Source organism: Marmota flaviventris, chromosome 16 (genome assembly GCF_047511675.1).
Source record: "Marmota flaviventris isolate mMarFla1 chromosome 16, mMarFla1.hap1, whole genome shotgun sequence".
Classification (NCBI taxonomy): domain Eukaryota; kingdom Metazoa; phylum Chordata; class Mammalia; order Rodentia; family Sciuridae; genus Marmota; species Marmota flaviventris.
In genome coordinates this window covers 69617627-70088346 of record NC_092513.1, presented here as the reverse complement: position 1 = coordinate 70088346, position 470720 = coordinate 69617627, and the positions used below count along the sequence as shown (strand labels likewise).

The 470720-nt window shown below is 44.7% G+C and overlaps 3 protein-coding genes across 12 annotated transcripts; 2 read left to right on the top strand and 1 right to left on the bottom strand.

Annotated features, from left to right (window-relative positions):
- Window positions 1-500: 500 nt before the first annotated feature.
- On the bottom strand, window positions 501-306512 carry Aopep (aminopeptidase O (putative)). 10 transcript variants are annotated; one of them, XR_011704742.1, is made up of 19 exons: window positions 306455-306512; window positions 269761-270696; window positions 260527-260693; window positions 244443-244584; window positions 237861-238106; window positions 142285-142474; window positions 137729-137835; window positions 118947-119049; window positions 118227-118334; window positions 108509-108552; window positions 98438-98498; window positions 73896-73958; window positions 73640-73714; window positions 63329-63382; window positions 23143-23259; window positions 5273-5359; window positions 3767-3911; window positions 1209-1373; window positions 501-678 (listed from the first exon to the last, which is right to left on the bottom strand). XR_011704742.1 is itself a non-coding variant. In XM_071602504.1 (18 exons), the coding sequence occupies exons 2-17, from the start codon at window positions 270555-270557 to the stop codon at window positions 3771-3773; spliced, it is 2502 nt and encodes an 833-aa protein (XP_071458605.1). In that variant the 5' UTR covers window positions 270558-270696; window positions 306455-306512; the 3' UTR covers window positions 501-678; window positions 3767-3770. The 10 variants fall into 10 exon arrangements, 4 of the variants coding, with proteins under 4 accessions (XP_071458605.1, XP_071458606.1, XP_071458607.1 ...); XR_011704743.1 differs by having other exon boundaries at window positions 73908-73958; XR_011704744.1 differs by lacking the exon at window positions 63329-63382.
- An 86324-nt stretch (window positions 306513-392836) lies between these two features.
- Window positions 392837-417872, top strand: Fbp1 (fructose-bisphosphatase 1). The gene is made up of 7 exons (XM_027955820.3): window positions 392837-393215; window positions 403819-403981; window positions 405783-405875; window positions 410494-410634; window positions 414216-414353; window positions 415560-415679; window positions 417505-417872. Exons 1-7 carry the CDS (start codon window positions 393046-393048, stop codon window positions 417694-417696), a joined length of 1017 nt encoding a protein of 338 aa, XP_027811621.1. The 5' UTR covers window positions 392837-393045; the 3' UTR covers window positions 417697-417872.
- Window positions 417873-425794: 7922 nt separating this feature from the next.
- On the top strand, window positions 425795-449850 carry Fbp2 (fructose-bisphosphatase 2). Its single transcript, XM_027955821.2, has 7 exons — window positions 425795-426061; window positions 430777-430939; window positions 431125-431217; window positions 435082-435222; window positions 439570-439707; window positions 445736-445855; window positions 449457-449850. The coding sequence occupies exons 1-7, from the start codon at window positions 425892-425894 to the stop codon at window positions 449649-449651; spliced, it is 1020 nt and encodes a 339-aa protein (XP_027811622.1). The 5' UTR covers window positions 425795-425891; the 3' UTR covers window positions 449652-449850.
- Window positions 449851-470720: the final 20870 nt, after the last annotated feature.

Here is a 470720-nt window from a genome sequence, read left to right as displayed (position 1 = left end):
ACAGCCCGGCAGGGCACGATCCTTTCACCCTCACGCTCCTGCCCTGGAAACAGCTGGGACGAGCTGCGGTGGGAAGGCCCAGAAGAACATGCGTTTTTCTTGTCAATGTGTTTTTATTTTTAAACAGTATCAGATTCAGAAGAAAGAGGAACACAAAGACCAAATCCTTCACATTTTATTAATACGCCTAAGATTCTTATCCTGCATTTTTACAAAAAAAGTATGAAAATTTTTCAAAAATCTGAATATTAGACACATCGACAAAACGATCTGCAGAATCTTCCGGGACTCGCCCAGGAGAGGAAGCCAGGGGTGCTGGCCAGGCCCGTGTGCGCAAGATGTGCCTCTCGGGAATCACAGGAACCTCTGGGCGCAGCCACCGGCAGAGAGGCTGGCATCAGCTCTGCCATGTGTCCCAGACCATCCACGGCTGGAAGGCAAGAGGCCCAGCTCTGCCACACGGACTCCACACCTCAAAGGTGGGGACTGTGTCCGAAAGGACCCTGCGCTGCATGGACTCAGCAGAGCCCTGCTCTGGACAGAGGGTGCGGCGAGATGCACGGTGTTGTCGACTGACGGCTTTAGCAGCCCCCAGCCCCTCCTTTGATGTCCAGGGTCAAGGCGATCCTGGTCCCACCAGGGCTGGGAGGAGACGTGTCAGAGAACCTGTGATCTTTCCTGCAAAAGAAACAGCAGTAAAGTTTATTTCCCAGTCCCAGGGAGGGATTCCTGCTAAAGAGCACCTTTGTGGGCCTCGGCTCTGCGTCCGGAGGACAGGATGAGGCCAGGCCCCATCTTACGCCCCGGGAGTGGTTCACGGTGGCACTGTGCGCCACCCCTGCCCTCACACCTGGCTGTGAAACCCTGTGGGCCATGCCTGGAGGCTTCCTCTACCAGGCAGACCCCAGGAAGAGCGCTCCCCTCAGACTCGTGTCCACCAGAGGCTTTGGGAAGCCTAAGCCGCCTGGCGAGAGGTGGCCCTGCCTCCCTCACACACCGGGGCGGTCACAGGCCCTGGCACCAGCCCATCTGCCCTGAGGAGTGGGAGCGCAATCCTTGGGGTCGCCAGCTCCACGATCTACAAACCCCCACACCATGGGAGCACATACAGATGGACACCACGCTGGCCGCTGGGGTCTGCTGCTGGCCGCTCAGGCCCGTGTCCGTGTGAGTGGACGTCCCACCTGGTGTGAGCTGCGGGCACTTACAAACGGGAAGGCTTTTGCTCAAGGGCTCGACTCCTGTTCCTGCTGAACTGAGCCAGTGTGTAAAATGAGAACTGATATCAGCTCAGTAGGCACCGGAGGGCGGGTCCAACTGACAGCCCGGAGAAGCAGTGCCTCGGCTGGAGCTCGTGCCATGTCCACCAGCGGCTGCAAACACAAGAGAGAGTTCACGGCGCCTGCGAAGTGACAACAGAGCCCCCCACAAATGTGACAGTCACAACGTGGCTTCACTGCACGCAGTTTTAGAAGGACAGCGCCTGCGACCTTTGGTACCTGACCCTTGCGGACAGCCTAGCAAGTGGGCAGACGGGTCTGCAGGAGACTGGGCAGCCGGTGCTCTGCCGCAGCCCTGGCAGCGGGCAGAGCGCCCGGGGCAGGGGTCTCCTCCAGGGTCGTGCTCCACACTGGCCGGGCGCTCAGCAGCACCGTCCCCGTCAGCCAGGCCTTGCACAGTGGCTCCAACTCAGCCGCCCGTCTCACCTTCTCTTCAGGTGCAGAACTTAGCCACTGTGAACAAGGCGGAAACCAATCACTGTTCACCATCAGCTAAGCTCTGCACCTCGTCAGAGAGGTCACCGCGGGCAAAGGTAAAGGGCCGGCGAGCGTCTTCCTGGCCGTGGGCGTCTTTGGTCTCCAAGGGCCACGAGGCGCCTCTGTTCTCCACGCGGCAGGCTGAGGGCAACTACAGGTTGGGGCGCAGCCAAGGTCGTGGTTGCGTGGTAATCCCTGGCAATGTGATTTTAATCTTAAGTCACAAATCAGCATGCCAGGAACCCAAGCAGCCAGGGCACTCGAGAGCAGCGCGGTGCGGGCGCTCCCTGGGCAGGCCGCACACCGCCAGGCCGGCGCACCGGCCGACAGTGCCATCCAGACGCCCAGGGGTTCGCGCCACCCAGCTCGGCACCCAGAGGACCCGGAAGGCCAGGGCAGCTCTGGAACGGGAGGTGGGCGCCCATCGGCCAGCCTGGGCAGAACTCCGCCGGCTGTCCTGCCCGGTTCTCAGCCTCCTGCTTCTGATTCTTGGAGACAAGTGCTTTCTCGCCTCAGATCTAAGTGGCCTGCCCAGGACATCATCTCTGGGGGCCTCTCCCAGGGCAGCAAGAGCTTCCTCGCTGAGGGTGCCACTCGGGAGCAGCCCTGGCTCAGCAGGGGCACAGGCGTCTGCTGTGGTCCCTGGGTTTGGCTACAAGAGCAGGGACAGGAACAAAGACTGTGCAAAGCGTGGCAGCTCTGGAGCAGGACGACTCCTCGGCCTGCTTAGGGACATAACAATGAAGTCACAAGGAGCTGGCACTCGGAGGACTGAAGAGTCACTCAGGAGGCTGAGGCAGAAGAACCACAAGGTCTGGGCGAGCCCAGGCAACTCAGCCAAATCTTGCCTCAAAGAACAAAAAGGCTGGGGATGTAGCTCAGTGGCAGAGCACCGGGTTCAGTCCCCAAATCGGGGGCCACTGGAGAGCTGGCCATGCCACAGCAACTCCTCCTGTGTGGTGCCATGGCTCCCGCAGCGGCTCCTGCTCAGCTCCTACCCTGCCCTGGGGAGCCGGAGCATCTGACGTCCCACCATGACACTGTGTGTCCCTCAGTTACTCCTACTGTTCCCTCCTCCTGGAAAACAGGGCCCAGAGTCTTCTGGAAGAGCACAATCACACTTGAGAAACCTGTCTTCCTCTTTAGTACCAGAGTTCTTACAGGAAAGTAAGACATTTAAACAGTCAACAGAAATGGGTTTGGTAAGAGCAAAACAGTGAACTAAATGTCCAGCAAAGCGCTAAGAACCTAGACTCGGATCCTGAGATATTCATTAAACCACAGGGAAGCTTTAGGACAGACGGACACTTGAGATCTGGTGCTGTTTTTAAAAAAAGGACACAACATTAGGCATATTATCTAAGACTCTGAAGAAAAGCCAAGAGGACAAATGGTTCTGACCGTTAGAGGAAGAGCACACCTGACCACCAGGGCCGCGCTCAGCCCCGGGGTCCCCCGCTTTAAGAATGCGGACACCCACGTTTAAAGACTGCCTGCCAGGAAGGAGAGCTCCCAGGCCACCTCCAGGCACAAGGAACGGGGAAGTCACTTAAGCAGAGACTGCAGCACAGTGAGGGGGAGGGAGTCAGGGTGGCACTGAGCGAGGTGCAGGCTGCAGGGACTGGGGAGCCTTGTGGAGGAGAAAGCGCTGCAGGCAGAGGATGGACGGCCGTGGACATGGAGAGGACCGGGGCCTCTGCCAGGCTGCCCGTGGCAGGCCGCGCCCGCGGGAGAGCTGATCTCACATCTCCTGTTCCTATAAACGTAAAAACCCCACGGGGCTACCACGGTGCCTGTGCTTGCTGTGACCATGCAGCAGACGAGGTGCTCAGGGACCCTGGCCTCATCCCCAGCGGGCTCTCTGCCTCGGCTGGAAGTGCCGCCCGCCCTGCAAGGCAGCAGGCTGCTGAAACCCTGGGGCACCCTGGTTTGCTGGGCTCCTAGGAGGGGCACGTGGCAGAGCACCTGGGTTCAGTCCCCAAAACCACAGGACAGACGGAGAAAATCACCTCTTTAGAACAGCATCTGGGCTACCACATCGGCTGAGGGTCCATCCATCTGCACCTTGGCCAGCTCGAAGCACCTGCGGGCCAGCTGCTGCTGCCGGGCATCCTCGCTCACCATCAGCTCCCCGTACAGGTACACGCCCATGGCCTATGGGCAGAAGCCACAGTGTCAGACACTCCTCTGCCAGCCCCGTGCCCTGGGCAGCCGTGCTGGCCTCCCCGATAGCAGGGAGCGGTCCTGTAACTCAGAGCCACAATGCCTGGCTCCTCCCTGTTCTCACCAAGGCCCCATGAGCCTCTACTATAGCCTCTGTCAACAGATTCTGGTGGCTTCCCTGGTGCCAGCGAGATGGCATCAGCAAGGCTGGGGTGGAGCCGGGGTCCCCACAACAACCTCCATGGGAACACGGGGGTCTGTCCCAGAGACAGGGATCCTTCAGGGAGTGTCCCGAGTGACTCCTCCTTAAGGCTGTCACCCACCAGGGCAGCAAGGAGCACACCACCCAGCAGCCATGGGCAGGGGGACCCAGTGCCTGTCCCTTCGCCTGCCTGACCACTTCCCACGGCAGCAGACACTGGTGCCCTGTTCTGAGGACGGTGCTGTGGAGACCCCATCTGCACTGCCCCCACTCACAGCCGCCAGCTGCTTCTGCAAGATGGGGCCCTGGGCCTCTGCCCGCTGTGCGTCCCACCCCTGGTCACCCCAGGATTCGTTCTGCTGGAGCAAATTAAAAGAAGTGCCGCAAGACAGCACAAGATAAAAACCCAGTGGTCAGGGACTGGAAGGTGCACTTCTGAGAGGCTCCGACAGGAGGCCCTGGCATGGTGAGGAGCGGGCTTGGGACGCTCCGCGGAGCCACCTTCAGGAAGAGCCAAGGTGCGTGCACACCTGCCCTTCTGCGCTCCTGCTCCACTGGGCAAGAGTGACATTTCTTTGCCACAGGTTTTATGCTGCTCTCAGTGGGGTGAGCTGCTCACTCACTGGCGTGCCCTGGTGAGACCCCACAGAAGTCCTCTTCTCCACACCATGCCCACTCTGCACCCAATGGACAGCGGCTCCATCCCAGTAGCCCACAGCACTGGGCAGGCAGCTGGTTCAGAGGCACTGCTGGGGGGTGGGAGGGGTACAGGGTCCAGTAGGTGCCCAGGGTGGTGATCCCCAGGATGTCCTACGGGGACATCAGAGGTGGCCAGGGAGAACATCCCCCAACACGTTTGCACACACACTTCCTGTGACCCCCAAGTGCAGTGCCATGACCTTGGCCAGGAGACCTGCAGTACACTTCCTCTGCAGAGAGGTCAGTGGTCCACGGCAGGCCAGACCCCAGGAGCACTTGGGGTGCATACCTCTCTGCCTCAGAGGCACTGCAAGGGGACAGGCTTACGGGGCAAGTGAAAGAGGCTGCAGAGCCACCTGGGCCTGAAGCCTGGGCTTGTGAGAGCTGCGAGGAGCCCTGGCGCTGTGCAGAGGGCGTGGCCGGGAGAGGCCAGGCAGGCCGCACTCCTCACCTGGTCCTCCAGAAGGAACCTCTCCACGTGCCTGTGCGCCTGGGCGTGCCTGTGCTTCACCACGAGCTCGCACCACCGGTGGCGGACCTGAAGGAGCAAGAGAAACCCGTAAGCCACAGGTGGACAAGGATGAAGAGCCTCCGCACTGCCCTGGCGGCTCTGTGGCTCAGCGCAAGGTCAACACCTTCTGCCATAAATTCTGTATTAGTCCCATTTATTTTTAGAAGGAAAAATCCAACTGCTGATTGGGAGGGCTGCTGGTCAACCCCAGGGGGGCCAGGGCCTGTGTCGGGTGGTACGTCCTTGGCTGTTTCAGACCCACCGCACGCTGACGACGCCAGAGAGGACTGGGAAGTGAGGCGCACGCTGGGCTGGCCAGGCGCCTCCCGCAGAGCCCTGTCCCTTCCCCGTGGCCACCCCTCCCTGCCCACAGAGTCGGTTGGTTCTCGGCTGCTAGTTCTAACCAAAAACCGCGAGGAGGACACCGCTCTCTGAGGTCCCCAAGAGGCCAAGGGCCCCTCTGCATGCATGGGAAGGAGCAGGGCAGGACGCCCTCCACCTGGAAGCCCCAAACGCGTGCTGCCCACATGCCTGCTGCCCTGGGCATGGGTGAGCCAACGGGTGCTGTTCCTGTGACAGCTGTGACACTGCAGTTACATCGGCAGGAAATCTGCCCGTGGCCACGGGCCCCTGGAATCTGCAGGTGCTGTGGTGGCCCCGCCCCAAGATGCAGGTGGGGCCACCAGGGCCAAGGGCGCTCTGTGGCCAGCCCTTCTCCTCACCCAGGCAGGCTCCTCACAGGAGGTGTCACCTAGCGCTCAGGCTGCAGGGCCACCCTGCTGCTCGGTGCCTGAGCCCTCCACATCACACAGCCACTGGGACTTCTGTTCCCCCGCCGCTTTGGCACCACCCAGAAATGGACACGATCTGTGGGGGTTTTTCTATGAAGTTTAACATCTCTGCCTCCATTTTGCTGGGAGTGGACTTCATTTTATTTTATGTGGTGCAGAAAATCGAACCCAGTGCCTCACACGTGCCAGGCAGGTGCGCTGCCCCTGAGCCCCAGCCCAGCCCACAAAGCCTCCTCGCATCACTCTAGGTCCGTGCCGTCGTGACACTTCCTCGTGATTCGGTTGTGGCAATGAACCAGCATTGTGGCTAGAGCCCTGCAGGCCACACTGTCACCCACGGACCTGGCTCATCTCTCCTCCTTCTACCATAAGCAGATTCACCAGCTAACGGTTAAGAAGGGGTAAAGGAAGGAAAGCTTTCAGGAAGACTCCACCAGGCTACAGGGCACTCCAAGACCAGGTATTGGGCCAGCGCCACCCCCTCAACTTCTGGAGCAGAACCCCTGGGACTGGAGGAGTTTCAGAGGCATAGGGAGATGAGCTGATGGCCCTGGATCCCCACAGCCAAGGGGAAGCAGGTCGGGCAGCAAAAATCTCTGCACCTTGGATAAAACGTGCTCTCCTCCACAGCCGGGAAACCCACGGCAGGCCGCACGGGGAAGGGCAGCCCACAAGATGTTCTGCACAGAAGGAGCAAGTGGACAAAGCACAGAGGAGCCAGCTCACCACAGTGCCCAAGTCCTGGAAGCCAGGGGAACACGGGGCCCATCCAGGGCCACTCCAGTTCAGAGGCCTTGCCCCTTCCCTTCCTCCCCCTCATGGTGCCTCACACTCCGCAGACAACCCTGAGGAGGGCCCAGGCGGGTCAGTACAGGCAGCACCTATGCTCAGCCCCAGACCGGGGGTCCCTGTTCTGCATCAGTCCTGGGGATTTGGGAAAGGGCCTTGCTTCTCTCGACTGCCAAATGGGAACGAGGGGCATACTGATGACCAGTCCCGGTGTGACCTGACCACCTGTGCTTGGCCAGACAGGTGAACGCAGCACTGGTTTTCAGACTTGGGGACAGAGGGTTCAGCCCCACCTTCCTCTCCGTGTTTTCTTGGACTCATTTGCACATACAGGAACCACAAGGCATGAGCTAGGCCTACTTTGGGCAGTGGCAGCCTGTCACCTGTCACAAGGGGGTGGGCCTCTTTCAGGAGGCCCTCCACAGCACAGTGAATCCTGGCTTCCGCTTCTGCTGAGACCCCAGAGGACAACGCAGCGCCCCACAAGGCCAGGCAGCATGCAGCGGCCTTCCTGTCAGCCCACCGCACTCCGCACTAGGGCGACAGTGTGCAGGGCGAGCTGGCCAGCAGACAGCACCTGCTGGGCAGCATCTGGCCCTTCCCAGGGCTTCTCTGGGAGACAAAGGGCAGTCCTCATTCTTCTCTCCAAACTCACAGGCCACTGCCTGCCAGGGGGACTGGGAGCACCCCCGACACACTCCCAGAAGTACCCCAGGGAGACTCCTGGCCCTGGAGGGAGCAGGCCCCGCTGCCGGGGTGGGGGACAGGGAAGCACAGATCACACCGCACACAGAAGCAGGCCATAAGAAACCCAGGTCCCCCCGTACATCTGCCTTTTTTAAGTGAAAGACTCAATTAATTAAATAATGGGGTGGTGGTCAACTTGTCTTTTTTTAACTTCTCTGTCAAGATTAAGGATAAGCCACAGGAACCCTGCACACATCTACGCAGACCTGATACCCTGCGGGTCTTCCACGGTCTCTCGTCCTGGGTCCCAGGCTCCCTCCGCAGCACCTGGGGGAGAAAGGCCTCCCGGCAACCCTCCCTGTGTGGCCAGGGTGAAGGCCGTGCTCACTCAGAGGCTGAGGGCATGCGGGCGGCCGCCGGCCTCACTCCACTAGCCACTGTGCTATCGTGTACCTAGGAGACGCATGCTTGTCTGTCCTCGTCCCCTGGGCTGGAGCAGCGGATGGCTCAGCGCTCCTCAGGGAGAGACACTGGGGTGCCTGCCCTGGAGGGCACGGAGGAGCAGCAGTGAGGGCCACGTGGAGACACTGCCCACCCCTTGCAGGAAAGGCAGGAAGGAGACCTAAGTTGGACTGTCTCGCCACGCAGGCTGCTCGGGCCACAAGCCCACGCTCAGGCAAAAGAGCTTAACGTCAACCTGGACGGCGGAAAGGGCTGTGGACTGCACTCAGTGATGTTAGGGACTCGCTCCTGCAAGCCTGGAGGAAGCCCAGTCGGCAGCAGAGACGGGGAGTGGGGCTGGGGGGCACCGCACTGTTTGACACCAAGACCCCAAAGTCGACCTGTTTCTGACCTGTGCACACTAGGATTGTTTCTAGATGAAAATAAAACATATTCTAAGTAGATGTTCTTCCTACCCCTGTGCCCACTCAGCCCCTGGTCCGTCCTGTGAGCGGCCACCATACCCGTTCCACACACAACACAGACAGACGACAACGTGCAATGCACTGGTTCACACTATCACTAAAAGTGAGTTTACAGAATGTCTTGACTGACCGTTCCAGGAGTAGAGAAAGCAACGGTGCTGGGTATTCTCCTGCAGCATAACTTAGCAGACCCAGTGGACATCTGTGACAACAAAGACTAAAAACAACTTCAGTGCCATTGAGACCAGGGCACAGGGCGCTCTGAGGTGCTCTGCAGGCTCCTCTTCAGAGGTGGGGTCTCCAGAGCAAACTATGCACACCTCTCCCTCCGACAGAGAGCAAGGGGCTTCATGAGGTGGAGCAACGTACACTCCTGTCTCCGTGGCAGACCACCACGCTGGGTCACCGGGCTTGGGGACAGTGAAAACTGGCGCCGGTGGAGGTGTTTGCTGCCCTCGAAGCCAGAGTCTAAGAAGGGGCTATTCCCAGAGCTGGAGGCAGCTGAGGTCAGGGCTCCACTGCCAGGGACAGTGCTCACTGCCCACTGGCCCACTCCCCACTGGCTGAGGGGTGGGAGCTGCTTCTAGAACAGAGGGGGAATGACGAGGCCCAAGGTGACAGGGTGACTCGGGCCCAGGTGGACAGTCGCTCTGGGAGGCTCAGAGGCCCTTCGACTAAGAGCATGGTGGACCTTCTCCATGGGTGTGAAATTCTCTCCACAGCTGCTCATGTACTGCCATGTTTGTTCCTAGTCATTGACTTGTTAGATGCTTTTGAACGCTGGGGAACTTGGCTCTCATCTTTGATTGAATTGCAAACATTCTCTCCTCTGTGCCAACCTTCTTCTGCAGTGTGCTCACGGTGGCTCTGCCTGTGCTCCTGACTGTGGAGCTGAGGTCTTTTTCTCCTAATGGCTGCATCTCATGGGTGTGCACACGTCCAGACCCACCAAACTGTACACTGTAAGTAGGCACGCTTTATAGTTCTCCAGTCATCAGTAGAGCTGGAAATGCAACGCTCACACAGTGACGAAGGCCCCCAAGTCACTCAGACCCCACCGCGGGACGGACGGCGGCCCCACAGGCAGTGCCACCCACAGCGGTATTTGTGGCTCTTTCCTGCTTCACAAGGTCCACTAGGTGCTGGTTCTATAGGATTTAGGAGCAGGGACTCCCAGGATGTCTGGTAGCTGATTAAGTGGCCGCCTGCTCTTGTTGAGGGGGCTGGTAACTTGTGGGGGGGACCGACAGGGCTAGGTGCCAGGAGGTAAGGGTGCAGCTATGCAGCTGAGGGGCAGCCTGGGAGCTCGAAGTCCCTAGCAGAAGAGGGCAGGCTGAGGACTGGAGGACAGGAGCCCCTGGGGGGGGAGGCCGGCAGGGGATGGCATTGTCAAGCCACACCCCAGGGAGTGCCTCAGGGCCTGAGCACCTGCAGCTTCTCCAACGAACTGCAAAGAGCACTCACTGAGCCTGTCCCCGCACAGCCAGCCGTACGGAATTTCTGTCCTTTTAAGGTACTTATAAAGACCCAAAAGGCCGCACGGGGCTGACTGCTCGTGGCTGAAGCTCGGCACAGGTCGGCTCTTCCATTCCCAGCAGAGATCAGAACACAGGGCCGCCGAGCTGGTCGTTCACATCCCTAAACTCAGACTCAGGGCCCAGGTCCCACGACCAAGCGGCACAGCCCGTGACAGGTGACTCTGTCCTGGAGCACAGCCCATCGACCCGACATGCTCCACCCAGGCCCTTCAATGTGCTCTGAACCAGCGTCCGACCACACTCTGGGGTGAGGGTGTCACCTGTTTTCTGTTGAAGGTACTTTTGGCTTTTTGGACCATTTACCACTGGGTGGCAAAGGCCGCCCTGGACCTGAATGAACGGGTATAAGCAAGGACATTCTGGATAAAATGTTATTTTCAAAAGAGGCTGTGGGCTGTGCTGGCCCACAGGCTCGAGAACACAGATCGTCTGCAGATGCCAGGGTGCGACAGAGGCAGTGGTGAGGTAGTAATTATTTGCCACCCCTAAACCTGTCACCATGGTGTCACCGAACACAGAGGTGGGGTCCCTAGGAGTGGGCCAGCTTCAGGATGCCCCACCAGGAAAGCTAGGATCTCTCTGAATGCGGGGCCTGGTTCGCCCTCTGTGGGTGCAATTCCTGCCATACAAGAGCACGGCTCCGGGTCCTTTCTGAAATGGGTGGCAAGTCTGTCTCTGGCCCCCACCTAGCACTGGGGAGGGCTCAGATGCAGGTGTGGCCAGGTGTGGGATGGACAAGGCACTGAGAAACGCAGCCTTCAGGGAAAGTCGCCCTCCAAACCCGCCTGCCAGGTGCCCCTGGCTCCCAGCTGCTCTGCCACGGGGCACTGCCCTGTGACCCACATGGGCGAGGCCATCCACCAGCCCTCAGCTCCACACCTGCACCTTGTTGGCAGCGCTCGGTGGTCCTTCACAGCTGAAGGGGCCCTCAAAGGTTTGTGTAGAAGGCCTGCTCCCAACCTGGCCTTGGGTGCGGTGGACACGTGATGAGGTGGAAACCAGTGGAGGTCTTCAGGTCACCGGGAGGTCACCAAAGCCAGGGCCAATTAATCATGGAACCTCTGAAACTGTGACCCAAAAATAAACCTTTTCTAAGTGGATCACCTCATCTTAGTATTGTTAAGAGTGACAGAAGGCTGGGGCTGGGGCTCCGGGGTAAGCGCACCTTCCTTGAAGGTGTGAGGCACTGGGTTCGATCCTCAGCACCACATGGGATAATGGATAAGGATACTGTGCCCATTGACAATTAAAAAAAAAATTAATAAAAAAAGAATGACAGAAAGCTCACACACATATATCACCTCAGATTTTTTGAAACTTCAATGTCACTCTTTTCCTTGAAGCTACTTCAAAGAATAAAACTTCTCAGGGCTGGGGATATAGCTCACTAATAAAGAGTGCTTTTCCAGCACACAAGAGGCCCTGATTTTGATCAAGAGCACTGGGGGGCAAAAAAAGAAATCTTTAAATGAGAATTCTTCCCATAGCCTGTTTATTATCTTAGACTAATTTTCCAAAGTGCTTTTCAAGCTTGTAAGTATAAGTCTTTTTAAGAAAAATGTTACCAGAGCCTGGAACAATGGTGCATGCCTGTAATCCCAATTACTCAGGGGACTGAGGCAGAAGGCCGACAAGTTCAAGTTCAAGGCTGGCCTGGGCAACGTAGTGAGACACTGTCTCAAAAAAAAAAAAAAACACCAACCTTTAAAAGGGGTTGGGGATGTGGCTCATGGTAGGGCCTTTGCCTAGCCCGTGAGAGGCCCTGAGTATCAACCCCCAGTGCTGGGAGTGAAATGTTACCTGAAACCCAGCAGAGCCCGACCAAAGGGCACCTCAAGTCTTCCTATCAGCCTTCAGATGACTCCAGAAACAGCCTCCAGCTCTGTAACAGGAAGGCTACGCTGAGGCTGGCAGCAGGTGGGACCAGGATGTGTGCTGTGACACTGGATGGCACTGCTGTGGCCCCTCCAGCCACCATGCTCACTGGATGGCCTGACAGGTCCACCCCCAACTCCCCTTGCCAACCTCAGTGCCCCAGAGCTGGCTCTCACGGCTTCGCCTACTGCTCTCAAAGGGTCCGGGCCTTCCTTGCTGCTCTCACACGCGCATTCGCACCCCATGTGGGTTCGGAGGACCCCATCTCAGTACGCAGCACATAGCGCCTGCTGGATACGCTCTCCCAAACTCAGAGTGCTCTCCAGCCTTGGAGACCACAGCGCACAGCTGGGAGCCATGCCCGCCCTATCCAGCACAGGACGCACTCCCCCTTCTTCTCAGTCCTTTTGATTTTTAAATTTACTGCTGAAGGGGAAAAAATCTGTCCAGGGAACATGATCTGGGAAGCCCATTAAGTCTCGTTTGGAGTTCCATTTTATATCTGTAAACAGAAGACCAAGGCTCATGGCTTTTTAAGTTAATAAGTCTACACTGCAATAAACAAACCTGCTTTTTCAATTTGTGTCCTTAAATTAGATTTACTTGGCTTTAAAGTGGGTTTACTGCTGGTAGTGGGGCAGCTATGTGAGGAGCTATGTGCAGGGCCCGGCATGGTGGGGGCGTCATCTTGCTCAGTGTCATGAGGAAAGACCCAAGAGCGAGAGCTGTCTGTCCTGAAATCCTATCAGCACCTCTGTGTGGGTCCTGCCACTCCTCCACTTCCCTCTCTCCTCAAAGGGCTGCCACCTCAACTTTTTTTAATAAAGGGAATTAAACCTGACTTCATTTGCTGCTGTGAAGTGGGCTGGGCAGACCCCTGGGCCAGAGTCAGGGAACCACTGGGCTCCCACTTGTCTGCACCTTCAGTGGAAGAGCCAGAGCTGCAGCAATGAGCAGAGGCGTCCTGACTGCCACAGGTCCACCCCACTCCACGGGCACACAGGAGCGAGGTGGAGGCCAGGCATGATGTCCACTGTCAACGCAGACACCGGGCATGAGGTGGCGGCCTTGGCACTGTGGCTGGGCAGAACCTAGCCCTCTTCCTTTCCCTAAGCCAGGGTATTTTACTTAATGACATTAGCGCTACTAAAAGCAACTGGCCACAAAAAGTCCAAATCTGGAGCCAACATGGGGACTCCCCATTGAGATATGCAGCCTGCCTTTCTCCTCTATCCAAACTGCCGGCTGAAGGGCCACTAGGCTTTTTTCTTATTGTGTCAACATGCAGACAAGAGGCCTTTGCTGAGGAGTGTCGATACTGGCAGAAACAGTGAGCATGGCCACCTCTCCTGATACGCCACACTCTTACCAGAAAAGGTAGCTGTGACCTACGCCCCCCCCCCCCCCCGGACTGTGACAAGGCTCTGCAGCACCCCCCCCCCCCGACTGTGACAAGGCTCTGCAGCACCTCCCAAGGCCTCCCGGAAGGCACACCCCCGTCCTGCACAGGTCTGGCTAGGTCAGGAAAAGTCACTCCACAGCAAGGAAGAACTGGGTGCAGAGGACAAAGAGCTGGACGGAGAGACCAGCCCTTGCCTCCTCTCAAGGATCCACAGAAAGTAGGAGAAAAACCAGCTAGACCTGGGTGCTGGTGACAGTGCCCTGACAACATGAAAGGACCTAATGGTGCAAGGAGGGACGTGGTCAGAGCAGACAACCAAGAAGGGGCCTTGTAAAATGAGGTCTGCAGGGGAAAAGAAGCCAGCCATCAGAGGGGGGTCTGCCACGCCCACTCCAGACCCCACGAGCCCACGCAGTGACTCACCCTTCCTTCCTTTCTTTTAAGGGCTACTTCCTCCAATACCTTGCTCTACAGCAGCCAGAGAAATAGACCCTTAAAAACACAAGACCATGCTGTGGACAATAATTGCCCTGGCTCTCAGTGCTCTGCCACTTCAGACACTGGGTGCCTGTAGCCTCACCTGTGGGGCAGCCCCCGTCTCTCGGGGCCGGGGCCACATCAACAAAGAAGCAGATGCTGACTGCTACAGAAAGGAGGATCACGAAGATTCTGAGGAGGTGAGGAAGGCGGTGCAAGTGTGAACTGTCAAGGGCTTCTTTGTACTGAGATCGTCAGGGACCTGTGCTCCTGACCATGAAACACAGATTGTGGGTAAGGAATAAAAACACTGTGGAAACAAAGCAAAACAAGACTAAGAGCTAAAACTGTAAAACCCTACAGGCGAAAGTCGTCATGACCTTGGGCAAGGCGATAGTTTCCTTAGCTTTGACACCAAAAGCATAAGCATCAGAAGAAAAAGTAAACCAGACTCGCTGACAAGTTAGAACTTCAGGACACTAACGGGAAAGTGCAGAGATGACCCACAGAGCGAGAAGAGGATTCTAAAACAAATCACAGCAGATAAGGGACTTCTACCTGGATTTCCTATTTTAATGCAATAATAAACAATTTAAAAATGAGCCGAAGGTCTTCTTTAAAGAAGATGCACAGATGGTCAACAAGTACCCTGGAACATGTTCCGCCCCATTAGTCAACAGGAAAAGGCAAATGAAAACCACAATCAAGTGTCGTTCACGTCCCAGAGGACACCTGGAATAAAACAAAGACACTAAGCAGTGTTGACAAGGATGTGGAGAAATGGGAGCCTGGCTGCAATCAGTGGAGGTGAGGGTGCACTGCGGACGGCCACTGGGGGAAAGTCGTTCCTCAAAAGGGCTGGAGTGCCCATGTGACCACATGACTCGGCAACTTCACTCTCGGGAGCACACTGAGCAGGGAGGACGCGTGTCCACACGGGCTCCTGCACACGTGTCCACAGCAGCAGCATCACACACAGCGTCTGAACAGTGGGAACAACCTAAACAAACGTCCGCCAACTGATGAGTGGATAAACAAAGTTGGTCACCGTGATAAAAAATACCTGGGGTCTGGGGTGCAGCTCCGTGGTAGGGTTTGGCTCCCAGCACCAAAAGGGGATAGGAGTACTAACGTGTGCTACAAAAGACCGTGATCCCTGAAAACAGGGTGCTACGTGAAAGGAAGCCACACACTGTACGCAGTTCCATGCGTGTGGAGATCTGGATCTGAAAATCGACAGTGTGGAAAGACAGGAGGCAAGGGGGGCTGGGAGGACATCTACAGGGTGCTGGGTTTCTTTATGGAATGGTGAAAATGTTCTGCCAAGCTGACTGGCAATGGTTGCACAACCCTGTGACTAAAACCACTCAATTACACACTTCAAATGGGTGAGCTACATGGTCTGAATCGTATCTCAAAAAATGGTACTAAAACCACGCCACGGCCGGCCAAGCTGAGGCAGGCTTTTGGGCAAGGGGTGCTCTTCTACACAATCTCTTCCTGAAAAAGCACCCCAGAGATCCAGGCAGCAGGAAGGCCCAGCTCTGGGGGGTGGGCTTCTGGCTGATGGTTCCCCAGTGACTGGGGGTTTACTGTGCCTAGCCTGGCATCTGCTTCCACCCAGAGATGGGCACCACCAGGTGGTCCACAGAGCACAGCTCCATGCAGTTCGAAGTTGGGCAGAAGTAACATGCGGCCTAAGTAGCCCCAAACTCGTTTCTGGTGCACCGCTGCCCCCCACCCCCCCAGCCTCTGCAAGCAGCCCAGGCATGGAGGGCTCCATTCAGCACACTGCTCCTGCTGGGGCTGCCTGTGCATGGGCACAGCTCCCTCTCTAGCTGTGCCGCAAGGTCCCCACACCCACCCTCATGTGCCAGGCTGCCATGGTCCCACAGAGCCAGGAAAGGCACCAAGAACCAGAAAGACACGTGGGGAACTGTTGGTGATGTGAACCTCTGCTTTAGGGCATTTAAAGTCCACTTTACATTTGAATATAACTCAACTTAGAATTGTGAAGGAAGACAGAAGTACTAACCGTCAACTGTGTGGTTTTTGGTGTGGATCTCTGAACAGAAATCTAATAAAAACAATGTAAACGACTGAGCCCTAAAGAACCCAGCAGCAGCAGCAGCAGCAGCAGCACCACCACCACCACCAGAAACCGTGCCCTGATCACGCTGGAGACTTCTGGAAATAAAACCAATGCGAGATAAGCTGGCTTCCTGCTGCCTTGCAGGAAGCAAACCAGGGCAGTGCAAACCTCCCCTTTTTTTTCAGAAAAATTGCTCAGACAAGGTGGGGGGTACACATAGAGAAAGAGTAGATAATGTCCTGAAATTATCTGTAAGATTGAAGTAGCTGCTAAATACTGTGAAGGAAGCAAGGAGCAGGTCACTACCTAAGTGACCAGGACAGGAGGTGCAAACCCCGGCTGGGCCTGAGGACTCTGCAGTGAGCCACTCACCAGCCGCTGCCTCTTTCTTACCAAGTCCTACAATAATGATGTGAAAGGCTCTTTCAAGAAAAATAAACCAGATTGTGTTGCCTATGGCTTTACCTTCATCATTTAACAATTTCATTAGCCACGACACACTGTGACAACTCTTGGTTAATAAAACACAGTCCCTTGCCTCGGGTGATGACAGAGAAATAATAATCTAAAAGATGTTAATTTTTTTACCTTTGTCATTTTAGATGAACCTTAAAAAAACCCCACAAAATCCCCTTCTTGCAATGTGACTGGGTGGCTCTACTTGCTATGGATTTTCCACAACAATGTTCCAAGGGCATGGAACTGGGCATCAAAGAAAAAAGGAAGACGCTGAGAGGGGGAATGTTCCAGAACATTGATTAGATGTCTCATCAACCAAATAACACCAAGAAAAAAATACACAAACATAATTAAAGAATTACCTAAGTACTCTGTTTCCCCCCCCACTGAAAGGGGCACATGGTCTAAGAGGAAGATGGGTCCACAGCAGCTCAGGAGCACAGCTCCACCCCCCTTTTCTCCACACCCACCCGCTGACCCTCTAGAACAGGAGGCGTGAGGCCGCATCAGAGACGGCTGGACCCCTGCAGGTGCCCTCCTGGCTCTGGGTGCTGCTGGGGCTGGAACCACAGCCGCACACGTGCTAAGTGTTCTGCCACCGAGAGACACTCCTGCCCTACCTTGGCGTTCTTCAGAACGGATATGAAGTCATACTATCTCTAGCCCCATTCTGAAATTCAGAGTTGGCACTGGGCCTCCTGGTCTGAGCCTGAACCTGACTCCACAGGGGTCCAGAAGCAGAGATGCTTGTACCTGCAGAGGGGCTCTGATCTGGGAGCTGTCAGGTGCAAGAGGCAAGTGTCAACCTGCCTTCCGGGAGCTTCCTGAGAGCTGGCCCCTCAGACTGAACCCTGGAAAGCCACTCCACTAAGTGTCACTCCACACTGTGACTCTCCTCCATGGTCTCTGTGTTTCTGCTCAAGGTGAAAACCTGATTCAAGGGGCTTCATTCTGTGATGGTGCTGGTAACATGAGCTAGCTGGCTTGGTGGTGAGGCCTGGCCCGCTGGACCCAGGGCGGCCAGCAGGAGAGAGGAGGCAGAGGAAGAGGGTGGCAGCTATGGGTCTCTGGGGATGAGAGATGGGCTGGGGCTCTGCACTGTTCCTACTGAAAGGATTGCAGCAGGGGACACAGTAGGCACTGAGCCTCCATCACAGGAGCAGCGTCCACAAAGCTGTAGCTTCTGCCTTCCTCCTTAGGCCATTCAGGTTCTGCACTAAGGCAGATGGAGGAGGAAGCGAGTCTGAGGTCAGTCCACTGCAGAGCACTGTGAGCTGGAAACAGGCTCAAGCCTCGAGCTCCCACTGAGTAAGGCAGAAACTTCCTGTTCACAGCCAGGGTGGCAGGAAAAGGTGACAGGGAAGAAAGGGAAACTGGAGCCATGGGGCTGTCAGGACAGACCCTCCCAGCACCCTGCAGCCCCAAGGAGGGAAGGCGGCCCAGCACTGAAGGGAGGGGAGGAGGGAAGGGGGCCCAGCACTGAAGGGAGGGGAGGAGGGAAGGCGGCCCAGCACTGAAGGGAGGGGAGGAGGGAAGGCGGCCCAGCACTGAAGGGAGGGAAGGAGGGCAGGAGGCCCAGCACTGAAAGGCATGCACAGAGTCCCAACTAGAGATGGTTCCGGAACCTTCTGCCATGCTTCTAGAAGAGTCTGCTGGTCAAGTGCACTGATTCACAGGAAGTACACTCTGGCCCAGATGCAATCCAAGAGGAAGCAGGAGTGCCGTCAGACCCTGGGCCGCGAGTCCTCCCCACTATGGCACCTGCTTTCCAGGCAAACAGTGAGTTCTCTCCACATACTAAAGCACAACCACCCTGCCGGCCACAGGAGGCAGAGGCGCAGGGCCGCTGAGAAAGCCAGCAAGGGCTCTTCAGCCACAGCCGTGTGGGAAAGGGCCTGTGAGCTGGTGCCTGTCCATTCCCAGTCAACCTTGAAGTGTCCTTTTCAGACAAGAATGCGGACAGGTGCTGGCGGGGTTCCTCTGCACTACTGGTAAAACAGGTTTGTCCTTCTCTGCCAAGCTGCTCCCTGGGCTGACTTGATACTTCTCTCTCCTCCACGTGAAAACCCCGTGCTTTCGCCTCTCCCAAGGTTAGCTTCCCGGGACCCTGTAAGAGCTGCAGTGGGCTCAAGATGGCCTTCCATCTTGTCAGCCACCTCTGCAATCACGCCACTCACTGTAGCCAACCGTCAGGCCCACTGTTAGAGGAGAGTTTTAGAAATTTCCCAATCCACGGCTTCACAATGGGCAGTGGTTCTAACTGGGACACTCTGCCCACCAAAAAGGCATTGGCAACACCTAGAGACACTTCCAAGTGCCCCAGCGGGGGAAGGGAGGGACCTGCTACTGGCAGTTCATGGGCAGAGAAGCCAGAGGCGCTGACCAGTGCACAGAACGGCCCTCCGAGAAGATTCACCCAGTCCCAGATGTCAACAATGCTGAAGTGGAAAACCTGGATTTAGCCACTAAGCCCCAGACTAGGAATTCTGTGGCCACATGCAGACTGACTCCAACAGCAGGGTCGCCATCAGGAGTAACTGTGGACAGAAGCCATAGTTAACAACTGGGCGTATGGTTTTTCTCCCTCTTACTCTATGCTCATCCTCACTTAAAAGGCACAATAGAGCTGACATCAGTGTTGTTTCAGTTAAATCACAAAATCTTGTGGGCAAGGTTGAGGCACTGGTGTGCTGCGGAGGGAGCAGGACTGGGAGGGGCGATGTGTCTGTGCTGCCTACAGCGGGCTCCGGGGCCCAAGCCCAGCTCACTGCACAGCCCAGCTGTCAGCCAGCAGCAGGTGTACGGCCTGCGAGTCTGGAGACTAAGTAACAGGAGCAGAACCATCCTCCCCTCCCTGTGGGGCCCTAAAGGAAACTAGAACCCTCTTACTCCCATCTACTCCAGGTGGCCTCTTCCTTTAGCCAAGAGCATGTCCCCCAGTTCAGAGAGGAGACGAACTGAAACTGGCCTCTCCCCAAAATTAATTTTCTGAAACACAGTGTGGATCTTCATGACTAGTGGCTACCTTCTATTTAGCCCAGACAAGATGGTGAACTGCTGCCTCTTCAAAAACAATGCTGGCAGATGCCGTTGCACAAGGCATCCCCCCAGTTTGAGGTGCTCAGTACAGTCTGTGGAGCCACAATGACTACGAGACAGTTGGGCAGAACCCTACGGGGGAAAGAGGTCACAGAAAACTCCATGGAACTCACTACCGTGGTTTCAGCTTAAGAGTCTTGATAAAACAGATAGAAAATTCACTATTTAAAAAGGGATCTTGAAAAACACTTTTTGATCCAGCCAAGTATATTTTTAATCTTTATTTGAGCAGTGCATTAAATAACTGCAGACAAGGCACTTCTATGGAGTAAATTTCCCTTTGACCCATGGTCCTTCCAAAGGAACCTGGCAGGAGACTGGCAGTTCTGTGACTCCATCATGCAACACGCAGTTGACTCCCATCCTCACCTGCACTTTCCAGAGGGAGAAACGCAAAGGTGCCCTGCCTGTGCCCCACCTGCAGGGGCAACGTGTCCCAGCAGCCTGTTCCTCCACCCTCCTCCTCACATCAGCCCTCAGGGCTGTTCCTTCAGAGTTCTGGACACACAGGGTCACCTCCTCAGAGCTGACTGCGTATTCACACAACACAGGATGCGGGCACAGGGAGGGCAGGGCAGGGTGTGTACCCTGAGACAGTATTTCCCCAGCCCCGACATAGCAGCATCTGCCTCGGTGGGACTCTCAGGAATTCTTATTCTGTGACGATGACTGGGACAGGGGCAACCCAACTACTAGGACTGCACAAGGAGCTGAGAATAAGCTTCTCATGGGCCCGTATGGCTCCCCACACCCAGGAGGAGGGAGGGGCAGCCCAGCAGCCCCTGCCTCAGAGCCCCGACTAGCCTAGGGCATCAGGACGGTCTCCCAGTCAGTTCCTTCCCAGTCCCAGGCAAGAGCACACCACCTGAAGGACAGCCTGGGGACCAACAGGAGAACAACGTGCTCTGCGAGGAGGGGCCTGAGCAGCTACAGCGCAGCAGCCGGAGGAAGGGCAGGGGGTCTTTCCACACAACTTGGGAACAGGGGACATGCCCAGTCCGAGTAGGGAGAGAAATGCTCCTGGGTCACAGCACCCCTGCTTTGAGAGACCCTTCATCAGGGTGACCTCTCTCGGGATGGCTTATTCAACGCGATGGTCCTGTGGCAGCACCCCAGGCAGAGCGTCAGGGCTCTCCAGGCCCCGGTCCTGCTGGAAACTCCTCAGGAAGCCCCCCACAGGGACATCCAGAACACAGCCTGATGTGCCCATCTCTCGGGCCATCTTTCACATGTTGCTACCTAGCCCACCTTTAAAAGCCCTGGTAGCCCTTCACAGGACAACTCCTGCTTACTAAGTGCCAGTCAGAATTCTCCTGGCTGCTCCACCAAGGAACAAGTCTGTCTCTCCTGAGATGTCTATCCCTTAAGATAAAGGCAGCTGACTGGGTAACTAGTTCCTGCTACTCAGCGTCATGAAAGATCCATTTAGCTAATAAAATTCCTACAAAACACTGTGGATATCCAAAATCTTGTTGCTTTTCTTGTTCGAGTGACATTGCATGGAGACTTCACAGTAAGATAAGTGTCCATGCAACTGACTATGTGCCAGGACCAAGGGCCTGGGCTGGAGGCGCTGGTAGAGTGAGACCCCAAATGCACACAGTGGCCACAAGGTCCCTGACCTCAACCGTGCAGGCCCTGGCACGTGGTTCAACACACAGGCCAACTCAGTCCTCAGCGAGGAAGAGTGTATATAGATATTATGTTTTCAAATAGCTTTAAAAAATAAGAAGGGGAGAAAAATAACAGTCATTTGGATGTGATGATCTTGTGGGTCTATAGTTTAATTGGCACAAAGCCACATCTGTTTGCTTACATTGTTTAAACCGCTTTCATGCAACACCAGCACACGAGGAGGGGCCTGCGCAGCTGCAGCAGGTTTGGCAGAAATCGTATGGTCTGAAATATCAACTACCTAGTCCTGTACCAGAGCTCCTTCTCATTTAGGTCCTGGATTGATGTCACCGCTGAGTGTCCTTTCCTGAGCACTGTCTAGAGAAACCTGGCCCAACTTCACCTGTGCACCCCCTGTTCATTCTGGGAAGTCAGAGGAATTTCAAGCGCCTCATCTGTGCACAAACTGCTCTGTTCCTGTCCCTAGAGAACACGTGTGAGCTACACAAGCACGGACCACGCGAGTCACACACTGAGCCACGCTGCACCCAGACCTGTCTCTTGGAACCAGGGATCTAAATAAGAGACAGCTCCATCTTTGGGCAACATGATATAGTTTGTGAGATGTAAAACAAGCGACTAGATAAAACCTGTTGTCCTTCTCAAGGGTTTAAGAGGTTATATATAACAACTAAATTGGGTGGTAAGTTAAGAGCAGGATGTGTCTCATGCCAAAAGGAAGAGGGAAAATAGGGTCTAGCACCTCGTGGCTTCCGGGCATGGAGGGACAGGTGCCCAACGGCTGTCTGGCCCTCGTGCCCCTGTCTGTGCAGGCCTGCGCAGGAGTCTGACATTCCACTGGTGTTCAACTCCCATTAAAACACAGTCTAATGCCTATAAATAGGAAGGTCTTTTAAACACTAATTAAAAATAACAGCCTGGCATTTAGACACTCCTATAAACAAAACTCTAGAGCTGAAATAAACAGCAACAGTTGCACTTCTGACCTATCCTCAGGTGGGTAAAAAGCTGCGACATGTCTTCTTTGCAGTCTTGCAATTACTCCTAAATTTATGGAGCTTTAAAATGAACAAGGAGGATGTCCATCTGACCTTTGAATTAGTAAGAACTGGGGAGTATCAATCTGCTCCATTTTAATGAAATATAATGTTAATATTCCACTCAACCCAACACATCTAAAATATCATTCCAAGAAATACACTGTAACAAATATGGAGAAAATGAGACATTTTGCTTTTCATACAATGTCTTCAATATCTTACAGTTGCAACAAATCTCAAAACAGCTACATTTCCAGCTCAAGGGCCACAGGTGTTCTGAACTGTAGGGTGCTGAAGTTCAGTTATTTCCAATTGAATGCAAACCAAATTTGCTTGCATTTTCTGCATTTAGAGTTTTACAGAGAAGAGCTCTTCTCTTTGAGATCTGTGTTTCACTTCAGATGACTACGCACACAGAATATTTATTTTATATTTTTAAAACCTGGAATTCATCTTAGGATTCCTATTGCATTCTTCCCATTGAGCTAAAAGATTTTAAGGACCACATCACATTGCTTTCCCACAAGCATCCAATTTACTTTTTAAATCATGGCTGCTAGATTCAGTTTTCATTTCCTTTCCACATGGCTCCTTTCCTGTCCTAACTGAACACAAGAAAGACACTTGGACACATCTGAGCCAAGTTTCCTTAATGTGCAACAGGACGGCGCCACCATCAGTACACAAGATGACCCGTCTAGCTCAGATTCAAAAACACCCCACCCTGCCCGCTCAGTCTTTTAAGACTTATGTCCACTTTTATTATTTAAGAAGTAGGGAGGGAAACCTAGGACTTCAAAATACTTTAGCGATAGGCAGGAGCATGACCAGAGGGTCCTGCTGCAACAAGCATAGCTGGGGGGCAGTTCCTCTTGGCTTCAGGCCCCTGTTCTTCCCCCTACTGACGAAATGGTGCCTTCAATGGCTTGGGACTGACTGCCATGAGGTTGGCCCCCTCCATCCCCACCAGCAGGGATCTGCTGTTGAAGTCTCTGGTTACCTCTGCATCCTGCTCCTGGAGGCGGTATGTCCTCTGGAGGCTCTGCAGAGTTTGGGGCTTCAAAGTCTTCTGCTCCAAGAGATGCTCTAGAAGCAAGACCAGCTGGTCCGGAAGGAGCTGAGGGCAAAACAGAACAGACTATGAACATGCCATTCCGCCAACAATATATCAAACCCCATGCTCAGAACAAGAATGGCAGACCCAAGGTTACCTCGTACTCTCAGCTTGTGTCTGAAACTGAGGAAGACGATGGGAATGACTCTAGTCAAACCTCAAGGCTTACCTCATCTGCATCCCCTAAGACAATGCACTCTGAGGTCTAACAAAGCCATGTTTTGGTGGCTTTTCATTTCAGGTACAGACTTAGAGTCTATCAAAACGATACTTATCAGCTGGGTGCTATTCTGTACACATGTGATTCCAGCTATTCAGAAGACCGAGGCAAGAGGATTTTAAGTTCCAAGCTAGCCTCCACAACTTAGCAAGATCCTACCTTTAAAAATAAATAAATAAAAAGAACTGAGGATGATGTAGCTCAATGGTAGAGCACCCCTGAGTTCAATCCCCAGTGACACGCCCCCCAAAAGGGAAAAAAGTTATCTTAATAAAATATGATTTTGTTTTATGAGATCTGTGTATTTATGGCAAGCATATGCAAACAACATGTCTTTCAGCCCAGAAAGAGATTCAAGAAGAACGTGAGGCGAACACATGGAAGCTTAACAGAAATAAGAAGCAGTTTCAGATTTCCTTTTGAGCCATAAAAACTCTGCAAACATACCTGGTGCACACTGAGAAATAAAGAGCATATGATAAAAACAATCACAGCATCTCATAATCCCTGCATTATAAAACTCTACATTCATAACATACATTTTTTTAAAGGCTGCACACAGTGATGCACATGCACACAAAGTCACCCCGCTCCTAAATTTTCCCACAGGACAGGCCGGCGAGCATCCCAGTAAGGGTGAAAGAGAATGCAGTCTTTATGAGGTTAAAAAAAGACAACTTGTGAATAAACAGTATCTGTGGAACCCGCGAGCTAAGTGTGTGAGACGGCACCTGTGGGCACCACTGGATGGGCCCGGCACGCACCGAGGGAGAAAAACCAACAAACAGCAGGTACACCTTGCAGGAACTGAAAACGCTTATTCTAAAATCAAGGCTTAAGTCACCATCATGAATCCACTACTCTCCACACTTTGAGCTTCTCTCCAACCCCTGCTTGTGCCCACAAAATCCTGTTAACAAGCCAAAATTTACAAACGTGGAAGCCAATACTAGATCAGAGAATATTCATAAGAACACCTGGATTTTAAATGTCACTTTCTATTACTCAAAAGAAATTTTAAAAAATCACTTGCTTCTCTCCCCACCCCTCATTTTCTTCTTGTCCCTAAGTGTGCACTCTGCCCTTCCGACCCTCTCACACATGCACACTCGCTCTCTCCTAAAATGAGCAGGCAAGTATGAAGCACGCACGAGGATCAGCACGTCATTTCACAAAGAAAGTCCTTTCCAGCGCTTCCTCTCCCCACCCGTCTAAGTTCTAATGACTTCACTTCCCACAGAGGGCAGCAGAGGCACTTTCCTCTGCTCCCCAGGGTACTGGCTTTGGGAGACCACTCCATCCAACACCGTGCCACGGACTACGACGGGGAAGTCAGGTGTCTTTGGCAAAATCACATTATGATTAGCACTGACCTGTGAGGTCCAACACAAGGACTCCGAGAAGGACTAGCACTTCCTTTCTTGAGAAGTCACACGCCGGTAAGATGCTTTAACGATTAAGTTACTGCATAACTACTAATAACACAAACATCAGCCTGTCATTTCCTGTAGGCTTAGATAACAGGCTACTTCTGTAATATCAAAAGAAGCCTGCGAGGAAGCCTCGACTCCCCGCCCCGGAGCCCAGCTGGTACTGTTCTCTGCCTGGCTTCTCCTTCCTTCCCGTTGGGGCTCCAGATCCTCTAGCATAGCCCCCGGCTCTCCTCTCCTCCCCGTACCCACCAAACCCGACAGCAACTTTCAATGTCCCACAGGAGGCTGAGCCAGATCCTGGACCTTAGCCCTGGCGGGGGTGGGGTCGGGGCTGTCCTCCGGAGGCCAGGCCCCAGCCTTCCTGCAGCACACCCTCTGCAAAGCCTCCCTTTCTCCCCTGTGAGGCCCTCCTCAACCCACTCCATGGCTTCTGGTTCTGTCGTTGAAGTGTCCCACTGTGGCCTGGCCTAAGACCCCTTATAGAAGCAGCCCACCTCCCTATGCAAAGGCTGGAGGTAAGGGAGCCAGAGAAAGCCAGACTGAATGAAAGAGGCCCAGCCTGCCTGCACCTGACAGCCACCGCCACAGCCAATAAGCAGCATTTCCAAAGGCAGCCACTGAGAGGGAGAGTGCTGGGTGTTAAGGCCTCCCCAGACACACAGGCAGGACCCTGGGAAGGGGCCAGCCCACAGGATCAGCTCTCGGCACTAACAGGCCTGATCCGGCAGAGAACACCCATCACTGGGATCTGGCGGTGTTTGCTAACTAAATACAGCAGGAACCAGCCCTGCCAATTTGCAGAATTACAGAGAAGGAAAGAGCAGAAAAGCATCTCCCTATTATGTGCCTGTGCTTACAATGAGGTCTATTGTTAGAGCTCAGTTTGGGACTTGGTTTAAACTAAAGACCCACAGAAGAAAAGAGTCCCTGAGTAAGACAACTGGCCTTGACTTACTCCAACTAAGTTCAACCAGTAACACAACTCCAGTTTAAAAATCAAAGGACTGCTCATATACAAATCCATCAAAATGCCTGGATTCACACTCTGGTATCTCGCAGTTTCCCTCCAAGCACGAAGTTCACACACCTGCGCGCTGAAATAGAAATGAAAGGGTCACTGGAAGCTTTTGTTTCCAAATTTTGTGCAATGGAAATATTTAAAGCTATGCCTCCTGACTTAAAACGGAAGGAAGGAGGACCCGCACACTCAAACCTGCAGGGTTTGACTGCAGTTGGACTGACTAACTGGAGGGAGGAACAGAACAAGGGTGACACCCTCTTCAGGTGTCTGCTTATCCTTCAATAAGGCGCCAAGACACACTGCTGCAAGAGCCAGCGTGTTCAGAATGCTGCAGGAACAGCCCAGGCTTGGGAAGCAGCCTCCACAATGCCTGCCCCACACCGCCCTCCCGGGACTGCAGCCCCCACTCACCTGCAGAAATGACTCACTTATAAACAACCTGGTTCTCAACTGTTACTAATTTTCAGGGAAATGTGGCTTCTAAACAATGGAAAAAGTAGACAACTGATGATCTAAAGCTGTTTTAGACCCCTGTCAATAAAACCAATTCAGCTTCTTTCATTCACAAGTAAAAATGACATCACTTTTTTTTTTTTTTACAGACCTTGAAAAGAGGATTTTAACATTCACTTTAATGCAAAAATGGGTTAACTAGCTACATTTTAATACAGTAAATTTCTTTTTCTAAAATAAACATTTGCTCCCTGTAAAGCCACCCAACGTTGGAAAGGGATGAGCATGAAAAAGCCAAAATGTTTGCAAAGCAACTGGAAGATCTCACACACCAGCATCTGTGCTCAGAGGCAGTCCTGGGAGGGACCCACCCTGGCAGCTGGCACAGGGGCAACGGGAAATGCTATGTGGCTTATTCCACTCCCACCCACGCAGAAATCAAATTCAGTCTCACATGACTTCTAGGCCAACTGGGTTTGAGTACAGCAGTACTCCAGGAGACAGACACGGCTCTAACTGCACAGTGGGACGGAGAAAAATAAAGTAAGTCTCAGCATTATCTCCTAAGAAAGCAGGGCCCTTAGACATTATGGAATGAACCTGGCTTTATTTCTGGAGAACTAACAGTGTTTGAGCCCAAGTTCAACAGTGACAAAAATAAAGGTCCTTCCTTTCTTTGCACAAACAAGGAATTCATGATGGGGTGATTATCTTTCCCATATGGAGACCAGCTCAGTATTTTAAAAATGCATCTGCCATGGAAACTTAGACAAAATAAGACTATGGGGTGCCAAAGTCATGTGGGTACTTGAAAGAGAACTACACAGGACTGTAAAACTCACTCAAATGAATGCATGAAGCAAACCGCTAAAGGCGGTCAGTCAAGTACAAATGCTACTTGTTAAGGATTTCAGAAGTCTGTATTCTTGCCGTAAACACGGAAGATTTCACAGTTGTTAATTACTGAGACGTGCACAGACAAAAACGTCGACTTCTATTTTTCCCAGTCAACTTAAGAGTTGGGACAAGCTGCACAACTTTGAATAGTTTTAAAAAGTTTTTATAGACTCTTGGAAAGAAAATATGAATTTTCCAAACCCACCCTCTTAACCTACAAGCAATACAAAGAAAACAAATCCTGACTCTTCCAGAAGCCTCTCACCGCTGTCATGGGGCATCACTCATCCCAGCTCCCAGTAGACCACCCACACAACTGAGGCCCTCCACGGCTCTTCCATTAGCACCACACGCAGGCCAGCTCACCTCCTGGGTCAGACACTCCACGGACACACCTCAGAACTGAGCTTCCATAGGCAAGGTCTGTAAAGAGGGACCAGTTCACACCACAATCCTAGCCCCACAGCCTGTACCCCGTTGAGAGCCGAGGAGGGCACCTCCTCTGCGGCCCAGCTGGTGCACCACAGCTGCTCACACTCGAGGCCAGGCGCTGTGCCGCTCCCAGAGAGAATGAGCTCTGGACTAATGCAGCAGTCGTCGATTGACGGTGGCGTGAGTTCTATTATTACCCCATTATCACTCTGGGATCTGTGCCTAAATGAAGCATGCTTCCTCCCTGATGCTATTTCCTTTTATCCTGGCTGGAGACTAAATGCAGATCAATGGGGGCAACACATATGATGTCACTTCAATTTATAGCGACAGCCTCCCCCTCTTTTAGTCTGTCTGAAACACACAGAAAGATCAATTCTTCCCAAAAATGGTTAAAAAATGCTTAGGGAGCGTCTATCTCCCAGAAAAGCATTCTCTGCTATATTTGTCTATGTTACTACGGCAGAAACTGTTTACATGGAACAAAAACAGAAGAAATGGGGGAGGGAGAAAAATCTCAAATTCTCCTGTATGCTGGAGGCTTGCTGGCTGAAATTCAACACAAGCAGGGGCCAAACAAGAATGAAAGTAGCTGACCTTTGAATGTCACATGCACAAGACCTTCGGAATAAAAGGGTGCAACGGAGATTTGCTTTGCCCCTTGGATTAAGAAGGTGATCTTGAAGAAATAAAATGTCTTTTTTTTTAAAAGGCTCCCCTAAATTCAATTAAATTCCTTGTCACTTCCCAGAAAGCATACCGGCCCCTCTAGCAGACCCTCAGGCCACCCCCATTGTCCACAGGTGCAGGAAAAGCAGCCTCCATCCCATAGTACCCTCATTAAAGTGGCAAGGAAGTGTTCTCAGGACAGTAGACAGTACTTAAAAAACCAAATCATCTTTCGTTTGTTGCTCTGAACCAAATAAAGCAAGTAAAAATCTCTGCACTGAATTTTCACATAGCAATTTTTGCCAATGGGTCATAAAAATTCAGATATAAGTTCCTAAAAACAAAAACAGAAGAGTTCTCCTTCCTTATAACTCCCCCCAAAACCACAATGTGAGCCCATGAGTAGCCACGGTCTTCATGATGTCCAAGGTGCTCTTCTTCTGTTTCTATAATTTCTGAATGAACATTTCTAAGTAACAAAAACAGACAATCCAATACCATGCACACAGGCACCCGCCTGCTTAGGAGCCACTGCCAACCAGGGTACATGGCAGAATTCACATGTCTCAGTCTGTATTAGTATCTTGCAAAGAAGAAAAAAACAAACTGGCTTCAACTGCTACTGAAAACAAAATTTACAAAAGAAAAGCGTACTTTACATGTTGATGCAAAAAGCACACTTTAAAGAACTGCCAAAATGGAAAATTAGAAAACTACACTGTTCACATAATTTCAGGAGCACAAAATTGGATCTGCCAACAAATGAAGGTCACTGAATAAGAGAATAATTTTCTTCAAAATAAAGAAAGCAATCAACAGGCATAAATCATCACAGCAGAATAAGTTATCTTTGATTTACCAAACAGTAGCAAGTATGTCCATAGTCAGATTTCAGAAATAAAATTAAGGCAGCAGTAAATATTCATGTAATTCATGTCATACAGGAAAAAAAGCATATTATATTTCTGGAAATTTTTATAATAGCTCAGTTTAAAAAAAGACTACTACAATTTTGAGCCATGATTTGGTCAGAGTGCTTCCAAAACTGGCACCACATGGATTAAAACAGACAGCAACATTAGCAAACAGCATCTGAAATAATTTATTGGCACAGATCATTCTCATGTTTCCAGACTTCAAGAGTCAAATTTTCATGTGCTACTAGTTTCTTAACTTTTGCTGAAAGTATCACCCAAACTGTATGTAATCTGACACAAGCATATTATTTAAACTACATAAAATGGAATGCTCGTGTCAACTGGCTCTCTTGTAAACCATGAGTATGCTAATATTTTATTTTATTACATATTTTTGTAAGGAAAGCATTGCAAACACTCAAACTGAGCATTTCTGAGCACTCTGTAAGAGACGCCTGGCATTCTCACGCCTGCCTACCCTCCTGCAATCTGCCAGACCAATTACAATGGGGCCACAGGAGAACATTCCTGATCTGAATTTTATGGGTCTCAAGAAAATCATCACTCATGAAAAAGAAATGGCAAGTTCCTAAGTGCCTCAGGCTATTCACTCTACCCTGACAACAATGGCATGTTCAAAATAATACTTATTTAAGGATTTCCAAAGAATCATAACACTTTGAAGTGCCAGAGAACACTTCTAATTTTTCTTGTATTCGCAGTTTTTTCACCGAAATCTGTTTTCAAATTTCCTGAGAATAATACTTTTACCTACATTGATGGTATACTTCAAACCTTATGTATTTATTTTGAATAAGCATGTACTTTTTTTTGCAAATCTGAGTTTCTAATTTATAAAATGACATTTCAAACTCTACCTAATAGATACATGGAAGTTTTTATAATTTTATAATGACACTATAACCAGCACATGAAAAAACTATCATTGTAAAAACTGTCAGTTGGTTCTGAGTGAGAAATGGTAAATAGTCCCAAAGCGGAACAGCACGCAGCCACCGAGAAGAATGGATCGGGGTTGCTTCTGTAATAGGGTAAGACAGCAAGAAGTGTCCCTGGTGAGGTGAGAGGTTCCAGAACAGAATGCAGACTTGTGTAAACAACTTTCTGAAGACATAAAAATCAGGGAACTCTCTGAGTTAAATTTCCTGAGTCACCCACAAGTCGCCTGGTTCTTTTCTTATTTCTGCCCCCAGTTTAAAACAGAAAGATTTTTCTTAATTACTGCTACAAATATTTCCTAATAATTTACTTAATGGAAGAGAAAAGATTTACTTTATGAAGACGTTTATTACTGGCAAGCTAATCTCAGGGCACAGAAATGGCTAACAGAAGTGCTGAGCTACCGATCTGGGAACCAGGGGCTTCTCTGAAGCAGGTCCAGTTAGTTAATAGGTAGATAGATATTCCAGCATCACGTGCACCAAAAACCTCTCAGGATCTCCCTAGCCTCAGTCATATCTGCATTTAAAAGTAACTGCAATTTTGTTCAAGCCCAGAAGTTCTTCCCATTTTTCTCTAGCTTTTGGTTATTCCACATGTCAAAAGCAGATACTCTGTACAAGACTATTGATTATAAATTTAATACTTTTACTAAATAATTGTATCAACACCTTATTGTTCTAACATTTCGTTCAATGTATTTTATATAGCCTCAAGTTCCTGGTGAAAAGTAATAGAACCCACACACAAAATTACTCTTTATATATGCATAAGCAGGGGATGTATAATCAGTCTGAAAAGCCCCCCCTCCCCACCCTGCCAAATTGCAAGTGTTACCAAATTGGGGAAAAAAAAAAAAACTAAGCTCAAAGAAAATACCATCTTCAGAATCAAGAAAAACTAGGATCCTCCAGTTTAAATAGGAATAACTGAACTCAAATAAAATTATACTTTAACTTCTAAAAAGAAGCTATGTCTTAAAGCTCCTTGCAACCTGAAAGGGGGTCTTGCTCATCATGTGCCATCACCCCACTTTTGACAGTCAAATACTTACTAAACTGAAGGGAGTGACATGTGGCAATATCTGCAAGGATAGTGTCAGCACACACTTGTGGTTTACATGAATCTATCCAAAGCAATTTTACAGAGCTGCACATCAAAATTCAGACCAAAAGTGATTCTTACTTCTAAACTAGAACAAAAGATAAAATTCAAATTATCACTCTAAAAAGTTTTATAAATATTTTGTACAGTAACCGAGCTGGTTGATAGTTTTTCATATTTAAAAAAAGTAATGGTAAGATATCAGAAGTGCTTTTCACTTGTAATGGACAGTGAAAAGCACTGTCCATTAATGTAATGTAATGGTGACTCCATTGTATGAGGAGTCCTAAGAGCCTATTTTGTTCTATGTGCAAAAACTAAATAGCATCTCTTAGAGACATCTGTTCTTTTGCTCTCCATTGTCTCACTGTTAAAACTTGTTAATAAGATTAATAGCTTAAAGAAGAAAGCAAGCAAGTCACATGAACATTTTAGAACAAATGATATAACAGGAATTGCAAGGTGAAAAAAAGGAAAGCAAGAGAAGCAAACAGAAAACACGCCAACTCCTTGGATCCACATGCTAGACAAGCAATTCAGATATGGATATACACACTTGGAAGCAGGGAACATAATTTACAAATAAATTTCACCCCTGGTGTTTACACTGAGGCACAGAACACTAACATTCCACTACCCCCAGTTCCTATTCTTTCTTCTTCACAGAGGCACAGTCAAGAACATTTTTTGGTCAGACCTTATTTTGTAATATTTTCTGTCTTTCCTACCAAATTCAGACTAAGCATAAATTTTAGCCACATGTCTACAATTTGCCAGGTGATTTCTGCCAAAGATGTTGACAAAAAGGCATGTCCTTGCACACACCCACCCAGGGCTACAGAGGAATGGTAGAGGAGGTAGAAGAGGGTGGTGAGTTGAACTACACAAATTACTGCTGGAAAAATAAGGGAATAGAGTTGCTGTTATTTAATAAAGATGTGGAGGGAGCACTAGTGCACCATCTACTATCCAGCATTTCAGTTTTATTTCACAGAATGATTTAATGTCTGTCAGGCAGAGGCGTCATATTTCACTCAATTTCTGAATACTTTTGGATTCCAGTCTGGACATTGTATACCTGGGATTAACTCTGAAAAAGTTTTATGAGGAACAGAGCAAAGAATCAACTTCTTAAGGGTCTCTTCAACACTTAGGGAAATTCATATTACTGGGGAAAATGTACTCAATTTTAGGAAAAAGAAAGGGAGAAGAAAGTTCAGACTTTTAGGAAGTGTTTTACTTAACTTTTAACTTCTTTTCTCTTTTCCACTCCATATGAGCTCACCTGGGGGGAAGGAAAGCTCTGAGTGAGCCAGCATTCTGTATCAAAGAGAAACTTGTGTTTTCTGGATGCTGATCATCAGAGAAGGCAGGACCACAGAATCACGTGGCAGGAGCACAGCCAAGTTTGTTCACCCCTAAATTTCATCATGCAGAAGTGGCTGAAAATTCATAAACCAATGTGCTTCCCATCATGAAAGAAACTATTCGTAACTAAACAGGTTGTCTGAAATAGTGCAAAATATCCATGTGACTACTATGACGATTCAAATAGTATAATCTGAGATCTACTGTGAGTCCCAGCTTGAATCTAGCACCAGAAGCAGCCTGAAGCTGATAGAGGAGCAGCGAATATGAAATGCAACCTCGCTTACTGCCACGGAAATGCTCTCTTCTGTGACTTCCAACACTTGAAATTTCATCAACAGAGCCTTCTAGAATGCACAATGGATACTCACAAGTGGCAGCTAACTTGGGATTTAGAAGCCCTGGGTGGCCTTTTCACAAGTGTTGGCATGAAGATTAAACTCAAGATGTTCTCTCTAGCAGCAATCTAAACTCTCAATCACATTCAAGTTGTTCCTAATAGACTCCAAAATAAATTTTCCAAGAGTTGAGGTTTGGCATTTCTAGTCTTTTTTACATCTTCCTTATGATGTGTTCATTTAAGAAAATTCAATATTATTTTACTGGAATAATACATTTTTTTTTCCAACATAGAACAATTTTTGGAAATTTTAGGAAATGTTAACACATTGTTAAGTTTTCTGATTAAAAAACATTCTATGGAAAACCACTTTCCCTCTCTTCAGCATTCAAATCTATCTGTATAAAGTAATCCAGAGTTTATCTTTAAGAGAGAGAGAGAGAGAGAGAACAGTTTTCTTTAACTGGATTTTAAGATATTTTTCTTATGTAATTAAAATGAAAAAGAAGAAAAACTTTAAAACTTCCTCTGATCACTAATTGCTTACTTTCCACATCCCACATTGGTTTCTACTTCACTCTGCTACTAATACATCGAAGTTACAAACATACCAATTATAATCTACACATATTCCAAGGTGAAGCTTGACTCATATAAAATTAATTAATTTGTTTACACAATGCATACACATATCAATAAGTCACTGTACCTTGTAAATATGAAAAATTATGATGTATAAATTAAAAACAACATAAAACAAAACTTAAAAAATCGATGACCAAAGATGCCCAAATGTGAAAAGCAGACGCACAAGAGTTTAAAACTACTAAACTCAATGTCATAAGTTGAGAACCCTTGTTTTCTCCTGATTGCAAGATTTAGGTTCTCAAGTCAGAATAGAAAACAATGGCAAATACTGAGACGGGGGTGAAGGGTATGAACATGCTGCCCACCTGTAGGGCAATCTAAATTTCTTCAGAGTCAAAGCTGAAAAAGCGTTTCTTTTATTGCCATGGTTAGCAGCCTGGGATTTGGCCTAAGTTTCCATCTAAGAATTTTTGCTGGGAATTGATAACAAAGACCAAAACACCTCTAAATCAGCTGCACGCACATATGTACATACATACATACATCTGTCCAAACACACACCCTAGACACAAGAGTAAAAACAACAGTTCTCTAAAACAAAGTTAACCTATGGAACATTTCCTACAACAAGAAAAAACAAAAAACCACCTCAGGCCTGAATCAGTAATTTATGATACTATTTTCCTCCTGGATTCCTCCTTTAAATGAGATGTATTGAGTGCCCCACAAAATGGATTTGTTTGCAGATCTTTTTGACTTGAAGGCTTGGTCAACAACACAAGAAAGAATTACAATCCCAAAGCCAGTGCCCTTGAAGGCACTTGAAGAGTGGAAAACGTTTAGCTCTCGCACAGTAAACACCAGTGAACAAAAGCAATAGCCAACATCTACAGCATTTTGAAGGCAAACGGAAATCACATTCACGCTGAAGGCTACGGCCGAGTCCTGGGAAGCACAATCCGTAGAACGGGTCGCGAGCACACAGGAGCAGCACGGGCAAAGGTCCACCTTTCCGAGCTTGCCAGAGCTCCTGCGGTGGAAGCCTGAAGGAGAGAAGGTGAAGAATCCGCTTCAAATGTCCTCAGAACCCCGGCTGTCGGAAGGGGAAGGTCTCACTCACCTCGCTCCACGCACGGGTCGGGCGGCGTCCTCCACCTGACCGGCTGTGCCACAGATATCCCCAGGCCGCGCCGCCCCGCCTCGCCTCCCAGGACCAATCACGCCAGGCAGTTCCGCCCCGCCCCTCTGCCCTGAGCCAATCCTGCCCGGCTGCTGCGCCCGCGCCCCACCCTCCTGCCCTGCCAATCTCCGCCCCGCCCCGACCGCCACCTCCCACCGGGCAATTACTCTAATTAGAAGTTCTCATCCCAACACTTAGACAATGTATAAACCAGTCCCAACAAGGCCTGAAATTCAAACAACTATGAGAACAAAAGCAGTCATAGCTGTAGCAATTTCTCCTCTAATTTACAGAAGGTGAGGACTTTCTCTTGTTACACATGGTATTTTTTTTTAAAAATTTAAGCCTTTAATGTACATGCCATTTCACAAGGACACTAGCATTTCTGTTGAAAAACACCAGACCCTGTGGGCTACAAGGAACAAAGAAAAGAGGAAAACTGTTGAAACACACACACACACACACACACATATGAGTGTGTGAGTCACTCACACGTGGACAGTCAGAAACAGAGAAAAAAAGCAAGCCGAGTTTGATTCCTCCTGCAGAACAAATGTTTCTGGATCACCTAGCAGCAATATGCAAGATGTACAGAGATGCAGGAGGACTGTTTCCTTACAATTTATAGGCCATGTGAATAAAAGGGTAACAAACCATCCATTTTTCTAGTAAACAATCTGCATGATTCTTAATTAGTGGTGGTAGAGGTTGCTAATGGTTCGTACTAAAATAGATGACTGGCTATCTAGAAGTGCAAAGAGGAAAACGCAGTACGCCAGTGGTTCCTAGGTATAAAGACAGCTTTAATGATCAATGAATCTTGCGTTTGCACCCTAAATAACTGCAACATTCCTATAGTGTAAAAGAGGCAAGTCTAACAGCAATCCCAGGAGATAAACAACAGATCCTAGCAACACAATAAAAAACTCTAAGCACTATATGGACTACAATAACTACTTGAAGAATTATGGGACAAGTTAGGTATCAGGATTAAGTGAGAGGCAGACATTTCTTGAAGATACATTCCACAACAAAACTAGAAAGACACATCTCAAGAAGGGAAATAATCAGGCCTGCTTCCCCCAGAAAATTACAATAGTCCATTCACAAGTTCTAAGTATTAAACTCTTCACTCAAGTTTTAAATGCACAGTGGAATTTTTTTTTTAAAGAATTTTTTTTAATATTTACTTTTTAGTTTTCGGCGGACACAACATCTTTGTTTGTATGTGGTGCTGAGGATCGAACCAGGGCCGCACGCATGCCAGGCCGAGTGCGCTACCGCTTGAGCCACATCCCAGCCCCGCACAGTGGAATTTTGAGGATGAATAAAACTATACCAATAAAACATGTGCTTGGAAAAATAAAACATCAAAAACAAAACCTCCTCACATTTTATTTGCCAGTAGTAGATGGATCTTTAATCTGTACCCTCTATACCCATTTAGAAGAATTACTGAATTTATAGGTCACATTTATGTGAAAGTTTTTTTAAGTCCTAGGCAATGAATGGAAAAATTAAAAAATAACACAAACAACTACTACACAAACTTTGCACAAAATAGATTATTTAAGTCCTCTTTTTCAGTATGTTTCTCCGCCGCCCCCCCTGCAAATATTTTAAGATGTTAGAGTTTTCTAAGTATGGTTTTCAGTCTTATTCCAGGCATTTACTAGGACATGCTCTAAAATTTCTCCATTTTTAAATGAAGGAAATTTTAACAGTTCACATAATGGAAAACTAGTTTAGCATCTTATTTTCTTATAAAGTGACTTTTTTTGTTTAACAGCTATGTTTGCCTCTTGGCTGAACACAAAGTTTAACTGTAGTAACCATTTCAAAAGTAAATCTCTTTTAACAAGAAAATCAGCATATTTCAAGTTAAAACAAGTAGAAACAATTAAAACAAAGGCAAATCCAATGCTAATGTGTATGAACTTAAACACCTTAATGTCTCAAAAAGAAAATGACATTTAAAAATTATTAAACTAGGAAAATCAGGAGCTTGGGAAATAAAAATACAGATAGAATTCCCGAACACTTGTTCTGCAGATGTAATAAACATGGGGAGCAACTGAGAACACAGGGAGAAAGTACCTTCAGAGAAAATATTACATCCCCCTGCAAACCTCCATTTTCAAAAATTCCAAGAACTAAGATTCAGAAATGGAAGTGTTTTTTTTTAGCTAAATTAATCTCTTTTTGAACAAGACAGAATCCCTTTCTTCAAATGTTAAGCTTTATAAATGTTTTTGAATATTTAAGAAGTTAAAATCATTCAATATAAATCCTCAAAAGTATTTTTCAGTTTGAAAAATTCATGACATCTACCTTTAGAAAATAAATAACAACTACACTACAATGAGACAGGAATAAAAAAATTTTTCACAAAATACTCCAAAATGTTCTTACAAAAGTGACTATCAACAGCCAGGCACCCATGTTGCCAGTCTCATCATTCAAACAGACCTATTTTAGCATTTGTTTGTAAAATCAAAAAACTACTGCTGATCAAACTGTTGGTTAAGTTTGTAATTTCACTTTAGCTGAAAGGCAGACAGCAAGCCCTAGATCGCCACTGCCTTCAGTGTGTCTCTACTGCGTATGAACACTTTTCACCAACACCATAGATTTCATTTCTCAATGACTCCAAGTCCATTTGTTCAAGTTACTTTTATAATTTAGATTCCCTTTTTCAGAAATGGCCCTACTCCATGAAATACCCCGCCCTTCTCAGCAGGAGTCGTCCTCTATTCCCACCAGCACGTGGTCCCACCGAAGTGGGCGGCGACACCTTCTCAGGGCACTTTGGAAGTGAATCCCAAGCGGGGCAGCGGCCAGGCCGCCCGGCAAACGTTCGCCTTCGCCTTCCTCCCGGCTCACGACTAACCTCACGATGTCAATGGCACCGCGAGCTACACTGACACCTGTCCCGGAGCATTTGTCTGAAAGCAAAGAATGACTCAAATGCGGAAGCGGGAGGCCGGCAGTTACGGAAGGAGAAAAATTAAAATACCTGTCTAGGTGAGGACACCCGCAGTGCAGCAGTCCTCGAGCGGAGATCTCTTCGGAGTTCCACAGCGGTGGCCGGAGCGATGCGGGGGTCGGCAGGGATGGAGAGTCTTTGGGGGAATCTCGGGCGCTCCCAGAAGCCTGGTTCAAAGCCCGGAGCACACCAAACACACGGACGTCTTACCCAAGCCTCGCTGCCCCTGGACCGTGGCCTGACCTATCTCAAGGCTCGGAGCTGAGACCCTGGAGCAGCGGCGGCAGCGGCGGAGCTCCGTGGCGGGGGTGAGAGTGGGAGGCCTGGGGGCCGGGGTCCAGGTCCCACCCAGCTCAGAAGCCGCTGGCTCCGGGAGCCCTGAACTGCCCCCTGCCTGGCAACCCGAAAGGAGCTGGCATCCTCTTCCCTCCCGGACTCGGGTCTTGCTTGAGGCAAGTGATAGAACTCCCCCTTAGAAAACCTGCAGTCCCTTAGTCTGCACAATGCTGGTAGGCACTGGAGTGGAGGCTAGCGAGATCTCATCCCGCCCCGCGGCTCACTAACTAGGCACAAACTCTGCTACACGATTCAGCTTTCAAGGGTGTATGGAAACATCTAGGACCGCCATTGGCTCGCCCAGTCTAAAGATCCGATTCGCCCCAGGGCTTGTATTGACTAAGGCCCACCATCCACAACGGTGCCACTGGAGATGTGGGGGGAAGGAGGCACCACTAAAGCTAAGCCAGCTGCCAAAACACTCCAGGCCTCCCCTGTGCACTGCCAGCCCCCTGCAGAGCAGCCCTAGGGCCTTACCAGGCCTGCCTACCAACCAGGTAGGTGGGTTTGCCACAGCACAATCCCCAAATTAATGGCTTGTACCAGTTTTTCTGCCTGGAATGCCCTCTGGGGAATCACTCCTCAAGAGCCACCTTGTTCAAGAACTCTCACCAACCCTTCCAGACAGGTTTTGCTTTCTTCATTTTTATCCGCATTCATTTCCACATAGACTGTTATCCAAGTTGCCACATAACAGAATGATTACAGGGCTGTTGTGTATGACGCTGGAATTTCTGAGCTCCTTGCAAATCGGGAATATCTTTTCTTTGGTATAGCCCACCCTCATGCCCACACTGACCCAGCACTGGTAGTTTGGAGTTAATGAAACCTGTCTTGTGGTAGGATCAAAGTTTCAATCTCGTACCCATTAGCAGTGATTCCTAGCAACTAAATGATGCAAATTTGTTAAGAAAGGTATGACTTTAAAAGAGAAACTCAATCGCCATACACTTTTTAAAAAAAGCCATTCACTATAATTTCACAGTCATTACAGGTTAATGTCATATCTATTTCAGGGACATTTTCACTTAGAAGCTGTTGATAGCCTCAACACTGCAGCTCTTCTTTATGCAAATGGAGGTGGTTCTTTTCTTCCAGAGACTTTCTTGCATCTATTATGTCCCTTGACTTTGCTATGGCCTTATGGACAGGGACTTAGAAGATCCCAGGCCTTACAAGTGGTGCCTTGTAAGGAGAAGGGGATGCAGAAAAGCCAAGCCACTTCACACACAAGAGCATGTTCACAGCACTTAAAACTATGCAAAAATGTTTCAGATGTGTGCACTAAAAGGAAGCTTTTGTGTAAAAATAGAGTATCATTTTTATTAGGTTTTCCTCTAAAGTATTAATAAAAACAAACTATAGCACAAAAACAAATGATTAATTCAATAATTTATAAGTCATTAAGGCTATAATTGGATAATTTTTTTGAATAGAAATACCAGTTTCCCCAAAAGCAAAATTAAAATTAGACATATGTCACATTTAAAATATCACTTTGTATCAATAACTGGAATGACAGATACTACAGTAAAAGAGAATTCCCGTTTAAGCTAAAAATTAGTTTTCTATTGTTACAGCACACATACATACATATATTACTATGCTGGCAGTAATTATAAGAAGCTACCAAGCCACTCAAAGCCCATTTCTAACCCCACACCCTTCTTGTTGACTACCCAGCCCTATGAACTGCCCAATTCACCCCTTTCTGATGATCAACATCCTCTGGTGTGACAGGCAGGATAATGGCCATGCTGCAATCCCTGAAGTGAGATGTGAGCGATTATGCGGCAAAGGGGAATTAAAGTTAGAGGTAGTAGGATAAAGTCGCTAATCAGCAAACTCATCCAGGAGATGCGTGTGCTCTGCATCACCCAGGTGGGCCAATGAAGTCCCACAAGGATAAGCGAAGGCAGGCAGGAGGGAACTGAGTTTGCAGCCAGGCAGCACTGGCTCTGAAGACAGAGGAAGGGGCCATGGGCCAAGGCACACAGATGGCCTCTAAAAGCTGGAAAAGGCAAGACGTGGTTTTTCCTCCAGAGCCTACAGGAAGAAGGTAAGCCCTGCTGACACCCAGACTTGAGCCCAGTAAGGCCGATTTTGGACTTTCTGACCTTCAGATACTGCAAGATAATACATTTGTCCTTTTTTTAAGCTGCTAAATTTACTGTCATTTTTTATAGCAGCAATCAGATACCTATGCATCTAAGTTCTAAGTTGCTCTTATCAACCTTCTTAACCTGTCTGGATTAACATGTGAGGAAAATAAAAACATCCTTGAAAAGCTCTCAGCTATTCCCATCCTTCTTAGAGGGGAAGATTTCTTCTGGACTTTCCTGTGATCCCCAAGTATGCAGCTTTATAGGTGATTTCAGGCTCAATCCTAGTGGCTGGAAAGTTTGCTGGGGTTGGTGGGCTGAGACAGAAGGCGGCTGGTTAGGAGGTCTACAAGCCTTCTGGGTCTGGTGCTTACTCTGCCTGGCTGCTTTTACGGTGCCACCGAGGCAAGGGCACAGCATGTCAATGAAACAAAGGACAAACATGAAACAAAGTGCCATAGGCAACCGCGTCTTGATCAAATCTAACAGTGATTCGAGTTAATAAGTAACATAACCCCACCACCTTTTTCATGGTTTTAATTATTACAGCCAGTAAGAAGTATTCAGGCCATCCCTGGTTAGTGATGTTTTATTTACCCCTAAAGGCTAAAATCTTCATTAAATGCAGAAGAGTTGTGTTCAATTCAACACATATGGTGAGATCACAGCCCTGTTTATTGTACTTTACTTAAGCATCGCCCCCAATCCTGCCCCAGCAAGCACACACACCCAAGGACTCCAAGTATACAATACACAATTGCCATCTGGCAGAATCAGAATTTCACATGTGTATAGTTCATTTCTTTTGTTAAAAAGTGGTCTTATTCCTGAATAGTTTCTCTTACTATTTTCCTAGCATAAATCCCTCTTCTTGTGAGGCTGTTCCTACAGTGTTCACAGCATAAGGCACTGCTGCGAACAGGGTCTATCCTTTGCCCCTAGAAGTTTCACTCATGTTTGTTAAACCTGGTTAAGCTCCTGAATAGCACAAGCATTTTGGTTTGAGAAGATGGACAAACAATCTAAGCAGTAAAAGGAATGAGTAAAAGGGCAGAGCCTATTACCACAATTCTCATAGCCACAAGGTGAATGCCCATTACATACTCCTTTCTCATGATGTGGTGATTCTGTCATGGAGATGCCTGATTATGAGGTTTTCTAAAGCTCTTGCTGGTACATTTTCCCAAAGGGAATCAGTTAACCAGCCATGTTTCCATGTAAACTCTTTGATAAAAAATGAAATGCAATTATTTATCTTTTATTTTTAATCAAAAAAGCAATGTATTTCAGCTCATTTTGCTTTTGATCAGTCTTTTGTCTCTGGCTATCATTTAGTTTTACTGTCTGCAGAGCTAAATAAACATGGGAAGAGCTAGGATAATCCAAAATTCAAACCCTGTGCCACTGCAAGAGGGAGGTGGAGCTGGTCCTTGTCATGTGTGCCCCACTTACAGTAAGCTGGGCCAGGAGGGAATCAGGAAGGCCTGGACTGCCTCCAGCAGACATCCTTGGAGTACTTGGTCAGAAAGACATACAGGAGTTGGGTGTGGCAGCACACGCCTGTAATCTCAGGGGCTAGGAGGGCTGAGACAGGAGGATCCCAAGTTCAAGGCCAGCCTCAGCAATCTAGTGAGGCCCTAAGCAACTTAATAAGACCCTGTCTCAAAATATAGAATAAAAAGGGTTGGGGATGTGGCCCAGTGGTGGTACAGTGCCTCTGGGTTAAATCTCCAGGAATATCCCCCCCCCCCCCCCCCACATACCAAAAAAACCCCATAAACAAACAAAAAAGAAAGACATGGAGAAGAAGAGGAGCAGGGAGGGAGATAAGTCCACTATGCTCCTCTCTGAGCAGCAGATGAAGACAGGTTCTGAAAAAGAGCTGGAAACCAGGGAAGTTTGGGCAGGAAAGGCAGCCCAAGAGAAAATGCACTTGGCGTGAGCCTCTACACTGTCCCTTCATGAACAGGTGGTCACTGTGTGACTCTGCTGTGTCCTCAGGCTGGACGCTAACTTTGGCTTTGTGTATAATCACCTGCTTTATTAGCAGAACTGCACCCCAGAATACACAGCCCTCCTTCCAAGAGCTCTCAGGACTGTTCCTAGAGGCAACAGAATTCTAAGGGATGGGGGAAATTATAGAACACTGTACAGAAGACAAGAAAGACACAGCCCTTTGATTTTGTGTGTGCAATTGTTCCTCTCAGTGCAGGCGCAGGGTGTGGGAAGGGGCTTGCTACAGAGGCCTGTGACCACGGACCTTTCCCACCACACCTACCGAGGTCTCTGGGACTACAGAGAAGCATTCTACCATGTCTTGCTGTTTAGGTATCAGGCAGGATTGGAGGTCTTCGAGTTCCTTTTAACTCCACTTAACTGTCCCAATGCTATTCTTACTATGTTCCCAGAATTAAATTAACTCCAAATTGCATCTTTGATACACTTTTAATTCTGTGGGAAAAGGAAATAAATCAATCATGCAATAACTATGAAAAGTTAACATCCTGAAAACTGTTTTTATAGACTATGAAGAATATGAAATAATGTCAGTAATCTTATTTAGTCTGCCGTCATAAATCACGGACAGTAAATAATGCCAGTGACTATTTTAAAGACTTCTTAAAATTAATAACATGAAAAGTAGATGAATGCCTGAAAAAACAAGGATAAACAGCATATAGAAGGCATAAACAAACTGCAAACTCCTATGCTGTTCAAGTTGTTAATACAACCTGCCTAAAGCTTTTGAGAAAAATATTTCCTAAGTAAATGTTGGGCTTAATTGTAGGCCAGAAATTACTTGGAACTGTGATCCAGCTTTTGATGAAGCAGCAAATAATGAGAACTGAAAACAGACATACAAAAACATGAATTTATTCATTATCTCTACTAGTAACTTGGTATACTATTATTACTGTATCCCCCGATCCACAGGATATACCCTAAGACACCTTCCACCCGAGGGTGCCTGACACAGTCCAGAGCTCTGCAGAAGCACTGTGATTCCTTGGCTTTTCGTCTGCTAAGTAGTCTGACAGGCTGCATATACAGCATGGATAGACTGGACTGAAGGACTACCCAGTTCCAGAGCAGGTGCCACGAGATGTTACCACATCAGGAAGAAAGGTATGTGAACAACAAACTGTTTATGTCTGAAATATTCCATTTAATATTTTCTGACTGAGGTTGACTGTGGGTAACAAACTGAGGAAAGCGATTTATTATTTGCAAAAATACCATTCTTAAACCTGCCAATGCAATTTCCTACATTTTTGTGCTGTAAGAAACAGAGCAACTTGGGAATACTTCTTTGATTATAGAACAAAACATAAATAGAGTAGATATCTAACTTTCTCACTGAAGGAGGGTTTATAAATTGAATGGCCCTGCATGACTTTTCTAGGGGCACGAAGGTTAGAACCCTGGTACCAGCTCTTGTTGCTGGGCCAGCTTATCCTCAGAAGGCCAGCTTATCCTCAGATCCCTGAAGTTGCTGTTCTAGACTGAACAAATTCAATGTTTTAAAAATGTTTGTCACATCTTATTTTTCAGGACTATAACATTACTTCTTGGACACCTCTTAACTGATCTGTATGGCCTGGGATCTAGACTTCCACAGCATATAAAGTGGTCTGTGAACCTCATGCCTATCCTTCCTGCTATCACATTATTAAATATTTAAAGGCATTGACCCATACCCATATGTGTTCCACTGGACTTCTGTCCATCCAGGAGGTCCAAAATGACCTTTCTTTCAAACACAGAGCTGGTCAATTCTTCACAGGATTCTAAGCTGTGCCTGCTCTAACAAGTTCATTTTAGATTGCCAAATTTACCGGTAATCCTATCAAACCCTCCTCCACCCATAAACTCACAAGGTCTTCTTCAAGTCCAAATCTCCAATGGACATACGAAACCACCTCCAGGACTGCTCCTATCATTTCCTCCTGGCTGCAGTGGAGGCACTGAGGAATAGCACCCTTTGGGTAGGACTTGCTCGCCCAGAATTAACATGGACTTTAAGGAGGATTCCTGAGAGCTGCTACTAGACAAGCAAAGTGGGAAAGACAATAACTCCTATTCAGGAAAGCAGCTAGTGTCCCTTCACAGGGGGAATATGCTGCTGGCAATTATAAGATGTACAACTTCTGAGGATCACAATGTACAACTAATTGAAAGAACAGGAAAAGAAATTTCCCGTAATGATAAAACCCGTTCCCTTGAGGGGGTCCCTCTCTTACCAGGGACCTTAGAGACAGAGTGTGCATGATGTGCTTGCACTATGGAACTTTGCAACAATGGCTTATTTATAGCTGCTCTGTCTTCATTGACTGGGTCTAACCAACAGAATCACTACATGGCCAGGCAGTGGCCTAGAATCTGTTTGCTGTAGTTAGGAAGGGTTATGGCAAACGGCTTACATCTTTCTGCTTTTTATCATTTTATTCATTTTGGGGGGTGAGGGGGTCTATATTCAGATTTGAAATTTGAGCAAGTTGCCTAGAAACCAAAGTGCAAAACAATTCACAGCCTGATGCATATTAAATTGTAGCTGCTAGAAACAGCATGTTCCCCTACTATATTTTGGGCTGATTCGTCCCTATTGATCCTGTCATTCCAGTTCGATGGTGTCCAATTCTCCAGGAGTTCGCTTTAGTTATACTACTACTAGAAAGAAATGAATGTTTTCCCTCACCCTTCTTAAATGCACTTTATTCCTTAGGAAATTCATGTTCCTTTCCCCTATGTCAGGACATTAGTGGCAGGGAATTTGTTGCAAGGAACATGGATGGACAGTCAGCTGGATGAACAGTATGTCACACTAAAGCATTTCCCACACTGAGTGATTTTCATCTAAAGAGCTCTGTGCACCTTGTGTATGTCCAAGGTGCCAACAGCCCCCACCACATCATCACACTCATGGTCTGAATTTGTGAGTGGGGGCTGAAGGTAGAAAGCTGGGGTGAATCAGGAAGTCAGGCCATGCATCTCCCTAGGAACATCTGAGCTTGCTCCAATGGGTTATGGGATCCATGACTTAGAGAAATCCCTTCAAATGCTGCCAGTTCATTAGGACCATGTGCTGCCCTTCTTCAGGAACTGTGAGAGCCCACAGGCAGCCCTGACAAGTGAGCAAAGCTCCAGGCCCCTTTCCTGCTCCTAACATGCTTTTCCCCAAATCCTTCCATCTCCTAGAGCAAACTATGCCCAGTCAAAGGTTATATTTTATTTTATTTCCTCTACAAAATCACGTGTGTATGTATTTATCTCAGGGGAGATTTGCAAGATAAATTTCCTGGAAAACACCTGAGTTCACTGAGCACTGGTGTCTAGGATGCTGTTAGTGTACAACATAATCTCAAATGACAAAATCCTACACATGCTCTATGGCTGAGTCAAGCAGTATTTTTGACAACTTCTAGGAGCCAAGGACAAAAATATTTTTCATGGTTATTTTTATAGCTTATCATTTTTAACAGTGAACTCTAATCAGCTTTCTGGTTAAAATAAAAAGATGACTTCAGAAAGAATTCTTAAGATACAATGGTTATAGTTTAAGGGAAACTTCCCATTCCTTTAAGAAGATCACAATAAAGGCTAACAAACCAAAAATGTGTTACTTCTGAAACAACCTAAAACAGTTATTTAAACCAAGCTAATGCCAGGCACTGTGGCACACACCTGAAATCCCAGTAACTTAAGAGGCTGAGGCAGGAGGATGGCAAGTTCAAGGTCAGCCTGGCCAATTCAGCAACATTTTGCCTCAGAATTAAAAATTCAAAAGGTTCTGGGGATGTAGCTCAGTGGCAGAGTGGCCCTGGTGCTTCAATCCCCAGAAACACAAAAACACACACACTGCTCTAAGGCCTTTGTAGGGGGAACAACAAAACAAAACAAACCAACCACGCAAAATCATATTTATGGACTTTGGGTGACCCCACACCTCCTCTCAGGTAGAAGACACCTCATTCATGTGAGGTCCAAGCTGACTCACTGGCTCTGCACCAAAAGGTTAAAGAGACGGTGCCACCTCCTGAAATGAGCACGTCCAGAACATGTGACCTGCCAAAGCTCAGGGCACAGGGTCCTGTGACAGGCACTTCAAGAGATGGCACACGGATACTGCCAACCAAGGCCAGCATGTGGCCAGGTTGCAAGGTCACAGGGCTCTGGAACCCACAGGCCCCGTGGTGTTGTCGAGCCCTGGTGGTCCTGCCTGGCTTTTACGCCCCTCTCCATTGTGCCCTGCTCGGGGACATCTGGAACAAGCTACAGTTTTCACTCCTTTTTAAAGGCCTTCAAAACAGAGTCCAACCATTCTGACATTTGCTGAAAGGAATGAAATGCAATATTTCCTTTTTAAGAATAAGTAAATACATATTATACTTTATTACAAATATTTTACATGATTAAGTAAAAAAGCTTTTTTAAAAGATTAGACATATTTCAAAGGTTTGAAAGACCTCTCCCCAAATCTCATTATGACTCCTCATTTTAAGGGTGGTAACTCTTAGGAATTTATTCAAAATCTAGGATGTTGTTTCATAGGCAAAGATTAAAAGCACATAGGGCTTACCAGATAAATTCTGTCTTCAGAACTACAACCTTAAAAAGTAAAATCAAAAGATTTTATTTTCATATTTTAAACAATTACAATTTTTAAATGTCCCTCTGAGAAATCTGTTTCTCTCTCTCTCTCTCTCGCTTTGGTAATGGTGATGGAACCCAGGGACACGCTACCACTGAGCTGTATCTCTAGCCCTTTTCATTTTAAATTTTGAGACAGGGTCTTGTTAAGTTGTTGAGCCTCCTGAGTAGCTGGGACTACGGGTGTGTGCCACCATGCCAGGCCCAAGCAATCTTACAAAAAGCAAGCAAGGCCAGTGGGAGATTTAGGCCATCCTCATGCTGAGGGGCGTCCCCAGCATTGAGAAGCCCTCAACGCTGCAGGAGCTCTTGCAGCTCTCAGCTACTGCAGACAGTGAAAATCTGGGAAGACTTAAAACACAAATCTACGTATAATCCTTTGTGTTCAAGCAGCTCAATGTGACCCCTGTCATGGGATCCACTCTCTGTGGTCTGTGATCCATGCTCTTGGACCCAATCTCCCAGTGAGGCATCTGAAACACCGGCAGCAGGCAGCAAATCTGGAAGGATGAATGACCTGCTGTACATACTGATAGCCAGCTGTGCCACACAGGGAATTCTTTAAAAAATATCAAATCATAAGCTAAAGGAAATTCCTTGCACTATTTACTACCCACCTTAGACATCAACTCTCCATCTTCGATATGTTCCAGCTGATCCTGAACTGCAGTCCCAGCTGCTGGCTCTGGCTACTGGCTGCTCTGAAAGGGTGCATAACAGGGGCAGCCTTTTCAAACATCCCAACCATTAATGCCCAACTTTAGGAGGAAAATAGTGTGTGATCAGTTCAAAAAATGTTTTTCTTCCTAAGAAAATATTGTTTTCCTTTCCTAGGCAAAATGCTAGGTGTATAAGATGCACTCCTACACTTTTCTCTAATTAAAAAAAACAAACAAACAAACAAACAAAAAAAAAAAACCCACCAAAATCCTAACAAGCAATCCAATGCAGGCCTAAAGAAGTGTCAGCAAGCCATCCTCCACCCTCTTCTCAGAGATCTTCATTATAATCATCAGAGAGTCTCTGTTCTCTCAGGGAGGCTCATATGCAACCTGAGACTGTTAAACAGAATTACACACCACTGCTGCTGCTCTCCCTGTGAAGAATGAGAGGACATTTGCAGCTTACAAACCAGTGCCTGTAGCCAGATGAGGACTGGCGAGCATAGTGCGTAAGTTAGGAAAAACGAATGAACAAGTTAAGTTTGAAAACTACCTTACAGCTACTTTCACCCTGCTTCAACCTCAGCTCCTGTGCCATTCCTGCCACTTGTGACTCTCAGACGTTAAGGAACACAGCCTTAAATTCTCCAAGTAACTTGTATTAGGACTCAATCTGTATTTGCCAGTTTCCAATGTCCTTTGAAATCATGATGCTACTCTACCATATCAATCTTCAGGGCTAGGAATGAGAAACATGGGGTGAGGAGAGTTTTATCAAATGTCTCAGTCTCTTTTGTTAAGGATTCCCTTTATGAAGACAGTTGTACAAGCTATCTAAAAATATAATAAAAATAAAGTTAAGGCAATCACTATTTATGTGTTGGTCTTGAGCAAGAAATACGAACATGCTTAGGTTTCAAATATAACTGGAAATTTCCTTGCTCTTGCACACGTGCCCTGGAGAACAAAGCAACAGGTCTGTCAGGACTCACAATCAGACTTCCAACAGAACACAAAGCAGGGACATGTCCTCATCATGTCACTCAGAAAGCAACTCTCTCATTTTCAAAGCCTTCACTAAGAGCTAACAGCAAAACAGGAACAGAGAACAACATACAATATTTTAAAATCCCCACTGGATTAAGCAAATAATGTAATTTGATATTGTAAATGTCTATTTACCATACTGCCAAATTTAAGTGCTCACACATGGAATTTCTGGCATTTAACTTGTGAATATGCAACATGATTTTGCTATTTTCTATATGTAGAGCCATTCTGAATTTCATACTCTACTCCCATGTCTAATGTCCCAAAATAAAGTAAATACAAAAAACTGTATTGTGATTTGCTGAGTCTTGCTGAAGACTCAACTTAAAGGTCATATTTCTAAATGTCAAAAACTTCCCAAGTGACCTTTTTGGTGAAAGGCACATTAAGTAGGGTAAGTTTATTGTTCATTATAGTGTCACACAATTAATCTAATATTTCATCGTTTAGAAGGAGGATGCTTTGGGCTGGGAAGCGTACCTTCTGGGAACTTCTCTCAACATGAGGAATCGCTGACTAATGACAACACCACAGACACACAAGCCTTTCAATTCTACTGGTTTGTCCCATCACCTGTCAAAGAAAGGCAGGGACACACAGCGGGGGAGGCAGGAGTCAGTGGAAGCAAGGGGTCACTCTTTGAGTATAGGAGGCACAGTGGGCATTGAGGGCCTGAGGCCTCTGAATGGACATGGAGCGGGGGCGGCCAGCACGGGCAGGAGGAACAAAGGTCTCCACAGAAGAGGTGAAGCAAGGACATGCTGGGTTTACCTCAGTCTCGCCAGCCTCGAGGCTCCATGACCTGGTGGTGGAGAACTGCCCGGAGATTAGCAGCACCCTCACAGGAGCTATTCTTAGCCATCAGAGTTGGCTGAAGTTGCAGGCACCTTCGCCGACCAGTAAGGTGTGCCTCCAACTATACTATTTCCAAGGGAAATCTCTTTGGAAGGTACGTGGTTACCTTCAAAACAGCTGTTCTAAAATGAATTCTTATGCTCTAGCACTTGGCACAGTATTAGGAAAATCCTGATCCCTGTTGTGCATGCTAATGCACACACACCAACTCACTGATGACCTTTAGGTGACCTTCAAGGACAGTACATCTTATATAAAGTCAGCGATAAGGCTGTTTTATCAGAAAGCACAGAGGAGGGAACCACTATAAGTGACCCTGGCTCTACCCGACCCAGCTGTGCACTTACCTGCTTGTTCTGATCATCATTCCTAATACCTATTACTTACTAGTTATAAACCCATCTCTGCTGCCACTGAAATGGGTCAGAATGAGGTCCTGTGCCTAGAAGCCAACTCCTGAGTGAACACACTGTCAGCTGCAAGAGCATCGGCTCTTTAGGGGACATGTTCTCTGACCAGTATCACCGGTATCCCAAGTAAAGGATGCTCTGGCAGTGAATGTGACCGTCCTTCACTGCCCACCACTAGGCAGAGGAAACCATGTCCAGATTTCACCCCAAGGCTCCTGTTTCAGTGACATCTCTGAAAGGCAGAGGTACTTAGTGGGGCATGTGACTGAGAGGCACAGTTGAATACCAATGCTGGGTGCCCACGCCATGGCCCTGGAAGGGAGCCCTCTCTAGTCCTGATGAGACAGACTTTCTGACCAGCTGCCTGGCCCACAACAGCTCCCGGCACCTGTGGAGCACCTGCCCAGCCCCAGCAGCCCAGGCCAGGAGGTATGCTCACAGGAAGGGCATGCTACCAGAAGCAGCCAGCCGTGGCTGGTCAGGGCAAGTGGACATACAGGACATAGTGTCTCCAGGCCCACTCTGAGTCATGCTGGAGTGGATCTGGGCCCCACAGTTAGTTTGGTTCCTGGGACATCTGTCTTCTGATCACACCCCTTTCCGTGCTATGGTTAATGTAACAGGATGAGAGAAACCACAGAGAACAAAAGGCTACAGGGGACCAGGCAACTTACTCATGCCCCCTGTATGCACTAGAAAAAGTCATCTTTAGCAGAAACACATGTAATCAAAGGGGCAGGGACTCTGCAACATCAAAGCCCCTCAGCTGTGGCCCATGGTCCGCAAACAGGGTAATCCTCAGATAGCTGGGACAAGTCAGAGATGGGGGAGGATCATGCTCACTGTTGGAACTGGGATACATTTCTTGCAAAAGGGAACATGAAACAACATGTCTCAGCCACAGATTATGAAGCTTATGTGACACCCCACCTCAGGTGTACAGGTGAGCCCTAGCAGTTCCCCATGGAGCGAAACCTCTTGGCCCCTTTCATCTTGACAAGAGTGCAGCCGTGATCTCATACTCCACCAGTGGCCATGCCAGGGTGTCTCCACAGAGCTGGGCTCCCATGGTCTCACAGATGGCCAAACTGCAGTCAGGAATCGTTACCTGTAAAATGCTGCTGGGAGAACCTGGCTTTCTTTCATGCTAAGATGAAGACCTACGTGACATCGTGGCCTGGCACTCTGGGTAATGCAAGGCTCAACCAGAACGTTCCACCCTTGAATGTCTGGGAGAGGAGAGAGCCTGCTTACGTTTCAGGACATTCTTTTAAAGAAGAGCAGCTGAAGAGCAAAGATCAAGTCACTGGCTTCACTCACTAAGCACATGCAGGTCAGTGCTGGGGCACCTACTAAGTGTCAAAATAATGATTGTTTTCCACTCTACATATTTGTATTTAGCTTGGACTTTCTGTTGTTAACATTGCCAGAGCCCGCAGGGTGGGGGTGTGCCCGTGCACCCCAGCAGTGCCAGCACCACACTTCCCGCTAGCCCTGGGTCAAGCCTATCAAGAGGCTTTCACCAACCCAGAGCAAGACTGGCAGAAAGGCCAGCCAGGCCAGATGAAAAAGGACAAATACCAGAGGAGAGGCGAAGGATCAGTTATACTGCTGTCAGGATTCCATTATGACACTTTGAAGTTCAGGCTATTTGCATTTTAATAAAAGCCAGAAAGCAGGGATGGCTGTGTAACTGCATATTTCTTAGAAATAAGACGGGAGTATCCATTTCAATAACCCTCAAAGAAGAACAGAAATAGTCCTGCAGTTAATTGCTGATCAAGGGCTCATCTTCCAGAATTTCTGTTATAACTACAAACTAAACACACCCATCATAAGGGTGAGCTGGTGGCACACCCTCAGATCTTACCATGGCTCTCAGTGTCACTCACATTCAGAGAGGATGAGGAAACACAGGACAATACTGCCACTCTGGATACTGGTGCTTACAAGCAGAAAGTCAAAGGCAAAAAAGAGGAATCCACAAGACCCTATCCCACACATACAATCTGGTCACGACTCAGCTGCCGTGACTGTGTCCACAAATGCTTTCTCCAGCACACAGTTGGTTTCAGGTGACACAGTTAAGGTTTACATGCCCAATACTCCAGCTGTAGTTAAATGCTGGATTCCAGTCCTCATGGTCAATCAAGTTACTTTTTATGAAAAAGATACAGAACAAATCTTTCCATTAAAGCAGAATTTCAAAATAATTGAATTCAATTAATTTAAAAGTAAAAATTGGCTGAAATGATTCTGACGTCACAAAGTAGACGTCACAAATATAAAACATACTACCATTCTTTTTCAATAATTAATTTTCTTAAAAGACTTAAAGGAAGAACACCAAAATATCAAGAGAAAATAGCTTTCTAAATGACTGAATTACCAGTAATTTAAAAATTTCTTTTTGAAACCCCCCTTTATTTTCTCTATCAGAAAGAACTATTTTGATAATCTCTCTCTCTCTCTCTCTCTAACACACACACACACAGACACACACACACACACTCTCACAGTTAAATTTCTTACCTTGGATTGGTTCCTTGAACAGTACAAGCTGAATTGAAATTTAAAGATCCAGGAAAGGCATCACATCAGAAAATACGGCCAGTTATTTCATGCATAAACCAGGAATGCCACACGGCCACTCAGCCACCAAGTACTGATCTAACTGCAACACCCTGAGCAAAAGGAGCCCCCGGCAACCACTGTCACCCTGGTTGCCAGGACAAGGACACGAGAGAGGAGACAGCTGCATTGTCCCTTGGAGTTCCCCAAAGGGCTCTCAAACATCTGTGCAAAGGCCTGGTGGAAATTCAAGTTTCTACATCATTAATGGACTTGGTTTAACTAAATTAACACAAATTTCTGCCTCCTACCCTAAAGTAACCTTTCTCAGGAGCCTTCAAGATATTGCTGAGTTTTCTTTCTTCTTCCTCACTAAGTCCCTGATGAGTTGCTGGAGGCGGTGCTTAGAATTAACACTGTAAAGTTAATCCAGTGGCTTGGGAGGCTGAGGCATGAGGATTGAAAATTCAAACCCAGCTTCAGAAATTGAGCAAGGCCCTAAGCAACTTAACAAGACCCTGTCTCAAACTATACAAAGAGTTGGGGCTGGGGATGTGACTCAGTGGTTAAGTGCCCTGGTTTTCAATCCCTGGCACACATGCGCATGTATACACAAACCCAAAACTCTCTAAAACCAAACCAAACACACTGAAATTACCAAAATACCAATAACAAAGGAAGAAGTAAACATTTATGATTGGAAAACCCACCACCTTCCTTCCATCAGTGCTGAAATCATTAAGAGCTAGTAAAACACAGTGGCTCTCAAATTCCAGAATGATGGAGTACCTGGGATGGCATCGGATGGCCTGAAAGATGAATGGAAGGCAGGAATCAAGCCTAGGAGGGGCAAGCAGCACACACACACAAAAAAGGGCACGTATGTCCAGGGTTCTGGGTAACTCTAGCTGGCTGTGAAACACGGGCGCTGGAGGGAATCTTTCCAACGTAAGAGGAGTGCAGCTCCTCATCAGGGACACCTGCAGGCAGAAGGGCAAAGGCCAGGACGATGGAGGCCAGAAAACTGACTATATATCTGTGCCTTGCCCACAGGGAAAAGGGTAATGTCCCCACGGGGCCCGACAGTCTGATTCTTCCCTCACATCTCTGCCTTAAGTCTTTCGGATATCTCTCTTCTCAGAAACGTGTGCCTGGCCTCTTGACAGCTCTGGTTTCCCAAGAGAAACTGCATGGAAATGGAGAAGATTTTACGTTGGTAAAATACAGAGGCAGGCCCAAGTCTGGGGGAATACTAGAGTCCATCAGAGAATCAACTTACAGAAAATGAGGCAGCCTCCCTCACCACTACTTAGAGGTTTGGCTCCTGCAAAGCCCCTTGAATCCAGGGGCTGCTACTGCCTCCTGTCAGCTCTGTCATTTCTTCCGCCTACCCGCTAACTTTGCACTTCAGTAATACATGCCCCAAACCTGTGGGAACCAGGAGCCAACAGCTCTCATAGTACCGGAAATGCCGAGATGAAGTTCTACGTGATACACATAACACACACAATGTGGAGAGGAGCCTCAACGACATGCCTCATCTATAACATAGGAAAATTAGACTGAAAGCAGGCTGTGACACACTCACATGGACTTCCGTGCCGACACACAGAAGCCTGAGAGCCCTCCAAGACACAGGTTGGGAGTTCTGAAGAATCCCCACAAACACCAAGTTGCTACAACACAAACCACAGCAAGTGCACCATGTGGCCCCTCAGATGCCACCCAAGTACCCCAGTGCTGTGGAGCTTTGCTGAAATGGCAAGTATTATTTAAAAAATTAAACAACATAAATCTTCCCAGATTACCTGGTGGTCACATTCCTAGAAACCTGGGTAAACTGTGCATGTAAAACAGGCTCTAAGCCCAAATACTGTACATCCTCACCTGTACAACGGCAGCAAGGGCTTGTAGACCGTGCAAATCGCCGTCATTCTCCACCCTGCCAGCACATGCTGGGCGCGGAAGGCACCCTGCTCCAGGACCCCACCCACACGTGCCAGGGGCACCCTCAATCACTGTGACACCAATGTCACCCCATAAGGCGGGCTCTGCCCACAGAAGAACCACCCTTTTATATCAAATAGACCTTGTGTGACAAGGTGCCTCTGGCGGTCACAGTCATTCATGCACATCGGGTCCATTATAGCTGTTTATTCAGACATTAGGCTCTGAAAGCCAGCTCCCTCGCTCCTGCCAGTGGACTTTGGAGCCTCAGTGCTGCCTGAGCACCTGACTGCATCCCAGCGTCCATGCCTTCAGCTAGGTTCCAGGTTCCCTTCAGAATGTTCTTTATCTAGTCACTGCCAAAATCCACTGTGGATGAGCACGGATTCAAAAGATCAGAGGCCATGACCTGTGTTGAGGCTTCTGCCTCTGCTCCACAGGCGTCACCCACGATGAAAGGGCTACTTTACGCGAATGCTCTATTATGACTTATTCAGAAGAACAGGTTTACTTAACTAGAGCACTGCTGAGTAAGGTTTACTTAACTAGTGCACCCTGGGTAAGTCAAAATAACCAGAAATTCCAGCCACTAGGTCCTAAAAACACACACCAGTCCCTGCCACATTATTATTTTGTCATGTCATAAATAATGTGCCTACACAACTCTCGCAAGGGTTTTGGAAATAGTCCATATTCATACAATTAATAGCTGTATTTTTAATAAAGCATCCTTAAAAGTTAGAAACTAATTATCTAAACACATCATTAAACCATGGCTCTTTACATCCACATGTGTCTAGTATATATTAAATCAATGTGTATAATCAAGAATATAAACTTAAAAACACTGGTTTGAATCACAGGGGAAAAAACCCTTCCTCAGTGTAAATTAATTTACTGTTTAGACAATATCACATACCCACACACTCTCCATACTTTCTATCAAGTCCAAAGAAACAATGTAACTAAATAGTATTTTGTCAAACTACTGAGTGCATGAATGGTGGCAGAAACCAGCACATAGAGCATAGGGCAACAAAGACTACAATTTTAGTTAACGTGTGTTAACAATGTTTGAAAAATTTGGAAAAGCTTAGAAATAGGTTCCAGCTTTCTTTTGTCCCTAAAAATATAAAACAAGAAAGAACCTTATGGTTATTTCTTAAATTTAGTCTTCAGCAAAGATGTAGAGAAATTCAAACAGTCATGCATAAAGGATGAGAATGTAATATTTTCCACTCTGGAAAACAATGTGGCAATTTTTTAAGTCAATAAATTTACTTTTGACTACTAGGAGTGTACCAAGAGAACTGAAAACACATGTCCATACAATAATACATATGGGTCTCCTAGCAGCATTATTCATGATAGCCTTAAGCAGGAAACAACTCAAATGTGTGTCAACTGGTAAACAGCTAGGCAAAATGGTATGTCCATATGACGGACTACTACTCAGGGATAAAAAGGAACAAATTAATACAACATGGAGGGGCTGGGGATATGGCTCAAGCGGTAGCGCGCTCACCTGGCATGCGTGCGGCCCGGGTTCGATCCTCAGCACCACATAACAAAGATGTTGTGTCCGCCAAAAAATAAATAATAAATAGTTCTCTCTCTCTCTCTTTAAAAAAAAAAAAAAACCTAAAAAAAAAAATACAACATGGATAAAACTTTAAATAAACATGTTAAGTGAAAAAACAAGTGCATAAGACCAAATATTGTATAATTATATTGATAGGTAATGTCCATAAAATGAAAATCTATAGAAACAAAAAGATTACTAGCTTCCTAGGTCTGGGAAGAGGGAAACAAATGGGAAGTGACTACAATGGGCATTGGGGAATTTTTCTGGGATGATAGGAATATTCTAAAACTGAACTGTGGCAATCATGGTACAACTTAGTTAATTCACTAAAAATCAGTGGACTGTTTATGGTATATAAATTATACCTCAAAGTTTCCAAAACGCATATAGGCGCACACAGATGCTATGGCCAAAGCTATGCAGTGTTAAAACTGGGTTTTAAGCTGTGGTGGCGCGCACACTTATAATCCCAGCAATTTGGGAGGCAGAGACAGGAGGATGGCAAGTTCAATGCCAGCCTCAGCAACTTAGCAAGGCCCTCAGCAACTCAGTGAGACCCTGTCTCAAAAAATAAAAAGAGCTGGTGATATAGCTCAGTGCTAAAGCACTCCTGGGTTAGATCCCCAGTACACATACACACACACACACACACACACAAAAAAAAAAAAAAAACCTCAAATCAAATCAAAAAGCTAAAACTGTCTTTTGGTTGTGCTTCTCCTGACTTGAGAGTGGAAAAGATGACCTCAGTCCATCAGCATTATGAGAATGCAGAATTCTGCTATTCAATTTCCTCTTAAAGATAATAAAGGAGCACGGGGGAGACGGAGGCATGCAGGGGGAGCAAATAAATCTGCTCTTTCCTCATTACAGAGTTCAACTAGGGTCACAGCCCTATTAGACTGTAACCATGAAGAGCTTAGATACTACTGATTGCTGCCAGGGGGCAGTGCTGCAGAATAGGCAGAGCCCACTAAGGATCACGACCACTGCGCTACAACAAATACAGGACTTCTGTAGTGGGCCCGGGGCAGGACACCTAGGCCAGAGATGATAACAGATGCTCCAAATGTTTGGAAATGAGAAACTAGTGAAATCCTCATGTATAGCTCATTTGTGCTAAAATCTAGCACAAATCCCTTACCTCCCAGTCCTCAAAATTAGTTTCACTTGTTAGAATCAATACCAGCTTAATAATTACACATAATGAAAACATCAATGTGGTAAGCAGACAAGGGTGTGCACAGTGACCTGGGACAATCTATCTTGCCTTTCCCTCCCTTTCCTGATGATTAGCTTTTGCAAGCACCTACTAAGCGCACTGCTGCACTCTGCCGGAGAGGCCTGTCAGCCGCTACACCACCTCTGGGACGAAGGCTCATCCAAGCCCTTCCTTGTGCCAAAGGGAAGGACAGCACCCACACTCTGCTGAGGACAGAGCAGCAGCTCTGGGTTCCCTGCACAGTGGCCATGGCTGACGGCACTGACTTGCGGAGGCTGGAAGGCGCACGGGAGACAAGCACAGGGGAAAACAATCATGAGGGAAGTAAGAGCAAGGACAAGCTGGTCAGTCTCTGGAGTTTTCTGACCCCCCACAGCCAGGACTCCTCAGCTGCCCAACTATCTATTCACAGGAGGTCCCAGCCAGAAGCCTCGATGCCGGTGCTACATGCAGAAGACGAGCCACTTAGGACAACTTTACAATCCTGATATATATATTAGTTGTAGATGAACAAACAGTATCTTTATTTATTTTATGTGGTTCTGAGGATTGAACCCAGTGCCTCACACATGCAAGGCAAGTGCTTCACCACTGAGCTACAGCCCCAGCCCAACTTTGTAACTCTTGAAACCAAAGAAGAGAAAAACAAAATAGTAAAGAGTATGTGAGCAATAAGAAGGCCCATCTAGAAATGGTATGGAATTATTTTTAGTTGAAGCTGATAGGGCAAAAAGTCCATCTCATGAAATATGAAATGCTGTGGAAAAGAGTGGGACAGGCAGGAAATGGGAAGCGCTATATTTATCTCCTCCTCTCCCACCAGCCCCTGGAGTATTTCTTCTATTTTGAGAAAAAATAGCAATAAAACTGCTTTGCCTATCAAGGTTCTACGGTCGGGCAAACAGCTTGGCTGGTTGGCCTCACTGGCATGGTGGGCCACCTGCTCTAGCCAGGGCACAAAAATGCTACCATCTTTTGGGCAGGCAGTATTCAACAGGGCCACTCCAACACCACATCTGGAAACTGCTGTGGCCGATCAAGTCCTTGGTTCTCTCACTGCCATCAGAGGGGAAGCCCACCACCTGGGAGAGAATTGAGAATGTTCCAGAGGCTCCAAGCTGGCCCTCCCTGCACACAGGCCTACAGTTAAGCTTCTGCCCTCTGTCAACAGAAGAAAGAATATTCCAAGAATGCCAAGGACTAAGAAAATGGTGGTGGCATTTTCTCATGATTCATTCCCCATTCCCATCCCACGTTCTCATTCCTTACTCTGTATTTAAAGTACGCTTTACTGGGAAAATTAGGGATCCAGTGAGAAGTGGTGCCCTGCCTAAGCTGATAGAGCTGGCTGGCTAATATAACATTTGACATGAAAATTATCCTACATAAAAAAGTAATTTCTTCCCCCATAAAATATTCAAGCCTGCTCATAACTGAGGGGGCAGGTGGAGTTTCAGTCCTCGCCATTAGGAAGCCTGTGTAGGTCCACTGGGCTTTGTCCAGTGACCCTTTTAACTACTTGAAAATGAGGTCTGATTATCAAGTCATGTTATGGCTTACCTATAAAAACTTCTTCCTAAAAAATATTGATCCTTGATTACATAAGCAAGGTCATTCTGAGAAGCCTTTTTAAATCATGCATAAGCCATTACTCAGAGCTGAGACAACACACTGGACCATTTCTCCAGTGCCTTAAGTGGGTTTCTGTTATTAAGTCAGCACCCAGGGACACTTGTTACCCACTGGGAGCTGATTCAGTACTGCTCTAAGCCCGGTAGCTGCTGGCTGGATGGGGGTGGATATCTCCACACTTGCTTTTAAGATTTCTGGGAATTCTTCAATGTCCAGAACCCCAGTACCATGGTGGCAAGCACTTGTGTTCGGGATGATCAGACTTCTGTAAAAAGAGCTAAGGCCTCAACCAAAATCAGTGCAGCTGTTCAGATGACTTCAATTAAAACTCCCTTGGAGTTGGCAGGCACATTGCCTGCCAACCCCAGGGCAGCCTCTAGGTCAGCCTGGGAGACAGTGGACCCCTTATACCTCTGCTTCCTGTGGCTAGGAGATGCTGAGAAGGGACTGGACTGCTGCCTGCGTGTTCAGGCCGGGGACGTCAAGCTGGCCCATGATACCACAGTGATGCTTTCAACTTGCCTCCCACCCCCATGGCCATGCCTCTGTGGCTACATTTCCTGGTCAGTCATCTTGGTCCTCAAGGGTCCTTCTGTTCTCATAACACAGCATGGACAGGTGACTTCAAAGCCTGGGAATGCTGGTAGGGAAGCTCAGCAGTAGTAGCAAGAGCAGGCATCTTCTGTGAGCAATGAGCCAGGCAGGGGCAGCACTTTGCCAGCGAGGACACTGAGGCTTTTAAGGGCTAGTTTGTCCAGGGTAAAAAGCTAGGACAGGGTGAAGACTGAATTTCAATCCGCTTGTCTGATGACAAGTTCCATGTCATTAGGGACTATAAAGAGAAGAAAAGCACTTTAGGTTTTGATATAACTCTAACAGCACAGATGACCTGCAGCTTTGGGTCTGTGGAGAGAGGAAAGGCACACATCTGGGGAAGGGGAAGAAGAGTGTCCTTCCACATACGTTAACTCCCACTGAGGGAGTGCAGTCGGAAGACTGCTTGCCAAGTAAAATGTCTTCCACTAATGAACGCTTTTTACTGAGTTTTGGTTAAAACAGCTACTTCACTTTAATTCTGACTTATTTCTGATATGATAGTAAGATATAATGAACTGTCTTAACTAAAACAAAATAAGGAAGTTTTTCCAAATATGCTGGTAAGTTTTTCATAGCAAAAAGCCCAGGAATTCCATACAAATACCCTCTTCTTTATTCTTAATCTTTATATAAGTGACATGATTCACCTTCCAGATGCCCAGAACATCAATGTGAAGACAAGTAATAGAATTCCAAAGTCCAGACATATTTTTAATACACCTCTCCCTTCCCTGACAGCACATAATCTCTAAACAGGTTTGAGGAAAAGTTAAAAACTGACAAGTTATGAATACATGTTCAAAATCTATAGCAATCACTATGATTGATTGTTCATTCTCCTTTTTCCTCCTATTTAAAAACTTGAACAAAGGACGAGACTTCTGTAGAAACAAATCTGATTTCTCATCACTTCAATACAATTCAAAAAACTCCCATACAAATTCAAAAAAAGGTGACTCTGAAGGTGAGGAAATGATTATGATCTACCTTCTGTTTGGGAGACTGGTTTGCTCTACCTTTACTTGTTCCACTGAGCCTCTCCCTGGGATGGCTCAGGATGATAATGACTTTGCATCATATTCAAAGCAACTATCTCTGAGTAAAGGTGCTGGTCAGCCTATGAGTCAAGTCAGATGCAAATAGCACCAGCTCTGGAAAGAATGTTGGTAGCTTCCATCCAAGATGGGAGACTGTGGTCACACTACAGGCTTTGGCTCAAACCTCCTATATTCTGAGGCCAAAGGCAAGTTAAGTCGTATGCACACCGTGCCTGTGCATGCACGCCTGCACGCACACATGCCATCCCCCACACACTGGTACACTACTAATCCTCTGCTGGAAAATATTTCAGCATCATTTAGATTTGCCTCATGATAAGCCCAGTTCTCTATGATTAGGTAATGCTATTGTTGACCAAGTCATTGACTTAATCTCTAACAAAGACCAAAGTGTGCCAGGATTGTCAGGGCAGGAATATCACCTGGTGACTTTTTCCTAGCACCGTTCATTTTGCTGGCAGGAGGAATAAAGGAGGGAGAGAAGGTCTTCTATGCATGTGAGTCAGCTCAGTAACTACCTGCTCTGTTCCCTTGCCAGTTACACTGCACAAAAAATATCAGCAGCTTTTCTTCAAGCCACACACTTTGCCCTCTAGTAGCCCAGAGAGTTCTGGGGATGAACTCTTCATGATCCAAACTCACAGTACTGTTTGGGGGGTGGAGAGGTTAATTTAGCCTATAAACAAATAGCCAAGCTAAACTATAAAAAATTCACTTAACTCTAAATTTGCATACATCAAGGCATGGTTATGCATAACCATGGCAAGCAGCTGCCATCTCAGGAACAAACCAGTAACAAATGTTAAAAAGTACCTGTGCAGACTGACAAAAGGGCATGTGGAAGAGTATCTTTACATTCTGAAATAAAATGTCTAGGCATCTGGCCACACTTATGTCTGATTTAAAATACACAAACAGTATTTTAATGTCACAGTTGCCTGCTCTGTGACAAACATCACAAAACTTCAAATAATCTGTGCTTTGTGTAATTCACTAATTGAACATGTCAACCCTTGCAGACACCCAGCTGTGCCAGCAGGAGCACCTCCGCCTGCTCTCTGAAATACCTGAGCTCTCACAGTTTGACCCAGCATGCGCCTAGGCAAGCAAAAATGAGAGGGGGGGGGGGACCTCAATGAACTTGGAAAAGGCTCTCCCTTATGGGGTGTCACCTTGAGTCCCCCATACTCCTTCCCCTGGTTCCCTCAGAGTCTGTGACTCACAAATGCAGCGTGACACGTCTCTCCTCTCCTGGAACCCAAAGCTGCTCTGTGCCAGGCCCACGCAGACTCAGCAAACACTGGGACAGGGGATGCAGGTCTGGTCCCACCAGCAGGCGGCCTATGAGTTAAAACCTCAGGACCTTCGTGTTTTCACAATGGAAACAAGGGTTTGAACTGGAGACACCTAGAAGGCCCTTCCCAACGCTTACAGCTTCCCAAGAGAGGCTCTCAACTGAATCTGCAGGTGTTGGTTTTCTTGTGGCAATCCCTCTCTTAAGGCCTAGTACTGGAAACTATTTCAGACCTTGCACAGCTTTTATAACACAGTCACCACCATACTCCTCCAGCTGCCTGACTGACAGTTTTCCCAGTTATTCCGGACAGCTTCTTGCTGGTAGTGATTTTATTTGGTGAGGCTGTGTCAACTTTTCAGTTCTTCCTGATGTGGTCTGCAGCCAAGATGTGATTTTCACAGGCCCAGCACACTCACGTCTCCTCTAACATCTAGAAACTCAACACGACCAGGAATCACTTCAGAAAACACAACATTCCAGAGAAAGTAGAGTTCACGCTCTGTCATAAAATAAGTTAGAATACTGCAACCCCATTTAACAAAAGGTAACAGGTAAAGCCTTCTCTTATGGAGGAAACTGTCAAGTGATGATGAACGAAGAGTCTGAGATTAAGAGTTGGGATTAAGAGCCTTTCCTCAAGCTCCAAGAGCCTAGGAGAGGAACTTCACATCAAAATCAAAAAGCAACGATGATACCGAGTACAAAAATGATCACAGAATATTCCAAAATAGAAGTATGCTAGAATACAAATCTCATCAACAGCCTGAAAAATCCTTTGACAACTTCTAATTTAGAAGAGAAACAATGACAATTTGTCTCACTATAATGGACAAATTGAAGAGAAACACAAAGGGAATGATACAGTGTCTCCGAGAAACACAACTGATTTTCTGTAATAAAACCAAAATATGGGGCCAAACATAGAAACTTGTAAAAGTACCATTGCTATATTTGCTGGTGGCTAAAGAACAGTTACAGGAAGAAACCAAGGCTAATTTTTGTTTGTTTTAGTCCATAAATAAATTTGAGAGTGTTTTCCTGTCTTACTGTCATGGAGGAAAAAAAGAAAATGGCACTTCTGTGCACACACCATCAGGTGATCAGCCTCTCCTGAGCTTTCCAAAGACACACCCTTGGGGTGCAGCAAGAACTCAGTCAGCACCAAGACGACCACCTTGCTCTCACCAGGCCCTGAGGGGGCACATGCTGACCCTCCTACAGGATGATATATGGCTGCACAGCTGTGGGACTAGCCCCTGTGGCCAGGTCTGGCAGCCTGGGGCCTGAGCATGACAACAAAGAAGCAGAGGAGACCGCCCTCAGGCACAAGCACTTCTGCAGAAAACACACCACACTTCATGGACACAATTCCAGAGAGGATTAGAGCAATCATTTCCAGGAGAGAGAGAAACCACACCTAACAATGCTACAAGGACACAGAGGGCTCTGAGTCACAGGAGCTGAGAGTCAGGAAAAAAACAGGTTGCTACAACCCCACCCAGTGTGGGAGAGTTCAAGATTCAGTGACTCACTGGGGATTCCGGAGAGACACTGAGATTCCACCCAGGAGGCCACAGCCTTTGGACCTGTGAAACAGAGGACAAAAGCGTTATCAGGGTGTCTGGATACTCTCAGATGCTCTCAAGAAATAGGAGGATTAAATGTTAAAAAATATGCTTTAACACCCACCAGAATGGCTAACAAAAAGAAATCTGAAAATACCTAGTGCTGAGGAGGAGATGGAGAAACTGGAAACCTTCAACACTGCAGGTGGGAATGTAAAATGGTGCAGCTACTCTGGTAGAGGATCTTTACCTGGTAACCACACACCTACAAGCCACAGGGCCAAGCCACTCCAGCCCTAGGTCTCCACTTGAGAAATGAACACATATGTCAACTCAAAGACAATCAGACCCATGTTCACAGAAGCATTATTCATAATAGCCAAAAGTGGTGCAAAAAAAAAAAAAAAATCCAAACACCTAACAACCAGTAAATGTCTAAACAAAATGTACTTTATCCATCCAACGAAATAATACTTTATAACAAAAAGGAACAAAGTACTGATGCGTGCAAACTGCTGAACTTTAAACAAAAGAACCAAATCCAAAAGACTAAATTGTATATGATTCAATTTATGTGAAATTTCTAGAAAAGGCAAACTGTACAGTCACAAAGCAGATTAGTAGTTGCCTGGAACCGGGACTAGGAATGAGAACTGACTATAAATGGACACAAGAGAACTCTTTGGGTGACAGAAATATTCTAAAAGTGAATTGTGAGGCTGGGGATGTAGCTCAATGATAGAAGGTTTGCCTAGCATGCACCAGGCCCTGGGTTCCATCCCAGCACAGCCAAAAAACAAACAAACAAACACACACACAAAAAAAAAAGAAAAAAGAAAAAAAAAAAACTATGGTGACAGTTGCTGTATGACTTTACAAACTCAACAAACTGCATATGAGTAAACAAACTGTATATGGGTGAATTTTATAGCACATAAAATATATACAGCTCAATAAAGTCATTAAGAGACTCTGAACCACCAGCTTCTGTTGGCCATGGGTGCTCAGCATTCACCTTTATCATTAGGAATCAATGCTGAAGGTGTAACCTCATTTAGCACTGGAATTTAAAGTGAGAGTGAGAGTGAGAGTGAGAATGAGAGAGAGAGAGAGTGTGTGTGAGAGAAAGAGTGAGAGAGAGAGAGAGAGTGTGTGTGTGTGTGTGTTAAGGAAGGGGGAAAAAAGACCAACTTGCACGCAAACAAAATGCAGAGGTATGCCTGCTTCTCTCCCAGTTCTCTCCACTGTTTCTGTTTACTGTCTCTCATGCCTTTACCATCTTTGTCTCTTCTTGGACACCCAAAAGGTGGGGGTAGGTCTTTAAAAAAAAAAAAAAGTTATCTTTCTGTTGATGCCGAACAAATGGAGATGTAAACACATTTCCATGACATTTAACACTTTACGTATTTTTTTTTTTAGTTGTAGGTGGACACAATATCTTTATTTAATTTATTTATTTTTATGTGGTGCTAAGGATCGAACCCAGTGCCTTGTGCATATTAGGCAAGCGCTTTACTACTGAGCCACAACCCCAGCCCCCATTTTATGTATGCTATGGTTGTGGTGCTGAAAACATTTGGGATGCTTTCTGAATGACAGAACAGAACATCCAAAAACCGTAAGAGACCGAACCTCTGAAAAAAACCCTGGAACTTGAAACCAAATGTTTAGAAGAGAGAAAACACAATCAATGAAAACAAAAGGGGAAAAAGTAGAGTGACAGTGAAACAGACTGAAAATCTTATGTCCCCAAGTACAAAGACAGACAAACTCACTGCAGCACTTCACAGTAATGAGCAGAAGACAAACACTAACTTCACAGCGTGACTACACATTCATAAAGACAACCTAAGTTTTGAAAGCACGGTACCATCAAGTCTACAATATAACAAAAGTTGAATGAACTGAAATAAAAATCTGTACCTGCATCAGCCCAGGTGAGGACTGTGGACAATGACAACAGCTCAAAGTGACATGACCTCCTTCCTCAGAGCCAACTGCTCTGGACAGCTACTGCACTGTGCGCCTCTGACATACATCTACTCAATCTGCCTTCTTTTCCAGATTCTTACATCTGCAACTCTTTGAGGGCTGTTTTCTACCCCTTTCTGTGCACTGCAGTTTACTCCTTACTCAGGACTTTGTTGTGGATATGAACTATAATTAATTAGTATATATACTGTCTAAACACAGAATATGATAAGAAACATGCTATACACAGAATTATAGATACATTTCTGAACTTGAGTTTCAAAATCAACCTGATCCCTATGGGTCATCAGAACCTTTAATGGGTTCCAACCTCACTTGCAAAACATGGATGAATTTATTTTTAAAAATCACATATTCAAACAGAGACACCAACAGTATTTATGTACAGATTAATCAAGCCCCTATCGTGCTTACAAATCAGGTAAAAGCATTAAATGGATTTGGCTAATTTAGTTACCCAATATCCCACTGTAATTTGCAGACTGCATGTGTAAACAGCTGCATTACCCAAACAAGGCCAGACCTGGAAACCCCAGGGCAGAGGGCAGAGGGTACACAGCCTTGAACACTCATGGCGGAGCTTCTGCTACACTGACTTGGATTTGTCCCATGCGCGTGCATGCTGGGATTACAGGTGATTCCTAAGTGATCTTTGATACACTGTGTTTTATCTTCCCATTGCCAGAAATGGCATCTTGTCTCCTTGGTATTTCCCAGCAGCTTCTTACATATGGCCTCATGGACAACAAATTCAGGAAAACATGCTAGGTGATTAGGTTGACCTGAGTTTTCAGCAATCCTCACTATCTGAAAAATAAGATTAATTTTTTTTCTGTGTATCTTTCTATGCACATATCATGTGAGATCATGTAAATCCAAAGCTGAGACGATGGGCAAGAGTGTGAGAAGAACCCAGTGAAGATGGATTTTCCTAGGTGCCTCTGCTGTTGACCAGTAAAATCTAGGAGCTACCCGAATAGCCTACTCACCATGTGAAACCCACTGAATTCCCACTGCCCATGTCACACACAGAGTCAACTCAATCCCGTTTGTCTAGAAAATTTCAAAGTTCTAACAATATTGACTTTCAACGGTAACAAGATAGCAAAACAATAAATTGAAAGCCCTTTGTATACACTATCTTACTCTATGAGAAGTGAAAAATAAACAGTTAATTCTCATTTTACAAATAAGGAAAATAAAGCTTACAAGTCAAATGTCAACTGGGAAGAGTGAACCACAATGAGACACATTAGAGTTAAATTAGTGGAATTTAAGGAAAAAAAAATCTGGGCATCCAGGATAAAAGAACAGTTCACTCCAAGGAGAAAAAGAAATGATACAAGCATCAGACTTAACACAAGAAAACAAGAATAATATATTTAGAGAAAATTTAAATTAAAATAAAATATAAGTCAAGGATTTTATATGTAGTGGAATTGACCTTCAGGTATAAAGACAAAACTATCAACATGCAAGAATTCAGCCAATCCAGTTGCCCAAGCTGTCCCTGAGACATCTGCCCAAGAAGTCGCTTTGAAATGACACAAAAGACATCAGCCTGAGACATATGCTAACTCTTGAGTGCAGGTTTACTTGCAAAACTAGAACTGTGGTTTCTGAAGCACACAACACCATACCCGTGGTGGCTGTGTACTGACACTGCAGGCAGCCACCAGAGAAGGAGAAATGAGAGATTATGTGAAGAACACAGCAGCCTGATAAGGGCTCACAAGCATTTGTTTGAAAGATACCACTTCAAGCCACACAACGGAAGACACAGAACGGAGGGGCAGGACAAAGTTAATATCTAATTTCCCTATTGCTCACAGCAGGGAATCAACAAGCAAGAAAAAGGAAAAAAGAGAAAATTTTATGTGAAAATAACTATTAGAACAAAAATATAAGCCCCTAAACACCAAAAAAGAGACCAAAAAATCATAAAATTATATGAAAAAATTAAGGCTAAACAATGATTTTATCAACTAAGGCCTATCAGGTGATGCGCTCCCGGGGCACATATAACCAAGAGGCAGTCATCTTCTCCACCAAGCTCCTTTCTAGAGGTAAACAAGAACACCCAACAGGGAAGCCAAGAAACCTCAACCAAATACACATCAATGAAAACCGATATCACTAAAGAGCAGCAAAAAAAAAAAAAAAAAGTTATTGTTAAGTAGTAAAAAAAAAAAAAAAAATTAAATGCAATAGCCAGGTATGAGTTTATAAAAATAAGCATCATTTGTAGGATTCACTCATCTACTTCATTCAACAAATACTTATTGAGGCTGCATGGTACAGGTGTTTTTCTAAGAGGTAGGGATTTGAGGTTGAGTATCACTTTTCCTGTGAGCAGAGAGCCAGAAACATACATGAGATAAATGTTGGCTGGACTTAAGATGTTAGCAGGCCATGGGTTCAATGATCCCTAGTGCCCCCCTCCACCCAAAAAAGATACCAGTAGGTGCTCCTAAAAATAATCCATCTTATTAGAGGCACATGAGACTAGACATAAAATAGCAGCTCATTAAAATACCTAAGATGAGAATGACTGCCAAGTAAAGCCTTCAGTCACAGAAATGAACCTATAAAAGTAACTAAAAACCATGAAATTTTTCTCTGCCTGACTCCCTTTCCAGGAGAACTCTTATGGTTTATATGAAAATGGCTTTCATTTTTCATGACATGGAAGAGTTGATGGCCGCTGGCATCAAACATGCTAGAATCAACAAGAGTGTAATTATCTGCACACTTTCAACTGTTTTCAAAATACGTACTGGTTGGGATTTTCCTAATTTAGAAATATGTACTTTATGCTGGTGGTCTAGGACTGTCAAAAACCTGACAACAAAGAATTTTAAAATCTTGCCCAAAGCATTCTTTCCTATAGCAATTATTTGACTTGTTTAAACCTCACCTACTTCCACCAAATGTTTGATGTAGTCTACAACATCCCAATGTCACAATGCTGGTTGTGACACTACTTTAATGGTACATTCACATCAGCTGCCACATGTAAAGCACTTAGTCAGGGCCTGACACACTGCAAGTGTTAGCTATTATTAACGGTTCCATTCAGAGATTTGCTCGTTCTAAAATATGTGAATAAGTATGTGAGGGTAAGTGGGTGACTGTATTTTAATTCGCCTGTTGCATTAGTTGATATGGGAAGTAAATTTAGTACATTTAGAATTCTCAGAACATTTTCTTAAAACTACAGATCCTTTTAAACAAAATCTACAGAACAGATGAAAATTTAATGGTATAAAATTCCTTCCTGAGGCTACCAAAAACACATTTTATCAGCAATTATTCCCTGGTTCAGTTTTTTGGGGGGTGGGGAGCAAGATTCTGTGAAACCAGATCTAACCTGAGATCTGGGTACAGAGGATTTAATACATTATGTATCTATTAAGAATTTATAAGGGAAAAAAATGGGGAGACCCCTCAAAGAAGACCAAAGTACTCACAGGTCTAAGTACAGCAGCAATAATTAGGGGCACTGAAATTACCTTTTGTTTGGCTTCTTTGTAATTACTTTTAATAAATTACTCTGCCTCCCCCCATCACTAAAGTAAGTTGTCATCCAGAGGCTCAATCAGCACTCAGTTCAGAGCCATTCACAGACAGGGCTGGAGGGAGGGTCTGGGCGGTGGTGCCCCAGCTGTGACTCATTAGGATCCATAAAGCTTTTCTATGGAAATCAGGATCAGCCTAGGCCTGGTAAAGGAAGAGGGGCCACACAAATGCCAGCTAATCATGAATTCTTCACAGGACAGCAGCACCCTCAAAAACGCAGGGGCACCGTGCCTGGGAATGGCCTTAGCTGCATGGCCTGCAGGCCAGAGCCCACCCTTCTGCTGGTGGAGGATGCCTCCTGCAAAGTAAAGGGACTCTCTCTTCAGCACTCTCCTAAGTCACTCTGGGCCATTTGGCGAAGTTTTGTGTATTGATGGCTCTGGAGTCAGGCTTAACTCACTGTCTGCTCTATGGGTTCAAGAAAAAGCTAAATAATTTTAATTTGTCTTAAATATTGGTTTCCAGAAACCATAACTAAACATAAAACAAGACTTTTGTCACAAAAGGCAAACAGAGCAGTACTACACTTTGTTACATAGTTTAAATTTTGTACCTACCTTTCTTATTTTGAATATTTCAATATTATAACTGTAATAAAAGTATTTCTTACAATATATAAAATTTTAAAAGGACCTATAAAGGCTGCAAATGCATAAACCAAGCTGGATTTTTACATACAATTTTAAAACCTGTGAATTAACATTCCAACTTAGGTTATCATTGGTTGTAATTCAGAATCAAGTATCTAGAAAGGACAAATGAAAGTAGAGCAAAATGTTCCGTAATTCAGGAAGGACCATTATCACAAAGAAAAATAGTTTTAATATTTTTTTCTCATGCTCAAATAAGAGAACTTATCATTTGGCTCCAATTAAAACAGCCACTAAATACAACAAAGACCATATTTTTCACCACCATCTTTTTTAGATTTTAAAGTTTCAATCTGCATTATTTCAATGAAAACTTCATCAAGTACTGCTTTTCAGGTTCAAGCAGAAAATAATTAGGTTACCCATTAAAGTAATCTTAACGGGTGCTGCAGCTGGAAACCCTCTGCACCTCGGGTGAGTCCCGACCAACTGTAACAAAGGCCAGTCTGGCCCTGCACACTCTGTGGAAACACAGCGCACATAAAGCATTACTTGTGAGCTACAGCGCCTATTCAGTTTTCCATGTTTAAAAGTAAGCCAATGAAACACTTCCAATACCATGATATATACTTTAGTGGTGACCAGAAATGAGTAACATAAAATTTGTCTTTTGCATATTCAGACATAGAGGAAGGACAGTTCTTTTGAATCTGAAAATTGAAATTTTCTTCCTTTAGAGAAGTCAATCATAACCCATTCACGTACTCTTCTTAAAACACTTTATTCCATAAATATTACTGTATAATTTTTTCAACACTGAAAAATTATCAAAACTCATATTACTTCACGTGTCTATGTTTATAAAAACGTTATCCCTTAATTTTTATTGTAATACATAATTTGCATTTATTTTTGAATTGGACAAAGGTAAAAACAGGAAAAAATGTGTTCTTCTAAAGCCAACGGCTATCTGGTAAAATGTTATTTGTAAAACGCTCACATACGATTTACTGTTGCAACCAGGAAGCTTCCCCTGCCCCTTGAAGAGCTGCTCACCCTTCCGTCCTAGCTGTTCTCTGTCCAGTCCCTCACGTTCTTGCTTTTCATTATAGAAATCACTCAAACCAAACAATAAGAGCTTGAAATCATGAAAAAGGAAGAATGTCAGAATGGAAGGAGAAAATACCCTAGGACCAGAAGCAGAAGAGAGGCAAGTTTGTTATTTTAAATGAAGAAAACAAAACACAGTATAAAAGGATTCTGTCGCACGAGGGAACAAAAGCCACAATATGAAGCTAAAATATATTGGAAATAAACATCAGAGAAAAGTATTAGAAGACGCAGGAGGAAAAATGCTGCATCTTGAGAGAACACGGAGTGAAACCTGTTAAGACAGCAGACAAAGGCCGGCAGCTCTCAGGCAGGTGGGAATGACAAGAAGCAGCAGGGACCAGAGGACAGAAAGGCCAGGAGAGCTGTAAATCACTTATCTGGGTGGTGCATCTCTCTCACCCAATTGACTTTATTTCATTATTCATTATTTTAACCCTCAGCTGAGCACAGGCAGTTTATTTTGCTTCCTCTTCTGAAATCACGGAAAACCTCAGCCTGCATTTCCATCAGGCTGTGCCTATCACTTGGCACCATGGAGAACTTCTTTAAGGGGGAAAACAAACATACCTGCAGCTCCTGCCCTCCACAAACAGTGAGGGCTGCACCCTCCCATCACAGGAGCAGAGTTAATGCAGGCCACTCAACCAGGCTGAATCCTGAGAGGCCTGAGATTGCAGAGGCACTTGGGGAATGAAGGCAGGGCAGGGGGAGGAGGGGAGAGGAGTGAGGGCAAGGAAGACAAAGTAGGCAAATTGACATGGGCTACCCTCAACATGTGGACCCCTATGGAATGATGGCAACACACTTTCTTATTTTACAGTAATATCAAGTGAATGAAAGCAGGAAAACACCATTTTATTTAATGTACATGAAAAATATAGTGGATGCACAAAAAAAGGACACTTTGAGTAATCTGCTTCTACTTGTGGCAGTGCAGATATTTTTTAAATGACTTTTTAGAGTCAACAGTAAGTGAACTACTTTGTTCCTAGCTAAAGGTTAACACATGACCTCGGACTGGAACACTCATTACCAGAGTTCAATCTGTATTTCAAAACAGTGACACACCTCACCTACAGCTGCAGGATGGCTTCCGGGCCCTTCAGGACTTGTTCCAATGTCCTTGGGCCGCTGACCTTACTTCTTTCCACCTGGCCCTTGGAAACACTGCATGCTTTGCTTCAGCCCACTCCAAACCTTCTCTCAGGTGCTGCAGAGGCTAAACAGTAGGCAAAGGCTGGGTGGTACTACCCAGAACCAGAGGAAAGACTGGGGACACCAATGATGAATGTGTTCTGCTCTAACTCTGATATGTCCCATCCTCTTGCCGCCCCACCTCCACCCTGGGGAATAGTCAGTTCTAAGTTTCACTCCTTGAAAGGAAGTTCTCCATGTTGGTCCAAGACTAGTTCATCTTCATGCTCCCTTTAAAACTGCAGCCCTGATTTCCTAGGAGGAAGAGCCAAAAGTGCGTTCTTCCTGAAAGTTTCAACACAACAGACTCTCATCGAGGAATAGTCAAGTGGAGAATTTCCATTCTTTTGGAAGGTAAAATCTGCAATCACTCTCTAGTCCCCCTGACTCTCAGAAGACACAATGGTGGGAACACAGCTATCACATATAAGGTCACTCCTCGATTAGGTTTTGGTAGTAAGATGCCTAGAAATCCATAAGTGTAATGGCTTTTCCTTTTTGCATGATATACTGTGCATTTAAGTAATCTTATTTTTTGTTTAAAAAATAATCATTGCAAACTTTTTTGGTAAAGTATGAGGCACACCACAATTCTTTTCTGTCTTTATAGATACTTTATGCTCTCAACTGTCACTGTGCTATATTTTTTAAAAAATCAACATAAACTACCATAGCATGCTGAGGTATGGTCCCCAAATCTGTTTCAAAAGACTTTTCTATTACTGTTTAACTGAAGTGACATCTCTGACTCATTGTTTAAAAGAGGAAGGGTCAGGGTACCACTCTGCACATACAGAATGTCTAACTACAAATTGCCATGCTCCCAGGCCAGTTCTCTTTCCAACTATCTCAGAAGCTGCCCGGTATCCTTAAATGCACTTGGAGACTTTGGTATCACCTTCATTCTGGTGTACTTTGTGCAAGTTCTCAGACACTGCGATGCCCATACTAAGGCAACACATTACAGAAGTTGGCAGCAATACTATCAGCAGGAATGTGGCTGCAGAATTAAGAGTGATTCGTCATACATTCTAACAGCAGAAAAACAACTCCTCACTATTTTAATCCCTCTGTGCTACCAAGAACAAAAAAAACCAGTAAAATATAACTAAGCAAAAGCAACAGAAAGCATATCTGCTGTAGAAAGCATATCTATCTGTAGAAATATTGTTCCCTTTCAAGAGTTTTCGGTAACTAACTCAGAAAATTACAGATCACTTACCTTATTTCAAAATATTTATTTCAGTGATGAATCAAGTTTTAACCTCACACTATTTCAGGAGAAAACAGACAGTTCTAACTTCTACAAAGTAACATTTTATTTCTAAATTTAGAAAAATAAATTCCTCATTTGCTTTACAGTAAAAATCCCTCCTAGCGTTTTGAAAGCAATCCACTTCTTTCCTGTCTCTCCATTCTCAGAAAACTCCAACCTGAGTGCAGGCAAGTGCTGGGCCACCGCCTCTGTCCCACCACAGAAGCCTGCAGGAGATGCACTTGGGAGGCTTTCAGGTTCAGAGGCACCTCGGCACTGCTGGTCTAATAAGGACACCGCTGGGTCCTGTTGCTCTATTTAATGAGCACGAAACAGATCTGCACCAGCCACTCACGAGAACGTCGCATGTGATGCTCATTACGATTATCGACAATATTTCCATAGAATTATTCACAGAAATTACAGCTACGGCTTATTGGAAATGTAATAGAAACTTTTAAAGAATGCTATTCTAATTGTCGTGACCAGGTCCCGGGGCTTCGGGAAGCGGCGATTTATAGAGACCCTCTCCGGTCCTCTCTCAAGGATCCCTACCTTTTCAAACACCTCGTTTTTCTCCCTTCGCTGCCGTTTTCGGGGTCTGCGGTTCACTCGAATCCATTTTGTCACCTGAAGTTCAAGAACCACAGAACATTTTAAAGAGGTGGCCGGGTGCCGAGGGCCGCTGGCCGGCGGAAAGCGCTCCGCCGCGCTCGAGCCCGCAGGCCGCCAGGCGCAGGGCCCCCGGCCGCGACCTCCGCCCGCAGGCCGCACCCGCCGCCCCGGCGCCCGGCTCCGCCCGCGCACTCACCTCGGCGCTCACCTGCCGCGCGAGCCCGCACTCCGCCCCGGCCTGGCTCTCGCTCTGCAGAGGCTGCGGGGAAAGGGACAGAGTCAAGTTCACCCCGGGGGCGGCCTCGCCTCCCTCCCCGAGCCCTGCCCACCCGGCGCGCAGCCTCGCACCTCGCCCGCGGCAGGTGAAGACGCAGGCGGCCGCGCCAGAACCCAGCCGCCCCGCGGGCCCAGAGCGCGGCGCGGGCCCGCAGCACCGAGCGCGCAGCGCAGCGCAGCGCGGGCTGCGCGGGGCCGGCGGGCGCGGGCGGCGGGCGGCGGGCGGCGGGCGGGCGGGCGCGGCGCGGGGCGGGGCCTGCCTTAAAGGTATAGGCCGCCGCACCGCCCCTCCGGCAGGTCTCCCCGCCCCCGCCCCAGCCCCAGCCCCACGCGCCCTCTATTTTATTGTTCGTCTTGCAAATGTTTTTCTTCCTCTCCTGGGCTCCGGCCCATGCTCGCGCCGCGGCGCCCCCCACGCGTGGACAGACCCCGGGCGCGCCTGCTTCACCTATGCAGCCTTCAGACCCCGGGCCCTAGGTACCCGCAAAAGGCTTTCTCGGAGGTTGGAGCACACGAAATGCTGCCTGCTCGCAGTCAAAGGCTTTGCAGAGATGCTTCCCGCAGCCCCGCGAGGAGCCAGTACTTGCTCTTCGGGTCAGAAGCTAAGTGTCCGATAGCTTTCGTGAAGGGAAAGGAACTTTCCAAATGCACTGTTCGCGAATAGATTACAGCGCAATTAAGTAGAAGCTTTTCAGTGTTCCTCCGGGTCTGGAGGTGGCTGGTGACCTCCAGAGAGAAGCCTGGAGTGCAGAAAAACCTAGCCCCCAGTTCCGCCGGCGCATCGCGGGAGCCGCCGCGCTCTGGCTACGCTCAGCCAGCGCGGCACTCGCCCCGACAGCGTGGGCGCACAGCCCTGCAGCTCCAAAGTCACTGGTGGAATTAAAAGGAGCTTAATCTGTTTTCATAATTAGGGAGAAAGTTTCCACTTCGTTTACAAAAGTGTTCGCTACCCCCAAGTTTTCAGGTAATCACCAAAAGGTTTTCCATCAGTTTCAGAAGGTAGTGGGACCAGATTGCTAGTGAGAGCCGGCAGGAGAGTAGGGTCGTATTCGTTTGCTGATTTTGACCACCCTTTAAGTTTATCGCATTTCTTTAAAGAAAATCTGCCTTGCCCTCTCTTTATTGCTACTCCATCCCTCTTTCAAGATCAAAAGGTTTAGATCAAAGCCAAGATCAAACTCAGTACTTTAAATAGAAGCAACTTTGCTATGGAGTATTTTATACAAAGAGGAGCTTCTTAATGGAGACATCAGAGTGGAGAACTTCATTGTGTCTCTTCATTCCATATTCATAACTGGACTACTTAAACTTACATTAATGATGCACATTTATTTCCTAAAATAAACAACAAATCTGCTCAAGTGGAGGAATCTTCCTTAGTGTTTGTGTTTCCGGGAATACAAAAGAAAAAAAAAATCTTGACTCTAGAGAGAAGTATAAATAGATGCATTAACCATTCTGTATCATTAGTAGATAAGTGCTATGAAATGCAACCTCATTTTCAACATATTATCTAATTTTCTTATACATTTGTATACAGCCATCATATGCAATTTTTCTACTATAAAGGAAATGGACAAAATAGTTAATGCTTTGGAAATTTTGTGTGCACATACACATAAGCAGATAAAAAATTAGAAATGGAGAAGTGGATTACATGGAGCTGCTTAATTTTAAATGCAAAGAGAACTATGAACTTTCCAAGCTTCTTCTATACTACTAATTCCAGAACCAGCAGAAATCCATCCTGGCAGATGCTTCCTTTTATCCAGCATTATTTTCTTCCTTGGAAGTTCACTGCCCCTAGGAATTTTGATACGAACCACTCAATACTGATGTGCCTAACTTACACCAACCTTTTTAAAGGTTACTTTTTAGTGACTTGTAAAAAAAAAAAAAAAAAAAAATTCAACATATAGACTTTGAAGAAACAAAAACCAAGATTGTTTTTAAATTCCGTGTATCCCACTGAGTTACTGGACAGATCTTGGGAGGATGCAGTCTCCTCTCTCCCTAGCACTCAGTTCTTAGAGCATCTGTTTCTGGCATAAGCTGAACAGTGAGACTTAGTCTGTTGCTCTCCTCCTCTAGTGCCTCATTGAGTGGGAAGCAAAAGCTGGGGTCCATTCTAAGCTTCTCCCAACTTTTTCCTAGTTTGTTCTCTTGCCCCACCCCATAATATATTCTCCACAGAGAAGCCAAAATCATATTTCCAAAGGTAATTCCAATGGTTTCACTTGGCTTTATGGAGGCTGCTTTGCTTGGCTAGTTCTTTCTCATCCTCTAGTTCTGGTCTTAACACTTCTCAAAGGTCTTTCTTCACTCTCCACCCAAATTATGTTATTCTCCCATTCTTTCTAACAGCATCCTCTTTATATTCTTTTGAGTGATTGTCTTTTATAGCTACTTTGAATTTTATTTTTTATATTTATTTTATTATTTAGTTTTAAGTGGATGCAATTTCTTTATTTTGCATTTATGTTGTGCTGAGGATCAAACTCCATGCCTCAAGCATGCAAGGCGAGCGCTCTACTATGGAGTCACAACCTCAGCCCATTGAATTGTATTTTTAATTAAGAAAGTATTTTTAGAGTAGTTTCAGGTATAGAGAAAAATCAAGTAAAAAAGCACAGGATTTGCATATCCACTCACCTCCACAGTTCTCCCTACTATTGACACAACGTTCATTAAGGTTGAAGAATCAGTACTGATACATTATTATTAATTAAATTCTATAGCTTTCATCAGGGTGTTCTTTGTTGTAGCTATTTCTTGCTAATTTACTAAATATGTATCTCCCTAACTGGACTTTAGGTTCCAAGAAGAAAGAGATCCTGTCTTTTGTTCCTGGTATTCATCCAGTTATTAAAAACAGTACCTCACATAGAACAGATGCTCAATAAACATGTTAAACAAGAATGGAAGTATAAAGGAACAAATGAAGGAATAGCACATGAAATTTCATGGGGGAGGAGTTTTGAGATGAAGATTTCTCTAACTTCTGTTTATTTCATCACTAAAATATCTTAATTTGAGCTGAACACAGTGGCACACATCTATAATCCCAGTGATTTGGGAGCTAAGTCAAGAGAATTACAACTTCAAGGTCAGCCTCAGCAACTTAGTGAGGCACAGTCTCAAAATAAAAAGGGCTGGGGATATAGCTCAGTGGTAGAGCACTCCTGGGTTCAATTCCCAGGGTAGCAACTAAAATAAAATGCCTTTTTGTAAAGAGCATAGAATTGTGAATTTTAAGAAAGACATCAATTTCAGTGCCAAAGTATTTCTAAAATGACTTTAAAAACCTAAAAATAAAAAATGACAAAGGTTCTCAAATGTTAATCACTTAAAAACTGCATTACAGAATCGTGCTGGGAGCTGAATTTAATCTAGGAAAAAAAAAAAAAAACATTGCATGACACTGGAAAAATATTTGTATCAAACCTGAATGTATTTTCTTGTTGTCTACCTAAATCTCTCTGTTCTGGTATTTACACCAATGATGGCAGGCTGTGGAGAAACTGGAGAAAGACACTTTCAAAAACCGGAATTCTATAGTGGGGGATGGATAGTCTAATACCTATCTTTCAGAATGTGGTGAAAGCACTTTAAAACAGATGTTCTCTATTTGAATTATATCTTTTAAAATGCCTCAGCTAGTAGAGAGGCAAGTTTAGAAAGGAAGTTGTTTCAAGAAACTTTCTTGTGAAAGCAGTTTATTAAAGCTGAAGACAATTTCAGAGGCTGGAAGAAATGCCACTGCTTTAAAATAAAAGCATCCCTTAATGTGGCAGTGGAGACTGCCCTAGAGGGAAAGCCTTTTTCAGTTTTCTTTTCTTTTTTCCTTCTTCTCTCTTTTTTTTTTTTTTTAAGTAGAAGAGGAAGTTACTCCTTTCACTGGAAGAAGACAGTGATACCCATTTCATACTGCTAATGAGGGCGCTGCTCTCTTCCTGCTCCTGAAGGAGGCACAGCCAGCAGCAGGAGAAGGCGCCTTCCTAGACCCCGGAAGGCCTACAGGGCGAGCAAGTGGAGCCCTCTAATTACCCCACACAGCTCAGATGGTAAATTACACTCCTTTGGGCAAAGCACAGGGCAAACTATCCACTGAAAGAAGCCAAAGTACCTTTGAATACCAAACAAGGTAGAGGGTTTCAGAAGCTTCTGTGGGTTTCTGAAGGGCTCTACTGCCAACATATATTCAAGGTTAATTACAAAGTAGGAGTCTGCACAGGACTGGAAATAAAATCAAGGTAGATTAAGCTATAGTAATAACAAGTAAGGATTAGGAGTAGTTATCAAATGTTTATGCTTTTAAATTTGGTTCTGTTGTTTTCAAATGTGATATTCCTTTATGTTGGCTTGTGGTTGATTCTGGAAGAATTATACATAATTTATATTACTGCTTATTTTGTCCATGTTAGAAAGAAGGCCTCGTTTCTTTCTGAAAAGAATTTTGGCCCTGCCACATGGACCTCTCAGTGGAAGTCCTTATAAAGTATATTTTTTTAAAAAGGAAATCAGTCCCTTGCTGGGCCTAGCAACTGTTGAACCAGTGGCTGTTCAGGGAGCCAGCTCACAGAACTTCTCCCTCTCTGACCACAGCCCTGATCTCACTGTTGCTCAAAGGCTTTTGCAGAGCCTGACTGAGGGGAACACATTTCAAACACTCAGCTCTTCATTCTCTCCCCACTTCAGTTCTGGGAATGAAATGCATGGCTCTGCACACACCACGGAGCGCATCCCAACCTCAAGTTCTTGCATTATTCCACCCTCTTTGTGAATCTGATGAAGGTTACATGCTATCAGCTCCCTAGGGGGGAAAATACACCTTTAGCACTTGCACATGCATACACAAACACACATAGAATTTTCAGGACATTGGCAGATTCATTGACACCCTAACTCCTCTCCTGGATACTACAAAATCCGCTCCTGGATTGAAACAGACCACCATAAAGCTGACCCTGGACTTCGTCTTTCAGGTACTTTGTGAAAGTTCTCTTATCACATTTAGTTCTGGGAAGAAGCCATCAACCTTTATTGAGGTGCATTATAAGAAATAGCCCCATAAAACCCATCTCAGTGTTTACTGGAAGGGCGGGTTTAGAGGGCTGTTTATTACATTAGATGGTGATTTTCTGTGAGGGCCACAGCAAAACCTTCTCCCTGGATTCACATCAGGAATGGTGGGGCTGAGGCAATTGGTTTATTTTGACCTCACCAACATTGCAATTTATCCCTTCCCCTCTTCTAGAAAGCAAGGTGCTCCTGGGACCCTGCTTCAGCCAGGCTGGAACTTCAGTATGTACTTACTATGCACTTAGTTAATTCTTGGCCTTATCCCATTTTCCTACCATTATTTTCAAGTCACTTTACTTATTTTAATTTATTTCTCTCATGCTACACTTGTCTGCTTTGGATGCTGCCTTAAGTTCACTTTGGACAAGGAGGGGTTTGAATAGTGTTCTGGGCTTATTGTTATTTTTTCTTTAATTTCCCATTTCTTTTTGGAGGGGAGAAAGTGGGGATCAGGAAAGATTTTATGGTTCTAAATTTCCCTCCATTAACAACATTTGGAAGTAAAGCATGTAAGTTAAGGTTACATGATTGTACTCTTTAAAAAATTTAAGGAAAAAACTATTTAAAAAATTTTGAAAACCATAATACTATACAAACATCACACAGGACTATTAAAAATGTAAACCAACCAAATATTTTATCCCTTTTGATATCAAAACCCAAGGAAAGAACTTAGATTGCAGGAAGAATGTAAATCAGACATAGAGACAGGGCGTTCCCTTAACCAATGCAGTGCAGACCCCACTGCAGAACAGCAGCAGAGCTGGCGAACACAATGAGGCTTGGACACCACCCCTGACCTCAGCAAACCGCAGGGTGAGGCAGTACCTCAGCCTGGCATATGGGATGTGTGGACAGCTCAGGCTTAGACATGTGTTAGCTGTGTGTCCACTCTAAGCCTCCTTTCTCATAGAGGTGTGAAGATCAGATGACATAGGTAATGTGCTTAGGACAGAAATCAGTGACATATCAAGTTCTAGACTTTTAAAATTAAGAAGCAATTTAACATTACTAGAAGCTAGAGGAAGTGACTTTAGGACAAAAGGATACTGAAGCTCCATACACTTCAGAGATCACAGAATCTTAGAACTGGTAGAAAGAACGAGAACAGCCAGGCTCTGTGCAGAGGGGAAACTTCACCAGGTGCGTCCGCATACAGCTCTTCTACCTGTGCCTCACACAGCACCATCTTAAGGATGGAGAAGCTGAGTGTCAGGGAATTTCATTGCTTGGCCCTCAGATATCCTCAGATTGGAAATGTAGTGCTCTTTCTACTCCATGGACTACTAATATGGACTGTCACTTTAAAACATTTATTATGTGATCAGAGCAAGCTTGGCTCAAAACAGCCCACAAAATACAATCCCATACCATAAAAGTCTCCTGAAAGAGATAATTTAGAAAACAGATAATAGCATATTGCCTTAAACACCTGTATGACTGCTGTTCTTTACAGGACTTTGATATTCATGGCATTACAACCTTAGAGAATTTTCACAGGTAAAATGTAACATTATGTAGGGTTGGCTTGTAGATCTGGGGTTCCCAGCCTGACTTATTGGAATCACTGTGGTGGCGGGGGAGGGGGACTTACAAATCCCAAGGCGCCAGGTGACCAGGCAGATTCCCATCTCTGGGAGTGGGACCAGGCACCAGCCATTTCTAAGTCTCTACCCTATGACTATAGAGAACCACTGGTCCAGACTGTCTCAGTGATGCTCTAATAGGTTACTATAAAGACAATTCAAAGTCAGTGACACACAGGATGACACTATACCATACTCTATGATGATAAATCCCTTTAGGTAGATGTGGACACAATCCTGGGCATGATGGGCTGTGGGCCAACCCAAGTAGCTTTCCTCAACAAGATCCTTCCAGTACACACAAAGACTAAAAAGGAAGTGAAAGGTTTCTACGTTCTATCCAAAAGGGATGCAAGAAGGAAAGGATATTTGACTTTTTAGTGATTGTTTTTCTAGGTGCATTGTTGATTCAGTTCTGGATCCTGAGTAGAAAAACTTTAGATGGGACCCGATTTTAGCACTGGTCAGCAATACTGTCAATATGAAGTAGTACTAACAATATTCTAATTATGTGATGGCTGCCACCCATCCCTCCAAACAAACATTTTGCATTTGAAGGGCTGCTGGATAGAATTAGAGGAGAGCAGCTGGGCCTAGTGGTGCACACCTGTAATCCCAACAACAAGGGAGGCCAAGTTCAAGCAACACAGGCCCTGACTCAAGATTAAAAATAATAATAATAATAAAGGGTTGGGGGTGCAGCTCAGTGCTACATCATCTGTGGGTTCAATCTCTAGTACTGCATGTATACAGGCACACACAGGGAGTAAGGGAACAGCATGTGCCCATGGAAAAGACCCCTGCAGTGTGCCAGCAGCACTGGGGCAACCCGGGCCGATTTCTAGAACGTCCACCAGCCTGCCCTAGTCAACTGGGCTCCTGTGTCTAGGAAAGATGTGCACAGACATGGGAGCCAGCAGAAGAATCATTCTGATAAAGTGTCTTCTGAAGGGATAGTCGTTAATTAGGCATAAAAACACAGCATATACTGATTATTTCACTAGCTTGAAAGCAAACACCAGTGTCTAGGTACCTCCCCATTATTCCCTAAGATGGAGGGAGTATGGTATCTAGAGGTGTGTACACATGGACTCCACGGTGCCTTTGAAGGAGGAGGTGTGTGGCTTTAGCATGACTATTTGTAAGAGCTGTGGCCCTCAGTCCCAATAGCTTGTCATCTGGCCTCCAAAAGAAATTCCATGAAGTCAAAATATACAAACAAGGGGAAGGGGCCTGACTCCTACTCCCTGTATCAAGAAGTAAAAGCACACACGCACGCGCACACACACACACACACAGTAGGGAAAGTAAAATTCACCACATTTTGGAGGTGGGGCAACTGTCCCAAGTACAAATAATCTGAGGAAAAGCCATTTTCCACAATGTTTGTTCACCAAACTCTTAGCTCCCTACAAGGAGGTGTTCTAGGAAAACAATGGGAGGGGTCAGAATTAATTTGGCTGCTAATCTCTTTCCTTTTCATAGGATGTTTTCTCCAGCAGTGGATTAAATCAACGTTTAAGGCCCCAGCTGTGTCCATATTAGGAAAGCCCTGGCTCAAGTCTCTGTGGAAAAAGGACCTGCCCCCCGCCCTTTGCTCTGCTCCCACCCACCTCGTGTGGAGGTGGGAGAGTGGGAGCTGGGGAATGTGAACTTGATCCAGCATTGATCAGTCAAGCAGCAAACGCTCATTGTTCTTTAGATACCAAACATAACTCCTTTGTCCTAGGGATAAAGCCAGCCACTATGCACATAACGACCTTTGTGCTCACCAGTATGATAGACGGAAAGGAGATGCAAGGAACATTAGAGTTTTATTAACATCAAAAATACCTCCTCATTGTCAAGATTGAAGAACCCATCAGTTAATTTATATTTATGTTAATATTAGGTATATTAAATGCTCTTAAATCTAACTATCTTCTACAATTTCTTGTTTTAGTTTTTCAGCACTGGGGATGGAACCCAGAGCCTCATACATGCTAGGCAAGTGCTCCACCACTGAGCCATGCCCCAGCCCTGTTTTCATAATTAGACATTTAATTTACAGTGCACATATTAAGGTCTGCTTTAGCTTTGCCTTTACATGAACCTTTCTTATCTTCACTGCCTGGTTTTCTGAGGTTCAAGGTCACTGGAATGCAGGCTAAGAATCAAATAAGTCCATCCTCCAAATATGGCTTCCCCGGTGTTATGGGAAATATGCCACAGAGAACTTAGACCTCAGCCCCCTCTGTCCTTGCTGTGAGGAAATTATGCAGCCGGGCACACAGGTCACACAACTGAGCCAAGGAGATGGATGCACCCCAGGGTGAGGAGGGGTAGGAGGACTCACAGCGCAAGAAGCAGGAGGCAGAATGCGAAATGGGAATCCCCTCTTCTCCTCACAGACAAAAGCCTGTCTTGTATTTTGAACCTGAGTAAACTTTCAAAGGTCTCAAAATAACTGAATTGTGGCATCATCATAAAAAGCCTGACCTGACAACCACACAGTCTTTAAGCCCTGGGGTGGCGCCTGTGGAGACATGGCCCATCTGAGGCGCTGCAAGCAAGCACTGCCCCCAGAACAAGTGGTGGACTCCAGGAAGTAAGCTCTCTTTTTCATGTGCCTCATTATAAAGGAGAATTAATAATTTTATTTCTGGTCCTGCGTCACTCACAATAATAAGCCAACCATTGTTACAAAACCATCATAACATGAAATGTGATATTTCTACATTGCTCTATGAATGTACCAGCAGGACCAGGAGTGAGATGTGAAAACATATGCAACCTACCCCTGTAGAATGAACCTGGGCTTCTAAGTTGGACAACATTTGATTTTCAGTTTCCTCCTCTATAAAGCTGGCATGATAATCATGTTCATCGTGTGGAGCTGTGAATAGGAGGGGTAAATAACTTAGGCATACTACACTTAGCGGAGCGTCTACTCACAAACCTGGTAAGCTTTTTTCCATTCTGGACATTCAAGTATGTAAAAAGAGATACGAGTGGAGGAGGAAAATACAATTTTAGGGAGTCAAAAACCTATATATTTGTTTCCTTCATCTGCAGCTTCTTGAAGCATTTATGCAAAACCCAGGCAGATGCCTTTCAATCACAAAATCAATGACAGTGACTAAAAAGCTAGAGTGTGAGGAGAAACGACAGTGAGACTTCTGGAGAAATGGACTTTGTGAAAAACACAATCAAGAAGAGTCTTAGTGGGGCTGGGGATGTGGCTCAAGCGGTAGCGCGCTCGCCTGGCATGCATGCGGCCCGGGTTCGATCCTCGGCACCACATACAAACAAAGATGTTGTGTCTGCCGAAAACTAAAAAATAAATATTAAAAAAAAAGAAGAGTCTTAAAAAGAAACGCATCTTTGCTGGGCTGTGTGGAGTAAGAAGAACAACTCCATGCACCACTGAGGGAAAAGGAAGGGAGGAGAGAGGAAACTCGAGATGAGTACTTGGAGAAAAGGCAGGCAAAGCCCCCTGACGTGGGAGCCATGTCCTGGTCCCAGGCATGGAGTTACTCCAGCCGAATCCCATTATCACGGGTTGCCCTGGAGTCTTGGTACCAAATTCTTATATACTGACTTTGGCCTCCCCTCCATGCATTTTCATGCCAATAAAGTTGCTGAAATTAAAGAAGAATTGAATTGTGAAGCTTTTTGGCATAAATAATGTCATATTGTAAAGTCAGGGCTAATAACAACCAGGATGCCCTTAACGCACTTAAGAAAAACCATCTGATATATGTATCCCTCAATGTGGTTTGAAATTTCCTTTGGCCTACAAAGGAAAATATTTTTAGCACATAGCACACTTTGTAACAGACATATAAATGCACTGAAAATATAATTTTAGGAAAGCATCTGGGTTTGATCATCCCAACTCCAAATAGGTCCTACTTTCTCAATATAAGAAACACTACAACACTTTGCTATAAAATATGCAGCAATCACTGTGACATTTTCTCATAAACATTTCATTACTGGTCCTGTTTGTTTGTTTAGTTTTTTTATGCAGTAAATAATGATTTAAATATAAAGCAACATAAAAATGAGGTTTCTTCTGAAGCATTCGGACCCCATGTCTTCCTATGCTTCAAACAGCAGCCAGTGCTCACTAGACCTTCTCCCAAAGGATATTTAGGCAACAGGCATAAATGAATATTTTATTTGCTTATCTCAAAATGTATCTTAGAAATAACAGTTGCCACTTTCCACGGAAAAAAATGACCTGCAGTTTGACTGATCTGCAGGAATTTTGAGACGAATTAGCCCAGGAAAAGTTTTCTCATCTGTTGGCTCAATAGGTTAATATCTGTGAATAACTGATCTGAATCAGTGAGCAGCCAGTGTCAATGCTCTTGCACACCAATTGTCACTTCAGATCCCCTCACCTCATAACTTTTCGAGTAGGAATTTTCCAGTGGAAGAAGGAGGACAGAAACCAGGTTTCTCTATAAGTTTGTAAAACAACATGAGGATAAGACATAAAGTTATTCCAACACTACCCAACCTAAGAATGAGCTTTAAATATGAAGCCAATTCAAGATGCCAGAGATGGAAAGGAAGACACAAAAATTAAAGGCTTTTCCTCTCAATGGACTCAGAGTGGTACCTGGGCAAGGCTCAGAGGAGGTGCCCTTCCCCTAGGCCAGTGCACCTCATTCCCCTAAAAAGCAAAACAAAGTGGTCTCAGAGAAGGTGAGCAGCTTGCTCAAGGCACACTGTCCAGTGGCAAAAAAGCTGACTCCAGAGCTATATTTAATGTATTAGTCACCTTCTCCCTCCAATATAGGGTTAGCTGTGCTAAACAACCTTCACTGTAATGTGCTCTAGGAAGACATCAAATGGGATATAACACAACTGACTCTCTTCCTGCACCCAAACTCCACGCTTATTTGTTAACCATGACTTGAGTTGGGGGTTTGCTTTTCAAAGCAAAAAAAGAGGATACAAAAAACATCCCTCTAGTGTATTAGCAGACACATAAAGACACTTTTTGTTTGGCAATTTGCTTTTTCTCATTTATTTTGGTGAGCTGGTATTTATTATCTAATTTAGTTTCCATCTCATAGGAGGACTGCCTGTATCTTTCCAAAGACAAAGACCTAAGCTACTCTCTACCAACACTCAATTCACTCACACCAAGAACACACCAGCATTCTCATGCAGTGAATATGAACATTTCTTATGCAAGATACTCAGTCCAGGCACACAGGGCCTCCTTTAGAAAGGGCTAGTGGAAGAAGGGTGTGTGTACCTATCTATGGCACCTAGGATGTGAGATCTGCATTCTGCATCCACGAAAGAAAAGGGAAAAACAGTTTCAGGGGGAAAAAAAGCAGTCATTTATTACATTTCAAATCATCACTGCCTGGGGCCCTCTGCGATTCCTTTATTAACTATTCACAGATCTTTGTGAAGACTAAGGCAAAGACTGGATCAGCTGAGTTGGATTAAGCTCTACTAAAAATACAAAAGACCTCATCCATGGGCTGAGACCTGAGATTCCTGGATTTGAGCTTGGCTCTGCCACTAACTAGAGCTCTGAGCTTGGGCAGGTGATGGCAGCTTTCATGGGCTCATCTTCCCATGGTGGAAAATGACACATTGTTCAGGCCTTGTCCCCAGCCTGAGGTTCTAAAGAAGCCTGAAAGTCAAGCAAGACCAGAAAAGACCGGCCACACCCAAGAGTATTAAGCCACACAGACATCCACTGCACCTCTACCTGGTACTGTATCATGGTCTCCACAGAAGAGAAGGAGGAAGAGCAGCACTGGGCTTTTCAGCAGCCCCTGTCGCTGAGGACTCTCCTTAACAGCAGGGTGCTCTGGTGGCAGGAGCTAGTACAGGTCTCTGTGAGCACTGTGGAAGGCCATTGTGAGAGCCACTGCCGCAAAGGCCCAGATGCCAATATTAGCTCAGAATGTGCAATGTCACACAGCCAAAGACCTGAGCAGGTGTATACACCCATGTATATAACCCACTGAGCTGTTGCTCCTCAGGTCGGAGATAGGAATAATATGAACATTAAATTATCTGTTGGGTGCTTTGTTTTGCTATTTGGTGGAACTAGGAATTAAACCCAGGGCCTTTCACATGCTAGACAAGTACTTCAATACTGAGCCACAGTCTCAGCACTTTTTATTTTATTTTGAGATGGTCTCACTAAGTTGCCCAGGCTGACCTTGAACTTGTGATCCTCCTGTCTCAGCCTCTGGGATTCCAGCATGCCTGGCCTAAAACCATCTGTTTTAATGAAGACTCTGCCAGAGTACGTCCTCAGCCTGATGAAGAGAGGATGGGGTAGTTCTTCTTAACAAGCAGAATCAATTTTTTCCACTGACTGAAGTTTATAATCTGAAGCAGATATCTTTGTCCTAATTCTTTGAGTTTATATGGCTCCTTCCTTCTCAAGAACTCTCTAGATGAAATAAAGCATCACTACAGCGAAATCCTACTAAGTGGTAGTGCTCAACTGCAAGAGATGTAGTAGTCTTTCCTTAAGTGAATCTCTCTGGTGCACAGTATTTACAAGCCTGAAAAACAGGTAATGCTCATATGTTCAAACACAGCCACCAGACTGCACCTTGAGGACAGTGACATGGCTCACTAACACAATGAGCTGGCTGATGGTGACTGAGTTGGAGCTTAAAAGCTGAGCCGGCAAGTTTTTTGTTTTCTTAGAGACTTAGCCTCCTGCTGAACAAGGCAGATGCAGGAAAGTCAACCTCTCCCACAATCCCGCCCAGTCTCCAACTCTGGGGCAGATTCCTCTTGTGCATTACAGAATCATGGTTGGTTTGCAGATGCCCCACAGATCCTGAGCTCATGGCAGGGCATGTGCCCTCTCAGCTCTGTACATGCAATGCTTGGCATATTCCTTCAACAGATAAACTAAACCTCAAAGCCAAGTATTTGAACCAATCAGGAAGAGTATACAATTGAAGGATTCTAAGAGTTTAGAGTGTACTTGGAAGACAAACTTCTGACAGCGTATATCCTGGAATATAACACAATTATAGAGCTCATCAACCAGTGTCAGCTATAACTATGCAGATTCTGCTTTGTAGGTAAGGAGTGACAGCCTGAGATCTATAACTTTAAATGGGCTCTTGGACGCTGCTGATATCCAGACCCCTCAGAGCGTCTCTAACCCAAGTCAGACCCATACTTTTTGCAAGAACCCTGCTCTAACTCTTTCTTGAAACCCATAGGCACACAAACCACTGCCAACTGTCTCCATGAAATGGACTGAGCCAAACAGTCTTTTCAAAGCTAGCGGCTCCTGCTTCCTTTTCCTTCTGGTTCAAAGGGCAGAACAAATTTTTCCTTAGTCCACCAAACAAGTATATTTGATTTCTGTCCATAGTATCACATGCCTGAAAGTGTCTGTGTCCAACTGGGCCTGTTCAGAATTTTCATTCTTTTTTTTTAAATATTTTTTTAGTTGAACACAATATCTTTTATTTTATTTAATTTTATGTGATGCTGAGGTTCGAACCCAGTGTCTCACCCACACTAGGTGAACACTCTACCACTGAGCCACAACCCCAGCCCTGCAGAATTTTCATTCTTTTTAAAGGAAAAAGTTTTCAAATGCTCTTTATCTAAATCAAGGAAGCCACCCTCATATGACTTTCTCTGAGCTCACTTTAAAAATACATGTCCAGGAGTGAGGGTGAGTAGCTCGGTGATAAAGCACGTTCCTAGCATGCGCAAGGCCCTGGGTTTAATCCCCAGCACCACACACACACCTCCAATGTGAGCTACTAAAGGTCACGGCTGGGCCCCCCCCACCTTCCCCAGAGTGCTCCCCTGTCACTGGCAGGGGGTGGGCACACCGTCTGCAGTATGGCACGTTGGGCTTGTTTCATGTGGCTTCACACTTTCTCCTTTGAGGGCAACTGTAGGATAGATGACCCCCAGCCCCCTGCACCTGCTCTCTGACAGATGCCACTGGCCATCTGCACTGGCCATCTAGTCAGTGCTGTTTTTTAAAATGGATCCAAGTATATGAATAGCTCTGGACAAGAAAATTCAAAGTTGAAAACCAAGGAGTAAAAAGTCAGTCTAACTCTTTCTCTCTGTCGGGACACCTCCACCCTTCCCGAAGCGGAAAAGCTGGACCTTCTGCCCAGGGAGCTGTCTGCCAGGGAAGGCTGCTGGGCCACCTAACCCCATTAGAAAGCTGCAGCTCCAGTTGGTCACTTCTTCTAGAGCCTGAAGAAGTGGCTCTGGAATGTTGCGGGCACTCTCTAGGACCACCACATTCAAGTTGATAGGCACTCCGGCTATGTCACCTTACCAAGCAGCCCCCTCTGGGACCTTGCTTTCCATGTAAAACAAGAAACCATAAACTTGTTCCTAATAAGAAGGACAGAAAGGGAGAAGATCGCTTCTCTAAATAGTGATCAAAACTCATTCACTTGCTGGATTTCTTCCTCCCTGTTTTAAAAATGCAGTCACCCTCCTAGATCTTCAGGGGTAGATGGCCTTGGTTTGAATGCTGTAGGGAACAGGTGTTGGGAGGGACCTGAGAGTGAGGCTGCTGGGAGGGGCTCTTTCCCCACTGCTCCAGCTGCAAAAGCTCCTCCCATGGTTCACTCAGCGCCCCCCCCCACCCCCCATCACTGAGACTTGACTGCCTGATGTGGCTCAAACTCAGTTTTCTAGCACCAAACATGGATTATGCGGCCCTCCCTTCGGATGATGGCCTTCTCCCCAGTATCTCCCTGCCCACACTCTTATTTGCCCTGAAAGAATAGCTTCAAATGACACCTCAATTATTCTTCCACAATGGAAATGACCTGTTTTTTTCTGAATTCTAAAAGTTGTTTTTTGTTTGTTTGTTTTGGGGTGTTTTGTTTTGTTTTTTTCCCTTAGAAGAGGTCAATATATCTGGACAATATTGAATCAGATGCCCCAATAAACAACAGCCAGCATGGACCTTCTGTGATTTGGGTCTCTATGGGACAATGGACCCTTCCTACATTTCTCTTGCATCACCAGACATGATGCTTAGTTTTTTGATTTGTTTTGTTTTTGGTACCAGGGATTGACCTCAGGGGCACTCGACCACTGAGTCACATCCCCAGCCCTATTTTATATTTTATTTAGACACAGGGTCTCACTGAGTTGCTTAGTGCCTCGCTTTTGCTGAGGCTGGCTTTGAACTCATGATCCTCCTGCCTCCGCCTCCCTAAGCACTGGGATTACAGGCATGCTCCACTGTGCCTAGTGATGTTTAGTTTTTGTGGACTGGATAAATAACATCACTTGGGTTCCAAAAATCTGTCTGAAGCATATTTCTCTATAGAGGAATAAAATAAAGCAAGGTTGTCTTGAGTGAATTTTATAGGCCATTTTAAAGGAATTCACTAGAAATAGTGAATAAAGCACGTGCCTAGCATGTACAAAGCCCTGGGTTTAGTCAGAAAAATAGAAAAAAGGGACTAAGCATTGGTATGGACTAAACTGTGTCCCTTCATATGTTTAAGTCCTAGCCTTTAGTACCTCAGAATGTGAATATATTAGAAACAAACCCATTAAGGTAAAATAAAGTCATATGTGTGGTCCCTAATCCAATATAACTAGGGACCTTATAAAAAGATAACGATAGAAATATTGGACACACAAAAAGACCCTGGGAGAACACAGTGAGAAAGTGACCATGTATCTGCAAGCTATGGAGTCAGTCTTAGGATAAAGCAAACCTGTCACCACCTTGATCTTGGACTTGCAGTCTTCAGAATCATGAAGAACAAATCTGTATTAAGTCGCCCATTCAGTTATAGCATTCAGTTATGCCAGCCCCAGCAAACTAATGTGAACACTGAGCCCCAGGGGCCCCAAATAAGGGAAGAGAAGCTCACAATGAAAGCATTTTGATAAACTCTCTTGCACCCCAGTTGAGCAGTCCAGCACCTGGAAGAGCCTGTTAAGGGCCAGGCACTCTGAGGAACTGTAAGTGACTGTAGAGCCTCAGAGCTTTGGATGCTGCCCTACATGAGGCCAGAGACCTATTCAACTTATCTCTCAGGATCCTCAACAAGATGTTCAGTCACTTAGAAAATGTGAGTTAAGCTACTGAACAAAAATGACAATGAAATTATCAAGAGCCCCCAGAGTGTACCACAGTATGGCAAGTACTGTCGCAAAGAACCAGTGCATATAATTTGAAAATTACACTTTCTCTGGAATTTGAAAAATAACCAGTCTCGGTATCCTTGACTGACCATTAAGTGCAGCATTCTTATGAGACACCATGGAGATTAAGAATTATGTTGATAGTATTACATAATATGTGTAAAGGAAGCCTACAAATTATTCTCCTAATGAGCTAGCTGTTTTTCTCTATGCTAAAGAGCATATCCTGGGCTACAATGACACAAAGGCTCCTGCATGAGGTCTTATCGAGTTTCCTCAATTCTGGTGACTGCAGCATTTTTCTTATAAGACAACATTTTTTATCATTTGCTTGTGTGGCCTTTGGCAGGTATTTGCTTGGGAAGAGGTGGCATTTTCCCAAGATGACAAAATAATGTGTGGTTCTAAATTCTAGGATCCAAGAACAAGCCTGGGAACTTGAGCTGATTCCTGCCTGTTTCTGGGGCACACCATGTGGTGGGCCATCAGCCATCTTCTCTCCTTCCTGCTGCCACTGCTGCCAATGATTGCTCCAAAGAGATGGAGGCACAGAAGGGTCCTGAGGTGCACCCACGCGGGGGTGCCGCTGTGTTCAGACCTCAACACACAAGTCCACCGGCAGTTGAAACTGGGACTGCAGCCAGGCTGGGAATTCCTTCATGCCCCTTGAAAGCCTGTTGTGAACACGACACTCTGTCACTTTACCTACGGGTGGGACTCATTCCTGCTGTCATGGCAAACCAAGGCCATCTGTGGATTAGCCGGCTGTCTTTACTCACATGATTCACAAAAATACAGATGCCTTCAATCATATTGATGCTGTGGGTGATGATAAGGCATTATGCACTCAGATTTTAATGCAATCAACAGCCTTCAAAACAGGCCGCAGCTATCATCTTAAATGTTCTAGTCGCCACATTTAAAAAATGTAATAAATAACAGGTAAAATTAATTTAATAATATGGTTTATTGGGTATACAGTTGTCTCACAGTGTATGTGGAGGATTGGCACCAGGAAACTCCCAGATACCAAAATCTGATCCTCAAGTCCCTTAGATGAAAGGGTGTAGCAACTGTATCACATCTACACCCATCCTTCAGACACCTCCAGATGACCTGTGATACCTAATACAATGTAAATGCAATGGAAACAGTTGTTTTACAGTACTGTTTAGAGAATAATAAGAAAAAAAGCCTATGCCAGGTGTGGCGGTGCACATCTGTAATTCCAGCAGCTCAGGAGGCTGAGACAGGGGGATCCCAAGTTCAAGGTCAGCTTTAGCAATTTAGCAAGGCCCTACGCAACACAGCGAGACCCTGTCTCAAAAATAAAAATATTAAAAGGGCTGGGGATATGGCTCAGTAATTGAGTGCTCTGGGTTCAATCCCTGATACTAAAAGGGAAAAAAAAAATCTGTAAATGTTCAATACAGAAGCAATTTAAAAAAATATTTTTGATCCATAGTTGAATCTATGGATGTGGAACTTGCAGGTACGGGGGCCAACTGTATGTGTGTTGGGTTGCAAAACACACAAAACACCAATTCAACATGCAATGATATTTTTTAAAACATGAAATAGCTTTCTTTCATTTTTTGTACAAAGTATTCTATGTATGAATTTTAACATTCCATCTCAATTCAGATTCTAAATCTTAATCAGAAATCCTTGGTTTCTCTTCATATTTCATAAGATCTTATTTCATTTGTCTTATAAGAAAAAGTAGATTTTTTTCAATATCTACGTTGTTCGAAACAATAACAGATTTATTGGATTTTTAAACAAATCTAATAAAGATTAAATTAAAATCCAGCTCCTCAGGTGCACCAGGTACACTTCCAGGGCTTGACAGCCACGTGAAGCTGGTAGCTGCTGTCCTGGACTGTGATCCCCGGGTACTACTACGTGCCATGGCCATGGCAGGGAAGTGTCACCTCAGGAACTGCAAAGACAAGCCAGGTATCACCTGTTTCTGGGGCTGAGAGGGATGGTGTGAGACACACGCACACTAGCAAGAGTGTGAGACAGCTTGTGCTGCACACTAATGCAGAGAGAGGGAGACGTTCCAAGGAGAGAAGAGCACGGAAAAGAGGCTAGTGGTGAAGTTTACAAATATTTGCAGACTGATAGTTCTGGTTGAGCATATACCTGGAATGGTGGAAATAAGGTTTAAAAAGGTAGTTTGGGGCAATACTGTGGACAGCATCCATCAATAGGCCAAAGAGCATTCTAAGCACATTGTCAATGGGGAGGAAGTTTCTGGTGAGAGTGGGTTTGAGCTGTTTTGGAAGCCTCACTTGGCATTCTGTGGATGATGCATGGAAAGGGGAAGAACTTGGTGGCTAAAAGACCAGTCAGCCACTACACTAGGCCAAGCAAAACATGTCGAGAAAATGGTGGAGGTGCTAGGAGAGGAAAGGGGAAAATATGATCAAATATGTACTTAAGGATCTCTGGACTGGCAATGAAGGGAGGAAATCTAAGAAGGGTGGAGGAGTCTGATTTTTTTTTTTTTAACTCAGGTTGCGTCTTAATTCTTCCTCTTCTTCTTTTTACCTTTATTTATTTTTATGTGGTGCTGAGGATAGAACCCAGTGCCTCACATATGCTAGGTAAGCGCTCTACCACTGAGCCACAACCCCAGCCCCAGTCTGGATAGTTCTTTAGCAATTAAAATAAGTAGTGCTGAAGAAAGATTAGATGGAAAAAAGGTATCCGAATAAATCTGCAAACAAAAATGATTAACATAGCTGGTTGTAGTGGCACAGGCCTGTAATACTAGCAGCTCAGGAGGCTGAGGCAGGAGGACTGCAAGTTCAAAGCCAGCCTCAGCAAACAGTGAGGTGCTAAGCAACTCAGTGAGACCCTGTCTCTAAATAAAATACAAAATAGGGCTGGGGATGTGGCTCAGTGGTCAAGTGCCCTTGAGTTCAATCCCAGGGGTTGGGGGGAGATTAAAATACATATGTGCACCTTGGATGAGGAGGAACCTTACAGTGAACAAGAAAAGGAATAGAAGTCTATTTATAGAGGTGACAAACTAGTAAAATGTACAACTTTCTTAACAATAATGTGCAGTTGGCTCTCCATATCCACAGACTCTACATCCCTGGATTCAACCAAGGATCAAAAGTATTAAACAACAACAACTACAACAAACTACATCTGTATTGAACACACACAGGCATTTTTCCTTGTCACAGTTTCCTAAACAGTATTGTGTAACAGCTGTTGATGGAGCCTCTGCATTGTATTAGGTATGATAAGTAATACAGAGTAACTCAAAGGATCTGGGAAGAGAGATGTAGGTTATGTGTAGATATCCTACCACTTTACATATGGGACTTGGCCATCCAAGGATTTGGATACCCACAACAGGCCTTGGAACCAATCCCTACACATACTAAGAAATGACAGCATACTATTGAGAAAATTCAGTTATGATACTATGCATTAAAAAGCAATGCAGCTGTTAAAAATATATTGCTCTTTGAAATAAGGCAGACTCAAAGTCAAAGCTTATATGTTTTCTCTTATATGGCTAGAGAGAAAAAAAAAAAAGAGGAATCTTATGAAAATAGAAGGGAGACCAGAAGGGTAGAGGGAGGAACTCTGGGGAGGAAGGGGGAAGTACTAGGAAATGAGATTGATCAAATTATCTTATGTGCTTATACGATACCAATGAATCCTACCATTATGTATAATTAAAATGTACCAATAAAAATATTGCTCTTGAAATGTATTAAGGATAACTGCTCATGACACAGTCTTAAAAAAATGAAGTTTGGATGATAAAATTCCAATTTTATTTAAAAAGGGCATAGCAGGGAGGATGTGAGAGGATGTACACGGAGCGTGGTAATCCTGGGGAGTATGACTGAGGGGTTCAGGGTTGTTTACATCTCATATTCTGCTATTATTTCAACTTGCTATAGAAAGCACATTGTTTTTACTTTTAAAAAAGCAGATAAGCTGGGTATGGTGGCATATGTCTGTAATCCCAGCTACTCGAGAGGTTGGGGCAGGAGGATCACAAGTTTGAGGCCAGCTTGGGCATAATACTAATACCCTGTTCCAAAAACAAAATGAAAAGGTTTGGGGTATAGCTCAGTGGAAGATTATATATATATATATATGAGAGAATAAAGAGAAAAGGGTAAAATATGTATTGGGATATTTAGAATAATGACTAAAAGGATATGTGTAAAAAATAATCTCTTGGTCATTTTTTGTGTGTTGTCATATTTTTATTTATCTTTTAATTTTTTGTGATGTGTGTATATGTATATGTGTATGTGTGTGTGTGTGTGCGTATACACACACACACACACACACATACACATATACATACATACATATATAGTTTTTTTGTTTTTAGTGCTGGGAATTGTGCCAGGGCCTTGTGCTTGCCACTGAGCGACATCCTCAGCCTTGTGGTTCTTACTGATACACACAACAGTTACATACTCATACATGTACATAACATAATTTGATCATCTCATTCCCCATACCTCTATTCCCCAGCCCACCCCTCCCTATCCCCTTTTACTATTTTAAATTAGTACATACAATGCCATACAAGCGGGCCTCATTGTGGTGCAGCCGTACACATAGACAGCTGATTCTGTTACCTTCTTTCCCCACAACTCCCCGCTCTCGATCCCTTCCTCTAATCTCTTGGTCTCCTCCCATTTTCATGAGATCTCTGGGTCATTTTTATTTTTTATTTATAAATTTTTAAAATATTCTAACATAAATGTTTAATATTTCTACAGTCAGAAAAATGTCACAAAGTGAGTAATTTACCCCACTGAGGGCACGATTTAAGTCTCTCTGGAAGATCAAAAGTCATAGGGTGAGATGCTCTTTAGAGATGTTGATCTAATTTCTTTTACTTGTGTGACGCTCATGCTCACCTCTGTTGTTGCTGTGGCTATTTTATTATTTTTTTTAATGACTTCCAATCAATGTGGCAAAAAAAGGAAAATCAAGGCCAACCACAAAGCCAGCCTTCCTAAGACAAAAAGCCTCTGTAACCGCGGGGTGAAAACCTGAGCAGGAAAACGTGACTTCTGTCATGAATGACTTCAGCTGCTGGGGGCCAGAAATGTTGGAGAACAAAGACCACGGAGGAGTCTCACTACCCAGTCGCCATTCCAGGGCAGGCATGCTAGGAACTTTACATCATCACCATGGGGACGAAGGACAAGGCCTCCCGTGCACCTGAAAGCTTCTGCAGCCTGAGGTCTCAGGTCCTCGCCACACCTTTTGCTCAAGTGGAAACAAAAAGAAACTTTCCAGGAGTCTGGAAGGGCTGAGAGCAGACCAATGACCAGCAGCCACAGAAAGGGAAGAGGAGATGAAAAGGTGCGCCACCTGGTCACCCAGCGACAGGACACTGTGCACCAAATCAGGGTCCTTCTGTCTGCTGCTGTGTTTTTACTAAGGAGTTCAGGACCCAAGGAAATAGCAGTTATGTCTAAAAGACAATTTACAGCCAGCTGGCCTCTTCGCACCTGTCTGTTTCGACAGCAGGGCATCAGTTCATAGCAGGGATTCTTAGGGCTCACACGGCAAGCTGGCGCTCACGCAACCAGATCTTGGAAAGAGCACGAGGCTCACAGGCAACTCTCTCCCTGCCACCGCCCTTCCCCCTTTAATGAAAAACAACAGCCTCCTGGTCCTGGCAAACCCCTCCTCTCCAGGGGAAGGTACAGACCCACAACCCAAGTGGGACGTGCCAGCTCTGGGTGTGAGATTAAGAACGTTTTCTTTTTCGTTCCCTCTGGGCTAACTGCTGCAAGTAGCTGCCTTGTCCCAGGCCGGGAAGTCTGGACACCCTTACAACACTCTGGCTTAGGAAGACAACCGTAGGCAAAGGGCTTCAGACTGTCCCCGAGCCCATCTAAAGCATGAAGGGCCAGGCAGCAGTTCTGACCAGAGGAACCTGAACCCGCTCTCCCAGGATATTCTGCATGGGGGTGACCTGGTCTATAAGTCACCTTCTTAGAAACTGAAGGGCCCCGGAGCTGCCTTGCTCCACTCCATTTTGTTCTATTGTTAATTCTCTTTTGTTCCCAGAGGATTGGGCCAAATAAATAACTTTTAACAAGTGACATGCACTCCTGAACTAAAGGCAGAAAGTCCTTTTTTAGGAACAAGTTAATGATGGCTGGTGGCAGACAATTTTCCCAAGTGATAGGAAAGAATAGAGAAGTGAGTTGAGGGATGAAAAGGTAATGGAGACACCCTGCCCCCAGCTCCTTCATTTCATGGATCACAGACATTGATTGACACTCAGACACTCCCAAGGGGAAGCTCATATAACCAGCCATGAAACCAGAAACAAGTAGGTCACAGGGGCTGCTTGAGCTGGGGCAGAGCTTCTCACTGCCATGGGAGTCCACCCTCAGCCACTAAAGCCCACCACAGTGGTGTGCAGCCGCCCTCACCCAGACAGGGAAAGCTCCAGGCCAAAGCGTCCTTTGACTACCTTGTCTGGGATGACACCCTCAGATTCCCCAGGGCCCAGTCTCTTGCTTGAGTCAGGATTTGGGTTGGTGAGGGGCCTGGGCTGCCCAACAGGCTCTAGGAAGCTCAGGACCCGGATGAGGGTTGGGGAAGAGGAGGTTTCAGGTCAGGTGACTCAGATGGGACTAGGGCTGGTCAGGAAAAGGCGTCTCCCTCAGAACCGCCCATGGACTGAAAGGGAAGGAGAAAATCTTGACTAAGAGTGAGCCCCAGGCCCCAAAACAGAGAAACAACTCTAAGCAGATAATACAGGTGAGGCCAGCCTGAAGCAGGAGGCTGTTGCATACCGGGGAGGGAGGCTGAGAGGCAGGTGTACTAGAGAAATAAGGGAAATGAAAGCTGTCTGCCTATTTGGCTACATCCAAAGAGTAGAGCTAGAGGTCAGCTGCCCAACCCTGGGGGCATGAAACTGTTGCCTGGTGACACTACCCAAAATATGCCCCATGCTCTGTAAGAACCCATTTAACACACAATGCAGAGGATAGCATCATGTCTACTGTTCTGGTTTGGACATGAGGTATCCCCAAAAGCTCCATTGTTAATGCAGGACTGTTTGGAGGTTAAGTGATTGACTGTGAGAGCTGGAACCTAATCAGTCCGTCCTAGTTTGAAGGGCCTTGGTGGTAACTGGAGGTGGGGTGTGTCTGGAGGAGGTGAGTCACTGGGGACGTGCCCTGGAAGGATGCATCTCCCCTGTGGCCACTTCCCTCTCTGTTTGTCTCCTGGTCAGCTACGAATGGAGCAGCACTCCTCTACCCCACCCTTCTGCCGAGATGTGCTGCCTCGCGTGGGCCCAGAACAATGTACTCAGCTACCTGTGAACCCAGAACCCTGAGCCCCCAAATAAACCTTTCCTCCTTTAAGTTGTTCTTTACAAGTATTTTGGTTACGTGTCACAAAAACCGACTAACATCCACCCATAGCATCACAATAAATTGAAACAGTAGCCATAGGAGTGCCCTCAAATGGCACACTGAAGTGCAGTGTTTTCCTGACTTAGGGACACTCCACCTCAGCAAGATCATTACGTTTATGTACATGTACTAAAAACCATAGTCATGATTGGTGGGCTGAGCAGTCTGCTCTCCACAGACTCCTGAAGCAGTTATCTTGAGCATACCTTTGGCATTCCAGAACTCTCAAGCCAGTCTCGGAAGATGTTTTCAACAGATAGATCCTGCCTTTGAGAAAACAACAAAAAGTAAGGGATTAAAAAGTGACAGCGCTTACTACACAGACTGCTTCCCTCTCAATACTCAGGCACGTCCCAGCATTGTTCTTCCAGAAGGAGAGTTTCTTTGGAAAATGAGCAATGCTACCCTGGGTTTAAATGTGGGAGGAAACCTGATCAAATCAGTTCTCTCCCATCAAGCACATTAACTGCATGTGGAAATGAAAGAACCACAAGCACACCATGGTAGTGGGTTTTCATGCTTTCAAAGAAAACTTCTGGGGCCAGGCTGGTGGCACATGCCTATAATCCCAGAAACCCAGAGGCTGAGACATGATGATTGCAAGTTTGAGGCCTGCCTGAGCAACTTAGTAAGGCCCTAAGCAATTTAATGAGACCCTGTCTCAAAATAAAACATAAAAAGCACTGGAGATGTGGCTCAGTGGTTAAGATGAGTCCCCCTCACCAAAAAAAAAAAAAAAAAAAAAGAGAGAGAGTGAGAGAGAGAGAAGAAAAGAAAAAGAAAACTTTTGGTTGGGAAAGTCAATTTGGGAGGGTAAGGCATACTCCTAGGACACATTAGTCAGGAGTGCTTCCTAGAGAGCAGTGGAGGAAAGTGAAAACTGAAGAGTAAAAGCACTTAGTGCTTCAAATATAAACTTCATTGTAACAAACTTTATAATAACGATTTTTACTGCAACAAGCAAAAATAATGCACACCATTATCAGACCACAGAGAGGCTTAGGTATATGGAATTAGTATAGCTTCCACTATCTAATTTTCAAGTAGGCCAACATCAAATTGGCTCAATTTAAAGATTGCCTGTTACATCAAATGAAATTTATTTATTTTTTATTTTTTATTTTTTTTGCTTTCATGCCCTGCTGACTTGTCTACTCCTTAAAATTACTAAGTATATATTTAGGAAGGGCAGCTCCGAAGTTATATCTTCCCATCTTCCCTGGCTAATGAAGTTTAAAGCAAACCCATTCCCTTCTTCCCTCTTCCAGATAATTCCTACTCATGCCCAGACTCTCTGCTTTCAGAGAGGCCCTTCCTGGACTTCTCAGAGACTGAAACAAGGCTTCCCCTGTGCACACAGCACCCACTGAGCTCCCTATCCTCCATGTCACAGCATTCAGCCCAGTTGGCAACTGACAGTCACTCAATCACTTGACTTTCACTGTTTCCTCCCAACAACGAATCTCTCGGGAGCTAATCCAGCACTTAAAACAGTCCCTAGTGTACAAAAGAATTCCTACATAGATTTTTTTTTCCTTGAATGAATAAAGACACATTTTCACTGTTAACTCAATAAATATGATTTCTTTTAAAGAGAATATTCACCTTTCCCAGCAAGATGTTCCAAGTTGTTAAGCTCTGTATCTTTTAAAATTTTGCAGACATACACGTGCATGTGCACCTGTACATTTCCTCCCTTGCTTTTAGAATTGTGGAAGCAGTTGTGGAAAGATGGTGTTTTCTGCAATGTTAAGGTGCTGGAGGGCCAAGCCCTGCCCCCCTGCCTCATGGGCAGTGTGGAGGAAGGAAAGCAGGAAGGGGCTGGAAAAAGAAGGGATAACTAATTCTGTCTTCCTTTTCTTTCTCCCACTGATCACTGGTGCCCCCTGTCTTCTCTGTCCCAGTAACAAGTTAAGGATGCTCAAGAAGGCAACCACTGCTATTTCAAAACAGAAAAAATGCAGGGAGGGAAAGAAGACCATGTAGAGAAAGGGGTCAGGATGCACATGGATGTTGAGGTCCCTCTGTGGGACTAGTAGGCAGAAGAGAGAGGATAGGATACAAGAGGGCAGAGGGATGACACCACCTCTCTAGGTCATCCCTGGACATGCCTCCCAGGAAACCCAGTGCCACGAGCAATGACTGATTGGCCAGGAAAGGAGAATGTGGCTGGCTGGACACTTAGGGAGCAGCAACACTGAAAAGGTCAGAGAGAAAATGGGGCTCTGACCCCAAATGTGGGCAGGCAAGCTGGAGTTCCCACCGGAGCCTCTGCAACAGCTCAAAGCCCAGGGCTGCTCAGGGGTAAGGGCGGGAACTTGACTCCTTCACCAAATGAAGTATCCTCCCCAGGGGCACATGTGGAGGCAGGTAAGGTGGGGTCCCCTGCAGCCATTCTAAACATGAAAAGGTCTTCAGTTTAGCAGTCTTGGTACCATATAAGTGATAAAAATTACTCTTTTCTGCCAGTCTCACACATTTCACTAGGAAATAAAACGACATCAATTTTCCTTAGACACAGGTAGGACAATGTCCTTCACTGACACTGTTTCCAGCCACAGAGGAGATACCGTGTCTGACCTTCTGGGGCAAAACCTCTGTCCCCCATCTTCTTGACACTGAAGAAGCCGGAGTGAGGGGCCTGCTCCTGAGCTGAGCTGAGCTGCACGTGGCATCTTGGGAAAGGGGTCTCCTCAGAACTTCCAACACCAAGAGCAAGAAGCAGGCTTCGGAAAGGATGTGGAAAGGGCAGGAAGGATGATTCAAGGGCAGGTGCCCTGGGCCCAGGAGGGAGGTCAAGGGAACTGGGATCAAATGTCCTGAAGAAAGACGTTTGGGAGATGACTTGATGGCCACGTTCGAGTGATTTTGCAAAAGACAGCGAACAGCTGCTGCGCAGCACTGTGGAGGTTGGACATGAGGACAGGACGGGAGTCTCCTGTGAGGAATTTTCACTTATGGACACTTCTCTAAGCGGCCTGGAGAAGGGGCTGCAGTGAAGGGCTGGAATGTCACTGAGAAAGGCCCAAAGCCCTCGCCAGAGCGGGAGGAGGGCAGGAGAATGTCTCTGAGTGGTGGACACTCGACGGAGGTCCACTGGGCCCAGGTTCTGCGGAGAGCTGGGATGGAAAACCCAGCAAGTGACTGAGAGACATGTGACAGACACCCGTCTGCATGCCAGCAGTTCTTGCAAAGCTGGGGCTCAACTGCTGTGGAAAGGGTCCACCTGCCTCTGTGGGACAGGGAAGGAGGACGGTGGGAGGAGCACCGCAGAGATTCTGAAAGGCGACAATGCCGGAAGTATGTCCTGGTGGGAGGCAGTGCTGTCTGTCCTGCCCAGGGCAGGAAGGGAAGGGATGCACAGACAGGGAGGGCCAAGTTCCACTCAGCCCAGCTCAGGCAGAAATGAATCAGGGTGTCCTGTGAGGACTTTGGAGGCCTCGCGGCTGAGCCCTGGGCCTGCCACGGAGGCTTTGAAGTGGCTGTAGAATGAATAACAGGAGAGCAGGGAAACAAGGAAGAGTACTTGAGGGAGAAGAGGCTGGAGGCAGGGAGACCGCAGGGGAGGCTGTTGCTATTTCAACAGGAGGCAGTGAGAGGTGAACTGGATGTGGTGTGTCGGGGTAGAGTGGAAGGTGGCATCCAAACGGTCCTGTTGGAGGCCTGGGAGACAGTGTGGCATCCTGGGCCCCATCCATCTCTGCAGGATGACCCTCCACAATCTGTCCATGCCTTGGTCCTGTCACCTCTGAGGCTCTGTTCATTGATGAGTGCTAAGGAGAATTCCACTTTCCCATATCTGGTGCTTGTGCACATTCAGACATTGTTACATAGCAGCACTAAAAACAAAGCAAACAAAAACTCCTCTATCTCCTCAAAAACTAGGGATGAGACCACCATACGACCACCATGTTCCACTCCTCAGCTAAATCCAAAAGATTTAAATCAGCACGCTACAGGGCACATCGATGTTTACAGCAGTGCAGTTCACAACAGCCAAGCTGGGGAACCAATTTAGGTGCCCATCAACAGACGAATGATAAAGATAAGGTGGTGCATATACACAATGAGGTTTTACTCAGCCATAAAGACGGATGAAATTATGGCATTTGCTGGTAAATGGATGGAATTGGAGAACATCATGCTAAATGAGATAAGCCAAACTCAGAAAGCCAAGGGTGGAATGTTTCTTGGGTGGGGTGGATACATCTGCAGTAGAGGAAGGAGGATGATGGGGAGGAAGGAGGGACAGGAAAAGGGAAGAATGGTAGAATGAATCTGACCTAACTTTCCTATTAGAGACAGGAGTATACCACAGTGAATCACACCTTTATGCATATCCACAAGGCACTAATTAAAAAAAAAAAAAAAAAACTACAAATAAATAGAAGAAATTATAAATAAATAGAGTAGAAAAAAGGGAACAGGGGTATGATGGAAGGGAGGGCAAAGGAAAGTACTTGGGACTGATTAGAAGGAATTATATTCCACTTCCACATAAAGGCACAGAAGTAGCAGCTACTATTTATTGAACATCTACTGCGCACCAGACAAACTTCATCTAAACTTCCAATAACTGCAAGACCAACAATTCCGTTTCCATATCAAAGCTGACCAAATACAGGTTCTGAGACGTTAGGGAACATGTCCAAGGGCATGCAGGTAGCATCTGCCCGGCCGGGATTCAAACCTAGGCTGCCTGTGAAGCCCTGGCAACTCCTTCTGCTCTAAACTTAGGCCTCAGAATGAGCTGGTCCTGTGTAGGCAGACAATCCTGCAGGAGAGCAGAGCCGCCGCCACTCCCAGCACCCCAGCTTCTCCCTGTCGCGCTCCTGCAGTAGCTGTGCTGGTGCCAGTCCTCCTACTACCGTTTAGGAGAGGGGAGAGAGCCATGGAAGGGCAGTGGGAGGGCAGGAGTGCTGCCCCTGATGAAGAGGGTATGTTTGCTCAGATCACTTTCTTTTGGGAAGCTGTGAAGCATCTTACACCCAGCATCACGTCCCTCCTCATAACATCCCTGAGAAGTGCCGTCCATTGTTGTGTGGTGTTTCCCAAGCAGATGGAGAAGCACAGGCAGCACAGGAGGATTCTGGAGAGAGTCAGCAGCGACAGGCTCCTCAGCTCACAGGCTTGGGGCAGGCAGCCCCAGCACCAAGCTCGCCTGGGGCTGCTAAGGTGGGGTAAGCATTCACTCCTGCTGCTTAAAACCACAGCCCTATGGAAAGGCTGTGTAAGTGGCCTAACCCCCTCGGGAACTGGCAAGAACTGCTGAGAGTACTTAAGTCGGCTTGTAGACAGCAGTGCTGAGGTCAAAAATCGACTTCTACACTTCTGGACATTTGGAGTCCAGGCCAAGGGTAAAGTCTTTCCCTCTGAGATCATGTGGCTTAGATAATCACAATAGAGGAGCAGAAGCATTTCCACCTCGCCAGGACCCAGGACTTACAGGAAATTACTCTTCTGCATGTCTGATCACTATGGAAATTGATTTTACACAGATAGCTAGAAGTACGCAGACCCCAGACGGCCAGTCCTCCATCAGCACTTCCCACTGCAGCCTGAGACCGGCCACACCCGCTCCTGGGCCTCCAGGGTATCTGGAGCTGCAGGTGGTTTTGCCTGCTGGCTGGCTGGCTCCCTGCTGTACTCCCACATCCTAGGGGGCAACTCTGAGTCTCAAGGTCTGACCACCAATCCCTTGGGGCTACCAATGCATCACACTTAGTTAACACAGCGGGGGAGAGGATATGCTAGCCATCCTGGCAGGATCCTGGTTAGAAAAATAAGCTGTGTTTAAAGCACACAGAGTGTCCAGTTGTTCTCTTCATGATGTTAAAGTAAACAGAAATAAACATCAGCTTGCCTGAAAATGGTACTGCACATGCCCGTATGAGCTGGCTCAGTTGAGTTCTGAGGCTGGGGTGACAAGGATGGGGAGCTGATTATTAGGCACATCTGCTACATGTGACTGTCAACCTGCTGCTGAGCAAGTGAAGTGCCTTTTTCACTCCTGGCTCCTGCCTTCAACCTCCTGAGATCCTAAAGATCACATTCTGCCCGGTGTGGTGCCCCACACCTATAATAAGGCAAGTGCTCTACCACTGAGCTACAACCCCAGCCCTTGGCAGGACTTTTGATTCTTAAAAATCCAAATACTGCAATGATAACTTTTTACTAATGATGTCAGCAGTTGGGGAGGCTGACTCAGAAGGATTGCAAGCTCAAAATTTAGCGAAGCCCCAAGCAACGCAGTGAGACCCTGTCTCAAAATAAAGAGTAAAAAGGCTGGGGATGTGACTCAGTGGTAAAGCACCCCTGGGTTTAATCCCCAGTACCAAAAAAGTAAAAAATAAAAATAAACATCCCATTCTGCCAGCATCTCTTCAGGGAAGCACAGAGCCCTGGCCACTTTCGCAAGCACTCCAAGACCCACGGAAGCGACTCTGAAAGTGCAGGGCTTTGGAGCTCGGGCCTGAAATGGGACAGGACCTAGTGCTAAGACGCAACCCACACCCTACATGGATTTTAAGGTTTCAGTCATCTACATTTTAAGTCCCCTCTATACACAATGGTTGCAAATAGTGTGCGTCTCAGAGCTTTTGCACACGGTTGCTTATTTTCTTGATGAAAACAAGGCGGTTGCGCTTGGGCACGCCATGACTTCCGATGAGACATTTACAGCAAGAGTGCTCCCTAGCTCTGGGTGGGGGTGGGTGTACTAGATCAACACCCCCACACACACATACACACAATGACTGATGGGCAAAGAGAGCACTGGCAGCCGCTGACGACACAGGAACACCAGGTGGCCAGGAACATTGGGCAACAACTCCCCAGGGTGCTCCCCTGCCAGGGAGAATGGCACCTAGCATTTGGATCTCCCTCTGAGCACTCCTGGTTTTTCTCACCTTATCCCCTCACTGCCACCTTCAAATTCTCTGCCCTTCCACACCCTCTGCTCCATGCTGATTCCAGGGTGTAGAATCCTAACAGCTGCCCCACTATCTGTACAAAGTCACTTCGTGGTGGAACTTAGTGATCAAGAAAGGTCGGGCTCATGCTTGACTCCTCTATTCAATCCTCACAACTAACCAACCAGGTTGCATGGATGGCACCCCTCAAATATTCCTCACGTCTGTTTATTATGTTCAACACCACTGCCACCGTCACCACCTCGGCCGTTACTTCTCCATCTCAAGATCTCCTGGTGTCTAATCTACCCTCCACACTGCCTTCCCAGGGTGTCTTCCAACCTGCGGATGGCACTCCTCCACTGACAGCCTCAGGGGGCCTCTGCCTGCAGCTTGAGGCTAGGACAGGGGAGACCTTTCTCTGCGCCCTCAGGACCCAGAACCTCACAGCCTGCACTGCTCCTAATGGCCTGTTTTGCCCCTGTAATTGGCTACGAGCTTCCTGGGGGCTGGGCCTGGGATTTGTTCTTCTCCGTTTCCCAGCATCCCGCCTAAAACCTGGGATGAGAGACACTCAATAGAGAATGTTAAATAAATGGAAGCAAGAGAACAACACAGGGCTGTGACACAGAGACACTAGCTGACTAGTCCGAGCTGAAAAGCCTTGTTCTGTTCAGAGCAGCTCACGTGCCTAACAGATGTGCACAAGGATCAGTTTGCAACCGGAGCCAAAGATTAGAGGCTCCAGGGGGTAGGTGTGGGGCCTTTGGAGACCTAGATAAAATTGGTACAATATGTTGCATAGGTAATAGGATAAACAGTCAGTTTTAATAGCTGAACTAGATTCTGAGATTAGTTAGCAAGCAAAATGATGTTTAAGTCTTAAAAACATATTCCAGTACACTGGCTAAAGTAGATTCATGGTAAAAATGAAATCACCTTAACTTTTAAGGAGAGTTTTTAGAAAGAGGCCTAAACATGCTAGGGAAAACACAAAAGTGGGAGAGGTAGCCCAGCAAAGGCCATGTGGTCGGCGGCCACATTGAGACAGGGACGCTGCTCTTAACTTCCACAATTACAACCAAAATCTCTTTGTGGGCCCCATGTGTTGACTCAATAAATATTCACAAGATAAAATCCAGGTCCCAGAGCCAGAGGGCTCAGGGGCCATCCAAATGAACTCCATAACCTTATTATGAAGAAGATTAAAAGAGAGACCTCCCAAACTAAAAATGCACTTTGCTGCTTCAGTGAAAATTGCTATATTTATGCTCTAAGAAGTTCTGAAAGAATGTGTGGTTATCACACAGAACAGAGTCTGGTAACAGCCCAAGGAGGTAAGACACCATGCCTGTGAATTTTCTTTTCTTTTCCTTTTTAAAGAAAAGTGCTCCATTCTATTATAGGGCCTGAAAAAGTTATTTTGGGGTAGGTACAAAAAAAAAATGGGGGAGAGGAGGATATACATTTTGCAGGTTATTCTTGATCTTAAGAATACTGGCCACATCTGATGTGATTTTTGCATGAAGAAAAGCCCATATGTCTACTTAAAAAAAAAGGATGGCAAATCTGAAACATTTAAGACCTTCCAAAATAAGGCATGGATCTCCAGCAGCATCCTGAGCCGGTGAGTGTCTTGGCCAATGACTAAGGCCTCCTGCAAGCTCCACCAGCTGCAATGGAGCTGCAGAGACAAGGAGGTCGGTCACCAAATAGGACGGACACGTTAACTCTGTGGTGCACTGGCTTCCTTTATGTGTGTTTCTACTGTATTAAAAAAAGAAAAGGACTCATAATAACCCTTTCACCTGCTGAGGAATGAGTCTGGAGTCTTCCTTAACAGAAGTTGGAATAAGGGGGAGTTTAAACAAAAATAGGCCAGGCAAAAATCCAATATTTGGAAAAAAATCTCCACATCCGCATGGGCCTGGGTCCTCTCCTGAATTTTCATGTCATTGCCTGCACCCAGTCTGACAGCATAAGCCCAGACACCTTACCCTGAGACACCCAATTTAGAAAGCATGTAAAAGCAGCTCATCAACATGTAGGTGACTGGTCCTGCATGAATCTGACTCATCTGTGTTAAAGAATTCATTTCCACAATTGGAAATCTGTTATGTGCATAAAAACACAGTTAAATCTGCAGGTCAGAAAGGAGGAGAGTAATGTCAGCTCTTTTTTAAAGAGATACTTAATTTCTCAAGACGTCTGAATATCAATCTTGCTACTGGAAACAGTTTCAGGGTATTTACTTGCAGGGACCAAGTTAAGATAAAAAATATAAGAAGTAAAAATTGGAATGAATATAGTCTACCTAAAACATGGGTCTGAAACCTCCTCTACAACCTCCTCCCCGTGGGAGGTTGGCAGCCTACAACTGAACACTTGCAAGGATGAGAATCTCCTCCCTTCAGGACAGTGGGCTCGTACTGAGCAGCACACAGAGGAGAGGGAGTGAGAATGACACAGACCCAGCTCCAGGCTGTGCTATCTCGCCTGCTAAGGGAGTGTGGAAAAGCCACTCCATTCCGGAGCCCGTTTCCCCACTGGCAATATAGTGGGTATGAGGACAGACTCTAGAGCCAGACGCTTGGGCTCAGATCCCAGCCCTGCCACATACTGCCATGAAATTCAGGCTTGGTACCCTGTCCTCTTCTTGGTAAAATTGGGATAAATATACAATTACCAAAGAGTGTTGTTTTGAGGATTAAATGGCTATCTTCATGAAATAAACTCCCAATAAATGCTGGCTCCTCACAATCCCTGGATGGTGATGTCAGTGAAGAGTGCCAAGGGTCGAATGGTCTCTGTACACACCGCCTCTGGATGCTCTTAAAGCGAGGATATGGTGACTACATTGGTCACTGACAAGCCTCAGAGGTCTAATCCTAACCTCAGCAGTGAAGGTGGAGAACAAATGTGGAGGGAATGAAGTGACCCACTCTAAGCTTCACAGGAGGAAGCAGCAGACCTGGTTTAGAACCTACCAGGGCCTGACTTCACCACTCACCTCCAACTCAAGTGTCCCCTTTAGTAGGCCACGTTACTGGAGGCACCCCCATTTTCAAAACTTTCTTCTCCACTGTTCTTTTCTACAGCAGTTGAGACCACAGATTGTCTTTGTTTGCCTCCTAAAACACTTTTGGGACCCCGACTCTGGGAATCTCAGGTGTACACACTGGCCTCCACTGTCCACTTGGGCCTATCCCAAAGTATGATTGTCTATCCAGTGACTCCACTGGCTGAGCCAGGGCCTTGGTAAGAGAGAAAAATCAAACTTCTAGGAAGTAACAAGCCAAACAATGGTAGGGTCATTCTTAACAGTAAAAGTAAAACTGGGCTCTTAATTCCTAAGTTGGACCTTACCTTTTTTCTTCTGGGATGCTCTCCAGCAGCATTTGAAGGAAATCCTGGAATAAGAAAAAAGCAAACCATTAAAGATGTCCATCAGTAAGTAACTGCCAGAACCATGCCAGAGACTGAGCCTTCCCAGCTGCTGACAGCTCACCTGCTAGCCCAGCAAGACTAGGCAACTTATCAGACCGTATACTCAATTTACTGACTTCCCAGCACTTCAGTCCAGTCACTTAGAGAGATGAGTTTTTTAAAAACCATAAACGAGTTGAAAAACATAATGCTTGTTATTCTGACCTACCCCCGACAGTTTATTTGGTGTTTAATGCTTTCAAAAGCTGCCAGGGTATCGAGTGTCCTCCCTCCCTACTCACCCATGTCCTCTCCTCAGGAGCTTTCCTGGATAACCCGTGAACAACCTACGCTTGCAGAGGCTGGAAACTCACTTGCAACTCGCCTGCATTGTTCCAAGGAAAGATAACAAAAATCAAGTTGATAAACATGTCGATCAAGGAACAAAGATGTCCATAACTCTGAACACGCTGGAGAAGCTCTTGTTTCCATCCACAGCCTCTTCTCCTATCACTGCACAAACCTCAGTTGCTGGACATCTGAGATGCTTACATGATAGAATTCCTTAACCTAAGGCAAGACTCATGACTATCTCTGTCTCATTTTTTTTTTATGTGAAAATTTCAAACACAATAAAAAAGTATGCAGAATAGGATAAGTAGCCTTCACATTCACCAACCCACAGCCAGTCCTGCCCCCCGAATTCCCTGCCTCCTGCATTTATAAGCAAATCCCAAATATTACATAATTTTATCAACATATGTTCTACTAAATATCTCCCAAAGTTAAGGACTCTTTTAAAACATAAGGCCTACACAATTCAAATATGAACGATTGTTTATATTTAATTTGTACCTTGTGTACTGTAACCCAACTTCTCAGCCCATCTCTCTTAGAATTTGATTTAATCTTGATTGGTGGTGTTAGATAAGATACAGAATGCCCAGTTAAACTGGGGGCATAAATATGCAAAAAATATATTTTTATATATTTACTGAAATTCAAATTTGGCTATATTTTTCTATTCTGTACTTTTATTTGCTGTGTGGGCAACCCTAGTGTCCACTTTCATCATCTGATACATTTTAGAGAACTATAAACATGAAACAGAACAATAGTTAACTTTCTGGAAACCTGATAATACTGAACAACAAAGAAGAGCTACACTAGGAGTTTTTAACAAATAGAAAATAATCTTTTTAAATGGGTCCTTGAAAGAGTCAGTCCAGGTGACCCACTATGCATGTGGCAAATGAGAGTGCCTCCTGACCAAAGTCCACCCAATGCTCTGACTGTGCTGCTGCTCTCCCCACCAGGAAACAGAAGGACTCGCAGGGCAGGAGAAACCTGCAGTTTGCAGGGTGAGGAGTTCTTTTCCTGATCCCACACTGAAGTGCAGTCACGGCTACACTGGACAGCCAGCTGTCCCACCTGTACACGTTCCTAGGTGGTCACAGTCCACTTCTATCAGAAGCAAGGTGTCCTTAGTAAGGTACTAAAAAAAGATTTATTCCTTGCAAGCTCTGTTCTCTTCTAAGACTTTACTTTTCTATTGCTCCTTCACTTGGAGAAAATAACACAAAATATTTAAAGTACGGATCATGTCATAAAAATGAAGGGGGATAGGAGAATTCCAAATTAATTAATGCCTTACAAAGGCACCTACCAGGGATATTTGGAGAAGAATGCCAAGGGAAACAAGAGCAGGATTTGGTATGCAAAAATCTGTTTTGCTCAAAGTCCTAAAAGTGATTATTTTTATCATTTAAAAAATTATTTTGTAAAGCATCCAATTAGAAATTAATGAGACCCAGGGCCTCACACGTGCAAGGCAAGCGTTCTACCACTGAGCTACAACCCCAGCCGTTGGCAGGATTTTTGATTCTTAAAAATCCAAATACTGCAATGATAACTTTTTACTAATGATGTCATCAACTCCTATAGCCCACACCCACTTACCCCATATTTGCCTGGTAATTTATACTCAATTATGTGGGAAAAATTCCATTAACTTAACAAGGGGGAGAATTTAATTGCATGAGAAGCAGGAAATTTTCAGAGTTAACCTTAGTTCTGCCCTTTTGCATTTTCCAATTATAGCTGGGTCCTGTCTGTGCAGGAATGTGAAGTGCAACAATCCTGAATTCCGTGGGAACACAGGACGTTCCCTGGAAGCCCTGCTCCACTTTTAAAGAAAGATGGTTTTCCTGCTCCTGGCAGGTCACCATTCTAGAGAATCTGCTGCTTCCTGCCTCCAAGGTGAGGTTTGCAGGTAACACAGCAGCTGGCCGGAGGCTGCCAGTGACTGCCGGGGTCACACACCCACCCCCTGGCATCTGTGGGAACGTCCTGGCTGCAGAGCTGGATGGTCCTCCATCCTGCAGGCAGGCCCATGGCTCTACAAGGCTCTCGTTTCTCAGGTAGGCAGTCCTGTGCATCTGTCCACAGAATCGGCCCAGCCAGCCCTTCTTACTCCTTCCAAGACCCAAAATTTAAACACAAAACACTGGTTTTTCTGCTTCCTCTTGTAAAACTGCGTACACCCTGGAGTAGACTCTTCTTTCACCAAAACACCAGGAAATAAACAGAATTATGCCTCTTAAGATTGATTTCCCCTTGCTGCTTCTCTTCAGTTCTTTCATCTCTCCCCACTCTTTCCTTCAGCGGCTGGCAGTTTTCTGAAAGCAACTTCGAGATCTAATTGGACAAGGAGGGCTGTCCCTCCCGGCTCATTCTAGCACCACCAAGGCAAGTCAGTTAGCAACAAATAGGGGGGGTCCCAGAGGGTCACCTCTGCAGCACGCCTGAGAATAAACACCTCTGTCACTGGAGAGGGACATGGGTTGAAATTGAATCTGAGTCCCTGGCAATGGTTCCAAGCCCAGGCCACAGTTAGAAATAACACATTCCTTGAGATTTTGGTTTTCAAGCCCTGCTCTCCCTATAATCTATATGCTAATTAGATCAGTCCCAGACAGCTTGTTTTGATTAACACCTAACAATACTAAATTAAGCATTATAATTTTTAGAAAACTAACACTGATTTTGGCACATGGCTAATTTGGTAATTATTTTTTAGTTCTGGTGAAAGTATTCAATAAAAAGCAGGCGCATATAGATTCTACTGGAAAAACTGACACTGGCTTGACAAGTACACAGGATTAATAACCCCTATCAATGTTTTATGAATGATTACTATGGTCATGGGTGGGCAAGAGAGGCAAAGCAAATAATCAAAATGCTGAAGCAAGGACAGGATTGGCAGAGTCAGAGAAGAAACAAGATTGAGAAGAATCAGTCACTGTCATGCTTACAAGGGATTCAGTGGCAGCTAGAAGGGTGGTCAAACTGAAATGCTGGCAGGTGCGGGGCATAGAAGGGAAAGGAAGAAGTAAGGCAAAAGAGGAAGAAACTGAGGGGCTTCTGCATAAGGAAACTGGATCACAATTCTTCCTTATCAATAATTAACAAGCAATGTAAGTTAAGATGCAATCCATTAAAAATATGTATTTGAAAAGCTTGGCTTCTATAGTGATGCAGCCGCATCCATATTCACAGTAGCTCAATTCACAATAGCAGCTAAGTGCCCTTCAACAGATGAGTGGATAAAGAAAATGTGGTATATATATACACAATGGAATATTACTCAGCCATAAAGAAGAATGAAATTATGATATTTGCTGGTAAATGGATAGAACTAGATATTATCATGCTAAGTAAAATAAGCCAGTCCCAAACAAAACAAAGGCCAAAAATTCTCTCTGATATGAGGATGCTGCTGACTCATAACTGGCATGGGGGTGGTGGTGTGTGGGTTCAATGGATTGAATGTGGGGGGAATGGGGGAAAGGGATGGGGAACGGGAATGGGAAAGACAGTTGAATGAATGGGACATCACTTTCCTATGTTCATATATGAATACACGACCAGTGTAACTCCATATCACGTATGACCATAAGAATGACAAGTTGTACTCCGTGTATGTTTGATACGTCAAAATATAATCTACTGTCATGTATAACTAAAAAGAAAAAAAAAGCGTGGTGTGGTGGCATGCACCTGTAGTCCTAGCACTCTGAATGCTGAGGCAGGAGGATTATGTGAGTTCAGGAGTTTGAGACCTGCCAGGGGCAAGTAGCAAGACCCTGTCTAATACACACACACACACACACACACACACACACACAGAGAAAAAAAGGAAACTTCTGAAAATAGCAAATAGAGGATCAGCAGCATCCCAACAAAGAAAATAGTACAAGCTCCCGGCATGGGCTCCAAATGCCAGGAAGGCAGGAGCTAGGGCTCTGGCCCCACCGCCCACTCTCCCTCTGCCCCTCCTGCAGCCTCCCACTGTGCTGCGCAGCGCTGAGCTGACCACACCTGGCAGACTTCACCAGCGTTAATACCACATTTGGAAAGAAGCAGGAATAACTTCACCTTTCCTCCCTTTTGACTGTGGAGGGACTGGAAATGCATGCTGGAGAGAGGAGCAAAACGTGGGAAGCCAGCCTCTGTGGAGGACTCTGATGAGCAGCGGAGCTCGAAGCTCCAATGGAGCCGAGGAACAAGCATCACCCAGAGAAGCCTGCGGTGGGAAAGGCTATGCCCTATCAGGTCACGAGACTCTTGGCAAGGGGACACTTAATACATCTGCAGGAGACACAGGGCCAGTTCTCCAACAAAGGCTGGCTAGGGCCACAGCAGAGTCCGCCTCCGCCCTCCTCCATGCACAGAGGCTGACGCTCAAACTGCAGCTCAGAGGGGAAGAAAAGCAAGCCCAAGAAGAATGGGGAAAGGAGGCAAGATTCATGTTCCCTATATATGAGAATTCACAGGAAAGGTCCTGCAACTGTGTGAACTAACATGACAATCCACCAAAGAGACAGACAGAAGCAACACACCTAAGAGACCAAGAATCCAGGCTTCACGAAAACATGGCCCAAGGAAAAGAAGAAAATGTTCCACGAATGCTTAACACTATAAGATATATTAACAAAAACACAAAATAAGCTCAGTAAAATGAAAGCAGAAAGATGACAAAACAACAAAGGGTGAAGAAAAGAGAGGTTCCAAAACAAAGGAAACAAATTAAGGACCCAAATCCCATCAGTATGAGACATTAATGAAGTAGGAATGGCGATGAAAAGAACAGCACTCGAGAAGACAGTGCTAATAATAAAAGGGGCAGCTTGATAGGAGCCCAGGCTGTCAAGAAGAGAAAGATAAGAAGCAATTCATAAATAATAGGCATGGAGGACAAAGAAGACACGACACAGGGATAACTGGCAAGTCTGAAATTCAGAACCTGTAGGCGGACAATCACATTCAGAGATAAAACTAAGACAATTTCAATAAAGGATAGAACTATGGTTTAAAAATGTAGCTGTTTTTGGTGGGTGGAGGGAAGGGGAACAACCCAAAACCATGGGCACCAACCTATTTTCTCAATAAATTACTAAACTTCAAAGATAATGAGTTCTTCTGCCATCTAAGTGGTCTAAAAGGAGAAAAGTAGGTTAATTTCAATGGTTTCTACAGCATTAATACCAGAAGGCAGTGGAGCAATGTCTGAAGTTCTGCAGAATGGAAATGTGTCCCAGAATATGAAACCAGTTTGTAATTCAAATATAGCCAACACGCAAGCATCCTCAAGCAGGAAGAACTCAGAAGTCACACAGCCTGGGAGATGGCAATTTGAACACCAAGTTATTATTGAAATTTGGCCAACAAAGAGTTGAATCAAAATAAAATATTCATGAATATAGAAGCACAGTAAAATGACTGGTGACAAACACTGAAATCCTTTATTCACAGAGCTGAAACTATATAATTGGCTGTGCACAGTGGTGCCTGCCTGTATTCCCCGCAACTTGGGAGGCTGAGGCAGGAGGATCACAAGTCCTAGGCTAGCCTGACCATCTTAGTAAGATACTCTCTCATAACCAAATAAACCAAAAGCTACACAACTGTGAAAAGCATGGTTACAGTGTATACTGTGAATGAACTATAAACCTCACTCTATAATAATAATTAAGAAAAATTTAGAACTAGGAGAAGTAGTGGAAGTTTATAACTGCTGATTTCCTTAACTTTCATAGTAGTGAATAAGCTGATGCTCCATAAGATGAAATACGTAAGGGGAAAATAACAATTTCAACCTTTTAACAAATTTTTTCTGTAGTAATATTTCTTAACCATAGACGAATCTTTGAGGAAATGATCTCTCTTACATTAATCTGAAGTTTAGAAAGTTCTTTACCTTCCCTTTAGTTTCTTTTTCATTTACCAAGTTTTAGAGAAAGAAATTTGAAACAGTTCATTAAAAAATATATACAGGGGCTAGGGATGTAACACAGTGGTAGAATGCTTGCCTAGTGTGGGTGAGGCCCTGGGTTTATCCCCAGTACTGGGTGGGGAAATATCCATACATATGCATACATATACATATATATTCCTACTGTTATAAAATTATTTTGAACAATTCCTATCCATGTGTACATAAACATATAATATATATATATATATACACACACACACACACACACACACACACATACACAATCTTCGAGGTGTATACATACCTCACATAGAGCACATATAGAGAGAAATAGTGTGGCTTCTAAAATGGTATTAACGCAATATCAATTGTAGGCATTTCTGGGTGGTGGGAATTTGAATGATGACTGATCTCCTTTGTACCTTTCTGTATTGCTTGAATTTCTATAGTGAGTATGTTGTAAAAGCAGTGTTTCCAAATTTAATACAAAGATACGGTAATTAAGGCACTGGTGGTACTGGCATGAAGACAGAAATAGTGATAAGTGGAATTGAATTAGAGTACAGAAACAAACCCTTACATTAACGGTCAAATGGTTTTTGCAAAGGTTCTAAGATAATTCAATGGAGGAAAAGGATGGCCTTTTCATGAAATGGTAGGGAACAACTAGATACATGCAAAACAATGAAGTTGGACATCATCTTCACAACTTATACAAAAATCAGAGCCCTAAACATAAGAGCTAAAACCATGAAACTTAGAAGAAAACAGAAGTAGATCTTCAAAACTTCAATCAAACAGTAGTTTCTTAGATACAACACACCCAAAACCCAAGAAATCAAATAGAAAATAGAAAATTTGACTTATCAAAATTAAAAACTCTTTGCTGTAAAGAACACTATCAAGAAAGCAAAAATACAATGCATAAAAACAGAAAATACTGGGGCTGGGGTTGTGGCTCAGTGATAGAGTGTTCACGGGACATACATGAGGCTCTGGGTTCAATCCTTAGTACCATATAAAAATAAAATAAAGATATTGTGTCTACCTAAAACTAAAAATATAAATATTTTTAAAAAACAGAAAACGTTTGCAAATCATATCTGATAAGGGACTTCTGTTCAGAACATATGAACTATTCTTATAACTCAATAATAAAAGGCAACCCAAATAAGGAATGGTCAAAGGATATGAACTGACATTTTTTCCAAAATAGATACATGAGTGGTCGATAAACACATAAAGAACGCTCGACATCATTAAGCCATGAGAGAAACGCAGATCAAAGCTATCGGGAGATAATTTCAGACCCATAGGGAAGATATAATTTCAGACCCATTATCAAAACACGGAAGGCAACCAGCATTGACAAGCGTGGAGAAACCAGAACCCTCAGCAGGTGGAATGTAAAACGCCCTAGTCTCTGTGGAAATAATCTAGCAGCTCCTCAAAAACCCAAACATAGAACTACCACATGGTCCACCAATCCCACTTCTGTGTATATGCTCCAAAGAACTGAGAGGAAGTTCTGCCTGCCACAATGTAGGTGGCCCTGAAGACATGACGCTAGGTGAGTAAGCCAGACACCAAGGACACCTGATGGTCAGTTCTTCTTACATGAAGCACCTACAGTAATCAAATTCATAGAAACAGAAAAAAGAATGGTGGTTGCCAGAGCCTGGGGCTGGGAAGAGCAGGGAGGCACTGTTCAATGGGTTCAGAGCTTCAGTTTGGGAAGATGAAGATGGAGAGGGATGATGGTGATCACTGGGGAAAAAAAGTGAATGCACTTAATTCCACTGAATCATTCACTTAAAATGGCTAAAATGATAAGTTTAATGTACGTTACCACGATTAACACAATTAAAACTAGGCAACTTCTTGGAAGGCAGAGGCAGGAGGGATCACTTGATTCCAGGAGTTCAAGACCAGCCTGAACAACAGAGTAAGGCCTCATCTCAAAAAAAGAAAACAAACAAACGAAACAGGAGTGATGTCCTGGTACATGCTACACAACCCCTGAAAACATGCCGCATGAACTAAAGTCAGACACCCAAGACCACGTGGTTCATTTCTATGAAATGTCCAGAAGAGACCGATCCCCAGAGACAGAGCAGATAGTGTCGGCAGGAAGGGTGGATGGGGAAGCGAGTGCTGATGATTTCTTTCGGGGTTGATGAAAATGTTCTAAAATTAGATCATGCTGAGGGCTGCACAATCACAAGCTTGCACATTTCTAAAGGGTAAATTTTATGGCATGTGAATTTCATCTCAATAAAGTTGTTATGGAAAAACAAAGTTATTCAAAAGAGATAAAAGAAAAACTGAATGAGCTGGTTGATAGAGCAGCAGGAGTTCATGGGAAATGAAGCCAGAACCTCAGTGGTCACAGGAAGTCCCACACACGGTGGGAGCATCTTGGTGAGAAATGGCTGAAGCGGCAGGACCTGGACCCATCAGAGCCAACCAAGCACGCGAGGAGTCTAAATCTGCTTTGAACTGCCTTTCTAACTACAGGAGAATCGCCTCCTCAAGACACCAAAAAGATTAAAAGAGCACAGGGCTTGGATATCAGTCTTGCTCTCCTCGGTGTGTCAGGTTATAGTCACACACCCTTTCCTTCTCATGTTGCGGATGATGCGACACACAGCCGTGTCTGAACACAATGATCTAAGACACCCTCTGTCCAACCCCTGCCAACATGAGCACTGTTTTCAGAGCTCTCACTGTTAGCTTCCTTGCCAGGTACCGCTCACCCCACACCCACGGGAGTGGACAGGGTCTCTTTCCAACTGTCTTGGGGCCAGGCTGTCTGATGTTTCAGGGTGTCTTCCTTTTAATCTGTTTATTAAAGATTTACAGCATACCTACTGTGTGCCAGACTGTACTAAATACATGTTGGCCTACATTAGCTCATACATAAAGAGAAGGAACAGACAAGAGACAGTGCTATCATGAAAATACAATACAGATAATGGGAATGACATTAAGGGCAACAAAAGAGAAGCGGGCTGATGCACATCTGCTCAGCTAGGGTGGCTCTGAAGTCCTGGCATCAAGTGCAGACTGAAGGGTAAGATTTAGATAATGAACCCCGCAAAGACGACTCCAGGAAGAAGGAATGCTTGTTTTGTTGTTAAGATCACTCAGGGTACAGTCATTTGCATCACTGTGCTCAGACGGCTTCGGGTGGGTCTGTCCCCCAGTTGCAAGGAGCTCACCCTCCCCGAGAACACCTTCCTTGTGTCCACTTTGTTCATAATTTCCACCCTGAATGAAATAGTCAATCCTTTTCCTCTTTGAATGCTGGCATAATTCAATCTCCACATGCCGCATCCCCTTCAGTTGCATATCATGAGCTCCCAAGAACCCGTCAATTACCTGGGAGAGAATCAACTGTCCATGAAACGTGTGTACAAATTTTCTTAAAAATGAAAAATAGGTTTCATTTCCAAGTCTTTTGGCAAGGAACCGAAGAAGAAAGTAGCCCTACAAGAAAGAAAGAAGAGAGAAAACAAGATGTCCGTGATGGGCCCTTCACAAAACGGCCACTGTCACTTAGCCCCGGAGCCCATGTGCACCTAGCAGGTGCCACCTCACTGTCCCAGGCCGCCCTTTATATTCTGACCAGGAGGATGCACTGCTGAGTCCTCAACTCCTTCCTCATCCTTTCACTGTCTGTTCTGATTTGGTTCAGGTGGCACCTGAGAGTCCCTCGTGACCTGCAAGGGCAGAGGTCCAGCTCCTCCCCACCTCAGCTCCCAGCATGGTCTTTCCAACTTGGAAGTTTTCCTTACTGCTCCTCCTCTGGTTGGAATCTGAGAGCAACTGGAAGGTTCTATTCTTCAAGGCTAACTGGAAGCCAGGGAGAAGAGGTCTGGGGCAGGGACTCTCCCAGCTTCCTTTGATTCATGCCCCCTTGTTCAGCGGTAGTAAGTGCTTTAATTAGAGGACATTCGGATGCTACCCAACCAGACGGCATTACAATATTCATAATTTTTCTGCTTTTGCTCAACCATGTTACTAATCATCATTATTCAACTGTATAACCTAAATAAAGCTGCCCCAGAATAACTGGCTTGAGCCACTAGCTGCACTCACCTTTAGATAATGAACCTGCATGAAGATCTTCTCAGGGTTGAGTCCATGTTTGACCACAGATGCTCCCGAGTCGCTCACCTGGCCAGTTTTCTCTTTACTGGGTCTAAAATGATAACAGTAACAATTTCTTTAAGTATAACACATCTGTAACTAATTAAACAATAAAATCATCCTATTCCTATCTCCAGAGCTGCTCAAAAGAGTTTTAATTCCAATTCAATTCAGTACCAGGTATAATTTAAAAGAATTTATATTATAAATTTGAATAGTGAACAAGGTGGGACTTATATTTAAGGTTGGCAACTTGAGGTTGGCTATTGGCAGTATTTTATGTCATCCTATCCAAGATAAAATGTGCCAGACCCTTAAAGAATCCAAGCTTCAATATGAATTATTGAAGATGCCCTTTCTTGGTGGGAATGATGAACTGGGTAATTAAAATATATTTTAAATATATATTCAAATATATTTTTAAAATTTGTTTTTGAAAGTCTCAATGTTTATCCACTTCTCTAGGTCTGTATTTAATAATTAAGGCTCCTTTAAGAAATATTTGTATTCTGAACCCATTTTAGAACTTTTTAAAGGTCAAAGAAGTTCCTGGCTTTTGAAGTGATGGAAACATTAGTAATCACACACTTAAACCCCTCATTTCGCCAAGGAAGGAAACTGAGGCAAACAGAAGTCTCAGGTTTGTTTGGATTTGCCAAGGCCTGGGGTCAGCATCACTTATTACCCAACAGGCTCTTTACCACTGTGCTCTTGGTTTTAAATATTTTTTTAAAATTCCTTTAATGAAATATGACAGGCCCTTTGGGACATCTAATAAATACTTGTGCACCGTGTTAGAGTTAAGCTTCAGCAGCCAGCTAAACTCCAAGTTAGTGACAAGGCACATGCAGCTCTCGGCTGTTCTGAGCCCGGTCACCGACTGGATAAATACTGAGGGGTGTTTTGAGGCTGGGGTCAGGAAGAGATGAAGAGGACTGGCACATCAGAAAGATGGGAGGTTATTTTAAAAAGGCAGGCTTACTTGGTACAAGATACAAGGCCTTTGGAATATAAAAGTCCCACTTTTAAAATCAGCCTCCTTCTTACAACCGGTTAGTTGCTAGCAGGTTATTCAAATTCTCTAACCCCTGTTTACTCACCAGTAAAATGAAATGATCCCACCTTCCTTCCCAGGTTCTGTGGAAATAATATACTACAAAGTCTCTAGCAAGGGCCAAGGATTACTCAATAAATTCAATAAAATATTGTAACTGCTTTAGCACAAAGATTCTCTGATTGAGTCTTAGCTGAATGTTCCAGAAAATTATCCTGGAAGACACATGGCTCAAAACCAGCAGATGACAAAAGGAAGACGAAGAGGATGGGTCCCTCGAGTCACCACAGAGCTGCAGTCTGCGCATCTGCAGCACACCTGTAGGGACAGCGAGTGCCTGTACCGCACCTGAGACGGCCAACACACAGCAGCTCTTCCCCACACCAGGTGCGCCCTGCGGTGGAGCAGTGTCATGAAGAAAGCCACCCCAGCTCTCACGGGAGCTCATCACCTACAATCAGGGAAGGGTGGCTTCTCGAGAGTCAACCTGGAGCCAGGCATGGTGGCACATGCCACTGTCAGCTAAGTAACAGAAGTCAGACCACAAAGACTACATGCACAGCCCAGCTCCTCCCAGAGGCTGAAGCAAGAATAGCCTCAAGGCCAGTTCAAGGCCAGCCTGGGCAACTTAGCAAGACCTTGTCTCAAATGAAAAATAAAAAGGGTTGGGGATGTGGCTCTGTGGTAGAGCACTTCTGAGTTCCATCTCCAGTACTGAAAAAAAATAAGAGTCAACCTGAATTCGAACCAGGTTGCCCAGCTCCAAGAGAGGCGGGGCTGCCCTGCAGCTCTGAACGGAGGCTGCTGGAGGGGAGGGATCAAGACCAGACCGCTCTGCTCCAGGCAGGCTGTAGGCAGGCTCCAGGCTCCAGGCTCCAGTTCCCCAGGATGCCTGAGTGGCTGTTTTTCCTTTGCCTAAAAATGTCCTTCCCCAATGCCTGCCTTCCTCTCCCACCCTCTCTCCCCACCCTCTCCAAATGAAGATGTGCTCAAGGAAATTCTTTTATGCCGACAGCACCAAGGCAAAAGTGCCCCAGAGTCTCCTTTTAAAGTAGACTGGGAGCTGAGCGAGCAGTGCACAGGCACGCTCTGTGAGACCAAAGGGTGGTTTGTGAGAAGAAAATCCACGCTGGAAACAGGAAACTCTCCCTGGGTTCTCAGGACACGACTTACCCTAGGTCCACGCAGAGTCAGCATGGAGAATGCAGGAGACCCATGACCCACGACCCCACTCAATAACATACATGAACCTCACAGACAAGTGACCAAAGTCAGACCCACAAAGAACACGCAAAAATGTACGATCCATTTTGATGAAGTTCAAGAATGGGCAAGACTGACCTATGGTGACACAGATGGGCACAGTGGCTGCCTTTGGGCAGGAGGACTGGCAGGGAGAGGGGGTTCCTGGGCTGCTGGGCTGCTCTGCAGACTACTTACTCTTCAGTCGGCTTTATGCACATAAATAGTACAGATCCTTTCAACTACCTAGGAAAGCTTTCTGCACCTTGGTGTATGTATGTTGAATTTCAATTAAAAAGTTAAGAAAAAGTAGATACACCTAAAGTGGCATATTCTGTGAGACTAGAGGGAAATCAGCCTGGAAAAGGCTTCGCTGCTGTGTCTGAAACACAGGACTCTGCACACCGAGGACAGGGACCCTCCCACCTGTGGCCGGGTGCTTCACTACTAAGCTATGTCCCCAGTGCATTCTCTTTTTTGAGACAAGTCTTTCTAAGTTGCCTAGGCTGGCCTCAAACTTTGATGCTCCTGCCTTAGCCTCCCAAGTAGCTGAGATGACAGGTGTACACCACCACGCCCAGCTGATGAAATATTTTTAAAAATGATAACGTGAGAGGTAGGAAGGACTGTGGCAATTCTAATTGTCTCAGAATCTACTCCACTCTTCTGCCTTCTTCCATACCACCAGTACAAATGATTCTGAAAAGCTAAACGCCCATTTTCTGAGTGCCCCTCGGGAGCCAGAAGACATAGCCCAAGCCAGAAACAAAAGCTGTTATCTGCAGTGGCTGGAGGTGGGGTCTGGAAAAGTTGTTCTTCATCTTATAAAAGAGGAAAAGGTGATTACTACTGCTCTTCTTCTCCCCAGACATGAGGGATGGAACTTAGCCGCCATTTTGAGACCACGAAGAGGCAAACCAGCATGCTGTGGAGGATAGAAGGGGATGAAAGAGAGGAGCATGGTGCATTTAGCTCCCGTCCAGCCCACGACTGCCTGCTCTTTATTTCTTACTATGAGAATGATAACCACCATTCGTTTACATCAACACTGCTTTCCTATTCCACTAACTGAAGCCACATTCATTCCTAATAGATGGAAACCTGGGTGCGGACTAACAGCCCCCAGTTCTGAGGCATCTCCCTGCCAGTACGCTTCCTAAGAATCATGTTCTCCACTTCACAAGGGCCTGTTGAGGCAAGGATATGACCACGGCCATTAAAGTTGAAGAAACTGAGAACCTATAGAAGACTCCAGAGCTGGCTAGTGGCAGAGTATCAAGAGGGAAGCCAAGTCCACAGGCCACCAAAGGGCATGTGTACTCTGGGGCCTCCCCAAGAAATGGGACCCCATTGTGGCCATGCCAAATACCGAGTGGAGAGCCTGTGAGGAACTGTCACCTCTCTAAAGCCATTTCTTCACCTGTAAGTTTAGGACGGGGCTCAGGCACTACGGAAGCATTGTGTAAAGGCAGCGGTGGGTTAACTCTGGGAATTGGACTCTGTCCTTACTTCATTGGCTGGAATCTACACAATGCAATGTGGGAGGTCAAGTTACCAAGGTCATGGGGACTCCAGTGCCTTGGGCTTTTGAAGTGCCAGAGGCAAGGCCTGAGAGACATGATCTCCTCTCTCCAGCCATGCTTCCCTGCTGCAAGCACAGAAGCATGTGGACCTTTAAAGAGCAGGCAGGTGGTAACAGTATTTGGGACACACTGATTTGATTTGGAACCAAGCCTTTCGACAAGAGCACCAACCCTGCAGGACCATCGCCAAGGGTGGAGTGTGGGAAAATGCCTCTGAAAGGTGCACAGACCTGTCAGCTGGCTCTGAACACCCAGGACACTGCCCAGCCCAGATAGGCCGTCTGCCATCATGCTCTTCCACACTCCTGACAGCTGGTGTGAGAGCCACCAGACCTCTGCCTCTACACTCACAAGCGCCCTGCTTGAGCCAGGACTGAGTAGCCTACTTACAGGAAAGAAGGGAATTCATCAGCATCTCAACCTCCCTGCTGCCCGATGGTTGCCCCAAGAGCAGGCAGAGCCTTACTCACCTACCCTCCCATGGAAACTAGCCCCGTAGTGTCCACCTGGCCGCAAATGACCAAGGAAGCGGCATAACATGCTGGCTAAGAGCCTGGGCATGAATCTTGCCGCCCCGTGGGCCCAGTTCCTTCCTCTGTAAAAGGGGTGAGTGGGAGTTTCTTCGGAACCTCCAGGGGCTGTGCGGTGTCTGGGAGCACTGAGCCAGTGCTCCTGCCAGCACTGGGGAAGCACTGTGTACGCATTGTTATCACAGGACTGTGCATCCTTCCCAGGCTCAGAAGCAGCAGCTAAACCTTCCTGTGCTGGGAAAAGACCTTGAAAAGATGAGAAAAATGGCTCACAGGTGGGGTGTTATCAGGAGCCAGCAGGGAAGGGGACACAGGGACTCTATCACTAGGGCAACAACTCTTTTGCAGGGTGGGGGGAGCAGTACCTGGGAATTAACCCAGCGGTGCTTACACACTGAGGTACAGCCCCAGCTCTTTCTATTTAAGTTTTTAAAATTTTGAGAAGGGGTCTCACTAAGTTGCTTAGAGCCTCGCTAAGTTTCTGAGGATGATGGCCTTGGCCTTGGGATCCTCCTGTCTCAGCTTGCTGAGTCACTGGGATCACAGGCATGAGTCACTATGCCTGGTTGGGGCAACTTCTTGAGAGCCTAAAACTATTCCAAAATAAAAAGCTTTCTTTTTTCTTTCTTCTCTCTCTCTCTCTCTCTCTCTCTCTCTCTTTTTTTAAAGACATTGCGTGCATATGAAGCCCTATGTCCTCCCTTATGAGCACAAATCCTTTAAGGGCTGCTCTTTAGGTTTGCTATTGTCACCTCCTCAGCAGAAAACAAATAAGGAAACACACTCCAAGTGTGGCTGTGGGTTTTAGCACTAGACCTGGGCACATCCCTACACACTCACCTCTCAGTCTACATCCATCTCAGAAAAAGACACTAAAACTCTGGGTAACAAAGTGGAGGTGGAGTAAGTGACATAGAGAAACTTTTATTTTGCAACAATGTGTCCATCTATAAAGGGTACATAGTGAGCACCTGCCACCTGTGAGCACTTGCAGTGCCACCAAAGAGAACTGGACAAAAGGCCGAAACACCCTAATGAATTTGTATTGTACGAAAGCCACTGGTCCTTGGCACACCTGACTGCCCTTGTGCTTTCCAAGAGGGTTTCCTGGCAATCGTACATGAAGGGCCTTCCCCACAGGAGACATGGGGGGGGGGTGCACATCATTCCAGTGTTAAAAGTGACAACTGCTAACATGATTTAAGACAAGGCTCATGGGAAAATGAAGGTAGAGTGTGTCCCCCTAACTGGAAGGAGCCAGTGGGCACCTACAAGAGAGGTGAACAGGTAAAGAAAGTGACAGGTCAGGATGTACTGAACAGAGCTATGGAAAACACCAAAGAATTCCACAAATTTTGATAAGCAGATTTGGAATGTAAAAGACAAAACTCAGAAAAGCAATGAGCATCCAATGCCAAACCAGAAATGCCCTCCAGTTTGGATGGCCATAAATCAGAGACTCCTGAGAAACAGAGCCCCACACAGGAGAAGAGAGGGGTGAATGTTGGAAGCAGTTTATCGCCTCACTGAACACAGGAGAGAGGATCTGGGTAGGTTTTCAAAGGAGACAGAGAGGAAGGCGAGAGCAAAGGCGGGGCGGAGGGTTGACGGGGGATCTTCAGAGGACACACATGAAAGACGACAGGGACTGGGGTGCTGTGGCCTGTTATGCTGCCCTGATCCTGCACTGCCCGGGTGACTCCCACCATACTCCAGCCTACCTAGGAGGACAAGGTCCCTCTCCAACTGGGCTGGCTGACAAAGTGCTGGATCCAACATGGCCACCAGTCACCCCAATGCATGACAGTCCCATTTGTGTGCTAAGGGACGCATACCCGGCCCCTTGACAACCATGAACTGCCACGATGACACCAGAAAGAACCATGGAGGGAGCACAGAGAGGTACTACCCATATTCCTGGAGCCCCCATTTCAGAAAGCCTCTCTGTGAACCTGTCCCTCCCCCTCATTTCTTTCACCCAATATCCTGACCCTGAAAGGGGGAATTTATGAGTTTATTTCCCACTTCTCCTTCACTACTCAATCAGTCTCAGATCTTGTTATTGGTTCCATGATTCCAAGAGGGTAAATACCTAGCCTTTGGGGTTAAAAATTGGTTTAAAAAATATCCAAGCTAAATTTGAGAGAGCTAGGAAGTTAGAAAGCTGTTGCCAGGATGAGGGGCTGGGGTTGTAGCTCAGTGGTAGGCACTTGCCTCACATGTGTGAGGCACTGGGTTTGATCCTTAGCACCACACACAAATAAATAAAATAAAGGTATTATGTCAAAAAATAGCACCACACACAAATAAATAAAATAAAGGTACTGTGTCCAAAAAAAAATTATGATGAGTCTGGCATAGTGGTGCACACCTGGAATCCCAGTGACTCAGGAGGCTGAGGCAGGAAGATAGCAAGTTCAATGCCAGCCTCAGAAATTTATCAAGACTCTGTCCCAAAGTGCCCTGGGTTCAATCCCTAGTACCAGGAAAAAAAGAAAAAAAAGGAAGGAAGGAAGGGAGGAAACAAGAGAATGCCTGGGACAATAGGTTGGGAGGACCAGGAAGGCCACGTGAGGAGATGGCAGGACCACTTGCCCCCCACTTGGCATGGACCTTCCTGCTGCGGAGAACGACTTCCCAGATGGCCATGGCAGGACAAGCACTGCTTTTGGGGACTGCTACCTGGCCCCCGTGGTGAGGGCTCCTCCATCCTTCAAGGGAGTTCCCATGCCAGGCCATGGGAGAGACAGGATACAGTCCTGAGGGCCTCACTGTAATCACAGATCTCGGGGGATGGACTCAGGAGACAGCAGGAAGGGGCTGGTGGAGGCGGATAAATACCATTTGATTTGCAGAAGGAGGGAGCAGTGGGGGAGGCAGATTTACGACCGGGTGATTCAACAGATAGGTCATGAGCACTTAGCAAACGACGAGAAGCATATGTTCTGGGGGGCGCAGTGGGTGGAGGGCTGGCCTGGTCTCCAGTCTCACACCCCTGGGACGCACGCGCAGCAGGGTGCGCTGGGCAGCAGCAGAGCAGCTCTTTTCTCATGCTTGCTGGCAACTGCACCCTATTTAGGTTTTAAATTTTATCCATGTGCACTAATAGTGAGACCATTCACCACAGCATCGCTTGTGAAAGCAAAAGACCTAGAAATTGCCCAAATGTTCAAAGGTTAACAAATGCTCGGTGCATTTGTTAGAACATGCATACTGCAGAAGTTAAAAAAACAAAAAAGGACAGTAGAGAAATGGCCAGGATTACATTAAGAGGAATGGGGTGGGAAATAAGCACACAGCATCTGTGTGTGCACACCTGTCCTTGACCAACACTTTCTCAGAGGGAACTCCTCACCACGTGGGGCTGTTACACCAAAGACCCTGGGAGACGCTTCCTAGCACCCAACACCAGAAGAGTATCATTCGATCCCAAGGTTATTTATGGCCTCAAGCCCTAATTTCTCTTTCAGACAATTGCTGGTCAGCACTCCCAGGCTGGAGATATGCTATGAGACTAGAGAATATCAACTGATTTCCATCTGCCTAAAAAATTGAGATATAATTCACTATAAAATTCACCATTCAAAAAATGTGTAGTTCAGATGTTTTTTTTTTTTTTTTTTTTTTGTATATTCATAAGTTGTACAACTGTCACCGGTACCTACTTCCAGAACATTTTCGTCATCCTGGAAGGAAGCCCCATCCACTGACAGTCATTTCCAAGTTTCCTCCCCACTTCCTGAAGCATCTGACACCATTGATCTCCTTCTCGCCTTAGTGGATTTGCTTATTTAGACATGCAAACACACAGAATCGGACGTGGCCTTTGTGTCTGGCTTCTGTCATTTAGTGTGCTGTGTTCCAGGTCCCACCTCATAGCATGGATCGCTGCTCCATTCCTTTTTAATGCTACCTATATCCATTGGAGCCAGGCACAGTGACACATGCCTGTCATTCTAATGACTCGGAGGGTAAGGCTGGAGGATCACAAGTTTGAGGCCAGCCTTAGCAGCTTAGCAAGGTCCTAAGCAACTTAGTGAGACCAGTCTCAAAAGAGAAAAAGGCCTAGGGATGAGGCTCAGCGGCAGAGTGACTCCATTGAATGGATGCAACAAATCGGTTAATGCATTTATCTGCTGGTGGACATTTGGGTTGTTTCTATTTTTTGGCTACTGGGAATAAGACTTCTGCAAACACTGGAGTACAAGTTTTTCATGGACTGAGGTTCCACCTTCCCTTCAGTACCCGTGGAGGAGTGAAACTGCAGCGAGCTAGGTGAGGCAGGTGTAGTCTCACATCCCCATGGCCAGGGAAGGGCTGCAGTTTCTCCACCCCTAACACCTGCTCTTCCCGGCCTTCTCCATCACAGCCATCCCAGGAGGTGGGGAGTGGTAGTTCACTGTGCTGCTGCTGCTGTTTAGTTTGTTTTGTTTGTTGGTGTTTTATTTCGTTTTTGGTACTAGGGACTGAATCCAGTCAACAACTCCATCACTGAGCCCCAGCCCCAGCCCTTTTTATTTAGAGACTGGCTCATTGTGGTTTTGATTGCATTTCTCTAATGGCTCATAATGTCAATAGAGCATCTTTTCACATTTCTCCTTTTTTGGACCACCTTGGAGATCTTGTTTGGAGATATTGTATTTAGATCACTTGACTGTTTTAATGGGTTATCTTTTTTTATGGAGCTATAAGAATCCTTTATAGATTCTTTATGTATTTTATACATTCTTTATATATTCCCTTGTCATATATGATTTACAAATATTATTTTCATAATATAAGTTGTCTTTTGGGGTGCAGTGCTGGGACCCAAACCCAGGGCCCGGAACATACTAGGCAAACACTCTACCACCACACTACACCTGGCCCAAGGTTGTCTTCTGATTCTTGATGCAGTCCTTTGAAGTACAAAAGTTTTTAATTTAATGAAGTCCAATTTACTGATATTTCCCCCTTTAGTTGCTTGTTCTAGGTATTGTATCTAAGACTGCTGCCTAGTCCAAGTGCAAGAACATTCACATCTATATTTTTCTATTAGTTTTATAGTTTGAAGTTTTAAATCTTAGCCTTTGACCCACTATGAGTTAGATTTTATAGTGAAATGCAGTAGGGAGTCTAATTTCATTCTCATGCATGTGAATATGCAGTCATCACAGCATAATCTGTTGAAAAGCCCATTCTTTCCCCCAGTGAGTGAGCTTGGACCCTTGACAAACACCCACGGACCATAGTGTACAGGTGTGTTTCTGGACTCTCCGTCTTATTCCACTGACCTGCACGTCTGTATGTCACTGCTACACTGTTGTGATTTGTAGTAAGTTTGAAATCTACAAGTGTGAACCCTCCAACTTTGTTGTCCTTTTTCAAGGCTGTTTTGATGATTCTGGGTTCCCTGCATCTATGTATGAATTATACGATCAGCTTGTCTATTTCTGCAAACAATAACTGAAATTTTGACAAAGATTACATTGGATCCATAGATCATGTTAGAAAGTATCGCCATCTTATCAGTTTTAAAGTCTTTCGGTTCATGAATACAAGATGTTTTTCCATTAATTTGGGGTCTAATTTCTTTCAGTGGTGTCCTATAGTTTCCAGTATGTAAGTGCTGTGTACTTTTGTTTATTCCCAAATATTACACTGTTTTTGATGCTACTGTAAACAAATTTTCCCTAGCTTCATTTTCTGATTAATCATAGCTGGTTTATAGGAATAGCTGATTTTCACATTGCTCTCACATCCTGCAACCATACTCAACTTGTTTATTAGCTCTAGTATTTTTTACTTTTTTTGAGGATCCCACAAGATTTTCTATATATAAGATTGTATCATCTACAAATAGGATGTTTTACTTCTTCCTTTTCAACTTGCATGCCTTTTATTTCATTCTCTTACCTAACTAACAGATCCTGACTGATAGGAAGACGGGCACAGCGAGGAAGCAAGTACTCCATAAACACCCAGGGTTACAGGAGAAATCACGCCCACTGGGTGAGAATTTTTCTGAATGGAAAACTAACACTCATTCCCCAAGAATGTAATATATGTAGCGCCTTCTCCGATTGGCTGAATGCAAAAGATATACTCAAGATGGGCAGAATACGAATGAACTATTGTGGATTTTTACATGTATAGAGTTATTTTTCTATTTCATAGGCAAATAGTGTTTTTATGCATCAGTGCAACACAGGGCAGCAATACAGAAGCATGCGTATATATTTGTAAGTTTTATTTTCTGAAAATGCATAAGAAAACATTAGCAGTACTCATCTTAGGATTGGGAAGTACAGTGCTGAGGATAGAGCTGTATACTTTTCTAAGCTGTAGGATTACCCTGTTAGGTAGTTTTGTTGCTTGGGGAGAGGGAAGAACCACGGGTTAACTAAGAAATGATTAGGAATTGTTTTATTTTTTTGTTGTGTTTTTCTGTATTTAAAGAAAATCTATTAAATGTTATTGCAAAAAATGAAATATCATGTAGGGTAAGTATCAGACGCCTATGAAGAATCTAACCCTTCCTTAGAAACACCTGAATGATGAGTAACCCAGGAATAGTCTAGAAAAATAAAGGAGGGTTATTTGAGTTCAATCATTCAGAACACATCTATCATCTTTGGTGTTTAAAAGAGCTACACATTGAGGGTGTCCATCCCACAGGAAACAGAAGCTGAGTGGGCAGCTCAGGGGGCGGAGCTGGCCTCTGCAACAGGAAAGGGCAGAGTCTGTCTCTGGCTGCGAGCCCTAACATTTTCAGAAAATGCTAGCTTAAGCACAGCACCCTCCCATCATGGAGTAGAAACAGTCTGCACAGTTAGCTTGCCAGGGTGTGCGATTCAAAGAGAGGAAACTGGATGGGAGAAAGGGGTGGAGGGCCAGAGGGATGCAGGGTGTGGACAGGAATTCTAAGGCTGACGTACAGATCCTCAGCACAGGCAGGACTCTGTTGTTTTTTGTGTTTTTGTTTTTTGCTACTGGGGACCTAACCCAGGGGTGCTTTACCACTGAATCACACCCCCCAGTACTTTTTAGTTTTTTTTTTTAATTATTATTATTAGTTGTTCAAAACATTACAAAGCTTTAGTTTTTATTTTAAGATAGGTTCTTGCTAAGTCGTTGAGGCTGGCCTCAAACTTACAGCCTTCCTGTCTCGGCCTCCCAAGTTGCTGGGATTGTAGGTGTGCACCACTGCACCTGGCTCAGGCAGGATTCTTGAAGGCCCCGAAGGCAGAACTTTTTCTTCTCAGGACCATAGTGAGACTAAGCACATAGGCTAGGGAGCTTCATGGGGCAGAACCAGAGGGACACCAGGGTGGTCCTTCTGCGAAATTAGGCCAGAAGCAGGTTCTGGGAAGGTCTGAGGCTCCCGCTGGTCCTGGAAGTGCTGCCGAGGCAGTGCTCTCCTCAGGCTCCCTGTTGACCTTCAGGTCCCCTCTTCAGTGGTAGCCGGGCATCCTTGCACTTCTGAGTCTTGTTTGACACACATCCACCAGGTGCCAGAAGGCACAGTATCCAGTAAGGGCCGAGTGTTCATCTGAACCACAGGAGATGGCCAATGTTCAGAGCTGTCCTATGACTGAAACCAGTCTGTGTTTCAAATGATCCATACGTGCCTGCTGCTGCGTTTGTCCCTCACCCTGCCCAGGAGGTAGAAACCACACTGTGCTCTTAGCCGGTTTCACAGCCACAGAGACTAAGCTCGGTGGGAGGGAGGGAGTCTTTCAAGGTTGCAGGGAGGTGGCAGAGTCTGGACACAGGTGAGGTGAGGGTGCTCCCAGGTGTCCTCCAGGGCCCCATGCTGCTGTACTGGGTGGAGACCTAAACTGTCGCAGCGCTCAGGCCTCGGTTCTCAGGCCGTGTCTTCACAGTGGGGCAGGATGACTACACTACGGCAAGGAGTGAAGCAGGGGTGCATTCCACCCTCTCAGAAGTCGTAAACAAGTTTCTGCGGCCCATGGACTTAACCAGCTCCATTAGTGGGTCCATCCTACGTGCAATCACAGACAGCTTAACGTTCTATTATTAGCAGCCTTCTCTGAAGCGGGGTTGACATTCCGATCTATTTTGAATAGCGCCCAACCAGCCACTCACTCAGAGCCTCAGGCAGCAGGCTCTTCTGAACTCAGCCTCCATTCCTGAAGTAGCCACCTAATTCCGTCCGCCTCTAGACTGTCTCTTTGATCATGCACTCTCTCAAGGGCCGGGTGATCTTCCCAGAACTCCATTTTCATCTTGTCATTCTTCGAACTTAAAATAGCTCCCCATTGTCAGGGAGGTCACACGCAAAACTCTTGATTTGGCATCTAAAGAACTCCACTGCCTAGCCTGTCCACCTTTGGTCTCCCGGGGTCCTGTGAGGCCATTCCTGCCAGTAAGCTGTCCTCACTGGAATGTCCATTTGCACACGGACTCATTCTGAGCGGCTAGGCTTTGTTCTTTGAGCTCCCATCCCCCACTCCGCCACGCTCAGGGCCATCCCTTCCAGCCACTGTAGCTCAATCCACTCACACTTCCCACAACCTTCTAACCCAGTCTCCGAGGATTAAATCTCGCTCTCAGAGCTTGGGGGTGCAGTCTTGTGATCAATATTTCAATACACAAAGACTCTCAGCAACAGGGATGACGTCTACAACATCCGTTTCTTCAACATTTGAGTGCTCACTCAGTCCCAAGTGCTTGGTACACAGAGGTCAACAGCACCCGAGGACACAAGGCTGACGGGTCAGAAGAGAGATGTGCTCTGCTAGACCAAATGAAATTTTGGCTTTTGTAGGCTAGAAATGATCAAATATTGTCCATTTAATAGGCTTACCCTAAATATAAAGATATTTATCAAATAACGTAGTAAGATCAGGGATGGAGACGCCCCAAGAGCCTCTAGGAGGTGCATACGGAGGAAGGACGCAGGATATCGTAGGGTAGGACTGAGCCTTTTTGGAAGGCGATGGCAGCTGTGCTGAGTCATGTGACATGGGCATGTGCAGCAAGGGAAGAGTATTCCAAAGTGGTGGCATGGAAAGACAGGCGGGAGGTCAGAAAGAGCAGGAGGAGGGACAGAGGGGAGGGTTAGGGGCTGAACGTACACCCCTGGAACTTGCATGCGGATCCCAAACCCTAGTACCTCACAATAGGGCTGCACTTGGAGAGGGGCCTTTCAGGGCACGATTAGGTCAACACAAGGCTGCCAGGATGGTCCCTGATCCACTGGTGTCCTTCAGAGGAGATGTGGTGTCTAACTGGTGTCCTTAAGAGGAGAGGTGCAGGTACAGAGAGAACCACATGAGCACACGGCAGGAAGAGGCCCTGCGGGCCAGGGGAAGGCCTCACACAAACCTCCCAGGCCAAGCCTTGACCTTGGAGCTGCAGAAGGGCAAGGAAACAACTCTGCTGTTTAAACCACGGGGTCTTCAGCGTCCCGCCACAGCAGCATGCACAAACCCAGAAGGTTCTGAGGGCTCCCTGGGCAGGTGGAGGGGAAAGCAAAGAATGTCCAAAGATGAGACGGGGAAACAGAACTGAGGTCCTGTGGGATGCTTTCAGAGAGTCTGAGGGAAGGAGGTGCCAGAATCCTGAGGTGTTGTGAAGAGTCTCTGGTGGCAATGAGGCAGGGCAAAACTAGAGGCAGAAAAACACTCCGGGGCTAGACTAGGGCCGGTGCCGGCAAGGCGGAAAAGCGCTGAACGGAGATGCCGGTCGAGGAGGTGGAAAGGGTGGAACCAGGGAAAGATGTGGCCACAGGCGAGGCACTCTCGAGGAGCAGGGGAAGATGTCTACATTACCTGGCAGTATCAGCCATGGAGACAGTAGTGAGGGGAGAGCTACATCCGACTCCTGCCTGTCAGCGCCTCCTTAATGTGATCTATTTTAACCTTCTTCTCAGTGTGAGCTTGACTTTAACAATGAATCCAGAAAAAGGGGGAAGCGATAATAAATCACAAACAATAAAAACCAACAGAGATTTTTCCTGACCCTGCCCTTGTAGCTCTTCCCTCCCAGGAGCCTGTCAGAAATGCTAACTGAAAGCCCCGAGAGAAGCTGCTGGAATTCAGCTGTACCCTAGAGACTAGAGACGGAGGCCCCGAGAAGCCCCCAGCACCTTCTCTGGCAAGAGCCACACTGCTGCACTGGTCAAGGAAGGAGCCTGCAGCCAAGGAGCCACAATAGGAGACAGCCCAGCAGCACTGGCCTGGCAGGAAGCACCACAGAGTCAGACTTCTCCCAGGGGCCTCCTGCCAGGGCTGGTGGAGAGGGAGGGAGGGTCTGGAGGGAGCCACTGCGGGCTCCTGTGTGGAAAGGCATCTTTAATAATTAAAAAATGAGAAAAGGCAGGAGCCATTAATGTGACCTGCAGCATCCTGCGGCTCTGAGCAATCCCAGGAGGCTGAGATGGCAAGGAGCCACTCTAAGACACGTCTGGGGAGGCCCGGACTCCACACTGGATGTATGAGAGGTACAAATGGAAAACGGTTCCTGTAAATCACTGAAATCAGTGAGTCAAAGCTAAAACAAACTTTGAGTTTTCCTCTTCTCAGTTTGCTACTAATTCTGTATCTACAACAAATAGAATGCAGAGTTTTCTTTTAACTTTTGAAATATCTTTTGAAATTTTTTGAAAGATTTCAAGTGTTAAAAGACAAAGATGCACATGTCACTCTGACCTGTATGTTCTTCCAGAATTCAAGACACCTGGCACATAAATGCCATGCTGAGCTCTTCGAAGGCAGGATGTAGGACAGGGAAAGAGGTGAGTTCCGGTCCCATGCTTAACTGCCTGCTCCGCTCTTACCACATGTGCAATTCTGGACGCAGTATTCAGTCTTCTTGAGTCTAAAGTCATTTGAATGACGATATCCAACTGCCAGCAAAGCAGGTGGGACAGGACGGGTCAGTAGAGTGTAGGCAATCTAGGAAGCTGGGACACGCAGAAGCAGAGAGAAGAAAGCATTCTTGGAAGAAAGACGTGGCCAGCCATGTTGAAGTCGGACCATAGAGAAGCCTTCAGGGCAGCTGTCAGGGCAGAGCAGTCTGAGGGGGCAACACCAAGACCTCACACAGTTCTTGGTCCATCACTTCAAGACCATGGTGCATCCTGACATGAAGAAGAAAGGAAAGAGGGAGGGAGGGAGGAAGAAGTATCTTCCACCACTGGACTATTTTAAAGAACTTCTTTGTCAGGTTCATTTGCATATTAAAATAAAATCTGAGGATGGATTTCTAGGATTCTAGTTCTTCCTTTTATTTTTTTTCTTTTTTCTTTTTACAGTACTAAGGGTTGAATTCAGGGTGCTCTACCACTGAGCTACCCCCCAGACCTTTTTCTTTTTATTTTGAGACAATGTTTCTCTAAGATGCTGGGGCTTTCTCAAATTTGCAATCCTCCTGCCTCAGCCTCCCAAATTGCTGGGATTACAGGCATGTACCACCACTCCTGGCTCTTTTACTTTCAATAATTTCTAGGTTTTTGTGCCCATTTAAGGGAGAATTCCTGGGGATGGGTGTAAGCTAAATCTAGACTGTGCAATTTGGGGCAGGTTTGGGATTCATTTCCTCCTTGTATAAACACATCTGATAAGAATATTTTCCCTGCTGATGTTCACGAAACCCTTCAGATCCAATTGTTTCATCGTTAGCCTGTGTTTAGGCAAACGCAATTTCTGAATATTAAGACAAAGGAAAATAAGCGTCATGATAAGTTTTCTAGTACAAAGGTCTAAAAATACTGTATTCTTCTGCCCAACTCCACACACAAAGGAAAAGAACACAGCCACCCAAAGCTGGGTCCACCCCAGCCCCACGGAAGCCAGAGATAAGATTTCCTTGCCTGTGACCGACTTTCCAAGGGGCTGCCCACCTTGCTTATGACTTGGAAGCACATTCCTCTAATATTCGTTATGATGCTCCCAGTCAAAGAACTAAGGTCACACAGAACAGAGGCATCGCAGGGGCTGAGACACAGAGAGGGGAATGATCTCTTAATTGGGGAAACTGCATCTGAAAGGAGAAGATCTGTAGTCACAGGGCTCACACTTTAGCATGCACCTGGGTCCATCCCTCCCCCACTCGCCTCCCTCTGCCCCCTTCCCAATTTGGCTTCCCTCGCCAGCACAACCTCTGTCCTTCGCCACGTGACACTCACTAGCTCCACTTCCCGACTCTTTATTCGCCCTCTGTCCACCTCAGTCTGGCTTCCTCTCCACCACTCATAAATAAGCACATGAGATGTCAAGGTCACGAATGCTTTTCCTTCAGTGCTGACAAGGGTCTCTTCTCTCTTTCCTTCCACACTCTCAGCAGCACCCAACGCCGGCCATGCTCGCTGGCTTCGCTTTCCTCCATGACCCCAGTGCCCTTGTTTCCCACACATACTGTGTCCCCAGGATCCCCTGGCTCACCTTCCTCACCACCTCTTCTCCTGCTTTCTTCTCTGCCTCACGGTCTCTACATGCTCAGAATTTTAAGTGTTTTGTGGCTGAATGTTCCATCTCACCAACGAGTGCCTGCCTTACACGCCCACTGAGTTCTTGATGTTGAACATCTATCTGAAATCTCAAAGCACACGCAAAACCAAAATCTTTTCTTGTTCCCTCCAAAGCTTGTTCCTCCCAAAGATTTTGCCATCTCAATAAATGCCATCACCATCCACCCATCTGCCAACTTGAGAACCGAAGTCATTCTGGACCCCCTCCCTGCCCTCTTCTCCACGTTCAACCAAACAAAGACCCGCCAGTTCTCCTGCCACCACACATCCTGCCCTGCCAGTTCTCCTGCCACCGCACCCCTCCCGGTCTTTGTCTGCTACCTGAGGCCCATCCTGCACCACCACACAGAACAGCAAAGGAAGGACCCCTGCAGATCCTCTCCTTCCCTGAAGAAGACCCCACAGCAGTTCTACAGAACTTGGGACGAGGTCTTATGCCATGGCTCCTGCCTCTCATAGCCCGGTCCTCCTTGCTATCCAGAGCACACCCAAGCTTTGCTGCCTCAAGGCCTGTGTACCTTCCTCTGTGGGGCTGGGCACATGGCCACTCATTCTTGAAGCTCTGCAGCGAGTTCAGAACCATAGCACCATCCTTTCCCTTACTGCTCACGGCCTGTGAGCAGCTTGGCCATGCTGCATGCCTGCTAAGTAGACACTCCACGAGAGCAGGGACCAGGTCTGCCCTGGCATGGGGATAGCCATCCTGCCAGCTCATGAAAAACTGGCTGAAGGAGCAGATGCATCACGGGTATCCTAGCTCCCAGCCATGTGCCCACCACTGCCCAGCTGTCTCTCCTAAACAATGGACAAGTCAGCTTGGGAGGCCATGGGTAGCGTGCAAACACAGGGAACTCCACCGTGGGAAGGGCGCGGTCCTGCACAAAAGCCGGCCAGCCTTGTTCCCTGGGGTCCCGCCAGTTCAGGGAGTTTCCATCAGGCTTCTGCCTCCTGGGGCATCTCAGCTACACTCAGGAGGGGCTGGGGTGGCAATTTAAAAACACAACAGCAGCACCATCCAAGGCTGCCTATGCACAGGGAGGAGGCTGGCCTTCAGGGAGGCCATCTAAAATGGACAAGGAACAACGACACCTGGAAGGCCGTCCTTCCCACCCGTGTGACTGCAGACTCCACAGACTCCAAACACTGGACTCTAGTCAAGATGGGGCCCTGGGAAGCTACTGTTGCCATAGCAACCTAGCACTCCTGGGGAGGGGCCTGGTCACACAGCTTCAGATAAAGAACTATTTAGAGGACTACAGAAAAGGAGCAAATCAGAAAGGGGCAAAAATGGAAAAATGGCAAGAATTAATCCTACAAGTGCCATAGCCACACTCTAAAAACAAAACTCAGGAGCTGGGAGTGGCCTCCTCCTAGTGCCCCAGAGAGAGGGCACAGGCTTCCTGCTGGGCTACATCTGAAACAAAAAGCCCCATTGACTCGCACATCTGTTCCTACTAAACACTTAGGAATCAATATTTTCCTAAAGATTTTTTTCCTTTGGCTTTAAAGGGTTACTGTCTGCCAGGCCGCCAAACCCCAACCTTCTCCATGTCTGCAGCCACCACATAAAGTGACTATTAGAACTTCAAACGGAGAATTTGGTCCCGGAAATGGCCTCATGCTAGTTTTTTCCTGAATAAAGATACCAGGAAAATGTCAAAAGGCAGACTGAAACCCACACCCTGAAAGACTTAACACACAACATGCTCATCCCTGGGAGGGTGAACAACCCAGCCTGGTTTGGTTTAAAAGGGAAACAGGGTAGATTTCATCAGATGGCCTGGAAGAGCCTGGAAGGAACGGCGGGGAGGGGAGAGAGGACAGGCACAGGCTCCTGGGTGCTTTACCTCAACACCTGCATCTCCTCCGGGGAGTTCCGCAGCTCGTCCTGGAGGCGACGCCAGCGCAGGCAGGCTCTCAGCTCCTGTTGCTCCTGGGCCTCGTGGGGTGACAGCTGCTTGGCCAGACACAGACACACGCACAAGAGTCACTGTGCTGGTTAGACCCGACCCCTGGAATGGCTTGCTTTCTTTCCATAGGGATGACAGGGCCTGCCCCCTGCTTTCACCTTGTTCCCATTCAGAAAAGCCTGCACCCAAGGAACCTCTTGGCTCCTCAAGGGAAGACCCAGCTGCGCGCTCCACCATGCTGGCAGGCAGAGCCAGCTCAGGAGGGCCCCTGGGCCTGGAACCTTGCACTCCCTGGACACACGCCTGGCCTGGAGAGAGGGGGCTTCCATAGGAGCCTTTCCACTTTGATCCCATCCAGCCCACTTTCCTGCTTGTCTTTCTGCACAGGAGGGTGGGGGGCTGTGGGCGTCTATTCACCTCCAACTCTTCTCAGTCCTCAGTTTCGTCCAGGACTGTTTACAGTGGTGTCCGCTAATGGAACCCAGATGACCGTTTGCACATAAACAGAAAAAAAGTACATTGCTTAGACTCAGTGGAAGGGGAAGGCCTTCACACTCTGCCCACTGGGTCAGAATCAGCTGCTGTCACGTGAAAGTGCTCTTGAGGCCACATGGCCCTAATCTTTCTGAGGCGGGCCAAATAATCCCCACCACGGAGGGAGAATATGCAGGATCTACAGGCCTCTCTAGAAATCAAAGTTCCCTAAAAACTTATTCAATAGATATTTTACTGAGTCTCCTATAGGGCCCAGAGACACTGTGGATAGAGCCTCTACCATGAGGAGTCTGGGCAGGACACTAACAGGTGACATTGAGGTAAGGAAAAACCCAGGTGCCCCTTGCCAACCAGGGGGGTCAGAGGCTTCCTGTGGAGGAGGAGGTATCTGAGCTCTCCTTGGGGAGGACAGGAATCATCAGGGAGCAGGTCTCAGTGGGCAGGAGAGCATGCGCAAGGTTTGTGGGGCCTAGAAAGAGCACACTGTGCTTGGAGCAGACAGCCGCCCCCAGCAAGAGGGTGCAAGAGGCCAGCTGGGGCAGAGGATCACCTGCTGCAGACCAGATTGCTCATTCAGCATGTTCTCAAGGCCTGACCCCAATGTGGCTGCATTTGGGGACATAGCGTTTAAGAAGGTGACTAAGGTTAAATGAGGCCATAAGAGGGGTGCTCATCCAGTAGGACTTAGGCTAATTAAAAAAAGGAAGAGACTTGCTCCCTCTCCTCAAGCATGGAAGAAAGGCCATGAGAGGATCAAGCAAGAACGTGGCCATTGGCCCACCAGAAGAGAGTCCTCACCAAAAACCACCCTGAGGGCAGCTTCCTCTGGGACTGCCAGTCTCTAGAAATGGGCGAGGAAAAACGCCTATCGCTTGAAACCCAAGGTCTGCAGAATCTGATGAGGGCAGGGGGTGGCTGTGCACCGACACACCAGTGGAGCAGTCTAGGCTTTATCTAGTTGTTGGTGAGTCGTGTGGTTCAGTCTTGCAACTCAACCCACTTGTCCCTGTGTATGCCACTCTGCGGGGAACACCACGGTCCGTCTCTTTATTCAGTGGTTCTCACTCCCCTCTTTGCTGTGCCACAGAGCACAGTCTCCAGGGCAGCAAGAGACCACAGCCACCAGTGCCTGCTCCCAGCTTCTCCAGCAGGAGAGTTCCAGGGATGGCACTGCCCCTCCCCACCCACGTGCTCCTCACTGCTTGCAAGGTCTGATGTGGGCACCCCCGAGATACCGGCTCAGTGTGGCCAGCAAAGCAGTGCTCAGAGCAACGATGTGCTCTGAAAACATTTCCAAAGTTCCCGCTGGAATCTGGATAACGGCCTGTTGCCTGAGGGGTGTTCGGTTTTCACCTTTTCTTCTTTATGGTGCTGGAATTGACCACTGAGCTATATCCCACCCCTTTTGTTTCTTATTTTGAGAGCCTATCAGGAGGTTGCTAAGGCTGGTCTCTAACTGAGCCTGGTCTCAGCCTCTGAGTCCCTGGGCCTGCAGGTGCGCACCAGTGCCAGGAGCGTTGTCACTCCCTGAAGAGCTACCAAGCACTTACTGCTATGTGGTAGGTGACCCTTGGGGCAGGTTCAGGGGTGAGGGGCTGGAGAATGGCAGCCTCTCTTCCCAGAGGCCCATGGCAGAAGCCGTTCCTCCACAGAGGCTTTCCTGATGCACTGGGACCTGGCCTCTCCAGCTTGGGACACTCCAAGGGATGCTATCTCCCTCTCTGCCTCATTTCCCTCTTCCTTCCACTAACAGCTCTTCTTATCCTCACTCTTCTACACCCACGGATGGAGCACAGGGTGGGCAGAGAAGGTGCCTGTGAGACGCAGCCCAGCCCGCTTCTGTCAGGAGCAGGGACATACTCAGGGTAGTTACATGCAGGAACAAGCAAGGAGACAAAGGAGGGAACCACTTGAAGTGCAGGTGGTAAATGACAGAGGCACCACCATCAGAGACCTGAAGCACACAGCTGCCAAAGCACCAATCTGACTGCCTAGACTGGAAGCCCCCAGGGAAGAAAGAGATCATGCCAGTATGTTTATATCAAACCCTTGCTGGACATCTACTTACGAGCAGGGTGGTGGGAAATCAGAGGAAGAGAACGAACACTTCTTGCATGTGTCTGATACTGCTAAGCTCATTCACACATACCCCACTCACTCTGTGAGGGTAAGCCTCCTCCCGTCCATTCTACAAATGGGGAAACTGAGGCTCACCAGGGCTACACTTATGCTTATACTCAGAAAGCTAGTGAACAGCCAAGCTGGGACACAAAGCCTGGTCTATCTCAGAACCTGCCCCATCCCCCCATCTAGCAGGTGGCCTCTACATGTGTGTACTCCGCTAGCTCTACAACCGTGATCAAAGAGGATATAGGACATGTGAGATGCAGGTTCACTGTGGAAGAGAGTGTAGTCCAAGCTATGAGGATGAGAAAAATCACACAGTAGAAGGAAGAAGGAAAAAATGAGAAAAAGAGTAAAGAGCAAAGCACCATGGGAGTTCAAAGTTAATAGGAGAGCAGTGTTATGGTTGGACGTGAAGTGTCCCCAAAGGCTCTCATCAATAGAAGGACATTCAGAGGTGAAATGACTAGATCGAGAGAGCTGCAATCTCATCAGCCCACCCCAGTCTGAGTGGACTCATCATGGTAACTGTAGGCAGGCGGGATGGGTCTGAGGAGTTGGGCATGCCCTGGAAGGGGGCTTCTTCCCAGAGGCCCTTCCTCACTGTCTGTCTGTCTGTCTGTCTCTCTCTCTCTCTCTCTCTCTCTGCTTCCTGGAGGAGCAGCTCTCCTCTGCTGTGCCCTTCTGCCATGAGGTGCTGCCTTGTTTCTGGTGCAAAGCAATGGAGTCGGCCCACCATGAACTGGACCTCTGAAACTGAGCGAAAATAAACTTTCCCTCCACTGTTTTCTGTGGGGTATTTTGGTCATAGCAAGAAAAGCTGACTAGTATAGGCAGTGCTGAGAATTGTGGGTGGACACGGGCCATCCCAAGAACGAGCCTCAAGTTGGTTAGTGAAATACAAAGAGATGTCAGTGGGCAGAACTACCTTGAACAAAATCATACAAGTATGCACACACTTGGGATTTAGAAAATGCCACCTAGTCCAATGTGTAAGGGACCCAAACATTAGAAACTGAGAAGTATTCAGGAAGCAGGTCAGCTGCCATATCCTCACCAGAACTGATGGCCAATTCTTTAAAGTAGAGGTTGCAGTGGATGCATGTCAACCAGCTCTGGTCACTAGGTATGCCTGATTTGCATACATATTTTTTTTGCTTTTGGCATTGAGGACTGAACCCAAGGCCTTGCATATGCTAAGCACATGCTCTCCCACTGAGTTACACATCTCCATCTCCTGATTCGTATAATATTTTTAAAATTAGTAAACTTCACATAAAAATTCAGGTTTATGGATTTCCTTAAAAAACTACAAGTCTAGGCTGTATCAAGCCCCTCCCTCAACATCCGGTTGGCTGGAGCTGGTAGGAGTTGCGAATCTGCCATAGTCCTCAGTGCTCCCTAATCTACAGCACCAGCTGCTTTGTTCTTCCTTCATCATTTGCCAGCAGACATCTGAGATTATGACTTTTGATTTACATCTTAAGCTGATTCTTTGAAACACTGGGCCAATGTCACCATAATCACAAAGGAATGCTCACATGACCTTTCCTGCATATCTCGGCCCAAGTATCTCCTTACCAGAAGCCTTCTCTGACCACCTTCGAGAGAGCACCCCTGCCCCCACTCTCTATGGGACCCGTCTTTCCCATAGTCCTCTCACCACCAGCATGCTGCCACTTCATTTGTTTGTCTGTTCTGTTTTTCATCTTTGGACCCAGGGGGAGCAGGGTCTTGCCTTTTTGATATACACAGACATCTTCCCAGCAAAAACAATGCCCCATGTACTCAGTATGTACCCACCGAACAAGTAAATGACTGCACGTGGAACTCGACCCTGGGCAGGGAAATACTTAGGGTCACTTTAAGCCCACCTGCTGTGCTTTGGTCCAGAACACATCTTCCAAGTGAGTGGCGAAGCCTTCGCTGAGCCACTCCTCTGTCCAGTCCCGGGCCCCGATGGCAAGGCCAAACCAGGCGTGAGCAATTTCATGGCAGAGACGCGTTCCACAGAGGTGGTTCATGCCTGTCAAGGTGCTCTGAGAGAGGAAGATGATGTGTGGGCTGTGGAAAGAAAACACGTGCAGTCCTGTTAGAGCCTGTCCTCAGGGGTGGCTTTCTAGCCCGGCGAGGCGAGCCTGTTATTATGGTGTGCATGCTAGATCATGACTGCTCGACTGGAGAGAGACGCTTTCAGACCTAAATAAAGTGGCAGTTTATGTTTCTGGCAGCAGTTCAGGTTGCCGTTTCTGCCAGCAGTTGTCTCCGTCATCAAGTGGCTATTACCTGTAATAAGTAACCTGCACCAAAGTTTTATACTGAAAAAATTACAAGGCAATGGAAGCGTTTACTCTGAAATCTGGACTGTAAAAGAAGAGCAGGTGTGGGAATGTGAAGCCCTGCTGTCAGGAGAGTGATCAAAGGAGACCCTGCAGCCCAATCCCAGCAGCTCACAGGCGAATCGGGAAGTCATGCAGAAGGACAGGAAAAAACAAAACAGAACGGGACCCCAAATTTTCCATTGCTCACTGGGCCTGGTGGAAGTTAACAATCCAACAGGTGCCCCGGGTGTGGGAGGTTTCCAAGAGACCCAGATAAGGTCTGAGCCTTTGGAAAACAAAGATTTTCAGTGGAATCTGTAGGCACTAACAGACTCACATGACCTAAGGAAAAAATGGGGGAGGTAGGGAGTTGACCCACCCAGGTGTGCAAACGGCCCCAGGGCTGGCACCAGATAGGGAGATTTATCTAATCTCATTTTCCATACCTTGTTTTAAAACCCCAAATACCATGATTAAAATTGCATAGATGAATGAAGGGGAGGAAGGGGGCTGAGGAAAGAAGCGGCAAACAGAACTCCTCCTCCTCGGCTTCTACCCAGCATTATCCTTCATCTCGGAATTGTTTACAGTCTTCCTAATGAAGAATTCCTTCTTAAAAATCTCTTCTTCATCAATTGAACAAACCCAGTTGTGAAACCTTTAAAATTAAGAAACTGCACACACTGGTTCTTTCTTTCAAAAGCCATTTGTTTGCCATCATGTCAGCTCTGAGCAAGCCAAGACTCCTTGCTGATTTCTCATCCGCCCCCACGGCCACCGCTGGAGAGACCCCACCCAGATCTCTCTTGCACAACATCACCCATTCAGCCCAGGGGCTCAGGGCAATTGCAGGACTCAGTCTGCCAAAGCTGACAATGTTCACGTGCAGTAGTAACAGACAAGGCACACAAATGCAAGGGCCTCTGCTGGGCTCTCTGGAGTCCCCAGAAACCCAACTTAGAGTGGAGGCACTAAGGACAAAGGGATGCGATTCCACAGTCAGACCACTAACTCAGAAAAACATGTGTGTGTGTCTGTGTGGGTGTACACATGTATATATGAAGATGTGAAGGGAGAAGACAAGAGGGAGGAAAGGAGGGAAAGAAGAAAGGAAAGAAGGGAGGGAGGGAGAGAGGGAGGCGGAGGGAGGAACTGAGAGGCACAGGAGCTGGCTTCCCCTTACTGAGAAAGTTACCCTGTTGAGAAGACAGACTGTGCAACCTGGCATTTTCAAGTAAATGACCCCAGGCTCTGGCATGTGCAATGCTACAAGAAAAGCCACAGAAATGTACCAAGTAAATAACATTCCAGACATACTGCTGGCAGCATTTCACCCTTTTGGCTGAAACAAAACAGAAGCAACTTGAGGCCTTATAACACAGGCTCAGAGATGAGCGTACTTGGGAAAGCTTGGGAAGGGTCTCCCAGCCAGGGAATGGGCATGTTGGTTCGGAGACCTGACAGCTGACCATCCACTCAGGAAGGTTCTACATGATGACTGAAACACCAACAAAACCATTCAGGAAGAAAAGGCCTCTGCTGTCTAGAGGGACTGCCTGCTGCCTTGTCCCAGGGGAAGGCCAGCTAAGGCCCACTTAGGCAAATAACCGTCTGTTAGGGCCTGAAGGAATGCAGGAAAGCGGCTGGGGGTGGCATTTCACCTTCCTGCCCTTGCATTTTTTCCCCTTGCACAGTTCTGAGTCTCCACCAGACTTCCTCCCCCACCCTTCCGCACACTGGAGGCACCACCCAGGCCTGGGCGCCTTGGGGCAGATCCTGACATTGCTGAATTAGACATGAATTCCCACTTCCACCAACATCCTTTCTTCCAGTCTGGGACAAATGTATTTTCTACTGTCTTCTGAGGAGACTGAAGTTTAAACATCCTCCCAGATGGCCCCTAGACTTGATACAAATGACCCTGTTATCAGTGGAAACATAGCCTCTCCCTAAAAGGCAATTTTCTTGTTGGGACCCTCACTCTCACGCCTCCAGCAGCCTAGTTTTTCCTCTGAGGTTGGATTTTACCTACTGCGTCTTCTGGGGCTATTTCCCTCAGAAGGAGATGGCTTCTTTCTTAAAATTAAAATAAAAACAGACTGAAGTTTTGATAACCTTTCTCAAGGGTATGAACAAAATTCCAACATAAAAGGATCAACTGAATATTCTTTCAAGGAGAAGTTCCTTCCCTTTTTGACCCTGTCAGAATTTCTTAAGGTAAGCAGACTTTTAAAACCACTATCTTTTTTTTCCCCAAAAAACTGCTTTTCTTCAACAGCAAGTGAAGAAAAGTGAAACCATGCTCTTAAGCCCACTTCAAGGGCAATACTGTCTATTCCTTCACTGATGAATAAAATACCTCAAGTCCATCTTCAACCCAGAACACACCTGTAGAGTTTCTAGTACCACCTTGACCTTGACCTTTGCAGTTCACTCCAGGCCTGTCCCACCGCCTGTGTCCTTAGCATCTGACTCAGGGTCCCATCAACCTGCTGTGATCAGTCTTCACTCTGACAAGGCCCACTGGGAAATGGGGTCTCTTCCCCCCAAAAAGAGTCTGTGTCAACTGCCTCTGCAAATGCCAAACTGTGTCCCCACTGTGTCCCACTACAGAGGATGGAAGATAATGCCTTCAATAACATCTTCGTCCTAAAACATATTCCTTTCTTTTTTTCTCTGAGTCACTAGTGGATAGAAAAGTGATGCCATGCATCTCGGGAGCACACACCTCCTGCTCGCTTCCTCCACCATCTGGTGGCGGGTGGGCAGGCAGGGGTGGTGGGCAGCCACGGCAGGCAGGCCACTGCTGCCCTTCTTCCCCAGGAGACCACCAGCCTGGCAGAGGCTGCTTTCTGCAGAGCCAACTGCATGCCTGCTGCCTGCCCCTTGAGACTAAGAAGATCATGTCTGGTCTGAAGAGGTTCTCAAGACTACCCCTTAACGCCACCTCCCCACCCAGATTAGAATGCTGCCTCCCTTAATGTAAAACATGCTTCAAGCAGAGGAGGAAGGAGCGCCTTCATTACTCCCTGAGCCGCTCACATCCTTCGGGAGGAATTCAATTTGGAGCGGAAATGGAGAATTTCATCAGATGTGAAGTAGGAGCTGGTGTTTGATTTATTTCTGCTTTTTCCAGGGAGACCTGGCCAGCATGGCCCTTCCTGCTGCTCAGGGAGCAATAAGGCACTGTGTGCTCCAGCAAGAGCTGCTGCAGCCACAGGCCGGAGAGGCAGCAAGGGCAGAACTGCCATAGGAAACTGCCCCAGGTCACCCCTCCCCTTCACCAGAGCAGATCCCCACACCCCTCACAGAGAGCATATTCACTTCTCCTACAGAGCCTTGGTGGCATCTCAAGGACATATTTCCCAGCTTGACCTTCTTGAGAGTTTAACATTTTTCAGTTTCAACAACATATGGACTCCACCATCCTGTGACAGAGAGGAAGAAAGAACCAAGGAACGGGAAACCAGCTCCTTTCCCGCCAGAGTCCCACTGGGTAGTTCTCTGGGTCTTGGGATCAGGAGAACACGACTTTTGCTGGTATAATTTGATGACTTGCTAAAAGAACTGGAAGCAATGAAATGGACCTTCACAGTAGTTTTGAGCAACCTGAAATGGGGGACAAATTCTCCATCCCCAGCCCTTAGGCTCACAACATGTTCTCTCTTTCCTTCACCATGTGTCAGTGACACATGCTGGCACTTGAGCTAGGGCATCTACAAATCAACCCCTACCCTTGTCTCTGAATATAACACTTTAGTCCCCATCTCCTGGCTGAGGTCTAATGAGCTTAGGACCCTTCTTCCTCCAGCTCTGAGACCACACAGGGAACAGTCACCTCCCACTTTCCTCATCTGCTGTCCCGCCACAGCCACAAGGTATAATCTTTAAACTAAAGGCTTGTAAGAGTTAATACATGGGACAGCATCAAATTAAAAAGCTTCTGCGCAGCAAAGGAAACAATTAGGAATGTGAAGAGAGAACCCACAGAATGGGAGAAAATCTTTGCTAGCTACTCTTCTGACGGAGGATTAATATCCAGAATATATAAAAAACTCAAAAGACACCAGATAATTAGATAACCCATTTGGTAAGTGAGCAAATGAACTGACCAGATACTTTTCAAAGAAGAAATACAAATGGCCAATAAAACATGAAAAAATGTTCAAAATCATTAGCAATTAGGGAAATGCAAATCAAAACCATACTCTTAAGATTTCATCTCATACCAGTCAAAATGGCAGCCCTCAAGAACACAAATAATGATAAGTGCAAGAGAGGATGTAGAGGAAAAGGAAGGCCTTTACAGCTGGTGGGATGGTACATTAGTACAATTACTGCGGAGTCCCACTGGACTCCGAGAGAACCCTTCAGACCAACACGTGCGAGAGTGTGAGATCGTCACTGGTGTGTGACTCACGTCCTGGAAGGGCGACAGGCCAGCCTGCCCCCCTGGCCCTTGCCTCCACCAGTGTTAACAGAAGTATGAGAATCTGCTCTAAAGCAGCCCAAAACCCAGGGGGCTGCAGCAGCCATGAAGGCAGCAACGTGCGGCCACGGAACGGAGGTGGAGAAGAAGAGGAGGTGAGGAAGCAGCCTTGGAACAGGGTGAGCAGGCCACGAGCGGGAAGCGGACAATGGGATGAAAGAAGGAGGCAAGGGAACAAGGAAGCCAAGGAAAAGAAGTGAAACAAGCTGAGGGAGGCAGATAAGACCGGGGAGGCAGGCCAGAGAAGGAAGGAAGAGGGACATGAGGAGACCCAACAAGACCCGGGAAGCGACTGCAGGAGCAGGGCGGACAATACGAACAAGCACCCATGATGTTGAAAACACCAGGCTGTGGCTTAGGCACTCCTCGCCCACAATCCCGCTGTCCTGCCCCGCTTACCTCCTGGGCCACCCCAGGAGAAGCAGTTTACGGCTTCATTCCACATGGAAGGCTGAAGAACCCATGCCTGGGTCCTGTCGGGGTTGGAGATGGGCACTCATGGGGGAAGAAAAGGGCTCCCAACTAGAGGACAGAGGGCACTGGCAAGGAGAGAGGGGCTCCCAGAGAGGCTTGAGGGAGGGCAGAGGAGGCCAGGGATACCAAATCACTGTCCCTAGCCTCATAATGTGGTTTCGCATAAGCCTTGGCCTGCTGCTAACCGAACAGCAGCACGGCAATGACAGGACAGAGGCCACCTGGCTCCAGGACATGGCAACCACCTGAGCCAGGCAGCAGCTCTGCAGGCTGAACAGAGAGGACGCAGCCTGGGTGCATCCTGTGATCCGCTGTGGGCCCTGCCCAGGAGGAGCAGGGCATGTGCCTGATATCACGCTCCTCTGGAAAGCTCAATGGAGCTGCATGTGAATGTCTCCTATTTTAACTCTGAAGAATGGAGGCAAAACAACTATTTGAATTTCTAACTCCACTTGGATGACTTTTCTTCTCTGAATCTTAAAAAACATGCTCTGCCTAAGAAGTCTCTCGGTTCGCACAGGTGAGGCAGAGAAATAGCTTTTTTGGAGGTTACTGAACATCCTAATAACTATATGTCTTGGGTACCAGGGACCCACCCATACCCATACTGTATGGTCACATATTTATTGTAGTCGATCGAGCCTTCTGAATTGCCTCTAAATGACTCAGAACTGAAAGCTGTTCCTTTTCTACAGAATCTAAAGAACTCTCTTGGTAAGTCAGTAATTACCACCTAGAACATGTTGGCAGCCTGCACAGGAGCACATGCATGACAAAATGCAATTTTCTCTGCCCCACTCTCCCCACCCTTGTCCTCCCAACCAGGGCGAGGATGTTTGTTCCCATAAAAAGAGCTAATAAAATTAACCTCTGCTGTGATACAGGGGAAATCTTTTTTTAATAAAATAATGCATTTTGCTTCAATCCCAGAACAGCAATAAATTGGCACAACTGAGAGCCATAATTGCTCATCCAGTTGGTTTTCACTCATGTATAAGAGTCCATCGTTTGTGGCCATGTGGAAGCTTGGAAAAATGCTTCATAATGGGACATGTCTGGGCACCTTGGAACCACCCTCAATAGGAGCAGTTTGGTTACTGGTTTCCTTTGAAATGTACTCCTGGTATCCACAAATCAGGCCTCCAGGAGCTCCTTGTCTAGAGAAAGCAGGTGCAGGGATTTCCCAAGGAGCCCTTCAAAACTGAACTGGTGAGTGAGCCATCAGTTGTTACCAAGGAGAGCAAGCAGCCGAACCCTGGACAGGCTCTCTGGAACTCTACTGACCCAAGCTGCCATCAGAAAGATATGCATGAGCCTCACTGGCTGGAGGAGAAGGGCCAATCCACAGAGCAAGAGGCCCTAATGCAGCAAAGACACTGCAGACTCACAGAGAGCTCTGAAAACAGAATGTGGATAGGAGAGTACAGGTTCCCCCTACCAGCCATGTGGTCACACTGTCAGCTAGATTTCAAAGCACGAGGCCACTTTAGGTAGGAAGAAGCACCAGCGCTGCCTTAGGGAGTGGCCATCAGTTTTGTGACTAAGTAGAAGAAACATCCAAGAAGACAAGTCCAAATGTTCTGTGATAAAGACGATGGTGGAGGAGGTAAAAAATGGAGGTCGTCAACACTTAAGACACAGTTTCTGGTCTCAAGAGTAACACACTGGCACTTACTGCTCATGAATTCACCCAGATCTAACGACACCACTGAGGGAGAGGCTGTTGTTTCCCTGTTTTTCGAAGACACAGATTAAGCCACAGAGAAGTTATACCACGCGTCTGAGGTCCCACAGTCAGAGCTGATGCAAACACAAGCTGCCTGGTACATGTACTTGTTTTGCCTGACCGACATCAGCGTACCCCCAAATCACCTGAGGTCAGAGCCGCTGGGTGAAAGACAGGGCAAACAGTTAGATTTGAACTTCAGGCAAATGACAAATAGCAACTTTTGATCTGCGTTCGTGTAATATTACTAACCCTGGTAGCTCTGCCTGGAGGGCTCTGCAACCAATTGCCAGGCCTCAGCGCAGAGAGTCTGGTTCTGAAGAACCAAGCTGGGCCAGATAATGTGCATTTGATGAAATTCCCAGATGATGCTGGTGTTAGTGGTCCAGGGATCTCACCAAGAGCTACTGATCTACATAGTGGTGGCTAAGGAGAACTTAAAAAAAAAAAAATCCATTGCCAAAATGTTTATGTGGGAAGATTCTACCTAAAAATCCCAATTTTAAAATTATACTGGAAATCTGAAAGATTTGGCCACACTAAGCCCACATTCTTATGCAGCAACCACAAGTAAATAGTAGCTGGCCTCCATACAGAGGGCCGAGGGCCGACACACTCCAGTTTGCTGAGGTCCCCACCACTGAGTGCCCAGCTATCTCTGAGCACACCTGTCACTTATCGTGTGTGTGTGTGTGTGTGTGTGTGTGTTTTTCTTACAGCACATATGCAACATTTAACCTCATTAAACATTACATGATATAATGTTAGAAATTACATCCTGTAATGTGCAGAAATACCATATTACCCTATTATACATAGTTTTTATGTATCTATCAAAAATAAATTTAAAGAAAAAAAGAGAAAAGTGAATTATTCTCCCTACCCATGTCTTTAGCAAAGTAGGCAGAGACACCAAAGGTTCCTTACCAGTCCTCACTGACATCTGCTGCCTGCCTCTTTTTATAGGCATTTGGATTTAACCTCTGTTTAGTTTTTCTAAAAAAAAAAAAAAAAAAATTCTACTCTCACCTTTATTTTGGGTATGCCATAAAATGACTGAGCAAAGTCCTGCTTCACAAGAGGGAAAAGCCCTACATCTCAGCCTAGATCAGGTCAGTCACTAAAGTTCCATGTCACTCAGGATGGAATTAATTAGGTTTATTGTATTTTTGAAACCCAAACACAGTTTCAATTATTACTAGCCACTAATGGCTTATAATGAAGGCAGTGCTTGTTAACTAAGCAAACAACTGACATGTTTGTTTAAAGTGTAAACAGAAAAAAATTCCTGAATTAAATGAATGAATTCACTGATTGTTCTCCCTTGGCTATAAAGGAGCATTCAGCTGCCACAATATATATCAGCACCTTTGTTAAAAGGATTAGCCTGTGGAGCTATCTTTATCCCATCAGAGATCTTCTTAGCTTCTTAGTAGCCGCTTATAAAGTGAACGGATCTCTTAATTTCTGAAAGTACTCATCTGCATCAAGAAGTGCCATAAGGTAAGGGATCACCTGGCTACTGGGGTTCATAAACAATTGAGCCATGTTTTCAAACCCCAAACTGTGACTCCGTCGACAGAACAACACAGCCTGCTCAAAGAGACCCAAGGAAATCATGCTGTATATTTTCCAGGGTGGTCCTGGAAAGTAGGGGGCAGATGGTCGTTCTCAGAGGTAGTCAACTTAACAGCACTCCCCTTTAAAAGGTAGTAAACCTCACCAGAACAAAAATAAACAAAAGGTTTGCTCTCCAAAGTCTCCTGGTTTTAACTAACCTTTTCATTTAGAATTACAAGCCCTACATTTCTTCTCCCCAGATGGAATGAATTAGGCTTACTGGCTATCTAGAGCTAATCCCATTTCTCTGGAAGGTTCCCTTGATTCCTCCTCACTTGGATGTGCTTGGCATGGTGAGAGTGTGGGAGAGGATCACAGGAATTCCTTCCTTCTAAATAAGCCCCCCTGCCCACGTCACCCCCATTCTGGCTGGTTGTCCTCTTGTGATCTCAAAGAGACCCAGAAACGTTACATTTGGAAGGTGTTCAGCAGCAAGTAACAGAAGGTAACAGAAAACAACCACCCTGGCATACTCAGGAAAGGTCTTCTCCCTTCTGGAAACAGGACCTCAGAGGACCTCAGAGGAGAGTGGGGACGAGTGGGTCAGCATCCCACCACTGCCCTCACAGCTGGGCACCCATCTTCCCATTCTCTCTCCTTACCACACTCCCTTCATCCTTATATCAGCACCTTGTGGTCGAGAGCTCACCACCACAGCTCCAAGCGCCATCTTTGGCACAGGAGTTCACACAGGAGAAAAGTGGGAGTGCTATGCCAGCAAGACTGACCCCTCCCGTCAGGAAAGCAACACTCTTCCTAGCACATCCATCCTCAATTTCTGCTCTTGGCTCGTGTGTGTGTGTGTGTGTGTGTGTGTGTGTGTGTGTGTGTTGTGGGGAGTTGCCTGGAAGGGGGCACCTTGAGCTTCTCAGGCAGGGAGCTGGTTGCAGCAGTGTGTTCAAGTGTGTGAACACGCAGCGGCTGCACACTGAAGGCGTGCTCTCTCCTACCTGCACACACTTCAGCCAACAGTCAAAAGAGACAGGCAGCAAAACACCCAGGAGGTCTCTGTCTGGTCCATGGAGGACCCGGGGCAAGGAACCCTGTCAGTAGGGTGACCTGCCACCCAGTCCTTCCAGTTGAATGTACCCACTGAGTACATTAAGTCATACTTAATACCCTGCACCCTTCAGACACACCTGTAAGAACAGTGCAGACACCGTCCCACAGCCCGGTGCGCTTCAGTTACGTTCAGAAGCATGCCATGGTGACGCACTCCTTTACCATCCTGGCCAGCTCAAAGTTCCCCTCGGACTACATGACATCATTCAGCTGCCACAGGGACCCAGCCCTGCTCGGAGGAGTCTGGGCGAGGCCATGACAACAAAGAGCTGAACCACTGGGCAATGAATACCACCCTCTTTATTGATAAACGTTTCTTCTTGATATGTCATTTAAAAAATGAACCCATGACAACTACATCATCTGAGGTCACTGATGGCTCAACATCTCTTCCCTCTGAAACTAAGCAGGCCACAGATGTCCTGTTTCAACACAGGGGCTGAGGATCAAGAGAGAGCTCATTTTAAGTCACAGGTGTTAAAGGGGGAGACCAAGGGCCAAGGCCAGGGCCAGGGCCGTGGTGGCCCCAGACGTGGATTAGCATCCCCCAACCTATACCAGTTATTTCTAGAGACCTCAACGAGTACACGTCATAATAAAAGCACAACAGTAGTGATAACAGTATCTACAACACCACTTCCCTCGTAGACTGCTGATGCCGGGCAACAGATACTCTAGACATGAAATCAGCAGATTATCAGGTAAACACAGCACGGTGACAAGGCCCTGACCCTCCTCCAACTCCAACATCTAGGATGGACCTTAAGAAATTGCTAATACTTGACCACTGCCAACTTTACAAGATGAGCAACTTCATGGGACCCTCCTGATAGACTGCTCCAGCCCCACCCCCTTTTCTGCAGAAAGGCCAGAGCTGCTGTGAGTTGGAGGAAAGGGTCCATATTTCTCTAGCAACAGAGAATAAGAGATGCTGCTCCACCTCCTCAGACAGAAGTGCAAAGGACAGGACTTGGGCAAATGATGTTCTGCCATCCTCGGAAAGCACAGTGCCCTTTCTGTCCTGGGCTTGCTCCATGTGCCTTAAGTTAAAAGCACATCCTCAGGCTGGAGGAGGTGGTGCACCTGCCAGCGACCTGGGATGCTGAGGCAGAAGGATCACAAATTCAAGACCCGCCTCTGCAACTCGGTGAGACCCTGTCTGAAAATAAAATAAAAAGAGCTGCAGACAGTTCAGTGGTAGAACACCCCCAGATTCAATACCAGTACAGGAAAAAAAAAAGCACATCCTCAAGTCAAGGTCAAAAGCAGAGGAGGGGCAGAGCAGGGAAACTGGAAAGCCACTGGCCTAATCTTTGATGGGGGCTGACAGGACCTGCAGCCTGGTGCTGGCCACATGCGGCAAGGCCACCGGAGCTCCGCCCCTGCACCTACAGGCCAGAGGGCAGGAGGCTGGGATCCTCCTGGACTAGTAGGAGTCCGGCTAAGCAGCGGGCTGCAGGCGCGCTCACCCTTCTGTCCCGAAGGGAAGAGCACTGTTTCAGAACTATGCAGCACAGGTGAAGAGACCAGCACTGGCACCTCACAGGCTGGGGCTGAGGTGGCCTAGCGCTGGGGAGGAGAGAAGAGCACAGGGAATGCTTTGGGGAGAAGGAAAGGAGTCCAGGGGAGAAGAAGAAACCTGGGAGTGATAGCCTGCGGGAGGGCTGGGGCAGGGACGAGCTAGCTGGGAGGCAGGGAAGGGCGGGCAGGCTCTGGGATCCCCGGGCACACTACCCACAAGGGCTTCAGGGGCCCCATTCCTCCCCATTCTTGTGAGAAGACAAAGGCTGAACGAGAGGCATCCTTCTTCGACAGGGCGGAGTGGCCCAGCCCCCAACCTGCAAAACGCTCTATCCAAAACTTTTCTACAAACCCCAATTCCATCAGTGCCACCAGGGACCTTCGGCCTGAAACTGGAGGCTCAGTGAAAGCTAGAAGCATGTGGCATTCAAGTGTGTAACGCCCTCTGTGGCCACTGCTTCTGAGATGGATGCTACGCGGGTCACAGCAGCTGATCATCAGGACTTGGACGCTGTGGAGACTCGGCCTTGTTTTCTCCCCACAGGGCTGCTCCTTGATACGGAGGGTTTCAGGGGTGTCTTTATGTTGTTTTGTTTTTTGGTGGTATTGACAGGTTTCATGTGGGAGGGAAACAACAAAAAAGAAAAGCATTCCATACACTGTTTCCTAAGCACAAAAGGTGTCCTATTTTTTAAAGTTCTGTAACTACAACGGTTTACCTAATTATTTTCAATTTTTTCTCTTGCTCTTTCATTCATTGTTTTTTTGAGAGGTCCAAAAATTCATCTGGACTTGAACACAACTATGGATGAAATGTAGGCCATCCAGAGAAACCGGTATGCAGAGGTGCCAACATGGGTAACCTTAACGACGGCATGTTTGCTTCTGCAAACACTATAATGTATGAAATAAAATATTAATAGCCATTACCTCAGTTCTTCTGAGAACAGCCCTGAGTCAGCTCTGGCGTGGCTGGTTCCACACGCACTCTGTAGCAAGCAAACGCAGCTCACGCTGCAAGGTGACAGATGGACGCCTCAGAGCAGGCGAGGCCAGACCAGGTTTGGGTTTGTATTCCATAACGTCATGGAGGATGTTGCTTATTTTGGCAGCCAGGTTGAGTTCTCCTGAATTTACCACCTATTACGCATTTTAAGACTAATCACCTAAAAACGTACTAGGAGAGATGGCAAAATTATTTTTTACTTAGAAAGAAAAATATTGGAATAAGATTAACATCTCTGTTACTTATCAACAGCTAAACTTGCAACACTCAGCTGAACTCTGACATGGGAAGGCACCAAAAGGACCAAATATTCCCATTAACAAGCATATTTCCAACACCTCACGTTTATGCATTGAAAGGACAGGATGGTTAAACTTTGTGTGGATGGCATTAAGTGTGTCACACACCTGCTGGGGACTGGCAGGACAGCTGTCCTGTTCTCTCCTTCTGCTTGGCCACTGTCTCCCTGAGAAGCCTTAAAAACTAACTGTTGGACAGTTTTGTGTGCGATGAGTATACAGCTGAATTCAATGACAGCCAAGCACCCAGCCCTAAACAGACCACAAAGGCCCGTGCCCTTCTCTCTTCCCCACTTCTCACACTCTCACTTAGGTTGATAAGTGCTTTCAGGTTAGAGTTTAGAATTGATTCCTCAAATCCCCCATGAGGTGCAAAGTGAACATTCCGTTTTCATTGGCAGGGGCGAGGAGGCAGTGTGGCCTGCAGCTGTGATCCTGAGTGAGCCCAGGCTGAACCAAAGCTCACTCTGCCCCAGCCTTGCAGCAGGGTTCCTGGGCTAAATTGCTTCTTTAGGTGGCCTGCCATGCCAAGGTGTTTTTAAAATCTGTGCAATAAAATTCTGTGTGGTTGGAGAGGTGGCAGAGGACAGGAACCCACCCACAGGCAAATGACGTCAAAAAAACTAGAAGGAAACATTAGGCTTCTCTGTTCTGTAGAAGCTTCTGCCATGTTCAGCAACCTGCGAAGGAAGTGGACTTTCCATTAAAAAACAGCCACTTTGGCAATCTTCAGAGGCAGCCTGGTGTCCTACACTTCCCCTAGCAGGAAAGTGGGGGAAATAATTTCCATAAGTTGGAAAGGAAGAAACCTGGAGTTCAAAGGCTTAGAGCTAGAAAGGAACTCGGAGGTCAATCAAAGCAGCCTCCACCTCCAAAGAGCAAACAAGGAACAGAGGCTGGGAGAACTTGGGGACTTGGCTTGGCCTGCAGAGTCCAGGGCGCCCACCTCTCTGCCACCCTGTCTGCACAAAGCCAACCATCTGCGCCCTGGTCAGTGGCTCAGGGGAGACGGTGTCCTGCGTTCCCCTCTTCAGAGGGGCTGTTTTCCACAGGCTGGTGCCACAGGGAGCTGTGTGCTGACACCCTAGGAGGCAGTCTGGGGGATGGTGTGCGCTTATGCATCTGCACTCTCTCGCACACCTTTTCCCACAGAAGGCTACCTCGGCAGCAGTATGGCTTCTCCTCCCAGTGTCTTCCTGTGTCCTGCCCAATGCTGTCCCAGACACAAGGGGCACTCCTAAAAACCAGCAGCCCTGCCTGCACAGGGCCAGGGGTGGGTATTGCTGCTTTTCAGGTTTCTCTTCTGCAGAAAGGACCCCAGGGTGCTAGTAAGGAGATACCTGAGAAATGGTGACCACAAGCAGGATCAGCCACTCCATCCACACCTGGCAGCTGTACTCTGCCGAGTCTCTGGGGAAACAAAGGTGCCTGATTTTAAAATCCTGTGGTCACTCAAAGCTGCTTAGTTCTCCTTAGGAAATGACCTCTCCCACCCGTGACCTCCCAGAGGGGAGATCCCCACATCAATAAAGTGAACAATGGCACTGTGGGATTTCTGAAGGCCCTCACATCCATCTTTTCTCCCTCTCTCTCTGTAACCAAACCTCAATAGCTTTGTGAGCTGTTGTTTTTTTCCCTCTTCAATAAGAAAACAGTCTTACCAAGAGAATAAGACTGGCTCAGCTGGCAGCTCGCAGGCAGCAGAGCCCAGCCCTGCTTTCTACCACCCCCGGGTGCATGCACTCGGCCCGGCTCCACGTCTGTGGTTTTCAAGGTAACTGTGCTCAGGGAGTCCAAGATCGAGCAGAAGAGACAGGACACGGCAGGTGGGGGTGGGACTGACCATCCATTCATCCAGCAAACATTTACTAAAGGCCTACTAAGTGTTGGGCCTGTGCTAGAGGCTCGGGATACACAATAAACCAAAGGGATGTGGACAGGGGTCCTCACAGTCCAGAAGGCTATTCAAAAAGCAAACTTCTTCACTTTTTTATTACAGGACTCACTTCTTTCTCTTTGTCAGTCCCTGATTTTCACAGTAGACCCAGGGGCTCTCTTTGGGGCTATATCCTACCACAGCTGCTCTGCTCACTCCTGTCCTCTACAGCACCCCTCCCTGCCTGCCCCTCCCTGCAGAGATGACAGGGATGATGGATGGTTCCTCGCGGTGTCTGACTGCTTTGGTCTGAGTGCTGGCAGTTGTTAATGATGGGTGTTATTATCTGATCACTGATAGATTGCATTATTTGTAGCTTTCTATCATGACTTTTACTGGAAGTCCTGTGTGGTGTGTGTGGGCGTGTGTGTGTGTGTGTGTGTGTGTGAGTTTTCCAGACTATACTTTATGGTAGGTTTTAATAGGGTTGGGGTTAAAGTGTGAAGTGAGCAGTTTTCTAAAAAGGACTCCATGACATGTAGCGTGGAGGTACATTTGAGTGGCAAGGTTGTCCCTCTAATACAACTAGAGGAAAGAAATGACAGAAGAGCACATATTTTTACTGTTTTGAGTAAACCAGAATTGTAAATTGAAATTTTCACTTTTTCCCCCATGCACAATTCTAGTATTTGGCCCCACAGGCCAGCTCCCCCTTGCCACCTCTCTGTGAGTTGGGGTGGGGAATAGTTGGTTATGCAACGCCCACACAGCAGCGGAGTTTACAATGTGTTAAAATCACCTGTCTCAAAAACATGCACATGGGGTATAAAGAAACCTATATTTTAAATTTACTAAAAGATCACTGACTGATCTTCAGCTTGTTATTGAGATAAATGAAACACATTCTTTAATCAGAAAGAAAAAAGATGAGAGGGAGAAATCACACAAAAGCATAAGTAGCAACTCAAAAATTATTTTCTTGGTTTATTTTATGTTGCAGCTACACAAGCCATCCCTTTTAATGTGTCCATCAATAAGATATCTGTTGTGCTTTTGTACAAAGAACAAAGATGCTTTTATCAATTCTCAAAAGTCTGTAGGACAAACCATTCATGCTGTCAAACCCCCTAAAACCCTTTCAGCAAATAATGAAATCCATCAGTGACAAATGTCAACATACTAATTTGTTAAATGCAAAACAAAAGCATCATTCAGACAAGGCGTTTCAGCCCATGTTATATCAGCACTCCAATTTGTACCAAGTTTATGGCAACCCACAGATCATGCAATATTAAACAGGACTGTATGATAATGACTAAAACTGGAACAATACACTCCCCTCAGCTCGGATGCTGGCAGTGCCGCTGAAATGCGTGCTAAGATCTGACTGCATTTAACTTTCAAACTGAGGGAAAGTTTGAAAGACACCTATGTCTACTAAGGAGTGGCTGGTATGACACAAGTCAGTGGATTCTGGGTGGGAAAGAGACTCCAAACGCAGCAGTGAAGTCCTAGAGAAGACTCAGGACAAACTTGACCAGTGAAGACCAACTAGAATAAAATTAAATTTTGTGGCGCTGAGGAACAAACCCAGGGCCTCAGGTACGTTAGGCAGGTATGCTCCCACAGAACTGCGGTCCTCAGCCCAGGAAAACTTCTGAGAAGGCCCGAAGGGAATAGCAGGGTGGGCCTGCTGCAGCCATGGTGCTGCTCTGTGTTTGGCTTTGGGTTGTTTTTTTTTTTTTTTTTTTTTTTAAATACTGCTTGCAATGGCACCCAGCACTCAAGAGGACTCACAGAATAACTGTCAGAGACCTAGTTGGTCCTAAAACTGAGTTCAAATCCTGACTCCAGTTAATGATAACTGTGTGACGCAGGCTAAGTTCTCTACCTCTTGGGCCTCAATTTCCTATCTGAAATGAAAATGAAAATCACAACCACCTTGCAGGGAAGCTACAAGGATTCCCAGTGCCAGGTACACAATGGCTCTCTCATTGTAAATTTGATGCCTGAAGGCCTCGGTCAGATTTCCCTCTGTTCTTTTGATTGGGCTGATGGCAGCTCTATGAAGATGCAGCAGACAGCACCACTTTGGACCAGCAGAGGCTAACCTGAGTAGTTATGGCAGAGAGTCACAAATGTTTTAATGATATTTTTAAAAGTGCATCTACTTGGATTTTTGTGTATCTTCAACCAACTCATTGCTGTAGAAGGTACAGTAAGTCCCATTGGGTGGGACGCCACATCCTTTTAATACCAGCTGCCCCATAACAGGGTCTGCTACCTTGGCACAATCTTTCAAATAGAAATAAACAGCAAGCTACTTCAAGGAGTCTGAAATGCAAATAGCTAGCAGGAAAGATAATGAGCTCTGCATTTTCTTCTTTCCAATGACAGATACATGCACAGAGAGTCTATTTCTATTTAAGAAAATTCCAGAAAATGAAGGACCAGAAAATGTACCTAAATTATGGCCAAAAGGGGAGATAAGTACATATTTGTAGAAGATAAGTCACACAAATCACTACAGCTGATGACTTAGGTAAATTCCCAATTGGGCAACTGCCACATACCTGCCTAAAATGCCACTCCTGTCTGTTTATTTGGGATACATAACATTCCCATGCTTCCAGTCTCAGAGGGGTGTGATGCTAAGGAAGACATTAAACAGCCACTGACTCAACTCTCCCCCAATAACCTGTTTTAACAGCTGTCCTGCACCCTCCCCCTCCCTGGATTTGCACGCCCGAGCTGGGGTGCAGCACAGAGAGCAAGACGCAGCAGCCTCTGAGTTTCCTTCACCGCCTTCCGAACACCATCCACACAGAACTTCGTCACCCCCTTCTATACCATGTGCAAGAAATACTAAATGACACCTTTACTAAGAAACTACACATACCCTTCCACCTTGCTTAAACACGCAATTAATCACACACCTGAGCATTACATACACAGTATGGCCTGGATCAGAATCTGCATTTTAACAAGATCCCCAGTGGGTTACATGTACGTTACAGTGTTTTTTTCTTAGCACTTTATAAAAGTATGTGCACTTTAAGTCCCAGGGGTTGGAGGAGCAGCTTTTTCCTTTTCTGTCTTTCACGGGTAGTGTACACTGAGACGCAGGGGAGGTCCTGGGATCTCAGGGGTGAATCCCACACTCAAGACACAAACCCCACCTTATCAACTATCAGATGAACACTGACCAACTGTGGAACCTGGGCCAGGTGGAGGGGACTCAGGGTGAGTAAAAACAGAGCCTGTCCTCCCACTTGAAGCATTCACTCCAACTGGGAACCAAAACGACCCAACCAGGCTATGTCCATGTGTGCACATATCACTGGGAATCCAGACCTAGACACAGAATGACCATGCACTCACCACAACAGTAATGACAGAAGGGGATGAGCAGAGTCGAGCAAGCGATTGGGGAGGGAAAGGGAAGGTGCTGGGGACTGAGACTGATCAAATTATGTTATGTGCACGTTCAGACATGGCATAATGAATCTCACTACTATGTATGATGTACCAATAAAAAACCAGTTCATTATACTTGCTAAGTTACTCAAATTGCTACAATGAGAGAATGCACTGGGGGGGAGTGGACACAGGGGAAATAACTGGTTCTGTTTTAATTTGAGCAAACTTGGAACCTCTGATTTTTTGTCATTCTTCATTGAAAGGTGAAAGGTACAATAGATGTGCCAACTCCACATGAGTTAGACATGAAATGTTTATTTCCTGCTTATTGACAGGGGATCACATTCTACTTAATTGTTTAGATAATGTTCCCCACCTAACCACTTAGGGAACTGATGTTTCGTGTTTATTTACTCAACTTTACATGAATTAGAAATAGAAACCTCAAATGGCGACCTCTTCTTGACATTAGGGAATACTGGAATGGTGAGCTTTGCCAAGGTCTAAGAGAAAAGTGGGCAAATCCAATGGAGTTATTATAGGAAAGAGTCAAGCAAGGGCTAACCAATGGGCCCCTGAGAGTGTCCTACTTCCTTGTGAGTCAAATGCATCTTCACTGCAAAGCTTCATGATTTTCTTTAAAGTCAGTTTCTAGAGCCTCAGATATATCCAGAATTCAAAGCTAAGTACAAAACATGTTCTAAAGCCAAATATAGATGACATTTGGATTATCTACACACTTCAGTCTCCTCATGTAGGGAGAGAACTGAAAGTTGACTAAGTGACAGATGTGTGGAGGAAAATGTTTCAAAGAATTGTTGCTACTGGATAGCATTCCGAAGAGGAGAGGTGGCTTGTCTTGAAATCTATCAGCGCACCATAAAACACTTTCCTGGTGCATCATGGAGCACATGTGGGGATAAGTGGGGAAGAAGATGACGCAGCAAGTGACCCTCCTGAAGTGGTGCACAGGGAGTATGTGCTGGATCAAAGAGGGGCCGGGGTGCAGTTGAGTGGCAGAGTGAATGCCTAGCAAGTGGTGCCCTGGGCGCCATCCCCAGTGCTGCCCAATAAGAGGTAAAGGGAAGGTTCACAGCATGAGAACAGCAGCTCTGTTTGCGCCTCCGCAGGGTGAGGAACCCCCTCAATGAGAAAGCATCGGAACCCGGAACAAAACTGTTTTAGTGATTTGAAGAATAATGTTTACAGTTTTGGTGTCACTGAAAGTTTAAAGATTAGAATGTCCATAAATCACAGATTTTTGTTTTTAGAAGGGTCTTTTGTCATCTTTTCTCCAACAGTCTCAATTTACAGAAGGGACTTGCTGAAGTCACACAGCTAGCTAGGTGGTGGTGGCCAGTGGTCAGCAGCAGCATAAACCACCCAGGTTCCTAACTGACCCCTTCAAGTCCTCCCAGTCTATGGCAAGCCATGAGCTATGCGCAAGTCAATCTAAACATTTGCTGGGGAAAAGGCAACACAGATTAACCAAAGTAAATCTAAGGATGTGTTAATTCTAGTCACAAAGACAATGAGTTGGAATTCTAGCAATGTAAGTTGAATTTTTGCAGTGCTTACTGAAAAAGGCTGTATTTGGTTCCTATTTCTAGGTTTTGTGAATTTTATTAATAATTAATAAGTAACAATGAGCACAGTAATAAATGGGCAAAGGAGGGGAAAATTCTTTTCTCATCAGTGCTCCACGCTGTCTTTCCTCAGGAAGGTAACCACTGTCGGAAGTTCATCATGAATCATTCCAGAAACCATTCTCAGGAGGCTGAGCAGAAGCACATGATGGACGGACACCACTGGCTTCTGTGTTGACACTGTGCCTTGGAGCTTCTCCAGGCTGCTCTACTTGCCTTTTCAAGGCTGTCCAACATCCCGCCACGTGGGCAGCAGAGTGCACTCCTTCATCTTGGCCTGACTGGTGGCGTACATTCATGGCTTCCAGAGCTTCATTTTGCCAACAACGCTGAATGAACATTCTTGCCCACTGACCTGCTGTACTTGGGTGAGATTTTAGCAGTGTTAAGTGCTGAATTAAAGAAAATGTGCTTTTGAAACTTTTGTGCTTTTGTCAAATTGTCCTCAAAGAATATACACCCCCACAATGCTAGTTTCTTTTTCCTTTTTAACTTAAAAAAAAAAAGTTCTTTCTAGGTATACATGATAGTAGAGTGTATTTGGACATATCATACATACATGGAGTACAACTTCTGATTACTGCAGTTGTACATGATGTGGCACTGACACTGGCCGTGTGTTCATACATGAACACAGGTGACTTATGTCCCATTCATTCCACTGTCTTTCCTATTCCCAACCCTGCCCCTGCCCTTCAGTTCTCTTTGTCTAATCCAATGAACTTCTATTCTTCTCCCTCCTCTTATTGTGTGTTAGCATCCACATGTCAGAGAGAACATTCGGCCTTTGGGTTTTGGGGGGTTGGCTTATTTCACTTAGCATGACAGTCTCCAGTTCCATCCATTTACTGATAAATGCTATAATTTCATTCTTCTTTATGACTAATATTCCATGGTGTATATGTACCACTTTTTTTTTATCCATTCATCTGTTGCAGGGCATCTAGGTTGGTTCCATAGCTTAGCTATTGTGAATTGAACTGCTATGAGCATTGATGTGGCCACATCAGTATGGTATGCTGACTTTAATCCTTTGGGTATATGCTGAGGAGTGGGATAGCTGGGTCATATGGTGATTCCATTCCAAGTTTTCTGAGAAATCTCCATACTGATATTAATGCTAGTTTCTTTTGCACCCACATTTTTCATTGCATTATACTCTATTTTTATTTTGGAGAGAAAGAATTACAAAAATAAACTGTTGGAACATTTGATAAAATAAAAAATTTAGCCCTTTATTTGTCATGTGTTGTAAATATAATCCCCCCCGCATGTGTGTACTCCCATTTTTGGTGTTGTTTATAGTATTTTATTCCAATGAAGAAGCTTAAATTTTTATGTAAATATGTTTATCATTGTTTCTCTTTATGGCTTCTGGATTTTATAGTCTGTAAAGTTTTCCACACATTGAATATAAATAAATTTATTCATATTTTATGTTTTCTACTGTGATTTGGTGTGTTTCTTAATGTTTAATATTTTATCTGGTGGAAGAAATATGGTATGCAACTAAATTTCCAAATTGCTAGCTGGTTGTCACAAAACTTAAGTGATCAATGAATCTTTCTCACTGATTTGAATGCCTCTTTATCATGTAGGAAATTCCAAGGAAAACTCTTTGGTAACTCTCTTTCTTCCATGGGTACTGTTTATTTTGGTTGTCTGGCAGTGGTTCTTCTGGTATCCACTTTTGGTGATTCATGTGTTCTTAGAAAAATCATTAATTTCAGCCAGATTGTCAAAATGATTTGCTGAGAAGTTCACAAAGTACTCGTTAAGATTCTTTTAATTCCCTCTGCATCTGTTGTTGTTTGCCACTTTCCACTTCTCATCTCTGTAAGTTCTTCCTTTCCTCCTCTTAATTAAGCTAGCCAATGTTAGCTCTATTTTTTTTTTTTTTAATTTTGGGGGAAAACTCAACTTTTGGCTGCATCTATCAATTCTAGATTTCTTTTTCATGCTTGCTCAGTAATCATACCTGTTTTGATCTTTATTTCTTCTGCATTGCTTAAGATAATTGTATTGTTTTCTAACCTCCTGAGAAGTTATGTTGAGCCGTGGATTGTCCATCATCAACAATTTCAGTGGCATCCCACAGACCTGAACCATAGGATGCTTTCACTTATGTTATTTTCCAGATATTCAGCAGTTTGAGCTTAATTTCTTCCTTGACTCAAAAGTTGAGAGGGAGTTTTATTCCTCTTGTATTATTTCCTAATATTATTATTTCGTTGCAATGTGGCCAGAGATAGTCTGATTTCTACTCTGAAGAACTGATTGACATTTTTAATAAATCTTTAGATGTGAGTAATTTTTATATATGTTCAATGGACACTTCTTAAAGCAGACCATTATACACTTAGCACTCTTCTTTCTAGTAACTGGGTAAAGCTGTTTTTGCATTACTGGCTTTCCTAAGAGCAGGAGACCCATTTTGTTCATATTTGTGTCTACTATCTAGTGCCATACTTGAGACACAGCTGCTGTTCAGGAAAAGGATGTGGAATGAGTGATGCTGTCTATGTCCAGTGGATTTATTTTTCTGAGGTTAACTGGCTGTGATAGTCTCTTCCCGACCAGCACAAGACTGACAGATGACTAAGTCACCCATTTCATGGCAAAATCAGTGAATAAGAAAGTTAAAACAGGATTGAAATCCATTGTAGACACTCCTCTTTTTCTCAAGTGTCTTCTCATCTCTTCATTATACTCATCTTTTTAAAAAAATTTTTTGTTTTAATGCATTATACATGATAGCAGAATGCATTTATGCACTTTGATAGATCAGACATATATGGGGTAGAATTTCTCACTTTCCTGCTCATCAAGGCTCACATCCCGACTTACCCAAGAAACGAGGCTATCTGGGTTCCCTGGCTCTCCCCTTTCTCTACTCTTGTGACCCTCATTTCCCAAGTCATTTTGGCATAAATTCAAAAAAATATCTCTTATTCTCCAGCTGTTTTGGATGTCTCTTGTCTTCTTGGTAAAACTGTAACCAACTTGAGAATTCTAAGCTCCTCTGTATCCTGCAATGTTATCTAAAAGAGTATCAATAAGTATCTGCTATAGCAACAGGAAAAACAGCTAGAAGTGTCAATAAGTGCCCACTGACTTCATCTTCCTGTGACCTCAGACACCCAATTTCACATCTGTAAGCCAAAGTTTTCTATAAGAGCACACTATCGCCATTTTAAGGCTTAAGAAATGTGGCAGTTTGTCAAACCTGACTCCACTAGAGAGATGCAACCACATGGAGAAAATGGTAGACCACATTTCAGCTGGCAAACGACAATAGCACCATCAGAGGATCGGAGGTCAGTACCCACCTGCTCCACAGTCTCCTCCTCCACCCTTCAACGTGGCCCTCCCAAAGAGGCCATCCTCAGCTCTCATTCCTCCTTTCAGATCCACTCACTCAATCACTGTGGCCAGCAGGTCTGCCTCTCAAACCTGTCCCCTTCTAGGTCCACTCATCCCAAACAGCTCCATTCAACCAACCACCTTCAGGTATAGCATTCGGGTGCTATGCTGGCTCCTTGCCTTCACTCCACCCAAGCTCATACACCGACCCCCCTGCAGCCAAGTCCTCCCCCTGACAGGGAATCCTGCCATTCTCCCCAGAGCCATCTTTGGTCTAACTCTAATGGTCACCACCCACAATCAACCAATTGTCAAGTCATCAGGAAACTTACAAAGCCACCATCTGAAATCCATTCTTTCTTTTCTATTCCCTTGTTACCACCCTACTGAGCACTGTTACCAAACATTGTTACCCATGCTTGCCTTATCCCCTCTAACTGGACCATTCTAATTGCTTCACAACTAACCAGTTTCTCTATGATCAAGTCTATCATATACCACCAGATTCATCTTCCTACAGTGTAAGATTAACTGCTTATTGTATCTCCGTGTTGGCTCCATTTATCAATCATAATTAATTCTCCATGTCATTTCCAGAACTATATGATAAAGGACTGGAAATATTTTAGTATCCTCTTCAGAAATGCCTTTAGAACTGCTAGGGAGTCAGACTTGATTCATTTTCTATCTGTTATTATATATTACTGTGTTAATCAGCTTTCTGTTACTATAATAAATAGCTGAGGTAAATAAATAATAAAGAGAAAAGTTTCACTTTAAAAGGCTAAGAGTCTGGGGGCCAGCCCATGGCTGGCTGGCCCCATCGTCTTTGGGCCTGTGGTGAGGCAGCAGTTCATGCTGGGAGTATGTGGTGGAGCAAACCTGCTTACCTCAAGGCCTGGAAGCTCAAAAGAGGAAGAGGAAGGGCTAGGTCTCCACTATGCCCTTCAAAGACCTGTCCTCAGTGACCTGAAGGCACTCTCAGGGGTACCACCTCTTATGTTAAACTTCCTCCCACCTTCCAATAGCACGATCCTGAAAATGGCGCCCAGGGGCACTCTCCCACTGAGCCACATCCCCAGCCCTTTTGTGTTTTTAAAATTTTGAGATGGGGTCTCACTAAGTTGATGAGGCTAGCCTATAAATTGTGATCCTCCTTCCTCAGCCTCCAAAGTAGATGGGATTACAGATCTACTGTCATTTGTAAAAATGGGTTACATGTTCTTTCCATATTTTGAACAGAAGCCCTCTGTCACTTGTATGTAATATGAACATTCTGTCCCAATCTGTAGCTAATTGATTCATGAAAATTCAAGACCAGAATTTTAAATTTATTAATTTTATCACTTATAATGTTCTTACAATGCTTTTCATGTTCTAAGAACTGTGTATTACCCAAGGCCATAAAACATTTTTTTTTTTTTACCCTAGCCAATGCTCATGTCCATCTTTAGTTTTTCTTTATGGAGTAGGGCAGAGGTGGAGGGTCATTTGTTTTCACAGAGGTAGCTCCTTTTTCCACTCCCATTCTCCCCATGGGATTTCCTTGGTGTCTCTGTGAAAGCCCGATTGATTACATGTGGACTGGGCGAGTCAGTTTTCTAGATGCTGCTTTAGTCCCCTGATCTGTCATTCTTCTGGCAATACTACTCTGTTTGGCTTCCACCATTTCTGAGAGAGCCACATCATCTTTAATATTTCCCCAGGATTGTAGTATGCCTTTTTAATCTGAATGAATTTTTCATTCATCTGTGATATTCAACATTTTGACATGACATACTTAGAAATATGTTTTCTTGTTTGGGGGTCACTGAGCAATATGTGTGGGTCAATTCCTTCCTTCCTTCCTTCCTTCCTCTGTCCCTCCTTCCCTCCCTCCCCTCCTTTCTTGGGTCAATTTATTTGGTAAATCTTTACAAAGGTTTTGGCGACCATCTTTCAAGTACTCTATATTCTCTCTTTCCTCTGAGATTCCAATTAAGTCTCAGATCATTTGATAATGTTCTATAATTCTTCTATGCTCTGTTGAGTACTTTCAATCTTTTTGTTTGTTTGTTTGTTTTTCCTCTATGCTTCAGTTTATTTCGAATTAATTCTACTGACTTGTCTTCAAGTTCACTGATCCTTTCTTTTGCTGGGTCTTATTTATGCAACCATATGAATTTGTCATTTATGATCATTTTTATTTTTACACTTATAAATTCTTTCTTATAGTTTCCTTTTTTCCCCATTCATGCATATTGTTTACCTTTCCTATTAAATCCTTTAATTTTGTTATTATAGTTATTTTAAAGTTCTTATCTGCTAATTCCAGCATCTTGGTTATCTAGTCTGCTTCTAGTAACTGATTTGTCTCTTGATTTTGGGCAACATGCTCCTACTTTTCCATCTTTTTCCTTATTTATTATTATCACTATTATCATTATCATTACTTATTATTTAACATTTGGGGTAGATAATAGAAAAGTAGAGATTAAGCAGATAATATTTACCCCAGGAAAGGTGTGCCCTCTTTTTTGGTCAGGCCAAGTCAGTACAACCAAACAACAGGCTGGTTTTGTTGAAGGTTAAGTCTGATTCAGTTTGCCACTAAGTCACAATGTTCTGAGGCTGGGATCAGTATTTTTCCTTCAGTGCAGCCAACTGAAAAGAAGAGATGCTGGGGTTATCTTGCAAGGATTTTAAACCAACTATCATGTTACTTTTCATTTTTAAAATTTTTATTTATTTTGCAGTACCAGGGATCAAACCCAGGGCCTTTCTCATGGGTAAATAGTGCTCTGCCACTATGTTATATCCCAATCCCCCCAACCATCTTTTTTATTTTTAGTACTGAGGACTGAACCTGGGCAGCTTTCCTACTGAGCTGTACTCCAATCCTTTGCGGGGTTTTTTTTGTTTGTTTTTTTGTTGTTGATGTTTTTTAATTTTTTTAATATTTATTTTTTAGTTTTCAGCGGACACAACATCTTTGTAAGTGGTGCTGAGGATCGAACCCGGGCCACACGCATGCCAGGCGAGCGCGCTACCGCTTGAGCCACATCCCCAGTCCGTTTGCGTTTTTTTGAGACAGGTTCTCACCATGTTGCCAAGCCTGGCCTCGAAATAGCGATCTCCCTGTCTCAGCCTCCAAGTAGCTGGGATTACGGTTGTGTGCTATCATGCCTGGCACCCAACTATCATTTTTAAAGCTTTCAACAATCAATATCAAATCTTCTAGGAAAAAATTTTTTTAAAAAAGAAAGAAAATCACATCAAAGAAACAAAAGCTGTTTTCTAAAACCCAAACAAATGGAAATTAGAGCTGAAAATTCAGTAACTGAAATAAAACTCACTGGACAGACTTGATAGTATAGAAGAAATGATGATATTATCAATGAATTTAAAAGCAGATTAATAGCATTTACTTAATTTGAAAAAAGTAAGAAAATAGATTTTAAAAAAATGAACAGGACTCTGTGGGAAAATAATGAAATCTAAATCCATACCATCAAATTCTCAGAAAGCGAGGAAGAAGACTATAAGACTGAAAAAGTATTCAAAGAATAGTGACTGAAAACTCCCCAAATCTGACAAAAGAAAGCTGCAGTTTCAAGAGGATGGGCAAGTCCCTTAAAGGATGAAACCCCATCCCCCCAAAAAAATCTGTGCCAAAATACATCATGATTTAACTTCTGAAAAACTGAGAAAAATCTTGAAAGCACAGAGAATGACACATTACCTATAAAGGAACACCAATTCAAATGGCAGTAGTCTGTTTGAAATCAAGGGGCCAAAAGGAAGTGAGTAGCACAGAATTTTTCAAGTGCTAAAAAAAATGTCAATCCTGAATCCTGTATGCAGTGTGATTATCTTTCAGGAATAAAGGAGGAATAAAGACAGTCTCAGATGAAGAAAAAATGAGGAATTTTTTGCTAGTAAAACTACCCTGAAAGAATGGCTAAAAGAAAGAATGGCTAAAAAAAAAAATCACAGAAGGCAGCTATGATATTCAGGAAGGAAAGAAGAGAACAGGTAAACTAGAGCTAAACAGACTACCCTTCACTTCCAATACCCTGCAGACATTATATGAGTGAATAAAAAGCTATAATACCATCTGGTGTGACGATTTACCCAGAGGAAATACAAGGCCAAATGTATTTTTTAAGTGGGGAGAGTAAAGGGATCTAAATGTAAGGTTTTACTGTTCACCTACTAAGGTAAAATGTCAACACGAGTAGGCTGTGAAAGGTTGAACACACACAGTATTACGTAGAGAAACTACTAAGAAACACAGTACACTAAAAAATGTAAATAATTCACATAGAAATCAAAAGAATAATAAGAGATACACACATAAAGTAATAATTACATTAACTATAAATGATCTACATGTGATAACTAAAAGACAAACCCCAACTCAAGAACAAAAGAATCTGTCTAAAAAACAACATAACAACATAGGGAAGTTGAAAGTGAAAGGATGGTAAAAGATATATCACACAAATAGTAGTATAAAAAAGCAGGAGTGACCACATTAACATCAGATAAAGCAGATGTCAGAAAAAAGAAAAGCACAGGAACAAAGAAGGTTACTTTGCCAAGATGACAGAACCATCCTAAATGTATATGTGCTGAATACCAAAGGTTAAAGTCCACAAAGCAGAAACTGATTGAGCTGAAAGGAGAAATGGGCAAATTTGTAACTGCAGTTGGCTACTTTAATACCCCACTGTCAGTAAAGAGAAAATCAACAAGGATCTGGAAGAACCAAACGTCATCAGCCAATATCTGATTGGCATTTACAGATCCCTCTGCCTAATGATAGCAGAATACAGATTCAAGCATCGAAAAAACATTGGCCACAGTAGATCCTGTGTGTGTGTGTGTGTGTGTGTGTGTGTGTGTGTGTGTGTATTTAAAAGAATTAAGATCATACAGAGTATGTTCTCTGATCATAATAGAATGAAACTAGACGTTAATACTCGAAAATTGCCAAACACTTGGAAAGTAAACAATGTCCTTTTAAATAGCATAGATCAAAGAAGAAATCTCAAAGAAAAATGTAAAAACACAAAAATCTGAGTGAAAATATCAAAGGTTTTAGGATGCAACCAGAGCAGTGATGAGAGGCAAATTTATAGCACTAACTGCTTACTATAGAAAATAAAAATCTCAAATCAATAAGTGCCTCAAGAAAGTAGAAAATATAAACAAACAACAACGAGACCAAAATAAACCTAGGGCCGGGAATAAAGCTCAGTGATACAGCATTTTCCTAACATCCTAACTTGCAAGCAGCCAGTCCTGGGTTTGGTCTGTAGTACCGTAAACAAATGAACAAACAAATCTACCACAAATAGAAGGAAGCAAATTCTAAAGAGCATAAATCAATAAAACTTAAAACTCTCAAAATTCAACATTAAAAATCCAATGATTCAATTATAAAACAGGTGAAAGACATGCACAGTCACTTCCTTTGAGAGTAAGGATAACACAAAAGCACATTAAAAAAAAAAAAACAATGTAAATAGCCATTTGAGAAATGTGAATTAAAACCACAATGCAAGATCACCATAAACCTATCAGATTGGCTAAAATTTTAAAAAGTGATAAAATTAAATGCTAGTGAAGACTTTGAAAAACTGGATCACTCATACAACGTCAACAGAAATATAAAATGAGATAGCCTCCATAGGGAAATAGTTTTAATATTTAAACTTAAAAATATATATACCTTGGCAATTATACCATCTTGTGTATTTATCTAGAAAAATGAAAACTTATTTTCATGCAGAAACCTGTATGTGAATACTCAGAGTAATTTTATATATAACTACCCAATGCCATTCAGTGGTGAATGGATAATCTAAGTAGAATTCCACAGCAGTACATCCTTACCACAGAATTCTACTTAGCAATTAAAAAAGAACAAACTATTAATAAACATGGAAGCTTGGAGGAATCAACAAGAAAACTATACTGAGTGAAAAAAGCTAATTTCAAAACAATGCAACTGCATAATTCTATAAATACAGCACTGGTGAAACCATATCTAGAAAAGAAGAGCAGATTAGTGTCTGCAAGAGGTAAGGCCTGGAAGAAAGGCAGGTATATCTAACTGTAGGGGGTAGGGACAGGGAGCCTTGTGGTGGTGTCCAAATAAGGATCTGAACCATGTGGTGGTGACACATGGTGGTGGCTGCCACACACAATTGAATTGCACAGAATTGTTCATGTCTGTTCATGTATGTACAACTGAGCTATATATATCCCCAGCACGCGTGCACACACACATACACACATATACACACACACACAGAATGCAGAGAAAGGGATGCATGTTCAACTAGTGGAATCTGAATAACCGGTGGATTATACCAATGTCCATTTCCTGTTTGGATACTTTATTATACACAACACCAAATCAAGGTGTGAACACTGGGGAAGCTGGGTCACAGGTGCATGGAATCTCCATGCACATTTCTTTGCAACTTCCTGGGACTCCATAATCACACAGAATAAAAAGTAAACACAGGCACATACACAAATACGGTACAATTCCCCAGGATTTCATCTCAGTTTCTTCTCTGATGGACTAGCGTTATATGAGCACTGGGGCCAAAAATGTTTAAAGTCTCATTTATGAAGAAGACTAAAACTCCAATCAGTTGATAGAGTCTCCTCAAATGTTATAGGTGGATCTTGCTCATTTTTATTTTTACTCCTCAATTTGTCATTAATTAAAGTGGCTATGTGCTACTGTAATTAAAACAATATTCTTTTTAAATGTAGTATTGAAAAGAAGGTGAAAATTTAGTGCACAGACATGTATCTTCAATAGTCAGTCAAAGCAAACACTGCTGTTATAATTAGAAAACTTTCAGCATGCAAATCCTTTTTCACCAAAACCCACTGCTCACTCCCTAACGAGGGAAACTCCAGTGTTTACTCTGGCTCTCTATCTGATCTTACTTCATGTAAACATGCACGTCTCTCACTTCTCTGAAGTTTAAGCAAAGATCCCAGCTTGCCTCTGTTACCTACAGGTCTGCAGACAGCCTTCTGTGCACAGGTCCATCCCAGAGTGTCTGCCCCAGACAGACAGGAAACACAGGACTCAACTAAGTCCTTGACTTGCTCTTCCAATGTGACTTCCAACAGAAACTCATGACAATTCCATAGCAGCAAGACTGACCTGGTTCCGACCTTCCCAAAACTCTCAGTCTAGTAGGAGCCTCTTGCTAGAGTCTACACTTTAGGGTTTACATCATTTCATTTGATCTTTAGTACAACTTATGCAGCAAAGGTATTACACATGTGGAAAAGTCAAAAAATACTAGGACTTCCAATTTAAGTCCAGTGCCTGTTCCATTATACCATGGAATTCCACTTTGTATGAATCTGACTTACATAAACTAAACCACAATCACTCATAATAGTAAAATGGACACTAACAGTTTGAATAGTACTGTGAAACATTTGACATGTATACTTCATCATAGAATATAATTTAATTTACATTATATGGTCATGTTAAACTACAGATTTCTCTTCTTCTTCTTTCCTCCCCCTCCCCCTCCCCCTCCTCCTTGTGTGTGTGTGTGTGTGTGTGTGTGTGTGTGTGTGGCACTGGGGATTGAACCCAGGGCCTTGTGCATGCAGGGAAAGCACTTTACCAACTGAACTATATATATCCCCAGCTCTAAACTATAGATTTCTATTAACGAATCTATACAGACTATATTTTTGTGGGTACTTCAAAGTACTTTAAGGACACCTAAAACTACTGGGCTTTTAGACTTAGGTGCTTAATATAAAATATTGTACAATTTTACATAAAATGTGACTCCACTGTTCCACAACAAATTCAGTAATACAAAATAACAGAAAACTCTGGTAGGAAATAAGTCTACAGATGGTAATAACAAGAACTCTAAGTGATAACTTCCAAAGCCAGGAGCAGAGAGAAGGAAGGGACTAAGCTTGCTCCTTTTATAATAATTCTCTTGCAAAGATTCCTGGGGTTGCAGGAGAACTGCCCAGGGGTTGCACAAGGATGACCTCATACCCTCAGTGACCTCAGGATCCCCCACTAGGCACCATTCTTAAAGGTTCCACAACCTCCCAATAGCGAGAACCTTTGGTGGAGGGGTACAAAATTTAACCATATTCAAACTGTAGCAGCTCATAAACCATATGAATATAAAGAATATTCTGTAAGGCCCGATTACATAGGTATCTTTTCTAAAGCATTAAATGTGGGCTTTTATAAAATTAGTTTATGGACATCTTCTCGGAATGTTTATACATTTAGCAAAGCACACCTGGCAGCTTGCTATATTTTGTTTGTGTTCTTTAAGAGGTGCCAGTAAAAATCCATTGCCTGCCACCTGACAGATGCACATTGCTTCTGCCTCCCTCTTGGGTACTTCTTCATAAGACAAAGCTCTTTTGCTCTGACTCTTGGGTTCCATCCCTACCTCTCAATTTCCCACAGTGCTCTTCAGTTTTAATTTCCACCAACAATTTTTGGCTTCAACTCTACTAACCTTGGTCACACTAAAGCCGACCCTGGCCAATGAAGTGAGCGTGGACTTTATAAGGATGGGTCAGTTGTTTGTTCCTGAACACATAATGTGTTTCAGATCTTCCAACACTGTCCTGATTTCAAATGCTCATATCCTTTCCAATAAAGGCAACTCTTAAAAGAGACAACCAAATTATTTTAATTTTTATGATTTTGAAACTTTCCATATGAAAAAACTTTCAAAAATCAGAAATAAAATTTTAGGTCACACATTTCAATTTTGGGTCAGCAAAACATAATTAGTGTACATGTATTTTACCTATTTGAGTTCTCTATTCTAGTGGTTCTTAACTGCAGATTACAAGAACATCTGGTGACTTATGTATTGGTTTTAAGAGCTGACAAAGACTTCTGTTCAGCAAAATCCTCTTGTTCCTAGACTATTAGGGCAAGGCTATATTTTTCAGAGTCCCTTGCAATTAGGCTTCACAATGTGACTGCACTCTAGCTCAGGAATGAAAGTAAGAGTGAAGTTAGCTACCACCAGGCCTGGCTCATGCAGACTTCCATGTGCAATCCTCAATGATGTTTTTTCAAACCCTTTGACCATGTGCATGTCAGTTGATAGCTAATATAGGAAATTTTAACTTTTTTAGTACAAAATAGTAGTAATAATGCTAGCAACAAATTTAAGCACTGTCCACCTCATCTAACAATCCTAAGAGGTAAGCACTAGAGTAAATCGTCCCCATTTTTCAGATGTGAAAGTGCAGCGCAGAGAGGTTAACAACTGACCCAAGATCACACAGCTAACGAGTGGCAAGGCTGGGCAGGAGCCCTGCTGCAGTCTGTGCTCTCCGCTGCACTGCCTCCATTACATTCATTCCTTCCAGACAGCAATGTGTGCTCAGAAGTCGGGATTCTCTCAAGTTAGCCTAAATATGTGTTTAGCCAGGAAGTCCTAACTAGCTAAGAGAATCTTGTCTTCAGCTTTCCTAGGATTTGGTTAGGACACCAGAGGCCAATTCCTCATACACTCGTTAGTTAGAAAAACAGCAACCTTGGGCTTGGATTTCTAAGTCTCAATTAAGCATCTTAGAACAATTTTCTCTGCTGATATTTAGGGACAATCTGAGAGCAAGGAAAAAGTAAACAGGGTTATTAAAAGGTAACTCGTGGCTCCTTCCTCTGCCCTCTCTCTCAGACCAGGATGGAAGGGCTGCGGCTGTGGCCTTGCTTGGTTCTGATGAGGGCAGAGGTCCATAGGGCAGATCCAGGCAGCTGCCAAGGAGCAAGAGGGAGGGTGCTCCCCGTGGAATTCCAAAGTGGAAGCAATCCAGATGCCAGAGTGGTGGCATCTTGGGATCTAGTCCTGGGGAATGAAATGGTGGCTAGAAGCTTGCCCAGGCCCAGTTTTCAGAACCTCTGCCGGGGACGGAGGTCCCAGGACACCCACCATTCTCCCCAGTGTGCTCATCTGCCTTCTCCATATGGTGTTCGGCACATCAGATACTCTTTCTCCAATCTCTACCTCAGTTCTCAACTCACTTTGATGTCTTCTAACATCAACCCAAACAGTTTCATGGGAGTAAATGTATGCTAGATAAACAGACGAAAGAGAAAAATATATTTTTTCTGCTATTTAGAAATAATTACCTTCCTCTTTTAAGTTCATTATTCCCATGCACAATGATCCCCACTCATAAACCATATTTTCACACCATTCTCAAACTGGCAGTGAAGTAATTAAAAAGCACATGGGTGAAAAAACAGAGACCTGGATTTAAAAAATAATCCCTGACATAGCTCCATATTTTACCAGCTTAAAGGGAAGCTGGAAAAGCTTCTGAACTTTATCTCTCAAAGGAAATCAGAAAGATAATAAAGGTTTAATCTTAAGAGTATCAATAAATACAATCTTCATGGATACTTCAAAAACCTTCCAATTACCAGCATCCTATCTCTCCACCCGGGGCCTGGGAAATATTTGCAAAGGAATTCTTGGCCCAGAATCTATCCTTAAGGTTCTTTCCACTCACAGGTAAAGGCATAAATTCACATTTGGCAGAGATATTATAAATAACATAGTTTCCCTGTTAAAAAATAAATAAGAAAATACTGATTAAAATGTCAATTCAGCAAAGCAAGTCTGCCTTCTGTATCTTGGAATAACTTAGGGCTCAAAATCTTCTGAATGCTTTTCTGGACCCTTCAAAACTATGCAGACGTTTCCGCCTCTGGTTTTAAGTCCTAGCGTGTGTTACGGGAATCTGAAGAGCTTTCCAGGGCTCCTTCCTTCATCACACTGAGTTCTAGCGGGTTGGGGCCAAGCCATATTTCTTCTGGCCTTTAGCAAAAAAACAAAAAAGACAAAAAAAAAAAAAAAGAGCCCACATGTCTTAGGACACAGTGAGTTCTTTGAAACCAAATGGAAGCAGAATTACTGCCCAATCTTCTAAGTGTGTCATGGATTGATGAGTCAACATTTGAAAAGTACTTAAAAGTTCTCAGATGAAAGACCACAGATCTGTATAAAGTATTATCATTATAAAAATAACTCAATTTTCCTGTGGTGGTTTTTTAAAGAAATGTTCTTTTGGTTGCTGTTTGAGACCAATTTTTTTCTTCAAAAAAATAATAAAACTCCTCCAAAGTTGGACGTCCCTATAGATGAATATTAAATCATTAGCATTTGTCTTGGATTCAGACAGGGGAGTAGGTGCTGAGGAATGCCTTTGAGAATGTTCAAGGCGCTGCCTGGAATGTACCAGTCAAGGAGTGTTAGTGCACTTTCAAATTCTGTTACCATCAGATTTAATGACTTAACTTCCTGTCACATTTTTTGTTTTTCATTTCGGCTTAATATTAAAGGAAACCCATTATTTTTCCATGATTACAAAGTAAAACACAATTCTCTCTCATCTGTTGTGCATGCTCCCAGTCCTTTCTCCTGTTTGTGAAGAGACGCTGTGCTCCAGTCCATGGGCACTGAAGGAGGAGCAGACTCCATCAACTCCTAACAGTTGAGTGACCCTCCTTCAAGGACAAACATAAAATCTCCTCACTTCCCTGTGTGCAATGACTTTAATGAGACTAAATTATGTTGGAAATATGTCATTTAATATCTGAAACTTTTTCATAGCATTCTGATGAAACAGAATAAGATATTATTTCAAAGAAGTTGCTTGAAAAAATTATATTAAGCATTGTCTAATTCTTTAATAAATTAATTCATTAAAAATGTAGGCATAATTAATAGACCAAGGGAAACTAAAGTTTATTCTCTATGGCCCACAAACACAGCTCAGATTCTTCAGACTGACGAACTACGTCCTGGGAGCATATCAGATATGAAGAAAGAAGTAATGTGAAGGTAGCACTTGTTCCTCCTTTCCACTTGTTCCTTCTGTGTGTATGTATGTGTGTGTGTATGTGTGTATATGTGTGTGTATATGTGTGTGCATGTGTATGTGTGTATCTAGATGTAGGAAATCATGCAATGTCCTTCAAGAATCTAATTCTGTCTGAAACCAAGTCCAGTGTATATGTGTATGTGTGTATGTGTACGTGTGTATATATGTGTGTATATGTGTGTATGTTGGGGGGGGGACTGAACCCAAGGCTGCTCTACCACTGGGCTATACCCCAGGCCTTTTTTATTTTTATTTTGAGGTAGGGTCGTGGTCAGTTGCCCAGGCTGGCCCTGAAGGAGCTGTCCTTCTGCCTCAGCCTCCCCAGTGGCTGGATGGTAGATGTGCCAGAGACAGCGCATGGCTCTACTTGTTCTGTCTTTCTACCTGGGCTTGGACAAAGTTCCCCACTCTCTCTCAAGGGTTTCCTCCTGACAGTCCCTACAGTTATGATTTGTTAAGCAACCTATGCTCTGGCTCCAAAGAGTCAGGTGCTTCCCAAAGTGATGAAATAAAGAAGACACCATGCGAGTTAATTTCAAAGAACTCTTGAATCAGGACTTTAAATTATATTCTTGGTCAAAAGGTATAATAGTGTTTTTCATGTACTTTCAAATAAGAGAAAGAAAAATGGAGGTTTGGAGGATGCATTCAAGGGCTTTAACAGGGATGCTTCTCTTTGGCTGCCCAGCCAAAGCATTTTGGACAGATAATTGGACTAGGAAGAGTGTCCCTGGAAACCCTCAGTGAGCCTTCCCACCCAGTGGTTCATTTCCATTTCTCCTGGATCCTACCCCGCCCTCCTGTGGCTCCATCCTCTGCTCTCCTCCTTGACCTACTTGAGTCATGACTCAGCGCCCTCGGGTCTGTCCCCTCTCCTGCCCCTCCTGGCCCCTGGGCTTCTCTCTGACAAATCCTCTGGCCTCCCTCCTGGACTTGGCTTCGAAGACCTTAACCACCTCACAGGGCACAGCTCTCAGGCCTCCCCCCAGGGTCCCAACTACTGGTGATTTCCATTTCCCTTAAAGTTCTAAGTCACCAAGGATTAGAACCACACAATCAGACTTGATTGCTGTTCCTTAATCTTTCACAATTTTTCTTTCCAATGAGGAGGCAGCTATTCTGAGGACAGGGAATAGCTCTTAAGAAACCTCAGCGTTTGTATAAACTGGACAAACAGCCAATGGATGGACTGGGATGAGGCATGTATCTCATGACAGAGTTAGAGCCTCACTTGGGGATAACAGAATTCAAGATTAAATGAATTTCAGATTTCAGCTCCTTTACCGAGAAGATAGGGAGACACACGGGTTAAGAATGGATCACAGAACTTCTCACTAACGGAACAAGAACTTCTGCCTTAAAGCAGCATTTCTGTTGCTTCACCAGCTGATAATTCAATATTATGTGGAAGTTAGATTTGAAAATCTCTCCTAGGGATTTGGAGTAAATGAAACATGTGCCCTGAGTTTGACCATTTCTGCTATGAATTTTCGGAGTTGCCACGTAAGTCAATCTTACTTGGCTTTAGTTTCCACCTCCATAAATGAGGCGGTTAGACAGACGACCTTTAAAAACCAACCAAACAAAACAAAAACAAGACTGAAGAGTAATCTGTACCCTCTGTTAGATCTTGACCAGGGCGTCATTGTTTACCCTGCCCTCCATCCATTTTGAACACAGCCCACTTGGAGGGTCACATATTTATGTATTCAAATAAATGCCATCCCAAAATAAGAAAAGAAACATGATATGGAATCCCAGCCACTGCCTTCATCACCTCTAGAGCCACTGACTTCCTACAGGCACTTTATTAGACTGTAAAACACTAGTCGAAAAGATCTTCAACCTGTTTTTCTTTTTCTTATTACTTTATGAGTGGACAGGATAGGGAAAACCTAACTGAACTTCAGTACCAGCAAACATGACACAGGCAAAATACTTTCAAGTCTGGAATGATCAGGTTGATAGGGATTGACCTAAAAGTTCTAATGTGTGGGACACCAATCCCCTCTCCAACATTAGTAAAACAGCACATGCCAGAGCCACTTTCTTAAATCAAGCAATCTCTGTGGCAAAGGAAAGGGGATCAAAATATCAAGGCCCACATGCCACTGGCTTGAGGTATGTGTCAGATTTATTGTGGCCAAGAAGATGAAAACCAGCCACTATTAAGGAGGGTGTGTGTGTGCAGCATGCAGACATCAGAAAGTCTGAAATTATGTGATCAACCCAGAGAGGTTCCTGGGTAGATGATAAATACAGCACACGTTTAAGACAGAAGGGCTGAAAGCAGCCGGGCGGGGAGAGAAACAAGCCCTTGAGCAGCAGCAGCACCTGCCCCTGCGGGAAGAGCGCCAAGCTAAAGATAGCGGGTGAATCCAGGGCATATGGAGAGGCTAGATGACAGTGAGCAGAGAGGTCACTGACACAGGCTCAGAAATAGGGGGCTGGGGTGGGGCCCCGGGATGCAGCCCAGGGCACAGACCTTTCAGAGAAAGGAACTGGGAGTGATGCCCGTGTGACGAAGACCTGGGGAAACGGCCGAGAGGATGGAGAGAGGGACAAGCAGCGAGAGACACTGGGAACTGGGACTACTTCTGAGCGGACAGGAGGACTCTGGCCTAGGCCCATCGAGGCGGAGAGGCAGGTGACAGCTAACCACAACTCCAAGGCCAGTGAGCCAGCAGCAGATTTCATTAGGGCAGTGAACCTCTAAGGCCAAAGGTGGGTGTGTGAAAACCCAATGACGGAGACGTCTTAGTTTCCCTGGCTCTCCTTGGTACCACTTACATCCCACTTCCTCTCCCATTTGGCGGACCCCCTTCCAACTTATACGATCGCCATCCACCAAGTCACAGCTCTAGCCACCACCAGTGGTGCCCCTTGCTTTGGGGCGGGGGGGGCAGGGTTCTGCTCAACTGTGCCATTGTCAACCTTGGTTTACTGGCATGTGTAAATGGCCCCACATCTGTGGCCACCACTAAGTTCAAATCCCAGCCCTTCCTCACCAATTCTGGTACCTTGAGGGCACTATCATGACATCTCTGAATTTTTTCACCTAAAGTGATAAAACATTGAAATACTTATCATGCAGGAGTGCTGAAAGAGTCGTATGGGGTTTAATACATATAAAGCCCTCACATACAGGGCATGTGATTGTAGTCTAGAACTGGAAGCGGTTATCATTCATTCTCAGTTGTCTTCTCCTTTAAAACATACATACATACATACATACATACATACATAAATATCCTGTTTGGACTACTGCCTCCTCTCCTCTCCTTTTCTCCACGTATTGGAGGTCAGACCATGCATAGTAGGCAAGCGCCTTACCACTGAGCTGCATTCACTGCATTCACTGAGCCCATTCCTCTCCCTTTGAAAAACCTTCAAATCTTTTTCCCTACCCAAGTACCAAAGGCCTCATCATGCTCCATCTTGCCCATTGGGAGAGAAATCAAGTTGATAATGCCACTGAAACAAAAGGGTCACACTTCATATTACAAACTCTAAACAGCAATGTGGATGACAGGATTGGGAAATGATTACATAAAGGAATAATTTGGGGAGTGAGAGCCCCAGTAGGTAGGTTGTCCTTACAGCATATTTTCTAGCTAAGTATCATTCCTTCTCCTTCTGAGTAAGACGAGCCTCATCTGGCTTTGCTGCTACATCTCTACATGCTTCTTTTTATGCTAATTCAATCTAATTTGAAGGCAACTGGTGTAACCAAGAAAACACGATCCACCTCTTTCTTTATGGCTCTGCCACCCCACAGCATATGAGTGCCAAGAGACACTAGTAAACTTTTCCAACTAGCATTTTGCCCAGACAATGGGCTGAGTGGAAATTGAATGAAACAGATAAGGTCTGATGACTCATGTTTCAAAATAAATTTCTAGTTAAATACAGCCTCAAAGGCTAATCACTAGATGCAGAGCACCCCAGTTAGAAACAGGACACTCACTACAATCAACAATGCCCTGCAGGATCGAAAACACAGGATCCTGGACACACAAACAGAACACAAAAGCTATTGCCACAGCAACATGGACAAATTTAAAAAAACATATAGCAAATGTTTTGAGAGTGAAAACAAGCTGCAGGTTACAAACAAATGACTCTGTTCACACTACGTTTTAAAATATGCCAAGCAGAGCTGGGTGCAGTGGTACACACCTATAATCCCAGCGGCTCAGGGGGCTGAGGCAGGAGGATCACAAGTTCAAAGCCAGCCTCACTCAGCAACTTAGGAAGGCCCTGAGCAATGTTTCGAGATCCTGTCTCAAAATAAAAGGGGCTGGGGATGTGGTTCTAACCCTGGTACCAAAAAAAAAAAAAAGTGCTAGCAACATTGAACACAAATTAAGAATCTATGTATATGAAGTAAAAAATAATAAAGACAAACATGAGAACACAAAGATAACAGTGGTTGCTGGGAAAGAGCAGGGCAGGACTGAAACAGGGATGGTAAGAGGGAGCTCCTATCATGTTGACCTGTGTTATCACAAGGTCCAGTGTGCCCTACTCTTGGTTGATGTCTCTGCTGATGCTGTCAGTGTCATCTCTGAACTCAGTTCAGTTAAGTAGCGCAAGAGAGCAATGGGGCATGCGTGAGGGAAGGAGTCATGGTCACTCCTCGCCGCCCCAGCCACATACAGCAGTTGAAACGCCTCTGAACCAAGAACTCGGGTGCCTCTGGCAGGGCCTCTAGGAAGGCTCTGCTATCCCTTCACACCAGCTCTTTTTTTTCCAAATGCACAAGGAAGGCAAAAATATTCTAAGAAATACTAACAACTAATAAAACTCATCATGGAATTGCTTATTCCTGTTAATTCCCATAAGCCAACCACTATGCCAAAAAATGACAGCATAAAGAAAAAAGAAAGATAAGGCAACACAGAGTTGTTCTCCTTTGTAATGTTTCTTTACTCATTAGTAAATCAAATATAGGAAGCATTGGGAGAAAGTTCCTGTCCCAAGAAGTGAAACAGAAGTCGGGTGCGGTGGCCCGGACCTGCAATGCCAGTGACTCACGAGGCTGCAGGCAGGAGGACTGCACATTTGAAGCCAGCCTAGGCAACTTAGATGCGGTCTCACAATACAAATAAAGGGTGGTGGGTGCAACTCAGTGGCAGGGCACTGGTTCAGCATGCCCATGGCCCTGGGTTCAAGCCCTAATTCCAAAAAATAATTGAAATAAAAACAGTTTAATTAGTTTTGTGCAGCCTTTCCATGGTTCTTGGGGAAAACAAAACCAAAAAGTCATATGAGTACAAGGGATTGAACATGGATTGTGTCTCCCGGGAGTCCACTGTCATTAAAGGCCTGGTCCCAGAGAGGCACTGGGACTTTTGGGTGGCGGAAACTAGAGGGAGGCCCTTAGGTCACTGGGCTTCCTCAAAAAATAGCTCTCTGGACCTCCTTGATCACTCTCGGGAGAGGGCTACCACAAAAGGAACAAGCCTAGCCCACCCTGTGTCTGTCTCTCTGCTCCAGAGACCCCTCACTCTGCCACACCCTCCCGTCACCGCCAGGTACCACAAATGAACTGATCCAGGCACCATATTCCTGAACCTCCCAAACTGGGAGCTAAATAAACCTTTTCTCTTTAAAAGTTAGCTGCCTGGCCTTTTCCAGTAGTAACACAAAACTGCCTGATTTTTGAAGAACTGTGTCATTTCAATGACTCTGTACATGAGTAAAATATCCTTATGTTGATATATAAAATTGGCTTTGCACAACAAAGAGATGAACGGTAAAAATTCATATTCATAATTTCATTTTTTCTTTACTTAGGACAATATTAAATAGCAAACAAGACATGACATGGGAAGTTGAGAGCCTGAGGAGGAAAGGCACATCAGTAACTTTAAAGACACTTCCCCTGCTTTGGAATCAGGTGGAGCACACTGTCATCTCTGCAGAGCCCTGCCAAGTATGAGGCTAGCCCAGCAAAGGCTCAACCTCCGAGCTCTCCCCAAAAGGAGGTCTGGATTCTAACCGCCTGAAATAAATTTCTAATGAATTGAAAATTTCTGCATTTAGGTGATCTCCTCACCAGCATCTTGGAGAGTGTAGTTTTGTCTGTATGCTTGGAAAAGAAAGAAAAAAATGATAAGCCCGTGCCATTTTGAAGATGGGGAGGGAATTGAATGAGAAATATTGACTTCCTTTTCTAATGTTAACAGCATTCTCTCCCAAGACCACCTTTTCTCTATACATCAATAAGTATATATGGTTATAATTTTGCAAAAATATCTTGAATAAACTTGCAAAAATGTGTGTAGGTGTTTCCATGCTACACACTCACTGTGGGGAATGTACAATGGAACCACAGCTCCCTCTGAAGCCTAGATCTGGGCTGCCAGGACTTCCTGAGGGCTCCTCCCAGGGCTCCCCGTCAGGAGCGAAGGCCTCTGGTTTTACCTTTACTATCCTACTTAAGGCATTTCATAAACATTCCTCAAACAGCTCAAAAGCCTAAGAGACACATGATGTGAAACTGTAATGACTGAAAAATCAAAGTTTAAAACAGATTTTCTCCAAAGTTAGAGAGCACAGTCCTTGAGACGAAGAGACTCTGGGCAGTCCTACCTTCAGCCACTGCCCTCCCCACTCTAGAGAGCTGTGCTGCGTCTGGCACATCTCAGTCTGGAAGGAACATGAAATCACCTGCAGCTTCCAAATGCTTTACTGGGAAAATGAGTGACTAGCAAGGCCAGCTAGTCTTGGTTCTTAAGATAATTTATGCTAACAAATCTTGGGAATTAGTGATGCTGGTCAACTTATTTTACCTAGCACCAGGTTTATCTGTTTGCAGTTTTGGAACTTTCCTTAATAAATAATCAACAGTCCTTAAATTGGTGGCCACTGCCCACAGGCAAACCACCAGAGTGTTCTGCCTGTCAGAATGCAAAACAGCCAGGGAAGCATGGGTTGGGAAAACAGGAAGGATTTATATTATAAACATGTTACTGTCCAGCTGCTCATTTTCCTGGCTGGTCTGATGTTACAGTTTTACTTGATTCTCTGACATGGTTGAAAAGAAAGACAATTGGCTTAAAATACGCAGCTCCATGGAAGCTGCTGCACGAGCACGTAAGAAGCCAGGCTCATACACCAAGGGAATGCTCCTTGCTGTTCCCCATCAGAACAGATCCTATCAGAGCTGGGAGACTTTCTGGAGGACGACAAGGGTGGCTGCCTCCGGTGACATTCCTAACTTCAGGCCAAGTGTTGGGACGGGCAGCACTCAGCTGCCTAAAGCGCCAGGTGTCTGCCCGGCAGGAAGAGTCGGAATAGGAAACCCGACAGAAAAACAAATGGACTGGGACGCACATGAGCTGATGGCATCACTCCTGTCACACTCATGCAAAGAGTCCAGGGTAAGGAACGCAGCCGAGTGCCCACAACACAGTATGTTCTTTTCCTCTGCAAACAGCGTGGAACAGGCAGACCTGTGTGTGGACTGCTGGGGCTGACATTGAAGTGACCTCTGAAAGCAAACACCCCAAACTGTTATGTAAACTGCAATGACTAGACATTCCCGGCCACCGCAGCACAGAGAGGGCTGTGTTGACAGCCTGGCACCTGGAGGTGGTGAGCCCTTCAGAAGAGAAAGGGCAAGCAAGCAAATCCTGCCTGACTTTTCAGTGAGGGTTGGGTGAAATTTTGTAAGTAATGGAGATTTAAAATACTTAAAAATTTTAGAGAAAAGCCTTATAAATTTGATAGGTAGTAACAGGAAGATTTTGCTATTTCAAATCTAAATGGTAGGAACTAAATGTAATCAAAACTGCAGGCAGCAGACTGAAAAGTATATAATGTAATACAGACTAATGTGTCATTAGCTCATGCTCACGACAATGAGATTAGCTTCCAATAGCATCATAATCAGATTTTGGAATTTTGCTGGGTTAGATCTATGTACAAGGGACATATAGCTAGGGATAAGTTTAATGCATTTCGCATCAACATTTTGAATGATTTAAGCAATGCAACTTCTAAAAAATCCTCTCATTTTCTAAACTGACTATAAACCATCAAACTCTTAAATATATAGTCCAAAAAATCCAATTTGAACAGTGGTTACAATGATATTGCTTACATTTTTTTTTTAATTTGACCAATGAAATTCAAAAAACCAAAGATTTGATTTTAAAAAGCCATATGTTTGATGTACTTCACATCAAAAACTTGTTTTTTCAAATGAGTTGCTTTTTAAAAATCCTTAAATTCGATGAAATGATTGAAATTATCAACATCTTTGAAAACCTTCTCTTAAAGTAAAAAATCTAAAATGCTTTTTGAAAAGTGGCTTCACCAAGGCTTGTTACATTTGTAGTGAACCAATAAGCTTTATTTGTAAAATTTAAAAGTCAGTTTACAAATGCCGTGGAGCCTGGGCAGAATTATGAGAGAGCAGCCCTGCATTTCCTTTGTGCTTGAGAGTTAATAGGATTAAAGCTTGAAGAATTGAATAAACCCTGAGCTGGTTAAGATGGACGTATCACATTTCAGGGTTCCCCATTTCATAACGGGCATGCTCCACGTTTGACAAAATAAAACACACTAGTGAGCTTATTTGAACAACTCTTTGAGGATACATGGCTTCTGGAAACTTTCAAAGGGAACGCGTGTCCATTTCCTCTGGGCCACATGGCCCTTTGTGTGCTCAGCTCGCCTGTTCCGGGCTCCCCTACCTCACAGGCAACAGTCCCCTGCTATGGTCTCCTTACACGGGGAAGAAGTATGAAGATGTCCGATGTCTGTATGTGAATCAGTAACTTCTAACTTTCACAGTGATGCAATTACACTGGCCCTAATCTTCTGTAAATGTAGCAAATCCAAGCTAAAATGCCCCAGGCCTGTTATCTTCCCCCAGATGATGTAATGAAGCTGGCGGTGCTGCTTTCTGCTATCAAGGTGGTTATTATCAAGGATAATTGTGGCTGAAAATGTTTGGCATTCCTGTCTAGCAGTAGTCCCGATTGTTTAGAATAGATTTTTGCATAGGAGTTCCAACATCTGTCCATCTCAGGTCAGATTTCTGTGAGAACCTGGGCATCTAGTCTCTAATGGGACGTGCAGCTGTCCCAGATGAAACAGGAATGGTTTCTTGCATTACGGTGACAACAAAGGGTCAAGTTTAAAGTTAAGGAATACACGAACAGTACGCAAATGGCATTCCCACAGCACAAAATGCCAATAATGTTACCAGTTAAAGGTAGACTTGGAGGCTGACAAAGCACGTCCTAGCAAAATGAGCATTAATTAGCCCTTTGTAACACCAATATACCTATGGATTCCTTTCATTTGTAATTCCTCATATCATAGCAATCCAGCTTGCCTGAAGTGAAAAATATTTATCAAATGAAAGCTGTACATAAAACTGCAAAGAAATATAATAGCAAATTTTGGAAAGGAAGTTAAAAAAAAAGAACTAAAACACTATGATGATCTTAACAAAGACACACAAAACATGTTACTAGGAACAGTTGTTTGGTCAAATTTCCTGTTTTTTTTCCCTAAGCACTGGTTTGTTTAAAACATGTTGTTAGTGCACAGTTTACTGCTGTTGATTAACGTTTCTACATGTAAAATCCAGAACTGTTCTCCAGGACTTCTTATTTAAAGATATTCCAAACAATGTGGATTTTCCCTTGCTTCTTCAGTCTGTGGTCTTCAGCATACTTAAATGATGATAAGCCATGAACCTAAAGAGCTGAAAATTAGTATGAGACACTGGCAAATTGTTAAAGTATGGGTTAATAAAGAGGTCATAAAAAGAAGGTGGCATGAAACCTCTTTTTAACCCTAAGTAGTTTTACTGCAAGATTCCAGGAATCAACTGTGGACTGCTACAAAATATGCCAAGCCTGAGCCACACATGTATTGGTGGTGGCTCTTTGTTTTATTCACTTATGAAGGGGGAAGAAAACTCCTCTGCAAAGACCTGACTTCAACAGCAACCTATTACACAATTAGAATAACTGAATCCCACCATTGTGTGTGAAACGTAGGGAAATAAAAATTCCTCCCTTGGGAAAGAAGTATAAAACATTCACATTTTTCTAAGTATTTTATAAATTATGCTGCTTTATTAAGCACATACCGTTAGAAATCTCTTCTATTACTGACAACACTTTTCTTAATGGCCTTTACGTGTTTAAATAAATGGCTCCTGAAAATGTGCGTTTATATAATATAAATAAAACCGTAATATAAACATGCCCAGATATAAACTCTTTAGAAATGTCAGCTTAAAACTTTCCAGTCTAAATAAATCGTCTTATGAATGGTCCAGCAAAGCAATTTTTAACGCATTTTTCCGCCTAAAAAGCTCAGAGATTTACAGGCACCGTCCAAAAAGAGAAACCAAAACAGCTTCGATGAAAGCTGAATACCCCATTCATGCAATAAGCAATGCTAAGTGCTACCCAATAGAGGGACAGTTTTTGAGACCAACTAAGCCCATGTGACTGACTCTATAGTCCTTACTAATATCCCCTCACTGTCTTGTTATTTGTTTACTCTCCTATATATTGTCTGTCTCACCTCCTTGCACTGTAATCTTCCTGAGAGTAAAAACCACTGTGTTGGGTCCTCTGGTCTAATACTTAGCATAGCACCAAGCACATAGTAGACACAAAAAAAGCTACCCATTTAGGAATTTGTTAATAAGACTCCATTATTCCAAACTGGCCCATGTGTCTGCAAGTCTAGCTGCTGTCCCCCTTCTTCCTCAGTACTCCCACATTTCCACTTAACACATGATTTGCACATTTCCCAGCCTCCCTTGCAACTAAGTGCCAGCTAGGTTTGAACTAATAAGAGGCAAGGGAAAGTACTTTGCAGCACCTTGTGGGAAAGTCCCTTGAAAGATAGCTAGTGTGGCCCTTCGCCCCTCTTCCTGCCTTCCTCTTTCCAGCTGCCTGGGATGTGCATGTAATTGCTGGAGTTCGAACAGTCATTGTGGACTGAGTCAGTTGGCCTTGAGAAGGGAAATCATTAGCTTGAATGGAGAGCGGCAAGAGAGAAAGGCCTGGGTTCCTTCTATTGCAGAGTTCATTCCAACCAATTTCTCTAAGTCTACTCTTCTTTTACCCAGGGAAAGAAACAAACTATCTCACTTAAGTCATTATTATTTTGAGTTTCCTCTCACAGGTAAACAAACCAAATCTTACAGTTACATTTTTTAAAAAATAATTTGAAAGAGGCCCATGTAGATTTTACACATCTTTAAAAATTTATTATTTAATAAACACACCAGGAACTCTTTCCAAAAAAGAGGCAAACACTTATAAGCACAATACTTTGTCCCCAGAATTAAGCTGATACTATGGGAGAATATAAGGAAATTCAAAATGAGTTCTTGTCTGTAAGAAGTTAATAACTCAGTGAAAATGGACATGTGAACCACCCACCCTCTCCCCCAAACACCCACCCACAGGTAACAACACAAGGGAACAAAGTGCAAAACTGCACACTGAAGACTGTATCTGTGGGAGAATTCAGTGAGAAGACTGGGGTTCTGGGGAAGGTTCCGGGGGAGCTGGCCTTGAGGGGGCCCTGCAGGGGAGCAGAGCCCGGAAAGGCAGTGGAAACTGGTAGGGTATCTCCAGAGTAGGGCACAGCTGTGGGGAACCCCTGCTTCAGTAACAGCACATCATGTTCAAGGAGCCTGGGAGGAGGACAGCAGATAACCCCCCACTTTCCCAGAACATGGTCTCTCTGCCTTGAAAACAGTCCCCATAAGGGATGGCTTACCTCCCCACTCACCCCCCACTTAAGTGGTGAATCTTTGCTCCAGATTATCCCCACCATATACTTGATGCTGCTTACGACCTTGCTGAGCCTCACCCTGAGGCACACCTGGCCCCTCCTTTCCTTTAGGGATCTTGCTCAGACAGCCCACAATGAGCGAGAGAAACGTGCTTCTTGATACCCAACAGGCACATCTGAAGCCTCATTACACACTCTGATGAGATGTTTGAAATTCAGCTGTCAGGGAGAGGTGGTGTGCTCTGCCTCCTGCACTGTGGAGGAATCATAAAGCAGGAGAATGACCAGTGGCTGCTTCCAGGGCAGCAGCCAGGGAATGCAGTTACTCACAAGCCACAATCACAGGATAAGGAAGCAACCTGCAGAATAAGTTCCCTTTCAGCTGCTTCTGGTCAACAAAACCATTGCTGAGGTTTTTAAAACCCCACCAAACACCTTTGAGGAAAAGAACACCATCCAGTCTAACAAAAACCTTGGGCACTGTCTTCACCCAGGGAGCTTCTTCAGAAGCTCAGAAACTGTCAGAGCACCCAGGAGCCCATATAAGGTGAGTTAAGTAGAAGAGCCACTGTGGAATCCAGGCAGGACCAGGCCTACCGTTGAGAAATGAAGCGCTGACTTATGAGACGGCTGGAAGTATGACCAATCACATCAGTTTTACAACAGGGCCTCAGAAGCAATGAGTAAGATCTCTGGGGTCTAATCTTAGACACATGAAATCAAACTTGACTTTTTCCAAAACTGGGCCTAAAATGGCTGACAATGCTTTTCTCAATGGCCTTTACATGTTTAAGTAAATGGCTCCTGAAAACATGCATTTATATTATATAAATAAAACCTTAATACAGACATGCTCAGATATAAACTCTTCAGAGGTGTCAAGTTACAGGCACTGTCCTGTAAGTTTTCTCCCCACTTCATAAGTGAGTAAACAAAGAGCCACAGTGACACTTGCTCCTGGAGGTCTGGAGGAGCAGGACCATGTGGTCCAGGTGTGAGGACACCGAGTACTGTGGTTTGGCTCTGCCACCAGGGAACTCGGTGTGGATGTGGTTTTCTTCATCTGTAAATTACAGGAGCTTGACTGAGATGCTCTGCCCCTGGACTCTCGGGGCTCCGACAACGACCCCACACCCTTGACAGATGACACACGCGACAGAGGGGGTATGTGTTCCTCTCTACGTCTTTTCTTCCCATTGTCATTTCTCCATATGCCCCAAATCATGCTAATTTGCCAATTAATAAGCAGCCAGCCTCAGCTGCAGTCTCCTCCAAAGCTTGGCGAATTTCATGCTTCTCTGGTGACAGCAGCAGCTGCTACTCTCCCCAAACCACATCTTTCCCTTCGTCATGAGGCCTCCTTGCTGGCCACAATTTGCCTTGGCCAGAGATTCCCCCAACGTCAGCTTCTACCAGAAACTGCCACCCATATGCACAGTTCTAGTTCATTAGTCTCTCTGAAGCAATCCAGCTGGCCAGAGCAGTCCCAGGTGGTCAACACCAAGAATGTCAAAGCACCCCAGCACACAAAAGCTGAGAGGGAGTGGACGGCAAAAAGAATCTAGTTTGATTGCCTCCAAGTTATAGACAAGGCTATGGTACCGTGAAACACTCATTCACCTAACACGGCCCAGCCAGCGCCAGAACCCAAGTCCCCGACTCAGCAGTCAGTGGGATCATGAAACAGATGGAGTTAGAAGCTACTGAGATAGAAGCTACTGTTTATGGTGTGCCCTGTGCCAGGCACTGGGCTAAGTGGCTTCCTGAACCTAACATATACCAACTTGAACTCAGAATCTTTCCTTCAGATCTGCCCCTCTTCCTGTCCCCACCTTAGCCAATGGGCCCCCATCCATCTAGCTGTTTACACCAGAAACTTGGGAGTTGTCCTGGACATCTCTCTTCCTCAGCAGTTCCCCACGTATGACACTCTCACCCCGCATTCTTCAGAGCACATCTTACGTCTTTCCACTCATCTGCACGAGCACACTCTTCAATCTACATTGGCCTCTGGCCTGGACTGAGGCCACAACTCTGATCTCACCATTCTACTGCCACTAAGTCCTTTCTCTGTCCATCCATTCCCCAACCAGAGACCAGGGCAAGCCTGTAAAAACAAATCAGATCACCTCATGCCCCCCTCAACACACACACGCACACACTTCTTAAACCCACTGATCTTCCCAATACTCTTGGGACAAAGCTCAGATTCTAGAAGGCCCAGTCTCACCTGATCCCTGATAATGTCACCAATCTTATTTCATCCCAATCTTCCCACAGATCACTAAATTCTACAAACACTTCTTTTAATTCCCACAAAGTTGCAAGCCCTTTCCAACCCACAGGCTCTCTCTCTGCACACAACCCTTCAGACCTCAGCTTCCACATCAATTCCTTGGACGCACTTTTCCTAAGACTCTGCTGGGAACCTCTCCTGTGCAGCTTCTACCAGTGGGTGGATTATATTTTGGAGAATATTTGACTAATAACCATTTCCCCAACCAGACTACGTGTCCATGAGGACCAGGACCACACTCATTTGTTCATCATTATAGTTATTAAGTGTCATGCACACAATACATCCTAATACTTATTGAATTCTTTAGTTCACTGAAAACTCAAGTATAATATTATCCGCCATTTGTAGATGAGCAAACGAAAGCATGAAGAGCTTAAGCCACCTGCCCTAGTCCTGGAACCAGCAGGAGCCTAGGAGGGATTCCAACACAGGTTGCCTGAGCCCAAAGGCCTTATTCTTAACATTATCAGATTATATCAGAAATGGAGCGGGCTGAGAAGATGCAAGAGCCACTTAGCCCAGAGAGATAGCAAGTTTTGATATTTATTTGACTCATTTGGAACAAATGGAGTCTGTGAGAGGCTAAAACTTGGCCCCTAAAAGTCATCCACATCCTAACTCCTGGAGCCTAGAAATGACCAAAAATGAAGGAAGGGAAGGTAAAATAAGGGAGGGAAGGAAAAATAAGGGAGAGAAGGGGGGGGCCTTTGCAGATGTGATTAGTTTGAGGATCTTGGATTAGATAAATAGTTCTGGATTTATCAGGGTGGAACCTAAATGCAATTGCAAATGTCCACATAAGAGTGGCCAAGGGAGAGCTGACCAACAGAGATGTAATGACAGGGCAGAGAGAGGTGAAGACTGTCTTAATTCAGGCTGGTAGGACAAAGTACCATGGACTGGGTGCCTTACAAACAACAGAAGTTTGTTCTCACGATTCTGGTGCCTAGCAGTCTAGAGCGACATGGGTGGGTTGTTATTAAAGCCCTCTTCCTGGTGATAGCTGGTTACCTTCTTCTTGTATCTTCACATGGTAGAGAGCAGAGAAGGAGGGGAAACGAGTGGTTCTGAGTCTTTTCATAAAGCACTAATCCATTACAAGCCCCCCCCCCATGAGCTAAATGCCCCACCTCCTAACACCCCCAGACTTCCTAGCAAAGATGCCAGCCTTGAGACTTGGTGTGACACAGCCACAAACCAAGGCACACCAGCTGCCACCAGAAGCTGGAACAGGTCAGGAACAAGACTGTCCCCAAGAGCTTTGCGGGGAAGCATGGGCCTCCCCACACCCTGACTTCAGATGTCTGGCCTCCAGAGGAATCAGAGACAATTTCTACTATTTAAAGCCACCAAATTTGAGGTAATTTTTTTTTACAGAAGATGCAGAAAGCTGGTGCAGAATCCATAACATGACTTTGCTACCAGGGGTGTGCACCTGGGGAGGCTCCCCCTCCCCACACACTGCCCGTCCCCACACCCAGCCCGGTCACCGAGAAGCACAGCGCCCCATTTCTTAGCACCTTCCCTACTGTACAATCTCTCAATAAAGAATCTGAAAAGAGAAACCAGAAAATTAAGAGGTTCAACACTATAACAAATGACTAGGGCTATTTTTTTTTAATTATGACTAAAACAAAAAAATTTTTCTAGGGCTCAAAATGTTTCTAAGCTCAGGATTTTTGTGAAAGCCAAAGTAAACAATGTTTTAACTTTGCTTCCAAAATGTTACTGGATCCGCGGAGATCTGCTGTCTTCACTTTTGTAATACAATAAATAAATGATAGTCAACAACTGCTCTAAAATAGCTAAAGAATCATATTTCATGAAATTAGAAACCTTGTGCTCTCAAGTTCATCTTTCAGACTAACTTTGGTCTATGATTCTGTCTCGTACACTAGTGTTTGGACCTGGCAGACTGATAACTCACTCTGCTTCTAAGATCATCTGTAGTTTTAAAGAGAAGATGCCTTAGAAATTTTCCATGACTTGTTTTCACATCATAGGAAGTTGTGAGACAAGACAGGCTGTGACGAAATGTGCTTAACACTCAGTGATCCCAGGGCAGGGGGCCTCCTGTGGAGCTGTCACCTTGCTGCTCTATTCAGAGTTCCCAGATGGCAAAGGGATATTAAGTTGTTGGAGGTTAATCCTGCCAAAGGAAATCAGAAATTTTCAAAGCCATTGTCAATATGGCTGTGCAGTTTAAGAACATACACGGGGTAAGTTCACAGCACTTAAAATATAGTTGAAGAAATCACCATTTTAAGAACAGCCACAAGAGTTCATAACTCCAGATGAGGTGAGGAGGAGAGTAAATCAGGTGAAGTGACTGAGTCATGACAGGGAGAGGCAGGAGGGGGAGGATATTTTAAAGTAAGAAAATCTTCTGGATGAAGATGTTTCTCAGAGAACCCAGAGCAGATTTGGGACGCAGTTAGGAAAACTGAAAAGCACTTCATTTATCATACTATGTGGAGAGAAGGACGAAATTATTAAGTTCAATTGACCCATTTTATAAATAAGAAACTGAGGTCAAGATACCAGGGTTAGGTCACTCCCCCAAGCTGCTGGGTGGCCAAGCTGGGGCTCACACTGGGGCCTGTTAGACCTCTTCTGGTGCTACCACCTGGGCTATGAATGGACCGTCACCTCTTCGAGTTTATTTCAGACATTAGGTGTGTCTACCAGCTGAAATAATTATAAGGTAGCTTTCATTTCTTGAAGGCAAATAAATTAAAACTGCTTTTAACCAGTTATTCTCAAAATGACATTCAAAGAGACACAATACCCATCACCTTCCTGCTCCTCCTTCCTTCTTTTGATCTTTGGTGGAAGACAGACATCTGCTCAAATGGTTTGCAGTAAAGCTATCCAGTTATGTCTGAGCTCTTACCAGCCACCCTGAAAAACATAGGCTGTGTGGCCACTGAACTTCTGCTGGGTGGATGCAGCTGTGGGCACAGGGGTGCTGGGCCACAGGCTCATGGCCCATGCCCAGCCATCATACTCAGGGGCATTAAGCTTTCTGCTGCTATGTCCCCACCCCAGAGCTGGGGCCCAGAGGGGCTGGCTACCCAGCCAGGGCTTGCTTCTTGGCCTTTGGTAGACAGAATGCGGCAGCCCCTGGCATGGAACCTGTTCAATATGCAGACCCCAAGGTTGAGGTTCTTATTCTAACGCTTCCTCAACAGTGACATCTGATGACAAGAGCACATCTGTCCTTTGTCATATATGTATTTTTGAACCACATCCCAGAATCCAAGAAAAGGACATCTGTGACTTTGTATAATGTTTTTTACGTAAGAATAATTTGAGAACATGTTTTGTCTATCTCTAGGCCATCATTTATCAAACTGACCCCATAGCAACCACCAGTTACAGGCAAATTCAAAAATCAAATTTCTCAGAAGGTTAAGTGATAAACTAAACATGATACTTTATCACTGAGGAGGGTGAGCACTGTTCAGAGTACTCAGCTACTGCACATCGGACACTCTACACACGACGGCAAACAATGTGCTATTGGAGACATAATGACTAGCAGTCTGAGCTGACTCCCCAGGTAGTTTCTTTTCTTACTATGTATTTCTTCTAAATTGGAAAATCCTAACTCACACAGACATCACCAGAGGAGCCCCACGTACTTGGCACCTCTCAGATGTATCTGGGGGTTGAGATTCAACATGATCCTAGAAATTAGGGACTGATTTTTCACCAAGATCTCTTTCAATGCTTGTTAAAATAAATCAACCTACACATTAAATTTGAGAGCTGGAAGATTAGGCTAAATGCTCCATTGGAGAGGAGGGCAATAAATAGATGCCCATTCTACTTCTGGGTTGTATTTGGCAAGCATTCTACAGCTCTTGGATATGGTTTTAAAACATAACCTATAATTCTTTCTCTAATGAATAAAAGTCCAGTCATTCAGAAAATGTTGATTAGCTCTTTGTGACACTGCAAGGCACCAGGACTATAGCTGGAAATAATGCCACTGTCTCAATGTGGTTTGCTCCCGAAGAGTGCATGTGTTGGAGGCTTGGTCCCCATGGGAAGATGTGGAGCTGACAGAACCTCTAGGAGGTGGGGCTGGTGGGAGATGCTCAAGTCACTGAGCATCCTCCCCACAGAAGGGATTCCAAAGGGTGGTTTTCAAGCCTGAGCCTGGCCCAACCCAGCTCTTTTGCTGCTGCTTAAGGATTAATCGCTTGCTCCCACACACATTCCTGTCATCACCATCTGCCATGATGTCATGTAGCCAAGAGGGCCTTCATCCCAACTGGGCTGATGTAGGTGTCATGTCCTTGAATCCCCAAAATTGTGAGGCAAATAAGCCTCTTTTCTATATAAGTAGCCTGCTTCAACAACTTCACTATAGCAGCAAAAGCTGACTAATACAGAAGACAGGGACAGACCTAGGAGACACTACAATTTCTTGTACTTATTATTAAGTAACTTAATCCTCAGCCCTGAAATAGCATGTTACTTAGGAAGGTCACCTAAATGACAAAAATGGCTTTTACAGACACTGAGCAGTGTCATGAAGATAGGTTTTATTTTATCCTTCAAGGCAAGCACTCTACCACTGAGCTATACACATCCCAGCCCCATGAAGATAGGTTTTAAACTCAGATACCATCTTCCAAAATCTTCTGAGAGGCACCTTCACCTCCAGGACATCACTGCCCATTTTCTTCATTTCAGTAGAAATTGTCACACTTTTCACTATTTCTTTCAACTACTGTCAGGGTCAGGAGAGAGTGCAGACCACCAACTGTTGTCCAGTCACATTCTAGTGCAACCCTTTTGTTCATGTAGCAATGTCCTCTGACCTTTCTTCTGTTACAAATGATCCCAACACACCTTTTTCATTCTCCTTCATGGCTCACAATATAATCCCTAACCAAACATTAAACATTCTTCTCTTACAACATGGACTTTCTTTGAGCAAAACCTCATCAAGCAATCCGATATCAGACAAGTACCACCCATTACAAAGAGCTGATTAATAATCTCCACATCACTGGTTCTGCCCAGATGTGAAGTAAAAGATCTGCAAGCACAAACATCTCAAAGCAACTGCCTTCCACACTGTACCAGAGAATCACACAACATCCACTCACTGAAGAAACTTTGCCAACACCCCATTTTGATTTCTCTGAGCAACACACCTGTCATGAGCTTTCAGGAACCCTGTTTGCTCTGTGAGAAGCAGAGTTCTGGATATCATTTCTGTGCTTTTGGCCTCTTTTCTCATTTCACTGTAGAATTCATCAATCTCACCTTGAGAAGCACAACTTTGGATTAACAGGTTGACCTAGGTTGTGTTTAAAAATAGCAGAGAATGGACAGTATACAGTGCAGTAGGGTTGAATGGACTACTAGTCCATCAATCTAATTTCAGACACTTACCGATCTTCTTTCCTTTCTGGCCCCTTGAGGTAAGCCATTCTACTTGAGGAATCACTGGTGGCATCATTACAAATATACACTTTATACTTGCTCTGGAATCCCATTCACTATTTATAGCTCCAATGTTTTTATGAGTGTTAATGTTTCCCTGATTCATTGTATTTCTACTTTTTTTGGTGAGTGGGATTCTGGGGATGGAACCACTGAGCAACACCCCAGTCCTTTTTGTGCTTTATTTTGAGACAGGGTCTGGCTAAGTTGCTTAAGGCCTTGCTAAATTGTTGAGGCCTTGAACTTGACATCCTCCTGCCTCAGCCTCCCAAGCTGCTTGTATTACTGGCACTGCCACCTTGCCTGGCCCTCTATCTCTATTTTCACCCTCACCATCAAGCCATTGTCTTTTGAACTGTATAAAATAAAATAAATGCATTTACATGAATAATGGCAGATAACAAAAAAATGTTAGATGAGACAAACTGCCCTCAGCTGGCCAAATCCTAGCCAAGACAGTTTTTCCAGCACAAATGCAATCCTGAAGAAGATAAAGATTACTAAAAACAAGATTCCAGTGAAATTCAAAATTAATGTTCATTAGTAAAATATGTCTGAATAAAATGACTTGATTTTTCCCCTGAAGCTGCCAAGGCACCTGCAGATCACCTGACAGACTTGGAAGGGCTCCCCAGCCACCTGCAGGCCACACTGTAAATCTGTGCCCCCAGTTTTCCCGTTTGCCACAGGCTGTGTAATGCGCAGCCAGTGGCTGTCAAGACTTCTCCAGCTCCAACTGAACTGCGTACAGAAGTGTCACCTCCACTCCTCCTCCTTTACACCCTCCACCCCGCCTCCAGCCACCACTCTCGCCACCCTGCTCTTTCCCAACTTCTCCTCGATGACTCAAAGATCGGAGAGCCTGAACGGCCTGTGCCAGACTTCTAACACTGACGGACGGGGCAAGGGCTACTGCTGCGCTCATCAGGCAGGCCTCCGCCTTGGAGACACACTAGAATGACCTTAAAAGCTTTTAAAACTTAAAAAGCTCTGCTGCCTAAGTTTCACCCAAGATCAATTTAACCAGTCTGGGGGGCAGGGCTCAAGTACTTCTACCTTTTTTTTTTGGTACCAGGGATTGAACTCAGGGGTGCTCACCCACTGACCCACATCTCCAGCCCTACTTTGCATTTATTTAGAGACAGGGTCTGAGTTGCTTAGCACCTCACTTTTGCTGAGGCTGACTTTGAACTCACAATCTCCTGCCTTAGCCTCCCAAGCCTTTGGGATTGCAGATATGTGCCACCGCGCCCAGCAAGTACTCCCTGGTAATTCTAAAGCACAGGTAGGGCCGCAATCCTAGCGCTTGGGAGGCTGGATGAGGATCACTGTCATAAGGAGGCTCTGCCATAAGGCAACTCCCAGAGTAGCTACTCAATGCTGTGCCTGTAGTAGAGGCCCACAATCCCAGCGCTTGGGAGGCTGGATGTGGATCACTGTCATAAGGAGGCTCTGCCATAATGCATTGAGTAGCTACTCAATGCTGTGCCTGCTGGGACTACAAAGCTCTGTGTGCATCATCTCTCTGAGGGCTGCTGGGACAAGCTCCTTCTTGGATTCTTTGAATCTAGTGGCACCTACTGATACTGGTTCTTTTCACCTCTACTGTCATCATGTTCTTGAAATGGTCTCTGTCACATCCTTCCCTCTAAGACAGAGGCTCTCAATTTGACTGTATGTTGGAATCCTTGGGACCTTATCAGTGTCTGGGCTGTGCCCCCCATCAAGTAAATCATTACCTCTAGGGAGAGGAAACAAGCATCAGGTTGCTAAAAAGCAGAAGATTGAAAATCAATACTCAAGGGGTTGCAGTGTCTAGCAGGACCACCACAGCTAGCAGACTGGGCTCCAACTATTGAGCACGGTTCTGAGCTTCCTGAGTCCTTCTAATGAGGAACATCCTTCCTCAAGAACTTAAGGTCCATTGGCAGAGACAGTCAGAAAACCAACCAGTTAGAGCTATATAACAGAAATATTTAAAATCTTCCACAGGGCACTGAGGAGGGAACAGTCAACAGCCTGTGGAGCTGGGGAAGGCACCTGAGAAGAAAGCATACCAGAATGAGGTCGGAGGGCCTGCTCATCCCAGAGTGAAGGGCAAAGGCTTTCTTCGAAACATCTACTTGCTCTTTAAAACATTCTCATTTATGGGCTGGGTGTGGTAGCGCATGCCTATAATCCTAGCAGCTCCGAAGGGTGACCGCGAGTTTAAAGCCAGCCTTGGCAAAAGCGAGGTGCTAAGCAACTCAGTGAGACCTGTCTCTAAATAAAATATAAAAAGGGGGGCTGGGGTTATGGCTCAGCGGTAGAGTGCTCGCCTAGCACATGCGAGTCTCTGGGATCAATCCTCAGCACCACATAAAAATAAATAAAATAAAGGCATTGTGTCCAACCAACTATAACTAAAATATATTTTAAAAAATATAAAAAGGGCTGGGATGTGGCTCAGTGGTCGAGTGCCCCTGGGTATACATATACATATACACATACACACACATATATATAAATATTCTTATTTATGGACACACTGACAATAAGGCATTACACTGACAATAAGGCATTTAAATGAAATGATACACACACGAATCTATCCATCCTGATTAAACACTAAGGCTCCCTGTGGCTGGAGGTAACAGGCCTGGGACACTAACTGCCCCATCCCTCTTGGCCTCCTAAGAATGGAGGGCCTCTGGATCTCAGCATACCTGTCACCTGTGTGCATGACAACAGCATGCCAAGGCACACCTGGAGGAGGTGCCAAGTAAGGATTCACTGGGCTGCTAGTAAGGAAAAGAACTCAAACTGGCTTGAATAACAAGGGGTCTCATTGTCCCATACTGCCGCAGTCTGGCTGGGCACAATCAGGAGCCACTTGTCAAAAGAAACTAACTTTATTTTTAGAACCACACACGCCAAACAAAACAGCCTCTCAGGAAAAACCCTCAGAGCCTCAACTGCCACCACCGGCTTTCCACAAGCCTCTCTCTCCCACACAAGCTTCTCCCCACCTCCCACAATCCTCCTGCTCTTGAGGCCGATTGGCTGGGTCATGTGGGCGGAGCCAAAAAAGTCCCCCAATGAGCAGCTCCTTGGTCTGAAAGGGCAGGGAAACAGACCAATGAGCATCACCGCAGAGGAGCCAATCAGCTAGATGTTGCTGGGGCCGCTGTGAGCCAATCATCAGCCGGCAGCTGGAAGTTTGCTGGGGCCCCTTCGGCTGTGGCTCTCAACACCATACGACAAAAAGTGCATGACTGAATGGCCCGCGTGCAGACTGTCAAGGCCTGCCTCTGCTTCTCTGCCATCTTTTTGGCTGTGCCTGTCCTGGGTATTGGCCTCCTCTTTAGGGTGGTGGCAAGATGGCCGCACACCGCTAGATACCATGTCCAAATGTGATAAGGTCAAAAGAGGAAGAGAGCTGTCCTTCCTTGTGTGTCTTATTTCTCTTGGTGACAAAAGCTGCCCCTGAAGCCTAAACAAAGTTTCTCCTCATAGTCCTTCAGCCAGAGTCTTGTCAAGTATCCTCACCAAGCCAAATTCCTGATACAGGGAAATGGGACACCATGATCAGCTTAGACGAAGCAGGAAGACCTCGGGGAGATATGGACAGGATGCATCTTCTCTGAGACACACAGGAACTCTTCAAGCAAGGGGGAAAGTGGGACTGCCGTTGGGCAGGCCACCAGGAGGGGCTGCTAGACAGCACAGTGAGGAAGGAGGGCACACATCCTGAGTCAGGTGGTGGGCTCCAATCCCCTTATCACTTACTAAGTGGGTGTGTGAGCTTCAGTTTTCTTCTGACCAAAACAAGGATAGTAAATAAGAGTTCCCAACTCAGAGGATCGCTGGAAAGATTAAATCAGGATTACATGTATAGTTCTTAGAAGAGACTCTTGCTCAATACACATTAGTGGTCATCTCTGGCATAGGTTATAACAGCTAGCAAGGCCACGTATGTGGCGCACACCTGTAATCCCAGTAGGTTGGGAGACTGAGGCAGGAGGATCACAAGTTCAAAGTCAGCCTCAACAATTTAGCAAGGCCCAAAGCAACTTAGTAAGACTCTGTCTCCACACACACACACACAAAAAGGATATGGCTAAGTGCCTCTGGGTTCAATCCCTGGTACCAAAAGTAATAATAATAACAAAACAACTATCAAATAATAGACCTGTGGACGAGAGGATCTCTCAGATTAGCACTGTACTCAGGCATTCGGTAAGTTTATTTGCCTTTCTGCATATTAATAACTTAATTGAAAGTCCACGGCTTCTTATTGCTAGCAAAAAGATGTTACTATAGGTAACATTCTGCAATTAGAAATACTTTCAAGGTATTGAAGACATTACTGCAAAAAAAAAATAATAATAAAAAACTTACTGGGTAGCGGGTAGAGCTCAATGATAGAGAACTTGCTTAGCATGCATGAGGCACTGGGTTCCTTCCCCAGTACAACAACATCAACAAAAAATTTACTGCGCAAAAAGATAACATTTTACAATTGGAAATACTTAAAAAAAAATCTCTTACCCCTGGAAACTAAAAGAGAAGAAAGATAATCATTATTATCTACAGTGAACACTTGCTGAGCTGTTAATGTGTGCTGGAACTGCTATAAATACCTTACTTGCATTATCTCACTGAATCCTAAAACTAAGCTGTGGAGTCACATTTATCAGCAATACACTTAAAACTAAACTCAAATAAGACATGGGTTTGTTGTTTAAACTGTAGAGTTTTCCACAATCTAGTGTTAAATGAAAACCAGAGCTACTCAAGTCTTAGTTCTAAGCCAGGTTTTCTCCCCTTCCTACCCCTTCACCCACCCCTATTTTAGTGCCTCTGAACTCAGGGTAGATCCTACAACCCTGCTCACATTTGAGTACTCCCTCAGGGTGCGGTCACCTTGGGTGGCCACTCACAGGAGCCAGGAATGGCATCCCTTCCAGCCATCTTGGGGTCAGGTTCCATGCTCTCCTCGCTGACCAAGTCCATGCTGAGGAGGCGCTACTGTTATGGAGGGCCTTCACATGGGAACACGGGGACCACATGCATTATTATGCTTCCTCTGGTGGCTGGGAGTCAAGGAATTCTCATTTTAAACTGTAGGTCTTCTGTGGGATAGTTTGGGCCTGAATGTTGGAGACTAAATGAGATGTCCCCAATCCTGTAGTTGGTTTGTAGTCAAGATTTATCACTTTGCTTCATTCCAAGGACCAAGTAATAAACTGGAAGTTCAGAGATGCCACTTCAATCCTGGTGTACAGCACTGATTTGCTGAGTGCTGTGGGCAGTGACTGAAACACCCTGGGCTCTCCTTCATCTGTTAAAAGTCATCACTGTCCCCGCAGAAGGCCTATGGATATTAAAAGTAACTAATGAGATTGTTTCGGTCCCAACAGCTCATGCTTTCTCCCACCCGTATCTGTTTCCTCCTTTACCACACACGAAGGCCCCGATCTCCCACCCCGTTAATGACTCAGCTTATTAAGGAAATCAGCTACTTGCCTGGCAGCTACCATGGTTCTGCTTCATTACTTCTTGAATTAATTTCATTTTCCTCAATCTTCTGTAAGAATATATTCAGTTTCAAGAAAGGTAGATGTTAAAACTCAGCAGCAGAAGCCAAGTTCACATGATCCGTGGCAAAGCCTCTCACTCTCCTGCCCCACAAACCACATCGGTTCCTCCCACTCACTCTGTCAGTGGCTCCCCTGTGACCACAAAGTGAGACCCCAACTCCCAACTCTCCACCATCAGCCACCCACAGCTGCAGCCCCAGGTTCCATCTCTGCTCCTCCCACCGTGAGCACCAGGCACAGCCAGCTCTTCTGCATCTGCCATGATATCTGCTCTGCACTGTCTGAGGACTGGGATCGTAAATGTGAGGATACGGGGAGTTCCTGGATCTGAAGGGAAAAGGCCTCGGGCCTGAGGACAACAGCCTGGCCCCTTTCTGGAAAACGGGATGGGCTATAGCAGATACAGAGCTTGGTGGTTCCTGCCAGCCTGGGGTATGGGGTGTGTGTGAAGGAGAGGGAGAGGGAAGGGAAAAGTACAGGGAGGGGACAGGAAGAAAGAAGAGCGAGAAGGAGGCAGAGGCAGCAGGACGCAGTAAATGGACCTGCCTGACTCTTCCACTACCAAGTTCACCAACCTCCCTGTGCCCACTCCATGGATGCTCTCCTGACAGTGGCCCCCAGTCCTCTCTTCCACTTCACCCAGACCGTTCTCATCACAGACAAAGGTGCTGATACTCTGCGCCCTGAGACAGCCCCATCTGACTCCACACCTTCTCCAGCAATCTCCCTACAGCCTGCTGTCTCTAGGGCAGGATTCCTTGCAGGAGCTTCCTATACCTGGTATCTTAATGCTCTTACCCACATTCTCTCCTAACCCACTGCAATGACACCTTCTCTCTCATTATTCTATCACAATGGCTCTTTTCCAGGGCACCAGCGACCTCCACTCAAACAAAACCGTCTTCCAGCCTCGGTCCTCATATATTCCACCCAGCAGCTGGCGTACACTGCCACTGTACACTCCTCACTCTTCTTATTGTCTCTCACTTCTTCCACAATATGCTCCTCCAGTACCAAGACTTTAAATAATATCTGTATCCTAAAGACCAAACCCTGGCCCCCGTTTATATCCCTAGTTCTGGGCTTCCTCTTGAAGTCCACTTACATTTCCACTTGGATATTCCAAACAAATTTAAAACCAACCTTGATTTTCTCCTTTGAACTTATTCTTTCCCTGGCATCCCCATCTCAACAAAATGGCACCAACATTTTGTTCAGCTCCAAAACTTGAACTTGTTCTTAATTCTTCGTTCTCTCAAATCTGACCTATAATCCATTCCAAAATCTCAACAGTCCTACCTTCAACATATCCCAAATCTGTATCCCAATCTGAACACTTGTTCACCATTCACTGCTGTGTACCCACCCCAAGCTACCTGGGGCCTCTTTACCACTCCATACACCTCATTCTCCCCTGACCTACCTTCTTTCTCTTCCCCCAAGTCAAGAGTCCATCCCACTTGATTATTCAAGGTATGATTCCAGTCATGCCCCTCCATGCACAAAGCATGCAAATGGCTCCCACAAACTGCTCCACATAAAAAGCCCTGCATGACCTGCTCCCATCTCACCTCTCTGGCTCATTCAGCACCAGCGCCTGTCTGTCTGGCAGCTGTTCTACCTGCTGAGTCATTGCTGGCGTGGGCTCTGCTGCCCTGGCCCTCCTTCCCGGCTTCACCTATCCTGGACCGCTGCATTTGCTCACAGCACCTTCACCTTGCAGCAATCATGGATTGCTTATGGCCTCCTCCAATGAACTTAAACTCCATACTGGGATGGACTCTGTCTGTTCCAAGCATCGGAATAGTATGTGGCATGTTGTAGGTGATGCCAGATTAAATGAATTAAATTCTTGCACCTGTTTATTTTTCCCCTGAAATGGACACTTTTCTGTTTCTACATAACTCCCTGACTGCCTCCGGGACCTTCTGCCCTGGCCTCCTGGGCAGTACCCCCATCCCACTGGAACTCCACTCACAGGAGCAGCCCCCATCTGGCCTGTTCCAGCCTCATGGCAGTTGAGACCTAAGCAGATTCATCTGATCCTCACAGTCATGAGTTCTTCCAGGCACAGACTGTGGATCTGTCTTGCATCCCCAGTGACAACAGATTCTGGCACGCAGTGGCATTAAATACATATCTGTTGGCCAGGTATGGTGGCACACATCTGTAATCCCAGCAAATCAGAAGGCTGAGCAGGAGAATCACAAGTTTGAGGCCAGTCCCAGCAACTCGGCAAGACCCTGTCAAGAAAGGGTTGGGGATATGGCTCAGCGGTTAAGTGTCCTAGGCTCAATCCCTGGTATATTAAAAAAAAAAAAAATTAAGTAAAAAAAAAAAAAAATACACACACACACACACCTGTGTGTTTAAGTAATATACCAGGTATGACTGAGCAACTCCATGAAAGAAAAAAATAGAAAAGACATGGCTAAAGGAAGTGGTGACTTTTTCTAGCTTTATCCAGGCACTGTTTCTGTAGCATAGATCTTACTAACAAAAAGACAGCAGTAACTGACTAAAACAACACTGGACACATGCTTACGTGTTCACCCGTAAGAACACGAGAAGGTATATTTGAAGGAAAATGAAAGACAGGTGCAACTACCACAGCTTGGATTATGAGAGAAAAACCAAGGAAATAATGTAATTTCTTCCTCTCTGAAAATTAATGGGGTGTCCAAGAGCCACAATCATTCTAGTAAAGTTAGATAAGAAGGAAAGACTTTTAGTTATATTTAGCTTTGTCTGTAATACCCATTTTTAAAACGTGGTTTCAAGGGCTCACGGCTGTCCTCTCTGATACCCAACCCACCCAGGACACTAAAGAAGCCAAAGTGGTGATGACAGACTAGCCTTCCAGCCTCTGATCAAGCCCGTAGGTGCCAGACCCTGTGACCCATCAACCTGAGCTTCATGAGAACCTGGGTATGAAAAGGTTAATAATGTCAACACAGAGAAGCACCCTGGGTGGAGGCTGGAAGTCAGTCACCTCACGGGGTCAATAAAGACTGGCCGCAGAGGAGGACATTCCTGAAATGGGCTTTCCAGGGTGAGCAGGAGCTGGCCAAGTTGTGGGGAGTGGGGTAGAGACACAGGAAGGGCAGCCTAAGCAAAGGGAACAAGATGAAAGAAGGTGCCAAGGCCCGAAAATCCCCGGGATCGGAGAGCTGGACTGGGGGAAGATGGTGTCTCTGCTAGTGAAGCATAGCAGGCGCTGGGAGGCAGAGTGGGAAGGGCCTGGGCACCCTGCTGACCCGAGAAGACAATTCTGGTGGCTTTCAGGCAGGCCAATCAGATCTGCAGGGAGAAGGGTGATCCTGCCAGGAGTGCATGAGGTCAAGGGCCGGGACAGGGCCTCCGATCAGGAGGCACCTGAGAAGGGCAAGGAGAGGCTCAGTTCAGGGAGACGCGGCTGGTGACTGGCTGGTGAAGCAAAGGAGAGGGGACGGTGAGTTTGGGCTCACCTAAGTCACTGAAAGAAGAAGGGCAGTGCCACTCATCCAGAGAGGGGAGACAGGCTGCACGGTGTCCGCTTCCTGGAGTCCGGGCCTGGGCCTGAGAAGAGCAGCATGAGTGCCCTGGCACCTGACCTCATGGAGAACCCAGGGCTTCGGGCAGGGCACAGCCTCCCTGAACTGTGATGCAAAGGCCACACTGAATAAAGCAGAGGTGACCCCGACTGCTAATAGGAACCGTGGGGTGCACTTGGCACCCCACACCCCACAGCCTCCAAATAAAACACGTTTACTGGCACTTGAATGAGTTTTGGGGGACAGCTTGGGTATTTCTGAAGACTTTGGCATTTTCTTATTGTTTATGTTTGTTTCTTCTTGACTATTACTTCCATGTCAGATCAATGTTCGGATTCTAACTTGAAAAGATTTTTAGATTTATTCAGTTTTGGTAAATAAAATAGTATGTTTTGATCTTTTAAACTACCACTACCACAATCAATTCCAACAAGCCTTTGGTGGCTCATTATAAAACAGACTACAGGCAAAAATGAAGAGTACCTGCAGCACTCGGGAAGATGAATGTCCCCAGGGGCTCATCTGTTAAGGTTCTGATCCCCAGGGTAGAGCTCTTGGGAGGTGCAGGAATGCTGAGGGGTGGGACCTTGTGGGAGGTCTTTAGGTCATTGGCATTGTGCCCTCAAACAGACTATGGGACTCAAGGGGCCTGGGCTCCCCACCCACCTCTCTTTTGCGTTTTAGGCCACAAGATGAACAACTCTGCTTCATCATGTGCTTCTGCCACAATGTGTTGCCTCACCAGAGGCCCAAAGCAAAGGGATCAATTGTACATGGAACCTCCAAAACAGTGAGTCCAAAGAAACCTTTTCTCTTAATAAGTTGATTACCTCAGGTGTTTCATTGTAGGGATGTAAATCTGATTTAACATAGTACCTAAAGTCGAAAAGTCTACTTTGCTCTCTTTTCCAAATGAACATGACTCTAGAACTTTGCCATGGAGCAATATATGAAGCCTCTGAAAAGTACACAGTAGGAGGTCATAGAGGAAAGATCAGAGTGCAAAAACCACTGAACCAGTGGGGAAATTCCCCTTTCTCCTCCAGTATCCCTGGTACTGGATTCCTCGCAGCCTGAAATCCAAGGCTAGGCAGCAGGGCATGGATAGGAAGCTCCAGGAGAAGTTCTCTAATATGAAGGTGGTGTGGGGGGGTGGGGACCAGAAGGGGAGGAAGAGCACCTACAGCTCAGAGAGAATGTAGGAGAAATTCTCCATGCCCTCGTCCCATTCTCGTTTGCTCATGCCCTAGCCCCAGTCAGTCCTGAGTGGCCACGATGACAAGCAGTGGAAGTTGTGGAAGTTAGGAGGGAGAAGCCCTTCTAACACTCGGGGGAGCTGTGGTCTAGGAGGCTGGGGCAAACACCCATGGCTTCTCCTTCTGTGTCAACACCCCTCCTGCTTAGTCCTGACGTGGGTGGGCCCTGTTGCGGGCAGGGTGCCTTAGGAATTAAAGCCTCAGGTTTCCTGCCACAAGACCTGGAGGCTCAGGACACCAGAAGACACCCAAGAGGGAAGGAAGGCCCAGAGCCCCATAAAGATGCTTTTAGGTTCCCAAGTTCATCCTCAAGCAGAGAAGGAAGAGATCAAAGCACAACCAGTTCTAAAGCCTTTGGAAACGGCACTAAAGGACAAACCGCCACCACATCCCAGATTGGCAGCTGGGTGGGACACATGTGACACAGAACCAAACAGCACTGCAAGGACTTTAAGAAGAACAGACATTGAAATCATAGAAGAAGGCCAGTCAAAATTTGCAGCCTAAACCAAATGCCATCAATTACTGCTTAAAAAAAATTATCCATAGATTTAAACAAGACCCCAAGTCTCTTAACATATTTAAAATTTCCAAAATGCAACATAAAATTACAAAGCACATGAAGAATCATAAAAATCTCAACTCATATGAGAAAAGACAACAGATGACAATGTAGAGATGATGGATATTGAAATTACCTGACGAACATTTTAAAGTAGTTACTGTAAAAATGCTCAAAGAAGCAGGGTCAACTCTCTTGAAATAAGTAAAAAGATGGAAAATCTCAGCAAAGAAATAGAAAAAATAAAGCAGAACCAAATAAAAACTTTAAGAATAAAATAACTAAATTAGCTGAGCATGGTGGCATATATTTCTCAACAACTCAGGAGGTTGAGGCAGGAGGAGTATATCAAGTTTGAGTATAATATGAGCATTATATTATAATATAATGTGAGTGAGATGTCTCAAAAAAATAAATAAATAAAACAGGCCCAAAACAAATGAACAAAAACCCTAAGATGACAGGATTTTAAAAAGAAACACCACCTCATTGGGTAGACTTGGTAAAAAACAGGAGTGAGTTAGAGAACTTGAAGACTTAGCAGAAGAATCCACTCTGAATAAGAGAAGGGAAGAAGAAAAAGAAAAAAAAAATGCTGAAATTCTTGGGAACCTGTGAAGCAAAACTGAAAGGTTACTGGAGTCTCAGAGAGAAAGAGAAAAGAAAGGCTACCGTGCAGAAAAAACATGGAAGATATAATGGCTGAAAATACCACAAATTTGGCAAAAGACATAAACCTACAGATCCAAGATGAGCAAAGTTCATATAGGAAATATTGAAAGAATTCAACTCCAAGACAAGTCATAACCAAATGGAAAACTAAAGACAAAGAAAAAATTCCTGAAAACATCCAGAGAAATTCTTGTATTACTCATAAAAGAACTGTTTTCAATGATGAATTACTCATCAAAAACCTTAGAGTCCAGAAGGATGTAACACAGTATTTTAAAAGAAAGAAAAAAACTATTTACCAGGAATTATATGAAAACATCCTTTAAAGAATGAAGGTAAAATAAAGACACTCATCAGGGAGGGTAAATTAAAATTTTTATTTTATTTTATTTTTTTATTTAGTAGATGTGCTCTAAGAGAATCCCTACGGGAAGTTATTTAAACACAAGAAAATGAAACTGGAAGGAAACTGAAATGTCAGGAATAAAAGAAGAGGAATAGAAATGGTGTAAGTATAATAAACTTTTTTTTTTTTTTTTTTTTTTTTTTTTTTGGTGTGTGTGTGCGTGTGTTTGTGGTGCTGGGAATGGAATCCAGGGGTGTTCTGCCACTGAGCTGCATCCCCAGTCCTTTCTATTTCATTTTGAGAGAGTCTCGCTAAGTTCCCAAGGCTGGCCTCAAACTTGGGATCCTGCTGCCTCAGCATCCCAAATTGCTGGGGCTGCTGGTGTACATCATCAGGTCCAGCTTCTTATTCTGTTCTTTAAAATATTCTTGACAAGCAAAAGCAAAGCTAGCAGGTCTGATGAGATTCTCAATCTTTATAGATAGAATACATAAGACAACTGCAAGACAAGGGCAAAGGCGGGTGGGAAAGGGGCCCGTGGGTAGATGATCCACTCAACAGCAGAACAGACATTCTCCAAGACGCAACATATCTGGAGTCATAAAAACACTAAATTTAAAAAAAAAGAAATCACAAAAATATATCCTTTGACAATAATTGAGTTAACTAGAAATCAATAACAGAGAGATAAGAGAGTTTCCAAACCTTGGAAATCAAGCAACACACATCTAAATAATATAGAGACTTAAAAAAAAATCTCAAGGTAAAACAGCAAATAGTAAAATGAGCAGAAATAGAAACATAATCCGTGGGACACAGCGAAAGCAGTGGTGCAGGGACATCCACACCATCAGTGAAGGGAAGGAAGGGAGGTCCAAGATCAATAAAATCACCTGTTGTAAGAAGCTAGAAAAGGGAAAGCAAAATAAATCCAAAGCAAGCTGAGGAAGGAAATAACAAAAATAAGAGCAGAAATCATTCAATTATAAACAGAAAAACAACAAAGAAAAATCAATGAAACCAAAAAGTTGATTCTTTGATAAACTTCTAGCCAGCTGAACAAAGAAAAGAAACGAATTACCAACATCAGAGATGAAATTGTAACTATAGACCCTAAAGACATTAAAAAAGATAATACGGGAATACAATGAACAACGCTACACCATAAGTTCAATGACTTAAATGAAAGAAAACAGCTACAGAAAAACTGCAAACTCTCCCAAGATGACACAGACAGCCCCAACAGTCGGTTTGCAACAATTAAATGTGCAGCTAAAAACCTTCTGAGAAGAAAATCCAGACCCAGGTTTCACTAATGAATTCCATCTAGTGTCAATCTACAGAAGGCAGAAGAGAGGAACACTTCCCACCTTGCCTTATCACACCAGAATCACCCTCATGTCAAGAGCAGACAGGACGGTAAGAAAAGAAGGCTGCTAGCCAAAGCCACCAGGAGCACAGATGCAAAGGTCCCCAACAAAATGAGAGCAAATGGAGCACAGAGGCCGAACAGACCACAACAAACTGTGTCTCACCCTGGCACCAAAGGGCTATTTTCAATATCTGAAAATCAACCGGTATAAGCCACTGTACTGACAATCTAAAGAAGAAAAAATCCACAGGATCATACCAATTAGTACAGAAAAAGCATTTGGCAAAATTCAAACCTAAGATGGCTTCACCACGATGAAACTCGTCAGTAAATTGGAATAGAAGGGAGTGTCTTCAACCTGGAAAGGGCACTCACAAAACCTACAGCTGACAACCTACTTAACAGGGAGAGGTCCGGAAGGAGACGAGGGCTCGCTGGACACCCCAGAACCCCCAGAGCTGCAGCAAGGCAAGAGGAAGAAAGGAGAGTCAGACCTATTAGAAAGGAGAAGTTAAAGGACAGCCATTGTGAAAAATGGCACAGAAGTTCCTCAAAAAACTAGAAACAGAACTGCCACAGGATCCAGCAACCCCACTACTGGGTACACAGCCAGAGGAAATGAACTCCGCCATCAAAGAGCAACCTGCGCTTCTGGGTTTACTGCAGCACTACTCACAAAGGCAAGACGAGGAGCCAACGGAGGTGGGCCTGACTGATGAACATGTGAAGAAGCTGTGGCCGCTCCACGCCTGTAATCCCAGCTACTAGGACGCTGAGGCAGAGGAGCACAAGCTGAAGGCCAGCCTCAGGGACTCAGGGAGACCTTATTCAAAGTAAAACAGAAAGAGCCTGTATACCACTCAGCAGTAGAGCATGTGGGAGGTGCTTGGTAAGATCCCTAGGACCACAGGGTGGGGGGTGGGGGTTAGTATGGCATATATACCCAATGGAATAGTATTTGGCCATAAGAATGAAATCCTACCCTATGGATAGGCTTGGAGGACAGTATTTTCAGTAAAATAAGCCAGGCTAAAAATGTTGATCTCATAGAAGTAGAGAGTAGCACTGTGTTTACCAGAGGTTTCAAAGAATAGGAAAGTGTGGGATATAAAAATGGTTTGGATAGTGAGTACAACACTATACAGGTAGGAGGATTAAGTTCTACATTTCTGTGGCACTCTAGAGTGACTACAGAAAAAATAATGATAATAATAATTTGTTGTATATTTCAAAATAGTTAAGAGAGGAGATAGATTTGCTAACACAAAGAACTGAGGTGATAGATTTGCTAACTACCCTGATTTGATCACTACATACTGTTTCAGAATGCCACTGTACGCAATAAATATGTTCAATTATGTTTCAAGAAAAAAAGGAAGATATATAACTTCCCTATTTGATGACTCCTAGGACCAGAAAAATGAGAAACAAATAATAAGATATAGGCCACAACTGTTATGAAAAGGGATATGAAGATTCCTCAGAAAACTTGGAATGGAACCACCATTTGACCTATCCTATTTCTCAGTTTATACCCAAGGGACTTAAAATTAGCATACTATAGTGACATAGCCACAATGTTTATAGTAGCTCAATTCACAATAGCTAAACTATGAAACTAATGTAGGTATCCTTCAACAGATGAATGGATAAAGAAAATGTGGTACATATACACAATGGAATATTACACAGCCTTAAAGAATGAAATGGTAGCATTTGCCAGTAAATGGGTGGAGGTGGAGAATATCATGCTAAGTGAAATAAGCCAATCCCAAAAGCTAAAGGCGAAATGTTTTCTCTGATTCGCAGATGATAATTCACAATGGGGGTGGGGGCTAGGGAAGAATAAAGTTACTTTATATTCAATTTGGAGAGTGAAGGGAGGGGAGGATTATGGGGGCAGGAAGGATAGTAGAATGAATCTTGACATTATTATCCTATGTACATATATAACTACATGACAGACATGATTCTACATCATATACAACCAGAAGAACAGGAAATTATATTCCATTTATGTATGACATGTCAAAATGTACTCTCTGTCATGTATAACTAACTAAAACAAATTTTAAGAAGATTAAAAAATGAATCGTATTCCTACATAGTAGTTATGAAAAACAGAAATCAAAACTTAAGAAGAATACTAGTTATAGTAACTCCAACCAAATCACAATATTCTGGTATTGCTGTAATAAAGTATACGTAGGATTTATCTGTTGTAAGCTACAAAACATTGATGAAAGAAGTTAAAGAAGGGGCCTGGGGTTGTGGTTCAGTGGTAGAGAACTAGCCTAGCATGTGTGAAGCACTGGGGTTGATCCTCAGCACCACATAAAAATTAATTAATTAATTAATAAAAAGGTATTGTGTCCATCTACAACTTAAAAAATTTTTAAAAAAGAAATCAAAGAAGACCTATGGATTGGAAAACTCAAAGTAAGATTCAGTAGATTGTCATCTGTTTCTGACAAATCCAAAACAAATCTCAGCATAACATTTTGTAGATAGACATAATTTATTTTTAAAATTTATAGGGGAAAGCAAAAGAACCAGACTAAACAAAAGGGGTATATCTCACTGGTAGAGCACTTGTCCTACACATGTGAGGCCCTGGGTTCCATCCCAGCACCAAGAAAAAGAAACACTTCCTTCTTGCTAGGTGCAGTATCCCCTACCCACACAAACATGGTCTGATTTTTGATGAAGGTACAAAGTCAATTCAACAGAGAAAGAATAGTGTTTCAATAAACAATGTCATAAGACCATTGGATAAAACAATGACCTTGACCTAACCTTTATACTTTCCTATTTATTTCAAAATGATGACAGATCTAAATATAAAGCATAAAACTATAGCATTTTCAAAAACATAGCAGAAAAATATCTATGGACCTGTAGTTGGGCAAAGAATTTCTACATATGACACTAAAAACAGTCTATGAAAGATTAATAAACTGGATTTTAACAAAATTAAAATCATCTGCTCAGTGAAAGATGGTGTTAAAAGAATGAAGACAAAGCTTTAGTCTGGGAGAAAATATTTGCAAATCACATATCTGACAAAGGACATGCACTGAAAATAGAAAATGAACTCTCAAAACTCAAGTGCAAGACTATGACCAACTAAGGATGGGGAAAAGATCTGAACCAAAGAAAATAATCATATGAAGAAATGATCAGCATCAGTAATGTTAGGGAAATGTAATGAGAAAACCACAGTGAGGGACTGGTACGTATCTAACAGGATGACAAAAAGTTTAAAAGTGACAACTCCAAGTGCTGGCCAGGAGGCAGAGCAAGGGGCTCTAGTCACCTGATGACACATAACAATGCAAAACTGGTTTGCAAAATAGGAAATGTCTTATAAAGTTAAGCATATATCAGATGACCCAGCAATCCCTCTCCTAGCTCTTTACTCCAGGGAAATGAAAATCTAAATTCACACACAAAAAAACCTGTACATGAATATGTCTAGGAGCCCCATGCAAATCTTAACTTACCTGGCAATTACACACACACACACACCAACCTAGCAGCAGAGAGAGAGAGAGAAGAAATCAACCCCAATGCAGGCAATCTCATCAATACATCTTCTCCTATAGATAAAAATCCCTAGGCCCACACCCACCCTGTACCATCCCATCTCAGACCCCAAGATCCCCTGCTCTGGGACTGACTAATTTGGGGGAGAGGGGAATAGAATAAAAAACAATAAAAGAATCCAGAAAATCCACTGACACATCAGTCAACTGATGAAAGGAGTCTTTGAAACTGTCCTCTGGAAGAGACACTGGGCACAGACATAAATAAAGAATCGCCTTCCTGCTTCACTGCCTTTCTCTTTTGGAATGTTACATGGACACCACTTCAAATGAAGCAAAGAGAAACCAGCTCAGACACTTACCTCTGAACTCTGTTAAAGTCTTTCTCTGGTCGAGTTTAAACAGAAAGAGAACAAATTTTTTACATAAACAGGAATCTCAATGCATTTCTCAGCAAGGCCTTGTACTTCTAAGTCAAGCCACCAGGACATGCAGGGAACTAACTTGAGACCCTAAGAACCCCCTTAGACTTCTTTTAAAGGAGACACAAACACAGGTGACTATTTAATGGTTGAAAATATTCCACGTTCTTTTCCATCAATTACCAGATCCTCTCCAGTGTTGTTCAGAGTGACAGGAAATACTGGCCAAGGTTGTGAAGGCACAGTCCAGGGCTGACCACAGCTGGGACAGCAGGTGAGCCAAAGCAAAACCCTGACCACACTAATCCTTAGAAAATAAAGTATTCACTGTGTGGGAAACTTCCTCCTGTGTGGCCTGTGGTGGCAGCTTCTTGGTTGGACTCTGGTCCAGCCACTCTATTCTGACTACTCACTTACATACAATATAATACACTAATGGGGGAGAAGACAAGTCATCCAGGATATTTGTTAAAAAGACCATCCCACCCCTACAAATTAACTTGGCATTTCTTTAAAAAAAAATTTTATATATATATAGTATTTGGACACAATACCTTTTATTTTATTTATTTATTTTTCATGTGGTTCTGAGGATCGAACCCAGGGCCTCACACATGCTAGGCAGGCCCTCTACCCCAGCCCTTAACTTGGCATTTCTAGGGTCTCCTCCAGGACTCCGCATCATTTTGTTGGTCCTCTTCCTTCTCAAGAGCCCAAGTGACATCTCGTTGCCTGACACATGGAGTATGAATCCCCCATTATGACAAAGTACTCAATCCAGCAACTTATCTCCCTCAAATAAATATTCAAGTACATAGCTCTAAAATGTAAGGACTCTTTCTAAAACAAAATACAATGTCATTATTATGCCTGAAATAATTTAATGATTCCTGAATATGATTGACTATCCAGTCAGTGTTCATAAGTCCTTGGCCAAAGGACTTATGAAGAAGGTCCACATCTTGCTAAGTGTCTTCAAAGTTTTCCTCCTCCTTTCTCTTTCTTTTCACTGAAGAAACCTGTCTTCAGCAGTTCAAGACTGCGTGGACTTCGTTCATTCCGTGCCCACAGTGTCCTTTGATTTGTTCCTCTGTGCTTCCTGTAAGTGGTAATCAGATATGCCTGATTCCCCATTACCCACCAGATGTCCCCGTGCTCTGTGGTCCTGCAGCATCGTTTCTATTGTTTCTCCGTCCTCTGCACTTCCTCTAAGTTGGCAATCAGATCTAGAGGCTTGATCGGGTTCAAGTGGATTTGAGTTGGGAAAGAATATTTCAACAGAGGTGTTATGTATGCATGCCCCTTTGGAGGCACCAAATGATCATTGCCTAGATTTATTAATTAATTAGGGGTTATAAAAATATTAATAATCTTATTTTATCATCACATCTTAATTTATTGCTAAAATTCTTCTATAAAGAAAAATTCCCCTTCTCAACAGTTTGATTACATGACATGCAGTATACATAGAAAATTCTACTTATTAGTTTTCAAAATAATGAATTAATTCCCTGATATCCTTAAAAGGTGGTGAAAGGTTTATTTTCACTACTCTGAAATCACAGGTTTAAACATATTTAATGTGTTCTGAGCCACTGCAGTTATCATCTTATTGACGTCAAACTGTGCCACTGGGAACCTCTTCAGTGTGCTTTCTGGGTCCTGGGCTGTAGCTCTCTCTAGTCGTCTTTGACGGCTTCTTTGCTTGCTGGCATGACAAAAAACTCCAGGCACAAGTAGTGCTTTCCTGTTTGAAAACAATAATTTCTACAAGGCATCATGGTTCTTTTTGGTAAGAAATGGTGATTAGAAACGACAACCTGAGTTATCACTTCTCCTCTGCCTCTCAGTTGTGGCAGGAAGGGTGTGTGGCTCGCTGGCAGAGTGCCCACCTTACGTGCACAAGGCCCTGGGTTCCATCCCTAGCTCCACAACAATAAGAGTCTCATAAGTGGCAGGAAGGCTACCTGATGAGTTCACTCAACACCTCCCAGTCAAATTCATGACTGCAGAGTTTTTACACAGCCGAATCTCATTAGTTTTATATCTGTATCTCCTCACTTGGAATTGTTACTGTGTCATTATGCCATCATCCTGAAATAGTTTGTTTCGTTTTGCTTTAAACTTTTGGGGCTACTTTAAAAATAACTAGTTTTATAATCATGATCCGTATTTACTTGGTTCCAAAATCAAATGTATAAAACAAGGTATGGTTAGGAAAGTGTGGCCACCCTCCTCTATCCTCCACACTATTTCCCCCTTCTACTTTAGGTATTGTTTTTTTAATTTTTTGCCATATATATTTCCATCATTCTTGCTAAATATCTCTACACGCTTCCTTGACATTGCTCTTTTCACTTAACAATATGGGGCGCATCCCTTTTCACAGCTCTGTAGTGCTCCACTGTTCCACAGTTTACTTAAGTTGGCCCAAACCAATGAACATTTGGGTGGCTTCTAGTCTGTGGCACACATCCATCGTTCATATTTTTGCTGATGTACTTTAGAATAAACTCCTAGAACTTGGAGTCAGAGATCTCTTCTATGGCTAGATTCTGTAAATTCCCTCCCAGAAGGTAGACACCATGGAGTGCCTCTGTCCCCGCAGCTCCGCCACGGGAGCACGGTGCTGAACTCCTGGGTCTTGCTCATCTGACTGACAGGTAAAAACTGGCACCTCAGTACAGCCTAGCTTGTGTTCTCCTGCGATGTGCAGAGTCCAGCCCCTTTTCCTAGGTTTGAGGGACATTCCCATCTCTCCCTGTGAACTGTTTCTTCATATCTGTAGCCCATTTTTCTATATGGTTATTTTTTTTTCTTTTCTGATTTTAGAAGCTCTTTAAATGCCTGAGGTATAAATTGCAGTTATATTTTTTTTCCCCAATGAGTCATTTGCTTTGCTTACTTTTTTTTTAACATGCACAAGCATTTGTATTTCATGAGGTATAATGGACCAATCTTCCTTCTACTGGTTCTGGGGTTCGAAACCAGCAGTTTTCTCTACTCTCTGGTTAAAAATGAATTCACCCATGTTCTCTCTAGGACTAACACAACATTTTAATGATGTCCCCTTCTCCCCCTCAGTTCCTCTTTAAAGGACTCACAAACGTCCATCAGGCTCACAGGGTGGAAACAGCTATCTCCCATTTTAAAAGTTGAAAAAATGCAGTGGGCCTCCGGACCCTGCTCTTCCACATAGATGAACCATGCAGGCAATGCACAGAGACATGCGTAAAGGTGCCATCATGCTTTTCCTTACGGAGCCCACCTGTCCCACCTGCAGTCACGAGGTCAAATGGTATCCAAGATACCACAAGTGCCAAATGCCAAGAGAGCTAGAGTCAAGCCATTCAACTCCCTCTCTGTTCAGTGAGCAAACAGCAAAGGAAATACAGGTGTGTAAAGAGGGAAGGATTGTCCCTGGAATCAAACCACATCTGCCAGTGGCCAAGGTGAGCAGAGGAGACTCAAAAATATGTTTTGTGGGACCTTTAATAGGAGAGAAGAATTTTGGTTGAAATGGCAGCTGTGGCCACTGGTGCAGGGAAACTCTGCCCAGAGCCCCAGCATGTTGGGCATGGCCTGCTTTGTGAAGTACATCCAATTTAGGAACGAGGAAACAGCCTTTTGCTTCTCTTTCCAGAGATATCATGTTTCCCATCTAAGACATTTCTTAACAAGCAGGCTTTGGAAGAATGAATGGCTTCCACAACTGCAACTGGTATGTGGTTGGACAATGTCCTCACTTCTTTGGATCTCAAAATAAGGCCTCAGAAAGGAACTGACTGCTTTCATACCGAAAAAGTAAATAGATGATATTCAAATATTTGATAAAAATCTAAGGAAATAACCAGGCCTAGCTAACATCCAATATATAAAGCAATAATTTTCATACTGTATTAATATAAGAAATATATATAATAAACAAATATAATTTATTCATATATATACCTACAAACTAATATATAAACTGCTTGCTTTTTAAATAAGCAATCCAGGTAATACTAGTGCAGATTTCCTCATATTATACTTTGATAAGCTCAGCTAAAGAATCTGACTCCTCCAAAAAATCTACCTTATTTCTCAAATTTCTTCACTTTTTTTGCCCCCAAGTTCTGAGACACTGTGATGTCAATGACCGTTCTGTTGCCTGTTCTATCCCTGGCAACCAGCACAATGCCTGATACAAAATCATGCTCATTTGTTAAATTAAAATAAAAATTTGAGACAAGTGGATGTCCACAAGCAAAAGACACCTACCTCACACTATCAGAAAAACCAATTCAAAATGGATAGAAGACTTAAACAGAAGAATGAAAACTACAAAACTCCCAGAAGAAAACTTGAGTGAAAAATCTCTGTGACTTTGGATTAGGCAATGGATTCCTAGACATGATACCAAAAACAAAACCAAAAAAAACAAATTGTACTCCATCAAAAATAAACACTTTGGTGCTCCAAAGCATACTATCAGGAAATGGAAGGCCAACACACAGAAGGGTGGAATGAGCCTCCTCTTGCACCTGCCCCCTTTCTTCCTACACAAATACCCCTGTTCTTCGGCCCCCTTTCCTTGCTTTTGGCTCTGGTCCTTTCTTCTGTTGTTTCTCCTCCTCTTCCCTCTTTTGTCTTTGTTCCTACTTCTGTTTCTCCTCTTTTTTATTCTAGGAAATGCAACTTATATTTTTATAAATGGGACTCATTTCCATTTTTCTTTTTTTTTTTATTTCTTTTTCTTCTTAAAATCACTAGGGAATTTGTCTGAGGGTTCGGGAGCCTGGGTACCAGTCTTCACTCTGCTGCAGGCTGCCCACCTCTGCACTTGTCCAAGGCTTACCAACAGGCACACACACAAAGTAGGCTTTTGATCCTGCAAACCTAGGCATCCCACTGGGATGAGGATAAATATTTATCTCCATTTGCTTTCTGCTGTTGGGCCTGGTTTCTGGCTTGCTCAATGTCCTATTTGGCCCAATACCAGCCAGGTCAGGAAAAGATCACTCCACAGTTCCAGCCTTGAAAACATTCGGGAAGGGCCTCCAAACAGTTCCCATAGAAATTATAAAGGGTCATCTGAGTCCACCACCAGGGTAAGGGAGTATATAGGGAGAAAAGACTCCCTAAGTTAGAGAAGAAAAGCAAATATAAATCTTCTCTTATAAGTCTCTTCTCAAACCCTCACCTAAGAAAACTTCTATAGTGTTCTAGAGGGCTGAATTAGTTATCTGATATCAATTATATAATTAGTGATGGCTGCAGTGGAGGAAAAGAGTAAAGGGTTTAAAGTTTCACAGACCAAGGTTTTCAAATCCTAGTTTTGCTACCTATAAGCCAAGCCTCGCTCTCCTAATCAATAAAATCAAGATCATAAAAACCTAGGCTACAGAGTTCTAACACCACACAGGCAAAGCTCAGGGCACAGTTCCTAGGACACGAAAGCACGTGGTTTGCCAAAACCACAAAAGGCACAAAGTACATGGCATTCTCTCTATATTAATGGAGTTCCAGAGCTTCAGGTCACCGAGTTTCTTGCTCCTAAACTGGAAACCACAGAAAAGAAGAAAAGTTGTTTTCTGGGTATAAAATGGAGACCTGGCTCTGAACAGGTCCATCCCTATCTCTTCTACAAACCAAATCCACCATCCATCAACAAGCAAAATCTACCAAAAGCCACTTGTAAGCTCCAGTGGGCATGCTGGGTATAGATCAAGGGTAAGAGCAGACTCCCCAAGCCGCTGACTTCAACAAGGTGAAGGATGGCTTCTGCGAAGAGCTCAGGGAGAGAGAAGTGTGTAGCCCACACCACTGCCACCACCGACAGCCCCCGCCACTCCCAGGGTTGGTTCTCCAGCGCCACCTTCACTAGTAACGTCAGGACTAGCAGGCCTTCTCCCTCCCTTGCTGTCTCACCCTCACCCACCCCCACCATCCCATCATCACAGCCATCTGTAAGAGCCAGGCCACTGGGAGAGAGTGGCTAAAGGTAAGGTGCCTAGCAAGAAGCCTCAGGGAAGGTTTTATTTGCAGAACTTTGAAATCACCTGTGTAAACTGTGTCACACCCATCTCAGCGTCCCAAAAGCCCCAACTAAAGCTGCCTGTGGCAACAACAGTGGTGTTGAACTGGAAAGACTCCTCAAAAGGCAAACTGCCTCCCAAATCTTTCCTACCCATGTGGATCCAGAGAAGGGACACAAAACAAGGGTTGGAAGAAGACACCCCCCCCCCCGACTCCCAAGTGGGTCTCTTATACAGCTCAAGTGTGTCCCAGCACGTAGGGCCCAAAGGGCAAAGGCCCAGTGAGGCAGGAGGGTAGCCACGGCCTCAGGAGGAGGGGCTGGCCATACCTCAGTCTGGCTAGAGGCTGCAGAGCACTTTGTGGCCAGCAGTTTTGTGACAATGAACTTGAAATCCACTGGCAAAGCACCTCTGCCAACAGTCCGCGGGAGGCTCAGGTCTGGGGAGGCCAAGGGGAAGCATCTGCTGGGCATCTGAGGCCTGTTGCCATAGGAAAGCTGCAACCATATCCTTTTAGAATGGCTCCCACAGGCATGTTGCTGCATTTTCCTCTGAAGACATAAAAATATCTAATGACCTTGTCCACCTTAAAATAATAAGGGTCACAAGTTTTTGCTCTAAGAAGCAGTTACTTTTATTTTCTTGCATCCTTGTAACAAATTATACACAGCTAAACTGAATTTTTAATTATTCTCTTTAAAAAAAAAAGACTTTTTAAAAACTAAAGGTTATTCCTGGGTCTAGAGCTATAGACCTGGCATGGGTCTATAGCTAGAAGCACATTTTTATAGCTAGTTATAAACCCTGAAATATGAGTTTATACTGGAAAAGCTGAAGCAGCCTTAACTCCAGCCACACCAGTGGGCGCCACTTTAATTACAGTCCCCGAATCGAATAAAACAGTCTCTCTTCTAAGGTAGCATCACAAAGAACCCCATTAACTCTCCAATTACTAACCCAGGAAACAACATTCTCTAGAACTCATGCCAAGAACAAAAGAACCCTGCATGCTCCAACTTCAGAACCTGAACTGGGCTTCCAAGTGCAGGCGGGCGTGCCTCTGAACAGTGTTTACTTCACTATTTAAAGTAAGCGCCCTCTTGGCCAGGCTCACACAGGACTGTTTATTTGGGCTGGGGATGGGGCACAGTGGTAGGGTGATGCCCATCCAGCTTGAGGCCCTGGGTTCCATCCCCAGCACGGGCAGGGGGAGGGAGGGACAAACTACTTGTTTAACAAATAAAGATGTGTGTTTCCTGGAGTGTTTCTAATTGGGATCTGAGATCCCACCTCCTGAGGAATCCCCACAGACGCCTCTGCCGCCCTCTTCTCTCCAGGGCAGGGAGGGACTGGTGCTCCAGAGAGGGTATTTGCTTCAGAAGGGCCAGAAGGGCCAGGCCAGACAAATGGCTGGTGTCCCAGGATGCCTCCATCATGCTGTCAGCGGGAAGGAGCTGAGGAGGGGCCAAATGATATCCAGCAGGACTCATAAACTGAGCCGTTCAGTAGGCAAGTGAATTCTAAAAATAGTAACCTGGGGAGGCCAGCCCCCTCCTCTCCCACCTCTCCCTCCTATCTGCAAGGCAGCCCCTTCAGTGGGACACAGCAGGGCCACAGCCCTGATTCCAAAGCCACGCTAACATCTTGGGAAACGCCAGGGCAAAAATCAAAGATTCTTTGGCTGGGTGTGTAATATAAAACTTGAAGTTGTTCCTGTTAAATAAAAACAGCCATGTTAATTTTGGTGCCATTAAAAACACAGGAAAATGCTGCTGCCAAATGGAAAAGAAAAGGGGGGGAAAAAAATTCTTACCAAATGGGAAGCAGTTGTATTTTGCAGACAGGAGAGTGGCTGGAGAACGGCTGCACAGGAGACTAGAAAGCAGGATTGGAGGAGGAAGAAGAAGGCCTGCTTCCTCTAACTCTTGCCCTCAATTAAGGCAAAAAAAAAAAAAAAAAAAAATGCAACCCTGATTCCCTCAAGGAGACACAGATCCACCCTGCTCTGTAAATAACAGTAACAAGACATTTTTTTTGCTTGGGCCACCAGCTCCGGGTTCTGCCCTTCTGCAAATGCTCTCAATAACACACTCCCCTGGTTTACAGATTAACCAAGCTGCACAGCAACGGGGGGTTGGGGGGAGTGGGGATAATTTTGAGCAGAATTTCTCTCTTCTAGCTCCATCTCTATTCCCAGCAGTGTTTCCAAGGCCTCTAGAGTGCTGAGGACAGTGCACATCAAGCTCCATGTATGGGGATGGCTACAGACCCTCCAACAAGCCTCCGAGACCATCCTTGGCTGACGAGGACATCTCTGGGTATCCAAGAGGAAGGGGCTGTGCTGCCACAAAGCAATCAAGAAACCAGAGAAAGACAGAAGGAAAGTTAAAGACCAAGACTCTTGAAACCCTCTTTTGAGGAGTTTGAAGAGATTATGGAACATTAATTTTGTTGTTGTTTTACCGCTAAAAAATGTGTTGTGAGAGGGTTTTTCCTAACTGCCATTTTAATTTTGATGAAACTGTGATCCATACACTGGAGAAATCAATGAGATATCTTTGGCAAAAAGCGAAATAAATTTCACTCTCCATTGCTTTGCCTTAACCTTTCTTTCTCCCATTCAATACACAGTGTCTTCTCACATCAGGGACTGTGCCATAGCTGGCTGACACACACTTCAGATTCGTATGAGTATCTTTCAGAGGCAGTGCTGGTTTTGTTCCAAAGGAATGGCTTCCACTAACTGACATCTCCCAGATTCTCAATGATAGCAACGAGCACATGATAGCCCTGAACTTGAATCAAAATCCAGGTTGGGTTTCTGTAGGACTGAAGTTATTGTGAAATCCTGGTGAATCCTTTGAATTTGAAAAAATAGATCCTACCTAAAAGTTCACTTTCCTAGACAGCGAGACCTGCTGTTCACTCTGAACCTCCCTTCCCTTAAGCCTGGCATGGAAACCCAGGGGAAAGCCAAGGGAACCGTGGCCACGATCCTGCAGAGGGTCCCAGGGCCCAGACCCTCAGCATCTCACCAGTTAAGAGACCTCAGCAGATCCTCCAATCAAGACAGGAGGTTCCTGAGGGGCTGAACTAGAATTCAAAGAGACTCTGAGAATTTTGAAAAGCAGTTTAATAAGATTAATTTCCAGGAACACACACTGACCAGCCTTAAGTTGTGATAACTTGGTGGTGCAAGGGTCTAGAGAGCTAACATGATCTTTTAACAGAAAGCAAGTCAGCTGCCCAGCACAGCTGTGAGGGTTAACACACCACGATTCAGTGATAGGTGAATGAGATCACAGCCCCAGTGCTGAGTAGCTCAGACCACAGCTTCACAGTCAGAGGCAACCTGGGCCCAGCTTCAGCTGTGTCATAGGAACCGGGCGACATACAGAAGCATTCTTTTCTCAGTTTCCTCCTCTGCAGGATGCCCACAATAATGGCTTCTACTGTAGAGACTGACTGGCTTTAAATGGACCAACACAGGAAGTGCACCTAGCACAATGCCAGGCCCAGCGTCCAGAGTTCAATGCAGTGGCTTCTGCAGTGACTAGGAAGGAGACCTCTTTCGGCTTCCTGGGTCTGGTTTTGGGCTTTTCAACTTCTATGCAATGAAGAGAATTAGAAAGTGACCTAGCAGAAAGCAAATAAGGTGACTACACAATCAGCAAAAGAAGCTACAAAAAAAGGAACCCCGAACTATTGAGTTTATCTAGCCCAGAAAAGAAAAAGCTGGAAGGTTTAATAATAAAGCAAATAAACAAAAGTGCATTATTCAGCATGGGGCCATCAGCTATTCTGCTGCTGGAATCAGGCAGAGAAGGAAGGAGCTTTTTGCTACAAGAGGAGCAGGGTTAGCCATAAAAGAGAATTTTCTTCCCCTTGTGAAAAGTCATTTTTCCTGGTTTTAGAGGCCAGACAAGCCCAAGTCTGATTCCTAGGGACTCCTGTTCCACTTGAACGCACAACAGGGATGGCCTTCCAGCTGCTGCAGCTTCTAACGACAGTACCATATCCTAAAAGCCCCAGGTCCTTCCAGGATATGGGGGCCACTCCCCTCACTGAGCTTTGTCTGGCTTCCTCTTTGTGGCAAGCGCCCTGCCAGACCAGTGTGGGGATCACTACATTCTCTGTGTGTCCGTAGCAAATAGCTGCAAGCTGAATGCTCTGTATGTGTGTGTGTGTGTGTGTGTGTGTTGTACATACACAGTAAAGGGTCCTACAGCTCATGGTAATTCTGTATATACAAAATAGCTGCCCTTTAGAAATTAAAAATAATAATAATAATTTGCTATGCTGGTAAAGAACATTTTCTGAATTAGTTCCTTAGTGTCATGCCTCATTAAAGTTGAGATAAATCATATCTATTGCTTGCCTCCCATTGATGTCACTGAAAAAAAATTAGATTAGTCTGGCCAATGTGAAACCATAATGGGGTAGCAGCCTAGGCTCTGCCTACTGTTTAAAATTGAGTTTTAGCTGATGTATTCTAGAATTGCACGGGAGGTGGCATTAGGATGCTCAACTGAGTCTTTAAAACACATTTCAGCAACACGGCCCCATCTCAGTCCATTCATTCATCAAGGAGTCTGGAAATTCAGACACAGTTAGTTGTTTCCATAACCACTACTTTCCACTTCCCTTTCTGGCATTTCATGAACTTTTTCTTCATTCAGATCCCACTTGGATTTCTGCCCAAGTCTAAAGATTAAAACCATCAAAGTCGCAGTCTTCTCAACATCCTTCATTTAAGAAAAGAAACAGCATTAGCCTTCCCCTTTGTTTCGGAAGATTGGTGGCTGGTCTTCTGGCTGGGGCCCTGGGCACCTCCAGCTCACTTCTGAGACTGCAGGCTTTGCACCAGTCAGCTCCACTCCCTCAAAACCAGGGGACCACCTAAATAAATAAAACCAACAGTCTAAACAGTATAAAATAGCACTTCTTAATGCTGATATTACATGTCAGATATATTGGTTTATTTAAAAGAGAGAGAGAGATCCTTTTTAAATTTCCAAAATTAATGAAAATAGGATGAACACAACTTTATAGTTGTTAAAATTAGCAAAATCCCTGGAAGATCAGGCATAAGACTTCTGTTGTTATTAGATGTGGGGGTGGGGGAACCTCAAGAAATGCATTTTGACCTGAATCAGAGACCATCTGGTGGTTTTAATCTACAGCTTTCATTATTTTCTGGGGAAGAAAATTTAACGTAAGTATTTAAATGATTAAAGTTCAAGCTTCAGCCTTGAAGGAAGACTAAAAAATTATACATGCTGCTTCCTTAAAAAGCTCCTTTGGTGAAGTGAGGAATCCTTTTTGAATGATCTGTGTAATCTGGACTCTTTGTGACAAGCCCTTCTCATTGTCTTTTTAAACAGTAACTCATCAAACTTATCTTATTTCTCCCCAGAGCTAAGGTTTTAGAGAACTGTGGGCATTCTGGGTTGGTAAAGACTGTAGAGTTGGTGATTCATGCTAATAAGCAACAAATGTTATAGGTTTTGACCTATGACACTATCAAATTTCTCTTGGCCTAGCAGATTAAAGAACCAATACCTGCTAAGGACCTGACATGTAGCCATCCAGACACATCTGCTGCACATAGGAGTCCAGAGGTGAGCAGGTGAGTAGCAGTTTACAAGCAAGGGACTGAACCCAGGGTTCACCACAGGCAAAGGCAGAACCAGTATAGACCCTGGTCTTTCCAGTCTGCACTTCAGGCTGTGTCCTAAGGGGTGCAGGTGTGCTTGGTTGCCTGGGGCACGCCCTGGCCGAGATCACAACCTGTGAGTGGGCCTGTGTCTCTGCCAGGAGCTCAAACCACATTAGGACCCACCTGCTCTGCACCTTGGCAGCCAAGAGTTAAGAAGCTCAGGCCCTGAACTCTCTGTTAGCTCCTGCTGGGACGCCACCCATGTGATAAGCAGCTGAGCAAAAAAGCAAAGCTGCCCTTTCTAGCGGGTGGAAAATTATGGCAGGGCAGGGCACAGAGACCTCTCTGGGCAGCAGGGATTCCTGATCTCAACACAAGCTGGCCAGAACCTAGCCAAAGCTTGCCTTCAAAGAAGCTGCAGGGGGAAGCTAGGGCTATGGCTCAGTGGTAGACCACTTGCCTAGCAAGTGTGAGGCACTGGGTTCAATCCTCAGCACCACATAAAATAAATAAAACAAAGGTATTGTTTCTATCTACAACTAAGAAAAAAATTTAAAAATAAATCTTTAAAAAAAAAAAAAGAAGCAGCAGCTGCAGGGAACCTTTGACAGTTGGGCCACAGAAGACCTGGGGCTTGTTTGTGAGGATCAAACGAGAGCACATCTATCCAGAACATTCAGAAAACTGCAGGTGATCTCATCATTAAAGTATCTGAAGGCCAGAAGGAAAAAGAGCCAGGCATTGTCTGATTTAACCAAGGCCACCAACTTGGGTTGCCAGTCCTAAAATTTAATTGACACTTTTGTTTGTAGAAGGGAAAAAGAAGTGCCCCTTGTAAATTAGTCAAGACTGTGGGTATAAAGAACTGCGAGAAACCTAATGTAATCATTTTCCCCATTCATTTTCTGGGCCAGAGTCCTTGTTTGAAGGCTCCAAGGCCTTGGGAAGGGCAGGAGCACACAAGAGAAGACCACTTCTCTCCCTCATTTCTGCTCTCCTACATTCCCTGAGACCAGAATCTTCCAGGCAGCAGGAACAGTCCAGTCCTCATACCACAGTATCAGCCTCCTCTGCTCCTCCTCCCTCCTGCAAATCCTAGGAAGAGCTTGTGCCAAAAGTCACACAATAAGTTTCCAAGACAGAGGTGGCTCTAAGGGCAGATGGGTATAAAAGGTAAGTGGTTTGCATCCCTTTCAGGGAGAAGGGATGCACTGCCGTGGCCTGAGAAGGTTCTCGGCCTCTGGGGAGAGCGGGCTGAAAAGCACTGATCTTCCCCTGAGTCAAATCTCTGCAAGATGCCTAGGGACCAGGCAGGGACAGTCTCCCTCACATGGCTTCTGTGAGCTGACTGAATCACAGTCACAATGCTGGTGGTGGTGGCGCCCACTGGAAAGGTAAGTATACTGATCTGAGCCAATGTCTCTGACTCTGGAGGAAGAATTACAGAATGAGAAATAGACATTCGGCTTTGAGAACAAGCACCTTCTCATCTCTACCTTTAGAAATACAGTACAGGGCTTCTTCAACAGATTAGGGCCTTAAACACAGAGGTCCAGAAGGAAGGAAGTGTCCCCTGGATAAAGTCATCATCTGTCCCTCAAATAACTTGAAAACTACCAGGGCACTGGTAGGTACCAGGCTAAATCAGCAAGTTTCTTTCATCCATCCATTAATTTTCCCCACCCCAACTTCCTGGCACAAGCACACAGTAGTCAGCTTTTCATTCATATGACAATTACCTGAGAAGAACAACTTACAGGAGGAAAGACTTATTTTGGTTCATGGTTTCAGGGCCTGGTTGGCTGGCTCTGATGTTGCTCTGGACCTGAGGTGAGGCAGAACATCATGGCGGAGGAAACCTGCTCAGCTCCTGACAGCCAGGGAGCAGAGAGGGAAATAGAGGAAGGAGCCAGGGACAAGATATGGTACCCAAAGAATACCCCCAATTATTGGGTGTGTGGGAGACCTTGCCTTTTGGTTTTATCTCCCCCATCAGGTTTCTCCCTGCTGAAGTTAAGTTTCCGTCTCCCGAGAAGAACATCACGTAATCCCTTACCCACTCCCCTCCTCTCCAAAGGGCGCCAAGCCGAAGGGCGAAGGGCGCCAAAGTCAAAAGTTTTCTCAACTAATCCCCACGGGACACAGTGTCCACTGGCCCATTCCTGAGTCACCCTGCCAATCAGCACCCGCCAGGTCCAAAACAACCCTTCTTAAGCTGAAGCTTGCAGGCTCACACTGCTGCTCTCTGCCTCTTCTTTTCTTCCCCTTCGGGCAGCCCCCCAATAAAATCTCTTGGTTGAATTTCAATCTCAGGTGAGTCACTGGCCTTTCATTGATGACCTACTTCCTCCAACCACGCCCTACCTGCCTACAGTTTCCAGCACCTCCCAGTAGTCCATTCAGCTATGAATGGATTAACCCACTGATGAGATTAGAGCCCTTATGATCCAGTCACTTTCCATAGGTCCCACCTCGGCACTGGGGACCAAGCCTTCAACACCATAATAGTCACTAAGAGTGAGGGAAAGACTAAGTTCAAGACCGCAAATTCAAACATATGCAAATGACATAATCCTGAACCACAAAGGAGTAGTCAGAATAAGCCCTGAAGATGTCTCCCCAGACAACACTCAAGATGAAAAAGTGCCACTTTAGGGGGTTACACTCAAGGTTTTTACCAGAACAGGCACAAGGGTCAAGGTAGGCTTTCTGGGCCCAACTCTGTGCAGTGCCCTGAGGACTAGGGCCTAAGCCCCCTACCAGGCAGTGTACCCTGTTGAGCTCTGGGGCCCAAAATCTCCACATTGCTTGCAGCTCTGCAAGGAGGTATCAAGGCCAGGAACAAAGTTCAGTGTAAAGCCAAACAGAACAGGTGGGGTAGAGTAGGGAGGGCTGATCAGGAGTGGAAGGAGCAAAGGGAGGGATTGCAGATAAAGGGTGTGGGGGAAGGGATGGTAAGGCCAAGTGAGGAGAGAAATCAGAATTAAATGAAAACAGCATTTGTAGCTAGGCCCCTCTCAGTAAAGTCCTGCCATGCATGCATTAACCCTCCATCAATGAAAACAAAGCCCAGGGACCGGGTGCCTGCCTGCTGGGGCACAGAAAGCTTAAGGGATATAATATCTTCCAGGTGGGTGTGCCCAGAAGCACAGAGGTGCTTGACAGGTCGTTTAAAACTGACTGTCAAGGTCAAAACAACACCACCTGCAGGCACAACTGAAAGGTCTTCATCCATCCCCCACCCCCCATTCTGGGTTCTCCATTGTTGTTTGTTTTAAACCAAAGCACAGTTTGAACTGCAGACAAGCCTGACAACTGCTCAAACATGTGTATGTGCACCTTATTAGCGCACAAATGGAGAATATCTGGAGGCTAAGAGCAAGAGAAGCAGGGAGCGGACAGGTTAGTCACTGGCTAGGCAGTCACAGGAGGGGGTATGAGCCATAAATTGCTGGGCTGAAGGAAGAAGACCTGCTCCCAGGGACTACCTGAGAATGCAGTTTTGCACTGAGGGTGCGCAGAGCAGAGGCAGGATTATTGTGAAAGGAAGGAGCCCTGCCTTTGAAATGTTTATTTTGCAATTAACTAGAGAGGTAAGAGAGGCCCCTTCTAAAACTTCTGCTTGGGGGCCTAACATTTAAATGCCTACTGATGCCTAGGTGCTGACAGAGTAGAGAAAATCTCAGCCTCATCATCTAACTAGCTCTTGCATCAAAAAGAAAATATATGTTAAATTGCTGAACAAAATTGAATCACCCCCGCTGTACAAAATAAAAAATTAAATCAAAGAATGTGAGGGCTCTAGGACACTCTGCAAACTATTCTAAATTAACCCTTTGCTTAGGACAGGGAGGCCCAGCAGCTTTCCAGGGAGCCCTTAGCTGTGATGGGGCGTAGGTCCTGGAGCACAGCAGCAGGCAGGAAGCACAGCCAGGCAGCTTCCCTCCCCCACTCACTAGTGCACCTCAGCCTCTCTCCTCACCTGAGAGAAGGTGGCAGTGTGTGGGGTCTGGGAAGCTTTCCAGTTGGTCCTTCCCTGACAGAGACACCCTGCACATGTCCCACGCAATCCAATCTCTGAGCAGGATAGCCTAGAGATGGGCTGTTACTCTAGATGCCAAGACCCCACCCCAAATCCACTCAACCAGGAGTTACCACAGTGGGACCTAGGCAATTGCAGGAATCCCAAGGCACTAAACAATTTACTGGAATAAAGGAAGGAAGTGACAAAATTTATTTGTGTAATTATTTTTCTCCTTTTTAAATTTTCTATTTTTGTGTTTTTTTAGTGTACCTAATATATTAACACCAAACTAAACTCATACAACTTACACATAAATAAGTATGGATACACAGAGCAAGCGATTATTAAAAAGGCATGAGCAACCAGAGAAGCCAGGGGCTCCCTGAGCTGAGCTGGGAGTCTCCTAAGAAAAGGCCTGTGATGGCTTCCTTGAGCCTTTTACCCACAGAGGTCCTTGGTCGCCACTGACAGCAGGAGAAGGGAACCCCATGGCCAGTTCCACAGTGCACTCCCAGGGAGTTCTGAACAGAATCATTTCCCAAAATGTGATCTGATGAGGTTCCCCCACCCCATGAAATCTTCATCATAAAGCGGGGATCCCTGGGCAAAACAGTTGGGGAAATACAGCTTAGCTGGGGGAATGTCTGGCTCTGGCTCTGGCTCTGAGAGGCACAGATATACCAGGATATTAAATCAGACAATAAAAATATTAAAAGCTTTCTCAGAAGCCCTCCAGTAAAGAATCTCTTTTAACTTTGTTTAATTCATTCATTTCCGAAACTAATTAACCCCCAGTTCTTTCCCCCCACATTATTAACATTCCACAAAACTAGTTTCCCTTGCAACCCACTCCAGACTCTCCTGACTGAGGCTGAAGGGCTCACACTTTCTGTGGCCACGGCTTCACCAGCATGCATCACACCTGGGCATGGTGTACATCCACTGAACGAACTTGCTGTGCCCATCCATCCTGTCCCCACTGCCAGCTTTCAGGGCACGTTCAGAAATGGCACAGGTATGAAAAAAAAAAAACAGAAACTGCAGCTGACTCATAAAGGAAGGCACCATCCTTGGGCTCTCAGGGCAATCTCTTAAAGGACACAGTTAAAAACTAGGATCTGCCACCCATGGTTCCCAACAACCGAGCAAGGTGGCCTCGAAGGCACAAAGGCTCAAGAGTCGGTCAACAGGCTTACAAGGGCACCCCTCCTCCTTGCTGTCCCAAGTCTTGGCAGGGGAACCCAACTGTGCCACCCACACTCTTCTGAAATGAAGTTCCAAGATTCCTACTTTCTGGTGAGAAAGGGGGAGGAGGTTATTTTCAGCATGCTAACTGGGAAGGTGAAGGGCAGCTCTGGGTTCTTCAATGACTGTGGATTTGACATTCTATCTTCTGGGAGAAATGTCTAAGCTTTCTGAGGAGTCACCTCTATAAATAGTATGGTTAGTTAACCAAGAAACAGAACATGTTCTACTCTGAGCTCCACTTTGGAGTTAAATCAGGGTGGATTTTGGCATTGTACCCTCAAATTCCACATAGTAATCAACCATTTTTAAAAGGAGCCTTTCCTTACATCTGCGGCCTTTTACTATAAACAAGTGAAAACTTCTTTTTAAGAAAAGGTATCTGAGATACTTGCTCAATTCGCATTAGGGGTAGGATGAAGCATCAAGGAATTCCTCATCCATTTTATGCAAACGGGCCTCTGTGGCAGGGACCCAGCCAGTCCGTTCTAGCTGCACGGTGACTGCACCACAGCACAGGCCTTGCTCCTGCACAGTAGAGCTGCTCAGGCATCAGGCCTGGTTGAAGGACGGTTTCTGGAGCTGGGTTCACCCCCAAAAGGAGTCCATCCCGGAAGGAAACACACAACTCCACACAGAAACCTCCACACACCGGTCAGAAGCCAGCCCCAAAGCTGGCCGCCCTCGCTTGCTTAGCGTCATGGTCTAGGAGTAAAAGCCTACAAGATGAGGAATATTTCAATTTAGGCACTTTTCTACATTGACGTACATGGTCCTTTTTCACCCAGGGTGTGTGTTCTGTCCGGGATGATGTTCCTGAGGCTTCTGTGGAGAGGTGAATGGGAAGGGAAAAGCCTTTCCTCTGCAATGGAAAAATGGCCAGGTGGTGCCAGCTGCCCGTGCCAAGCTCAAGGACTGGAAGAGACTGGCTGCCCATGGTGACATCAACAGAGAGGGAAGACTACACATGCAGGTGGAGGGACAGTTGCTTCGGGAAGGCCTTTCAAAGCCTGCCAGCTTCCCTTGAAGGACAGCCCTACAGTGTTCTCTGAAGGTAGGTCTGTCAATCAGTGCGTGGAGAACAGTTCAAAAGACACACAATACTTGAGTGCAGTCGTTCAGGGTGAGGAGTCATGGCTGATGATGATCAAATGCTACTTCTGGATCTGACAAGCAGCAGAGCTGACTGATGGCAAGATGATGAGCCTGCCTGTTACTCAACAGAAACGAGAGAGCCTGGCTCCACGTGCCCATAGCACCCAGGGCTCTGTCTGATACCCAGACTCTATGGCTGCTTTAGAACCAGGCCTCAGGGAATGCTGACCTTCAAACACACCTTCAACCACAGTGCCACTCAGCTTCCCACAGGAAACCATGAAGCCTGTATACATGATCTCAGAGACAGGTACAGATCAGCCTTGCCCATATTGGAACCTCCAGATCCACAAGACTTACTCTACTTAGTCGAACTGGGACTGTCAAGAACAACAAAATCATCACAGCCAAGGGTTTTCAGAATCTGAGAAGAACATCATTTTACGAACACCAATTACTATTTTAGGAAAGAAAAATTAAAGGACTAAAACACATTAGAAGGAGAAAACCCCTTCTTAATAAGAACACAAAGTAAATCACTTTCTCAAGAAGCAAAACAAAAAGAGAGAAAGAGACAGAGTGGAGAAACTGAACACAAAGCAACTAAGGGGACGTGTCTAAGAGGGCATACAGACTACACAGCACACTGCCTCACTCACCACTCATGTGTGTTCACCTCGACAGCAATGGCAAGCTCACCAGAAAACAAAGAATTGAAATGCCATAGAGAGGGGGAAAAAGGATGGAACTGAGGATCTTTCAATCATTCACACCCACCTGCTCAAAAAAAAAAAAAAAAAAAAAAAAAAACAGAGAAAAGCTACACTGAAAAATAACAGGGAAGAAAAAGCCCACTTAAAATATGTAAGATATATATGCTAGGCAGGTGCTCTATCACTGAGCTACATCCACAGCCCTCAGAATATTCTCTAAAATAATCCATAAAGAGAGAAACTTGAGAATTTGTTAAAATATGAGAAACAAATATCAACAACCAAAAAAGAAAAAAGAAACGTGCAAACCCAAAATCCAGAGAATAGCAGAGTGATGAATTGAAAGGCACACTAATTTAAGGCTCAAAATCTGACTCCTAAGAGAAAGAATCACTAGGATTGCATCCTGTCTTGAAACAGGGTGTGTGTGTGTGTGTGTGTGTGTCTGTGTGTGTGTGTGTCAAAGCCCTTAAAATTTAAAGTAGGACTGTTTAGAAGTATGATAGTTTTGGTTTAGGGGATCAAAAATTCAAATAGAAGCTAACAAAGAACAAGCAAAGAAAAATTTCCGAGGCTGTGAAACCTAGCTACTTAAGATAATGACACAAATTTATGACTGCTTCCTTCCTCGGCAGAAAGGAGCACAATTAGAAGGCTGAGAACAACGGGCCCTTTGTACCAGCATGTCGTGTTTAGCTTATTCTCTTACGCATTGGCTGGGAGATGAGAATAAACAGGACAACACCCTGTCTAACCCAGGAGGAGGGGTGGAGGGAAAAGCCTGTTCCGAGCATTCCTGGGCATGTAGGGGTGCACACCGTTCGATTGCAAATTGAGGTACTTAAGACAACTGTGCACGCAATAGTCAGGAAGAAGGATCAGCAAGCCTTGACTGCATAATCCAGTCTTTCAAGAACCAGTCGTGTGTAACTGGGAGCTCTAGAGTACTTCTCCACTGTAAAGTGTTCTAAGATATGTAAATAATCGATAGCTATCTAAAGTATTTATCCATTCTATTTGTGATCAATCTTTAAAAAAAAACTTAAAAACTAGGATGAGCAAACATAAACACAGCTTCCCTCCTTTTGATCTATTGTGTCAAAAAGTTTGCAAGGAATCCGTCATCAGCCACACAAAAACATGGTGATGCCAGCCTGAGTGCCAGCACTGGAGAACTCTGTTCAAGGTCAGCAGCTGTAGGCCACTTGGGTTCTAACTAACCAGTCATGAGGGGCAGCGCACCTGTGGTTCCAAGAAAACCAAGACAAAACTGGGCCTCACTTGCAGCTCTCTCTCCATAACCCTGACCGCCTGGAATGATGGATCCTGATCCAACCACTGCCAGTTGTTAGTGTCTCTCTGCTCTTACTTACATGATGCGTGAGTGGCTCAGATGGCCACCCATTTCTCCTCCTTTGTCATTTACTTGGTTTTATTTTCTTCATCACACACATCTTAGTTTCTTTTCATGAATAAGATTTTCATCCCCTAATTACATCCATGAAGACAGAGAACTCATCAACCTTGTTCACCCTTTTAAGTGAACAAATACACCAACAAAATGAGCAAAGGGGCAAAAAAAAAAAAACCCTGTCATAGTGCCATGGAAAAGAGCTCAAAGCAGAATTGGTCACTTATCATAGCCACTCTGAGGCAATTTTGTTCCTCAGGGGTGAAACCACATGTGGATGGCGGGACTGGTGAGCAGAGCTAGGTGGCATTTTGATTTTGGCACCAAACAGAAAACCACAGGAGATTCTTGAAATTCAAATACGGGGGTGGAAGGTCTGGATGTCAGCGAGGTGGTTTTGCCAGTCTAATTATGTGTGGTGACATGCAATTGTGAACTGCTGAAGGGCAAATGCTGGAACAAAGCATTTATTCCAAACATACAGAGGTAAGACAGAGGTGGGTGTCCACTTTCAAGCAGCTGTCATAAACCTGGCTCCAGGTGCTACTCCATCAACTGCACTGCTGACCTAACAGTGCCAGTGCGATAGGCTCCTCTCCCGTCCTGCTTCGGTACTAGAAAGTGGGCTGGTCAGTAGGTACCTGAGACACAGAGAATGTGAGAAGTCATGAGGAAAACAGCAGAATGTTAACTATCCAAACAGGAAGAGCTGTCCACCCATCGAGGACTCGTTTACAATGCCTTTGTCTTCACAGAGGTATCCAAGTACTCAATCCAAGAAACGTTCCTTCACAGCTCCCAACACAGCAGATTGTGTCTTTGTGAAACCAAAACAGCAAGCCCATGCCCACCGAGTGAGACCCGTGTGGGGAGGGAACAATCCACAGTGTCTTCAAAGCAAACTGGTGATTCTCCTCCAGATCAGAAAGAAGGAAAGCACCTCTCCCCTGAACAGTGGTCCTGGGAAGGGTTAGGGTGGAGGTGGGGATCAATAAGTAATGACTCTGGTTATTTCAAAAGGAGACAAGAATCACGAAATGTTGCACTGGTAAATACTCTAGTTACTGCTATTATGAAAAACATTCCAAATCCGAAAACACTGGGTAGTCGTCACCTTCTTATACACTGATTTGTCATTACCACACATTCAAGCTGTACAAATGAGGTTTTATTTTTTTCCTCTACTTAGGTAAAATATCAGATTAGGCTCAAAAACAGAATCAGAGTGGAGAGTTTTAAGCTTACACAAATTATAATGTATAATATTTAAAATACAGTGAAATCTTTATGGATACAACCCCAAATTTTTTAAATCAATTCTTTAACACAGTTATTAATGACCTGTTTTAGGTCACAAGCAGAAGTGAATGCCTTTTCACAAAAAAAGAATACTAAAATGGTATAAAGTGGTACTTGTTATAATTACGACCTAATCACTAAAGAAGTTCAGAGGTATGGAACTGATGATCTTGCATGCATGTTTATAAAACACGGAATTGGGAAAGAACCAGTTAATGAACCGAGAAATCCTTTGATCTCTCAGCATATTATAACTCACAGAACAGTGGAGAGTTACAGCGTGGAGGTCCTTTGGGATGGCTCCTCCTACCCTTGGGGATTCTTTACCCTATTTGGGGTGCAGAGTTGACCTACGAGGCTGTCATTTTTGTTTCAGCTTTGATTGACAGAGCCTCAGGTAGGCAAAGCCTTAACTCTAAATATAAAGTCATAAACCCCACTTGGCCACAAGTGGCTCAAGGTGTTGGGATCCCAGGAGAGTCAAGCCAAGCAAGTGGAATCCACTTAAGTCAGAGTTTGAAAAAAAACAAGAGTCCCCCCTTCTTTCCCCTTCCCCTTCCCACTGGCTGTGGAAGATGCCACAATCTCCCTCCACAGCCCAAACTCAGGGGACAGCGATGCAGTCCAGGAAGACATCTAGACGAGGGCAGACTTTATTTCCACAGTCTCAAATGGAAGAAAAAGATATCTGACAATCAACCACAAATTTCTGAATGTCCGTTCTCCTATTTTTAAGCACAGAAGCAGTCTTGCTGCTGCTAAGTCATCATCATCATCCCATTGTTTGACATTTGTAACACTTGGCCTTCGGGTATTACTTTAAAAGTACAGAGTTAAGTGTGTTTAAACCACTTTAAATATCGCAAAAAGCAGCAGTGTACCTGCTTGGGCACGCAAACTTGAAAAGCAAAGCTTTATAGAATGGCTGCAGGTCAACAAAATTCTGGTTTTGGCAGCTAATGTCAGGAAAGAGCTGTAGAAAATAAGGTCCTGCCTCTGAAACCACTCTGCCCTTGGTTCCCTCAGGCCAGAACCTGGTCCTGTTAGTGAACATGCTCTGAGAAGCTACAGCTCTCGTAAAGTGCTAAACACTCCCAAATAAATATGCCCCCTCAAAACTGTATACAAATGAGAAACATTTAATGAACAACATTTCTTCACCAATAACTCTGCTTAAATTAAGTCCAGGAGACTCTTCAAAGGGACCAAAGAAGCCCCTTTGTTAAGACAAATTCTATATATAGACATCCAAGACAATTACATGATGCATGTAACCAAATATATATAATTATCCTAGTTCCTACATTCCCATTATCTTTATAAATATAGGATAAAAATCAGTCTAAATGACTTTCTCAGACCTCCTCATGGATTAAGTCAAGTCAGCCAGCCTTTAAAAAGTATATGTATGTAGTAAAGATCAAAAGCAAACGTTCTGGTCAGTTCTTTTCTACTCATGGGTTTTACTAAGAATGTGCACAGTTTTCAGGGAAAACACCACAAATGACAGCTGTTCAAAAGCACGGAAATTAATTGGCAGCAGGAATTTCCTTGACTAATGGGGAAAAACTTAAAGTCACATGTTTTGATGAGCTTATTTTTCCCATCCTTAGCCAAGAATATTCACTGTTAATGATTAAGATTTGCAAACAGAAATAAAACCAAGGGAAACCCTGAGTATACTCTCTGTCCTTTTTCAGTGGAACACCACTACCCATGGCAGAATAAAGAATGGAGTTAATGAAGGGAGTTTACCTGTAAAAGATACATCGGGGAAAGGTTCAACTTTCTGCAGGAACGAAACCAAGACACAGTAAGAATAATGCACTGATTGTATTAAAAAATAGTAGCACCGTGAGTACCACCCGCCCCACCCTGTGGCAGGCCATATGCTCTGAGCTGTTAGTCCAGCAGTGAGGACTGATTTCCACTGATCTGTCCACAGTCTCTCTGACACAGGGGCTCTCAAGTCGTTGCCTTGGGACTGGTGGTAAGGATGGATGAGACAGCTGGTCAGGATTAGGCAAACAGCCCATGGCCCTGGGACCAGGTCATGTTACTGTGCCCAGAGCTCACGCTTTGACCTTGAACTCATTCGCATTATGCTCTCATCACCCACACTAACAGCCCTGATCAGCTCTGACCAACATACATCACCCTGTGCAACCCCAGCAACAGCGTGGGCTTTTCATTCTCAAGGCAGTTTGAATTGAGCCCATGACACCCACAGGCTCACATGGGCTTAAACACTGACCCTCAAAGGAGCAATAAGATGTCCAAGGATGAGCTACGTGGCCCATGCCTCCAAATCAAATGACAGCTTTAAGAGAGCTCAAGAAAAGCAAGAAATAGTCTAAGAATTTCCAGAGCATGTGCTCCAAGTGCCACAAGAGAATGACATACCTGGCCATCCCCAGACTTGAAAAGTTAGCAGGGACAATGAGTATATCCAGCCGGGAGAATGGGTGTGTTCCCAGGACAGAGTGTGCAGCTGAGAGGCAAGGAGGGATCAGAGGCAGAAGGGTCTCTTGGCAGACATCCCGGAGGCACATCGGGACAAAGACTCGGTGAGGAATGACCTCCTGGGCAGTGGCAGAGGCATTCTGGAAGCGGCAGGGGTATTCCACGTGACCACAAACACCAGCACACCTGGGGATGACACGAGAAAAGCAGATGCGCTTACTGGTAAACCGTGTCCACTCCTGCTGCGGAGGGGTGGAACTCTTCAACAATGGACCACTTACAGGAGACAGCAGTTCCAACAGGCTCACGAGCAAAGACAGTTCTCTGTTCAAGTGAATAGCAATGAAAGATTACAGATCAAAACACTTACTGAGGGGCTGGGGCTCGGGCTCAGGGCAGAGTGCTTGCCTAGCATATGTGAGACACTGGGTTCCATCCTTAGCACCACATACAAAAATAAATAAAATAAAGGCATGCTGTCGATGTACAACTACAAAAAAAAAAAAAAAAAAAAAACTGATGTGCTTGAGTTCATGGAGCAGTTCAATCTAAGTGATAAAAAAGCAGTCAAATCTTGTTTTAGAATAAACTGAGGGGATGGGATCCAAACTCAGAATAAAACTACCTCCCACCCAAATAAAAACAATTTCTTCCCTCAGTAACGTGCTTTTAAATATCATCATAGGAAAATCTCCAAATCAGGGACGAATTGTAACTCTGAAAGGAGGGGAAAGTACAGCCAAGCTTAAGATAAAAATTCTGGAAATTTTCTAGAATGAGAGACTCATACTAAGATAGGAGAACGAGCCAAATGACAGTTGCAGGTACAAACTTTTCAAAAGGACACAGTCCCTTTGACTGACAAGCAGTCTGGGGGTTCTTCACAAAGCCCATCCAGAGCAGCTGCTGAGGACCCACTGGTTTTCTGAGGCAATAGTCCCGCAGGCTACTGTCAACACAAATTTAAAGGAATTGTCCTTTTAAGTAACTATATGAAGCCCACTCAGTACCATCTGACCACTACCAGTTATCCCGTCAAAGGTGCAGCTGAAGAGAATTCCTAGAACCTGACTTGCAGGTCTCAGGACAGCTATCTACCCACCAAAACTGACCTCAAAGGGAAGTCTGTCTTCTCACCTGCTAACTTGTCCTTTATGCAGGCACAATGTGCAGCCCCTTTACTTTGTATTACAAATTATGATTATGACAGTAGGTGCTTGTTTGATTCACAGTGAACACTAAAAAATTTTTAAACACCGGCCTGTCCTAATATGGGCAGGTTTCAATGACAATTCCTGTTCCAATTTATGAAGTGCCCTTCTCCCAAGCAAGGCGAGCTCTCAGGAGATCCATACAGCGGGGCTCTCCCCTCTGTGTGACTCAAGGAGCCCGGCTTCTGGCCTTGATGATGCTTCATCGTGGTTGGGGGTAAGAAAAATGGAAGGAGACCTACAGAAACTTCAGCAGAATAAAGCAGTAGAAAGAATATAATTACTGCCATTGAACTCTAGCCGCAGTCCCTGGATTGATAACCTCGCATTGGAGTCAGCCAAGGTGCCTGTTGGTAAGCACTTAACTGAAAGGCCAACGTGTCCACCTAATGGCAAGAACCGTTCGGGGCACTAGTTCAATCAAAGGTCTCACAAAGTGGAAATGAACCACCACCACACCTTTTCCTGCTGTATTTACACAGGCATATGATGAGCTACAGTCGTTTAAACTCACACTCCCTGTTGAAAAGCTATCAGAGCGTGTTAGCAATGGAGATCCTGGAGGTGTACAGGCATCTTCTGGATAAAGCCGGGGCAAAGTTTAAATTCCACAAACCACAGTACAACACTGCAAAGAGGCCCTTCATCTAGGAACATACAGCCTGTTTCCACCAGGCAGGTTTATTTCTTATAGACAAGAACACCAAAGGGCAGAAAATAGGTTGAGGTAGCCAGAGATACACCCAAAAAACCCACTTGTTCAAGGGAAAATGTAATTGAGAGTCTCTTGGGAAACATATGGCACTAGCCTAGCTGATGGAAATGATTCCAAGTGCGTGACTGGGCACTATTTTCCATAATCAAAGTCTGAGAGAAAATGCAGGAGTATACAGCCATCAAACCATAGACAAGTGAGACCAGTAAGGCTCCTAACAAAAATGGAAATGTCATGAGGGAGGTAACTCGCACAGTCCTACATGGTGCTATGGTGTGGATGTGAGGTGAGGTACCCCCAAAAGCTCACATTTGATACCATGCAAGATTTAGACAAGAAATGACTGGATTATCAGAACCTTAACCCAATCAGCAAATTGGTCCACTGAAGGGATTAACTGAGTGGTGACTGAAGTGGTGGGGTGTGGTTGGAGGTGGGAACTGGGGCCGTGGCCTTGGGGTATATTTTTTGTATCTGGTGAGTGGAGTCTCTCTGTGCTGCTGATCACCATGTGAGCTGCTTTCCTCTGCCATGATGTTCTGCCTCACTTCGAGCCCCAAGGAATGGAGGCTGGCTGTCTATAGACCAAGACCTCTGAAACCATGTGCCCCTAAATAAACTTTTCCTCCTTTAATTGTTCTTGTCAGGTCTTTTAGTCACAGCAGCTACAAAGCTGACTAAAACAGAGAGACCAGAAAACCTGGGCTTCAGCAGCCGCTCAGAGACCAGCTGTGACCGGAGGCAGGCAAGGTGGTATCTGGGACCTCTTTACCTTCATCTCTCTGCAATGTGGCTGCTGAAGGAGGGAAGGAAGTGATTGGAAAGGGGTGTGAAAGAACTTCCCAGAGTGAGTGCTCTCTAACTGGCTTACAATATATATATAGTGTCAGAAACTCGGCAAGCCAAATAAGACTTGCGCATTGCACTGTACACTAACTACGCTTTAATTAAAATGAAAAAACTGGAGCTGGGGGTGTGGTTCAGTGGTAGAGCCTTGCCTAGCACATGTAAGGCACTAGATTCGATCCTCAGCACCACATAATAATAAATAAAATAAAGGTATGGGTCCATCTACAACTAAAACAACAATGAGAAATGAAATGATCTCTGAGGTTTCTTCTTGAACCATGACTCCATGACAATTGCTGCGTGAGCCCCTCTGTACATCCAGCCTGCCTCTGAAGAACTCAGGGGATGCTGCTGTACTTGCACTGAATCGTCGAGTCTCGCAGAGACCCCATGGCCACGTGAGAAGTTCTCTTTCCGCTCAGGCAACTCTTCACTCTCCACACCTGTACAGAATGCCCCTCCCCACCAGGCCTGCTCTCCTTCAGAAGGAACTGCCCATTTTCAGTGCCTTTAATCATTTTTGCTGAGCTCCTCTGGACTTCATCCAAGTTTCCGTGCCGTGCTTAAACTGCATGGTCCCAACAGAAGCCTAGAGAGGTTAAACATAACACCAGAGTCCTCTGTGGCTGGAACAGAATAAAGTTAATAAGCTTTTGACAGTTTATCTCAGTGCCTTACAGCTAATGCATTACTGCAGTGCTCACCCAGAGTGGGCTGAGTGTGTGGAACTGGAGCTGGAAGAGGGAGTGTTCTTCCTATAATTTAGCCCACATGAACAGTGATCAAAAGTTCAGTGACCAATCCTCTGGCCAAATTTCTGGAACCCAGATGAACACTTTAGGCAAATGAAAGCCTGTAGTCTATAAGGCCCCTGTAAAAGCTAGATTTCCACAAACTGAATTGGGGGTCTCAAGGGTTTGAAGTAGAAAGGGGGTTGGGGAAGGCAAGGGGGACCAGATGTGAACATAACCAGAAACACCCTAGGATTGGAGAGCAGCTCTGCTGGCCAGCCGAGCAGAGAGAGAGAGAGAGAGAGAGAGAGAGAGAGATGTCACGAGTAAACACAGAGCCACCTCCAGCTAACGAGCGGTGGCACCCAGGCATGCCAAAGCCAGGGCAGTTGCTGTTTAATCAGCAGTACTCCTCTGCTGCACAAGCATGCTGCTGAGTGAAGGGAGACCACAGGCATGCTCTACAAGGGGCAGGACCCACTCTGCAGGCCTCCACTTCCATGAAAAGGCAACCTCCCATGAAGGACACACTGCCCTCTCCCCCAGCTTCCCTGACTGTCTCAGCCACTGGGGACTTGGCCTTTTGGGACCTTCGTGCTCACAGAGAGGGTACTTTCGGGCCTGCTCTCTGTCTTGCAGTAGGTGGGATGTGCACCTGTGTCACAGAGACTGCAGCAATCTAGTGGGTCGGCAACCAGGTGGGGAAATTCACGCCATTTGGATCGGAGTATCACCCCACTGACCACACACGGGGCACTCCCTCGGCTCAGCTCTTGTCAATGACAAAACCTTTATTTTAATCCCCTTCTCTCATTCCTCAACTGGTTTTAAATGTAGAAGGACAAGAGAGGAATAGTATTTATCCCATTCTCCAAACCCCAACAGGAATTTTAAGCATCATCTCTTCCTAGAACCCCTTTGGTCTGGCCATCTCTGTCTTTAAGAATGACGGGTGCCAGACCAGTGAGAGGTCATTGTAGTTGTTTCTGGGCAGGAAAGAGAGCACACATAGGGAATGGCTACTACCCACTCCTGGCCCCAGGTCTCCTGGGAACATGGCTAGAAAGTCAAAATAGCAAATTTCTTTCTTTGCCTTCTCTAAATCTTTCACATATTTTTCAACAATGCACCTCCTTATCATGGAACCCTGAGGCTTTAGGTGAAGCCTTCGGGGCTCCTTCCCAGTGAAGATTTTTGGGAACTCATGCACCAAGTCTGCATTCTGCAGAAGTGTGGTTCTGCCCACATTCAAATTCAACCAGTGTGAATGGCTCCTTCCAGCTCCTAGGCTCCCCACTTGTCTTTTCTGTCCTAAGATGATACATTCCAGTCAGTAACAGTGGCTTGATCATGGCAAGGACTCTCCTGTAAGGTCATCACTCAGAATCCAGGTGAATGTGGATTCTGATATTTTGATATATTCTGGATATTTTTTTAAGTCTCCAGGTAAAATTATAAATCACCTCTGCAGAGAGTCAAGCCTGGGTGTGAATCTAGGTATTGTTGACTAAATAGGTATAAGAACATAAATGAGTTACTGTCTCAGCCTCAGTGTCCTCATCTATCAAAGTCAATCTATCTTACAGGTTTATCCTCAGGACTGAATGAGACAATATTTAGATCAAGACTTTCTCTGACTTTAAACCACCAATGGCTTCTGTATCGATTCAGGATAGGCTAAGATATGCTACAATAAAAACCCACCCCAGCGTTTCAGCAGCTCAACATAAGAAAGTTTATTTCCTGCTCATACCAACTCCACTGTGGATCCACTGACACTCTAGGGCACCTGTTCTCCTCACTCAGAAATTTAGGCTTGCCCACAGCTGCAAAATGAAGCCTCCTCTATGGCCCCAGTGCAGGGGAGGAAGGCACTATAGGGTCTCACAGGCAATTAAATGCTCCCACATGAGAGGGGGTTTTGTCCCTGCTGTACACAATTCTCTTCTTCCCTCAAGCAGACATAAGTGAAATCTAATAAGCAAGAATATTCTACACAGCTCAGGAAACACTTCAAAATAGGCATATAACTTACTGACCAACAAGTGGAAATTGCTCCCTTCTGCCAAAAAAGCAAAGCACAGGCAATAAGACATGTGTGTCAGAAGACAGAACACATGGCTTCATCTCCTAAGAGACCAACCCCTGCAGTTACCATGGCAAGAAAGCACAGCCTGCAAGAGAAACCATACGAGGAATGTGTGCCAGGAGTCGCCCTGACTGTCCTCGAGGAGGACCGAACCAGCTGTACCACTGCTCGGATGTTCACCACCCTGAGAAACTGACCTGGTAGCTCTCTGCCAGAAAGAAAAACGGTTCAGTCGAGCAACAAGTAGCAGGCTGGGAATGGAGCATGAAGCACGAGTCTGTACCCATCCTGTGCAGACCCCTGTTGGCTCCAGAGCTAGAATCAGGTGGGCACCCAGGGAGGCCACAAGGGAAAGCCAACGGCCCGCCCCAATGTGTAGAAACAGCAGTGATTTTCTGACCTATTCCACACAGAAAATAAGTACTGAGGTGAGCAAGGCCCCGACCCCGTCAGATTCCCTTAGCCCACTGGCTTCGGGACAGCTTCCTGCACTTCTAAGAGGCCAATAAGCTCCACTGAGGAGGCCATCCATGGCAGCCACCGCACAGAAAGGCAAGTGGCTTACAAAGTGATCCAGTAGGCGAGCTCCGTCTCGTTAGAAAGTCGTGTTTTTGAGCAGACAAGCACTAAAAACCAGTTGGAAGGTGCAGGAAGAGGTGGGGTTGGCCTGAGGGTTCCTCCCTTCACACATACAAATGTTTCAACTGCACTCAGAGGACTGCACACTCACTCCTCTCGCTCTCCCTGCACAACAGCACGCCCACACTTCTCCTCTCTCCTTCCTTCCCAGCAGGCCTCTCCCTGCTGTCTGAATCCTATTTTGGGTGAGGTTCTCGGCAGGGATGACTCACTTTCCCAGAGCCTGGAAGGAACGCATCATCCTGCTCCCTCCAGGGTTTGTTTTTCAGCAAGTTCCCAAACACAAACCTGAAGTTGGCCTCGGAAGATGAGAAGGGTCGTTCTGTCACCAGATCCTTCTCCAGCTTTATTTCTGTCCAGCATCCCACCGCAATTGTGAGGGTGGCAGCGGGCATTGGCATGGTTACGTAGTAATGCCAGCTTGAGCACCCTGTGAAGAAAGCAGCAGCACAGTGAGGCTGTGGAAGGCTCCGGGCCCTCCTCTATTTCTTGAGATACAAGAAGAGCCCAGGGCAGGTCACCCCAACAGACCCCAGGTCTCTGGGAAAGCAGAGGGGGGATGTTTCAAGGCAGGCAAGGAGGTCTGGGCTCTTCCAGCTGTCATTCTGAAGCCTCACAGTGAGGCTGAGCAAAATGAGGTGCGAGGTGGTCACTCACAGCACACGCCTGCGGAGACAAGAACACGTCTCGCTCATTCGAAAGCACAGCTGATATCTCCTGAAGGAATGAATGATCATTTCTGTCCTGAAACTAAATGATTCTTCCTAAATAAAATAAGTCGAGCTAAAATGCACACCATACAAAATACATGACACAGAGGAAGGGGAACTCCTGGGTTTCAGTCCCAATACTGAAATAAATTAGCTACAGAAGTTCATGGCTTAGCCCCTGTCCTGCCATTCCATTCAGATGGTCCTCCCACTCCTCGATTAGCAGATGAAAAACAGGAGTAGAGACTTCCCCAGAGCCATGACGCCCAACTAGTTCCCAAGAGGGGTCTCAACCCCAGGTGAGGGTGTCCTCTCTATGTAGTTCAAACCTTAGGGAAGCTTTGATCAAAGGGACAAGTGACTGTTAACTACCACTGCATTTGCCTTAGATGGGAAAATGACATGATTCTGAAATCTGCATGATTTAGCACAGCATGGCTGATGCACGCGCTCTAAACTGATGCTAATGTCACCTTATATCATGAAGCCCATTCCTCCATTCCTCATGTTTCCACGAGGGGAACTTCCACTGGAGTAACACCTCTCTGTCAGCCCACGTACAAGAGCTATTTTCGCTGCTTTAAATGTTATAGGGTTACACACTCATGGAACAGCCTGTGATTGTCCAATTTGGTGAGTAAGCAGATAAGATGTCAAATTCTGGGTTGAAATATTGACATGCCCACATTGGCCCTAACATGACATTTTCCAAGAGCTGAGCCGAGGGAGTAGTCCTGTGTGTGGTCAGTGGGGTGACACTCTGATTCCAAATGGCGTGAATTTCCCCATCCAGTTAGATTTTGATCTCCATATGGTTGGCTCCTTCATCTACTGATTCTGAACACAGGAAGGGTCTTTATTACCTTTCAAACTCTGCCAACTTAAATTCAAAGAAATATGCTATGGAATTTCTCTAATGAACAACAGAATTTTATGTAGGAAGCAAAGGCTTAAGAACATGTATGATTCCTGGTGTAATCCAAGCCTGGAAGCCCTGGAGGAGACACCTGAGAGAGGGGCACAGAGGGCATGCCCAGAGCTGCTGGAAACCCAGCACAGAGGCAGTCATTCTCTCAGCCTGCGTGAGTTTCACCCTGCTTCTAGAGCCAGGGTAGCCATTATCGAGATCCCTTTTTCTCAGCTGACCAAGAAGCGGAAGCATGCCCTTTGTTAAAGAGACAATCAAGTCCAACAATTCTAAAGCCAATCAGTGATTTACATCGCTTCCACAGCCTTAGACAGAACCATTATCTCCAGCCCCAGTCAGTGGGAAGAGGGTAACAGTCACAGAAGTCTTGGGAGAGCACGGCATGGAGCTGGCCTGGTAGCTGCTCCACGTCTGTGTACCTCAGTGTCGGCCTCTGATGGCCCCTCACTCCCTGCAACCTGATGCCTCCTGATGCTCCATGGAGAACTTCAGTTTGCACAAAGCCAAGAGAGCAGGTAGGAGGTGGAGTAGAAATGAAAGAGGAGGAAAGAAGGCCCGGGTTAAATATTCTGAACGAACACATTTCTTAATCAGAGGGCTCTGGCCAGTCATTATTTTTCTAAATTATTTTTGAGTGTTAACTGTGGGTCCAGGTTGAATCTTAAAAAGTCAAACCCTTCGAGGCTTGATAAATCAGCAGCAATGGTGAGGTGTCCAGATAAAAAATGGAAGCTTGAATGCATAAGGCCATCTTCACTTCCTCCCAAGCCCCTTTTTAAAGAACAGTGAAAGGAGTTTTTTTTTTTAAGTCATAAACCATGAGAACAGGGAGACTAATCTAGGAGACAGCTGCAAACACTTGAAGCTAGAATGCAGACGGCAGAGACAAGTGATGGCAGAACCACACCCTAAGTCGGTGGTGGAGAAAGAGAAGACGCACCCAGTTTCACCCTCCAGAAGCCCAAAAGGCTGCTGGGTGGAGAAAGGTTAACCTGAGCAGTGATGAGAGCCGTGGCAGCCTCTCCATTCTGCACGCCTGGGCTGTGCCCATCCCACCAACCTGGCAAAGGACGTTTTCCAAACAGAAGACAGGGCTCTCTGTGCCACAGGGGTGTGGGAAGAGGGGAAGAAAGGGCACAGGTGAAGAAAGTGAACAGGATGTGCGTGCAGGACCCCAAGAGCACCAGCCATCTCCCAGAAGGCCAGTGGCCAAGCTTTCACCCTCCAGGCAGGACACTGAAGAAAGCTACCCCACCACGGGCAGAGCCCAATGACAGGAACACCGGAGGACTCCGTGACAAGCCGGTGGTGAGGCTCGCAGCTGGAAAAATCTCCGTGGGCACTTGGTGCTTCCCTCTTCCTGATGCACAGAGACAAACCAAGGACCTCCAGGCACCTTCAGAAAGCCACTCATGCAAGAGAGACCAAAATAGACCAAACAAGCAACCACTCACGGAGAAGGAAACTCACACAACATCACACACACAAACACCCAGAATCGAGGGAATTTACTGCAGTCTTGACACAAATGCAGTAGAGTATCAGAAAAGGGCATTCTGCAGCAATGAAATGAAAAATACATTGGAAGGAAAATTCAATGAAAGGAATGGGATGAAATCATAAAGGCAAGGAAATCCACCAGAAAGCAGAGCAAAAACTGAATAAAAAAGTAAAGACAAAAGAGATGAGGGGTGGTGGGGATGAGCTCCAGAGGCCCACATCCAGACAGCAGGAGTTCCAGAAGGAGGTGACAGAGGGACAGAGGGGAAGCTGCCAGTTTAAGGAATCCAGAAGCACTGCCCCAACCTGGAGAGAACACGGGTTTCCAGACTTAAAGGACTCAAAGCACCCAAAGCACTAAGTCCCTTGACCCCACATTAAGATACATCATTATAGAATTTAGAAGCTTGAGAATGAAGATAAGATCCCACAAGCTTCCAGAAAGAGAAAGGGGTGCTACACAGGGTTGTGCATACATATCATAAGGACATTTTCAGACATGCAGAGTCTCAAAAACTCACCTCCTACGCACCACATCTCCGGAAGGGACTAGACTATATAAAGAATGCTTCGAACAGAGGTAGTAAGCCATTAAAGAAGACAAAGGAGCCAGTGCAGGAGAAAAACAGAGGTCGCCTGCAGAAGGACAGAGATGGGCAGCCAGTAAAGGGGACACCATGCCCACCAGGCAGCCAAGGAACCCCAGGAGACGGCTTCAGAAGGAAACCCGGGAGAAAAGGAGATGTGGGTGATCACCTTAAAAGGAGTTCTGAACGGCTTTCAAAGAGTCTAGGCTTGGGGCTGGGGATGTGGCTCAAGTGGTAGTGCGCTTGCCTGGCATGCGTGCAGCCCGGGTTCGATCCTCAGATCCTCAGCACCACATACAAACAAAAATGTTGTGTCCACCGAAAACTAAAAAATAAATATTAAAAAATTCTCTCTCTCTTTAAAAAAAAAAAAAGAGTCTAGGCTTGACAAAACCAAGAAAATGGGGCGGGGGGGGCATGGCAAACAAAACACCACTATTAACTCCAAGAAAAACCCACACGTACAGAAATCATAATGTAATCATAATTTCATTATGAGACTCAGCTCTCAATGACAAAGATAAAATACAAAGAATGTTGACTTAATCAATGCTGTGACATGAGTCACATTGGGAAGACAGGATGTGGGGAAGGAAGCAGGGAGGAGAAAGAACTAAATTTTCACCGGTGGGACACGGTGAATGCTGACGAGAAACCAGAGCAGGTGAACACAGGGAGTGCGTGTGAGAAACCCAGAGAATTGTTGAACTCTAAATATTGCATTTTTAATGTAAAATAATTCAAAACAAAACCAACTAATCAATTGATCAAAAGGTAAACTTATCAGAAAAACAGCAGCATCTTTAATCCTGAAATACTATCAAAATGATGAAATACAGCTGGAAGGAAGGGCCGTCCACAGAGAAGGTGCAGGCGCTGCTCCATCGGGAAACCCTCTAAGGAACAAAGCAAGTGCTGAGCACAATGGTTTCTATGTTCTGTGCTGAAGTTTTGATCCGATTTTTTTGCTACAAGTCTAGTTCTTGGTACCATCTATGGCCTAGGCAAGATGGGACTTGTGGAAACCACAAGAACTGAACTGAAACTGCTTCCAAAAGAAATCACTGCTAAGGAAATAGGAGGTAATCACGAGATCCCTGAACAAGGGCACCAAAAATCCAGAGCTCCTAGTGACATCACATCCCAGCACCACTGTCAGAAAGCGTGTGTACCTTCGAGGTAACACGGGGAGGGCACTAGGAGCCATGAAGGGATGTAGTAAGAGGAAGAATGAGATGAGCCACAAAAAAATTACCAATATCTTAAATAACCCAGAATTGGGGAGTGAGGTAGCCACAGTGATAACAGAACCTGAACTGAGTCTGACGAGAACGCTTTAGAACTGTTGTCGTCACTCGAATCACTCCTCCCTCGAAGGTGGCTGCACAGTTAAATAATGGAAAGAAAGATTCTGAATGTTAAAGAGGATGCCCCTCTATACAGCCCACAGATTTTTACTTTCTTAGATTCCTAAGTCCCTTTTCTAGAGGGGCTCATTCGGACCAAACTGCTTCATAGTGCAAGCTTTTAAAACGAAACCTTTTGGGAGCTACCAAGTGACTGACAAACAGGGGCAGATCAGCAGACTGGACCACTAGGAACCAGCCAGGAACCCAATTCCCAAGGACTGTGGTTGACCCGAGATGTTTCTCAGGAAGAAGAGTCTGGCCCTGAGCTTCTTGTCCAGATCTTAGGTGAAAGCTAGAGCCAGTGGTGACATCACAGAACCCTTCCACACACTAGAAACTGTGTTCGTTAGCTCATTACTACGAGGACATTTCCAAGGTTCCTTGGTAATAGAGAATCTTCCGAGTTGTGTGTCCGTGGATGACTCCACTCGGCCCATCTTGCATGAAGACTGCTTGCTGCCACAGGAAACACCTACCTTGTCCCTTATATAACTACAAAAAATATGAATAACAAGGTGGAAATACTGCCTCAGAAAACAGAGCTTTCATTCCAAAGACAAAGAGAAATCATTTCTGGATAGGCTGCTGTTTGTGATAGACAAAGGGAACGATGGGAGTCTATTCTGGTGCATGTCCATGGGTTAATTCCCGCTCCAGATGCTGCGGCTCCACAAGCAAAGTGTGGGCACACTGCTCGATCTCAGTAGGCACCAGTGTCGCAGTGTATTACAGGGGAATGATCACAGCATTTGTCTCATAGGGTTCTGGAGGATTCAGTCAGGTAATACGAATAGAAACCACTAGGCACAGTACTCAGATCCAGCGCCATCCTCATCATCGTCACTGTTGTCGTCACTCGCATCATCTGCAAGCTCTCGTCTTCACAGCTGCCTCTCCCCGGCGCTCAGGCTGACTTTCTGGAAGCAGAGGCGAGGGATATTTGGAGGTATGGCTGCCACATGTGCACCAAAACCCGTGACCTGAAGGGGCCCACATATGGGGTTTAAGGTTGAATGGCATTAAACACAGTGCACACAGAGCGATCCATTTAAAGGAGAATGACAGCCCAGAGGGGGCATCCTGTGTGACTTCACATAGAATGGACCATTTGGAGACTATTTAAATGGTGTTTACTTTAAATGAGCCATCCTTGATAAAACAGTGAATGCCCTCATTTTCTTTTTTTGATTCAACCCACTTGCACTAGACTGCTTTGCTACACCAGCTGCAAAACAAAGAGAACATGCCACACTTGAAAAACCGAGAGTTTTTCCTCTGCAAAAGCCTGAAGATCATCACACCCCTGGATGACTGCACAGCCAGGCCTGGATTCATTAGTAAGGCTAACAAGAGGGGGGTGACAGGAAGGGGCACTCCCTAACTGCAGGCGCCAGCAGCCTCCAGCTCACCTTCCCTTCTGGACAGATTCTGCAAAGGTGGGCTTCTGAAGTCCTCCAACAGTGATCAGAGTTCCTTAACACCCCTATACCACTTTATCAATCTGCAATGTATTCATAGGGGAAAAACTCATTTCAATTGTCTCACCAGCAAGGCAGATCTGTCACAGGAGATATAGTTCCTTTTTTAATATTTATTTTTTAGTTGTACTTGAACACAATACCTTTATTTTATTTTTATTTTTTTTATTTTTATGTGGTGCTGAGGATAGAACCCAGGGCCTCACACATGCTAGGCAAGCGCTCTACCCCTATAAGCCACAACCTCAGCCCCAGAGATACTGTTCTTATAATCACAATAGCAGGGGCTGGGGATGTGGCTCAAGCGGTAGCACGCTCGCCTGGCATGCGTGCGGCCCGGGTTCGATCCTCAACACTACATACAAACGAAGATGTTGTGTCCACTGAAAGCTAGAAAATAAATATTGAAAAATTCTCTCTCTCTCTCTCTCTCTTTAAAAAAAAAATAATCACAACAGCAGCTGCTACAAGACTCAATTATACATTTTCATCTCCAAAATGGGACTGAAAATTTCCTTAAAGATGATTGTTTTTTTTTCCAACAATAGGACTTGAAATGTGCTGATTTTCAAATCACAAGAGGCAGTTTAAAATTTAATTCTGGCATCTTTATGTTTATCTATAAAGCACCAATTAAAAAATAATAAACAAACAGTAGGAAAACCAATGGAGCACAGGAAGAAGAAAAAAAATTAACTTTGAAAATAAGTATCATGAAGCCAGCTTCAGCAATTAGCAAAAGCATGTCTCAAATAAAAAATAAAAAGGACTGCGGATGGAACTCAATGGTAAAGCACCCTGGATTCAATCCCCAACCACCCCTAACCCCCGCCCAAAAAAATAAAACATAAAAAGCTATAAACATCATAACTAAAGAGTATTTAAACAATTACTTTAACTATTTTTTTTTTCAACTACTAGAAACGATCCTCTGAATAGTCACGACGATCCCACCTTCCAGTAAAGAGGGGAGAGGAAGAATGCAACGGAGAGGTCAGGACTCTGCATCCTGAACTTCACAACAACTCTACTAATTATTTGAGAAATTAGTTTTCACAAAAGAAACACTGAAAGAAGAAAAATCAAAACATGGTCTTTTTTACCCACTTCTTTCAGTCATGCCTACCACAACCAGTACACTAAACGCGAGCCATATGGAAAGTCAAATCCTCTGCACTTGGACAAAGAGTCACACCACACAGACGCCACCCTGCTTCTTTAGAATGTCTTTGCATACTAAGCATCTCAGAACTTATATTTAAAGAGCTATTGTTTTCACTGAAAATTAAAACAGGCACATAAATCCCTCCTATTAAAAGCATCCATGTACCTTTTAAACCTTTCCACCATAGTTACACGAACAGCAGGAAGCCTATGGGAACATCAAATCGATGCATACTTTCATTTAGCATATCAGGTCCTTTCCTAAGCTCTAACACAGCCCTCCTCAATTCCTACCCCAAGACCTTTTCTTTCTCCAGCCACAATCTCTTCTTTCAGTTTCCCCAAACTATTCCATATGTTAAAGATTATTTTGTAACAACTTTGTATCACAAATTAAAGATGCTTAACAATATGTATAGGAATGTATTTATAAGCATATATAGAAATACCACATACAATGTATATATTATTTCCCTTCAAAGTATGTATTATCCACACATTGTGTAATATATGCATAAAAAGGAGGGTTGGGCTGCCCTTCCCCTCTTGGCCTGCTTCTCCAGTGCTTAGGTCTTTCAGCAAATCCCAGCTTTCTTGGTGTCACTACTTTGCAGATGCCAAGTCTACACATTCTGGTTTTATGAGCTTAGTGCCACCCTCCTGAATACCCATGGTGTGACCGTCTTTCATTAGTTTTCCTCTGTTATTGCTCAAAGGTTGTAACTGGCACCAGAACAAAGGAGACAGTAAGGCCCTGGGTTGGTGAGCACCAGCACTGCCTAACCAGGGCGATGTGCCAGGCCAGGCCACAGGAGCGGCAGGGCTTTGGGTTTCCTTCCCTGAAATGGGGTAAGGCCTCAGGCCCAGGAGGCCCAGGAGAGAGTGACCTTGGAGAGCTTCGGGTGAACTAGGTAAAAGAGCGCCACCTACTGAAGTAAGAACACAAGCGCTATTACATGTGGGGAGGCTTTCCTTGCAGGCTGGGGACATTCTGGCTGGGGGCATTCCTACAGGAAGACAAGGCACCAGGCTTGTCATCCCAAGTCTCCCTGGAAGGTCTGATCAACGATGCAGATGGCCAGTTCACCTTCTACTTCAGTAACATGGAATCAGTGGACTGGACACCAAGCTGTACTGCTCCAGATGGTCTCGGGTTAACTTCAGTATTTTATATTCACATGAGAATTATGAATGTGAAGTCCCAGACAAAATTCCACAAGCAGTAACAAGTGGCACATACATGCCTTCAGCATCAGTGATCCGAAAGAGGCCATGAGTACTTCTGCATGCGCTGCGTATGTGCAGGGTGAGGAATGCAGGCAAGAGTTAGTAGATATGAATCACAAATGTAAAGAGCTAACTGACAAAGACTTAAAAACACAACAGCACTGTGTGGGACACAGCCCTGGCTCACCAGCAGCCTTCCAATGGAAAACATGAACACATTTGCCCTGCATTCCAGCCCCTTGTTGTAGGTATGGGTATCACCCCAGAATTAATCAAGTTTCCAAGTCTAGAAACAAGAAGCTTTCTCTACTTTGCATTTTCTCTTTGTGGGGAACACACTTAATCATAACCATTCCTAAATGCCTTTTAATTTACCATTTCCTTGTACGTAATTCCTAGTTGCATACTGTGGGAGCAGTCTAAATAGAATTGCTCATTTTGAGCCATCAAGAGGGAAGAAAAGTTGGCTTTCAACTGCACACAGGAGGGTCTGGACCCTGAAATCTTGGCTTTTTCCTGGAATTTCCCACACAGTCAAGAGAAAGAGAATGTCAGAGAGCTGGTGGATTGGGCAGGCATTTTGTCCAGAATGAAGTAATGTCTACAGTCTTACTTTTGCAAAGAAAAATAAAATCAGATCCCAAGCAAAGGCACATGTCGTTTTTAACACCTTTCACTTATTCACATGTGTTTTTCTCCTTCATTTGGAAGGAGCTTCGATAGTCTTACTCATCTTCTTGAGGCTTCCCATGAAAAACAGGCAGAGGATTTTTTTTAGGAAGTAGGAATATGCTAAATTAGACTCAGTAAACTAAACAAAAAATTACCAGAGAAAAATAATAACATACTCAGACAAATTTTTATTCTTCTAAAATTTATGGAGGCTGGAAAAAAGGCATAAACTCAAATTAGCAGCACAACAAAAGAAATGACCTTGAAATCACTTTTGTCACTATGGACAGAGGGTTTAAATGTTCCTTCCATGAACATATTACTTTTGCCTGTCTACACAGGCTACATGAACTCACCGAATAAATATTTGAGCACTTATTATATACAAAGCATTGTACTGGGCACTGGGTTTCTATACTCAATAGTTTGGCTATACTGGGGCAGGAAATACAGGCGACAATAACACACAGGATAACCCTGCGGCCCAAATAGCTTCATGCTGAGGAAATTGAATAATAAATGAGTCAAACAAGTTAATCTAAATCTATGGCCTTGACTTAGCCTTCTTGAAAAAATATAATGACTATTCAGCTAATAACAGTCTTACGATGGTCATTATCCTACAGCCCAAATCATTAGCTTTCTTTTTAAAAAGAGTTAGGAGGATTGATTTCCCTCATGGAGCAAAGACTCTGAGGTCCCTGCCCAAGGGCTGCTGTCATCTCTGCTGCTGTTATCTGTTCCCAGGTACTTTTCCTCCTTCCGGAAATCATCTGGCCACCGGTGAATGTGCTAATCAGGCTGATGATGTGTCAATGTGATGGAAATGGAGACGTGCTGGGCCAGGTTTGGCCACTCATGTTTTCAGGGCAGCTCATAGTTTTCAAGGGCATGGTGCACAACAGAGTAGAGGTCCTATGAGACCAATCTGCCAATCTAGAAAACACGACTCGGAGAGGAAATAATATCACGTTATATCCGCTTACCTTTTTCTCCAGGGGGTGCGATACATTTGTAGACATTATTCCATCCTCAGAACAGCTGTTTTTGGTTCTGGCAAAGAGCTTTATTAGCACTCTGGTTGCCCTCTGCTCACCCCCAGCTGCGGCTACAGGAGACACTGCAGTGCTGCCTGTAGACGTCTTTCTCCCTGTCTCGCTCAGGCCTTCCTCAGTGTGAACTGGTAAAATCTATTGTGTGATATCACACGAGGTGTAAGTAGTGTGAGAACAAGCAAATCCCAGTGAACATCTACTTTATTATAACTCTGCTCTCAACTGGTAATGTTGGGGGGAAAAATGTCCACAGACATATTCCTGGAAGTATCAAAGTTTTCCATGAAAAATTTTAAGTTAATTCTTATTTTAATTTTTCTATGATAATCTTCAAATAGATAGATCAACAACAGACAGATATGGTAGAAGTCAGAGGTCAGAAAACTTTTTTCTGTAAAGGACCAGGAAGGAAACATTGTAGGTTTTGTGGGTCTTTCTTACAAATAGTCAACTGTGCTGTTGTAGCACATAAGAAGCCCTAGACAATGGCCACGAATCCAATAACACTATTTACAAGGACAGGCCGTGGGCTGGATCTGGCCAGTGACCTGAGGGTTGCTAGACCCTGAAAGCATGCAGGTATGGGTGAGTGTTGCCAGATGACTTCAGAGTTCATGTCTGCCTTAGCTTGTGCGACTGCACAGGCATGTGGGGACTACCACCACTACTGAGAGATAATGCGAGAAGAACATAAGGCTGATGCTTTTGCCCAAGTAAAGGCCAGATGATGTCACCACATGTGTGTAAGCTAAAGTGATGGAAAGGTTAATCATCACAAAAACAAACAAAAAATACAGGGAGCCCTCAGTTCCACATTTGTATTGTAAAAGGCAATTTTATGCCAGCAAAATATCAATCTTTATACCAATTTTAAGTTGTTAATCTAAATGTTAAGATTTAGGAGTTTGATCTGTTTTATAATTTTATTTTGGCTTCACAGATGTGCAATAATTCCAAGCATACAGAGTTTATATCTAGTGTTAGGTTGGTAGTTTTGAAAATATCATTCTGATATCAATAATTTACATCAACCTTGGTAAATCATGAGATTTTTTTTTTCTATCTAAAAAGAAAAATAATGCTTAAATTTGTGAAGCAAGGCCAAACACAAAGCCTTCCATCTGAACCACAGGGCCAAACCATGAATGAGAAAGTCCATGGGCAGTGGGGAGATACCACAGGGGATGACCACATGGCATCCTGGGAAGTGCAGTAACCACAAGGAAAACTCAGTGGGATGGAAGACTCTGGTATCAGTGCCTGCTCAACACAGCAGTGTTTCAAAACACACCCTCTTATTTTAGCATGGCAGGGAACCAAACAGAGAAGGCAAAGAAAGGGCCAGGCATGTCTAGCAGAACTTGACCAGAAACGGTCAACAAGACAACAGAGCCTGGACAGAGGAGTGAGGCTTATCAGGTTGGCTCTGTATACTGGACTAGAAGGAGTTCAGCAAACACAGGGGACAATGAAGGTACCACAGGAAAGTGACATACTTTATCCCGTCTGTTGGGTCACAGGAGAGAGGAAAGCCATGAAGGCTGTGGAAGAAAATCAAACCAAACTGGCAGAATCGAAGTGAAAAAAGACATCATCCTTAGGACTCAGCAAGAACAGGTCTGGGGAATCAATCTGCTACAGAAACCAAAACCAGTTTAGGAAACTGGTCTTGTCATTATGAGACAAGAAGATATAACTTCTACGAAATAATAGTAAAAAGCCACGAGAAGAAAATAGGCTGAGGTGTAAGTGGTACCAGACTGATATAAAAAAAAATGAAGTTTTTTTTAAAGAAGGATTGATATGTTACAATGACATAATTTACATATAGAGTGGAGTTAATAAAGAACAAATATGTCACTACAGAAAAGCAATGGAATAGAGTGTAAATAATAAATGAAAAGGTAAGTCACACCGACTGGGAGTATATTTTTGTAATACATATATCCGGCAAAAGGTTTACGTCTAGAATATTATAGAAAAGTATTCTTAATACTTGGAAGAGATGCTTTTCAAAGAAGAACATAAGTACATCTAATAAATGAAATGCAAACTAAAAGCACAATGAGATGGTATTCACACTCAGTCAGAAGGCTAACAATCCATGGATTGACACTGCCAGGTGCTTAGGGTGATGAGTAGCAACCAGAACTCTCAAACATTGCTGGTGGAAATATAAAAGGACACAACCACGTTGGGCCTAGTTTGGCAGGTGCCAAATCATAAGTTTAGAAACTTACACATATACTTTTAAGGGTCTAGCAAATCCACTCTTAGGTACTTGCCCAAGAGAAGTGAAAACCATGTCCACAAAAGTCTCATACATGAACGTCACAGCGTATTTTTCAAAATGACCAAAAGAATCCACATGCCCACCAACAGACAAGTGGATAAATTGTGATTTATTCACACAATGGATGGCTAATTCATCAATTAAAACAGAATAACTTACTGACATCTGCAGCGATGTGGATGAATCTCACAAACACCACCCAGAGTGAAAGCAGTCAGATGTCAGAACCCATACTGAACAAATGCACTGAGAGGGATTTTTGGAAAAGCTAAAACCCCTCTATAGAGATGTAAAGTAGCTCAGTGGTTGAACAGAGTCAGGCAGGGAGGACTGAGTACAGGCCACAGGGGATTGCTGGGGTGATGGGAATGCTCCACGTCATCACAGAGGTGCTGATTAATCACAAAGGTGTAGACATCTGTCAAATCTCACTGAGTGATACATTTTAAATGTATGCATTGATTATATGTAAATTAAACTTTAGTTGATTCAAAAGAAAGGCAGCATATCTAGATTTGTTCTGAAGTTTTTAATTACAAAAATTTTTAAATTTTTTTTTTCTGAGCATCTAGGCAGCAAAACCAGACTACTTTCAAAGAATAAAAAAATGTGTTGCCAGATTTCTCTCCAGAAATACTAAATAAGAGACGATAGTAATAATATTTATAGTCATTTAAGAAGGGGAAAAAATTGACTCAAGAAATCTATATCCAGCCAAGAACTGTTCATAAATGAATACAATTAAAAGTCAACTTAAATAGGAAAGGGACCTCAGAAAATAGGCTATACACCCACCTTCACAGGAAAAAAAAAATTAAAGCATTTTCCCAGCCAAAAGACAAATCAAACTTAAGAGCTCAAGAATGAAAAAAGTTATTGCTAGAAAAGAGGCTGTAATACAAAAAATAGAACACAGACCTGAGACAAACACTGGGAGACACAGGGGAAGAAAAGCACCAGAAGTAAATACCCACAAAACTACTTATTGGATACAGAGTGGAGTCCAGAGCCTCTAGTTAATTAAGCTATGAAGCATCCATTAATGAAACATCTGTAGTCTTAAAAATAATAATAATTTTAAAAAAGCTCTTTCTGATTTGACATGAAATATCTATGAGATCAATTTCTTCTAAAGGGAGAAGTGCTATTCACGTATATAGCATGCCACTATTTATGCAACAAAAGAGAAAGAACATTACACAAGCAAAATTAGTAACCTGGGTTGGCCTGGGAAAGGGTTACTGGGCAGCTAGGAAAAAAGAAGAGGAAGGAGACTTTATTGAAATATGTTGTCTACTTTTAATTTGTAAATATTATCTACTTTAACAAAAATTTTAAATGTATTATTTACTTTGTTTTGCCTTTATTTTGGAATCAAGTAAATATTCAGTGAAGACTTCAGTACATATTTGTAAATCTAGCTTATGATAAAAAAGACATCACAGGGGCTGGGGTTGTGGGTCAGTGGTAGAGCGCTTACCTACCATGCGAGGCCCTGAGTTCAATCCTCAACATGACATAAAAATAAATAAAATAAAGGTATTGTGTCCAATTACAACTAAAAATTTTAAAAAAGCATCACAAATCAGAAAAGATACACTAAGTGCTCTTAGAGCAACTGGTTTTCTAGTTGGAAAAAGATAATTACTTAGTCCTCACTTCACAATTCTGTTGAAAACAATATACATAGAATAAAGAGTAAATTATAAAAATTAAGCTATAAACAAAACAGGTAAATCTGAGTACAAAGAAAGACTTTCCAAAGAAATCTGATAAATTTGATTTCACAAACATTAAAATATCCTGTAGTAAGAAACCTCATGTAAAATTAAAGGTATAATATCCTTAATTTTTTAAAGAGCTAATCAATTTTTTTAATATTTACTTTTTAGTTGCAGTTGGACACAATACCTTTATTTTATTTATTTATTTTTATGTGATGCTGAGGGTCGAGCCCAGGGCCTCCTCACACGTGCTATGCAAGTGCTCTACCACTGAGCCACAACCCCAGGCCAAGAGCTAATCAAATTTTAAAACACGACATACTGTCCTCAGTATAAAAGTGGACAAAGGAAATGAACAGACAGATAGGAATGAAAATGGTTAAAAAACAGATAGGAACATGTGAAAATCACTCACAACCAAAGTGACCCAAATTCAAGAGCCACTCCCCGTTGCATATCTGATGAGCAAAATTCAAGAAAGCCATGACCTCACAATGGCTGAGGGGTATGTAAGCTGGCACAGCCCCTGGAGAGCAACACGGGATGTGCACCACAGCTTGACACACGCTCACACCTCAGGCTCGGCAACTTCCACTTCATATAAAATGTCTCCTCAGGAACTTTGTGATAGGAGAGAAAATGTGGAAACAATCAAAATATCTGACATGGGAGTGTTAAATAAATTCTGATATAATTTGATGTTGGCGTGAAATTTTGTTGTGTGAATTCACGCAACAAAATTTCACACCAACATCAAATTATATTTAAAAACACTCAATAACCTGAAAAATATTCAACAATCACTGTATTAATAAAGGAAGCAGAATAAACACTGCTATATGCTATAACAACAATTTTGAATTATTCTTACAATCCACATAGATTTTAAATCTGAAGGAAAATGCAACCAAACTTTAGCAATTATTTTTCTCTAAAAATATTTAACTTTATTTTCTTACTTTTTTGAGTATTTTAAAAGTTTCTATAATAAGTATGTGAGAAGAGATGCCATATTTTAAATAAATAATACAACTACCTTGCATCAATATGCTCAGGGTTTAAACTAACAGATTAGTTCTGGAAAAGCAAGTAATTCACAGATAAAAACCTGAAGAATGCATTAGCCCCTGCCTTCCAGCTTTGTAATACACCTTTGGTTCAGAACTTCACGAAGGAGAGCTGTATAGAATGGACCTCTACCAGGACTACCCCAGCGGGCCAGCCAATAGTAGCACTATCTCTTGACCTATGAAAAACCAGGTACAGACACCAGATCCAAACCACAGAGAACTCAACCGTAATGGTGTTGCCATGACACACTTGCCTGCCCAGAGTCTGCCCAAGACCACCCACTTATGGCCCACAAGCCACTAGGTGAAAGCAACTGCTGAAATAATCCCTGAATTGATAACTCTGGCATGAAGAGCCCCAAATCCCAAGCCCAGACTCTCAAGCACCCCTCCCCAGCCCCTGCTTGTTTTCTCTGGCAGGATGTTTTATAGTATGTTCATTTCCAACTCAACTAATAAAGCAGCTCTTTAAAGTTTAGAAAAACACTGCTTATTGGGTTCCTGGGTCCAGCATGTGTGCAATACATAAATAAGCAAAGAACACATGTACAGTACCTTCCCGAAGCTGTGTTGGCTTGGCAGAATTTTCCCCACTCATTAAAACAACAAAAGATGCAGCTGCTCGAACTGTAGCCTGCCATGTTGACATGGCAACGGGTGGCTCCTGGCACGGAAAAAGGGCCCTGTTGTTTATGGGAGATCCCACAGTATAAACACATGGCCTGCAGAATAAAGACAAAGACACAAAGGGGAGAATCTTCAAAATGAGTTGTCATTTTTCTCACTACCATGGTAGTGAAGGTTAAGTTGAGCTTTCAAAGTGAAAACATTGAGGCTTTGTAGCTGACTGGTTTCAAAGCACACTGAACTGAAGCTGCCAAGGGGCTGGCCATGTGAATAGCTGAGTGGTTATTTCTCCCAAATGAATTACTTAAATATGTAAAGAGGATTTTTTTTAAGGAGAAAAATATTTTTTGGAAACAAGTTTTAGATACAAGTCTGCCAAGTACATATACCCTTGCCCCTCCCCTTAGGCTCTTATGCCTTCAAAAGAAAAAAGTTTTACCAACATTCTTATACACTTTTTGGAAAGTGTTCTGGAAAAGAAAATATGTTTGGAGATCACTGAGATATTAATGCTTGGAAAAACAAGCTGGTGGTCTCAAATCCAGTGCTGGCGGGCAGATAACCCAACCTTAGAAACCACCTTCTCCAATGGAAGCCTTGTGGGAATCCTTGTGGGAAGGCCAAGAACAGGGGCTGGCATGTAAACAGGACTGTGGGTCCCGATAACCAGGCTTGTGATGGGAAGGCCAAGCGTACAAAGCTGTTACCAGCAAGCCTATGAAACCAACGGATGAAGGCAAGACTCTGCTACAACCAAAAAAACAGAAACCCGCCCAAACCGAGAAGGGCCCTTCCATGGCTGAGCGGTGGAAAGGACCTGCAGCATCAAAGGAATTCATTCTTTTAAATGGCAGAGCAGAAAGTACAAGATTGACTCCTTGGGGAAACCACCTTAGGAAAATTTTACCACTTTTTGTTTTCGAGAATTTATGACAAATATGATGCTGTCTTAATCAGTTTAATTTATGGTGTGAGTGAACAGAGAGGAAACAGCACAACTTCTTTTTGATAAACTGGTTTTCTTTCCATTAACAACATTATCATTGGACACTTGCCCGTTCCTACCATGCACAGGAACACACGGAATGATGGCCCTACTCTGTGGGTCAGGACCCAGTAAGGACAAGAGAACCCTGCTGGATCCTCCTAAAGAGAGATAACAATATAAGAAATTGGACCCACAAATGACACCAGGGCTGAGAAGCCACCAGGCACAGCAAAGCAAGCCTGAGACCAGCTCCAGCGGTGAGCAGCAGTGACTCTTCCTCTGCGTGGAGGAGCTGTGTCACCAGGCCACAGCAACAGGGGCACCTGGCAGAAGCCAAAGTTACAGAAGACTGTCCAGAGGGAGCCAGAACCACAGAGGAGACATGGTCACACAGATGCAGGGAGAAAGGAAGAGATTGCTAGTTACTTGCCAACTCCAGCTCTTAAATCTTCTACCACTGCTCCCCATTGGCCAAACCTTGCAGGAACCCAGAAGAGAAGTGCCTGGGAAATGAAGTCCCTTCATCCAGGGACGATCCCACTGAGAGCAGAAAGTGGTCTCAAGAGTGAGCAGGAGATGCAGTGTGCGTGCGCTTACCCACAGGTGTGCACACCAGACACGCAGTTCCAAAGGCAGTCAGAAAATCCATTCAGGTTAGCTGGCCAATGTACTATGAGACTGCAGGCAGGTCCCTTCACCTTTCTGTCATGGGTAAAATGAGGAAGGGGAGGGCAGGCAGGTGACCTTGATCATCTATTCTGGCTAGTAAGTATATAATTCTTGATCTCAAGTTTATTGTTCCAAGAATAAGGAGCAAATTTTCATATAAGGCCCCAGATTCTCCCATCAATTTCAGCGAGTTCTGAGCTCCCACTCTTGTCCCCTTGGGTCCTTGGTTAATTGGCTTAACCTTAGTTAACTGTCCAGCCTCAGGCTGTTTAAGTTCCTAATAAGAGGAGAAGCTGCTAGTTCTCACCTCCTCCCAAGTGGGGCAGTAATAGGAGGAGGGATCCCAGAGCAGCTCAGGTAGGTGGTGTCCAGCCATACCTCATTTGGAAAATTCTGCTTATTAGGTGTTTTTCTTTTTCCCCAAAGCCCACGAGAGAAGGGTCCCCAGAAGGAGAAGAATGAGCAGTGAATAGGGGACGTACTATCATGGCCAAGTGGCTGTACAACTCCTGTGTCCTCTGACAGCAGCAGACACTGAGAAACAGGGCCTTCTTTCTCACAGAAGCAGAATGCACTCCTAACATTTCTGGTTCAAGAGTTCTAGGAAGCCCCTTCCAGTCTCAGTACCCTTGTGGAGTGAGTCCTGTACAGTCACAGAGAAGTGAAGCACCCTTGCCTAGGGCTCTCCTAAGACCATCTCGGCCTCATGCACCAAGAGGCCTGACCCCACCTGGTAGTCTGAAGTCCCAAGGTGCTTAGTAGGCCTAGTCTGAAAGCATCTGGGCTCTCCATACCTGGGTGACTCTCTGCCCTGCACTGGGAACAAACCCTCCCTGAGACTGGCCTGCCAACACATTGTTCTTTTCCTCCCTAGGAGGCTGGCAGGCCAGGCCAGGGCACACCCTACACTCCACCTGTGCCCCAGGCTCCAGGGCCTCCAGCAGCCTCCACACCTCTTCCTTGAAGAAGCCATCAGATCTGAGATGAGTCACATCTGAGGACTACTGCACAGAAGGAAGGGAAGGATTTGGTAGCTCTGAGACCAATAGGATATGGCAGAAGTGATGGCCATCTCATCTTATCGCTGAGATAAGTGGCTTTTGTCTTTGGGGTTCTCTTTTTCTCTCTCTCCCTCTCACCATTTGCCCTATGGGAATCTGGTTGCCAAGTCCTGAGGACACTCAGGCAGCCAAGGGGAGGGGCCCACATGGTGAGAGGAATGGAGACCTCTGGTCAACAGTCAGAAACTGAGCCTGCAACGACCATGTGACTGAACGTGGAAAGAATTTCCCATCTCGCTCAGGCCTTGAGATGCCTGCAGGCCCATCTGACCGCTCTCTGCAGCCTGTAGGAGGGCTTGAGCTAGAAGCACCAGCTAGCCTGCTCCAGGACAGACACTAGGCTCCTCAGACACTAGGTGAGACAGCAATGTTGGCTGTTTCAGGCTGATCAATTTTGGAACAATTCATTATGCAGTTATAATAAGCACAGAAGGTTCTGAGGTTTCTGGCCCAAGTGATGAGATGGATGGTAAAGCTACTAAACACGGGAACTCAGGAAGGGGCAGGGAGGGAAAAGATAAAGGGTACCTCACTCTGTAATCTGTTTACAAAGGGCTTTACACATCCCCCAGCAGAGGTCAATTTATGGATATGGAGACTACGTGTTGTTAATCCCAAACAGTGGGGTGTCCAAAAATGGGACCAAGTGTCTACACTCAGACCTAACCCAGAGAGTCTAGGAATGACACTCATGCAGCGCACTATCCGTGCCAAGTCATGTGCCAGCAAGGATGGGGGGGATCCTTTCATAGTGTAGATTGAAAACCCACATGCTGCCCACGTTCTTCCCTTCCCAATTTTGAATTATGTCCCCTCTCGCAATCTAGTTCAGAACATTTTGTTCTAGAATTTTGTCCAGATTTCTTCTGTCATTCTCGTGAAGGCTCTTTCAGCCATTTTGTTGCCTGGGTAACTAAACTCTCCCATCAAGGGGTTAGTGACCCAGTTAGGCCCTAAGGAAGCACTGCTTCCAACATCGCCTCATCCTCACTATTTTTTTTTTTTTCCTATCCTACCCTTTACACTGCTGGAGTCCATTTCTGTTAAAAGTCAAAGTGTTTTCTTTCTGGCTTCCCCCTTGGTATCTAGAGCTACAGCTCTGAAACTGTAGATCCAGCCACCAGTCTTAAAAGCCACACCCACAAACACACCCATGTCTAAAGTAAGACTCAATTGCTTTTTGTTGGAATGTTTCCACAGATAGAGGGAGGCCCTAGGCACTGGCTTCTTGAAAAGGCAGTCTCTTTGTGATCCCAGCCTCCTCCTTCCCAGGCCTTTCCCTCCTTCTCAGCTACGGCTCACTCCTCCCTTCCCAACATGCCCAAACCAAGTGCCAGGGCTTAGATTCTTTATAACCAAAAGCCTTTGATCTTTTACAGCCTGGTATCCTTCTGCATGTCTCACGTCATAGTGCAAATACTGAAAACAATTTAAAGTTAGGTAACTCTCTTTTAACAGAGATGAAAGCTTCATCCTGTGGATAAATCCTGGCGGAATTTGGGGCCACTGCCAGAGACAGAGGATAGGTAAACATGGGGTCTTCACAGAGTCACGCGATTATACATCCTATGTAGTGACTCCAGAGGAAAGATGGCTTCCATCATGCACACATTCAAAGGAGACCCACTGCATATGCAAGCTGATTCCCTGCTTCCCTGGCCCCTCACCCAGAGGGGAGGAAAATCAATGTGCATTTATAAACAGGCTGCGCAGTATCTGAATGTGTAATCATTGAAATAAATGCAGCTGTGTTTATTCAACATGCACAGCCTTGCACCTCGGCTCTGTTGCTAAAAGGCTTGTGGGAGAGATGTGCAGGCGCCAGCCTGGAATTCTCTGATGCTTCTAACATCATTATTTCCAGACCGAATAACTCCTTCTAGCACGCAAAGGAAAATGCTCTCTCACCAGGGCTCATCTCACATGCCCTGGGAAATCCACCCATGAGGGAGACCCCTGGGCAGCCCAGGTTCACTGCAGTTGGGAATAAGAACAGTGGAAATCATAAAGAAGAGGGAAACATGGTAAGATGGCTGGAGAGGCAGGTCCATGGCTTGCTGCCATTAAAGAACTTCTAACCTGAAAGAACCTGTACAGTAACAATTGCTTCAGCTTCTTGTTAAATGCCTGTGTTCACCAAGTGGCCAAAGGAAACCCAGCCACACTGACCGTGCCTCCAAGGTAAGCGATCCTAAGGACCTTGCTAGAAAGGAGCCTGTAGGGGATTCATTCGAAGCACATTATATTCTTTCTTTTCAGTTGAGAGCTATGTGCATTTGTCTTTTTGCAGTCAGGAAAAAAGTTCAAAATAGTTGTTAAATTCCACTACTTTCCATCGAGACACCCCTTTTCAGAGGCTGGTGATCACAGTTCAAGTACTGGGGACAGGCTGCTGGGAGAAGCAGCAGGGGGTGATGAGCCTGCAGGGTCCATGTGTGTCGTGGGGCTTGATGGGATCCTTCCAAAAGTGAGGCCTGGTCTCTAGGGCTTGGCCAGGAGCCACATACAGGGCAAATCAGTCAGAATCTTTTAAAAGCTTCCCAGGATTACGAAGTCTCAGGCCTTCTCCAGTCTTTTTCAATTTGTTCTATTTGTGCCCAATCTTTTTTACAACCCCATGTTCTCATTCAAACTAGATTACAGTCTCCACTGGAGGTAAGTAAAAACTTCTTGCTTTTTTATGCCACAAAAACCAAGAAGCCAAAAATACTGGGATAGGACAAGTCAACTATGACACAATTTCTCTCTCCACCCCCCGACACCCACACCCTTTCCTTATTACCTTTCTACTTCATGGCACAAACACAAAAATCAGAATTCACCCATCATACTGACTCTACAGCAGGTCCACAGAGGACACGACTTTGATATGGACAGGACTGGAGTGGCTCTAAGCCAGAATTCAACCACTTCTTTATGGAGGTGTTTAAGGGTACAAGACAGGCAAGCTGCCTATAAAGGCAAAGACCGTATTTGTCAACTGGAAGCCCCTTCATCAGCAGGGATCCAGCTTTGCATCTACGGTAGCTCTCATAGGATCATATACGCAGAAAACATTTGGAGATCCTTTCCTGGAACATTCGAGGAAAGTAGGCTCTGAGATGAAAAGTGACTTGTCTCAAGTCCTGAGCTACGCTCTCACCTCCCAGGTCTCCTCAGCGCCCTCCACTCCTGGTCATGCACGCCGCTGCCTGTTATCATCATCTGCTGTTCGACTGCCCGTTTGATGTTGGGGCACTCTGTTTAGCTAAGACAGTCCCTTGCCATCTTTTCTCCTTAGGGCCTAGGATTCTGGGCTATGCAGCCATACATAGAGGACGTGGGAGAAGGAGGCCAAAACATGAGCCCTTTCAAACATTTTCAAGTTTGGAATTACTGACTCCTTCTTTGCAATTATATGATAATATCACAGAATTAACCTGTATTTCCACTTTAGTTCTCATGAATTTTGTATTGGTTTCTTGAAGCAAGAAAAAAAAAAGGCACTAATTGTAGAAACGTTTCCTTTATTCCTGAAATCTCTTTGGAAGCCTCTTCTGCTCATTCTTTTAATTCTAAAACTTTCCTTTACAGTGAGATACAAAATAATGAAGTTAATTCACAGTGTGTGGGGGAGGGGCATGTTTAACATCTGTTTTTGATGTCAAACTAAAAATACTCCAAAAGTGTACTGCTTTCTTGTTCCAATGGCTGAGCAATAAATATAACAAAGAAAAAAGTCGTATTTTGCCAACTTCATCCTGGCTGGCCTAGTCTAAATCAAGAATACCACGGTGCTTTAGAAAAGTTTAAATTTTAATATTACTTTTACTATATAATGTGCTTCCCCAGTTAGTTTTCTTATCCTGCAAGGCAATTCAAATAATTGTACTTTTCCTAATAGATTTCCTAGATTGAGCCCAATTCCCTTCTATTTGACCCTCATTCACTGATGTCATCAGCTAAGCCCAGACCTACTAGACTATGAGGCGCTTCCCCAACCACCCTCAAGATCCTAAGGGGAAAGGGAGTGGGTTATGGAAAGAAGGCTTTGGTTTTAAATACCATTTTAGGGTCTGTAGTTGAGCTCAGTGGCAGAGTGCTTGCCTAGCATGTGTGAGGCACTGGGTTTGATTTTCAGCACCACATAAGAATAAATAAATAAAATAAAGGTATTAAATTTAAAATAATTAAAAATAAATACCATTTATTCAGTGAAATGGGGAAAATGTAAGAAATGCAATGAAAATGAAGAAAACACATGAACTTAGTAATTTCCATTTTAAAAGTATTTTCTTGGGTGTATTTAGGAATTAGAATAAAAAAGATATTAAGCCCTGTTCCTTTCTAGCTCTGCAAGAACACCTTTACATACTCCTAACCCTGTTCTTGCTTTCTTCACAATATTTTTAAAGGACACACAAGTCCACAGAGCACATAACAGTAAACACCTTTTCCAAGAAGTGTGTTGTAACAGATTGTTATCCATGTTTCCTCTGCCAGTCACTCAAATGTCACCTACAGTCCAGGATCTGAGGACAGAGGCAAGGGACCTTGAGGTTCAAGAGTTGGCACAACTGCAAAGTGGCTAGACCAAGACAGGCAGACGGAGTGCACTACTTCCAGGTACTTCATTTTAGAGCTAGAATAATAATGGGGAAGAAAAATTATTGAGAATTACTTAGAAGATAACTGCTCTTTTATAATTTTAAAATATTGATTCTTCTCCAGAGAACGCTGCACTTATTGATAAAAGTGGGAGGACAGATCTTACAAAGGGGGTCTCTGGAGAGAAAGATGGTGACTTTTCTAAATCTGAGGGTTTTTTTTTTTTAATAAACTTTGTTTTGGAACAGCGTTAGATGTTTTTTAAGATAATACCCAGTTTCTCCTGTCATTAGTATCTTAGTTGCCACAAGAGCGAACATGACTGGTGACTGGAGTGCATGCTGCTTTCAGACCTCCTCCGTCTTCCCTGTCTGCCCTTTGCCATCTCAGGACGCTCCAGCACTTCTGATCATCACTTCTCCTCAGGCTCCTCCCGACTGACAAGTTCTTAGACTTTGCTTGTTCAAGCTGCTCTTGATAGTGTTGAAGAATACGATCAGATACCGAGTCAAATGTCCCTCAGTTGCAATTTCTCTAATGTTTTTCTCAAAAAGATCTGTGATTGTAAAAACTACAATTTCCTAGTTAAATATTCAAAGATGTATATACTTAAATCTTACTGAAAATCACAATTTTAATAATTTCAAACAAATCTGAACACCTATTTCTTTTCTTTCCCTCCTGGTCTCCAAAGAAATTCCAATAACTTATTCCATAAATCAATCACTATGATTGGTACTGATGTAAGTTTGTCTCAACTCTGCAATTTCCCAAAGGCTGTCTCAGACTAGCAGAACAAGACAGGAAGAGAACTCATTCTCAGAGGGCTAGGGACCAGAGCAGGAGGTAAGATTAGAGGCAAAGAATGGGATAATTATAGCTCAAAGTCAAAGTAATACTTAAAAAAAAAAATCTAAGAAGTATGAGAGGGCTGGGGGGAAGCTGAGGAGCGATGTAACAATTGCAGGAGAGCCCTGCTCCCAAAACTGTAAAGAAGGCTCTCAAACTCGGCATCCCTCCTCCCAAGCTCTGAAATGATTGGCAGTACATTAGCAAAAAAAAAAAAAAATAGGTAAAATAATGAGGAATCTAAGCTTGATTTAGACATTCTTAATTCTAAAATTTAGAGGATGTTGGAGAAAGAGCCATAAGAAAAGAACAAATGGCTGCCTAAATGCCTCCCCTGGAAAAGGAAGCCGCATCAAGCCTTTCTCTGCACTAAAGAATAGGGAGCTTCCTCGTGCCAAATACCAGGAATGGCGCCAGAGAGGCAGCACCCTGCCTCAGCAGGACAGACTATTTCACTCCTCAGAAACAGATCTTTCAAGTTCTTTGGGGGCTCACATCAAAGGACAACTGACAGAGTCCAGGGAGGCACGGCTGCCCAAGGAGAGGTACAGTATGAAAGTCACAAAGCAGAGCTGGTTTTATTGGACAGCACTTTGCCCAGCTTTGCACTGACTCAATTTCACAGCCATTTATATTCTCTTAGGGGCACTGTGAAGGAATTTTGAAAAAATACTTGCTCGGAGACTCATTCCCATCGACTCCACTGAGAGTCACAGTGATCTCAACCAGGAGGTAGGCTCAGAGTCTCATCATTAAGCTTGCCTTTCAATCGCCTTACTCCAAAATGCCAGAGCTTAATAATCTTTTCATCCTGACTTATAGGAGGTAATCCTATTAAGATTCAGTTTACCTGAGAATTTACTTGTTTTTCTGTGTGTCTAGGATTTGTGGCTACCTGGGTAATGTCACAGAAGAAGTGAGAGCATCTCCACAGAACTGGTCCCTTGTCTGAGAGCACCCCTGAAGTGTGCAAGATTACTGCGACTGTGGAGTGCTCAGATAACCTACCTGCCACTCTGGTCTGAGGTCCAAGCAACTGACCGCCCCTCGGGTTTGGTCTTGTACCATATCCTGATGGCATGAGGGAAATCAGAAGCCGTCAAAGCCCCTGGCTTCCTGATCTGTAAGCTCCAAGTATCAGTGTCAAAGAACAGTTCCCCACAGCCAGGAGCCTGGCCACAGCGAGCATAATAATCCAGCTGCTCCCTCCAACGATCCGCAGGCAGAGTCACAAGTTCACCAACAACCTCATTCCTGAGCTCCTCAGAAATAACTGAGAGCTTGGAAGACCTTGTAAATTTTTCAATACCTGGCACAGCAGCAACATCCACCTCCTCGACCTTTAACACAGACAAATCACAACAGTCCAACACCAGCAAAAAACCCTCTCTCCCATGGTTCCTTGTGTCACAGCAGTACTCTGAGCTAGAGATACCAGAAGCCTGTTCCTGGTTGTCATGGTTACCATCTTTATCAAAAGTATCTTTTTCACCTTTATCACAGATTGCAAAATCATTATATCCCAATTTAGATGCTACGGTCCTTGCATTTGTTGCAGGAATATGGCAGGGCTCAGGTGCCCTAAATGTGCAGGCTTCACTTGACTCCAACTGGCAGGTTTCCTCGGTGGAACTAGTTTGTTTCTTGACTTGGTTTCCATCCTCAAAGAAAAGCACTATGGTGCCCTCAATGGTCTGACTTTCAAAGTTCACGTCTAAATCCAGCACATAGTGCTTCACAAGCATGTGGCTGGTGTTGGCCATAAGAGGCAGATCATCTCTGGAAGGGTCCAGCTTCGTGTCCATGGTGTAGTCTGCTGTTTGAAAGGTTGGTTAAAATCTCAGATGGGGCTTCCTCTCTTGCCTTAATCTTCCAGAATCATAAATGGCTGCTTCCTCAAAAGACACCTATGCCACAAGTTATGCTTCCACAACTTTCAGTCTCCTGGCAAAGAAGAAAAAGACAATAAGGTAAAATTCCAAATAAGATCCTAAACGCTTCTGCAAACCGCTGCTCCTGCGAGTTGACTACCATCCCTAACAATCCCCCAGCGTGGCAGGTACTCATGGCTAGAAGGCACACTAAGCTTTTTGACTGACATGAAAGAAGCTGCGCTATGGGTTTCTAAAAATATTTCAATTACCAATGGAATGAAATGGGCCTCCACAAAGCTGAAAGAATTGTGTTCCTCACTAAAAAAGTCCTTGTTTTGAAAAAGAGCAATTGTTATGCAAAATCATAACTGATCATCACTGTGCTTCTTGTTTTAGAAGATATTAAATGTATCATTTCTAATTTTGTGCATCAAAAGATAAGTGATTGTTTCTCTACTGTGATTCTAAGTAACAAGTGTGAATGAGGGCTAAATGGACTCATACATTTTATTCTTTGAGAGTAATAATTTAATACATACAATGTAACTCCAGGGATTAATGTACTTTTCACATTAGGACTGCTCTCATATCAGCACTTCCAGTAAATTACAGGAAAATGAGCCAATTTACCAAGAGTGCATTCTAAGTATTCCTTTGAGATTGTTCATGGAGATTTTTCAAATTTATAGTTAAATACTCAAGGTATATCATTACATCTTAATAGCTGAAAACCCATTAACATTCTGGATAATAGCCTTTTTGTGGCAAACAAAAGGTCTTCTCATTTGAAAAAAAATAGTATGCAAATACCTATAAAAGGAAGGAGAGAAATTAAAACACAGAAACAGATGTTGCAATAAAGTGTACAAGTTCTTCATAAAAGTTCTGAATCAAAATGTATTCTTATTATATAATAGCAATGCAGCTGAAAGAGAAATTATTTGAAATTATTCAGTCCCTGATGTGCACCTAATTTCTTTTAGTGTAAGCTGTTCTTTTTTTATTCTTTTACCAAAAATGAAAATCAAATGGCAGGAGAAAAGAAAATTCTGACAGAGTAGATATATTTAAAACAATTTTTATATTTCTAAATATCAAGAGGCATTCTTCTGTGAACTACAAAACAACACTACTTGCATTGACCTTTCAAGCAAATTGGAGTGCTCCCCCTTCTGTTTTAACTCCTCCTCACTTCCCTTCTGACTTTATCTGCCTCTCTACTAAATCTTTTTATTTCCCTTCCTTCTAGAATCTCATTTCAGCAAACAACCCTATTGAATTTTTAGGTTTTACCTCTCACAAAGACATTTCCTCACTAAATCTCACTTAACTTTAAAAAATGGAGCCTCCCGTGGCCTGATATGATCTAACTGAAGCTACTTCTCCAGTTATGGGGATGATACTCCCTTTGCACCCTGTTCTCCAACCAAAGGGCCTGCTTAAGACTCCGATCCCTAAAGTAACTCCAGCCCTGCCAGACCTTGCCACTGAGAAGCACCTGAAGTGCTCCTGGATCCCATCTGCCAAATCCTGTTCTCCTTCCACACCCTGGTTCAAGTGCAACCGCCTCTCAGAATCCTTCATTGACCACACTGGCTCCTCTACCAAACTGCATGCGGTAATGATGTTAAACACAAAAGGAGTACAGAGAAGTCAGGGAAGTGAAGAACAGTTTGAGCCAGGTGCAGTGGCCCATGTCTGTAATCCCAGCGGCTCGAGAGGCTGAAGCAGGAGGATTGCAAGTTCAAAGCCACCCTCATCAACAGCAAGGCGTTAAGCAACTCAGTGAGACCTTGTCTCTAAATAAAATACAAAATTGAGCTGGGAATGTAGCTCAGTGGTCAAGTGCCCCTAAGTGCAACCCCCAGATCCCGCCCGCACAAAAAAAGAACAGTTTGAAGTTTATTTATGGAAAAAACTGGTACTTCTCTTAGTGCTAGAAGGGTCAACAGGCACAGGGGATAAGCTAGGGTATATTGTTTTCTGAATGAAAGTGACTGAATTGCCATTAATTAATAACAACCTCTGATAAAGCCATTGACTATATCCATGCAATGAGAAACAATGATGTTCAAACTTCATCCTGCTGGTGTTTGGAATTGCTAATATACAGCTGTTGACTAGTTTTTTTAAAAAAACATATATTTTTTTTAAAAGCCTGAAAATACACACACATAACCTTAGTGGTTGTCTAAACTTATCACATTTGAAGAAAACTAGGTTAGCACTGATACCAATATAGATGTAATTATTAATTGTCTAACCCTAATAGATTCCTTCATTTATTTCTGAAAGTTTATATACTTTAAGAATAAAATATATTTTACAGAACAGTGTCTGTTGCTTTTGTGCCTGGTGCAGAGAACAATGCTGTGACGCTCGCTGTCTTAAAGCCTATCCTTTCCAGGCTGTTATCAAACCCACTGTGTCCAAAACCTGTCATTATCCAGTGGCTAACCACTGCTGCCTCTAAAATAAGTGTGCTATGTGGTGTGGTTTCTGTTTTTGTTTTGTTTTGATTTATGAGAGAAAGAGTCTTGCTAAGTTGCCCAGGCTGACCCCAAACTCCTGGGCTCCAGTGATCCTCCTGTCTCAGTGTCTGCAGTAGCTAGGACTGCAGGCACACACCATCATGCCCAGCTCTGGAGTATATTTTAAACAATTCAGCCCTTGTTACCCTGACTGGCTATTCTTTGGTCCTCTTAGCAGATTCTTGGCTACATACTTCATTGTGGCCATTCTGAGTCTTTCCTTCTGCTCATTTTCCAGCTCCATGCTTGCTGACTGGTTCTCAGGTGATTATTTGATCTTTACTGAGATGATCTCTGAAACTTCATCATACCTCAAAGCATCTCCAGTTGTTCATAACTACTGCCTTCTCCTAATTTGGAGGGAACAGCATCCCTTCTGCATCAAGCCAATCCTGCCCTCTGAACCCAATTTTGGAGTCTTGAGAGAGCCAAATAAACAACACTCTTCCTTCCCACCAAATTCCAAACATACCAAGAAATAGTAAAGACATGGCAAAGGGAGACCAAAATATCACCATCACTACTGATAAAAGCTAAACTGGAGAACATGGCTTACTGCAAGACCCAAAGACACCAGGAAATTGCATCCCCTGTTCCCAGATGGTTTCAGACAATCTGGGTCAGGTCAGAGCTCCAAGGAGAGGAAAGATCACCGCCCCCCACTGCCCCAAGTAAGACTTAAGGGCTGAAATTGTACAGGAGAATAGCTCTCTGTGGAAAGGATTGCTACCTAAAAATCAAAGGGGAGGAGATGATCAGAACATGCCCAAGTTTATTAAATTAAGCCACCTTGTGAAATAAAGACACAAAACCAGGAGTGTCACTCTAATTGAACTCCCTCAACACGGAAGAAAATGACCGAAACAGGAAAGAACCATTCCCCCAACACCATCGCCTTCCACTTACTAAACTTACAAATTGACAACCTTGTTTTATTTGATTTTTTTTTTCCTCTTGCTAACATTTTTCTCTCTCCACCATTCCATCCAATTCAAAGACCAACCGTTGTTTTTTTTTGTTTTGTTTTGTTTTGTTTTGTTTTGGGGGGGGGGGTTTACTGGGGATTGAACTCCTACTTGCTAGGCAAGAAGAGTTCTACCATTGAACTACACCCCCAGCCTTCGGGTTACCATCTTTAAAAACAAAGGCTACATTTGGCACTGTAGCTTGCTTATTTATTCATCTATACATTTTGAGACAGTGAGGATCAAACTCAGGATCACACACTTGCTAGACAAGTGTTCTACCACTGAACTACATTTCCATCCCTCTGCTTTCCATTTTAACTAGTCTTTATATCATTAAACTTTGGAGCTGGACAAATTTTCAGGCTCACTCATGCAGCTCTCCTCTACAACTTAAAACAAAGAAGTCCAGAGAAGGAAAGCGCTGTGCCCAAGGTTACCCCATCTCTTTCTGTTTGTGAGGAATAGAACTTTTCCCTCTAGCTGATGCTCTTCCTTGGAATTTTCATCCTCTAGATTTCATGGTTATCTCTTCATATCATCTAAGTCGTAAATCAGATGTTACCTCTAAGATACTCTTGCATGTTCGCATTCTACCTTCTTTGTTTTCTTCAATTTGTGCAGACTAGTAATCAATTTTTCTCGTGAAGAATTCAACTTTGGTAGGAAAAGGAGGATTTTTTTAATCCAGCCCCAGAAGACTTGAAGAGCAGTCACTGCTGCCTGGTTTCCAACCTACATTATGGTTTGTATATTATGTGGCTTATTCACCTATTTCCTACTTGTCTGGGATTTCTGGAAGCCTAAATCCCCTATCTCTGGAAGTACATAGCTCTCACTGGCGTCAATCAGGGTCACAGTCCCACATTTAGGGCAAAACTGAACTGACTGTGGTTGCAAACACATGTCTGTGGCCACCTTGAAAGGCCTCTCTCAGCAAATGGTAACCATATTTCTAAGCAGTCCGTTGACTTCAGCACTTTTGGCTATTATTGTGCTCCAATTTAAAATGCCAGCGTGTCTCACTGAAGCAGTTTTCCATTCTCTGTCATAAGCTATAACATATAAAATCCCTCCCCTCTTTATCAAAACCAATGGTTAGTGTTCCAGTGGCTAACCACCACAGCCTCTAAAACAAGTGTGCTATGTGGTGTCTTTTAAAGGCTTACATGATTGTCTCAGCAACACCATTAAAATGCTTTGAAAGGATTAATGTACAGCAACATTTTTCTTAATGGGTTGGGGGAGGATCAAATAATAAACAGAGCTATGGCTCAGAAAAGAAACTACTCTGCCACTTTCAAGCCCCCAAACTGAAGCAGCCTCTGTGAAAACATCCCAATCATTCTAAGAAACAATTTCCCTCGCTTCCAGCTTACGAAGCAACGCATGTCATCCTCCTGGCCCTTAACTCATCTGCCTCAATTCAGAGGTGCCCCACCCTTCAGCAATCCAGGAACTCCTTGGGCCCTCCCCCAATTCAATTTTGTGTTCACAACCCTGCTAAGCAGAGTACTCTGTACACAGTAGGTTCTCAATAAATAGCCATGAAATAGACATCTGTGACCTTAACATCTCTTATGTAACACGTCTGGCTGTGTCATTTCTACAGTCTGGTAGAAAGCTACTATTTAACAAACACCTTCCTCCAGATCACTCCTTTCTTCTTCTCAGGATACACCTATACCATTTTATTCCACGTCTTTTTTCTCCTAATCAACTTGGGGAAGAGAAATTTTTGCATATACGCTTATCCTATTGCATTGAACACACTTTGAGTAATTACTAAATATTTTATTCTACAGACTATTTATTTGATCGGAGGTGACAGCTTTCTCTATATCAAGTGTGTGCATTCTTTAGGACACATCAAATATCTTGGACATAACCAGTTTACTTGCTGAAATATACTGTTTCTGGGCACAGTTCCTCAGAAATTCACCTGCATATAGTCACAGGAACACAGCTCACTGCTGTGATCAAATAATTTCAGTAAAATAACTTCAGGATTAAAAGGAAATTTAGTCCAAATTTGTTGTTTTGGGTTTAGAAACATCACATTGACATTATTATGCAACTTAGTCAATAGTATTGAAATAAACCCATGTTGATGGATACAGACGTAGTTTGTTTAACTGCTGTTTAGTGTCCCATGTGAATATTCTACCATCTATCAATATTATTATTTACCTATTGATAAGGTATTTCTCTTAAAATTTTCATTATAACAAACAATGCTGCATTGAACATCCTTGTACACATCTCCCAGTTCACATATGCAACTTCTGTGGTTAAAAGACGTAAAAATTCCATTTTACCTGATATTAATGTTGTCACGCCTACTTTCTTTCAGGTTTTTTTTTTTTTTTCCTAGTACATCTTTTCTATCCCTTTATTTTTAACCTTCTGGGTTGTTTTGCCTAGATTATCTTTTAAAGATAACATCTGGCTGGATTTTTTTTTTAAGAGAGAGAGAGAGAGAGAATTTTAATATTTATTTTTTAGTTTTTCAGTGGGCACAACATCTTTATTTTATTTTTATGTGGTGCTGAGGATCAAACCCAGCATCCTGCGCATGCCAGGCGAGTGCGCTACCGCTTGAGCCACATCCCCAGCACTGGCTGGATTTTTAATATAAGTATCACATTTATTGACTGAAACTCATTTGTCTACATTTATCACAATTACAGTTATAATGACACTCATCTTAACCTTTTTTTTTTTTTGAGAAAGGGTCTCACTAAGTTGCTCAGGATGGCCTCAACCTTGCAATCCTCCTACCTCAGCATCCTGAGTAGCTGAGATCACAGGCATGGGCCACCATGTCTAGCTTATTTTGTGTTTTCTATTTACATGATTTTCTTTGCTTCTTTCTTAAGGTTTTCTTTTCTGATTTTTGTTGAAATTTTTACTGCACACCTGTTTTACCTTCTAGTGTTAGTTATAAAATCTATTTATTTTCTTTAACATACCTACTTAAAGTCAATCTCTAAAAGCCTTCCAAAAAAATATAAGCACCTTAGACTCATCAACAGTTTTTCTTCTTCCTTACTCCACACCAACTTCTATATTCCTGTAGCTAATGTCTTAGTATCACATTATTTTTAAGAAGCCCCATCCGGCATTTTTAAAAAGCCAATATTTTAAGCTGTGCACAGTGGTGCATGCCTATAATCCCAGTGGCTCAGGAGGCTGAGGCAGGATGATCTCGAGTTCAAAGCCAGCCTCAGCAAAAGCGAGGCACTAACTAACTCAGACCCTGTCTTTAAATAAAATGCAAAATAGGGCTGGGGATGTGGCTCAGTGGTCGAGTGCCCCTGAGTTCAATCCCCGGTACCCCCCCTCCAAAAAAAAAGCCAATATTTACAAGTGTAACTTATTTATATGTATTTACAAGTATGTTCATCAGCTTCCTTACAACTGGGTCACACGTCCACTCCTTCCTTCTGGGTCGGTGTTGTTCCAGTTGCTGCATAACAAATTAACTTGTGGCTTTAAACTGAAACCATTTTGTTCTATTCTGGCAACACTCAGCTGGCACCACTCTTCTATAGCTTGGGGATTCATCCATGTCACTTCCCGGTAATCAATGAGAAGACAGGCTTATCCAGAGACTCTGACAACCAGATTGGCTATACAAAGTCTCTCCAATATGGGGATCTCAGAATAGTTGGACATCTGATATAGAAGCTGGCATCCCCCAGAGGAAGCATCCCTAAACAACAGTTGAAAGCTGCATGGCCTCTTCTTGCCTGGCCTTGAAAGTCAATGTGGTTATCAATTCCACTACAATCTATCATGAGGCAATGAAGATTCAAGGAGAGGGGAAGAGACTCCCCTTTTGATGGGCAAGTGGTAAGTCACAGAGTAGAAAAGCATGGGAGATGGGAGATATTGCTATGGCCATGTTTGGAAAATACCATATGCCTCAATTTCCTCTTCACTTTAGCATTTCTTTCAGAAGCAACAAGAGTGAATTCTTCCAACACTTGCATGTTTGCAATGCTTTCATTAAATTCTCACTATTAACTGATTACTTAACTAAGTGTAGAGTTATTTTTTACCTAGCACTTTGAATACATTACTGTACTGTATTTTGGTATCTCTTTTTGACCCCCAAGCTATTCATGTATGAGGTAGCCAAACAGCCCAATTAAACTGGGATTCTGATCACTTCCCACTATAGAGGAGGCACTACTAGAAGTCCAAATTCATTAAAGTTAATCACCTGCAAAACATTATGTCCCTACGAGGAACAGAACCCAGAGTTTCTACTAGTATGGATCACAATCCTAATATTAAGCATAAAAGGAAACAAGAAAATATAAACCATACTCAGAGAAAAAGCAATCAATGAAGACCAACTTGAGTTAAGTAAGCAAACAAGGATTTTAAAGCAGTGATTACTATTATAAATTAAGGACATAAACGCTATGATAAAATGAACTAAAAGAAAACTTACAAGAGAAACAGAATTACTAAAAATAAAAAAGCAAAATAAATTCTCAATTGAAGAATAATATATATGAAATTTGGGCTGGGGATGTGGCTCAAGCAGTAGCGCGCTTGTCTGGCATGCGCGGGGCGCTGGGTTCGATCCTCAGCACCACATAAAAATAAAAATAAAGATGCTGTGTCCACTGAAAACTAAATAAATAAATAAATAAATATGAAATTTAAAAATTCACTGGTAGTTTTCAATAGTAGACTAGAGATCACAGAAGAAAGAGCAACTGAACTTGAAAACAGTTATACAGAAATTATCCAGTATGAAAACCAGAAAAAAAATGTTGAAAGGAATGAAGCACCCCAGGTATTTTTGGAACAAAATTAAAAAATTTAATGTGAATATAACTGGAGTCCAAAAAGAACAGTTCAAAAAGAATGAGGTAGCAAAGTATACCAATAAAAAAAAAAAAAGGCAAGAAGCAGCAGTGAGCACAACCAGCACCAAGTCTTGATTTCTAAATACCATTTTCCAATAAAGGAACTAGGCCCCCTTAGAAAAATGGCCGACCATAGGACTAGGGCAGGGAAAATACAAGAAGAGCCTAGAGCATCACAGAGGCAAAGAGTGGGGAAGAACAGGGCACCTCGAAAGGCCACAGGCACCAGCCTGGAAAGCTGCTAATGGCTAGTTTGGCCTAAGCAAGCAAACAAATAATGGTAGTACTGGGTTAGAACCCAAAGAATAAGACACATGTCTATGAGTCTATTGTGATATAAACAAATGATCATATAGGAAATTGGAAGATATATCTTCTTATGGAAAAATTTCAAATAATATATGTAGATGTTACTTCTTCTAAGAGGTAGGGATTAATCTTCCTCCCCTTGAGTATTGGCTGGATTTAATGATTTGATCCCAACAAATAGGGAATAGGAAAAAATACTCATTTTATAGTTCAGAAATCTGGTACACACAAACTTAACCAAATTATCAAGCTTAATAGCACCAAAAATAAGTCATATTGCTATCATTACCCCAGATATAATGCAGTGAGAAAGGCACCTTGCCTCCATAATAGTCCCTAAATCAATGTAAACCTGAGAAAATATCAGACAAGTTCACACTGAAGGACATTCTGAAAAACATCTGCTCAGCACCCATCAACAATGTCAGGGCTGTGAATAGTAAGTGAAGTCTGAAAGACTTACAGAATGGAGATACGATGATAAAATGCAATATGGTATCCTAGATGGGATTCTAAAACAGGAAGAAAAAAAAAAAAGAGGAGGACATCAGTAGAAAAACTGTAATTCATAGCATTGTACCATCATTACTTTTGTAGTTTAACAAGTACATCTTAATTACATAATATGTGAATCTTGGGGGAAGCCAGGCGATGAGTCTGTAGGAACTCCCTATACTAACTCTGCAACCTCTGAAAGTATCCCAGAAGATACAGATTATTTTTAAAATAGCTGAAATTCTCCAAATTTGGTAAGTTATAAATTTGAAGACTCAAGAATGTGAGCAAGCTCAAGCAGGATAAATACAAAGGAAATCATATCTATGTACGCCATTATCAAACTGCTGAAAACCAAAGATTAAAAAAAATCTTAAAAGCAGCCACGATAAAATGACACAGTACATATGTGGAACAACAGCATATTTGAAAGTTGTCTTTCTGTCAGAGTGACATCTGGCTTCTCATCAGAAATGATGAAGGACCCAGAAAATTGTGGAATGATTTTCTTTTCAGTTCTGAATGAATGGGAGAGGAGGGCACATTTGCTTCGGATATATTACCCCTAAAATCTTACTTAATTATTAACTTTTTAGAAGATCCCTCATTTCGTACTTAGCAAAATGGCATTTTAGTAGATTCCTGATTTAATTATCCAAACTTCTGATGAGTGGACACTGAACTACTTGATTCAAAACTGAAATTCCCTCTTATTTATTATGTTTCTATTTCAAAACAAAACAAATATAATCTAAGACTAATCTACCCTCCAAAATATCCACCTCTTTCCTTCCTCAAAAACTCTCCTGAACACTGGTTTGGATAAACTGACATGACATGGAACTACTTTTTCCTCAAAGGCTGAGGCAGCTATTCAACTTCCCTGCCCCTCAGAATTTTTCTTTCAGCCTGTCTTCAGATCTCTTTAATTTGGTTCTCTGGCATCCAACAGTTAATAAATTTTCAAAGCTGAAGTCATTTCTAAATAGCAGAAACAGGCCACTCAAAGGATTGCTATTATCTCTGGTACAATTTTAATCTTTGAGTTTAGGATATGCCTTCAGTCATTTTATTTGGTTTCTAACATTACAACCTTAAGTTTTCCCTCTTTGTTCATTCCTTTTTATTTTATTTTACTTTGAGTAAAAATACAGTGTTAAAACAACATAAAGCTATATGTTTAAATTTGCAAGGACCAGGACATTCTGAATTTAAATCCCTCTAAAAACGTGATGTTGACTGGACCCCAGCCCCGGCCCCATAGGCTACAATAGGGTCTTTCATTGCAAAATTCGCACCCACACATCAATGTCATTTATCACTGAGCAAATAATGCAAGACAACATAATGAAGAGTGGATTTGGGTTTATTCCCTTAACTATAAATAAAAATTTGTAGCACTTTGCAGGATTACCACATGTGGAATGATACCAACTTAAATACCAATCTTTAAGCCAAACTCTAAGTAAGAGAAACCATGCTCTCTGGCCTCAGATTTTAAATAATCTTTCTTTAAATTTACTGCTTTCACGAAGCATACAATTTGTAATCATGTAATGAAAGACCCTATTGAGATATGTGTATGAAAAGAAGAAAAAAATGTGGGAATTATAAAAGTGCTTGTGATGAAGATCAACACAGTGAGGCCAAAGCAGAGTCTGACTCAAAGACCTTTTCCAGGATAAAGAAAGCAAATCCCTGTCAACTGCAGCTTGATTTACACATGATAACTAGACTAGGGTGGGGAGAGGTCTACCCTGAGAACACTGGAAATCACACCAGTATCAGCCTACTCCGAACTCTGTGTAAGCATGATGTGACAGGACAGACTGCACCTACCTTGGTGTTAGCTTGTATGTTCTCTAGCGCTCCTGATCACAACTGAGCACACATGCCATTCCTCTTTCATGCTTAATGTGTTCATGCTCACATTATCAGCAGGCATGGGGATGCAAAGATCAGATTGGAAGTGATTTCTCTATTTCAAAGAAAAAGAATTTATTCTTCTGATTGCTACTTGCTTGCAAAGTAAAGCATGTTTCAGTTCCGTAAAGAGTGCCACTTAGACTAAATTACAACTGACTGTTCAGAAAAGGATTCCTGGGAGAACTCATTTCAGTTAAGTGAAATTTCGACTCCATTTTCAAAGAAGTTATACCCACCGACAGAAGCTGACCAATCAAGGGGCTGAACTTCAGGTCACGCACCTACTGAACTTCAATGCCTGATTCCTCCTTAGGAGATGTGTCTTAATCAACATTGATTGCTTCCTGGCACTATCAATTAAAAATTTCACATGAAATACCTATTTTTTTTCCTCTTTCCACATTTTTTTCTAGTACCTTATAATCCTACATAATGATGGGATTTTTCATTATATATTTATGTATGCACACAATATAACAATATAATTTGGCCAATATCACTCCCCAACATTTTCCCCCTCCCTCTCCACCTCCCACCCTCTGGTCCCTTTCCTTGACTGATATCCCTTTGATTTGCATGAAATCCCTGACCTCCTCCTTTTTTTCCCTTCTTCCTCTTTATCTTCCCCATATGAGGCTGGCTCATTTTGCTTAACATAATGATCTCAAGTTCCACTCATTTTCCTGCAAATGACATATTCATTTTTCTTTATGGTGACTAAAACTCCACTGTGTATATATACCACATTTTCTTTACCCATTCATCTGTTAATGAACATCTATGCTGGAAATGCTTATGTTTTAAACTAAAAAATAATCCTTCTGCATTAAAATTGTTAAAAATATGTCCATAGAACACAGCAAAGCAAATCTCGGCATAGCCTGTTACAGGTACATTTCCCCCATCAAGACTAACTTTGTAGATGATTCCTCTATCATTTCTTGTCATTTTATTCAATGCATATACAGCCAACTCCCCATCCATCATCCAGGGACAAAAAAACTTGATTTGTCAGTTGTTGTTGTTTGTTTGTTTGTTTTAGTGCATTGAGAGATGAGGAAGATGGTGGATTAGAGGCACTCAGCACTCCCCTGCTTCTGCACTAGATTAAACCACAGCAACAAGGTATGGCTGCATGGGGGAGGGATGTCATAGGTAAACCCTGGAGTACAATCATAGTCTGAGCAGGTAACAACCCAGAAATACTGGTTATTAGAAATAGGGGAACAAGCACCCAATGTTAAGAACTTTGGTAGCCTGCTGGAGAAGTACCCTTTACCCCAGGCTGTAGGTGAGCAAGTCCTAGCACCCTCAGCAAGTCCTGAATCCAGCACCAGGTAAATACAACGCAAGCAGACAGGAGGCTTGGCATCTGCAGTGGGTTGGCACTTCTCAGTGCTTCCCAGGATATTCAGATGGTGCCAAGAAGGGTCCCCTGGTCTGGGCTTACTGCTGGAGAGATTAAAAAGAAGCCCCAGCACTTTACATCTCCAAAACCCAACAGATTCTTCTCTTCTCAGCAGACACCCACATGACAGACAGTTTGGGCCTAAGGAACTGGTTGTGACACAAAGCTGCTGAGAACTCTCTGGGTGGGACACCAGGTCGCCAGTCAAGGGAAGCGGAAGGTGCTGCCATGCAAAACTGGTAAGGCGAGGCGAGCTCTGGGAGCAGGAGGCCAACTGAGTATGGATTCTCTCCAAGGCGGCCCCCCACAGCACAGCGGCCAGGCGGGCTGGGGTCTCTCAGCTCCCCTCCAATGCAGAGGGCAGGACAGAGTCCTTCCTTCAGCTGCTCAGAGGCCTTCAGGTTACATGCCAGGCTTAGTAACTCGGCCCATGCACGACTGGAGGTCCAGGAGTGCAATCCGACCATCCACAGGCTCCAAGGGGCAGAGGGGCCAGCAGGGCCTCCTACTGTTGCCACATCCCGTCCACCCATGCACATGCAGAGGCCTCCAGGGGGCACAGCCCTGCCACCACCACTGCACGAAGCCCCTGCTGGTACGCGAGGTGGGTGGGCTCGGCCCGCCTGGCTGACAGGTTCCAAAATCTGAGGTCTGAAAGGCATCGCTCCCTTTCACATACCTGGGGCCCGGGGAATTGTTGACTGCTTTTGCTTGCTTTATTCTGTGTTGTTTATTTTGTTTTTCCTTGTTATTTTTTTCATACTTTCACCTAATTTTACATATTTTTTAATTCTTGATGTTTTTCTTCTTTCATCTTTATTTCCCTTTTTTTTTTCATTCTCTTCTTGCCTTCTCCCTTTTGAAATGTATCATTAATTTTACTTTCATTAACATTTAATTTTTAATCTATGTTCTTTGTTAATAGATTTCTTCTTTTAAATATTTATTTTTTAGTTATAGGCGGACACAATGTCTTCATTTTACTTTACGAGGTGCTGAGGATCGAACCCAGTGCCTCACACATGCTAGGCAGGTGCTCTACCTGTGAACCACAACCCCAGCCCTAGTTGTTGTTTTTAAAAGGTTTTTATTGTATGTCTATTTCTGATTTGCATTTTTTTTTCTGTTGAAGTACTGGGACTAACACGGAGGCATTCTAACACTAAGCTCCACGCCCCTCCCTTTTCATTTCTTATTTTGAGGCAGGGACTCCCTGCTTCGCCTCCACCTTCCAGGAGCTGGGATGTCAACAGTGCGCCTGGTTCTGGCTGACTTTTAAGTTGCTGTGACTCATGGTTATTTCTAGGGATTGAGTAGTGCTAGGGATTGAGCCCAGTACTTTGACCAGGTTGGGTGGGGGAGCTTGCTGCTGAGCTACCCCCCACCCCAGCTCAGATGAGAGAACTTGTACCTTATTCCATCCACAACCTAGTCTTGTTCAAACTTCAGTAGATGCTGCAACTAAAAGAATAGGGGTAACAAAAGCCTCTAGCTGATGACCTGGCCCCAAGAAGGTGCAGACTAGGGCACTTGAAGACGTACACTGGATATTCACCCCGCTTAGCAAACACAGAGAGAAACGACATGACTGTCGAGATCACTCCACCCACAAGAGGCCTTAACTCAGGCTGCTTTCACACACTTTCACAAAACCTATGGCAGATAAGTCTGGAGGTTACCCAGTAGGCACACTTCATATACTCCACTGCCTACAGCACACCTAGATTAACTATCAGAGGGCCCTCACACTGGAAAAGATGGATGAACTGTTACATTCAGACAATAAAAAAGAAAGAAATAAGAAACCATGAACAGAACATACAAGATCTCAGAGATAACATTAAAAAACCAAACATTTGAATATGAGGATAAGAAGAGGGAGTCAAACTATAGACTAATGGCATAGAAAACCTATTCATTGAAAAATTTCCCTAATCTTAGGAATGATATGGACATCCAGGTACTGGAGGCATTTACATCCCAACTGCCAAAAGTACAAAACAAAGAAAGAATATGAAAAGCTGAAAGAGAGAAGTACCCAATCGCATATAAAGGTAAAGGTCATCAGAATAACAGCAGATTTTTCAGCATAAGCATTCAATACAAGGAGAGCATGGAATGACGCATGTCAAGACCTAAAAGAAAATAACTGCCAACCTAGATTACTATTATCCAGCAAAGAAGAAAAAAGATCTTCCAATATAAGAATAAAGTAAAAGAATTAATAACCAGTAAACCAGCATTACAGAAGATACTCAAAGGAACTCTAAACCCAAGATAAACACAACCACTAGAGCACAGGAAAGAAGAAACCCCATTTGAAAAGTAGTGAAGCAAATGATAAGTAGGAAAGAAACAAACACAATCATTTTAGTACACCATCAAACGTCTATGATGAATGAGAGAAAACAAGCACAGAATATTCATAACCATTAAAAGAAAAACAACACAATGACAAAAACTAGTACATTTCTTTTGATAATAAACTCTGAATGCAAATTATCTGCATACTCCCAATTAAAATACGCAGACTAGCTGACTGGATTAATAAAGAAGACCCAATTGTTTGCCTCCTGCAGGAAACTCATCTCATTGGAAAAGACATACAGACTGAAAGTGAAATGAAGGACAGCGATATTCTAAACAAATGGAATCTAAAAGCAAGCAGGAATAGCTATACTAATATCTAACAAAATAAATTTCAGGCCAATATCAATCAGAAAAGACAAAGAGGTACATTTTGATAAATGGGACAATTCATCAAGAAGATATAACCATTATAAATATACATATATATGCAAAGAGCTTCAGAGCACTCACTTTCATAAAACAAACACTACAGGACATAAAGGAAATGATAAACCCCAATACATTAACAGTGAGTGATATCAATACCTCACTTTTGCCAACAAATTTATCTTCCTGACAAAAGATCAGCAAAGAATTATCAGAGTTAAATTACACTAAAGATCAAGTGGATTTAACATGAATAGCTATCTAAAGATAGTTAACAGTTAACAGAATACAATCTTTTCATTAATACAGGGAACTATCTTCAAAGCAATCCATATTTTAGGCCCTAATGCAAATATTAGCAAATACAAAAAAAAAAAAAAAAAAAAAAAGCCTGAAATAATTTCTTGTGTTTTATTTCAGGCCATAATGGAATGATACCAGAAATCAACAGCAAGAGAAATCGCATAAATTACAAAAACATGGAGATTGAACAATACACTTTTAAAAAAGCAGTGAGTCATTCAAGAAATTGGGGTAGGGGCAAAATTCATAGAATTAAATGAAAATGGAAGCATAAACTACCAGAACCTGTGTGACACAGTGATAGCAGTTTTAAGAAGAACATTTATAGCTATACTTCCCCATAGTAGAAAAACAGAGAAATCTCAAATAATCTATTGACACATCTCAAGACCAAGAACAAGCCTAACAAAACAGTAAAAGGAAAGAAATAATTTTTTAAAAATGTCAAATACAAAATATCAATAACAATACAAAATATCAATGAAACAAAGAGCCAAATCTTTGAAAACCCTTAGCCAAACTAACCAAAAGAAAGACAGAAAAGATCCAAATAAATAAAATTAGAGATGAAAGGGAATATTAAATCAGATACCACTGTTCAGAGGATCATTAGGGAATTTTGAAAAATTATACACCAACGAATCGAAAAATCTAGGGAAAAAATGGAGAAATTTCCAGACACACATGATGTACCAAAATTGAACCAACAGTATATTTCAAAAAAACTATATTGATCAATACCAAGCGATAAGACTGAAGCAACAACAAAACGTCTCCCAACAAAGTAAAGGCAAAATGACAAGGGCAGGTTCACAACTGCATTTTACCAAACATTTAAAGAAGAACTAATACTAATGCTTCTCAAACTATTCCATCAAATATAAAGAGAAATAACTGTTCCAATTCTACAAAGCCAACATTACCCTGTTACCAAAACCTGAAAAAGACATGACTACAAGAAAAACTATAGACCAATATTATTGATGAACACAGAAGCAAAAATCCCCAGTAAAACTGAACTCATTGTCATGTTAAAAAGATCATACACTACGCGCACCATTCCAGGGATGCAAAGCAGGTTCAACATACACAAGTCAATTAATACAATATATCACATATATAGAATCAAGAACGTAAAAATCACATGATCATCTCAGTAGGCAGAAAAAGCCTTCAGAAAAATTCAACTTCCCTTCATGACTTAAAAAAAAAAAAAAAAAAATCCCTGAATAAGGTTACAGAGGATCATACATAATAAAGGCTACACCACAAATCCTAACATCATACTAAATGGGGAAAAACTGAAATTATTTCTTTAAAATCAAGAATGGGACAAGGATGCCTACTCTCACCACTCTTATTCAATATAATACTCAAAATTTTAGCCAGAAAAATCATGCAAGAAAAAAAAAATAAAAGGGAAACAAATAGAAAAGGAAGAAGTCAAATCACCCATTTTCAGATGATATACCTCTGTACCTACAAAATCCTAAACATATTGAAAGGGTAATTCAGATGATGAAAGGGAATATTAGAACAGATATTAAAGATGAAAGAGAACTGATAAACAAATTCAGCAAAGTAGAAAGATATAACATTAACATAGAAAAATCAGTAGCTTTCCTATAGACCAATAATGAACTTGCTCAGAAAGAAATCAAGATAACAATCCTATTCATAATACCTTTAAAAAAACAAAAATCTAGGACTAAACCTAACCATTGAAAGGAAAGACCTCAACAATAAAAATTATAAAACAATGATCAAAGAAATTGAAGGCAACATTAGAAGATGGAAAGACTCGGATGTTAACGGATTAGGAGAATCAACATTGCCAAAATGGCCAGCTAACACCAGCTGACACTGAATGCTTACTATGTACCAAGCACTCTGACTCACGAACTCACAGAGCCGTCACAATAACATCATGACATGGGCTCTACAACTATTAGTGTTATTAAGCTTGTTTCACAGATGAAAAAACTAAAACCAAGGGATTATATAGCCTGCTCAAGGTTACAGGGCCAGTAACTAACAAAGCCAGAAGTGAACCCCAAAGTCTGCCCCCAGAGGCTCCCTTCTTAACCGCTGCCCTCTGCTGCTTCCTGACATGCTCCCCTGTCCTTTCCCTGAACTTCCATTACCCTTGGCCAATCTTGCTGGCACATGATCTTATGTCCTGCATGGCTGGTCACTGCTGGAGGCATGCAGACCCTACCTACTAAACTAGACTTCAGGGGTGCTGGAAGCCCTCACTGAAAAAATGCTACCCATACAACCACTTCTGTAATAAGCACAGTTCTCTTGGAAAAGGCATGTATTAGTCACATATTTTATTTTCTGAAGCTTTGACATCTTGGGCACTGCTGATCCTGAAGAGACTGTCCCGTCCCAGGGCTAGCAAACAATTTGCCAAAAAACACACTTTTCATGTACAAACCAAACAATCCACAGTCCACACCCCCAGCCACCTCCCTGTCTAACTCTCACACACCAAACCAATGTTTCCTAGGCCCTAAATCACCCCAGAGCCAGGTGTCACATAAGTAGAAACTGCCCCTATTGCCCAGAGCCCTCCAGAATTATTGTAAGTAGCCAACCTTACAGTGCTTACCCTGCCTAACCTGGCCTTTCTCACAGAAGCCACAAGAGCTGCTGCCTGCCTATGCTTTCCCTCCCTCTCCTGCCTCTGCCCAGCCCTGTGCTCCCTGTGTGTGGCCTGTGTGGCAAGCCTGCCCCCTCTTCTTGGGAACTCTAAACAGTAAACCTCTTTCACAGGAGCTTGTCTGTGTTCACCGGCTCACCATACCTGATTAAAATGAATTCAAAGTGTACTTAAAGAAGAGCATCACCCTACCTAGAGGTCTCTGGCAACGCAAACCACACACTCACGATGGGGAGGACTCTTGTGACTTTCTGATTCCATCAATCTCCACCAGTGGGACAAAGGACTTCCAGGAGGGCAGAGGCCAGCCCTGCTGAACAGAGTGCGTTTGGTGAGCCTGGTGCTCTTGCCTTCCAGTGACAACTTTAGTAGTTGCTATCTTAGCTGGGAATTGGACAGGACGAAGGAAACCTTCCAAATCTGCCTTTGTTAGCCTACTTTTACATCCTCCCGCAAGGCTCAACAGTGAAAGCTTAACCAGGAAAGAGTCTAAAGACAACCACTGGGACAACAAGGAAAGGCAGACGCTAAGAAAAATGCGGGGACTCTGCAGCCAGTCTTGGGGAAAACAGAATTCCAAGAGAAGGCTGGATGAGTAGAGAAAAAGAGGACGAGCCCAGCAAGGAAGAAGACATGAGGACGCAGACCTGGAGGAGAGGCAGTCTCCATAAGGAGTGGCTGCGGGTTCCTGACGCCCCTCCTACACAGAGCTGACCAGCAGGAATGAATGGCTACCAGACACTTTTTGAATGGGTTCCTCAATCATATGAAACTAAATGCATACAATACTCAGAGGAATTCAGCTACAGTTCAGTTTGTCATCTCATCCATTTCAAGTATTTTCTTCTTGTTCTCTTCAACATCTCTCTCAGTGCTATAACTTTCTCCTATAGCACAAGTGGTGCAAATTTTCCCTGACACCCTACTGTCCCAACAGAATATCTACACATTCAGTCATGCTCCTCTGAAAAAATCGTACACAACACCCACCACAAGGGCATCTCACATTTCAGAGGCTCGGGGAACAAAGCAGGAACAGGTCCAGATGATGGAGGGCCAAAGAATCCCATTCATTCAAAATTTCCAGAGATGTAAGGTTCTGAGAAGGTAACATGAATCTACAACCCTTCGGGAGACCAGGTAGACCGGTCCTTCCCCTTCAGGAGTTCAGTGAATTTGAAACTCCTTCTGCCTATTCAGAGACCTCTGGAAAGCCACTTGACCTTTATACACCAGTATTAACAAACCAGAACTGCATCTAACATCTAATATGAAACAGTCTAGGACACTCAGTATATCCTTGCACCTAACCCTTCTACCAATGACTCGGATACTCTAAGCTCCATTTTACAGATGAGTAAATTTGGGCCCAGAGAAGTTGAGATACCTGTCCAAGCACATACAGTCATCAGACAGGAGAGATTTGAATCCATGAAGTGTCGCTCCAGACCCAGGACTCTCACACCCCCTCTGCTGCCGAAAGCCCAATCCAAGACTAGATCAAAATCAGTCATTTAAAGTACAGAGAAGTAATTGGATCCCAAACCATAAGCCGAAGCAGACAGGGCACACCACTGACAGGTCAGAACTGCCCAGGTGCACACACTGACCTGACCCCACCAGCACCAGAGTCCCCCCACCACTCTCAAACAGCACCACTCTGCTGCTTATTAGCCAGGCAAGCTACACCACACTGCAGGTCCTACATTTTAGGAACTGACAAAACCTTACACATTACATCAAATGGAAGGGATATTTTAATCCTGATCTAATAAAACTTAACTACATGAAATTACAAAATAGCAAATAGTACTTCACCTGTTAAACTTATTGGTTAAATTAGAATCAGGCATTAATAATGACAGAACAATGTCATAATGCAACACTATATACATCCTAAATGGGCAAAATACAAACCAGAAGTCATTCTTAGCAGCACACACTGGGCGATGGGGAATATAGAAGCACTAGGTGTAGAAGCATGGAAGCTACAAAACCAACCCTGCTGTAGGCCTCCTCAGAACCCAGCGAAGTAGGGACCTTGCTGACATGTGTTTCCCTGGAATTTCTCCCCACAACAACCTGGACAAGAATAAACTTCTGTATAGTCTGACCAGCTGAGAGGGCTGCTGTGACGTCTTGTCCCCCACAGCTGAACCGCCTCAGTTCTCTTACCCCATGCTCTCATCACATGGTTTCTAAAGTCTTCAAAATCCAAGTCAAGTTCAGTCAAAATCCCCAGGGCACAGTGGTGGGCCCAGGTTTTGAGTACAAGGGTTGAAATAAAGTATGACAACAGCAGATGCCAAAGGAAGGTCCATTATTCCATGACGTGCTTTGTACACCAAGGCTGGGCCAAGAATAATAACTCCTGAACACTTTTGTAGATATAATTCAATTAATGCAGCTTTTAAAAATAAAAAAGAACTGGCTTAACCTTTAAAGATTTACCAGACCACCCAGTAATTTCTGTTATATCAGGATACAATTTAACAAAACATTTAAAACCCATTAGAAAAACTAATTTATCATTGTCTATAAATATTCACACTGCAAACAGGACATAAATTAATAGAACTGGGTTACAGAGTTCAATAGGGCAAAAATAAAAGGATTGGGAAAATATGGATAAAAATATTGGCTTTTCAGATATTTCCTCTGCTAAAAATGTCGAAGAAAGCTACTTAATAAAAACTATTTTTGAAATTCAGTCCTTAAAGATGTGAAAATATTTCCCATACCAAAAACAAATGTTTTTCTATAAAGAAACAGTAGCTACTCAGGTTCTTAGGAAAATGTATTTTATTTGCAAAAGGAAACTAAAGATATAGATTCCTCAAAGTACCATTAGAAGGGCTTCTAAATCCAATTCCCAATCACAACATAAATCCCCTCTAAAACACATTCACAAAGTCATCCAGTGACTATTTAAAAAGCTCTAGATGTATTTGATATTGTTGAAAAAACACACCAACCAAATCACCCAAATACCCATCAAATGATGGGCAAAATGTGATCTATCCACATGTTGGAATATTATTCTGCCATAAAAAGGAATGAAATATTGCCAAGCATGGTGGTACTCATCTGGTGGTACTCATCCCAGCAGCTCATGAGACTGAGGCAGGAGGCTTGCAAATTCAAAGCCAGCCCCAGCAAATTACGAACACCTTGTTTCTAAAAAAGCGGGAAGAGGCTGGATATGTGGCTCAATGGAAAATGTATGAACCTTGAAGACATTATTCTCAGTGAAGAACAAAGATAAAAAAGGCCAAATGTTATGTAATTCCATTTACATGAAATATCCAGAGTAGGAAAGCTACAGGGGCAGAAGGTAGATAAGCAGGTCCCAGGGACCAAGGAAAAGGGAAAATGGGGAATGATGCTAAGGGCACAAGATTCCTTTTGCAGTGATGAAAATATTCTAAAATAAGACAGTGGTGATGGGTGTACGATTCTGGGAATATACTAAACCCCACTGAACTTCATACTCTGAGAGGGTGAATCTTATGGTCTGCACATATGTGTCAATAAAGCTGAGCAATAGGGAATAAAGGCTAGCAAACCACTTACACAAAGTTCTACAGTGATTTTTTTTAACAAATGATCTACAGAAGGTAGAAAATATTACTAAATTTGGAACAAAAGACTCAGTAAAAGCATACAAAGGATATTAGCAAGGACTGTTACAAGTTCAGTACTTCGAAAGGATTTTTAAAAGAGATACATACTGCTTGAAAGGAGATTTGCAGTTGAAGAGTCACATTATGCCAAGTCACATCTCCTTCCAATGCAATGGAGCACTTCCACTTTATAAGTTATTTTGTATGTTACTTTAAAGACTATTTCAAAACCTGTCAGCCCCGGGTGTGTGTTTAGAACAGCAGTTCCCAAACATCAGCCTACAGGCACCACCTCCAGCATCTCTGCCACCCTCAGGCTGTGCTGTTGCTGAGGATTTCTCCTAAACCCACCACCACTGACTTACCTTTTTTTTTTTTTTTTAACCTCATCTTAGGCAATAATGTGCATAAAATTATAAGTTCGATGTGTTAACTTATTTTTCACCATATACTAAAATAAACCTTTAGTAAATTCAAAATAAATTTGGAATATTTTAATAAATTTAATATATAGTGTGTATATATGTGTGTGTGTAAACACTTTAATCAACTTATCTACAACTTGAAAAACATTGTTTTTAAAAACTGCACACCTGGTAACATATTTATTACTTTTAAAAGTCACAGGAAAGTTAGAATGCTCAGGAAACCACTGTTCAGCAACATTTAGGACTATTCTGGTCCCTAAAGTGAAGCCCACATTCAGTGGGAACAACAGGACAAAGCATGTGGGGATAAAAGAAGAGTGAATGGTAAAGGACAGTGGTGGGTGGCAGGCCTTGAAGAGGGACAGCTGAGGAAGAGGGGTGCGGGTCTCCTCTACAAGTTCCCGATGACAGTTGCTACTGCCACATTCTGCACATCAAACAGCACAGAGCCTGGAAGAGGCTGATGTGGCGAGCAGGGTTCTGCACGGCCCCTCTGGCCAACACCGGTCACAAGTACACCGACTGACCGCCCCGAAGCTGGCTGGCCTCATTCAGAAGTCATAGTGCAGGGGTGGGTTCCCAGGCGTTCCTAGTTGGGCATACGGCATTGCACAAGACACCCCCACGGTGCACACTGGAGTCTGGACTCCTCTCCTTCCTACCTCCTTTCCACACTGCAAAGGGGATCCCTCTCCTGCCGGCAAGAACCCACTCCAAACCGTCAGAGAACACACCTGTCTTTAATCTCCCCACTAAGCACCTGTAATTGCCTTCTGGTGGAGGAAGGCAGAGAATGGGGATGGGGGAGGGTGTCATTTCCTGTCCCTTTCTTGCCCATTCATCATTTTCCTGAAAGCTAGATATAACAATTTTATTTTGACAATTCTATGCAGAAAAATGAAATGTAAGTCACCTCAGACTTCATGTACATCTTGCCCGGACAGGGACCCCGGGCTCCAGCCTGGGGCTCATCAAACAGCATTTTCCAGCATTCCCCACAACTCAGGCCTGGGCACCAGGCCTGGAGACCCTGTGAAGAGCTGATTGCTTTGACAGTGGAAGAGTATGACAAAACCAATCTCCAGGGGTATTGTTTTAACTTCATGACTCATGACTTTTCAAATAATTTTATTCCTAGCATCTCTATATAGTTTTCCAGTGAATATTAAACAATCAGGTAACTTCATTACTAGCAATTAAGATTAATATTTTAATTAATATTCTCAGAAATTCATGAAAACATTTGTCTCACAGAATACAAGCCAAAATTATAATCAGATACAACACCTCTCCTTGGAAATCTAGCAGAGTGTTTCTCAAAGTGTGGTGGGAGGGCTGCATGCAATAGAAATGATGTAGGGAGACAGCAGTGGGCTGGCAAGAGTGGAGTTTGAAATGCACTATGTGACACTGACTAGGTCAGAATTTCTGGGGGTGGTGGCCAATAATCCACATTTTAAATAAATCTCCAAACAATTCCTAAGTACCTAATGCCGCTTCTGCACTACTTGAACCAATTCTTCCCACCATAATGCCATGAAAACAGGACTCTCATAGGTCGTTGTATAGCTAAAGTTAATTAAAAAAAAAAAAAATCAAGGAATAAATATTTAAGATAAGGTTGCAAGATAAAAGGCTCTCTTCCATTAGATTCTGGCTGAAGTTTGATTCCAGGTTGAACTGCAGCCATGAGGGGACACTCTCCACCTCAAGTACAATGCTACCTATTACTGTACCTAAAATGAAGCAATCTTTTCTGACCTTCACCTTAAAACACAGCACCCTCTGTAAGAGGAATGCCATCCCTACACAAAGATTAAAGGGTATTCTAGTGTAACTTCTCATTCATTATTTTTCAATGCTGGGTCTTTGACACTACAATCAGGTTGAATTGGTTGGCCAGTAGTTCTCCAACTTGGTTGTGTGCTTGGGACTGCTGAAGATCTTGTTTAAAACAAAGGCTACTGGGCTCTAATAATCTGCATTCTAACAAGTCCCAGGAGATACTGGTAACGCTTGGTCCAGAGATGAGACTTTGAGAACCACTGGTTTAATCTAATGCTAGTCTCCTCCCAGCCAACATAATTTAGAATTCACTGTAAATTTCAGATGTTTTCACCTAGCAATGCTCCAGCCAACATAATTTGGAATTCACTATAAATTTCAATCACTGTAAATTTCAAATACTTTCACCTAGCAATGCTCCAGCCACTTGCTGTAGGGCTTCTCATGTAGGACTCTTAATGCTGAGTACATGGATTAAATTCTTCAAATTTAAAAAAATGTGATAAGCAAGTCCTTTCTTGGCAACTCAAGGAATTAGGACCCTTCCTGTTCCTCCCCCAATTCCTGTCCTCTTTCTGACCCTACAGCCCCTTCCTACCCTGCACCCTCAGTCTTTCTGTCCTATTGTATACTTCCTAAAGCAGGAAAGCCATAGGAAGGGCAGAAGGTCCCTCTGTTCCTGTCCTACGGAACTGCACTTTCTTAGCCAGAAAGCAAGACATGTTCCCCACACCTAGAAATTTATTTGGTGATCACATCACAGGACTGCAGCTGTACAGATGGAGTCAGCAGTGAGTAATGCACCTAGGAGCAAAACGAGGTCAAGGGTAAACTCAAGAGTCTCTAGAATATCAGAATCCCTCAGATCTCAATATTTACATTCTGGTTCTTTGAGGGAATAAATGTACTCTATAACACAGATTTCCCATTCAGAGGTAGATTTAGAATTTGCACACTGCAAAAGGGTACCCTGTTCTCTTGAAGTAGCTTTTCACTCCATCTCATCAAGATTTAAATATACATTCCCAGCATCAGGTTGTAACTGACAAACTGAACATGGGTTCAGTTCATCCTTCCCAAGACAAGCAGTTTCTAGAAAGTAAAAAGTTCTCAGGAGCAAGGTAAGAAAATGTATTTGCCTCAGTTTAAACATCTTTGGAAGATCTTCAGGAGTTCAATCATCTTTTAAATTTAAACATACAGCTGATACTTAATTCGGGGACCACGCTAAAACTATTTAGGAAGTTTTATTTTATTTATTACTTTTAAAGTAAGTTTATTTTCCTTTTAAATTCAATTCCTTATATAGGCTAAGATACATATGCTTAAGAAAAAAGTGTAAACCTGGAGAATAAATATAGAATTACACCAAAATGGAAGGAACTTAAGAATGTTTTTTAAAGTGTCGGCAATAAGCTGGTTAAATTTTGTAAAAACTACATTAACATTATAATTTACCATGTAGTATAAAAATATGGCTTTTTACAATTATTGTTTAAAAAAATGACTATACACAACAAATACTCTAACCATAGTGTTTTCCAGAACCTGAAATGCCCTCTTCATTTGAGAAGATGTTAAGCAATACTCCAAATCAAAAAGATTTGTTACAAACAAAAAAGTCCTTCCAACAAAGTCCTTCGGTATCCATTTGCTCAAATGTGACCACTGATCTTAGATTTGGCCAAACACTGAGCATGGTTGCAGAAGGCACACAGACTGCTCTGTGTCATCTGCCACTAGAGAGCAACCACTGAGATGTAATCCTGCTGCTTTTTAAAGTGCAAAACAGTTCTGCCTGCTTTCATGTCTATATTCTATATTCAGTATGAATGTTCATTTCCATGGTCTGGAAAGAACAATCCATTTCTCTTTTGAGGTGTTAAATATTAAACATAAAAATAAATCAGGTCTTCTTTTGAGAAATGTCTGTTTAGTGCTTTTGTCCGTTTATTGACTGGGTTGTTTTTTAGTTTTTGTGGTGCTAAGTTTTTTTGAGTTCTTTATATATCCTGGATATTAACCCCTGTCAGAGGAGTAGTTGACACAGATTTTCTCATTCTGTAGGCTCTGTCTTTACACTCTTAACTGTTTCCTTTGCTGTACAGAGGCTTTTTAATGTAATGCCATCCCACTTATTGATTCTTGGTTTTATTTCATACATTGTCGAAGGGACTACAAATTAGTACAACCACTTTGGAAAGAAGCATGCAGATTCCTCAAAAGACTACAAATAAAACCACTAAATGACCCAGCTATCCCACTCCTTGGTATTTATCCAAAAGAACTAAAATTAGCATATTATAGTGATACAGGAACAGCAATGTTTATAGTAGTGGAATTCACAATAGCCAAATTATGGAACCAGTCTGGATACCCATCAACAGATGAATGGATAAAGAAAATATGCTATTTTACTCATCCATAAAGAAGAATGAAATTATGGCATTTGCTGGCAAATGGATGGAGCTGGAGAACATCATGTTAAGTGAAATAAGCCACACTCAGAAAGTCAAAAGTCAAATGTTTTCTCTCATATGTGGAAGCTAGAGCAAAATAAGCGGGGAGGGAAGGGTGGGTAGGTGAATCCATAAAAATAGAGGTGAGATCAGCAGAGGAAGAGGGGTTTGAGGAAAAGGAGGAACTACAGAATGAAACTGACATATATGAATATGCCACAGTGAGTTCTACCTTTATGTACATCTCTAAGGCACCAATTAAAAATACATAAATAGAAGGAAGACCAGTAAAGTAGAGGAAGGGGAACAGGGTGAGGCAGGGAAAGAAGAAGAAAAAAGGTCTGTGTGAAACATTGTTCACTACTCTTTATCAAGGTAATAAGTTAACTTTTCTTTTAGAAATGGTCACATTTGAGCTGGGAGCAGTGGTGCATGTCTGCAATCGCAGCTACTTGGGAGGCTAAGGCAGGAAGATGGTAAGTTTGAGGACAGCGTGAACAACTCTGTCTCAAGAAAATTGTTTTAATTTTTTACAGGCTGAGGATGTGAGAGCGCATTTGACTAGCACGTGCAAGGCCGGGGTTTAATCCCCAGTACTGAGAAGGAAGGAAAGGAGGGAGGGAAGGAGAGAGGGAAAAGAAAATAAATTATCATATTTAAGTATGGAAATAAGGTTATAAAAATCACCATTAATCATTAGTAGGAAATACATAGGACATTTACCTATCATAGAAAATTCTTTATAGAAGCCACCTTTTAAACTATATCAAACAGATCAACTTCCATAAAAATCACCTTGATGAACATCCAGTTAAAATGTCAAGGCTTGTAATACCACCTAGTTACTTCCTATTTTGCAATGAACATTAATGACACCATAACAAAACCTATGTCAGCTTGTGTCTGTGGGTAACATTTTGGGTCTTGTTTTTAATGCTTTGCTAAAAGAAGTAGAAGTTAGTACCCATTCTTTCTTGATGAATAATGCCAGCTAAGCTGGTTAGGAAAAAACAAAATCAAAAAACAAAAACAAGTTTACTGAAAGTATGGACTTAGGAAAGATCATTAAACACAGATTCTATCAGTTGCTTATAACCTGTTTACTGAATCCACTGTAACTGGTTTTCAACCAACATTGCACATACATATAAGTACATGATAAAAATAAATATGAAACAATAAGGAGCAAAAGGCAACAAAATAATGAGTACAAGGCAGAGGAAAGAGAAAAGCTTCTAAGAGTTGTAAGATTTAAGGATATGTTAACACTTCCACCAAGGAGAACAGACTTCATAATCTGATACCCAAATTCAAACGAAATGCTCTGAAATTAGGTCATCCAGCACAGGAACCAGGGCTTTTTGAAAAGTATTATAGTTAGAGGCAAAAGATGAGAAAAAGAAAATATTGAAAAAGTAAAAAGAACTACTTACCTAGAAATTGCTATTAAAAACATGCTGAATAAATTTCATAGCTTTTAAAACCCTATAGGAGGGGGGTGCGAGTTAAAGAAAAGGCCTATGTCAGAAAAGAGCTTTGAAGCTCTTCCAGGATGGAGAGCAGCGTCAGCTCAGGCTTACTTCAGAAACTCAGGCTGTCCCATCAACCACGTCCACTTGCTCCATAACTACCCAATTGGTAAATGACCCTTAAAAATGACCTACTTGGCACCAACACTCTTCACCTTCACTCCACTCAGCCACTCAGCAAACCAATGCTCCTTTTTTTTTTTTTAACCTTAGAAGATACGTGGTTTATTATATATGAATTTCCCCTTATAGATGAATCTGAGGTTAAAAATTGGTTTTTGAGGGCTGGGACTCAGTGGTAGAGCAGTAGCTCAGTGGTAGAGCGCCTGCCTCGAACGTGTGAGGCACTGGGTTCGATTCTCAGCACCACATAAAAATAAATAAAGACACTGTGTCCATCTATAACTAAAAATTTTTTTTAAATTGGCTTTTGAAATGTTTGAATTATGCCATTTAAATAAGTAGTTATTTTACCCTTTTAATTGCTTTTTTAAAAAATCTTACTTAAGAATTAAAAAAAAAAAGAAAAAGTGTTTCATTCTCATTCTGTCCAAAGAGAAAAAGGGAGATACTGTATTTCACCATTTGGTATAGAATCTCAGTGAAAAATAGAGGTTTATTCTCAAACAGCATGTAGGTTAACAATATTTTGAGTCAAGAAATAAGAAACATAACTCTTTTCAACAGAATTATTCAACAAGTTCATGGAGGCCAGACAATAGTGATCAGCTGTTGGGCCCAGGCTGCTGCTCTGCTCTCTCGAGGAAACTGGTAGACTCTGTTTATAAAACGAAAAACAGAGGGAAGGCCATTAGACTGCCCCTGACATCTTCATTATCTGGAACAGCTCCACCTCTGAAATATTCCACGTCAACAGTCCAACTTCAGACAAGACCTCCTGTCTCTTCATCTCCTGCTTACCTACCGACATGTACTCCACTGAAGACTCTGATCCCTGAGCTTCTCCACTGTACCCATTCATCTGCTCCCTGACTCCAGGGCAGTGGTTCTCAGCTGGAGTGACTTTGCCTCTCCAAAGACAGTTGGCGATGTCTGGAGACATTTTTGATGCTCACAACTGGAGGAGGCTGCTACCAGCATCTAGAAGGTAGAGGCCAGACGTGTTGCAGAACATCCCACAGTGCACAGGCGAGAATTACAAATGCTCTGGACGTTGAGAAGCCCTGCTCCACACGGCCTTCTTCTATAACATGGTCCCTTTGTTCAGTGACTCTTGGAACAGTTTAACCTCAATTCTACTGTCCTTTCATCTTTCTGACAAAAATGTTCCATAAAACCAAAACCTCAATCAACTGACTCATCCAAATTTTCTACTTCTCAATTTGGCCTACCAAGTTCAACAAAAGCTAAATAAATAAATCACCCAGCCACAAGAATGGCTGCCTCTACATATTCAAATTCCCACTCTGGTGGGACTCTTAACATCACCAGACAGGTAACCTTTTATGTGCGTCTCCAGTCTTCCCCTCAACTCCTATCTGTTCTCCTCAATTATTATTCTAAACTTTAGTACTTCCCTCAATCCCTGCCCAACCGAACCAACACTCAGCGTCAGCAAACTCATTTCCTTCATTTAAGAACTTTTGCTTCCATCAGACGAGAACTTCCACACATTTCTCCACCATCCTACAAATTCATCTGTCTATCCCCGCCCTTCTGCCCAGCCCTCCCAGGAGAGTAGAAGCGTCCCCCATGTCCCCGTATAGACCTGACCATGGCCTCTGCTCTGGATATCCTCCCTTGGCCTCCTCTGGGTCCCTGCCTCATCAATCACCCTCTACCTCCACTTCCTCCTCTTGCCAGCCCTTTTCACCTGAGCAGAAGTAAATGTTCCAATTTCCTCCTGGGGCAAAAAGCCCACGAATGAACAAAGCCTCCCCTAATTCCTCCTCCCCCTCACTCTTTCTCCTTACTCCACACCACTTTTGGTCCACTGCCCGCTGCTCACTAGAACTCCACAGCAGAGGCAAATGACTTCTTGTTAGTCAACTCTGGGTTCTTCCATCCTTGATTTTGGAGCTTTAATGCAGATTGCCAAGCCCTCTCTTAAGATTCTCTCATTTACTATTTGTGGTTACATGCTCCCCTTTATATTTCCCCACCTCTTTAGTTCTTCTCCCAGTTCTTAGATGATGGTGTCCTGCAGGTCTGGCTTCAAATCTCATGACTAGACTGTGCAATCCATGCCCCAGTAGCTTCAAATCCAATCCCCAATCCTGACCTCTTTTAACTAAGTTTTCCTAGCCAATGACACCACCCCCTTCCCAGAATACTGCAACCTTCCCAAATTTCTTACTCTCACACATACAACCAAGTCATGTTAGTTTATAATCCATGTACCTGGGATCTGTCCTATCAGATCATTCTCTCTGCAACCTGCCTAATACAGGTCATTATCTCCCATCCAGAACATCTAAGAAGAATGATAAATATACATGAGTAAAAAAAATGGAGGTTCCTTTTATAAGCAAGAATGCTACACAAATACAATGACATAGGATTCAAAGGAACACAGAACACTGGAATTCATTTTTAAAGAATGAATTCTTATACCAAAAGAATTTAGACAGATCATTTAATCAGCCAGGCTTGGGATTCCCAACTACCCAATAAAGAGTAAAAGAGATAAATAGAAGGACCTGAGAACCATAACATTCATTTTGTGATTTTATTTCTAACAGACATTACAGATAGTTCATACCTCTAAATATATGCTATACTTGTGACATATGCAAGATATTATTGGTGCCAAAAGGCATGGCTGATTTGTCTCCTTTGGTGCCAAAATGTATCAGGCATATCCTGGTTTCCATCACTTTCAAAAACGAAACCTTCAATTGCAAATGTCAAAGAAATAAAAGTAAGCAAAAAAAAAAGCCAAGAAAAATCATGATGAACTTGAGTGTGTGTGTGTGTGTGTGTGTGTATGCTATTTCAAAATAATTTCATCAGGAATCAAGTAACACAGAGTAATGAGTTAGTAGTAAAATGAAGTGCCATAAACCATTCTGACAGTCACTAACATTATGAAAACAGCTCTTCCTATCAGAGAATTCCCATAGCGTGAAAGTCAAATACAGCACAATACATATGCAATACGAGATCATAAAAAGATTCAGGGTCTGCTTTTCAAAGATCAGGTTCTCAGAGAAGGATAAGAACTAAGCTGTAAAAATGCAGTCTGAATTCCACTTGAATACTATCATCCCAATCAAATGAGAGGCACCTGTTACTCTTTTGACATTTTGAGTTCAGTTCTTTCATTGTCTACTAAGCTTGAAGTAATTCTCAATTTTAAAGCAGGTATAAAAGGAGAAGGTATAAGAAGAGGGTGTCAGGCAAAACAACTACAAAGTTGATACTGACAAACCCTAGGGATAAATGAGCTCTGGAGCCAGAGACCCCAAGTTCAAATTTCACTTTCACCACTTACCAATCTTGTCATTTTAATAGTTCACTTAATTTACCTATATTTCATTTTCCTCATTCTGTATAACAGAAACAAAACAGTACCAACTTCCTATGTAAAGTGGATTGGACAATCCTGACTCATTGTAAACACTATAGAGATGTCAAGGAGTGCTATCAGTAGTGTTAGTTTCTTTACTAGTTTTGGACTGTATATTACGTGAGAGGGAAAATTACAGCACATGCCCAGACTCCAGTCTACCATTGGACACCAGGAATTTTGTTCATAGTTCAAAAATTATATCATTTCAGCTGATGTCTCCCACCTGGATCCTCTAGGAGCTCGTAATCAAATCAAATCACCAAGACCATATCATAGAAGATGAGAAATATAAAGAAGCATAATTCAATATACAGTTTATCTATACAATGGAAAATTATTCAGCCTTTAAAAGGAATATAGTTCTCACATGTTACAACACGAATTAACTTTGAAAAAATTATGCTAAGTGAAAGCAGCCAGTCACAGATGAACAAATATCATCACACTACTTTAACTACATGAGGTACCTAGAATAGGCAAACTCAGAAACTTAAGGCAGAATGGAGCTTGCCAGAGCAGGAGAGAAGAGGAAAATGAGAATTAACTGTTTAATGCTTAGTGGGTGCAAAATTTCTTTCTTTCTTTTTTAAGTGACCTTTTTTTTTCTTTAAATATTGTTTTTAGTTGTAGATGGACAATACCTTTATTTATTTGTTTATGTGGGGCTGAGGATAAAAACCAGTGCCTCACACATGCGAGGCAAGCACTCTACCACTGAGCCACAATCCCAGCCCTCTTTCTTTCTTTTTTTTTTTCCCCCTCTTTCTTTTTTTTAAATGGTACTGGGGATTGAATCCAGGCAAGTTTAACCACTGAGCTACTTTGTATTTTTTGTTTTGAGACAATCTGGCTAAACTGCTGAGACAGGCATTGAACTTGCAATGTTCCTGCCTCAGTCTCAAAAATTGCTGGGATTACAGGTGTGTACCACCATGCCCAGCAAGGACAGAGTTTCTGTTTGGGATGATGAAAATGTTCTGGAAATGGATGATGATGATTGCACAACACTGTGAATATGCTTAATACCTCTGAACTGTATACTTAGGAAATGGCTAAAACTGTACATTTCGATGTGTATATTTTACAATAAAAAGAATCATTAAAAATGTGCAGCACATAAAACACATATGAGCCTTAATGGTATTAATATAAAGGACAAACTACTCATCCTTAGGTTCCTAACTAAGGACACCACAGGAGTCAATATCAACTCTTAACTGACCTTGGTTTAAAGTACACACCTAAAGATGAGTATATATCCTGAAATTTTCATATGGAACATTATTTCACTTTGTTGATTAGGTAACCCTTTTAGCTCCTTAAAGGTAGAAAGGGAAGGAGAACTATACTGAGGACACCCGTGTTTACACAAGGCCAATATAAAGCTCCACTTCAAATACCTCAAGTAAGATAACAAAGACACAATAAAAGTGAATTTAATAAATTAACACCTATCCAGAATGGCTTGGAATGAAGGATTATAGTTAGGATAATTTAACTATCTAATAAACTGGTAATTACCATATCAAATATCATTCAAAGAACAATAATTTTCAAAGAACTAGAATGTAAATTCCAAAGACCTAAAGGCAAGACCAGCCTGATAATAAAAGCAGCACTCATGTAGCCTTGAAATATGCTTAGCTTTGTTCTAAGCTTTTTTTAAAGAGAGAGAGAGAAAGAGAATATCTTTTTTTTTTTTTTTTTTGTAGATGGACACAACACAATGCCTTTATTTTTTTTTTTTTTTATGTGATGCTGAGAATCGAACCTGGGTCCCACCCATGTTAGGCGAGCACTCTACCGCTGAGCCACAATCCCAGCCTATAAGCTTTTCATATATGTATCAACTCATCTTCTAAGTATTCTTCTCATTCCTATTTTACAAATGATCAAACTGAGGTATATAAGGGTCAGGTATACATGGGACATATACCTTGCATGGGCTCACTGAGCTGCTAGTAACAAGAGACAGAACCAGAACATAAAATCTAGAAGTGTGGTTCTGCCATGTGTATTTTAACCACTTATTCATTATCTGTTGGTGACAATAATAAGGGATGGACCACAAGTATAAGCAAACTCAAAATACAAGGCATTTTAGGAGTCAAATACAATAAAAGTCCCAAAGAAACCACCAGATTGCCACACAAGGTAACACATGATGTCCGTGACTGCATAAAGGAAGGTGAAGTCTGTTCAGTACACTTAATGTTTAAGAAGACAAGAAACTGTTTAGCACTTAAAAAAAAAAAAAAATGTAGCCAAAAGCCAATGATTTTCACTTCTACACAAAAGGTAAATACAAAAGGTATTTACTAAGCAATCTTTTTCACCATTTATCTCAGGGATTTGTTTGTCTGTTTGGTTTGTTTTTTGCAGTACTGAGAATTAAACCCAGAGTTCACATGTGGAAGACAAGCACTCTATCAACTAAGAGACATCCCAGCCCTTTCTATTTTTGGTTTTGAAACAGGGTCTAAGTTGCCCAGGCTGGTTTCCAACTTGTCATCCTCCTGCTTCAGCATCCCAGTCACTCAACCATGTGCCACCAAGGTTGCCATTGTGTGTGTGTGTCTCTGTGTGTGTGTGTGTGTGTGTTGCATATGCATGCACAGGAGGATCACCAATTAAACTATCCAGGTGTTTTAATTCCAGGAATATGAGAACTTAATAAAAGATACTAGAAAGTGTCAAATCATTCGGATATTTGAGTGAATAAACTCATAGAATTGTGTGTGACTATTATTAAAAAAAAAAAAAAAAACTACACAGAATCTAGTGTTTGATCACTATTAGAGTTTCTTTAAAAAAAAAAACAAAAACATGAACAGTGGCACATGCCTGTAATCACAGTGACTCAGGAGGCTGTGGCAGCAGGATTGTGAATTCAAAGCCAGCCTCAGAAACTTCGGGAAGCCTTAAAGAACTCAGTGAGACCCTGAATAAAATACAAAATACAAAAACGGGCTAAATAAAATACAAAAACGGGCTGGGGAATGTGCCTTAGTAGTTGAGTTCCCCTGGGTTCAATCCCAGGTATCAAAAGGGGAAAAAAATCCTTTAAGTCATAGGTAGACCTAAATTTTAATGGTGGCTCTGCTATTTAGTTGCTGTAAATATTCAACAAGTCAATTTCACAGATTTTTTTTTCCTCTGTAAATTTGGGGATAAAAATTCCTAACTCGCAAAGCTTTTGTGGGAGCTAAAGAGAAAACACACACAAAGTGATGGACACAGTCCCTGGGAAACAGCAGATGGTCTGACAATGAACAAGAACTATTATTCTCTGCCTTATTCTACTTTGTGCCCCAAATATTAGAAGAATCTAATTTTACCAATCAGCAAATCATTGGCAGACTTCTCAGAATGCGAGGAAGTACGATATACTCCTTTCAAAAATGGAACATACAGAGGGTACTAGAAAACAAAACCATCAAGGAGCCCAAGAATAGCAGAATTCTGCTTCTTACTTCATTTACCCAACACCTACTCCGGTTGGTTTTGTAATAACCCATATTATTCCTGTCGAGCAATATGAATCCCGTGGTTACCATCTAAACATTCCTAGAGAGTCTTGTCACTTTTTCGGGGGCTCCCTTTGCAAGGTAACTGTCCTCATTGCTTGAAAACCAAAAGGAAACCCAGAGGCAAGGAGCATTTTAATGAAATGCTGTTTACTGTTCATGCACCTCGGCAGCTGATTGGCTCCCATGTGGATCATTGTCACAATAGACGTGCACAGTACTGCGCCACCGCCGCCACCGCCAGGCCCCCGGCCCCCGCGAAGACGTGCGCGAGGGCGCCAGCTCCAGACTGCCAGGGAAGGCGCGCTCTTCGGCGACACCCAACTCGGAACTCGGCGCTTCCGACCCGGGTCCCGGGGCGGCGGGAGGGCGTGCGCAGGTGGCAGGAACCGACTCGGACCCGCCAGTCTGCTCAGCACAGGCTGGGGACGCGCGGGACGGGGGACGCGGGCCCGCGGGGAGAGGAGGCGGCCGCAGATGAGGCTGAGGCGGCGGGAGAGCGGGGTCCGGGCCCCTCGCCCGGCCGGGGACTGGGGGGTCCGCTGGGGTGCCCAGGGCGGGTTACCGCCCCCGGAGTCCCGGGAGCTGAGGGGAAGGGGGTCTCTGCTGCCAGAGCAAAAGCGACGCAGGGGCAGGCGTCCGGCCGCCAGCAGGACAGGGCGCTGCTGTCGCCGGCGAGGACGAGAGAAAGGCGGGGACCCAACCCGGGCGCACAGGTTACCTGGCTCGACCGCCTGCCCGCCGGCCTCCACTTCCGCTGTCCCGGGGTTACCACGGGCGACCCGGCACGCGCCGCGTGACGTCATCCGCGCGCGCCCGGCCCGCCCCCCGGGAAGCGCGGGGCTAGGCGGAGCACTACCGGAGTCCGCGCAAGCGCAGTGCGGGCTGGTTTGGGTGCTTTGGAGCGTCGGAGTCCCCTGTAGCCTGGCTGCTCTTGACCGCAGGATCTCCTGGGCACTTAAGAAAAAAACGCTATTGAAATACACGTGTGCACTTCTTATCCCTCGGTCACCTCCGCCGTGTGCAGTGGTGGTGCACACTCGCGCGCTCCAGGGCAGTTGAGCCCCACAGTGTGCCCGCAAGCACTGTTAGAGATCACGGGGACACGGAGGGGTTCGAGACAGAACACGGAGATTATCTTCTACTCGAGGAAGCGGACTTTCAGTGGCTGCAGTATTTTTGCTCTATTTATGCGTTCTTAGAGATAAATGGGTGCAAGGAAAAGTGAATTGCGCAGAAGCTGAAGGAGAGCGGCTGCCTCTTTAATCTGAGCCTTCTAAAGAGGCTCCTTAAAGTGGGATGAGAAGGAGCCAGCTCTGCGAAGATCTGAGGGAAGAGCAGCCACCATAAGGATCTGTGTGTGTTAAGTATGGGGAGGAGGCCACCTGCAGTCGGTGCCCTCGAGAAAGAAGTTAGGGGAAGAACAGAGGATGAGATCAACAAGGCGAGGAGAGGCCTGATCATGCAGAGACGTTCTGGGCTGTTGTAAGGAGCTTGCATCTATTTCAGATGTAGCAGGAAGCTAGTGATGTGAGAGGGACAGGATCTAGCATCATAAGACTATCTGCTGAGTGTGTGTGTCTGGTGACCTGCTGGGAGGCAATGATTGGTGAAGAAAGACAAGTTGCTTTTGCCAAGATCAGGAAAGATGCCATTGAGAGAGATGGACAAGTTTAAGGAATAATTTGGAATAGGTATATGTGACCCGCTCGAGATGGATTAGATGAAGGTGATCAAGAAAAGGAAGGCGTCAGAAATGACTCCTAAATTCTGGGATGAGCAAAATAGCTATATCATACAATACAGACAAGATTTGTTCCTCCTTTCAACCCTAATTCCTTTGCCTCCTTCTCCTCTTACCTCTGACCATCTCCCTCAGTTTCTTTCCCTTAACCCTTTTCCCCCTTGGTGTTATGCTAATCAGAGCCTATAAATCCAAATCCTTCAGCAGCCTTGAGGTTAGCATGAAGGAACAAAGCCTATGGATGGAGACAGAAGAATTGAAGCTCTTGATCTCCTCACCTCTAGTTGACTTTTGCCAACCAGGAATGCCAGCCCAGTGATGTTGGGTCTTCTAATTTTTTAAGAGAAATGATTATAAAGAGATTTACATGAAATCTCTCAAATTTTAAACTTTCGTCAGTAACTCAAATTTTGTTAAACTTTTGTTGTGGATGAAGCAAAACACATCTGCTGGCCAGATGAGGCCTGCAGGCTACAACTTTGCCTCTCAATGGATAATTTTCCAGAGTGATAACTTTGTTCTTGTGTGACGATTCCAGGAAGCTGACAACTCTCAACTCACTCCACCCAAAGCTTTCTAAAAATTTTTTGTTCAAATACCCCAGTTCCACTTAGAGGTCTAGTTGACGTTTGAAAAGTTAAATTATCCTCTTCCCATGCCGCATGTATTCTCTCAGTTTTCATCAATACCCACCCAGTGCCCAGTCTGAAATCCAGGGTCATCCCAGACACTTACCGCTCGTCCACAGTCCATCCCATATTTATGGCATCTGTCCTGCACCTTGTCCTTGTTAACCCCTGCCCTTTTCACACCTTTCTTGGGGTGAGTTGCTTGACTTCCTTACGCTTCGTTTTCTCATTTATAATGAGAGAATTGAACTAGATCATTCCTAAGATCTGATCCATTTGTAAAATTCTGCTTAATTAAGTCACCAAATATATCAGAATAGTTGCCTAGAATTTGAGGAGGTCTTTCTCCAGCCATGACATTGCCAAGGATGTTGTGACTAGAATGACTGGAAAGATTGGACTTGATATCCGCTCCCCCGCTGGATTTGGTGGATTGGATTTCATTTGAAAAGAATTTCTGATGTGGCTCAGGTGAATGAGTCCACTAGAGGAGTGAGTGACAAAGCTCATTGACTGTCCCTCAATATCCAGTCTCTTCTTCCTAGTAGCAAACCTCCAACTTTAAGTAATGGAAGGGCCTTATTTTAGCTTGTCGTATATCCAGAAGAAAAACGTTTTTTTGAGCTGTGGCCCTTTGACGAAGATCTGACTAATGGCTATAAAAGAAACGTGGCAAGTCATGATGACTATCTTTAAAAAACATCAGTTTCTCTTCTTGTCCTCCTTCCTTTGATTGGGATGCAGATGTGCCAGCTACTTCTAAAGCTGTATGTCAACTTCATGGATCATATGTCATCTTTCAGAGCCTTATGGGAGAGATAAAAATCTGGTCTCTGAGGACTTTTGTTTTGTTTAAAGATTTTGACAGGCTGGGATTGTAATTCAGTGGTAGAGCACTTGCCTAGTATGTGTGAGGCACTGGGTTTGATCTTCAGCACCACATAAAAAATAAATAAAGGTATTGTGTCCATCTTCAATTAAAAATTTTTTTAAAAGATTTTGTCTTTGGGGCTGGGGTTGTGGCTCAGTGGTAGAGCACACTCGCCTGGAATGTGAGAGACCCTGGGTTCCATCCTTAGCACCACATAAAAATAGATAAACCAAATAAAGATATTGTGTCCATATATAATTAAAAAAAATTTTTTAAAAAGATTTTGTCTTTGAATTCTAGAATCAGACAACACTTCATTCCATAAAATGAAATAAGTATGTCCCTGAGGATTTTTTGAATAGGGCCACTGTTTAAGTCAGCTTTTTCACTGCTGTGACTAAAGGATCCAACCGAACAACTACAGAGGAGGAAAAGTTTATTTGGAGGCTCATGGTTTCAGGGGTCTCAATCCACAGATGGCAGACTCCATGCCTTGGGGCTCAAGGTGAGGCTGAACCACGTGGCGTAAGGCACACCCGCAATTCCCACCTTCTCTGATCACACCTCACCACTTCAGTTACTACTCCTTAATCCCATCAGGGGATTAATTCACTGATTGGGCTAAAACTCTCAGAACCCAATCATTTCTCCTCAGAACCTTCTTGCATGTCTCCCATATAGCTTTTGAGGGACACCTCACATCCAAACTACAACAGCTACCATACCAATTTTGAACTATCTGCCTCTGTATTTTCCAAAAGAAATAAGCTGCTCTTTTATTGAAGTCACTTTATTTTGGGTCTGTTTCTTCCATCAAATCTAATTCTAACTGATATGAAGATTAGGCATCCCCCACACACACCCCTCAAAAAAAAACAGGAAAAGCATTTGCAGCTTTTATGCAGACCTGATGGGAAGAAACAGGGTCCTCTTGAAGGAGATAGAGACACACATTGGCCTATAAGAAGGATTGCCTGAGGCAGTAACTCCTAAATTCAGTTTCTTAATAATGCAAACACTTGACCATTTCTAGACCCATTCATCAGAGCCTCCCTGGTATCCCCACCTTTCCCTACTAACAGAACCCTTATTCAATGAAGAAAACCCATTTACATGAGTCCACTAGAGGAGTGAGTGACAAAGCTCATTGACTGTCCCTCAATATCCAGTCTCTTCTTCCAAGTAGCAAACCTCCAACCTCAGAGAAGATAGGTCCCTTCTCCAGCCCAGTGGATAAATCATAATAAATTGAACTCGGTTATGAAATCCCATTCCCCACTACTCCATGTTCATGGTCCTAGCTCTCTTACAGCTGATGATGGCCACGTAGCCAAATCTGGCCACTGAGCCAGAAGGAGAGGTGCCTATGGGATTCTGATGTGTTCTCCTTATGAAAAGATGGTCCTAAGTATCCCACAGGCCTTTGTTTTCTGGCTGTGTTGCTCCTCTCTTTATTGCTGTGATTCCGGCACGGGAGCAGCCATGCTCCTAGTGCCCAGCAGCCATCCTGTGAGCACAGCTGATAGGTGGGAGGGGGACAGTCAACAAGCAAAGGAAGGAGAGGGTGAGGGACAGTCTGAGTCACTGCTCACATAGTTTAGCCACTAAGCCAGGCCCCAGTCTGAGCCCCTCTTAGTAGGGCTTTTGGTGGTTGATGCTTGAAATAATTTTTTTGTTGCTGCTATTTATGATTTTAAGAGAATTCCAGAATTTGGGGGGAGGAGTGGAAGGCAGATTTCCCTCTTCACTATTTTCCATATCAAACCTTGTTTTCCATGCTTAAATAGAAATTGCTGGTGCTCCTACAGTTCCTCGCGTTCTTCTTGTTTCTGTTGTGGCTACTATCGTCTGGACGGGCTAAAAAGACCCTTACCATGATTTGCTATACTGTAAACAGGATTTAAACTATCTTTAAAATAACTTTTTTGCATACCTGTAATCCCAATATGTTTTTTGGTGTGCTAGTCCCACTCTTTTAGGCTGAACTATAAAGAGTTCACAGACAGGAAAGGGATATTTATGTTCAATAGAAGATGTTATAGAGACACTGGAATTTCTGGGTGTCCTTGGGCCACCAAATCTCCACCCACTAAAGGAAATAACAAAATAATTCCTCACTATTCTATTATTGACATGGCCCCAGCAGCCCACACAACTTCTCCAAGCTTGTGTATTTTTCTCATTCGTACAATGAGGTACTGTCAATATGTCATTTTATGGGATTTGGGGGGAGACAATTTTCAAATTTTTACAGTTCTGACTACCCCCAGATGTAAAATATAGTCACATAAACCCTTAAGCTCTTAGCAAATTTTCCTTTAAAATAAGAAAATTAGGTGCTGGTGTTGTGGCTCAAAGGTAGAGTGCTTGTCTAGCATGCGTGAGGCCCTGGGTTCGATCCTCAGCACCACATAAAGTAAAATAAAGATATTGTGTCCACCTATAATTAAAAAATAAATATTTAAGGAAAAAAATAAGAAAATTAGTCTAAAGCTTGCCTACCATGTCTCTGACCCACTTAATGTCACCAAAGGCCACCCACACTTCATACCAATGGCAGTGAACATGTCGAAACTTAGATTAGGTTTGCATATCTATCTCCTAAGGTGAGAGCAGTGGCAAAAAAAAAAAAAAAAAAGAAAAAGAAAAATCTAAAACTCACTGTGGGTTGATGAGAGACAAGTGGGATGATTATGTCACAATAAAAATGCAGGATTTGAAATATTTGCAAGATTCTGGAGAAAATCCTACTCGAGGAGGAGAGGTGGCAGATGAAAGATGACTGTGACGATTGCTTTACAATCATGAGCTACACGTCATCTCCGTGACTTGGTCAATGTGTGTCGGAGGGTCACTGTAGGGTTCATATAGAGCTCTATGCCAGGTTAGGCTCCCGGTCTTATCACTGGGGAGCATACTGGTGGCTCATGCCAGAAATAAAGAGGAAGGGGACTCTGGCTCGAACGGAAAGTCTTTGCCAAGGGCCCCGGAGCTGAAAATGATGCTCTTTTTACCAAAGAGCAGAAAATAAGAGGCATGAGAAGAATTCAAGGTGTTGTTAAGAAGAGGCTGGGAGGTGGATACTCCCAAAAGAAAGAAAGTGGCATTCGTGATAAAATAGTCCCTGGAACCAGGGAACCTGGCAACAATGGCTTTCAAAGGATCCCAGTGAAAGTCAACACAGAAGGTGTTCAGCCCTGGGCAGTGCAGAGCCTCCGGCTCTCGGAGAAGAGAGTCACTCCCTCTACTGCTATCTCTAGTTTCTCTTCTGTAACACGAGTGAGCTCTGTCAAGCACACTCAATAGGAACAGAGACGTGCAGAACGGAACATTAATATATTCCTGCTAATTAAAGGTGTGTCATATGCTCATTCATTTGTTTTTCTTTCAGCAGCATTGACTGGGTGCTGCCATTTGTTAGATACACATCTGGGCTCTGGGGATACAAAGATGAAAAAATATGTTCCTGACTTCAAAGAACTTCCAGTCTACTGTGGAGATGAAAGTGGCCTATTACAAAAGGGATCAGAGCTCTGAACTTCGGTCCTACATGGGGACCAAATAGCAAAGCCAGGGATAAGGCAGGTGGTGTTGGAAACAAAGGTGAAGACAAGGTGGGGTGGAAGAGGTCAAAGGAGATGGCCCGGGTATTCCCAGGGTAGCCTTTCTGGTTGGCAGACAGGAGAGGCTAAGGGGACTTGAGAGCCTTGGGTTATTATAGGGCAGCCAGTCTTGAGACTGGCCTCTTGAAGGAGCTTGGTGCATACTTATTAATTTATTGAAAAACAGCTGAATGAAAGATAAGACTGTATGTGATTTTGTTTCCATGGTTCTGAGAGGCATAAAAGTAGTCGCATGAAAATATATTTATTTCCCATGAGTAGGACGGAGGGGTCACGTGTTCTGGCTACATTCAGAGGTTGAGCTCAACAAAGACTTTCACCCAACTGCAGATCTAATGGCATAACTTTGAGAAGGTGCCAGCAAAGCTCTTATTGACGGGCCCCCTCATAATGTACCAGAGTCCCAGCCACCAGGGCAGTCACCCTGTAGGAAGACTCCTTCTACCAACATGCAGATGTTTATGTGGATGAAAGCTCATCTTACTGACCTCTGAGGATGGTATTGGAAATAGGAAGAATTGTTGTCCAGTTGTCCTCTAAAACCCCAGTGACTTTATAAGCAGTAGCAAAAACTTGCTATTTGTCACAACCTATAACCCGGAAAGACATTACTCCTGAGATGCTGCAGGATCCAGCCTTTCAAAAGTCCCTGCCCTTTTCCAATTCCATCACTGCCATTAACAACGTTTTAAAGATTCTGACTTTATATCTACTTAATGTACAAACACTTCCAGGACTGATAAACATGACTAAAGGCTTCCACTGGCTGGATGCTCATATGAGCTGGAACTCTGGTTTCAAATAGGAGTTGAGGATAAAAATGCAGAACCTAAAGGCAGGAAGGTAGCTGAGTCCAAGGAGCCCTGGGAAGCCTTTAGGACTCTCTCTTGTCCTCCCATCTCTTGTTTTCAAGCATTTCTGCTTAACTCTTTCTTCCTACATTTATATTCTCTGAACCTCTAGCCAAGCAATAGGCAAAGACAATCAGCTCAGGGATGGGGATATGGCTCAAGCGGTAGCACGCTCACCTGGCATGCATGGGGTGCTGGGTTCGATCCTCAGCACCACATAAAAATAAAATAAAAATATTGTGTCCACCAAAAACTTAAATAAAATATCTTTTAAAAGACAATCAGCTCAGAATAATCAAGTTTCTATCTCCTCCTTCTAAGAGATACCAGATGTCTTGATTCCAATTCCAAATCACCAAGAGAAGGAATATGATGAAGACCAGTTTAGCTCAAGTGTGAACCCTGAATCCACTCAGCTGTGACCAGGAGGCAGGTCAGATGATATGATTTTGGTTGCTGAGTGCCCTTCTTTGGAAGGGACTGGGAAAAGGGATGATTCCTGAGTTTACTATTTTTGTTGCCAGGAGTGTGGAAATACCCATCCAGCAGATGGAGTAAATTCCCATACTAACTGCACAAGATTTCTGGGTTATTGGTGGCAGGGCACGGCCACATGAGAATGCTGGCTTGCGGAGATGACAAAGATCAATGTTGGCAGCTCAACGGCACTGCTGCCTCTGACGCTTTCCTGCATCCCTGGAAAAGTGTAATTAAAATCTGCAGATAACCAGATGAGATCCCCAAGTTCAATGCCTGCATATTCCTAGAATGTGCATAGCTGTGGCATCTAGTTAAGAATGACTGACACAATAGTTCCAGGAAGGTTCCTTGTACTGAGCCCTGCTCTTGCCAGAAAGCCAGTGTGATTAATTGCTCCACGAGATCTGTGGCGGCTGCAGAGTCAGAGCACCTGGAATGTTCTTTCTCATGAATTCACTTTCTTTTGAGTTATTAAAACCTAATTTGAGGGAAACACAGTTTTTTGCTCTTAAGTACGGAAAGGATGGAATCAGACAAGGAGAATCCTAATCATTCTCTCTGCAGCCTTTTTAGAGGAAGAAGGCTACCATGAAGGGGCACATGGGATAGCATCAACATTACTTCCAAAAATCACACAGCTCACTATCTCCAGCTGAGTTTTAAAGAGCAGGAGGCTCACCGTGGAGGTCTTGGGAGATTCTTTTATCACAGAAAAAAAAAAAACAACCCAAAATGTCTCCTGTTTTCCATCAGTGTTTTCGGTTTCATTAAGAGAAACTGTTGGCACTGTTCTGTATTTTCTTCTGAATAAATGTAAACAAGAGAGATATTATTAAACCCAGAGAAGACCGTGGCCAAGACATATAGTGACGATGACATTTTAATGGAGGGGATGTGTAGTCACCTGTCATAAAGATAGTAGGACTGTGATCTAAAGATAACACATGTAAGCAGAAATGTAAGGGATAAACTCCTATCTACACTGTGAATGGATAATGGATAAGGATAAGATAACCAACTTTTGGTGGATAACTGGAAGAATATTCATTTGTGGTTGTTCCTACTACTGCAGGGCTCAATGTGAGCAGTTTTCTTTCTCTGTCCAGAGAAGACTTCATGGTCTGCATTTTCACCCCCTAATGCAGGAATGGCTTTATGTTGGTACCTAGAAATCGGTTTTCCTACCACTTGGGAAGGGTCACAGGTGGTGGGCAGGTGGGAATGAATGACAGTGAGTGGAGGCAGTGTTGGCCCAAGCAGGGACAAGAGGGGAATCTTATCCTGCAGAAGGGTGCTCCTGGGGTGGAAGGCCAGATTCACCTGTGAAGGCAAGGATTGAGGAGCATTCTCTTTGCAAAAGCAAAGATCCTGTGGCAGACAGATGGATGACATGTATGAGGAACTTACAGAAGAGAGGAGGAGCAAAGTAAGAATTTATTTATTTATTTATTTATTGGGGGGGTTACTGGAAATTGAACCCCCAGAGGCACTCAACCACAGAGCCACATCCCCAACCCTTTCAAAAAATATTTTATTTAGAGACAGGGTCTCACTGAGTTGCTTAGGGCCTCACTAAGTTGCTGAGGCTGGCTTTGAACTCATGATCCTCTTGCCTCAGCCTCCTGAGCCACTGGAATTAGAGACGTGCACCTCTGTGCCTGCAGGAAAGAAATTTTGATACTACAGTGGGGCTGGATTTTCCTGGGTCTTGTACTTGGTGTTAAAGATGTTGGACTTTTCCTCAAAACCAATGGTTCAAGCAGAGGAGCGAGACATTTTATTTTCATAAGTTAAAAAGAACTACCGCCTATACCAGTTCTATAATGTAGGCACCGTGATGGCCTCATGAAGATAACCCAGGGGAAATTCAGCATCCCTGCAATCTCCTTCAGCCACCCCAAGTAAGTGTACACTTTATGAGACAAAAAGAGCAGTGTGCTTCCTGTGGAAATGCGCTCTAGGCCAGCCCTAAAGTGCAGCCTTCTAACAGCCTTGGGTACAGGGCAGCCACTGGGTATGGAGTACTGTTATTGTTCACCCACACAAAGAAACCAAGACGGAGATTAAGTAATTTGACTAGGATTAGACAGCTAGCGACTTCAGAGTGAGGCTCTGAACTGAGGTCTCCTTGATTAGAGTCGGGGTCCCCAGGGCAGTCGCAGTTCATGTTCTACCCATTTCCCACACAAGAGACCACTTGCAGAGTCTCACAACATGCCCACAAAGCCCTTCTCTGGCTGCTGGCATATGTTTGACTTACACACAGGGATTTAACCTCATAGAAGTGACACTAATCAATGAGGGCAGGAGATGGGAAACAGAGTCCCACATCCTGGCTCCCCACCAAATGATTCTGAGGTATGCTTCATAAAGCCTCCTGCAGGGTCCCCAGCAGGTTGGAGGCTCAGTGGCCCACAGAGGTAACCTGGTCATTAATTTACTTCTTATTGACTTTTCTCCCTTCTGCGTCCCAGACCCCCGACTCCTCCCGAGTGCTTCCTGCTATCAGCTTCTACATAAATTCTTTCCATCTAAATCTTTGTTTCAGGGACTGCTTTCAGGGGAGCCCAAACTAAGAAAACTCTTAACCAATAGAGTCTATTGCCTCTTTTTTGTAGAGGTTGGGAAATTTCCAGAATATTCCCTGTTATCTGATCTATTTAATGAGCATTTAATGGGTACATGGCCCTGTACCAGCAAGAACAAAGGAGCCACATACAATACCTTTTGGGTCCATTACTTTGGACAAAAGGTGGCAACTCCAAAGAGGGAAACAAGAATAAGTGACAGGGAAAGATGACAGTGTTGTATGTAGGTGGCCCTTTCCAGGGGTATGATGGAGCAATAGCACTTATTTCCTAATATATTACTCTTCCAGGATATTAAATGTCTCTGTCAGGGAAAATAATGCCATGCCATTAAGAATTAGTAATATACACTTTTGGATGACATTACCCCATTAATTCCAGTTCTATCTTAGTTGAACACAAATGCTGTTCAGTGTTTGGATGATTTATCAAGATATGAAGTAAAGCTTGCCAAATCTCTAGCTATAGTCATAAATAATTTCAACATCTTTCATTTCACATTTTCAGTTTAAAAGGCCATAATATTGGCAAACTCACCATGGTTGGACTTTATGCCTCAAATTACATTTTGAGCACAAACTCTCATCTTTAAAAGCAGCGTACATACCATGGCTTTAAAAAAAAAAAAAAAAAAAAAAACTAAGTCTGATAACAAAATGTAGATTTCTACCTGAATCTTTCATACGGTTTGCAAGAATACTTTGCTTTTCCAGGTGCATTGAGGGTAGCTTGTGGTCCTAAGGAAATGCCAGGTAGCTTGGCCCTGAGCTGTGCTGCCCTGGTTTAGATGTGGATTGTCCCCCAAAGAACTCAGGTTGAAATGTGGTCCCCAATGTAACAGTGTTGAGAGGTGGTGGGACCTTAAAGGTATGTTGGTGCCCTAAGCAGGGATTAATGTCATTCTCTGGGAGTGAGTTCTTGTGAGAGGCAATATGGGGAGGTTGTCTTGAAAGCAAATATATGGACTCCTCTGCTCCCTTTTGCTTCCTCTCTCACCACGTGGCCCCTTCTGCCTTACCACCATATTACAAACAGCAAGAGACCCTCACCAGGTGCCAAAAAGATGCCAGTGTCTTTCTCTTGGACTTCCGAGCTTCCAGAACTGTGATAAAAAAGTGAAATTCCCTTATAAATTACCCAATCTGTGGTATTTTGTTATAGTCACAGAAAACAGACAAAGACACATGCCAAATTCCAGAAAGAAGTAGAGTTTACTTCATAGTTAACTGAGGACATTTAGGCTATGATAGCCCTTAATTTCCACTGATTTTTAAGCTTTGTTGAAATAAACCCCCTAGCATTAATTAAAACTATATTTGTGTGATTTGGTCTGTGTGTGAACATACAGAACTCTAGAATGTTCAGAATATTGTCATCAATTCTTATGTGCTAAAGTCCTAGGATTCTGAGGACGTGACACAAGCCAAAGAGTGCAATTCACTAGAATTCTCAAGATAACAGGGCAGGATTTGGGGCACTCAGAAGTGAAGGGAAACTATTGTCCTCTCAAACTACCCCAAAATACCAATTGTAAGGCAGACTCTGGAAAGTTTAGTGCCCCATGAGGATCCTGGGGAGAGTCTCCTGGAATCAGCAACATGGGGCTAAACAAGACATTCTGGGGTCACAACAAGGATTATAGCATGGTGTGTGGGACAAGGGGCACAAGATTAGTGGCCCTGAACCCGGCTACACAACCTCTTCTGAAAAGCCCAGATCACTGCAGGCAAGAGATAGGCAAGAACAATTTATGGAGATGCTTGTGAGAGAGAGAGGCGTTGAGTGAAGCAAGGAAAGATTGGCTGTTGGCATCGTATTCAATGGAGAGACACTTCCGAGAAAGAAGCTACAACTGATTGTAGTTCAAGTTCCAGAACTACAGAAGAATTAATAACTTTGCACAGGGCGATGAAAGTCTACATAGGTGACAACATGCACCAAAGAAGCAGAATGAGGGAGTGTGGAACCAAGGCTAGCTGCCAGCAAAGACTGTCACCACCCACTGAACACACAAAGAGCCCCAAGTTCTCTCTTTCTATCCTGATGAAAAATTTGCAACTTTTAAATTGCCATAGACCAAATAAACTAGCAACTAACATTTCTCAATTTACATTGCTCTTTCCATGAACTTTGTTTGGTATTTTACTCTTTTGACAATGCGATCATGCTTCTTTTTTTTAATTTTTTTATTGGTTGTTCAAAACATTACAAAGCTCATGACATATCATCTTTCATACATTTGATTCAAGTGGGTTATGAACTCCCATTTTTACCCCAAATACAAGTTGCAGAATCACATCGATCACACATCCATGTTTTTACATAATGCCATATTAGTGACTGTTGTATTCTGCTACCTTTCCTATCCCCTACTATCCCCCCTCCCCTCCCCTCCCATCTTCTCTCACTACCCCATCTGCTGTTATTCAATTCTCTCCTTTGTTTTTTTTCCCCTTTCCCCTCACAACCTCTTATATGTAATTTTGTGTAACAATGAGGGTCTCCTTCCATTTCCATGCAATTTCCCTTCTCTCTCCCTTTCCCTCCCACCACTCGTCTCTGTTTAATGTTAATCTTTTCTGCATGCTCTTCCTCCCTGCTCTGTTCTTAGTTGCTCTCCTTATATCAAAGAAGACATTTGGCATTTGTTTTTTAGGGATTGGCTAGCTTCACTTAGCATAATCTGCTCTAATGCCATCCATTTCCCTGCAAATTCCATGATTTTGTCATTTTTTAGTGCTGCGTAATACTCCATTGTGTATAAATGCCACATTTTTTTTATCCATTCATCTATTGAGGGGCATCTAGGTTGGTTCCACAGTCTAGCTATTGTGAATTGTGCTGCTATGAACATTGATGTGGCAGTATCCCTATAGTATGCTCTTTTAAGGTCTTCAGGGAATAGTCCGAGAAGGGCGATAGCTGGGTCAAATGGTGGTTCCATTCCCAGCTTTCCCAGGAATCTCCATACTGCTTTCCAAATTGGCCGCACCAATTTGCAGTCCCACCAGCAATGTACAAGTGTACACTTTTCCCCACATCCTCGCCAGCACTTATTGTTGTTTGACTTCATAATGGCTGCCAATCTTACTGGAGTGAGATGGTATCTTAGGGTGGTTTTGATTTGCATTTCTCTGACTGCTAGAGATGGTGAGCATTTTTTCATGCACTTGTTGATTGATTGTATGTCCTCCTCTGAGAAGTGTCTGTTCAGGTCCTTGGCCCATTTGTTGATTGGGTTATTTGTTATCTTATTGTTTAATTTTTTTTGAGTTCTTTGTATACTCTGGATATTAGGGCTCTATCTGAAATGTGAGGAGTAAAAATTTGTTCCCAGGATGTAGGCTCCCTATTTACCTCTCTTATTGTTTCTCTTGCTGAGAAAAAACTTTTTAGTTTAAGTAAGTCCCATTTGTTGATTCTTGTTATTAACTCTTGGGCTATGGGTGTCCTATTAAGGAATTTGGAGCCCGACCCCACAATATGTAGATCGGAGCCAACTTTTTCTTCTATCAGATGCAGAGTCTCTGATTTGATATCAAGCTCTTTGATCCATTTTGAGTTAACTTTTGTGCATGGTGAGAGAAAGGGGTTCAGCTTCATTTTGTTGCATATGGATTTCCAGTTTTCCCAGCACCATTTGTTGAAGATGCTATCCTTCCTCCATTGCATGCTTTTAGCCCCTTTATCAAATATAAGAAAGTTGTAATTTTGTGGATTGGTCTCTGTGTCCTCTATTCTGTACCATTGGTCCACCCGCCTGTTTTGGTACCAGTACCATGCTGTTTTTGTTACTATTGCTCTGTAGTACAGTTTGAAATCTGGTATCGCTATATCGCCAGATTCACACTTCCTGCTTAGAATTGCTTTTGCTATTCTGGGTCTTTTGTTTTTCCATATGAATTTCAGCAATCATGCTTCTTATAGTTAGAAAAACAATCCACCCTCCCCTCCACTGTGAACTTGCCTGAAATAGGATTTACCTACTTCCTGTGCCCTCCGCCCATGTGACCCATGCTTATGAATCTCTCTTTTAACTTTTTAATAGCTTTACCAAGGTATAAGTGACAGACAATAAATTGTACACACTCTGAGTGTAAAATTTGATTTTTTGACATTGTATATGCCTGTAACATCCTACGGTTTTAGGTAGCTTTTGTATCATTGTCACCAAAAGACCTGACAAGAACGACTTAAAGGAGGAAAACCTTATTTTGGCTCATGATTTTGGAGGTTTAGTCCATAACTGGCCAAATGCATACTTCTGAGCTGGAAATGATGCAAAAAATCATGGTGAAAGGGCGTGGCAGGGGAAAGCAGCTCAGGACACCATAGTCAGGAAGCAGAGAGAGGACTCTGCTCACCAGGGACAAAATGAACCCTCAAGACACACCCCCAGTGACCTGATTCCTCTAGCCACAATCTACCTACCTACAGCTGCCACCCATTTAATTCATATTGGTGGATTAATCCACTGGATTGGTTACAACTCTCATAATCTGATCATTGCATCTCTGAACCTTTTTGCATTGTCTCACACATGAGCTTTTACATCCAAATCCTAACTGTTTAAGAATTTCATATAAATGGAATCCTATGGTATTTTCTCTTTTTAAGCCTGGCTTTTTTTGATATCACACCTATTTTGAGATCCATCCAGGTGGAAGGGTGTAGCAGTCATTCATTCATTAAAAAAATTTTTTAAAATATTTTTTTAGTTGAAGTTGGGCACAATACCTTTATTTTATTTATTTATTTGTATGCGGTGCCGAGGATCGAGCCCAGCGCCACACACATGCTAGGCGAGTGCTCTACCCTCCAGCTACATCCCCAGCCCATCATTCATTCATTTTTATGGTTCAGTAGAATTACACTGTATGGATACACACCATGATTTGTTTGTCCGTTCACCTACTGAAGGATATTTGAGTTTCCTATTTTTTTTTTTTTTGTATGTGGCTATTGCAAACAATGCTGCCAAGAACATTTATGTGTGTTTTGGGGGACATATGCTTTCATTGTTCTTGGATAAATTCCTAGGAGTTGAAGGACTAAATTACATGGTTAGCTTTTTAAAGAATTGCCAAACTGCTATCCATAGGGGTCATTCCCTTGTAAATGTCCCCCAACATCACCTAAGAGTTTAATTCCCCACTTCCTCCACATTCTTACCAGTATTTAGTACACTCTGTCTTTTAAATTTTAGTCATTTTAATAAGCTTATAAGGGGTATTGTGTTTAATATGCATGTCCCTAATGACTAATAATATCTAGTATCTTTTCATGTGCTTATTTGCAATCCATAGATCTTTGGTGAAGTATCTGTTGAATTTTTTTTCTCTGTTTTCTATTGGGTTGCTTTCTTATCATTGAGTTTTAAGCTTTCTTTATTTATGTTCAAGTCTTTTATCACATATGTACTTTGAAAATATTTCTCTAGTACATGACTTGTATTTTCCTTATTTTAAAATGTTTTTTCAAAAAAGCCTAAATTCTTGCCGGGCACCGTGGTGCACATCTGTAATCCCAGCAACTCAGGAAGCTCAGACAGAAGAATCACAAGTTCAAAGCCAGCCTCAGCAATTTAGTGAGACCCTAAGCAACTTAGTGAGACCTTGTCTCAAAATAAAAATATAAAAGGGCGTGGGGTGTGGCTCAGTGGTGAAGCACACCTGGGTTCAATCCCTGGCACCCCCGACCCCCCACAAAAAAGCCTAAGTTTTTTCTGGTAAAGTCCAATTTTTTCTTCTTCTTCTTCTTCTTCTTCTTCTTCTTCTTTTTCATTTTTGAACCATTTTGAGGTTATATCTAAGGAGGCTTTGTCTATCCCATGGTCACAAAGATTTTCTCCTATGCCTTCTTCTGGAATTGTTATGGCTTTAAGTATTACATTTGGATCTATGATACATTTGAAGTTAGGTTTTTTGGGAGGATGTTTGGGATTGAACCTAGGCCCCAGACCATGATTAGTACCTGCTCTACTAATCATGGTTTGGGGCCTCTACAACCCACCCTCCATCTGAAGTAAATTCTGTGAAAGGTGTGAGGAATGGGTTGAAATTTGAGGATTTTTCTTCCTGGTATGTGGGTGTCCAATTATTCTGGCATTTCTAATAAGCTCCCAGGTGATACTGTTTTTTTTTGGCAGACTTTGAATTGCACTGTAATTGAACACATGCAAATAATTAAGGCTATGTGAATAGCAAATTTCATGCAAATGAAAAAATAATGGAATTCTTAATTCCTAAAAAATGAATAAAAGAAAGGAAATGGAATCATAGTGCACCATGCAGCTCCTTGGTGAGCATATGTATGGTCGTGATGCAAACACGTGAATATCATCTTCACTAAAAACAGTAATAAAACTCGAAAGGGAGCATGAGACTCGTTAAAAGAACGAAATCTCCGTCTAGCCAAAGAAACTCAATATGTAATGTCAAAAAGTGTAGCAAACTATATTTTAATGATATGAAGGTAGCTAGCTCCAGGGCGGTCTCTACTCACTACGTGGCTGTCAGTATTGGGTGGACCTAAAGGTGAGGAGGGGGCATGGCAGCTGTTTTTTATTGTCAGCCTTCCAGGATTCTTTGCTTTTATTTTAACAACATGTAATTTATTTTGCTTGAAATAAAAAAAAATAGACTTGAAAATACAGGTATTCTAATAGCAGGTTTCTTTTTTTAAATAAAGTTGAGCCTTATTTAGCTCAACAGTCTAGTGAAAGCTGCATGAGGCTTTCAAGATGATCAAATCAACTAAATATGAAAAATAACCCTTTAGTTACTCAACTAATCTAACGGTTGGAAAATATCACATAACTCCAAGAATAGAGTTGCCAGATTTACCAAATAAAAATTTTCCCTGCAATATTTGAGGCAGACTGAAAAAAGGTATGCATTGTGTGAAATTCAAATTTAACTTGCACCTTGTATTTTTTCCAGCAACCCTACCCAAGAAATACTAGGACTCATGAAAATACTTCTAGAGTGAGATGCTGGTATCACGCCACTCTTGTCCACTCCACTCCTCCAAGAATGCCCTCAACAGTTATGGCCAATGTATCTGCAACAGAAAGTGGTCAAGTTGCAAGCCGGAAAATGAATTGTGTCCTCCAGGAAGATAATGAACAATTTTTTTTTTTTTTGGTACCATGAATTGAACTGAGGGGTGCTTAACCCCTGAGCCACATCCCAACCCTTTTTATTTTCTACTTTGAGACAGGGTCTTGCTAAGTTGCTTAGGGCCTCGCTAAGTTGCTGAGGCTGGCTTTCAACCCATGCTCCTCCTGCCTCAGCCTCCTGAGCCTCTGGGATTACAGGCCTGCGCCACCCACCTGGCTAAATAATGAACAATTTCTAAGGGCTAAGAAAGCGACCAGGGGGAGCAATTGTGCATCCCTCTTACTTTGACTTGGTCCAAAATGTGCAGTGTTGTAGGAGTCCTCAACAGGAGAAGCGCGAGCCTGTGGTTTTGTATTTATTGTTCAGTTGTGCCTTTTGCATTAGAGTCTTCTATAAGTGCAAATAAATTCTTAGTGTTAGTATGGAAAATTTTAAACAGGCAAAAGTACAGGGGATCATGTAATGAACCTCAAAAACCGTCAGCTCATGGTCATGCTTGCTTCATCTCCACTCCTCCTTAACTCTCTGGGGTTATTTTGAAGCAAATTCCAGACATCATCTAACTTCATCTCTAAATATTTCAGTCTGTATTTCTAACATTCAAGGACTCTGTCCTTTAAACATAACTGTAATACCCTCAAACACACATACTCCAAAATCAACAATGATTCCCCAAGAAGGCATTTAAATAAAATTTACTACATGAAACAAAAACGACCTCACAGGATTTTAGCCAACCCAAACCTTTCTGGTGTTAATTAAACACTGTGCCCTAGCAGAACTAAATTCAAAACTCCATAGTGTGTGAAAATACCTTGCCATTTTTCAAATAAATATAAGTATTGTTTGTTCATTCATTTGTGGAATCAACAGATGTTGATTGGATATGGACCTTGCTAAGTGCAGGATCCAAAGATCAGTAAGACTGGCTCTTTGCCCTAACAACTCTAACAATGAACAGGTTTAAGTGGACTCAAAACAGAATTTATCCGCAAGTAAGGATCCAGGTAGAACTACCAGTTGAAAAGAATTTGAAAATACCTCTGTCTACACTCAGGTAGAGGGCATGTTGCTGGAGGAGTCCTCATGAACAAAGGCATAAAGAAGACAAATACCCTCAATTATTTATTCTTTAAGAGCAAAGACTAGGCCTTTCATATTTTGGCTAATCTGCCCTGGCCTCTGACACTTGCACAGTTGTAGATAAGACAGGTAATCTGCATCTATCAGAGAAATGAAGGTAAAGTTCACTTTTTACTCAAGTTCTTATTACTATTAAGTCTCAGCCAGTCCTAAACCTCCTACATGGTACTGTATCTTCATCTACAAAGACTCTGCCGCAGAATCCTGTAGCTCCTACCAGGAGAAGGTGAGCAGTGAGTCCCCTTCCTGGGAGGGATTGTGCTAAACATCTCAGGGAAGATTCTGCTTTCCTATTGCTCTAGTTTCTTTCCTGCACCTAAGCAGTTAATTTTTTTGTACTTAGGAGACAAACCAAGAGCACTTAGTCACTGAGCTACATCCCATCCCTTTTTAATTTTTTTTATTTTCAGACAGGGTCTCACTAGGTTGCTTACAGCCTCACTAGGTTCCTGAGGTTGGCTTTGAACACATGATCCTCCTGTCAGCCTCCAGAGCCATTGGCATTACAGGTGTGTGCCACCGTGCCAGGCCTAAGCAGTTAATTTGGTGAATGATTGCAGATCATTTTTGTCTAGAAGGTGTGAAGCCTATGTTTCTGCGGGTATCCTGAGCTACCTTCTGACGAGCTGCTCAGAAATTTACTTCACTGACCATTTTCTTCAAAAATAAACGCCAGAGTGAGGCTTCCATAGCCTTGGGATTGAAACTGATTGCCTCGGAGAGGATTTTTCTGGTGTGTGGTGGGGCGGGGGGGGGGGGGGATGGACGACAGATGGGGGTAGATGGGCCTTTAGATGGAAAGTTTGATATCCCTTTGTAATCATGATGCATGATGCTGACTGTACTGTGTGAACATTTAATCCTAACTGTTCCATAGGAGAGAAGGTCCCCGTACTTCCCAGCCGGCCAGCAGTGCAGCAAATGTCTAGAGAGTCATTTTCCATATCGTCGTGTTTATTTACATAGGCCTGAATAGACCTTTTAAAGGCTTAGCTTAGTGTGGCTGTCGCAGACAGCTAGTTTACGCCAAGTCCTTCTCGGCAAGACTTGAAAGCAAACGGTAAATGGTGTAAACAATTGTATGTGATTATACACTGCCAAATAACGTGCATCTGGGATGACAAACAAAACTTATTAAACAGACAACAAATAGCCGAGGTAAATATCAAATCTGTTAACTCTCCAGAATACAGAGCTGGATCTCGTCAAAGCCTTCTTAACACAGCACAGCTGGATTAAAATAAAAAGAGCCATTTAGACTTAAAAGCAGGGCTCTCCAAGTTAGAAGGCCTGGATTCTGTTCCTGTCTCCATCACTAATTCACTAAGTGACATTGATTATGACTTTGATTTTTGCTTGCATTTTCCCGTCAATAGAAAGGGAATTTCAGGGCTGCTCCTGAGAGCACCCGAGAATGGTTGCCAGATGGCTTCTGAGGACAGAAACCAAAGCAAACCACTGTCTGGTCACCTCCTCTCTTATCCTGCAGTCTCCACGACTTTCATGTCCCTTGGAAATAGAGTCGGTGCAGAGAGAAACGGGTGGGGGAGGTGACCGTTGAAAGTCAAGTCACCCTTGTGACCAGGGTAGGCTTCAGAAGCTGGGCTTCAGCATGAGGTGGCCGCTGATGATCTGCTCCTGAAAGCCTTGGGCAGAGGGCAGCAGAAAGCTGGGCTCACCATCCTCCTGTCCCACACCAGCACCAGAGGCCCTGGGCACCCAGAATGTGGACAGTCAGGCCTAAGTTTTCTCAGTAGAACTGGCCTTAGAAACAGGCGTTGCCAGTGGGTTCTTAGACCTCGTTGGATTTTGTAGATTTGGCCCGAAGGTTCGTGAGCTGGAAGCTGGGTCCCCAGGTGTCACAGTGCTCAGAGGTGGTGACACCATTAAGAGACAGGCCCTAGGGGAAGATGGTTCGGTCAAGGCCGCCCACCTTCTTGAAGGGGTGGGTGCTGGTCTCATCCAGTGGACTGGGTCTCACAGGAGTGAGTTCGTTTCCAAGAAGGGGATAGAAGAATGAGGCTGGCTTCTCCCAGCTCTTTCTCTTCCTCTCTGATCACATGATTTCCCTCTCCTGCAGGCACCCACCTGTCTGCCACGTTGCAATATACCCAGGGACTCTTGCAAGACCATGCTGTTTGGACTTTCCATTTACCAGAATTGTGAGCCAAAGAAACCTCTTTTCTTTATAAAGTACCTAGTCTCAGGTATTTTTTAATAGCAACACAAGATAGACTAAGACAGGATCCTCTTTGCCCTGAAATGTCACCCACCATATACACCAGGACTTTCACTGTTCTCAAGGCCAGAAATCATGGCCACATGGACAAATCAACAAAGGAGATTCTTAAAGTTCCACTGCACAGGCTGCACTCCTAGAGTCTCTAAGAGTGGAACCAAAGCGTCAACATTTTTTTTTTTAAAGTCCTTTTGGTGGTTCCAAAGTGCGGCCAAAGTTGAGAAGCACTGAACTAATGGTCCGAATCACTGACTATGACTTAAAGCAGTGGAGCACCTTCATCTTGGGGATGCACTGAAATCACCTACGGTGGGTATCAATGTCACATTAGCCTAGGCTCCACCATCTGAACTGATCTCAGATGCAACACCCGCCTCTGTAAACAGTGAGTCTTTGAGGCCTAAATCTGACCACTTATTGCCTTGTTCTCAATCCCTGTTTGGCTTCCTGTCACACTTAGAATAAAATCCAGGATCCTGACAAGGCCAGCGGGCCCTTCGTGACTCACCCATCTCTTCCCCACCCCCACCCCCCCGCCTCATTGCTCTGACTCTGCAACTTGCTCTGTGCCTCGGACATGCCAACCACGTTCCAGTCTCTCTTTGTACCCACCGATCCCTCTGCTTAGAATTTCTCTTCCAGATACACGTGTGGCTTTGCTCCCTGCATTTGGGATTTTGCTTCTCACCGAATACCTTTCCTGACTATTCCCGGCTCAAATGACACTGCCTTTGTTTTATTGCCCACACTGCCGCCTCCTCTGTCACGGCTTTACCACTATCAGAAACTATGTCATCTGCCGCTTCATTCACTGTCCACTCTCCTCCTAGAGAATAGAAGCTCCATGAGGCGCAGGACTGTGTTCTGTGTGCCTGTAGTGGAACACCCACAGAAATTCCTACCACCCAGTAGCTACTGAGTACACATGAATGGATGTATGAATGAATGTCCCCTATTCCCAAAGATATCACGATTAGGGAGGTGTTTCCAGAAAGAATCTATGGAGGTCAACCAGGTTTCTCAAATAAAGCAACATGTGAATGGTATTTTTTTTGTCTCTAATTTACTTGACTTCCTTTAATAGGGATGCTGAGTTTCTCTCAATCTCACTGGCCCGTGAATATACTCGTCACACAAAACGTTCAAAAAATTTTTCTTTTTATTGGAAAAAAGCAATTGCTCCAAATTATGGTTGTCAGATTCAGCAAATAAAAATATAAGATGGCCCGTTTAATTTGAATTTCAGATAGATAATATTTTTTTTTCAGTGTCAGTATGTCTCATGCAATATTTGGGATGTCCACTAAAAAATAATTCACTACTTATCTGCAATTCAAATTGAACCGGGTGCCCCTGAATTTTATCTGACAACCTCAAAGCAAAATGTAATGGAATTTGTTTTGATACAGGAGAAAATGTGGAATCAGACAACTGGATTTGAATCTTTGTTTAGCTACTTTGGGGTTAGGTGAACTTTGGGAAGGTAACTTTCCCAACTCTAAAATGGACATAATAATACCTACTTTGTATTATGATGATGATAAGGAGGAGGAGGAGGAGGAGGAGGAGGAGGAAGATTAAATGTAAAACAAAACCTAGCTGAATCAGTTGGCATAGTGCCCGGACACATGGGGACAAATAATATTACTGTCTCAGTGCTGTCAAATGTAGGGAAACCAGTCATTGAGATTTATCCAGGACCAAGAAGGTATCAGGATGAGTCTTGCAGTATACTAAAACTGGAAAAAATTATTCAGGCCGGCTAGGATAGTTGGTTCCTTTGAGTCTACTTAAAAAAAGTTTGCAGGGGCTGGGGTTGTGGCTCAATGGTAGAGCGCTCGCCTAGCACATGCAAGGCCCTGGGTTCGATCCTCAGCACCACATAAAAATAAATAAATAAGGATATTGTGTCCAACTAAAAAATAAATATTAAAAAAAGAAAAAGTTTGCAATTGCTATGCTTCTGAACTTATTTTAATTTTTAAGTAAAATATACAAGGATTGTTTTCTATCAATTATCAGGAAATGTCCCGTTGCAATGAGAGCCTTTCAGCTTATATTTTAAAAAGCAAATTTATTTTCCAATTGACCGGGAGTCACATTTAGATCTGTGACTAATGTCTTGGAGTCCTCCCCGTTAAGGAACTCTCTCCAGTGACATCATCAGTATTGATCAACACACTTTTAAACCATTAACAGTCAAAATGGGGCATTTGCCTGCCATATGGTTCTGAGCTTTTGTAGTTCAACTCTTTGTTCTTTGCACCAAAAAATTTGCTAAAAAAACAAATTTTTTTCATAGATTAAATGGTGCTAATTATGCAAACACAATGATGGAAACAGCAAGGTTCAAAGAAGTTCTACAGATCCTGAGCCTCTTGGGCAGGGGAGAAGACTGCCAGTCCCTCTGCCAGGACTGCCATCTCTCAATTCCAGGCACCTCTGCGGTGTTCACATGCCTCTGCTGTGCCTTTGGTTTTGGTAACCAGGAGTGACCGAGTGGGGTGCTGGCTCTGAACTTTTAGAAACAGGCTCATCCGAAAATGCACAGATGATGTGACCAAGGTGCAGGACAGCATCTAGGGACCAGGTAGTGGTAAGAACAGGAGTGAAGGGTGGGGGCAGGAAGGTGGGAGGAAGGTGGAGTCGAGCCCCTGTAGCCAGTATCCTCATCTGGCAGAGGTAGGGTTCCAAAAGTAGAATTCGGGGGTCTGTAATATTGTTCATTATACTATAATAATATTCTAGGATGGGACAGTTGTCCCTCCATTTTGAGGGGGATTGGTTCCAGGACCCTCCTGAGGACACCAAACTTCATGGATGCTCAAGTCCCTGATAAAAATGGTTTAGTATCTGCATAGACCTAGATGCATCTCCCTGCATACTTTAAATCATCTCTAGAGTCCCTACAATACCTACTACATGTAAATACTATGCAAATAGCTGTCATTCTATATCGTGTAGGGAATGATGACAAGAAAAATATTCTGTACATGTTCAGTATTGATGCAGTTTGTTTTTTTTTTCTTTCTGAAAATGTTTTATTCAGAGTTATTTGAACCCATGGATCTAAAACCCACAGTTATGGAGGGACAACTATATATTATTTATAATTGCAAAGATAATCAGTATAAGATATAAAATTCTCATTTAACTGAGGAGAGGTGGAAGGTGGACAAAGAAATAGGATACACAGAAGTAAACTAAAACACCACTTTTCTTACCAGAGTTGGCAAACAATCTGAAGTTCAGTTAAGAAATAGAGAAATTTAAATTAGTGATGTGATGGAAACCACCAGAAAGACTAAGAAAGACTAAGTACAGGCTTTTTTTTTTTTTTTAATGCATGCTGGGCAAATCCTTCCCCTAGCCACTCTCCCAACCCTAGACATATTTAACTTTAGGAACAGATATGGGAGAGGGGAGGGGGGAGGCTGCTGTTTCTTCAGGAGTCTCAGTAGATGTTCTGAAGATTAGCCTGTGACGTGCAGAGATTAGCTTGATTTCAAAACAAGAAATCCATAGAAAGACAGAGCTATCGTGATACAGAGACCCGGCCAGATTCCTCTCTTCAGGAAAAATGAGCAGTATCCTCAGTACTATTTGTTTGGTGAGCTTTCAGAAAATTGACTTGGAATTGTTTACAATTACTTTGTGTTTCAAGGACCTTAGAAATGACTTGGAAAAATTCAAACCACTAAGCAAAGATCATTTTAGGAGAGGGAACCAGGGGAAGAGAGGAAAGAAAATAGATCCAAGACAACTTTCCTGAGGCCATCAGTCCCCCTAGGTTTAAATGCCAAGAGTATTAGTACTGAGTACTAAGTACTAACCTTAGTACTAGTTACATAAGAAGAAATATGCTGTCACCTTTCAGGCCCTCTAGATCTTCCTGGCCTCCTGCAGTTCCTATTCTCTGCCTCTCTCTAGCCAGGACTTGTTTATCCAACACTAAACAATCTACCATTTTTCATTTCACTTCACTTTCCACTGAATTAGGTTTTTCCAAGCCTGCTATGTTAGCTTTGGTGGGTCTGTGGCATCCGCGTGGGTCAAGAGACAGGGTAATGTTTGTATTTAAACCTGGAGCTTTGGTTTCAGCACCAATCAAAATTGCTCATTCTGAGGAAGTCCCCTGCCAGCCAGGACTGAGAGCACATCCCTCATGGTGCAGCTTCAGCTGCATGCAAACCATTCACGCTGGGGCTGGGAGACCTGCTTTGCTCTCTTTCCAACCTGAAAGTGCATTTTCCTTCCCAATCAAGAGTTGCTATGGCCCAGCCTGCTCCTGAGAACTAACAGCTTTCTGAGCACAAAGGAGGCCTTGCCAGGGTCAGGGAGTCACGTCAAGCTCGGACGCACTTTGTAAGACTTGTCTCCAGTCCCTGTGTATCTTCTTCTGAACCCACGTCTTTCCTTGAGCCCACCCTCCCCCTTCAAGGATGTCCTCCATCTTTACCTAGTTCCATGCCATCCCAGGGCCGCGTTCATTTGCAAGGGCACTGGCTAAAGGGTTGGGGGGGAAGCGGTCAGTGCAAGCCCCTACTTTAGAAGCCAGGTGGAGGATACCGCCTCTCTCCCTGTCTCCACAGACTGAGCAGTACAGACACTAAGCCCTTAACAATTGTTTCTGTGGCATTGAACTCTAGTGGTAAAGACAGTTGTGACTTCATTGGAGAAGGCAAAACAGCTGGTAAGGCCTGGTGGGTGTGCTCCTAATTTGTGCAGAGAGCTTTGTAGTTCACAATGGGCTCTGGCCTTAGGGATTGGAGCCAGACAAAGAAAAAGAGGCCCTTCTATTGAAAACACGTCTTCCTTCTTCCCATTGAAGTCAACATCAAGTTAGCTTTTGCAGGAGCCAAAGGGTTGAGCCAAACAATTAAAAAAAAAAAGAACACAGACACACACACACACACACACACACACACACACACACACACACACAGTCTTCTTCTAGGCCAAGCATACTTTTCTCATGAATTCTGAATGCTTGCTGCCGTCTCCTGGCTGATCAGTGTACAGAATGAATTTGGAATCTCTGAACACGATTTCTGAAAAGTGCTAGCATCTTCAGAAACAGAATTTCTTTATTTGTAAATAAAAAAATATTTTTTTTCTGTTTGAGAAGATCATCCCTGGGTCTGTATAGAACAAGAAGATGCCTGTCAAGGACTCTGACCCAGGGGTGAGGCCAGCACTCGGGGCCGGGCGGAGGCTGGGGAGGTGACTGGGTAGGTAGCCCACACTTCAGTTTCAGGGCTCGATAAACTGACTTTTACACAGACCTTCTTTTATCGTGCTGTTCCCTCTAGTGGACATTTGCTACAGTTTGGCCGCCCAGTGGCAGCTCTTCCTCCCTAAGAGTACTTGGAGGCTGGGGTGTGGCTCACGGTAGACCACGTGCCCAGCCCAGGTGAGGGGCTGGGTTCCATCCTCAGCATCACACAAAAAAATAACTAAAAATAAAGTTATTTAAAAAAGAGTACTTGGAAATCCCTGCAGAGAAACCTTCCTTCTCATCCTTGCCCTGTGGCTTGGGAGGGCCTGGCCCCACCTCCTACTCTTGGGGTAGACTCTGGTTGACCTAAACCCACCAGCTTTTCCCATCTACCTACTGCCTCTTCCAGTGTTCCCGGGTAAACCAGTAACCCAGTTAGACTCCTAGAGATGCTGGGGCCTTTTGAAACCTCTCACAAAAACAAGTCTCCACCTTCTTCTACATGTGCTACCAGAAAATTTTAAAATGCTCACTTTTTCCTCTGGAATGTGTAGAGAGGAGACCAGTGGCCTGGTGCTGCTGCAGCCATTTTGCCACCAAGAGTGGACAGCCTGGAGTTGCCTAGGTGAAGACAGTGATGGGAAGGAGGAGCAATGTGGTATCTGAGGATAAAGCTGAGACAAGAGAGGAACCAGGGCCCTGGACTCCCCACTTTCTGTATCCTTCTTTGTACTGCTTGATATGATATTTTCATTACATAAGTGAAGAAACTCACTGTATTGTCAAGTCAAGTTGGATCCTGTGTTTCTTATGACAGATAGCCCTAAATGATGTAGGTCCCTTGTGGAAAATCTTTATATCCCTGTTGTGTATAAAAACAAGTTTATGGAATGTTTGTGGCCTTGATTGTAGCGATGGCTTTGCAGGTATATACTTGTGTCCCAACTCACTGAAATGTATACATTAAATATATGCAGTTTTTTATATGTCAATCATACCTCAATAAAGTTTTTTTTTTTAAATTTAAAACAATTAATTTCCTTAGCGTGGCATTTGAGACAGTACACAAGGGGAACACAGCCAACCTTTCATATCCTAGTCAAACTCTCCCACTGTCTTATCCCTGTTTACTGCTTATCTCTGCTTAAAGGTCGCTCTCTTCGGGCCGGGAATGTGGCTCAATGGTGGTTGAAGCCTGAGGTTCAATCCCCAGCACTGAAAAAAAAAATTAAAGGTCACTCTCTGAAATTCTGCTTTTCCTTGATCTCTGTTTTACATCTTCCCCGATCTTTCCAAGCTCTATTTCTGTTTCTCTCCAAAATCTTCTTCCAACTAGTATCACTGCTGTACTTTCTTACCCTTTCCCTAGACCATCTTGTGTTGTTAACTACTTTCATAGGCATTCGGCTTATCTTTCTGAGAGCAGGTTCACAGCTTGAAGATCTTGTCTATCTCATACCACCTAGACCATGCCCTCCACCTAGGTGTTAGGACTGCATGTGGGGAGGTTGGCAACAGCAATGCTTTTGCCAACACCAATGGTTATGTCCGGGTGAGGGTAGGGACTCCAGTACAACTTAGGCAGGTGAAAACAGACCAGAGGGAGGGTCTGGCTACATATTTTTCACTCGAGGACCCATGGTCCTATACCACCTCTTTGTGAAACAAAGCTGGTTAGTGTCCTGAAACCTCCTGACTCTTCAGATCCCAGGACTCATGGAAACAAATGAAGTTGACTTACTTGGCCAGGGAGCTTTCTCAATCACAAGCAGGTATCAGGTAGCCATATAACATAGTCCTGTGACTCAAAAGATGCCAATAAGTCTGCCAAGCAGGGGCACAATTTGGTGGCCCCAGTGCCCAGCCCTACGTGCAGCCTCCAAGTGATGGCTGGCTATTCAAGAGAACCCCCTGAGTGAATGGTCGGCGGGTGAGTTGGAGATGCTCTCATGTCGTGGTCTCCCTCATCTCTTCCCACCAGCTGCATGGAGTCTGTTTACAAAGAGGAAAAAGGAAGCCTATATTCAGCCTGGCCTCCACGTCATATGAATCTTTAAAGCTTTTATGACATTCTGTGGTGTTTCCCTTGCATTCCTCTATGACCCTATTACAGTGGAAACAGGCTGTGCTTAGCATTTCACAGTCTGAACATTTAATGACATCACTCTGTGAGATGAAGGGGAGGCTAGAAGAAAAATCCAATTTGGCCCACTGCAGCCCCAATTGCTTTAATTAGTCTCTGTTCTTAACGTAATGAAAGAGCTAAAACTTAAGTCGGCTGGCCAGGAATATTACAAGCTTTCAGGTACACTGGGTTCCTGTAAGTTTTCTACTTGTAGAAAAACTGTTAAGGCTGCAGTGTACTCTCTATCTTCAAAATAACAGGCTCCAAGGAGAAAGAAAGGGACACACACATTTCCCAACAAGAATTAGAATATACTTACATGGTACCATCCACCATCTTGGTTTTTCCCAGAGCTCCTTCTACACTGGTTTTCCTCTGTTATTGCTATAAACTTTCCAACTTTGTGGAATATACCTAAGGAACATGGAACTCAGTTGGGTCTACTACTCACTACAAGGCTGCACTGTCTACAGTGACATCCCTACTGAATAACTTTTATAGGAACAGGCCTTTGGAACATCTGATAGGATCAGGTCCCTTTTTGCTGAGTGTGGGGTTCAGTCTTCTGAGTAAATAGATGCTTCAAAAGCAGTCAAGTCCCCATCTGGTACATCTGAGTAGGAGTTTGATATTTGCACTGAGAAATACTGAATTCCTAGAACATCAAGAGGTGATTCAAGACTTTTCTTACAAGTCACTTAGGCTTTAAATAGATTATTTGCATATTCATGAGCAGCTATATTTATGGAGTCTGCTCTGAGCATGAGGAAAAAGAGCAGCCACATCAGCTTTACCTTTTCCACGGGCATGCCTTGTGATGCACAAGAACCTTAGGGGATGTAACTTTTTAAAAAGTGAGCTCGAGGTGAAGCTCTGGGGTGGGGTGACCCTCGGTGGGGTCAGTGTTAGGGCTTTACTTAGCTCTGGGTGGCCATCTTAAGTAACAGCCACCATCTTAAGAAAAATTTTTGCTTTCCCGCCCAGGGGTGTTTCTGAGAAGGGCTCACTCACCACACCCTCATACCAACCCAACCCCTAACTGCCTGCATTAGGACCTGCCGGCTCTGATTCCTTAGCCTGCCCCACGAAAGTCCTGGAACCTAAGCCTGTGTTGCCTCTCTCTCCTACAGAGAGATGGCCTTTATTTGTCAGCTCTGACAGATAAAGTCTCGTGTGTATCTCTGCCTGGGCTCCGTCTCTCATTTCTCGCTTACCCATCTCCCGGTTCCTTACTTTCCTTTCCTTGGTGCCGAAACCTGGGATCGGGTTCCCTGGTGTGCCCACTCCCCTCTTTGAGGGTCACTGAGTGTCCCTGGGCCTGATATGAATTCTATTGTGGGACCAGGCCCTTCATTCTGCCAAACGCCTTCTCTGCACCCAACACTGGACATTCCAGGTAAGACCCCTGTCTCCAGTAGACCTAAATGATCTACGGGTCCCGGAAAGTGACTGTTGATCATCTGGCGCTCCCAGGGTTACCGTGTGGTCAGGGGCACCCCCAGCCATAGCTTTTACAGCTACAGCTGATCCGTACTGTCACCAGATCTATAGGTGGTCTTTTATTTGGGTCCTGGATTTTGAGAAAAACCACCAAGGGTGATTGGGAGTTGTTCCTGGTGAGACCTCTCTGCCTTGGGTTAATCTCTATGGCTTCTGCCCTATGTAGCCCCAGCCAGGGGCCCAAGTGCCTCTACAGGCCCTGCCTCCAATGCTTACCCAGCAGTGATGACAACCCCCGAGAATAACCATCCTCTCGACTGGATGATACTAGAGACTGGGGGATGCCCCACCTCTAAACTCACTTCCTATGTCTCACCATGGGCAGCTCCTCATCCATTCCCTCCCATAGTCCCCTAGGCTGCCTCCTGGCTAACCTAGGTTCTCATTCTCTCTTACCCTGACCTGAAATCCCAAAACTTATCCATTTGTGCAATCAGATATGGCCTCAATATCCTTTGGACTGTAAATGGCTGCTTAATGGCACTCTAGATCCCAATATTACCAGAGATCTTTTCAATTATTGTGAGCTGTGAATGTTCGGGAAAATGGAAAGAGATGTCATATGTTCAGCCCTTCTCCTTTCTACATTCTAAACTATCTGTCTGCAACTCTTGGTCTCCCACACAAGTCCTCTTAGCTCTCACCTCCCCTGCGCCTGCTTCCAAAGGGACAGAAGACCCTATCCCCTCCCTTGACCCAGTGGATGAGCCCCTGTCATACCACAGTTCTCTTTCTAATGAAGCCTCCGTAACAACTGTCCCCACGGCCTCTCCACCCTTCTCTCCTCCTGCCACATGTTCATAGGCTGCCATTGCCCAACCCACATCTCTGTGTCCTCTATACGAGGTGGCTGGGGTGATAGTGTAATCTGGGTTCATGTGACTTTCTCTTTTTCAGATCTTTCACAGATAGAAAAGTGGATTGACCCCTATACCTCAAGTCCCACCACATATATCAAAGAGTTTCAATACCTGACTCAATCATATATTTTGACCTTTCATGATGTCCATATGATCTTGTCAACACCCTCCTGTCCGAGGAGCACAGGTGAGTTTGGGAGCAAGCTAGAAATTATGCTGCCCATCCAATTGGCCCTGAAGCGATCCCTGATCAGTACCCCAATTGGGATTAGAATTCTCCTGGAGGAGTAACTAGTAGAAACCCATTCAGTACTTGTCTCATGGAAGGACTTAGAAAGGCAGCCCATAAGGCTATCAATTATGAAAAGCTCCAGGAAATCATCTAAGATAAGAATGAAAACCTTCAGCATTTTTAGACCCCCGACCAAGGCTTTATGACAATATACTAATCTGGACCCTGAGACTCCAGATAGGAGACAACTACTAATGACCTACTTTTTCTCCCAGAGTTTCTCCGATATTAAGGCCAAACTAAGGTGCCTTGAGGGGGGGCCCCTAACTCCCCAAGCTGAGGTTCTGGGAGTGGCCTTTAAGGTGTATGACAGGAGAAAAGAAAAGGCCCAGAAGCAGAAATACCAGATGCTCGCTCAAGCCATCCGTCCAGCCTCAGCATCTGTCCCTGGTTCCACTGGCCCATGGAAGGGTCCCTCAGGACCACCTAGACCCTGTTTTAAATGTGGTCAGATGGGTCACTGGGCTTGTACATGTCCCAAGCCTTGCCAACCTCCAGGCCCTTGTCCTAAATGCCATCAGGAGAGACACTGGGTCATTGACTGTCCCCAAGCCCGTAGTGCCCTCGGCCATCTGACCCTTCTGGTTCCCCTTTCCAACTCTTAAGACTGGCTGTAGAGGACTGAAGAGGCCCAGGTCCCCATCACCCGACCACTACCATCACTCTGTGGGAACCCAGAGTAACTGTGTATTTCAGGTGGGCTTGTCTCCTTCCTCCTAGACCCGGGGCGACACATTCAGTCCTCAAGGAGTGCTGGGGACCTACTGCCAACCCTTACAGACACTAGCCCTGTTTGTGCCTTTGGCTCTCTATTTTTCACCCACTCCTGTTGGTCATTCCACAGGGCCCTGTTCCCCTTATGGGAAGGGATGTTCTTACAAAGTTGGGGGTCATGCTTTCCTTTTCCCCTCCTATACGCTCCCATCCAGACTCACCTGCTGCTCCCCTGATCCTGACCCTTACCTTAGGGCCATCCCCTATTCCGTCTGCCAGTGCCTTCCCATTACCGGCTCCCGAGGTGGACCCTACTGTCTGGGGTGTTTCAAGTCCTCTATCGCCTCACACCAGGAGCCCATTCACATTCCTCTCAAGCCTCCTCCCTTTTCTGCCCAGTCATAATCCCTGCTGTCCCCCCTTGCTGCTGCTGCTGTCCCTCTCCTTCTGCAGAGCAGCCTTGTGGGGCTCCTGGCAATAAACCCGCTTCTTACCCCAGGTGTGTGTGTGTGACTGGTCCTGGGCCACTTTCCTTTCACTGACCCTGGCCTGAGGGCCCAGGACGATGACCACACCTTCTTCCGTTCACCTAGGCTCTTCTTCTTCATCCACACCCTGGCCTCATTTGGGCCTCAGCGCTTCCCACTGCCACTGGAACTGAAGGATGGCCGCTAAGTAACCCCCTTCTGCAGTGGGCACTTCCTTTCCTGACCCCTCTCCTTGTCATAGGCCTTTTGCTAATGCTTGCCCCCTGCGTCTCTAGATTTATCCAAGATCAGAATCAAAGGCTCTCTAACCAAACCGTGAACCGGCTTCTGTTGCATGACCTCCAACCCCTCACCCAAATTGGACTGTCCAGAGTCAGCATGGCCCAGCACTTTCTGACCCTCACCATTGCCTCAATGACACCCCGAGTTCCTAACAAGGATCCAGACGCCGCCCCTTCCCAGCAGGAAGAAGCTACAGAAGATTGATCTATAGCCCCGTCCCTTAAGGGGCCCAATAACAATCAAAAAAGGGAGGAATGTAAGGTCCTTGCTTAGCATCTGGATGGCCATCTTAAGTGACAGCTGCCATCTTAAGAAAAGTTTCACTTTCCTGCCCAAGGGCCTTTCTGAGAAGGGCCCACCCCTCCCTCCTACCAATCCCGCCCTTCACCTCCCGCATTCGGACCCGCCCAGCTCTAATCCCTGCCCCTGCCCCCATTAAAGTCCCGAACCCCAAGCCTGTCTATGGAGAGATGGCCTTGATTTGTCAGCTCTGACAGATAAACTCTGTGGATCTCTGCCTGGGCTCCGGCTCATTTCCTGCTCCCAGGTTCCTCCCTTTCCTTTCAGTCAGGGTCGCCCCAGCCTTGACACAGCCTCTGAGGGGTTGTGATCTGTGCACAATGGTGGGCCAGCCAGCCACCCGCCTCTCACCTAGGGCTGGCTCTCTCCCTCTTGTAGGACAGGTGACTTAAGGACACCTTTAGAAAAAATGGTGACTTCTTCACACCCTGCCCTCATCCCATAAGGACAGTGAATACTGCCAGAGGAAATGAAGAGAAAATGAAGCAATTTGATAAAGCAGAAGTCCTTAAGACCAGTCCCACCGGAACCCCGGGTCACCCAGGCTGTGTGGCTTCAGCATCCCCTCTGCCATCTCCTGACCTGCGTCCTTCCCTGCCCTCATTCCTCCACTCTTCATCCCTCATTATTTCCGCAGGTGTTTACAGGCTGCCTCCTGGGGGCCAGGCCCCGGCCTGGGTGCGAGGAGGTAAGGGCCCTGCACAGACCTAGTCGTGGCCCTCACGGGACTTTGGTTCTAAAGCAGGAGGAAGGAGGAAGACCGACAAAAAGCCACAATAATCTGGTCATTTCTAGTCAATCCTCTGGGACAACGATGCAATTATCTTCTGTTTCTATGGATAAGCCTTTAATTATATCAGACTCTCCAACTTTTAATTAACCTGCGCAGGGCATTCCAGAGGGCCTATTTTGGTGCGTTTCCTAGAGCAGCATGCTGTGTGTGTGACCTGGAGACATAGGTAAAGGCAGTGGGGCTGCTCCACTCCCTCTTCTGCCTCAGAGTGGCCGTGACCTTGACCACCTCCTGGGCAAATCTAAGAACCAAACAGGGGTGAGCTCAGGGGCAGCAGTGGGCAAGGCTGAGCATGTGGGATGCTAAGGTTGATAGATAATGGTGAATATGTTTGAGATGTGATGAATCAAGGGAGCCGGTACAATCATTCCTCCATGAATTTCTTTCCATTTTCTAAGAAAGCTCAGAATCTGCTTCATGCAGCCCCACTGACAATGAAAGAAAGCATTTGAGGCGCTTGCCTGACCATATTCCTAAACCTACAGACTGTCGACACTGCCCCCCCCCCCCAGGCACCTCCAGCAGTGGACGTCCCCAGACCAATTCCACCAACATGAAGCAACTTCCCCTTGGTCCGCACCTCCTAGGAACTCTTAATCAATCTGGGGCTTCGAACAGTGCGTTTGCTTTGTGTGTTTTGGCACCAACACTAATATTTAAAGACATATAAATGGTTGTCGTTAGTTGAAATGAGCAGAGGACTGGTGAAATAGAACTGTGGGGAGACTCTGTCTTTCTCCCTTCTCAATATGCTTTGGATCCAAGGCAAGAAAAGACCGTATTAGCAAAAGAAAAATTGGCCTAAATGTGAGAACAGTTGCCTTTAAAAATATATGCATGGTTAAGTATTCACGGGGTGGCAGGAGGCCAGGAAAGCACTCAGCAGAGTTTTCCACTCCACCCACAACGTCTCCTCGGCAGAGAGTGTGCTTTTGTCTTAAAGCGCCATCCGCGCCCCCATGTTGAAAAGCCTCTCTGCACTTCAGTCTTTCTACTTTCTAGGTAAATAGAATGGTTAAGCATGAAGCCAGCAGAATTGCGATTTGAAGAGCAGATAAGTAGACTAATAAATGTTAAGCTAACAGAAGCCTTTTCCCCCCTCAAAGACCTTGTCCTTGTTAGGAATGACAGGCTAGTCCTAACCCAGCGCAGCTGAAAGCTAATTGACTTTGTAATTCCCCAAGTGTGGGAGAGAGGCTGGGAAAGGGACCAGCCTCAGACATCACGCAAGTGGTGGAGAGATTCTAGGTGGCTTCTGCTATAATTGTGAGATTAAAAAAAAATTCCCTTACATCCATGGAAGACATGTCGTGACACAGCAATAAAAAAGGATGAATTGCTGGTGCAAGTGACAGTGCCACCAAATCTCAAGAATATGTCTAGCAAGAGAAACCAACCCACACAGACACTGCATGGAATCCTCTGAAGTTCAGGAGCAGCCATAGCTGACCCATGAAGGGTTCTGAGCAGAGCTTGCCCCTGGGAGGCCCCTGTGACAGGGAGGCGCCTGAAAGAGAATTTAGGGTGAGGCAAACACCCTGCATCTCAGTCTGGGAGGTGCTGTGTTCACACGTGCCATTGAGCTGTACCTGAAGATTCGTGCACATCACGGCACGTGCGGTACATCTCACTTATTTATTTATTTTTTTAAAGGACATTACACTCAGGAGCCATTGAGGACAAATTGGTAGCAAGAACAATGTATTCTAACATTTGCCTATGAAAGATTTTGTTTTGTTTTTGGTACCAGGGATTGAACACAGGGGTGCTTAACCTCTGAACCACATTCCCAGCCCTTTTTATTTTTTATTTTGAGACAGAGTCTCACTAAGTTAGGGCCTCAGCTAAGACTGGTCTTGAACTTGCCATCCTCCTGCCTCAGCCTCCTGAGCCACTGGGATGACAGGGATGCACCACCATGCCGAGCCGTATGAAAGGTTTTTGTGTGATGAGAGGGTGACTTTTGCAAACATCTTTGAGATTAAATGAGGAGTTAAAGGTAATGGGGCTGTGTCTCCTCTCCCCATTGCAACAGCCCAGGGATACCAGTGTGCCTCGACAGCAGTGCTTCTCAGGGGGACATCACTGGTGCCTGGTCAGGGCATGTTTTCATCATGTGGGTCTATTCTGCAAATTGCATAATATGTGTCATTCTGGAAAATCCATTCCTGGGAGATCACCGGTTGACCAGAACTACCTTTGCACATTTTCAGATGTTCCCTGGAGGGTGAAAGATTATTGTATCAAAATGCGTAAACCAGAGATTATTGTATCAAGATATATTATGTAATCTTACTCATTTTTACCTTTAAGAACTTGCCCTTGCCTTGACTTTTTTGAATATGCTCATAGTTGACTATGGCACACTCCCCTTCAATGCTATTCCCAAATAAATGTCATTATCATTTTTTAATATTTATTTTTTAGTTGTAATTGGACAGAATATTTATTTATTTTTATGTGGCCCTGAGGATCGAACCCAGGACCTTGCACATGCTAGGCAAGTGCTCTACCGCTGAGCCACAACCCCAGCCCATAAATGTCATTATTCTTTGAATAATATTTTTCTAATTTTTTTTGTTTTGCTTCACAACAGTGTGCTAATCTATCAGCTTGTACACTGAGTTTGTTGATATTAAGAAAGTCACCCCCAAATGGCAGAAGAACAGTGAGGTAAAAATTTAGCAGTTTGCTTTATTGATTAGATTTTGTCCTTGAGGTTCTCAGAGCCAAATAATTCATTCATCCATTCATAGGCATGAGGACACAGTGAGGAAAAAAGACTTCTTCTCCCAAGGAATTGACTGACAAGTAAACAGAAGTCTAGGTAGCAGAATCAGGGGGAGGGGCACAGGATTTTGAGAATGTGGAGCCCCATCGAGGTCGGAAAGGATGGACTCCCCTGCCAGGTGGCCGAGGATCAAGGTGAAGTGCGTTCTAGGAGGAGAAGAGCATGCATGTCTAAAACGTAGCACCTCCTGTGTAATTATTTTTGCCTTTCTATGTAATGAAGAAATGAAATTCAGACTGGAAGCAAGATTGAAGATGGAATGTTAGAAAAACAGTAAGGAGCTTGTTTGCGGGGCATCGTAGGTGAATGCTCATATGAAATGCCAGGGATAGGCAGCAGCCAGATCCTGGAGTCTCCTCCACCCACCGTCTTAGGTTGAGTGTCCCCAGAAGCTGACTCTGAGGCAAAATGAGATTAAAGATAGCCACAGCTCATTGTTGCTGATCCCTTGGGAGGGGGAGTTATACTCCCAACCTGCTGGTCCCAACCTGCTAGGCCAGTAAGGTGGGACATTTTGGAACTTGTGAGACTCAGCTACAAGGAGCCTAGGAGTTTCCTGGAACATCCCTCTGGGAGTCCTAACTACCATGGAAGAGCTCCCACTGTCCTAAATCTGCCATGTTGGAGAGGCCACATGTAGACTCTCTGGGTGCTGGTCCAGTTGAGTTCCACCTTCCGGCCATCTCTGCTACCCAGCCAGGGTGTCAGTCAATGAACAAAGCTGTCCTGGGTCCTCTATACTTGCCCAGCTGTCAGCTGAACCCTACTGATAAACCTCAGTTGACACGACATGGGACAGAAGAATTGCCCAGCTGAGCCCTGCCCACCACATTCCTGACCCAGGAAGCTGGGAGAAAAGACAATGTTTTGTCACAGCTGTGAAGAAGTTGCCATGCATGGTGGTAGAGAACTGTATTCGTTCTCCGGGGCTCAGAAAACAGTGCCACAAACAAGGTGCCTTAGAATAGCAGAACTGCATTCTCTCGGTTCCAGAGGGCAGAGACTGAAATCAAGGTGCTGGCTCCAGGGAGAATCTGTTCCATGCCTTTTTCTTAGCTTCTCATGTTACCCACAATCCTTGTTATACATGGGCTTGAAGACACGTCACTTCAACAGGCTTCTGTTGTCACATGGCCTGTGGTCTGTCCACATTGTATGTTCTCTCTACTCTTCTTCAAATGACACCAGCCATAGCAGATTAGGACCCACCCACCCTAATCCAGTGGGACCTCTTCTTAACTTGATTCTATCCATAAAGTCTCTCTTTCCACGTAAGGTCATGTTCACAGGTGCCAGGGATTAGTATTTCACCTTTTGGGGGAGTAGTTGGGGTACATTTCAACCTACAGCAATAGCTCAAACACAAAGATTTGAGGAGCAGTAATTAACTTGAGGGGTGATTCTAGGAAGGTCTGGTGGGGGTGGGGTAGTGGAGGAACTGGAAGAGAGAGAGAGAAAAGGTAAAGAAGCCAAAATAATGTACATTATGAAGCAGATTGCTACTGTGGGCAATAGGAGTCAATTCCGCTGAGAAAATCTGGCAGATAAAATAGAAAAACATCTTCAAGTTATTCTCTCTCCACTCCTCCACCTCCCCAGGGGTGAGGAAGATGGAGAATTTATCCTTCAATTCCCATCCATCACTGGCTGAGAGCTGCTCCCTGGGAACATTAGCTTCCTGGCACTTAATGGCCCATTGCCCGAAGCTAAGAGAAATCTCTCCAGTGCAGAGGGCTTGTGCTGGCAACAGAAACCCTGGGTTTCTCCTGGAGCAGGGTGCTGGGGTGGGACCTTCATGGGCTTCGAGATAGCCATGCTATAGTGAGGGTTTTGGAGAAGGAAATAGTGGCAGTGAGGGGACCTACTCAGAGGGCAGAAGTGCCAAAGAATTTGTCAGAGAAGATGGGTCTCAAATCTAGCTGTAAGCTTTTTTTTCAAAGTCATTTGTCCTGTTTCCTCAAAAATCCTTAGTCAAGTTTCCCAGCAGAACAGGCCTTAGAAATGAAGTTATTTTGGGGGGCAGAGGAAAACCGGGGAGTGGGCACACATGCCACATTTAGGTTGACATATTAAGGAGCAGGGTCCGCTTTCTGAGATGACACAGAAATGGAATTCACTGGAAGCAGAAGGAGAGGACCAGGGATGACCCTGAGAAAACAGGGTCCTGGGAGTAGCTGGGAAACTTGGTGCTTTGGCGTTAACATGGTCCCTTGTGAGACTGGTCACTTGGGTTGCTGTGATATGGTTCACTCATGTGGCTCTTAAAATTGACCAAACATTTTCACTAACATGATGTCATTTTTATCTTCCCCTGTGCTACAGAGAGGTTAGGTCATTTCTCCCAAAATCACACAAGGGGCAAGGCCAGGGCTGAGCTCGACTCTTCAGACTGGAAATCAAATACGGGACTACTTTACGCCTAGTTTAAAAAAAAAAAAAAAAAAAAAAAAATATATATATATATATATATATATATATATATTTAGTTGTCAGTGGATCTTTTATTTGATTGATTTATACGTGGTGCTGAGGATCTGACCCAGGGCCTCACACATGCCAGGCAAACACTCTACCTCTGAGCCACACCCCCAGGCCTTATGCCTAGTTTTTACAGATTCAGTAGCTGAACTTTCAGCTATTTGAGGATTTCAACCAATGCAGGAATCTGACCCTCTGATCACCACCCAGAATCCCCAGTTCTGGAAGGCTGGTCTGAGGAGGGAGCCCCTTGGCTGGTGGGTGAGCCCAGCCATTGGTATTCTGTACGAAGGCACATTGTAGAGAACCTGAGAATCTGGAAGGTCTTGAACCTACCTAGGGCAAAGGGCAAAAGGTAAAAAAATTTCTTTTAAAAAAATGTCTTCAAGACTTGAATTTAGGGGATGCTTTTAAAGAAAAAAAGCTATCCTGGTTTTTTCATGTCATATTTGGGTTTTTCCATGGCTAACAGCATGAACGGAGCAGTCTGGGTTTGGAAAGTTGGAAAGATGTATTCCCGCTATTCCTCTCCACTGAAGCAGTTGCTATGACATCTTGCCCAAAGTATCCTGACTCTTCCCCCAAGAGGTTGCTCTTCTGGGAAAAAATGTGTTGATGCTGGAGTTAGAAATGGAGCCAGCCACAAAGGGCTCCCAGCCGTGTCTTTGGGTCGAGACAGGGAGGTGTGTGAGGTTCCAGTTCTAACCAAAGCAAACATATTTTCTATGGATCCTAATTAAAATGAGGGAGAAATGCCACTGAAAATTTTCATTAACATACCTGCCTATGAATATGGAGTTTTATGAAATTGGAAATAAACCTATTTTTAAATTTGAAAGATAATCCAGGGCTGGGGATGTAGTTCAATGTAGAGGCTTGGACTCACACAAGGCTCTGGGTTTGATCCCCAGCACTGGGAAACAAAACAAAACATCCACAGACAGAACCCAGGTAGCAGAGATACAAAATTTAATTGTTTACCCAGTAACTTTAATCATAATTAAATAACAACTATTGAATTATTTTACTCCTTTTCTCCTCCTTTCTGTGAGTAGCTTCAATATGTCTTGAATCCCAAAGGTCAATATGTGGAAGATTAGGGGGGAAAAAAAAGTCTTTATCTGGTGAGACCTAGTAAGTGGGATTTGCAGGGTGGGGGATGGAGAGGATTTGTTTGTTTGTTTGTTTTTTCTCATTGTACTTTTCTGAATTGCCTGATTTTTTAAATTATGAGAATGTGCTAAAATTTTTTTAAAAATGATGACAAATTATTTAAGTTGCTGCTGTTTCAGTCAAGGTCCAGTTGAAATAACAGAACCAGCAGGGGTTCTGGAGTACGGGATCCTTCAGGGCAATTAGACCTCATGCAATGGTGGGAAGTGCCCTGGAAGTGACACCTTCAAAGGAGAGTGGGGGCCCAGCAGTCACTCAACCCAGAAGCCAAGCACAAGCAGCCCCCAGGAGGGATCATCAAGAAGCATCTGGGGAGGAAGTCACAGCTCTCCAGCTGGACAGCTACTGTCCTCAGTAGCTCATGCCTGGGGCTGCCATCGCCTGCAGAGAGGGCCAACTGGAGTCTCCCCAGGGCCAGGAATGGCTGTCCCTCCATCCAGCCATGCGACCTGCAAAACACCGTGGCTGGTGTTTCTCTTGCTCATGCAAAATGACTCTTTCAGACTACTCTGACCTGGAGGTAACTAACGACCCTCTGTCCACATGAGGAGGACATCCCGGGAAACAAACTTGGTTCCTTTTCTACCACGCTGACGTAGATGCCAGGAAGCATCTACCTCTTTTTTGGATTCTGATCCAAGCCCTTAATAAACAAAATTGTGCCTAAGAAGTCCACATTCTTTTTTTTAAAAAAAACTTTTATCTGTTCTTTTTAGTTATACATGACAGTAGAATGTTTTTTGACATCTCATTCATACATGAAGTAAGTATAACTTCCCATTCATGTGTTGTGCACGTGGAGTCTCACTGTTCGTGTATTCATATATGAACATAGGACAGTGACGTCCCATTCATTCTACTATCTTTCCCATTCCCATCCTCCTCCCTGCCCCTCGTTCCCCTTTGTCTAATCCAACGAACAAGAAGTCCCCATTCTTTACAGATTCAAACCTCCAGCTGGCCTCTTGTGTGCCTACGCTGTGTTTTGTCACAACCTGCCATCCTTGGAGAAAGCCAGTTAGTTGGACAGTAGCTGTTGGGATTGTGGAAATGGCTGCGTCTCCCACCCTTTGTTTGCAGGAGAGGAAATCTAAACCCAGATCCCCTCACGTTTTCACCGGTTAATGCTGCAGCACCCAGAGCTCTTGGGATCCAAAGATGCTTCTGTCTTGTCCCTACTTCACCCACCAATCGGTGTCAGATTGCAGAAGTCTTGTTACAAGATCACGTCCAACTACCACATGGTCCCCACCTGGTGAGGCGGAGTGTTCAGCATAGCGCTTACTCTCCCATCTGCTGAAAGGATCCAAAGACTTTGGTCTTTTATTATCACTCATTTGTCTCCTATTTATGAAGCTTCCACTAAGTGCCAAGCAAGTGTGTGCCTTTGGGATGGAACAGCCATGTCAGGGCAAACCTGTCAACAGAGATCCTGGAACAATGACAGAGTGCAAGAGGGAGGGAGTCTTAGGTTCAACCTGGTCGTCTGGAGAGGTCATCTTCATCACAGTCGCATGCAGAACCACCAACCTTTACAGCCGTGGTCACACCAGGATATTGTTAGGACTGTCACGTGTCAGAGCAGTTTTGAACCATGTTCTGTTTCCTTCTTCAGTAACATTTCGTGCCTTACCTGCTCCTGCTTGAAAAGCCTGGCTGCCTGCTCAGGATCTTAAAAAATTAGGGTCTGCTGAGTGTGGCTAGAAGAAAGGACAGTCCTTTGTCCCTCGCTCTGTGAAATGTCTTATTATTTTAAAATCACATAATGAGTTCTTGGAATGTCCTCTTTAAAAGGATAGCTGCATACTGTAACAAAATAGTGCTATTAAAATTTGATAACCTGCAAGCAGCCATTTGTGGTTCTTTCGGTACTTAGGGCTCCTTCAAGCTAGTACTTAGTTTTTTTTCAGTGCATTATTTATGACCATAAAGAACTATAAGTTATTAAAAGGAATCTTTGCTAGCACAACACAAACACTGATTGCTCATGGTTTTTCCTGTGCTTAAGCATTTTTCCAGCCCTATGGTGTAGGGGAAAGAGAATGAGATTTGCTTCAAAATCTCCTACTTCACTATCTTCTAGCCAAATAGATCCACTCCGAGGCTCAGGTTTCTTACCTACAAAATGGCAATGATAACTTTTAGTTTGAGACAAATGATATTATCATGAATCCACTTTTGACTTAGAAAATGCACGTTTGTGTGGCTCTGCCTAGTATGTACGGTTCGACTTGGTGGGGGGCGGTGACTGAGGGTGAAGCCCTTGGCTGGTGGCAATGCTGCCAGCCTTCTAAGGGGTGTGGTCTGTAGAGCACTTCTTGGGGGGTCCACACCTATTTTCCTCAGGTCCCGAGCTTCTGGCTTTTCAACCCTCCTTTGCTTTTAAATCCTCTTAATCTGTTAAGGCTCTCGATGGGAAACCTTAGTCATCAGCTTGAACCAGCCTTTCTGTTTAGAATCAGATTCATTTCAAAACCCAAGTGATAGGATCACGAAGAACAGAATGTTAAACAGGTGAGAGAAGCCACACGGGCTCAATCTCAGAGTCTAAAGAATGCAGATGTAGCAACACCACAAAATCTAAATGCAGTGAAGCTACCATACCTTCTAAGTGCGAACCCAAGCCTGGTGTGAAATGCAGGTTGTGTTATTTTGAGGTCAACAAGGTGACTTGGTGAGGCTTCCCTGCAGGCCTAGAGCTGGGTACCCTCATCCTCATCTGTTTGGTGTCCTTATTTGCTTCATGGGAGGACCTCATCAAGGGGTCCACAGCCTCAAGAGTCCAGGAGAAAACCCAGGCAGCAAGTCTGGCCTGCCAGAGAAGACCCAGTCTCTCACTTCCTACTCCTCTTCTGATCCCCAGTCAACCATGGGAGCCAGGAGGGACTGTTTCCTGTGCCAAGTATGGGACTGAGGCCAGCCCTTGGTCTCATCCAGCACTGGCTTCTTTGGTTCTACAATTCCATGTTCATTGAGATTGTTTACTCTGGATGGAATTATGCAATTTGATTGGTTGAAGATATGGTCAGGGATTTGGAATCTCCTTCCCAAATACCTGAGTTTTATCATTCGTTTTGGTCAGTGTGTGTTTTACTGAGATGCTGTGGTGTTCCTCATACCGTTCTGGAAGGTGTTGAGTCCTCTCAGATGAATGCACTTCACAAAATCTGAAGTGGTTGGCAAGAAGCAAGGGTACCACAGTCATTCTCCATGTATTCAACAGAGTGTCTGTGTCCCCATCATTTGACTGACAGACACTGTTCTTGCAACATTAAAATGAATGAAACACCCCGGTCTTTATATTTGCCAGGAGCAGAAAAAGATAGAGATGCTGTAGTTTGCATGTGCCCCTTGCAAATTTCTTATACTGGAAACTCAATCCCCCAAAGTTTCGTGTGAATGGTATTTGGAGGTGGAGACTTTAGGGGGTAATCGGGATAATATGAGGCCAGGAGGGTACAGTGCACTTTATACAATTACTGGCTTTATAAAGAGAGAAACCTTAGCTGACAGACTGACTCTGTCTTGCTATGTGATGCCCTGTACCTCTGTGGGATACTGAGGAGACTCCACCATTTCCAACTGCAAAGTTGGAAAATGATCACCTTAACCAGACACTGAGCCAGTGCTCTTGAACTTCCCAGCTTTAAAGTCATGAGCTAAACGAACCTCTACACTTTATAAATTTCTTGGTCTCAGGTATTTTGTTATAACAAAGGAAAATGGGCTTAGACAGACAGTACACAAGAACCTAAAAACCAAGAAAATAATATGTGAGGAGGTGTTGGGTACTGGAGGGAAAAAGTGGAACTGGGTAAAGGGCTGCAATCCAGCAAGGACCTTCCACACAACCACCTTTTGTAGTATTTAGAAGAGAGGTTCTGGCCCTAGCTGTACCTGGGAAGCTGACAGGACCGCAAATTCTCTGCCCCGATTCCAGACTTACTGAACGGAAGCTCTGGGATGGGCCCAGCAATTCATGTTTTTTTTTTTTTTTTTGTTTTGTTTTTTTGAAAATCCCTCCAGGTAATTTTGCACTAAGCCAGTGTTTGAGAATCACTGCTAGACTATTCATGAAAATATTTCATCACAGAAATGCTATTTTGTAGTTTTTATATATATTTTAGTTGGAGATGGACACAATACATTTATTTTATTTATTTATTTTTATGTGGCGCTGAGGATCGAACCCAGCGCCTCCCACGTGCTAGGCAAGCGCTCTACCCCTGAGCCCCAGCCCCAGCCCCAGCCCCAGCCCCAGCCCTATTTTGTAGTTTTAATAGTCATTTTCTACTAGAGCTGCGCTACAACAGTGCAGGATCAACACAGCAGATATGAAACTCAAGAAAAATAAAACAAAACCCACAGGATACGTGGAGTCAGAGGTCGAGCGAGCACCCTAGGACCACACATTAAATGAGTAGATCATGGTGCTTTGTTTTGTTGCTACTTCTGAGCTGTCTCCATTCCACCCCTTCCTGTTTTATCCATAATCGATGCACACTGGAGCCGAAATGCCTGTCTGAAATCCAGAGATCAGAAGGGCACAGAATGCAGAGATGAGAGTTGAGATGTTGCAATATCTGTAAGGAAAATCGGTCTGAACTGTAAACTCCTTCAGATGGAGAGCTCAGAAATAGGATGTTTCCCTCTTAAACAAGAAGAAGGGACCTTGCGAAGTTGGAAAACGATCACCCCAAGTGTCCTTAGTGCAGTGCCTGGTCTGGCTGCTGTTTCCAGGACCATCCACAAAGGCCCAGGAGCCCTGGGGCTTGGGCTGTGCTGGAAGGAGTCGCAGACTGTGCGGTTTTGTGAGCCACACTGCCCTCTTCTGGGGACCGCAACTCCGTCCGCTGTTCCATTTTTCAGCTTCAAACCAAAGATGGGTCTGCGTTCTCAGATGCACCTATTTGACGGATAGTGACGACGCTGGGGGTGGCACAGCACAGAGGATGGTGGGGTTTGCAGACCTTCTCACTGTTTTAAGAACACATCCCACAAAGAACAGAGCCAGTGGAACAACAGAAGTGAAGAAAATATACAAAGAGGCCGGCCACTGGAGGCGAAGCACAGGAGACCATAGTGACCCGTTCTAGACCACGGGATCCTGGGTACCTTGTACAATTTCAGAGAGAGACTTTATCTGGGCCTTCTCAATGGCTCTCAGCACTCCAATCTCTGCCTCCTCCAACAGGAGGTGGCCTGCTTCAGTTTGTCTGTGAATCCTCCTCTTCAAGGACCCTCGTCCAAGTGGATTAGGGCCCACCCTACTCCGCTGTGACCTCATTTAACTATTTATGTTTGTGATGACCCTGTTTCCAAAGAAGACCCCATTCTGAGGTTCTTAGAGCATTTGAGGAGCACGACCCAGTGCCTGGGCTTTGGGTTCAAATCTTGGCTTAGTTGCTTGTTGGCTGTTGAGCCCTGAGCCGGCTATTGATTGACTCTGACGGCCTGTCTTCTCATCTAAAGTGAGGACAAGAACACAGCCCCATGGGCCTTTTGTAAAGATTCATGTAAGTACTTAGCGGGTGCCTGGTGCAGGGGAGGGAATCCAGCAGAAGCCAGCTATTATTTTCACTTTTACTCTTAGGAAAAAAAAAAAAAGTTTAAAGAGAGAAAAAAGGATCACACCGTCCCTGGATCAAAACAGACTATTTAAATAAAGAGAATGGTGGGGAGAATAATTGCTACCTGACATTCTTTTCCTTCTCATGTTATATTGAGCACTTACTTTAAAAAAATGCAGTTTAGCTCAGGAGAAACTAGGTTGTAGCTAACTGATGGTCTCAGATACAAGAGAGGATATTTGGGTCTCTGTCAGTTTCAAGGGGAGGCACAAAGAGATATTCTAGTTTAAATGTCATCCCATCTGCCTCCACTTTTTCCACCCCCTCCCCACTCTGCAGGGTTGACTTCCAGAACCAGGCTCACTTTGACGTGACCTCAAGAGCGTCCAAGTTCTCCAGCATCAATAGAGGGGGACATCAGATCCACCTGGCAGAAGCAGCAACCTCAACGACCTGATTTCACTGCCCTTCACTAAGTTCTGATATCGGGGACATGGAGATATGGCATCTGAGAAGGCTGTGATATTAACTTCTTAGAAATCATGAACACTGTCAGGTGCGGTGTGATGCCCCTGTAATCTCCGTGGCTCAGGAGACTGAGGCAGGAGGATCCCAAGTTCAAGGCCAGCTTGGGAAACTTAGTGAGGCCCTCAACAACTCAGCGAGACCCTGTCTCAAAATAAAATATAAAAAAGGGCCCAGGATGTGGCTCAGTGGTTAGCCCCTAGGTTCAATCACCGGTAAAGTTTATATTTCCAACAAATCAGAGCCTTTTGAGGGCAGGACATTCTAAGGAGAGGAAGGAGGTTGAGGAAAATTCCAGAGCCCAACTCATTGCAGGGCATATTTCCCCCCCCCCCCAGAAAGGTAGATTAAGGAGGTCAGCAAAAGCTCTGAGTGGTGCCCAATTCACCACCAAACACCCTGAGGCAACAGCTGTGGTATTTACATGTGCCCAGTGTTCCATGTGCTCCCCTAAAAATGTCTGTGTGGCTTTGTGTACACATGTGTTTACAGAACGTGTAAATAAATATGAGTGGAATATGAAACACATGCGCCTGTGTTTACAAAATATGCATCCATTTATGTTAATGAAATTACTTCCATCTGAGAACAAACAGCCATTATCTACGGAAGTGCTACCAATTAAGGGAGATTACTGGAATTTTTGTCCCCATGCATGGAGAAACTGAGTCACCAATGTTTTTGCTATAAAAGGCAGGAAACTTGGCTTATGTCAACATTGAAAATGTTATTGCTAAAGGAGCCTGTAAGTTGGAAAGAAAGTCCCCCTCTGAAATTGTATTCTCACAACAGAGGAACTTTTCAACTCAAGTTCACTTCCAGTGGCTTTTGCAATTGACACCTCACGTTTTCACGCATCGGAGTTTAGCAAGCTTTTACGAGTTTCCAAGTATGAAAATTTCTGGGGAGCTTGTTTAAAATGTCAGTTTCTAAACTCCACCTCCCAAGAATCTAAGGAAACTTGCAATTTCAGCAATGTTCTTTTTAACTCAGGGGCCCCCAGGAACATGATCTGGGAAGCCGCGCTCTGGTGCCTTGAGTGGCGGAATGAGAAGAAACTGTGTCCTTTTGAAAATGGGCGGTTGGCTAGGACAGGGTATTCAAAGGGCAGCACACAAGCACAATGGACCGCAAGCCTGACCACTCCTTGCAGTCTCCTGAAGTGCAGCCTTGCAGAGTGGTTAGCAGGGGCTGAGGTCACAAAGTTTCAGCAGGCTCAGGTGCTGGTCTGTGGAGGCAACCTCTGCAGAACAATCAGCTCCTGTAGTCAGAACTGCTGGTTGGCCCCGTGCCCATCCCTGGTGAGATGGAAACTATTGGTCGTGTGTTTATTATGTTGGCATAGCAGTCTTAAGCAATGATTTAAAAACCTCAAAAAATTATAAATGCTTGAGAAGTTGCCAGTATGGTGCAGAAAGGTCCATGTATCATCACCCAGGATCCCCCAGCGGGAGCACATTATGTATCTACATGATCAACATGAGGAATTTGAGATAAACATTTCACTACTACAGACCACAGACTTGACTTGGATTCCTCCTGTTTCAACATACACACTTTCATGTGTGTTTAAAATCCCATCACATGCATAGATTCACAACCACCTCTTCCACAATCAAGATACACAACTCTTCCCTTGCCAAAGAGATATCCTCCTCATCCTGTCCAGAATGCCTGGAATCTACAGATCTATTCTCGAACCGAGCACCGTTAAAAAAAGAAGAAGAATAGAGAAGAATGAAGCATAAGAGAAAACGCCAAAGTGCATTTCAGAGCAGGGAAAATACAATTTAGGAAACTTTTGTTCTGTTATTTGTAAATATAGATGTAGTCTGTGTACTGGTTTTTTTAAATAAAATATATTCTGATGGAGAATTGCTGGGGAAAACATACGAGAAATACTATGATATTAGGGGGAATCATCAGTAAGACATTTCTTGTTGGGAGTCGCCCCGGCTCCAAAGACTAACTTCCCAATCCCCCAAGAAGAGCCATCCAATGGTGAGCCCTGCTGGCTCACATGATCCTTACCCACCAATCAGACTAGCCCTGCTGGCTCACCTGATCCTTACCCACCAATCAAAAAGCCCCCCATGCCAACTGTCAAACCACCCCCAGCCCTGGCTCTATAAATATGCAGAGCTGTTCCTCAATAAATGGGCATTTTCTTCGATGGCAAGCTTTGATTGTTCTTTCATTTCTCCTCTGGGGGACGTGGGCAATGGAGTGAAGGCCTCTTTGTTTGTGGCCACTGTCCTCCAGACCCCTGATTAATGACTGCTTCCCTTCTGGATGGAAATCTGCCATGTGGATCCCAAGATTCAGCCTCCTTGATGGACCTGACAATGTCCCCTTTGGCTCCCACCTGAAAACTAAGGTGAAAAGGAGCTCAAGCAAGTAGAAGGGCCGGGAGGGGCTCCAGGACTGTATGGGTGCTCGGCTCCCCTTGTCTGAGTCTCCCCTGGGCCCAGAAGCTAATAGAAGCCAGGAGATCAGCACCCCCACAATTCTACTGACTCCTCAAAGCCTGTTTAATGGAAAAGAAAGGGTGTTTCTAGAAAATTTGTTTCATTTATGTACCTCTTAATGGTGTATGGTGCATGCTCAGGTAATTGCAGGAAAATATTCTCACAATTTTAAATAAAAGTATGAGGCTGGGGCTCAGTGGTAAAGCTCTTGCCTAGCATGTGTGATACACTGGGTTTGATTCTTAGCACTGCATATAAATAAAGTCCATTGACAACTAAAAATAAATATTAAAATAAGTATGTATTTAACATTTTAATCAACCTTAGTTAAAATGCTCCTTAGCTGACAATGGGGGTTCTTTTATCCCAATGAGCCCATTGTGAATTGAAAATATCATAAGTAAAAATATACAGTTCCTCTGAACACACATCATCCTCTAAGTCAGGTTTCTACCATCACTGCCTCAGAACCACAAGGAAGTGGAAAAATTGCAAGTCAAACCTCCATAAATCTGGGGCCATCTATTTCATACTAATGATAGGGATGATTTTTTGTTGTTGTTGTTAAATTTTACCGAGGTATGTATATCTGGCTGGAGAGCAAATGGATTGTTGCATGATTGGGTCAGTCATTTATCTTCTTGTTTCTAGTTAGAGCAGTCTACCTCAAGGGCTCAGGGCACTGGGCGTGACACGTACTTGGGGACTTTGGAAGTAACTCTGGGGAGCTTTCTTCTCAGGACCCCTCCTGGCATCTGGTCGGTTGTGACGTTGGTGGCTTTTGCTCCACAGCTGAGCGAGGGAGTGGTCCACCCTGGAGCTGGTGGGGAAGGCATATGGGGCTGGTCTATTCCTGGGCTGCACATATCCCTGGAAACAATTTCTTCATGCTCTGCTGCACCATCTGGCATGATTTTGTAAATCTTCCCAACAACATGCCATTGATCGATTTCACCAATGCACAAAGGAAATCACCTAGGGCTGGGAAGGGTCCAGCTCTTGGGGCTTGAGCCCTTCCCAGTACAGCGTGGCCATCTTAAGATAGGTGGAGAGCCCTTGTCCTCGCTAAGAATTCTTATGATTTGGGTCCCAAGTGACTGTAGGTCTTTCAAGGCACTGAGCGATTCACTGAGAGGTGCCACGTGAACAGACCTCCTACAGTCCCCACTGTGGTCACTGAAATGATCACGCTTCAACTTCCTGCGAGCCCTCTACTGGGACAGCTCATTTAATTCATTTTGGAAACTCTTGTATTTGTCGTAGTTTCTTGTCACAACACATTGAAGAGAAGGACATTCGTTGGTAGTGCATGCGATTGTCTTAATTTCTTAAATTCTGAATCAAGAGGGGAACATGCTCTTGACCATTGGCTGCTTCCTGAGGATAATGCAGGTTATAAGCATGGATGTGCAGATGGTGCGGCTTTGATTTACCCAGCAACGCCCCCTTGTGCTGTGCGCAGAGCACACATCCCATAAGCGTCCATCTGGCACACACCTCATCTCCCTGGCTACTTTTTTCCCCTTTTGAGATGAGGTCTCGCTATGTTGCTCCAGCTGGTCCTAAATTCTTGGGCTCAACCGAGTCTCCTGCCTCAGCCTCCCCAACAGCTGAAACTACAGGTTTGTGTCACTGCACCCAGGTTTCCTGCTGTTTAATCAAGCATGCACAAATCATTGTCCCATATGTGGTTCTTTGTGACAGTCAGAAATGACAAAGCCATTAATACTTCTCCCTTATACAAGTGCCATGGTGTTAGGGATTGGATATGAGGTCTCTCCCGAAAAGCTCACGTGTTAGGCAATGTAGGAATGCTCAGTGGTGAAATTATTAGATTATGAGAGCTGTAATTCATCCATGGGTTAATCCACTTGATGAATTAATCTGATTCCAACTCAGTTACTGGGAGGTGACTGTAGATGGGTGGGCAATGGCTGAAGGAATTAGGTCACTGATGGCGTGCCCTTGGGGATTGTATCTTGTCCCTGGCTCCTCAAGCGTGTGTGCTCTCTCTCTCCCTCCCTCCCTCCCTCCCTCCCTCCCTCCCTCCCTCCCCTTTCTTTCCCCCTCTCCCTCTTTGCTTTCTGGCTGTCACAAGCTGAATGGCTTTCTTTTGCTGTACCCTTCCACCATGATGTTCTGCCTCACCTTGGGTCCAGAGTTATGGCGTCAGCTAACCAAGGACTGAACTTCTCAAACTATGGGCCCCCAAAGAACATTTCCTCTTCTAAGTTGTTGTCAGGTACTTTGGTCATAGTGATGAAAAGCTGACTAAGACACATGGTAAAGATGATGTGATGTTGTCCCCACATTGCTTCAGAGTGTCATTCCAGGCTAAGCTATTTAAGAACTGGCGTTCCTCCTCCACCTCTTCCCATGCTGCAGTGACCTGGAGACATTTGTTTTATGTGGCTGAGCTATCGTGGAAAGAGAATCACCCAGCTGCTTCAGACTTGAAAAAACTCTGACTTGAGGCCTGTTGTTCCATGCTGCCTGGCCAAGCATGACTTACACATGGCCCCAAGTCAACTCATACTTTGGACCCAGGCCATTTTTCTACCCATAAGTTACAACATCTGCTTGTACCAGTGTGATAACAAAGGCTCTTCCATGTTCAGAGCCATGGTATTTTACGTGATGTCCACACAGAGATATTTTGTAAAGAAATTTTGTGAATAAACTTTTCTTCTTTTTCTCCAGGCATAACGTTTGTAAATTTGGGGTTGGTTTTATGAGATTCTTGGCAGCAGGGCAAACTACCTGTTTTTAGTATAAAGCGTGGGAGTTTGAAGAATGGTTCTGTGGTCTTGGCAACCAGATTGCACAGTGCAAAGAATTCTTTTGTGCTTATCTGTGAAAAGTTCAATTGTTGTTGAGGGTGTGTGTGTGTGTGTGTGTGTAAGTAAAGCAAAAGTTTGACAAAGTTTCACAGAAGAAAAGACACAGACATCTGCACCCAACTTGACTTTTCTTTTTGTTTCTTATGTGAAAGAATCACTTTTTTGACTCACACAGACCCATATTCTGTATTCATAAGAGATTTCTGTCATGGCTCACGTTTGGACATTTTTCTAAATTATAGTTTATGTTATTATGCTCGTATTTCTCTTCATGGCTCCATGAGCCATTTTTTACACAATAACCAAATTTGCAAGTTGTAAAATAAAATAACTGTCTTTTAAAAAACAAATGTTTGTAGTGGTAGATAAATAGAATACCTTTATATTATTTTTTTATTTTTATGTGGTGCTGAGGATGGAACCCAGTGCCTCACATGTGGTAGGCAAGGGCTCTGCCACTGAGCCACAGTCCAGCCCTATAATAACTGTCTTAACTCAAGTCTTCCAGAAAGCAGATCCCGAGTCAAAGGTTAAAGCACTGATATTTTATTTGGGAGGTGAAAACCAAGGGCAGTGAGGGAGAAGGGGAAAACTGCAGACAGGGAGATTTGCAAATCCACAAGACAGCAGCCCAAAGAGCCACCCAGAGCATCAGCAGTGTGCAGTTGGACATCCACTCCACAAGGGGGCGCCCTCCAGAAGGGCTGTGACTCCAGGCCAGCAGCAAATACTTCCTTTTTGTCCTTCCTGTCTCCTGGGTCCCAATGGTCCACATGCACCCCTAGAAAGCCAAGTGCTCCTCACCCCTGGTGGCTTCTAAGTCTCATTTCTTTCCTCTGCTAAATGAGCATAATGGTGTGACCTCCTTGATGGGGTGTTTTGAGGATTAAAGGAGATGATGAATTAAAAACCCTATCAGTTGCTGGTATTCAAGTGAATGATTGCTAAAGGAAAAGACGAAAGGTGTCCTAAGTGCTCTGTGATGGGCCAGAGGGCTCCTCTTTATCTATGAAATAAGGAGGGACTCAGGATCCACCACAAAGAAACAGTGGGGGCATCTGAGTGTGATGCCAGACTTGGAAGCTTGTCTAATAGTTACATGCAGTTTTTTCAACCATATTCATGAGGGTGGATAGAAAATATGGGATCCAAAGACGATTCTGCAGTAATGATAATAAGCCAAATTTAAATAACATTGGAGGGAAAAGACCAACTTCAGTAATGGCCAAATACAATGACTTATCTTGGCCTCCTCAGGAAAATATCTATTGCAACAGTCTCCCAGGAATTCAGAGAATGTATTCCACCTTATTTCTACCTTGGGGTGGGTGGTGGTGCAACTTTGTAGACCAAGAGCAAAAGTTCACATCTCCATCTGTTGTCTCAGTGGAGCAAGTTATTCCTTCAAATCTGGGAGGTAAGAAAATCACAGATCCAAGATCTGGTTCCCAACTTGCTCTCCAAGGAGATCTCATGTTTTGAGTGGTACAGTTACATGTTTTACGACAGAGTGGCAACCCCACTTGCCTTTCAGCCAAGAAATTCACGCTGAAGGAAAAACATCCCAAACCATTTTGAAAACAGATCCAATGCTAACATAGCCAAGCTAAACTCCCAAGCCAAGGCATTTAAAAATGTTCTCACATTGCTTGTTACTCCTTTATGGCAACTGAATACCTTTATTCTCTTGTGAATCTCCTAAGGACACAATCTTGTGCTCACAAATATTCCTTGAGATTTGAGATGGGGACATGGATGTTAATACGCAAGCGTGAGCTTCCTGTGCTCAATGACCTTACAATTTGGTTAAAAATAAGTGACAGTATTAACTAATGCTGCCTGTTATATGGAAGTCTGTGGTTCTGGTGAATGAGTGATAGAGATGGCCAAGGTCTCCAAATCTAAGAAAGAGAGAAAAGGGGGACATAAGTGGACAATCCAAAGAAGGTGGAGACCAGAGGTGGATTTTGAAAGGGGCTGAGAGCGGAACTAGAAGAAAACCTGTATGAACCCTTTAGCATAATTTGCTTCCAGGTACTTGCTTTCAATTGATTTTAAAAATTGCTAATTTGGGAGATCATGCGGTTGACCAATAGAGCGTTAGTCTCCTTCTAGCTTTGCTGTAGATGATGGATGCCTCAGTTACTCTTTGGGGACTTGAAGTCTACTTTGTTGAAACCACTGACTTTTCCCTTGGACCTGCATAGGTGTTCAATGTGCCCTTTTTATTTTAGGGAATCTGAAAGCTCCACCCTCAGATCATGCTAATTCCACCATTTTCCCAACATGCATCCTATGAGGAGCCATGAAGTTTGATCACGTGTGGGTAGACCGCTGGTTGATTATCTCCAGTTGCTTTTCCCTTCACCTTAAGTCAACTGCTTTTTAATTAATTAATTAATTTAAATTAGGTATATATGACAGCAGAATGCATCTTGATTAATTGTACACAATTGCAGCACAACTTTTCATTTCTCTGGTTGTACATGATATAGCATTGCACCATATGTGTTGTCATACAGGTACCTAGGGTAATGATGTCCATCTCATTCCACCATCTTTCCTGCCTCCATCTCCCCTCCCCACCTCTCCCTCCCCTTTGCCCTAACAAATTTTCTCCATTTTTCCCAGGCCCCCCACCCCCATTGTGGATGAGCATCCACTTAGCAGAGAGAACATTCTGTCTTTGGTTTTTTGGGATTGGCTTACTTCCCTTAGCACTATATTCTCCAACTTCATCCATTTACCTGTAAATTCCATAATATTATTCTCTTTTAATGCTGAGTAATATTCCATTGTGTATATATCCCACATTTTCTTTATCCATTCATCTATTTAAGGGCATCTAGGTTGGTTCCACAGTTTAGCCATTGTGAATTGAGTCTCTATAAACATTGACGTGGCTGTGTTACTACAGTATGATGATTTTAAATCCTTTGGGTATAGACCAAGGAGCGGGATAGCTGGGCCAAAGGTGGTTCCATTCCAGATTTTCTAAGGAATCTCCATACTGCTTTCCAGAATGGTTGCACCAATTTGCAGTCCCACCAGCAATGTATGAGTGTGACTTTCCCCCCACATTCTCACCAACACTTATTGTTGCCTGTACTCTTGATGACTGCCATTCTGACTGGCGTGAGATGAAATCTTATACTAGTTTTGATTTGCATTTCTCTAATTACTAGAGGTGTTGAACATTTTTCCATATATTTGTTGATCTATTGTATTTCTTCTTCTGAGAAGTGTCTGTTCAGCTTCTTAGCCCATTTATTGATTGGGTTATTCGCTTTTTTGGTGTTAAGTTTTTTGAGTTCTTTATATATCCTGGAGATTAGTGCTCTATCTGATGTGCACATGGCAAAAATTTGCTCCCAAAATGTAGTCTGTTCATCTCAATGATTGTTTCTTTTGCTGAGAAGAAGTTTTTTAGTTTGAATCCATCCTATTTATTGATTCTTGTGCACTTTAGGAGTTGGGGCCTAATCAGACATGATAGAGATTAGGGCCTACTTTTTCTTCTTTTAAGCAAAGGGTCTCTGGTCTAATTCCTAGGTCCTTGATCCACTTTGAGTTGAGTTTTGTGTATGGTGAGAGATAGGGGTTTATTTTCATTTTGCTGCATATGGATTTCCAGTTCTCTCAGCACCATTTGTTGAAGAGGCTATCTTTTCCCAACTGTATATTTTGGTGCTTTTATGTAGTATGAGAATTTATGTGGGTTTGTCTCTGTGTCTTCTATTCTGTACCACTGGTCTACATGTCTATTTTGGTGCCAATACCATGCAGTTTTTGTTACTATTGCTTTGTAATATAGTTTAAGGTCTGGTGTTGTGAAACCTCTTGCTTCAGACTTCTTGCTAAGGACTGCTTTGGCTATTCTGGGTCTCTTATTTTTCCAAATGAATTTTGTGATTACTTTTTCTATTTCTATAAGGAATGATGATGGGATTTTAATTGGAATTGCATTGGATCTGTATAGTATTTTGACTAGTATGGTCATTTTGACAATATTAATTCTGCCTATCTGAGAGCATGGGAGATCTTTCCATCTTCTTTTTTAAAAAATATTTTTAGTTGTAGTTGGACACAATACCTTTATTTTATTTTTATGTGGTGCTGAGGATCGAACCCAGCACCCCACACATGCTAAGTGAGCGCTCTACCACTGAGCCACAACCCCAGCCCCAATCTTTCCATCTTCTAAAGTCTTCTTCAACTTCTTTCTTTACTGTTCTGTAGTTTTTACTGTAGAGGTCTTCCACTCCTTTGTTAGATTGATTCCCAAGTATTTTATTTATTTTTTTTTTTTTGAGGCTATTGCGAATGGAATAGTTTTTCTAATTTCTCTTTCAGAGGATTCATCACTGATGTATAGAAATGCATTTGATTTGTGGGTATTGATTTTTATATCTTGCTACTCTGCTGAATTCATTTATTAATTCTAGAAGTTTTCTGGTGGAGTTTTTTGGATCCTCTAAGTATAGAATCATGTCGTCACAAATAATGATAGTTTGAGATCTTCTTTTCCTATTCATATCCATTTAATTTCTTTCATCTGTCTAATTTATCTGGCTAGAGTTTCAAGGACTATGTTGAATAGAAGTGGTGAAAGAGAAAATCCTTGTTTTGTTCCAGTTTTTAGACAGAATGCTTCCAGTTTTTCTCCATTTAGGATGATGTTGGCCTTGGGTTTAGTATAGATAGCTTTTACAATGTTGAGGTATGTTCCTACTATCCCTAGTTTTTCTAGTGTTTTGAACATGAAAGTGTGCTGTATTTTGTCAATTGATGCTTTCTCTGTATCAACTGATATAATCATATGATTCTTATCTTCATGTCTATTGATGTGATGAATTATATTTATTGATTTCCCTATGTTGAAACCAAACTTGCATCCCTGGAATGAACCCCAGTTGATCATAGTGTGCTACCTTTAAAATATGTTTTTGTATGCAATTTGCCAAAATGTTATTAAGAATTTTGCATTAATGTTCATCAGGGATATTGGTCTGAAATTTTCTTTTCTTGATGTGTCTCTGCCTGGTTTTGGTATCAGGATGATACTAGCTTTGTAGAATGAGGTTGTAAGGGTTCCTTCCTATTCTATTTCATGGAATAATTTGAGGAGTATTGGTATTAATTCTTCTTTTAGGTCTTGTAGAACTCAGCTGTGAATCCATCTGGTCCCAGGCTTTTCTTGGTTGGTAGGCTTTTGATGGCATCTTCTATTTCCTTGTTGAAATTGATCTGTTTAAACTGTGTATGTCCTCTTGACTCAGTTTGGTTTGATCATATGCCTCTAGAAATTTTTTGGTGTCTTTGAGGTTTTCTATTTTCCTGGAGTATAAACTTTCAAAATAGTTCCTAATTGTCTTCTGTATTTCAATAGTGTCTGTCATGATATTTTCTTTTGCATCACAAATTTTAGTAATTTGAGTTTTCTCCCTCTTTTTTTTTTTATTAGGGTGGCTAAGGGTTTGCCAATTTTATTTATTTTTTTCAAAGAACCAGTTTTTTGTTTTGTCAGTTTTTCAATTGTTTCTTTTGTTTCAATTTCATTGATTTCTGCCCCGATTTTAATTATTTCCTGTCTTCTATTACTTTTGGTGTTGGTTCGTTCTTCTTTTTCTAAGGCTTTGAGATGAAACATCCGGTCTTTTATTTGTTGACTTTTTTCTTCTTTTAATAAATAAGCTTAATGCAACGAACTTTCCTCTTAGCACTGCCTTCATAGTGTCCCGGAGATTTTGATAAGTTGTATCAGAGTTCTCATTGACCTCTAAGAATTTTTTTTATCTCCTCCCTGATGTCTTCTGTTATTCATTCAATAGCGTATTGTTTAGTCTCCAGGTGTTGAAGTAACTTCTCTTTTTACTTTTATCATTGATTTCTAATTTTATTCTATTATGATCAGTTAGAATGCAGGGTAGTATCTCTATTTTTTTGTATTTGCTAAGATTTGTTTTGTGGCATAACATAATGGTCTATTTTGGAGAAGGATCCAGGTGCTGCTGAGAAGAAAATACATTTGCTTGCTGATGGGTGAAATAGTCTATATATGTCTGTTAAGTTCAAATTATTGATTGTATTATTGAGTTCTATAGTTTCTTTGTTTAGTTTTTGTTTGGGAGATTTATCCAGCAGGGAGAGAGGTGTACTAAAGTCACCCAGTATTATTGTGTTGTGGTCTATTTGGTTCTTGTACTTGAGAAGAGTTTGTTTGACATACATAGGTGCCCCATTGTTTGGGGCATAGATACTTATGATTGTTATGTCTTGTTGATGTATGAGTCCCTTAAGCAGTATGAAATATCCTTCTTTGTCCCTTTTCACGAGCTTTGGTTTGAAGTCCACTTTACCTGATATGAGGATGGACCATGTGATTGTATGTTTTTTCTCATCTTTTCACCTTCACTCTGTGGATGTCTTTTCCTGTGAGATGAATCGCTTCAAGGTAGCATATTGTTGGGTTTTTTAAAATCCAATCTGACAATCTATGTCTTTTAACTGATGAGTGTAGGCCATTCAATTCAGAGTTATTATTGAAATATAATTTTTATTTGTGGACATTTTGGTTATTTTTGGTTTTTAACTTTACTTTGCTTCTCCTTTGATTGACCTTTCCTTTAGTGTAGTTCCTCCCTTTGCTGATTTTCATTGTTGTTTTTCATTTTTTCTTCCTGGAATATTTTGCTGAGGATGTTCTGCAGTGCAGGCTTTCTTGCTGTAAATTCTTTTAACTTTTGTTTATCATGAGAGGTTTTTATTTTGTCATCAAACCTGGAGCTTAATTTTTCTGGATATAAGGTTCTTGCTTGGCATTCATTTTCCTTCAGAGCTTAGTGTATGTTCTTCCAGGATCTCCTGGCTTTGAGGGTCTGGGTTGAAAAATCTGCTGAGATACGAATTGCTCTCCCCTTATGGGTGATCTGGTTCCTCTCTCTTGCGGCCTTTAGATTCTATCCTTATTCTGTATGCTAGGCATTTTCATCATAATGTGCCTTGGTGTAGATCTATTGTCATTTTTTTCACACCATCTCATTTCACTTCCATGAGATCCTTGTGGCACTGCTGTTATTTCTATTTCCATTTTACAGATGAGGAAACTGAGCCTCAAAGAGGTGAAGTAATGCAGTCAGGATGTGGCAGATCCAGCACTAAACCCGGGTCTACAGATGAACACGAGACCATCCTTGTCCTCATTATTCTAGACCCCAAACCACTGGGGAAATGCTGACTCCTCCCTTTCTTCTATTCCCACGTAGACAACCAGTCTCCAGGGCTGTGAGGCTGAGGGCTAGCTGATAAAGGTTGACCACTGGTAGGGTCTTCCATTAATTCTTCTTCGGTCACCTTAGAGATGGCACTTTCCATTTTTACGGCCATTACTAGATGACTTTCCAGCCTTAGTGGCACCTGGAGGGGCTGTGAAGAAACAGACGCTGACCCAACTCGTGGGGTGTTTCAGTAGGTCTGGGGTAAGAACCGAGAATATGCATTCTTAGAAAGTCCCAGGTGACCCTGTTGCTGCTGGTCCTGGGGCCACACCTTGAAGACCACCAATCTTTGCTCCTACCCCTATGCCTGGCCCTGCAAGCTGTGCCACAGGTCACCCGTTCTCCGCTGCTGCATGGTGATCCCGGCTTCCTCCCCAGCCAGGCTGAGGGTCTGAGGACTGAGTCTCCTTTCTCTTTGTACTCTTCCTGCATAGCAGGTGGGGCGCCTCACAGTTTGGCCTGAAACTTCTTCCTGGGTTCAAGTCCTTACTAATACTAAGCAACTCACCAGTAACAAACACTCTGACCTTAGGCAACTTATTCAACCTACTCAGGGTCAACTTTAACCTATACAAACTGGGTTGCTAAGAATGGCTATTTTGTGAGGCTAGTGTGAGTACTGAGACAATAATTTTAAAGGGCTTAGCAAAATCAAATGGACTGTTTGTCTGCCACATGGTGTGCCAATCTTATAAATGACAAATTTTGCAAAACAGATGGAGTTTTTTCATGAGGTGACCAAATGTGGACACAGGAAACCAGTCTCACCTCTGTCTGCCCAAGGAAAAGATTCAGGGGTATTTGTGAGATAAAGAAACAGTTAACCAGGACTGCCTCTACCGCCTCTGCAGGAGCCCAGGCCCAGCACCACCCCCTGGGCTCACCTGGGAGTCCAGGCCTAGCCCACATCCATCTGGGACACTGCAGCCATCCCCATAGCCCTCCCCACACAGTAGACTCCACCTTGAGACAACAGGGCCTAGAAGCAGCTGCCTCTTGGAACAGGCAGCCCAAAGCCACTGTAAGGCCCACCCGTTCAGCCCCATTTCTGAAAGTGGTTGCATCTATCTTGGGACACCCCCACTGCTATCTTGAGTTACCTCAATGCCACCACCTTTAGTTGCAGTAGCATCCTTTGTGGGACACCAGCAGGGTCTGAAGACCAACATCAAAGTGAGGTGCAGATAATCTGCACAGACCCTATAAGATTATAAGGTAGAAACTGTAATACCTCCTATCTGCACTGCAAGAAAGGAAATCACATAGTCAACATGAAAAGACAAGGGAAGAAAGTGCTCCCTGCCAAAACCAGGATACTACAATAATAGAATCTATGGACTGTGCCGTTCATAAAATGTCAGAGAAGGAGTTCAGAATGTGCATGATTAAAATGATCTGTGAATTAAAGAAAGACCTAAATGAGCAAATACATGCAAAAATTGATTACTCCGAAAAAAGGTAGAAGAGCAAATACAGGCAACCATTGATCCCACCAATAAAGAGATAAAGGAGAAAATGCAGGTAGCAAAAGATTACTTCAAGAAAGAGATAGAGATTCTGGAAAAAAAAATCAGAAATTCTTGAAACAAGGAAACAATAAACCAAATAAAAACTCAATAGAAAACATCCCCAACAGACTAGATCACTTGGAAGACAGAATGTCAGACAATGAAGACAAAATATACAATCTTGAAAATAAAGTTGACCACACAGTGAAGATGGTCAGAAACCATGAGCAGAACCTCCAAGAATTATGGGACAGCATCAAAAGACCAAATCTAAGAATTATTGGGATAGAGGAAGGCACAGATATTCAAACCAAAGGAATGCAAAAACTCTTCAATGAAATATCGACTTCAATGAAATAATATCAATCTCAACTATGAGAATCTGTGAAAATAAAGTTGTCGCTAGTGATATAAATAGAGGCCACAGAGAGACTGGATCATGACTTGGTTTTATAAAGTCTAGAAATTGTGTCTGCATGTGAAGTGGTGGGAGAGGGCCTCACTGAAGGCCACGGTGGGCAGTTATACACAAGAGTTCAACTCCACGGATGGGGTGAAAATAGAGATTTAGGAGTCACTGGTAGAGAGATGAGTAGAAAAGGATTGTTTTTTGTTTGTTTGCTTTTTTTTTTTTTGTCACAAGAAGGCTAAAAAGAGTCTGTCTTGATACAAAAATACCACTATGCATGCAGTTCAGAACTAAGGTACAGGGTACATGTCATTCCCCAATGTGCTTTTGGCATACTGAGCTTTTTGAGGGAAGCCCAGAGGTGGAGGTGGAAGAGTGGTCAGCACATGAACTATGGGACTGGGCAGTACTGCTCACCCCATTGAGAGAGCAACTTCAAAAAAGAAAATAGACATGCAATAGGTACCAAGTGTAGATTTAGCCAGCCTGGGATTGAGATTATAGACTCAATTTTCAAGAAGTGTGATGTATTTGTTTATGTCTCTTTTATTTTTGTGCCTTATTTACTCATCTGACTTTGAGAAAACTAATATTATTTTGTTTATTTTTATGTGATGCTAAGGGTGAGAAAATTAATATTAACGCTTACTTTGAGAAAAGAATAATTGAAATGTGACTCGCATACAGTAACTTTTACCTGTTAAAGTGTATAGTCAAGTGGTGTGCACCCCTGTGATCCCAACCACTTGGGAGGATGAAGCAGGAGGATTGTGAATTGGAGGCCAGGCTGGGCAACAGCTTGAGACCTCCATCTCAAAGCAAATAAAAAGAAACAAAACAAATAAAATGTACATCCAGCAGTTTTTAGTGTGGTCACCAAGTTGTGCAACTATCATCACTATCTAATTCTTGAGTATTTTCCTCTCCCCAAGGAAAAATTCCATATCCATGAGGAATCACTCCTTTCTTTGTGTCTTTGGCCCTGGAAACTATGAGGCTACTTCTGTCCATATGAATTTGCCTATTCTGGACATTTTAAATGGGATCCTAATCCAGTTTTGTATTCTTCATTACTAGTGTTTAGAACAGAAGTGATTTTTGTATGCAAGAATGGGATATTAATTAGGATAAGTTATATTCCATGTATGTATAATATGTCAAAAATACACTGTCATATATATCCAAAAAGAACAAACAAATTAAAAGTAGAAGGAAGAAAAAAATACTAATACTAAGCCATACCAAAAAAAAATAAGTATGATTGAAACTTAAAATACTTAGTGTTCTTAGATATTATTTTGCTGTGCTGTTTTCTGCATAAACCCATTTTAGTATTAAAAAATGAATTGATTTTTGTTCATTGATTCCTCATCTTGAAAACTTGCTGTACTGGCTCATGGGTTGTAATGGGTACCTTTGATCTCTATGTTCCTTGGGATTTTCTATACACAAAATCATGTCATTGGAACATACAGATGAATTTGCTTCTTCCTTACCAATCTGGATACCTTTTATTTCTTTTTCTTGGCAATTGTCCTGGTGTTTTTTATTGCTAAATTTAAAGGTCTCATCCTGCCAAGCCACAGAATCACAATCATTGGTCCCCTGGGCTCTGCCCCGCTTTTCCTGGACTTGTGACTAGTTTTCTAGGGTCAGGGAGGGAGGGTGGTGCCTGGTCCTTGGTGAGCCATCATGCTTACTTGCTCTCATTTCCCTGCATCCACGGGTACACAGAGGTCACGTGTCCTCCCTGGCCGGATGCCATGTTGTTCGTGCCCCAGAGGCTCACCCGACATGCAGGAGCTCTGAGTTTGCTCTGGCTGGGAGGGACTCTGCTCAGGCTGTCTTGAATCCGTCTGTGTAAACATAGCATGGCTGTCCCAGACCTCTGGGCACAGGGGACCCTGGGCTCTCCCTTGGCATGAGGATCATGTGTTTCTTCCATTTGGGGTCCCCAACCAGCACCAAGCTTCTGTCACTTCACCCCGAACACCAGGGTTTGGCCCTGAGCTGGGGTAGGATTTGGATCTGTAATGTTCTCCAAAGGTCCTTGTGTTAAAGGATTGGCCAAATGGTGCCATTGGAAGGTGGTGGAGCCTTAGGAGGTGGGGCCTTATGGGTGGTCTTTGGTAATTACGGGTGCACCCTTGAAGGAGACTGTGGAACCTGGGTCTCTTCCTCTCTTTTCCTGGTTATGAGGTGAACACACTCATGCCATGAGGTGCTCCTCACTACAGACCCAAAAGCAATGGGACCAACTGGTTTTCAGACCAACCAGTCTGAGATCTCCAAAACTGTGAGCCAAAATAAACCTTCCCTCATTTTAAGCTGCTTATCTCAGGTACTTTGTTATAGTCATGGGAAGCTGACTGATACAGGAGCTCTTCTTATAGGTATTGTCCAACAGCTCATGCTTTATGTTCCATTAGGATTCAATGTCTCATCTGGAGAATTTTCGTGTGATTGAAATAATTCAGATTGGTTCTGTACTCCTTCTCCTAAATCCCATGGTAGTGATTTTGCCCCCCAGGGTATTTGGCATGTCTGAAGACCTTTTTTGACCATTACAGCCAAGGGACAATGGATGCTCTTGGTTGTCTAGCAGATAGAATGCAGGGTGCTGCTAAACATCCTACTGCATGCAGGGCGGTCTCTGGTCTAAAGTGCTGTTGGAGTGAGGGTTGGGAAAGCCTGTTATTAATCCCTTGTTTAAGCTTGAAATCATTGTGGGTCTTACTTTGAAATAATAATCACAGCGATTCAGCCTGGTCTTCCATTGTTCTGTTGCCAGCCTGGGGCATGGAAGCAGGGGTGGATTTAGTCAGGGGAGGGCAGGGAGCCGGAGGCAGCCTCAGGGACATCTGTTGAAACCTGTGTGGCAATGCGGAGGAGCCACACAGAGACTGATAACGAAGGCATGAAGGCACTTAGTGTGAAGGCATGCAGTGTGAATCATGCACTCCAAGGTCAAGGGCAGGTGGAGCCATCTCACTGGGGACATCAGAAGGCAGATAGAAACACTACAAAGCAAAGCAAGAATTTGATGCCTAAGTGTCACGGTAACAATAACCTGGGGGCAGGGATGGTAAGGAACTGTGACAGTCGATTGGTCAAACTTACTGTTTCCTTTCAAACCATTCATTTTGGTTTTATGAACTTCTATGTATGTTTCACAGTAAAAATGTTAAAAAAAAAAAACGAGACATTTGTCAACATTAAAAAAAAAAAAAAATCTCATCCTCCCAGAACAGAAAAAGTACACAAACAAAAAAACTGGTAAACTCCAATAAAGTCTGGGATGGATGGGAATGCACCAGTGTCCCCCTGGTGGCTTTGACATTTGTGCTGAGGTGATGCCAGCGGCAGGGGAAACAGAGAGGGGTGCACATGGGGACCTTCTGATCTGTCTTTGTCACTTGTCTGTAAATCTGAAACGAGTTCAAAATAAAATGTTAATTTCAAACAAGTCTCATCCTAATCATCTACAAGCACTTTCCTCTGATCTTCGATCTCTTCCTTGGTTTCTACTCTTTTCTTTTATGATGAGTGAGTGCTAGGGATGACATGAACAGCAGCTAGCACTTGCAAAACAAGCCTGGCCCCGATTTGTGCGTGTAATGTATTATTCTGCAGGATTCAAGGGTACGGAAGGCAGCCACTTGGTGCAGCCCCTGTCTCCACTGTGGTGTGTCCCCTTCCTGGGTTTTTTTGTCCTGTATACATCAATTCCCTACCTAGCAATTTGTAGCTTGATTGTTTTTAACTCTAAACATCATGCCTTAAGTATTCCGCATGCCACTAAAAATCTAAACAAAGCATTCGAAGGCTCCAGAAAATTCCATGCATCAGCGTGCCTGCTTTAACTCCCTCAATCTAGAATGTCAGGCCCTTAGGCTGTTTGCAACTTAAGTGTGACCACTTTTTGGATTACTTGCTCCATTTCTTCATATTTTTTGGTCATCTACTTTGTTTATCTTATCGCCATTTGTGCCCAACAGTTCTACTAATGAGCGGGGTGCCATTGTAGCATAGAGACTAGCAAGCTTTTAAAGTTCTTCCCGTTATCATTCCATATGCCGTACTTCTCTTCAAGAGTGGACAGCAGAGTTTACCGAGGTGGTGATAAAGGAAGAACGTGTGAATAGTATCCCCTGTGGCCACCAGGGGCATCCAGGTAGAGCAGGGTGGATGCAGCCGAGGTTATGATGATGGCCTAGGAAGCCCACGCTTGGGTAGGACACCCGCAGAATCTCGTTCTTTCCTCTGAGCAATGCTATGGGTAGATATTTCTATCCCTGTTTTATACACATGAGGAAACCAGCCCACGTCCAAAAAGCCTGTTTCAGAAGGAGTGAGTGAGGAAACAGGGCTGGTATGTGAGGGGAGAAGTCCCATATACCAGTCCTGTTGGGAGTCTGTCTCTCTGAGCATACATACGTTGGACGTGCCAGGATGGGAACTTAATATTTATTGAAAACAAAACAAAAAAACAAAACAAAAGTAGACCTGTGATTCCCTTGTTGTAGGAATCCTTGACTTAGGAAATTCTACCATAGCCATTTGTGCTTAATCCATCCACTTAGGGTGAAGCCGGGCAGGACTGAGGTGTGAGCCAGTGTAGATCTTGCCACTCTCAGGATGGTCCAAGAGGTAGCAAGAGCAGCACCTGAGTGTTAGCCACATGGAATCTCATGCCCGCTGACCCTGGGCCTGCATTTCAACAGAATCCCTAGGAACCCATGTGCCCAGTACAGCACTGCTCGAAGATTTCTTAGGAAGAAAGATTTTCTTAGGGTGTGGATGAGCCCCATGTATCAGCCATAAGACAGGTTTTTCAGCTCATTCATGCTCACAAAAGTGGCTCAGTGAAGACTGGCTGACAGTAGAGTCTGTCCATGGCCCTTTTACAGTTGTTTTTTTTCCCCCTGTACTGGAGATTGAACCCAGGGGTGCTTTACCACTGAGCCACATCCCCACCCTTTTTAATTTTGATACAGGGTTTTGCTAAGTTGCCTAGGCTGGTCGTGAACTTGCCATCCTCCTACATCAGCCTCCCAGGTCTTTGGGACAGGTGTGCACCACCACACCTGCCTCTTTAGAAGTTTTGATGGGGGAACCAGAGAATTTAGATCCACCAACTTTCCTTGTCCTGCTCTTACTTCTAATGCAGCCATTCCAGTGTGTTCTGAAGTTCCATGGGGCCAGGTTGGGGGCGTGGAAGGAGATCCTCTAAGTTGAGAAGAGCCACAACCCGGTGGCCATGTAGGTGGAGTAATCTGAGAAAGGACAATGGCCATGAGGCAATATGGGACAACCTCTGGGAGGTGGGGGCCAGTAGGGAGATGCTCCTTTGTCTTGCTTTATATAGGAAGATATTTCTGTCTCAGCAAACTCCTTAGAGAGGATGGTGCTCAGCATCCTGTTTCACAGGAGACACTGAAGAGCGTTGAGTACAATCATGTAGCAAGTGGCAGCTTCGGGGTCAGATGCAGGTCTTCAGCTTTAAACCCAGTGCTTCCCTCACTGCACAAGGGGCCATGATGGAGGGTACTTCCAGCTCCTTCCAGTGTGCTCCTGCATCTCCCATACTTCCTCCACCTCCTCTACCTCTTGAACCTCCTTCACCTCCTCCACTTCCTGAACCTCCTCCACCTCCTGAACCTCCTTTGCCTCCTGCATCTCCTTCACCTCCTGCATCTCCTGCACCTTCTATACTCCTTCACCTCCTTCACCTCCTGCACCTCTTTTGCCTTCTTCACCTCCTCCCCCTCCTTCACCTCCTCCTCCTCCTTCACCTCCTCTACCTCCTGCTCCTCCTGCACCTCCTGCATCTCCTGCACCTCCTGCACCTCCTTCACCTCCTTCACCTCCTGCACCTCCTTCGCCTCCTTTGCCTCCTTCACCTCCTGCACCTCCTTTATCTCCTTCACCTCCTTCACAAGCAGAAATCTCCTTTCCCAGACTCTCCTATGTTAGTTAGAATTATGGAGGCTATTTGGGTTGGTTCCAGGCTGTTTGAGGGTGGAAGTGAGCAACCCTGGCCATAGAGATGGACTATGGGTGTCAAGAGTCACCGAAGGAATCAGTTTTTTGTATGATGCAGATGTAGGACATGAGATGTGGTTCTGAACTTCATCTCCCATCTCCATGTGACCAGGGCGAGACAGCAGCATCTGCTCCTCTTACACTTGCTTTGATATTGTAGTCATGGAACTCACAGGATTAAATCCGTTTCTGCTTAAAACACCTAGGGAACTTTGTTTTCTGCTCTTAAACCCTGACTGGGTATACATCGCACCCTCCTAAGTAGGAGGCCTAAGTGTACAATAAACGATGATTTCAGAGGAGCTCTGTGAAGAGCGTTTCCCCTAGCCTGCTCTCACTGAATGCTAGTGCACAGTATCTGAAACACATATGCTTTTCACAACGTGCTCTTATTTTGGTATTTACATACGTTATCATCTAAGCTTCCTGAACTGCAGGATATTAGACTCGAAATGCTGCCATACCTCCAAACTCGAGGCATCAGGAAAAGTGCCCAGGTACCGTTCAATTCCAAACAGAGGTGCTTATTGGAGGAACAAACAAGCCTGACTGCAAATGTTACCGGAGGAAGGAAAGTCTTCCTATTTCTTCTTCATGTTTGTACTCAGGATCTCTAATGCTGGCTAATTTCTAACTTCACCACAGGATGGCTTATGTTCATTCATGTGGCACTTTGGGCCCAGAAAGTGGTCCATGTTGAAGCTCACACAAAGGTTTAAAGTTAATATGCAGAGACAAAATTTATTTCAGAATTCTTGTTTAAAAATAAATAATAGTCTATTTATTGAACTCTTTGGATGCCGTCATCCCCTTGTTGAGTGCAATATCTCACATGCCCTACAGAATCCAATGTTCCTGTAAGGTAGATGCCATTTCCATCTTGCAAAGGATGAAACCCTGAGTCAGTGAGATGAAGCCTCTTGCTCAGGGTCACACAGCTAGTGAGTGACAAGGCTGGCATTTGAATGCACACCTTTTTGACTCCGAATCTCCTAACCAGGCCATTTTTATCCCCCCCCGCCCCCCCCCCCCCCCCCCCCCCCCCCCCCGCGCTGAGAATCCACATGAGAAAGTCAGACGGTAGGATTTCATGCCGGCTTAAGAAATTCAAGATGTTTACTGACAATTCTAGGGTCACCAGAGGATGCTAAGGGCTTGGCTCTTTAAAAATATTATTTCTTTTTTTTTTGCGTGAAAGTGTTGGTCCTGTGAAATGTCTATGCATGTCTTAATTCATTAATTCATGGAATTAAGACATTCTAAGAAAAGGGACCAGTAATGGCTACTCACGAAAAGGTGAATTAACCAAGATAGGAAAGGCTGCTTTCCTTTTCATTTCCCCCTCTTGACTACCTGAGAGTCTGTGACCAGGTTTTGGTGAAGTTCCTAAGGATGTGATGCCTGCTGAGTCGAACGCCTACCCCACACAACAGAGGAACATGTGGTCCAAGCTCAGCACCCTCAGGAGAAGCCTCTCTTTCCACCCTAACCCTCCCCAAGTAGCCCCTGTGACTCTCAGACAGACGTAGGCAGACTCCTGTTTCCTGCCCTCTATGACAAGGGGGAGGGGCAGAACCCCGCAGCCCACAACGAAGCCCTGGGTGTGCTTGGACATTGGAGTCTAGACCTTGGCAACTGGGGGCGGAACAACTGGGGACTGTGTTTAATTTTACATGTTGCCCAAGTATCCGAGCTGGGTACCGACGTCATGAGGGGTCAAGGGTCCCCCGATCGTTCAGGACTTGCTCCATGGGTTTTTTGCAAGAACCCCTGGCGCCGGCAGCTACTTCCCCTGCGCCCCGCCTGGACGCGGTGCCCCCAGCCGCGCTCTGCGCCTGAACCTCAACCTTGCGCTCCTGGGCCAACGCGGCGCGTCTCGCGGAGCACAAACTCGCTGACTCCGCGGTTGCCGCGGTTGCCGGGCTCAGCTCGCTGTTAATAAATGTTTAACTTCTTGATTAATTTCCGTGATTTCTGAGGGTGATTTTACAGAGCTCAGCTAACAGGTTCTGAATGCGCGCGGGGCTGCGGGCTCGCCCAAGCTGTAAACACTCCAGATTGCTCTTTGTCTCCCTAATGGGCTCCCTGATTATGCGGGAATGAAATTTAGGCTTTATTTTTTTCTGCCATCTGCATAATTGCCAGCGTTTAAAGACGCTCATTTCCCTCTCATTGCCACTGGGGAAAGAATTGTTTGCGCAGCCTCCACTAAAGGAGTATTTCCCAATTTCTCATCTCTCATTTGTGAAGAGTGGCCCATCATGAACTCCTAAATGTTGGTGTTTTCCACGGGTCTGCCTTTTCTCAGGCAATTCACCTGCTTTTCATTTTCTTTCTTCCACTCCGTTTATACCAGAGAGGGACCCTTATTCCATTTGCTTTTTAAAAAGCTTTGTGGCTCTTTGGAAGGAGAAAAGCGTTATCGGCTGCCACAGAATCCGAACTGTCTCCTTTGTCATTTTGCCTGGGCTCCTTGGGTCACATTTCCCATCCTCTCTTCTTGGGTATTGGACTCGGTGGCGCCTTGTAATCCCATAATGGAACCACACTTAAAAGCTGGCTGGATTCCTCAGAGTACTATAGCTCCGAAAGGGTCCCATTAGTAGCATTTGTCAGTGTGCCACTGAGATGGCCAAGCTGCTGGGAGGACATTTGCAAATCCAACAGAAGGACAGGATGATGTGCATCCTGTGAGATTATCCTCAGTCTTTCTGTCCCCACAGACCGGCTTCCCTTTTTATTTTAATTTTTGGGGTCTCACTCTTTCTTACCATATTGCCATTTCTTGACACAGCAAGTGCCCTTATGCTTGCTAGAATATGGCCTCTGATATGATTTTCTGATCACTTAAACACTGTTTTTTTTTTTTTTAAAGCACAAATTGTAGAATGCTGCACATATTGTAGTACATCTCATACATCTTGATTTTTTTTTTGTTTGCATTTAAATCTTTAACTTCAAGATCATTCCAATTTCTCTCTTATTTTATTTGGCAAAAAAATTATGATCAGACAGAGCATTACTATTTTCACTTAGCTATATAGAGTGATGGTGTTTCTTTTGATGTGACTCCTAAGAGGCCAAGTTTTCCATTTGCAGATCTTCATTTGAGTAACTCCCCTCAGCACCCATAGGACTGCTGTGAGTTGCTAACTTCTCTAGCAACCTTTGTGGATGGGACTTGAATTGATGCACTGTGTGGAAGAAGGCAAATGGTGAATCTGAATAGGCAGAGTTGGAATTCAGGCCGATTGTAGATTCTGAATATCTAAAGCCATTCAAGTTTTTCCTAATTCGTTGGGTTTCATTTGTTTCTCGTTGTGCAATCTCTTTGGAAAAACCAGAATTAATCTGGGTGTGGTGGCACACCTATAATCCCTGCAACTGGGAGGCTGAGGCAAGAGATTGCACGTTGGAGACCAGCCTCAGCCATTTAGGGAGGTCCTAGTCAACTTAGCAAGACCCTGCCTCAAAATAAAAATAAAAAAAGGCTCGGGATATGGCTCAATCCTCAAAAACAAACAAACAAACAAACAAACAACAACATCAACAAAAACAAAACAAAACAAAAAACCAACCAACCAAACAACAACAAAAACATAATTATTTTCAACCCTTTCATCAGAGTAGTGATGAGTGTTGCCAGACCAGTGTCCAAGACTGGCATGTAATTTGGGTTTTTATCTCTCTGAGATGATTGAGAGATGGACCTATTTGGAGCCTGGTGGTTAGACTAGGTGATCTCTTGAGGCCTTCACTAAGCTGTGGGGTTTTTTTTAAAAATTATTTTTTACAATTCCACAGTAAGATGCTAGAATGACCATCTCATCCTTGCCTGGGAGGAGGATGGTGGAGATATGTGTTGGAAGTTACCCTGGTAGAACCCAAGAGCTTACAATTTGACTTTCTTCCATAGTGATTAAAGTATTTCTTTAGTATCATGGTATTGTAATAGCTTGGAGATTATAAGTTTTGAAATTCAATAAAATTCTATAACTCCCCAATTTATAATGACCTGGTGCTAGTTTTCTTGCAAATGGAATAAAGTCCAAACTTCTCATTTTGGCCATTAGCTGTGCCTGGAGGTGGCTGGCCATGGGGGAGCCCACCCCTGCACGTCACTTTCCCTGGTTCTGTCGATGGCTGTTCTCACACCACGATGGCCACGTTTGACTATTGCGACAGAGACAGTCTGGCATGCAAAGACAAAAATATTTACTCTCTGACTCTTATCAAAAGAAACAGACCTACCTGCCTGTACTATAGGACCTCGCCCTTCCTGCCTCTCACCTCTGGTGCCAATCTCCAGCCTCCATTGCTTCAAGACTCTGTCGTCCCTCACAGTTCTCAGTGAGCCAAGAGCAGTGATGTCCTCTCCCAGCCTCAGCCCTGCCTGCAGAGGCTGTGTTCCTGAGGCTCCCTGCAGATCAGACTCCTCTGGGGGGCTCTTAGGGCTTCACAGGCACAGCAGCCTCAGTTTCCTACCTTCTCATTCTTTAGTTGAGGAGAAATTCACATAATTACCTATTCTGCATGTCCCATATCGCATGTGGGAGTCCCATGGGCCCAGCCTGCACACTGCTCTTACGGAGAGCACCCTGCAGCCACTGCTCAGTGTACCTGGGCCAGCTCCAGCCTAAGTGTGGGCTCTCTGCATCTGAACCCACAAGCTGAGGCTGGGACCAGCTGGGCAGTGTCACAGGGCCTCCTTGGCAGGAGGGGCTGCTGACTGTGTAATTCTTCCCGGAAGGAAGTGCAAATGTGATTTACCTAGAAGAACACTTGGAAATAAAATTTGAAAGTCTGCTTTGCTAGGAAGAGAACTGAGGAGCCTAGGGCCTGAGTAGGGAAAGAAGGAAGAATGGGGATTCTGAGGAAGGGACTTTTACAATTCAGTCATTCCCAGTGCCTGAACTGCGTGCGCTGTGAGAATTCTCTACAACAGAAGCCTCTAAACTTTGGTATATGTCCAGATGTGCTGCCTAGTGGCTTAAAAACACACTACTGACTTCCTGAATTCTGATTCAATGTGTTGGGCAGAGGGTGTGCTGGGAATCTATTTAGAATACACTTCTCTGGTAGCTCTGATGCATGCCAGAACTTTGGAAAAAAAACTTATAGAAAATTTCCATAAGAAGAGAAATAAAACAAAAGAAAACTAAGCCTCTTTCTGGGTTTGACAATTTTTTCTCATTGCTTATCATCTGCCCTGCTGTAGGAGGTAGTTATAGCAGGTGAGAAATTAGAATACATTTAAATGCTTAATAATGATCATAATCGTGATAGTTGTAATAGGACCACTGAAATAGGAAAAAGGCACTCAGGTGCTAGGAGAGAGGTGAAGTCATGAAGGGGAAGGAAGAAGTGCTCTCATTAGGAACTTTCCCAAAGAGGTGGGACTTGGCCTCCAGCCAATGTTGGTGGGTTTATCTTTTCACCTGAGACAAGCAGAAAATAAAAATAAAAACAAAACATAAGGTGGCTGGATACAAGTTCAATATAAAAGCCAATATTTCTCTATGTTCTAGTAATGAGTGAGCATGGGTTGAAACAACAAGAAAGCATGCCATAGCACAGGAAATATGGAATGCTGGGGATCAGATTTAACAGAAGATAATCAAGGCAGGTATGTCATAAGAGCACAAACATCACTGAGAGAAATAATAGAATACCTAAGTAAGTTGAGGCTTGTACTTATTCATGGGTCAAATGTCAATCAAAATTCTTGCCAGATAGTACAGACATTGATGAACTGACTCTCATGTTCATACAGCAATGCAAGAATCTAGAATAGTTCAAACAACTTCTAGAAGGAAGTAACCTGGAGGACTAACATTAATTGATTTCATGACTTATTTTAAAGCCACAATAATCAAAACACAATAGCTTTGGAAAATAGCTGGGCAGTTTCTGAAACTTACTCTTATCTGGATGATATGGCCAGTCACTCCACTCCTAAGTATTATTCCCAAAGAAATGAAAGCAGGAATCCCAAAGGCCTGCCCACAGCTGTTTATAGCAGCTTTATTTGAAATAATGCTAATTAGAGCCATCCAAATTTCTCAACAGCTAAATAGATAAGGAGATTGTGATATAGCCATATGATAAAGCCTATTTTGCCATAAAAGGGATTAATTATTGATAACTCACAACAACATGGATGAATCTCAAAACAATTATGTTGTATGCAAGGAAAAAATAAAAAACCGACATTTTGTATGATTTGCATTTATATAAAATTCTAGAAAATACCAACTAATCTATGGTGATGGAAAGCAGTCCAGTGGCTGCCCTGGTAGTACGAGAGAGGGAAGACGTGGAAGGAAAGGTGTGAGGAAACTTGGGGGCATGGAGCTGTGTATGATTCTGGTTGTAGTGTTAGTTCCAATTACCGACATGTTGAAACTTATCAAATTGTCTATTTTGAATTTGAGCAGTTTAGTGTCTATTAATTATACTTTGATAAAGCTGTTTCTTATAAAGGAAGCCCATGTTTGGGATTCCTCACATTATCATCCTGTTACTCTCCCACTGCATTTGGGAGAATGAGCCTAGGGCAGAATCCTGTGACAAAGCAGCCTTGGGTGGTTCCCTGGGCCACACACACCACTCCCAGGAGTCCCTTCACCATCACCTCCTGTGTCTGCTGAGGCAAACTAAGGCTCCAAAGGATGGCTCTAGCTGTGTGTGGATCATAATTAAAGCTGCAAATAACCCCAGCGCATGTGTCACTCCTAATTTAATCTAATTAGCCTCTAAATGGGAGCCTCAGTCTGCCTCAGAGGCAGTCTTCCAAATGAAGGGAATTTAAACTGCTAAGTAATTGCAAACTGTGAGGAGGGGGGTTGGGTGTCTGGAGAACAATTGTTATTGTTCTTTGATTACTTGCTCAACTGGATTATTCTCTCATTACCACTAGAGCCATTGGGACTTTAATGTAGTGCCCCTTACAGCACATAAATTATGGTATTTTACAAGACAGATTGGCTTTGGAGGGTCCTCAAACCAACATGGCCTGAGAGAGCTGTTGATCATCTTGGCTTTCTGGGTGTTTGGAGAATATTAAAGCATAGTCTGTAAGCAAATAAATAGTGAGTGCTGCTCATTCAAATTACCTGCAAGTTAATAGCCCTCTATTTAGAGACTCAGTTTTAGTTAGCTTCAGAATGGAGGTTATGAAGTTTGAAGTCATCCTGTTGAACTCATCTGTAATCTTCCGAAGTTCTGACCTTGAGACGAGTCTGCTGTACTTGGGCAGAGCCCTGAAGCCTGCCTGGGCAGACAAAACAGCTGTATTTGAGCTTATTTCTCATCAGTGGAGGATGCACTGCTGGACTTCTCTGAACTGCAGAGATGTGGTGGGGAACCATGGGCTTTGCAAGAAGGAGCCATCTGCTGCCAAGGTTCTGGCTTCAGGGTCCTCCTCTTGGGCAGGAGTTGTTTTGCAGAATCACTAGGAAGGCTGAACATAGTCACCTGCGTGCAAACCTTTCATAAGTCACACGTCACTTGCAACGCTGTTTCATCTGAGGAATGAAGGACTTCAATCAGGGGATTTGCTTAGTCCCTGTCAGTGTCCTGTTCCGGCCCTGACAAGGCACACCCACTGGTTGGCTCAGAGCAACGGGGACTCATTCGCTCTCAGTCTGGAGGCCACGTCTGAAATCGAGGCGTGGCAGGCCTGCTCTCCCTCAGACCGCTCCTCCGGCTGGGGACTATCCTGGGCTTGAGGCCACACTGTGACATCTAACCTTGGTTGTCAACTTGACTGGCTTGCGAGATGCCCAGAACTCTGGTAAAGCACCCTTCAGGGCGTGTCTGTTGAGGGTGTTTCCAGAGATAATTGGCCAAGTGAGGGGGCTTGCCCTGAATGTGGGCGGTGTCACCTGATAGGCTGGTGGCCTGGAAGCAACCAGGAGCCAAGGGTAGGGGCTCACACACATGCACCGCAGTCTTGCCTCTTCTTGAGTGGGTTCTTTTTCTTTCTTCCTTCCTTCCTTCCTTCCTTCCTTCCTTCCTTCCTTCCTTCCTTCCTTCCTTCCTTCCTTCCTTTCTTTCTTTTTTTTTTTGCTGTTGCTGTCACTGCAGACATCAGACTCCAGATTCCACATTCTTTGAACTCAGACTCGCACCAGTGCCCCTCCGGGGGGCTTCCAGGCCTTCTCCTGAGTCTGGGGCTGCAACTTTGTGACTCCTATTCTGAGGCTCCAGCTACTTGGTCTGGGCGGCTGCTGGTTTTCATTCTCTCTAGTTCGCAGATGGATACTGTTGTGCAAACCTATCTAATAAGCCCCCTTTACAGTTATATGCACATTCTGTTGTCTCTGCTCCACTGGGAGAATGACACGTGTCAAGCAATCTCTGCATCCGGTCCTCTATCATCTCCTGTTGGGGGAGTCCCAAGTGTCCTTCTGCCTTTCTTTTAAAAGGATGCTTGTCATTGAGCTTAGGACTCACTCCATTAATCCAGGATGGTCTCATCTAATCCTTAACTTAATTACATCTGCAAAGCCCCTTTTCCCAAAGAAGGCCACACTCGTGGGTTCTAGGTGGCATGCTGTGTGTTTGCCATTTAACCTACTATGGACCCTTCGGTTCCAGTGTTGTAACATTTTTAAATATTTTGTTCTAGATGTTACTGTTTGATACAAACTTCAGATAGATGGATTTATACACTGGGGGGTGTAATAGCACTGACCAAGTCTGACAATCTCATTTTGCCTGGGATATATGTTTCTTCATCTCAAAAATACATCCAATATTTTGCTACAGTGGAAGAACTAGTCATTCTTGGGATGTAAACTTATTGGCGGCAAATTTTTGCAAAACTACACAAAGAAAGAAAAAATTCAAGCAGCCTAAGTCACAAAAACAAAACAAAAGGTCTGTCTGGCAAGGAGTGGGGTTTAGTTATTAAGAAAGCCGGGGGCTGGGGGAGTAACTGTCACTACTGAGTTTGCCAGAATCAGTGTCCCTGGTGAGTGACTTTTGGATTTCTCCTTTAGCTGCTAGTCTAAAAAGCTGCAGCTGAGGATAGGAGGAAGATGCTCACAGTAGACAATAATAGCTCATCATGCTCCCAGGAACCTGTCCACCGAGATCATCATGGTGCTTTGCAGAGGGTTATTAGCATCATGCCAGTGCTGGGATGTGTCCGTGTCACTCATCCTCATTCCATGCTGTCCTCAGGGGAAGAGTGCCTGTAGCCGAATGCTTTAGGGTCATCAGAGACACAGTCACCAGATTTAATTCAGGATGAGATGGACCTTTGGTGAGATGGCCTGATTCAGATGATCTGTTTTAAAGCTCAGAATTCGGCCTATAAGCATGAGTCACAAGTGCCCGGCTTCCCCATCACCACCAGACTGTGGACTAAGAGGGCCAGGACAGACTCTCCTCCCTCCCTAGTGCTGGATCCTCCATGCCACGGGTGACGGGGAGTCACTGTGCTGGTGATGACACTGGTGTGTTCCCCTCTGTCCTTCCTGTGTTCTCTGGACCACTCTGTACCTGCTGCTCTTGCTCTAGAACATGGACTGTCTGATTTCTGTTCCGAGAAGGGGGTATGTGGTAGCTAGCCTGAACTCCTGAAAGGCCGCCCAGGGAGCAGCTTGGACCTTGCAGGGGAGGTCTGCCTCTCAGGACTGTGCGCTGGGGACTCCTGCTGGTCTTTAATGTGCTCCTCCAGGTCCTTCTTCCATCCTCCCCTACCTGCTCAAGTCCCTGGGTGGCCAGCCTGTGGGATAGCATCAAAGACTCCCAATGCAAAGCTTCCGAGATATGGAGGAAAGTGACAGCTGGGCAGTGTCTCCTGGGTCCCTCAGGATCACAGTGGCTGGCCACCTACTCCACTGTCCTGGCAGTAGTCCCTCCACCCCGTTATCTTTGTGGAAACATTCTGGCAAATTTCTTCAGGCCTGTGAATAGTGATGAGGCCCTGCGCAGCCCGACTGGCCCTGGATGATCCTTCTCCCTTGTACTGACTTCTTTCCACCTATAGCTTTGTCAAGGGTTCTTTGTGCAATTCTCTTGAAACCATACTATGTGAGTGTGTCAACTGTTTCCCATAGGGTCCCTGACCCATGGACTTCCTTCATTTATAAAAGTTGAAACATGCCTGTCTCATGATGTGTTCAGGATTAAATGGTGTAGCAGCCAAGAAGCATTCAGCACCATGAGCACACAGTTATGTGCTCAGCAAGTGATAGCTCAAGACGTATTTCAAGGTGGAGCTGTCAGAGTCTACCAATATTTATTAAGGCCTAGTTATGGGCAAGGTACAAAGCCAGCCATTTCCCAGGTGACAAAGGTGTGTTAGCAAATTCAACGCAGTCCATTCCTTGGGAGACTTGGCGACCACAAGCTTCATTTCTTCTCTTTTCTCCACCTTCCATCATCATTTAATGAGTGTTTCCTGAGAGCCCACAGTCTTCTGGGGGTCATGTTAACAATACCTGGGCTTAAAATAGTGAGGAAAATAGACATACCCCTGCTTTCAGAGAGTGAAGAGGCTATTGGAGGAGAGAGACATCAATCATGTTACTGCACCATAGAGGTGTATCTGCTCACTGATGTAAGGGCTCGGGAGGAAGAGCACTCGGTCTGCGTCAGGGTCAGGAGATGCTTTGCAGAGGACACACTGCTAGATGAAAGGATGAGTAGACCTGGGCTTGGCAGAGGGTAGGTGGAGAGATCATGGGCAAAGGCCCGCGGAGGGAGGGAGCAACAGCAGATGGAGCAGAAGAGGGAAGGAGGGGCTGGGTGGTGGAGACAGGGGATGTGGCCGTGGAGGGGTGGTGGGGGCCAGATGGCACAGGCCTGTGCTACAAAGTTAAAATGGTTAAAATGGAAGGGGAGTTCATGGTGATTTCAAGGTTTGAAAGTGACACTGGCTGCAACAGAGAATGGACTAGAATACTTAGGATAGAGAGCACCACTTAGAAGGTCTTTGACAAAAATCTGAGCCAAAAATAGGCTTGGGCAAGAATGTGGCAGAGGAGATGGGGGGAACTGGAACAGTCCAAAAGACACTGATCCATTGTTCCATCTTCCCAGATGGGGAACACATAGAAAAAGTTAAATATAGCATGTGATACATAATGATGACAATAGTATGATTATATAATATGATAATATTAATATTAACTAATATAATGATTATGATTGCCAACCTATTTTAATGCACCTGTAACCATTTCATTGACATATTTGTAGAATTGAATGCTTAGGACTTAATGTGTTAAGAAAATAAAAAATGAAATTTCATAAAAAATGAAATCAGGCATGGTGGCACCTGCCTGTAATTCCAGCAACTCAGGGGACTGGGGCAGGTGGATTGTAAATTTAAGACCAGTCTCAGCAATTTAGTGAGGCCCTAAGTAACTTAGGGAGCCCCTGTCTCAAAATAAACAAAGGGCTGGCGATGTAGCTTAGTGGTAAAAGTACCCTTGAGTTCAATACTCAGTAAATAAATTAAAAAAAGAACAAGAACGTTGGGGGTGACATAGAGGATGAGAGGACAAAAGAAGCCCAGGATTTTGGCTGTTTGATGATAGTATCTCCCTAGAAATGAAATGCTTATAGAAGATGGATTTGGTGTGGAGGGTGTGGGGAACACCATGAGTTCAGTTTTCAGTTTGATGTGCCCTTTTGAGACATCTAGATGGAAAAATCAAGAAGCGATTAGATGCACGGGTCTGGAACTACAGGGAGAGATCTGAGCTGGAGATTGGAGTGTAGTGGCCATAGGAAAGCAGAGGGTAATTAAAGACCTGGCGGACAGCCTACAGAGAGGGTCAATGAAGACTTCCAGAAGGATAAAAAGCAAAGTAGAGCGAGGTGACAAAGAGAATGTTGCAAGAAAAAGGGAGAAGTTGACCATGTGTCCTGTTCCTGAGAAGTCAAGAGAACTGAAAAATGTCTTAGAATTTAGCAATATGGAAGTCTTTGGTGACCCCGGGGAGAGCGATATCAATGGGCATGTCAGGGTCAAAGCCAACTTGGAGTGCCATGAGGAAATGCAAGGATTTATACTCAATGACCACCCCCTTCCCCGTTTTCTCAATTGATTTGACAGTGAAATGGAGGAGTAAAGGGGCCAAGGGAAGGGCATTTTTTGTTTTTCTTTTAGGATGAGAAGGATTTAAACGTATTTGACTGTTCATGAAGCAGATCCAGCTGAGAGGAGGTAGGTGAATTTCCAAGAAGGGGGCAGGCACACAGTGGGTGGTTTGTGAGAAAGCAAGCGGGTGGTCTCAGCGACTGGCTGAGGAGGATCTCCAGCTAAGCAGCAGCAGGGGAAGGGCTCCTACTTGTGGCTTTTATTTAATCAGTGAAGGAGGAGGAAGGTGGTGGTTTGAGAAGAATCAGTGAGTGAGTTGATTGGAGAAATGCCCAACAGTGTCGAGGGCAAATTGTGGCTTCCTGAATTTATGGTGAGACCTGTGCATCAGTGCGGTCACTCTGTGCGGCCATGCCCTGTGGTGCTTGTACAGACAGGGAGGGAGAAGATCATAAACTATCGGGGGGAGTTGAAAAGGCAGAGGGCGGGGTCCAAGGCCATTATCAAGACAACCATTGAAAGGACACCTTATGGGATCTATACTGGCAAAGAGGGCTGGGACAGAGAGGGCCATGGGATTAGGACAAAGGTGAAGGATGACACCAAACCTGACTTTATCCTCCTCTGGAACCTCCCCGCTGACCTTGAGGAGTGACAGTGCTTTCCTGCTGGCATCTATATGGGGGTGTCATCCCTCCTCCGACGGAAGTTGTTTATGATACTTGACAAATGTTTAGTGAGCTTGCTGTATACAGTCACAGAACAAAACCAACATCATCAGAACTGTACATACGTGCATACAACCACGGGGACAATAAGGATGCTGAGTTTATTTCCCTGCCAGGCAAGGGAACAGGACAGTGAAGAAACCCAGTGACAGGTTTGCTGGGAGGAAAAAAAACTCAAGTTTTTTTTTCTTTGGTTATTGTCATCTTTTTGTTTGTTTGTTTTAAAGAATTAGGGAAAAAAAAGTAGTTTCATGGTATTAAGGATGACCATGCAGGTTGGGTCGGACAGATGGAGTCTGTAAGGCCAGTGTTTGAAAGTCCCGTTGTTCTGGGATCACAAAGCCTCCAGCGAGATGCAGCGTGGGTCTGGCATTCAGTTCTGGTGTTTCTTTGGCAAGTGCTGCTCTGAGTGAAAAGGTTTTCCTTTCACAACGCTGTGCTCTGGGGCCACGGGGGAGCTCCCTGCTTCTGTGGAGTTTACACCCACGGAACACAAAGGGCAGGAAAGTCATGGGGAGGAATGTGTGTCTGGGGGCGGCCTTAGCCATAGCAGGTGGCTGGCCCAGTGCTGGGGAGCTGGGCATCCCAAGACTTACCAGGAACTACCCAGGACCCCAGGAGAGCACCTGGCTGTTTCAGGTAGAAACCCAGCAAGACTGGCCTCTGAGACCCTGGAAGCCAGACAGGCTGAGACATGGACTCCAGAGTCAGAAAGTCCAAGTTCCTGTGTCCTGTCCCGGCTTCCTGGGGAAGGTTCCAGGTTTCTCCAAACCACAGGTTGCCCATTTGTCAAGGGGGAATGAATCCTAACTGCTCTCAATGACAGGGATGTGATGATGTGTTTCAACATGTGTTAGCACCAGGTTAGGCGCGTATGAGCTGCTACGATTACTACAAATAGTGAGACAAGTAAGGAATTTTGCCAAGACGTTTAGTTCTAACTTCTTATTTTACAGAATAAGAAACTCAGCCCAAAGAGATAGGTATAAATTTATTTATTTATTTATTTATTTATTTATTCTTTTTAGATATACATGACAGTAGAGTGTATATTGACACATATACCTTCATGGGTATAACTTATTCTAGTTAGGATCCCATTCCTGTGGTTGTACCTGGTGTGGAGCTCCATGGGTGGTGAATTCATATACAAATATGGGAAACCAAAGAGATTCAAGCAACGTCCCCAGGGCAATCAGGATTTCAGCAAAGCCTGTCCTGGAATCGTGTTCTCTTGCCCAGTCTCTTCTGATGATAGAGAGGCAATGTACTTAGTGCCTACAAGCAGATTTTGGAGTCAGGGTCCTGAGTTCACCCCAACTCTGCCTCTTCCTACTATATCATCATGCACAAGAGGAAACTGTGTTAATTTTTGGCTTTCTCTGCTGTGAATGGAGCTAAAAGCTTCCTCAATAGGTTGTTATAACGATTACATTGGATGAAAGCCAGGAAGGACAGGTAGGTGCAGGAAACCCTGCGTAGGCACTTGCCAGCCTCATACCACCCTTTCTCTTAAACTTCCTGTTGTTTTCTAAGACTCAATCTCAAAATGAAGCTTCACTCAGAAGCAAGGCCACAGGCAAGCACTCAGACCTTTAGTGAAATGGTCAAGATTTTTCTGCACTGGTCGTTGGTGCATGGCAACTGTTATGTTTAGGGGTGAGGTGTCTCCCAATGCTCACCTGTGAGATAATGCAAGAAAATTTAGAGGTGAAGTGATTGGGTTATGAGAGCTTTAACCCGATCAGTGCTGAATGGATAAACTGGTGGTAACTGTTGGCAGGTAAGATGTGGCTGAAGAAGGTGGGTTGCTGGGTGTGCTGTTGGAGCTTATATTTTGTCCTTGTTGAGGGGAACTCGCTTCCTCTGCTTCCTGGTGGCCATGTTCTGAGCTGCTTCCCTCCACCACACCCTTCCGCCATGATGTTCTGCCTCATCTTGGGCCCAGAGCAATGGAACTGGCCATCTATGGACTGAGCCTCTGAAACCATAAGCCCTAAATAAACCTTTCCTCCTCTAAAGTTGTTCTTGTTAGGACTTCTGGTTATGGCAGTGAAAAGCTGACTCAAACAGAAATAGAGAGCCCCATTCACCAAGAACACAAAAAGCGGATTAAACAGCAGCAAGCAGACTTGGAGCATTTGTCTAACTCAACAGGGACAAATTCATAGTCACAGGATGAGCTGCAGAGGAAGGCAGACAAAGTGTAGGGGATGTGATTTTGGAACATTGGGCAAGGCAGGTGGCACACAGGAGAGGTCAGAGAAGTGGCCTGAAATGTGGGGAGGGCCCACAGTACCAGCAGCTGAGCTGCCATGCCTGCCACTCTAAGGGAGAGAGTGTGACAATGATGACATGGAGGAGAGGGAGGCCAAGAGATGCACAGACAGGCCCCAGCCCCTCTCCACAGCCCTGTCTTCCTTGTGATGATAGGGGATGTGTGAGATGCCACCCGGTTCCTCAAAGAGGACAGAGAACTTCTCCCCCAGCTTTTGGGACTGCTGCCGGTGGGCAGCGCTCAGTTGTCAGCCCTCTCTGGGATTGCCTCTGTGAAGAATGCCACCTCTCCCATGTCACAGCCTTTTCCAGGGCAGCCAGGAGCTGATGTCAGGCTAACCTGGGGGTATAGCAGCCTGTCTTCCTCGTCCCCGCTCAGGACAGCTCTGGAATGTCATCACAGCCTCAGAGCTCCCACAAGACCATCTGAGGTCTTTATCGCAAAGGCGGAACACCTCTCTTTGTCCCTTATTGCTGCTGCAATAATCAGGGCTAGGAAAGTATCTGCAGAGGCAAGAAAATGAAGCTAATTTCTTAGGAGAATAGACCATTGGGGCAATGTGGGGAGCAGGTGGGTAAAGAGGAGGAGTCCTAGAAACAGCATGGTGTGGGTGGTCAGTGTGTCCTCCACAGTGGGGGAAGAGCTTCAAACCCAGGCCACAAAGGACAGTGGAGGGGACTGAAAAGTGAGGTGAAGAAGTCAGATTTACGCCAGGTGCTGTGGCAGAAGGCCTCAACTTCAGTGATTCAGAGGTAGAGACAGGAGGATTGTGAGCTTGAGGCCAGCCTCAGCAACTTAGCCTGGCCCTAAACGACTTGCGAGACCCTGTCTCAAAATAAAAAATAAAAATGACTGGGGATGTGGCTCAGTGGTTAAGTGTCCCTGGGTCTAAAAAAAATATAGATTCTCAAGGACTATCACAGTAGCCTTCACCTCTGGACAGGCGATCACGCAAGGGCTGCATGAAACTTGTTCTGCTGGGTCTGCTGGCTTCTGCTCTTGACCTTCTACAATACACCCTCATACCATTTAGATCAAGCCATCACTCTCCAGCTTTGAACCCTCCCATGGCTTCTCACGGCACTGGGGATAGAACAGAAGCATCTTGCTGGGCCTGCCAGGCCTCTTGTCCTTGATCTGGCTTTACTTCCTAGGGCTGTTCCCCTGCCCTTCTTCCAGCCACACTGGCCTTCTTGCTGTTCCTTGAATATACCAGCCCCTTCAGGGCCCTTGCACCTGCTGTACCCTTTGCTCCTTGTTCCATACGTTCTTCTGTAATCTCTTCATTTGCTCCATGCTTTGTGCTGTTCAGTGTTGGAACAAAGGTCATTTCTATCTCATTACCCTGTTTTATGGTCTTCATAGCACCTTGGCTCCCCAAAATGATTCTGTACCGTTGTTGATTATGCGATTTTATTTCCTTTCTTCCCCACAAAGAGCACAAACCTTGAGAAGACGGACATGTATTTGTCCTGTAACCATGGTAACCCCAGCCGCGTACTCCAGTCTTGGCATGTAACAAGCAGGTGCCCAACACCTATTCACTGAGTGAAAGAATGATTGTGCAAGGGCCTAGAGCTAATGGGAAACGTGGAGGGCAGAGTTTCAAAGCTGCAGTAGGTGAGCCCTGTGGTCCCCAGAGGTGCACTTAGGGCCGGGCCTGCCCCTCTGCAGGCCCCTCTGCAGGCCCCCGCAGTCCATGGCAATGCTGGACTGTGTTTGGATTCAGACAAGGCAGCATTTGAATCTTGGTTCTGCTGCTTCCTGGCTGACCACAGGCCTCAGACAAGCTGTTTGACCTTGAAAAGCCCAGTTTCCTCATCTATAAATACATGTTTGATTAGAAGCCATTCTATCGGGGTGCTGGGCTGATTAATTGTTGCCTTTGAAGCCCTTGGTAAGTGTGGGGCACTTAGCAAGTGCTAAGTTGGTGTCCCTTGCACAGTGTGACTGTTTCGTTTCTGTTTCTCAGGAGGTTACAGGTTCTGTTTCTACTATCTGCTTGAGGCCCCGAGGCTGCAGGAGCTGGGGACTCACTTGGGGAAAGGCCATGCTGCCAAAGTCCCTCTCTCATGAGCACCCCTTGGCTTTTATTCCCCCCCCCCCGAGACACAAACCGACTGCTCTCCTAGGGGGCAAAGTAAGCAGCAGTACTCTGGGTTCTGGTGGGTGGCGGGGGTGGTGAGCTGCCTTCCAGACTGTTCCTTCCAACTTCCTGTCTCTGACTGAAACCAGAGCTGACCCGGGCTGTGGGGACCAGATGAGGAAGTGGGGGACTGCTGTTCCCTCAGAGGATTTAGAGCTAGTCACAGTTGGCCAACACGATGGAGAGGGCATAACTGCACAGCAGGCAAATATCAGCTGAGGCTGCCCGGTCCCATGTCCCTGAAGCCCCTTTGGATGGCCAGAGAAGTTTCTCCTTTCTGTTCCGATGGCAGCAAGTTAACACCATCCACAGGATGAAGCCCATGTCGTGCCAGGCGCTGTCCTTAAACAGCTGCATCATCTGTGTCACTCTCCCAGCCACCCTGAGATGGCTACAACCACTAGCCCCGATTTACAGGTGAGCAAATGTCTGCTGGGTGAGGTTCAGCCACTGTGAGCAGGTGCAAAGGCCTGAGGTGGGAGGGCGTGTGGCGGCCCAGCCTGGTGGAGTGAAAGAGAGTAAGTCAGAGGCGAGGACAGGGAGAAAAGACCCAGGAGGGGAAGGGAGAAGAAGGCTCTGAGCTAAGGACCTGCTAATGCCATCTCACGTGATTCTCATAGGGCCACCCAGATAGAACACTTGTCCCATGTTGTAGATGAATCAACTGGGCTTACAGAGATTAGGAATTTGGCCTGAGTTCTCAGGCTGGGAGCTGAGAGTCAGACAGGTCTGCCCAACGAATCTTGAGCTCTTCACCTCGTATCAGGCCCGGTGTTGGAAAGGTTGGAACTTACCAAGGACACATTGGACTAGATGACTTTTATGGTCCTGGCCAATCCAATGTTCCGAGAGACTGAAAGTCTGATGGGAACTCTCTGATAGTCACTGGTGGGCCCAAACATTGGGCAACACATCTCAGGCCTTATTATTTAGGATATGTCTGTCTTCTCTTCTCTTGCTTTTATTTATTTATTTATTTTCTTTTTAATACACTGCATTGTTTTTCCTGAAAAGTTACCCCAGGAGCAAAGGCTAAGTGCTGAAAGCATCTGCTCTCTGCGGTGGCATCCGCACCCCATTTCCAGCATCAAGGAGATAGTCCCCATCTTCCCTGGTGGCACTGCCACCTTTCCACATCCAGAGCTCCCCCACCTACCACCCCAGTCACCACCCAGGTCCCCACAATGGAACCCCATCATCACTTTGAGAGCTCATCTTGCCTGCCCGTCTGTAGCCTGTGGCATGCAGTCACCCCTGTTTGACCAATCACGTGCACTTGGACGCTGCAGGTCACACCTGTTGGCTTTCAGCTGACCCGTCTGTGGCAACCTCGTCCACTCGAGGCTGAAAAAGCCATTCTTCAGTGAGATTCAGTTTATCCGTGCGTCCATCAGGGTCTTCTCTCCACGGCAGACACCTACATCTGACCATCTCCTGGACATTTTCTGAGTGTCAGTAGGATGCCCAGCAGCCTGTCCTGAATTAGCCCCTTGTTCTCAGTCCTGCCGGCAGCGGACTCCTCTCTGGTCCTCCCCATTGCAGAGGAGGGCAACCCTATCCTCCCAGTTTCTCAAACCTCAAACCTTGAATCTCTCCAAACTCCTGTCTCTCGCACATCCTGTCTGTATGTGGACCTTCAAAAACGACCTGCTCCAGCAACTCCTCATCACCCCCACGGGTCACTGTGGCTCGCCACTCTGAGTGGCTTCCCAAGCACCTGTCCTCCTTGTCCACTCTCATCCTAAGTCAGCAGCCAGAGTGTGAAAGCTCAGGGCAGATCATGCGACATCCATTAGACACTCTGCAGAGGTCTCTCCAGCCAGGGTCAAGCCCTGCTGGGCCTCCAGGCTCTACACCTGAGCCTCCCTCTCCTCCCCTCCTGGGCCTTACATCCTCTGCCTCCCTCCGTACATGCTCTAATTCAGCTTCCCCTGCCTGGGCTGCCACAGCTCCAACCTCTCCACTCTCCTCCTTCCCACCCGTTTCTCGCTCACATCTTCAGTTCTGTGCACAACCATCACTTTCTCAGGGAAGTTTTCCTGAGCTCCTCTGCTTCCTGCCCCTCCTTGCCTCCATGGGGACTCTCTCTCTCTCTCTCTCTATTTCATTTTCTCTATAGCACTGAGGCTTATGTAATGAATGGGTCTATTATTAATTTCTTTAAATCATCTGTTAAAATGTAAGCTTAAGGAGGGCAGGAGTTTTGTGTTTTCAGACTCTGTCTCTGGAGTGGAGGATGGGGTCTGGCATGCAATAGGTACTCAATAACCATAGTTCCATAAATCAGCGTGAGAAACAGCAGTGTTGTGGCCACAAATGGGTCAGGGGGAGGCTGGTGGAGCCTCCAGGCCCCAGGAGACTCTTCTTTGCGTCTGCAACAATTTTCCCTGCAAAACACACCTACTGGAAACCAAATCCCCTCACCCCCCAGCTTTTCAGTTCTAGGAGTCCTGACAAGAGGAGGCTTCAGATTAAGGATCAAGACCTGGGAGGCCAGACGAGTGAGGGACAGGGGAATGCACTTCTCCTGAGGTAGGTCAGAAGAGTCAGGTGACAGGGTGGGCAGAAGACCACAGCAGGGGACAGGCCACGGTGCTGAAACCAGGCCACGGTGGGCTGGAGTGTGGGTGTCTCCGACTGACTGATCAGACGTGACCTTGCTGAACTTCTGTTTTCTATTTTAGGGGGCGGGGCTGAATCACGCCTTCTTCCTTGGTGGGGTTGTCGTGGGACTGTAGGAGATTGTGCATGTCGCCCAGAGTAATGCCCCACAAAGCAGGTGGCGACAGTGGGGGAAGTCGAGGTGGTGACGCGGCGCGGTGCGGTGCGTGGGGGCTGCAAGCGGAAAGGAGGCAGGAAGACCGCGAGGAGGAGGATCCGGACCTTGCGGCAAAGTTCCCGCGGGCGGAGCGCAGGGGGTGGCGGTGGCGCAGCGCGGAGGTGTTCCCGAGGCGGGGCGGGGCGAGGCGGGACCCGGCGCCTAAAGGCTCCCAGGGGACTCGGCCCGGGCCAGCTAACCCGCGAGCCTTGCGGACACGTTGAGGTCAATCTGTGGATCGGCGCGTCCTCCTGCTGCGTGTGGCCGATTGTGCCTGTCACCAGCACCTGCCGCCCGCACCTGTCACCTGCACCTGCCGCCCAGCGAGAGGCAAGCATGGCCGACCGGGCGCCCTTCGACACGGACATCAGCACCGTAACCCGCTTCGTCATGGAGGAGGGCAGGAAGGCTCGCGGCACGGGCGAGATGACCCAGCTGCTCAACTCGCTCTGCACCGCCATCAAAGCCATCTCCTCCGCGGTGCGCAAGGCGGGCATCGCGCATCTGTGAGTTGGGCTTCAGGCCTGGGGCCGCGTCCTGTCTGTCTGTCCGCCTGGGGATCTGCCTGTGGCCCTCGGGACCTCCTGCTGTTCTGCCACTCTGACATCTGAGCATCTCTTTCCCTCTCCAGAAGCTTGCCCCGCTGCACACAGCCCTCCCCTGTCTGTTGGCCTTAGAGGTGGCCACCTGGGGCCTCTTTCCCAGGCGCACCCTGCACCTCTCTCCTCTGGCAGGAGGAAACTGCCTCAGCGCTCAACGTCCTAGTGAAACCCCAGGGACTCAGGAAAGTGCTAGCTCAGGGCTTCCTTCCCTTCTTCTTCTTGGCCTCCTTCACTCCCTTTGGAACGAGGGTCCCAGTCCAGTATCTCCTAGACCCCCAAAGTCCTGGCAGGCTGGGAGGAAGCCTGTCTGCCCAGGTCCTAAGAACACAACTATCATTTTCTCTGGGAAGTTTTCCCTGGTGTGCCGCTTGCTCCACTGGCCCACCCCTGTCTAGGGCAATTGCCACACTGTCTCGTAAGCAGAAAAAATTCACCCGGTGAGCTTCAAAATCTCTACCCATTTACAATAAAGGTGTGTAAGGCCCTTTCTGGGTTAGTGAATAGTTTTAAAAATGTGTATAAGTAGAATGGTTTCGAATGAGCTAGGAAGTGCTTTTCAGACTTCAGTGTGCGCAGGAGTCCTTTATGGATCTTGTTCAGAGGTGGCCCTTCTTGCAGTAGGTCTGGGGTGAGGCCCCGGATTCTGCATTTCCAAGTAGTCCTCCTGTGGTGGGGGTTGCTGATCACCATTATGAGTAGTGAGGAGTCAGGGAACATGGGGACTCAAGGGTACCTCCTTGCAACCCTTTTGTAAGCCACACAACACCCTTTGATTTGTTCTGGTGTGCACAAGTATTTTAAATCTCATTGGTTCTTACTTCCCCTGAAGGATAGCTGGATTTTCAGATTGTCCATACCCCTTCCTGACTTTTCCCACACCTGTGAACACTACAAAATGACACAGGATGCCCACAGCCGATCCTGCTACTTTGGAATGCCTCCCTAGATTTGTTACAGCTCCCCAGCAGTGTGACCTGCCTTCTGTTTTCTGGCAAGCTCTGGTCCCACAGAATGGGTTGGTTGAGCTAATTCTTAAGAAAGAAGCAAATGGTCACATTTATTTTCAGAAGTCAAGCAGGGCCAGGCCTTCCTTGTAGGAGAGACAGGGCCAGGTATGTTAAGAAAGGTGAAGACTCTGTTATTATTGTACTTTCAGCCCCTCCTAATAATGTGTTTCTAAGGATTCTTTGCTTTAGCAAACAGATTTAATTTACGACAAGTGTAGGTGGCCTCAAGGCTTTAGCCCTTTTTAAGGACTAGGGTGATTTGTAAGAAATAGCAGTTCCATTTTTTTTTTTATCTTGTTTTAAAAACATGTCAGTACCCTTTACAACCCAAGAGAGACTCAGGAGCACAAGATCTGCTTTGAGGTGTCCTACCTTTTAAGCAACCTCAGATAGCAGTACCTGGGAAAAGGGGTGCTAATTATGACTACATAAGATGTGTATTTCAGACTTGATAGATGTGAACACGAGTTTTTTTTTTTTAAATCACTGTTGTTATAAACTACTTAGTAAGTTGCACTAATTTATAAAAAAAAAATCAAACCATTCAAAAGAACATATAGGAAAAAGTGAAACTACCCCATATCCATTTCCTGGGGTATCCACTGTTGACAGTTTCCCTAGTATTTTCCAGATACTTCTTTACACTCATACAGATTTATACATGAACACATGTTTACATATTCCCATATGCAAACAGCAAACACAACGGGATCATTCTTAACATATGTGTCCAGTTTGCTCTTTCATTTGACATGATGTGGGAAAAGAAGTTTGTGCTCAGGATGACATGTGGTCAGACCGGTAGAAATACGACAAGATCTCCAGCCAGGTTTCCAAATTACATTCATCAGAGGCTTTGATGTGTTAGGTGGGGAGCCAGCAAGCCCTCAAAGAGCTTATTAGTGCTAAAGATTTGCTCTAGAAGGTCATATGCTCAAGGGAGTGGGTGCACGCAAGGGCACAGTTTGTGGACTCACTCACGATAACAACCCATTAGGAATCATCAGGAGTGTAAGGTTGGAGCCTGATGGCCACATGCTCACCCACCTGAGGGGAGAGCGCATACAGATCTGTGCAGGAGGTGGCCAGCCTTCTGTCCTTCACAGTAGCCTGTAAGAAGAGCTGGTGAATTCATGGCTCAAGTGACAAAGTCACTGTTGTCCCACTTCTTTGTTTGCATTCCTGGGGAGAAAGTGGTCCTCCACAGCCTGAAGCTTTGTGGCTTCGTGGCGCGGATGTTGCTGGTTTCCCTTTGAACATGTTTCCAAATCACCACCTGAAGAATTCCTGGGCTCTGCTTCATTTAACATACTGCTATTGCACACCCACAAAGGACAAAGCTCCAGAAGAGACGGAGAGATGTAACAGCACAGCTCTTACCACCAGAAGAACAAGCCAAGCCAAGAATTTGTTGTAGGACATAGGAGGACTTCTGAGAGATGCTGTCGCAGAGGGGCCAGGACCATGATTCAGGCACGAGGGATTGGGGAGCATCAAGGTGGGCTTCTGTGAGGACAGTAAGGGCAGCCACAGGCTGGATGGCTGTTGAGCAGTTAGACTGGGCGGTCAGGTGAGGAAAGGTCCTGTGTGGGGAAAGTGTTTCTGGGAAAACTGCTCATTCAGTTTGACCAGGGCCTGGAGTACAAATGCTGGGGCATTTGTGGTGTGAAATTGGGGGTGTTCTGGAGGAGCATCCAGTGACAAGAATGGCCTCTTTGGGAGATTATGGAAAGGGAGAGGGTTTTTGAGTTGGGCAGTGGCATTATTGGAGATTAATCTAGGGAGAAGAGGGCTATAAGGATGGTGTTGGCAGATGAGACATTTGGAAAACCAGTGAGAAAGGGAGTTCCTGTAAGAGGCCATGAGAGCTGTGGCATTGGAGGGGCCGGGAGAACACACATGAAGGTGAGGTCTGAGCATGGACGGATGAGAAGGGCAGGGAGCGGGTATCAAAGAGCTGGTTCTGGCAATTGAGAGCAGAGTTGCACCATCAAAAACCAAAGCAGCTGGGTGCAGGGGCGCACGTCTGTCATCCCAGCAGCTCAGGAGGCTGAGGCAGGAGGATCATGAGTTCAAAGCCAGCCTCAGCAACGGCGAGCACAAAGCAACTCAGTGAGACCCTGTCTCTAAATAAAATACAAAGTAGGGCTGAGGATGTGGCTCAGTGGCTGAGTGCTCCTGAGTTCAATCCCTGGTGCCCACCTCCCCCAAACAAAACAAAGTAAAACAACAAAACAAAGCCATACAGACGACAAGACCCAACTATGTAAAAACACAAGCTCCTCCAAGGCAGAGCTGGTTTTAGAGGCTGGGGACGGGTGAAAAGATGGTTTTGACATTTTGAAAATATTGAACTTGAGGTATTGGAGAGCTATGCCATTGGAGATGTCCAGCCCACAGTCAGATGTGCCAATTGGGCCAGAAGTGCCTACTAAAGATTTGGCCACTGGATTTTGGCACACTTTCTCTGAGGCAGAGAAGAAAGGAGATCAGGACTGGAGTTAGCACAGCAGGAACTTGGGAGTGCATTTCTCACATTCCTGGCCCTTGATTCCTCTGAGAATATGGGCAGGTGACATAGCATTCCTGAGCCTCAGTTTCCCCACTTGTGAGATGGGGGACAGCTGTGTGTTCAAACTCAGGGAGTTGTGTGAAGGTGAGCTTATAATCAGATACCAATGTTATAACTGTTTTCCTAAAGACTATTTTTTTCTGGGGGGGAGGACTGTTCTCTGTATATTGCTTTTCATTTCTTAGCAGCAGGGATACAGGCTAGAGCACCAGGTGGGAAAACAAATTTGCAATAGGAAACGTTTTACTATCATATTTTTGTTGGGTCCATAAGTTACATTTGCATGTGGGGTCTTCTTCAGGTGATGGAAGAAAATACTATGAAATTTCATTTTAATTTTGGAATTACAGGCCAGCTTATACATGCTTAAGCTTGCCTTCAGACTTGCAGTGTTTATGACATTAAACTAGTGGAGACATTATCAGATTTATTTTCTATTTCTTGTCTTATCTTCTGCACATAACCAGAGAGTGAACTATGACTTCCTTTCCATGAAAGTACAGCCAGCCCCACGTTGTCCTGTTTGCCCATTTTCAGCCTCCGTGAACACAAGCAAAGGTTGTTTTGATGACCTTGAAAGCTGCTTGGTTGGCACCTCTTCAACGTATTTCTGAACTAACCCTTGGATGCTCCTGGTTGGGTGAGTGGTTGGTCATTTACCATGGAAGCAATCAATAATAAACCAGAGTTACATTGGACTTTAGTGATAAGGATTAAATAATAAGCCTTGCTTTTTCCTGGATTGGGAATTATGAAGATGAGCTTGGTTCTTTTGCTCACTATCTATGCTGCTGCTGCTTACGTTGTCCTGTTGACATCAGGAGGAAATGGTCCTCAGTCCGTGCACCAACCAAGGAAGTCCTGCAGAGCTTGTCTCAAGGTGAGGCAGGCCCTGGCTCTGGTCCACATGTCCAGTACTGTCTTCAGAATTTCTGTGAAAGGCAGCTTTCCTTGGTCATCAGAAATCACCTGTGAAACATCACAGATTTCATGGCCCAGAAACAGCACATCCTATTGTAGAAACCATATGCAATAATCAATGCTAACATTTAATCCAAATTTCCAAGGATTTCAAAATACTGAGCAAATTAATCTAGGCTTCAAGAAATTCCCTATTCTATGAATTTCAGTGACTTATAGTACTTTTTCAAGTTTTTTGGTGAGGTTTACAGAGAAAGTAGAAGATGAGATATTAAGGACTGCTTCTCAAATTGAATTTTGGCCCCTAAAGTTCCAGGAAGAGATTTTTTTTTTTGATGTTTGTCTCTAGGAATTTGAAAGGGAAAGGTCATGACACAGAAGCTTGACTCCTGAGGGGACTTTCCCCACTTTAACTAGTTGGGCTGTAGTGCCAAGTAATTTGAATAAAATGGAAGTGAAATGTCACAAATATCTCAAATGAAATATTATTCTCAGCGAGAGCTTGTACATAAACTTGGCACACTTGTTTTTTTGTCAATTACTTGTGACAACAGCTCTGCACTGGCTGTCACCCCAGAAGTTGCCTAGAAACTGGTTTGGGGGGTGTCACTCCCATCACTTCCTCAGCAGAGGCTCAGGAGGTCTGAGAGCAATGGTGGGTGCCACTTTAGGGAGGAAGTGCTTCTCTGAGCCAGGGGCATTGCAGGCGTTATCCATCAGGCCTACAAACCTGGCCAGAAGCCGTTAGTCGGATGGTTTGGACAACTTGGTGGAGGTCCCACAATCAGGAAGAGGGAAAGGCAGAATCTGAACACAGATCTTTGGGGTGCTGCGTCTTGCCAGGATCCTACCTTGCTTCTCATTGTGGATGTGTTAATGCTGAGGGAACTGGGCATGGCCATGGAACAGTACTATTTCTTTCACACTTACCTACACTTTGACCTCTGTCAATTCAGGCACTCCTCTCTAAAAGCACAAAGCAGATGCACCATATTCCATGTTACAGAGGAAGCACCAAAGGTCAGGGGTGCAGAGTGACCTGCATTTAGGGCTGCTAAGCATGTGGCAGAGCTGGGATTTGAACCCCCATTGTCTAGTCCCAGGCTGCACATGGCCTTGACCACCGTGTCCTGCCGTCTCCTGGTGCACTGGCTGGAGGGAAGGGCCACTTGCCTGCCTTTTATCAGGAGGTGTGTTAATCTGCAGTGGTTGTGTCAGAGATGGGGATCTTGGATGGTAGGTTTTGACGATGCCATTAGGTTGAATGGAGTTTGTAACCTTAGATGTCCTTGGATCCCGTATTATTCTCTAAATTAATTCATTCATTCTAGAAGAGTTTATGGAGCACTTACTATGTGTGGGCACTGTTCCAGGTGCTAAGGATACAGGGTGAGCAACATATTCTCTTTTCCAGGCTTGGGAACTGGAAGGCCTTTCTTCTCCCAGAGGCCCCTTCAAATGTACCATTTCTGGGAGAGAGTTTCTGTCCTCAGAGATCATTCACCTCGTGCCGGGGCTTCAGGTTTAGGCCTCACCAGAAAATAAAACAAACAAATGAAAACAGTGATCTCAGGAGCCCCTGTGCCCATCCCCAGGCAGAGAGCTGTGTGTGGGAGAGAACGTCCTCAGACTGGCCCAGCGGGAGCGCCAGAGCCAGAGGCTTGCCCCCTGGCAGCCCCATGCAGGTTGGCCACATCCTCTGCAATCAGGGTTAGGATGACACTTCCAGTGGCAGCCAATCTATGCCCTCGATCCAGGGGCTCCTGTGAAGAGGGGTTCCTCCCACAGGCCATGAGACCAATGCAGAGAAGTCACTCCTCCCAGCTTGTGGCTTCTCTGGGTCCTCTCTGACTGGGGTGGGAGAAGAGGCCCTCTCGCCCTAACATGCTTGGGGGGGGGGGTCATGTGCTGTCACTGATGCTGGTGGCCCATTCCTGGAGATGTCATCAGACTCCTGACATCAGGGAGACACTCCTGGAGCCGGGTGTCCTCAGTGTTGGTCTGGGATCCTTAAGTGGTTGTCCGTCCGCACCTCTTTGGTGGTCCGTGCTGACCACCCACATTCACGAAGAGGTTTCCATTTTCAAGGCAAACACCTGAGAAGTGGATTAACCCCTCCCTGCTGCTTCCAGAAGTTTCCCCCACCCAACAGTTAGTTGTACCTATTAACTTACCACATACATATCAGGAGCAAGAATAGGTCCCTCGTTAATCAGCTCTGCTCTTTCTATTTTCAAAACCCCTTTAATTAAAATCACCCAAAAGATGATGTGTAATTATGTATTCATCTTATAAACTTCAATCAAAATCCAACACAGAGAGTTTCCAAAATACGTCCATCACTACATGCTCAGCGCTGTGCACTGTTCTCTTTTCCAGTCACTTTGATGAGGATACCTGGGAAGCGAGTGTCCTGGGCCTTCTGGAATAATGCAGTTTAAACGCATGCCCCAGATGCTTCAAGCTTTGAAAGCCAGCTGTGAGCCACACGTGCCTGAACAGCTGAATCTTGTGACATTGTGCCCTGGTTCAGGGCCCGGGGTGCTCAGCTGGTTTCCTTGTGCTGTGGTGTGTAGGACATATTAATTCCATGGCCTGCAGAAGTGGTCAGAGGCTCTTGGGCCTTGGCTGCTCCCCGATTCTCTTGCTTGCTTCTCACTGCACCTTGCGGGAGGCCCCACGTAGTTTTTCTTCTTCCATCTCTCAAGCTCTGACATTTCTGCTTAAAGGCCCAAGGAAGAGAAGCTCGCGATGTGGTCTCTCCCTGCCGATGCCACCGTGCAGTGGGATCAACTGCTACAGACCCCAGCTTCTTTCTCTTTCTCCACCAGTTGTTAAGGCACAGTTGGCCCCAGGGAAAGCTCGTTTGGTCAGGGTTCCCCAGATCCTGCAGCCCCATTTGCTGCCTCATTCTGGCCCCAAAGAACTGACCTGAAAGAGACCCAGGTGGTGTGAAGAGGGCTTCCTCTCATCTGGGGTTCACGGCTGGCATGGAAACTCCTTCCAAACCAAGACTGGCTCTTGGCCTCTTGAGTCTGCCTAGAATTTCCATTTGAGGTACATAGCTGCTTTGTCCGTAAAGCCCTGGCTCAGTGGGTCAGGCAGAGCCCTGGAGGTTGTCGCTAGGTGTGAGCCTAGGCCGTACCTGCTGTTGACTCTGTAGGCAACTCCTCTGGCTCTGTCCATGTGGTCATCAGGATGTGGAGAGGAGGCCCTTGCACATCTATCCTTCAGGACCCTTGAGGAATGATGACTGATCAACCTGCACAATTTGATTATTTCTAAGGGGATAAACTCCATGTGCCCTTCAGTTTAGGAGTTCCTGGAAGATATTTCTAAGGGCTTTCCCTCTTTGCTAAGTCACAAAAGCCTCACCTACTTTAGCTTTCTATTGACGAGGACGAGCATTGCCTTGGAGACTTCTTACAGCCCCTTTGAGGGTCCCGCTGAGATGTAGGGGGGAAGCTGGGGTGAGCATTCATCCAACCACAGCTGCCATAATGGCTGTGGCTCCCTGATCAGATGAATGGAGCTCAGTGAGGGAAATGAGAAACTCAGCTCACCGTCGCCCTCAAATGCTGAGATGTGAGTCACAGAGGGTCCAAAAATCGTGACACAAACCCAGACGTCATTCCTACCCACATGACAGCATTTTTGGTTGGCAGCCTAGCAATTCACCCTCCTGAGCCCTGTTCCTGCCTTCATGTCACTTTCCTGGGCCTTTTCAGAGGGTTTCTTAATGCCAGGGCTCACTGTGAAGGTCCCTCCAGCCACACGTCCTAGGAAAGTCACACAGTGAATGACTTTTGAGCTTGAGGGGCTCAGACTAATCTATCTCCAGAAAGCTCTCTCCTGTGTCTTTCCCTGGGCTACAGAAGGTCATGCTCAGTGTTGGGGAAGGTGACATGAGCCAGGTTTGCTCACTGCTGCTCCAAGATCCTGAGAGGGCTCCTAGCCACAGAGAGAGGCCACGGAGGGACCAACACACAAAAGCCGAGGGTCCCAGAGGGTGGCCAACCTGTCCACGATGGCAGTCGTGTGAGCCACAAAAGACACCAGACACCAGCAACTTACGGGACCCTCACCACAGGCTTCATGGAAGTGGCTCTTCACCAAACCCGGCCAACAACCAGCTGCCTCTTCAGGTCCCCTGCCTTTAGGGTGGCCCCGGCACCACTGGGTGGTAAAGTGCTAATGGGGCCAATGTGAGAGGCCGGTTCTTCCAGCTTTCTTCAGAACTCTTTCCCCCAGTAAGTGTCTCTGTTCTGTTCTCACGGAGAGAGCTTTCTGGAGATAGATTAGTTTGAGCCCCTCAAGCTCAAAAGTCATTCACTGTGTAACTTTCCTAGGACGCGTGGCTGGAGGGCCGTCCCAGTGAGCCCTGGCATTAAGAAACCCTCTGAAAGAGCACAGCAAAGTGACCTGCGGAGCTGAGGTCTGGACCACGTCTCTGCCCTCAGGCCCATGTGCTCGTAGGTCAGCACTGTCTGCCCTTCTGAATCAGCAGTGACTTTAGGATGGAAATCCAGGCTGGCCGGGGGGTGGGGGTTGTCATTAGTGGGGCCAGCGAGGGGGGAGGTGTTTGGGTTGGTGGCTCTGGCACAGCCCCTCTGGTCCACCCAGACTTGGGCTGCTCTCTTCCACCACTGTTGGCTTCACAATCGAGTTCAGAAAGAAATAACGTGGAAAGAAAAACAGCCCAGAGACACGCAGCAAGAACCCTTGGTCTTTTGCTCCTGAGGAGGCCAGTAGGGGCCAGGGTGGACGCTGCTTCCAGGCTGGAAAGATGCCGAAAGTGGAGGACACTGATAAGGGGATTGATGAGACCACTGGGGTAACCCCCTGGAGACAGTCACCCAGGCTGGGCATTTGGGTTTGGATGGTTTTTAGGGTGGACTTCATTTTGCCAAGCCAGATACAAGCAAGTTATCTTTTGGGAAAATGTGTCTTCAGGAGAGGAAGCAGTCGCAGTCACAGGAGTGTGACAATTGTTCCTAATCCCGCCAAGGTTGCAGTTGGATCCTGACCTCCATGTGCAGCTGGGCATCTTCAATGCTGCTTCTCTTCCTCTTTTTCTTTGTCTTTGCTCACCCAGGCTCCTGTCTCTTCTCTGCCTCCTTCTGGGTTCAATCTCAGGCCATGACAACCTGCGTCTTCTCTCATGCTAACAAGCCAGCTGCACTTGGGACAAGCCCCTTGGATTCTGGGAAGTCTACAATTACTGACTTGCAGGTAGTTTAAAAATAAAGCAAAAGCTCTGGGCTCCCTTATCCCCTAGGACTCCTTCTGGGGCCACAGGGGCCACCAAGGGTACCCAGGCTGCAAGCCAGAGGGAATGACCCTCCTCTGCTCTAGCTGGGTGGTCTGGAGGGACCCACACTTGCCTCAGAATCTGTTTGGTGGTGTAAAAAATGAGGCGGTGAAGCCAGTCGATGTCCACTGTCTTCCAGGACCTTATTTGTTGTGCAGCTGTGGAACCCCTTGGTCAGCAGACACCTTGGGTGGCTCTGAGCCAAGCTTCCTGCTTGCTGTGTCTCTCTGCTGATTCCTTTAACCTGTGCAGGTGGGGATAAAAATGAGTTCTTGGATAAAACAAAAGTACAAAAATCTCCAGGCTTTTCTGTTATAATACATAGATATACATAGAGTAATAAATGGATGCACCTCTATATTATTAAAATTAGCATTTCATGGGGGAGTAGAATCAGGAAAAAATGTTTTAAAAGGCTCCTTATGGGCAACACGATGTGAGTAAAGAAAAGATGGAAGCATGTGGATCTGACCACAAAGGTGTGCAGGGTGGGTGACAGGGAGTTGGCCTTGAGAGTGACGGTCATTGGAGTCAATCCGGGGCACTCATCTGTCCTGGATTGGCTCTTCTACACTGTGTATCTATCTTCTTTTCTTTCTTCTAAATCCTGCTAAACGCTCCCTTTCAGTGGGTGTGTGGATACATCTGCGGATTCTGGTGGCTGTGGTTTATTTTTTGTGGCTTTCTTCCCTCCAGCTATGGCATCGCTGGCTCTACCAATGTGACAGGTGACCAAGTTAAGAAGCTGGATGTCCTCTCCAATGACCTGGTTATGAACGTGCTAAAGTCGTCCTTTTCCACCTGTGTTCTTGTGTCCGAAGAAGACAAACACGCCATCATCGTAGAGCAGGAGAAAAGGGTGGGTCTGGAACCTCCTGCTCAGGGATGGAATGAAGCCATTTTTCTTCTGAGCTGCACAAATGACAACCTGTTTATTCAGACTGGACTCCCAGGAACCACTCTAGCTCCTTCCTGTCCTCTTTTCACCCATTCCACCTTACTGCCAATCTCAGGCCCACCCTCCCTCACCCATGTGCACCCGTCCTGTGATCATGTGGGTTCTTCTCTCCCGTGGACTTGACCTTGGTTCTCACTTCTCCAGGGCAGGTTCATACGGGTTCTTCTCTCCCATGGACTTGACCTTGGTTCTCACTTCCCGAGGGCAGGTTCAAGCTCTTACTGCCTCTTCTGGGAATCTCCCTGCATCCAGTCCCCAGCCTTCTCTCCTGACCCTCCTGCCAACGCAACCCCCTCCGAATTTCCCTCACTGATCTGTGCGTTGGAAGCATGGGATGCCTACTGGTCAAGGGAGGGAACAAATCATATTCTCTGTATCCCAGCATCTGTCCCGAGGCCTGCCACATAGCAGGGGGTCAGCGCCAAATGACTGTTGGAAAAGATTGTGGAATGAAAGAGTAAATCCAGCTTTTATAACACAATAGTGATTATGATGAAAAAGACCATGGGGACAAGAAGTACAGTTGTATGGACTTATTACCTTGCCCCCCAAGCCCCCAGACGACTGGGGACATGGAGTAGAACTAGAAAAGGAAATCAGAAGATAAAGACTGCCTGTCTCCATTTTGTTAAGAGGGTCGAGGACACGTCTTATTAACTGGCTTTCCATCATTCCTAAAACAGCACTTAATGTCAGAGTCACAGTTGGTGTTTTTCTCTGATGGACTTTGGCAGTTTGGGGCATATGGATTGAATTCATTTTTGAACCTTCTCCATCACTCACCCCAAGCTTCTCTGGCTGCCACAGGGGGCACATTTCCATTTCCCAGTTTCTCCCGCTAGCAGGAGGTGATTTGCGAAGAGCAAGAGGCCAGGAAATTATCTTAATCCGGTGCAGGACATTTAAAAACCACATTTAAGGAGGCTAATTTGAAGAATGAAAATTCCCACTGATGTGCTGATAAACTGGCTCTCTCTCAAAAAAAAATCTGATTTGTAATATTTACCAGTCAATGATATAAATACATTAATCATAGACTCACTTTAAGCTACCACCATAACATCATTGAAAGCAGAATTAGATGTGCACAGTTAGCTCTTGAGAGCCCATACCAGTCAGCTCCCATTCAAGGAATGAATCTTTGATAGTCCCACTACAACAGAGGGTCATCTCCCTTGGGAGTTACACTAGGGATATTGTTGACAACCGCAACCTCACATGGCATTTTGAGATCTGCATGGGAAGTTTCTTATAGGTCTGAATGCTAGGAAGGTCTTTGTTTCAACTAAAAAATTGTGTTTTTTTTTTCCCCCTACAAATAAGGAGAAGTTATTTCTAATCTTGCTTCTCTTTTTCTGTGGCTGCCAGGACTCTCAAACCAAAATCATAATTAAACTCTATCCATGATGTAGGAAATTATGACTTCTTTATCTGTAGTCTATCGCCTCCATGTGTACTTCCTATTCTAAATGGTCTCTTCTCTGCTTAATCATCTTTCGAATTCTCTCTTTCTCCTCTCATGTCTTCCCTGACAGAGTAAAAATAAATGACTCTCATTTCTTAAGCTTGCTCTACAGGCCCATTTTGACTGCTTGGTGTAAATTCCCAATTTTGTTACAATATTTAAAAAAGTATGTCTTTTTATTTATTATTATTATTTATCATTATTATTTTTAATTGTTTATCTTTTTTCTCTGCTCAGGGTAAATATGTGGTCTGTTTTGATCCCCTTGATGGCTCTTCAAACATTGACTGCCTCGTATCCATTGGAACCATTTTTGGCATCTACAGAAAGGTAAAATGGGATCTATTCAGCCCCTAGTTTTAGATAAAAAAAAAAAAAAAGTTAAGGTGGAGAATCTGATCCTGTTTCACTAGGGGAAGCATCTAGAACTTATAGGATGAAACTCTGAGGCCTGAGTTGATTAGCAAGTCACCTTCTAGCTTTTCAACATTAATTAGATAATAAAAATCCATGAAGTTATTTTCTAAAAAATATAATAGTAAAATGTGAGTAGGAGCAGAAAGATATTTCACTCTTTTAGCTATATCTTTCTTTTATGTTAGAAAATTACATTAAAAAAAAGTTTCATGATGATACTGTGTGAATTGAGAGTCTGACAGCGACTGAGATTATCTATGTAAAAATTGTCCTTTAATTCCTGTAAATCACCGCTGAAATTAAATGGCCTATGACCAAAGAATAACCATTTTACAGTTTTTAAAGGATTGAAAAAAATCTAAAGAAGATCGTTTCATTGGTCCATGAAATTCACATGATATTTACTTTTCACCATTCACAGGGTTTTATTGGCACAGGCACATTTATTTACATATTGTCTTTGGCTGACTTTTGGGCATACTGAGAGGGGCAGTGGCAGTGATAGAGGCTGGGTGACCCGTGGAGCCTGAACTATTTCCTCTGTCTGTAGAAAGGGCTTGCGCCCCCTGCTGTGGGTCCTGGAGGGCACACTGTGCAGCACAGGACGGGTCCCTCCCTGAGTCTTGGAACTGCCTGACCTGGGCAGTCACTCCACCTCCAAGAGCCTCTCTCCTCTCTCCTTTTTCTTTAGAGTCTGTGTGTATATGAGAGAGAGAGAGAGAGAGAGAGAGAGGAGAAGGGGGGAAGAGAGCATGCTCAAGTATAGAGAAAATAAAACACAGGGAGAGTGTCTGTGTGGCCACCATAAGACAGTATAAAATGGGCCACAAGCCCTCTTGGCTTCAGCTCTTATTTATTTTATTTTTCAGTTTTGCAGTGTGGGGGGCAGAACTCAGGGCTAGTTGCATGCTAGGCAAGTGCTCTGCCACTGAGCTGTGCCCCCGCCCAGCTCTTATCTATTTAGAAATAGGACAGCTCACAGGTGACAGCTGTCTCATCCCGTTTCTTCATCTCCGTGGATGAAGTGGTTCATTCCACTGAGCCATATTTTAGGTGATGAAGGCTGGAGTTTAGTCATGAGACCCAGAGTCCCCTCTGCTTCTCAAAGTGACTCATTGTCCACTGTTGCCCAAGGCTTCCCGTTCCGTCCACGTGGAAGGTAGCAGCACCGTGGGAAAGTAGTCATGGGTCACTGGATGAGTTTTCCTTTGCCCTGGGTGACAGCCAGATGCACTTTAGTATCAGTGTGCATAACAGGAGGTTCCGACCCTCCTCCCACAAGGCAAAGGCGGTGCTTTCTCTCCGGTCCCATTCATGCCCTGAAACACACCATTCCTGCCCTGGACACAGAGAGATGAGATTTTCCCCGCGGGGCACCAGGTCTGCACCATAGCCGGAGAGGTTTGCTGCAGCTCTTCCACATGCAGAACACCTGTTGTTGGTGATGTGTCTGAGAATTCAGGGAGACCTATCCTGCTTTCTGCAGAGGTGGCTCTTGCTGGGGACTCAGCTTCTTGGTGCACATGCTCAGTGGAGAGCACCCGTAGCTGGGATCAGGCCTTGTCCACGTGATGACTGGAAAGAGGCTCAAAAGGACCTCAACAGCATGTGGCCCAAGGTTCTAGCTGTTCCTGTTGCAGCTCACCCTGCTTCTGGCTGGAGATATGTGCACAGGACAGATTCTCTCAAGGCATCAGGCCACACCACGGCTAGAACGTCTGTCTCGTGATTGCTCATTTGGCTTTTTGGAGCATCACATGAGATTTTTTACGTGTTTGGAAACAGCTTTCCTACCCGCCTTTGTTTTCTTCTTTGAGTTAAACACCTTTCATCTTTCTATCGGAGGCGATTTTCGATCTCCCTCTAGCCTGCACCCGCTCCTGGACACACAAATTGGCAACACACCTTGAAACTATTCAGTCCCCAAAACTAAAAGCAGAGCTTCAAAAGGAGGTTTTAATGGTTTTCACTATGAGGAAAGACCTTTGCGACTTGACAGTCCCTACCCCACCCATTTCTGCCTTTCTCCTTCGCCACCTCAGGCGTCTTCCCTGTGCTCTTTATTTATTTATTTTTGGTATCAGGGATGGAACCCAAGGGCACTTAACCACTGAGCCACATTCCCCAGCCATTTTTTGTATTTTATTTAGAAACAGGGAATCGCTTAGGGCTTCGCTAAATTGCTGAGGGTGGCTTTGAACTCGTGATCCTCCTGCCTCAGCCTCCGGAACCGCTGGGATTCCCCTGTACTCTTTATGGGAGATAACACCTACAGCAGATGGAACCTTGGGTAGACAATGGTAGGGACTAAAACTTTATAATTTTTCCAAGTACTTTGTGCCCATTACCCTCTTCCCCAGGCATCTGCCAGGGGATGGACTACACACCCTGGGAAGAAAGACGTGCGGTGCTTGGGTTTGGAGGAGCAAATTCATGCTCTGGGAAGGGTGATGGGTTAGAAGAGAATTCCTCCCAATCTAGGATTCCATGTGTTTATTTTCTCTTTCTTTTGGGTATGTGGGTGTCATAGACAAGTGTTTGTGTTCCTTAGTCCATGCAAGGAAGGCCCCATGGGAGAGTGTTTGGTGACAGTGTTTTGGGGAATTGGTTGTTTACGTTTGCATCTTTGCTGCAGGAAGGCATGGGGGGTTCTGGGCCAGGTGACCCTCCAGAGGACTCAACCTGAATGGAAGGAGAGGATAGTTAGAGGCCCGGGTCCTTCCACTGTGTCACTGGATTCAAGGGAAGCAGTTATTTGTTAACCTCTGACCTCAGGCAGGTGGTCCATGTTGACAAAACCATTAATCTCTTTTTTTCAAGGTGGGACATTGGCAACACTTGCCATTTAGGGAAAACAACTCAAATTTTGGATCCTGGGTTGAGTCTGCACTATCTGGTGAATACAAACCAAATTAAATCAAGTAACTGGACCCGTTAACCAACCCACAACCCAGGTGAAAACTATGGACAGAACTGATGGAGAGGATTGTTTTCATTTTTTCCTTTTACATGAATAGTTGGTTCAAGAGTCACCTAAGGCATGTAATAAAATGCAGATCCCAGGACCCAGCCTAGACAGGTTGGCCTGGTAAGTCTGGACTATAGCCACAGAGAACGCGTTTTTCTTAAGTATCTCAGGTGATTCTGATGCAGATGGTCCATGGGCCACACATTAAAAAGCTCTAGGAAGGAATGACCTGGACTCTGTCTGCTGGGAACCTTGCTCTTCAGCTCCTTGGTAGAGACACTCTCAGCTTCTGGAATCTCCAGCTGCTGAAGGAGTAAAGGAAATTGGAGGAAATTGGCCATTTAATTTTTTTTTTTTAAAAAGTTCAGGCAGAGAGCATCAAACTTAGTTTGTTTAGGGCTATTTTGAGGACTGAACATGATTATCAATAAGAAATCACGATTAGGAGCCACCTTTTAAGTCATTCCCTTTCTTCTTATTAGATAAACTGGGTCACATGACTCAGTGCTTTGAATGAAAAAAAAATAGAGTCTATGTCACATTCTAAGTGTAGGTATTGTTGGTTAATTTGTGTGTGTGTGTGTGTGCGCGCGTGTGCGCGCGCGCGAGAGCACATATGCATGTGGGCTGTACTGGTTCCTGATGTAAAATGTGTTACTTTTTTCTTTCAAAACTGACCACAATTACTATGGGATATCATGTGATGCCTGCTACATGCACTCATTGTGTAATGTTCAAAGCAGGGCAAGGGTGTCTTTCTCCTCATTTGACATTTATTTGTGGTGAGAACATTCACAATCCTTTCTGCTGGCTTTTCTGGAATACACAGTCCATTATCATGATCTGTAGTCACCCTACCATGCAGGAGAACAGGGGGCTTGCCTCTCCTGTCTAACTGGGACGGTATCACTGCCTAACCTGCCTCGCTCTCCTTTCCCCTCCTCTCCAGCCTCTGGTAACCACCACCCACTCTCAACCTCTATGAGATCAGCTTTACAATGTGTTTCTTACTGTGGGTCATGGTCAAAGGCTGGGCAGCACCTGCCTTCCCTGCAGTGACTCTGGGGAGGTTTTGCAAATTCTGGGTATTTCTTGGACACGAGATGATATGACCACACAGCCTGTGCTGTGACTGGCAAGAGCTCTTGAAATTGATTTCCTCCCAGACTCACTGCCCTGCAGCCTGGTGTTAATTGGTTTAAATAAAGATGGAGTAGGCAGGTGAAAGACATTGATGCCCATAATCAGATTAAATTAGAGGGAGCTGGCAAGAAGCATGCTGTTTTTTGGAAGTGATAATGGAGAGATGAAGGATTATCAAATTAGAAGAATGGGAGGAGGCCCCTGATTGGAAAGAAGCATCCAGATGCAGGAAATTCAGGGTCTGGTGGGAAGGCTGCCGTGGTAATGTAATAAGGATGTGACTGATGTGGAGGAAGGTCCCTCTGGGAAGATGCCTGCTTCATTAGGAGAACACCTGGACAATGCATCCTGCTAATGGTTGATCCAGAGAAAAGATCCATAAAACCAAACAAAAACATGTTGTTTTTTTTTTCCCTCTAGCAATCCACGGGTGAGCCTTCCGAGAAGGATGCTCTGCAGCCAGGCCGGAACCTGGTGGCAGCTGGCTACGCGCTCTATGGCAGTGCCACCATGTTGGTCTTGGCCACCGAGAGTGGGGTCAACTGCTTCATGCTGGACCCGGTGAGAGGGCGCGGGGGAGGCTGGGTGCTGGGTAGTGGCTGCGAGTTGGTGTACACTGTGTGTGGGCCAGAGGGATGGAAAGGATAGGGTCGGGTGGGAAGGGGAAGGAGATGAACACGGGAACATTATGGAGGGGCGAAATGGTGTCTGTCCAGAGAACAAGCAGGGTCTTTGTTGCAGGATGAAGTCTTTCAAATGGCCACTACTCCATTATTCCAATGACTCAAAAGCCTGCCATGCCCAGGAAGGTCAGATAAATCAGCGAAGTGTGCTGGGGAGGGCGGGTAAGGGGCAGTGGTAGGGACTGGGGTGGACTGGAGAGGTCCAGCAGCAATTGTAACTACTTGGGAACAGAGACCCGGGTCTTGCCAAATTGTACAATTTTTCAAGGAACACTGGATTTTGAAAAAGTGTCATGTTTCTAGATGTGTAAACACTGCACCAGCCAACCCAAACACGAGGGTGGACAGGTGGGACCTGTGGAGGGTCTGTGGGCCACCCACCGTATCCACTGCTAGTATTTCTACCTCATTCACCGAGAGGGGAATTCATGAGGGGAAGCGGTACCCCACAGTGTCATGTAACAGTGGGGTACCCCTTCTTCAAAATAGCTTCTTTGAAAATAGCCATCAGGGAGGATCGTAAGTTCAGGGCCACCCCAGGCAACTTAGTGAGATGCTGTCTCAAAATAAAAAATAAAAATGGCTGGGGGTGTAGCTCAGTGGTAAACTGCTTGCCTAGCAGGTGTGAGGCTTCAGGTTTGATCCCCCGTCCTGTGAAAAGGGGGGGGGAACAGCAGTTCCCAAATGGAGTTGGTTTCGTATGTGTGTGTGTGTGTGTGTGTGTGTGTGTGTGTGTGTGTACCAAATCTCAGTTCACCCTTGCAGTTTTGATAAGACTTTGATGAACTCAAGGAAATGACAATAAATGAAGGGAATGAAGATAACCCCTTCGTCTACCACATAGAGAAAAGTTACATTATAGAGAGGCTAGGGTGCGGCTCTGAAAAATGTTCACTCACAGCTTTAATTTATGGACAGTTGCTTCTACGTTCCATAAATTTGCCCATCATTTATTCAATCAAGTAGATGATACTTTTAACAGGACTGGTAAAATTAGGGAAAGGAATCTCTTTAAGTATTTGGTGCCACCAAGCCCACCACTGAACCCTGCACTCACAGGACTGCTCGTCCACGCATTGACACATTCACTATGCACTTGGTCCAGGGTGCGGGGGTGGGGGGCGGGGGGAAATTGGATTTATAAGTTTCTTTTAATTTTAGAAATGTCTTCCTATGACATTTAGTGTGTTTTGTGCTGACACACTAAAAACAAGGTATGAAGTGCAAACTGGAATCCTCTGTGGGTCCGGTTGCTGACAGGGAGGCCGGTGGGGTAGTGTCTGGGTGTGTGTGGCAGGTGGTATTAACGAGAACAGGGCCATCTTTGATCCATGCACTTTTAACAGAACTGGACTTTCACCTCCTTGGAAGCATGGCACTTAATAAATAAACAAGGGCAGGGCAATGGCACCAGTTAACAAATGAGATGACGTCAGGGGGAATTTGTGGCGGAACCAGAGCAGAGTTCAGTCCGTGTCCAGGACCCAGCTCTCGTCTCGCCTGGCCAGCATCCACGGCTTCCCCACGTGTCTTTCTGGTGCTCTCTCTGTTACCTTTGAGTCATGGACATGTAGGGAAAACAAATCTCTTCTTGCTTCCTGATTGCAGATGGGGTCTCCAGGAGTAGGCTTCCGTGTATTTGATGGTCTTTTCCCTCCTTAGGTCTAAAGGTTTGCAGGAACAGGGTGGGTTGTTGTGAGAGTGTACTGCTGGCTGCCACCTGCTTCCTGATTTGTACTCTTCCTCTCACTGTTGCCTGAGGAGGGCAAGCTGCCCACCGGGGAGATGCTGAGTACTTCCTCCTCTTTGTTTTGACTTGCTGCAAGGACAGGCTGAGGGTTTCTGCTAAAACCACTGCATTCCTAGCAGGCTTTGACTTTTGAGGAGCTTTTGTGTCTCTGGTCTCCATTCCTGGGAGTTTCCCCCTCCTTGGCACCCTGGTTCCTCAGCCTACATCTAGGACAGGGTGACTGAGCTCTGCACGCAGCACCTATTGCCTGTTGTGCTTCCTTTTCTAGATGCTTTTTTTTAAAAAAGATATTTATTTACTTATTCTGCTTTATTGATTATAAAATAATGTTCCTATATATTTATGGTCAAAAATTTTGGAAGTGGAAAAATAAAAAAGCAAAAAAAAAAAAAAAAAGTAAAAAGCAAGAGTCATCCGCAGTGATATTTTCAATGACCACTGTGAATTCTCCCTCCCTTCCTTCTAGTTTTAACAGGAACCAATCTTTGTTATGGGAATAAATGGCTGGCCTCGCTTCTTAACTCACCTCAATAGAGCACCTGCCCTCCAAGTGGGCAGAGCCCCCCCCTTCCCCTTTCTTCTCCCACATAGGCGTCCATAACAATCCTTATTCAGAGCAGCAGGAATTATGGGCACTCCCCCCCCCCCCCCCCCCCCCCCCCCCCCCCCCCCGAGTTCAAGTCTCCTTTGAAGAACCAAAACCCCAGCAGCATCTGCTCAGTGCTGGGCGTGTGGGAGGAAGTGTCTGAGATACACTTTGCTCATCAGTGAGCAAAGGTGCCTGAAGTTGCATATTCTGGGACTCAAAACTCAGGGTTCCACTTTGTTCAATAGAAACACACAGACGAGCCAAGACAGAATGAAATGCCAGCTCAGAGACTGTGGTTTTGCTGTTGTCTGTCTTCCTGAATCCCAGCTGCCCTCTGAGACAGCTCAAGTGCAGTGGATACAAAGGCATATCTGATATTGCTTTGGACACACAATTCTTCCTCTTTCTCAAGGTTTGCTGCTGTTTTACACATTTCTGCTTGCCCTATGTCTGCATGGTTTCTTTCTTATTTTACGGAAATCATTTGCAAACAGTCAGAAGTCCTGTTTACCACCCTGTTGACTTCTGCAGCAACCCTTTGCCTTTCCTCTCATTTTATTTTGAACCCAGGGGTGCTCAACCCCTGATCCACATACCCAGCCCTTTTTACATTTTATTTTGAGACAGGGTCTTGCTAAGTTGCTCAGGGCCTTGCTAAGTTGCTGAGGCTGGCTTTGAACTTGCAATCCTCCTGCCTTAGCCTCCCTAGCACCGGGATCACAGGTGTGTGCCTGACTTTTTATTTTATTTTATTTTTTGCAGTACTGGGGATTGAACCCATGCTGCTTTGCTGATGAAGTACATTCTCAGCCCTTTTTATTTTATTTTGAGGCAGGGTCTGGCTCATTCGCCCAGGCTGACCTTGAGCTTGCAACCCTCCTGCCTCAGCCTCCCCTGTCACTGGGATCCCATTTCCTTTTTACTCATTCTCACCACTCTCTCTCCTCTCACCCTGCCTGCAGTTCTTGGGGCATTTGGCAGGAATCCCTGGTGGTCTGGGGATGAGGTATGACCATAGGCCACGCACCTCCCCGTTCAGCCCGGCCTGGCCACTTTACACCTTGATCTTCCTGGGGGAGGCTGCTTGAAGGCTCTCTACCTTTCCTTTCTTGTTTCAAAGGCCATTGGAGAATTCATTTTGGTGGACAAGAATGTGAAGATCAAAAAGAAAGGTAACATCTACAGTCTCAATGAAGGCTACGCGAAGGACTTCGACCCCGCCGTCACTGAGTATGTCCAGAGGAAAAAGTTCCCGCCTGTAAGTAAGGGGCAAGGGGTGGGGCTGCGACAGTGTTGGGGCCTTTGGCACCAGGGGCAGCTCTTGGGGGAGGGGTGTCCCCCGAGAAGAAAAGTGACCTCTGGGATTGAGAAGGGCCCCGGATCTTATTTGGGACTCTTGAGTTATGTGGAAACCTACTGATTCATGACTTACCCTGCTTTGTGCAAAAGGAGGCAGGGACAGAAGCAAACTGTGCTGTGCTGTGCTGTGATCTGTGATCAGTCTGTGCTGATCTGTGATCAGGCTCTCACCCGGGTGCTGGGAGCTGGAGTTCTTGCCCTGAGATGTCAGAACTGGAGTGTTATCTCAGCCTTTGCCACTTGCTCTTTGAAGAAAATCAGGATAATTATAATGTCAACCAGATGAATGTGTTTCAGGTGACAAAGCATTTCCACCTCTGGGTACAGAGGGTACAAAATGTGGTATTTCCACCCAGGCACCTGCCACGTGGTGGGTCCCTCCAGGCCCATGTCTGAGATGGGCTTCTCTCTTTCATTCCAAGACAGAGTGTGTGCTTCCTGGCATCTCTCTAAAGAGCTTACAGTGGGTGTATAAGAGAAGGGCAGGCCATGCAGCGGGCTCCACGTGGGCATCGCTCATCTTGTGGTACCAGGGATTGAACTTGTGGTACTTGGTTGAAAGCCATTGACAACTGCTATTTTCTCAGGATGAAACCCTAATGCCATCAGCATGACATTCAGGGTCCTCAGAGCGGCCCCAGGCTTTTTCCCCTTTCTCTGTACCTTCTTTGATCCCCTCTGGTGCCCAGCCCTGGCTTGCACACGTCCCCAGGCCCTGGGTGGCTGGTCTTTGCAGAGAGCTGTACAAATTCTCCTGCTATGAAAAGTACAGTGTGGCCCTGCCCAGCTCCTTAGCCTGCCCACATCCTTCCCAACCCCGCGGTGCTGCTAAATGGAACAGTTTTTGTGATGCTTGCTCCAACACCTTGGTCAGAAGGAACCACACTCACTTGGGGGCTTCTTCCTGTAATGTGACCTGTGGGGAGATGGATGGGAGGCTGTTTCTGTTATTCCATTTTCTGCTTCTTGGGAACAGGATTTTCATCGCATTTCTTAGCACAGCTCCATAGCGGCTCCATAAATGACTGGAGTCAAATATGCATAAGAGACATAAAGAGAATGGCCTTGATTTTCTGCACCCCTGGTTACTGTTCTCTCTTTGTAGGATAATTCAGCGCCCTATGGCGCCCGGTACGTGGGCTCCATGGTGGCCGATGTTCACCGCACACTGGTCTATGGAGGGATCTTTTTGTACCCTGCGAACAAGAAAAGCCCCAATGGAAAGGTGAGAAAATTCCCCAAAAAGTGATCAAGAAGGAGTGGATCTTATTTTTAGCCTGGGGTATTCGACTTTGTGTGAAAGAAAAAAGATTAAGACAGATTGATATCCTCTGGTTGCTGCCGAAGACGTCTCTGGCACATTCTTTACTAGATTCAAGGTAAAGCCAGTTGACACCAACTACACACAAAAACATTCTCTTGAGAGCCCTTCCAGGGCTACAGCAAAAGAGAATTGATGGGGCTGGGCTGTAGCTCAGCCGTAGAGCGCTTGCCTTGCAAGTGTGAGGCACTGGGTTCCATCCTCAGCACCACATAAAAATAAACAAATAAAAATAAAGACATTGTGTCCATTTTCGACTAAATAATAATTAAAACAAACAAACAAACAAAAAACAATTGATGGCGTTCTGGTCAGGAGGGGACTGAAAGGGCTTGGAGCTTCTGGTGGGTACATGGTTTGGCTTGGACAAAATGAGTTTCACTCATAAAATGAATGAAAATGGTCCAGTGTCATTACCAAGGCAGCAAATCAAATATATATCAGAGGTCTTTGATCAATTCCAAAAGGCATAAAATAGAAATAACCAGTGAGCCTGACATTTGCTGCCTTAAATACGAGAACTTTTAGGGAAAAATAGACTCTCTGGAGAACATGGAGCTTTTCCCAGGACTGCACTGGTACTAACGAGACATGGGGTGGGCCAGGCTTTCTTATGCTGGCCAAGGAACACCCCTTTCTCTACACAAAGTGTCAATGGGCTTCCTTCCCCAGTATTATGTCCTCTTTTTTTTTTTTAAACATTTTTTAAAATTAGTTGTTAATGGACCTTTATTTATTTATATGTGGTGCTGAGGATCGAACCCGGTGCCTCACACATGCTAGGCAAACGCTCTACCACTGAGCCCCAGCCCCAGCTCCCTCTTTTTTTTTTAATGTGCAATAATGAATAGCAAGAAAGATCCCCTTAGGATAGTTAGCTATTGCTATATTCACATCTCTGTGTATGGCACTGGGCGGCCAGTTACCCGAGGGCATTCTTCTTTACTTGAAACCCCAGCCTTCTGGGGCCACAGGTGCACTCCAGCCTGTGTGATTAGCCTGCTTTCTAGCACTTTGCTCTAATGCCTCAAAAATTGCTCTTGAACACAAACATAGAAGCTCCTCCTCTTTTTCCATTTTTTGAGTCTGGAGCTGACACATGTATGGGAATCAAGTCAGGAGACATCTGCACAGAGCTCTCTGCTCAGAAGGCAGACTGCAAGAAAATGCATATGAGAAAAAAAGTTCATATTTAAAAGTAAATGCCAAGATGTGTAACACACTAAGCCCCAGCCCTGGAGCCATGGGAGGGTCGTAAAAGGAAGCACAGAATTGCAAACAATGTCACACTGTTTGGAGGAGCCGTCTGCTCTCCAGATGTCTGCAGCCAGACACTACAGTCGATTTTTAAAAATGCTTTTAGATTCGGCAAAGCTCCATCCCAAACACACAGAGAATCAGTCATTAAGTCCAGTTTCTGTGCTATAAAGAGGAGGGGGGCCATCAGTGCTGCCAAAATGTCATTTTGTCCTGGTTCCAGGTGGTCGGCCTCAAAGTTGCTTCGGGTTGTCTGTTGCTGGCCCTTGGTTCCATTTAACCACATGGTTGGCGGTTTTGTCTCCGTAGCAACCAGGGGTGGGAGGGAAGTTTTGCAACCCGGAGGAGGGGAAGAGCATGGGTTACCTTGGGACCTCCCGCCAGCTCTGCCCCGTTGGGCTGGGCAACAAGCCCCCTCTCTGTTCAGTACCTTCTGGTGTGAGGACTCCAGTGTCGGGTTCTTGTTTTTCAGCTGAGACTACTCTATGAATGCAACCCGATGGCCTTCGTCATGGAGAAGGCAGGGGGACTGGCCACCACGGGGAAGGAAGCTGTGTTAGACATCGTTCCCACCGACATCCACCAGAGGGCGCCGGTCATCCTGGGGTCCCCTGACGACGTGACCGAGTTCCTGGAGATCTATAAGAAGCACTCTGCCAAGTGAGGCGCCTGCCTTGCCCTCACCTGGAGGAATGGCCTCCCTCTCCGCACTGTCCCCACCCTGCCCGATTGTGCGTTCCCAGGCAGCACACAGAAAGCACGGGGTACCTTCACCTAACCCCGTGGGTGAGCCAGATTCCTAGTGGAAGGAGGAGAAATAAACTTTTCTTCCTTCCTTTCTTCATTGTTTTGTGTCAAGTTAGGACAATGGTGACAGCAACATGTACACAACCTTAGGCGATTCAGTCTTCACACTGACTTGTGCATAAACACGGGAGTGACCCACTTTACAGGGGATGATGGAGAATCAAGAGTTGAAATCTGCCCAAGGTCTCCAGTGAGTGGAGACTGAGCTATCACTCAGCCAGTGAGTGGCAGAGCTGGGATGTGAACCCAGACATTCTGGACACTAAACCCTGGGTTTAAGGATCTTGCTTCTCCTATGTGTTGTCCCATGAAGTCCCAACCCACCAGAATGAGAAATGAGAGCACTCTTCAGGAGCTGTATATGGGGGTAACTGTGTAGGCTTGGCTTCCTCCACCATGGGTATAGCTACCTGAGTCACCAGGGGAGGTGTGCCTTGCTATTCAGTGGTGATTTTCTTTTTCTTTAAAGAGAGAGAGAGAGAGAGAGAGAGAGAGAGAGAGAGAGAGAGAGAGAGAGAATTTTTTAATGTTTATTTTTTAGTTTTCGGTGGACACAACATGTTTGTGTGTATGTGGTGCTGAGGATCGAACCCGGGTCACACGCATGCCAGGCGAGCGCGCTACCGCTTGAGCCACATCCCCAGCCCCAGTGGTGATTTTCTATAAGAGTGTTTTATAAATACTTTATTAAACTAATGGAGTCCAATAATTCCAAGGGTCCAGTTACCATAAAGAAAAGCACTTGTCATAAGATCCAGATTTAAGGAAATACAAGTTAGGGCAAGTGAGAGTGTACTGCACCAATCTTCCTCTATGAACAGTCCACCCTTTAGCTAAGCTTGGGTCTTTCTGGACCAGAAGTTCAAAATCATGGCCACTTATATCAGGTATCAAGTAATACTGGTGGCCTTTCTTGAGCTCTAGATTTAAGTGTGTGTGTGCATAAAATATGTAGTTTTTCACTTGTGAACTTAAAATATGTGTCTGTGTAAATCCTGCTTCTTGCCCTTCAAACACTCCTGATTCATTCCGCTTGGACCCAAATCCGAGCATCTCCCCCACTCCAGCTGTGGCTGGCCCGCTCAGGAAAGTCCTTGGACTCACAAAGCACCTTTTGAGTTTTAACCCTCGAGCTCAGTTGGTGCCGGGTTCTCAAAGCTTTGGAGGACATGTAGCAGTCTGGGGGCCCCTTCCTATGCTAGTGACAGCTGTATGGAAACAATTCTTCCCCACCCTGGTGCCATGAGGAAGCCGAGCAAAATAACTACAAGACCCATTTCCCCTGTCATTTTCTATGTGGTGTCTTTCGATTGAGTTATGGAATATTTTCAATGGATGCTTATTTGCATCCTACTGTGGGCATGCCTACGTCTCCCCATATCCGCTCTGAGAAAGACAGACATGGACACGGAGAAACAGTGATTCTCCACTGATGACCCTTAGAATCTCAGAGTTGGATGTGACCTCAGAGATTCTTGGCTGCTGCCCTTGGACAGAGGCTATGAAGGGTCACACTCACAGGAGAGTCACACAGAGATGCACAGAATGCTGGGCTCCATGGTGTCACACTGCTCCTAAAATGGGAGACCCTTTCTCCTCCTGATCAAACATATAATGTTCCCTCATGAAGGAAAGTGCCTCCTCTCACCATGCAAATAGTTGGCTGCTAAGTCTCTCGACTTTCTCAGCATTGCCATTAGCAGGATTTGGTCCCTCTTCCCCTTTCCTACTCTCAGGTCTGATTTTTGCTGGAGGTTTGTTTCATAACCATAACTCGTGTCTTCCAAGGTCACAGTTGGCCTGCGGTCTACATTCTAAGTATTTTAATACAAATCAGCCAGAGGGTTTCTCCACGAGAGCATACTTGCTGCTTGGGTCTTTTGCTAAAAGTGAAGAGAATGTCCTTCCAGTGTGACATGAAGCCACATATGCCCTGGATTTGCCACTGTGGGCAGGTTAGACATGGCTTATGCCCAGGTGGGGATAGAGGCAGAAGCTCCACTTGAGCACCATTGGTTCCCAAAACGCCACAGTGACTGTGGCCTGGGCCCCAACTTCAGAGTCGGGAATTATTTCAAGATGCCTGTGGTGGGTTGAATGGCGTCCCCCACAAAGACACGTTCATGCCCAAATCTCTGCCCTGTGAATGTGAACTCTTCTGGCAAAAGGGTATTTGCAGATGTAATCAAAGAAATGATTTTGAGATGAGCTCATACTAGAGGACCTGGGTGGGTCCTCAATCCAACAGGGGTCCTTCCAAGACACACCCAAAGGAGAAGGCCATGTGAAGACTGAGACAGAGGTTGGAATGATGTGCCAAAAGCCCAGGCAACCAAGGATACCCCCCAAAGCTGGAAGAGGTGTCGAAGGACCCTAACTCCAGAGGGAGGGTGGCTTTGTCACTGCCTTCATTTCAGGCTTCTGGTGCTGAGTCATCTGCTTTTTGGTAGTCCTAGAAAACATCTCCTATTCATGTTCCCCAAGGGGTATAATTTGGGGTCCTTCATGCGACAGAGCCCAGGGAATGCTCTTCCTTCACGTGGCCATTCTCAGCAAATGAGTGCTGGGCGCACGGGCTGTTGTGACACCACTCTGGGAATTTGAAGGATTAAACTCAGGGTGGCCTCCCCTTTTCATTGAGATGCTCTTTTTGGTTTCCCTGAAGCAGCGAGCTGCAGGGACTCCCTCTGAGGTGGTGAGGGTGGAGATGGGGGTGAACTGGGATCCTGTTGGGTGTCCTGGCAAGCTGCAGAGAAGGCAGCATGGCCACGGGATGACCTTGAGATCCTTTATGCTGGGGTCAGGGTGATGCAGGCTCAAGTTTTGGGTCTCTCTTTACCAGCTGTGTGAGCCAAAGAAGGAGCCCCCCTCCCAAGAAGACTACATTTCCCAGCCTCCCTTGCATTTAGATGAGGGCCATGTGACAGGGTTTTGGCCAGTGAGATGGGGGTGGAGAGGTTGGCCAGCAGTGCAGGATGGCTCAGCCTCTCTCTTTCCTTCCTGGCCACCTCTGAAGCTGTGTGTTTTAATGATGGTGGTGCAACTTGGTAGCAGCCTGAGCTGCAGTCTATTTCAGACTGTGAGATGAAGGAGGAACGAACCTTTCTTGGCTGTGCCATGCCACTGTACCACCACCTCGGCTGTACTGACTAAGGCTGAGCTTGGTGATGCTTTTTAACCTCTCTGAGCCTCAGTATCTTCTTTTGCAAATGTTGGTTGTGATAACATGCTCTGCTATATTAATTGTAATAGCTATTGTTGTAGTCAAGGCCAGCTTCACTGTAAGTAACAGAAACCCACTCATTAGGGCTAAATTAGAAAGGGAATTTGCTGGAGAATCTCACGGGGATCTTGTGAAACCCGGAATCCTTTGCTTTCCTACCTGCGAGGTTACATTTCTTTTAGTTCCATTATCCTCATCCAATTCACTGACATCTCTGTGTCCCACCTAAGTTTCTAGGAGAAAAAAATCTGATTGGCTCAGCATGTGTCAAGTGTCCACCTCTGGTCCAATCAGCTGTGGCCATGAATAGGGCATACCCCAAAGTTGTCTACCATGTTCTAGGCAGGAATGCTGACTTTCATGAAGGAGCATGTTTGGAACCACACGAGAGGGTGCACCCAGAGCTTCTTGGCAGGGTTTTGCCAGCAAAGAATGATCTCCCAGTTAAAACTCTGGAGTCACATTTCTGGTCTTTGGGAGGATCCCGGAGGGTCTGAATGTCCTGATGCACTTAGACTGGTGAGCATCTTTCACCAAGCACAGCAGGTCATAAATAGCTCTGTGGTCACCCATGGATCAGTGGCACTGAAATCATGGTGAGGGAATTCAGCCCCCCCCCCCACCCCTTGGGCTTTCACCAGCTGCTCCGTCTCCCCTCTGTTCTGTGCGCCCGGCCTGGAAGAACTTTGGCATTTGCTGAAAGGTCAGCAGCTGCAATTTCAGGCCATGTGGGTAACTTGAACTTGTAACATTTAAATGTAGCTGCAAAGGGTATGATTGTCACGCCTGATGTCAGCCTGGGCTAGAGGCTGGCAAGATAGCAGGCCTCCCTCACTCTTTACAAGGCAGTAGTTGACTGCTTATAAATGGCACAAGCCAATGTTTCTCCCCCTGAGCCCTGAATTACCCAAACTTCTCATTCCTGACATAGCAGAGTGCTCAGCCGCCTGTGCTCTGCAGCTCTCTGTGAAATCCTGGCTTGTTGGTTTCCCTGTCTCATTGCTAATCTGTTGTGAATAGTTACATTTATGAAACATAATAAAAAGAATTACTGGAATGGCCAATAGGCATATGAAAAGATGCTCCATATTGCAAATCACAGGGGAAATGCCATTCTAAGCTACAATGAAACACCACTGCAAACCAGCTAGGATGGCAGTTATAGGAAAAAGGAAATAACAAGTGTAGGTGAAAATACAGGGACACAGGAACCTCGTTCATGGCTGGTGGGAATGTGCAATGGTGTGGTCCTGGCAGAAAATGGAACGGCAGTGTCCCAAGAAATTAAATGATGTTATCATGTGCTTCAGCAATTCCACTTTGTATATGTACTCCAAAGAACTAAAATCAAGAACTTAACAGATGATTGCTCAAAGCAACATTTTTCACAACAGCCCCAAAGTGGAAGCAACCCAGGTGTTCACTGACCAATGAATGGATAGACGAAATGTGGTATATGCATGCAGTGAGTATTATTGAGCCTTAAAAAGGAGAAAAATTCTGACACAGGCTACATTGTGCATGACCTTGAGAATACTATGCTAAGTGAAATAAGGCAGTCACAAAGGAACAGATATTGTAGGGTTGCATTTATGCAAGGTACCTGGAGTAGCCAAATTCATAGAGACAGAAAGTATAAAAGTAGCTGCCAGAGGCTGGGGTGGGGGGCAAGGGAAGTTCATGTTTAATGGGGATGGAGTTTCATCTCTGGAAGCTGAAGATGGATGGTGGGGCTGGTTGTCCAACCACGTGGATGTGCTCATGCCATTGAATTGGGCACTTACAAGTGGTTAATGCTTGAGGTCCTGGGTTCATCCCCAGCACTCCCTCACCCACCCCCCAGATCTAAATGGTAAAAAGAATTACTGAAAAAATGATGTGAAAAAGAAATACATACAAAATAATGTTAATTGTAACTTTGCTTAAATTGGAATGGCACTCATTGTTACATTTAAATTACATCTTAATAAATATAATCAGAACAATCATAATGTGGAAAAATTGCTACAGTCATTTCTAATTTTTCTACTGATCCACTAGTAGACCAATAGGGTTTGCAGACTGTCTATGATCTACTTTGTATTTTGAAAGTAAAACAGACTTTTGAGAAAAATACCGAGTGAATTTGACACAACATGCAGATTTAGGCAAATCGCTCCATAATCAGGATGCAGAACAATTTGTCATGCAAGACTCTCCCTTGGCTGATGCCCTCCCTGCACCCTCACCCCCCAGCAACCCTGGAAACCTTGGCAACCATCGCTGTCATGTTGTCCTTTTGAGAACACATGGAATCATGCATATGAAGCCCTTTGAGACTGGCTTCTTTCACTCAGCACAATGCTGTTGAGATCCATGTGAAAATAGTTCTTTGCCTTGCAGTATTCCATTCCAAGGATCTACCAGTTGGTTTACCCATTTGCTGCTGAGGAGCATTTGAGTGTTTACAGTTCCTGAATGTTAAAAATAGAGCTGAGGTAAACATCTCCACAGGGCTGTTTGTGTGAATACACATTTCCCTTTTCTAGGGTAGAAGTGACCCTTGAGGGGTGTTATTTTGCACCATCACCCAGGAAATCCTCTGCATCAGAGGACAATGTCAGATTGCAAAGGAAACCTGAAAACCACTCAAAGGTTTCTCTCTTCATCTTTCAGTCATCAACTGGCCCAGAACTCCAAAAATCCATCCACTACTTTTTCTATAATTATATCAGAATCATAGTCAGTCTTCTCATGTGAAAGGCAAAACACAGTTATTTGTTACCAGCAAAATGGCCTGTGGGGATCAGAGAAGGCTCCCTTCTGTGGTCCTCAGTCCCCAGAAGCTCCCAGGATCCTGGTGATATCAAGACTGAAATGTTCTGACCCAGCAGTTCCTCCTCGAGGCCCGTGTCTTACTGAAGCTCTTGTAGCAAATATGAGGACACTGCTTGGGCGTGTTTGAAGAACAAACTCTTCCAAAATTATCCAAATGTCCACACACTGGACCACAGGAAGTCTCTGTGACTGACTCAGATGTATCCCCAGGATGTCTGGCTGTGGCGGACACTTTGGATTGGTTGATCCAATACCAGTGGCCAACTCTCACCTCAGGAGTCCTCGTAAGACATGAATCTGGCCAAAGCTCTGTAAGGTGGAAATCTACTGGGGGTGGATGGATGGGTTGGGGGAGGATTTTTCTTTCTTAATAAAAGGGAACTAACATTTCCTTTTTATTTTCTGCTCCTTTGAGTCTTCAGTGTGGGCTAAGTAGTCAGAGTGATGGCCACTTTGTGACCACAAGGTGACAAGCAGGCGGACAAATGCCAGCAGACCCAGGATGACAGAGAAGGGACAGAGAGGGGTTCCCAACAGGACCTCTGAAGAGCTTAAAGCATGCCACAGCCACTGCCTAGCAAGTGCACTATGAGAAAAAACAAAACAAAACAAAACAAAACAAGCAAACCTGTGTGTAGCTTGCTCCGTGTTTTCTATTACTTGCAGCTAAAAACATTCTAAATAAGTGTCAAGCGGAAAATATCAAACTGAAGAGCAATGTGTAAATTCTTAGTTATGTCTGTATACATATTGTTATAGGCACACTGAAACACTGAAGGAGGAAAGATTGCTAATAAAGTATTGAGTACAACTTATCATTTTTTTTGGAGGGGGTACAGGGATTAAACTTGGGCACTTAACCACTGAGCCACATCCCCAGCCCTTTTTTATATTTTATTTAGAGTCTTGCTGAGTTGCTTAGGGCCTCGATAAGTTGCTGAGGCTGGCTTTGAACTTGCAATCCTCCTGCCTCAGCCTCCTGAGTGGCTAACATTACAGGCCAGTGCCACCCTGCCCAGCTACATCTTGTTATTTTTAATCCTCTTTCTCCCAGGTGGGTATTTTGTGTTAAACACATTCACAAGTGAGCTCACTGAATTTCAAGGGGTTAAGTAACATTTCAAATTGTACAACTAGCAGAAAAGTAGCTTGGTACTCTGAGCCAGGTCTGTCCCTAGACACAGAGCTCTGGCCAACACCTGGGATCACCACTGTGCCTGTTCGCCACACTGACCCCCAGCAGCTTCCAGCACAATTATTTCTAGGGAGTGGGATGAGGGGTCAGACTGGTGATGAGGAGTCTTTATACAGTTATTTAGCAAGTATAATTTCGAATGAGTATTATTTTTGTTCTCAAAACACCAATCTAGAAAAATTGGTAGAGTAAGACTGGAGCTAGGTGCTATGCTAGGAATATGATTTTTTTTTCTTCCAGATTTGGAAGAGTCTGGGTCTCCATTCAGTCAGATCACACACGTGTTCTGGAAGCCCATTTATCTGAAAGAACCTGGCTGAGGAGATCCCGAAATTGGCATTATGTAAGTATGTGACCTATGCCTCAGATAAGATCTCTGCCAATCTACCAGCCTTAACCGTGGGGGAGTCAGGCTCTGCACTGTCCCAGTGAGGAATCCCTTCGTCTTCTTGAATAAGAGGCTTTGATGGGTCATTCTTTATTAGCCGGATCTCACCCCACTCCCATTACTATATGGTTGCATCTAAGGATCTTGGAAGAGGGGAGCTCGGGAAGGGAAGCGGCCTGGGTTTCCGCGCAGCCCAGTTCTATTTACAGCTTGCATGTGGCGCTTTGGCAGCTGTTGCCACCAGGGAGGCCAAGAGGTTTCCTTGAGGGCTTGTCCAGTCATTTCTGTCACGTGGGTTGGGGCCCTTTGCCTTAAAGGTCCTGGCAAGGCCACCGCGGGTTCCGCATCAGCTTCCACACTGCAGAGCCGCAGCCCCTCGGGGAAAGCCAGGGACCGCAGGGAGGAAGGTGGGAAGCATCCTCGGCCACCATGACGGACAGAAGCCCCTTCGAAACCGACATGCTCACCCTGACCCGCTACGTTATGGAAAGGGGGCGGCAGGCCAAAGGCACCGGGGAGCTCACCCAGCTGCTGAACTCCATGCTCACCGCCATCAAGGCCATCTCCTCGGCCGTGCGCAAGGCCGGCCTGGCCCACCTGTGAGTCGGGGCGCATGCGCGGAGCGGGCCAGTGGGTGCCGTCCTGCAGGTGCCCGGGCTAGAAATCGGGTCTTGCTTGCTTTCTGTGCCCCAGAAAGAAGTTGTGTATCAAATTGCATGCTTTGTTAAAGGAGGCTTTAAAGTGTTTCAAGAAAGGAACGAAAGACTCTGAGGTCCTGCAGGGAAAAATAGATAAAATCTCTCCAGTTACTACTTACAACAATAACGCAGGCAGGGGCTTGCTGCAGAGCATATTGAATTCTCAGGACTTGTGTCAGCAGAAGGGGATTCTCACAGGCAGCCTGAAACAGCTCTCCACATCATTTGCAGATCTGAGGGTTTGTCATGACCCTGGTGGATGGCCAGGAGTAGAAATCATTCACAAAATAGAAAACTGCACAGCTCCCCGTCCTTCACCTCTCCTCTCACCATAGAAGGAGTCTTTGCAGGCGATGTTTTCAAATGTCTTCTCTGTGACTCTCTGTCTTTGTCTCCACTTGGCGTGCAGGAAGGTGGGGGGTGCTTGGCCTGGGAGGTGACTGAGGGGTTCTCTTTTCTTGGTTCTTGCTAAGGATTTTTCCAAGTGCAGAATGAGGCCAAGTTCATGCTAAGGCTGCTGAGGGTCATGGCCAAATGTCCAATGCAAATCTTTGATGAAAAGAAACCATCTTTTGTTGGGGCTTCGATTTCTTTGTCATGATTCCAGGAGAGGTCCTCTTAGAAGTTGAGGGACCTGCTTTTTTGGGGGGTGAGAGCAAACCCCAAATGAAAAGCTAACAAAGTCTAATTATTTCAAATATTTCTTCTTAATAATGTAGCAATTTTAAGATGAAAAAAGTGTGATAACGTAGTGGCACCCCCTCTTCCACAAAAAGTCTTACTGGGTTTCTCGAGAAATCTTCACCATGGCTGATTTTAGAACTGTCAGCAAAAGAATCTCCACAAAAGAGTTCAATGTAGATTAACTTCCTATTTTTGTGTTGCCCTGTTTTAGTTGGCCACTGGCCAGGAGAAGAAATCAGCACTCCAGGTGCTGGACACCCCCTTACTAGTTTTTCACAAACACGTGTCCAGTATAATAGTTTGTAGAAATGTGTAAGCAAGGCCCCTGGCCTTGAGCTTCACTTCACAGAGATGACTACATTTCTAAGATAAGATAAGTTACTAGTTGGGCTCCATGGTAACAGCTGGCAGGGGAGGGAAGAAAGGGGAGGAGAAGCTCTCCCCTTCTCAGGTGCTATCCTTGAAGGGTTAACTTGCCCAGAACAGTGAAAGAAAAAGCTACTTTTATGTGAACTTCTGCAGACTGTGAACTTGTGAGTCCCTCCCCTTACATGCTGGGTATAAAATCTGAACTTGGGGTTCAGGGGATTGATTGATTACAGCAAAAGCTGTGCCCTCTGAACCTGGCTGCAGCCAAATAAAACTGTTTCCTGCTATCTTCGGTACCTTGCCTCGTCTGTCCCTACAACAATAGCATTATATTACAAGATGTAATTATGATAAGATTATAACAGACTTTATTTATGTAAGGATTTGGGACCCAGTAATGGGACCCTACTTAAAGAAACATTAGGATCCATTTGTTTTCCCCTGTGAGTCACTATAACTGCATTATCATCTCACTTGGCAATAATGGCCAACTTCTTCCTCTAAAGGCCTTCTCAAACGTGAGGTCCCCTGTCCTGCTACTGCCAGGTGATGGGCCCTCCTGAATGACACTGGATAGCACCTTTGTCTCTCCCCACACACAAGCCCTGCTTGCTATACTCGAGCGATGCCCTCAGTGACACCCCACCTCAGTGACACTATTTGTCCACACTAGCGGGGTTCCTCCTCACTGCAGGACTCTACCGGTCTGAGGCTGCCTTGGCTGAGTTCTTATTTATCTGCTTGCTGGTAGTTTAGTGTCAAGACAAACTGGTCCTAGGAACTGGAGAATCAGGATGATTATTTAACTTGGCTTTTGCTACCATGTGATCATAGGCAATGGTTTTCTCTTGTTGGAACTCAGTTTCTTCATTTGTAAAATGGAGAGGATACTAATTGCCCCTAACTCATAGGCTTGTGATAAGGGTTGGTAGGTCCATGTGCTGAAGATTTCTACAGTGCCAGCCCCATAATAAATGCTCCCTAAACGCTCCAGTTGTTATTAGCCCGTTGCAAGTGCAGACCTGGAGAAATTTGCCAGCTAGCCTATGTAGCCAATTGACCACTAGGTGGCAGGCGCAGCCCTAGGAAAAGTGTCAGTATTCCATGATTTTTTTTGCTGCTGTGACCAAGGGCCTGGGTCCCTACAATGGCAGCATCTCAGAAGACCTAAAGCAGAAACCTTACCCCCTGTTAGAAGAGCAGCCACACTAATGCCTGTAAGACTGGGCCACGTTCCTTCCACTGTCCGACTCAGGGGAACTCAAGCCCCTCATTCCTTTACTTCCCCCTTGGGAAGACATTTCTAGGCACAGGATCCATCAATGCAGTTGATAAGTTATTAGAGGTTATTATTTTTCCCCTTTATATTTTCTCCTCTCTTTTCTTTGGAAAGGAGGATGCTGGAGTGCTATCCTAGAAGTCTCTCCTTGACTTTTTGTGCCCACACAGTAGAACATCCCATTTAGAAATTGTCAGTGAGCTTCAGAGCTAGTTAAAATGCTAAAAGATACTGCCCTGTGGGTTGGAGGGTACTGTTCATGCCTGACCTAAGTTGAAACAGGACTGGTTGTGAATTCCTCTTTCTGGAAGGAGAGGTGTTGCACAGGGCGTGGAGGGAGGGTGCACAGGACAGGTTGTAAAGCACAGGACAGGCAGAGCCTGCTTCTCACCTCTGCCCACACAGGCCTTGGATGCTCCAGCTGTTCATGCAGCTCAATAGTCCATATTAAACAAGAGGATTGGGCATGTGGTCCCTTTAAATGCCCATGCAAAAATCACCTATTTTGATTGTTGCTGTTATTTCTTTTGCTTGCTTTTGTCTTGAACCAGGAAGTCAGTGTTTCTGGTCAGACTGCCAGCTGCCTTATCATAGCAAACATCCAGTGATGAGTGGAGGCGGGGGGGGGGGGGGGGGCGTGGAAGGGAGAGAGGTTGTCAGTCAGGCAGGAGGGTGGGTGATGCGTTTGTTCCTGGCTTAGGGTAGTCAGTGGTTCTCAACTCTGCTGCCTCTTAGGACCATCTGAGGATTTTTTTCACACATAAATGGAATTAAAGTAAGGATGAGAAGAAACATTGCTTTCTTGCCGTCCTTTCTCTATAACTTGGGGAATGTAATTTGAGCATCTCCTCTGTGCTGAGCACGGCGGAAAACCAGACAGCAAGGCACGGTTCTTGTCCCAGCAAGCAGATAATTCAGCAGGGAGGGTGTCCCAGGAACAGACTGAGCTGCTGTGGGAGAATGACAGGATATGTCATTGTGTGGCGGGGACTCGTCAGAGAACCAGGAGGCCACCTGGAGGGTGTCAGGAGGCTGGGCAGTGGGCATTGCCATGTGGCTCGCACCAGGAGCAGAGATGAAAGGGCAGAGGCTTGCTGGGGCTGAGGTCACAGGACATTTGAGGCTGGTGGAAGGCCAGCAATCCATGCAGAATGTGACTCACTGCAGTGGTGGGTGGGTGGCCAGACTAAGAACAGCTGCCATCCAAACAGAGAAAAAAAATCCCTTGTAAATTAATTAAACAAATGCTAGATGGTGGTCAGGGCTAAGGAGAGGAAGAAATCAATAAAGATGTTGGGGTTGGGAGTTGCTGGTTTAGCTGGTGGTCAGGGAAAGCCTCGCTGAGAAATGAGCTGTGGGTCAAGCTGGACCTGGATGAGAGCCATGTGGCTCCTGGAGGGCTATGCTCATGTGGGGGGGCAGCCAGGCCACTTGTCAGTTGGCCAGGGCAGCTGCATGCCTGGTGGGTTCCAGAGGAGGCAGAGACTGGCTGAAAGGAGACAAGAGGGACAGGAGGCCACGCCAGTGTGGGAACAGATCTTCTGTGTGCCTGACTCTCCCATGGGCTCTTGTCTTTGCCTCTGGGTGAGGGGAGTGATGTGCCTGGCATTTCAGAAAGACTTCTTTTGCTTAGAGGGGAGAAGGCAGGAGTAGGGAGAGCTTTGCCTTTTAATACTCTAAAACCAAAGCCCTGAGATAGACTTTCTTTTCTTTTCCTTTTTGGTGGTGCTGGGATGGAATTGTGAGCCTCCTACCTGCTAGGCAAGTGCTCTACCACAGGGCCCCTAGATAGATTTTTATAGTAGTGATCTTTCTTGTAGTGCTTGGGATAGTCGTGGAGAAGCAAATTAAATTAAGAAAGTCTGTCCCCAAATTTCCTCCTTAGTTCAAGTAGCTACCACAGGGCCATTTTATTTCAACCCAGGAGGAGCTAGTGGAGGATAACCCCAAGTCGTGGAGTTTCAGTGCCGGAAGCCAAGCCCTGACTTCTTGGAGGCCTGGAGTATGGCACTGTGCCTGACTCTGGAGCTCCCCCGTCCTCCCCACCCACTGGTGCTGAGCTTAGGTTGTCTCCTGGGGAGACCAAGGAAATATGACCATGTCCCCAAGATGCAAAGGAAGCAAGGCTGAGAGGTGCTGCCACGAGGGGTCGTGTGCTCCTGAGTGTGTAGGACCTGAGGCCGCAGAGATGCGAGGAAGTGGGGGCGCGCTGGCTCTGGCTGGGGGGTTCTTTGCTGCCATCTGGGCTCCCCCAGTGACCTCAGTCGGCCTCTTGTCCTCTTAGGTACGGCATCGCAGGCAGCGTGAATGTGACTGGAGACGAGGTGAAGAAGCTGGACGTGTTGTCCAACTCCCTGGTGATCAACATGCTTCAGTCGTCCTACAGCACGTGCGTCCTGGTCTCGGAGGAGAATAAGGACGCCATCATCACGGCCAAGGAGAGGCGGGTGCGTGGGGCTGGGCACTGGGCCCTGCTGACCAGTAGAGGGCGCCGCTGGGCGGGAGGCTGGGGCATAGGCCCGTGGCTCTCCATCTCTTTTTGGTGTAGACTCGTCTGCCACACCCAGCCCTGACTTAGAGGCCTGGAGCTGGTGGGACATGCTGATGGGGGGCTCTTCCCTCTGTGATTTAGGGGAAGTACGTCGTCTGCTTTGACCCCCTGGATGGATCTTCCAACATCGACTGCCTGGCCTCCATCGGGACCATATTTGCCATCTATAGAAAGGTGAGTAGATGGCGGCTGACTTCTCCTGCCTCCTCCCTGGGGCGGTTTCCAGAAGGTTCCTGGCTGAGAGCTTTGAGTCTGGAGTCTTAACTTTCATCTCCCCACTAACCAGACACACCGTTGAAGGCACACGGGGAGCTCTCTCTGCCTGAGGCTCCTCACATGGCTCTTCTTCTGCCTCCCTCCCAGCATTCCTGGGAGTCACCTTGCTCTGAAGGTCTGGGTGGAACACAAATGTCAGATGTGGTGCATTTGATGGCCTGTTATCCAAATGCCTTGGACCAGAAGTGTTTCAGATTTCAGATTTGTTTTTTTAGATTCTGGAATATTTGCGTTTGTATAAGGAGGTATTTTGGGGATGAGACCCCAATCTGAACACAAAGTTTCCTTCTGCTTCATGTACGCCCTGTACACAGGGCCTCAATGTAATCATGCACAGGGCTTTTGCGTACTGTTTTGGTTGAGGCCTGTCATGGGAGTTCAGGTATGGAATTTTCCACACATGATATCTTGTTGGCCCTCAAAATGTTTCACATTTTGGAGGATTTTAGATTTTAGACTTTTGGATAAGAGATGCTCACCATGTTAGGTTCGAGGTGCACCCTCTCTTTCTTCTTTGTGCATCCCAACCCTACTGTATTAGTTTTCTGTCATTATCCTGACAATATACCACATATTTAGAGACTTAAAACTTCTCCCATTACTTGTCTCCCAGCTCTGTGGATCAGAAGTTGAGCAGGCTTGGCCGTGTTCTCTGCTTAGGGTCTGGTAAATCCAAAATCAAGGTGACAGCCAGTCTGACCTTTTACTACGAGGCTGGGGACTAGGGGTGGGGAGTATTTGCTTCAGACTCCTTTAGGCTATGGAAGGAATTGGGTTCCATTCTGTAGGATCGAGGTCTTCTCCCTCTGCAGGGCGATGGCTGGGGGTCCTTTTGAGCCCCTGGAGGCTGCCTCTGTTCTTTGGCTGGTGACCACTTTGTTTTCAAAGCCAGCAAAGGTTGGCCAAGGCCTTGTTGCTCTCTGGAAGCCCCTCCGCCACCTTCTCCTCCTCTCCCCTGCCTCTAGCCGCAGGAAGTTATGTGCTGTTTGGGGGCCATTTCATTAGATTGTGCAAATCAAATCGGGACAACCCAGGAAAGTCTCCCTATTTTAAACCCATCTTAGATCTGCCAAGTCCTTTTTAGCTACGCAGGGCAACATATCTGCAGGTTCTGGGGATTAGGATATCTTTCGGGGCTGCTCTGCCTACCCCATAAATGTAGCAACAGAGAGGATCTCAGAGGTTGGTTTGTGACCATCCTGCATGACCAGAAACTTCACACAAGAGCACGTAATCCATATTGAGCACTTGGCGGGGCCTCACTGGGGTTCAGTTCTTGCTGTAGCCATGAAGGCTGGGCCTCGTCCCCTGCAGCACTCAGGCAGAAGGAGACCACGGGTGCTTGGGAGCATCATGGCCTTTTAGTTGGTGACCTGCCCTGGAACTGGTTCTAGAGACTTATCTCTCTGGCTGCAAACACTCATTTTCCATTTAACCGTTTATTATCACATGTGTGGAGATGCCTCTGCTTTCTGTACCACCAACGTGGCACCAATTACATAATTCCCCTTCATCCTCTGGGGACACGTTCTAAGACATCTGGGGATGCCTGTAGTTGGGGGTCGTACCAAACCCTTTCTATACATAACTACAATAAAGTTTACGAGCTAGGTACAGGAAGATATTAACAACAATAATTAATAATAAGATTGATCAATATAACAATGGCAGAGTTATGTAAATGCAGTCTCTTTCTCTTGGGTTGTCTAATTGCTGTGCTCATCCTTCTTGTGGTGATGTGAGATGACCCCATGCCCATGTGACAAGAAATGAGGTGGATGGCATAAACATTCTGACATAGGGTCAGGCTATGGCTGACCTTCCATTGGAAGGTCACCTGCTTGGGGTGAGCCTGGATCTTGGAACTGTGATGACATTTTTCAGACCACAGCTGACCGTGGGTGACTGAAACCCATGGAGAAGGGGATACTGCTGTCATGAGCTTCCCAAGAGTGTCTCTTCCAGATCGCAAGCTCGGTGGAGGATTAGCTATGGCCCAGGTCACTGGCCTGATGAGTGGGCTACAGATACTCACATTAGTGTGACCATGTGGGGTCCTGCTAATGCTTGTCCAAGGCGGGGGGGGGGGTGGTGGGTGGGCTTAGAATTTGCTTTTGGGGAGAACCCATCAAAAGTCAGCAGGAAATATACTTGGGCAGAATATGTGTGTGAGCCTTAGCTTTTCTGTCTGGGGAGAGTAGAACAGAAACAGGAGTGTGTCATTCTCTAAGGGCTTGAGAGACAGAATGGAGGACGAGACTGCAGGGGGCTTTGCTTTCCCTGTTGGTCTCTGTCTCTCTTTCTTATGGAGAGGTTGAAGGAGACTTTTGCTGGGGGAGACAGGAGAGAATGACACAGGTACTTTGATGCCTGGGAAAGCTGAAGGGTTAAGCCAAACTGAAGTGAGGAGAGAAGATTGTTTCCAAAAATCAAGAAGCGGTGTCATGTCCATGCAATCCTGAAGAAAGACGCTGGTGGTATCTTTGGGTGGCTTTGAACCTCAGTGTCCTTTTTGGCTGACTCCCTGAGGCCCAGGCTGAGCTCCTCTCTGGGGCTCTCAGCCCTGGGCTGGTCCTCACCTCTGCTCGGGAGGCAGGTGCAGATATCATTGCCACTTTTTGACTGAGGCAAAGTAGGAGCACAGAGAAGGTAATTGGTTTGGCTAAACGCACACCAAATGACGGCACGGGAGCTGAAGTGGCTGGCTTCCCTCTGACTCCCTCCTTGAAGCTTTTAATCTCTTCCTAAGGCCAACTGGTCTGAAAACAAAGAGGAATGTTCTTATCACAGTATAGGCTACCAACCCCTGAGTTTAGGCGAACTTGAGCAGAGATTTCTGCCTTCAAATTTAAATAAAGCACAGGCTTTACAGGCAAGCCCAAATAACCAGGAATTCCCTCTGATAATATTTCTGAAGAAGAGTCAGATGTCAAGCACATTTATGAAAATATGCTGGCATTTTCTGAGACTCAGCACTGAATGTTTATGTCACCAAGAGCCCAGAACACCAATCTGTGTGGTCAAAAGGCTGGGTATAGAACATTCTAGTTTACAAGGCTTCTAGGTTCACCTCCACCAGCATATTCTAGCTCCATGGCTTCCTGATGTTGGACGAGTTGTCTAATTGCTCAGGTTTCCCGTCCGTCACCCTCTTGCTATCTCAGAGGGCTGGTGAGGCTGTGGAATAAGGTACTGCCCAGAACCAGAGCTCAGTGGTCTTGGTTGTCATTATGGTTTAGAATCATGGCTCAGGACAGTGCAGAAGGCTGTGGCCTTAGCATCCTGGAGGGCTGTTCTTGGCAGAATGCAGACACCTATGCTTGGAAGTGAGGAAGAAAGCAGGTGGAGAATGCTTTGCTAGATGGCTGTTGGCTATCATTTAATAGAGTGGCTCAGCGGGAACTGGGCACCAACCTGGCGGCTCATTTCCTCCGGATACACTTGCTGGAAATTGTTACTCAACCAGGCCTGTTATCCTGCTGCACAGATGATTTCTGCAAAGGATAAAGTTTATTCATGAGGTGGCTGAGCGTGTGGAGACAGGAGGGCAAGTTTCAAATCTGCCTCCCCAGGGAGGGGACTTGGGGATGTTCACGGGTGGAGGGAATTGGAGGTCAGCAGAGAGCAGGTGAGGCAGGTTCTCAGGTTTCCACGTGAGCATGCGCTTCTGCTGTTGCTCTGAGAGATCAGAAGCCTGGATCCCCGGTGGAGGGTGCCCTCAGGTGACAACAAGATGGTACGTTTCATTTCTCTCTTCTCCAGACCTCAGAGGGGGAGCCTTCAGAAAAGGACGCCCTGCAGCCTGGCCGCAACATCGTGGCCGCGGGCTACGCGCTCTACGGCAGCGCCACTCTGGTGGCACTTTCCACGGGGCAAGGTGTGGACCTCTTCATGCTGGACCCCGTGAGTACCAAACCCCGAGGCCTCTGTGTGTGGGGACATCATGGGCCTGTCTTTGAATTCCTGTCCCCTGGGAGAATTCCCTGGTCTTTCCTGATCCTTGTTCTTGGGCTCAAGAGCCTGGTTTGGAGATCCAAGAGCACCATGAAAAGCAGTAAGGACCCCTGTGCACGCCAAGCATCCGTTGGGGGTCCTGTAGAATCAGGTGGATCAACTCCCCGAGGAGCTTCCTTTCTTCTTCTTCTTTTTGTTATTAATTTATTTCAAGCTGATTCATAAAAACATACAAGTTGTACATGCTTGTGGGGCACCATGTGGTATTTCATGTTGTGTTGAAATCAGATTGAACACATCTTTTTCCCCAAGTATGGATCATTTCTTTTTCTTTTTTTTTTAAAGAGAGAGAATTTTTTAATATTTATTTTCAGTTTTTGGTGGACACAACATCTTTATTTTATTTTTTATGTGGTGCTGAGGATCGAACCCAGCGCCCAGCACATGCCAGGCGAGCGCGTTACCACTTGAGCCACATCCCCAGCCCATGGATTATTTCTTTATGATGAAAGCATTCAAGCTCCGTTTGTCTGGCTTTTCCAAAGGAGTTTATTTTCCAGAAGTGCGTTCACCCTCCGGTTCCTGGGACACTGTCCCTGAGGACCAAGTTTCCAGACTGAGTCATGGATTCTTGGATGGCACCGTCCAACAGAAGGCTCTGGTGATGGGTGGACTCTGTCACCTGAGCTGCCCAGGACAGGTGCCACCAGCTTCCTGTAACTGCTGACTCTGGAGGCGTGGCCAGGGTGACTGGGAAGTGGGATTTTTACATTTTATTTCATTTCTGTTCATATCAATAGCTATAGGTGACCAGTGGCCGCTGTAGTGGGCAGGACAGGCTTGGAGGACTCTACTGATGTGCACGTGCTTCCCCGTGGTGGGAGCGACTGGTAGAATACTCTTCTATCAGGTTCTGTTCTTCTCCACACTTTGCACACTGAGAAAATGCTCAGGGACAGAAGAGGAAGAGGGGAACCTCTGGGCAGATGAACGGTGTCACAGAGCCAGCTTCACTGAGGGAAGAAATAGCTGGATACAGGAAGGAGAGCTTAAAAAATAAGGCTCAGCCTTCACAGCATGTGTACTTAAAAATGCTAAGGAGAAATTTTGCAAACCTATTTCTAAATTGTAAAACATTTTCTTTAAATTCTGGATGCTTTACCCGTCACTTATGAACTGCTTTGCCAGATACCACCAGGTCTTGTGGAAAACAAAGCAGTTTTGACTAAAGGCCATTTCAAAGCCTGCAGCATTCGCTCAGGGGAAAGTTCAGCACTTGAGTTTAATTCAGGCTTATAAGTGCTTACTGAGCATCTACTATGTCCCAAGTACTGTTCTGGGCAGCAGCGATACAGCACTGATCACACAAACACTCCGGCCCTGGTGGAGCTCTCCTGTCAGTGCGTTTGTGTGGAAGGAGGGAGCTGTCACAGTTCTGAACAGAATAGAGTTAGCTAATAGCACAGGGTTTGCAGTGTGGAAGCCCAGTCACCTACATAAATAGACTCATTACACCAGGGCCCTTGCTGTGTCAGTTTACCAATGCCCAAATTTCCCTTTATTTTCAAAGAAGCAGGCAAAGCCTGAGAAATCCTGTGGGATACAAATATGACCGTCAGACAATAACGTTGCCTCTGGAGTAACAGCTGCAGATAGTGCCAGGGAAATGTGGGTAGTCCTGCCAAGCCATTCATGCCCACAGGTGCACATACGAGGGACCCTGCTCCTATATTAGTCTCACCCACTTCCTAGTGAGGCCCAGGGAGTGAGCGACAGCAGGTGACCTGCCCAGGGTCATGCTGGTGACCCTGGCGTCAGGAGCAGTGCTAAGCCAGACAGAACCTTGAAAAAAGTTGGCTGCAAGCAGAGCAGTCCCCAGGCATTCTGAAGAGGTTCTGAAGGCCTCGGAGGCACGTTTGCCTCAGGATCTGACTAGGGGCCTCGGAGCCTCCACCAGAGCCTCTGCTCTCTGCCTCCAGTCACAACAGAAGGCGCAGCTTGGATAGGGAAGCTTGTCTACGTGTCAGAAGGAGAGACAAACAACACGGTAATCTTTCCCCATCTCTCTTTATTAGCCTGAAACCTTTCGGGTCACATCATCCTGCTAGTAGTGAAACTCGAAAGCAGTTTCCATTCTTGCATTATAATCATCCACAATCGTGGGGCTCATCTGGACATAATCACGCACGTGTGGAATGTAATGTGCTCCAGCACCTCTCCTTTCCTTCTCCTCTACCCTCCCCCTGTTCCCCGTCCTCTCCTGGTCTTTCTTCTATTTATTGATTGATTTTTAAAACGGGTGCTCTATAGAGGCACACCAAGGTGGAATTCACTGTGGATTATTCATAAATGCCCATAACATAACTTGGTCAATTGACTCCACAGATCCCCCCTTTCCATTCCTCTTCCCAGCCCCTCCACCCCCTTCCTCTACTCCACGGATCTCCCTTCTCTTTCATGGGCTCCTCCTCAGGCACTTTCTCCCTTATTTTGCTATAGTTTCTGTATATGAGAGAAAACATTCAACCTTCGACTTTCTGATGAGTCTGGCTTATTTCACTTAGCATGATATTTTCCACTTCTAGCCATTTACCAGCAAATGCCATCGTTTCATTTTTCTTCATGGCTGAGTAAGATTTCGTTGTGTATTATACCACAGTTTCTTCGTCCATTCACCCGAGGCACCTGGGCTGGTCCCTTGACTTGGATACAGTGAACTGCACTGCTATAAACGTTGATGTGCCCACATCTCTATAGTGTGTTGACTTTTAGTTCTCTAAAAGTGACGTTTAAGCAAAATCCTGGTGTAGGAAGTTTTGGGACTGTTAGGGTGTGAACTTGAAGGAGCTGTGGAGAGTGTCAGCAGTGACTGAGGTAGGAACCTGAGGGGACAGGATTCCCTCCTGGGTCAGCCAGAGCCTGACTGATGGGGGGGGCGGTTTGCAGGGCTGGCGATTTAATTGTGTTGGAGGACCCAGGTTGCTCAGGCACAGAGGGACAACGGCATTTTAACCAGACTCTCAATTGTGGGTCTAAACTGCACATCAGGGCATTCATTTAAAAATCACCCTGTGTCGGGGTGACAAGGACCTGGTGCCCTGCTGTCAGGAGCTCTCGTGTCTCGGTGCCTCTGAGGCCATGTGAGTAATTGGTTGTGGTGAGGCTTCACAAACACATCTGCCCCACACTAGGGAACAACACTGCAGAGACCTGAGAGTCCCCAGCCCCAGGCCCAGGGGCAGAGAAGCAAGTTCACCTGCTACAGCACTTGTTCTGCTCCTCCCCTGACTAATGAACATCATGGTTTGGAGAAAAAATTGTGTCTACTGAGCTCTTTGCAGATAAGCAAGAGAGAAAACAACCCAGCCTCATCAGGTGGCTCAGTGTGGCCTTGTCTCTCTATTCTAGGAATGAAGATGATGTTCCTTGGACATCCCTAGTCCAGTGGCCGGCTGTGGTCTACATTTCAGCTTTTCACATTCTCAGCCTCAAGATGCACCCAAATGGGCTGGTTTCCAGGCCCTGGTTTTCCTCCTAGCACCTTAGACGTGAGCGTTTAAGATGGTATCTCCATCTGGACGATCTCATTCCACAGGGATTGATGGGGGCAGAGCTAGGTGGAGCTGCCTGAGGGACCCCCTGCAGATATTGACCCCAGTGGCCACAGGGATCAGTGGGGCCATGGGCACCATCTTATTAGTAACTCTGAGGTCTCTTGGAATGTGTGCTTATCTGTTTCTTTATGCTGAGTGAACGCAGTATCTAATGGAAGGAAGGCTTTCTTCAGACAGAAGTGTTTGGGTTACCAGGAGCCTTTAATGGTTTCCAAGAGAGACTCATGAAGATGAGCAGAACGGCTAAAGCACAGGTTATCACCAAGCTACACCCCTACCTGTGTCTGTAACTTCTGTCTCTCGTTGTTGGTGGCTCAAATCTTCCTGCAAACATTAAACCAGGGATGAGAACTTGGGGGTAAATGCAACGAGACTCCTTGAAAATTAGCTGATGTTAGAGACACCAAGGTAAAGAGAGAAGGCCAGGGGCCATGTTCCCTTGGAACTGTTTGACCTCTTAGTCTATTACTGCTAGAGCTTCCTGGGCAGGCTCCATCTCATGGCTGTTCTTTGTAGTACTCATGAAAGCACCACAGGCCAGCTCTAGTGTGCCCACAGCTGACCCCTGGGTCCTCCCAGTAGGCCCTCATCCTCTCCTGCCCCTGATGGTGGTGAGCTGCGCTGTTGTCTTCTGTTTCCTGGTATCTCTCTTCTTCCCTGATGTCTCTTATCACCTCTCTAGGCTCTTGGGGAATTTGTGCTTGTGGACAAGGATGTCAGGATTAAGAAGAAAGGAAAGATTTACAGCCTCAACGAGGGCTATGCCAAGTATTTTGACGCTGCCACCACAGAGTATGTGCAGAAGAAGAAATTCCCTGAGGTGAGTGAGGGAAGCCGAGGACCCTGGAGCAGGAAGCAGCTGTCCCAATGGGGTCCTGTTTGGATGGGGCTTTGGGGGGCCTTGGTGAAAGAGGTTGGCACCACTGTTAGTGGCTCTGGTCTGTGTGAGTCTGGTGGACTCTGCATTCTTTATAAGCAATCAGTCTCGTTTGTCGACGACATTCTCCTATTAAAGGAACACTCCTCAGTGGAGTCTCTCCAGGAGCAGTTGTTTATAAAGAAAGCAGGGCCACATTGGCAGTATTTAGAGGTTCAGGCCAGAGTCTCTTTCCAGGCATTCACTTGCTGAGCTACCACCTGTAAGTTCTGGCTATTCAGCTATCTTTGCTTTTAGACGGAATAACTACACTTGAAAGTCCCATTGGCAGGCTGTACTGGCAAAGCTTTGCCTTGAACCCAAGTCTCAGGCAGTGCTGTGCTCTCCACCTGATCACTGAGCTCTGGATGTCACCAACAACGACCAGCTGGACAGTCCATTAAGGACATCTATGGTACAGCTGTGTGCTGGAATTGAGGATCGCCCAGGCCAGGTGTGAGGCGGAGCCCAGGTTGGAAGCGGAGTGATGCCCATCTGTGGGTGGGTCCTTCCTTGCCAATCCTGGGGGGTGGGGTGGAAAAGCAATGATGTGACATGTAGGCCTGGCGTCCCAGGAGGCAGATGGAATCCAAGGACAAGAGCCCAGACTTCAGGGTAACAGGTAGCACTCTCTCAAGGATGCCTGTGCTGTCTCAGGTGGAGGCTATGGGAGTTTTCTTTCTCTTTCTTTTTAATTAATTAAGCATAGTTCCCATAGGTGCAGTCTCCTGTTCTGCTCCTTTGTAGGATGTTGTTCCCTTACCCAAACCTGTCAGACGCCTTGAAGCAAAAGGAACAAGCCAGGACCTGTGAGGTTGGTGAAGTCTCAGTACTTCCACCTGGAGCCCCGTCTTGAAGATGGCTTCACAGTGGTTCCACTTGTAGGCTAAAAACTGTCCCCTCGGGAACACGTGGAGGAAGAGATCTATTTTACCACTGAATCAATGCAACTTCTGCACAAAATGAATGTTTAGGAGGATAAGTCGCAAGCTGGGGGACATTACTTACTGCTCGTGTAACTACTGGTGGGTGCATAGTCTCGCTACGTGGTGATGCTTTATAACTCAATAGGACGTGGTCTAGTCCCCAACCAGGAACCCAGGCAGTAACCACGCAAGTCCCAGAGGAAGTGCATGTGACTGGTCAGCATGAAGGGGGCTGGTGAAGAAAGAAATGCAAGTTAAAACAGCACTGCTGCCTCACGTCTGCACATGAGAACAGCAGAGATTGGAACATTGGGCAGCCTTGGGTGTGAGAAGAAAAGCCTCTTATAAATGGTCAGAGAAAGCAGGAGGTGGCAAGTTTCTCAAATGGCCGTCTCGCCATATGGTTTCAAATATTAAATATTCCTATCTTCTGACTCAGCAGTCTAATTTAAATTTCCCTTGAAATTTATCCTAAGGAGCTCATCAGTCAAAGAAATAAAAAAAAAGATAAGTGTACAAAGATATGCCATCACTGCATTGTTTATGATGTCAATGAAGGAACACTGAAGCATCCTTTGGTAAGGGCTGGTTAAGGTATCATGGATGTTCACACAGTGAAATACTGTGCTACACACCTGGTCTTCATTATACAGTAAGTCCAGAGCCAGGGATGGAGCCTCGGTATAGAGAGCATGCTTAATGGCACAAGGTGCTGAACTCCACCCCTCATTCCAGACAACCCCAGCAACAAAGCCAAGCCCATCTTCATTTATTGATAGTGGAACGTGCCTACAAAATATTGAGTGAAATGTGTGGGTTACAGAACTCACTGTGATCTTACAGCATCTATGTTTATGTATTTATATACACACATGTGTATGTGTGTGAGTGAGTATGTCCATAGTCTTCAGAGATGAGCCAACTTGTTAATAGTGGTTTTGGACACAGGGAGCATAGGGTAGTTTACTTTCTTTGTGTGGTCTGACTGCGCTACGTGCAGGGATCATGTGTTATTATTGATCCTTCCATTTTGCAAAAGAAGTCTCCTTTCTCTTTTTACCTTGTTCTCATCTCCAGTTTCCTTAACGCATGAATTTCCATGGACTTGAGAATAAAGGTGGATCCTCCTGGCTCAGGATTCCCCAGGGAGATTTTTCCAGCTCTGCACATAGTCCATTATCCCAGTAGAAAGAGTCCTGGGGGATTTGGGTTCCAGCCTTTTCTAGAAACAAATTGTGCCAATAAGAACTCTTCTGTAAAGTTGGAGTCCCTAGGAGATACTTAAAATAACCAAATTAAACTTTCTGCTCTTTCAACAATTTTTCTCTTGTATCCTTTCTCACAGCCCAGCCTAAATATTTTGACAAGGCTAGAAGGACACTCAAGTTCTAGAATGAAGTTGCTCTTTGCAGCTTTACAAAGCAGAGAAGGTGCCTTAAGCAGATCAGCATCTGCAGAGTTTTCCAAGAGATGCCAAGGAATAATCAGGGTCTAGCAGGCCGGCATTCTTCAAACTTTCAACTGTGATCACTCTTAAGAAATGTATTATACATCTAGAACACGTATACACATGTAAATGCACACACACGTGCATACACACACACACACAAACACAACTCAATCAAGTTAAGTTTCCTGTTTTCTCTATGACTCCTAAATATCTATTCTATTCTATTCATTCCTTTATTGCATTTATTCTATTTTCATTCTATTCTGTTCCAGTTCAACCTATTCCCTTTGTATAGGTTCCATTTTATTAGTGGATTTCCATCCAGTGTGAATAAGTGCTACCTTAGTGTCTTAGACTTTCCACCAGATCTTAAAATTAATCTAGATATTCTGAGCAGAAGCAGTAAACTAAAACAATGGGCCATATATTCCTTGGGTACAGAAGAGGTTAGCTGGAACGGATGGTGTGGCTGACATGTGCATGTGATCAGTATACTGAATAAGGGGCTCTTGTGTAGTGACAATCTAAAAAGCAGGTTGTTTTAATCTCCTTTTCCTTCTTAAAAATCTGTCTGCATGGAGTAACTCCAGGTTGCCAACTGAAAGCCCTCCCCCACACCCTGGACTCTGGTCACTCTTAGAAAACAGGAAGTCTGGTCATCATTTAAGTTGTAAAAATATTATCCTATAAGCCTAACATATGAATCAATATGTTGGTATAATTTAAGCATTTTGCCAGTCTTATTAAGAAAAGAAATTCTAAACAACAAAGCAAGTTAGCTAATTCCCTAATATAAATTAAGGCTCTAAAATTCTCTGGTTGTCACTTAACATGGAGTTGTAGGTTTAATATGAATCTGGCTCTAACATAGGAATTGTTTTTTCTGTAGATTTTGGTTTCACTTGTTTTAAAAGTTCCACAGACCCATGACCACAGATCAGTTGGATCTGACCCTGAAAGACCCGGCAGGCTAGCATCAGGAAACTTGTACGAATGCTTAATAATTCCCAAGGGCAACGCCTGAGAGTCCTGGGAGAGGTTTTTCATATCAATGCAAAGCCAGTTTTGGCCGAGGGCCTAGAAGCCCTGGGAAGGCCCAATTCTGACTCTGATAAGAAGAGATTCGATGGAAGCCCAGAAATACATCCTTGGATCCGAGAAGCTCCATCTATAGATACAAGAAGAAATTCTGGCGTTAGATAAACAGAGGATGTTCTTGACACAGTGCTGGGATCCCCAAGGACTGTGGACAGAGGGCAGGGCAGTAAGGAGAGCTGTGCACCCAGGAAGCCCCGTTTGGCACTGCAACTGGTTGGAAGCCAAGGCATCTGAAGGGAACAGAAGTCAGGTGTGTGGGCTCTGGAGGCAGACCCGGGACTTCAGATCCCAACTCTGATGCTCAAGCTCTCGAATCTCATAACTGACATCAGTGATGTCCAGAACACCTTTCTGCAATGAGAGAAACACCCTGCATCCATGTAGTCCACTGTAATGGCCACTGGCCACATGTGGGCTTGGAATGTGGTTCATCTGACTGAAGAACCAAAATTTAATCTTTCTTAATTTTAATTATTTGAAATTTAAAATTAAGCGGGGCACAGTGGTACATGCTTCTAATCCCAGTGGCTAGGGAGGCTGAAGCAGGAGGATCCCAAGTTCAAAGCTAGTCTCACTTAAGGTCTTTAGTGAGGTCTTAAGCAACTTAGCAAAACTGGGTCTCAAAATAAAGAATAAAAAGGATTAGGGATGTAGCTCAGTGGCTAAGCACCCTGAGTTCAATTCCTGCTACAAAAAATAAATAAATAAATACATAAATAAATACATAAACAAACAAATAAATAAATTAAGAATAGAATAGAATAGAATAAATAAAATAAAAACATTAAATGTCTGCATGAGGCCTGCATCTACTGTATTGGATGGTGTAAACCTAGAAGGTGGCATATGAAAACATGGCCATCTGTTCTGGCCTGGTCTAGTTGCTGATCAGGAGGCTGTCCTGTTGTTTAGACCCTTTCTTCCTAATGAAGGACAGGAAGTAACTGAGTGTTAAGACCACAGGGGTCCAGCGAGTGGGGGTGGGGAGGAGCCGTGAGTCACACAGCCCGGGAGAGGTAAATACTGTAATTATTCCAGAGTCTGCGCTGTGCTCAAAAAAAGAGGAGATGCTTGATGGAACAGTGTGGTCACAGTGGAACTCTGTTTGCAGAAAAAGGATGATGGAGATAACTTTGGGAAAGAGAAACAGGCCGCCATGTGGCTGCTGTCTCCAAGCTTCACCAGAATCTTCCTTTTCTGTGCGCCTGTCTCCAGGCTGCGAAGCGATAGATCAGATGGATCGTGGAAGCTCCTAACTTAAAGGATTAATGTTGGCATTCAGTGAGAACCATCCACAGGAAATTCCTGACAGCGGTTCCCTTTCTGTTTTCTAATGCAGCCTTGACCCAGGACTCACTCTGGCTTGTGTTCACGTCTTTAAAGTCTGTACGTCTTTGACAAGTACTTGTTTTGAAGGCAGCTTGGCATCACTCACCATTACTACCCTGCTGAGTTGATCCCCAGCTTTGCTGGGGGGCACAAGGTGTGAGGCTGCCCTGGAGAATTGGCTGCCCCACGACACTGCCAGAGACTCCTGAGATCAAAGAAATTGTAGGTGGTGGCTGGATGGGGAGAAATAAATCCACTCGAGGGAAGGATTTAATCATATGCCCCTGCTTGGCTGTTATGTGCTTCTTTGAGCAAAATCATGATCTTTGACTTACTTCTCTCTGCACGAATGTTCCTTTCATTATACGTCAATAATGAAATTGAGGTTTACAAATACGTTGTTAGAAGATGTCTTTAACAGTTTCTAGAGGCGTTTAAGATTTTTCCAGTGGAGAAAGACTGCTTGCAGGAAGTACAAAAGTTATCATTGCCATTGTTCAAGGAGGTCTGGTTCTTGGAAACCGGAAGTTTCCAAGCCGTTGTTGGAAATCCAGTCCTTCTTCAGTATCTGTGGAGTTTGATTCCAGGACCCACCTCAGATACAAAAATCCTTGGATGCTCAAGTCCCTTGTATTAAACAGCATGGTATTTACATTAACCTATGCACATCCTCCATATAGTTTACATGATCTCTAGATTACTTATGATAGCTAATATAATGTAAATGCTACGTAAATAGTTATTATGCTGTTATTGTTTAGGGAATAATGCCAAGAAAAAAGTCCATATATGTTCAGTACAGATGCAATTAAAAAAATGTTTTCCATCTGAAGTGAGTGCAACCTGTTGGTGGGAAATTGGGAATGAATAGGGCTGATGGTGCTCCTTCAGGTTAGCTGTTCAGTTAAGATTGCTGCAGGACACTTACTTTAAGCAGTCCTACATTTAATGGGTTCAATCACTGGCTGAGGTTAGCAGGGCTCTCCATGGCTAAAGTGCTCAGTCTCCCTAAGTCCTCTGCCCTAAGCTAAGGGAAGGGTGGCAGAGCTGTGCCAGCAGGACTCAGGGCCTGGGAGTGGGGCAGGCTAGTTACAAAACCCTCTGGATCTTGTCTCTTTCTGCCTTCCAGGATGGCAGTGCTCCCTATGGGGCCAGGTATGTGGGCTCCATGGTGGCCGATGTGCACCGTACCCTGGTCTATGGAGGGATCTTCTTGTACCCAGCCAACCAGAAGAGCCCCAAGGGCAAGGTAACTCTCCTGTGTGCTGTCAGTGAACTGCTAGAGCTTGGTGCTGCTCCTGGGCTTCTGTGTCTGCGAGCCGGCAGGGGAGAGCAGCAAGCTCTGCTTCCCACTGGTGAGCTCTGAGTGTGGTAGAGGTTTGGAGAAGGGGCGGCTGGCGTGATGTGACTGGGGATTCCTACTGACCCTCACCTCAGCCTGCCTCTGGGTCATTTGCTGTGAGTCCCCTGTGTTCATGTCCCACTTCCTACAGGCCGGGTCTCATTTCTAGTGGCAGCACCAGCTGACTTGGCGATTGTTGACCCCTTAAAGAATCTAGTGAACTCCATCAACCTGCTTCCCAGAAAAAGTACACATGATCACACACTTCACATTCACTTTTGGGGGGTTCACAGATGCCCTGAAGTCTACCCAAGAACCTTTTAGAGAGCTCCCAGGCTTCAGAATAAAAATTTTGGCTCAAACTCACTCAGTATTTCTAGGAGGGTAGCTGAAATTTTATGATACAATCTTGAAAATACATTCCCCAGTGAGAATCATGTCTTATGGTCCAAATTTATCTATAATAGAACCTTCTGTGGAAATGCTTCTGAATTTTAGCAAGTCACAGAAATCACCAGGAACTGGTCAATCACAGGAAGACGCACATTTCCCTCTGTCACACAAACAGCTGGCCACACACCTGTGTGCCATTCTGATTGGCCGTTGAGGTTGGAGTTAGTGGAATGCCAGAACTCAAAGCCATTGTAAGAAATCCAGCGTAGCACGTGAGACTGAGATTTTAATGTGCAGGTCGGTGTATTGGGCATTTTTCTTTGTGAGAGTGTTTAGTGTTTAGCTGAACTCAGAGGCACAGAGAAGTCTGCATGAGAGGTGCCCAAGGACAGAGAAGTGCGGTGGAGAGGAAGCGAGACCAAGCATCAGATGCGGAAATTCTGAAACACAGCCACTCTTGCCACATATTCAGATCCAGGAGGGAAAGCATGAAGAGTTATTATTACTGATTATTAAAATGATTCTACATGAGTCAGAAAATACCCATGCAAAATTACTCAAAGGAGTCCTATGAGCACGTGTCATCCCCCATGTTTACCTATACCCGTTGCCCCAGGACCATGGCCATACTGGAGGGACCATTGGCTCTTTTTTTTTTTTTAAATAAATTTTTTTTTAGTTGTAGATGGACAGAGTAATTTTATTTTTATGTGGTGCTGAAGATTGAACCCAGGGCCTCACCTGTGCTAGGTGGGCATTCCACCACTGAGCCACAACCCCCTGACACTCCATTGGTTCTTTTTTTTTTTTTTAGTACCAGGGATTGAACTCAGGGGAACTTGCCCACTGAGCCACATCCCCAGCCCTGTTTTGTATTTTTATTTAGAGATAGGATCTCACTGAATTGCTTATCACCTTGCTTTTGCTGAGGCTGGCTTTGAACTCGTGATCCTCCTGCCTCAGCCTTCAGAGAGCTGCTGGGATTACAGGTGCATGCCACCACACCCAGCCCTACCATTGGTTCATTTTTTTTTTTTTTAAATTTTGTTTTAGTTGCCAATGAATTTTTTACTTTATTTGTTTATTCATATGCGGTGCTGAGGATGGAACCCAGGGCTTCACACATGCTAGGCAAGTGCTCTTCCACCGAGCCACAACCCCAGTCCCCACCATTGGTTCTTGATCTCCATGTTTCATCTTTATGAGATCTTCATGTTTCTCTCAGATCACGTCCATGTGTGTGCACTCGCATGCACATGTGTTTCTTTCATGTGTGCTTGTCTCTATGTAGCCATGTAGATTTTAATTGCTGAAAATGAGTAGACTGTGTGGTCCACAGGTCAACGTACCATGAAGTCCTGGGCATTTCTTGCTCTTAAGACTGGTCAACTACAACAGGGGCATCTGAGGACAGGGCAAAATTAACTTGGCCCCCAAACAAGTACATTACTTGCCAATGCTGGGCCTTTATTTATTTATTTTTAAGTATGTGACTCAACAGGCTAGTTGAAAGTCTGAGACTTTCTTGTCTGCACCCCAGATTTCCCCTGCCCTCAAGTCCCCAGGGCAAAGGAAAGGGGAGGAAAAAGCCAAGCTCTGCAAGCCACCAAGGTAAGAGTGTCCCTGCACAGACTGTCTGTGAGACAACATGGCCTCCAGTGTCCCTGATCAGGAACAAAACTGGCCCAGCTGGGTGTACCCACCTGCACCATGGCTTCTCCAGGTCCTGCCCAGGGCCCTCTACTCTAAGGGCAGGGACCTAAGGTAAGGGCACTGTTTGACCAAAATGGCAGCGAATGCCCTCTGAAGTCTTCACCTTCTGTCTCTTGAATGCTTGGCCCTCTAATCCTGACTAAAATACTTTGTTTCTCTCCTTTGAAGTAGTAATGATAATGATAATGATAATGATAATAGCAATAATGATCAGCACAAGACATATTTCTTAAAGTGGTTTTTTTTTTCTTTGAAGAAAAGAATGAAGAAGAAAAAAGCTACAGAGAGCCAGGTCAACATTTTGCAAGCTGATTACAGAAATGAACTTTTTCTTCTTTTTTGTAAATTACATATTTTGCATCAATGAGGAGAAGGAAGGAGAAGATATTAGGACACTGAGTGGGGGCATGGTAGCAGGGCTTCCAGCTAGAACGTCATCCAGAATCTAATGCAGTGTGTGTGTGTGTGTGTGTGTGTGTGTGTGTGTGTGTGTCTAGTGGTGGTTAGGGGTCACAACAGAATCACAGAAATGGAACAAAAGAGGACATTTGATCCAACCTCAATCAATTCAATTCCCCATCTATTTATGGGACACAAGGTAGGAGCCAGCTAATTTTCAGGGTGCCTGTGGACAGAGTAGAAGGCACTCCTTCCTTCAAATAAGTTCAGCCCCAGGTTCCTGTGCAGAACTTAGCAAGCAGGGTTCAGGCTGATTTTAACCCCCAGTTCTGTAGCCAGCTGGGAACCATCATGGAGGACGGCCAGTAGCCTGCTTGGGCACTTTCTGTGCATCAGGCACTGCTGGGAATGGAGATGTCACAATGACCAGCCACGGCAGAGGCCATCCTTGCCCTCAGGGTGGGCAAATGGGGAGCAGTCGGGTTCAGCACACCTCATTGTGATGACGGAGGTTCAGGGTGCTATCAGAGCATGAGCAACAGAATTTCCCTTAGTTCAGGGTCCAAAATAAAAGACCGTGAGAGCTCCAGTAGACTGTCCATCTAATCTACACTCCAGATGCAGAGTTCCTGCAGTACCACCCTAGCCACTGTGATCGTCTGCAGAGAGGCCACCTTGCCCTTTCAAGTGACCTTAAAATTCACCCAAGCTGGACATCTTACCAGCTATAAGTCCTCACATGGAGAGGCTTCTAACCATGTGTGCACAATCAGTTTGCCATAGCCAGCAAGAAGTGGGCCCTAAATCTTATATCTCCAAATCAAGAGACAAGTCTCTTATAGGCACCACGGTCACCAGATAGGCGGATACACGGGTCAGCCACCTGGCTAGAGGTGAGCTACATAGAAGCTCATTGGTTTGAATTCCTCCTCAAGATTCGGGGATGTGACTTGGGATGTCTGGCCGCTTACAAAGCTTGTCTAATGTGTCTGTTTCTCCATAGCTCCGGCTCTTATATGAGTGCAATCCCGTGGCCTATATCATCGAGCAGGCAGGAGGTGTGGCAACCACAGGCACCCAGCCTGTACTGGACGTGAAGCCTGAGAGTATCCACCAACGAGTCCCCCTCATTTTGGGATCCCCAGATGATGTGCAGGAATATCTCACCTGTGTACAGAAAAACCAGGCAGGCAGGTAGTGAATCTGGCCTCACGAGCCCTCTTTTATGTGTCCTGTACCTTGCACTGAGGACCCTGTGAGTGATACTTGAAGATGGTGGTGATGAGAAAGAGGCAAACCCACATTCAGAAGAGCCACAGCCCATTGCTAAAGGCAGGGTCAGAAGTCCCAGGGCATTCTGTGGTTCATAGAGAGGGCTGAAAATAAAAACTGACCTGTGAAAGGAATGACCTTGGACTTGTCTTCTGTCATGAACAATAACAAACAGGGGTGTGATTTTAAAGTCCATCAACCCAAGTAGACAGCAGCCACTTCTGGAGGGTAAAAACTACACAGATGAGTTAAGAATTTGTCTTGGGCTGGCTGTAGTTCAGTGGTCAAGCATGTGCTTAGCATGTGGAAGTCCCTGGGTTCAATCCCCGGCAGCACCCCTCATACATGCACAACATAATTTGTCTGGATTGGCTTGAAACTTACACATAGTGTCTTCTCCTGAGGTGATTGGGACTCTAATTCCGTTCTCAGATATAAAAAATGGGAAGACATCATTGAAAAGATGTCTCTGCACCCTTAAACCCAAGGCCCTTTGAGGGGTGTTTAGCACCCAATCTATGGTGGCCTTTTAAAATTAAGTATTGTTGGGTGTTATGGTTTGGACATAAGGTGTCCCCTAAAGCGCTTGTTGATGCAGGAGTATTCAGAGGTGAAATGATTGGATTGTGAGAGCTGTAGCCTAGTCAGCCCATCCTAGTTTGAATGAGCTGACTGGGTGGTAACTGTGGGCAGGTGAAGCGTGGTTGGAGGAGATGGTCACTGGGGGCTGCCCTGGAGGGGTCAGCTTCCGTACAGCCCCTGCCCCTTGCCCTCTCTGCTCCCTGAACCTGCCATGAGCTGAGCAGCGATCCTCTCTGGTGCTCTCCCGCCATGATGTTTTGCCTCATCTTGGGCCCAAAGTGATGGAGTCGGCCAACTGTGGGCTGAGACCTAGGAAATGAGAAAAATAGAAATTTTCTCTTCCAAGTTGTTCTTGCCAGGTATTTTGGTCACAGCGGTGAAAAGTTGATTAATACAGTTGGTGATAGCAAAAAGATAAGAATAATTTAAATGTTCACCAGGAGGGAGACAGTTGATATTGGGAAAACCATGCAGTAACTTGAATAAATTATAAACCCACTCTAGTCTCTTATGAATATGGAAATACCTTCTGTATTTTTATACAAAGGCATTCTCGACATCAAAATATATAAATACCAAAAGGAAGAAGTATACTGGCTGGTACCCTAAGGCCTTTTAGTCCCTTCTAATCTGATGACAGTCAGTGTGTTCTTTACCCTCGGGCTTTATTTTCACCTAATGGCATCTGATCACCTCCTATTTTCTTCAAGGAAGAGAGAAAACATGAGGAAGTTATGAAGGAAAAATGGGAGACGGTGGGTGGGTTTGGATGGTGGATCTGGAAGGTGGGTCTGTGTGTCCATCAGTGTTCTCCAAAGAAATGAATGGGGTGGACAGGGGACTCAGGCAGGACTTCCAGGTTACACTCACCAGGCAGAAATCCTTCCCCAGGAAACCCCAGTTTTATTCTTAAGGCCTTCAGCTGACTGGATGAAGCCTGTCACATTACCAAGAATAATGTCCTTGCTTCAAGCTAATTGATTGTACATGTTAATCACATGTATACAGTAACCTCATGGCAACCTCTAGACTGGTATTTTGCCAAAGATCTGCGCACCATAACCTGGCTAAATTGACCAAAAAAATTTAATCCCATCACAGACTGTAAATACAAAGATGGAAAGACGGCCAAGCTGTGGTAGGTGAGAAAAACATTCTGCAAATGGCTATGGCACGGTGCCATTCTGAGCAATCAAAAAGCACAAGAAACGAAAAAAGAAAAAAAAGCTATGTCATTGAGAAGCAGAGCAGGAAGGGTCTTCTAGGTTTGTCCCCGCTGCACTGAAAGCCCTGGGGTCTTGGGACACTAACTGGTCCTGGAAACAGACGTGTTCCCAGGTCAGGCTCTGGGAGGGAATGCCTGTGCATAGAGTTTGGGTGTTCAGACCCTGAGTGCTTGTCACATGGTGTAGACATTCTTGTCTGTGCTGAAGGGGACCTTGGGCATCTGGAGTCCCACCCCCTGCCCTGGGCTTGGCAAGGCTGCTCGCTGCTGGCCCATGAGAAATCAGAAGCCATCTGCAGGAAGCCAACTATCACGTATGACCAACCATTGAGCAAGTCTTCTTGGGCGCCTTCCCTCTTCAAACCTACAGATGTTTCCAGCATGAAGAGAGACCCACAGACTTTCCTGTTCATCCTTTGCTAACCACTGACCATAAACCTGTGAATGACTTCTATGTCTGCCCTCAGAACAATGACCTTCCGTGGTTCTGCATAATCACAGAATGTTTTTTCTAGTAGTCTCACAGTTTCAGGTCTTGCATTTAAGTCTTTAGTCCATTTTGAGTGGATTTTTGTATATGGTGAAAAATAAAGTTCTAGTTTCATCCTTCTGCATATGGATGGATATCTAGTTTCTTTCTCTTATCCCATGTCTTAGAGGAAATGCTTTCAACTTTTCCCCATTTAGTATGATGTTCGCTGTGGGTTTGTCATGTATAACTTTTATTGTGTTGAGGTACAATCTGTCTAATTTGCTGAGAGTTTTTATCATGAAGGGATGCTGATTTTATCCAATGCTATTTTCTGCATCTGTTGAGATGATCATGATTTTTGCTCTTTGTTCAGTTAATGCAGTATATCATGTTTATTGATTTGTGTATGTTGAGCCATCCTTATGTCCTTGGTAAAAGTCCCTGTTGATCATGGTGTATAATCTTTTTGTTTTATTGTTGAATTTGGATTACTAATTTTTTTTTTGAGAATTTTTGCATCTGTGTTAATCAGGGATATTTGTCTTAGTTTCCTTGTGTTTGTGTCTGTGTGTTCTTATATGGTTTTGGTATCAGGCTAATGCTGGCCCCTTGAATGAGTTTGGCAGGATTTCTTTTCCTTTACATTTCTGGAATAGAGTGTGAGGAAGAATTCAACAGTAAAATCACCAGGTCCTGGGTGCTGGTTTGCGGAACACTTTTTACTACTGATACGATCTCATTACTTGCTCTTGGTCTGTTTGGGATTTTTGTTCCTTCATGCTTTCATTTAGTAGGTTGTATATGTCCAGGAATTTACCCATTTCTTTTAGGTTTTCTAATTTGTTGGCATTTATTGGTTTATATAACTCTAATGATCCTTTGTATTTCTGTGTTATCTGTTGTAATTTCATCTGATTTTACTTATTTATTTTCTATTTTTTTCTTAGGCTGGCTAAAAGTTTGTAGATTTGATTTTTTTTTAAACCTAACTTTTCTTTTGTTGACATTTTTGGTATTTTTTAAAGTCTCAATTTCATTTCTTTTCTTTCTGACTTTTGTTCTTTCTTTCCTTCTACTAATTTTAAGTTTGGTTTGTTCCTGCTTTTCTAGTTTCTTGAGGTGCATCATTAAGACATTATTTGAAATGTTTTGGATTTTCAATGTAGGCATTTATTGCTATAAATCTTGCTCACAATACTGTTTCTGCTGTATCCATAGGTTTTGCTATATTGTGTTTCCATTCTCATTTGTTTCAAGAAAATTTTCAACTTTAAATTTTTTCCCCCAGGTTAAGGAGCCTGTTGCTTAATTTACATGCATTTGTACAGTTTCTAAAGTTCTAATTATTGACTTCTAGTTTTATTCCACTGTGTTCAGAGAAGATAAATGATTTCAAGTTTTGTTGAGAGTTTTTCTTTTTTTTTTTTTTTTTGAGGCCTAACATGTGGTTTGTCCTGAAGAATGTTCTGTGTGATAGTATGAAGATGTATTTTCTTTAGCTGTTTGGATAAAATGTTTTGTGAATGTCTGTTAGGTCAATTTGATCTAGAGTATAGATTAAATATGATTTTTAAGGGACTGGGATTGTGGCTCAGCAGTAGAGTGCTCGCCTAGCATGTGCAAGGCCCTGGGTTCAATCCTCAGCACTACATAAAAACAAAATAAAGATATTGTGTCAAACTACAACTAAAAAAATATGAATTTTTTTCCTGGAGGGCTCATATCTCTATTGTTAAAAGTGGATTGTTGAAGTCCCCAATTATTATTGTTTTGGAGTCTTTCTCTCTTTAAATCTAATAATATTTGGTGGGCCAAAATAATTATATATATATATTTTTTCTGTATAATTTTATATAGTCCTCTTGCTGAATTGATCCCCTTATCATTGTCTAATGATCTTGTCTCTCTTTATGTTTTTGAATTCACATTCATTTTATGTGATGTCAGTATATCCACTTCTGCTCCTGTTTGGTTTCTACTTGTGCAGAACATCTTTTTCCTCCCTTTCTTTTCAGTCTGTGTGAGTCTTCATTGGTGATATGATTTTCAAATAGGCAACTTAGTGGGGTCTTCTTTTTTGACCAGCCAGTCTCTTTTACTTGGAGTATTTAATCCATTTAAATTCAAGATTATTATTATTGACAGGTGAGAACTTTCACTTGCCATTTTGTTATTTTCTCATTGTTTTGTGTATCTTTTGTTCCTTTATCATTGATTATTTTTGTGATTGGTGGTTTTCTGCAATGATATGATTATATTTCTCTTTCTCATTTGTGCATCTTCTCCACTACTACGGTTTATACTTTCCTGTGTTTTCCCGGTGGTATTTGTCCTTTTGCTCTTAGATGTAAAAATCCCGTCAGAATTTCTTGCAAGTTTGGTCTAGTGATGATGAACTCCTTCAGGTTTTGCTTGTCTGGGAAAGGCTTTATTTCTTCTTCACTTCTGGAGAATAGCTTTGCTCAGCATATTATTCTTGACAGTTTTTTTTTTTTTTTTTCTGCCAGCAGTTTGGAATATATCATTCTACTCTCTTCTGGCTTCCAAGGTTTCTGTTGAGAAATCTGCTGTTACTCTAATGGTGATTCCTTCCATATGACTTGATGTTGGTCTCTTAGTGCTTTTAGAATTCTTACTTTGACTTTTGATAGTTTGACTACAATGTGCCTTGAAAAGGACCCTTTTACATTGAATCCAACTGAGGTTTATGAGCTTCATGGATCTGGATGTTGATGCTAGGCTTTGGATATGGTTTGAATGTTTCCCAAAGCCTCAGGTGCTGCGATTTAATCCATATCATGAGGAATGAAAGGGGTGAAAACTTAATCAACCTGTGGTGTTTAGAGACAGCAACTTTGGAAAGGATTACATGAGGTCGTTAGGATAAAGCCCTCATGTTTGAATTCTGGTGACTTCATAAGAAGAGGGAGGGAGCCCGGACACACATACATATATGCACTCCCTGCCTCTTGCCATGTGATGCCCTGGATGGCCTGACCCTGCCATCATGAGGTTCCACACCAGGTGTGGTTTGTTGATCTTGCCCTTCCAGAACTGTAAGCCAAATTAAACCGTTTCCTTATAAATTAGCTAGTCCATACTATGTGTTATCAGCAGGAGGAAATGAAGTAACACACAAAATTGGGAAGTTTTCAGTTATTATTTTGTTAAATAGGTAATCTGCGCCTTTTCATTTTTTTTGTCCTTTTTAACAACTATAATGTAAATATTTGTTAACTTAGTGGTGTCCCATAGATTTTGGAGGCTTCCTTTGTTGAATTTGCCATTCAAATTATGTAATGTTTTCCTGATTTCATTGAATTGTCTGTATATCTTCTCTTGTATTTTGATGAGTTCCCTTAATATCATTATTTTAAACTCCTTTTCATGCATTTCATGTATTTCCTTTTCTTTGGGGTCTGTTAGTGAAGAATCAGTGTATTCCTTTAGAGGTATCACTTTATGTTCCCTTTTTACACTTCTTGTGTCTCCCCCTATGTTCATATTTGCACATGGTGAACAGTTTTCTCTACTAACTTCATAGGGTGGTGTTTGTAATTGAAGACTTCCTAAGGGAGAAGGGACCTAGGACATCAAATAGGTATTGTATGCCTATTTGTGTTGATTTTGGTCCTGAGTGGGCATAGTAGTGTGGTGCCCATGATGTTCCTTAGGCTGCAGTGAGCATCAGTGGTGCCTGCAATACCTCAAAGCCAAGGCTGTGGGGTTTGTGAGATTGGTGGGCAGCTGGAGTCTGAGTCTCCTGAAGGGAGGCTGAGTTTCCCTCCGGGTGGGGATCAAGTGACTGTTTCACATGCTGAGGGTGGCCAGCTCCTGACCCATTACCTGCCACTGGGAGTAGGTCATTTGGCTGTTTTGTGGGCAGCAGGTAGGCGTGGCTTTGAGATGGCACTGGATAGCAGCAGTCTAGAGGAGGGCCAGGCTCCTTCCTGAAGCTGTGCAGTGGGGTAAACACCCCAGCAGTTCCCTAACTGGGGCTCATGGCTTGTGAGGGCCGATGGGTTATCCAGTGGCTGAGACCTCAGGAGCTGAGGAGTTTAGGGCTTTGGTGGGGGCTGCTGTAGGTGCTGTGTCCCCCTTTTCCCTGCCATGACAAAATCTTTGTTTTGAGCTGATGCTCACTGGTGGGACCGGGCAGGTGCACCAGTAGATACAGGCACTTCTTCCTTTTTGTAAAGACCATCCCGAGACTCTGCTCCCCAGCATCTCCACTACAGCCTCACCACAGACAGCTCTCTCCCTCAGATATCGGTTGAACAGCAACTGTGTATTGTTTGTCTTGGTTCCTTCTTGTGGAAAGCTAAGTCAGCCATCTTGTTGACACCAATCTTGTGAAATGCTTTTTATTCAATAAAATATATTTTTAGTTACCAATGGACCTTTATTTTATTTATTTTCTATGTGGTGCTGAGAATCAAACCCAGTGCCTCACACATGCTAGGCAAGTGCTCTACCACTGAGCCACAACCCCAGTCCCTTGTGATGCTATCTCAATGTTATAATCAAACATTTTGTGTTCACCTTAAGTGGGACAGATTTCTGGGATTTCAGAAACACACTAAAGGGTTTTTATATCTGTTTCCAAATAGTGATTGCTAATAAAAGTTCCCTTTTAAATTTCAAATATAAACACCTATGGCATTTTATACCTGTTCTTGACCAGCCAATATTTATTGTTATCTGATTCTTTCCCTTCAAAGTCATAGCCAACCACCAGAACACTGTGACATAATTCTCTACTACTGCAGTTTGGATCATAATAAATGCCATATGTAGAGGTATCAAAGACTGCATTTTAAAACCTTGTAGTTATACTACTTCTAGGAAGTCAGTCTTAAAAAATAGCTCAGGACACAAAATTGCTTGAGCTAAGTGGTTCTTTTCAGTTTTAATAAAAAGTAATCATCATTGGAAAAAATTTGAAGATCTAACTATTTGGAGAAATGTCAGATACATTAAGCTACACCAGCAGAGTTATGTAGGGTTTTAAATATAAAAGTGTTTATCATTATGGAGGTATGTTAATGTGGTGTTAAGTGAAAACAACAGGCACATATTACATAATGAACAACTCTGTGAATCTACACCCCAGTATCCATATTGAATTCTGTGTATGAAGAATCAAGCTCACACTTTTGTAGGTTAAAGTCTATGTTGTCTTTTAAAAAGCCAATGGTGAGCACTCTGGGCCCAGTAGTGTGGGATGTTGTGATATTACTTTTAAGATGACGGATAAGTTGCTGCTTCTGGCCTACAAAGAAAAAAAGCCGCACTAGTGGATCTCCTTGGATTTTGGAAGGAGCTTATTCCTCATTTGGGTGTGCTACCCCAGCCCATTTGCTGAGTGACCTGAAGGTTCTGCAATAGGTCCAGGCTGCTGTGTAAGCTGCTTTGCCATTTGGACCACGTGGCCCAGCAGAAGCAATGGTGCCTGAAATGTCAGTGGCAATTATAATGCTATCTGAAACATTTGGCAGGTCCCTGTGGGTGAATCACAGCGCATATCCTTAGAGTGAGTTCCTTATTGGAATACGTTCTTGCCATCCTCTGTGGATAACTACTCTTTTTTTCTTTTCTTTCTTTCCCTTCTTCTTCCTCTCCTCCTCCTCCTCCTCCTCCTCCTTTTTTTTGATAAATACTCATCCCTAAAAAAGAGTAAACACTTACCCATGGGTTATGAGGTATCATGCAACCTTAGCTGGCCACCATGAACTAGGTTTATCTGATTCACTAAGCCATGCAGCTGGGTGCACAGGGGGACTCCATCATAAATTCAAAGTGGTATGTGTGATTAGGCTAAGCAGTCCCTGAAGGAACAAGTTATGGGAAGAAGTGGCCCCAAAGCCCACGGTCTCCGCTTCTGCTACCACCACCTTCTCTTTCCCAATTTACACTTTTGGTTTCATGGAGAGTTCTCTGCTATTAGTTGGCAGAGCAAGAGAAGACTCAGAACTGGTTTACAGATGGTTCTACTAATATACAGGCACAAAAATTGTTCAAAATTTGTAGTGCTACAAAAAAAGTGCTACAAAAAAGTGTAAACCCTTTCTGGAATGTCACTGAAGGAAGGAAGCTTTCCCCAGTAGGCAGAACCTTGAGCAGTATACCTAGCTTCTTACTTTGCTTGAAAGGTGAAAAGGCTTGATGTACAATTATATACTGATTCATGGGTTGGGGCCAATGGTTTGGCAGTGTTATGGTTTGGATGTGAGGTGTCCCCCAGAAGCTCCTGTGTTAATGCAGGAACATTCAGAGGTGCAGTATGTAGATTGTGTGAGCTGGGACCTAATCTGTCCATTTTAGTTTGAATGGACCACTGGGGTACTAACTGTAGTAGGTGGGGCATGGCTGGAAGAGGTGTGTCACTGGGAACATGTGACCCCTTCTTCTTCCCTGTGGCCCCTTCCCTTCTATCTCTGCTTCCTGGGCATCATCAACAGAGCAGTACTCCCCCACCACACCCTTCCACCATGATGTTCTGCTTTCCCTTGGGCCAGAGCATTAGAAATCAGTCCACTATGGAGTAACCCTCTGAAACTGTGAGCCAAAATAAGCTTTTTTCCTCTAAGTTGTCCTTGTCCAGTAATTTGGTCACAGTGTCAAAAAGCTAACTAACCCAGGCAGTGTGGTGAAGATGTGGAAGGAACACAACTGAAAAATTGATGATAAGGAAATTTAGGGAGGAGGTATATGAACGAAACTCTCTGAATGGGCAAAACACGTGAAAATACCTTCATCCCATGTAAACGTTCCCTCAAAGGGTGGCCTCAGTGGAGGAAGACTTTAACAAATGGATAGACTGACTCATTCTGTGGATACAGTCAGTCTCATTCTCCAGCTACCACTGCCATCATCCAAAGGGTTCACGAGCACAGTGGACATGGTGGCAGGGATGGAGGCTGTGCACAGGCTCAGCAACATGGGCTTCCACTCATTGAGGCTGCCTGGCCAAGGTCACTGCCGTGGGTCCACTCAAGTAAAAGGAGAGATGAATGGTGAGGGCCATGGCACCATGCCCCAGGTGATCACCAGCTTCCTGGTGGCGGGTTGATTACATTGGAATACCTCCTGGAAGGGGCAGTGCTTTGTTGTCGTCAAATCCTCTGGATTCAGATTTGCTTTTCCTGAATGCAATGTTTTTTTTCGACCGAGAAGCTTCAGTGGACTTAACTGAACGCCACATCCACCATCATGACATTCCACACAGCAGTGCTTCTGATCGGGGAACTCCCTTCACAGCCAAAGAAGCACCGCAATGAGCCCAGGGTCATTGGTTTCACGGCTCTTACCCTGTTCCTCACCATCTTGAAGCAGTTGGATTGAAAGAATGGTAGAAGAGCCTTCTGAAAATGCAGCAAGAGCACTCACAAGGGGCAGGACTGTCAGCCCACAGTGACCCCACTAGGAACACTTTGCTTCCTGTTCCTTCAACCTTATGGTGTTAGGCCCTGAGTGAGGAATGTTCCTGCCAGGAGACACAACCGTGATTCCCCTGAGTGGGGAGGTCACATTGCAGCCTATCCCGTTGGCTTCTCCTGCATCTGAGTCGGCAGGTAAGGAAGTTTGGGTGCTGGCTGGGGTGACTGACCCAGCTTACCAAGGGGGAAATGGGACGTCGGCTCCACGGTGGAGGTGGGGAGGAGGCTGTCACGAATACAGGGGCTCCTTTGGGCATCTCAGTATTACGGTGCCCTGGGAGTAACAACCTTCAGGAAAGAAGCTTTGGGTCAGCCAAACAGGTGAAGAACCGTGACCAGCTGAGATGCTTGCTGAAGGCCGAGGAAACAGAGAATGGGTAGAGGGAGAAGGCAGTTAGAAACACCAGGTACAAACACATGACCAGTTACAGAAACAGGACTGCACTTGTCCTGAGTATTGCACTCATTGTTTGTTATGAATGCTTTTGTGTGTTTACTTGTAATTTATAGATTCCAGTATACTTATTTATATATGTATATGTGTGTATATATATATATATATATATATATATATATATATATATATATATGTATATATATAAATAAACATTGACCAGGGGTAGATTTGTGACAATTAATACAATGTGACCACTTGCTTGACTAGGTCACAGAACATGCAAATATCTGAGAGCCCTTTCTTCTAGGTATATCTGTGAGAGTATTTTTGGATGGGATTAACATTCGAGTTGGTAGTTGAGTGAAACAGATTGTTCTCCCTAATGTGGGTGGCCCTCTTCCAATCAGTTGAACTGAGGAAATAAGGGAGAGCTACCTGTGTGTCAAATCCTTGAGTCAATGTTTTCTTGACTAACCGAGGCCTCTGGAAGGATTATGCCTTTGACCCCACAGTAAAGCAGTATTAAATTAACCCTACTATAACTTTTATCCCCATTTCCTAAATGAGGATACTGAGGTTCAGGGAGCTGCATGACCTGAGTGGCTGCTGGTCCCCCGACTCTGCCTTGGGCTCTGCTCTCTGGGTGCAGAGCAGAGCTTGAGGGTGGACAAGAGAGAATCCCAGATACTTTCACAGAGGAATTTCAGGGTTAGAAGTCAGTTAGAAGTCGAAGTGTGGGAGTTATGTTTCTACATGGAAAAAAATCAGTGTCCAGAGAGCCAATTTGTTATCTACTGAGATAAACCTCTTTGCTCGTTTGGCAATATTTGTCTCAGTTTTGAAACCTTGCATAGCTGTCCACCTGTGCAAGTGGCCTGTCCAGCTCTGTGGAAGAGGAGCGACCTGTTGTCATCCTCTCCCTCCCAGCCAGGGCTCCATGTTTCTCCTTGTTTTTCATTTCAAAGGAACATGTATCATTATAAAATGTGTTTTTTTTTTCAAGCAATAAAAAAGTTAGAATATATTGTTGAGTGGAAGAAAATAAAGCGTGAAGTAGGAATATAAGGTGCTACCTTTTGTGGAAAAGGAGAGAATGGGGAAATCTATCCTGTGTTTGTTCTTAGAATCAGACTCAAAAGATTTGGAAGGGTCTCTGTTGACCACCAAGTGGACGTCCCAGAATCCTTTTATCCCTGGACTGGTGAGTAATCACCAAGTCTGTAAAGAGTTGGAGAATTTTCAGATTTCAGGGCAGATTCTGTCAGTTAAGAGATGGAAAAACCAGGAACAAAAATAGACTTGAATGACCACAGGAAGACAAATATGCAGTTATTTAATCTCTTGATGAAAGAGATTTTAGGTGGCATTGGAGTTGAACCAAGACCATTTTCTTTTTTAAAAAACATTTTGATTTGTGCAGTATTGTCATACATGTTAGTTGGGTTCATTTTGACATAATTATACAAACATGGAATATAATTTTCTGCAACTCAACCCCCAGTCATTTCCCTTTCTCTTCCCTCCTCTGTCCCCCTGTTTTCTCTCCTCTACTGCACCGATCTCTGTCCTATTTATTTACAGTTTTTAAAATTAGTGCACTATGGTCATACAAGAAGGTGAAATCCACTGTGGTCCTTTCAGGTCTGCGCATAGGATAATTTGGTCATTTTCATTCCATCCTTCCTCCCTCCTGATCAATCCCTCCCTCTGCTCCATTGATCTCTCTTCTATTTTGATGGGATTCTCCCCACCTTTTTTCTTCCTTATTTCACTATAGCTTCCATTGAGAGAAAACACTGGACCCTTGGCTTTCTGGGTCTGGCCTATTTCACTTGGCATGATGTTCTCCAGCTCCATCCATTTACCAGCAAATGCCATGATTTCATTCTTCCTTACGTCTGAGTAGAACTCATTGTGTGTGTGTGTGTGTTGTGTGTGTGTGAGTGTGTGTGAGTGTGTGTGTGTGAGTGTGTGTGCGAGTGTATGTGTGTGTGTGTGTTGTGTGTATAATATTTTCTTTAACCATTCATCTGTTGATGAGTGTCTGGGCTTGTTCCATAATTTGGCTATTATGAATTGTGCTGCTATAAACGTGGATGTGGCTGTATCTCTAAGTGTGCTGATTTTAGTTCTTTTGGATAAATACTAAGGAGTGGGACAGCTGGGTCACATAGTGGTTCCATTCCTAGTTTTTGAGGACTCTCCATACAGTTTTCCAAAGCGGTTATACTAATTTGCAGTCCCACCAGCCATGTGTAAATGTACTCCCCACCCCACATCCTAGGCAATATTTATTTTTATCTGTATTCTTGATAACTACTATTTTGACTGGAGTGAGATGAAATCTTCATGTAGTTTTCACTTGCATTTCCCTGAATACTAGAGATGTAAAATTTTATATATTTGTTGGCCATTTGTATTTCTTCTTTAAAGAAGCATCTGTTTAGTTCTTTTACTTATTTATTGATTTAGGGTACGAGGGATTGAACTCAGGGGCACTCGACCACTGAGCCGCATCCCCAGCCCTATTTTGTATTTTATTTAGAGACAGGGTCTCACTGAGTTGCTTACCACCTTGCTTTTGCTGAGGCTGGCTTTGAACTTGTGATCCTCTTGCCTCAGACTCCAGAGCTACTGGGATTATAGGTGTACACCACTGCACTGGCTTCTTTTACTTATTTATTAATTGTGTTATTTATTTTTTAGTGTTAAGTTTTTTTTGAGTTCTTTATATACAGTGACATTCATCCCCTATCTGAGGACCAGATGATAAAAATCTTCTTCCATTGTGGAGGATCTCTTCATGCTCCTGTTTCCTTTGCTGTGCAGAAGCATTTTAATTTGATGCTATCCCATTGACTGATTCTTGGTGTTATTTCATAAGCTTTAGGAGTCTTACTAAGGAAGTTGGTACCTCTGCCCATGTGTTCAAGTGTTGAGCTTACATTTTCTTCTGGCAGTTGCAGAGTTTCTAATTCCTAAGTCTTTGATCCATTTCTGTGCGGTGAGAGAGATAGGGTTCTAGTTTCATTCTTCTATATATGGATATCCAGTTTTCTCAGCACCATTTGTTAAAAAGGCTGTCTTTTCTCCAATATATGTTTTAGACACTTTGTCAGGGTTCAGATGGATGTGAGTGTGTGGGCTTGTCTCTGTGTCTTCTATTCCATTGATCTTTATGTCTGTTTTGATGCCTTCAATACCATGCTGTTTTTATTAGTATAGCTCTGCAGTAGAATTCAAAGTCAGGTGTTGTGATGCCACCAGCATTGCTCTTCTTATTCAGGATTGCTTTGGCTATTCTAGGTCTTAATTAATTTTAAAATTAATTGCAAATTAATTTTAGAACTATGTTTTCTAGTTCTGTGAAGAATGCCATTGGTATTTTGGTGGGGCTTGCTTTGAATATAAATAATGCATTTGGTAGCATGGCCATTTTCAAAATATCATGGCTGCATATCCAAGAACATGAGAGCAGTCCTTCCATCTTCTCACATCTCCAGTTTCTTTCTTCTGTGTCCCATAGTTTTTGTGGTAGGGGTCCTTCACCTCCTAGAACCAAGACCATTCTTCCATTGTCGCCCTCCTGATTTCAAATTGCTTCTTGCTGCTTTATATAACTTTGAATTCCTTCAGATAGAAAGAGACAGAGACAACATAGAAAGAAATAATAAAAAACCAGACACAAGGTCAAGGCCTGTCTGAGAAGCACACTCACTATTCTGTGGCAATAGCCACTCCAGTTTATAGCAGCTTGTATGTCCTCAGTGCAGGGCCGATTGCTGTTTGGAAAACAGGATGTTTCCCCCAGAGACTGTGTGCTCAGACCTGTGTCTTCTTGATTCCTTCTCCCTGCCATCCTTCTTGGTGTATTTCCCTTGTGCCATACTGTGTCACCAAAAACAGCCCAGAGGTACTGTGTCATCAAAAACCAGCCCAGAGACACCACCAAATAAACACCCGAAGCCACAGAGTCCTTCAGTTTTTGATGCATTCCCATGCAGTAGATATATGCAATATTATTTACATTTTTCTATTGGAAGATCATAAGCAGAGTTTTCAAATTACTTGTCAAAAGGCACAAAAATAACTCGTACTGTTTTTCAATCAGACAATGGATTCATTACTCTTATTTCATGTGGTTATTTTTTTTTTTAAAGAGAGAGAGAGAAAGAATTTTATTTTATTAGTTTTCGGCGGACACAACATCTTTGTTTTTGTATGTGGTGCTGAGGATCGAACCCGAGCCGCACGCATGCCAGGTGAGCACGCTACCAATTGAGCCACATCCCCAGCCCCTCATGTGGTTATTTTGAGGAGTAAATGAAATGAAGCCCAGGCTGTATGTAAAATGCCTGGCACCTGGGCTGTCAATACAGGGTGACTATTGTTAACATGGATGTCTTATGATGGTGTTCATGATGATGATAAACAAGGGGGTGAAAATAATAATGCCTTGAATTTGCAATAATCAGAGTTTTGAAATTAGAATGTTTCCCAAAGAGATATGAAAGCAACAAATTTTGCCTATTAATGTGTTAATTTACAAACTATGAGAAAATGGACATCCTCACTCACCCCAGGTAGGAGTACACAAGGGAAGGTATTTTTTTTTCCAGCAGGCAGTTCCATTTCTAGGAATTAATCTTATATCTATAAGATTGCACAGATCTATAAAGATATGCAAATATACGAATCGCAATATTGTTTGTAAGTGAAAAACAACACAAAATTGATGTGTCCACGAATAGGAGAAAAAAAGATCGCTAATGAATGAAGATTCGGTCTTACGATGGGATGAGAGATACGCATTGACAAAGACGGACACCTGTGGTGTAACGCTGGATCTAAAATAGAAGTGTTTGCATTCTTTGAGGCTGCTTATGGTCCTAGACATTTTATTACTACCTTTGATGGTGGGCAGGGGGTAAATTCTGTACCTATTCTGTAAACTGGAATTTTGGTCCTGAGAAAGAACTCTGGGTTAAAGCTTCAAAGGCTACAGACCTTTAACAGCTGCACCATCCCCACCATTAACTGTCCTTTCTGCGTGGGAAGATCTGCCCTTGTTCCCTTGATTAGCACCAGGACTCACTGTGAAGGATCCTACGGTTCAGTGTGCAGTAATACAACTCTTTGAAGATTGAGACTAAATGCCAGGTCACAATAGGGTGAGTTAGAGCAGAGCAAGTGACAGACAGCGGGTCCTCAGTACAGGGCAGAAGTTCCTGAATCAGTGAGGCTCCATCCTTAATGGAGGGGAGCAGGTAGCCTTGTTGGTATGTCTTTTGAGACAACAAAGGACAACCCAAAGGAAGGAACACTTTTCAATATCCTTGATTTCACTTTTTACCCACTTCACTGGGGTTGGGATGCAGATAATTCCAGCCTCAGTTTTGATAGACATAAAATGTGAGCCAAAGGTATATCCTCTCTGAATCTTGGTTTTATTCACTGTAGAATGTGGATAAGACCTACAACCTTATAGGGTTGTGTTAAATTTAAAGATTTGACACAAGTGTTGTTATAACCAGTCACATCCAGAATCTCTCCCTTTAAGATTGATCTGTGCTTGAGAAATGACATCTCATCCAAAGGCACCTAATACCACACCAGAACCCCATGACACTAAGAGGCCCTGCATTGATCATGTTGACTGCCTTGGCTATTCTTGCATATCTGGAATCAACTGTGATTCCCTAGAGCAGTGTTTAATTTCATCCAAGGAAACAGCCCTCAATAACCACAAACCACAGGGTTTGTGGGGCTGGTACCCTCCATCAGGAAGGTCCTCTGCAAGATTTCCTCCTTCTTTTTCTGTTTTTTAAACCTCATTTTCATACAGTGGAATATTTTTAACCATAAAAATGAATAAAGTATTGGGCTGGGGTCGTGGCTTAGTGGTACAGCGCTTGTCTCATGTGTGTGGGGCATTGGGTTCGATCCTCAGCACTACATAAATAATAAAATAAAAATAAAATTATTGTGCCCATCTGCAACTAAAAAAAGTCTTTAAAAATGAACAAAGTACTGACACACACTATGATATGATGAACTTTAAAAACATACGCGAAATGAATAAATCAGACAAATGATTCCATACTTTGTGATTCTATTTGCATGACATGAGCTGAATGGACGAATCCACAGAGATGCTAAATAGATTATGAGAAGGAGATTTGGGACTAAATCTAAGTAGTAAGCACAGGGTTTCTCTTTGAAGTGATGCAAATGTTCTGAAATTCGATAGCAATATGGATGAATAGAATATTAACCACTGAATATAAACCACTGAGATGTTCACTTTGAGATGATGGATTTTATGCTCTGTGAGGTGTAGCTCAATAAGAATAATGCTTTTTATGTGTAAAGAAGAAACGCCTATAATCAAAAATCACTCCCTGTGTCATGGTTAGAGGCAAAGACAGATCGCTTTTTACCAAGAGATCCAGGTACATGTGTACCTGCCAGGGGGCTGTTCAGAGGAAGAGTACATCATCTGTGGGCACCTGGTACTTCTGGACATGAAATCATGATAATAAACAACTCCTGCCGTGGTGCTGAGGATTGCGGTGGACTTACAGTGAAATATCACTTAGCTGACAAGCACTCTTCAGAGCCATTTATTTGTTTGTTTGTTTATCTGTCCCAGGGATTGAACCCAGGGTTGCTTAACCACTGAGCCACATCTCTAGCCCTTTTTATTTTTAAATTTTCAGACAGAGTCTGGCTGAGTTGGTGAGGCTGGCCTTGAACACCGGATCCTCCTTCCTCAGCCTCCCTAGTCCCTGGGTGGGTGCACCAGCCCCCCAACCACCCCATGCAGGTCTGCTCTGGGCATTTTGCACACGCTCCTCATGTCATTTCCACAGCAATGCTGGGTCCGGTTCTCAGGCTTCAGCTTGCCTCAGCATCACCCAGAGGGCTCAGGAAAAGAGATTTCTGAGCCCCCCACCCCAGATTCTGATTCAATAGGTCTGGGACAGGGTTCCAGAATTTGCTTTTCTAGGAGTTCCTGATGCTGCTGCTGCTGGTGGTTCCCTTTAGAAACCACTGTGCCGGGAGCTGAGCGCTCTTCTGGGATCAACTGACAGGTGAGGGCCATCCGGCAGGAGGGCTGCAGAGTCAAGGGTGGCGTCAAGGGCCTTCTGCATGTGAAGAAGTAGCTGGAGAGCAGCCGGCCAGCAGGGCTTAGAGAAGGAAGCTGAGCTTTGGGGCCTTTGCCCTCCTCCCTCCACCCAGCCCCCACAATGTGTCTGACACTCTGCTCTGAGAGCCCAGGGGCAGCAGGAGAAAGTGGAATATGAGTCCTGAGTCCTGAGCTGTAGGCCACAGGAGGTGAAGTCCCGAGGCTCCTCAGGCCATGGTCTCCATTATCTCACAAGTGCCTTTCACCTGGTGTCCTGCTAGAAGGAGGAAGAGGTAGGTGGCCACTGGGTCAGAAAACACCAGGGGGCTGAGTATGTGGTCAGCAGTGTATGTGAGGCCCTGGATTCCCACTTGAGCTCCAAAAGAAAATTATTTCATTATATTTGTTAAAGCATAGCTAGGAATACTTTCTTCAGGACCAGTGAAATGGATGTTGGGACCACTGCAATGGGGTTTTGCAGGGAAGGAGAGAGAGAGGCCTCAACTCCAAACACAAGGCCAAATGGGAGCTATAACCAAAGAGTAGGAAGGGCCTCAGGAGATGGGAAACTATTAAGAAGGAACATCAGTGGGAAGGGGGAGTCCGGCTAAGCTGACCACCACAGTGGTGCACACCTGTAATCCCAGCGACTCAGGAGGCTGAGTCAGGAGGACCACAAGTTCCAGGCCAGACTGGGCAATTTAGCAAGGCCCTGTCTCAGAACAAAATTAAAAGGCAGTGCAGTGGTGGAGTGCTTGGCTAGCGTGTGCAGGGTCCTGTCTTTAATCCCCAGCCCTGGGGTGGTAGGGGACAGACTCAACAGCATTCTTGCTGAGGATGAGCTGGGGTGACCTGGCATCATGTGAGGTGGTGGAAGATGGGTACCTGATCAGATGTGGAGGATGAAGAGGTATCAAGGATGAGGAGAGGACTTCTTGCTAAACTGATTTTGTAGAGGCCTTGGCTAAAACAGATTTTACGAGAAGTGCACAGATGGGCCAAGCAGAGGGTTTTGTGGCCACACAGAGAGTGAGCTGCCTGGCCTGGGCTGGGGCTCCACCTTGACCTTCTCTACCACAGTCCGTGAGGGCTTTGCGCTGTGCCTTTTAACCGTGTCCCCCTTGATCATTTCTAGGAGACAAAGGTCCTGCACTTTCCCTAGAAACAATTCATTGTTAAATTGTTTGATGTAAGTGGGATGAAAATGCTTTGAAAATCTCAGATATTAAAAAGATTATTTGATCATCAATTCTTTTTTTTTTTTTTTTTGGCACTGGGGTTTGAACCCCAAGGAGTGCTTTACCACTGAGCTATATCTTCAGTTCTTTTTATTTTTGAGACAAGGTCTTGCTAAGTTGCTGAGATTAGCCTTGAACTTGTGATCCTCCTTCCTCAGTCTTCCAAATGGAGTTGCTGGGATTACAGACGTGAGCCACTGCACCTGGCAACAAGTGCCTTTTGAAATGCATTTTATATCATAGGGTCCTTTGCTTAGATGGTGGTTTCCTTTTGTAGGAGGAATTGGGTGGTGGCAGGATCAGAGATCAGGAGGGACCTCTGACCTCCAGAAGTGAGTTGATGAATCACAGACCTGGGAGTGAGGACAAGGGATGTGGAATTAGCCCCACAAGGTCAGGCCCTGTTACCTCCTACCCCAGGATGCTCGGCCATAATTTCACTTAAACACACCTGCCATGTTATGTGTCCATTTGCCATAAAAGCAAGATTATTATAGTTAATCTTAGAGTTACCTTGGGAAGGTTGAGCCTCAGAGAAGCTGTTTGGAAAAGTACATGCAGAAATTTTCTAAGGAAAAGTTCAAACTACCCTAAGAAAAAGACTGGTGATTGATTCCTCTTTCTACTCAATGGGCTGACTCTGAGTTACTCCTTCGGGAAAACCAAGGTACAGGAACTTGGAAAATTAAAGTTACTTAACCGGTGGTTTCATAGGAACATCAATTAATCAACACACCGTTTTTCATGCCGTTATAAAAGGCAACAAACCACTTTACAAATGAAGCTGTGCTAGCTAACACTTTCTAAAGAGTAACTCTTGGCTCAGTGAATTTAAACAGATTGGAGGGGGTGCTGGGGGCCTTGTTGCATGCCTATAATCTCAGCTGCTTGGGAGGCTGAGGCAGGAGGATCATGAGCTCAAAGCCAGCCTCAGTAACTTAGCGAGGACCTAGGTAACTGAGACCCTGTCTCTAAATAAAATATTAAGCCTGAGGATGTGGCTCAGTGGTTGAATGCTCTTGGGTTCAATCCCAAAAAAAAAAAAAAAAAAAAAAAAAAAACCCAAATGGTCAGCATATCACCTCTTTCTGTTACATTATTTAACAAGTTTTGTATAAAGAAGTGCTTCAATGACTTACGGCAATAATATCAAACATTCTCTTGCCTAAGTATCCTCCTCCCTTCCTTCTGAATTTAAATCTTTCTTGGTTTACTTTTTTATTTTGGTCATGCTGGGTTTTGTAAGGGCAGACAGGTGTCATCTCTTTCCTTCCCCATAATAAGAGTCTTTTTTGACACTCTATATAACAAAAGAAATATAACAAATTTATTCACTCAGTTTTATGTGACATGAGAGCCTTCAGAGATAAGGATCCAGAGACCTGGGGCAAACTGTCTATTTTTATGCTCAGGTTTCTGACCTCGGTGGAGGAACGTGATTTCACAAACGGGCATATTCTGATGGGCAAGCCCACAGCCTGTCTGTCCAGATTCTTGTTGACCTCGCTGCAGCTTCTTTCCAGAGGGGTGGACCCTATTATCAGACAGGCCAGGATGGAGAATTCCTGCATGGCCAGCTCCTGGACAGACAGGCAAGAGGGGGGCTAGAGAAATATTTCTAGTGTTTATGACTTGCTTTGCAGAAGAGGAGTTCTTGTGCCCATGAACAAGAGCTGTTCTTTCTGCTAATAAGAGAAAACAGGGGAAAAGCTTTGTGACATGGGATTTTGTCAGGATTTTGAGATGTAATGTAAAAAAGAACAAAAAATAAAAAGTAGATAAATTGAATTGCATCAAGTTAAAATTTGTATTAAATAATGCTGTCAACATAGTTAAAAAGTAATCCACAGAATTGGAGGAAATATTTGCAAGTCATTCATCTGATGAGGAATTAATACCAGAATATATAAAGAATTCCTAGAATTCAACAACAACAACAAAACAAACCATTACATAATGGGCAAAGGATGTGGATAGACATTTCTCCAAAGAAGAGATACAAATGGCCAATAAGCAGAAGCAGAGATGCTTTATAACATATAACATAAATCATTAGATAAATACAAATTAGAGCCATGAGATACCACCATTTAATACACATTAAATGGCTATTTTTAGACAAATAAAATATCTATTAAAGATATATAATATTTATCTCTATCTCTATATATCTATATCTATCTATATCTACCTTATCTATATCTATATATCTATATCTATATCTATATCTCTCTATCCAACTAGATAGATAGATAGATAGATTGATAGATATATATACAAGTTTTGATGAGGTTTCTGGAAACCAGAGCCCTGTGCCCTGCTGGGGGTTAGTAGAATGGTGCATCCACTATGAACAACATGGGAAAAAATTAAACAGAGTTATATATTTAGCAATTCCACTTTTGAATATATAACCCAAAGAAGCAGAAATTGGAAAATATATTTGTACACCTCAGTTGACATCATTAACAAGAGCAAAATGTGGAAGCAACCAAAAGTACATCAAGGGATGA

What these genes read in the sequence shown, in the direction of transcription:
- Aopep (XM_071602504.1), bottom strand. Translation starts at nt 270,557, where the DNA reads ATGGACACGAAGCTGGACCCTTCCAGAGATGATCTGCCTCTTATGGCC. An exon ending in GAGGAGATGCAGGTGTTGAG is followed by an intron (nt 119,050 to 137,728) that starts GTAAAGCACCCA and finishes TTATCATTTTAG; the next exon opens with ACCCAGTAAAGAGAAAACTG. An exon ending in GGTTCCTTCTGGAGGACCAG is followed by an intron (nt 3,912 to 5,272) that starts GTGAGGAGTGCG and finishes TTCTGCCCATAG; the next exon opens with GCCATGGGCGTGTACCTGTA.
- Fbp1 (XM_027955820.3), top strand. Translation starts at nt 393,046, where the DNA reads ATGGCCGACCGGGCGCCCTTCGACACGGACATCAGCACCGTAACCCGC. An exon ending in TCGTAGAGCAGGAGAAAAGG is followed by an intron (nt 403,982 to 405,782) that starts GTGGGTCTGGAA and finishes TTCTCTGCTCAG; the next exon opens with GGTAAATATGTGGTCTGTTT. An exon ending in AGAAAAGCCCCAATGGAAAG is followed by an intron (nt 415,680 to 417,504) that starts GTGAGAAAATTC and finishes CTTGTTTTTCAG; the next exon opens with CTGAGACTACTCTATGAATG.
- Fbp2 (XM_027955821.2), top strand. Translation starts at nt 425,892, where the DNA reads ATGACGGACAGAAGCCCCTTCGAAACCGACATGCTCACCCTGACCCGC. An exon ending in TCACGGCCAAGGAGAGGCGG is followed by an intron (nt 430,940 to 431,124) that starts GTGCGTGGGGCT and finishes TCTGTGATTTAG; the next exon opens with GGGAAGTACGTCGTCTGCTT. An exon ending in TATTTGCCATCTATAGAAAG is followed by an intron (nt 431,218 to 435,081) that starts GTGAGTAGATGG and finishes TCTCTTCTCCAG; the next exon opens with ACCTCAGAGGGGGAGCCTTC.